At 41.1% G+C, this 576,716-nt stretch overlaps 2 protein-coding genes and 1 long non-coding RNA gene across 48 annotated transcripts; 1 reads left to right on the forward strand and 2 right to left on the reverse strand.

Moving 5' to 3' along the window:
* LOC102159548 (translation initiation factor IF-2-like) lies at positions 26,780-37,512 on the reverse strand. The gene is made up of 2 exons (XM_013989147.2): positions 36,972-37,512; positions 26,780-27,778 (listed from the first exon to the last, which is right to left on the reverse strand). Exons 1-2 carry the CDS (start codon positions 37,510-37,512, stop codon positions 27,771-27,773), a joined length of 549 nt encoding a protein of 182 aa, XP_013844601.2. The 3' UTR covers positions 26,780-27,770.
* On the forward strand, positions 36,680-415,614 carry SIPA1L1 (signal induced proliferation associated 1 like 1). 42 transcript variants are annotated; one of them, XM_021099432.1, is made up of 28 exons: positions 36,741-36,794; positions 37,399-37,458; positions 76,878-76,973; positions 114,955-115,042; positions 126,540-126,606; positions 189,001-189,247; positions 214,131-214,192; positions 269,706-271,506; positions 293,538-293,668; positions 299,529-299,717; positions 312,038-312,212; positions 320,850-320,953; positions 324,077-324,234; positions 331,804-332,377; positions 333,020-333,294; positions 342,542-342,811; positions 360,354-360,503; positions 366,457-366,581; positions 368,898-368,960; positions 369,399-369,517; positions 373,008-373,450; positions 389,299-389,535; positions 390,310-390,475; positions 396,253-396,499; positions 408,852-408,998; positions 410,369-410,483; positions 412,924-413,005; positions 413,664-413,998. In XM_021099432.1, exons 8-28 carry the CDS (start codon positions 270,009-270,011, stop codon positions 413,805-413,807), a joined length of 5,412 nt encoding a protein of 1,803 aa, XP_020955091.1. In that variant the 5' UTR covers positions 36,741-36,794; positions 37,399-37,458; positions 76,878-76,973; positions 114,955-115,042; positions 126,540-126,606; positions 189,001-189,247; positions 214,131-214,192; positions 269,706-270,008; the 3' UTR covers positions 413,808-413,998. The 42 variants fall into 42 exon arrangements, with proteins under 42 accessions (XP_013844600.1, XP_020955086.1, XP_020955103.1 ...); XM_021099427.1 differs by lacking the exon at positions 114,955-115,042 and having other exon boundaries at positions 36,721-36,794; positions 413,664-415,614; XM_021099433.1 differs by lacking the exon at positions 189,001-189,247.
* LOC110261627 lies at positions 409,005-444,555 on the reverse strand. 5 transcript variants are annotated; one of them, XR_002346001.1, is made up of 5 exons: positions 444,419-444,555; positions 444,105-444,324; positions 443,718-443,793; positions 416,244-416,388; positions 409,005-409,485 (listed from the first exon to the last, which is right to left on the reverse strand). It is a non-coding gene; the product is annotated as an uncharacterized LOC110261627 (long non-coding RNA). The 5 variants fall into 5 exon arrangements; XR_002346002.1 differs by lacking the exon at positions 409,005-409,485 and adding an exon at positions 411,447-412,319; XR_002345999.1 differs by lacking the exon at positions 409,005-409,485 and adding an exon at positions 412,966-413,056.

The following is a 576,716-nucleotide window of genomic DNA, read 5'->3' on the forward strand; positions in this document are numbered from 1 at the left end:
GTCTGTGACCTACACCACAGCTCACAGCAACGCCGGATCCTTAACCCACTGAGCAAGGGCAGGGATCAAACCCGCAACCTCATGGTTCCTAGTCGGATTCATTAACCACTGAGCCACGATGGGAACTCCAGGCTGTCGTTTCTGAGGCGGCCAACACTAATGTTTATGGTGCAGGCCTGCTGTTCCCACACAACCAGGTTTCTGCCTGTCCACTGACCCTGTCAGCTCCTCTGTGTTCCTGCCCTCAGACAAGCAGGGATTTCTGGGCCCCTTGCAGGTCACACAAAGCCATGGGGGATGAGGAGTACAATCTCAGGTTGAACTATCCACCTGGACCCCCAGTGCTGCCACACTATTGCCCTGGGCCCTGCAGGACATGGGGTTTGCACAGTGCCCTAGAAACTGACAACCTCCTTGTAGGGTGGATGGGGAAGCCCTCCGGTTCTTGGACTTCCATTTGCTATCTGGATGTTTTAAGTCTCTCTCTGCACAAACAAGTTTGGTTTTGAGATAGATCGAAAACCAGAAGCTTGTGCCTGACCCTTCTTCTATAATTCCTGGAGAATTGTGTGTGTTTGGGGACTTCTGTTTCACCTATAGCATGTCTGTCTTCAGGTATGTTCTTCCTAGGACAGCCAGCCTCATGGCATGACCATCACACACCAGAGAGAGGTCCCTGTATGCCAGAAGCTCTATGATCTAGTACTGATACTAAAGGGGGACATGACATAGCTTAAAAATCCTTCTCTCTCTTGATCATATCTGGCTTCCGTGAACATCTTCTCTGAAAGCCAAGAAGTTAGCTTCACCAGTGCTCCCTGATCCAGGCCATATCTGTTCTTTTCCAGGAACAATAAGCCTTATAACTCAACAACTCAACCTTGATGAGGGAGGGCTGCTGGTGAACCAATTAAGAAGGAAATCATATTTTTTAAAAAAGACATTGGAATGGACTGGTTTAATATTTTAAAATATTAGCTGTTTACGCATTAAGAGATGTCTGGAATGATATCCACTAAATTTTCATCACTGTTACTTTTGGATTCAAGCGATTGGTAATTGCTTTATTCTTTGTACTTCCAGTTACTACTTGGATTTTTTTTTTAAATAAGCAGTTGAGTCTAATAAAAATGTCCTTAAGAATTTGGTTTGAATTCTTTCTCTGCATCTCTCTCTCTTTTTTTTTTCTTTTTCCCTTTATCAAGAACTAGCATCATATAGATTCCATAAATCAAGTCACTAATTCATTAATTTATTAGGCATCTACTGTGGCTCTAAGTCATATGTTCGGCATTAAAAAATGAAATAAAGAAATCTCATGTTTGCCTTTTAGGAAACCACAGTTTAGAAAAGAACACTAAGCACACAACTCTGGCACATTCTGCTAAGTATGATTACACCATTTCCTGACTTGACACGTCATGAAGAATTGACTCAATATTAACACATTCTATTCTATTAAGCATCCACATATGGGCCAAACCCTAGGCGAGTGCTGGGGACAGAAACACATCATTTCATCTAGAGCTTTTTTCACCAGGAGGTCTCAGGGCTTTTCAAGGTTCTCCTGAAAGTCTGTAGGACGGAGTTCACAGGCCGGAACTCTCTTCACCTTCAACCTCCAGTCAGTTGGTCTACCTGCAGGAAGCAGGAGCTGTTCCAAGAAGTCAAAAGGAACAGGTTCTGTGTCACAGATCAAAGAAAACACAGGTGGTAGGATAGGCAGCCGCATATAGCTTGGTCAGGTCTCTCCAGCCACCGGGAAGGACGTGACTAAGGCAGAGGGAGAGTCAGAGGTCTGCTCTGTTCCACACAGGAGGACTCTTTCCAGAACTGATCTCTGAGTTGAGCTGACTCACTGGCTTCCTCCTCCTACGGTGTCAGAGCTGCCTTTCTCCCAACTGCAGGGTTGAGCTAATAGAGAGAGCGTTTGTTTCAAGGTAGATTGTTAGAAACTTGCTTCATTTCTTGTTTCTATTTCTAGCTATGTCACTGACTTGCTGAGTCATATTTGGCAGGCTCAGAACCTCTCTTCCCCCCTGTTTTTTCCATCTGGTTAATATGGTTTATAAAGAGTTCTAGGCATTTGGTTTCAAAAAAGGTGTAAGCCTATAAAAGCAAAAATGTTTACCAAAAGGCTTTTATCTGAACATAGCTTAATTAAAACATGATCTTACTGCAATAAAAATATTTTTGTCTATTTTGTTTTTCACTGGCATGAACGATCTTTGAAAACAGGGACCACATGCTTACATAGTTCTATTCTGAGCACTTGTATAGGATAATAAAGCCTGATATTCTCTGTCTGTTCCTTGAACCTAGTGGGAAATCCATGCATGTTAACAAGCAGCCTGGAAGTGTCATGAAGTTCTGTGGTGTTTAGGTATCTTTTGAGATGTAAGTCTATAGTTCCCTTCTGATTTTCAACAGTGTGAGCCAGAGGAGACAGGATTAAAAGGGTGGAATAGAAGGACTGGAGCTCAACTTCTCTCATAAACACAACAAAATTAAAACAAATGCTGAACAACCTTCAACCAAAAGGACTGGAAACTATCAAAAAGATATCCTACTCCAGAAGACAAAGAGGAGGCCACGTCAAGAGGTAGGAGGGGCGATTACACCATATTAGCAAACCCATACCTCCCAGGTGGGAAGCCCCACAGACTGGAAAGTGACTGTATCACAGAGACTCACCTGAAGGAGTTCTGAGCCCCATGTCAAATCCCTGCGCCTGGGGATCTGGCATTGAGAGAAAGAGCCCCTGGAGCCCCAGTGGGGCTTATGCACAGGAGCTTCACAGGACTGGGGGAAACGGAGACCCCATTCTTAAAAGGCACACACAGACTTTCATGGGCACTGGGTCCCAGGGCAAAGCAAAGGGTCCCTAGGAATCTGGGTTGGACATGATTGAAGTTCTTGGAGGAGCTCCTGGGAAAACAGGGGGTGACCATGGCTCATTGTGGGGGAAGGACATTGGAGGAAAAGCTCTCGGGAATATTCATCAGCATGCATTTCTCTGGAGGTGGCCATTTGGGGAAAATCTGGCCCCACCCATCAGTGCTGAGAAGCCTCAGGCCAAACAATTATCCAGGTGGGATCACAGCCCCACCCATCAGTAAACAGGCTGCCTAAAGACCACCCCCACCCCAGGCACACAGCCGCCTCTAATCTCACCCAGAGACAAAGCCCCACCCACCAGAGGGACAGGAATCAGCCCCACCTACCAGTGGGCAGGCACCAGTCCCTCCCATCAGGAAGCCTACAGCAAGCCTCCTCTACCAACTTCGGCCGCAAGTGGGGCAGACACCAGAAATAAGAGAGGCTACGACTCTATTGTCTGCAAAAAAAAGGTCACCACACCAAAAACCGAGAAAAATGAAAAGACAGAGAACTATAACTCAGATAAGTGAGGAAGAAAAAATCCCAGAAAAACAACTGAGTGATTGGGAGATTATCAGCCTCCAGGAAAAAGACTTTATTTTAGCCTGTGGACGCTGAAGATGATGCAAGACATTGGAAATAAACCAGAGGCAAAGATTGATAATTTACAGGAAACACTGAGCAAAGAAATACAAGATTTAAAACTTAAGCAAGCAGAGATGCAAAATACAATAACTGAAATTAAAAAATCATTAGAAGCAACCAACAGCAGAATACAGGAGGCAGAAGAATGAATAAGTGAGGTGGAGGACAGACTACTAGAAATCACTGATGCAGAACAGAAGAGAGAAAAAAAGATTGAAAAGAAATGAAGAGTCTCAGAGAACTCTGGGACAACGTTAAATGCACCAACATCCATATTATAGGGGTGCCAGAAGGAGAAGAGAGAGAGCAAGGGACAGAAAAAATATTCAAAGAGATAATAGCCAAAAACTTCCCTAACATGGGAAAGGAACCACTCGCTCAAATCCAGGAAGCAGTTACCATATAAAATAAACCCAAGGAGGATCACCCCAAGACACATATTAATCAAACTGACTAAAATTAAAGACAAAGAAAAAAATCTTGAAAGCAGCTAGGGAAAAGAAACAAATAATATACAAGGGAACCCCGATAAGGTTGTCGGCAGATTTTTCAGCAGCAACTCTGCAGGCCAGAAGGGAGTGGCTTGATATACTTAACATGATGAAAGGAAAAAACCTCCAGCCAAGATTATTTCACCCAGCAAGGCTCTCATTCACATCTGCAGGAGAAATCAAAAGCTTCATTTGAAGTTTCCATCGTGGTGCAGTGGTTAACAAATCCGACTAGGAACCATGAGGTTGCAGGTTCGATCCCTGACCTCGCTCAGTGGGTTAAGGATCCAGCGTTGCTGCGAGCTGTGGTGTAGGTCGCAGAGGCGGCTCGGATCCCGCGTTGCTGTGGCTCTGGCATAGACTGGCAGCTACAGCTCTGGTTAGACCCCTAGCCTGGGAACCTCCATATGCTGTAGGAGTGGCCCTAGAAAAAAGACAAAAAAAAAAAAAAAAAAAAAAAAAAAAAAGCTTTACAGATAAGAAAAAGCTAAGAGAATACAGCAAAATTAAACCAGCTTTACAACAAATACTAAAGGAACTTGTCTAGGCAGAAAAGAAAAGGCCACAACCAGCAACAAAAATACCACAAATGACAAGGCTCACCAATAAAGGCATATATACAGTAAAGATAGGAAATCACAATTATGCTACCCAAATCAGAAATCATGAGAAGAGAAGGGTACAAATGCAAGACACTGGAGATACACTTGCAATTAAGAGACCAACAACTTAAAACAAGCTCATGTATATATATATATATATACTCCTATATCAAAACTTCAAGGCAACTGCAAACCAAAAATCTACAATTTATGCACAAACAAATAAGAAAAATCAACTCAAATACAACACTAAAGATAGTCATCAAACCACAAGAGGAGAGAACAAGAGAAGGGAAGAAAAAAGAGGAACAAAAACAAGTCCAAAACCGTTAATAAAATGGCAGTAAGAACATACATATCAATAATTACCTTAAATGTTAAGGAACGAAAGGCCCCAACCAGAAGACGTAGACTGGCTGAATGGATACAAAAACAAGACCCATACATATGCTGTCTTCAAGAGACCCACTTCACTTCTAGGGACACATACAAATTGAAAAGTGAGAGGATGGGAAAAAAATACTCCACGTGAGCCAAATATTCCATGTGAGCCAAAACTCAAGACCAAAACCCAACAAATGAAAACAATTAAAAGCCGTAAAGGAGGTGCTTAATATCTGTTTAGTGAATGAATGTGCATCTGCAACTCTTTCTCAACATTCAACCACTGCTTCTGGTCATTCCTTGGAAGTGTCAGAGTTCTGGTGGAACCATTTCACGACATATGCATTTTCCATTAATACCAAAGGCAAAGGCAGGAAACAGAAAGAAAAGTTGGACACCATGACCATCCCGCTGACAGTGGAGCAGTAAGGGAAAGGAAGACTGTCACTTAATTCTATGCTGTCGCTCCAGCTAAATGGCAATATGCCCACCCAGGTTATCGGTTTAACTTCACAGCAATCAAACTACTGTAACACCCTCAATACAGTGTCTTACAAAGAGAAGATACTGAATAAATTTTTAAAAATTTTTTCTTTTTATGGCCACACCTTTGGCATATGGAAGTTTCCAGGTCAGGAGTCTGCAGCTTCCAGTCAGAGCTGCAGCTGTGACCTACGCCACAGTCACAATAACACTGGATCTGAACCGCACCTGTGACCTACACTGCACCTTGCGGCAAGGTTGGATCCTTAACCCACTGAGCAAGTCCAGGAATCCAACCCACATCCTCACAGAGACAATGTCAGATTCCACAACAAGCTCTGTGAATAAATATTTGATGGTGATAAGAAGGAAGCAAGACGAAATAAAAATAAGATATTGTAACAATATCATCACAAAAGTTTTGCTAGAACTTAATTTTGTCATAAATATTTTAAGAATATTTAGGAGCTTGGGTTGTAAATGGGATGTCTAAATTTATACTCTTGTAAATTTTTTTTTCTTTTTTCCTTTTCTAGGGCCACTCCCCTGGCATATGGAGATACCCAGGCTAGGGGTCTAATTGAAGCTGTAGCCACCAGCCCACGCCAGAGCCACAGCAATGCGGGATCCGAGCTGCATCTGCAACCTATACCACAGCTCATGGCAATGCCGGATCCTTAACCTACTGAGCAAAGCCAGAGATGGAACCCACAACTTCATGATTCCTAGTCGGATTCGTTAACCACTGAGCCACAACGGGAACTCCTACTCCTGTAAATTTTTTTTTAAATATCAAATATATTGAAGAAAGCAACCAAAAGCATAGTCAATGTTTCTAAATTTATATAGCTTTATTTGTACCTTTAAAAAAAAATCTACTGGAGTTCCCATCATGGCTCAGTGGTTAATGAATCTGACTAGGTATGATGAGGTTGCAGGTTCGATCCCTGGCCTTGCTCAGTGGGTTAAGGATCCAGCGTTGCTGTGAGCTGTGGTGTAGGTTGCAGATGCGGTTCGGATCCCACATTGCTGTGGCTGTGGCATGGGCTGGTGGCTACAGCTCCAATTAGACCCCTAGCCTGGGAACCTCCATATGCCACAGGAGCAGCCCAAGAAATGGCAAAAAGACAAAAATAAATACATAAATAAATAAATAAAAATAAAAAATATCTGCTTCTCCTCAATAGACCAAGTGGCTTGAGATCAGAGCTATATTTTTGGGGTTTGTTTTTTGTTTATTTTGTTTTTTGATGTGTTTCTTTCTAACTCCCAACATTTTATTTTATTTATTTATTTATTTTTCTTTTTTTTTGTCCTTTTAGGGCACCCACGGCATATGGAGGTTCCCAGGCTAGGGCTCAGATCAGAGCTGTAGCCATTGGCCTACACCACAGCTATAGCAACACCAGATCTGAGCTGCACCTGTGACCTATGCCACAGCTCACAGCAACTCCAGATCCTTAACTCACTGAGCGAGGCCAGGGATCAAACCTGCGTCCTCATGGATGCTAGTCAGATTCGTTTTCTCTGAGTCCTGACTGGAATTCCTAACTCCCAACGTTTTATACTGAGCATAAGACTTTACTTCACCGATGCTTTAGAACTATTACTGATAAAGATGAATGACAAGTATCTAGTTATACATAAGTTATTAAATGTCTCGTAAAGTTATTCCATTTTCAGGGATTTATCTAATTTCTATAGTAGGGTACACAACAGCCTATATTGAGTCTAGAACTAGAATATAAACTATCCAGTTTATGAGATAGACATATCACACCGACTTTATGCTTTTGGAATGTAAGGAAATCACTCAATTGGACTGTGAAAATTGGAAAGCTACATATTTGTTTAATTTTGCAGAATTCTAATTTTTTAACATTATTATTGTAAAATAAGACACAGATACAAAAAAGCCACCTGAAACTAGTATATGGCTAACATGCTCATAACCAGCACCAATGTCAAGAAATAGAACTTGGCCAGCCAACTCAGAAACGCTTCTGTGCAGCCCATCCTGTGACAGTTCCTTCATCCTTCCTTCCCTTCTTATTCCAAGTGACTGCTGTCCTGACTCTTACAGCAGTGGTTCTCTAAGAGTGGTCTCTGGACCAGAAGTTACCTGGGAACTTGACAGAAATGCAAATTGGGGGGCCCTGTCGCACCTATTAAATCAGAGATGTTGGAGGTGGAGCCCAGAAATCTGTTGTTTTGAGAAATCTTCCAAGAGATTCTGATGTGTTTTTTAAAGTTTGAGAACCATTGTTTTATAGGCATCACTTCCTTGTGTTTCTTGATAGTTTTAACACCACAACATGCATCCCGAAATACTGTCCTTTATTCTTGCCCAGTTTTAAGACTTACTGTGTCTTTTATGCCTCTTTTAATCTAAAGGTTTCCCCTTCAACCCTTTCTTTTCTTTTCATTTGCCTGATAAGGAACCCAGGCTGTGTGATCTGTAACCTTTCCCGTGGTTTGGATTTTGCTGATGCAAGACATGGATTTGAATCCGAATACATGAATTTGCTGATGAATACATAAATACGCACGGTGCCCTGCAACATATTTTTCTGTCCTCTGTATTTCCTGCAAATTGGCAGCTGGATCCAAAAGCTTTCATTGGACTTCAGCTTGATCTCATTGGTAAGCCTATAGGTGTCGTTCTTTTCTCTCATCAGGAGGCACATTAACTCTGGTTTGTTTCTCCTGTTGTGATGTTAAAAGCTGATGATAGTGTCTAGATCCATTAATTTATTAGAGGCTGCAAAATGGTGACGTACTAATTCTATCATTTCTTTTTCATTTATTAGCTAGAATACTTTTACAGAGATGTTTCCCTCCTCTATTAATCCACGGTACAATTTATACAGAAAAGGCGATAAGTATTTGATTCTTTCCCTTTTTTTTTTTTTTTTGGTCTTTTGAGGGCCGCACCTGCGGCATATGGAGGTTTCTAGGCTGGGGGTCCAATTGGGGCTGTAGCCACCAGCCTCTCTTGAGCCACGGTAATGCTGGACCTGAGCCACATCTGTGACCTACACCACTTCTATGACCTACACCACAGCTCTCATCAATGCCGGATCCTTAACCCACTGAGCAAGACCAGGGATGGAACCCGTGTCCTCACGGATGCTAGTCGGGTTCCTTAACCGCTGAGCCACAACAGGAACTCCCTGATTCTTTCCCATTTTTAAAAAACCAGTTCAAAGATAGTAAACTAGTTCCCTATTATCCTCCAAAGGTGACTAGTTTTTTAAAATATCATTATAACTCATGGATTTTTACATATTTTCTAGGCATTATCATTATTATTATCATCATCATCATTCTTGAAGCTCAAATCATCCCATCTTGGGCTGAGTTACTTTGACTCTTGTGTCCTTCTGTGAGGACCCGAATAGTCTTTGGTAGCTTCCTTGCTATCTGGAACAATAAGACGTTCTAGATTAATTTTGTACGTTTCCTACCCTGGACCTAAAATCACTTTTTTTGAGAAGCCCAGGCTCCTTTTAGAGTCACGTGGCATTTCAAGACCACAGTCTGGGAGTTCCGGTGGTGGCTCAATGGGTTAAGAACCCAACTGGTATCCATGAAAATGTGGGTTGAATCCCTGGCCTCACTCAGTGGGTTAAGAATTCGGCATTGCCGCAAGCTGTGACATAGGTCGCAGATCTGCTGCTGCTTTGGCTGTGGTGTGGGCCAGCAGCTGCAGCTACAATTTTACCCCTAGACTGGGAACTTTAATATGCCGCAGGTGTGGCCCCAAAAAGAAAAATAAATAAAAATAAATAAAAAGACCACAGTCTGAGCACTGGGGAGCCTGCCAAGGTGGGACATTGCTTTTAGGTCTTTTCAGTGAATGGAGAAAGTTATAAAATGAGCGTGCGTATGTGTGTGTTGTGGTGTGTGTGTGTGTGTTATCTAGTGCTGTGTAGCTAATTACCTTCAAATACAGCTACTTAAAACAATAAACATTTATCGTCTCAAATAGTTTCCATGGATCAGGAATCCAAGAGGGGCTTATCTGGGTGGGTCTGACTCAGGAGCTCTCCTGAGGTTGCAGTGAAGGTGCTGGCCAGGCCTGCAGTCATCTGAAGGCTTGACCACACTAGAAGATTCACTTCCAAAGCAGGGCACTACAAACCTGGCAGGTTGGTGAGGGCCGCTTAAATGTCCTCAAGACATGGCAGCTAGCCTCCCCCAGAGAGAGTGATCTAAGAGAATAAAGCAGAAACCACTGTGTCCTTTATGATCTAGCCTTGGCCGTCACATCCTGTCATTCCCAAGCTATCTTCCTGGCTACACAGGAGGGGTCAGGGCAGGAGAGGGCACTAGAGAAGGGCATCAACACCCAGAAGATGGAATCAATGGGGACCATCCTGGAGACTCATTGCTATTTGAAGATGAAATACTTCACAAATGAATGCTGATACTTCCATTTCACATGCAAGACTTAGGGATTTTGTTTTCCATTTTTTAAAAGTTTTACTGAAGTATACTTGATTGACAAGGTTGTAATAATTTCTGCTGTACAAAAAAGTAATTGTTACACACGTACACACGCCCATTCTTTTTCAGATTCGTTTCCCACATAGACCATTACAGAATATCGGATAGAGTCCCCTGTGCTATAGAGCAGGTGCTCACCGGCCAAGCATTCCATACACCACAGTGTGCCTATGCCAATCCCAAACCCCCAAAGGCTCAGGGTTTTTATTTATTTTATTCTGTATTACATCTCCTTTCTTTCACACTGCGAATCCTAGCAGTTAGGGTTATCTCATAATTACCTGTTTGTTTTTAGGTTAGTTCAAGTCTTTCGAGAGGCCAGCACTCCCCAGAATGGGATTCGACATGTGAAAAATTTTGGAGAGGAAAAGCCTGGAAGGGTAAAAGGGAGGGAACAAGAGGAGCAGGGAGTGTCTGCAAACTACAGTGCAAGTCTAAGACCTGGGTAAGGGACTGCGAAAGGAAGGAGGCTGGGCAGGAAGAGCCTCAGACTGCAGCCTAGTTCTAAGAGGGTTCGGGCCAGGCAGATGGCAGCCCTCAAGCCAAAAATGTGAGTTGGAACCCTGCATCCCCAGGAATAGGCCTGCTCTAGTGTACCTCCCGTGGTGGTCATTCTTTGGCTGGGGCGCAGGGAGGAAACAAGGGGAAATACAGAGGGCGGAAGCTAGGGCTTTCAATCACCTATGCTCCAGGAAGCACAAGATCTGAAAAAAGTAGCTCATTTTCATGGATGCTTCGCCTTCATCCCGCATTATACCGAGAGACTCAGAATAACAGTACCAATACTCTTACCATCAATATGATTACTGAAAAGAGTTAAAATGTTTTTGGGCATGCTCACTCCCAAACCCCCGCTTGTAAAAATACTCTGTGTCCACTATCTGTGTGACCTTGGGCTAGTTTCTTCACTCCTCTGCGCTTTTGTTTCCTCCCTTGTTAAAATGGTGTTAATTATAGTGCCTATGTGAAAGGGCCACTCAGAATTAAATGATCTAATATATGGGGGGGGAGTACTGGTATGTTTACAGTTCAGAATATAATCATGGCATACTGTATTCTCCCCTTTTAGTCCTCATTTAATGAAGATGCTTGTATTTTTACAAATCCTTCTGCCAGGCTCAAGTTACACACATCATCTCCCTTTACTATCTCCTCTGTCCTTATCAATCAACCAAATTTAAGCTGACTTCAGTTACGGGGTCAGGAATCCTTTCGCATTTGAGAAAGGATCTGAAATTCTTTTCTTGTTTGTTTGTTTTGCTTTTTAGGGCCACACTTGAGGCATATGGAGGTTCCCAGGCTAGGGGTTGAATCGGAGCTACAGCTGCCAGCCTACACCACAGCCACAGCAACGCAGGATCCAAGCTATTCTTCAACCTACGCCACAGCTCATGGCAAGGATCCTTAACTCACTGAAAGAGGCCTGGGATTGAACCCACAGCCTCATGGCTCCTAGTCGAATTTGTTTCTGCTGTACCATGCGACAGGAACCCCAGGATCTGAATTTCTGACTGAGGCACAGTCTGGTTAATATACTGCTCTAAGTAAAGTGTTAATAGGTCTATGATATTTAGTTAAACATGTGACCTCAAAGCCCAAACTAGATTATCCAGAGCTTTTGGCTTAGCAGGTGAATACATGACCTGTACCCATCCCAATGCTGGGATAACGCACATCCCCGGGGCCAAGGCAGAGGTGCAAAACCCATGTGAATGTTTTAGCTAAAACAAAAGCCGTGGAGGAGGATGTACTTTGAATAGGCTCCTTCCAGGACCCTCAGACATCAGGAGAGTGTGGGGGCTGGGGCAGAGCTTGGGTTCAGCCCTTCTGTTGTTAGAGGTACTTTGGTGGAAAAGTTTGAGAAGCTCTGATCTATCTATAGCTCAGGTATTAAGAGGGGCTTTTCAGCTTTTTAAACAAAATGTAAATAACAATAAGTGAAGAATCATAAAGAAGCTGGTGCACCAGAGCAATTATTCTGGGAGCACGGTGTTTAGTCTGGGTTTTGTGTCTTCCCTCCCCTTTCTTATTCACAGCCCCAGAGTTTTCACAGTTCAAAACAGCTCTGTAAATCAGTTAAGCACGTGGAGAAAAACCCAGGCAAACTCACATTCATGAGGAGCATCCCATTAAGAATCCCAAGATGAGGCTCTCTGTGACCAAGTGCCATGGAACTTTTTGATAGTTCACCCTGGATGAACATATGGAAAAGTGACAAAGGATCTCTTTGATCTTCAGTGTGAAAACTGCTGACTGATATTTTTCTCTCATTTCCTTGTTCTTTACCAAAAATTGAATGAGCCTGGCCTTCCAGAGGCTGGTGGACAAGGCCAGAGGCTGTTGGGCTTGCTAGGCTGCCGTGGACTCCACTGGGGAGAGTCTGGCTAGGCAAGGCAGCTGTCCCCTGACATGAAGGCCACAGCCACCAGGCAGGGAAATTTACGTCCAGTGCAACCAAGCCCATTCCTTGTACCTGCGTTTTAAGGAGAAAGATTAAAAAAGCAAATGGGCTTCTGGCTTTGGCTCTTGATTTCTCCTCTGGGCTAAAGTCTTCCCACTCAACCCACATACCTCCCACTTGCCAAGAAAAGAAAAAAAAATCTGATGTTAAAAACAATTCAATCTCATAAACCAGAACATGGGATTTTTTTTTTTTTTTTTTTTTGTCTTTTTGCTATTTCTTGGGCCACTCCCGCGGCATATGGGGGTTCCCAGGCTAGGGGTCCAATCGGAGCTGTAGCTGCTGGCCTACGCCAGAGCCACAGCAACACGGGATCCGAGCCGCATCTGCAACCTACACCACAGCTCACGGCAACACCGGATCGTTAACCCACTGAGCTAGGGCAAGGACCGAACCCGCAACCTCATGGTTCCTAGTCGGATTCGTTCACCACTGCGCCACGACAGGAACTCCAGGGATGATTATTTTTGTTACAAGAAGATTTTTCAATTTTTCAAGAAGAGTATTTGTTGGGAGTTTCCTTCAGATAACCATTTCTCTTGGCAGGTTTAAAAGGAGAGATGATTGACAATGGCATGATACATGTGGAGTTTGGGGGGCAATGTATTTTGGAGACCCATCTCATGATGTCATCAGGGTGGCCTTGCCAAACAAGAACAATGAGATCCAGGTGAACCAAGGGTGCATTACAATAGCATTTCCAGAATCGCGGTGAAGAGAAAGAATCTTTGAGTGTCCAATGTCTGACTCAAATGTTATGAAACCAGGCTTTGTCCTTGTTCTTGCCCCTTGAGCCAACATTGCTTTAATTCAAATTCAGCAGCAGGTACAGTCGACCTTAGGAGTTAAGAGTTATAAGTCTTGGAGGTGGATTGTCTAGATTTGAGTCCCAGCTGTGCCCCTGACTGTTTCTGTGACCTTGGGAAAGTTATTCAATCTCTTTGAGCTTCTGATTTCTCATCTGGAAAATGGTTAACTTGAGAATTAATTGTGATAATATATTAAATATGATAATTCAGGTAAAACTCGATTGGCCTGGCACATCTTAAGTTATTAAATACTATTAATAACTGTTAGATGAGGAGTTCCCATTGTGGCTCAGTGGAAATGAGTCCAACTAGTATCCATGAGGACGAGGGTTCGATTCCTGGCCTTGATCAGTGGGTTTAGGATCCGGCATTGCCGTGAGCCTGTGGTGTAGGTCACAGTCATGGTTCAGATCTGGTGTTGCTGTAGCTGTGGTGTAGGCCAGCAGCTGCAGCTCCGATTTGACCCCTAGCCTGGGAACTTCCATATGCCACCAGTGCGACCATAAAAAGCCAAAAAAAAAAAAACAAAAAAAAAACCTGTTAGATGAGCAGGATGCTATTTTCTGTTCTGATTACATGATCAATGAACCAAGAGAGGACTCAATATGCAACTTCTCCTGACAGCTAATTAGCACTGAGAGAACAATTCTCTGTTACTTAGACTACATTCCAAACTATTATCTTCAGCTAGTATCTCCTTAAATTTCAATGATTAAAACACTCATCCAGCACATCAACTTCTGCAGGACACAAAGGGCAGTTAATTCCTCCAGGTGACTCCGTGGAGATGTCTGTTAGTTAAAATTAGAAATCAAGTGATATATCAAGACTTTTCTATGATTAAAGCAATTGGAAACAATTGGGGGTTTTTTTGTAAATGTCCTGGGTGCAATTATTTGTTATAACCTATGGAAATAGTTCTCAAAGAAGATCAGCACCATCAGCATCAACACAGAACTTGTTAGAAATGCAAATTCTTGGGCCCCATCCCCGACTTATTAAAACACAGCAATCTGTGGTTTAACAAACCCTTGAGTGACACTGATCTATAGCTTGGATGTCATACAGATCCACGCTTCCCACAAATTCTCATCTCTGCCTTATCCCTGAAGGCATTAGTGAAGCTGAAATCTTTCCACTGAGTCTGGATGAAATCTTAGAACCCTTTTTGATACAGTGTCCAGGCACTACAAATCGATCTGAGTTGGTGTGGCTGGTCAGGGGTGATGCTCTGAGGTCTCAATTAAGCATCTTTCAATTACTTGAGTTTCCCTGAAGGAAAATTTTGGTTCTATCTAAAGAGGTCAGGAGGCCCTCAAGACAGCAGGAAAATAAGCTGAAGGAGTTCCCATTGTGACTCAGTGGTAAGAATCCAACTAGTATCCATGAGGATGAGGGTTCAATCCCTGGCCTCACTCAGTGGGTTAAGGATCTGGCATTGCTATGAGCTGTGATGTAGGTTGCACAGGCAGCTCGGATCCTGAGTTGCTGTGGCTGTGGTGTAGGCTGGCCACTGTAACTCCAATTTGACCCCTAGCCTGGGAACTTCCATATGGCGCAGGTACGGCCCTAAAAAGCAAGAAAAGACTAGAAGCTGGAGTTTTGAACTTTCCTAATCAACTATCTTCCCTGGCATATGCATGCTCAGTAACCGCAGCACATGAAACTTCCCCTAATTAGCAACACAGGCACAAGCTCTTGCCAGAGAGCTCAACCTTGATGTAATTGCCATTCACATCCTTTCAGACCATGTTAAATGCCCAATTGGCGTACTATGTAAATCACATGCTAGTTATTCTAATGTGCTACATTGTATTATAGGGCTGCACCTGTGGCATATGGAAGTTCCCCTGCTAGGGGTCAAGTTGGAGCTGCAGCTGCCAGCCTACACCACAGCCACAGCAAAGTGGGATCCAAGCCACATCTGCGACCTATAGCACAACTCACGGCAACGCCGGATCCATAACCCACTGAGCGAGAACAAGGGATTGAACCCACATCCTCATGGATACTGGTGGGGTTCATAACCTGCTGGGCTACAATGGGAATTCCCTATGCTACATTTTATAAAAAATAGACCACAAAAAATTTGTGTATCATCACCCAATTAGCTTCAATCTCTTTGGGCTACTGTCTCTCCCACCCTGCCTCAAAACCCCCTACCTTCTGGAAAGGCTTTAAGATGGCCTTCAATAGGAGATATATACTTCTTTATATATTTTTCTTTAATTGGTTTATTATATATATGCACAACATATATAATAAACCAAAGAAAAAAAAAAAAAAAAAAAAGAAAACCAAAAGATTTGCAGAATTACAGGCCTGCTCATGTACCAGGATTCTAGGATAATGTGGTTATTTGTGGTTAAGCATTATTTTTTGCTCTGAGCTACAGAGAAATGTGGTAATTTAAACAATTCTTATTATCTGGGTAAAACAAAGTATTTCCACTCTTCAGAGCAAACACTTTCCCAGAATACAGATATCAGGATTTATACATCGTGTTGTCCTATTTGCTACCCTGGTATTTTGTAAGACTTCTGACTTTCTCTTTTACTTCTTTAATCTAAAAACTCAGTTATCAATACCCAGTGTAGCTTGACCATATAGCACAAGATAAACCCATATTCAGACTTATCTTGTTTTATTCCTGTCTGTTGTTGTGGTTCATTACTTATATGAAATTTTCAAAAGTTTCCTGTTTAAAAATGGAACTTCTTTTATCTTTGACCATATTGCCTAATAAATTGATATTAACTTATTATAACTCTTCATTCAGTGAGGGTCTTTCCTTAATAGCATTTCTGACAGACAGCTATTGCTGTTAGTAACAGAAGTTGACATCCTGGGAATGTAAATATTCAAAGCAATTCAACATGAATTTATTTAGTACTCTATTACATGTCATAAACGGTGTGGCTTGAGTTTCAAGGCATGCTGGGAGTTCATAGTGAGGAAGAGGATTTGAGCTGAAGCCAGCCAAGACCAAAACTTCATCTAGGTCCAAGTCAAAATTCAAGAAGTTTGGAGTTCCCGTCATGGCACAGTGGAAACAAGTCCAACTAGGAGCCATGAGGTTGTGGGCTCAATCCCTGGCCTTGCTCAGTGGGTTAAGGATCCGGCGTTGCCGTGAGCTGTGGTGTAGTTCGCAGACCCAGCTCAGATCTGACGTGGCTGTGGCTGTGGCATAGGCTGGCAGCTGTAGCTCCAATTGATCCCTAGCCTGGGAACCTCCATATGCTGCTAGTGTGGCCCTAAAAAGCAAAAAAAAAAAAAAAAATCAAGAAGTCTGATTTGCAAAGGTAGAATGGGGTATGATGCAGACCTTCATGAGCAAAAAATAGTGCTAGTTCGTAGGCATTGAATCTGAGTCCGAGATCAGGGACATCTGCTTAGATTGCCAGAAGTTATAACTGGTTCGGGGTTCAGAGAGGTGAGCAGGAATTAGCTGAGTTCATGGCTTCTCCTCATAGTTGGACTTCAGTTCCAGCGGGAGACTGGAATGGATACTAGTAAGGTAGGGAGGAAAGTTGTAGCTGGATATGTAAATTGCTGCCCCAAGATTACTTTCATCTCCAAGCAAATTAGACATTAGATAGGCCTGTAGATGACTTTCATGCTCCACCATGGCAGACACTGATACATGCCTTTCTAGTATCCAGGACCTTTTTCTTTCTTCTCCTTTGTCCTGGGCAGCAATGTGCCCAATCCCAGGTCATGGATTATGAAAGGTCTAAGCTAGTTCCAACAGTCATGTTCCCTGGCTTCCTAGACTCCCTTGCAGCAGTAAGTGCCATATGACCCAGATATAGCCAATGAGACAGAGGGGACGTTTGCTTAAGATGCTGTTGGGAAAGCTTCTGTTTTTCTTTTAAAGGAATCAGAACTGGTGCAGCCCTTTTTTCTAACTTGCCTGCAACGTATAACCAGGAAGAAAAGGTGAAGATATTCATAGAGATGCCAGCCTTGCCATCCCTGAGCCAATAAAAATTTTTTTTTCTAGATTGCCATAATATAAGAATTATAAACTCTTTGTTCAGACCATTGATAGATAGTCTATTATTCACACTCACACTGGAAGGTGTTCCTAACTGATGCCCACACTCACTATGGAGATGGAAATCATGACCACCATCACATTCAGGGATTGGAGTGGAGCAAACACATGGCAGAGGACGAGGACAGACATGGGGCAGTGTGCTTGGGGCTCAGGACCACGGGAAGGAGAATGGCAGTGATTCTGGGTTAAGAATCTTGTAATTTTCTTTCAGAGACCAAACTTGTGACAAGGTCTGGTCAGACCCCCATCTGAGATATTTGCTCTAGTTCAGAAGATCACTTTTTTTTTTTTTTTGGTCTTTTTGCCTTTTCTGGGGCCGCACCCACCGCATATGGAGGTTCCCAGGCTAGGGGTCGAATCGGAGCTGTAGACACCAGCCTATGCCAGAGCCACAGCAACAGGGGATCCAAGCTGTGGTCTGTGACCTACACCACAGCTCACGGCAACGCCGGATTCCTAACCCACTGAGCAAGGCCAGGGATTGAACCCGCAACCTCATGGTGACTAGTCAGATTCGTTAACCACTGCGCCACGACGGGAACTCCCAGAAGACCACTTTTTAAGATGAACATTATCTAAGATTAGCCTAGGATAGTCAAGACATTGGAAAACATGTCATGAAGAGAATTGCTTGAAATAAGAGAATTCTAGCAACAAGGATGTTGATAAATGGAAGGCATTCCTGCATTAGGTGAAGCATTCTACCTACTTTATTTACCTTTACAGTACAAGGCAGCAATTTAGTTGTCTCTAGACTCAGTCATAGCTGGTCCCAATCTATTATGATCTTAACAAGGTTTTTACAACTCACTCTCTCACGAACATAGGCCCTGGTGACTGTCGTTGATAATACTGTATTATGTAATTGAAATTTGCCAGGAGAATAGAACTTTAATGCTCTCACAAAAGCAAAAAAAAACCTATTTACATCTCAATACCTCATACTTAACATGAGGACAACAGTACTAACTTCTTAGGTATGTGTGAAAAATAAATGAAATAATCCATGTAACGCACTTAACTCAGTGCCTGAAACATAGTAAATATTCAGTAAATGCTATTGGTATTATTTTGAGAAGTAGTTAAGTACACGGACTCTGGAATCAGAATACCTGGGTTCAAATCCTAAATTCATCATTTGCTGGCCATATAACCTTGATTAAGTCTGTATTGTCACCTGTCACAGGGGGATAATGATAATACTACTCTCAAAGGATGACTGAGAATTAAATCAAATAGTGCAAGTGAAGCACTTGGCACAGTTATACACCCCATAACTGTTGACTTTTATTATGATTATTAGCTAGACCTTGAGCAATTTAAAAACCGTATAGGACTGTCTTCTCAAAATGCGTATTGGTTTCTAAAAAGCAATGGGCGAATTTAATAGTGATGTATGTGCAAGAGGAGATGGGGGGAAATAATCAGCTGAGGCTGGAAAGGTTAGAGGGAACACCATGGAGGAGGGTAGATTTCAGGTAGATAGGGAGAGTGGATGCTGGGGGGAATGGAGAAAGGACAGAGGATTACCAGCATCTTTCATTTTCAGGAGAGTACTTTCTATAAGTCATTTATTCTTCCTTCTCCTAAGCTCATCTTCCTGGAGCAAACTGAATATTTAAATAATGTGAATTAGAAAAACACGGCATGTGCAATAGCTTATTTATTTATCTGTCACAATAAAAGTATTGTGAAATACCTTTATTTCACAATTGCTCATCTAAGCTCATCCAGCGATAGTTCTAAACTGCATCCAATACACAGTTCAGATCATGTCTAAACCAAGAAACACTTCAGAAGAAGAGTACAGGGATGGGTCCCAAGAACTAAGAGGCATTTGCTCCTGGGTGTAAGTCATGTTTAACAGTGATGACAACAGAGATATATGAAACATGCGGGTGCTGTTTTTTTTTTTTTTTTTCTTCTGAGATATGGATTATGCCTTTGGAAAGTATTCTATTGAACCAAACAAAGAAATATTTATTTCTAGAATAAGGAATACTGGCTTCAAAGACTTCAGCAAGGGACTTAAGCTCTTCCTGTCTTGGCCATGCCTACGTTGCTAAACTTATCTCCCAATATTCTTCAAACACCCATAGACACTGGGACAGGCCTAGACTCCCTAAGGCCTTCTGAGCGTATCCTGGTCCCATGCTTTCCTTGCCCTTAAGTAGGTGCCATTAGCTGGAACCACACCCATTTTTAAATTTTTATTTTATTTATCTTGTCTTTTGTCTTTTTAGGGCAGCACCCGCAGCATGTGGAGGTTCCTAGGGGTCTAATCAGAGCTACAGCTGCTGGCCTACACCACAGCCACAGCAACGCCAGATCCAAGCCACGTCTGCGACCTACACCACAGCTCACGGCAATGCTGGATCGTTAACCCACTGAGCGAGACCAGGGATGGAACCCGCAACCTCATGGTTCCTAGTTGGATTCACTTCCACTGCGCCATGACAGGAACTCCACTTAACCATATTTTTGCTTCATGCCCATGATATCTTATTACAGTGTGGCCATCTCTTCCTGCTCCTGCTAGAAATCACAGACCTTAACCAGTTGTGACATACATACCAGTCTGTTAAGTTAAGTGGCTTCATGCCTAACAGCTCTGCTTCAGGGCAATGCAGCCTCCTAGGTGGAAGGCTGCTGAACTAGTAACATTATCATCCCTCTTCTCCCAAGATGATGCATGATTGCTCTGCCTTTCCTTCATGATCTGAGCACTGTTACAAGGGCCTTCTCTGATTTTTGATTGACAGTTTTGCCCAGGGTGATAACTGGCCTAAACACTTGCCTTCCAGATGAGAAAGTCATTTGGAATTTATCGCACCATCACTGAGCTTGGACTACAATATCTTCTTAGCATGCACAAGATCTGTTCCTCAAAGAAGCTATCTCTGCTATTTATTTTCCCCTCTAACACTTCAGGCCAAAGCTCCACATCACAATTTATGTGTATGCCAGGAGTTGTTAGATAAACATACACTTGAATTATTAGCAACTTGGGATAATTAGACAGCAGATTTTTCTCTCTATTCCTTTTTTTTTTTCCATACAGCCTCTGCATTTATTTATTTATTTATTTATTTTTGAGGAGTGTCACATATTCCATAATTATTTTTAATTACAACAATAATAAAAACTCCATTAATTAAGCAAATCTTGTTAGAAACTAATTAAGAAAATTTGGTAAAATTCAAATTGGAAACAGTTTGAATTGACAATTCTGAGTGAATAGTAGTAAGAAACTATATATTCTACAGTAATTAAAGAACATTTAGAATCTTACCCTTCAGCTGTATCTTCATATCTCTTTTATAATTGTAGGTAACTAGCTAGTTAACTAATTCCAAAGCAAATATATTCATCACTGTATACAATTTTCTTTTCATGTTCAATAATATCTAGTGATTGGTTTGCATGGTTTAGGAAGAATGCCTGTTCTTTAATTTTTTTTTTTTTACAAAATAAAATACATATATTTAAACACAATTACATTCACACAGATTATTATATCATGGATCTTAAGAAACAGATTAAGTGACCCTCTGGAGAAGTGGAATTCTGCATTTTTTTTAATTTATATATTATAATTGATTTATAATATTCTGTCAATTTCTGCTGTATAGCAAAGTGACCCAGTTACACGTATACATGCATTCTTTTTCTCACATTATCCTCCATCCTGTTCATCCTGTGCTGTACAGTAGGGTCTCATCGTTTATCCCAAATGCAGGAGTTTGCATCTACTAACCCCAAGCTCCCAGTTCATCCCAGTGAACACCACAAGTCTGTTCTCTATATCTGTGACTCTATTTCTATTTTGTAGACAGGTTCATTTGTGCCATATTTTAGATTCCATATATAAGTGATATCACATGGTATTTGTCTTTCTCTCTCTGACTTACTTCGCTTATCAGAGAATCTCTAGTGGCATCTACATTGCTGCAAATGGCATTATGTCATTCTTTTTTATGGCTGACTAGTATTACATTGTGTATATGTACTACATCTTCTTAATCCATTTACCTGTCAATGGACATTTAGGTTGTTTCCATGTCTTGTCTATTGTGAACAGTGCTGCTATGAACATAGGGGTGCATATATCTTTTTGAATCATAGTTTTGTCCAGATATATGCCCAGGAGTGGGATTGCTGGGTCATATGGTGGTTCTATATATTTAGTTTTCTAAGGAAACTTCATACTGTTTTCCATAGTGGTTGTACCAATTTACATTCCTACCAAGAGTATAGGAGGATTCCCTTTTCTCCATACCCTCTCCAGCATTTGCTATTTGTAAATTTTTTAATGATGGCCATTCTGACTGATGTGAGGTGGTACCTCATTGCAGCTTTGATTTGCATTTCTCTAATAATTAGTGATATTGAGCATTTTTTCATGTGTCTGTCAATCATCTGTATGTCTTCGGTGAAATGTCTATTTAGATCTTCTGCCCATTTTTCAATTGGGCTGTTTGCTTTTTTGTTATTGAGTTGTATGTGTTGTTCGTATATTTTGTATTTTGGAGATTAAGCCCTTATCAGTTGCATCTTTTGCAACTATTTTCTCCCATCTGTATGTTGTCTTTTCAGGTTTTTTTTCTCCTTTTTTTTTTAATGGTTTCCTTTGCTGTGCAAAGCTTGTAAGTTTGATTAAGTCCCAGTGGTTTATTATTTCTTCTCCTTCTTCTTCTTCTCCTTCTCCTCCTCCTCCTCCTTCTTCTTTTTCCCCGCTTTTCAGTGCCGCACCCACAGCATATAGAAGTTCCCAGGCCAGGGGTCAAACCAGAGCTGAGCTGCAGCTGCCAGCCTACACCAGAGCCACAGCAACTCAGGATACAAGCCATATCTGTGACCTACACCACAGCTCAAGGCAATGCCAGATCTTTAACCCACTGAGCAAGGTCAGGGATTGAACCCGCATCCTCATGAAACTGCTGAGCCATGAAGGGAAGCCCCTTATTTCTGTTTTTATTTCTATTGCCTTGGGAAACTGACCTAAGGAAACACTTCTAAGAAAATGGTTCATGTCAGAGAATGTTTGCCTATGTTCTCTTCTAGGAGTTTTATGGTATCTTGTCTTATGCTTAAGTATTTAAGCCATTTTGAGTTTATTTTTGTGCCACAGTCTGACACGGGCCTGAGCCTTACTACATGCTCTACAGACGTTTGGTGCATAACCTCTGTAATGATTAAAAATGACCACATACTCTTTACTATTAGTCTCTCATCGCATAGGCAGGTGATGCAATTTCTTGACCAATAGGTTATGGCAGAAGTGACATCAGGCTGATTCTGGGCCCAGGCCTTAAGGGACAGTGGTTTCCATTTCCTGACCCTCAGAACACTCTCTCTGAAAGCCTGTAAGCCCAACTACCCTGAGATGGCTTTGGTAAAGCAGCCAGATGGCTGTCCCAGCAAAGTTCAGCCTGTGAGTGATGAGGACTCCAGAGCACCAGCTGGGCACCACTTACAACAGAGAATCACCTGGGTGGGCTCTCTCAGAATTCTCTGACTCACAAAATCATAGGATTTTTTTTTTTAAGGTTCTTTTGAGCCTTTAAGTTTTAGAATAATTTGTCAAACCATAGGAAATAACAGAACACAGTCCTGGGGGAGGCTCCACATATATTATTCAGCACTCAACTCATGTACTTAATAGTTATCATTTACCTGGCTAGAGCAGGTGAGAAGAGCTGACTCACTCCAGCTGGTTATGGCCCAATCATCTTGTGTGCTGCTGAGCGATGTAGATCAGAGAACCAGACTAACCTCAGGACACAGAAATTTCAAATGGAATTCTTGGGGGCACTTGGCACCCAGGAGGGTGGAGTCATCATAGATTTTTTTCTTCTGATAATTTTGAGTTAACCACTGAATAGAAATAACATTTCTAATAGAATGGGATTAGATGGAAATTAGACAGAAGACCCACACTATCCATTGCGATGACAGAGTGAGAACCATAAGTGAGCACAATGATAGAAGGCAGATGCCTTCCTTTTTTTATGATAGGACCAGCAAAATAAGGTGGTAAAAATCAGGCTGGGGATGGGATGAAGAATAGAAATTTGAGCAGAGAAGAGGATCTAATCATTCTATGAGTACTTGGAATTTCTGGTTCGAGCAACTGGAAAACATCTTATTAGTATTTAAAATTGTTTCTGGGAGTTCCCTTTGTGGCTCAGCAGTTAACAAACCCAACTAGGATCCAGGAGGATTCGGGTTCAATCCCTGGCCTTGCTCATTGGGTTAAGGATCTAGTGTTGCCATGAGCTATGGTGTAGGTTGCAGACACAGCTCAGGTCCTGAGTTGCCATGGCTGTGGCATAGGCTGGCAGCTGTAACTCTGATTTGACCCCTCGCCTGGGAACTTCCATATGCCACAAATGCAGCCCTAAAAAAAAAAAGCTAAAAATAAAAATAAAAAATAAAATTGTTTCTGGAGTTCCCATTGTGGTCCAATGGGTTAAGAACCTAACTAGTATCCATGAGGATGTGGGTTCAATCCCTGGCTTCACTCAGTGGGTTGAGGATCCGGCGTTGCCGTGAGCTGTGGTGTAGGTCGCAGATGCAGCTCAGATCCAGCTTTGCTTTGGCTGTGGTGTAGGCCAGCAGATGAAGCTCCGATTCAACCCCTAGCCTGGGAACTTCCATATGCTGCAGGTGTGGCCCTTAAAAAAAAAAAGCAAAATATAAAAATAAAAATTTTCTGAAAGCAACTGAAGGGAACAACTCAAGAACAAAATAATGACAAGATAATGGCTTAATAAGAAAACCCTCAGGCAGGGTATTAAGAAACCTCCACTGCAGTCCCAACACCTTGCCAATGATTTGACTTATTCTTAACTCTGTTTTCTTGCTGTAAAATGATACCTTAATGGAAATGATGTGGGTTGGAGTGCAGGAGAGGAGATTAAGAAGTGGCTTAGAAAGAAAAAGAACTAACGTATGATTAAGAAATACCTACCAACCTTGAGAACTTTGGAATAGAATCAACCAACCTCTTTTTTAAAAATTAAGATAAACCACTCTTTTGCTCTTATTTAAATACTGATTGTTAAGTTTATATATAAAATCAAATGTAGGGAGTTCTCATTGTGGCTTAGTGGTAACGAACCTGACTAGTATCCATGAGGACATGCATTCCATCCCTGGCCTCAGTGGGTTAAGAGTCTGGTGTTGCTGTGAGCTGTAGTGCAGCTTGGATCCGGTGTTGCTATGGCTGTGGCCTGGGCCAGCAGTTACAGTTCCAATTCAACCCCTAGCCTGGGAATTTCCATATGCTCGGGTGTGGCCCTAAAAAACAAGAATTAAAATTAAAAATTAAAAAAAAATTAATCATGGTCAGATAATGAAAGGCATTAACTGAACCAGCTAGACATATAAGTAGCAACGTTGTCTAAGAAGAATTCAACATCGAGACTGTTTCTGTGGCATCTCAGGGTAAGTGTGATCCCCTCACAATGCATAGGCCATGGGATGGAGCCGCTCTAGGTTTTAGGGACACAGAGGAGCCCTAGGAAGCGGATGCAGTGGGCACTGGCGGAGAGCAGCTCTCCTGGGCTGATTGTCAGCTGCTGTCACTGGGTGAATATTCTTAAGCACATCCCCAAAAGGAGAAGCCATTGATTTTGCCTCATAGGCAGCACTAGTTGGAGACAGCAGGGTCTCAGACTGTGCTCTGCAGCCTCCCCGGGTGCTTACTAAACATGGCCAAGACTGAGAGCCGCCCAGATCAATGGATCAAAAGCTCTGAGCCAGGGACCTGGGAATCTGCATTTAACAGGCACCCCGAGCTTTTCCCGTGCCTCCCACAGTGAAGGGCCCGCTGCCCTGCACTCCCTCGCACATAACTGTCCCCAAATATGCCACACTCACCCCAGCCTAGGTTCCTTTGTTTGCTGTTTCTCCCTCTGGGATCTCCCCCCTCCCTCTGCTTCTTCACCGCATGGGCCAAGATCCACTGACTTCAGGGAGCCACCCCCAGCCTCTTGATCTCTTTTCCATAAACTCTAATTATGTTACTTAATCCTGTCTTATCCTATTTTGTAACCACTTTGATGTGTTTAGCAAATCCCCCTTCATGGCCTAATTCCATTAATTCCTGCCCAGGGCAGAAAGATCCCACCTTATAATAGCTCCCCTTTCTGACAAGACCTGTCTCCCAGTCATCTTTTATTTGGAGTAAGTGCTTTGACTTCTCATCTTCGAAGACAGAAGGAAAGATGGACCTACATGCCACACACCCCCCCCCCCATTGCATAGGGTTTCATCGATTGGACCTCAAGATTTCTTCCACCACTATTGATTTTTTGGGGGTTTTTCTTCCCTACATTATCCTCCTCAGGATCAAAATCAATTCAAACTGAAGACTTAATGTTTCTGTTTTCTCCCCAAGTATGCAATCATCTCCTTAAGGGCTGAATCCTAGACTTAACACTTCTTATGTAACTCCTCCACGCGGCATGTTTATTGTTGCCGGCAGCACTTCTTCTATGAAAAAGCCACCTCCACAAACTTGTCATGGTTCCTCTATGCTATTTTATGCAACAGGGACCCAAGACTCCTGGTCACCACTGATCGGTCTAGAGGCAGGCATCTGGTCCAAAGCTGGGTCAGCCAGGTCCTTTTCTCTCCAGATATTTTGTGAACTTGGGATATGTTTGAATTCTGAATGAACCCAGAAGATGTGTTCCTTATGTGGACCAAAAAAGTGGAGGAAATCAACCTGCAGAAAGAGAGAAGAAGGCTATAGAGGCAGATGCAGAGAGAAGAGCATGAGAGTAATAGAGTTTGGCTGGTTCTGTACAGCTGACCCCTGAACAAGGTGGAGGGTGAGAGTGCACACTCTCAGAGTAGTTGTAAATTCAAGTGTAATTTGACATTGCCCCTTGGTATCTGCAGTGCCTCCTTATTCTCGGGTTCAACCAACCATGGATTGTGTAGTATTGTAGTATTTACTATGGAAAAAAATCCATGTGTATGTGGATCCCCACAGTTCAAACCTGTGGTTGTTTGAAGGTCAACTGTATTCCTAGCCCCAGAATCTTCGGAACTCAGAGTTTCCAGAATAGAGTCTCTGTTTTGTGTATGCTCGTTCTGGAGGGTTCAAGGAAGTCTGGGAAGACAAGAAAGGCAAGGAAAAAGGGGTTTGTGGATGGCTCTTAAATAGTCAATCTGACAAAACATATATTAACTCATTAAAAAATTTTTTTTAAATTTTTTTTAAGGCTGCATCTGCGGCATATGGAAGTTCCCAGGCTGGGAGCTGAAAAGGAGCTGCAGCTGCAGGCCTACACCGCACAGCAACAGCAATGCAGGATCCAAGCCACATCTGCAACCTACGCCTCAGCCTGTGGCAATGTCCACACTGAGTGAGGCCAGAGATTGAACCCACATCCTCATGGATACTAGTAGGGTTCTAAACCCGCTGAGCCACAATGGGAGCTCCTGGGTCATCTCATTTAATCCTCAAAACAACTATATGTGGTTTTTGGAATGAATCATAATTACTAATCCTGCTTTAAAGGTAGGAAAATCAAGGTTTAGAGAGGTTTAACTAACTTATCCCAGAGCTACCTGACCACTAAAGGTGGAAGTGGGACTTGAGGCCAGGTTCTTCTGTCTCCATCATGCTGAACTGCCTTCAGGTGAAGACCACTGGTGTGACACTTTCATTCTTGCTCCCATTACATCAGTCTGGGCTGGGGGAGTTTGAATGACTTCTCCGAGTCAATCCTGTACCTTCGAGTCGTCCCCAGCTAATGTGATTTGTGCTGCCCTCTAGAGGAAGCATGGCGCAAGAAGCTCACGACGGCCCCGCAGCCCAAGGACCTAGGAGCTGGAGCTGGTTGTTCTGAGAGGTGGAGGCAAGCCGAGCGCCCGCCGGTGTTCCTGAGAGTTCCACGGTCAGCCAGCAGCTCTTGGGGGCCGGGCCGGCCGCACCACAGGCAATGATCAGGATCCACTCAGCAGCGCCAACCACCGACGCCGTGAGAGTGCGGCAGGAAGTGCCTATGAGAAGTGTCCACCTTACCAGCCTGAGTTGGGGTTGCCCTTGATAACTGAGATGGAGTTGTTGGAATGCCAGTGAGGGTAGGAGGCAAGGAGAAGGGAGGGGAAGGTAGGGAGGTATTTAAAGGGTGAAACCAGTGGGCAGGGAGGGAAGTTCAGGAGCTTTTTTCTTTTTCATGAAAGATTCTTAGCCAGGAGTGTATAAATCCTGGAAAAAGGGTAACACATCAACACATAAACGTTTAGTCTAAAGGGCTGGGTCCTTAGCTCTCTCTTTTTGCATTTAAAGAAATAAAAGTCCAGGAAAATGAATTCATATTCGAGTTGAGTTTAGGTCCAGAAATCCACACCAGAATCCAAGGTCTAGGAGTTCTTCCTCCACTTCACTGGGTGACCACTTCTCTGTGTGACCACTTCTCTGTGTAGCTACAGGACTAAAAAAAAAAAAAAAAAAAATTACATGTATTGATTGCCCTTGGCCATTTCTCATACCCAAGTAAATATACTCACCACTACCCCTCAAATGAAAAGAGTAAATGAAATGGAAAGAGACCTTTTTTGTGTGTGTGGCCGTGGTAAGATCCCTGGCCACGTGAACTTGTACCACAGCAATGACTCAAGCCACAGCAATAACATTGGATCCTCAACCTGCTAAGCCACCAGGGAACTCCTGAAAAGAGACTTTTAAAAGCTTCATCTCTCAAAATCGGTTTAGAAAATTTGAGGTGCCTGTTGAGCTGTTTTAAGGTCCTGAGTATATGTGAACCATCAGCATTATTCACTCTTACCTCTTTGAACTTCAGTAAAGGCCAGAACGGCTTTAACAACCCAGCTGTGCTCCTTGCTCTGCCCACCTAAAAGACACCCTCTCTACATATGTTCCTGCACTCAGGAACACACGAAGTGTGGTTTCTCCTGCAGAATCTTGCTGCACGCTCCTTGGATGCCACAAGGCAGCTGCACACTCCAGCGCCCCTGCAGCTCCTGGGTCCTTGTGAATGTCGCTTCAGCTCTGGCTGGCAAGGGAACAAGCCAGATGGTTCTAGGAGGCCTCAGCCCACCACTTTCCAGTCATGAGCACGCCTCTTTTCATTTCTAGGGATTTAAAAAAGACAAGGGAGGGGAGAGAGACCTTTTTTTTCCCCTCCCACCTCCTTTTCCTGACACATTCTCTGCCATGAAATCTGATGAAAGGAATAGACAAGGGTGAGGTGAAGGAAATTTCCAGCTCCTAAGAGAACACTCAAGTTATTGAAACAGAGCAAAGAGAGTGCTGAAAGGAAATACTATTGGATGGATGAATAAAAACATATGCAATGGTCCAGAGACAATTTCTTTTAAAAGTTATAGCTGGAGTAGTATATGCTGATGCCTACATAAGAAAAGTTCAAAAGCATGGGTGAGCCAGGACTTTTAGTCCTTCTGGGGGTTTTATTGAGGCCATGTTAACAAGAATATCATCAGAAAGCCAGAAGTGGCATTAATAGCTCAATGGAAAATGTTTCAAAAGAAGGGAAAGCAAATTTGGGAGGGTGCTTTCAATTAAAATGTTATTTAAATGTGATACGTTAGCAACTGTAAGCTTCTGCCTCCCACATTTAAGACTCTCCTTCTGACCTCCTCTCTGACCCCTGGAATTCTAAATCTCATGGTTTAAATGTGCTATAACCTCTTAGATGCAACTTTGACCATGTCTCTGCCTTCCTGAATATCCTTTAATGGCTCCCTATCACCGGCAGGATAAAGCCCGAGTTCTTTCATGTAACATCCAAAGCCCCTTGGACTGGTCTTCCTCTCTCTCTAGAGCGAAGGCAGACATTGGTGCCTAAACCCTGGATCCCTATATCGCTGTGGCTCAGAAAGCTCAAGGAGTCTTCCCAATAGCCAGATCCTTTTTTCTTTTCTACGATTAGGTCAAGCCAGTGAGTGATTTGCCCTCTTCCTCAGGATGGAGCCCTAATTCTGCTTTGCTGTTAAACGTCACTCATTTATTCTGCATTTATTGAGTGCCTTGCTTGTGTTAGGAACTATGCTAGACAGGAGAGATTTAAGAGGGAACAGACACATATCCTGCCTAAGAGTGTACACACGGTGAAAACTCTGTATTGGTTTCCTAGTACTGCTGTGCCAAATCGCTACAGGTTTAGTGGCTTAAAACAGCACAGATTTATTGTCTTGCTGTTCTAGAGGTCAGAAGTCCAAAATGGGTTTCACTGGGCTAAAGAAGTCAGCAGGGCTCGAATCCTTCTGAAGGTTCTAGGGGAGAATCCATTTCCCTTGCCTTTTCTTACTTCTAGAAGCTGTCTACACTCCTTGGCTCGTGGCCCCCTCCTCCAGTGTCAAAGCAGTGTGGCATGTTCCAGTTTCTCTCTGTTTCTACAGTCAGTACCCCTTCTCTGACTCCAACAGACTCTTCTCTCTCTCTCTCTCTCTCTCTCTCTCTCTCTCGATGTCTTTTTTTTTTTTTTTTAATCTTTTTAGGGCTGCACCCACAGCATGCGGAAGTTCCCAGGCGAGGGGTCAAATTGGAGCTGAAGCTGCTGGCCTACACCACAGCCACAACCACACCAGATCCGAGCTGCATCTGCGATCTACCCCTCAGCTCGAGGCAACGCTGGATCCTTAACCCACGGAGCAAGGCCAGGGATCACTCTTGCATCCTCACGGCTGCTTGTTGGGTTTGTTACTGCTGAGCCACCACAGGACCGTGACTCTTCTCCCTCTTATGAGAACCTTGTGATTGTGTTAGGCCCACTTGTGGAATCCAGGATAATCTCCTCATTGCAAGATCTTTCATCGAATCACTTCTGTAAGGTAACTTCTGCCCTTTAAGGTAACATATTCACAGGTTCCAGGCATTAAGGCCTGGAGAACTAGTCTGCCCACCGTACTCTGCTGGTCCTTTAACTTTGTCTTTATTATTATCATGTTTTCTTTTTAGGGCCCCACCTGTGCCATGGAAGTTCCCAGGCTGGGGGTCTAAACAGGGATGTAGCTGCAGGCCTATACCACAGTCACAGAAATGCCGGATCCGGATTCTTAACCCACTGAGCTAGGCCAGGGATCTACCTGGCATCCTCATGGATTCTAGTCAGGTTCATTACCCCTGAGTCACGACAGGAACTCCTACTTTGTCTTTAAAACAGCACTATTTGCTCATTGGGCCAGCATGCACTGAGTATCTCCTGTGTATGGTACATAATAAAATGTAGGGTATAATAGCACATAAATGCAGCAGTAACAAAGGAGACATTCTAGATGAGCGATAGATGGCATTAAACACTGTGTCAGGAAGTGATAAGGACTCCAAAAATGAATCAAGTTGGCTGGGGAGCCTGGGGAGACGGAGGTGGTTGCTAGTTCATCATGTGCGACTGTAGTGGTTAAATGAGGAGAAGAGAAACCAGTTCCGGTCATTCAAAAAGAGGGAATGTAACACAGGGGCACTGTTACCCAAGTGATGGAAGGGCTGAGAAGCTAACCAGGATGATGAGGCAACCCAGATTCCTAACACTGGGAAGTGGCCATTGCATTCGGCCAAAGATCTTACCAGAGCCTGGGGCTGGTTCTCACCTGGGGGCCGAGGAGGCGCTGTATCTGCTCCTCAGACGCTGCTGGAGGCGGCCCGAGAGGAGGAGAAAGGTCTGACCCTTCCATCTGTCCACATGCTTCTCATGCTTCTCAGTGGCTGAACCCAACAAGCTGGAGGCCCCGACAAGGAAGCCTGGGAAACGCAATTCTTGGGGGTCCACCCACCCCCAGCAAGATCTCACAGGAGGAGAGACAGCAGCCGAGAGCAAGACGGCAAAGGACCAACACCTTGGAACCGACGCCTAAAGGAACTTGGAGAGTGAGCCGTGCAGACACGGGGTGGGGAAAGAGTTTTTTCCAGGCAGAGGAAACAGCAAACGCCAGGCCTGGAGGTGGGAGGGTGCTTGGTTAATCCAGAGAACCCAGGGGGGGTGGGATGGAGCGCAGGAGGTGAGAGGAAGGAGAGCTGGGACTCAGAGAAGGAAGGGCTTTCCAGGCCAGAATAGGAACTTTGGCTTTTTCTCTGAGTGAGAGGAGAAGGCCTGGAAGGCTTTTGAGCAGATCTCTGCTGCTTATGCTCCCCCCTTGGGTCCTGTGTGTCGAATAAAATACTGTAGGAAAGGACGGGAATGGGGAGGCCAGACAGGGAGACTTGTAATCATCCAGGTGAGAAAGGCTTGAATCAGAGAGGGGGGGTTGTGGGGGAGGATGTGAGTGCATTCTGCACATTTTTTTTTTTTTTTTTTTAGGACTGCATCTAAGGCATACGGACGTTCCCAGGCTAGGGATCGAATTGGAGCTGCAGGTGCTGGCCTACGCCACAGTCACAGCAATGCCAGATCTGAGCCCAGTCTGTGACCTACACCACAGCTCAAGGCAATGCTGGATCCTTTACTGAGCGAGGCCAGGAATTGAATCGAGTCCTCACTGACACTAGTCTGGTTCGTTACCGCTGAGCCACAATGGGAAGAAGTCCTCTGCACATATTTTGAAGGAAGAGGCAGTAGAATTCACTGGTAGTCTGGATGTGTGATCTGAGAGACACTGAAGAGTCAAGGATGACACTGGTTTGGGGCAGAATATCTAGAGTTTCCAGTGTCAGATGTGTGATGTAGGAGATACAAATTGCACAACCAGTGGAGATGTTGAGTCAGAGCTGGATGTGTGAGTCTGGAGTTTGGGGAGGCATCTGGACTGGAGAAGTAAATTTGGATGGGTGGCAGTAGATGGATGGCATTTAAGCTGTCAGACTGGTGGGACTGCCATGGATTAAGAGACCACAAAAAGAAGGCGTCCACGGACTTAGAGATTTGCTACTGAGGAGGCCAGAAAGGTAGAAGAAGAACCAAGACAAACTTTTAACCCAGAAGTCCCATGAGGAAAGTGTTTCAAAGAGTGACAGGAGTTCCTGCCGTGGCACGGCAGGTTAAGGATCCAGCATTATCTCTGACATTGTTGGTTTCATCCCTGGTCTGGTGCAGTGGGTTAAGGATCCAGCATTGCCTCAGCTGTGGAGTAGGTCACAGCTGAGGCTGGGATTCAATCCTTGGCCCTGAAACTTCCATATGTTGTGGGTGCAGCCAAAAGAGAGAGAGGGAGAGAGAGAAGGAGTGATCAGCCTCTGCCCGGTAGCTAGAGGTCTGGTGAGGGGAGGAGGGTAACTGATTGCTGGCTGTAGCAATGAGGCAGTGAGTAACTAGGGGCCCTGAGAAGTCCTGTGCTGCTGGAGCGGTGGGGGGTGAAGGGCTGCTCAGAAAGGATTCATGGATGAGTGGGAGGAGAGGAATTAGAGACACAAGCCTGGAAAAACCTTTTGAAGATTCCATTGGTAAAGTGAAGCAGAGAGAGATATGGAATCTAGGAAATGTTTTCTTTGTTACCAAGGCAGATCTTACAGCATGCTTGTAAGCACTCAGAAATGATTCCATAGAGGAGATTTTCCCAATGTGTGAGAGAAAGGGGACAGTTGCTGAATTAACGTCCTGGAGTCAGAGGGGATGGGACTGGTACACAGGTGGAGAGGTTAATCTTGGCCAAGAGCACTGAGAGCTTGGCCTCAGAGCCAGGAACACAAGAGTATTTGCAGGCAGATGCAGGCGAATTGATAGATTGAGTGGTCGCAATGGAGTGGGTGCTAAGTTCTCTTTTGATGGCCTCTATTTTACCAGTGAATGAAGCAGCATGACCATTAGCTGAGTAACAAGCAGGAGGTGTGGTGAAGGAGAAGATATGAAAAAGTCCTTTGAAAGAGTGAGAGTGGACAAGGAAGTAGTAGGTTGGCTGAGAAATGTTCATTGATTATAAAGCAGTTGATGTTTAAACATGTCATAAATACTGTTATGAAGATGGGAGAATGAGGTGTCCTAAGAAGTCTAGCATTCAGGTAAATGGAGTTATATTACATAGGGCTACAATCATAAAACCTTAACATTGAAACAGCATTGGATATAATTTAATCTCGGATGATTTAGGGGGCTCTTGGTTTCTTCTTTATAGTTGAGCCATTTCTCTGATTGTTAGTAATGCCCTGGAGATAGAGCGCTGGTAACTGGAAGTACTGAACTGATGATAATAGGCTGGGTAAACTAGATTTTAACTGTACAACCTGAAAATTTGAGTTGATGTTTATAATTTTGATTAATTAATTACTTTTTTTCTTTTTTGGCCTCCCTTCAGAATATGGAGGGCCAGGGATTAGATCTGAGCGGCAATTGCCACATCCTTAACCCGCTGTGCTGGGCTGGGGATGGATCTGTGTTCCAGCACTTCAGAGACTCCGCCACCGGTCCTCCTGTGTCACAGCAGGAACTCCTAACATGTATATATATATTTACATACACACACACATGTATTTTCCTTGCTTGGTAGACCTGGGTGTCAAAATTCATTCCATATTTGATATGTTCAGGTGTGTTGGTGAGTAGACGTGAATAATAACCAGAGAGAAATGAATACAATTGTGCTTTAACCAACTAGGAAGGGAAAGGGAGGGGCGGGATTGGCATTGGCACAGTGGTGGCTTACGGCGTGATTGGCCAATGGGGAACTGTTGTATATTCTGTGATGATCAATATGGGAAAAGGATCTGGGGGGAAAAAGAACAAAGAAATCAAAAGAGAGGGAGTTCTTATCACAGGAAAGGTTACGCATCCCTGGAGTATGTGGGGGAGGGGGCTGGGCAGAGGGCGCTGGAGAGCCAGTAGAGGGAGTGGGCAGGAAGTGGTTGAGATCTGATCTGTGCTTGATGACTCTCTATCCCCCCCTTCCTTCTTCTGTCATCCCTTGTTTGCTATTTGGAAACCCCAGGAAGGTCAGAGAGGATGCAGGCTGCCTGACCCAGAGAACCATGCAGAGTAACTTTGGTAAATTTTGCCTTTCATTTCCTTCAGAAACCTTGGTGAAAGTTCTGCCACCATGGGGGGAGGGAGGGAGGGGAGGTGCGGGGAGGTCCAGGATCTCGAAGGGAGCAGTTTTAGGTCCCTAGAACAATCTTTAGTAGTCTGCTCTGCCTGAAGATGGGGAAATTCTCTTTGTAATTTGACGCCAAGACCCATCTCCTGAGCCTCTTAAGAAACACTGGGGCAGTTATTTCAAATGTATCAAATGGTTAAAACAAGAGTCATAAAACAAGTGGCCCTGAAATTGTACTGTGTTGGCAGATACAGTTAGGCAGCTATCCTTTAAGGGCAAAACTATGTTAAAAAGTTGAGCCGGGGCGAATGAATAACAACCCATTGACAGTAGTGTGCTGTGTATGGAAGATAATTCCTTAAAACAGATCAACAGGACTGATAATGGTGATGCTCTATTGTGTTTCTTTGTAAAAATTTGATATTAAAAATACCTGTGGAGGAGTTCCTGCTGTGGTGCAGTGGGTTAAGAATCCAACTGCAGTGGCTCAGGGGGATGCGGAGCTGCGAGTTCAGTCCCCAGCCTGGGAATTTCCATATGCCTCAGGTACAGCCATAAAATAAATAAATAAGTTAAAAAACAAAACAAAACAAAAAACACCAGTCTCTGGATTTAAGGCCCACCCTTCTTTCCTTCCCTCCTAGCTCCTTCCTTCTTCCTGTCCTTCCCTCCCTCCTTCTCAGGGTTATTTTAGTGGGAGTGTGGATGTATTAAGTTTGGGTCTTTGGTTTGGGTTAGCATATTTATTAAATAACAAGAAATCTGTTTTGAGTTAGTATAAAAGCAAATAAGAACAATGGATTCCCTTTGAAATTACTGTAACATGGTAAATATTTTTGTTGTTTTTATAGTTGAGACAAGAGAACTTTAAGAGCAGCTTGTCAACACGTAGCTGAACTTTATAAAACTGACCTACTATAAAATGAAACACTCATTAAAAAAGTCTGTTTGATGTAAAAGAAAAATATCTGTTATTTATCAGAAATTTGTCTAGGTCTAAGAGCCATAGAATTTTAAAGCTGCAATGACCTAACATGTGTGCTACCCCTCGTTTTATAGATGAAGACTCCGAGAGAAAGATTAAATACATTCTCAAGGAGACTCAATTATTAGTGACAACAAAAACTCACACCCTAGTTTCCAGACTTTGTCCAGTGCTTTTTATCACTGTATCATTAGGTTTTCACTGACATAGTATTTAAACTTGCATGTAACCTAAAAGAATCTTGGTGTATATTTTAAGGTTTCTGGTTCCAAGAGATTGATTTAAATAATGGTTTTCCCATATTTATGTAAATAGGGATGGCATCTTTTTAAAAATTGGTATAATTCACATAACATGGAAACTATTTTTACTGACTCATTTTGATATCAAAAGTTTAAGCTTTTTTAAAACTCTATTCACAGTATCCACTTTATTTAGGCAGTGATATATAAAACCCCCAAAGAAAATTTCTACAATTAAAAGAAGAAACAGGATGAGATTTCATCTTCATCCTCATTTTGGAGTAGGTATGAAGAAGTTTTGTTTCATGAGACAAAGATGGAGAAAGAGAACAGAGGATTATAATTATTTAAAAACAGATAATTCGGTGTGAACAGAAATGGGAGGATAGTTTAACAAAGTCGAAACCATAACTGTGGAGCAGAAACTTTTAATCTAAAATGAAGTACTTTCCAGGGTAGGGTGAAAGCCAAGTACCTCTGAGGACAAGCAGCTTGTTACGTTCATTTCCCCCAACAGACATTAAGTAAACACCTACTATGTATCAAGCTTGTGGAGGCTCTGAGAATACAAAGATGGGTAAGACAGATCCTTCAAGAGCCCAGTTTGTTGGTGGCGGTGGGGATGGGGAGCGGGGGAGGGGGGGAAGTGAGAGGTAGCATAAGGAGTTGGTGGGGTTTGGGTGATGAGATTAGAGTGGAAGGCTGAAAAACTAGATATATGTAGGAAACTGGGGGTTCACACATGCGCTGGCTTCTGTGGCAGTAATCTGTCCCAGAATCCTTAAAAAACAATTAGCTTCATTTGCCAAATTTAGCCAGATAGCGTGACGCTGTTCTTCTGCAAAATCCCTCTCAAAGAGTTTAAAACTCCTTTTCCCGCTTCTAGCCCTTGCTTTCTCCACCATTAGGGCGTCAGGCTAGGGAGAGGGGAGGCTGGAAACTGCACCCACGTTTGCTGCCTCGGCTCTCCGCAGGAGACAGGAATCCAGGGCTTTGCCGTCGTCATAGCAACTAAGAGACTAAGTTCCGCGGTTCCCCCCACCCCCTTCCTCCAACTCCTTCCACTTCCCCCGCCATCTGGGCTGAGCCGCTTCTCTCGCGAGATTTGAGCGCAGCACTGAGCAGCACATCGGTGATCTCACCCGAGACTTGGGGAAAGGGGAGGGAATGAAGGAGGGGAAGGAATGGGGCGGGGTGGTAGGGAGGCGGGGAGGGGAAGGGCGAGTGCGGCACCGCCACCGCCGGCAACTTTGTGAGCGAGTTCGCTGTGTGCGTGAGCAAGTGAGCAAAAGTCAGAGCGGCACTGAGTCCCCGGGAGGAGGGTCCCCAGGGAGGGCCAGGTCTGGGTTTCGGAGGCCGCCCCCTCTGTCATTTCATCCTCTCCCGCCTCCGTGGCTTCCTCCCCATTTCCTCCCCCCACCGATCCTCCTGGGCCTTTCTGCCCCCCGCTGTAGTTACCTGTCCCCTCCCCCACTCGGCGCCCACCTCGGAACTCCGGCCCTCCAGTCATCCAGCAATTGCTTCCCGCGTCGGCCGCCCCCTCAGCGCTTTCTCTTGGGGGCAGGCAGGCGGGATGAGGGGCGCTGAACATCGGAGGCGGCGCGAGCGGGGACCCGAGCGCGCAAACAATAGTTGATGCCCGGGGACCTGGGCACCTCCGCCTCCCCCAACTCTGCTGGGAACGCGGCCCCCGCCGGCTGCTCTCCAGCCTGCATTCCGTGTCTCCCTCGGAGCCAGGCTCGGGAGTTGGGCAGATTCCGCCCCCGCCTCCCCCGGGCCCCCCTCTGCTCTGCGCCCGCCCCGGCCTCGCCGCCTGCTGTTCTCCGCAGAGGAGGCGGCGAGTGAGCGCGCGCCGACCGTCTACACGGTTTCTCTTTCTCCCCAGGGAGAGCGCGCGGCGGACGCGCCCCGGACGCGCGGCCGCACCGGGAGGCCGGGCCGAGTGGTAAGTGGCGTCCGGGCAGGGTAGCGGGGGTGCAGGACTGTTGACAGCCCCCATCCCATTTCTGGCCGGGGCGCGGGTCCAGGGCCCGGAGCAGGACACCCGGAGGCCGGTCAAAGTTTTATTTCCGATTTGGTGGCGTGCAGATAGCGCAGCCCGGCGGGGGCGAGTCTGAGCTGCAACGCGCCCGGCGCGCGCGCGCGCGCGCACGCACCTCGGAATCCGAAGCTGCACAACTCTCAGCCAGGCGCCTGTGCCAGAGGCCAGGAGCCCCGCGCCCCCGTCTGGGTGCTGCGCCTATCCTGCTGCCCTCGTCTTCACCGGGCGACCCTTCCCCTTCAGTCACCTGGGTGAGAGCTTTGCAGGCTGTGCCGGAGGGCGGGCCGAGAGGTTAAATCGTGAGGAAGGGGGAAGAGCAGCTGAGTGCCCGCGGGTGGTTCATTTCTCTCCGGGGGGTCTGGTGGCGAGTGAAATCCCGGGATGCTCTAACCTGCTTTCCGTGGAGCAAGTAAACAGCAAGAGGGCTGGGGAGGCGTGAAGGTACTGCAAAAAAGAACTTTTTCTGCTTCGCCCCATCTGTTTCCAACTTCTCTCCTGACCTTAAAGGAAATTTGCCAGGCTCCCTCCCTATCGCTCCACGGCATTTCTAGGTGGACAAGTAATCGTGTTGGGCAGGTTGAAATTTCATCAGATTCACTGTTTGTAAAACATAGACAAGGGAGATGGCTCATTTTCAAGGAAAATGTTGTTTAATTGAGTTATTAGTATTCATTTTGAAGAGAAGCATTTGGGGACTGATGGATCCTAGGCTGCATTTACTTGATAGATTTTATTTTTCATGACGGGTATTTTAGAGGCAGCACTCACTGAAATTCTTACTACCTACTAAACGATTATGTTTCTAAACTGGGAGCCAGTGATATGATGCAAATTTCAGAGTAAAAGTGTCGACTTTCATCAGGTTCCAGGTCTCTCTGGATGAACTGGGGTTGGCGTTTCCTCTATAAAGCAAACCTTTCATGTTGAAACTCTGACTCAGACTCTTAAAGCCATTGTTTTTATACTGGTACTCTGTGGGAGTTAAGTGTCAACTTTCTCTCGTTTTCTCATATGGAATATTCGTCCAAGGCAAAGATTCTCTGACTTAATCTTTTGAAAAAGTACAAGATTAAGTCCTATAGAATCATTCTCTGCATCCAGTTTAGTAACAGTATTAATTTTCTATTTAATCCTGGTTTAATGACTTTTATAACTTTCTCCTTTTTCATTTTTCGAAAGCTTCAATTAAGCCACCTTTACCAGGAAAGAAAAAGTCAGTGGAAATAATATAAAACAGTGGTAACAGCAGTAGCCTCAAATAAAAGGTTTTCATAAAGCAGTTTATGGTCACTGATGTGTTGGACTAGTAGATGCCATGCCAGTTATTAATGAGTATATTAATGTTAAAACATTTTTCCCATCGAGTAAATTATTTATACTAAAGCATTAGCAATTAACAATGCATTTAAAATGATTTGGGTGATGATTTGCTTATAAATGGTTAGGAACGAAATAAGAGATTTTGAGGGTACATGGTTTTATGTGGCTGCCAACTTATTTTCTTATCTCATTATTCTTAAGTAAAGGACTCCTAAAGTTGACTGTATTGCTAGATTTCTCTACTTGACTGAGAGAACAAGTTTGTCAAGTGGCTCAAGACAGTCAGTAGGTGTTGCTGTTAGCTTCTCTGCGGTTCCTGGTACTGCCCCTTGAGTTTGAAATTGGAGTTCTGTGCAGTGAACTTTTTAGGTCTGAAGTATAAGGCAGTATTAGGTGTGACTTCATTGTAGGATTCCGTGGCAAGGTGGACTTGAATTTTGGTCATAAAAACTTCAAAACAGCTCACTGAAATTTATGTTTTGATTCTTTTAACTCTGTCCTTTCACTGTTAATTCCAGGCTTTCCTACTTTGCTTTTGCATTGAATTAGGTTTGTAATTTTAGTGTAGGTCTTCCCCCATTTCCTCACCCCCAGCCACATCTTGATTTTTTTTTAACAACTTTAAAATTTAAACAGCTGGTAACTTTATTGAAGTCACAGATTGAAGATGGCTTGAAATGAGCGATTTTGTAAAGACTTTGGAAGATCTTGATTGACTATGAGTTGAGATATGTATACGTTCTATCTTACATGTGCAGTTTGTTTTTCAATAAATGGCTTTTTCTATCTCTTTGAATTGTGAAGCAGGAGTGTGAGGAGAGGCAGAACAGTGTAAGCATACAGATTCTCTGAATCTTTGCAATGTAGGGGAATGTATGTAGGGATTGATGGCAACCTAATTGTGTGCTTCCTGTTGGTTCTCACTGTGTGCTGTCATTTCTGTTGGTCCCCATCAGTGCACATATGAAGTATGCCTAGCCGGAAGATTTTCAGGTGACATCGAAGATTTGAGCCTTTTGGTTCATTGACCAAGTCGGACTTTCTCCAAGGAAGGCAAATAGACTCATCTCCATAATGTAGAGCTAGTGCTCTGATACCATGTTTCTTTCTAACTTTGGACCCAAATCACAGAAGTTCATATCTCAAATTCAGAAAAGAAATTTCTGTTCGTAACATCACTGTATTTCTAACCTTTTGAGATTTGCAGCTAGTCAAACAGTATTTATTGAGTGCCTCTGCCTGGGAGGCAGGCATGCTGATGCGTTCTGTGATCCAGTGGTGAGAGAAAGAGTGTTCTTGGCCTCAAGGAACTTACAGTGCGGTGGAACCATTTGTAACTTTTCCTGGCCTGGTGTTTGATACCCTGAGGCCTCCACGAAAGCTTTGCAGAGCAGGCAATTATTTTTGATTTTACTTATTGAAATTAATTTTTGAAATGAATGGGGCCCAGCATTTGTCCTCCGAAGGAATCGGTTTCATATTTTTCAGCTATGGGATCTTAAAACATAATCAAATCTCTTTCTGTACTGGTTTTCTGAAATTTTTTTTTTTTTTTTTTTTTTTTTAGTCATGGGTGCAATCAATACTGACCAGCTTTGCTGCAAAAATTATGGTGACTCTGTGTACGAAAGTACTTTGTAAACTGTAAGGTCTTATTTGCAATTGCATTTTCTTACTTTCTGATGAACACATTCATAAATTGTTGGAGTTAGAAAGGAGATTGAACAAAAATCATTTTATAGATGAGGAAACTGCAGCCCAGAAAGTTGCAGTGACTTTTTCAATGGGATAGAAGAACTACTCAGGGATCACACAGTGATGGGAAGGTAGGGTTTCAGATTTAACTCTATGTTTTTATTTCCTGGCTTTTTTTCTCCGACCTTAGGGTCTGTTAGGTTAACCTTTACCTACTACCCTTCCCCTGATTCGTGTTCAGTATTTATTAAATGCTTAAAATGAGAAGCAAAACTTAATGAAACAAAATGTACATGAAGCTTGAAAAGCTATGAAAACTTCATTGATGTAGTGTTCAATACTAAGCTCAAGAGTGACTCAGATTACAAAGTTAAGGAAAGGGAAAGTATGAGTTAAAGTATTTTCATGGGAGAGCCTGTGAGCTGCTGCTGCTTTTTTTTTTTTTTTTTTTTTTAGGACTCTTGCTCAGTTCAGAGCATGGTATACTTGGATGCTCTTTAGAGAGGCCAAACTTAATTTGTTGTAGTTGACTATTCCCTTCCTAAACTCATTTTTCATTTGTAAAAGACAGTGGTTGTGCCTCCCTTATTTTTGGCATAGTGGCAACTTGAGACCCTTTCTCTCAGGTACATGTAAAGGTTACCAGGGGGTGGGGTTGGAGGCCAGGGAGGATCTGTTAGAGGAATAATTGTACATAAGACAGGAAAGTGTAACGGGAGCTCCCTGTTGAAAACGTGAGTGATTTACATAGCACCACCTTACGTTCTGCTGGAGTAATCTGAGCCAGGAGAGAAGAAATATCCCTGCCACTTGGGTGACTGCCCTTTAGGTGAGGGCCCTCCTTTCCCAGGGAGCATTGTCATTATGCTATTCCTTTGGTGTTTACAAAAATCTGTGTCTCTTCCACGGATGGTGCTGTTGAGATGTGGGTATCAGTCTGACCTTCTCTCCATTGCATTTCTCCTGTTTTGATCTGGGAAATAAATTGGCCTCATTGGACTTTTGTTTTTTCCAATGCTTAGCTAATTAAAAAAAAAAAGCAAAGCCTATATACTTTTATGGCACTTTGTTTTCAACAGGTTTTATGTATATATAAAATATATGCGTAAGGTTAATTGTTCTTAGATAATTGTTCATTTATTCTTTCAGTGGGTTTTTGATGAGCTCTACAGCGATTTGTGGAAACGTGGGAAAGATTCCCTTTTCTTTGGATCTCTTAAATGCAGATGATTTGAGTGAAGGTTACAATAACACAGGTGTGGTTGAGTTTGTGATTGCGAGGGTTATAAAATCCATCAGGTGTATCTTTTGAAGGTGGGGGCTGGTCCACATCCATTTTCTCCTTTTTTTCTGGCCTGGAAGAAGTGAGGTAACCCCAGTTAACGAAGATGAGTGTTCTCTTGAAGACCTAGAAAGATGACACCAAAATGACTCAGGGATGTCAGGGGCTTCTTTGCTTGGACTTTAGTCCACAGCATTGTCTTGGGGTGGGGGGGAGGTGCCACAGACGCAGGTGAAGCTGTTTTTCTTTGCTTTTGGAGGTTGGGGATGAGAATTTTCAGCCTTTGGATTTCTAATTTGTTACTTGCATGTTGCACTAAGTTCTCCCTCTAATTAGGATTGTAGTATGCCTAACTTTAAATTGTGGGAAACAGGCAATTACAATAATGTTAGATTGTCCCTTTTTTTTTTTTTTTTTTTTCATCTTTTCAGGGCGCACCTGTGGCATATGGAGGTTCCCAGGCTAGGGGTCTGATCAGAGCTACAGCTGTTGGCCTACACCACAGCCACAGCCACGCCGGATCCTTAACCCACTGAGTGAGGCCTGGGATTGAACCCGCAACCTCATGGTTCCTAGTCGGATTCATTTCTGCTGCACCGCGACGGGGACTCCAGATTTCTCTTTTTCAATTCAGGAGAGGCACAAGGAGAGTGTGTGCTTGTTGGAGAATGTTGGCCTGGGGAGGCAGCGTTACTGATTTGAACAAACACAGGGGTCACTCAGTGGCAACCTGAGTAGACAGGCCATCCAGGCCTGGCAGCCACTGGATTCCTTTTTTCCTCTCTCCGCCCCCAAAGCAGGTCCAGGTTAAATTAATTTCACAGACCCCCAAGAGTGAATTTTGGTTCTTCCTCTTTTCTCTTTCTCTCTTTTTCAAAAAGCCTTTTTACCAAAGCTGCAAGTGTAGTCATTGATTGTTTTTTGTGGTTCAGCATCTCACTTCCTTTTAGAATGAGTTCTAAACTAACTTCTCAGTATTCCGAGAAGCTATTAAGAAATAAAAAGCCAAGGGCTCTGTGCTGAATGACCACGTTCCTGTAATCAAGCCTTGACTATAATCGGGATCATTTACGTTGGCTCTTGTCTTATCTCTAGATTCTTTTTTTTTTATCTCTAATTCTTTTTTTTTTTTTTTCATATTCTCAATTATTTGCCTAGATAGGAATTCTGGTTTGATATTGTCAGCTCTTGCATTTCCTTTAATAGTCTTAGTTCCCAGTATTAATGGACTCCTTGTTTTCACAAGTTTCATTTCTTGATGCTTTCAGAGAAGCAACTGATAACTGAACTGTGGTACCTTATGCCTCCAAGAGGAGAGGGTACTTATATGGAGATACCTATAAGGTATTTAATTACATATTAATAGAATGTTCTAAAATTTTCACCCAATTTGACCAACTTTTATTCTTTGCTTCACTGTATATACCTAGGGGAAAAAATGGAAAGAAGTAGTTTCCCATATTTTTGCAAGAAATGTAAGTTTGTGACTTGTGGGAACCATATTGCTTTTTCTTTCAAAGACTTTGAAAGCAAATATTCTTACTTTTTTTTTGCTTTTTAGGGCCGTACCTGTGGCATATGGAAGTTCCCAGGCTGGGGGGGGGGGGGTCAAACCAGAGCTGCAGGTGTTGGCCTACACCACAGCCACAGCACCTCGGGATCTGAGCTGTGTCTGTGACCTACCCCACAGCTCATGGCAATGCGGGATCCCCAGAGGCCAGGGATCAAACCTTCATCCTCATGGATAGTAGTCAGATTCGTTTCTGCTGCGCCACGACGGGAACTCCAAATACTCTTACTTTTGAGAGTTAGTGTGTAGTTGATTTAAGTCCTCCCTTTCCTGTAACCTTACTTCTGGCTGCTCCAATGAGGACCTCAGAAGCTTCTGCCAATATATTTTGCCAGAGTCTAACTTTGAGTGGCACACTCTCACACATGGGTAGAGTGTGCTCTGCATGTATATCTGTTTGGGTTGGGGTTTGACTCCTGGCTCAAAACGTGCCCTTGGGAAACCTGTTGGGAGGCTTGAGACTGTATGTGATTCCTAACCCTCCCCTCTTTTTCAGTCTGAGAAATGCCTCTGATTCTTCCAGGAATCTCAGTGTTACTTTATTTATTTTTTTTAAATTAGGTCTTAGTGCTGATCCTTTGTAATAGGAAGTGAGGTTTAATAATTGCACGACAAAATAATGTTTTAGCAGATACATTATAGGTTATGGAGACATAGGATTCACAGAAAAGGCTTATTAAAATCCCTAGAACCTCAGCCTAATCATCGCTTTCTGTGGGATTATTCTCAAGGCTGTTTTTCCAGGTAGGGTTTTCAAATAGTGGTTTGGGTCAGGTGTGTGTTTGGGGAGCAGCCACTGCTTGGGTGGGGGAGGGTGGAGAATCTCAGTGAACTCTGGGGCACTTCTCTGGGGCAGCTGCTAGGTATCAGGTGGATAGGTGGTTTGAAGAAATTCAACAGTGATGCTACGATGCTTCTCCCCCAACCAGTTGAGAACACAGTGGCTTTTATATCATTTTTGGATTTATGCTTGAGAGTAAGGTAAACACGCAGTGGACTTAAACCAGCAAGCAGCTGACCAGGGTGTGTGGAAACCTCATTTTGGATAGGTAAAGGGAGAGCCTTTGATCATGATTACAATCTCAGTGATTGAAAAAGACTAGCTTGGAAGAAATTTAGAAATGATTGCCAATAGCTAACAGGGTAAGGCTGCTGAGGCTCTTGCAGTGGAGGTAGAACATGTTAATCCAATTTGGTGTTTGCATGTTGGCACTTATTTTTTTATTGAGATCAAAAACACATAGCATAAAATTTACCATCTTCACCATTTTTAAGTATACAGTTTAATAATATTTAAGTGTGTTCATATTGTTGTGAAACAGAAGTGCAGAATGTTTTCATCTGGCACAGCTGAAGCTATGCCCATTTAACAACTTCCCCTTTCCCCCTGCCCCATCCCTGGCAGTCACCCTTCTGCTTTCTGTTTCTGTGAATTTGACCGCTTTAGATACTTCATATAACTGGAATTATGCAGTACTTGTCTTTTTGTGACTGGCTTTTTTCACTTAGCCTAATGTCCTCAAGTTTCCTGCATATTGGCATGTAAGGATTTCCTTCTCTTTTGAGGCTGAATAATATTGCGTTGTATGTATATATCATGTTTTGCTTATCCATTCATCCATTGATGGACATTTGGGTTGCTTCTCCCTCTCGGCTATTGTGAATAGTACTCCCTTGAGCATAGGTATATGCATATCTCTTTGAGAGCCTGCTTTCAGTTCATCTGGTATATACTCAAAAGTATTACTTTTGTATCCTATAATAGTTCTATTTTAATTTTGGGGGGTAACTTCCATATGGGTTTTCATAGTGATTGTACCATGTTACATTTCCACCAGCAGTGTACAAGTGTTACTTCTCATTTTTTTTTTTTTTTTCCCATATGTACCTGTGGCATAGGGAAGTTCCCAGGCTGGGGGTCGAATCAGAGCTCAGATACCAGCCTATGCCATAGCCACAGCCATGTCGGATCTGAGCCGTATCTGCAGCCTACACTGTAGCTTGTGGCACGCAGGATCCTTAACCCACTGAACGAGGCTTAGGAATCAAACCTGCATCCTTTGAACATTATGTCAGGTTATTAACCCACTGAGCCAAAAGAGGAACTCCTGGTAGTAGCCATTCTAATGGATGTGAGATGATCCTCATTGTGGTTTTGCTTTGCGTTTCTCTGTTAAGTTATATGGAGCATCTTTCATACCCTTGTTGTCCATTTCGTATCACCTTTGGAGAAATGTCTTTTCAAGTCTCCTCATTTTTCAGTCAGGTTATTTGATGTTTTTGTTGTTGTGGCATTGTAGGAGTTCTTTATATATTCTGGATATTAATACTTTATCAGATATGTGATTTGCAAATGTTTTCCCCTGTTTTGCAGGTTGCCTTTTTACTGTGGATTGTGTCCTTTGATGCATGAAAGTTTTAAATTTTGATGTAATCCCATTTGCCTATTTTTGCTCTTATTGCTTGTGCTTTTGGTGCTGCGTCCAAAAGAAATTCTTGCCAAGGCCAATGTCATGAACCTTTCCCCTCAATTTTCTTCTAGAAGCCTTACATTTAGGTCTTTAATTCTTTTGGAGTTAGTTTTATTATTGTGGATCCAGCTCTATTATTTTGCATGTGGTTATCTAGTTTTCTCAGCACCATTTATGAAGACTCTCTCCTTTCCCTGTTGATTGGTCTTGGCGTCCTTGTCGAAGACCAGTTGACCATATACATCATGATTTATTTCTGGGCTCTCCTGTTCCATGGATCTATTTGTCTCTCTTTGTGCCAGTTCCACCTTGTTTTGATTACTTTAGCTTTGTCCTGTATTTTGAAATCAGGAAGTTTGAATGGCACTTATTTTTAACTTACTCTATTGTGGGTGTTGAGTAATAGCAAGGTAATAGAGAAGCTGACAATAGAGAAAACAATTCAAAGAATTTTTCATCCTTTTACTGGGATTAGACCCACTGAAAGAATGAGGTAAGGTGGTTTAAGTGGCAGAATGTATATAAGGCTATCATTTGGCAACTAGTAAATTAGTATAGTAAGAGCTCTAGTCTACACTTCCTATTTGACAAAGTGTTTTCACAGATACTGAGTTCAGTGGCTCGGGAAAGCTTCAGAGAAGTCATGGACCTTGAGTTGATCTTGAAGATTACATGTATACCTCAGTGGGTATAAATACCCAGTACCATCCCCATCAGTTCTATCACTGCATTAAAGGGAGGTCTTCAGTGAGAGCTTCTGATAGTAATCAGGATTTTCCGTGGGGATCAGTTATTTATTTTTTAATTTTTGCCTTTTTTTAGGGCTGCAACTGTGGCATCTGAAAGTTCCCAGGCTAGGGGTTACAATGGAACTGCAGCTGCTGGCCTACACCACAGCCACAGCAATGCCAGATCTGAGCTGTGTCTGCACCTTACACCACAGCGCTAGGTAATATAGGATCCTTAACCCGCTAAACGAGGCCAGGGATCAAACCCGCATCCTCATGGATACTAGTCAGGTTCATTGCCACTGAGCCACAACGGGAACAATGGGGATTAGTTATTATAAGACCTGTCACTATGTGGTATATTTTTTTCTTGATGCTCTTGCCTTTCCCATTCCAATCCAGGGGTTGCAGATTTGCCACATCTGCTTGTTGAATAGCAGTGGGCCACATACAGAGATCTAGTACTTTACTTAGCCACAGTACTCTTTTATTTTCAACGATGTGCAAAGAACACACAATTAACTTGGCTGGGTTGTACAGGCTGAGTTGAAGGAGAGAGATTGGAGCTAGAAGAGCAAATTCAATGGCTGCTTTAGTAAGTCATTTAGGTTATTTAAGGCATATTTTCTCACCTTCCTAATAAAACTATAGGGATATTTTGGTTGGCTATATTACTTAAGAGGACAATTGATAGTATGTTTGCACATAGTAGGCCTGTAGTAGAGTTGTGTAATGGTGAGCAGATGAATTTAAGTCTGCATGGGTGGCTCTCTAAGGATTAATTTACTCATTTATCTCATATTTGTTTGTTTGTTTATGTATTTATTTATGGCTTCACCCATAGCATGCGGAAGTTCCAGGGCCAGGGATTGAACCTGCGCCATAGCGGCAACCCAAGCCACAGCAGTGGCAAAGCCAGATCCTTAATCTGCTGCATCACCAGAGAACTCCTCAGAAGTATTCATTGACCCCCACTATATGTCAGGGGCTAGTGGCTGCTTCTAGCGGAACAGGGGTGCATGGCTCCTGCCCTCCTGTGCCTGATACTCTTTTAGTGATTGATGTGGTCCTTCCCAGTGTTCCATTTCTCTCATCTGGTTGGATTTTTCTTTTTTGTAAAGGCCACCTGTTTTACTTTTGATGCAAAACAACTGTAGTTGTTTATTTTGAAAATAGTCCTACATTAAATATTCTTTGTGCAGAAGAAGAAAGGAACGCTAGGCAATTCTGCCTTTTGGTTTCCAAGGAGATCATCTTGGCTAAATTTATTTTATCAAGTGCTTTTCTAAGTAACAGAACTAAAGGAAATCGGCCTTAATGAATTTTGTTTAAGGTTTTTCTGAGGACCCAGATAAGGTTTCCAAATCTTGGCTTCCTCTACTTCCAGGCCCATGTCAGGAGAATCTAGAAACCTGGTTTTGGCTAATTTAGGATTTTCCCATTAATTGTCAGATCTTAAAAGAGTCAGTCCTTTTGGATCTTTATTCACTTGTTCCTTCTTTTAACAAGTCTTCATTGTTCACTGATTATATACCATGTAACCTTTTAATTTGTGATGGGAAGGTTGAGGGTTGAATTAAGTTTCCTTTAAAGCCAGTTGTTAAAATTCTTTGAATTTATTATGATTTTGTGAGATGTAGGGCTTTTTTGCAAATAGTAGGAATGTTATTGAAAGAGAAATTTAGAGTTTTTGTTTTTAACTCGGCATCTTAGAAAAATCTATAATGGATGATTTTAGCATTATTTCACTCTGTTCTGAAAATAATCAACATTTCAACTCAACTGAGAATCTTTCTTTATCATTTTGGCAGGAGACCATTCTGAAGCTAACCTTTCTGATGTTCCTTGTAACACCCTAGAAACTTAATTCCTGTTTCAGGTGATTGGTGTAGTGCCAGTGTGGAAGATTAGAAGTCTTTATCAGCCTGTCTCCTAGGTGCTCAGTTCTGAGTCTTTTAGAACTCCTGTCATTTATGTGTGTGGTGGTCTTGAGATGTGGTGACATCATGTCACTGAAGGCAGAAGAGTCCCACTGAAGATCTGTGTACCAGTGCTGTGATAATAAGCCGGCAGTGGTCCATGCTGCCAAATCTGTGATAATCAGATAACCCAGTGTGGGATTTCATGTCTTTATAAAATGATATTTTCATTTTAATTTGTTGTTAGAAATTCAACATAGTATTGATTTATGTGTACACGATTCAGTTATGCAGAGTAAAATGTAAGAATTTTCTCTCACGTGGATTGTTGGCTATTATAAAACCGGTGTCCTTGTGATCAAAGAACATTGGAAGATTTGCCTAGTCCTGGCTCTGTGACTTGGGCCATTTATTCTTCACTTACTAATCAGCAGTATTCAGTGGGCATCTTCTAGGTGGCAGATACTCATACTGGATATGTGGAAATGGACAACTCTAAGTGAGATGAGAAGCCACCAGAAGGTTTTGTACAAGGTGGTTTTTTTTTTTTTTGGTCGTCTTTTTAGGGCCTCACCCGTGTTCCCAGGCTAGGGGTCAAATCGGAGCCAGCCTACGTCACAGCCACAGTCATCCCAGATCTGAACTGCATCTTCGACCTGCACTACAGCTCCTGGCAACACCAGCTGCTTAACCCACTGAGCGAGGCCAGGGATTGAACCAACACCCTCATGGATACTAGTTAGTTCTTAACCTGCTGAGCCACAATGGAAATTCCCAGAGGGTTTTGATCTGACATATTTAAAGGACAGAAGTCTGGTGTAGTGAATAGAGTGAGGGGTGGGGGCAAGGGTGGGGGCGGGGAGACATTTGGGGGTTCTTGCAGTGACCTGGGTGAGATGATGATAGCAGTGGTGGAGGAGATGAGAAGGGGCTGGATTCTGGACACATCTTTTTTTTTTTTTTTTTGTCTTTTTGCTATCTCTTTGGGCCGCTCCCGCAGCATATGGAGGTTCCCAGGCTAGGGGTCGAAGTGGAGCTGTAGCCACTGGCCTACAGCAATGCGGCATCTGAGCCGAGTCTGCGACCTACACCACAGCTCAGGACAACGCCGGATCGTTAACCCACTGAGCAAGGGCAGGGACCGAACCCGCAACCTCATGGTTCCCAGTCAGATTCGTTAACCACTGTGCCACAACTGGAACTCCTGGACACATCCCAAGTGGGACTGACACGAGTCACTGAAGGGTAAATGATGTGCAGTGAAAGAGTGGAGTCAGGATAACACCAGCATTTTTGACCTGAGCAACAGGAATAATGGAGGTACCACATATTGAAATGAAGAATACTGGAGGAGCAGGTTTGGGTGGGGAATCGAGCTGATTGGTACATGTTGGCTATGAGATACTAGTGGATGTGCAGGCAGGAAGTTGGCAGCTGGGTGGGACCATTAATCTTTGTTTTTTAATTAGGGCCACACCAGCAGCATATGAAGTTCCCAGGCTAGGGATCAAATCATAAAATCATAGCCGCTGGCCTATGCCAAAGCAATGTGGGATCTGAGCCGCATCTGCAGTCTACACCACAGCTCATGGCAATGCTGGATCCTTAACCCACTGAGCAGGGCCGGGAATTGAACCTGTATCCTCATGGATACTACTCAGGTTTGTTACCTCTGAGTCACAACCAGAGCTCTTGGACCATTAGTCTTCATGAGCTTGTTTTCTCATCTGCGTGAAATGGGGAAAGTGTTTGCCAGTTAGAAGTTTTACCTCCTGAAGTGAGTAATGTCCTGTTGGGTATTTTTCCTGGAGAGTAAACTGGTTACCATCTTACATACTGTGTGGAAATACTTACCTCATGGGCCAGAATGTATTGTAGAAAGTGGGCATTTGCCTTCCAAAAGGCTGGTTTTCCCTCTGGATAGATGGAAAAGCGTTCTCTTTGGTCCATTCTGTGATTCCTGAGCACCTTTTGGGAGAACTTGTTATTTTGGTTCCCTCTGGGTGTCAGAGGGCTTCATTTTGCGTAGAGCCATTGGAGCAAGATATGAGTGTGCGGTGCCAGACTGGCCCCTTAATAAACATAGCTTTAGATCAAAGTAATTTTATATATGTGAGAGCATGCTGTAGGAGGAAAAAAACAGAAACAAAAAAAAAAACACCCAGCTCCTTCCTTTCTCAAAGTCTTTATTATTTTAGACTTTGTATAACCTGAATCAGTTAACATATAGGGTCTAATAAGCCAGATTTATTAAGGAGCTCATTCTCCATGTTTCTTGATTCAGAATGCCCATTACATATTCCTAGGTGTTTTTTTCTTAAATTTCAGTGTAGTTGATTTACAGCATTATGTCAATTTTTGCTGTACAGCTGGGTGATCAATTTTTTATATATGTGTGTGTGTGTTTATATATACACACATTCTTTTTAATATTCTTTTCCGTTATGGTTTATCAGAGGATATTAAATATAGTTCCTTGTGCTTTACAGTAGTACCTAGTTTATCCATTCTTTTTTTTTTTCTTCCAGTTTTGAGGGTTTTATTTATTATTCCAAACACTTATAGACTAGTAAATTAATTCAAGGAAATAGTCTCCATTATTTGTTGACTTGTATATGAATTTATAAAGCGTGGCATGTCAGTTACAAGAATTTATTTATTTTTGTAATGGGCACAAATGCAGTTAACCTTTTTTTTTTTTTTCACTCAAATGAATTTATCACATCTGTAGTTGTATAATGATCATAACAATCTGATTTCACAGGATTTCCATCCCACAGCCCAGGCATATCCCCCCACCCTAACTTTTATTTTTTAATAATTTTTTATTATAGTTGATTTACAATGTTCTGTCAATTTCTGCTGGTACAGCAAAGTGACCCAGTTATACATATATACACATTCTTTTTCTCATTATGTCTTCCATCATGGTCCATCACAAGCAGCTGGATATAGTTCCCTGTGCTGTACAGCAGGACCTCATTGCTTATCCACTCCAAATGCTATAGTTTGCACCTTCTAACCCCAAACTCCCAATCTGTCTCTCCCCCACTCCCCTCCTCAGCAACCACAAGTCTGTTCTCTATGTCTGTGAGTCTGTTTCTGTTTCATAGATAAGTTCACTTGTGTTATACTTTAGATTCCACATGTAAGTGATATCATTTGGTATTTGTCTTTCTCTGTCTGACTTCACTTAGTATGATAATCTCTTAAGTCCATCCATGTTGCTGCACATGGCAATATTTCATTCTTTTTTATGGCTGAGTAATATTCCATTGTATATATGTACCACATCTTTATCCATTCATCTGTTAATGGGACATATTTAGGTTGTTTCCATGTCTTGGCTATTGTGAATAGTGCTGCTATGAGCAGACGGGTATCTGTATCTTTGCAAATTGTAGTTCTGTTTGGGTATATGCCCATGAGTGGGACTGCTAGATCATATGGCAGATTTATTTTTAGTTTACTGAGGAACCTCCGTACTGTTTTCTATGGTGGCTGCTCGAATTTATACTCCCACTAGTGTTGTAGGAGGGTTCTACATATTCCTAGGTTTTTTGATTGCTTAAACTTATAGGCAGGTAAAATGTCTTAAGTATATATTTGAATCCACTGAATTAAAATTTAAAATCCAAATAAAAATATTGAAATCATCCATCTTTTTTTTTAAATGGATAAAGGTGATTGATATTTTTGTTAGACTTAGTCATTACATTTTTTTCCACTTTTGTTTCTGAATTCAGCTAAGAACAATAGTCATATTTCAACCAGTGGTGTTTTGAATTTATTACACGTCTTTCCTTAGAGGTAAAGAAAATCTGTCTTTACATATTTGCCTTTTCTGGACTGTAAATGGGATCAGACAACATATTGTCTCTTGTGCCTGGCTTCTTTCACCTAGTTCTAGCAAAGCACTTTAACTTTGATGGTAATGTTGCAGATTTCAGATTCAAAAGCAGACATTCCCTGTCTGCTGACACAGAAACAACGGCCTGTGCTGGGCCAGAGAAAATAGCAAAACCACCCGTTGCTGTGTGTGTTTGTGGAGTAGGGAGTGAACTTTGAAGCTTTTGGAAACAGAGCCACCCTGGCACCAGTCCGCCAGTGCACTCGCTACTCTCCATGGCATGCTTGGCTTGCCTCTCTGCCTCTTCCTTGACTTTTTCAAATACCTCTTTGAAGTCATCTCTGATTTTCTCTTTCTTTTAACCTTTGGTCTGGTCCAGGCCAAGCTTTGCCTTTTCTTTTTTTTTTTTGAAATGATTAATTTTCAACTTGTCCTCGTTGTTTTAGTGCCACCATCTTATGCAGACCCTTGTGCTTAAGACCTAGGTGGCTGTAGTAGCCTCCTTTTTGACCAGCTTGACTCTTGCTGCCCCAAGCTCTGGACATCTTATATGATTATTCTTTCGGTCATTTTTTTTTTTTTTTTTAGGGTTGCACCTGCAGCATATGGATGTTCCCAGGCTAGGGGTTGAAGCGGAGCTGCAGCTGCCGGCCTACACACCACAGCCACAGCAATGCCAGATCCTAGTCGCATCTGCAGCTTACACCGCAGGGCTTGTAGCAATGTCAGATTCTTAACGCATTGGGCAAGGCCAGGGATTGAACCTGTATCTTCATGGATACTAATCTGGTTCCTAACCCAGTGAGCCACAGCGGGAACTCCCAATTTTTCTTTCTAATGGACCATTTAGGTACACGTGTCACTCTGGAGGAATTTAAGTGGCTTTAGGACATCAAATGTACACTCCCCCGCCTGCTTTTTAGCTTTTCTTTGAGTCTGTCCTTTCCTGTTCATCTGATTTCTTTGACCTCTCCAGGACTGTGTCTCTGCCTTCTTGTGTGAGGCCTCTACTCTCTCCTCTTCCCAACTATGTTGACTTCTTTTGAGCCTTTGTTTGTTTTCAGTTCCATTCAATTCAAAAGATAGGTTATTGGAGTTCCTGTTGTGGCTTAGTGGGTTAAGGATCCAGTGTTGCCACAGCTGTAGCCTGTGTCAAAGCTGTGGCTTGGATCTGGCATTACTGTGGCTGTAGTGTAGGCCTGCAACCGCAACACCAATTCGACCCCTAGGCCGGGAACTTCCATATGCCACGGGTGTGGCTTTTTTTTTTTTTTTTTTTTGTCTTTGTTGTTGTTGTTGTTGTTGTTGTTGCTATTTCTTGGGCCGCTCCCGTGGCATATGGAGGTTCCCAGGCTAGGGGTCGAATCGGAGCTGTAGCCACCGGCCTACGCCAGAGCCACAGCAACGCGGGATCCGAGCCGCATCTGCAACCTACACCACAGCTCATGGCAACGCCGGATCGTTGACCCACTGAGCAAGGGCAGGGACCGAACCTGCAACCTCATGGTTCCTAGTCGGATTCGTTAACCACTGCGCCACGACGGGAACTCCTTTTTTTTTTTTTTTTTTTAAAGAGGTGAAATCAGTATATAAGTTCCTCACCCAGAGCTCTATTTCTCTTATCCTTTCCCCTGCATATCTTGCTCATCACCACTGTCTTGTCTCCCTTGGCCCCATGAAGCAATACCAGCCCCTGAAGTCTAGTTTTATCTGTATCTTTCTTACCCTTCAGGGCTCACCTCTTTCATTGCCATCTTTCTGGTTGCTGTTAACTCACCCTCATTTCTTATAGTTTAATAGTTAATGCCTAATTCATCAAGGACGTTTAACTTGGAGAAGACTCAGAAGGGGCGTCATCCCTTTGCCACAAGAGGTGAAAGTCCATCGTAGTGAAGAAGAGATTACCTTTGTCTTCCCAGACCCCACAGGGTAGAACAGTGAGCAAGTACAGGTATTTGAATGAACATCAGAAAGGACTTGGTAGTAGAGCAGCATGCAGGTCTGTCAGGCTTCTTCACATCCCCATCGCATGCATAGGTGGGATCATCCAGGACCTACCTGGTCATCGTAAAGGCCATTCAGACAGTGCCTGGGGGCTCAGGGGGCCAAGTGGTTCTTAGTGTCTCTGGAGAGTCAGAATCCCCTGGGTGGCATGTTATGCACACAGATGCTCTGTCTTTGGAAAGGTCAGGTTGAGCAGTCTGTGAAGCCAGGCTTGGAAGCTTTTTGAGTCAGATAACACTTTTAGGCCTGAGATCCAGCGAGTGATGCATTTGTTTATGAAATTTGTATTGACTGCCTGCGTTGTGTGGCAGTGTAAAGTTGTGGGTTTTGTCAAGGGGGACATGCAGACAGACTGAAACCCTCTGCTTTCTCCTCAGGTAGATATAGATTCTCTGAGGGTAGGGACCATTGCTCCTTCTGTTTATTTGTCCCCGGGGATGGTCCTGATATTCTTTCTAGGGAGGTAAACTGATTAACCTGCTGTTGACTGATTTACTCCATATTGTAAGGCTTGTTACTTTTTTTTTTTTAATCTTTTTAGGGCCACACCTATGGCATATGGAAATTCCCAGGCTAGGGGTCGAACCTGTGTCCTCATGGATGCTCGTCACACTGGTTTCCGCAGAGCCACGATGGAACTCCTTGTTGTGTTCTTTATCCAGTTGTTTTCATGCGACTTAACTTCTTCGTTGAATAGGTACCACTCTATTCTCAATTGCCTCATGGCAGGTAGTTTGATTTTGTTGCTTCCTAGTAGTAAAATTTACAATGGCTGCCATTTATTGAGTACCCAATGTTCCAGGCACTTCATGTCACAATATTGCTAATCTATAACAAGCCTACAAGATAGATATTAGGACTGAGTGGGAGCCAAGATGTTGAGCTCCTATTATAGAATTTCTTCTTACACATATTAACAGACATTGTAGTAGCTACTGAGTTGAGGAATTGTCTGGTAGAGTCATGTTTTGGCTATGTGCATAAGATATATTTTATTGTTGGAATGCCAGAAAGCCTGTTTACATATAGTAGGGCTGCTCTGACCATCAGCCTGTTAGTTTAACTTGTAATTTGTTTGTGTATGTGTGGTTTTTTTTTTTTTCTTGGCCACACCCAAGGCATGTGGAAGTTCCCAGGCTAGGGATTGGAACCTGTGCCACAGCAGCAACTCAAGCTGCTGCAGTGACAGTACCAGATCCTTAACCCGCTGTGCCACAAGCGAACTCCAAAACTTGTGATTTGTTTTAAATACCTATCCCACACTGATGGTAGAAGGTCAGCACCCATTTCTCCAATGAAAGGCTGATTTTGCTTGTATGATTTTTTTTTGGCCTTTTCTAGGGCCGCTCCCGCCGCATTTGGAGGTTCCCAGACTAGGGGTTGAATTGGAGCTGTAGCCGCCGGCCTACGCCAGAGCCACAGCAACTTGGGATCCGAGCCGCGTCTGCAACCTACACCACAGCTCACGGCAACGCTGGATCGTTAACCCACTGAGCAAGGCAAGGGATCGAACCCGCAACCTCATGGTTCCTAGTCGGATTCGTTAACCACTGCGCCACGACGGGAACTCCTTGCTTGTATAATTTTTAAGTGGGGTGTGTAGTTTATCATTTGCCCTGTTGTGCCACTGTGGAGAGTCAGGGACAGGTTTTTCATGTCTTTTCCATTTCCCAGAACTGGTATGTGACCCATTCGGTGGTTTCTTTCCCTGTATCTGTTACAGGACTTTGGCCTGTCAAGGTGACCTCCAATGGCCAGTTAACAATGGTCATAGGCATCTTTCACTGAACGCCACCAATGAATTGCTTTTATGATTGGTTTTACTTATGCCATCTTGCTTTATCCTCATGGAATTCCTGTGAGATAGCATTATCAATATTTAACAGATGATGAAGCTGGAGCTTAGAAAGGCTAAGTAACTCGTCTTGTTTAGAGACTTCTCTCATCTGTTTGCACTTTTCCAGGGGACTCAGGCATGGTTTACACAGGAGTCACACCCTTTCTTTCTAGTTCTCTCACCTCCTTCTTTCGCTAGCTTTGCCAGGAGAAATTAGGTGGTGTGTGAGTGAACATTTAGGAGGTGAAAAAGAGCGAGTATCTCAGATTCCTAGAGAAAATTCTTGGGTGATGGATTTAATTTTCTTCCCTCTCGTGTCGTCAAGATAATAGTCGTCATTGAATGTCCTTTTTGGTCGACTTACTGAGCTGTGGGAAACAACCTCATGAGCGGTTCCCACCTGCTGGTGATGTTACAGACCCAGGGTTGCTAATATGTCTCGTACAAATAGCTGGATGAAATGTCAGTATTTATAGTTGCAATGAAATATATATAAATCTTCAGAGTTTGTTATAGCCACACAATTTTTTTTTTTTTCCTAGTCAGAACACTTTCCCTTTACTTCCCAACGGAAGGCATGACCAAAAACATGTGAGAAGTGTATTTTCTAGATGAAATGTTTTCTTTCTCATCTTGCAGCGTGGCTTGCACTGTGAAGTTGTCATCTTGTCATGGACTTCCCACTATTGCCCTAAAATTGTCATACTATCTTCACATCAGCCTCTGCTTTGTTTTGAAATTAGTGTCTTTTAAGACCTGGAGGCATAATTGAAATATATAGATTTTTTAAGAGGTTAATGGAACGGAAGTTAACTGAAAATACAAAAACAGGTGTAAGATCAATCCGGCAATCGAGTGTGCTGCTAGGAAGCACACGTTCAATTGATCAAACAGAATTGAAGTCACTAGTAGAAGTTAACCTAGTTAACTTAGGTCATGGCGAAAAGGAACATTTTTACTGACTTTTATAGCGGGCTTTGTGTATTTAGTGAATCCAACGTAGCATTCTTTAAACTTTATGTTCAAATCACTTCTCCAAACCAAATATTTGAGACTTCTCTTTCATGTTAAATCAGTCCTCAAGATTTTCTGCTTTGGTTGACTAGATAAGGATTTTGGGTGGTGTAATAACATCGCTGGGGTGGTTTAATCTTAATCCTCTGTTTGCTTTAGTATTTAAGCTTATTATTGAATCCGAAGGACAAAGATTAATTTTAGAGTGTTGTTGAATGTTGGTGGCTGAGCAGGGCTATGATGTGCCTTCTCAGCGGGGCACAGAGCCCTGAGGTTATTTGATGCCCTCACCGGTTTCTGGTGCCCTCATTCAGAGTAAGATGCTCAGGGCTGTGGAGTCTGTTCACCATCCTGTTCTTGGTTTACCACTGCAGCAGCGAATCACCTTGAATCGTTCACCTTGTCTTCCGGTGGCAGGCTTCATATTTAACTGCCTTGAACATTCGAAAGCTTCTTTTTATGTAATGATACATAGCTGCAGTAATCCAAGTCCACGAAGGACATGCCACACCTTTACTTTGGTCCACCCACCATCAGTCCACAGAGTCCATTTCTAAACATCATCTGAATATTCACCATTCACTCCACAAATACCCACTGAGCTGTTTTGTGCCAGGCACCTGCTGTGGTTGAGCGACTGTGCTGGGTGTTGTGCAGATAATTTACCAGTCCCGTTCTCAAGATGCTTCCAACTCATTGGGGAATTCAGGAAGAATTCAGCAAGAGAAGAGAAAAATCATTTAAATGTGTAGTCTGTCTGTCTGTCTTTCTCTCTTCCTTTCTTTCTGTAATGAAAGCATTACATAAAGCTTTGTGGAAAATTTGGAAAGTACAAGAAAATTTGAAGAAGAAAAACCATCCTTCCACCACCCAGGGATAAGCACTGCTAACGTTTTCATGTTACCTGTCTTTTAAAAATGGTTTCTAAAAAGCATAGCACGAGGTCTGTCCAGTAAAAGAGGGCTTTCAGGTACAGTTTGGTGGGGAGGGGGAAAGAGGCCCCGGCAAGAGTGCAGTGTTTCCACCTCCGGGGCTGTGACAGCCTGGAGTAACCTTGAGACGGGTGTCTGGGATCTCTCAGGAGAAAAACACTGGGAGCCAAACCAGAGCAGCTTTGACCTTAGTTTCTCTCAGTAGTTTCCGGATACGAATGTGTTGGGTTCTAACACTTTGTGAGATGGTGGTGGGCATCCTGAATTCTTTTCTCAAACATTGATTTTCTTCTTACTTATTCTGCATGACAGAGGGCTGTCCTCTAGCACAGGAAGTAAGAGATAATTTACAAACTACAGTGTGTCCATTGCTTTGGGGGGGGGCCTGGGGGGGATATTTAAGGAGGGAGAGTTTATAACAGGAGAAGCAAGAAAGGAAACTGTTATTTTTGAGGGTCATTTATGTGCTAGCACTTTTTTTTGGATATGTTGTCTCATTTAATTTCCATAGCCAATGTTTGTGGAAGGTATTTTCCTTTCTTTTTTTTTTGCTTTTTAGGGCTGCATTGTGGCATGTGGAAGTTCCCAGGCTAGGTGTTGAATCAGAGCTACAGCTGCCAGCCTACACCACAGCCACAGCAGTGCCAGATCTGAGCTGCATAGATCCTTAACCCACTGAGCGAGGCCAGGGAGCGAATCCTTGTCCTCATGGATACTAGTCGGATTCATTTCTGTTGTGCCACAATGGGAACTCCCATTGTCCTCATTTTTATAGTTGAGATTTAGAAACTGGATTCAGAGGCTATGAAAGTGACAGTGGCTCAGACAGGACTGGAGACCTAGGTTCCATCCTGCTATTGTGACCTCAGGCTGTTTTTCAGCCTCTTTCATACTTTTTGGAAAGGGGACCGTGTTGATACTTTGATGCTTAACCCACACGGTTATTGTCGAGAAGAGGTAAGACTGTTGTATATAAGGCCCTTCGCACAGGTGAGATTTTGTACCTGTAGATGGGAGCTCTTACGGCAGCAAATGGCAGCAGGCACAGTGCCCGGCACGTAATAGATGCCCGACAGATGCCAGTTACCCATCCTTCCTTCTTACAAGTGCTTCCAGCTTTTCAGTTTTCCTCGTTTCTTCCCCTTGGATTTTTAAAGATCCTGATGGAAAGATACACTTCAGTTGGGTTATGATGGTGGGTTCTTGGATTTATAAATTTCATCTGTGTTACACAGGGAGACCCCATCTCATCAGTACCTATCTCTGAAGGTCATCCTGAACATTTTCATCCCAGGGTGTCAGATGCAGGGAGGTTAGGGGTAGGAAAGGTGAGAGCTCAGACAGGGGAGGGCAGAGGGAGGAATCAAATTGGGTATTTTCTCAGTTCAATTTCCTACTTATCAGCCTCAGCAAGGACTACTATGGCCAGATATGGCTGGGATCTGTATTTTTTTTTTTAATACAATTTTTTTTATTTAAAAATTTTAAATTAAAATATAGTTTATTTACAGTATTCTATCAATTTTTGCCGTACAGCAAAGTGACCCAGTCATATATATATATATATACATTCTTCTCACATTATCTCCTATCATGTTCTATCACAAGTGATTAGATGTAGTTCCCTGTGCTACACAGCAGGACCTCATTGCTTATCCATTCTAAATGCAATAGTTTTGCATCTACTAACCCCAAACTCTCATCCATCCCACCCCTTCCCTCTCCCCCTTGGCAACCACAAGTCTGTTCTCCGTGTCTGTGAGTCTTTGTCTGTTCTGTACGTAGGTTCATCTGTGCTGTATTTTAGACACATGCATAAGTGATATTTATCATATGGTATTTGCCTTTCTCTTTCTGACTTCTAGTTGCATCATGTTGCTGCAGATGGCATTATTTTGTCTTTTTTATGGTTGAGTAGTATTCCATTGTGTATATGTACTACATCTTCTTAATCCATTCATCTTTTGATGGACATACAGATTGTTTCCATGTCTTGGCTGTTGTGAATAGTGCTGCTATGAATATAGGGGTGCATGTGTCTCTTTGGATGGAAGTTTTGTCCAGATTTATGCCCAGGAGTGGGATTGCTGGATCATATGGTAGGTTTTTTTTTTTTTTTTTTTTTTTTTTCCCCTCATATGATAGTTCTGTTTTAGTTTTCTAAGGAACCTCCATACTATTTTCCATGGTGATTGTACTGATTTACATTCCCAGGGTTCCCTTCTCTCCACACCCTCTCCAGCATTTGTTATTTGTTTATTTATTTATGTTTTTTGTCTTTTTAGGGCTATACCCACAGCATATGGAAGTTCTCAGGTTAGGGGTCAAATCAGAGCCGTAGCCCCTGGCTTGCACCACAGCCACAGCAGTGCCGGATCTGAGCCACATCTTCGACCTAAACCATAGCTCTTGGCCACACCGGATCATTTAACTCATTGAGCCAGGCCAGGGTCGGCACCTGCATCCTCATGGATACTAGCTGGTTCTTAACCTGCTGAGCCAAGATGGGAACTACCAGCATTTGTTATTTGTAGGTGTATTAATGACAGCTATTCTGACCAGTGTGACATAAACCTCATTGTGGTTTTGATTTGCATTTCTCTAATAATTAGTGATGTTGCGTGTGGCTGGGATTTGTAACAATGAGCAGAGTCAAGAGCGAAGGATGGGTGCTTGTGGGGGACATGCTTGGTTCTCCTTGCTTACTTGTGCTTCGTCATTCATGTATTCAGTCAATAAACAGTTTGTTGAAACTCTCTTGTGTTTGGGGTCCTGTTAGCCCTGGGGATTCAGAGGGAGCATCCGTTTTCCTGAGAGCAAGCCAGGTTGACAGATGAGTAACAGAAAATTACTAGTCAAGTTTTAAGTGCCAGGATAGAGGATTGCTGGGGGAATTGTGTCAAAATACCTTAAAATTATTTTTCTATTTGCTTCTTCTGTTAAACCTTGAAGGCCAGAACTGTGTCTTTTGCAATTTTGTATTCCCAGAACCTAATCTTAAATGTGTCCCTGAATAAATATGTATAAGTTCAAAGCTGGCTCAGGGATAAGATAGTTTATAAATGGTACATTTCAACTATCTGTGTATTTGTGGAAATCTCAGCCCTATAAATGGAGACATCTGATAAGTCCTTGACTTATTGGTGGTTCTTTTTTTAGAAGGTAGAAGATGGAAATTGGGACTAACTGATTCATGCTGAGAAGTTTGGGTGAAAGTGGCTATTTCGTCTTGGGGTTTTGCCAGGATGGAAGAGAATCTTGGGGCCTAGATTTTTAGGAAGAGATTTCACAAGGCACAGAGAAAAGATAGTATACCTCCAAGGCCAGCAGAGCTATAAAAAGGAGTATGGTTTCATCCAGATGGGTGGGAAGCTCTAAGAAACAAAAGTTGTGATTGTAGGATTCCAAATCATGCTGATATGCAAAAATGAGGCCTGCTTCTAAAGAAGTCAGCACAGCTGTTTAAGCCCATTGCAGAAGTCAGATTAAAAAAAAAAAAAACTAACAGCTTTATTGATACATAACTCAGATACCATATAATTAGCACATTTAAAGTATACAATTCAATGGTTTTTAGTATATTCACAGCTCTGAGCAACCATCACCACAGTCAATTTTAGAACATTTTCATCGCCTCAGAAAGAAACCCATGCCTTTTAACTTTCATTCCACCGGCTACCCCCCCCCCCCCACCTCCCCCCCCCCCCCCCCCCCGCCAAACCTAAGCAACCACTAATCTACTTCCTGTTTCTGTAGATTTGCCTATTCTGGATGTTTCGTGTAAATGGAATCATATAATATATGGTCTTGTGACTTCTTTCACTTACAATAATGTTTTCAAGGTCGATCCACGTTATAGCATGAATCAGTACTTTATATTTTTATTGCTGGATAATATTCCACTGTAGGGATATATATAACACTTTGTTTATCAGTTGATGAACATGTGGGTTATTTCACTTTTGGGGCAGTAAAAGTAATGCTGCTACTTATGTGGAAGCTTTTGTGTGCACATGTGTTTTCATTTCTCTTGGGTCTATACCTAGGAGTAGAATTTCTGGGTCATATGGTAACTCTCTGTTTAAGCTTTTGAGGAGCTGCCGGACTGTTTGCCAAAGTAACTGTACCCTTTTATGTTCCCACTGGCAGTGTGTGAAGGTTCCAGTTTGTCCACATCTTAGCCAACACTAATTGCTGTGCTGTTTTGCTTTTTATCTTAGTGATGCTAATGGGGGTGCAGTGGTATCTCTTTGTGGATTTGATTTGCATTTCTTTAATGACTGATGATGTTGAGCATCATTCATGTTTTTATTGGTCATTTGTATATCTTCTTTGAAGAAATGTCTTTTCAGATCCTCTGCCCGTTTATAATTGAGTTGTGTTTTTATTATTGAGTTATAAGAGTTCTTTATATACTCTAGGTACAAACCTTATCAGATATATGATTTGCAAAAATTTTCTCTTAACTCTCTGGTTTGTCTTTTTGTTTTCATAGAGAGCCAGATTTTAAGTGCTATACAAAAGAGAAGAGGCACATAATAAGCATGAAAACAAAATAGGCTGAATAGCTACAAGTGTTTTAGAAATGTTATATCTTATGTGGCTTGTAGGGACAAAGTTGAAATTACCCCAATCATTTAAAAAAGCTTTTTGGAAGTATGATACACATCAAATGCACAGATCATAAAGATACAGCTCAATAAATTATCAGAAAATGAATACAGACGTGTAACCACCATGTAGGGTCAAGAAAGAGAACCAGCCCCCAGAAGCCTTCTCAGTTGTTTTTGCAATCACTGACCCTCCTTCTTCCTCAAAGGTAACCACTCTTTTGACTTCTAACACCAGAGATTAGTTTTTTAAATATTTTTGAAATTTGTACAAATGGAATTGTACTGCACGTTTTTATATGTACAGGGTTTCTTCAGCTTAATGTAAAATTTGTCCTCACGTTGCTTGTAGCGAAAGTTCACTTTTATTGCTCTGTAGTTTCTGTTATGTGAATGTATAACTGTTTATAGAGTCTACTCTTTTTTAAAAATTGAAGTATAGTTATTTATTTTTATTTTTTAATTTTTTTGTCTTTTTGCCTTTTCTAGGGCCACTCCCGCGGCACATGGAGGTTCCCAGGCCTAGGGGTCTAATCGGAGCTGTAGCCACCCGCCTACACCACAGCCACAGCAACGTGGGATCCGAGCCGTGTCTGCAACTACACCACAGCCCACGGCAACGCCGGATCCTTAACCCACTGAGCAAGGCCAGGGATCGAACCCGCAACCTCATGGTTCCTAGTTGAATTTGTTAACCACTGAGCCACGACGGAACTCTGAAGTATAATTAATTTATAATGTGTTAGTTTCAAGTGTATAGCAGAGTGATTCAGTTATATATCTGTATATATTCTTTTTCAGGTTCTTTTTCATTATAGGTTATTACAAAATATTGAGTATAGTTCTCTGTGGTATATAAAAGGTCTATATGTAAGGTTTATATGTCTTATAATAGTGTGTATATATTGATCTTCATAATTTATCTCTCACCTCCCTCTGCTATCTCCTTTAGTAACCATAGTTTATTTTCTGTGTCTGCAAGTCTTATTCTGTTTTGTAAATAAATTCGCTTGTATCTTTTTTTTAAGATTCCACTGGGAAGTGATATATATGGTATTTGTTTTTGTCTTTCTTCACTTAGTATGATAATCTCTGAGTCCATCCATGTTGCTGCAGATGGCATTATTTCAGTCTTTTTTTTAATCAAGGCATGGCAGTATTCTATTGTATGTATAATGGATGGACATTTAGGTTGTTTCCATGTCTTGGCTTTTGTGAATAGTGCTTCTATGAACATTGAGGAGCATGTATCTTTTTGAATTAGAGTTTTCTCTGGATATATGCCCAGGAGTGGGATTTCAGGATCATATGGAAACTCTATTTTTAGTTTTTCGAGGAACCTTTATACTGTTCTCCACAGGGGCGGCACAGATTTACATTCCCACCAACAGTGTAGGAGGGCTTCTTTTCCTCCACACCCTCCTCGGCATTTATTATTTGTAGACTTTTTAATGATGACTGTCATGATTGCTTATATATTCTACTCTTGATGGACATTTGAGTGTCATTTTTTTAGTCTTTGGCTATTAACGCCTTTTCTTTACTTTCTTTCTTTTTTTGTTATGCCCTTTCTTATGCATGTCCTGAGGTGCACAGAGGCATACATTTTTTTGGGGGGGGGATGTATATCTAAGAGTAGACTTGCTATTCATAAAGTGTATTTATATTCAACTTTATATGCAAATTAGTTTTAATCTATAAAACAGAATGAGATATAAGAAGCTAGACTCACTTTAATTTTAATAGAGAGTTCAGAGTAATTTATTCCTTCTTCCTGTTTTTTTTCTAGCAATGAAGATGATTTTTAGAGAAGGTAGAAGAAAAATGAAGAGAGTAAAACAAGAGAGTTCTTAGTTAAAATAGGTAAAAATCTCCAAGCTGAATTGAATTGTTTCCTAGGACACCCAAAACAATAGTTATTTTTGAGGAACCCTAGTTGAGAAACTTCAAGAAAGTGAGAGAAGCTGCTAAAATCTGAACCGAATCAGTGTTTTGTTTTCTAGAGAAAGGAAAATGGATTAAGTTTCATGTGAGTTTCTCACAGAATTGTAGTGTAGGTTTAAACAGGTGATTTGATAACAGTGATCGAAAAAGGTAGTGAGTACCCAGAGCCAGGGTGGTTTCTGTCCTTCCAAAAATATGTATTGGGCTTCCGGTTCCTGCAGATCCCTGGCATTCCTGGTGCTGGGGGCACAGGGTGAATGTCCAGTTCCCAGTTTAGGAGATCAGCTTGTAGCAAGCATACTTTGTGTGTGTGTGTGTGTGTACATATATATATTTAAATACATATAGTTAACTTATTATTTTTGTCTTTTCAGGGCCACACCCACTACATGGGGAAGTTCCCAGGCTAGGGGTCAAATCGGAGCAGTAGCTGCTGGCCTATACCACAGCCACAGCAACACCAGATCTGAGCCGCATCTATGACCCATGCTGTAGCTTGTGGCAACGCTGGATCCTTAACCCACTGAGTGAGGCCAGGGATTGAACCTGGATCCTCATGGGTACCAGTAGTGTTCTTAACGCGTTGAGCCACAATGGGAACTCCCTAATTAATTAATTTTTAATCAAAGCGTAGTTGATTTACAGTGTTGTGTCAGGTATATAGCAAAGTGACACTGGGATGGAGAATGGGGAAGAGGTGGCATTGCTTCGCAGATCAGAACAGACTGAGGGGAAGTGGCTTGGGTAGCGAGGGCAGGTAGGTACTGGGGCTTGGGTGTAAGAGCATTTCTGCTATCAGAGTAAAATGATGATGAAAAAGCTTTCCAGGAGTTCCCGTCATGGCAACAAATCTGACTAGCATCCTTGAAGACACAAGTTTGATCCCTGGCTTCGCTCAGTGGGTAAGGATCTGGCATGTGCCTTGGGTGTGTGGCCCTAAAAAGACAAAAAAAAAAAAAAAAAAAGCTTTATAGAAATGGGAAGATATTGCCACTGATTGGCCTCATGGTGGAAGGCTTTGCATATCATCCTGAGGAGTTGGGACTTTAATTTATAGGTAGGAAGAGCTTTGGAAAGATTTTAAATATCCAGGTAGCAGAATGGTCAGATTTGCATTTAAAACGTTTGCTAATACATAATGTGGAAAAATAAAAAGTGCTGATCTGGACCTAGGGAAACAGGAAATACTTAGAAAAGTGAAGGTATGGATTATGTGGACCGGAAGGCCAAGAAAAGGAACAGATTCTGGAGGGATTTAGGAGAAACTGAAACAAGTCATTCTGTGCTAATCTTGTTTTCTTTTTAAAATAGATTTTAAGAACGTTTGATAGGGACGAATGTCTGTTGATTTCAGTAGAGTGTTTAGTTTAACAAAATGATGTCCTTATGAAGAAGATGGACAATACGAAGTGTATATTTGGTGGTTTTGAAGCTCTTTGAGTAAGTGTACTAAAAAATGGGTAGATTTAATGGATTTGACTCCGCTGGAGGGAAGCTCTTCCTCCTGTGCTGTTGGACTCTATACTTAACTTCTGTTGGCTTCAACTTTTATCTTTGATTGAAATGGTTTTGTTGTGAACAAATGTATATGTTAAGTAAAATTAGAAGGTAATGCTGTCGTTAACAGAATCGAGGTTTTCAAGTATTTATGTTCCAATAATTGAAATTGGTGGCAGGGAGGCAGACATTTTAATGTTAAATTTAGCACAATATACATAAGTAGGTAAAACTATGTAACCTCCTTTCACGGGGGAGAGTAGATTAAGAAAAATGTCTAAAAACTCTCTGTCAGTAGTGATGGTAATAAATGGTTGAGAAATAGGACTTCAAAAAGAACTCAAGGTTTGGATTGGTGAACAAAAACTGACGGGTAAGTGGAGTTAGCTGAAAATATCTATATTTAGGATCACGTACATAAAAAGTAAAGACCTCCTTATAAGATGGGACTATTTTTTGATTTATATATTTATGTAAAGCAAAAAATAAGTAGAATTAGATTTCTTTATCAATTTTATTTGACCCTTAACTCAGTATAAGTTGAGTCCACTGGTAAAAATGTATGAAAAAAGTTACTGCCAGCCTTAGGCTTCATTTGTGAAAACAGATGTTACAGAGCTCCGAGTGTTCTTTTGAACCCAAACTGGGCCAGAATCTGATGTAGAAGTTTGAAAAACTTGAGCACCCAGAGGGCGATCAGGAAGATGAGAGGGCTCGAAACCACATTGAGAAACATACACCCCGAACAGCAACTGGCGCATTGCTTAAGCTTACTGCAATGACTGCAAGAATTTATGGCCTGAGTCCACAGATATAATTAAATTGGGCAAGACTGTATCATTAATAAATTAATTAAATCAGTGTTTATTGAGTCCTTGTTCTCTGCCAGGCATTGTTTTAGGCCTTGGGGACTCTATACTCAGCCAAACGGATAAAATACCCATATTTATAGAATCTGTAGTTTAATGGGTGGCGACAGACAGTAAACAAGATACGTTTGTACAGCAGACCTAGTCTGTAAGATAGTGTGTTAGATACTGACAGGTGCTAAAGTAGGACAGTAAGGCAAGAAGAAGGATGTGAAATATTGGGAAGTGTTTGAAATTTTAGAGAGAGAAGTCAGGCTAGAGAAGGCCTTATTGGGAAGGTGATTAAAAAGAAAAAACTTGAGGAATTCCCTGGTGGCCTAGTGGTTAAGGATCAGATGTTGTCACTGTTCTGGCTCTGGTCACTGCTGTTGTGTGGGGTCAGAGCCTGGGCTGGGAACTTCTGTGTGCTGTGGGCACAGCGCCCCCCCAAAAAAAAGAAAAAAGGAGAGAAACTTGATATTGCAGTATAATAAGCATATAGAAGATTGCAGAAAGCACAAGTAAATGGTGAGATGGGTTTTTACAAAGTGAAATCACTTGTATAGTCAGTGCTCTGATTGAGAGCCGACTATTACTAGTCCCTTATAAGGCCTGGTTACCCTTTCCCAGTCAAAGCATTACCCCCTGATTGCTAATATCATAGCTTGTGGGGCGGGGGGGTTGGCGAGTTTTTGAGCTTTATTTTATTTTATTTTATTTTATTTTATTTTTATTTTTTTGTCTTTTCTAGGGCCACTCCCGTGGCATATGGAGGTTCCCAGGCTAGGGGTCGAATCAGAGCTGTAGCCTGAGCTTTATTTTAATGTGATCATGCATAATATATTCTTTTGTTTCTGGCTTCTTTGACTCAGCATTGTGTTTATGAGATTCATCCATGCTCTCGCAAGTATTTGCAGTTCATTCATTTTTGCTGCTGGGGAGCATTCCATTGTGTGATGATACCACAATTGTTTCCTGTTTTTGGTTAGTGAATAGTGCTGCCATCCACATTCCCATATACGTCTTTGTCAGGACACCTGTAGGGCATATAATTAGGATGGAATTGTTGGGTCATGAGGTATGTGTATATTCACTGTAGTAGATCCTGAGAAACAGTTTTCCAGGGTGACTGTCCAGGTTTATGTATCCATCAGCAGCCTGAGAGCGCCACTTTCTTGGCAACACGCGGTATTTCCTTCCATTTTACTTGAGCTGTTTTAGTGGGTTTGTAGGAGTATTCCATTGTGGTTTAAATTGCAGTTCCCTGAAGATTAATGCAGTCGAGGACATTTTCATTTCGATGTCACTTTTTGGGGTGGTGGAAGTGTTCTGAGTCTTTATCATGCTGGTGTGAAGTGGTTGAACAGGGACACGTTTTAAGTGTGAGGCTGACCGGCTATGCTCCTGGTCTAGAAGTGGGGTGTGAAAGAGAGGAGTCAAGAATGCCATAAGGTTTTATTTTATTTTTACTTATTTTTCGCCTGAGCAACTGGAAGGAGAGGAGTTGGGATGTTGGAGATGGAAAAGGCAAAGATCTGGAACAGTGATACCTAGACTTTTGCATTTTACATATGTAATTATGTTTTTAAAAGCATTTCATAAAGAAAGGACATTTGTTTGAATACCAAAAGAATAAAAGGATATCATTTCAGAGTAAAGGGAAACCCTTTAAATAAGATAAATTTAGCTTCGGGTAAGACTTATGATCAAGTTCTTTTTTTTTTGCCCCCTTATTTCTCTAAGGACCTGCAAGTGCAGGTGTTGTTTTGCAGAGCAGCCTTGGGAGTCACTGATCTGTGGTATTATGAACACATTCCTTGATTTTGATACTGTTAACATAAATGAGCATCATGTCTGTCCTTAAACTTGGAGTAAGATTGATTGAGGTTAGATTCTAAATATGAGAAGCCATATAAAACATCAAAGTAGGCCATGTGTCATTTCTAGCCCAGAAAGACTTCATTTCTTTAAAAAACGAGAGAAAGAGGGAGCACCATATGCATCCAAAGGACACATATGGCACATGTGTAATCGTAGTAAAGCTCGGTACTCATCTTAGTAACTTCTTTGCTGATAGTCTCTATGGAATTTGTTTAAAAAATTTTGTTTTAAAGTAGCCAAGCTCTAAGTTTTCTAGCTTTTTTTTTTTTTTTGAAATTGATTTGCCTGGTCCTTAGGGAATAGTAGAGTTGTGTTTGAACTGTTGTGTATTCTCGTTCTCCCCACCGCCAGTGTTAAAGCGAAGTGCACTGTCAAGTATCTGATGAAAGCAGTGCGGGCAGTGGGAGGGGACGTGGTCCTGCAGCAACAGAGGTGAAGTCAGCTGCTCTGAGTGCTGTGCCCCAGAGCTACGTTGGCACTAGCTTCAGTAGACTGTCTTGAATCTCTCATACGTGTGCTTTCCTTCGCATCGGATACCCGCTTTCTCTTTGGCAGAGCACTGACACGCCTTGTGAATGAGTATCGGTGTCATGAATTGGCTTCAGCAGTGTGTAACTGATCTTTCAATATGAAAGTTTTGCCTTTGAGTATTACCTGGGAAAGATCTTGTGCCCCTTGACACAGTAATTTGATTGTTCAGAGATACTGAATGTCCTTCTGTGAGATTCTGTTGACATCTTAGAGAACAGTATTAATAACAACAGTATTAATTAATAACGGTATTGTTAACAACAGTATTAATTACATTTCTCCTCTTTGCTAACTGATTTTGTGGGACTTAATGTCTTTCTACCAAGAAGAGAATTTTAACGTGTATGATCGGTTCTCAGCGTTTCGAGTCTGCTTTTGGTGTTAGGTAATAGGGTCATGTTTTAGTGAGCTGATGTGTCTGTGGTTGTAGCATGATTATCTTGCCCTGAGGGGTGGGAGAAAGTAAGTGAAAGGCTCATTGCTGTTTGTGAGTTAAGTTGGGCCTTGGCACAGAGCGCTGATCACTTTGGCATTCAAACACAGCATTAGATCACCTTGATTGCAGTTTGGGAATGTTCTGAAAGTGTTACCTACCCTTCCAGGATTCTCCATAAACTTGAGCTGCTATAGAGAGTGCTGTTTATTGTATCTCATTCTCAAATACTTTGCCAAACTGCTGTCATCGTACCCTTTATTGGTAGAAAATTAGTTAGGCAAAAATCATTTTCTTTTTCTTGCATGGCAGAGGTGATGAAATTTAGGAGAAGGTACTCATAAGGAAAGGTTGGAGGTGCTGATTGTGAATTTGAGCCCTTGTTCAAAACAAAGAACTCTTGGGAGTTTCTGTTGCGGCTCAGCGAGTTACGAACCCAGCTAGTACCCAGGAGAGTGGGGATTTGATTCCTGGCCTCACTCAGTGGGTTAAGGATCTGGTGTTGCCGCACACTGGCGTGGGTCACAGATGCGGCTTGAATCTGGCGTTGCTGTGGCATAGGCCAGCAGCTGTACCTCCAATTTGAACCCTAGCCTGGGAACTTCTGTATGCTGTGGGTGTGGACCTAAAAAGAAAAAACAACAAAAAACTCCAAACAAAACAACCCCCCACAATCCCCCCCCCAAAACACAACAAAGAACTCTTAGAGTGGAATGCTCTGTGTATTGCTTGTGTCTTCCGATCTCAGCTCTTGTATGTGGAAATAATGAAAGGAGTATGTATGACATGAATTGGTCAGAGATTTTAGTTATAGATACTAAGGTTTATTCTAGTTAGTGTAAGCAGAAAGGGGTGGTGGATTAAGGGTGCTAGGTAGCTTAGCAAATCATCAGGAGAGCTGAAGAAAGAGACTGGGAATGGTTGGCGATCAGTACTGCGTCGTGGAACCTGCCCTCCTAGGAGCTGCAGCCCTGCTTAGGTCAGGATGCTCCAAATCAGAACCCAGAGCTAGGATCACTCTGCTTTTGTCTGCGAGCAAAGTGGATGCCACACACACTGCCACCTTGCTTCTTTCCCCACGTACTTCTGAGGCTCCCTTGTGAAGGAGTCTTGATGTACAGAGTAATTTGATTAGTCAAAGATACCGAAAGTCCTTTTGTAAGATTCTGTGCTATGTCTGGTTGGTGGAACTATACTGACCTGGGTCCTTGGACCTTTTGATCAAAAGAAGTTGGTAAGAGGCCAGATGAAAAATTCAGGTAAGGGAATGAAGGCAAGTAATAGGTTCCCTTGCAGGGCAGGCTGTTCCTTAAGTGGGGTGAGGGTAGGGGTGGTGAGGTGGTCTGCCCCCCGCCTTTGCTGGTGCTTTGTGCTGGGATAATGTGCAGTACCCTGCTTTCGCCCACGGCACCTCAGAAATGGCAGTTGGTTTGTGGCTTTTCTGTATCTTAATGTTCCTAATTGTCCCAACTGCTGCATGTATGCAGTTATTTTTAGTCTCTTATAGCTTCTTTGTATTTTGTTGCTGGAGGAGATGTTTGCCCAGATGCAAGCATTCCAGAAAAAGGTCCCAGCCTATCTCAGAACTAATTCATAAGTCTGCCTGGACCAGATTATGAGGGGAGGAAACAATTTCCCCATCCCTGGTTTATTTGCTTTTTTAAATTTTGCCATGAGAAGGTGGCTTTATACAGAACGGAACTATTAAACTGTGGTGAGAACAGACCAAAGATTTCAGCCCTTCTGAATAACAGATCCTCATTATACCTATTTGAAATAATATCATAGCAACAATTTTAATGGGTTATGAGGAACTTTTAAGGAAGCTATTTACTTTTTATTTTTTTTTGCTTTTTGGCCACACCTGTGGCATATGGAAGTTCCCAGGCTAGGCTCTGAATCAGATCTGTAGCTGCCTGCCTATATCACAGCCACAGTAACCCAGGATCCAAGCTGTGCCTGCAACCTACACCGTAACCGCCGGATCCTAAACCCACTGAGCGAGGCCAAGGATCAAACCTGCCTGCTTATGGATATTAGTCAGGTTCGTAACCCTCTGAGTCACAATGGGAACTCCCAGAACAACTATTTGAAAACACGCTTTTTAGGAGTTCCCCTTGTGGCTCAGTGGAAACGAATTTGACTAGTATCCATGAGGACCCAGCTTTGACCCCTGGCCTCACTCAGTGGGTTAAGGATCCAGCATTGCCGTGAGCTGTGGTGTAGACTGCAGATGTGGCTCAGATCTGGCGTGACTGTGGCTGTGGTGGAGGCTAGTGACTACAGCTCCGATTTGACCTGTGGCCGGGGAACCTCTATATGCCACATGTACGGCCCTAAAAAGACAAACAAATAAATAAAAATAAAAACATACTTTTAAAAATTGAGGTAGTGGTGCATAAAGAATATTTAAGACTCTGGCAGTTTCATACTTGTGTTTCTTTAGAATTTCTGTATTGGTCTTGTCTAATAAGAGTACATAGATAATAAAGTCAAGACAAGAATATCTTCTTTTCACAGGTTCTTTTGTCCTTGGTGAATTAGTCAAGACCCATTCTTGTGGATCTTTTGATCAGAGAACGAGAGTGGAGATTTTATGCGTGGGTCGATATGAAATGATTAATTACTAGAAGAACAAATTAAAGTATATGGATCAGTGACGGTGGGTTAGCAGAGTCACAGAGCATAACATTATTATACTATTTGATAATAGGGTTATTTACCTGAAGTTTTTTTTTTTTTTTTTTCTGAAATGGACTTAATCCTGGAAGGGACTTAGAAATCATTTGGTTCAGAATTCTAGTTTCATAATTGAGAAAATTGTGAAGTGATTTGCTCAAGGTTAAAGGGCTGGTTGGTGGTGAGGCTGCCTGATTTCACAGCCTGGCTTTTCCCACTAAACCCTCTAGAAGAGCAGAGGTTTCACACTTCATTGCCTCCTGGGTTCCCATACTGAGATTTAAGTCCTGGCTTGTAGTTGGGCCATTTCAGTGGGGTGGGTTTTTTTTTTTTTTTTTCCTTTTTATTTCAGGGCTGCACCTGTGGCATATGAAAGTTCCCAGGCTAGGGGTCGAATCAGAGCCGTAGCCACTGGCCCTCCCCACAGCCACAGCAATGCTGCATCCCAGCCGCATTTCCGCCCTGTGCTGCAGCTTGCGGCAATGCTGGATCTTTAACCCACTGAGTGAGGCCAGGGATCGAACCTGCATCCTTGTGGACACTATGCCTGGTTCTTAACCTGCTGAACCACGATGGGAACTCCCATCTCGGTGGGATTGTTGGTTGGATAACAGTGGTGCTTTATTATGTGGCAAATGAATACTTGGAAATTTCTTCCTGCATTTTGAGGAATTTGAATCACAGAGCTAAGACTTTTGTTTAGAACAATCCTTGGGGGTGTATGTGGGGAATGATCAGTGAGCTTGCCTAATTGAAAGGGTAAGTTTCACTTAGTAAGTTTCACTGCAAAAGTGAAGGGGGTTTAGGTGTAACTCTCTCCTATTGACTCTTCTGACTGCTCATAACTTTCTTCATACACAGCTCTTCTGATAAGCCATTCGCTATGACATGATAATCAGTACGAGGTAAAAATTATTAGGAAAATTAAATGTGGTTCACGTGTCACTTCCTTCAAGTCTTTGCTTAGAGCTATCTTTGTAGTGAGTCTTAACCTTAACCCATTCTCTTTAAGATTGCAACCCATCTTCCCTGCATTCATTCCTGAATCCCCTTATTTTACCATCCTGACTTTTTTCTTTTTAATAGCATAGATTCCCCTCTAATATTATATATGTGTATCTGCTACATTTGTCTGTATATTATGCCTATTGCCTATTTTGTTTCTCCTCCATTAGACTGCTTGCTCCCCAAAGGCAGGCTTTTGTCAATTTCTTGTACATTCCAGCAGGAAAAATAGTATCTGGTCCATAGTATGTATTTAATATCTGTATGTTGAATGAATGAACTTGGCAAAAGCAGCTACTTAGGATTCCTACTAGTAAAATGGCAGATTCTCAATCTCAGTGATTATTTTATTCCTGAACTCATTGGGGATGGCAGAATCTTCAGTTGGTATATAAAGAAAATAAATATTTTAAGTGTGTGTTGTGCTATAAGTGGTATTCTGGAACCTCCTGGCTTATTTGGCAATAAACAAGGAGCTTGGATTCAGTGAAAAAAAAAAAAATCATTACTTTCCAGCTTGAATCAGTGGAACAAATTCTTTAAATATTACAATCTAGATTACTAAATGATAAAAATATACACAGAATTCTCAACTATAGACTTGGACAGTTACTGGTTTTAAATGTAATTGACTTAGAGGTTTTTTATTTTCAAACTTGAGGCCAAAAAGAGGGCAGGTTTCAGAGTCTTAGGTGCTGAGGCAACAGGAGAGGGAGGGAGGAGGGAAATCAAAGTCTCTGCAGAGTGGAAAACGCTTGGGTAGAGTCATCTAGATGTGAAAGTACATTTCCAAACCTTTTGAGAAAAGCTAAAACTCAAGACAGAGGTACATTTTGTGCAGGTTAAGTCTATGTGGTTCTAAAATTGTCACTTTGGAGTTCTCTTGTGGCACAGTAGGTTAAGGACCTGGTGTTGTCACTGTAGCAGGTTGAGTCACTGGTGCGGTGCATGATCAGTTCCTGGCTTGGAAGCTTCTACATCCTGTGGGCACAGCCAATAAAATAAAATAAAAAAGTAAAGTAAAATAAAATGGTCACTTCGTTAAGCTGGTGGTAGGTAGCCTCCTAGGAAGTTTTGGGACATAATGTAGTTTATAAATTCTCACTTTTATATAAAGAGATGTTTGGCTTTAGGAGTTCCCATCATGGCTCAGTGGTAATGAACCCTACGAGTGTCCATGAGGATGCAGGGGTTTGATCCCTGGCCTTGCTCAGTGGGTTAAGGATCTGGTGTCGTGGTGAGCTGTGGTGTAGGTTGCAGACATGGCTCTGATCCCTCGCTGCTGTGGCAGTCACAGCTGTAGCTTCAATTCGACCCCTAGCCTGGGAACCTCCATATGCTGCATGTAGCCCTAAAAAGAAGAACTCCCTCCCCCCCAAAAAACCCTGAGTTTTAAAGAAAACCACAGCAGAGAAATAGGTCTGCTTGATCTGTTCTGAAGGTAGATATATTGGGGAAGTTAATTATAGAGCAGTAAAAAGACCTTATTTAGAAAACATTGTAAACCTCAACTTGATAAGATAGGATTGCTATTTTTGTCATTTCAACATTCTGTAGAAGTCAAGTAAGATATGATATTCATCTTTTTGCTAGAGGTACTGCTTTGGAAGTGATCAGTTTTAAAAAAGAGATAATTTGTGCATATAGTTTGTACATATTTTTTTCCTGACCATAAAATCAGACCATACTTACATGGAGAAAGATATCCAACCCCACCCTGCCCTACCCCAGCAGCCAGTGCTCCGAAGGTTTTTCTTCTTAATCGTTTATGTTAATTGTTTCTTTTGTAACATATGGTTAAATGAGACATTTATTTTGCAGTTGATTTATAATTTAATTTTAATATACTCCAAAATATTGTTTCCACAACTGACTAGAGAATAGGATGTAATAGCAGAGCACCAGGCTGGCATTCAGTGGCATTCGAGAGATTGTGACTTAATCTTATTTGCAAAGTGAGAGTTTTATAGTGATAATGGGGTATTGGGGTCTCTTCCAGCTCTAAGAGTTTATGATCTATATTTGCTTGTAATCAGCTTAGTTCTCCAGACACATCTTTTCTAAAATTTAAATATACAAACAGTGTGCGTATTTCAAGTTACATCATCTCCACACAAAACAGTTCTCCTGAAATGAGTATTTTGGGGGCCAGTGCCCCTTGCTTTAGTCTAGTCAGTGGGAAAGGAATCGTGCAGAAAGTTGCTCAGCAGTCCCTGGAGGCTCATGGAAAGCTCTTCTCTGCTAAGCTGGTTAGACTATCTGAGCCTCTTGAAAAATTTTACAAACTTCTAAAACATGAGGAACTTTCAAATCAGGCTTGCCGTCTTAAGGGACCAGTACTTGGAGTCCTTGTATCATGTTGGGAGCAGCCACCTGAGTTTTTATTGTGTTGTATTTGTAGATTTTCTGTGGATTGCAGGTTTTATTGTAGGGGGTCTTCGTGAGACGTGTATACATGATGCTAGTGTTATATAGCCCTGGTGTTTCTCTCCTTGCAGGCATGCTGTTGTGTGTCTTTTAAGTCTGTATTGGTATCACACTAGCAAGTGTACTAGCTCTAGGTGGAGATGCCCAAATACCCTATAGAATTATTGGATTCATATCCCAATCTGGCAGAGTTCTATGTTTAGAAGTTCAAATGTGGTATCTGTTGGCAGGCATGACTTGGCACACAGTGATTTCCTTGTGGTGGGGGGTGGGGGGGAAGAAGCACATCTGTAGTGAAGATAACAGGGCCCGAAGCCCCTGCTCCCAAGTCTGCTGTTATAGCTTAGTACCCAAGAGAGTCCTGTTTCAGACATCCTAGCTCTGAAGTGAGAGGTAGCTTTACAGCTTCTGAATTATTTTGTGATTTAGCTCTCATTTTTCACATCTTCTGGATTTGAAGTTTTGAAGAACTTAACAGTTTGCTTAAATATGGGCTAGACAGAATAAGTCTGAGGTACTGTGTTAAAGACTGACCTTGAGGCTGAAGAAATCCTTTATTCCTGTTTCATTTCCCTAAGGTATGACGGTATTAGAGCAGATGGGGGGCTAGCATTTGAACTTAAGTTGTGTGAAAACTTCATCAGCCAATTGGCTGACTCTTAATGGTAAGACAGGAAGAACCACCCACGTTTTCCATTTTGGATTTGAGTCACAGAAAACAGGTTTCCTGCAGAAACCATTTGGCTTTAACAAGTGTACGGAAATTTCATCTTTGATCAAATTGATGTTTTTATCCTCATTGTGCATGTATTTCACATTAATTATTTCCCCCTTTTTAATCCATAGGTTCAATTTCAAATTTGAATCTCCTGTAATATTGACTGTAAACTAATTTCCCAAGATTTTTGTGTAAGAGGCAGATGAAAAAGACTGTACTTTCAGGTAAGGATCTCATTTTACTTTCTCTTAATAATACACAGATCCTTTGGTGGAGGTCTTGGGTTCCCCCTACCCCCTTTCACATGAATAGAAGTACAGGTGAATTTTTTTTTTTTTTGGCTTTTGTTGTTGTTGTTGTTGCTATTTCTTGGGCCGCTCCCGCGGCATATGGAGGTTCCCAGGCTAGGGGTTGAATCGGAGCTGTAGCCACCGGCCTACGCCAGAGCCACAGCAACGCAGGATCCAAGCCGCGTCTGCAACCTACACCACAGCTCACGGCAACGCCGGATCGTTAACCCACTGAGCAAGGGCAGGGACCGAACCCGCAACCTCCTGGTTCCTAGTCGGATTCGTTAACCACTGCGCCACGACGGGAACTCCAAAGTACAGGTGAATTTTTTAGAAGGTGGCAAATTGAATTCTCCAGACCAGTTTCCACCTGTTTGGGCTTATCTAAGAGGTGCCAATGGGCTGGCTACTTAAAACAATTAGAGAAGCAGTATGTGATGGCAATTAAAACACATACAAATGTTCATTCAAAATAGTATGTAAAGCTGTATTTAAGTTTATTTCAGGAGGAGGAAATCATCCTCCTAATACCTACCTTTTCCTTCCCGTGATTGCTTTATCAATCTATCATCTGTTTGTCTACCTAGCTTTTGTTTTTTAAAGCTTAAAGACATGGATGCTTTTAAGATTAATTTCTCTATCTCTGTGGCATCACAAAGTACTATTGTAATAGTTCTGGGCATGAGAAGATTATAGCAAGAAGATCTGTACTCGAAATAATTTGGAATTTGGGAGTTAGTATTTAGAAATGAATTTCTTCCCAGGAAGAAAGGGAACTGTGCAGTCTAGAAAAAAACCAAAACCAAAAAATAGCTCCCCCAACCCAAATCTGAAAAAAAAGCATGACATAGATAAATTGTGCTGAGTTGGGATTGTCGTGTTTTTGGATACAAATGAAAGTACATTTCAGAGAAGTAATAAATTACCTTTTTAATCAGTTACCAAATTTTCCTAATTGATTTTGAGGTACTGAATCACTTCTAAATTAGTCTTTTAAAATAGATTTTATTGGAGTATAGTTAACTTACAAAGTTGTGCTAGTTTCAGGATACTTCAATTTATACATATACATATATCAATTCCTTTTCAGATTCTTTTCCCATGTAGGTTATTACACAGTACTGAGTAGAGTTCCCTGTGCTATATAGTAGGTCTTTGTTACCTATTTTATTTTATTTTTTATGATTTTTATTTTTTCCATTATAGTTGATTTACAATGTTCTGTCAATTTCTACTGTACAGCAAAGTGACCCAGTCATACATATATATATATATATTCTTTTTCTCACATTATCCTCCATCATGTTCCATCACAAGTGACTAGATATAGTTCCCTGTGCTGTCCAGCAGGGTCTCATTGCTTATCCATTCCAGGTGCAATAGTTTGCATCTGTTAATCCCAAACTCCCAGACCAGACCATCCCGCTCCCTCCCCCTCCCCCTTGGCAACCACAAGTCTGTTCTCCAAGTCCATGAGTTTCCTTTCTATGGAAAGGTTCATTTGTGCCATATATTAGATTCCAGATATAAGTGATATCAGATGGTATTTGTCTTTCTCTGAGTTACTTCACTTAGTATGGGAGTCTCTAGTTGCTGCAAATGGCATTATTTTGTTCTTTTTTATGGCTGAGTATATTCCATTGTGTATATAAACCACATCTTAATCCATTTATCTGTCAATGGACATTTGGATTTCCATGTCTTGGCTGTTGTGAATAATGCTACAGTGAACATAGGGGCGCATGTTTCCAGAGTCAGCAGAAGGAAGGAAATCATCAAAGAGGAAATCAATAAAATAGAGATTTAGGAGTTCCCGTTGTGGCACAGTAGAAATGAATCTGACTAGGAACCATGAGATTGCAGGTTCAATCCCTGGCCTCACTCAGTGGGTTAAGGATCTGGTGTTGCCATGAGTTGTGGTATAGGTCACAGATGTGGCTCAGATCTGGTGTTGCTGTGGCTGTGGCTGGCACTGGTAGCTCCGATTGGACCCCTAACCTGGGAACCTCCATATGGCACAGGTACAGGCCTAAAAAGCAAAAAAAAAAAAAAAAAAAAAAAAGAAAGAAAGAAATCAGTAAAACCAAGACCTTGTTCCTTGAAAGTGTAAACAAAATTGGCAAACCTCTGGCCAGACACACCAAGAAGAGGCTAGAAAGAACTCACATAAACAAAATAAGAAATGAAAAAGGAGAAATCTCAATGGATACTGCAGAAATAGAAGAAACCATAAGGGAATACTATGAAAAATTATATGCCAACAAATTTGACAACCTAGAAGAAAAGGACAACTTTCTAGAGACATACAGCCCACCAAAACTGAATCAAGAAGAAATAGATCAGTTGAACAGACCTATCACTAGAAATGAAATTGAACATCTGATAAAAACACTCCCTACAAACAAAAATCCACCAGATGGCTTCACAGGTGAATTCTACCAAACATGCAAAGAACTTATACCCATCCTCCTTAAACTTTTCCAAAAGGTTGAAGAAGGAACACTCCCAAAGACATTCTATGAAGCCACCATCACTCTAATTCCAAAACCAAAGACACCTCCAAAAAAGAAAATTATAGGCCAATATCTTTGATGAATATAGATACAAAAATTCTCAACAAAATTTTAGCCAACTGAATCCAACAACATATATAAAAAAGATCATACACCACAACCAAGTGGGATTCATCCCAGGTTCACAACGATGGTTCAACATAGGCAAATCAATCAATGTGATACACTGCATTAACAAAAGAAAAGTCAAAAACCACACGATCATGTCAATAGATGCCGAAAAAGCGTTTGACAAAGTCCAACATCTATTCATGAAGACAGCTCTTACCAAAGAGGATATAGAGGGAACATTACATAATAAAACACATTTATGACAAACCCACAGCTGATATAATACTCAATGGAGAAAAGCTGAAGGCTTTCTCACTAAAATCTGGAATAAGACAAGGATGCCCATTCTCAACACTTTTATTCACCATAGTACTGGAAGTCCTAGCCATGGCAATCAGACAAACAAAAGAAATAAAAGGTATCCAAATTGGAAGAGAAGAGGTAAAATTGTCACTCTATGCAGATGACATGATACTATATATAGAAAACCCTAAGGACTCCACACAAAAACTACTCGAACTGATCAGCGAATTCCTCAAAGTAGCAGGATACAAGATTAACATTCAGAAATCAGTTGCATTTCTGTATACTAATAATGAAATGTTAGAAAAGAAATATAAAAACACAATACCTTTTAAAATCGCATCCCCCAAAATTAAATGACTAGGAATAAACCTGACCGAGGAGGTGAAAGACTTACATACTGAGAAGTATAAAAGATTAATCAAGGAAATTAAAGGGGATTCAAAGAAATGGAAAGATACTCCATGCTCCTGGATTGGAAGAATTAATATCATAAAAATGGCCATACCACCCAAAGCAATCTGCAGATTCAGTGCAATCCCTATCACATTACCCATGACATTTTTCATAGAACTGGAGCAAACAATCCAAAAATTTATATGGAAACTATCTATTTTATATATAGTGTGTATACGTCAATCTTAGCCCCCTAATTTGTCCTCCTTCCCCTGCCATATTTACCCCTTGGTAAACCTGTAAGTTTGATTTCAAAATCTTTGAGTCTGTTTCTATTTAAGTTCTTTTGTATCATTTTTTTATTAAATTCCACACGTTAGTGATCTCACATATTTGTCTTTCTCTGACTGACCGACTTCTCTTAGTATGATAACTTCTAGGTCCATCACTTCTGAATTAAGTTTTGCACCTCTGTAGGATGGTTACTTTTCAAAGCAGCAGAAACAAATCTGACTGTTATCCATGAGGATGCAGCTTTGATCCCTGGCCTCACTCAGTGGGTTAAGGACCTGGCATTGCTGTGAGCTGTGGTGTAGGTTGCAGATCCTGCTTGGGTCCTGCATTGCTGTGCCTGTGGCGTAGGCTGGCGGCTGTGGCTCCATTTCGACCCCTAGCCTGATTATGCCACGGGTGCGGCCCTAAAAAGACACACACACACATATAAAAACAAACTCAACTTTAAGGCATTGGCGTCATTTGAAGAGGGACGATCACATCTGAGTGAATAATGCACAGATCATTGAGTAGCGCATTGTAGGATGGCTGTTGCAGCAGATTTAGTTTCCTAACTATATTATCAGGTAGAAGAAATAAATTTGCAGAGTTCCCTGGTGGCTCAGTGGGTTAAGGGTCCACTGTTGTCAATGCTGTGACTTGGGTGCTGTCCCTGGCCCAAGAACTTCCATAAGTTGTGGACACCACCACAGAAAAAGAAGTTAGTTTGCGAAGAGGCAGCTCAGTCGAAGCTGGTTAGGATTTATAACAAGCTACAGATGAAGTGTGGACATAATTTCTTTCTAGTATATCCTGGGATCAGCCTTACTCAGACCTTTGAAGTAACTTCTTCACTAATTTCCTTGTACCACTCTTTGTAAAGTTGGGTCTCATTATTTTCTGCCAAGAACACTTCTGGGCCTTCCAATTATCCACGGCAGTGGTTCTCAAACTTTTGGTCTCAGAAGCCTTTTATACTGTTGAAAATTATTGAAGCCCCATGGGAACCTCAGTTTATGTTGATTAAATCTATCACTATTTACTGTTTTAGAAATTAAAATGGAGAAGTTCCCATTGTGGCTCAGTGGGTTAAGAACCCAACATAGTGTCCGTGAGAATGTGGGCCCAATCCCTGGCCTAGCTCAGTGGGTTAAAGATCTGATGTAGCTGCAAGCTGTGGAGTAGGTTGCAGATGCGACTTGGATCTGGCTGTGGCTGTGGCTGTGGCTGTGGCTGTGGCCTACAGCTGCAGCTCCATTTCAACCCCTAGTCCAGGAACTTCTATATGCCACAAGTGTGGCCCTAAAAATTAAAATAAAATGGAGATAAGTTTTAAACATAGACTATACGAACTTACATTGCTACATTGCAGAGTGGTGACATCATCAAGTCACGCACCTTCTGGAAAACACTGTCCACTTATGAGAGTGTGAGAATGAAAAGCAAACAGCAGTGTGGTGGTGTTTTTAGAAGTTCCATTGATTGAGGTGTGACCGATATACAGTATAATCTACCTTTTTTAGTGTACAGTGTTCTGGATTTTGGCAAGTGCATATGGTCATGTAACCACAGTAATGATAAGGAACATTTTCATCGCCCCAAACTGTTCCCCTCCCGTTAGCCTCAGCACACTTTGACCTGTTTTATAGTGCTGTGGTTCTGCTTTTGCCCAAATGTCATATAAATGCAACTGTGTGGTCTGTAACCTTTTGAATCTGGCTTCTTTCATTTAAATTTAACATAACGCATTTGAGATCCATCCATGCTCAAGTGTATCACTAATCTGTTCCTGCTTATGGCTGTCTTACTCCAGTGTATGAGTGTACTACAGTTTGTCTACGAGTTGGAGGACATGTGGGTTATCTCCAGTTCTTTGGTGGGGATGGTCTTAGAATTATTATTATTAAAACAGTGTTAACCTCACAGACTCCCTAAAAGACTCTCAGGGGCCAAGACCCCTCTCTGGGCATCTCTGGCCACCCTGAACTGTGTGCCTGGTTGTGATGTGCCCCTGTCTAGAACGTCAAGATCTAGCTTAAGGGTTTGCTTCACACTGCCCTTTCTAGGCCTCTTCTCACTGTCACCCCTACACACCTTCATGCCCTAAGGGTGGGCTGGTCACCACCTGCATGGCTGTTATTTGAGGACCTGGGATCATCTTCTCTGTCCCAGCACATGTCTGATGTCTGATACACAGATGTATTCCCTGTTGGAAGGAATAAATAACCATCCCAAACACATGTAGGGCATTTTATGGGTTTTTGTTTTTATTTTATTTTTTTGGTCTTTTTTGTCTTTTATAGGGCTGCACCCGCAGCACATGGAGGTTCCCAGGCTAGGGGTCTACTTGGAGCTGTGGCCTCTGGCCTATGCCAGAGCTGCAGCAATGCCAGATCCGAGCTGCGTCTGTGACCTACACCACAGCTCACGGCAACGCCGGATCCTTAACCCACTGAGTGAGGCCAGGGATCGAACCTGCAACCTCATGGTTCCTAGTTGGATTCCTTTCCACTTCACCACGACGGGAACTCTGGCATTTTATTGTTTACAAGAGGCTTTCCCATATATGATAATGTTCATCCCTCCTTTCAACTCTATGAAGTACATACCATGTGATTTTTAATATCTTTTATTTTTATCTGATAGTATTAAGTCTTAAAGCTCTGGTCTTGGAGTTCCTGTTGTGGCTCAGTGGTTAACGAACCCGACTAGCATCCATGAGGATGCGGGATCGATCCCTGGGCACTCAGTGGGTTAAGGATCTGGCATTGCCATGAGCTGTGGTGCAGGTCACAGATGTGGCTCGGATCCCATGTTACTGTGTGGTTCTGGAGTAGGCTGGCGGCTACAAGTCCAGTTTGACCCCTAGCCTGGGAACCTCCATATGCTGTGGGTATGGCCCTAAAAAAAAAAAAAAAGCTCTGGTCTTAACTAAGCTGTACCTTAGAATAACCTGGGGAACTTAATAAATGCACTAATGCCCCCAGACCAATTAAATCCTAATCTCTGGGAATTCCTGTCGTGGCGCAGTGGAAATGAATCCGACTAGGAATCATGACGTTGTGGGTTCGATCCCTGGCTTTGTTCAGTGGGATAAGGATCTGGCGTTGCCGTGAGCTGTGGTGTAGGTCGCAGATGTGGCTTGGATCTTGTGTTGTGGCTGTGGTGTAGGCCGGTAGCTGTAGCTCCGATTAGACCCCTAGCCTGGGAACCTCCATTATGCTGCAGGTGCAGCTCTAGAAAAGACAAAAAAAAAAATCCTAATCTCTGGAGGTCAGGTTTAGGTATTAGTATTTTTTAAAAGCATTACTGTTGAATCTCATGTGCAGCCACAAGAGTTTGCTTTACTGTGAAGTCGTAGTGGTGATGTAGTCAAGACTAGAACCCAGGTCTCTGGTGCCTTTACCTCCACACTACACACTTTCACGTGAAGGGAAGCACTAAGAGGTTTAGAGAACTTTGGTATAGATGCCAGAGTTTCGATTTATGGAGGAAATGTCACGCAGGAAGCTCAACACCGAATTGAGAGTCAGGGGACCATGTTTCCGTTTTGGCTCTGCATTTATTAACTGTGGATTAATAAATACATGAGTCTGTTCTCACTTGTAAAGTAAGGATACTGTCTTAAATTCTAGACGCTATTATAGGGATCAAATTAGATGATGTGTTACATGATTTTAAAGGATTTATTTAAAGGGTTACAAAATCCTTTTGTAAACTATGAAGTGCTGTCTAAAACTTATTTTTACTTGATTTTAACCCAGTGTATTTATTGGCTAGCTTTCCTGGCAGTTCATAAATTACACAAGTAATACATAAATAGAGTCTCACTGAAATGGTTAAATAACAGAATTATGCAGAGTAAAACCAAGAGGTCACCATGGGTCACATTCTTTCAATCCTTTGTGTATGCATTTAAGTGCATAAATATGTATGTATGTAATGTAAGTTATTTTTTTTTGGTTGTCTTAACATAAATAGTCTTACTTTTTTTTTTTTAACTTGACAACATGTCTTAGATCATTCCATATTAGGATGTATAAATCCCTCTCTTTTTATAGCTGCATATTTTTTCTTGTTTCCAAATAGATGGACATTGAGCCCATGTTCCACTTTTTTAAAAATGCTGATAAACATTCCGAGCTCTTCTTTAATTCATTCTTTTTTATTTTTTCATTTTTAAAAACTATGAAGTATAGTTGGCTTATAATGTGTTAATTTCTGCTGTATAGCACAGTGATCTGTTAAATATATATATATTCTTTTTCATATTTTTTCTGTTATGGTTTATTGCAGGATATTGAATATAGTTCCCTGTGCTCTACAGTAGGACCTTGTTATTTGTCCATCTGATATATAATAGATTGCATCGCCTAATCCCAAACTCCCAATCCTCCCCCCCCACCACGCCCAGGCTAAAACATTAGTTTATTCTTTTGAAAAGATTTATTCTGTTTTCAAGGTATTGGGAGATGAGGTAGTAAATGTCTTTATCTTAGACAATGTCTATTCAAGTCAGAATAGAACTAAGAGTTTCTAAAAAAGATGGTAAAATATACTAGACCTTGCAGAACTTTTTTATATGTTTTTCTATGTTTTGTTTTATTTTTATGGTATTCTTATTTCACTATTTGGATAGACTTTCAAAGACCAATGTGTACTGCTTAAGTTTAACCTCTTTGGTTGTGATTACTCTATACTTTTCTTTCAGTAAAAACAGCACAATGATAATGGCTAGTACTTACTTGTTGTGCCAGCACTGTGCCTAGAGCTTATTATATCCATGGTCTCATTTCTTCCTCTCAGTAACTCAGTGGTGTTCTCCAGGTGAAGTATATAGGAATGGAGAGTCAGAGTGGTCAAGTCACCTGTCCAAGGTTACTTATGGATATAGGATTCAAAGGTCCTGCTTCCAACTCTGATGTCAGGATTTTGCTGAATCAGAAATGGTACTTTGTATCTGTGACATCACAGTTTACTTTCTAAATTACTTATATTTATTTATTTTTAAATACCAGTAATAATTTCACATATATAGAAATAGTTCATGCTCTGGAGTATTCATTTTGTAGAAAGTATTTACAATAAAAGCAATATATTAATGTAACATCATAAAGGCAAATGTGTATTGAATTTAATAGTAAGAATGGTACTTTGGAGTGAAAAAGGCCACTAAATGAGAAGTTGATCTTGAATTCTGTTTACCAGCTAACAGTGACTTTGATAAAATAATCCTTTTTAATCACTGGTAAAGTAGTTCACTTTACATTTAATCAGTTATCAAGCCTGAGTAATGATAGTGTGTGTAAGAAATACTTACATGGAGTTCCTCCTGCGACGCAACAGGATTGGCAGTGTCTCTGGAGCACTGCGACGCAGGTTCGGTCCCTGACCTGGCACAGTGGGTTAAGGATCTGGCATTCCTGCAGCTATGGCATAGGTTGCAACTGTGGCTCAGGTTGCAGCTGTGGCTCAGATCTGATCTCTGACCTAGGAACTCCATATGCTGTGGGGCAACCAATAAAGGAAAAAGAAGAAAGAAATACTTGTGAGAACATTCGGCAGTGGTGATCTAGATGAATTGCGAAATGGAATTCTAGTAATGCTTCCCCTTATTTTGAGTAGTGAGGATAACATTTTTGAAGGGTTTGTTTATTCATGACAAATGAAAGATTAAAATGATCTGTCTTACTGATGAAAGTGCCAGAACAGCCTCAAAGTTTTTTAAACACACTAAAACATATGTTCTTATAGTTTTACCCTAGACATAATTGAGTGTTTTAGGGACCCTGAGTAAATGGACTTGTTGCAAAGATAATTCGCATATAATCTTGGTATACTCTTGTGTCACATCTTACTTGAATGATAAACTAAAACTGAGGTCCAAGTGGCATTGTCTGGAGTCCATGTGATGGTGGCTGACAGCTTTTTTATCCCTAATTGGGCCTCCTTAATGTGTTTCTCCATTTCAAGCCTGACGTGTGGTGGCTGAATGGATCTTTTGGTGGCCTCTTGGCCTTACAGACTGAACTCTGCATTTTATTAAGAAGTGAGGGAGTTCCCGTCGTGGCGCAGTGGAAATGAATCCGATTAGGAGCCATGAGGTTGTGGGATTGATCCCTGGTCTCCCTCAGTGGGTTAAGGATCTGGCATTGCCATTAGCTGTGGTATAGGTCACAGATGCAGCTTGGATCCTGCGTTGCTATGGCTGTGGTATAGTCTGGCAGCTGCAGCTCCAGTTGGATCCCTAGCCTGGGAGCCTCTGTATGCCACGGGTGTGGCCCTAAAAAGAAAGAAAAAGAAGTGAGAAAACATGATAAGTCACAGTTAAGACATTATCACACTGTCTTATTCCTGGTTTTTAATTTATTAGCATTTTTCTAAAGGAAATATTTTTGGCCAATAAATATTTGATGATGGACCCACAGAAGCGAATGAGTGTATTGGCTCACCTTCCTGTGAGAACTTGTTCATTAAGAGTCTGGAAATTCCCGTTGTGGTGCAGCGGAAATGAATCTAACTAGTATCCACGAGGATGCGGGTTCCATCTCTGGCTTCGCTTAGTGGGTTAAGGATCCATAGTTGCTGTGAGCTGTGGTGTAGGTCGCAGACGAGGCTCGGATCTGGTGTTGCCGTGGTTCAGGCGTAGGCCCAAGACTGCAGCTCTGATTCAGCCCCTAGCCTGGGAACTTCCCTATGCCGAAAGTGCTGTCCTAAAAAGCAACAACAACATCAAAAAAAAGTTTGGCACTACCAAGTGGGTTTAGATCACAGGAAGTGATGGGTGGTAGTGACTTTTAGTTGCTCTTGTTAATGCAAGTGGATTCAAATCAATAACTTAGAGCAATCTACTCTAAATCCTACATTGAAAAAATGTTCTCAGATTCACCCTTTTCTCCTGTTTCTAGACTTACTAATTTGCTTGGATAGATCCAGAGACAACATGTCTTTTATTGCCACCTACTTGGAACTGCTTTCTGAGATAACACATTCCACCCTTCAGAGGAATTCATTTCTTCTTCCAAAACTGGGAATTTGTTATTTTTATCTGTATACTTAGCATTTGGAATTTAAATGCTCGTGTCCATTCTGCTCTAGTGACGAAGGGGCATTATATAAGGATTTCCCTCCCTACCCTCCTTTTCAGCATGTGAACATCACATTCCTTGACCTCGTATTTGTTTTGCATCTGTATTTCAGTGTAATCCTGACAAGTTCGTTCACGCAGTAGTTGAACTGAGGTTAAGTGGTATTGTGGTTGTTTGGCAGGATATGGCGGTAAACACTCCTCTTTAAATACAGATGGCCTGAGGTGCCTGCAGTGTTCAGTTGCATCATCACAAATTACAGTTTACAAACACAGGAATGACCACATGGGCTGCACACATCTTCAGTGAGAAATTGCCCCTCCCCATAAAGTCAGTTTTAGAAACTGTAGACTCCCCTTAAGCGTTTTCTTAGACAATTAGATTAATATTATACATTTAATTAGAATGTTTCTGTTTGGGTAGAGCTATGAATAGTCTTTTAGTTCCCAGAAAGTCTCCCACCCAACATCTAAAGGCACGAGTGAAAATGTTTTAGAAATATATCGTGCCTATTTTTCAAAATGTTATCCTATTTTTTCCCGTCTACTTCCTTCCGAACTTCCTGGTAGTTTGGTGACCTGAAGACTGTTTTGCAGAAGATCCCCTCAGAAGTAATTCACCCTACAGAGACGGGATGGAGTGGCCTTTAGAGTCCTTGTGTTTGAAATGATTGGTGGCGCGTCCATTCACTGCACCTCTGCTGCGATGGTCAGCAGCTGGTCTCCGGAGCGCTTAGGTAGAATTGGAAAATACTCCAAGTTACTGTGGGCAGATGAGGAACTGAGAGAAAGTGCCTATTACAGTAGGTAGCAAGGCTTTTTGGGCATATCATACATGTATATATTTTTTGTCTTTCTGCCTTTTTGTCTTTGGGCCGCTCCCATAGCATATGGAGGTTCCCAGGCTAAGGGTCTAATTGGAGCTGTAGCCGCCAGCCTACGCCAGAGCCACAGCAATGTGGGATCCGAGCTGCGTCTGCGACCCACACCACAGCTCATGGCAACGCCAGATCCGTAACCCACTGAGCAAGGCCAGGGATCGAACCCTAGAACCTCATGGTTCCTAGTTGGAGTCGTTAACCACTGAGCGACGACTGGAACTGCATGGGCATATTACATATTTTTTGAGGCTGATGCAGGTATTTTTGAAAACTTTTTTAAACTTAATTATCACTTGCATTATTAGAAAACTGGATATATTTGATATGGATTCGATGTTTCTATGCTTTTAACTTTCGCTAAATGTTTTTTTGAGCTACTTGTTTTTCAGTTTACGAATGTTTTAATTTTTTGTAAATGTTTATATACCTTTTTCATGTGTTTTGTTCAAACTGATTTTTATCTGTAAGTTGTTTTGAGAAACCAAATTCAGTTAAAAATATTTCCTTGACACAGGTCCCAAGGTTGGACACTATAGATTTTTATTTTGTATTCATTTTAATTTTTAGCAAATTTAATTTTAAATTTTAGCAAATGATATGCCTGGTTTCAATAGTATAAAATAATAGTGGTGATACTGCCTTGAAATGAGAAAATTCTCTGCTTCACCTTTTGTACCTCTCTTCAGGGTCAATCATTTTCAAGGTTTTTTTGGTTGTTTCTTTCTTTTTTTTTAGCTAGTTCCTTTGGCCATTTATTGCTGTATATCTAAATAATTTATTTTACTCTTACACCTTGAGTTTTCAGTTCTAAACATTATTTTTTGATGTCTTCCTGCAGAAGGTGACAGTAGCTCCCTACCTACTCTTTCCCCATCCTTCCAGTGACAATTTAATTTGATTTTTGGCTAAGCCCTCATTTAGTACTTAGAGTATTATCATTTGAATACTGATGACCTTGGTCACAGAGTATTCAGTGATTCCTTTTTCTTTTTTTAACTTTTCCCCCTCAGAGATAGTGCTTACTTTGTTTTTAATTTGCTTAGCTTTCTGTTAAGTGCTCATTTAGTTCTAAGTATCCTGAAAGAGCTGTAAAGACTTAAATGGTAAAACTAGTTAAGGCATCATCAGTTCCGGTTTCTCCTGGCACAGTTTCTCCCAGAGCGCTGGGTCCTGCTGGTTCTGAACTGCTCACTGTCAAGCTTCCAGAGAGCTGCCACTTTGGGCCTTCTCTTTGCTGTTATCTTGGGGATTCCTTTGGGTTTTCTCCTTTGGGGATCTTTTATTTTCCAGATTCTGTGTTGTCATCTTTCTTCGTTTATTCTTTCACTTTGGTGAAGATACTTGTGTGTGCGCGCGCGCGTGCGCGCGCGCGTGTGTGTGTGTGTGTGTGTGTGTGTGTGTGTGATACCTATATTCATATCCCACCAAGTAGGATTTAAAATAAAAGTTTATACACACACACACACCACACATATATATACCAATTATCATATGCTACAAGTAGGGTTTAAAATAAAAGTTCCTTTTTTTTTTTTTTTGGTCTTTTTTGCCATTTCTTGGGCTGCTCCTGCAGCATATGGAGGTTCCCAGGCTAGGGGTCTAATTGGAGCTGTAGCCACTGGCCTACGCCACAGCCACACTGGATCCTTAACCCACTGAGCAAGGGCAGGGATTGAACCCGCAACCTCATGGTTCCCAGTTGGATTCGCTAACCACTGAGCCATGATGGGAACTCCTAAAAGTTTATTTTCTAATTGCTGCTAGTAAGAACATACTTTTTTTTTTTTTTCATCAACTCTGTATTCTACAATCTTGCTAAATTCATTTATTAGTTCTAGTAGTTGTTTTGTAGATTCCTTGGAGTTTTCTAGAAGAATTACCATATGAGGAGCTCCTGTCATGGCTCAGTGGTTAATGAATCCAACTAGGAACCATTAGGTTGCAGGTTTGATCCCTGGCCTTGCTCAGTGGGTTAAGGATCCGGCGTTGCCATGAGCTGTGGTGTAGGTTGCAGATGCGGTTCGGATCTGGCATCGCTGTGGCTCTGGCGTAGGCTGGCGGCTACAGCCCTGATTAGACTCCTAGCCTGGGAACCTCCATATGCCGCAGGAGCGGCCCACGAAAAGGCAAAAAGACGAAAAAAAAAATTACCACATGACCTTTAGGTAAGTTTTTCTTCCTTCATAATCTTTATGCCTTTTATTTATTTTCCTTGCCTTATGGCACTGGCTTGAACCTTCAGTATAGCATTGGCCAGAAGGCAGTAAATGTGAGCATTCTTGCCTCATCGATCCTTCATCTCAGGGGAAGACAGTTCCGTCTTTTACCTTTAAGTGTGATGTCGGGTTCAGGTTTTTTTGGTAGTGTTTTTTTCACCAGTTTGAGGAGATTCTCTGCTTTTCCTAGTTTTTGGAGAACTGTTATCATGATGGCTGTTTAATTTTGTCAGGTACCTTTTCTGCATCTATTGATCCTGAGGTTTTCTCTTTTATTGTGTTACAGCGATTTTCAAATGTGAAAACAATTTTGCATTCTTGGGATAAACTGTACTTGCTCATATATGCATTTTATATATAATATTAAATTTAATTTCCTAAAATTTTGTTAAAAATTTTTATGTCTGTGTTCATGTGGGGTCTGAGTCTGTAACTTTGGTTTCTGTGATGTCTGTCGGATTTTAGTATTAGTGTTATGCTAGCCTTGTAAAATGAGTTCAGCATGTGGTCTTCCTCTCTTCTGAAAAAGTTAAAATTTCTTTCCTGAGTGTTTAATATAATTTAACAGTGAAATCACCTGGAGTTGGAGTTTTCTTTTTTTTGGAATATTTTTGACAACAGATTCAATTTTTTGAAAAGACGTAGAACTAGTTAGATATTCTGTTTCTTGTGTCGGTTTTGAAGCTCTCTGGCAGTGTATGTATTTTTTCATTTTTGGTATTGGTGATTTGTGTTTTGTCTCTTTTTTTTCTTGATCAGTCTGCCTAGAAGTTTGTCTATTTGATGATAATTTTAAATACCCAGCATTTGAGTTTATTAATTTTATCTATTGTCTTTTGTGTTTTCTATTTCATTGCTTTCTGCTCTGTGCTATTTACTTTCCTCTATTTAGAATTTAGTTTGTGCTTTTTATTGTTTCTCGTGGTAGAACCTTAGGCCTTTGGGATAGATCTTTCTTATTTTCTTATTAAGCACTTGCAGTTTTAAAAGTTTCCCTCTAAGTACTATTTTAGCTGCATTCCACAAATTTTTGATATTTTTTGTTATTGCTATTCAATTAAAAATATTTTCTAATATCTTTTTTGATTTCATCATTGATCCATGCACTTTCTAGAGGTGTGTGGCTCAATTTCCATACCCACATATCTTCTTGTTAATTTCTAACTTAATCCCGTTATAGTCAGAGAATATACTTTGTGTGATTTCAGTCCTTTTAAATTTGTTGAGACTTACTTTGTAGCACACCATGGTCTATCTTGGTTATGTAACGTGCATTTGAAAGGAATATGTATTTTTCAGTTGTTAGATTTTCTATGGATGTAAGTCAGGTCAAAATAGTTGATAGAAGATAGTTAGATCTTCTGTATCTTAACTGATTTTTTTTTTTTTTGGTTTAATTATTGTGTCAATTACTGAGATGGGGTGTGAAAATCTATGGTAATCATGTCATTATCCTTTTTTTTCCCCCTTAAATCTGTTTTTGCTTCGTGTAGTCCGAAGTGCAGATGTATTCATAATGTCACATCTTTATGGCAAATTGTCCCTTTTGTAATTACAACAATTTTGTGGTAATACTCTTAACTAGACGTTAATTAGAAGCTCTTTGTGCTGGTATATCTGGTGTTCTCCAATGAATGATTAGCTTGGGCTGTGCCATTTTATTGAGAGTTCCCACATGTCAATTTCTATTGATCTTTAGCTTCATTTGGTCAGTTTTTTCCAGTAGAGAATCTTCTGGTCTAGGAGTTCCCTTTATGGCTCAAGTGGTTAATGAACCCGACTAATATGCATGAGGATTCGGGTTTGATCCCTGGCCTTGCTCATTGGGTTAAGAATCTGGCCTTGCCGTGAACTATGGTGTAGGTTGCAGATGTGGCTTGGATCCCACATTGCTGTGGCTGTGGCATAGGCTGGCAGCTGTAGCTCTGATTCGACCCCTAATCTGGGAAATTCCTTATGCCGCAGGTGCGGCCCTAAAAATAAAATTAAAGAAATCTTCCAGTTTATAAATCTGAAGAGGGCTAGAAGTCTACTATTAACTTGATGCCCCATATTTTTAGTGTAGAGATTCATTGCTATTCCTAGTTATGCCTGGTCAAATCCTTTCATTGAATAAACCCCAGACTTATGCTGGTAAATTGCCCAGTTATTGGGTTAGGAAATTGGTTCCTTACACAGAATCTAAAACCAATTCTTTTTGTTTTCAGCCTCATCCTTTATATAATAAGCCTTTCTGGAATTCTGCATCATGAATGGACCTGCTTCTATTCCTGTCCCCCCGCTCCCCTTATTCCCACCAGTTAGGTTTCAGCTTTCTGTAGTTTGCTAAATCAGTTTTTAGTTATGCATTGGTTTTCCGTCTTTCAGAATTTTATTGACATCTCTCATATGTTATTATTTCTTCTCCCATCATTTTTCTTTTATTTACTGTCATTTTTGGAGTGAATGGAAGTAAGCATATATTTGGCCATCCATTTTTATCCTCTGGGGACACTTTCGTTTTTTGTTTTTAACCCGATCTTTAGGATACAAAAAAACTAATTCCATGTTACCTTTTGCTGTATATGGAAAAAAGAAAGTGTATGTAGATAGGGCCCATTATATGTGTATATAGTTTAGTGATTTAAAAACTAACGTATTTCCTGCTATGGATTTCATTTACATTAGAATGTCTTAGTGGTGTTTACTTTCTTTGTGCCATGTTTGGTAGACATTAAGTAGTAATTTATATATTTTCCAGTTTTCATAGTAGTCATTTTTTGTTGAGGGGTTAACAGTTGCATAAAATGTTGTTTTAAATGATTACCTTTTGTAGTTTGAGAATCTTTTAATTGTTGGCATATTCTTTCCAGTGCCTTCTTTTTGAAAATGAATACATTAGGCCTCTAGAGTTCCTAGATTTAGGATTCAAAAGTCAGTGAGGAACTGTTTTAATCTAGGTAAATCACTTGGGTACATTGCCAGTTTCTTCACCTGTAAACGGGAGATGTAAACTTCATACAATTGTTAACAGTGTCTTACTTGTATGATAACAGAGAAGAAAGTATTTAAACAATTATCAAGTAGGACATCTGTGTCAAGTGGTATATTGAGTATGTAATTACTGTGTTCTTGGGCAGTCAGGAATTAAATTATTTGTGTTGATGTGTTTTAGTAATTAAACACTTCTTGTAGATGACTTTTGATGGGATATTTTTCATGGTATAAAACTTGTCCTGTGTTTTCACGATGCTTGTTTCACAATATCTTCATGCCCAGATCCAGTCTTGCATGAAAACAGGATAGACAAGTGCCTAAATGCTCTTTTTGCTATTACAGAACGCTCAAGAACTCAGAGGCCTCTAAATTGCTCCATGTTCATCCTGATATGTTGGAATGTTTTCCAAAGACTGCTGTTAAGTTGCTGGTATTAAAATTGCTGCAGAAATTTATACCTTGGGATGTTTGCCTGTGGCATGTCAGCTCACTGTAGTTTATCTGGAGGACAGGGCCTTTAGGGACTAGGTTATAGGTCGGTTAAGTTTTGTAGAAGGGAAGGTGGAACAACTCTAAAATCTCAAGCAGTGTCAGGAATTGCTGCTCTCGATAGAAATCCGTAGCTGTTAGCCTTGGGAAGCAAGAAAATGATCTCCAGTGGAGTAGGGATAATATGACTATTTTATAGTACTTTTAGATCCAGCCATGTTTGAGCTCTTAATCATCATGATGCTTCTATGGTTATGGTCATACTTGGCACTTGAGGACCAAAGATTAAGCATGAGTGGTTTAGCGATACTTACATGCTGCTTATGTAAGCCTCTTCAAAATGTTTCATGTGTATAAGAAAAAAAAAAAAAAATGGAAGTTTTCCCAGTCTTAATTGGGAGAACTGGGAAAAAAGAAAACGGGATGTTAATAATGGCTATTATCATGGTACAGTTGGCCTTTGGACAGAGTATAAAGCAGTCATTGATGTGTCATTTTTTTAATGAGTTTGGAATCCACTCCTTCCTCTTCACCCTTGCACTCTTGTTTAGTGTATTTAGAAGCAGCTAGATTATAGAGGAAATGGTAAATTTACAGTGCTTTAGTCAATTTTGGGATAGTGGTGATCAGTACATTAGCAGTAGTTTTTGTTTTTTTTTTAAACAAAATATGATCGTATAGCTTTGAACTTTTATATTTGTTGACATAAGGTGTAACAGCTTTAGTGCTTGAAAAGTCAGGTGCATATTGGTTTTAGCAGCTTTCAAGTGCATTGCCTTTGCTTATGACCTTTTCAATTTCTAGAAATAGTCAAAATAACATTTATTATGAAGTAGCATTACTATTGAATTAAACAGACCTACTTTGGTCCTTGGTTGGCGACTGCAATATGATGATTTTATGGATCTCTAATGGACTGTGTGTGCTGGTCAGGTTGCTCATTCCTGGTACCTTTGTCTCTCTGAATGTATTTCTGGAATGACAGCCTTACTTCTCTTCTGTGCCTAATTCCTTCTTTGTGAATCCATGATCTGTCCAGTGTTTTACTGTGGGAAATAATTGTATACATAAAGACCGGGCAGTACTGTGAGTTCTGTTTTATTCTTTTCTCCTTTTTTGTTGTTTTGTTAATCTTAATTGTTTAAGCCTCTTTTAGAAAGTCATATAGTGAATGGAAAAGGAAAAGCATAGTAATTAAAGGCTGTCTTTGAGTTGCTTGAATGTGCTTGGCTGTCAAAATGTTTTTACTCTGAGAGGAAGCCCATCCTAGTTAGCATTTTTCTCTGTTGATTAAACTTTAGGGTTTTGATTGGGTAGTACTTAGCAATAATTATGTTTTTGAGTTGGGTCAGTGGTGGAGGAGAGTGGTGGTTCTGGTCTTCCAGGGTTCTGCCACGGGAGATAAGGGGCAGCAGAGATAAGAGTTCTGCATAGGATGTTGACACTGTTATTGTGTAAGTACGTGTTCTGGGCAGTTCCAGGCTAGCTAGCCTTCCTTTGCACGGGTGGAAGAAGCAGTAAAATCCAGACAGAATAGGCTTTAGAATCTGGATAAGCAGTGAAGAGGACAATGCTGTGGAAACGTTGTCCTGCTTTTCCTCCACGTGGAACAGAAAAGCAACTGTTGCCTAAACAAATTTACATTCAAACTTGTTCAGAGAAGAAAGAAAGGGGAGAGATGTGTTTACCCAGCAGCAGTTCAAAGGTGACTCCGTTTTGTCTGTTGTTAGTCACTCTTAAGAACACCATCTTTTATTGACTTTTCTGTAGGATTTACCAACAAAGCAGCTGTATAGAACTGCCCAAGTTTCTCTCTGGGTGAGGGTTTTTATTAGGAAGAATAACTCGGTAGATGTTTTAGCAATTTAAAAAGCTCTTGTCTGTTCTTGACCTAATGAAAGGGGAGAATAGTTTAATTTGTTGAGCAGCAGGCATTGAGTGCCTCTATGTGGAAAGGCTGGTATCAGTTCTCTGCGGAAGGTGAGGTGCAGTCTGTGTTCTTGGAGAGCCTTAGCCTTGTAGGGGAGTCAGGCAGGGACGTCATGGTAATACAGGGGCCATAATACTGGGGGAGTTCAGAGGAGGAGGAGGAGGAGAGACCCTCATTTCCCCAGTGAGTGAGGGGAACAAGCTTCATAAAGCTGCATGTAGGCCACGGTATGTAAGCTGTGTCTTGCTAAGCAGGATTGGGACATACCAAGAGTTCTGCAGATTGAGTCACGAGCAGGCCTTGGGGATCACTTAGGATTTTGCTGTACATCTGAAACTAACATAGCATTGCAAATCAGTTATAGTCCAATAAAATTTACAAAAGTAGAGTAAATGTTCTTAATGGGAAAGAACGATTTGCTATAGTATCTCGCATGGAAGAATAAGTAATAATAGCTTTTATCAAATGCCTGGCTATGACCATTATTCTTTGTTCTAATTCATTTCCTTACAACAATAACATACATAGTCAATCTCGGAAGTAGGTACTGCTGTCATGCCCACTTTACAGATGAAGAAATTGAGGTGCAGATACGTTAAGAAACTTGTAGAAGGCTACACAGTTAGTAGACTTTGACCCCAGGCTGGTTCTGGAGAGCCCACCCTTCCTTGCCGTGTTATCCTGTGGGAAATGTAGCAGAAATGGCCTGGGGTTTGTTCATGGAGAGTCTTGAATGCCCACATGAATCTTTTAATATATTGGAAGATAGGACTTTTTTTTCAGTGCTGCCACCTAAGAGTCTGTAACACATTCTGTCATGTCACTTAATGTGTCATGCTTTACTGCCTTTGAAGTGGCTTTCCCACGTTACCTGGCCCGTTTCTACTTATTTTTCAGTTCTTCGCTCATGTCGTACCTGTTCTGTGAGGCTTTTCTCCATCATCCTGGAAAAAGAGCGCCCCCTCTGGTTCCCCGGGCTCTTTGTTTGCACCTTTAACACAGTGCTCATCATTTACTCCCTTTGTTTCCCTCAGCGAGCTGAATTTCTTGAGGACTGGGACTGGGTGTCCTTTTTGTACCCCTGATATTAGGCTCAGATAAAAAAATATATGTTTTTTGGTTGCAGAATAAAACTCAGATAGAGCACAACTGATTGAAGGGAGGGTGATACGTTTTCAGATGTCCTGCTAACTTTTTCTCATGGCTCTCCTTCTCTGTTACCAGTGTTAGAAATGCCTGGAGAAGAGAGAAAGTAATAGATGAGAGAATACTTTGGTTGATTGGGCTCCTGTGAGAAGGAGGAGAAACATTATCCTGGATTTGAGCTTAGGGGGACAGGTTCTGTGAGGGCTGGGCTTTAGGCTTGGCCCTCACGGAGGTGTAACGTTTCCTATGATGGAGGGAATAGGGCAGGCAGGCTGCAAGGCATGAGCTGAGGACATAGATGGAGTCAGATAGGAAATAATCCTGTCTGCCCTGAAACATGAGCCTCTCTGCTTCCTGCTATACCCAGTAGAACATCTTAGAGCCTAGAGAATCTCTTGAAAGCCCTGGTTTTCTTTACAGTCTGCCAAAAAGCTGTATGCGCGGGCAAAACATTTGCCATATTGTGGTGTGAATTTAAGGTACGTTCTTAACATATGGAATAGGAAATTCAAGTGCTCAAGATGCCTTTTTGTTGGAAAAGTGCTGTTGAAGAGTAGGTCCATTTGATCTAAATTAAATCTACAGTCCAGAAATTCTTTAAAATCTTAAAATAACGAACCTCATGGAGTTCCCGTCATGGCTCAGCAGTAACACGAGCCCGACTAGTATCCATGAGGATGTGGGTTCTATCCCTAGCCTCGCTTACTGGGTTAAGCTTAGTGAGCTGTAGTGTAGGTTGCAGACGTGGCTTGGATCCCATGTTGTTGTGGCTGTGGTGTAGGCTGGCAGCTGCAGCTTTGATTCTTGACCCCTAGCCTGAGAACTTCCATATGCCGTGGATGTGGCCCTTTAAAAAACAAAAAACAGAACAAAACAAAAAAGCCACAACACCTTATATTTAACGGGCAGGTGATCAGCTTGACTTAATTCCTTTGACAGTCTGGTCTCATGAGAGCAGTAGGGAGTTTGGGATTGCTGTAGTAGACTTGTGTTGTTGAATTTGGCTTCTTGCTCTTCATCTAGAAGCATTGTGCCTGTGCTGTGGGCAACTAAAGGTATTGAGGAGAGGCAGGGTTTAATTGGACCGATGGAGGGGAACATGATAAAGAGCTTTCATAATAAAGGAGGGCATTGAATCCAGAGAGAGGGTGTCTTTGTTCAGAAGCATTTTCCAGCAATTGAAAACCTTTTAAAGCGATTTTTTTTTTTTTTTAGCTTTTTTAGGGCCACACTTGCAGCATGTGGAAGTTCCCAAGCTAGGGGTCGAATTGGAGCTGCAGCTGCCAGCCTACAACCACAGCCACAGCAACGCCAGATCTGAGCTGCATCTGCAGCCTATACCACAGCTCATGGCAACGCTGGATCCTTAACCCACTGAGTGAGGTCAGTGATTGAACCTGCGTCCTCATGAATACTAGTCGGGTTCTTAACCCACCGAGCCACAGTGGGAACTCTTTAAAGTGCTTTTGAGGTGCAACCCAGAGTACTAAAAAATAATACGTTGAAACTGCTGATGCCTCCAATGGAAAGCTTTTCTTCCTTCCTTCCTCTCCCCTTCTCTCTCTCTCCCCCCAATGAAAAGCTTGCCTGCCTGCTTGCCTTGTCTTTTTAGGGCCACACCAGTGGTATATGGAAATTCCCAAGCTAGGGGTCGAATTGGAGTTGTAGCTGCCCACCTACAGCCACAGCAATGCCGGATCCGAGCCACATCTGCAGCCTACACCACAGTTCTCGGCAATACCAGATCCTTAACCTACTGCGTGAGGCCAGGGATCAAACCCACATCTTCATAGATCCCAGTCGGGTTCATTACTGCTGAGTCATGACAGAAACTCCAAGCTTTTCTCTCTCACTAAGTTCAGATTTAAAGTAATCATGTTCTCAGAAGCACTGAATGGAAGGAGCATTCTTCCCAAAAATGGTCGAGGTCAGAGCTCACCATTTACTGGCTGATGACTCTGGGCACCAGAGGCCCTAGCTTTGATAGAAGGAAGGACTCCAGGGGAGATGTGTCTTGCTGTTGTGCATGTGGCCTCTAGCCCATAGGACTATTGATGTTTAAACATAAGCTCCATGAGGTTAGGGACATGCTCTTGTTCCTTAATCTTTATCCCCGGGGTCTGGAATAGCACTGACAGATAGAAATACATACATTAAATTTCCTAATTGCTATGCTAAAAGAAAGAGATTATAATTGTAATAATGTATTTAACTCACATATCCAGAATATTATGATCTGAACACATAATCAATGTAGAAAAATTGAAAATGTTATTTTCTTTTGTTCACACCGAATCTTCAAAATCCATTGTCTGTTTGATGCCGACAGCACATCTTAGTTTAGACTAGAGCTGTTTTGAATGCTTAATAGCACATGTGACTGTTGCCTACTGTACTGGACAGGGCAGGTCTGGAATGCGACCTGGTATATGGTAGAAACACAGTTAATATCTGCTAAATGAAGGAAGGAAGAAGAAAGGGAGGGAGGAAGGAAATGGCAAAACTTCAAACAAAGGAACACTCTTTTACTTGTTTTGGGATGTCTTGTTTTGGAAAGTCACTTTCTTACAGCAGCTGAAAGAAGTAAATGATTACATTAAAAAAATCATTTACAAATGCGTTATTATCTCATTGGTACACACCTTCAACAGCATTTTTTTTGGTGTGTGTCTTTTTGCCATTTCATGGGCCACTCCCGAGGCATATGGAGGTTCCCAAGCTAGGGGTCGAATCAGAGCTGTAGCTGCCGGCCTACACCACAGCCACAGCAACACGGGATCCGAGCCGCGTCTGCAACCTACACCACAGCTCACAGCAACGCCGGATCCTTAACCCACTGAGCAAGGGCAGGGATCGAACCCACAACCTCATGGTTCCTAGTCGGACTCGTTAACTACTGAGCCACGATGGGAACTCCAACAGTATTTTTAGATAGGTCAATCTTTACTGTTTTTAGTTTAAAGGTGGTCTCGTGGAGTTCCCTTGTGACTCAGTGAGTTAAGGATCTTGCAGTGTCTTTGGCTGCTGCTATACATGGGTTCGGTCCCTGGGCCTAGGAACTTTTGCATGCTGTGGTTGTGGCCAAAAAAGAAAAAAAAAAAAAGCTCAAACAACCAAAGAATAGATAAATCAGATTTCTTAAAAATTAAAAACTTAAAAAAATACAGGGGGTCTCACTGAGGTACTTGGGTCCTCTGAGTCCTAGCTGAGTACTTTATCTTTGCTGCTGTGTACCATTCCATGGATTTGTGTTCGTGGCTCATCTTTCCCTGGGAGCACTAGCTGGCTCTTAGATACAGACTCATATTAAAAGACAAACTGAACAAATGTTGTGAATACAGAGCTGTTCAAAAATAGAAGGCCGCATCGTGAAGTTTGTCTTTAATTCAATAGTCAGAGGCATGGGTGGCCCTGAGCTGAGAAAGTTGTGTGTGTGGCTTCTTTGGATGTCAGGATCTTCTGGATTATAGGAGGCACAGAAGATTTTGGAGAGTGAAAAGAGTGTTTATGGAGTTCTGCTGTGGCAGAGCGGGTTCGGGATCCAGCACTGTCCTTGCAGTGGCTCAGGTCACTGCTGTGGTACAGGTTTGATTCCTTGCCGGGGAACGTGTACATGCCACAGGCATGGCCAAAAAGAAACAAAACAAGCAAGAGTGTTTATGACAAAGCATGTGTACATGTGTTTGAAACAGTCCCTCTGAATATAACCATTTTTCCTCTACGGACATGATTCTCTAGCAGAAGTGGATCATGATTCGCTGTTCTAGGTCATGGAAAAATGTCTTGTGTCTTCCTTGGGGGAAGTGACTTAACCAGCGTAATAACCCTCCAGTGCTTCAGTTATTGGAATTAGCGGTTTCTCAAGCCATTGAAATGGTTGGTTTTATTGTGCTTAACATGGAAATGAAACCCTAAAGCAGATACTTTCAGTATGACTCAATTTGTTGTGGCTAAAATGCTGAAGAGGAATCGAAAGTTAATTTCTGGAGTATCGGTATGATTTTATGGAAACACTGTATTTCGGCATCCTTTTGGAGAGAGGCCTGCGCTGATCACGTTGGTACTCAAATCCTATTCTGCAGAGCAGAATGTGTTAGTGAGGTATCAGTACACTGCACATACGTTATATAAGGTGTTCAAATATTTGAATTTGTGAGAAACAATTCTAGTTTGCAGAAAATGGCACTTCTTGAGAAAAAGATGAGCCTAGAATATATTAAGGTTTTCCCAAAGTTAAAAGATATTTGCAGAATATTTTGTTCACTGTTATTCAATTAAAGATAATGTACAAAGTAATTTGAAAAAAGTAATGAAAAAGTTACTCAGTAAAAAATAAAGGTCTTTGTCACAGAAAAACCACTGCCTCGATTTTAGTTGACCCATACTGTAAGTAGTGAAGTTAGTTCTAGTTTATCTTGCCTACTTGGGAGATTATTCACAAGGAATTTACTACACAACTGCATGACTATCACTATCTACCAGGAACACTAAGGATTTGAGAGTAGATAGCTCCTGCACATACTTTCCCTTCAGCTTTCTTTTTTTGCTTTTGTAGGGCTGCACCCGCGGCGTGTGGAGGTTCCCAGACAAGGGGTCAAATTGGAGCTGTAGCCGCCGGCCTACACCACAGCCACAGCAACACGGGATCTGAGCCTCATCTGCCACCTACACCACAGCTCATGGCAATGCTGGATCCTTAACCCACTGGGCAAGACCAGGGATCGAACTTGCATCCTCATGGATCCTAGTCCGGTTCGTTAACTGCCGACTCATGAAGGGAACTCCCTCCCTTCCGATTTCATGGCCTGGGGAATGCTCTGAATTCCCATGTGGACTTTTGAAGGGACTGAAGCTTACCCTTTCTGTGCCACATCCCAGACTCCAGAGGCACAGAGGCACACCTGCTCTTCTTTCCTAGTAGGATGGCTTAGAACTTGAGTGGATCGATCCCTGCAGAAGTGGTGGGGTCCTGATGATGCTCAAGTACGTGGATGACAGGCATCTGAGGGTCTGGGACAGCAGCGCCCAGCACCGGCTGGACATCAGAATCCCCTGAGGCGCTTTAGCTGCCCCAACCCCATCTGCTTTATATCCAAGTCTCCCTGGTATGACCAGGATTTTAATTTCTGCCAGGATTTTAATTTCTCATTGAAGAGCTTTCTTGAATCTGTAATGTAGGGGCGTCCTTTTTTTTTTTTTTTTTTATCATTTCACATGTTTATTAGTAGTTATTTCTTATGAGTCTTCAGAGTATTTGGGAAGGCTGGCTGGCTGGTTTCTGGGATGGGAAAGGATGAAGTAGGGCCAGCCCCTCTGCAAGCAGCAAACAGACTCTGAGCAGGTGGGTAGGCGGTGGCAGCTGGAAAGAAGAGGGCCAGCTATAGGCTGTCAGGGGACGGAAAGGGTTGGGTTGTATAGGGGGTCTTTCTGAGATGGCTCGGTGGGCTCTGTATAGGTTTAAACTATCTGGAGACTGTGCCTCTTCCTGGTTTGTATGTTTCCCTTTCGCCTGTGTTGGAGTAAGGAAGGGGCGTGACTGACGACCACGGCTCAGAGGACCTTTTGCTTTTAGTTGGACTGCTTTGAAGATGGTGCTATTTGTAGGACATCTGACGTCTGTTTCCAGTGGTAGTTTTCCCCATCGCTGCTTTAAGTTCTGTGTAGCCTGAGGTGCAGAAGGGTACTTGAAACTCCCATTTCAGATTTTAAGTGGATTGCAGGGGACAAGCGCGATGCCTCATGTTTCAGAAGGCTTCCTGTAGTTTCCTTCTTTTACTTAGTAAAGAGTAGTATTTTGTGGCATTCCTTTTAACTTAACCGTTGATGAAGGTATCTATTAATTCAAATAAGGACCTTTGTTTATGTTCTTAATGTTTAACTGAGATATGTTATCAGAAGCCCTTCTACCCCTCAGTTGATAGACAGTGTGGTGGTGTCGACACACTGTTGGAAGGCCCAGTCGAAAGTGTGGAAGGAACAGCACCAATGTTCTGTGGCCCAAAGGTCACGAATGCTAGCTTCTGATTTGTAATATTACTTGCAAATTTAAGTCCTTCCACACCAGTTGTCAAGACTCAATAAAATACATTAGACAATAAGTGTAATTGGGGGTGGTCGAGGTGGATTATTGGTAATACTTCTTGGGGACTGAAGTTCCTTATCTAGCCTTCCTTCTGCTTTACCTTGTTCACATCAAGTATGACATTGCCAAAACAGTCTGGCAACCTTTTTTTCATTAAGCCTGAAGACTTAATATGTTACAGTGTTTTTGTCCAAATGAGTTATAAAATCTAAACATTTCCTCCCAGATTGTGAAGATCTTTATTATAGGAAATTTGGAAGCGATAATAAAGTATATGGAGTTTCCTAGTAGGCTAGTGGTGACGAATCTAGCATCGTCACTGCTGTGGTGTGCATTTTTCCCGGCCTGGAAATTTCTGCATGCCACAAGTGTGGCCAAAAAATATATATAAACAAAAATTAAAAGAGTTTGGGAGTGTTAAAAAAAGTATAAAGAGAAGTTCCCAGTGTGGCTCAGTGGGTTAAGAACCTGACTAGTAACCATGAGGATGCGGGTTCGATCCCTGGCCTCGCTTAGCAGGTTGAGGATCCAGCATTGCTGCAAGCCACAGTGTAGGTTGCAGATGTGACTCAGATCTGGTGTTGCTGTGGCTGTGATATAGGCCGGCATCTGCAGCTCCTATTTGATCCTAGCCTGGAACTTCTGTATGCCACAGCTGTGGCCCTAAAAAGACAAAAAAAGAAAAAAAGAAAAAAAAGTGTAAAGAAGAAAATAAAGATCACTAGTAATCCCACAACCCAGCAATAGCTACTGTTAACATTTAAACTATTTCCTTTCAGGTTTGTGTGTGTGTGTCTGCGAGTAGGGGCATGTATTGTTTTGTATCCTGTTTATTATTTATTATAAGCAATTTCCCATATAAATAACTTCAGAAGCATGATTTTCATTGGTGGTTTTGTTGCCCAAATATTTTCCTTGTTTTTAATATTTAGTTCGAGCACTACTAAGAAATTGGCTTGGATGCCTTTTTTCCTTCACTCACAGAGGAAATTGAAAGAATCCCCACTGGGCTTCCGCAGAATGTTGAGTTTAACGTTCCTATTATACTTACCTAATTTGCCTAATGTTTTGTCTCTATCTAATTCTTCATCTAACATTTATTGAACCCTTTCTTTGGAAAAGGGTCTATGTTAAGACCTCACAATACAGTGGTAATGGACAGGAAATAAGAAGCAAAACACCGAAAACTAGTTTTGTACCTGCATTTAGCTTCCTTAGTTTATGGCCTGGGAAGATGCAGACGTTACTCAGATAATCCCACAAATAAATGTTAACTTAAACTGTGATATGTCATTTGAGGGAAGGAAAAATGGTGCTTATGAGAACAGTTCAAATGGATAAGGACAAGGTGGGGTTTTTTCTGACCATAGATTTAATGTGATCCAGATCCTGTGCTTCTCTAAAGGTCGGTGCAGCCAAGGGTCACCTTGTCCTCTCTCAGAACTTCGTGTGCCTGGTGCTCTGCCCTGGCCAGAGGGCACAGGGTTCTCTGTGCCCAGCTCTGGCCAAGCAGACTACATTCTAGGAGGGGCCCATGGCAGAGAAGATTTTAGAAAGGATTTCAGTGATGCCTGGATCAAAGAGAAAGAGGACACAGGGAGGACTTTTTAGCTGCTGTCCATCTTGTAGCCCTTTATCTGGGTATGTGGAAGGGATTCCGGTAGTTGACGGGAAGTGAAACTGCTCTGCTGGTTTCCTTTTCATTCCAACATCCCACGCTTGTAAGATTATCTGAATTCATTCAGTATCTGCTGGGTACCAAGAGGACCCTGAGGCTGGTGTATAGCCAATGTAAATTTAGGGGTGGAGGTTGTGTCCACTCCTCTTCCTGCGCAGTGACCACTCCCATCCCAACCGTCCTGGCAAGAGGAAGCCGCAGAGGCTTGAGGACCTCAGGAAAAGCGGTGACACCCAGCTGAGGACTGACTCCTTCGGACGGATACTTCAGGAAATTCCTCCGAACCCATAGGCTGAAGCCTGAATGCCGTCACATGGCAAAAGGCCATCCTGCTTCCTCTGCTCCTCACTCTCGGCAGCACTGAACCCTGTTTGTTCCTTTGTCCAAGTGATGTAGAAATTCCTTGTGTAACATGACTTCTTGTCCTTTGCTGCCCTTTTCTGTTTTGTTTTTTTTTTTGCTTTCCTTTTTTTTTTTGCTTTTTAGGGCCACATTTGTGGCATATGGAGGTTCCCAGGCTAGGGGTCCAATTGGAGCTGTAGCTGCTGGCCTACACCAGAGCCACAGCAACAGGAGATCCAAGCCAGGTCTGCGACCTACACCACACAGCTCACGGCAACTCCAGATCACGGACCCACACAGCCAGGCCAGGGACTGAACCTGCATCCTCATGGATACTAGCCAGATACTAGTTGGTTTCCGCTGCGCCATGATGGAAACTCCCCTTTTCTTTTTTTAATACACTTTATCTTTTCCTTAAACACTTTCTCTCTGCTGAATAAATTCTGTTTTATTTCTTTTTTTATGACCAATTTAAAAGTTAGCCTCTATGGCATTTCTCTGGCTTCCTAGAATTAGTTACGTTATAGCACATACCTCTGATATGGTATGTCTGAGATTTTTTAATTTCGTTGTGTAGCTTGCTCCTCTAGACTGTAAAGTCCTTGAAGACGGTGACCGTGTATTCTTTTTGACTTTTCAGTGCCAGAAAGGCCCTCGATAAATGGCATATCCTAGGTATTCAGTGATTTTTGAATGAATGAATATAATTCTCATTTGCTTTACCATATTGAAGTCTTATTGTGGTTGGCACTTAAGGTCCCTGAGATAAAGAGTTGAAGTTTTGATTGATTAAAACCTTGAGAAGTGCAGGCGTGTAATTTTCTTGAGTTCTTTGCTAAAGATGCCAGTACAGGGGATGCCATTATTTGGTGAGGTGTTTCTTTTCCCCAAGACCACTTTGTGTTTTGGGTGACCCTCTTTTTAAACTCTAAGAGTCGTCAAGCTGTTGTAACCACATTTTCAAGAAGAACCACATCTTAATCAGGACTGAAAAAGGGTAAAATGAGGTGAACAAAATTGAAAATCATCTTTTTTGGGGGTGATTATGGTAAACAAGTGATAGGCATTTATAGAAAGATACCAGCATCCATTAATGAAGGAAATCTGTAATGAGAAATGTTACCAATTAAATTGGATATACACTACGAGCAGGTAGAGCACACTTTTTTTGGTCTTGTTAGGACTGCACCCCCTGGCATTTGGAGTCCCTCGCTAGGGGTCAAATCAGAGCTGCAGCTGCTGGCCTTCACCACAGCCACAGCAGCGGCAGATCTCAGCCCTGTCTGCAACCTGTGCCACAGCTCACGGCAATGCTGGATCCTTAACCCACTGAGTGAGGCCAGGGATTGAACCCACATTCTCATGGATGCTAGTCAGGTTCTTAACCTGCTGAGCCTCAACAGGAGTTCCCAGATTGTGTTCTAATGTGGTGTGGAGCTCATAGTGTGCAAAAGCTGATTTATAAGATGCTATCAGACCATACTCATGCTTACAGAACTGCTTTAAAAAGAGCTTCGTTATTCGAGGTTATTCTGGTTATCTAGGGCTATCAGTCTCTGGAAAATCTGATATGCTTAAACAAATTTTTGAACGTTGCTGTCTACCGGAAAATCAGTCATTAATATGCAGTGAGAAATATATTTCCAAGCAGACAGGAATTTTCTAGTGTAATAAGTGAATTTTGTTCACAGGTGGTGGATTTCTAGGGCGGTGTTACTGTCTTCAGAAAGCTTCCTGGTACAAGTGTGGCCTCCACACTGCAAGGCTGAAGCTGATCAGACACTCCTACTGGTGGAGCTTAAGACTTGCTACCCAGGCTTTGTTCTTTGTTCCCTGCCAGCATACATCCTGGATTTCTTCAGGGAGTTGTTCTCCTGGGCACTAATCCTTTTTTCTCATAGCTTCTGGCTAATTCTAATCAAAATAGGGTGTACCTCCCCTGCTTCAGTTCCTCTGTTCACTAGATGACACCATATTCATTTCCAGAAGTGAATTCATTCACCAGAACCCTCTGTAAGGGACTATGATTTTGTAAATTGGTGTAAGTTCTTAGAGTTATATTATTGCTCTCTGTTTCCATTAATATACCCTCTGGACTTGAGGATTGAATACCCAGATTTTTGTTTATAAGGAAGAACATTCTTACTTGGGAAACTTTGCTATGAATATCCCACTCTATCTAAAGCTGTTCTCCAGCTGTTTACATCCTTTCTAAAAACTTCATTTAAAATCAACAGTGAGGATATTGGGGAAATTAAAAAAAATAAAATTTAAAAAATAAAAAAATAAAATCAATAGTGATGAGTTCCCTGATGGCCTAGTGAGTTCAGGAGCCCATGTAAAAAAATTAAAAAATGAACAGTGAATAAAGAGATCTTTGTCCAAAAGCAGATTATTTAGCTGCATATTTAGGTTCATGTTTGAATTAAGTGATGTATTTGTATTGCAAAAAACAAATATTTTAGATGTTTCCAAAGCTTATAGTTGAATGATATGCTGAGAACACCTTTTTTTTTTTTTTTTTTTTTTGTCGTTTTAGGGCCTCACCCACAGCATATGGAAGTTCCCAGGCTAGCGGTCGAATCGGAGCTGTAGCCACTGGCCTACACCAGAGCCACTGCAACGCCAGACCTGAGCCATGTCTGCAACCTCCACCACAGCTCACGACAATGCCAGATCCTTAACCCACTGATCAAGGCCAGGGATTGAACCCGCCACCTCATGGTTCCTGGTCAGATTCGTTTCCACTGCACGACAACGTGAGCTCTCTGAGAGCACCTTCTAAAGTTGAAGTAATTTTCTTGCTGGCTCATTAAGAGGAGAGGTCATCTGCTATTGACTTCACCTGATAGATAAGTAATAACTAGAAAGGTAGTTAAGAAAATTTGTAGTTTATTTTGCTCCTGTCTCAAAAGAGGAAACATATTAGAACTTATTAAAAAATTATTTCCACCTTTTCTGTTATGGATAAGAAGTTTGGGAGTGTTAGTCACTTTTATAATTGGGCTGCATTGATATGATGCTATTAAATATGAAAGAGAAAACACATGAGGGCATAATTATAGGCAAATGTGCAATTATCTTGTTCTCTTAGAGATGGAGCCTGGATGGGACCTTTAGGAAATTTTTCTCACATAGTATTTTTGATGTTGCATAATTTCATCAAATCAATGAAATATACTTCAAATATTGTCAATAAAGTAGCTTTGACAGAATAGCAAAGAAAGGCGTGCCCAATTTTGGCAAGTTGGAAATTGTCAAGCACGGGTATAGCCTAGTTGTTTTGTTTTATATTTCCTTGTACTTGCAGAGTCCTGTATCCTTTTGAATTCTAGGTATGTAGACTCATGCTATGATTGTTAACTTCTCCAACATGATAATATGAACTGGGCCTTTGGATTGATAGTTACACAGTGATTCAAGAGCTGTCCTGCCATGAACTACTCGAAAATTCCTTTTGCTGCGACCCCTCCCTTGGGCCTTATCCTTAAGACCAAGACTGTCAGCACTGGGGTCATTTCTTTTGGCCCAGTAACAGGGAGGTTTATATTTATTAACTACTTGTGTGTTAGCTACTTGCCAGGTCCTCTATAGATGTTATTTTAGTTAAGCTTTTTTACAACTTCAAAATTAAAGAATTGGTCTCTATATTTCCGCCATGGGCTAGTAATCTGTCCAGGGACATATGAAAGGGAAGCCTGAAACTTGGCATCCCATCCAGGTCTGGCGATGAAGCCCATGCTTTGCCCCCTCTCCTGTAATATCTTGTATTTGCGGAAGGGAATACAGTGGCTTGGAGACCATTTCTTGCTCCCTGTCTCCTAAGCTGCCAGGCTCTCTTTCCTTCTGCAGGGCTAGAACAATATTGTTATTACAAATAGCTGTTCATTTATCCACCAGCCAGCTGGCTTTCCATTCATTCATCCCTACAGCCAACAGATATTTACGGAATGTGTACCAGGTGCTATTTGAGAACCTGGAGACCTGCTGGTTATCAAGCCCTTTCTGCCTTCATGAAGTTTATACCAGTTATCCAAAGACTCATTATGCAGTGGGTGTGTGGTGGGACAAAGTGCCTGCATTTCTTAGCCCAGTGCCAGACCTATAGGGGGCCCTCAACAAGGCTTAATTCCTTTTGCCCCATCATTTTTTTGTTGTTGTTGTTTAAGGCCACTCCAGGGGCATATGGATGTTCCCAGGGTAGGGATCGAATTGGAGCTATAGCTGCTGGCCTACACCACAGCCACAACAACGTGGGATCTGAGCCACATCTGCAACCTACACCACAGCTCATGGCAACGCCAGATCCTTAACCCACGGAGTGAGGCCAGGGATCAGACCCGAGTTCTCATGGATGGATGCTAGTCGGTTTCATTAACCACTGAGCCACAAAGGGAACTCCCACATCCTTTTTTTTAATGGTCACACCCTTGGCATATGGAAGTTTCTGGGCCAGGGCTCGAATCCTCGCTGAAGCAGCAACCCAAGCTACAGCAGTGACACTGCTGGATCCATAACCCACTGTGCCTCAGGAAACGTCAGTTCTGTACCACTTTTATACAAAAAGTAAGTTTTATTTTTTTATAATGATTTTTGTTTTTTCCATTATAGCTGGTTTACAATGTTATGTCAATTTCCTACTGTACAGCAAGGTGACCCAATCAGACATACATGTATATATTCTTTTTTCTCACATTATCATGCTCCATCGTAAGTGACTAGATGTAGTTCCCAGCGCTATATAGCAGGATCTCATTGCTTATCCATTCCAAAGGCAATAGTTTGCACCTATTAACCCCAAATTCCCAGTCCATCCCCCTTGGCAACCACAAGTCTGTTTCCAAGTCCACGAGTTTCTTTTCTGCAGAAAAGTTCATTTATGTTGTATATTAGATTCCAGATATAAGTGATATCAGATGGTATTTGTCTTTCTCTTTCTGACTTAACTTCACTTAGTATGAGAGTCTGTAGTTCCATCCATGTTGCTGCAAATGGCATTATTTTATTTTATTTTTTATGGCTGAGTAGTATTCCATTGTGTATATATACCACATTTTCTTAATCCAGTCATCTGTCAATGGACATTTAGGTTGTTTCCATGTCCTGGCTATTGTGAATAGTGCTGCAGTGAACATACGGGTGCAAGTGTCTCAAAAAATTAAGTTTTAAAATTCGTTATTAGACTTGTAGCATTCTCTTTTGCTATGGTAAATACTCTTTTATTTGTAATTCTCTGAGGTGATGGATGTTAACTAAATTGTGATCACTTTGTGATATTTACATTTGTCGAATCATTATGTTGTATAGCTTACACTAATATAATATTTTATGTCAGTTATATTTTAGTAAAGCTGGGTGGGAGAAGAAACACACCCACACACCTATTCTCATTCCACTAGCCTACCTTTCCCTGTACAAGGAGTATGGTCACAAAGTTTCATAAGGCGTTAATACCACCACAGGTTAAAAAGAGAATCATTTATAATTTGGCTGCCAGATGGGATTACAAGTCCTTCAAGTTTCATCTGAATGCTTCTCTGATTTGAAAGTAAATATTCCCTTTGTAAGAGTAACTCTGAATGGCATGCCATGTGCTGGTAGCTGACATGGTTCAGACGATGAGATTCGATGGTCATCTCTAATCACGTGATGAATTATCCCACACATGCTTATAGATGACAGAAAAGACATTGGAATAGACCTCTGGCTCCCTCCCTTTCAAAGGACAAGGGACCTGAGCCGTTGCAGTGACAATGCGGGATTCTTAACCCGCTGAGCCACAAGGGATCTCCCACCATGTATCCTTTTAGAGTTTATTTCTCTGTATGTTTGGTATTTAAAATGTGTTTTCTTTGTTTATTCTCTCTGTTTACTCAAATACCATGTGCACAGCAGTCTTTTCTGTCCTTATTCTATGTCCTCCCCTAATTGCTTTTCATTTGCCTCTTCTTTGCTCATTGGCAACTTATTTGTTTGTTTTTCCTTCATCCCATTGAGTTGATCTTCTGACCTTTATGTCCTTGAAATTGTACCTGTCAATACTTTGGTGGTTTGTGTTATTGATGTTTTTGTTTGTTTCTTAAATATCCTTCCTCATGAATTAGGTTTGCAAAATTTTTTGAAAGGGAAGTCTACGCCATTGTGATCTTTGGTATACTATAGCTTTTTTTGCCCAGAGCCTTACACCCAACCAGTGTCAAGCTGTGTTTGATTAAAGTAAACACTTGTGTATCTACATGTGGAAGTTTCCAGGCCAGGGATCAAACCTGCACTACAGCTGTAACCAGAGCCAGAGCAGTAACAATGCTGGATCCTCAACCTGCTGAGCCACAAAGGAGCTCCAGTAAATACTTCTTCCTTCATTTTCTTTTTTTTTCTTTTTTTCCTTTTTATGGCTGCACCAGTGGCTAGGGGTCAAATTGGAGCTGCAGCTGCAACCTATGCAGCGGCTTATGGCAATGGAGACTACGTTGGGTTCTCAACCCAGAGATCCACAATGGGAACTCCGATACTTGTTCTTTTTTTTTTTTTTTTTTTTTTTTTTTTGCTATTTCTTTGGGCCGCTCCCGCGGCATATGGAGGTTCCCAGGCCAGGGGTTGAATCGGAGCTGTAGCCACCAGCCTATGCCAGAGCCACAGCAACTCGGGATCCGAGCCGCGTCTGCAACCTACACCACAGCTCACGGCAACGCCGGATCGTTAACCCACTGAGCAAGGGCAGGGACCGAACCCGCAACCTCATGGCTCCTAGTCGGATTCGTTAACCACTGCGCCACGACGGGAACTCCCGATACTTGTTCTTAAATACAGCAAATAATCACATCTCAGTTGAAATCTGACTTGCTTGGCTGGTGAGTGTGTTCAGATGGTTCTCAGTTTTAGTTGAGGCAGTGGCAAATAAAACACTCATTTTTGAGATTAAGGAAACAATTTGAAATGTTCTTTGTCATTTAGGTCTAACTGCTCCGTGATATTCATAACAAGTTCCTTGATGTGTGTTCAAGCCCACCTCAGCTCTGAACTCCCCCTTTCTAGCTTGTTTCATTATTAACTGAGTGTTTCTTAAGTTCTGTGGAGGGAAGAGAGGGGCAGTTGATTATCTAGTTGCATTGTTCACCCCATCTGTTTGTCGAATATGGCAGCAGTTTCACTTAGTGCCTTTACCCCGGGATTCAAACATACACATGTGGATTCTGGTTCTTTCACTGAGAGGAAACTTAAGAACCCATTTACCCATTTTTCTAAAGAATTTTTTTTTTAGGCCACATGCTTGCCATTAATAGAGATCTTCTTGTCACTGTAATACCCAAAGTGACTTTTCTGGTGTAGGTGGCACATTTTGTAAGGTGTCTTGAGCCTGTGCTTTCCTGTGGGGGATTAGGACTGTGTGTTCTGGAAGTGTGCTCATTTTCATCTTAGAATGGATTCAAGGCACACGCACCAACCATCTCAGGGAATGACTCCTCTGACATCATTATATAAGGAATTTTTCATTTTTTTATTCTATCACACAGCAGTTTTTCTGAATTCATGCTTTGCCAAGTAAACTTGGCTCATGTGGGCATTCACATTCTGATTAGTTGCTTGGCTTAAACAACATTTCAGAGCCACTAAGTAATTTCTTCAAATTAATTGTTAATCTGCTAAAATGCCTGGACAATCACCAAAACCGACTTTTTTCCCACAAAGACTTTGTACCATGGTTTCCAAGGGTGTTTTTCTCCTTGAGTATGTTGAAATGATTTTGGTTGGTTTTGGTAATTTTTTTCTAAGCGTTTCCTCCAAGTTACGGAATTTTGACCACCCCTCTCTTTGACTTATTTGTTTGTGATAAGTGTAAAAAATCACAAGACTGTCTATGTTTTCTTAGTGCTACCACATTTCTGTGGGATTTGAATGCTGCGGCTTATTTTCGTTGTTGTTCACCTTTCATTCAACTCTGAGGGTCTCTTAAACTTGTGTCATGTTTTATCATCAAAATTTAGTTTTGATTGGTTCCAGAGAACAGAGGGAAAAATGGCTGTACTAAAATGTAGCTTTTTGGTGTGTACTTAACTTTTTGTAAGTCATGTATCATAATTAAGGAAAAACTAAAAACATAGAAAGCAAAAAGATTCACCAGTGATCCTGTCACTTATAAATATAATTTTTTTGCAGTATTTTTCCAGTTTTTTTTCCCTGAAAAAATATTTATAAGATATACATTTTAACATAGGTCATAGTTTATAATGTGGAATTTCCATGTAATACTGTGAACAATAAGCTAGTAATTTATAAACAGTTCCTAAATTATAATTACCCCATATACTATAAGGTGGGTGTTATGTCATATACAGTAATAGAAACACAAGCTTTGTATCCAGGAGACTTGGGTTTGGATTCTTGCTTGTTCTATTATTCAGTTTGCTGTGTGACCTTGGCCACGGGACTTAATCTTGGGTGAGATTTAAACCTTCACTGGTTGTGTTCTTTGTAAAATGGGGATAATAATAACCACCTCTTTCTGGATCGTGAGATTGGTCACATGAGCGAGAGAGTTTAATGTGCCCGGTATATGGTAGGTTTTCGGCTAGTGACTGTCCTTATTATTTATAAGGGATGTTGTTTAATTGTAAGACTGGTTTAGATGCTGGCTCTTTCAGTCAGTAGTAAGGAAGGAGCTTCTAGATGCCCTAGATTGGATTTATACTTCCTGTCCTGAGAGTGTTTGTGGTTAATGAGGCCTGCCTGAATAGTTTGGTCACTGCTGCTGTCTCCTTTTCCCCAGATTTGGAATAGGAGGGATAGATAACCATCTTTAAAATATACACCATGTGTAGGTCGAAGATGCGGCTTGGATCCTGCGTTATTGAGGCTGTGGTGTAGGCTGGCAGCTGTAGCTCCGATTTGACCCCTCGCCTGGGAACCGCCATACTACGCGGGTGCGGCTCTAAAAAGCAATCAATCACTCAGTCAATCAAATATAAAATATACACCCTGTAAGGAGGCATTTTAGGAGAGACCTTCACATGTGTAATGAAAAGCTGCTGAGAATAATTGTGTGTGTGTGTTTACGTCTGTACATGTGTGTGTTTACGTCTGTGCATGTGTGTGTGCACGGGCTTACATACATACATAGACATATGTGCCTCTATTGACGTTTCTCCTGTGTTATGTTGTGGATCATCTGTCTCCATCCCTCTTAACCTGGATGTCTTTCTTGGCTCCAGAGAGCCTTCCCTTGTCCTCCTTTTTTTCCTCATGTTCATGTTTTCTTCCTGATTTTCATTTTTGGAAGCACCAATTCATGTCACTCCTCCTCTGACGAGCACAGTGTACCTGGTGTTAGGTGTTGATGTAGGCGTACACTGAACTTGAAAAATGTTACCTAAGAGGAGTCTTAGTCGTACAGCTCTTGCATTCCACTTTCTCTCCTTTCCGATGAATGTTACATAGACTCCCATCTTTATCATTTTATATCATGAGAGCAATACCCTTTTAAATTAATTTCAGGTAATTTTATTGTGAGATCACAGAAGATGAGTTCCTGGTGGACTCCTGCCAGCTGTGTGCTGTCTGCTTTGACTGTCCCTAATCTGCAGTAAGTTGCCTATCCTCTACTCACACCTCAGCATTTTTTCTTTGTCGGCCACCTGGTGGGATGATTCTGAAGCTGTTCTTCTTAATCTAAGATGAAGCTTTTCCTTCATTGCATGTCTGAGCGCACACACATACGCACACCATGTGGCAGTGCAGAGACTGGGTTTGGTTTCAGATGAAGTCAGTAAAAGGAGACAAAATTAGTAAATTCCTAAATTTGTCAGAAGGCTAAAAATTCCTGTTTTGGAGATTTACATTCAGGGATGTAAATACAGTTGAAATTTTTCTAAATTGGCATTCAAGTTGTTTGCTTAAAAATCACTTCAGTAACTGAAAAAAACATTTTTATACTATTCTGAGATCAGAAACAGCTAAAGGTGACTCACCTTTTATCTGAAAATTTTTTAAGACGTGCCCATAGGGTATTTGAATGGGGTAAAATGACTCCCCTTCAAGTTTATGAAAAAATAAAACATCTTCTAATTTCATTTTAAATTATACATTTTTATTGTAAATTTGTGTAATAGGGTCAGCCTCATAGTAGAGGCCTAGGATATTCTTATTGAATGAATAATTATCTCATTACTATCATCTGTCAATTCATTACTTGTTTTAAATTGTCTTTAGCATTGTAAGAGCTTCCAAATAGATTCCATCATTTGATCCTCAAGAGTAATCTTGCAAGTTAGGTAGGAGAGGGATTTTCTTCATTTCACAGGAAACTTAATAGAACTGCTCATGTGTCATTAAATGATGACCCTGGGGTTTGACTTTAGGACTTTCAGCTCCTTGTTCTCTGCTTTTTGTGAGTGCTCTACTCTTTTCCCATTTATTCAACAGTTTTATTGAGGGTAAGATTTAAAGTTCTAGGTCTTTGAGGATAAATGTAAACACAAGGTTTCTACAGGGACTGCTGGTCAATAAATAAACAAGTAGATGAGGTAATTATTGTGCCTATAATAATAATGATTAGCACAGCAGGTGCTTGCTAAATGTTTATTGAATGAATGAGTGAGTGAGCAAAGTGATCAAAAGGAAATAAACAGTGAGCATAGGGTTGTATATGGATAGATTGATGAAGGAAGGTCTTTCTGAGGAGGTGACATCTAAGCCAAGGAAAGAATGTTTCAGATAAAAGGACCAGCACAAGCAAAGGCCCTGAGGCAGCAAAGGGCTTGGCTTGTTTAAGGGGACACCAGAGATGGCCAGTGGAGCTGGAGCATAGTAACCTGGGAGACAGGGGTTCCACATGCAGTCAAAGAGAAAGGGGTCAGTTACGGGACTACAAGTCCACGCTGAGAAATTTGATTTTCATTCCAGTGTTAGGAGACAACTTCCCATGTTCCCTATGTTTCTGCACAGCCTTTTTTTCAGGGGTGATGTGTGTAGTCGGCAGCCTTGGAAACTACAGGGAGTGTTTCCTCCCAGAGTGAAGGTTAGGCAAACTCTTGTCTAGTGTACGAAAGACGATGTCTCCTTCTGGGGAAAAGGTCAGATGGGCCTGTTGCCCGTCCTAAAAGCCTTGGGTTCATTAAGCTCAGGGTTACTCTCTGGTAACACAATCCTCTATTGTGCAGGTATCGTCTGGCCTTCTTTGTGTTACATAGTGGGAATTGGGACTTAGGGACTGGCACCCCAAATTGCTGATACTCTGGCTGTTTCTGTTGCCATGAGTAATGAAGTCCTTTGTGTCTGACCCAAGAATCTCATGTCTTCTGCCAGCATCCAAACAACTGGGGCTGGCTAACTTGTTCGCTGGAAATTGGGATAAACTCTTACATCCTTTACATTTCTTGGCATCTCAAGACATGAAAAGCCATTGGTTAATAGGTAGTTTAACTTTTTAAAAAGTCAGTGACCACTGTGTGGGAAATGATCCTGGGTAGAAAGGCGATGAATGAGGAATCTGAGGCAGCTGTCTAGTTAAGAGATAACAGAGGCTGGGACCAGGGTGGTGACTGTGGAGGTGGAGAGGAGTGAGAAGTCAAGGTGTTCTTCGGGAGTGGAATTTATCAGTCTTGACAGAATGGGTATAGGGCGGGAAAGAGGGAATGGAGAATGAATCCTAGGTTTTGAACGAATAGATAAAGGCGATGTTAACTCAGATGGAGCTGCCTCAAGATGACGGCGATAAGCCTGGAACAGGACTTATTTCTCTTGTCAGCACCCTGTATGTAGCCTTTTTTCCAATCACTTTGTTTGCTTGACTCTGTCTGTGTAGAACTTTTACACTTAGAATTACAGGGAAAGGAAGAATAAGAAGTCGTTTTGTACAACTTGAGATCAAAGAACCACTGGTATGTACTGTTTACTTTTCTGGGAAGAACATTTTTTTGTGTGTCTTCATGAGTTGTCAAATCCATTCACGTTAAGAAATGCAAGTCCTGCAGTCCCTTGGTAAGTGGGTTGTCTCATTCACAGTAAATTAGATTAGCTTGGGAGGATTTATTTTTCAAATAGCCATATTGATTTTTACTTAAAATTCATTACCTGGGAGTTTACAATGAAACTCTTTTCATGTGTTTCAAGATTTTCCCTTTTTTTTTTTTTTTTTCGTTTTACAGCCATACCCGAGGCATATGGAAGTACCTGGGCTAGGAGTTTAATTGGAACTGCAGCTGCCAGCCTACGACACAGCCACAGCAACACCAGTTCCAAACCATATCCCCAACCTATGCTGCAGCTTGCGGCAACACTGGATCCTTAACCTGCTGAACAAGGCCAGGGATCCAACCCATATCCTCATGGAGACAATGTCAGGTTCTTAACCTGCTGAGCCACAGTGGGAACTCTGGTTTTCCCTTTTTTGATGTTGCAGAGTAATACTTTTTTTTTTTTCTTTTCTCTTTTTTTTGCTTTTTAGGGCGGTACCTGTGGCATATGGAAGTTCTCTGGCTAGGGGTTGAATCGGAGCTACAGCTACACCACAGCCACAGTAACATGGAATCCAAGCCACGTCTGCAACCTACACCACAGCTCATGGCAACACTGGATCCTTAACCCAGTGAGCAATGCCAGGGATTGAACCCACATCCTCATGGATACTAGTCGGGTTTGTTACCGCTGAGCCACAATGAGAACTCAGAGTAATACATTTTTAATTTTTTTTTTTTTTTTTAGATTTAAAATTTCCTTTAAAGCTAGGCTGTTCTCCCTTAATTCTCAAGGATAATTAATGTTCCTCTTGTGATCATGTAAGCTTAATACAATAGAATGAAAGAAGCAAGTGCCTGTGGATTAATTTATTCCATTTATCATCTTCATTGAGAAATTCCTTCAGGATAACTTCTTGTCTTACTAATTCAGCAGCACTTTTCATAAAGAAAGTAACTAAAAAGCTTAAAAAAAAAAAAGCCTCGGCTCTGAGGAGTTCTGTTAAATGCCTTCCCTTTTTATCTTGTGTATATATGCTTTTCACGTGCTTATTTTATTTACAGGATGATTTTACACTTCTTTTATGTATTGTAGACAGTTTTAGGCTACAGTATAAGCATACACATACTTATCTTGAATGTTTTGAATTATCTTTGTACCATCTTGCACATGTCCTCTTATTTCTTTTGTTCCGTAGAATTTTCTTTGGTCTGTGGTCTAGGTCCAGATTTTCCCTCTTGGGAACTAAAATGTTGATGGAGAGGGAAGGTAGAACTTAGTGAATTTTTTTTTTTTGGAGGGGGGGCATCAGCGGGGAGAGGCTAGGCTTACAATTATTTCTGATTCAGTTTATACTCTACCTCCTGGACGTCTGAGGTGGAAATACGCCATTTTAAAGGTAAACATAGAAAGCATGAACTAAGATCACAGAATCACTAGAGCTGGTCACAAGACTTTACCAGGTGATGTGTGTTGTTATTAATGACTTCAATAGACTCTGGAGGTATTTCTACCAGAAATGCAGTTAGAATGCGTTTTTTTTTTTTTTTTTTTTTTTTTTTGAGAAGATAAATACACTTTCCTCTCTTTTTCTTTCCTCCTTGTCCCCTCCCCTTCCCCTTCCCTTTTCCCTCCCATGTAGATCCATCTTTGGGGGTTTTGGCAGTTTTAAAGCCCACCCAGGTAGTAGTGTGGTGTCTAAGGTTCCTAGGATGTTCCGATCTTTCCTGTAGAGTGGTGGTGTTATTCTGCCTTCCTATCCCATTGTAGGACATCTTCAAAAGGGCCTGACACCGTATCGCTAATTTCACGTTTCATGCCATGCACACGTTTATTGCTGCATCATAGTTAGGCTGTGGTTGGAATTTAATGAATGGGTTAGTGGTCTTCTCTCCCTTATCCTCTGATTTCTAAACAAAACCAAACAATAATTAGTAATAAGAGTGTACCAGGGCCCTCCGAGGGGAGATTTTATTAGGTAACTGAATTGAACCAAAATTTGTAACCTGTGGAATATGATAGACACTCTCCCTAAAGGATCATTCATGCCTGCTCTTGAAGCGGAAATCTAAAGGATGGCCCAGGTTGGTGCCTCTACCTCCATCCCCCTTTGGGAAGATTTTGACCCACTGGTTTTGGGCCTAGACTTGTCCGTATTCCTGAAGATCATTCTAGAAGTGGTTCAGAGGCACTTACCCGCCAAGCCCTAACTCCACTTCTGCCCGTCTTCTTTCCTGTTTGAGGAACAGTGGAGGGCACAGTAGAAAGAGGATTCGAGTCAGACCAGGGTTTGCGTGACCCCAGAAAACATGCTTAACCAGTTTAGGCCTCAACTTTGAAATGTAAAGTTGAGACTCTGCTAGTGACCCCCGTGTGGTCTGGTGAAGCACAGCCCTGTCTGTCCGGGAACTTGTGCTCAGCACTTGTGGGTTCTCTCTAAGAACTGGAACAGGATCAGTATTTAGAAGCTGCTGGGTGTCCCTCTAAGGTCTCCTCCTCGTGCCGCCCTCTGGAAGCAACCGCCGTCCTGAATTTTATGTTCCGCACTCCCCTGCTTTTTATAATGAGTGTATCAGTAAACAATAGAGTAGCCCCCCCCACCCCCACCATCTGAGGTTTCTCTTTTTGTGGTTGACTATGGTCCGAAAACATTACATGGAAAATTCCAGAAATAAACAGTTCATGAGTTTTAAATTGTATGCTGTTTTGAGTAATGAAATCTTGCCGTCCTGTCTGGGATGTGAACCATCCCTTCGACCAGGATTTCTTTCTGTTTGTTAGTCACTTGGTAGCCAGTCATCAAATCAGGTGTCTCTGCACAGTGCTTGTGTTCTAATGAACAAGTTACTTTTTTTATTCATGGCCCCAGAGCACAAGAATGGTAATGCAATTCAGACGTGCCAAAGAGAAGCTGCAGAGTTTCGTTTCTTTCTTTTCTTCCTTCCTTCCTTCAGGCCACACCCGTGACATATGGAGGTTCCCAGGCTAGGGGTCCAGTTGGAGCTACAGCTGCCGGCCTACACCACAGCCACAGCAACATCAGATCCAAGCTTCGTCTGCAACCCACACCACAGCTCATGGCAACGCCAGATCCTTAACCCAATGAGCAAGGCCGGGGATCAAACCCGCAAGCTCATGGTTCCTAGTTGGATTAGTTTCTGCTGTGCCACAACCGGCACTCCTGCAGAGTGCTTTCTTTAAATGAAAAAGCAAAAGTTCTTGTCTCAATAAGCAAAGGCAAAAAAACCCCTATGCTGAGGTTGCTAAGGTCCATGGTTAGAATGAACCTTCTAGCCATGAAATTATGAAGAAGAAAAATGAAATCCGTGCTCATTTTGCTGTCACACCTCAAACTGCAAAAGTTACGGCCGCAGTGCCTGATACGTGCTTGGTTAAGATGGAAAAGGCATTAAATTTGATATTTTGAGAGAGTGAGAGATTGCAGTCACATAACTTATTGCAGTGCATTATTACAGTTCTATTTTATTATTAGTTGTTAATTACTGTTCCTAATTTATTAAAAAAAACTTCATTATAGGTGTGAATGTATATGAAAAAACATGGAATATACAGGCATACCTTATTTTACGGCGTTTTGCAGATGTTTTGTTTTTTTACAAATTGAAGGTTTGTGGCAACCCCGTGTCGGGCATTCACCCACATTGTGTCTTTGTATCACATTTTGGTAATTCTCAAAATATTTCAAGCCCTCCACCAGCAAAAAGATTATGAGTCCCTGAAAGCTCAGATGGTGGTTCGCATTTTTTAACCATAAAGTATTTTTCAGTTAAGGAATGTGCATTGTTTTTTTAGACGTAATGTTATTACATACTGAATAGACTACGGTATAATGTAAACATGACTTTTATACACAATGGGAAACCAGAAAAGTTGTGTGAATTGCTATATTGCAGTGGTTTGGAACTGAACCTGCAGGATCTCCAAGGTGTGCCTGTATCGGGTTTCATGCTATCTGTGGATTTGGGGATCTGCTGGGGGCCTTGGCACGTGTCCCTCCAGGATGAGAAGGGCCTACTGTCTATTTTTAATTGTGCCTCCTTGGGCTCTCCTGCTCTGTGTACGTCTCTGATAAGAGTGCTTCCTCTCTGCCAGGTGAGTGTAGAACTCGGGTGGCTTTCTACTCAGCCTTTGCTGGTGAGTGTGGATGTGGGGTTGCAGTTTTTTCTGTGGTGTTTGGCTGGCCTGGAGTGGTTTTTATCTAAGATGTTTTTGTCTATCTAGGCTTCCGTCTTACTGGTCTTTTAGAGAGAGCAGGCTTTTTCTGATACTGGGTCAGAGGTAGCGTTGTGTGACAAGGGGGGATTAATCCAGTAAGGAAGTCAGTAGAGTAAATGGGAACCAGATTTACGGTTCTTATAGGAAGGGAAAGGTGAAAGCTAGAGTGAATCTTGCACTGTTGGATTGGAATTCAGGGTATTTGCATGAACTCATGGTTTTTGATGTACACAGATGGATGAGAGGAAGGGGGGAGGGAGGGAAGGAGAGAGGAAGGGAGGAAGGAAAAGAAGGAACAAAGGAAGGAACGAAGGGAGGAAGGAAGGGTGTGCACATATGTGTGTGCTTCTCTTCACTAAGATGACCCAGGGACAGTGATGATCCATTTGTAATATGCACACCCACATCTTGGGTTTTAAATACCATCCCCCCCCCCACTAAAATGGTTGGAATTATCAGACTGAAAAAAAAGAAAGTCACTTTTTGGTAGCTGTCATAGAAGAATAAATCTGGCCAATAATTATCAATGAACATAAAGTATTGGTTGAAAGTTTGTTGAGAAATAGGATATTTTTAGGAAGGATCACCTCACCAACTACTTATTAATTACCAAGAGGAAAAGAGTCCCTTTACAGTGGGAAAGTCTGGCGGATACCACCTTAATCACCAGTGGTGATGTTAAGGTCGCAGTACCAGGCAGGAGATGAAAAATGGAAGTAGCTCCTCATAAGGTACGAGAGGGAGGACGTCTTCTGTGTGTTCCTGCTGGAAAGCCCTAACTTGAATCCGATTGTCAGGGAGTATCAGACAAACCCCAGTTAAGGAATAGATCTATACACTGGTCCAGAATCTTCAAAACTGTCAAGGTCATGATGCTCAAGGACAGTCTGAGGAATTCTGAAAGAGACTAATGAGAGAGGAAAACTCCTGCATTGTGAGATCCTGGATTCGATCCTTTTACTAAAACGGATGCTATTGAGATCATTGGAGAAAGTCAGACCCGGTCTGTGGATTAGATGACCATGCCAGTGTCAGGTTCTGGGTGTTCATGGTCATAGTTATTATAGTTTTGGAGGAGTATGCCCTTGTTTATAGAAATGACTCCCTAAATCCTATAGGGGTGATAAGCCATCCTGATGGCTACTCACGCTCAAGTGGTTCAGGGAAATAAACTTGGTGGTTCTAGTCTTGCAGCTTTTTTTTTTTTTAGGTCTAAGATTTTTAAAGAAAACAAACAAAAAAACCCTTCATATGAGCTGACTTTTTTGAAATTGTTAGCTTTTCCAAGAAATCATTTGTGAGGTTTAAGGGGTTTGCTTTCTTGTGTTATCTTGTCTGGCAACTAACTGTCCTTCCCATGTGGCTTCCTGTTATATATCTTGATTTGCCTTTTGGCGTGCTGACTTTCAAATAGTTACCATCATCTCCTTACTGCATTCTTTTCCTGTTCATTATGTTTATTTCTCTTCACTTATATTTTGCTTTTGTGACAGACTCCTTCTTCGGAGGCAAAGTATGGTTTACAGCAACATGGCACTTTACTGTGTTAGAATTCAGTGATAACTGTATTTAATTTTAACTTGCTTTTGTGTGTGCTGTTCTTTTCCCCTCAGTTCTCCAGTGAGCTGTTTAAGCTGTCTTTCTTTTTTTTAACCCATGCTTTGTCTCCCTTAGTATTGACCATGTTTCAGAAGGCTTTTAGTAAAAAAGTATTAGGCTGGTTGATTGCTGTCTTAGAATTTAGTTTTCAGAGAGCATAAGCAGGGTAAGGAGAATCCGATAGACAGAGTGGCACATTCGATGCTCTGCTAACCCACAGTCTAGTCATTTCATGATTGTGTGTCTGATTGGTTAGCCCCCAAAGGTTTAGGAGTAAACATATTAGGACCAAGCTGGCCCTAATTTAAAAATTGGTGTGGCTTGGGATGGGTGTGAGGAGTTATGGGGAGAGGTTAATCGTCGGAGCAGCCTTCGCTCTCTGAGATCATTACATGTAAGTTGTCTCTTGGGTACAGAATATGCCCTTTCCCCTTGGTCCCCCAAATCATAGGTTAAGTCCTTGAATGGCTCCCCCATCCCACCCCTTTCTTTATTTGGTGAAACTAAAGTGCATCACAGGCTTGTTTTCCTTAGATAGGTTGGAGGACAAACTTCTCTTTAGCAGTGACACTAATTTTCGTATTTCTCAGAATGATGGAGGAGAAAAAGCTTTTAGAACCCAGTGTGGTAGTTACATTGCACTTAGAACACTCCCACACATCTAGGCTTTTCTTCAGCATTTTTTTTTTTTTTTTTTTTGGTCTCTTGCTGCTTTTACAGTGTAGGTGGCCTTCTCTGGATTGCTTTTGACAGGAAATTGAGCAAGCTTTCTTTTTTGGAACAGAATATATTTTACTGCTGAGAGAGAGAGGAAAAAAAATGTTTATGTTTTGAAATTTAATTATGAATTTTTATTTGAAGGCCGATTTTAATCTGAAAAAAGGAGGTAGGGCCTAAATTTCATATTGTAAACTAATTTTCTGAATCTTCCTATTGGTTTTTTTAAAAATGAGTCCCAAGTGAATTTTGTTTTATTTAGCTTCTTTCCTTTTTTTTTTTTTTGGATTTTTAAAATTGAAATGCTGTAATTTACAATGTAAAGTTAGGTTTAGATGTACAGCAAAGTGATTTAGCTATATATAGGTGTGGGTTTTTTTTTTTTTTCTTTTTGTCAGATTCTTTTCCATGAGAGGTTATTACAAGATATTAAGTATAATTCCCTGTGCTATATAGTAGGTCATTGTTGGTTATATATTTTGTATATAGTAGTGTGCATTTCTTATTTATTTTGGGGAGCTTTCCTTTCCTCCTTGCAGAAAGGAAGAAAGGCCCCCAAATTATTTTGTTTCATGAAGCCAGAGCCATTGAGGAATATTGAGAAGTTTGTCTTTGTCATTCCCTTTCTGCTTTAGTCTGAGGCTGCCTTCCCCAGTTGTCTTCTTTCCGTAGTGGAGTTGTGATGGCTGCTACACCGAGTTACCAGGCATCTTGAATCTAGAATGTATGTGAACCCTACCGTTGAAAAACATGTCATTTAGCAAAGCTTCCTAATGGTTTGGCTTGTGCAAAGGTCACGCAAGCTGGGTTGGAGGTCCAGATTGGAACCGTGCCTCTGCCACAGATTCTACCTGGACTTCTGAACCCTACCTACCCTGTGGTGCTTTGAAATAGGAATACCAGTCCGCCCACCAACTATCCCGGTGCTTGCCGCCTGGGGTGACTGTGGGTGAGTTTGATTTGCATGGTTCCTTTATGGCGCTGGAGATTCAGAGGAAGAAATCTGACTATAATTAGATTATAAGCCTGCATGCCACATCATGGAAATGTTGCCCAGTTGAAATGGAGTAATTCTGATGGAGTCTTTCTAAGTGTGTTTATAAATGACATCCTTTCCCTTGAGTTTAACATTTGCATGTTTATTCATGTACCTAAATGGATTAGTAGTGCAAATCAGCTGTCAGGTATGTCTTGTTTATGTTGTGTAATAGGTTATTAATGAACAAAACAAAGAATATCTTTTGAGTACTACAGGTTTCTTTACCCCTTCTGTGGATGCATCTTGCAGGCCAATCATGTAAAAAAGGCAATTATTATTGTCCGGGTTACCTGACACTCAGAATATTCTTTATAACACCCCCCCCCCTGCAGTTTAGGATGTTTAATTAGAGTAGGGTAGGGAAGACCTATTGCAGGGTCTTCTGGAGCTCTGTGTAATAGTCTGGGGACATGCACGGTGGGCCCTCAGGGAGTCTTGTTTTGAAGGCAGTTAATGTAAGTTTTGAAGTAGTTTATATTTGGCTGAATGAAAGATGGGAGTCCTGATACCCAGACTGGCAGGCTGGGCAGAGGAACCTTGCCTCTTGTACTCTCCAGGGCCTGGGAATATCTAAGAGTGAAACTGAGTTCTGGTTCTTCTGATTATTCTTTGCTTCCCTTTTATACGTTTGGGAACAGGGTTTGGGAATTAGCCCAGTTTGAAATAGTGCTTCACCTCAGCAAACATTAAACAGCTGATTTCTTGGGAGCGCTTTTGGACATGTATAGTCTGACTCGTTTTCATAGTTTTAGATGTCGGTACATTTACTGCAGGTTTTAGTATCCGGTGTATGTGTGTGTTCCTTTAACGGAGCATAAGCCTGTAGTCCCAGGAAATATATTATGACTATAGCAGGGTTTATAACTTATTCGAAATGACCAGTGTAAGAATGGAAGAATTTCTAAATAGTGAGCATGTTTGGTTGCTTTGGAGCAGGCTTTCTCAATCTCAGCACTATTGACATTTTGGGCTGGATAATTCTTGGTCCTGTTCTGTGCCTTGCAGGATATTTAGCAGCATCCTTTGCTTCTACCCATTAAATTCTGGTAGTGGTCCATTTCCTCTGTTGTGACACCCAAAAAAGTTTCCTGGGGTACAGAATTGCTCCCTCTTGAGAACCACTGGTTGGACCAGTGGTTCCTGTAGGCAGGTGGTGAACCAGCCACATCAGAAATATCTTATGAGGGGTGCTTCTTATTCATGCAGGGTCTGGGTTTCTCCCCAGACTTCCTGATCAGATAACATGGGATGAGGCCGGGATTGGCAGTCTGCCTAGAGCCTGGATAGCCAGGCTAACAATTTGTTGTTTAAGTGGGAGTGGCTATTGGTTGGCTTAAATTTAAATGTGTGTTAAACTACACAGAAAGAGATTACAAGTTAAAGAGGCTTTTAAAGGTAAAGTATGACATTTCACAATAATGAGCTGATTGGTAGCTGTGATCCCCGCATCCCAGTACTATGAGGTGCAGTTGTATGTTTTGAGCATTCAGAAATAATCTTTTTCGTACTAAAGCGCATGATTATTTTACTCTAGGTTTTGCGAGAATACCTCACATCAGACTCCGAAGCAAGATTTACTCCCAACTTTGAAGTGGAATCTGGTGAGTTGGTAGATTAGTCACAAAAGCCAGGTGGGGGGGAGGAAATGCTACTCGCAGGTTCATTCTTAGAAGACCTGCCACTTAAATGTAGATTCTATATTTTTCTCCACTGTTTTTTTTTGTTTTGTTTTGTTTTTCCCCCGTTTGTTGTTTTACTGCTGAGAGGCAGAAGCAGGGAAGAGGGGAGATGCCTGTGTGGTTTTTAGTCATTGATTTCTGGATTCAGCACTCTCATCTTTATAGATTAAACAGTTAATTTTTCTGGCAACTTAAATTAATAACATTTTTGTTACATATGTCTATTTTCCTTGCGTTGCAGAAAATGCAGAAAATGCTCTATTTGTTTCTTACAATCTCACGGGAGATTGTACCCCAGCAACCCATGTTCTAAGTAAGAATCTTGTTAACCCTAAAGCAGTCCTACTAGTTTGGAATACCAAGGCTACCCTGAAAAGTTGAGGGATGGCTGGGTGATCTGTTTGATTGACGTTTACTGTTAATTTCATGATTGCCCTTGCTTACTGCTGGGGAGAGACCCAGTTCTGTACTGGGCCTTTCTCAGTGTTTTCGTGGACATTTCTCAAACGTTTTACTCAGTTGTAAAAGGGTGCTCTTATTGAGAAAGCATTTAAAAAAAATAGCTTAATTTGATTGAAAGTGACCTTTCTATAGGCTGAAAATGCTGTAATATGCTGAACTTCTAAATTCAGATAAAATTAGTGGTTTGGGGTTGTGTAGGTTTCTTTGGTTTTGTTACTTTGTACTTAACCTTCCTCTCAGCCAGATGCTGAAACAAAGAGTTTGGGATTTTTCTTATCTGCTGCTTTGTCAGAAGCAGAAGCAAATTGCCTAAGGAGTCAGCTCTTCTAGAGCGCCACATCCCATAAAAGGACAGTCAAGGTTATCTGAACATCTCACCTCTGTAAACCTTTGTGCAGAGCTGAGGGCTTCTTTTCAGCAGCCCGCTGGGTAATTGGAGCACTGATTTCAAAGAGCTTGCTATTTCTGACCTTCCTTGAAATTTCAGTAAGAGAAATTGAGGAACGATTATCTCTGAAAATGTTTTAAAAGTACATTAGGACACTTTCCTGTTAGCATTGATTTGACCATTCACCAAGTCATTCTTTAAAAGAAGTAGAATCCAGGAAAGAGTTTTAGATGTCTGTAGTTTTTAGCCATTTGCAGAGCCCAACTTTTTATTCTTCTTCTTCTTATTATTATTAGCCACACAACCCAGGAACTGCTTTGGGAACACAGCATTTTTGGAATCATCAAAAATTGTTGAGTGGTGAAGCCAGCAGCCTGCAGGAATGCTCCATATAGGTCACTATAGCTCAGGTCCTTTGCCAAGGACGAAAGATCAGTGCATGTTTTTGAGTGCCCTTAGGTTTTCACCTCCATCTTGGAAGTTGTTTTTCAAGGTTGGCTTTTTTCCCTCTCTTCTGTACCTGTATACTACCAAAATATACACCTTCGGTGCACTCCCTGTGTGTCTTGGTATTTTAAACACTCTTAAATAAGGATCACCTCTGGCTTAATATACTGAAATATTACAGTTCTTAACAGAAGCCTTTCATTCTAGCGTTACTGTGAGGCCAAGCTTGTTTCACTTTTATGTTGGAGCAGCTACACCTTGTCTTTTTTTTTTTTTTTGTCCTTTTGCCTTTTCTAGGGCTGCTCTTGCGGCATATGGAGGTTCCCAGGCTAGGGGTGTAATTGGAGCTGTAGCTGCCGGCCTACACCACAGCTCACAGCAACGCCGGATCCTTAACCCGCTGAGCGAGGCCAGAGATGGAACCTGCAACCTCATGGTTTCTAGTCGGATTCATTAACCACCGTGCCACAATGGGAACTCCCTACACCTTGCCTTTTGAATTGAGTTGCTTAGTCTAGTGACCTGAAGAACCCCTGGGTACTTAGATCACTTTTTTTTTTGTTTTAATGGTGGTGATATCTGATGATGCTATTACATCCGTTAGGTGAGGTGGGAGTCTTTTCTTATGTGTTCTTACACACCGGTCTGCTTGGACAGCAGATCGGGGAGCCAGGATCAAACGATCCTCTAGACCTGCTGGTGGTATGACTCTTGACTTTCTAAATGGATGCTTCTTTCCTAACGGCTCTTTCACTATTTAAGGAATATTCCAAAACAGTTCCCTTCCTCCTAAAGTAAACAAAAATCCCCAAACTCCAACCCCTCTCCCCAAAACCCAAACCCACAAAACCTTGTAGCTTATGTATAGTCCTATGCGTATCTTATTACGTCCATTGTTCTTATACTTTATGTTTTGGGTAGTGTTCTAAAATATAAAATTGAATGGAGAAACTTTCCCCTTCCTTTTAAAATTAAAAAAAAAATTGTTATGTTCTTTCTAAATGCCCAACAAGAAACATAGAGTGATGTTAATTGAAAACAATCTCTGACTAAATTATGTGCTTTACACCTTAAAACATTTAAATAATTTCCTCAAGTGTATTTTTCTTTGGATTTTCCCATTCTTGTGTGGACAATTATGTACTCCTAGGTAAGTAGAGATATTCAGTTTTTCTCCTATTTCAGTCTGGTTAGTGCCTTCCAGGTTTCTTCTTTTCATGGGAGAGTAACTGAAGAAATTTTGAAAAGCTCTCCACTTCTTTCTTTTCTTGAAAGTAAAACAAAAAGAGTAACTCTGCTCACATTTACTTATACTAATAGTTTCCTAGTATAACACACAAAAGCGACATCCTTTTTGCTGTTTTATGGGACGTCCCAGCCATTTAGTAAGTGAAAACAGAAAAGAAAAAAATACCTGTTGGTATATTCTCCTGGACTCGTCTTGGTGTCATATGGAGTAGTAGCAAGAAAACCTAATCATCAAAGTGCCTTACGTGGGCCACCCAGATGATAGAATGTCTATGACACGTTTAGAAATCAGCTAAAAATATGGAAGCTTGGAAAAATTTTTCCTGACTGTCCATCCTGTAGAACCCCTTCTGATCCAGTGATGCACCCTATCTCTTTTCTCATTTTTCTAACAAACTATGTCTTCCTTAAAACATAAGAGAACAGCTGTTCATATCCAATACACTTTCTTCTTTAGATTAATTAATTACAGGAGTTTGAACATATTAACTCAACAAGAAAAACAGCTGAAATGTTTACCGTCAGTAGACTTGTTAGATTCTGTGGGTCAGTTTGAACTGGAGTTTTACAGTGGCCCTGAGGATGCAATAGGGAGTCAACTTTTTCAGATAAATACTGGCTTAAATTTTATTAACTAAAAGCTGACTTTAAGAGGAAAATATTAAAAATTTAGAGGAGCAAAGGGATCATTGCAGAGTTTTCCTTTTATCTTTGGCCATGACTAATTTTACTTGAATTTGGCGTGCCTGGAGGTCACTTCAGCATTATTTCATTATGCTTATTTATTATTCAAAGCTGCCTTCTTTGTTCTTAAGAAAGAAGACCGTTTTAACCAGCCTGTAGGACTCTTCCGTGACCTTTTCACATTTGCTCATGCTGTCATCGCCTCTCTCTCTCTCTTTTTTAATATATTTTTTATTGTTATTTCCCCCAAACACTTTTTTCCCCCACTGTACAGCATGGGACCCAGTTACACATACATGTATACATGATTTTTTTCTCCCATCGTTGTGCTCTGTCCTAAGTCTCTAGTTCTCAGTGCTACACAGCAGGATCTCATTGTTAATCCACTCCAGAAGCAGTAGTTTGCATCCCTTAACCCCAAGCTCCCCATCCCTCCCACTCCCTCCCCCTCCGCCTGGGCTTTGCAGCAACGTGGATGGAACTAGAGACTCTCATACTGAGTGAAATAAGTCAGAAAGAGAAAGACAAATACCATATGCTATCACTCATATCTGGCATCGCCTCTCTTTTTGAAGGACCACTTCTTCTCACTGAATTCCTAGCTTTCTCTTTAGAAGGTAAGAGTACACGCTGTCCACACCACATAGAATGTTTCCTCTTCTAAATTCATTCTAGTGACAAACAGAACAAAGGAGAATAGGAATTAAGTTGTTTGGGAGGAGTGTCTTACTTCCTAGTTCCTGTTCATATTTTAGAAGCCCTGGATTTGTATGGGTATGATTCTTTATAATGATGCCATGTTACCCTCTTTCTTGATTAATACACTTAAAATTTGCTAATAGGAGATTTGAACTTCTAAAGTTAAGAATCAGGAAATAGAGAAGCAAGAACATGAACAGTGTATGGATGCGGGTGGAGGTCAGGTCCGCTGCCTGCCTCCTCTCCCTGCCTTAAAAAGTTGGGCGAGTGTAAGCATTTTGAACCCCTGGCTTCCATCCCAGGATGGAATGAGAGGTGAAACCTGGGGAGAGCTTGTATCTGCCAGTTCTTCATGAAATACTGATGTTTCTCAAAGAGCTTGAGAAACCCTTAGGGGTGGGGGTTTTACGTTAAAACCTGGGTTTTGTTTTAATGCTTGTCATTACCTAAGAGTATTTTAGATACAAAAGGAAGCTGTAAATGTCTTCACTAGTGCTGTAGTGGTTTTCACCAAAGTCATGCAGGCAGAACTCAGGTCCTGTGGTGGGGAAAGTGTTCCTGATAGGGACATCCAGATGCCTTGTTTGGAGGTTTTGGTACTTCTCCTGGGAGGAGGGCTTTAGTGTATCTTTTTGGGAATGACTTTTAAGCAAGGCCCTAGGCTTGAGGGAAGCTGTTCTTCACGTCTGCACAAAACATGCCAGAATCTCTAGTGAGTCCATGAGGAAGTACGAGCAGTGTGGGTGGACAGCCCTTCCAAATGACATCCGCCTTTGCAGAGCAGGAGATGTTTCTCAAACCTCTGCCTCAGCACATGGCGCGTTCTGTGTTCTTCTCATGATGGTTTCCTTGATGAAAATGAACTGATGCGTACTCTGGATGAGTTTTCAGTAGGTTAAGTAATGGGTTGCTCAAGAATGAATAGACTTCAATTTTTTTTTTTTTCCCCCAAGGAGTCATTTAAAAAAAAGTCAACCTTAATTCAGTAACTGACCCCTTTCTGCTACTGACTGATGTTTTTCATTTGCTATTTCTTTCCCAGTCATTTGGAAAATAAATGGTTTGAGAACTGACCAGGTAATACTTTATTGGGTATAGGGACCTCTGGGCATGTTCTAGCTTTAAATCGTTCATAGTTGTAAGCAGTAAGGTATTTTACTGTTGCCACTTTGTTTCTTCCCTGGATTTGTTAGTGGAAAAGTTAATTAAGTGTGTAACTATCTCATGCCAGTTGTAGTGCTGACCGGGATAGAAATATATAAAAAAGAAATGTTCCTTGTTTTTCTAGAGGGGGCGCTAAGAACATAATTTAAAACTGTCATAATAAATGTTCAAATGTAATTAGGCCTTTAGTGGAAGCACAAGTGAAAATGCCTTGAGGTGTCCGTAGAGGGAGAATTAATAAGTCCATGGAGGTGGCAGTATTGGACCTGGACATTGAAAGACCCGTCCGTCCATCCATCCATCCATCCACTAAAGGAGTAACTTTCATTTCTTCAAGTAACCAAAGTAATTCATATTTATTGTATAAAATGTGGATGTTCCTAAAAAGCACAGATGTCAAAGTAAAAATCACCCAAATTCCTACCAGAACACCCAGTCTCTACCACCCAGAGATAACTATCTCTACAAGCATTTTCACTTTTTTGTGTGAAATTTTTCAAACACACTCACGAGAATAGCACAGTGTCTAGCTTCAACAAGTACTAACATCTTGCCTTTCTTGTTCCATTTATTTTCATCCTGTTTTCATGGTTTAAAAAAATTTTTTTTTTAAATTTTAAAGCAAACCTAGGTAGTAAACTATTTAACGTATAAATACTTTAGTATTTTTTAACAGATCATAACTTAAAAAATAGTCACAATATCATTACCTTTAATGACATTAATGATTATCAGTTAACATTATTTATTTCTAGTTTGTCCTGGATCCATGTTGGCTTTCCTCCTTTGTCTCAAAATTGTCATTTTTCAGTTTGTAGGGATCAGGATCCAAGCCTGATGAACACATTGCATTTGTCTCTTTTCAGTCTTTCTTCATCTGTGACATTTCCCCTTCCCTTCTTTTTTCCATGTAATCTCTTATAGAAGAAACTGGGTCATTTGCTTTTTAGGACTACTGATACTTTAACAGTTGTCTTTCATTTTTGTTCTTCTGCATGGCTATGTATATGTTTTAAAAGGAAAATTGGGACCATACTTTGCATGCTGTTTTATAAGATATGTTTTATACTTAATGATATGATGAGGACATTCTGTTATTATTTACTTTTCTTTTTCTTTTTCTTTTTTTTTCTCTTTTTTTTTGCCTTTTCTAGGGCCGCTCCCACAGCATGTGGAGATTCCCAGGCTAGGGGTATAATCGGAGCTGTAGCTGCCAGCCTACACCACAGCCACAGCAACGCAGGATCCAAGCCGCATCTGCGACCTGCACCACAGCTCATGGCAACGCCGGATCCTTAACCCACTGAGTAAGGCCAGGGATCGAACCTGCAACCTCATGGTTCCTAGTCGAATTTGTTAATCACTGAGCCACAATGGGAACTCCTATTTACTTTTCTGTAATTTTTATTTTGCGTTATATCTTAGGACATTATAGTTACTAAAAATGAGAACAGTGCATTAAAGTAGAGCTTATATTGACTATATGGAGTTTTGTAACGACAAATTAGTTACTTCTCTTCTCCCCCCTCCCCTTCCTTCCTTTTACACTCTAGCAGCTGTTACAGATAGATGTAATGTGGGTGAGGCAGCTCCCTGAATTGAGAGCTGTTTTATTTTCCCTGAGAAATGTAGATGGATGGTTATATAAGAGAGAGCCTGGCTGGTGGTTCACTGACAGGTCACAGAAAAAGCAGGGAGATGGTGCCCATCCAAGGTCCTGATTTCCTGCAGAGTCCACACCAGAAGGGGACTCTCCTTGTTCTTGTTACTGTAAGCTGACCTTTATTAAGTCGTACGTTTGCATTCTCTCATAAACATTGGCCACTGGTGGGAAAGGAGTCTCAGTGGATGAAAGAAAGCATGACTGTTTTAATTTAGAGATGTTAACATAATTTTTGACACTTTTACATTAAGTCCTCTTTCAGTTTCTGTCAAGTTCTTGGCCTGGAAAAAGAATGTGTGTGTCAGCTCCCACCAATAATAATTCGTTACAACAGCCAAAGCTTCATGTTGCCACTTACGTTGACAGAATCTTCTCTTCTTCATCAGATAAAACCTTGGCTTCTCTTGCAGTGTCTTCTGGTTGCTCCTGGTAGTTGATTGTCTTTTACATCTGATCAGATCTTAACTTAGCAGTGGTTGTAGAGATAGTATCTATATTTTGCCTTATTCTGTAATCCTGTCATTTGATAACCCCGTAATGTCCTGAAAAGTGTTTTTTTTTAAATTAATTTTTTAATAAAAGGAATAAATGGATCTATAAGATTTACCCTGCCTCCTCTTGCTGGTTCCCTTGCTTGCTCTTTAGAGGCAAACACATTGTTGATTCAGTGGTTATAATATAAACATACTGTATTTTTGTTTTATTTTTTAATATTTTTTATTATAGTTGATTTACAATGTTCTGTCAATTTCTGCCCTATTTTTATGTTTTAAAAGTCACAAAATTGATATTATATTGAATATCAGTAGCTCTTTTTTTGTCATTCAGTAACATACTTTGGAAATCTCTTTGTGCTTGTTGATATTAAATCTAATTTATCCTTTTGAACTGTTGCCTAATGTTATATAGACTAGTCGTGGGAATATACCATAGTTTTTCTCTCATTTTCCTATTACTGATCTTCTAGGTTGTTTCCAATAGTTTCTGATTACAAATAAGGCTGCAAACAATACCCTTGTCCTTGGCTCTGTGGGCATATGTTTCTCTAGGCAGTTGTCAGGTCATGGGATGTTGTAATAGATACTCCCAAATTGTTTTACCAGAATGACTCCCATCAGCAGAGAGAGTTTATCTGTAGAAGTGTTCTCTAAGTCCATGTATTTATCTAGAGAAATGGGAAAGGGCAGGAGCTAAATTTGAGGAACTGACTGGTTTATAAATGTGTAGACCTCTATTAACTTCTAATTTTTTTTTTAAGGGCCACACCCTTGGCATATGGAAGTTCCCGAGCTAGGGATGGAATCAGAGCTGTAGCTGCCGGCCTACACCACAGCCACAGCAACTTGGGACCTGTGCTGCATCTGTGACGCTACACCACAGCTCCCGGCAATGCTGGGATCCTTAACCTCCTGAGCTAGGCCAGGGATCAAACCTTCGTCCTCATGGGTACTAGTTGGATGCGTTACTGCCGAGCCACCTTGGGAATTCCAGCTTCCAATGTTTTTTTAAAGCTAGTTTTATTTATTGGATTCTATTTTGCTACCAAATGTGAGTTTACTTATACATGTGGAATTCTGCAGTTAAATAATTCCAAGTAAGTTGTGATAATGGCTGTGGAGCTTTTGAATAGAGCTCACACCTCATTTTGGAATCGGTGCATTGGAGGCACAGCTGGCGTGAGGCTGTCTTCAGTGCTGCTGAGGACTGGAAGACCCTTTCCGTTAACTGCTCACCTTTGTTCTCACGGCGCAGGAATGTGTTGTATATTCAGGGTAACACCTGCCTCATTATGGACACCGCGGGCCGAGGGAATACACAGTGAGTGACCGCCATGACCCCCCCCCCCCCCCCCCCCCCCGCCCAGGAAGAGGCCCCATTGTCGTTTGGTTTCCCTTAAAGGACTTCTTTCAGAGCACTCTTCAAAGTAGAGGATGGTCTGAGCCCTTGTCCTTTCCTCTCTCTGGCATGACAGGGAAGACAGATGCAGTTCCTTCTTCCCTTGGTCTCTTAAGAAAAGATAGAACCATTAATTTATCAGTTGATAATGTTCAAGAGCTGAGATTTTTGACGTCTCCTTCACACTATGCCTCTTCTTCCTCCACGGGACATGTGCACATTCTTTGGAATTTCTAAAACACTCTCACAGAGGGTCTCATCGGGATTCTGAGCCTCACTCTTTCCATCTAACAGATGGGGCTCCCAAGCCATGCACCTGGCAGGGTTGCAGTGCCTCCCAGGAAGCCACACAGCCCACGCTTCTCCTGTGACAGATGAGCACACTGAGGCTCGGTGTGCACAGTGACCTGTACTCTCCCACCGCTTTGTCCTGATGACTAAAATACCATCTCGCCACACAACACGTCACATTGTGACGCTGCTTCTTGAGACACCACAGTGGCAGCTTCTACACACATCTTTCTCTTTGCTGGCGTTTTCCTTTCTCCTTGCCACCTGTCAGGCACCTTTGAAATGTGTTCAAGTTCCTTTCCTCAGGGAGGCTTTTCTGGCTAATCAGACAAATGGATATTATTTCATATCCTTACTCAAATGAGTCTTTCTCTGTGAATATTTGAACTGATTTGTATAGTTCTTAGAAAACCCTTCTCTCTCCCTATATCATTTAGAAAGCACCTCTGCAATAAAATGCTGGTTGTTTAGGGGAAAGGAGCTTCTTCTTTTTTTTTTGTCTTTTTACCATTTCTTGGGCCACTCCTGCGGCATATGGAGGTTCCTAGGCTAGGGGTCGAGTCGGAGCCATAGCCACCAGCCTACACCAGAGCCACAGCAATGCGGGATCCGAACCACTTCTGCTACCCACACCACAGCTCACGGCAACGCCGGATCCTTAACCCACTGAGCAAGGCCAGGGATCGATCCTGCAACCTCATAGTTCCTAGTCAGATTCGTTAACCACTGAGCCACGACGGGAACTCCGAAAGGAGCTTCTTTAGAAAAAAACCATATTTGTGAGCAACACAGTGTTATTTCTGTGTTTTGAGAGGGAAAATTTCCCCTGAAAGAGATGAGCTCTCAATATGCACTGTAATTTTAGTGTGTTTGCTGCTACTCAACAGATCTCTGTTCTGCTTTTTTACACAATCACTTTTCAACCCAGCAGGTTAGAACTTAAAGGACTGTGTTAAAAAATGAGAACGACCTGCCCTGATCATTCATGTACCTTTGCATATGGACAAGTTGCCTGTGACTCTCCCCCAGTGTTCTCATCTTTTTTCTGTGCTATGAAAAGTGGTAAACAAAATAAAAAATCAAGTCACAGTGTGCACTCGTCAAGATAGCTTGCAGCAGAAGTTATATGTGGACTTACCAGTCCATAAAAGATCACATGAAAGCCAAGTTTGAAGCTTTTATAATCCCAAACATGAATGAATGCACGATTCAGTGACTGTTTCACTGTACAACGTACACATATTAATTTCATTTCAGCATGCGGTTGCATAAATCCTCTCTTCTCAGTCATGTGAGAACTGCTCAGATGTGGCACTAGTTTGTAATCAAATATCCTTTTGTTGTTGTGTTAGGCCTCTCTGGAAACAGGGAGGAAGTAAGTGATAGGGGAAGCTCCTTCCCGCTGTGCACACAGGGACATGCGTGAGCTGTTGTGTATGTTGTATGGAAAAACTGTGGGGTCTTGGTTTATATTTGGGGTGTGAAGGAAAAGAGGTCTCATAGACTTTGAGACCTGGAAGGAATCTGCACGGTTGTCTATTCATTTTATGGATGAAAAATGGGTGTCCACAGAGATAATGTGTTGATCCCAGGTTAAACTGCTCTCTGGTGCTGCTGCTCAGGCTGTTTGTGGAGATGGGAGGCCACTATTATTGCTTTTGAGACAAACTCGGTAGTATTTCTTTTCTTTTTTGTTTTTTTGGTCTTTTTTGTTTGTTTGTTTGTTTTTTTCGGGCTACACCTGCGGCATATGGAGGTTCCCAGGCTAGGAGTCGAATCCGAGCTGTAGCCGCCGGCCTACGCCACAGCCACAGCAACACAGGATCCGACTCTCCTCTGCGACCTACACCACACTCAAGGCAATGATGGATCCTTAACCCACTGAGGGAGGCCAGGGATCGAACCCGTGTCCTCATGTTTGCTAGTCAGGTTCACTAACCACTGAGCCACGACAGGAACTCTTGGTAGTATTTTTTTACGCATTCAAGGACCTCAGAGTTTTTTCTAAGTCTTTTATATTTTGAATATTTAGAAAACTAAGTTTTGATGGTGGTGAAGGCTAGAATTTTTTTCCTTTGGGCATTCTTCCGGCTGCTGCCCCCAAGGTTTTTCCTGAGAAGATATCATAGAAAAGCAAAACTTGGTCTAAATTGGAGTTTTAGCATTTTTATCTATTTCTAAATAGTGTTTCTTTGAAAATCATTTTAGTGGCATTTGTGGAAAACGTTTTTTGAAAATCCAAGGCGTTTTCACAGTTTCCCCTTTTCAAGTGTTGACTCTAAGGTAATTATGCCGAATTTCATTTTACTAATCCTTATTCTCCCTGCAGCTCTAGCAGAGAGCAAGATGTTGAGAAAGAGAGACAGCGAGTTATTTAAAATACTTCCATGGTCTCCCCCAGAACCTCAGTGAGAAGTGCTTCACCCGTCTTTCCCTCTTGCTTGTCTCTTCTGTGTCATTGTGAACCAGGCTCAGAGGAAACCCCTAGAAGGGTTGTTTGGACACTTGAAATATAAAATTTCTTACTAATCAAAAATTGAATCACTGGGCCAGAACGTAATAATTTCAGCTCTCATTTTTGAACTCGTGCCATGTGGCAGATACTCTCCAGAGGCCATGCCAACTCCTCTGTGTTCTCAGAGAATCTGGAGAGAGACCTGATATCTAGCAACTGAGGCAGGTGTGCGTTTCGGTGCAGGAACGGGAGTGGTGAACGTGTGGAAGCAGTACGCGGACCTGGGTGTTTCTCTTAGCAGAATGTAGAAGGATGTGAACGCCATGAATGATGGAAGTACAGTCACAGAGGAATTGTGTTTTTAAAATTCAGTTTTATGTTTTAAAGAGCTGATACATACCCGTAGAGTAAAATCCAAAAGGTTACACAGTGAAACTAAACTGTATAGATTTTATTCGGATTCCACCAGCTTTTCTGCTGATGCCCTTTTTCTCTTTCAGGATTCAATCCAGAAATGTCATATTGCATTTAGTATGTATGCTTTTTAAAATTTATTTTTACACAAGTTGTAGCATACCATACTATGCCTTCATTCTGTTTCCTTCTAGTTTAGGGTTGTACTTTATTATCCAGTCTCTTAATAATGGACTTTAAGTTGTTTGTGATCTTTTGTTATTGTTAACAATGCTGCTGTGGTTGTCCTTGAACTTTTAAGTGTGTTGGTTTATGTGAGGAGTTTCTGGGTTAAAAAATGTGTGTCTTTAAACTGTTGCAGGGAGTTCCTGTCATGGCTCAGGGGAAGCGAATCTGACTAGCATCCATGAGGACGCAGGTTCGATCCCTGGCCTTGCTCAGTGTGTTAAGGATCCCCCATTGCCGTGATCTGTGGTGTAGGTTGCAGATGTGTCCCAGATCCCGCATTGCTGTGGCTTTGGCGTGGGCCGGCAGCTACAGTTCCAATTTGACCCCTGCCCTGGGAACCTCCATAATGCCTCGGGTGCAGCCCTAAAAAGTCAAAAAATCAAACCAAACCAAAACAAAAAACTGGTGCAGCCAGTGTGGAAAACAACATGGAGGTTCCTCAAAAAATTGAAAACAGAACTGCTGTTTGATTCCATCAGTTCCACTTATGAGTATCTATCTGAAGGAAACAAAACCAGTAATTCTAGAAGATATATATGCACTCCTATGCTCATTGCAGCATTATTTGCAATTGCCAAGATATGGAAACAGCCTAAGTGTCCATCAGTAGGTGAGTGAATAAAGATATGATATAGGTACACACGGAATATTATTCAGCTATAAAAAGGTGAAATTTTAGCATTGCTATAATATAGATGGACCTTGAGGCCATTATGCTGAGTGAAATAATTTAGACGAATACTTCAAGATTTCACTTCTATGTGGAATCTATAAAACAAAACAAAGAAAAAAAAGCCAAAGCAAAGTCCAGATGCATAAATATAGAGAACGGATTGGTAGTTGCCAGAGGAGAGGGGGTTTGGGGAGGGCAGATGGGGTGAAGGGGATCAAGAGGTACGGATTTCTCTGTATAAAATAAGTCATGGGAGTGTAACGTACAGCACAGGAATACAGTCAGAAATACTGTGTTAACTTTGTATGGTGACTGATGGCAACTAAACCGATTGTGGGGATCATCTCACAAATGTTGAATCACTATGTTGTGCATGTGCCACTAATACAATATTGTAGGAGTTCCTGCTGTGACTCAGTGGGTTAAGAGCCCAATTAGTATCCACGAGGGTTCGATTCCTGGCTTTGCTCAGTGGGTTGAGGATCTGGCGTTGCCACAAGCTGCAGTGTAGGTCACGGATACAGCTCAGATCCTTCATTGCTGTGACTGTAGCTGTGGCATAGGCCAGCAGCTGCAGCTGTTATTGGACATGTAGCCTGGGAACTTCCATATGCTGCAGATGCGGATCTAAAAAAAGACAAAATATGTGTTGTATGTCAAATATACTTCAATTGAAAAAAAAAGAGAAGCAGCAGCAGTAGCAGCAGCAGCAATGAAATTCCCTGGTGGCTCAGTAGGTTAAGGATCTGGCATTGTCACAGCTGTGGCTTGGGTTGCTGCTGTGGCACGGGTTCTATCCCTGGCCCAGGAATTTCTGCATGTTGCAGACATAGTTCCCCCTCTACCCCCCGCCCAAAAAAAAGGGAAGAAGAAGCAAAAGCCATTCAGCTAAAAAGGGACCCTGCCAAGAATAGAAAAAAAAAAAAAAAAAAAAGCATTGCCATCTGTTGTACATTTATGCTTCTTTGATATAATAAATTGCTTCCCCCACTTAAAAAAAAACAACAAAAACAAACCAAAAGCAAGAATATCTATCTTCACATCTTATATAAGTATTGCTAAACTGTCTTCCAAAGACATTGCACAAATTTATACTCCCATCAGCAGTGTATGCCTTCCTCTTCCCTCTTGCCAGTAATGATTAAACCTTTTCATCCGAGTCAATTTCATAGCTGAAAAGGGGGAATCTCATTGTGGTTTTCCCATGCCTTTCCCTCATTATAAATGAGGCTGCACATACTATTGGGGTTTTAAGAGCAGTTTTTCTCTCTGTGAGTTGACTTGTGATCTTTTACCCATTTATCTAATGAGATAAACTCTTTATGGAAAAGAAAAGTTAGTATTTTGTGATAGGAACTGCTGATTTTTCTACTGGGTTTATACTTGGTCATTTATGGTAACTTTTGCCATGTATACATTTAATTAATTTTGGATAATCAGATTTACTCATCTCTTACTTCATGGGTTTAGGATTTTTATGTCCTACTTAAAGAGGCTTTGCACTCAGAGTGTGAACAGTGTTTCTTGCTTTCTTTTATTACTTTAGTAGTTTCTTTTGTGAATGTTTAAATTTTTTTGTTGTGAGTTGGTATCCCATTCTCCTCTCCATATGGCTGCGTAGTTGTGCCTATGCCATTTATTGAGCAATTTATCTTTTCTGCACTGATTTTAAATGTCATGTTTTATCCTATATCAAACTCAGAAGTATTTTTAGAATTTTTATTTTATCCTTTGATTTGACGGTCTATTCGTGAACCAATTTCACACTTTTTAAATTGTCATAAGTTTATAACACATCTTACTCTCTGGCAAGTATTAAAGCTAGTTTCCTCTATTACTCTTCTTTTTCATAGTTACTCTTATTCTTGGTCATTTGTTTTCCCATATGAACTTTAGACTTAGATTCTGAGTTTTCAATACTGATAAGTTTGCACATTAATTTAGATTTTTCTTAAAACATTGACTATGAATTTGGTATATAGCGCAAATATTTCTCATCTTTTTTTTCATTTGAGGTGTAATTGACATATAACATTACTTTCAGGTGTACAACATAATAATTCGGTATTTATATACATTTCAAAATGATCACCATAATATGTCTAATAACTAGGTTTATTATAATAAACAGATGACAGATATTAACTAGATCAGTTCTTAAAAGGTGACTTCCTATTTTCAAGGCACTGTGCTCATGTTTAATAAAATAAAGACCCTAAAATATGACTCACCTATGCCACAGCCACAGCCACACCGGATCTGAGCCGTGTCAGTGACCTGCACCACAGCTCATGGCAACACTGGATCCTTAACTCACTGAGAAAGGCCAGGGATCGAACCTGCATCCTCATGGATGCTAGTCATATTCGTTTCTGCTGAGCCATTAAGGGAACTCTGAGGCCACATCATTTTATCCATTCATCTGTTGATGGGCACTTTGGTTGCTTCCACATCTTGGCTATTGTAAATAACGCTGCAGTGAATATAAGGGTATGTAAATCTTTTCAAATTAATGTTTTTGTTTTCTTCAACTAAATACCCAGAAGTGGGATTGCTGGATCATATGGAGTTCTGTGTTCAGTTTTTTGAGGAACCTCTATATTGTTTTTCCGTAGTGGCTGCATCAATTTATAATCCCATCAACAGTGTACAGGGCTTCCCTTTTCTCCACATTCTTGTCGACACTGGTTGTTTCTTGTCTTTTTGCTGATGGCCATTCTCACAGATGTGAGGTGATATCTCATTGGTTTTGATTTTCATTTCTGTGATGATTAGTGATGTTGAGCATCTTTTCATGTGTGCATTGGCCAACTGTATGCCGCCTTTGGAAGAATGTTTATTCCCAAGAAGGATCCTCTGTCCCACTTTTTAATCAGTTTTTTTTTTCCTTATTGATTTGTATGAGTTCTTTGTATATTTTGGGCATTAATTCCTTATCAGATATATTATTTGCAAATATCCTCTCCCATTAAGTTGATTAACTTTTGTTGATAGTTTCAGTTGCTATGCAGAAGTGTTGTAGTTTGATGTAGACCATTCTGTTTTTTTTAAAAAGCTTATTTTAAAAAGATTCATTACTGGTAATAAAAGGGCAGTTACCCATAATCTTACCTTTCTATCAGGACAAACTACTATTTTCATGTATTTCCTTCCATTTCTCCTACAGTTTTGGCGAGTCATATTTTAGGGTCTTTATTTTATTATTTAATATTAGCACGTGCCTTGGAAAAAGTAGGTGAACTTTTATTTGTCTTTTTTTTTTTTATCTTTTTTCCTTTTCTAGGGCTGCTCCCACGGCATATGGAGGTTCCCAGGCTAGGGGTCTAATCAGAGCTATAGCCACCGGCCTATGCCAGAGCCACAACAACTCAGGATCTGAGCCGTGTCTGTGACCTACACCACAGCTCGCAGCAATGCCGGATCCTTAATCCACTGAGCAAGGCCAGGGATCGAACCTGCAAGCTCATGGTTCCTAGTCAGATTTGTTAACCACTGTGCCATGCTGGGAACTCCAAAAGTAGGTGAACTTTTAAAGAACTCATCTATATTGCTGTAGGATCCTTGCTAGAAAGTAAGTTGGGGGTATCTATTAAAAGTTTAGAGCCAAGGCATGTAAACAACCTAAATGTCCATCAACAGATGAATGGATTAAGAAGATGGAATACTACTCAGCCATAAAAAAGAACAAAATAATGCCCTTTGCAGCACATGGATGGAACTAGAGACTCTCATACTGAGTGAATTAAGTCAGAAAGAGAAAGGCAAATACCATCTGATATCACTTATATCTGGAACCTAATATAGGGCACAAATGAACCTTTCCACAGAAAAGAAACTCATGGACCTGGAGAACAGACTTGTGGTTGCCAAGGGGGAGTGGGATGGACTGGGACTTTGGGGTTAAGAGATGCAAACTATTTCCTTTGGAATGGATAAGCAGTGAGAGCCTGCTATATAGCACTGGGAACTATATCTAGTCACTTATGATGGAGCATGATAATGTGAGAAAAAATAATGTATACATGTATATGTGACTGGGTCATCTTGCTGTACAGTAGAAAATTGACAGAACACTGTAAACCAGCTATAATGGAAAAAAAAATAAAAATCATTAAAAAAATTTTTTAGGAAGTTCCCTTTGTGGTAATGAGCCTAACTAGTATCCATGAGGATGCAGGTTCGACCTCTGGCCTTCCCTTGAGCTGTGGTGTAGGTTGCAGACCTGGCTCAGATCCTACACTGCATTCCGGGGATCTTCCATGCAGCAAGTGTGGCCCTAAAAAAAAAAAAAAAAAAAGGCAAATAAAATAAAACTTTAAATGTATGCATGTGTATGCTATAACGCTACAGCTGCATTACTAAGCATCTCTCCTAAGGAAACTACATGCATCCTATCAAAGAGACATGGGCTCCTGGGCAATGGCAAGTACCTCTTTTTGCAGCACCTCCTGTCACCTTTTCCTTAGAGCCATCAAATTTTGTTGAAGATGTGAAATCTTGCAGGATTGATTTGTAGCCCATGCGAGCACTTTTAATTTGATTCTCTACCTTACTTTTTAATTAAAAAAAAATCTGAGCAACATAGTCAATACTATAGGTGCACATGTTAGAATTAGCTGAGTAATTTTTTTCCTTTCACAATTTTAAAATCATCACCTAGTTCTGATCATTGCCCTTTCTGTGCTGAAAATCACTTTTCACGAGGTACAGTTGCTGATTGCAGGGCCCTTGATTGAGTGTTTTGGGGACAGAAATGCTCTCAGCCCTTGGAGTCCTTCTCCACTCCCCAGCTCCTGCATAGTCAGCATAAGTAACCCTCTTCTTCACAAATATAAAGTCGTCTCCACCCCCCCCAGCCCCCTTTTCTCATTCATTTCGGAAATACAGCTTCTTCATCCTTATCCTGGATCTCAAATCTATACCCCCATATCTTTGCAAACTTTATTTCTATACCAGAGAGAGGATTCATTCAGTCAGCAAACATTTATGCACAGTGTGGTGGGGAGACACGATTGCTTTAGTATGAAATAGACTGGAATCGAGATTGCATCAGAAAACAGAAAATTGTTTTGTTCAGAGCCCTAGAGAAAAAAAAGTCCCCTTCATTACCTCAGTATCAAGTTGATGGGAGAAAGGAGAGAACTACCTGGTAACCCGGGAGTTAAGGGAAGCCAGGAGATAGAATTGGAGTGTTTAAGCCATTCAGCAGTGATTGGATTTTTATTTACTTGTTTATTTTTTCTCTTTTAAAGGGCTGCACCCATGGCATATGGAAGTTTCTGGGCTAGGGGTGAAATAGGAGCTATAGCTGAGGCCTATACCACAGCCATAGCAAAGTGGGATCGGAACTGTGTCTGTGGTCTACACCACAGTTCACAGCAATGCTGGATCCTTAACCCTCTGAGCAAGGCCGGGGATCGAACCAAATCCTCATGGATACTGGTTGGGTTCTTAACCCACTGAGCCATGACGGGAACTCTAGCAGTGATTGGATTGATGCTGTGGTTTGGGTCGTGCTCTTCTGTGTTTCTGTCTGTAGCCTGTGTGCCTCCCTTTTGGACCAGTTGGAAAGCTGTGGGCTGGTTACTATGGGAATTGATGGGTGCTGCTGGCAGTGGGAGATGGAAAGTTCTTGGAATTGATCCAAAAATCCTAGGCGAGCAGGGTTTTTTTTCTCCTCTGGCTTCCCTGCTTAGCATTCTTTGATTTGATCAAATAACTGGCGTTTAGCTTGGGAAGAACATTTCCAGCAACTCATCTCTGGTGTCCCAGGGAGAGGCGGAGTGGGGCTCTCCAAGGAGACTTTACAGAGAAGAGAGTTGTACAAAGGATGCTGGTTTCTGCTAAGTTTCTGTTTTAGCTCCTCAGGCTTCAGTGAACTCAGAATTAAATTGAAATTTCTCTTTTTTTTTTTTTTCGTATATTTAACTTTTTTTTGGGGGGGGGGTCTTTTTTTTGTTATTTCTTTGGGCCGCTCCCGCGGCATATGGAGGTTCCCAGGCTAGGGATCCAATCGGAGCTGTAGCCACTGGCCTACGCCACAGCCACAGCAACGCGGGATCCGAGCCGCGTCTGCAACCTACACCACAGCTCATGGCAACGCCGGATCCTTAACCCACTGAGCAAGGGCAGGGACCGAACCCGCAACCTCAAGGTTCCTAGTCAGATTCGTTAACCACTGAGCCACCACGGGAACTCCCTCTGTTTCTTTTTACAGTGTCAAGGAGTGTGTTCCACACGAGAAGAGGGGAAAGTCAGTATTTTGTTCCAGATTCACAACCTTTTCCTCTTCTTTTCTGCTGCCACCCCTCACTAAAAAGGGGGGTAGGGTGGGGAGGGTTCTGTTTTTGTTATAAGTTTGTTGATTCTGAAATGTTGGAGATAGAAAACAGATGTTTTAATGAGGTGATAGCCACACTGGAAAATAACGAGTTCAAAAGATGTTTTATAAGTCAACTTTCATTAATTTGATTAATCAATAACTCTAAAAAGCTCTTCTAGAGTGTATGCTAGTTTATTTTTATAACTACTCATGAATATGGAATGTAAAGCATTGATTTATTCTTCTAAGAAAAGTATTTGGCTTGGTGATAGAAGAATATTAAAGTACCGTGGACATTATTAAGTTTGAAAGGACAGAATTTTTTCCCCTGACATTTTTGGTTTCAGTTCACTGTTTTCTGTTGTTTCTGATTTTGTTAGCACTAATGAAAACCTTATTCAGGGAACATTTTTTCTTTTGATTTTAAGAGATTTTGTTGAATTCCTTCCTGAAAGGTAAGAAGGATGTCTAGGTCTCTTCACACCTTGACTTGGGGGTCTTGGAGGCGATGACTCACGTGGCAGAGCAGCCTTGTGATTTGGATGGTTTATTTTTAGAGACTTTAATATTCCCTTTTAATATATTCAATTCCTGTTCTATGGGGGGAGGAGGGACTGGAAAGAAGGGCCTGCCACGCAGAGGTCTTGCCTTCTTCCAGCTACTGATCAGGGAGATAAAATGATGGAAAAAATTAAAGTACAGGGGAGGGTGTGGGAGGTTGTGTTAGAGATGAATTGATGAAGTGGGGCGGAGCCTCCAACGCTAAGCAACCTTCCTTGGGGAAACTACAGAGGTGTAGGTAGCAGCTGAGGGCTGGAGCCTTCCTCTGTCTCCAGACTTCGCTGAGTTGCAGCTATTATGCTTTGAACTGGATCTTAAAGAGGATGCAGCAGTTCAACAGGTGTTTTCCTTTGTTTCTCAGCCTCGGACTCAGTGCTTTGATTTTTTTTTTTTTTAACTTGTGTGCTTTGATTTATACCTATGAGACCCTTCATACTGCAAATACGACAGTCTGCGCTCAGGCCAGAAAGCTGCCAGTGAAGGAGGAGTGTCCGATGGGAGAGACAGAAGGGAACACAGGGTGCGATGGGGGCCCAGAGAGAGGAAGGGCGGCCACTCCTGAGGAAGGGATATGGGGCCTGAGGGACCCAGGGCATGGGAGTCAGAGTTCTATAGCGACTCCCGTGGACCAGTGAGAAAGCTGAGGCTCGTGGCGTGTCATTTCCTTTTCCAAGGTCAGACCTCTGCTGTTGTCAGCATTGAGGTTTGAACCCAGGGCAGCAGAATATTGTCCAAAAACCTCTAAAGCTTGCAGGGTACTTATTATGGCCCCTGTGTTGGTCTGATTGAGGTTGGGGAGGCAAGCACCTTGCTCGGGGCCTGACTTGCACATGGCAGAGTTGAGATTTCAGTGATGTTTGTTTCCAAAGGACACTCCTCTTCCACATAGTGCGCCCTGTGGCATTTCAGCAGATGGGGCATTAACAAAGGCTCCAAGAAGAGGCTTCCCTTCAATTAGGGATAGTAGGGTGGATGCACCTTGGAATTACAGAGAGCTGTCAGTGGGCCCTTAATGCAGATTGGATATAAGAGAAAAGGCAGGGATAAAGGTAAAGTGAAGAGTGTGTTTAGTAAGGGGACAGTTCGATTTGCCTGGAGTGATGGCTCTGTGGAGAGGTATAGAGGCAGATGAGCTGGAAAATCAGCTTGGAACTTGTCTAGGACTTGGAATCTCTAGTTAAAAAATTCAGACTCTTTTTACATAAGTGTTGAGAAACCATTGTTGGATTTGGGGCAGATGAAGGTGGCTGCCACAGAGGTAGAAGGTATGATTTCTTTTCCATACTGATTTATCTTTAGCTATATCTTTGGATGAAACAAAATTGTTTTAAATTCTTTAAGAGAGAGAGCCAGGGAAAGTTAAGATTCAGTAGGAAAAAAATATAAGGTTTACTGTCTAGGCAAGACATAAAACTTAGATGATTAAGGGCAGCACCCATGGCACATGGAGGTTCCCAGGCTAGGAGCCAAATCGGAGCTATAGCTGCCAGCCTACACCACAGCTGTGCCAGATCCAAGCCACATCTGCAACCTACACCACAGTTCATGGCAGTGCTGGATCCTGAACCCACTGAGCGAGGCCAGGGATTGAACCTGCATCCTCATGGATACTAGTCGGGTTCGTTACCGACGATCCCCAACCAGAACTCCATGGACTCTAATTCTGGTTGTATAAATGTTCAGAATATTGTCAGTTTGGTTCATGGCTCTGAGATAACTGGAAACGTCGTATTGTCATAAATCTATTTGAAACGAGGATGTTTCTGTGACTTGCTTTGCATATTCCACCTCTAAGTCAGCTCTAGGTAGGGGGTTATTTATGGGTCTTTTTCAGATCCAGTCTTGCGTAAGGAGTCTTTCCCAGGGTCGTAAGGCTGGCCGAAGCATTAAGAGGGGGCCTCTGTGTCGCCTTCCCTGGGCTGGCTTCCCAAGTCCCAAAGAAGACTCAGTTCCAGCCAGACCCATGGTGGCTGTTGTGCTTGTGTTACTGCCCGGAAGTTCCCAGAGGGGTCTGTTTCACCCTTTAGCCAGCTAGATTATTTATAAAGATAGAGCCATCATACTGCTGTTTGGAGAGGGTTCTACTTTTATATGTCTTAGTAAACATTTTCTCGTTTATTAGTATAAGGAGAAAACTTGTTCAGAACTAGCTAGGACTCACTGTAAAGCGCATTTTTATTTTCCTTCGAGCCTAGAAGTGGTGACACAGAAGAATGCCACCTCGAGGTTCCTACAGTCAGGTACTTTGTTCATCATTGTTTCTCCACGGCCGAGCAGATACAGTAAGTCCTAAATCTGGGCCTGTTGATGAATGTTAGATGGATCTTAGAGTAACTATTGTAATCGATGGGAAAACTGGTCAAGTTTTTAATTAAGACTCCTTTCTCGTGGGTTCTACTGGTTTTGCTAGTGATAAAGATTTTTAAATGCTCTTTTGATATGTTGCTTAAAAATATGAACAACACTTTAAAATTTCTTTTAGATAAAATAACCAAATAGAATAGAAGTAACTGCAAATATAGAATCTTTTAGGCTAATTTGAAAAATATAGAACATTGGCATTCTCTTCCATTCCCTTTAGAAAGGGTCACCACCCTAAATTAAGATAATCTCTTTTCTAGCCAAGATTTCATTTACTTGACTCAAAGCCCAGAATATAGATGGAAATGCAAGAAAGTTTGCCAAAGTGTAGAGCAATAATGGGATTTTTTTTTTTTTTTTTGCCCCAGCCACTTGGAATTTATTTTTGTAATTCTAGTAATTAATTATGAAAAAGTGTTACCTTGTTAACATTTAATAATGAGAAATTTGAAATAAATGTATATAAAAATTAAATATGATTTGTTTTTCTGACGGCAAGGTAACAGCAGAATATGAGGGAAATACGTTTACCTGCGGATTCAGTCACCCTAAGAGAGGCTGTTTCTGACCTTTTGCATTTTCTTCAAGATAAGGTAGCATTGTGATGTGGCGGGATGCACACTGATGGGATTGTTGAAATACTCTTTGGAAGCTTGTGGCTGTCATTCATCTGGAAGCCAGTTTATAGGAACAGGTGGGGAGATAAATTTTTGTGCTTACAGCTCTTGAGTTCAAAAAGTCTTTTTGACTTGATTTTTGTACTAAAAGAAATTTCAGTGTGTCCTTCCATCTCTGAAAATACTTAGCCTTTCATAACTCCATTTTATAATTTTGCAGCCCCGTCTCTAGTGTGAGAGGGTTCGTTAATGCGTTATCCATAAGACCTTAGTAGTATTCTGGGCACTGCCTGTTGTTTTTAGAATATTTTATAAGGAAATAATCTTTGAGGCTAATTAATATATTGGTTTTGAAATCTGGTTAAATTTAATCATTGACAAAGATTTTTAATACGTGTTGTAGTTTCTTATAATCTTCCTGAGGGGCTTTTGAAAGGGTCAAAATAAAATTGGTTTTTAAACAGAAGCCGCTAATCAGACTGAAGCAGAAGACACTGCAGATGTTGAATATACTTGAGATAATTTCTGTAATAGAACCTTTGGAAAAGCAACAGATGTGCTTGTAGAATTCCTTCCTGGACACTGTCATGACCAAATGATTTTTCTTGATGATTACAGTCTTGTTATGTTAAGTGAATTAAGCAAAATAATTTCTCTTAAGTAGAATTGAGACTTTAAAGACCAAAGTAAACTCAGAATCTTATGTGCCATATACGTATATCTGTAGCCGTAGTGGCAACTTCCCTTTTCTTGGAAAGAAAGGAAGTCACAGGGACAGCTCCCATACAGTGGTGCCACACTCTTCCGTCCGAGCCCACTGTTACCCTCCTGGTGCTGAAAAGAACTTGCACAGGGACCCTTTCCTCATGAGCGCTCTGCAGTCTGTCCATCCCTTGGCACTTGCCTGAGTGGGAGGGGGAAGAAGAGCCTAGCAGTTTTAACCTCTGGGACCCACAGGTGATAAGTAACATGTAAAATCCTGACAGTCTTGGAAATGTTTTACTTTAGTTATCATTTTCTATCCGGGCTGTAGAACTACTGAAGTCATGAACAGAATAAGACATTTGGAAGGTTAGATGTCAGTAGTGTTAGAACATTCCATTTTTTTGTGTTTAGATACTCTGAACTGGGGATCTGGTGTTTGCATCTATTTAGCAGGTGCATCAGGACAGAGCCAAGCAGTTCATGTTCCAGGAGGTGATACCCGTGACCACCTCTTAGATGCCCTGAGGCTTTTCAAATAGTGTGGGGCTACTGCCCTTCCCATCTCTCCGGGACACAAAGAATGACTTCATTCACTTCAGTGAGACCAGTATAAAATTCTCAATCAAATTAGCATTCATTCTGGGGGAAAAAAAAAAAAAACAACAACACCTGAGGATATGCCATTCAATACTTTTCCTTGGGGTTATAGGAGAATGTTCTGAAATCAGAGCAACTTCAGAAGACTGAAGAAGTTTAAAAAATTCCCAGACTCTCCTGATTGACAGTTCTTAGGATGGGAAATGAATATGCATCAGATGTTTCAATGCCTGAGACTATTTCCCATCCGTAGTTCCCAGGTTAGTGTTTCTTGGGCTCATCCTGGAAGATCCAGAGATGTGATTTATTTTTTTGCAAACAGTTCATGTACTGAGCAGGACTGTGAGAAACAAGAGCGACCTCTTTTCCTTTGATTCCTGGAGAATGGTGTTGACATTAGGCCCCATTGAGCCAGGCCCAGGAGATGTGAGCTGCTCACTTCTTTGTTTGCACTGAGAGAATAGCGTTGGACTCTAGGTTTTACTCCAACATGCTATCAAGTTGCAGTTTTTGTATTACATGAGGGAGTCATGGATGATACTGGATGCTTTGGGAGATTTTTAAGAATCGATAATCTGGTCTTGGCCTCCACAGCCTGGAATAGGGAGCTACTGGTACTCATTCTGTGCCCAAAGGAGCCAGGCCCTAAACTTGGGGGGCACCTCCACGCTCACCAGGACCTGTTGGTCCAGGGTTATAAGGCCAAGTGAAAACTAACAGACACCAAGTTTAATATATTTATGATATGAACTTTGAGAAATGGGCTTATATTCTATTTGGGGAGAGAAAACTTGTTCATATGAAATAATTGCAATCAGTGGAAGACACCATACAATCTAATAGCTTTACTGACAGTTTTTACTTATCCTAAGGTTAGAAAGAAAATCCATTTGGCAAGCTGAAAATATGATTAGGAACTTTTGGCTTCTGATGTCTGAACAGGAGGAGAGAAGGTAAACTAGAGAAACTCTGTTCCCCAGAAAGTGTGATCTGCATGTTCCCTGATGTGGAGAGGTTTCTCTGTTGTCTGAGGCCTTGATGAGAGTCTCAAATTAGAATCAAACTACAGTTGCCCCCCCCCACCTTTGGAGAAAATCTGCTGATGTCTACCCCACATTTGGTGGCATGTCTTCCCCGTGTCTTTTTTTTTTTTTTTTTTTTTTTTTTTTGTCTTTTGTCTTTTTATGACTGCACCCGAGGCATATGGAGATTCCCAGGCTCGGGGTCTAATCGGCACTGTAGCCACTGGCCTCCAGAGCCACAGCAGTGCCAGATCCAAGCTGCCTCTGCGATCCGCACCACAGCTCATGGCAACGCCGGCTCCTTAATCCACTGAGTGAGGCCAGGGATCGAGCCCGCAACCTCATGGTTCCTAGTCAGATTCATTTCCGCTGCGCCACCACAGGAACTGCTACCCCATGTCTTAATATAAGCAGGTTTCCTCTGTCTTTTTGTTGTTTGGAGATGTGAGAAGTTGTTAGCTAGAGTCTCTTTCTGATTGGTTATTATTTGAATGCATATGTGCCCTGTGGAGATAGGGATTTGACATTAATATTGCTTAGCATAATTATCTCTCGCTTAAATGTTAAATGCCTTGATACTAGTGTAAAAATCTTCCACATTTGTTGATCATTAACAGTTGGATGACAAATATTTCTTACCTGAATTGCTGTTGCCAAATACCTTTTCCTTTCCAGTGATTGTAGTTGTTGTATCTTTACTACTATAGATGTTAAGTAAATGCAACAGAATTTTCAGTTAAAGTCAAATGGTTTTCCATGTATTTTGTTTATTTTAAAAAGGATTTCTTTTTGCTGACTAGGTAGGAAATAGATGTTAATCTTAGCTCATTTGGAAAAGAAAAAGGGACAAAAAAAGAAACCCTTGTTTGTGGTTCCAATATTGATATTTTCTTAATTAAAATTATTAAAATATTCAAACCATATTTGAAAGTACATTGCCTATTAGGGAGTAGATCCTGCAGATAAAGAGAGATGGCATCTATTCGGAAAATTTCACAGGGCAGGTATCTGTGTTCTCACAACTGATCACAAGATTAAAATAGCGCCAGAAGCTTTTGTCTGTGTGTTTGACGTTGTTGAAGCCTGAATTGGAAACTTTACCTTCCATTAACTTTTACATTGGTATTGTAGTGACAGGAAACTTCATAAGACATAATAAAATGAAGAATAATGCTTGAAAATCACTTTATTCCAGTGTTCATAGTTGAACTAAAATGTGGTTTAGATCTGCTATAGTCTGTTTGCTTGAGGTGCCCAAAACAAGCCTGTTGGTGCCTTGATGGTCGGTCGGTCCGTCTGTCTTTCTTTCTTTCTTTCCCTTTTTTTTTTTTTTTTTTTTTTTTAATAGCACTTTGGGGCTACCTTTAAAATGATGTCCAATACTTCCTTCAAAGTTCTGCTTATTCTCCCAATGCAAGGCTCCACATGTGATATTTGGTGTCACTAGGTAGTGGAGAGTTTACTGTGCTTTTTACTTTTTATCTAGCTATTGTAGGATTTTTAAAAAGCACACACTTTTGATTTTTGTTGTTGTTGTTGGGATACTCATTGTTCATGGTTCTCCAAGGTTTGTGGAAGCCCTCTGGTCAGTGACAACATATGATAATTCGGTTTGTGTTCTGTGGCTAAAAATGCTTTCGTGTGGCCTCCAGGACAGTCATGTGAGGAGTTGCGGGAGCAGGTGGCCACATCTCATTTTACAGATGAGGAAGCTGAAGGCGTTTGTCTGATGCCTTGGGCCGTTATCTGGTGGCTGCCATTCTTCTTTCTCTTACTGCTCTTCCCTTTGTCTTATTTTTATTTTGTTTTTCTTACTTGTCTTTCCAGGCGTAATAACACCAACCACACTAATGATTGCAATAGTGGTAGTAGTGGTAATAATAGTAATAATAATAATAATGATAATGGCATAATAATAATAAGAGCTGACCTTTATTTAATTGCCATGTACCAGGCAGTGTCCTAAGTGCTTTGCATGTACTGACCCTCATCTCAGTGTTGTGGAGTAGGGAGTAACTTCTTTTTAGAGATGGAGAAACCGAAGCACAGAGAGAAGTAACGTGCCCAAGGTTTGTAACACGTATGTCATAGGGTGACTGAGGAATTTAAACAAAAATATATACAATTCCAAGCAGAACTAAGCTCTCAGTAAATGACAGTGGTTATGATGATTGTGTGTATCCAGTTGTAATTTCTGCATATATGCGACTGACTCATTAGCCCTTGAGCTCATTGAGGGCAGTGGATGTGTCTTGCTGGTCGTCATGGCCCCAGGGCCTGGTCTACCGCTGGGGCTGTGTAACTGTTACCTCCGAGTCATCCATTGAATGTACGTGTAGCTCTATTCTGGGTTCAGGATTTGATGTCATGTACGCTTTTCAGCATCTAGTTAAACACCTGGTTAATCAGTCATGCTTCATCTGTATAGGTTGGTGATTCATTGAACCCCATAAGGCTGGTTGTGTTCTGAGGCCTTGACACACTTGAAGTGGCCTTTGTGCCACTCTAGCCACTGGAATTCTGTGTTCTGAAGACCCTGACATTTACAAGTATAACACGAACTTCCAAATAAAGAGAACTTTTTGAAATTGGCTGAAGTGGAATATGGGAAAGTTGAAAATATTTTTACATTAAGATGTTCTGTTTCCCTTGAACTGTAGCTAAGAGACTCTTCATGATAGCCTGCGTTTCAAAGCCAATTGTAAAAACAGACAAAAAAGTAACAACAGTATAAATGTAGCTGTTTACTCTCTTTCTTTTCTTATTTGAAGTTAGGCCGGGAGAATAAGGCCATTAGTATCACTGGGCTGTTTACTCTTTGAGTCAGCGTTTTTCTTTCAGAGTAGGAGAGTTCCTGGTTGATTCAAGGCCGAGAACCACCTTCCTGGTGGTTGAAGTCAAAGGGACACCAGGGCTGCTGCAGTTTTGATCTCCTAGGTTTTTGATCGTCTTTGGTTTGCCAAGGTTCTGCTTTTAAATTGCCATTAATAAGCAAGACATTACCTGAAAGGAAGAGATCAGGAAATTTATCTTTTTTTTTTTTTTTTTTTTTTTTAAGGGCTGCACCCACTGCATATGGAGGTTCCCAGGCTAGGGGTCGAATCGACACTGTAGCTACACCACAGCCACAGCAACATGGGATCCGAACCACGTCCAAGACCCACACCACAGCTCACAGCAATGCCGAATTCTTAACCCACTGAGCGAGGCCAGGGATCAAACCTTTGCCCTCTTGGATACTAGTCAGATTTGTTTCCGCTGAGCCACAAGGGGATCTCTGAGATCAAGAAATTTAGATTCTAATTCTGGTTTGAATTCTATAGCTCAGTGTGGGTGGCTTGATTGGCTGGGAGAATAAACTCCACTTGGCTTTTGTTTTCCTCTCTGAATAAATGAAATTCTCTTGGGAAGGGTGGTTGAGATAATGGGTTAAATTCCACCTGGGGAGTAACTCATTCCTTTGTTCCTTGGGAGCTGAGTCAACTCTTCTGGGTCTCTGGGACTTAACTAACATGAGACCTGAGGGTACCCTTCCGACAGTGAGGAGTCAAGGTCCTTACTTTTGCTCAGATATAGGTTACCCTGAAGTTATGGTGACGTTTAATAGAGAGCAATGAACTATCAATATACTTAATTCCATCTTAGGTCTGAGAATGACTTTACCAACAGAGAATAACCACCTATGTGACGTAAAGTCCCAGCCACTGACTGATTCAGGTTTGAAGGTGGGGCGGGGAAGTGTTTCAAATAAGAATGAATTTTTTTGTTGGGGTGCCAGTTTCCTGCTACTGCCCTTTCCTTATTTGTTCTGCTTTATGTGCTTTGTTGGTATTTGCTAACAGAAACCCTGTGGCAGATGGAGGAAGATTGATGAAATGATGTATGGGAGAAAAATCTTAATACTGGGAAAATTCTCACCAATCAATTTAATTTGTTTTGTGAACAAGAAGAAAACGTCTCTTATTTTTTAACAGGATCTTCTAGCTAACTTTTCAATCTTAAATTATTTAATCTTATTTTTCTTTCAGATCTTCTAGTTAACTTTTTAATCTTAAAAAGGATATATGTTTAAATAATGCAACCAATAACAGAAAACTTACAAAAAATAAAAATTACCCAACGCCTAAACCCAGTAATATATTTTAACTTTTTATTTTTATTTATTTATTTATTTATTTGTTTATTTATTTATTTGTTTATTTATTTATTTTTATTTATTTATTTTTTTTAGAGCCACAGCCGAGGCATATGGAGGTTCCCAGGCTAGGAGTCAAATCGGACCTACAGCTGCTGGCCAGTTTTGTTTCTGCTGAGCCACGGCAGGAAGTCCTATTTTAACATTTTGTTAAATATCTTTATTTTTGTGCACATCTAAACATACACAATTTTTATTTGGATTTATATTGTTATATTTCTGTTTTGAGGCTTTATTGATATTTTGATCACTCCTGCACTGATGTCATAGATTTAATTTATTTCTCAGGATGTCTATTTATAGCTACAGAGTATTTTCTCTAAGACTCTTTTTGCCATTTTTTTTTTTTTCTTCTCTAAGACTCTATACCCATTTATGTAAAATACTCTCAAATCTTTTTAAGAAGAGGAGTCTATTAACTAAGCGAAACTTTATAATAATAAAGACATTATTTAGTCTGGGTAGCTAAGTTTTCCGTGTAGTTAAATGTTTCGCTAATGATTACTGAGATTTCTTAAGAAATGCTGAAAAAGTTTTTGAAGTTTATTGTATACTTTGAGCATTGTTAGTGTGTGCTTTGGCCCTGGGTATTTATTTCTAGGGATGTATCTTAATGAAATAGAGACATGAACGGATGTCTGTACCATTGTGTTAGTTCATTGCAACTTTGCTTATGAAGGCAGAAAGTTGGAAGTAGTGGGCAGCCATTTATGGCTATATCCAACAATGCAGCCATAAAAACTTTCATTCTAAGAGTTGAAAGAGAAGGGAAAATAGCTACAGTGTAGTAAGAGAAAAATGCATGTTAGGAATTGGACACAGTGCCAATTTTATGAGGAATAGCCACTCTATTCTTCCAAATATATTTATGTATTTTTGTTTGCTTAAAATGTATAGACACATGCACTCATAAGAACCTTGATATTTTTTCTTAGAAAAATAAAGTATAAGATGCATATAGAAAAGCGCACAGATACTAAGTTTTCACCTTTGATAATTTTTGTTGGGGGTGGGGGTGGGTTGCCCCCAGACATATGGAGCTACCAATCAGAGCAGTAGCCATGAACTAAACCGCAGCAACGCCAGATCCACTCTGCCAGGCCAGGGATTGAACCTGAGTCCCAGTGCTCCTCAGCCACTGCCCATCCCATTGCGCCACAGCGGGAGCTCAGATAAAGTTTTGCAAACAGCACACATGTGCAAATATCACCTGAGTTAAAAATGGTAATATTACCAACATTCCATAAGCTCCTTCATGTTTTCTCTCACTTCACTACCCTTCCCCACCCACCGATACCACCAAAGGAAACACTATCCTCACTTAGGTCACCATGGATTAGTTTGTCTGATTTTGAACTCTATAGAAATGGAATAGTATAGTATGTACTCCTTGCTCTGGGTTCTTTTGCTTAGTATTATATTTGTGAGTATAACAGGTCCCTTCCCAACCATGTAACTATGCCACAGTTTATTTACTCTACTATTGAACATCTGGGTGGTTGTGGTTGTGGTTTTTTTTTTTTTTTTTTTTTTTTTTTGGCCATTATATTTTTGATTGGGGGGCACATATATGTACATTTCTGTTGGGTGTCTATACCCAGGAATGGGGTTACTGAGGTGAATATGTGTTTGTTCAGCTTTGGTAGATAACGCAGAACCTTTCATTGAAGTAGTTGTACCAGTTCGCTGTCACTAACAGTGTCTGAGAGTTCCAGTGGCTCCACATCTTCATCTACACTGGTTTTTTGTCTTTCATTTTAGCCGTTCTCTTGGCTATGGAGTGGCATCCATTGTCATTTCTACTGCGTTTTCCTGATGACTAGTGAGAATTTGCATTTTGACCTGAAGACCTTCTTTTCTGAGGAAATTTTATGCTATTAGATCTTGAACTAATTCAACTTTATTTCAGTATTAACAGAAACTGTTATCCTCTGGCATTGAGGATGTGGTATGCTTCACGTTCTCAAATCACCAGACCCAACCCTGATTCTTCTGTGTCATTTGGGTGGGGCAGTCACTAATAGGCACAACTTGTCTTGCATCCAAACTTGGCTGCTTAATTATCCAATTTAATATGAGTTTCTATTCTCTCTCTCTCTCTCTCTCTCTCTGTATATAAATGGTTGTGCCTGCTGCGTGCAGGATTTCCTGGGCCCGGGATCAAACCCGCACCACAGCAGTGACAGTGCTGGATCCTTAACCTGCTAGGCTACCAGGGAACTCCTTCTACTCTTTATTAAGTGAATGTTTGAAATTGTGAAATATCTGTTTTACATTGTGACTGATTAAAATGTTGGTCAAATAATTCAGTTTAAGAAATCCAAAGGAAAAACTTCCTGGTTTTAGTGCAGTAATTTTCTTTAGACCAGTATATCAAGAATGACTCATCTTCTGCTTTAAAACTTTGAAAAGAATCTCATTCTACAATAGAAAATTAAAAGTAAATTTAATGTAGGTGGAGCATACATTCAAGACTTAAGTCTTGAGTCTAATTGCTATGTGGAATATTTGTAGGAGAATTGTAACCCTGGAGTCCAGTTCCTGGGTTTTAATATTAAATTTTCTCTGATCATGAAAAGAAACAAAGGGATCCTTGAGTTATCAAATTGTTGGTCTTAGAGTAGGGATACTTTATGTAGAACTTCTGTGGGTTATTTTGAAATATCATGAAATCGAGCAAGTCCTGTGTACCCAGGCTTGGGGCTTGGCATTGTTGTATGTGTTCTTTCATTTACTCCTCCTCAATACTGTGAGATAGGTAATGTCATACCCATTTTATATGTGAGGAAATTGAGGTTGCAAAAGGTTAAAGGAGGCTACATAATGAGTAAGGGTAGATGGCAATTCTCTTTTTTGTTGTCGTTGCTTTTCTTATTTATTTTTTTTAGGGCTGCACCTGTGGCATATGAAAGTTCCCAGTCTAGGCATCGCATTGGAGCTGCAGCTGCTAACCTCTGCCACAGTCACAGCCATGCAAGATCCAAGCTGCATCTGTGACCTACACCTCAGCTCACAGCCATGCCGGATACTTAACCCACTGAGCGAGGCCAGGGATCAAACCTGTATCCTCATGGATGCTAGTCAGGTTGATTACCACTGAGCCACAATGGGAACTCTGAAATTCTCTTAACTCTGATTTTATCATGAAAAATTATAGTATTTAGGACCTTTGGTTTAAACTCAACAACTCTCTGTCAACTCTTTAGAAGTCCGGGGGCACCAGCAGTATATAATGGAGCGGTAGTGATTGAATATCAGGTAAAGGCTAAGTAGGGTATTTTATGGAAAGAATTATTCTTCTAGCTTCATCCTTTCTCATACTATTGTGTAAAAGTTTTCAGGCAAGCATCCTGATTAAAGACACAGATATCAGTAAATGTCATACCACCAGCAGCAGTGATAAAGTTAGAGAAATTTATGGCTAAACTTAAATATTGAAAATAAAAAGCATGTATTTACTAAAGCTTATTTTGAACTCTGCAGCTCCCGTAGGGTTCTGCCCTAGGTAGATCATATGTGAACCTGTTCTCAAGGGACCTGAGTTGTTATAGAGATCTAAGATGTGTAGGAGGATAACCTTAATATAAGATAGAAAGGGAAGTTGGTAAGAGGCAGGTGCAGGCAAAGTGCTACAGGAATTCATAGCAACAAGACATACCTTTCAGCTGAAGCCTGTTGAGAAATGCTTTCTGGAGAAGGTAGTCTTGACACTGTCCTTGAAGGGTAGATAAAATATGGATCCTTAGAGACTGGTATCTCATTGGGGGTGAAGTTCTTATACAGCTTATCTTATTACAACTGTGAATAAATATGCTGATCAAATGAGTACTCTAAGTAAAATTTAAATGAAAACTTACCTATCAACAAGAAAACATGTGTTGTAAAGCCACAGTGTGTGGGGTGAGGATCAGGCAAAGCCCCATTTAGCTCTGGCCTCAGCTACTTGGTGTCACTCCTTTACTTCCTTGACCTGCCCTTTTTCTCTGGAGGTTTGGAAGCATGTGCTGTGTAAGGCAGGACATCCTGTAGGACATCTTCACACTTTTCAAGGACGCTGCTCTTCTTATAAGGATTAACCTTGCTGCCACATTAACGTTTGACTGAGTTTGGCACCGAAAAAGAGCTAGATAGATAGATCCTTCATGAATGAATGCGCAAATGAACAATTGCACGAAACAGAATGTTGTGCCATTTTACTATATATATATATATATTATTTTTTTAACTATATTTTTATTATGCACAGGTACTTGCTTGGTTAGTCAAAACCTGTCCCAGAAAATTATCATAGTGTAACCTCAGTAAGTTGGTTTACAGCTAAGAGGAACCGAGTCTGCGATTTGTGACTTTACACAGAAATCTTTTGGTTTTATCTAATCTTTTTTTTTTTTTTGGTCTTTTTTGCTATTTTTTTGGGCCGCTCCCACGGCATATGGAGGTTCCCAGGCTAGGGGTCGAATCGGAGCTGTAGCCACCGGCCTACGCCAGAGCCACAGCAACGCGGGATCCAAACCACATCTGCAACCTACACCACAGCTCACGGCAACGCCGGATCATAAACCCACTGAGCAAGGGCAGGGATGGAACCTGCAACCTCATGGTTCCTAGTCAGGTTCGTTAACCACTGCGCCACGAAGGGAACTCCCTTATCTAATCTTTAGTTATGATTCTATGTGTGTCATTGTTTGTTCAAGTGAATTGATTGCATATGATGGTTGTTTCTGAATGAATTTTTTTTTTCAACCCTTCTTTTTCCTTAAATTATTTGGACCAGGAGAAAGGGAGGAGAAGGACTTATTCCCACTGCCTGTATTGCTAGTTTAAAATGTAAAATTCTGTTGGTTTACTTAATGTTGTTGGGATTACTAGATAAAATTCCTCCATTATAGATCTTTAAATTTTTTGTCATTTAAATTGGGTTCTTTCACGTTTTGGCTTTTTAGTAATTCCAAATCCTTGTTAAAGAAATTTTAAATTGACTATAATAATAATAGTTAACATTGTCGAGTATTTAAGTTGTACCTGGAACTTTGCTAAAGACATTTTCTTCCCTTGCTTCATTTAACCTTCATATTCATCCTGTGAGATATTGACAGATATCCTCATGTTACTAATGAGGCTCTCCTTTCTCCCAGTCGTGTAACTTATGTGACTGAGCTGGGATGGACCCCATCTTCTGCCTTTGGCGCCTGAGCCACTCTGTTGAATTGTTCTTCCCTGTTTTATCTAAGTATTTATGTATCTCCTCTCACGTATTATGGTGATAGGATGCACTCTTCTTTTAGCTTATAATAACATACTTTTGGTTGTCATAAGTCCTTTACGTAGCAGTTTTTGTTGGTTTGACATCTTAGCTATCAGGATCAAAACTCTCTCACTGTTTTAATGATACTTAGAAATCATTTTTGATTTGAACAGCTAAAAGGAAAAATGTAAATTATTTTGTTTTCACATGTCGTATCTTTTTCTGATTGGCAGTTCAGTCTAAATAGGTTCTAACAATCCTCTGAGACAGAACCCAGGTGTTTAGATATTTCTTTTACTCATTTATGCAAATTAGCATCTCAACGTTGTTGTCACGTAGGGTATGGATAACAACAAAGTAGCCCTTTTACACCTAAGGTCAAATCGCAAAGAGAAGGGTAAATAAATGAGAAAGTCTGAATACATATGAACTGATCCATCATTCATCTTATGTTTAGATTTGCACCTGAAGAACTTGTAATAAATGTCAAAAAACTCTTATTGTTGTAAGTAGTTACATCTACATGTTAAAAACAAAACTATCAATTTCACATCCCGTAACACTACAGTGGTAAAGTTTATTATATGTTGGTCTGCCAGCACTTGTGGGGTTGGGTGGTGTGCTTTATGAATCCAACTGAATAACATGTCTAGACAGAATCAGATATGTAATTGTATAAAATCACAGCTCAGGAATTATGGCCGAAAAACTTTAACAGTTATTGGCAGCTGATGTTTCATATCACTTTGTATCCTTATTTTCTTGGTGTATTGTAAGAAGAGTTGAAGTTTTATTTTTGGATAAAACAAAATGTCTAAAATGTGATATGATACAAATCCAGTTTTTTAACTAAAATACATTTGCCATGCACATATGTGTTTCTTGATCTGGAGAATTGAATAAACCCAAATAAGAACTATTGCTTCCAGCATTAAATTTGGATAGGAACTTTTTGAAATGAACTTAATAGGACAACAAAACTCACTTTAAATCTGTATTTCTTTTAGAATGTACAATTAAACTCATTAAAAACATACTCTTTATTGGGAGGAAAGGCTGCCCTTTATTTTTAGGTGAACAAATGAACACAGTTAGGACTGTTGAGAGACATCACATAAGGTTGCACAGATTCTGGAGTTCCCTGGTGGCCTAGGCATTAAGGACTTGGCATTGCCACTGCTGTGGTGTGGGTTCAATCCCTGGGTATTGCCAAAAATTAAAAAAAAGGATATGCAAATTCCATTGCAAAGCTAGTGTTTCCCATGCTGCAGGTTGGCTTGTGTCTGTGTAAATAACACAGGAAGCTAGCCAGGTTCATAATACCCTTGAAGAGTGGCCTTCTCACTAAGGAAACATTAGCCCCAGTCGATAACTCTCAAAGAAACTAGGACAGTTCCCAAGCTGCTCTTTATTCGTATAGATAAACAACAAGCATTAATTGAACTGTGAGAAAGCCATGGTAATAAAATTCACTGTGTTCTAATTGTGTCTTCTTAGCAAGATTATATTAATTTTTTAATCCAAACATGGTGCCCAAAGTGGAGATTTATATGCATTAGGAACTAGATTAAATGTTTTTTTCTTAAAAAGTATGTGTTTTGCCTGCTGTTTGCTACTCTTTCTGATTAAAGTGGATTAAAATGGGTGTTTATAGTCTCAAACATTTGACCAGTTAATTTTTATGAACTATTTCAGATTGTGCACAGGAACCAAATTTAACAAATAGCTTTAGTTATCCTTTCAGTACATTTTTTAAACAATTTTAATTTTTTGTTTTTGTTTTTTATCTTTTGAGGGCCACACCTGTGGCACATGGAGGTACCCAGGCTAGGGGTCTAATAGGAGCTGTAGCCACTGGCCTACGCCACAGCAATGCAGGATCTGAGCCACGTCTGCGACCTACACCACAGTTCACGGCATTGCCGGATCCTTAATCCACTGAGCGAGGCCAGGGATCAAACCCACATCCTCATGGATACTTGGGTTCGTTAACCACTGACCCACAACAGGAAATCCTCTTTCAGTATATTTTGATAACTTTCTCTTTCGTATTTATTCTCTCCATTTTAATCAAATGTAGTTACGCTATGTGAATGCTTTTGATCTGTAAATGTTATTAATATATGTAGTAGTCAATGATTTTAGAAATATAAGTCAAACTACTTTTGCCTTATAACTTGTAAACAAGATTTCAGAATGTTTCTACAGGAAAATACTCTGAAACAACACTTAATTGTCACATGAAACTAGCCATTCTTGTCCCTGCTATCTCAGTGTCCTGATTTATGTCAGCCTTGATTATCCTTTTTTTTTTTTTTTTTTTTTTTTTCCTTTTTATGGCCACACCTGTGGCACATAGAAGTTCCCAGGCTAGAGGTCTAATCAGATCTTCAGCTGCCAGCCTGCATCACAGCCACAGCATCACTGGATCCGAGCCACATCTGTGAGCTATGCTGCAGCTTGTGGTAACATTGGATCCTTAACTGAGCGAGGCTAGGGATCAAACCACATCCTTAAGAAGACTGGTCAGGTTCTTAACTCACTGAGCCACAGTGGGAACTCCAGGGTCAGCATTGATTATGATCAGTGGGGGATTCTTCAAGTCAACATTGTGTGTAGATATTTAGAAATATACCATCAGATGCTGCCTTGTCCAAGTGGGTGTTGACTCTTATTTATAGTTAATGAACTCTTGTTTCTGTAGGGTATCAGGTTATTTGAATCAAGTAATCTTTGCTTAGCCTTTTATACATTAATATGTTTAAAAAGAAATCTAAGGGGAAGCATTAATCATTCACTATTTGTTTGATCAGATGATGGCACTGACATTCTTATTGTGTAGTCATAAAATAGCTAATTTTGTCATATTTGATGCCAAGAGCAGATGCACTTCCTAGAATAAACAGCGTGCAAAGCCCAAATCTAAATGCATTATTTAGAAGCATATTAAAAATCTTTGTATTTTTTGTGATTTAAAAAAGTAATTGTGATTTGCATTGTGTCAAATTTTCAAAAAAAATGTGATTACTGCTGCAGCTGAAAAACTGAAGAAGCAAAAGATGACCCATATATTTTCAAGTATAGTATGTTATTTTGAGAGACTGTTACGCATGAGGGTTCAGTGCACCAACTCTGGAACCAGACCACCCGGCTTTGGATCTTGTCTCTACCACTTACCAGCTTTGTGATGTTGGGCAAGTTACTTAACCTCTCTGTGCTTCCGTTTTCTCTTTTGTGAAGTGGTGATAATAGTGATAATAGCATGCACCTCCTAGGACTGTTAGGAGGAAGATATAAATTAATATAAAGTGCCCAGAACAGTGCCTGACATAAAGTTAGGACACATAAGTAGGATGTTAAAGGTTGAAACAGGTAAAATGTGTGTGTTAAGGTGCTTCTCCTTTAATCAATTCTAATTCTTTTAAAATAGTATTAAAAGATGATTTTTCTGATCAGTCAGTTGTATCTGTAGGGTGACTTTCATGACAAGTATTATTCTAGATTCTGCAGGGCATACAAAAGAAATAAAGGCATGATGCCACTCCAAAAGCTTGTAGTCTTTTTAAGTAGGTACCCAGATACAGCTATATACCAATGAAGGTGTACTTGACACTGCATAAGTAAAAAGGTGTGAGTCCTTTTGCAATGAAAACAGAGGAAAAAGTGTAAAAGATGAGTTTGGATCTTGGAGGATAGAAACTACGACATCCATCCTGAAAAGTCTCAGCCTTGTATCTCGGAGAACCACACATCTTTATGAAGGGGAGCCTGCTATGTTCATTGTTCTCTTGCACAGCCAGCTGTGCATTTTAGTTGAGGCCCCTGTTTATGTTTAAACATTTCCCTTGTTTCCACAGTAAAGACCAGGTACTACAGCCTAAGCGTCCTGACTCTCCAGGTCTTTTCCTGTTTTCAGGCTATTGTGGATTGCTCCAGAATGCCCATCTTTCTCACCCCAGCCTCTCCAGGACCTTACCCCACCCATCATGTATCAGCTCCAAGATACCTGTAACTACCTGAACTGATTACCAGCTTCCCGGCTTCAGCCTTAGTGCTTAGTTATATTCTGGTGGGCACTGAATCCAGGCAAAAGCTCTTCACAGACTCTGACGTCACCTACAGGTGGTTACTTCTATCTTTTTCCTGCATCGTTTTTTGACCTGTGCTATATTGTTTATCCTGTCCTCCCTCGGAACACACCCCTCGACATTATTGAGAGCTCCCAGAAATGAAAAGTTTGATGTGAATCCCTCCTAGCCTGCAAAACAAATAAGCAACTAACAAAAACAGTAAACAACCACAAATCAAGGCAGTAGGGAGCTGTAATGAGTGAGTGAGTTAATGGCAGGGTGCTTTGCCAGGGGCGGATAACATGGGCGCTGGTCAGCTCTCACAGGAGGCCGGGCAGTTAGTGCAGACAAAAGAGCAAGGACTTCCGATTCGAAAGACTTGAGTGCAGGTGTGGACTTTACACTGGTCGCCTGAGTACCTTTGATCATCCACTTTCTCATGGGGAAAATGAGGAAACTGATATTGCTCTATAATTTTATGGTGTGGTGTTTATGAGGGGTAGATGAAGAGGTGTTTGTGGAAAGGTGTTTTCTTAATTTTAAAGTACTCACTAATTGTGGTTTCTGACATTTGTTTTTATCGGATCATGCAGTGGACACATTTGTGCGTCATTGCCCAGCCCTGGCCAGGGGGGTGATATGGTCAGGGGAGTGGGCACAGGAGCTAAGGGGGGAACCTGCTGACCTTGACAGCTTCAGGGTCTGGTGGCAGCAGCAGGGTGCCTGGCAGCCCCCTTACAGTGTGTCCCTCGAGCTTTTTTTGTTTTGTTTTTTTAGGGCCACACTCACGGCACATGGAGGTTCCCAGAGCTGTAGCCACCAGTCTACACCACAGCCACAGCAACTCGGGATCTGAGCTGTGTCTTCGACCTACACCATAGCTCATGGCAACGCCAGATCCTTAACCCTCTAAGCAAGGCCAGGGATCAAACCCTCATCCTCATGGATGCTAATTGGGTTGTTGCCACTGAGCCAAGATGGGAACTCCCACTGGGAGCTTAATGAACTAATTCCAGGAGCTTTGTAAGCACCAGGGTATTGAGATTGGGGCAGGGAAATGATAAGATCAGTGAGGTGACATTATTTCACTCCTGTGGGAAGTTTACCTTGGGGAGCTTTCTGGTTGGGGTTTTACATTACTGTATTTTATGATGAAACTTTGAACAGTAAATATGAAACCAGATGACAGCTACCAAATTAGAGACACCTAGCTATTCTCTCTTTCTCTCTCTCTCTGTCATGGAAATTTATGGTAGATTCTGATGGGGGAAGGGCTGGTAAAAGGAGGAAGTCAAGTTTGCAGCAAGAGCTTCCTGCAGTGACTTTAGGATTTTGAATCTGGACTTTAATTTCTGTCTGCTAACAGTCACTCTCTGACACTTGATCAGCTTTCGGACTTGTCATGGGCTTTTCAGGCAGCTGTGCAACTGAGGGACATTGCAAGAAGCCTCTTGCTCAATGTGTTCTTGTGCACCTTTTCCTTCTGGATGTGTATCTCTGATTTTAACTCACTTGGGTTCTCTAAACACTTGTAAGAGATGCGTTATGTGTAAAAAAAGGAGGAAGGGACACGGGGGTTTATCATTTTGTACATCCTTCGGTGTTTACATTAGGAGCTGTGTTCTTACGCTCTTGGTTAAATTATGTAAACTTTCTGGGCCTTAAGTTTCACATCTCTAAAATGAGAGTGTTAGCATGGTGGTCTGTCATTGTCAGCCCCCCGGCTGGGAGTACTGTATGTTTGAAAAGGGATTGGAAAATGTTCTCCTGGCCTTATTATACATGCAACACTTTCTAGAGGAATCTGAAAAATTTTAGGAGCTCTTTTTTACTCATCAGTGTTAAGTAGGGATTTACTTTGTATTTGGGATACAAAGCAGGCTGTCTAGATGCTTAGATTTTTAAGGAGTAGATCCAAGGACTAAATTCACAAACTCATGAAGAGAGCTGACAGGAACTACTGTTACATTAGGTGTGGAAACAGGATCCAGTTTTGCAAATGGGAAAACTGGAGAACGGCTGAGCCTTTTGACCCGAGTGGATGGTGGTAGTGTTTACTGGTTTGGTGAATGGAGTTGGATCTAGGGGTGGGGGCGGAATCCATATTCTGCTAAGTTTGATGTGCTGGGGAGACAGGTTATCTAGGATTTCAAATTTGAGGGTCTTCGGGTGTTCCCTTGTGGCTCAGCAGGTTAAGGATCCGGTGTTGTCACTGTAGTGGCTGTGTGGTTTCTGCAGTGGTGTGGGTTCGCTCCTTGGCCTGGGAACGTCACATGATGTGAGAATGGCCAAAAGAAAATTTTTTTTTTTTGCGGGGGGCGGGGGAGCATCTTCGCTACAGACATGGTATTTGAAGCTTTGAGACTAGGTAAGATGAACTGTTGGCTGAATTTAGATAGAAAAGGAAGGAGGGATCAGGACCTCGCCCAGGCTCCAACTTTTGGACTCAGATGGAGGAAGGGAATAGGAGACAGACCTTGGCTGGTCGTCTGTGGCTGTGTTCTCTTTCCCTCTAGGTTCAGGGACTGCCTGTGTCTGTGTGAGTTTGTACCGCATCTGTATGTATACATAAGGGTTAGTAAACACCTCTGGAAACATAATTCTTAGCTCTTGCAAGGTGCAGAGAGATGAGCGCCCTCTATGGCGACCGCCATCCCCCTCCTTCCTTCTCCTGCCAAGGGCCTTGTTGCCCAGGAACCAAGTCTTACAAATGGCAGCCACTCTCTAGATACCAACGTCCTTTGGGGTAGCCTGGTCCTGTTAAATGTTGATTACGAGTCAGTTTTGTTTATAACAAGGACCTGTTTTTGTCTGTGGTACTTGTTATTGTAATTACATAATCAAAATTTTATGTAATCAGATTAAACATGAATGTTATTTTTCTACAAAAATATGCTGAAGGCTTTGGAAAGCCTCCAAAGGCAAGCCTGCAAAATGTGTACTGTTAAGTTAGGTATGGTCCTGGCAACCATAAAGGACTAGAGGAATAATTAAACTTGTAGAAGGATTCTCACCTTGTTTCTTGAGAGCCTTTGAGTGAGTACTCTAATAAAAAAGGGAAATTGGAAGTTGTGGATGATGTTTTTTTGGGTTTGGTTTGGGTAAGACTCACTAGCCGAATAGTCAGTCTGGATCCTGATTGTTCATGAAAAAGGCATTAACCCTAAGTCAGGAAATTGGTAAAAGAATATATATCATGTTAATTTCAAATAATGTTGCTAAGATAGAGGGTGTGTTTGTGTGTATGTGTGTTTGAGTCTCTGCTTAAATCAGCCTTTTTAATTTCTAAGCCAATTATCATCTTATTACCTTGGTTAAGTGGGGTTTTACTGCATGAACTTTATAAACAACAGTTTTATAGTATGTACCAGAGAACTTCAAACTGGTTATGTACTGCCTTACCATTTCTAGGACTTGATTCTATGAAAAACATTTTTTTTTTATTTAAAAAAAAAATTTTTTTTCTGAGTTCCCGTAGTGGCACAGTGGAAACGAGTCTGACTAGGAACATGAGGTTTCGGGTTTGATCCCTGGCCTCATTCAGTGGCTTAAGGATCCAGTGTTGTTGTGAGCTGTGGTGTAGGTTGCAGATGTGGCTCAGATCTGGGGGCTGTGGCTGTGGCATAGGCAGGCAGCTTCAGCTCTGATTCGACCACTTGCCTGGGAACCTCCACATGCCATGGGTGCGGCCCCAAAAAGCGGAAAAAAAAAAAAAATTGTTTTTCTTTTTAGGGCTACACCCACGGCATATGGAAGTTCCCAGGCTAGGGGTTGAATCGGAGCTGCAGCTGCCAGCCTACACCACAGACACAGCAACTCTGGATCCTTAACCCACTGAGCAAGGCCAGGGATTGAACCCACGTCCTCCTGGATACTAGTTGGGGTTTGTTAGTGCTGAGCCCCAACCAGGAACACCAAAAAAATACTGTTTTTAAATACATAAAAGTTTCAAGGATGTTTATTGCTTTAGTATTTGTAACATAAAAATTGGGTGCAATTTACATGTCAAGTAGAGCAAAAGTGGTTAAATTGTGACATATACACATAGAAGACTATCGTACTGAGTGAGGTTAAGCATCTGACTTTTGAATAACATCAAATGACACGGAGAAATGTGCACAGGATAATGTTAAATTATAAGGGATGGAAAGCACTTTATGTAATACGATCTCAATTTTAAAAACTACTACGGCATTAACAGTTTATCTCTTGTTGATAGGATTGTGGGTGACTCTGTGTTTATATTTTATACTTATTTTGAATTTTGTAATTTTCCACTTGGGTGTTATTTGTGTAATTCTGTAATAACTGTATTATAGTAATGGATGACTTGAAACTTACCAAAAAAGATCTTTGGAATTTGTTGCTTTGAGAGTTGGTGCTTCATAGAATGACTTTTTAAGAGAGAACATGAACAAAAACAGTAAAAATTGCTTTCAGTTTTTAAGAGTTATTACTTATATTTTAATATATAAACAAGTACCGTTACCTTTACTTTTAAAATTAAATACATGCATATGTAAATGAACTTACCATCCATCTGTATAGACAGATTGTAATATATAATAAATATATTGATATTTATATAGAAATAAAATTGTTTTTATCTTTGTGATGGCTATTAATGCTTTATAATAGTTATCAATCTTTATAACCAAGGCAGTTGAGCAAAATAGAATTTTCCTCATTTATATAAATAAAGAAATAGTCATAAATGGTTGATTCCCTCACCCCAAGTTACACAGTTGAAAATGGCAGATTTTGTACCTAGATCTCTGATTCTGAATCTACTGGTCTTTCTGGAACTGCTTTCTAGTTTTTTCTTCAGTTAAGTCACTTATGGAAGAAGGAGTGGTGGGAATCTGGCTTGAGAGACCTGAATTGAGCAACTGCTTGTGGGCAGAATGTTAGATAAACTGGGTGAGTTTGCAAGTCTCTTTGTGAAATAGAAACTTGAGAGCAGAAATGCCTTCAGAAGGAACCTAGAACTGTGTTTTTCCCAAGTGGGTGCCCGTGTAGAGTGCAGGAAGTAAGTATTAGAGTTGCTAATAAGGTGTTCTAAGAAATAACCTAGAATTTACTGATATTAAACATTGGGGATGAAACTGAGATTCTTGCTCGGGTCCTGTGTCAAAGGATCAGTGTCTTGTTTGGAGCACAGCCCTCCTGGGAGTTGTGTGGGGCCTGCACTGCCCAGCGGGTGGGGACCTCACTCTCCTGTTTGCATTTACTCAATAGGCTGACAGATTAGGCTAACCAGTTTTAATTAAAGCACCCGCTACAAAATTGACACTTGCCTTATAGAGATTCTTACAAAGAACCATGGTTCCCAGGTGGTGTTGGTGATGCACATACAAGTGACTGTAAACAATTGGCAGAGCAGGGACTTCTCTCTGTACATGCTATTATAACTGAAATTAGCTGAAAATTTTGTCTAAGAAAATTCACTTCTCTTTTTGGGAAATCATTACGCGGGTACGAAAGTCTTCCAAAACGGAGGAGATGGTGCCAGTGGCTGGCACCAGGAGTGTTGAGTGCTTTGGAGGGTAGTGGATAATGCCCACCGGGAGTTATGGTCATTTTCATGGAGCTCCCTTTCTCTTTTATTTTTATTATTTTTATTTTTTCAGCACTTGGGAAGCAATTTATTTTATTTATTCTCACCACTGAACTTTTTGGACCTATGTTCTATTCCTTTCTCTTTTAAATTTTTTCTATTCAGCAAACACTTATGGAGAAACTCATAGGGATTAGGCACCGTGTTCGTGCAGTGTCTTTAAGACAGTGTCTTTAAGGAGCTCATTGTCTATAAAGTTCTCAATCTTGCAATAAAATTAAAGAATGAGAATTTTTAAAATTTTCGGAGTCTGTCCTCTAACCCTGTTATTGTTCAGCTGGGGACTCCTGCCACACGCCACTGTCGGTGCCTAGGAACCATCGGAACCCCTCCTCTGCCTTGATGTCACCAGGCTTCATGTATGGCATCCAGTTTTTCTCTTCCTCGTTCATCTCTTTACAGTTAACTGTCTCAGTCCTGACTTCCTAACTTGCGTTTTTGCCAGTAGGCATTGCTAATATAGTCCAGCCTGAAAAAAAGTTCTACTTTAGGCTTCAAATCATGTAAAATGAATGAGTTTTCTTTAAAAAAAAAGTATGAGTGTGGATGAAATTCTGCGTATTCATTTTATTTTGAAGGCTATTTTTGCTGGCTACCAAGAGTAATAGAAACAGTAGCATCCTAGTTAACAGAAAAGGAGATCCCTGCTGTGATGGCCTCATGGGGCATCACCTTCCCTTTTGACATCCAGCAAGGAGCAGCCAGATCTCCGACCCACGGAGCTAGGCCAGGGATCGAACCCACATCCTCATGGATGCTAGTCAGGTTTATTACCACTGAGCCACAATGGGAGCTCCCAAAGCAGGCTTACTAAATGTTCACCTGTTCCTGTATACTGTTCTTAAGCAAGTTAAACAGATCAAGGAGGAGATTCTCACATTTAAAAATAATTGGACTCACCTGGAATTCTCGTCGTGGGTCAGTGGAAACAAATCTGATTAACAACCATGAGGTTGCAGGTTTGATTCCTGGCCTCACTCAATGGGTTAAGGATCCAGAGTTGTCATGAACTGTGGTGTAGGTTGCAGACACGTCTCCGATCCTGCATGGCTGTGGCGTAGGCCAGCAGCCGTAGCTCTGATTTTGACCCCTAGCCTGGGAACCTCCATATGTCATGGGTTTGGCCCTAAAAAACAAAAAATAAAAGTAAAAATAATTGGACTTGCCTTATGTTTATAACTGAATTTTTTTTTTTTTTTTGCCTTTTTTCTTGAGCCCTTCCTGCGGCATATGGAGGTTCCCAGGCTAGGGGTCGAATCGGAGCTGCAGCCACCGGCCTATGCCAGAGCCACAGCAACTCGGGTACCAAGCCGCGTCTGCGACCCACACTACAGCTCACAGCAATGCCAGTTCCTTAACCCACTGAGCCAGGGCAGGGATCGAACCCGCAACCTCATGGTTCCTAGTCGGATTCGTTAACCACAAAAATAGGGAACTCCTATTTTGTAATAATTGGTGAAAGCAATGTTATCTGAAAGTTTAGTGTATTTTAGCTATGCTTGACCCCACTTTTGCTGGTGATGGCAGGATATTAGATAGAGGCTTTAAAAGGTACAGTTTCCCTGGAAGTATAAAAATGAAGATACAATGGTCACAGTCATCATTATGGCCGACGATGTCAGGAGGAGAAGAAAGGGAATTCCACTGTTGTCATGTTTTAGTATAGGGAAACTTTCAGAAGTAAAGAAAGATAGAAAAAAATAAGAATTATCCGTAGCATCATCGTTAAAATAAAAATTCTATTTTAAGAGTAGTTTTGAAAGCAACACATTGGTGATTATTTTATGCAGGTGAACGGCCAGCTCTACATCACGAAGCGAATACTTGACAGGGAGCTTCAGTGCAAGTGGGACGGGGTGACATATGCATTATTACCCTTTTAGCGGTTGTTACTCTTTTTCTTTGAAATAGACAAAAAAGACTCCATTAAAAACCAGCCTTTGAAGAAATGGAAGACTAACACCGTTTAACGGAAAGAGAGCAGCGATGTGTGGTAGAAAATGATTGTGTTGTAGTGTTTGGAACCGGGGCTGGATTGTTTGGGTTTAAACACAGTGCAGTTGAGAGCCCTTCCTCGTCCTCGCCCACTCTGTCCAGTAGAGCCTCCGCCTCAGTCCTGACTTGGGGCGGGAGAGTTAGGCTCAGGTTCTGGCACATTGTGGAGGCGTCAACCACTTGTGGTGGTCGTGGTGACAAAGTGCAGCTGTTCTCGATGAAACTGGTCGCCTCGACCTTTCCCTTTTGTATACATGCTCTCCAGCTTTTAAAACAAACTATCTGCATGAGGGCTTCCTGTCGAGGAAATGGAGGAGATGCGTGAAGCCCTGTGGGGGACCGAGATGGGACCGGATTATGTATAGTGGACAAAGCTTCAGAAGACTTGAGTTCATGCATCCGCTTCCCTGTTGATTCACCTGCTTTGTAACATCAGCATCTCAAAAGCCAGATGCTTGGATGACTAGTACTGTTGGGCTGTATTGAATACTGGCTTTCTTAAACAGTCACTTTTTTTTTGTGGTTGAGCCACAAAGCTTTGGAAAGATAGCATTTTTGTGGTGTCTTCTTAAATATCTTATAAATAAACTTGGTTTAGATAATTCTTAATACCGCATTACTCCCTTGTCCTTAAAACCCATTTCTCTCACAATATGCAGTACAATATTTACATAATTTAGTTATACAGGATGGTATTGTAAATTTGAGGTATTTTTATGTTTAAAAAATTAACATGGGAGTTCCCATTGTGTTGCAGTGAAAAGAAATCTGACGAGGAACCATGAGGTTGCGGGTTCGATCCCTGGCCATGCTCAGTGAGTTAAGGATCTGGCGTTGCCTTGAGCTGTGGTGTAGGTTGCAGATGCAACTCGCATCTGGCGTTGCTGTGGCCCTGGGAACCTTCATATGCTGCAGGTGTGGCCCTAAAAACACACACACACACACACACACACACACAAATTAACGTGAAGTTAAATTGCCTCTTCTATGGTGTCCAATTCTATGGGGTTTAACACATGCATATAAATTTGTGTAGCTATTTCCACAACTCTTCCATCCCCCCAACATGTTTCCTTATTTTCATTCCACTCCTAAATCCTATCAACCACTGGTATGTTCTCCATCCCTATAGTTTTGTCTTTGCAAAGATGTCTTTTTTTCTTTTTCTTTTTTTGCTGCACCTGAGGCATATGGAAGTTCCTGGGCCAGGGGTCCAATCTGAGCCACAGCTGCGACCTATGCCAGATCTGTGACAACAGTGGATCCCCAACCTACTGCACTGGGCTGGGGTTGCAGCTTGTGCCACCGCAGAGATGATGCTGATCCTTAACCTGTTGCACCACAGCGGGAATACCTGCGAAGGTATCATTTAAGCAGAAGTGTATAGTGTTGTAATCTTTTGATGCTAACCTCTTTCACTCAGTATGATGCCGTGCTATTGATGTTTTCATGCAGGTTGTTGTAGGTATCAATAGTATGTTCCTTTTAATTGCTGAATAGGATTCCACTGGGTGGGTGTACTGCAGTGTATTTACCTCCTAACCTGTTAAAAAACAGTTGGGTTATTCTAGTTTTTAGGTTTTACAAATGAAGCTATTATGAACCTTTGGGCGTTTCTGCATGGACAGATGCTTCCCTTTTTCTTCGGTAAATACCTACGAATCAAATGACTGAATTATGTTATCGGTGTACATTTAACTTTATAAGGAAATTTCAAACCATTTTCCAGAGTTAACTCTATCAGTCTGCATTCCCACCAACAGTGTATGAGAGAGCGTTTCAGGTGCTTGCCATCTTAGTCCACACTTTGTAATGTCTGTATTTTTTTACTTCAGCAATTCTAGTAGATGCATAGTAGTATTTGGACTTTTGTGGTGGCTGATCATGTTGAACTTTTGTTCTGTGCTTATTACTTCAAGCTTACTTGCAGCCGTTTGTGTATCTTTTTTTTTTTTTTTTTAAGTGAAGGGTCTGTTCAAGTCTTCTGCCTGTTTTAATTGGGTTGCTTCTTCTTCTGATTTAGTTTTCAGAACTTTTTTTTGTCTTTTTGCCATTTCTTGGGCCGCTCCCACGGCATATGGAGGTTCCCGGGCTAGGGGTCGAATCAGAGCTGTAGCTGCCAGCCTGGCCAGAGCCACAGCAACTCGGGATCCGAGCCGCGTCTGCAACCTACACCACAGCTCACGGCAATGCCGGATCCTTAACCCACTGAGCAAGGGCAGGGACCGAACCCGCAACCTCATGGTTCCTAGCCGGATTCGTTAACCACTGCACCACGACGGGAACTCCCAGAATGTTTTTGTTTTAGCATATTCTAGACATAAATCTTTTGTTGCATATGTGATTGGCAAACATTTCCCCCAGTCTGTACTTTACTTTTTCATTCTTTGTTAGTTGGCGTCTCTCTCAAAGGAGGAATTTCTGATTTTGAAGAAGTACAATTTATCTTTTTTATTTTTGTAGTGGATTGTGCTTTGTGTGTAATTTCTAAGAGCTCTTTGCCTAACTCCAGGTCTTAAAAATTGTTTTTCATGTTTTGTTCTAAAAATTTTACAGTTTCACCTTTTACATTTAGATTTATATCATATATTTTGAAATCGTTGTATGAGGGCTGAGGTTTTGGTCAAGGTTCCTATTTTTGCATGTGGAGGTCTAATTGTTCCAACACCATTGGTTGAAAAGTCAATCTTTCCACCTTTGAATTGCCTTTGCGTCTTGGCTACGTCAGTTGGCTGTATCTATGGGGTCAGTTTTTCCAGTACTGCCTGTTTTCCTGAGGTTCTCTTTTTTTTAAATCTTCTAGATACAAAGATGGGGCTTTCGAATGGGCCAGGGTACTTCCCATGACTGTTTTCATTCTGGACCAAGAGGCAGGAATACAGAGCGCAAAAAAGCATCAGGAGTTTGCCTCTACATCTTGAGAGCCATAGCTCCTTTGACCAGAGAGGAAGGAAGGTTCCTCCCTCAGAGTTTAGGTGACCCTTGCCACCTCTGCCTACCACCACCTGGTGATGGCTGGAAAGCGAGAGAAAAGAGAAAAAAGGGGAAGGAAAAATGGGAAGTTTTCCTACCTCTCTCCAGGGGTAGGAATCCACTTTCCTCTTTTAAAGATCGAATTTAAAGGATTTGCGGGTTTGCTCCCCCGTCTACGTCCTGGTGCTCCTTTCCAGTTGACTGGTTGCCTTGAGTCCAGGCTGGGTGATTTTGGATGGAAATATGGGGAAATTCATCACTGGTGTGGTGGTAATTTGAGTTTTGCTCTTCTCCCCCATTCAGCCAGCTGCCGTCATTTATGTTTTAGACCCTCAAATAGCTACTTGGTATATCCTGTCCAGGTGTTGTAGCTGGATTCAGGGGGAAGACTAGGCAGAGAGTGCTTCCTTCATCTTACCTGGAACCAGCACCCCTCTATTTTTTTTTTTTTTTTGGCTTTCTAGGGCCACACATTTGGCATATGGGAGTGCCCAGGCTAGGGATGAAATCAGAGCTGTAGCTGCTGGCCTGCGCCACAGCCACAGCAATGCTGGATTTGAGCCACATGTGCAACCTACACCACAGCTCACGGCAACATTGGATCTTTAACCCACTGGGCAAAGCCGGGGATTGAACCCAGGTCCTCATGGATACTAGTTGGGTTCGTTACCGCTGAGCCACCACGGGAACTCCTCTAGGTTGTTTTTAAATACAAAATTTGGAATAGTGCTTTGGGTGAGTCACATGCATCTTGAAACAATAAGTATTGTGTGGGAAATAGTTTCCCTGGACTTTTTTTAAGGTCATGTTATCTTGGCTGCATGGGTTTACATTTATAAACATGTGAACGAAATGGAAACCTTCCAATTTTGTGGAAATTCTGTGTTAAGATTACAGTGGGCTCCTTCTCTTGCTCCTCTTCCCTATTGAAAAATTAACAAATAAGGTAAACATTTTAGTACCATATGCACATTTACATTTAGTATCATTTGATTTTCATTGCAGTTAGGCACTGGGTGCACCCTGGGAAAACTGCAGTTGTTTGCCATTCTGTTTACCATATAGCTCTTCTCTTGCAGAAAGGATTGTCTGATTTTAGGCCCTCCATATCCAGTTACTGAGTTGCCTATGTGATGTGAGGTGACTCGTCTTCATTCTGAACCTCTTGCATAAGCTTTAGGAGGAATTGGAGGATTTCAGAAAGTCCAAAAAAAGGGGGCTAATTATTAACATATATTCCTTCTCTACTGACTTTAAAAAATGCGGACTAAATATAATTATTCAGACAGCTGGTGAAAAACAAATATAGCTCAGTGGATTCCTAGTGGAAACAGCTACATGGTCTAGAAATTAGGTAATTTATTTTAAGTAATTATTTATCAGTAGAAATTCATTAAAAATTGGTGAGGGAGGAATCCACCATCAATCTCTTGAAGTCAGCCTCAGGAGGCCGTGTTAATGAGATCACAGCAAGGTATAGGACTAGACAGAAGGGCCAAGATCAAGGTCCTTAAGAATAATTCGTGTGGCATTTAGGTTGTAGAAAGTGACAGTAGTATATGAAGATGGAAGATAGTTGAAAAGTTCCTATGCTATCTCTTTATAGATATATCACAATGGATATTATTGTAGGTGTTTTTGTGCTTGGAGCATCTATTTTCCATAAAAAGGTCAAGTCTTGACGGCTTGGATATTGCCTCCCCTAGTGCTTGCCATGTTTTCGTTATTTAAGACTAACAATTGGGGATATTCATGAAGCTCTGTGCCAGACCCTATGCTGAGCACCTTGCATGGGACATTCCCATGTCATCCTCTTAAAAACCCTGTGGGTTCGGTTCTGATTGACCAGAGAGAAAACAACCATGCACAGAAGAGATAAGTACATAGGATCGAATCCCCAGGATCTAGCTCTAGAGCCTGACTTTGCTCTTAACCTTTCAGCTGTAAAACTGCCTGCTTGAATGGGGCAAAAATTCTTAGAAAGAAAGGGTTGACGAGTCCAAATGAATACAAAAAGTTATCTGTGCATTTGATAAAAGTAAAGAGCATTTTGACTCGGTATGTAAGAGTGTTAAAAATTATGGGCTGGGTTTAGTGACTGTCCAGCTTAAAGCAGAGAAACGATCTGAACAGTCTTGGTTTTATGATTCATTATGTCGTCACAACATTTCTTCCGCTCATTTCCCTCACGGCCGCTTGGTGTAAGTAACCACTGTTTGTTACCACCCTTTTCCTGAGTACGCGTCCTCAGGAGGGTTGTGCCATTAATCCAGTACCAGGGGATTGAATGCAGAGGAAGACTTAGACAAATTGAGGTTCAAGGAAATAGGAAGTCGCTACTTTTTTCATATGGATAGTTTACAGTCCCAATATGCTTAATCTTCTAATCTTCTCCAAACGGTCTTGTGGAGATGAGTCCTTACTGTGTTCAAAAGAGATGACTCCTCTCTGTCCTCCCTCCTTCTCACCCCAATTAAAATGCTCTTAAACCAACTGCTTGATTTTCTTCTTCTAGGAGAGAATGAGACCCTCCAGGAATTGAGGAATGGTGTTAACATCCTGTCCAGATGGATATTTGTGCCTGAATGTTCATGTTTATACACATTTTTCTTTGTGAATGTACAGACAGCAGCCAGCTCAGAGTCCGCCAGACAACTTGTGTGGTATTTTTCCTTTTTATGAAGAGCTTCAGCCGATAACTACGCACAGCTAAGAGCCCCTTTCAGTGCTCACAGAGTTGTTTTGCTCTTTTTGATGAGTGACTTCATGGTTATAGGCCAAGGACATTGCTAATGTCATTGGGAGAAAAGTCTTAAGCGTGGCCAGGGCTTGGGGGCTATCAGAGTCTATTCTTTACCTAAATCTAAACCTTATGTAGAGAGTGATTTACCCACATCCCATAGGCAGATGCTAAATGTTTGTGACTCGGCTTTTATTTCTGTTACTAGCAGTTGATCTAAGCAGAAGCCTCGGATGGGGAACTGGGAGCAGGGAATGTGCTCTGTGGTATCTTGCAGTGAAGTTGCACGTCCTCTTTAGGAAAATGTCCCCGCAGTCACATTTCTTTCACACTTTACCACACTTAGTGAAAATTTAAAACCAGCCCGCTTGAGTCTTTTCTTCTGGAGCTTCTGATATTGTTGAGAGATTACATACATATAATCTCTCCAGAAACCAAGAGAGAGCTAGTTTAATTGTAATTCCTTAGGAAATCTTGTAACAGCTTAGATGAGCTTAAAATGTGAATTCTAACTCTGGAGGCTTATTCTTATTAACCTGGGCTGCTGGTTTACCATCCCGTATGGCCCCTGCCCACACACAGGTCATTTTACACATTGCCGTCGTGATTTCTGTGCAGAGAAGCATGTCTGGCCGAATCACTCTCCTGCTTTAAACATTTGCAGGACTCTTCACAGCCTGTGGGGGAAAGTCTAGGATGATTCATGGGGTCTTCCAGCCCTCTAATGGGACCCGGGCAACCACATTGCCTGCCACTCCCTGCCTTGAACTAGGCACTTCTGACGCTCCATGCTGTCTCTCACCTCAGGGTGCTGTGCGGTTCCCTTTCTGAACTTCTCTTTCCACCTTCTTGTTCTGTGAGGTCTTACTCAAGGGATTCCTTCCTCCCGACCCCCTGGGTTGGGTAGTGTGCCCCACCTCTGTTCTCCTGAGGCCCTCTGTGCCGTGCCACCCTCATTGCTGTCACTGTATTCTATTTGTCTCTTCCTGAGAGGGAGCTGTGGGTTCTGTGAGAGCAGGGGACCGTGTCTTAGTTACCTGTTTCCTCAAGCCCACTGTGGAAACTGATCCGTGGTAGAAATTATTCTCAGTGTGTGTTAGGGCCACGTTGCATGGATGATGGAGTTGCCTTTTGAGGTCGTGAGTTCCCCGAGGTATTCCAGACAGGAGCTAGAGCAGTCTGTACTAGAGGTATTCCAGACAGGAACTGAGTGGACTCTACTCACAAGTTACTGTCTCTCCTTTTTTTTTTTTTTTTTTTAACTTGATCCTTTTAATTAGCTTTTTTTAATTTAATTTTTTCATTTTTAACAGTTAAATAAAACTTTCCAGTAATTAGCATCATATTAATAACAACAAAATGCCTAATGATACATTAGTACTAATTTTTCCAACAAGGCTAGGAGAATGATACCATTATTTTCATTTTATAGTTGTAGGATTTGAGGTCAGAGAGGGGAAAATTGGTCTGCCCAGGGTTTTACCTGGAATGGGTACTTAATAGAACCAGAATTCAAATCCAGGTTTGAATCTAGACATGTACATTTTGCTGTGACATTTTGCCCATAAAAAAATCTGATGTTTGTGTAATGATTCAACATATAGCACGTCCACAGTTCTCAAGAATTGGTGACTTGACAGTGGGCTTGTTGTTAGTTTGGCAAAAATATTTGAAATAGAAAGAGATACTCTTTTTTTAAAGAAGTGAGCAGAGATAAAAGTGGAAGTAACTTGCTTTCTGTTTAGTGTATACATTTGAATCTTGTTTCTATCTTTAAACAAAACCTGTACATCAAGTTAAAATGAAGAACGCAATCTTGACTTTTCTTAGAAAGTTAGTAAATTTCTGATTTCTGCCCAAAGACAGGAGTCCCTTCCCCCGCCCCATGCCATCCCTGTGGAATTGTTCCGTTTAAGGTGGGCATAATCCACTGCACATAATCCTAGCTATTTTGATGTTAGGGCATGGAGGAAGGGGTGCAAAAAGTCCATAAAAATAATGTATCTCACCTCTCTCAAGCAAGTTGCTATAAAGCAACTATACCTTTTAAAAATAAAATGTCAAGGGTGTCAGGTGCAGCAGGAATGCTGTTATATTTAAATCTTTTTTTTTTTTTTTTTGGTTTTTAGGGCCACACCTATGGCATATGGAGGTTCCCAGGCTAGGGGTCTAATTGGAGCTACAGCTGCTTGGCTTATGCCAGAGCCACAGCAACACTGGATCCAAGCTGCGTCTGTGACCTACACCACAGCTCACGACAACGCTGGATCCTTAACCCACTGAGCAAGACCAGGGATCGAATCTGCATCCTTATGGATGCTAGTCAGATTGGTTAACCACTGAGCCATGACGGGAACTCCTATATGTAAATCTTGATGGATTCTGTGATAGTAGGCAGTGACTGCCAGAGGTTAGTTTAGATCAAAGACCCCTAAGTTGACTTTACCTAACAATTCACCTGGCTTATAAAACACAAAGAAGCTTTCTGTAAACAGCTTGGTTGTGCTGTTAGGGCTGTTTACCTTTCCAGACCCCCTGCACACTGCCTCTCACGCCTGCTCTCGGGGGATTGTTCTGCCACCCCACCCCCCACCCCCCCAGCTCCCAGCATAGATCAGCTCTTTCAAGATCCAGATGTCTTGGGTCCAAAGGAAAATATTGGAAAAGGCTTACTTTGATTTAAAAGGTTGCTTAATAAGGATGTAGAATATGTGATTTAGATGAAAAAAGACAGTGAATCATGATACTGTCAGTGAATCATTAATACTGTAAATCTAGTGGAAACTGCTTTTTGCCAAATCTTACTGTGCATACTTTAAATATCCTCTAGCATCTGCAAGGAAATTTGCGTTCGGTAGGAGCAGGAATCTAATTACACAGGGTTTGATTCTCTCCCATAAAATGTCTGTAGGGAAACTGCTTAGGGGTGTGGTTCTACCACCTTGGGAGGGTTTTGGGCGCCTTCCGGCCTTCAGCATCCTAAGCATAAGGCTTCTGTCCACAAAACCTCAGGACACTGTTGGAGCTCCAGCCAAGATGTCTGCAAGAGGAGAGGAAAGACAATGGCAGAGGGGCTTTCTGGAATCTCCACCCACTGACTTGGACTTGAAACTCCTTGGCCACCGCTGTCTTCAAGGAGGCTCAAGTGTGGTGTTTTAGTGGGCACAGTGCCAGCCCAAATAGAGCCAGATTTCTGTGACTAAAGCAGAAGGGGAGGGGAGTGGACATTAGGTTTGAATGAATTGAGTCTCTGCCACTTTTAAGCCATGAATCTGCCTAACCATCTTTTCAAAGTTGAGAGAGAAATGTATTATGCAAGGATATTTTAAAGAAATATTTCAGTTTGGAGAAAAAAATTTTTTTTCTAGTCCACAGCTATGCTTTTGTAAAATTCTTAATGTCCTTTTATTACTCTCTAATGAATAATCTTTTAAAATTATAAATATTAATCCAGGCTTAAAAATAGAGCAAGATTGAGATTATGTGCTTCAGATTAAGAGATTCTTTCATGCCTTTCCAAAAGGCACATGATGTAGAAATATTTATGAAAAATCATCAGGCCTTTCTCCCAGACCCCTCCTTTAGATAGAAGTTGTGAAAATTTAATCCCTTAGGTGTTCAAAACTGCTTTGGGCAGCCGTGTTCACTGATGTCGTGGCACATTCTAAAATGCTTTTCTGATGAACTGTGGTCTTCCTTGCCTCTGGATGTGTCTGCCTGGTTCATTTTCTGCGTGAAAAGTTCTGCCTACACCTTTCACCCTGGGAAAATTCTGTTGATCGTTTTACTTTCACTTAAGTGCTCAGCCTTTCCAGCCCTCCAAGCGGTCATCCCTCTGCTCCGTCACCTCCTGACTGATGCAGTGGCTTGGGCTCTGCTGCCCAGTTACAGAGAGAACGTCCAGCAGGGAAGGTGTGGACGACACTGTGCCTGGCCTACCCAGTGGATGCTCGCCTTATGTGTATGTTCATCGTTTTTTTTCACGTTGCATTATAATTGCACCTGTGCTTTTCTTTCGCTTTTCTGGATGATAGATTCCTAGAGCACGGTCCCTGTGTTTCAGTCATTAAAAGCTATTCCTGGCATCCTGAATGGTGTGTGGTGCACAGTCAGTGCTCCGTAGATGTGTGATGACTGGGGAAGGGCGCATAGGTGAGTGGGACGAGGAGACAGGAAGACTGGAGCTCCCTGGGTGCCCACTTTCCCCTGCTCAGCCCCCCCGAGACATGAGGTGCACATCCCGGAGGTAAAGAGCAGGGCTCCTGAGCTGGCCTGGGAGCAGTTTTTCCACGGCACTTCGTCGTGCTGAATAAGCCGGCCCTCTGGCAGATACCATGGCGTAATTCAGAGTTACAGAATTATCGGTCCATGGAAGACTCTTAATTTAGGAGCTCTGGATTCATTCCCTTCAAGTTGTTCCTTTAATGTTTATTGAGTGTCCCCTCTGTATTGGGTTCTAGAGCTGCATAAGTGAACAAGAGTAATTCTTGCCTTTAAGTTCTTCCAGGATAGTAGGGGAGACAGAGAAACACAACACTCACCCCATCCTCGGTATACAGGTGCTTAAGTGAAAGATTAAAGGCATGAACAAAGAAGGGACTTGTGCTTCTTTATTTCTTCTTTAAGAAAATTAAGTTCTTGTTACCACGGCAAGTGCTGTTCCTTAAGCCCTGTTCTTTCAGAGACTTTACGAGCTGATTTATATTTATGTGTATGAGACACGAGGCAGATGGTAGCAGTAATGGGACAAAAACAGGATCAGAGATGATTATTGGTCTCTGCAGTGTCAGTATTTTGGACCATAACTTCCCTGGACAGACAATACTAGAGAAATCCTATTTAGACTCTCTCTTTAAATTCTTGGCATGCATCCTTAAGGCCTAGGATGGCTACTGGAAGGAGGGAAGAAAAAAAAAGGGTGAAATTCTAAACAGAATCAATTCCCTTGAAGTAACTTTTCTTGGCTTAATTTTCTCAAAATACATGTGCTGGAGTTCCTGTTGTGACTCAGCGATAGTGAACCCGACTAGTACCCATGAGAACATGGGTTCAGTCCCTGGCCTTGCTCAATGGGTTAGGGATCCGGCATTGCTGTGAGCTATGGTGTGGGTTGCAGATGGAGCTCAGGTCCTGAGTTGCTGTGGCTGTGGCTTAAGCTGGCAGCTGCAGCTCCAATTCCCTAGCCTGGGAACTTCCCATATGCTGCAGGTTTGGCCCTAAAAAAGCAAAAGCAGAACAAAACCAAACCAGACCCATGTGTTTATGTCTCATTGGCCTGAGCTTAGTCATGAGAACGGACTTGCTGTAAGAGAGGCAAGGAAAGGTAGTCTTTTAGTTAGTTGCCTTGCTTCCCCCAGATAAATCGGGTTCTGTTAGGGACATAGAGAGAGTAGACACTGGGTAGCAACAAGCAGACTCAGCTACATTGCTAAGTAAATGTTCTTTGAATGAACAAGTGAAAATGAAGGAGATGTTATAGAATCAAGGCTTTTGGTGCAAATACTGTACAATTACCTTTTTTTTTTTTTTTTTTTTGGTCTTTTTAAGGGCAGCACCCGCAGCATATGGAGGGTCCCAGGCCAGAGGTCTAATCAGAGCTGTAAGCTGCTGGCCTATGTCAGAGCCACAGCAACGCCAGATCCGAGCCACGTCTGTGACCTACACCATAGCTTGCGGCAAGGCCGGATCCTTAACCCACTGAGTGAGGCCAGGGATCAAACCTGCAACCTCATGATTCCTCGTTGGATTTGTTTCCACTGCTACATGATGGGAACTCCTATACAGTTACTTTTCATGGACTATATTTTTTCAACCATAAAATCAGATTGATCAACCACATATCTAAAACATGAAATACTTGGGTTGCTTTGCCCTCTAAATCACAGTGTTAGTTTATCTTTAGGCATATGTGGCTTGGGCCAGAATTGTAGGCTAATGAGAGGAGAGAGGTTTGGGGTCTGACATACCTATGTGGACACACTTTCATTCTTGATTAGCAATAGTTTATTTTACTGAATTACTGTGGTTTTTTGGTTTATAGAAATAGCTATGTAACTTATGTAGTTTTAGAGCTATTTTTTCAGAAGTTTATCTTTTCACTTCTGCCCTGGTGATTTTCCTAATGCGGACACTAAAACTAAATGTTTTAATCACTAACGCATGATTTCTTAAGTGATATATATACACATAGTAGTGCCAACCTTTACCACTGTAATACTCTTGAAATACAATTTCTTAAAAATTGGAAAAGTTCTAAGTGTTTTGAAGTTTTCTTGAAATTGAGAATGATATCAGTTTTCAAAATTATCATCAATTGGTGCCATATTTATTTAACTGGTATTTTGGTAGGATATTTATTCATGGTTTTCTTTTCTTCTTCTTCTTCTTCTTCTTCTTTTTTTTTTTTGCCTTTTTAGGGCCGTACCTGTGGCATATGGAAGTTCCCAGGCTGGAGGTCAAATTGGAGTGACAGCGGTTGGCCTACACCACAGCCACAGCAATACTGGATCCGAGCCATGTCTGCGACCTATACCACAGCTCAGGGCAACGCTGGATCCCTGACCCACCAAACGAGGCCAGGGATTGAACCCGTATCCTCATGGATACCAGTCGGGTTCATTACCACTGAGCCACAATGGGAATTTCCCTTTTTTGTTTTTTTTTTTGTATTTTTTAAACTTGCGGTATAGTTGATTTACAGTGTTGTGCCAGTTTCTGCTGTACAGCATGGTTACCCAGTGATACATATGTGGGTATACACATTCTTTTACTCATATCAGCCCTTATCATGTTCTATCCCAAGAGATTGGACACAGTCCCTGGTGCTGTGCAGTAGGAATGGTTTTCTTTTATCTTCTAGATTCTGACCCCAGAATTTAAAAGAAAACTCTTTCTTCCTGGTCATTGAGACTGCTTTGATCAGGATTGCCCTGCGAACTTTCTGAAGAGAAGGGTCCTGTGAGGAACCTTAAAAATAGGTTTTTGTTGGCTTCTTCTCTGGGGCAATACTCATGTACTCTGCACTCCATTGAAAATATGCTCTCTTCCTTCATTCTTTTGTGCCAAGCAATCGGAAACGGGCTTTCCCAAACCATTTCCATGTGAAGAATGGGCTGCTTTTATTACTTATGTGAAAAAGTAAATTCCAGGGACCCTCAGCTGCAGGATGGCTCTTTCTTCCCAGCTGCTGCCCTTCCTCTGTGGAGGATGCGGGTTGCTGAGACAAGGCTTTGTCTGTTGCATGTAAAATGAACTTTGTTTGGCCCTCCCTCAAGCAGCTTCAAGTGCATAAGTGTCCAGCTGGACATTCCTCACCAGATGATAATTTAAATGCAGGTCAAATTTAGAACCCAACTTATATTAGTTTAAAAATAGACACTGCTTTAGAAAGCTGACCTCTGGTACTTTTGGGGCTTGGGGATCAGCTAGGCCATTTCTTGTGATTCACACAGCTGTTTTAGACTGAAGGGCAGTGCACATGTAGGCGAGATGGAGCCAGTGTCCTTGTGACTTCCCAGTCTTCCTGCTACCCCAGTTTCTTCCGTCTCCATGCATTACTCCCAGTAAATTCATGGCAAGTATATCACAGACTAGAGTCTGATTTCTGTATATTAATTTTATTGGAGGCTTTCCAGTTTGACTAAAAAGGGCTCAAGAACACAGAAAAAAAAATCTAACAGGTTAATTTCAAGGTAATAAGACTTTATTACATGATGTATTCTTGGGTTTTATTTAGATGAGTCAGAGATTTCCCTCAGGGGACAGGGTAAGCATTGATCACCTTAAAGATGAGAAAGCTAAGATCCCTGGCAGCTTTCACCTGGGGCTGGAAGTCAGTTTATCAAATGATGTAGCATAATGTTTATAATATGCAAGTGAGTTACTGGTTATCAAAATACACAGTCATTTTATCATGTCTCATTTATTACCCCAAATCTAAGGTTTACATAATGTGTTCAGCAAAAAAGTTAATGGGGGTGTTCCACTGTGGCACAGTGGGTTAAGACTCCGACTGCAGCAGCTCAGGTTGCTGTGGAGGTGTGGGTTCGATCCCTGGCCTGGTGCAGTGAGTTAAAGGATCCAGAATTGTTGGAGCTGCAGATGGGATTCAGTCCCTGGCCCAGGAACTTCCATATGTCACGGGTGTGGCCATAGAAAAGAAAAGTTAATAGGGTAAAGTTGAGATTGGGAGGAGTTTATTACTAGCTTTTTTTAATTATCGGAGAAGCAAACATATTAAGCTTGCATGGATATTGAGTTACTCCCTAAATCTTGTCCAAAACTGAAACAAAATAGTAAGTTTAAAGTTTTAAGTCTTGCATTATTTAGAGTTAAATAAAAAAAAATTGTTAAGGGCAGTTTTTTTCTTTATAATTTAAAGAGGTAAAAATAAGCTTTTTTTTTTTTTAATGAAGTAAAATTTGTCTTTATTTCTGGATACCAGTTTCCATACAGTCTTTGTTTTGTGTGTGTGTGTGTGTGGCCACGCCTGCGGCATGTGCAAGTTCCCAGGCCAGGGTGGAATTTGTGACATAGCAGTGACCTGGGCCAGCTGCTGCAGTGACAATGACAGATCCTTAACCCACTGCACCACAAGGGAATTCTCACTTGTCATACAGTTTTAATGGCTACCATCTCTGCTGACACCTTTGTATGATAATACTTTGTTTTGGGTATCCCTCAAACAACTTGGAGGCCAATTGGACATTGATCATTAGATGGTAATTTAAATGTTTCTTTGAGACTGATTACCTTTAAACAGAATTAGGATTTAAACAGAAATGTTAAACATTGGGTCTTTTTGGTAAATTTAGCAATACAAAATTACATATATTATTTTGTGATACACTTGTGCTAGTAATGTTATTTTTTTTACCTCAAAACAATTATCTTTTAAAGAGAGAAAATATGGAGTTTTTGCTTGCTTTTTGTTTATAAAGGTAAGAGTATATTGTATATACTCTGTGTGTGTATGTGTGTATAATCCATGTTATAGTAATTGACATGTTTCTGACAGAGGGCTACTGTGAATATTTTTGCATTGCCAAAGTCATGTTTGGACGTGCTAGCTAGGATGGGACATGTCATACAGTGACATTGTTTGACGCATTTGTGGAGACAGTTACGGTTTTTTCTTTGGTGTGTACCTATTTGGACAAAAGGAAAACACTTACTTGCCATAGTAATTTTTTGTCGTGACTTAAAAGCTAAAACTAAAAGAAGTAGAATTTCCTTCAAGTAGGCAACCTTAGGGATGAATGGCTACCTGATGATGTAGATACATACATTATAGAGAACATTTTCAAAGCTCCTGTTTTGAGAGCAGTCAAGATGCTTTCTCCTAAGATGTTTGTTCATTTAAATTAGTAAGAGTAATATTTATAATATCTTATTTTTTAATAATGCTGAGTGCTTAAGTAGTAAACACTCTCTTATTTTAATCCTTAGAGTCATCCTTTTAAATAGGTTATCTACATTTAAAAATAAAAAGAAACCACATCTACATATTAGATACATTTCTAACCTATTGGCAAGTGTCAATTAAAACTAGATTTTCCTCAGGCTCTTAATCAGTCTGGATTTTGTTTTCCTAGTAAGTCTTCATTACAACAGAAACTCAAGTAAAACTCAATGTGGCTCTTGGAATCTGAGCCGTCTTTGGGAGCAAGTGTCTGAGGTGTAAATTATAGTGTTCCCATGATGGTGATCATAACTCATTTGCTTTTTTCCTTGAGTATCTTCTTTTTGTCAGGCTTCATCTGATTAAGTTCTGGGGACATTGTATTTCCACAAACTGACACCATACCTGTCTTCATAGAATTTAGGGACTTAGTGGAAGAGATATGAACAAATAGTGTGGTCACACAAGTAAGTGTGTGTGTGTCTGTGTGTGTGTATACATATATATATAGTAGGAAGTGAGCTGGAAGCAGTATGCCCATGTGTTTCCAATAGTTTAAAGGAGCAACCCAATGTTTTATTTAAATACCCACAGACAAGAAGCAAGAAATGGGATTTACAGGTTCCATTTTCAGCAAATTGTACATGAAAGCAGGTTATTTGGGAATATGAAAACATACCTGATATCCTCATTCAATTCAGGGTGTGTACAGGGCGAAGGTGGGAGAGGAGGGGGATGGGCAGGGGAGAAAGCGCTTCTGAGAAGATGAGTGGGGATTATCCAGATGGGGACGTGGAAGGTAGGAAAATATTTTAGCCAACCCCCCACTGCTGGCAAGAAAGCTGAACGTGTTTAACAAGCTTGAAGATTAGTGTGGCTGGAACATAGTAACTGGGGACACGACGCCTTCAGGGTTGAAAAGATTTGCTGGATTATCATGCAGGGGCTCTTCGACCTTGTTGGGAATTTTTAGTTTTACGCCCAGTGTAATGAGAAGCCGTGGAAGGGCTTTAGGCCAGGGTGTGTTGTGCATTGCAGAGGCCCCGTGGTTGCTGTGTTCAGCAGAGCCTAACAGAAGGTGGCAAGTATGGAGGTGGGGGGGGGTCAGTTATGCAGATTTTTACTCATATTATCCTGGGACATAAAGGCGTTGACTACTTTTTTTTTTTTCTTTCCCAAACTAGGTCTGGAATTTTTAGTTTTCACGTTTGGGATGACCTTTAGTGCTCCCCCCAAGCAGAACATGGGCTCCTTGAGGTCCTGTGCTGTGGTCTTACTCCCTGCAGTGTGCACATGGCCCTGAGCAGAGCCTGACACAGAGAAAGTGCTCAGTAAATAGCTCTGAACTGACCGATTGACGGCCTGAGAAAAATGCACTTCTGTTTTCTGCTCATCCAAGTCTGTCAGCACCTTCTCCTCTGCCACCCGGCGGTAAGACTGTATTTAAATCTGTTTCATGGCCACAGGCCCTTGCAGCCAGGTCCAGGCAGACTCTGGTCCTTGACAACAAGGCCTCTGTTTGGGTACTTTGGGAAATCCTGGCTACCACCAGGGCTGAGGTGCAAAGAAATGTGTATTAGTTTAATTTTTTGTGCTAGTGGCCTGATGGCACAGCTACAAAAAGAACTTGGCAGTGAGGAGCGAGTGTGGATTGCTGAAAGTTTCAGGGGAGCTCAGGCACACCAGAATATAGGAATGTGGTGTTGGCTTTATCAGTTCAGAAGTTTTAAATTTCAGTATTAACCATGTTTTTCCAAGAGTATAAAGGATCGACTTAACGTTTTATTAAGAAAAAGAAGCAGCAGCAGCAAGAAGTGGGATTTGAGACTACATTTTTAATGTGTAATTAAGAGTTCTGTTTATTTAGGATACATCTTTGACTTTGAAAAGCCTTGACAGATAAAGCTGTTGAATGATGTGCACATCAGTTGAAGCGGATAGAGGTTTTGTTCTCAGGTACAGATCATGTTAATACCAACTATGAATATAAATGATTTCTGTTCTCTGGTTCAGACTTGTAGCCTGTGTGGCAGGGCCTGGCTCCTGCATTTGCTCTTTCATGAACTAAGAGTCTGTTTGTAAAAGCCCACCTTCCAAGGGAAGCATTTAAAGACCAATGCTGTCTTTGCCCTTAGCACCGGGCATTGTGGATGAATCCTGAGGCGTGCTTTTCCTTTGCCTTTGGTTGCTAAGCCTCCCCAAAATGGTCCCTTCCTCCATACATCGATCTCCAAACGGTTTTACTTGTACTTGAATTATAACGCTTGAGGTAGGTTTTTTTCCTCTCTGATGGAAGCAAATGGCATTTTCATACATTTATCTTTGGATTTGTGGTCCCAGAAGGCAGAGTCTGGGATCCCTTTTACTTCTGTGCTGTTCTCCAGCTTCCAACTTAATTCCCATCAAAGCAGCACATCTGTGAGGTCTGCCTCCCTAACCCTCCCTGCAAAAATAGTTACCGAATAACTTCTTGTGTGAGTGCCAGGTATTGTTCTGGTCCTATGTTTTGAACAATACAAAATTATATATTTTTGTGTGTATGTGACCATGAACTTGTGAGACTAAATTGATTGGCAAGGGTGACTATGAAGACCTTTATTATATTTGTCCAAGGACAGTTTATTGACAAATAATAGGAGTGTTTCATCATAAGTATCACTGTGGGGAGTTCCCGTCATGGCGCAGTGGTTAACGAATCCGACTAGGAACCATGAGGTTGCGGGTTCGGTCCCTGCCCTTGCTCAGTGGGTTAACGATCCGGCGTTGCCATGAGCTGTGGTGTAGGTTGCAGACGCGGCTCGGATCCCGCATTGCTGTGGCTCTGGCATAGGCCGGTGGCTACAGCTCCGATTTAACCCCTAGCCTGGGAACCTCCATATGCCGCGGGAGCGGCCCAAGAAATAGCAACAACAACAACAACAACAACAACAACAACAAAAAAAAGAGACAAAAAGATAAGTATCACTGTGAAAGGAGCCTTCACCAGAATATAACTCGAGATCATATTGGAAATTTAGAATATTGCTTCTTTTCTAAAAGAAGCAGTGGGGGAAAAAGTTATGTATGTTATGTCAGGAGAGAAGCTGAAATGCTTGTTTAATTTGATTCAAAGGATTAAAACTAAAATGTATTTACACTTGGAGAATGTGTTAGGTATTCTAAGATGAATAAATTTTAGTTCAGCAGATATTTTCTTCTCTCTTTAAATTGACATATTCAGGGAGCTTCCACTGTGACACAAGGGTTAAAGGATCCAGCATTGCCACAGCTCTGGCTTGGATTCAGTCCCTGGCCCAGAACTTCCCTATGCTACAGGTGTGGCCATAAAAAATAAAGGTAGAAAAAAAATTGATATATTCAGTTCCTTGTTTGTATTTATTAATTTCATTGATGAACTTTCATATTCCTGATAACTGATAATGTTGGCAGGCCAGGCAGGCTAAGGAGAAATATATGGTTTAATATTTACTACACCAAAAACACATTGGCTCTTGTTTTTATTTTTTTTTATGCATAATATTTGAATTTTTTTTAAATTTTTTTTTAATTTTCCCACTGTACAGCAAGGGGGTTAGGTTATCCTTACATGTATACATTACAATTACATTCTTTCCCGGCTCTTGTTTTTAAATATGAGTTGTCTATTTGGGTACTATGTGTGTGTGAGTTTTGAAAATCTAGAAAATTAAGGATTTGAAACCTAGCAGTTTTAAGTCTTCCTTTGTAATTTGGATACCTTTAAATTTGTTTGTTGTTTCTTTGCCTTATTGTACTAGCTAGAACCTCCAGTTAAACAGAGATAGTGAGGACTGGCTATCTTTATCTTGTTCCTGATGTTGGGGGAAATACTTCACGTCTTTTACTGTTACCTGTGATGTTAGCTGTAGGTCTTGCACAAATATCCTTTATAGGTTGAGAATGTTCGCTTCTGTTCTTAGTTTGCTGAGTTGTTTTGTTTTTTTTTTTAATCATGAGTGGGTGTTGTATATATTGATACACTTATGTGGCTTCTGTCCTTATTAATATATTTTATTAAATTAATTCATTTTCACATGTTGTATTATGTTAATTAATTTTTAAATGGTAAATCAAACTTACGTTCCTGAGATGAATCCCGTTTAATGGTAGCATTTAATCTTTATTATATGTTGCTGGATTTGGTTTACTAAAATTGAGTTTTGCATGTATGTATTCATGAAGGATATTATCTGTTGTTTTCTATTTTTGTGGTATCTATGGCTTTGGTATCAGGATACTGTTGAATGCATAGAATGATTTGCGAAGTGTTCTCTCTTCTTTTTTGGCGGGGTTGGGAGGGCACACTTGCACATATGTTCCCAAGCTAGGGATTGAATCACAGCTTTGGCTGCTAGCCCACACCATAGCCACAGCGACGCAGGATCGGAGCAGCATCTGTGACATACACCACAGCTCACGGTAACACCAGATCCCTGACCCACTGAGCAAGGCCAGTGATCATACCCACATCCTCATGGATACCAGTAGGGTTTGTTTCCACTGCGCCGTAATGGGAACTCCCAAGCGTTCTCTCTTTCTGTTTCCTGTAAGAGTTTGTGAAGAAATGGCTTTCTTCTTTAAATATGTGATAGAATTCAGCAGTGAAACCATCTGGGCCTGGGATTTTCTTTGTAGGAAGATTTGTAATTATTAATCGAACTTCTTGTTACAGGTGTTTTCAGATCGTCTCTTTCTTCTTAAATTAGTTTTGCTAATTTACACCTTTCTAGGAATTTGTCTGTTTTATCTAAATTGTTTACTTTGGTGGTATACAGTTTTTCATAATATTCTCTTATTTTTTTTTTTTTTTTTTCTGTAGGGTCAGTAGTCATGCCTCTTGCATGCCTGATTTTGGTAATTTGTATTTTTTCTTGGTCGGTCTAAATTAAAATTTGTCAATTTTTGGACCTTTTAAAAGAATCAATTCTGGTTTCATTTTTTCTCTGTTGTCTTTCTGTTTTCAATTTCTTTGATTTTTGCTCTACATTTTTTCTTGCTGTGGGGTTTAGTTTACTCTTTATCTAGCTTAAAGTGGAAATTACTTGAAATTTTTATTTTCTAACATAGGCTTAAACTTAAAGCTGTAACATTCTAACAACCACTTTAGCACAGCCTATAAATTTTCACTTTTGTTTTCATTCACTTCAGAATTTTTTTTTTTTTTAACCTTAGCTCCTACTACCTGTTTTTTTTTTTTTTTTTGGTCTTTTTAGGGCCACACCCACAGCATATGGAAGTTCCCAGGCTAGAGGTTGAATTGGAGCTGTTGCTGCTGGCCACCGCCACAGCCACAGCAATGCCAGATCTGAGCCGCATCTGTGATCTACACCACAGTTCATGGCAGTGCCAGATCCTTAACCCTCTGAGAAGGCCAGGGATCGAACATGCAACCTCATGGTTCCTAGTCAGGTTCACTTCCGCTGCGCCAGGATGTGAACTCTAATTCACTTCAGAATATTTTAAAATTTTTCTTGAGATTTTCTTTCTCCCATGAGTCATTTAGAAAATGTTAATTTCCAAGTGTTTGGCAATTTCCCAGATTACTTTTGGTTGTGACTTAATGCTTTGGAGCCCCAAATATATTTTGTATTATTTCAATCCTTTTAAATTTATCAAGACATATCACAACATTGCAGTGATCTATCTTGAGCCTTGAAAAGGATGTGTATTCTATTATTATATTCTATCTAATGAGTATTCTGTATGCTAAATAGTGCTGCACAAGTGTTTATATCCTTTGTGACTTTTTTGTCTAGTTGTTCCATCACTCAGAGTGGGATGTTGAATCTTTATTATTTTCCCATTCTCCTTTCAGTTCTATTTATTTTTTGTTTCATTTGTTTTGGGGCTCTGTTGTTAGATTTCATATACCTTGATAGCTGTTTTATCTCACCGATAAATTGACCCTTTTATCATTTTAAACTCTTCTTCTCCAGTGATACGTTTGTCTTAAAGTCCACTTCGACTAATAATAATAGTATAGCTGCTCCAGCTTTCTTAGGGTTACTGTTTATGGTATATATTTTTCTGTCTTTGAAGGCTATCAGAATCAGTCCTGTGTCAATATGAGAATGTTGCCATGTAATCCTTTCTTCAAATGTGCTACATGTTCAAGCATTTTATTTGCATACCTGATAGTGAGTTAAAGGAGGATCCTCTTAAAATGATCACCCAGTTTTAAACACACACATGTACAGTTCTGTACATTTTAATACATATTTAGATTCCTGCAATTTTCGCCCCACTCAAGATTCAGAACAGTTTTGTAAGCCCCCCAATCCTCTCATGCCGTCCCTCTGTATATAGTCCCCTCTCTGCACACGGAATCCTCTGGGAACCACTGATCTGTACTCTAGTCTTAAGAGTTTTGTTCTTTTGAGACTGTCATTTAACCTAATAAAGTAGAATGTCACATACATAGCGTCACATGGTATTTAACTTTCTAAGATTGGTGTCCTTCACTCCGCAGACCTTTGCGGTTCATCTGAGTTGTGGCTGCATCACTGGCTCCTTCCTTTGTACTGCGGAGTAGTGTGTTGTGTGGATGCCCCAGTGTGTTTATACGTTTGCCCGTTGAAGGACACTTGGGTTGTTTCCAGTTTGGATGATTATGAGTAAAGCTGCTGTAAACATTTGTATTTAGTTTTTTCCATTAACATAAATTTCATTTCTCTTGGGTAGACACCCAGGTGTGTGATTTCTGGATCATAGGGTACGTGTATGTTTCAGTTTAAAAGAAAACTGCCAAACCATTTTCAAGAGCGGTCGTGTCATTTTTCATTCCCATCAGCATTGTTGGAGAGTTCTCCTTGCTTCCCATCCTCACCACCCCTTATCACCAGTCTTTTTCATTTTAGCTGTTCTAACAGGTGTGTAGCTGTATCTCATGGCTTTAATTTGCATTTCCCTAATGATGAATAATTTTAAACTTCTCTCCTGTATTTGCCATCTGTATATCCTCTTTGGTGAAGTGTCCTCTTAAGCTTTAAATTTCCTATGTTAAGGATTTCTGAGAAAAATTATTTTAAGTACACTGATTATAATCTTTCCTTGATAACAGAGGTCATTGTTAAGAACTATAATTACAAGTTGGGTTTGGAATTACTGGGAAGCTTTTGGGGATAGTTGAGTGGTGTTACATACTCATGTATCTTTCAGGCTTTACTTTTCCGCTGCTGATGTGCCTGGTTCTGGCAGCAATCCCACTTCCCATCCCCTTTCTGGTTGACTGCTTTTATGAAATGATCATGAATAAGCCTGTTAGAATTGTGTTTGAAAAAGAATAGTGGAGTGCCTCTCAATAAAGGCTACAGGAGCTCTTGTCTAAGTGAAGTACATAAACTCAGTAACATCTGTTTTAGTACCTTTCAAACTGGGGCCGTGAAACTGAGACTAAGGGTCTGTGAATATGACTCTGTATATGCACCAAGCTCTGTTTATAAGCTGAATAAACTCTATAACTTGCAGTATCTAGTCTACCGGTTGTCAGAAATAACACGGGGAGTTCCCGTCGTGGTGCAGTGGTTAACGAATCCGACTAGGAACCATGAGGTTGCGGGTTCGGTCCCTGCCCTTGCTCAGTGGGTTAACGATCCGGCGTTGCCGTGAGCTGTGGTGTAGGTTGCAGACGCGGCTCGGATCCCGCGTTGCTGTGGCTCTGGCGTAGGCCGGTGGCTACAGCTCCAATTGGACCCCTAGCCTGGGAACCTCCATATGCCGCGGGAGCGGCCCAAGAAATAGCAACAACAACAACAACAACAAAAAAGACAAAAAGACCAAAAAAAAAAAAAAATAACACGGATGCTGCTGGCAACTGTGGACTCATTATAATTTTTTTTTTTTTCCCAGTGTAGTTTCTTTACCAGCTCTTTTGCTTCTTTGTATTGGTGGGGTTGGGAGAGGTTATCAGATGGAGCTTTCCTGGCAAGTTAGGTATTGATGTTCATGACTAACCAGGACAGGATGAAGTATGTTTTCTAGTTTGTGCAGTTTAACCCTAGCTAGGTGGTTGACTAAATGCTCTTTATAAGGCTGACGTCAATTTTTGGTGATGCAGTATGGCATGTTTTTGTTGAAAGCCTTCCTGAGAAAGTTAGAAAACTGGCAAGCTCTTTGAATTCTTCAAGTGAGAGGGTCTATATGAATTGTTATTAACACCAACTTAACCTAAACTAAAAAGAGACAAGAAAAAGTATTTTCTGAGTGATGGTTGCATAAATGAGATGTTTATATCATGGGTTCTAGGGCTGATTCTTTTCCCATATTCATCATGTCATTTTGATGCATTTGTTATAAATAAAACTTGATTAGTGGCTTGGTGGTTCAATACAAGTGTTATAGAAATAGAGAAGGAAACTGTTCCTGGGTATGTAACTTATATAAACATGACGTCTGCTTGTGTATTCTCAATCAGACTCTAACTTAAGTCTCTGAAATACTTTGCTGCTTTGCAGGCCTCATACTGTCAAGCAAGTTCCTGTGCAAAGAATATGTAATTATATCATAATATAGTTTGTTATGTATATATCATATCTTAAATTATCAATCTTAACAGCTTTATTTTCCTCAGTTATTTTTGGTTCTCGTTTCAGGATGCGAAGTTAAGATAGTGATTCCTTCTATGTTAGCAGAGTAAGCAAAAATACAAAAAAAAAGTTGTTAATGTACTAATTATCAGCAGAGTCATTTTAATTATGACATTTTAATTATATTTGGGGGTGTCATTTATTGGGGGGCTTTTTTTTATCACATTTACGTTTATCCCAAAATTTCTTTATGATAGTCAAGCTAAACCAGTCTTTCAGAACTGGTGTTCAAAATTATTTGATTGCGAGTAGAAATTTAAAATGTGACTAACTGGGATGGAGGTCATTAATATGAGATGTGCCCCACCAGAAACCAGGGATCCAGTTCTGAATCAGTTCAACTAAAAGGACCCCTAGAATTTTTTATTGAATAATTATACTGAATTTGTTACAAATTAAGATCTTTGTATAAACTTATTTAAAGTGATTAACTTTCTTTTATAAACAGGCCAGCATGTTAATTGAAAGTATTCTAAATGCTCTTATTTTTTCATTTGGGGAGTGGTATTTGAATTACCCTGAGATTAACCATGAGGAAGAAAGTGATAGATTAAACTACATTAAAGTTAAGAATTTCTCTTCATCAAAAACATGGTAAGGAGAGCCAAAAGGCAAGCCACACAGTGAGGGGGAGATATTTGCAATATACTATGTGTATATATTGAACAGAGAGCTCATATCCAGAATATATAAGGATTATAAATCAGTAAAAGCCAGACCTTCCATTCCCCCTTTCCCTCCCCTTGGCCAAAGACATAAGACTTGAATAGGCAGGTCACAAAAGAAGACATTAAATCATTTCTATAAGGAAAGTGAAAATTAAAACTGTAGTAATATTGTATTCTCATCAGGATGACAAGTGGAAAAGACTGATCATTCTAAGTAGAGAGCGACTGGAACGCATACACACTGCTGGTGGGAGTATAAATTGGTACAGCCTTCCATCCAACAATTCTGCTCCCAGGTGTGTACAGACCTGAGAGAAATGCACACATTTGTGCCCCAAGAATATGTCCAAAAGTATTCAGAGCAGCATTATTTGTACTCATGGCAAACTAGAAAAAGTTGGCATGTTCTTCAGTAGTAAATGGAGAAATATATTGCGGAATGTTCATACAACACTACCGACGCTTCCTTGTTACAGCACGGATGAGATTCACAGTGTCGAAGCAGACAGTATACTCTGTGACCTCATTTAAATAAATTGCTTTCCAGTTGCATACTTTCCTTGTGCTATAAAATGTCCAGTTCAAAAACAGACAGAACCAACCGATAGCACTTGAAGTCATAATAGTCACAGGCTTAGGAAGTTAATCGAAGACATATGAAGGTGGCGTTTGAGGTATTGGTAATGCTCTTTTTTGGTTGAGTCATATTTGCATAGGTGATTTCACTTTGTGAAAATTCTTAAAGATATACATACTTAGGAGTTCCCATTATGGCTCAGCAGGTTAAGGACCTGATGTTCTCTCTGTGAAGGTGTGGGTTCGATCCCAGGCCGCAATCAGTGGGTTAAGGATCTGGCGTTGCCATAAGCTATGGCATAGTTTGCAGCCACAGCTCCACAGGCTCCAATTCGACCCCTGGCCTGGGAACTTCTATATACGGCGGGTGTGGCCATAAAAAGAAAAAAAAAATAACATACTTATATATGTATTTCAATTTTTATGCAAGTTTCCTTAGGAAAATCCATTGGACCTAACTTTGTTTTCCCCCTTCTACATATTGCATCCTGAAATAGGAGCGAGGCATTAGATTCTTTAGTGTTAGCCATGACAGTTCTTTAAAATCTTTTTACTTTCAAGAGCTGATGCTTTTATTTGCCAGTTTTGTCTTTACTGCTGTAAGGATCTTTGTGAAATCTCCAATAGTTTGAAGGGTCAGAAACAAAATATCTTGGTTATTAGGTTAGGAATAAACTATAGTGAGTTTATTAAATATGAAACTACGTGAATGTTTAGAAAATTTTGCAGAGAACTAAAAGTGTTGATAAGGTCTTATTAGTCCAGAGGCTTCTCTGTTAGTCCAGAGAAAATATTTTTCCCTTGCAGTGATGCAAATCCGGTTTTATATTTCTTTCCCTTGTATACTCTAACTTTCTTGAGGGTGGAAACTGTTTCTTCATTTCTCCTAATGTAACACAGTGCTTATGTTGATTGCCTTTACATTTTATAGAAGAGTGGTAAAATACTAGAAGGTTTTAATTCTACTGCATATTGCCCTTTCCCTTTATTTCAGATGAAATTAGTTGCAATTTCTTACAAGATGGTGATGTAACATTTATCCTGATCGATGGTCTTGAAATTTTATAGCCGTCATAACCTCTGACCTTCATTGAAAAAGATGTGCCTCATATATGTCAGTGTGATGAACTTTACTCAAGTCTAGCCACAAACAGTGTAAATAGCAGAATTGTAAAACTGGAGTTATCATGTCTGATAGTATAGCTCATTTTATCCTAAGAACAATGCTTTGCGAAAGTGCTTTGTAAATCACAAAGTTTTACAATGAGACGGTTGTAAAGGAATTCTCTGGCATGATTCCTGTTTTGGCTTTGATGCAGAGCCTGTGCTTATATTCAGAATCACTGTAAAATGTTTTATGAGTCCACCACTGGCCAACATCATCAGTTGATGATGCTGAAAGAACATTTTAAGATGCTGATTTCATTGATTTGACTATCTTGTGCATTTCCAATAGGATAGGCAGGGGTATAATAAATCTCTGAGCCAGCAAGTTTGGCTTCCTTGTAAAATATTAAAAAATTAGTAGAACATGCTAGTTTGGAGTGGCTCATTGTGACGATTACAGTAATTGCCAAAGCAGCTTGATGCTGTAAATGTTTCATTAAGTATTTTTCTTTAAACTTTTCTTTATCTTTACAGACAGCCTATTTGTTGGTAATAAATTGCCAATGAATTGCCAGTAATAATTGTTAATATGTATATATATACATGATTTAGTCTTTATTTTAGAATAATGTTAGATTTACAGGAAAGTTGCACAGATGTGAATATGTATTAAAAAATGCCTAATTAATAGTTTCTTAGCTAGCATTTCTATTAAAAATTTAATATTTTTAATAAAGTGTCTTTGCCTCTGATTTTGGTTCAATAGAAAAGTATTTTGTTTTAGTGTATATTATGTTTAAGTGAAAGTGTGCTTAGTTGTCCTCTTTCTTTAAATGCCACTTTCCCTGTGTTGTAAAATGGCTATCGATTACATGGAGAGCTGTGAAACGTAAATGTGTATATATGTGATTTATGTTCTACATTTGTGAGTATGAATAAACTTCATTGAACCAGGACCATGGGGTTCATTTAATTATAGAAACAGAAATCTGCCTGGTTAAATGCTCACAGTTTTATTTTATTTTATTTTATTTATCTGTCTGTCTGTTTGTCTGTCTTTTTGCCTTTTCTTGGGCCGCTCCCGCAGCATATGGAGGTTCCCAGGCTAGGGGTCGAATCGGAGCCTTAGCCACCGGCCTACACCAGAGCCACAGCAATGCGGGATCCGAGCTGCGTCTGCAACCCACACCACAGCTCACGGCAATGCCGGATCCTTAACCCACTGAGCAAGGGCAGGGATCAAACCCGCAACCTCATGGTTCCTAGTCGAATTCATTAACCACTGCGCCATGACGGGAACTCCCACAGTTTTATATTTTTACAAAATAGTTTAAAATTGCATATGCAAGTTTCTCTTTCCTTCTCCTTTCTATTGTAGTTATATAATAACATAAATAAGTAGTTTATAAGTACAGAGGGATACCACATTTGATTGAAGTTAAGATGCCTTCAATTGTAAGACATAGCAGGGAGTTCCCTGGTGGCCTAACAGTTAAGGATCTGGCATTGTCACTGCTGTGGCTCAAGTCACTGCTTTGACTGGGGTTACTGCTGTGGCGCAGTTTAATCCCTGTCCTGGGAACCTCTGCATATCGTGGGCATGGCCAAAATAAATTGAGGCACATATCATTATTCTATATATCATTATGGAAAAGACCATAGCTTTTAAACTATGACACAGTGCTAAGATGAAATCAGTTTTAAGGCGCATCCTGATTTTGGTGATGTTAAAATGAAGAAAGATGTGAATATTAGCAACATGCAAAGCAATCATCACTCTTAACAATTATTTTATTTGGGCTTTACCTTTTAGGACCTCTAGCCTTTTTAGAAGGCTATGTGAGAATCATTTATTTGAATTGTGTTGCTTGCTTTTATGCTCAAATACTGTTGGCAACATGTTCTAAGCAGTGTCTCTTATTTTAAGAAGATATCAACATTTTCATTGAAGTGTTATTTCTGTATCATTTGAGTGCTTTTCGAGGACAGAACCACACTCCGTTGCATATAAGTACTTGGTGCCATGTGGCCTCCAAGAGCTATTTCATCCTATTCCTTCTTCTGAATTTTCAGTTTCTCCATTTGCTGGTTACCTACTTGCTTTCTGGTTTGTAGCCTGAGAAAATTGTTCACAATCCTAATTCCTCCCCAGGCGACCATTACTTTTCTCTTCTCCCCCAGAGTCCTGCCTGTGTCTTCCTTCCCAGCCTGGCCTGAGTCATGTGCTTCCTCACCTGTGTTATTTATCACACACATCTCTGCATAAGATTTATGTCCCTACCATTTTGTTGAAGCAGGTCTCTCTGAGGTCCACAGTAGCTTTCTAATTTTCTAAAGCTGGTCATCTCTTTTTAGTTCAGTTATTAAAACTCATCGTTACTGTTCTCCCTGACTCTTTCTTTTCTCCTTAGAACTATGGCTATAGTTTGTCTCTGTGTTATTTTTGTAAAATTGTGATGCCTTATTTTTTCCCATTTCATCTACTCTATGATGAAAGGAATATTGCAACATGAAAAAAAAAAATACTCCATTGATCTGCCACTCTAGTATGTATGTATAAAATATGATAGATTATAGTATGGCTGTAGTGTGATAGATTATAGTATGGCTGTAGTGTAATTTTTTTCTAGATAGTATTTCTCTTGTCAAACAGTGACTTGTATCCAGATTCTTTATTTTGTTTAACAGACATTGTAGCAGCGCATATTTTCAGTCATATAACTTTTTGCTTTTCTTATATTATTTACCTAAGATCCATTTTCAAGAGTGCCATTGATTAGTTCGCCATTAATTACAAGGGTTATGAGCATTTTGCTAAATATTATCTACTTTTATAGGTGCCATCCCAATTTACAGGGCCACAAGGAGTTTTATTTCAGGCTTATTAGTGTCAAATATCAAAAATTATCTTGCTAATTTAATAGTACAGATGTGTAAAATATTACTTTGCTAATTTAATAGTTCTAAAATGATGGCTACTTCATTTTTGCTTTAATGTTTATTTCTTGATTATTAGTAAGGATGAGCATTTTCACATCTGTTTTATATTGAATTTCTCTTGCCTCACGAATTCTACCCATATACCTATATCCCATTTTTCTCTCTAGTAATCTAGTACAAAAGCTGTTACAGAGAAACCTGTCTTAGATTGTAGGATTTCTAAATTACCCTCTTTTTAAACCAGATGTGCAGAGATATTCCTACTTATTCACATCATGATGGCTTTTGCCAACGTGATGCATTAAATTCATGTTTATCTTTTAACGTTAAATGGACTTTTTTCCTCTCCTCATTACATGGACATTGGGAGGAAAACCTGGGAACTTTTTGTTTACTGACCAGTTTTGTTATGATAATATAAATAATTCTCTGACAACAATTTGTTGTTGAATTGTGCCCAATATATTTTTCTGCCTCTGCTCTTTATTTGAAAAATGCTTTTAACATGTAAGATACAACTTCGTTTAGATATCATATAATTCTGTTAAATGAAAAGTGGCTTTCAAAGAGAACTTGGTATGACGTTTATATTGACAATAATTTAAAAACATCTTTCCATATTAACCTTAACTAATTGATGTGTAGTGTGGTTTCATGGATACTTTAGATTTGTTGTTGTTGCTGCTAAGTAACTTTGCCATCGCTTTTACTAACTTCGCCATTACTCTCATCTCTTTCTATAGCACTAGTCTCATAACTCAGTGAATTTTTGCTGTGATCAGTGCTCCATCAACTTAATTCATTTTGAGCTTTTACTTGAGCCTCTCACTCTTTGAACTTACCCTTCACTGACTGTTACCCTTTCTTTTAATGACTTGAATTATGGGACTTTCCTGACATTCCATCTGCAGTTGCCATCTCCTTTTATACATTCTCTTTTGGAAACCAGTGCCCCTCTTCCATGTTAACCTATTTCAAACCCACCTTTCACCACAGCCCTTGCCCTGTCTTTTATCAGCCAGAGGCCAACATTTTCAACTCCTTTCTTGACTCTTGTTCTACAGCAGATTCTTAGGTTTAAGAGCCTGGCCAACAATGTAAATGAGTAAAAAGGGCAGGAAAAAAATCTTTTTCTACACCAAGAGACAGGGTAAGTGGAGTGCTAAGTGGCCATTGACATAGGCTGAGGGCCAGGAAGATGGCGCTGAGGATGGTGGCAAGCGGGAGAGTGCAGGCCCCATGCAGGCTGTTTGGCTCTGGCTGTTGTTGCTATTTGGGAATGTTGGCCCAGAGTTACCAGATCTCTGTTTCCCAAGAGAAGCTGTTAATCAGGATTTGCGTGTTAAATACCCTGAATTTTAAAGGATGGGCTAAATTTTTGTTAAACACTGCATGGGCCAAAGAATATATGTGCCCATGGACCAAGTTCAGTAGACAGCCTCTTAGTTTATGACCTCTTTCTGTAAAGACACTTTACAATTTGTGTGTCATCATCCAGTGCTCCCCCATTTCCCATCCTTCCCATTTCTTTCATTGTTCATCTAATGGGAGGACCGTCCTCCTAAGTATTGAAGCCAGGAACTTCCAAATCATCATGGACACCTTCTTACTTCATTACCTTTTTATTTTGGAGGAGTATTTGGGTCAAGGAACAGGTTTTTTATGAAAGGATATTAGAAGGAGGCCAGCGGAGAGGATAATGGCAGAGCCAGGATCCTCTGGGAATGGGATGCAGGGTGTAGCATCCGGCTGTAGACCTCCGTGATCTGATGCTACTTTCATCACATGATCTGATTTCATTTCATGATCTGATGCTACCTTCCTGCTTCCATTTCCCAATAATCTTGTTTTAACCCCAAATAATCATTTTCCCTTTTCTTCTTTTGTGGATACCATGTTTCCTGCCATTTCTTGAGGACATTTATTTTACTTTTGAGAACATGTTCTTTGTTTTCCCATGTTAACTCTTTTTCCTTGGGCATTCTCAAATTTGATACTTTTTTCCATGTTACTTGTTTTCCTAGAATGTATTGTGTAGGGGAGGTAAAACTTTTCTATTACCTCTGAGGGTCGCTGGCTGGGCCTGTGAATTAAGTTCACCTAAGACAGGAGAAAAGCATATACTTTTTTTTTTTTTTTTTTTTTTTTTTTAATGTGTACCTGGGAGCTTTCACAGGTAAATGAAGACTCAGAGAATCAGGCCTACATCTATATCAGGTTGAACGAAGAATAGTGATTGTGGAAAGATAACTAAAATATAGGGCGAGGCTAAAGGAAGATAAGAGGGTTATTTTAAAAAGGTTTGTTTCTAGAGATTCTTTTCAGCCTCGACTCTGTGTTACTGGTGGTCAAAATATTCTTTTCCTCCACGTGTGAGGAGGGCAACTTTCACACAAGAGCTTTTATCTTTTAGGAAGGAAAGGGGAGGTCAGGGTGCCTTTCTTATTACACCTGTTGTTTTTAAGGGCCTTTAGCTCTAAATAGTCAATTTGCCAAGTTGGCATGTTTTGGAGTAGCCCATTCTATAAATTCCTTCAGTTGTTTATTATAGATTTTTTAAAAGTCTCTTTCTACCTGTGCCTGTGGGCTCCAATTTATAGGAACCCCGGGGAAGGGCCAGCCATAGGAGGGATGGCGGACTAACTCATAAGATGTATGGATTCCTTGCCTTCTGAGTAAGGGTAAACTATGGCATAGGTTATCTAGAATATTGTTCACACTCTCTAGTTCTAAGGATCACTGTGACTTGTTTTTCTAAGTCCCAGGGTGGTTTTCCTCTAAGGGGCAGTAGATTTTAAGCCATCGATGCTGATGTCATCAAACATCCAATTGCATATTCACACTTCAGGTTCTCAGCAGCAGTTCTGGTTTTCGTGACAGTGGGGCATGTCTAGCGGTGGTGAGGTCTGTGCATGTTTATCCAACTTGTCTGAGAAGGCTGTTCTCCCTCATTTTGAGTAGTTAAATATGATAGTTATGCTTTGAGCCTGTTTCCTTTGTGCTTATTTTTAGTGAAAAGATCTGTATATTGGCTGAATTTCAGGAATTTCATAAAGAACCTGGTTATTTAGAATTCAGGCCAAATGCTCAGTTGCCACTGTAGAGAGGAAAGCAAACATTGCCTTCTGATTATCCAGTGTGCTCTGGAGGAAATAAAGAAAATTTGTATCGCAAAATTATGGCTTAATAAATTTGGTGATTGTTAGACCAATACACTTAATATATACCCCTGAGAATGAAAACTAATGGTTTCCCCTAATACATCTCACGTGTATTCCATTGCAGTTCGTATCTTCTACTAATCTCTGTAATTGCTTCTTACATAAGTAAAGATGTCACCTCTGCTTAAAATAGAAATCTTTTCTGTGTGCTTCAGAATTGCTCTTTTTAAAATCGACTTGTTAGAAAGCACACAAAATGAATTAGAGCTGAATCAGCTAGAGCTGTCACTTGATGTTTCTCTAATTTACCGTCTGTTTTAAGGATTGTGTACATACACCCTCCCATATAAGATATGGACCGTAATATTCTGAATTCTGAGTGCTATTATATAACATTTAAAGTCAAAGAAAAAAAATAGATTGTGTCTTTGATACAAATTGAAATACATTGCTTATGATTTTTCCAAGTCGTTAAAATGGGTTAGTTTATGAGGTGTGAAGATCCTGTTGCTTTGCTGATGGAGGCTCCAGAACACACTTCACTCTGACTTCGGCCAGGTCAAGTTTAACAAATGACCTGAGCTAACTGATCTCAGGGCAATCGTGGATATAATTGGGAGCACTATGGACATATGAGTGTTTTATTTTGTTTTTGTACATTGATTTGAAAAGTTGGGTTTTTTTGGTAGAAAATTATACTGTTCATATATATATATAAATAAATGGATTGATAGTCTAATTGGTATATACGTTCTTGGAAGCAGTCTTACCTGTTCATAGCTGACTAATAAAATAACATTTCTTTTTTTTTTTTTTGTCTTTTTTGCCATTTCTTGGGCCGCTCCTGAGACATATGGAGGTTCCCAGGCTAGGGCCCGGGCCTATGCAGAGCCACAGCAACGTGGGAGCCGAGCCACGTCTGCAACCTACACCACAGCTCACAGCAATGCCAGATCGTTAACCCACTGAGCAAGGGCAGGAATCGAACCCACAACCTCATGGTTCCTAGTCGGATTCATTAACCACTGCGCCACGACGGGAACTCCTAAAATAACATTTCTTAAGGTCTTTTCTTTAAATACTTTTTTAAAAATTGAAAAACCGTAATGTAGTTGGTGTCTTCGTAGGTGTTTTCAATAGACTTTGGGAATTTAAGTACCCTCTTCTTTAACTAACGGAACAGGTTCTGTGGTTTTGTTTTGTTTAATCTGGTGTTTGCCATGGGCTCAATGTTGTGTTCAAAGCTTTAGGAAATTATGCTGTTATCTCTTGGAGGACCTAATTGTCTGTATCTTGGAAACATTCAGCAATTCTGATGAGCACAATACTATGGGAAGCTTTTAATGGCTATTAAGGGATGTTGACCCAGCCTTCAGTGACCTTGTAATCTAATTTTTAAAAATTTCATTGATCACTAATTTTTTTCTGAACGGGGACTTGGGGATATTATCCCCTTGAATTTTTCCACATTGATGCATTTAGGATCAGTTCATTCATATTGCTGCAAACAAAGCCAAATATTGTGTCTCTGTTTATTCTGCTGTGGAATTTGGGTTGTTTGCAGTTTTCTGTGGTTGTGAATATTTTTATTTGTTTCTGGGTGACAGTTCTCCTGGTGACTATAAATTCAGGAATGGAATTGCTGGCTGCTAGGGTGTGCCCATGCTTGACTGTTTTCAAAGTCATTGTTCCATTGTGTGATTCCCACTGGAGTCTGGACATTTCCATTGCTTCTCATCATTGCCACACACTTGATATTGACTGACTTTTTAAATTTAGTCAAGCTGATAGGTGTGTAAGGGTGCTTTCTATTTGTATTCCTGTAATTGCTAAAGAAATTCAAAGTATCATGTTGTGTATTTAAGGAGCTTTTGTATTTCCTTGCCTTTTATAATTTTTGTCCATTTTTCTTTTGGATTATCTGTCTTTCTTTTTTTTTTTTTTCTTTTGTCTTTTTGCCATTTCTTGGGCCGCTTCCACAGCAAATGGAGGTTCCCAGGCTAGGGGTCGAATCGGAGCTGTAGCTGCCAGCCTACGCCAGAGCCACAGCAATGCGGGATCTGATCCGCGTCTGCAACCTACACCATAGCTCATGGCAACGCCGGATCCTTAACCCACGGAGCAAGGCCAGGGATCGAAACCGAAACCTCATGGTTCCTAGTCGGATTCGTTAACCACTGCACCACAACGGGAACTCCCTGGATTATCTGTCTTTGTTACATATTTATAAGATAATTACATTTCGCTGGTTATATATTTTCTTTTTTTTTCTTTTCTTTTTTTTTCAGGGCCACACCTGAGGTATATGGAGGCTCCCAGGCTAAGGGGTCAAATTGGAGCCGTAGCCACCAGCCTACACCAAGCCACAGCAACGCGGGATCCAAGCCATGTCTGCAACCTACACACAGCTCCTGACAATGCCGGATCCTTAGCCTGCTGAATGAGGGCAGGGATTGAACCCTGGTCCTCATGGGTGCTAGTCAGGTTCATGAACTACCGAGCCACAACGGGAACTCCATGGTTATATATTTTCTCATTTGTGGTTTATCCTTTTATTTTCTTTATGGTCTCTTTTAATGAACAGAAGTTCTTTATTTTAATGCAGAACAAATTTTTCTTTTATGTTTTTTCTTTTTTATGTTGTTAACCTTTTCTGAGGCGATAAAACCTGCTTTTAGTATCTACTAAAAGTTTTATAATCTTGCCTTCTACATTCAAGTCTTCTGTTAAATTGGAAATGAATTGTATATAGAAACTAGAATAGGGATTCAATTTATTTTTCCCCCATATGGGTAAACATACAGGCAAGTACCACTGTTAAAGAATTCAGCCTTTCTGCATTAATCTGTGTTGCAGTTGAGAGGTGGCTGGACAAGTCCCTTAGTACTGTCTTCTTCTTATGGAGCATCTTGATTCTTCTTGGGCCTTTGACGTGTAATGTAGACCTTATATATATTCACTTTGTTGAGTTCTTTGAAAAATGCTGTGGATGTAGATGTAAAATGTGTGTAGATGTAAAATGTGTGTACATGTGCATGTGTGTATGTATGTGTAAGTTCATATGCATATATGCAGTTGTCCCTTGGTATCTGTGGGGGATTGAACCCCTGCAGATACAAAATCCAAGGATGCTCAAGTCGCTTATGTAACATGGCACCGTATTTGCTTATAACCTTTGCACATCCTCTCTTATACTCAGTAATTGTCTCTAGATTACTTGTAATACCTAATCGGTGTAAATGCTGTGTAATTATTTGTAAATAACACATAAATGCTGTGTAACTAGTCACTGGTGCAAACTCACATTTTGGTTTTTGGAACTTTCTAGAATTTTTAGCCTCAGTATTTTCCATCCATGTTGGATTGAATCTGTGGATGTGGCATCCGTGGATATGGAGGGCTGACTGTATTCTCTTGCTGTGTTGCTGAGAGTGTCTGGGAGTCGTCCTCAGTAGCGGTGGACACATCTAACACCTGGGTCTTGAGGTCTTTTCGTTTTTTAAGATTGAAGTATAATTAACACACAGTTATATTATTGTTTTAGGTGTACAACATAGTGATCCCACATTTATGTGTATTAAGAGATGATCACGATAAGTGTGGTTACCATCTGTCACCATTTAAAGTTATTACAGGAGTTCCCATTGAAGCTCAGCAGGTTAAGAACCCAGTTAGTATCCATGAGGATGTGGATTCGAGCCCTGGCCCTGCTCAGTGCGTTAAAAGATCCAGCATTGCTGTGAGCTCTGGTGTAGGTCACAGATGTAGCTTGGATCTAGTATTGCTGTGTCTGTGGGGTAGGCTGCCAGCTGCAACTCCGATTTGACCCCTAGCCCGAGAGCTTCCATATGCCTCAAGTGCGGCCCTAAGAAGGAAGAAAAAAGTTATTACAGTTGTGTTGACTGTATTCTCTGTTCTATACATTACATCCCCATGATTGATTTATTTTGTAACTAGATGTTTGTGATCATGGTGTGTGGTCCATTTAATGTAGTGTTGAATTCAGTTTGCTAATATTTTGTTGAGCATTTTTGCATCTTTATTCATCAAGGATATTGGCCTGAAGTTTTTGTGGTTGTTGGTTTTCATCCACTTTGGGACAGTGCTGGCTGGAGCGGGTCCACAGAGGAAATTGGGGCCAGGTGAGTGGTCCTAGCCAGATACGTGGCAGATGTCAGAAGTGGCACCCATTTGTGCCAGACCAGCTTGGTAGAGGGAGGATAAACTTTTTTTGTTTTTTAATGGCACCAGCTAGTACTTTGTTCTCAGAGGCAATTCCAAAAAATCTCTGCCCCTTCGGCACTTGCAGTCACATTTGTCATTGAATCTCCTTATATGGCCAGATGCTTTTCAAACTGCTGTCTGTACTGGGACTTTGAGCATGTGAGTTTGTGTAGGAACCCTTTAAAAATCTTGGTTTCTCACAGCCTTCCAGCTCTCCTGAAGTAACCCTGCTGGTTTTCTAAGCCAGACATTATGGGGGCTCATCTTACTGGTACAGGTCCCCTGGGCTGGGGTGCCTGATGTGGGGCCTGAACCCTCTGTGCTTTGCGGAGGGCTTCCACATTGGTGATATCCCCTCTTGCTTGTGGGTTGTCACACTGGAGGTATGGGTTCTGACCAGACTGTGTCTCTGCCCCTCCTGCCTATCTCAGTGTAGTTTTTTCTTCATTTCCTTAGTTGTAGATGAGCTCTTTTGCTGATCTTCAGGTTATTCTCAGAGAAGGTTGTTCTCTATGTAGTTGTAGCTCTGATGTGTCCATGGGAGGAGGTAAGCTCCAGATCTTTCCTACTCTGCCATCTTGATCCTGCCAAGTATGAAAGGAGACTGAAATATCTCGTTTTAGAAAGTAAGGAAATGCTCAAAGAATGATGATGAGATCATGTCAAAATGACCTAGCAGCCATCTTGAAGGAGTTTCCACTGGCCACATCTGGGACATGTTGGTTTTAAAACAAATAAAGGTAATAATGGATTATAAGAAATCATAATAATAATATAACTCACTGAATACATGAATGAATAATATAAATGTGAGAATGAATGGATTGATTAATTGAAAACTTGATGAGGAGCAGTATATTTATATGGCTTCAAAGTGTCCCCCTAAGAAATACTTATTAATTACTAATTTTTCTAGACGGAATTATCTTTATAGATTTCCAGGTTGATAGTTATATTCCTCTTCTGGCCTCCACTGATGCTGTTGGGAAATCAACAGTCACCTTAATTGATATTCACTTGTAGGTGATTCTCTTTTCTCTTTGCTGCCCTTAAGACTGCGTTTTATTTAGTGCTCTGCAGTTTTACTCTGATGTCCCTAAGTATTGCTTTGTCCCTGCTTACTGTGTGTTGACCTTTCTGGATTCAAGGATTGGTATCTTTTACACTGTTGAGTCTCCGTTATCTTTTTCTCGTATTCATTCCTCCAGGTGACGTTAAGCCTAGTCACTATATCGTCTGTGTCTCTTAATGTCACTTTCATGGTTGCATCTCTCTAGCTATTTGGAAAGCATTCTGGATACTATTTATAGATTTGTCTTCTGTTCCTGATCCACTATTCATCTGTGTCCAAATGTAATTTATTCACCTAATGATTTTTTAAAAGCTTTTTGCTATCATGTTTTTAATTCTAAAATTCCATTGAGTTCTTTTTTCACGTCTGGATGGTTATATGCGATATTCTATTTGTTCGTTACTTTCAAGCTTCTCATTTACACATTCATGTATATATAAGCCCCCCGCCTTTTTTTTCTTTTTGTTTTTTGGCTACACCTGTCGCATATGGAAGTTTCTTGGGCCAGGGATTGAATCTGAGCCACAGCTGTGGCAACAACAGATTCTTAGTCCACTGTGCCCCAGTGGGAACTCCAATAAGAACTTTTTTTTTTTTTTAATATCAACTCTCAGCTTTAATATTGGATACAGAGAGAAGGCCTGAAGCCAGGTTTTAGGTTAAGAAAATCATAACTCACAATCTCTCATCTCTTCTTTCCTTTCTTTTTCTTCTTTACTTTTTATTTTGAAATAATTTTAAACTTAAAAATGGAGTGGTAAAAATAGGTCAGTTTCAGTTGGGATTAATATATACATACGACTATATATAAAGTAGATAAGTAACAAGGACCTACTGTGTAGCACAGGGAGATCTACTCAATACTCTGTAATAACCTTTGTGGTGAAAGAATCTGAAAAAGAATGGATATTTTTATATGTTTAATTGATTCACTTTGCTGTACACCTGCAACTAACAGAGCATTGTAAGTCAACTCTACGCCAATAAATTTTCTTAAAAGGGAAAACATTTTTAACAAAATAGGTCAGTTTCTGCATGTCTTTCACCCCCCTTCCCCAGATGCTAATATTCTGTATAACTGTGGTACACTTAATCAAAATCGGGACGTTGATATTGATACAGTAATGTTAACCGAGCCACAGACCTTATTTGTATTTTATTACCTATCCCAGTAATGTTTATATCTGGACTGTGGTCCAATCTAGGATCCAGTGTTGCATTTAATTATTATATTTCCTTTGTCTTCTTTAATCTGTGCTTTTTGTCAAATTGCCATTTTTCTATATTAATATACTTTTTAATTGTACTGCTCAGATTGTCCCAAATTCGGCTCTTTCAGGTTAGTTCCAGAGTGCTTTTGATGAATCCCTATCTCTTTGGAGCCCCTCCTTACTTTGTTGTACCACAGGATGTTCTAGACCCAACTTCACAGAAAGACATTTCTCTGAGTATTCCTGGCTCCTCTTATTGAAAGATGGTATTTAGAAGCCAGTGTTTGGGTGCTATTTATGGTCGTTACCACAGCGGTATCACCGCTTTTGGTCTCTCTCGGAGGACAGCACTAGGAAATATACGTGTATGCACAGAGCTACCTCTTGTCAACATCTATTACCTATTGAAATGTATATTAAAAGCTTGAATATCTCTGATTCCAGTCTAACACCGTATAATTCATTCTGGCCTTTTCCCTTCTTTGTTTTGTCTTTTGTTTCAGAGTATATAGTCAAGATACTGATTTCCAAAGAGCTTAGGTTCGTTCTTTTCTCCTGTTCTCCCTTAAGTGTGGTTACTTACACCTCTGTGATGCAACTCACTTGTTAACTATGTTTCATTTTGAGTTACTTGCCTATACCCCATTTGATTTTGGTTACTTACCTTTTTATTTTGTGAAATATTACCATGTTTATAAATGTCAAAACTATGTGAAAAGATGTATCTGGAGATGTCACTCCCCCTCTAGTCTTTGTATTCCATTCTCATTCCCCCAGATCCCACCCTCATGGCTCCATAATGCCTGTAAGATAAAATTTGAAGTTAGTGGAATTGATAAGTCCCTCCACCGGCTCAGTCTAAGCTGGTCCTTGTATGCCATATTCTGGCTGCCTCAGATTTCTTGTTATTTCTCAGGCGTGACTGGTTCAGTCATGTCTCCCTCCACGCCTTTGCATTTTCTCTCCCTCTGTCTGGAATGATGCTCTGTTTCTCTTCTTACCTTGCCCATCTTTAATCACTCAAAGCCCATTTCAGCTCTCACCTGCTAGGTAGAGACTTCTTTTCCTCACCCTCCTCTCTCCATTTGCATTTCATTCCTCCTACCTGTAATAATTCTCCTCCTAGCTTTATAGCCCTTGTGAATGTTATGTAACGTTTGTGACATGTGATTTAAATTGTCGATGCATAGGCTTTCCATCTTCTTTATAACTGTGAGCTTCTTAAAGACAGAAACTTTGTCCTTGCATGTCTAGCATCTGGTTCAGCTTCTTGCATATATCAGTTATGCACTGAATACAGTACAGTGAGTGGATTTCTGTTCTTTTCACTTGCTTTGTCTTTACTCCTTCTCTCTTTATTTCATTCATGATAAAAGCCCCTACTAATAGAATGTGAAGCTGTAAAATGTGATGCCCATGATCTTATTGTCCCTCGCATTTTTGTATTCTGTGCCTCTCCTTACATACTTGGGCACAGCCTTGGGAATTTAATGGCTTCCTATGACCCTGGAAGTTACAATTATCTAACTAAATTTTCAGACACAGTAGAGAGGGATGAGTTGAAATCAAGGTATAGAAACTGTTTACAATATGCAAACCCAGAAAGTCAAGATTCTTATCTGTCGGATTTGCCTCTTTACTTGAAAAGCTGAAACTTCCTGCCCGTTTGCCCTGTTAGATTAGAAAAAATTGTTGTACTGGAAACAAAATCCCTTCAACAGTCTTTTAAGAGCTCTAGTCAGCTTTTAAAATGTCATTATTTTTGTCCAAAAGACAAGTTCAGTAACCTTGCAAGTTGCGTTTCTAAGCTGCTTACTTTACTTTCCATCCTGCATAGATTATTCAGCAGATTATGTTCAAATGTAGGGGCTTGTTTCCATCAGTCTCTTCACCCACCATCTGTTACTTCCCTCTGGCCTTCTGTATTGCATTCTCTTTCTGCCACTCCTGTGTGTTCTCACTATAGCTCATTCTCCAAAGTTCTACCTGTGACTCAGAACAGAGGTTTAGTGGTAATGCAAACATCACACTAAACAAAGGGGTTGGCGGGGGTGTTTCTTCAAGGCTCTACTTGGTGAGGGTACAGGGCTTGCTGCTGCATCAGAGTGTTTGATATTCAGGGTGAGAGCTATGGGAAGGCATTCATTTAGATTACTGGTCTGTATGTATTTATTTTAAAAATTAGAATCACTTTTTTTTTATTCAAGTGTAACACAATGTATAATAAGACAAATGCATCATAAATTAGCACTTTGGTGAATTTTGAACTATTTAGAGGAATTTTAATACTACAGATATTTTTTCTATTTTTTTTTTCTTTCTTTCTTTTTTTTTTTTTTTTTTTTTGTCTTTTTAGGACTGCACCTGCGGCATATGAAAGTTCCCAGGCTAGGGGTCGAATCAGAGCTGTAGCCACTGGCCCATGCCACAGCCACAGTAACACCAGATCTGAGCCGTATCTGCGATCTACACCACAGCTCATGGCAATGATGGATCCGTAACCCACTGAACAAGGCCAGGGATTGAACCCCTGTCCTCATGGATACTACTTGGGTTTGTTACTGCTGAGCCATGACGGGAACTCCCAGTCATGATAGTAGCAGCTCCCTCTAGTTTCTGATTTTAAGTGCAGTTGCTTACTTTAAAAAGGCTGGTTTACTTCTTTCAGAAAAAAATAAGACTTTTGTCAAAGTTGTGCAATTAGTTTTAATGAAACTTCCTATGTACTTAACTGTTTTTCTCTTTTTTTCAGGTTATGCGTTGTTAATGAGGATGCTATTGTCTAAATTTCTGTAGCTATGGCACAAGAATATAGTAAGTACTATGCCATACTTTCTATAACTTCCATAAAGTGTTGACTTTGTGTCTTTAAGTTTCTCACTGGAGCAGTGGAAATATAAAAACAAAGGTTCTATTTACTTATTTTTTAAAATTATTTTATTGAAATGTAGTATATTTCCATTGTATTAATTTCTGCTATATAGCAAGATGATTCAGTTGTGTGTGTGTGTGTGTGTATATTCACTTTTCATATTCTTTTTCATTACGGTTTATCACAGGCTATTGAATATAGTTCCCTGTGCTGTACAGTAGGACTTTGTTGTTTATCCATCCCATATATAATCGTTTGTGTCTGCTAATCCCAAATTCCCAATCCATTCCTCACTCAGCCCCTACCACTTGGCAACCACAAGTTTCTTTATGACCCTGAGGCTCTTTCTGAAACAAAGTTCTTTTTTTTTTTTTTTTCTTTTTCCTGCTGCACCTGTGGCATATGGAAGTTCCCTGGCCAGGAGTTGAATTGGAGCAGCAGCTGCCAGCCTACACCACAGCCATAGCAAGAGCAACACCAGATCTGAGCCACATCTACGTCATCTGATTTTTGTGTCTTTAGCTTTATATATATGTACAAAGATATCATGATTTTGATTTATTTAGTCTTCCAATAACACAGAATGGCTCAGGCTCTTCCCTGTAAATGCTAGTGAGTAGACATTAGGGTTGGATCCATATTATGCACTCTGTTTTACCCCCAGGTTATGGGGTTAGGAACTGACCACAGCTCCAGGATGGGTCCTGATTAGGGGCAACCCCATCACTGCTGTGTCCAAGATTAACTCATTGTGGAGGAGGCAGCGGCCAGTGTTGGGCATTAACTGGCCGGAGGGCTTGTTTCAAGAATGGCCCTGAGGTGTCCTGCTCTAACAGCTAGGCTCCAAAGTAGGCTTGCCAAGAGCTTCTGGCAGGAGTCGTTTCACATTTAACACAGAGCTACCCGAAGAGTCTGCCTCTCTTTCCCTTCTTCTGGATGTCGGTAGATGCTGGTGTGAGGTCTTGTGTGACTCCAGGCTGAGCCAGAAGTCACACAGGATGGAGGGCAGAGAAATCAGCCGTGAAGCCGGTTCCTCCTCCAGAAGTCCAAGCGTTAGAGCCAGGAGCATTTCCTTTTGGTTTAAGCCAGTTAAGTTGGGAGCCAAAACATCCTAAGTGATTTCCTTAATCTCCATTTCATTTTTAGTAGTCCATTAGTTTCTCCCCGGGCTGTGGGAGTAATTACAAGGGAAAGCAGAATAATACTGTTAAATTAAACTGGCAGGGTGTGTTGGTGTTGACTGGCACCCTCTCCACTCTGAGCAACTCCCAGGTAGATTTTGTGTTCAGAGACAGGACAATGAAATCCATTGCTTCCTGAATCTCCCTTTCCTTTCCCAGAGGTTTTTCCTTTTTAATCAGCCCATTTGGACCATGAATGCTGCAAAGGGTCTTGGATTGCTGGCCTAAAAACCATCCCCTGGTATAGGTGTATATTGGACAGTGTGGAGCTGTCCCTGGGGTTTTCTTAGAACAGTCTGTGCCCAAACTTCTAATTCCTTATTTTCTTTTGGTCTTAAAAAATTACTGTGAATATTCAAATAAAAAAACTGTATAAGAAATGATATTCATATGTACTCTCCCACAGCATTGTAGACACAGAATATTTACCAAGTTTGTGGAACAGTTAAAAAACCCACAGTCAGGGTTCCCATTGTGGCCCATGGGTTACGAACCTGACTGGTGTCCATGAGGATGCAGGTTTGATCCCGGACCTCACTCAGTGGGTTAAGGATCTGGTGTTTCCGTGAGCTGGGGTATAGGTCGAAGATGCAGCTCACATCTTGAGTAGCTGCATTGCTGTGGTGTAGGCTGGCACCTGCAGCTCCAATTCAGCCCCTAACCTGAGAACTTCCATATGCCACAGGAGGAGCCCTAAGAAGCAAAACAAAACAAAACAAAAAAACACACACAAAAGAACTTACAGTCATCCTCCCTTTCTCTACCTCTGAAGATCCACAATCCTAGTTTTGGTCTTTATTTATTCTTCCTATGTATTTGTTTATGGTTTACCGCATATGTGTATTATGATTTTTATATGTTTTGTCACTTCAGGTAAATGCAGGCACTATGTATATTTGTTGTTTAAAATCACGAAGGAGTTGAGAAGAAGTTCAGGCTTATAGAAGGAGGCTGTAAATGTGTTCTTAGACATTTGTCTGAAGATCTGTTACTAGGTATCTTGGTTATCTGTATTAAATAAAATGTTAGATTTTAGGAGTTCCCTGGTGGCCCAGTGGGTTAAGGACCCAGTGTTGTCCTTGTTTGATCCCTTGCCCAAGTTTCCACATGCCATGGGTGTGGCCAAAAAAAAATGTGTTGGATTTTAAACGGCCAATGAGTTTAATCATCACACTTATCTTCTGGAGTCCGGTGCTTGCTCTGCTGCTTAATGAGGTCACTGTCTGTACTCAGACCTTCACTCCTGAAAGCTTTAGCATGCTCAGTGCCTACCATGTCATCTGTGAGCTTTTCAGAGTGTATTGGTTATTTTTTCATTTAAATAGCTCTCTTTATCCTGTAGTCAGAATGCATGCTTTTAGCAAACTTGGGTGAATCTCTGCATTTTTTTTTCACTCTGACAATTAGCCGTCATACTGATAAAATTGACTTCTTTCTAAATTTGTCAGCTTGCACCCTGTGCTGGTGACATCAGCTGTGGATGAGACATCCACTCCTTTGAATAGATTATGAAGCATGTACTTTGAAACTAGTATCTCATTATTTCCCTTTGTGCCCCAGCTGAGTCTTGGAGATGACTTTGTAGCATCCTTGTCTGAAACGTGTCTTAAGTCATTTGACTTCTGTCTTCAAAAAACCCATTCTTTGCCCTTGGAGAATTCCCATTACCCCTTGTTCTTGTTTAGAATGTTGCTTCCACAGGACTGAATAGCCGTTTCTACTCAGATCATTAATCCTTTCAACTTGGGAGCATAATTACCGATAAAATGTCAGGGAAAGATTTATGACAGAAGAGGCTTTCCATTTTTTTTTCAGGATGTTATTTTTTACTTAAATGTTTAACACATGAAAAAAAAGTAAACTTGAGATTGTTTTTATACCCTTAATTCATTTAGATTGTATCCCCACTACAGAAGGAGAAACATTAACATGTTTGTAAAAATTGAATTTTAGGTTTTTGTGTTTTGTACATGCCTTTTTGTGTTAAAAAAAAATGGATTCTTCTGTTAATTTTACTTAAATGTAACTCTCTTTAGCTTTTTCCTTTCACTGTGGGCCCAGGATCATAAATTAAAACGTTACCAGTGCTACAAGACTATATAGCCATCAAATGCAAAAACCCAGTCAATGAGGCCCTTATGAAAAGAGCTAGTAAATCTTCTCACGGGGAGATGACCAGCATTCGAGAATGGAATGCCATTTGTACATCAGGCCAAATATAGACAAGAAATGTCTAAGATATTTAAGTTATAATCCTGTAATATATTTTATATCCATTTTCTGTTTTAAAAACTTTAGTTGGTTTTTAAGGGAAAACCCCTATTGACATTTTTCTTTGAAAAATCGATTCAGTGAACTCTTATTTTTGTTTCTTGTCTTCTCATTTGTTTCTTATGTAAAAAGGATCTGTAGACTTGGCTTGTTTTTATGCCTCAAAATGAAATGGTGCCTTTGTGGGGGATGCTCCCCTGGGCTGAGGGAACTTCTAGACAGTGACTCAGAGCTGTAATTAGGTCTTGCTTTCCGCACCCTTCTTGACTTGAAAGCACTGGCCCTAGACCGCTTACTCTGGGGCAGCAATATGTGAATCATTTAAATTGGCACAAATTATCCAGAATGCTACTGAATATTGTCTACTCTTTATTCCGATTGAGGGAATTCGAAAGGGAGACTTGTTCTTTGAGTTTGAACGTATTCTGGAGAGTAGGGCTACATTTGTGAAACCAGATTTCTTCCCTAGATAGAATAAAAAGCAAGGGAATTTCCGACCTTTGTAAGCAATTCTGGTTTTGCGGGTCTGCTTTAGAACATTCCTCCGCGCTTTCTATCCTTCCCTTTGTGAAGATGGTGGTAACTGCTGCTGGTCTTCCAGCTCCAGTTTGTGCTCTCACCTATGTCTTTCTAGAAGGAAAATCCAGGGGCTGTCTTGCCCCCTGGAGCCTCTGCCTAACTCCCACAGCACAGTGGAGGTAGGAGGAAATCCTAGATGTTTATATTGTGTCTGTTTTGTGTCTTCTGCTTTGAACAACTCATCAGTATTTCCATATTTAGAGTAGAATTTGATAGCCTTTCCTTCTCCTTCCCAAAAGGACAGGTTAGCAGACTTATTAGACCTGTCTGTTACCTGGCAATGAACTGGGTTAAAGTCATTGTTTTGTCCTCACTAAATAGTAAGTTGATTATGTTTCAATTTATTTTAGTGCAAAACATTAAAATAATCATGGTCATTCTAAAATGGAGGACATTTAGAAGTCATTTAGGGAGAAAATAAAATGAAGACTTTCTTAGAAAGTAAGCCTTTTCATTAGGTTTTTTGTTTTTTTTGTTTTTTTTTTTTCCTTATTGATTTTCTCTGGTGGTGCATTAGGGATCTTATCCAACACTTGTTATCTCATTGTTCTGCACTAAAGAGAAAAAGACAACCAGATTTACGTAATCAGTAGCCAAAGGGCTAGATTTTCCACTTGTGATCTGCGTTGACTTTTTAATATGTGGAAAATCTTTGTTTTCATATTGGAAAATCTGTGAGTGGGCCTGTCAGAGGAATTCATCTTTTGATAGGAAGTAGAAAAAAGCCGTAGCTTGCTGTGTAATTTTGTGTTTTGCAGGCATGACTACTGTTTTATGTCTGTGGGCGTCTGTGCACAAGCATGTGAGTTGGGTTGTCTTTTTATGGGGTGCCGCTGTTTGTTAGACACTGTCATGTTCATTTTAGAAAATCTGACGTTCAAATTATAAAATTACTGTTAGCACATCGGCTGAGTTAACAGGTTTTAGAGTGAGTTTCTATGAAACTGATTGGGACAGTAGTTCATGTCAGTGAGGGCCCTTGGTAAGATTCCTTCTTACATGGTTAGTTAAGCTCTTTTCCCTAATATAAGTCATCAGGACCTTCCTATCAGCGACTTAGGCTGTCTTTATAGAGGATTCGCTAAGAACTGCCATCCTCTTTGTCATAAGGACTTGTTTGGAACCCAATTAACCTTTCACTTAATCTCTTTTTGCAATTAGGAGCCAAGAGACCATGCTTCCGTTCCAAATACAAATCGCCCAACCTTATGGCCCTTGGTTTGCATATTGTGTACATAATTGGGTCATTAGCCAACACCCAAACAGAGGGGCGTGAAAGGTTTACCCCTAGTGGAAATTTAATGGCGCTTTATGGCTTCTAGATTACCTTGTGTGGATTATTTCTTCTATGGCAGTGGGCATGTCTTGTCAGTGGGTACAGTGATTAGACCTCAGTCAGGAATTCCAAAGTTCTTAATGAGTGTAAAAATATCTGAAGTTTGATGCTTGATTATATTGTATCCCCTCAGTCACAGATGCTGTCTAACTTGGTGGAACCGAAATCTCAATTTTCTAAATGAATGCTAATCCGAGATGAAAGCTTCTTATTCTCTCTGCCTGTCTCTCTTTCACATTTTCTTCTCAAATCACTTAAATAGAATTAGTCTGATCTGTAGGGTTGGGTGTCCCCTCTGTACTCTGGAAAGCTCTGCTAAACACTGTGTGAAGACAGACCAGCTGTCTCTACGTCTGTCTGAATATTTGACCCCATCCTGAAAATTTGATGGTACTCCCATTTGATGATTGCCTAGTGGCCTCCTTTTAAAGATGGAGGCATCAGTGTATATCCACCCACTCAGCAGATGTGTAGAGCTTGTTGGTTATTAAGATTCAAGCCAAAGTCCAGCATTCATTGTGGCTAAAATTCTATTCTTTTACTACACTTTGCTGATCGTTTGGAATAACATCCATTCAGTTGTAATTGTTCAAACATCAGGAAAATCTCATTGAACAACTCTGTTCTCCAGCAAGTTTAGAAACTAACTTTGCCAAAAATAATGCATACCTAGGAAATGTGGAAAATAATGATAAACAAAAGTGAAAATGAAAACTGTAATTTTGCCACTCAAAAGTAATTATGATTAACATGGGCTAGTAATGTGCTCTCACTGAACACAGCACACCATTAAGCAAGGGGGGGAGGAGTTCCTGTTGTGGCGCAGTGGTTAACAAATCCGACTAGGAACCATGAGGACCAGGGTTTGATCCCTGGCTTTGCTCATTGGGTTAAGGATCCGGCATTGCCATGAGCTGTGGTGTAGGTCGAAGACGCGGCTTGGATCCCGCGTTGCTGTGGCTCTGACGTAGGCCAGTGGCTATGGCTCCGATTTGACCCCTAGCCTGGGAACCTCCATATGCCGTGGGAGCGGCCCAAAGAAATAGCAAAAAAAGACAAAAAAAGAAAAAAAGAAAAAAAAGAAAGGGGGAGAGAAGTTCTCACTGTGGCTCAGCTGGTAAAGAATCTGACATAGTGTCCGTGAGGTTGTGGATTCAATCCCTGGCCTCGCTGAGTGACTTAGGGATCCGACGTTGCCACAAGCTACATTGTGGGTCGAAGATGCGGCTTGGATCCAGCATTGGTGTAGCTGTGGTGTAGGCCAGCAGCTGCAGCTCCAATTCAGCCCCTAGCCTGGGAACTTCTGTATGCCACAGGTGCAGCCATAAAAAGGAAAAAACCGGAGCGGGGCGGGGGGGGGCCCACACCATTTTTTTGTGTGTGTGTATGTAATTTCTGAATGTTTTAAAAAATTTTATTGAGGTATCATTGATTTACAGTGTGGTTTTGCCATACAGAAAAATGACTCAGTTGTACATGAATATATGTAGAATATGTAAAAAAGAATATATACTTTTCATAGTCTTTTCCATTACAGTTTATCACAGGATATCAAACATAGTTCTCTGTGCTCTCTATAGTAGGACTTTGTTATTTGTCCATCCTATGTATAATGTTTGCCTCTGCTAATCCCAAACTCCCAATCCTTCCCTCCCTTCCCCACTCTGCCACACACATAAATCTGTTCTCTGTATCTGTGGGCCTGTTTTTGTTTTGTGTATATGTTGATTGGTGTCGTATTTTGGATTCCACCACATCAGTTGTTAATGAAGAACTCACCTGGGTGGTGGTGATACCCACCCATTATTAAATACTTGTGTATGGTGTGTGTGAAACACAATGCCATCTGAACTGCAGGTATTTATATGAGTAGATTGCTGACATTTCGTCATAGGATAAAGAGAACCTTTTTAAAGAAAAGCTAGGCTCTGCTTTTAACCAGGCTATTCGGGTTAAGCTTGGTTTCCAGTGATTTTAAGGAGAGATTTTTTGTGTGTAGGGCAGATTTCTCTCTGTAGGCCTGTGGGGGTTTTGTTGTTTTTGTTTCGGTTTGGTTTTAAGTGAAAGAGTCCTGTGAAGGTAAGGTTGCTGTATAGGAAGTGGAGACGAATACCCTATTTTTTAAAAGAAATGTCTCTGCTGCCCTGAAAGATAGGAGAGAAAAGGCAAATGACCAAAGGCTTGCTGCAGTAATTCTTCAAGGGTAATTGGCTTCGGGATCCCTCCTGGACGTGTTGTTAATATGCTACATCTGTCCCCTGCCTCGTTCCGCCTGACGTGCCCCTTCTCTCTGCCCCCTCCCCATCCTGTAACCTCAGCAGTGCACCATCGCACAAACTCTGCACTGACTCAGATCTCTATTATCCTGCTTCATGCTTCAGTTTACAATGAGTTGGATTATTGTCTGGTTTTAAAGTCGTCACGCCACAAAGAAGCAGCAGACATCCCCCTGGATCTGAGAGTATTTGCCTTTGGTGGCGGTTTGATAATTTCTGAGGATTGGTTTGCTGGCCTGTTTCTCTGAGGCTCAAAATAACTTGGTATGTATGCCACAGCCCTCTTGGCCTCCAGTGGGCTTCTTTTAAGTGTCTGTCCCTAACTGAAGCGTTCTCAGCCCTTTGGCCAGTAATGACCCCCAGGCTTCTTGTACTGAAGCCTTTGTGGTGTGAAGAGAGCAAACGATGAGAGCTTTGTCCTTTCTTCCAAGGAAAGTGCGTAAAAGTTGCTGTAAAGGAAGTCTGCATTTTGTGGTGGCACTTGGTTTTGGCTCTGTGTCTATTTAGATATTAGCCTGGAATTCCTTGGGGAAACTCCACCCCTGGAAGAAAATGAGGATATTTTAAAGAATGTGTTTTAGCAGCTGTTACTGTTAGTAAGAACACAGCACTGTCTTTGAAGCTTCTTTGCTTACATAGCAGCAGCTTGCCGGACTTCACTTTTGCCATGGCAATCCCTCCCACACGGAGACTGACTTGAATCATGTTAGTCAAATGTCTCAGAGTTTTAGTTTATCACTTTGTATTGTTGGAGAATGCTCAAACTTTTGATTCATTGATGTTATAATGTGTTTTTAGTTTAAAGCATCAAATTACAATCTTTTCTTTTAAATGGTTAAGAAAGCAAATTTTAACTTGTTTTCAAAATATTATCATTAATAAATAGTAATCCTGTCTTTCCTGCCTGTTTTACTTATGGGTGGCTTCATGGGACATTTAGTTTTTTTTTTCTTTTTAGGGCTGCACCTGCGGCACACAGACGTTCCCAGGCTAGGGGTCACATTGGAGCTGCAGCTGCCAACCTATGTCACAGCTATGGCAACGCCAGGTCCTTAACCCCCTGAGCCAGGCCAGGGATTGAACTTGCATCCTCACAGACACTGTGTCAGGTTCTTAACCTGCTGAGTCACAACAGGAACTCTGATAATTAGATTTTGCATGATCGTGTTTAATAATGCTGAACTGTTGTCCTTTTAGTCACAGTGTTCTGCTTATGTATCACTGGGTTTTCCTGCATAGCACTTGTCAGATTTAACTCAGTTAACTATTGTCGGACCCAATGCCAAAGCTATAAATATAGAACTCTCCCTATTTGCTCATCTGCTATAAGTTATAACACACTCTATCAGTGGGTTCCTGAGTCTGTTAGGTTTCCTCTACCGCCACAAAGATGGCTCAATAGGTTTTTGTTTGCTTATTTCAGATAAGATGCCATGAAGTCTTTGGAAAAGGATTTGGATAAGTCATTTATAATTGATCTCCCAGTCCTATTCTCATTTCATCAAAGAGGGTTATCTTTTTATCTCTCTTCCCCCATTCCCTTATGTTTTTGATATGAGAGACCTTCAGGGGAGTGAGGGGGGAGTTTAACTTCGTTCTGAGTGGAGGATGGGAATAAAGTCAAGTTCTGGCAAAGAATGAAGTGGTGAGCCTGATGTGGGAAGAAAATTAGATAGAAAAGAGCTCAGGTGATGAATTTGTAGTCTAAGAAGTAAGCCACTGCAGAGAAGCACTGACGCTGCCATCACTTCTTTAACTGCTTCTTTGTTGGCCTGCATCACACCAGCCATTTATTCTGAGCAGAGTCTGAGGGGGCAGCTTAAGCAGTAACTAGCTTGTCCATGTTTGGTTTTGTTTTGTTTTGTTTTTCATAGTAGATGCTCAGTTAAAAGAAAGTTTGACTGACTTGCTGACATGTTAACTGCAGGAAAAAAACAGACTCACTCTTTCCTGAAGATAGCCATTCTCTTTCCTCCCAGATGGATTCCTCCTTCATTAATTCTGGGAGGAGGCTATGAAATAAATTGAATATCTTTTTAAAAATCCTCAAAAACATGGTTTCCAGAGGAGACAGGTTGGGGGGAGGGGGGATGGGCTGAGGGTTTGGGATGGAAATTCCTTGGTGGCCTGGTGGTTAAAGGTGGTGCTGTCATTGTCTCTGCTGTGGCCAGTTTGATCCCTGGCCTGGGAAGTTCCACATGCTGAAGGCGTGGCCAAGAAAACCCCACTTCTTCCCTAATGTTATTCAGTAGGATCTCTTCTTCTCTAGAGGAGTATGAAGTGTGAGAAGTTATTTTCTCTTCAAGTTTCAAAGCAAAAGGATATACTGTTGTCTGGTTCCCAGAGGGGTGATTACCAGCCATCCCTCCATTTAATCTTTGTAGTACAGCAGTCCTTTGTAAACTGATGGGATTGAAATTTTGTCCTGAAATTGTGCTGTATTCTTTGAGGTTCCTGGAGTCCCCTAGGGGTGTCTGCAACCACAGCTGGGAATCCCAGCCTGAGGGCTGGTCCTTTCACCTGGTTCCTTGCCAAGGAAGGCAGTTCATCTGTCATGTCTGGCAGGATGGGATCTGGACTCGAGCCTTTCTCTTCTGCCTTCTCTAGGTTGTACAGCAGGTCTGTCTTTATTACTAGGTCTCTAAATTTCATTGTCTGGAGTTCCCATTGTGGCTCAATGGGTTAAGAACCTGACATAGCACCCATGAGAATGCAGGTTTGATCCCTGATCCCACTCAGTGGCTTAAGGATCCCGCTTTGCCGCAAGCTGCAGCATAGCTCGCAGATAGGGCTCAGATCTGGCATTGCTGTGGCGGTGGTATAGGTCTGCAGCTGCAGCTCCAATTCCACCCCAGCCTGGGAACTTCCGAATGCTACAGGTGCAGCCTTAAAAAGAAAAAATAAATACATTTCATTGTCAAGTTCATTTTTTTCCCCCAATGTTCTAAGATAGAGCGGGGTCATGTTGCTTTTTGGAGTTTGTTTTCTGGTTTTCTGGACGCCTGGAAGGGCAAACCAGACTCATCCTTACATAGTTCAATGCTTGAAGAACAACCAAAAAAATAAAGAAAAAACATCTGGTTTCTTAATAAGTAGTTACGGTCTCTCTTTTCCAGACTACCCCTTTTTTGGTTGAGTTTATTGCTTATAGCCGGCCATTAACTGCAGTCATGGGATGTTACTTTCAAGTCTGGTCTGCAACATAGTTTCCTTCCTTCCTTGCTTCTTCCTTCCCTCCCTTCCTTTCTTTCTTCCTCCCTCCCTCCCTATCATCTCCCTGTCTCTCTATCCTCTTGCTCTCTCTCTTTCTTCTTCTTCTTCTTTTTTTTTTTTTTTTTTGCATTTTAGGGCCTCATCTGTGGTATATGGAGGTTCCCAGGTTAGGGGTCTAATTGGAGCTGTAGCTGCCTGCCTAACTACAGCCACAGTAACGCCAGATCCGAGCCGTATTTGTGACCTACATCACCCCTCACAGCAACACCAAATCCTTAACCCACTGAGCAAGGCTGGGGATCGAACCTGCATCCTCATGGATACTAGTAGGGTTCTAAACCCGCTGAGCCACAATGAGAACTCCTGCAGCACCGTTTATTTTTTTTAATTGTTTTATTGTAGTTGATTTACATGGTTCTATCAGTTTTTGCTGAACAGCAAAGTGACCCAGTCATATGTCTATACACATTCTCTTTCTCAGGGTATCTTTTATCATGCTCCATCACAAGTGACTGGACATTGCTCCCTGTGCTATACCGCAGGACCTCATTGTCTATCCATTCTAAATGTAACAGTTTGCATCTATTAACCCCAAACTCCCAGTCTTTCCTGCTCCCTCCCCCTCGGCAACCACAGCTGTCCCTGTCTGTGAGTCTGTTTCTGTTCTGTAGATAAGTTTATCTGTGCCAGATTTTATTTTTTTAAATTTTTTAATTTTTTAAATGATTTTTATTTTTTGCATTATAGTTGATTTACAGTGTTCTGTCAATTTCTACTGTACAGCAAAGTAACCAGTCATATATATACACACACACACACACACACACATATATATATATACACACACACATACATATATATACACACACACACATTCTTTTCCCATCATAAGTGACTAGATATAGTTCCCAGTGCTGTTCAGCAGGGTCTCACTGCTTATCCACTCCAAATGCAGTAGTTTGCATTTATTAACCCCAGACTCCCAGTGCATCCCACTCCCTCCCACTCTCTCTTGGCAACCACATGTCTCTTCTCCAAGTCCATGAGTTTCTTGTCTGTGGAAAAGTTCATTTGTGCCATATATTAGATTCCGGATATAAGTGATATCATGATCATATGGTATTTGTCTTTCTGACTTCACTTAGTATGAGAGTCTCTAGTTCCATCCATGTTGCTGCAAATGGCATTACTTTGTTCTTTTTTATGGCTGAGTAGTATTCTACTGTGTATATATACTACATTTTCTTAATCTGTTCATCTGTTGATGGACATTCAGATTTTTCCATGTCTTGGCTCTTGTGAATAGTGTTGCAGTGAATATACAGGTGTATGTATCTTTTTCAAGGAAAGTTTTGTCTGGATATATGCCCAAGAGTGGGATTGCTGGGTCATATGGTAGTTCAGTATTTAGTTTTCTGAGGTATCTCCTTACTGTTTTCCATAGTGGTTGTACCAGTTTACATTCCCACCAACAGTGTAGGAGGGTTCCCTTTTCTCCACACCTGCTCCAGCATTTGTTATTTGTTGACTTGTTAATGATGGTCATTCTGACAGGTATGAAGTGGTACCTCATAGTAGTTTTGATTTGCATTTCTCTAATAATTAGTCATGTTGAGCATTTTTTCATATGCTTGTTGGCTGCCTATATATCTTCTGTGGAGAAATGTCTATTCATATCTTTTGCCCATTTTTCAATTGGGTTGTTGGTTTTTTGCTGTTGAGTTGTATAAGTTGTTTGATATTTTAGAGGTTAAGCCATTGTCATTTGCATGTTTGAAACTATTTTCTCCCATTCCATAGGTTGTCTTTTTGGGATTTTTTTTTTTTTTTTTTTTTTTTTTTTTTTTATGGTTTACTTTGCTGTGTAAAAGCTTGTCAGTTTGATTAGGTCCCATTGGTTTATTTTTGCTTTTGTTACTATTGCTCACTGTTTTGCAGCCCAAGAAAAGACGCATTTATTTTGAGTCTGTGAGTTTTTTTCCCTTCAAGGGCAGAGGGCCACTTACTGTTTGGTGCCAGGATACTTTTTACAGTTCTGAGTAGACCTGGCCCATTTTCCCAAAGGAGATAACGAATATAAAAATGCTCTCTAGTAAACTGTGAAGTGTCATAAATGGGAGAGGGTATTGCTGCAGTTACTCTCTGCTTGAGTGGCTGACTATAAATATTCTCTGTTCAGCTTATGACCTCCATCTGAGAATCAGCTGTTTTTGACATTCCTGTTTCCAGGGAATAGTTATTTCTTGATTAGGCCAGCTTTTACCTGCTTGGACCTTTCGCAAAAGAAAAAGCTTTGCACATTGAACAAATGTAGCATGTATTTCATGCAAGCCATTTGTTGGTATTTCCTAGTATTTACAAAGAGAGGAGTCATTGACCTTTATGTACAGCAGTAAGTTTCTATGGGCAGTGACCATGAAGTTCCTGGCCTCATGAAAAATAAGTGGTTCTTAGAATTTCTATTTCAGGAGTTCCCGTAGTGGCGCAGTGGTTAATGAATCTGACTAGGAACCATGAGGTTGCGGGTTCGGTCCCTGCCCTTGCTCAGTGGGTTAAGGATCCGGCGTTGCCGTGAGCTGTGGTGTAGGTCGCAGACGCGGCTTGGATCCTGCGTTGCTGTGGCTCTGGCGTAGGCCGGTGGCTACAGCTCCGATTGGACCCCTAGCCTGGGAACCTCCATATGCCGCGGGAGCGGCCCAAGAAATAGCAAAAAGACAAAAAAAAAAAAAGAATTTCTATTTCAGGTCTCAGGCTCACTGCCTTTTCACTGGGGGGACTGTTTTCCTGACAGAAGGACTTGTAGCCTTTGTTGAGCTTTCATATAGAATACAGCCTGTGTGTGTGTGTGTGTGTGTGTGTGTGAGAGAGGAGAGAGAGAGAGAGAGAGAGAGAGAGAGATTTAACTCCTTGCCCTTGGGCTTTTCGATTTATGCCCATGGATGTGAGAGAGGTGTGTGGCTTAGACTACAGAGAAATAACATCAGGGAGAATTAAGGGTTGGAGAGACATTTCCTGCTTGTCTCCTGGAGTCAGCAGAAAGAGGTACTGTTATTCCACCCCAGCCCCCTGTGGGTGAAAGATGCTGCTTCTCCTGCAGGTAGTATCCAAGGGGGTACCTCCTCTGTGGGACGATGCCAGGTAGTGTTTGGAAGGCAGCCTAAAATAGCTTCTGCGTTGGCAGCAGCTCCTCATCAGAAATGCTTTCTTGCATTTCATAGTTAACTGGCGTTGACTCTAATGGGGAGCTCTAAAAGGACCGGGTCATGGAGATGTGACGTTCCTTGTCGCCGGCCAGGAGCTCACCTTGACAAGCCTCCTGGACTTGTTCCAGAACACTCATTGCTCGCTGTCAGCGGCTTGCTCCGCGCAGGGGAAGAGAGGGGCTGACTGGTGCTTGTGTTCTGAGTCTGCCTGGTCAGAGCGACATTTCTCCGTTCACCCTGTCTGTTCTTTCCGTTCTAATGCATGTTGAAGTTCAGGTCCATGAAGGACTGGGATAAAGTTGATTCCTAGAATGTGCTTTCTGGAATTTTGGATTTTGGAAAGTATCACGTGAGAGCAGACAAGAAGCAGTTGGGCTATCACTTATCTTGGAAGTGATATCTTTGTTGAATAAGAAAAAGAAGGCGTGGGTCGCAGTGGAAACTCTTTATTTGCCCCGAGGGAAACATTTTAACTTTTGTTAGGATAGTGCTCCTTCAAAAGAGAGATGCTCTTTAACCTCAAGAGTTATTTAGGCATTTTAAAGAGTTTCAGGTCAGAGTAAAATCTCTGGTAGTGTTCAAAAAGAGTACTCCGATGTATGGAGAAAAGAAAAGAAAGCTGGTAGTTCCCACAGCAAGCGGAACTTGTTCGTGCCACGTGGAAGACAATTTCTCACCTCTCCCTCCAGTGAGGATAATTTACTCCTCCATCTGAGGTGAATTGGTTCCTTTATTGCGCCATTTGTTGAATGTTAAGTTCCACCTGTTGGTGAGTCACTTAACCTAGAGAACATGTTCCGTAGTTGGAATGTCTGGCTAATCCAGGGACTCTTAATGTTTATTAGTCTGTGACGTACATTTTAAGGATAAGTAAATAAAGGCCCCCATGCATAGTTATTCGTTGAAAATAACAAAACAAATCGTTTAAAGAGCAGGAAACAGATGGGCTCTTGCATACTTCTTTCTCCAAAAGGTAATCCATGTTGACACAATGCAGGCATCATTCAAAAGAGAGATTCCAGCCTTTCGCCAGATACCCTCTCCTTATTTTAGGCAAGTGTTATAGCAGCCACACAGTATCCAGTGGAAATACGTTTTCCATTGAATGGCACAGAGGAATTGACTGACTGTTGGGTTAAAAGTTAGGAAGGAGTTACAGACAGCTTTATGGCAAGCCCATGAATCCTCGTGCTGGAGAGTAAGCCTGTTCCCAGGGCCCCAGTGCCTTCCTTCCCTCTGTCTGCTGTGCTTATTAGTGCCATGCTTAATGAAGGCTGTTCCTGTGGTCCTCTCCCCTTCTCCAGATGTGAATCTTCTAGTCCTGGCATCCCTCCTCTCCTCCTCCTTCATCTCCTCAGGCTTTTTTAAAATTTTTGCCTGTGAACGTCCTTCAGTGCTCTTTTCTCTCTCCTGCAGGGATCTTCCCACCCCCCTCTCAGATCTCTCATCCTCTCTTGTTTCCAGTGTGGGAAAAACAAAAAAGGGGGTGGGGAGGGGTAGGATGAGTCCGTCACTCTTATCTACCTTAATTCTTCTAGAGTTTGGAGGTTTTTAAGGGGGAAGGTTGGTTTATAATATCCCTGCAATAAAAGACATAGATCTTAAGTGTTCCTAAGATTTGAGTTGTTTCTAGTTATTATTGGCTGTTATGAATAAGGCTGCTATAAGCATTTTTATGAAGTCATTTTGTAGACATACTATTTTCATGCCACTTGGGTAAATACCTAGGAATAGAATCGTTGGATGATAGAGTAGGTGTATGTTTGACTATATAAAAAACTGCCAAACTGTTCTTCCAAAGCGGTTGTGCCATCTTATACCTAAGCAAGTAATGATTTGTGAGGGTTCCAGTTGTTGCACGTTCTTCATGGTGTCTGGCGTAGTCAGATTTGGGTATGTGTTGTTGGAAGATGGAGATGTGGGGTAATCTCCATTGGTTCCTCTCAACTGAGAAGGAACTTGGGCTGAAAAATGAAACAGGCAGCTCCATAAAGTGGCAGTTTTGAAGTTGACTGTGGGTAACATACACACAGGCAGGATCCAGAGGCCTTTGCCGTTGTTGCACTTGGTGTTGCTGAAAGGGGTACGGGGTGGGGGTGGGGGGGGTGTCTGTGCCAGCAGTAGGCATTTGTCCAGCTTTCTTATCAGGGGTAACATTGACAGGGCACCTGTCTGACTTGGGTGCTCTCCTTGTGACCTAGCCACACAGAAGAAAGGAGGGCAGGGAGGACTGTGGGCCTAGGATGGAGCTGGCAAAATGGAGTCGATGTGGTCCAACCACATGGTTTGTTTGTTTCTTAAATTTTAACGATTCTGGTGGGGTGAGCGTGAAATAGTATCCCATTGTGATTTTAATTTGTGTTTTCCTGATGATAAAGGATTTCGAGCGTTTTTTCATGTGCTTATTGGCCATCTTTTTTTGCAGAGTGTCTTCAAGTCTTGATTGGTTTTCTAAAATATTATTGCATTGTCTTTATTGCTTTGTAAGATTTTAAATATATATTACTTATATAAGTAACATATAAATGTGTACATGGATGGAATATATATATATACATACATATATTTATATTCAATTTTGCTTTTTAATTGTAGTTAATGTACAACATTATGGAAGTTTCAGATATAAAACATAGTGATTTATAATTTTTAAAGCTTATATTCCTTTTATAATTATTACAAAGTATTGGCTGTGTTCCCTGTGCTGTACAGTGTATCCTCATAGCTTATTTATTTTCTGCGTAATAGTTTGTACCTCTTAGGCTACCCCATGGCACCCCTCCCCACTTTCTTCTCTGCACTGATAACCACCAGTTTATTCTCTATATCTGTGAGTCTGCTGCCTCTTTTTTGTTATGTTCACTAGTTTGTTACATTTTTTAGATCCCACATATAAATGATAGCATACAGGACTTGTCTTTGTCTGACTTATTTTACTTCGCCTAATGCCCTCCAAGTCCATCTGTGTCCTTGCAAATGGCAAGATTTTGTTCTTTTTTTTTTTTTTAATGAATGAGAAATAGTCTATTGTGTGTATGTGTGTAAACACTACATCTTCTTTATCCATTCATGTGTTGACATTTAGATTGTTTCCATGTCCTGGCAACTATAAATAAGGCTGATGTGAACATTAGGGGATATGTAATTTTTTCAAGTTAATGTTTTGGGGGTTTTTGGAGGGGAGGAGGGATACATACCCAAGAGTGGAATTACTAGTTTTACTTTTAGTTTTTTTTTGAGAAACCTTCCTACTGTTTTCCACAGTGGCTGCACCAGTTTACATTCCCACCAACAGTGGGAATGAGTCTCCACATTCTCACCGACATTTGTTGTGTTCTTTTTGATGACGGCCATTCTGATAGGTATGAGATGATTTCTCATTGTGGCTTTGATTGGTGTTTCTCTGGTAATTAATGATGCTGAGCATCTTTTCATGTGCCTGTTGGCCATCTGTGTTTCCTCTTTGGAAAAGTGTCTCTTTAGGTTCTCTACCTTTTTTCTAATTGAATTGTTTGGGTTTTTTTGATATTGAGTTTAATGAGTTGTTTGTATATTTCGGATATTAATCCCTTATCGGTTATATCATTCGCAAATATTTTCTCCTGTTTAGTAGGTTGTTTTTTCATTTTGTCAATTTCCTTTTTTTGTGCAAAAGTTTTTAAGTGCAATTAGGTCTCATTTGTTTATTTTTGCTTTTATTTCCGTTGCTTTAAGAGAGAATTATATATTTATATTCTTAATAGCGTCCCTTGAAGAGCAGAAAGTTTAAGTCCAATTTATCAGTGTTCATGGTTAGTGCTTTACTGTGAGTTATCTAAGAAATCCTTGTCTATTCAATTTGGGAAGGTGTTTTTCTGTATTTACTTAAGATGCGTTAGGGTTTTATCTTTTACATTTAGGTTGATAACCTATCTTTATTTTTTTGTATATGAAATAAAGTAATTGTTGAGGTGTTGGATTCTCCCCCCCCATCTCTAGGTTCAGTACCATTTATTTGCTAAAAAGACTTCTTTTTTTGTCTTGAACTGAGTTGATGTCTTGGTTGAAAATCGTTACCCACACATGTATATGAGTCTATTCCTGGACTGTTTTCTGTTCCATGGATCTATTTGTGTGTTCTTACATCAGTTATACACTGTCTAGAGTTTAGTAGCTTTATAATAAGTTTTTGAAATCAAGTGATTTTGTCCTTCACCTTTGTTCTTGTTTTTCATAATTGTTTTAACTATTATAGATCCTTTGCATTTTCTTATAAATTCTAGAATCAACTTGTCATTGTTTTTTGTCTGTTTCATAAAAGCCTGCTAGATTTTGACTGAGGTTTCATTGAACTTGTTTTTCAGTTTATGGAGAATAGACATTTCGATAATACTAAGTCTGCTCATTCACAAACCTCTCCATTTAATTCTCTCAGCAGTGTTTTGTAGTTTTCAATCCTTTATTACTAGCTTTTATTGGCTTTTCTGCTCATCCATTTATTCTTATAGCAAATATTTATAATGTAGATATTATGTAACTGACTGTCACACAGATTTTTTATGCTCCTTTAATTTCTTTCTTCCTTCACTTTTTAAAGTTTTATTGAAATATAGTTCATTTACGATATTGTAATAATTTTTGCTGTATAACAGAATGACTCAGTTATACACATACATATATCCATTTTTTTTCCAGATTCTTTTCCCATATAGGTTATCACAGAATAATGGGTAGAGTTCCCTGAGCTCTACAGCAAGCCTCCATTGGCCAATCATTGCATATACCAAGTGTGCATATGTCAATCCCAAACCCCCATTCCATCCCTCTCCCGACTTGTCCCCTTTGGTAACCATAAGTTTGTCTTCAAAGTCTGTGAGTCTGTTTCTGTTCTGAAAATAAGTTCATTTGAATCTTTTTTTTTTTTTTTAAGATTCCACATGTAAGTGATATCATATGAAGTTTTCTTTCACTGTCTAACTTTACTTAGTGTGATAATCTCTAGGTCCATCCATGTTTCTGCAAAGTGGCATTATTTCATTCTTTTTTATGGCTGTGTAATACTCCATTGTGTACATGTGTTACATCTTCTTTATCCATTCCTCTTCTATGGACATTTAGGTTGCTTCCATGTCTTGGCTATTGTAAATAGTGCTGCAATGAACATTGGGGTGCATGTATCTTTTCATGTTATGGTTTTCTCTGTATAGATGCCCAGGAGTAGGATCATACAGTGATTCTATTTTAAGTTTTTTTGGGAACCTCCATACACTTCTCCATAGTGGTTTTACCAGTTTACATTCCCACCAACAGTATAAGAGGATTCCCTTTTCTCTGCACCCTCTCCAGCATTTATTGTTTGTAGATGTTTTGATAAATAATACTGTTTCAAAGTTTCATTTTCAGCTGTTCACTTGCCAAGATAGAAACATACAGTCCTTGTTTGTATATTGACCTTATTTTCTACAAAACTCCTCAAGTCACTTGCTACTTCTAGTATTATGTGTGTAGTATTTTATAGCATTATTGATGTACATAATCAGTGAGAAGTACCTGTGAACACTGACAGGTTTCCTTCTTCCTTTCCCACCTTTATGTCTTTAAGTTGCTTTTCCTGACCTGAGTGTTCCGGCTAGAATTTTCAGCATAAGGCTAACTGGAAATAGTGAGGGCAGAATTCTTGCCTATTCCTGACGTTTTTTGTTCCAACTGTTAAGTTGTTATCTAAAAATTCTACACTGTGCCTTTTGCTCTTAAAGTCCTGTAATTCTTTGGTCTCCTAATTTCCAAGTACCCAGTTCTCTTGTTTCCATATTCTTGGGCTTTCCTTTACTGGTGACATGACTCCACTGCCCTCTCTTTATTTTCTGCCTCATTTCCCAAGGAGAGACTCTTTTTTTTCTTCTTGATTCTCCTACTTCCATGAAAGTAGCTTCTTCTCTTTCACTAGCCTCTCTTCTTCTCATTCATTTATTTCTACATCAGATGTTTATTTAGCAGGTACTATGTGATTGTGCTGGTGTCTGGGGCTGGACAGGTGGATGAGACCTGGTCTCTGCCTCAAAAGAACCCACCATAAAGCAGGGGAAGTGCTTCGAAAGAATGGGTTCCTTGGACTTCCTTGGAGGGGATGGGCATCACAGCAGGCCTGGTGTCGGGGCGGGGGGGCCTTTAGGGAAGGTGATGGTGCTGCCTCTCTTTCCCCTTCGTGTATGGAAAGAAGCCCAGAGTTTGGGATTTATTCCTTTATTCCTCTGCATGTGGTCACACCTGTTCTCAGTTGTTTCCCTGTTATCTCCCTGGGCACAATCTCCAAATCCAGCCAGAACAGTTGTCAGAATTATACTGTCGTGCTTATTGCTCTGTGCTGTATGTGGTCTTATGTAAAGAGCACCCTTCAGAGCTCTTTAGCACTGAATGGTAATGACTTGTCTGCCTTAATCTTTAGACTTTGCAGAATTTTATATGCATCAGAAACCTTAGAATGATTGTGAAAAAAAAAAAAGGAGCTTATTGAAAACTTTTTTTTTTTTTTTTTTTTTTGGTTTATTGGTATCTTACATTTCATGACTGGATAGATGTTTTGTTTTGTTTTGTTTTGTTTTTGGCTGCACCAGTGGCATATGGAAGTTCTTGGGCCACAGTTGAATCCAAGCTGCAGCTATGACCTACACCATAGCTGCAGCAATACCAGATCCTTAACACACTGCACCAGCCCGGGGATTGAACCCACACTGCCAAAGCGACAACACTGGATCCCCAACCTGCTGAGCTACAGCAGGAACTCCACTGGATACATTTTTTAAATTAATTATAAAAATAGTTTCAGAGAATATTCATTTTCCAGCATAATTTTATGTTGTTGAAATATTCCTGTGAAGGACTCCTTTCCTTCCGAGCTGCTAGGCGGTAGGATGACTCTCTGACTTGTAACTGTGAGCAGAGTAGACCCTGTTTTTCTTTGGAGAACATGTACTCCTGAGCTTGCTTTCTTCAAGGTTTCTTCCTGGAGTTTTTAATTTCATTTTTCACCCAAATAGTGTCTGCTTTCCTCTCTTTGTCTGTTAGAATGCCTCTCATTAAAAAGCTCTGCTTATTCTTATGAAACCATAATGACATCACAGAATACATTTTTTAAGTGGTACCAACCAAAGATTCGTGTATTTTTAGTTCATTAAATTCTTAAGCTATTAATAGTGTCTTAATGCTAATGAAATGGATATGTGAAGCATTGTTTAGTGATTGCACTGGAGATGAGGTGAAGCAATTAAATGCATTAAAAAATATATAAATTTTATTATTTATTTCTTATTTCAGGCAATTGTATGCTACTTAATAGCCATTAAATGTATCTTTATAGATTTACTGTGCTTTTAAGCCTCATGTCAGAAGTCTGTAAACCCAATTGTGTCATGAAAAGTCTGCTGTTAGCACTTTATTCACTGACTTTTTGTCATTTACAGAATTTAAATTACTTTAAAGATAAAAAAATGATCTTTGATCACTGATGGAATTTTTAATTTATTTCCTTACAGAGTGGAATGTAGTGATCATAGAAAGTATTTATATATCTGATAAATCACTGTATCTGAGTATGTTTTATGATGATATGTTGAAGTGCCCTAAAAATGTAGTTCTCACCATTCAGTCAACAGGAGAATCAGTGTTTTTTGTGTGGTTTCCATTAAGGTCTTTACACTTCTGATATCCTTAGCTACAAAGAAATTTGGTATCAGTATGAAAGCAGAATGAAAAAGCATAATTATATGAGCTATTGCTTAAGCTATTTGACCATAAGTCTTTTGAGCCTTACTCTTCGGAGCTTTTTATTATTGTTTTTATTTTTAAATTCAAGCCTGCCTTTTCTGTTTGTTTTTTTTTTTTTTTAATTTGGATATGATTAAAAATGCTTCACTTTTATTAAACTTGACAAGAGTTCCAAGTGATTCAGCCTGTAAGTGTTTTAAGTGCCAGAGGAGAATTTGGGAAGTTCTTGTGAAGGCCGACCACACGGCTCGCTTGGCCCTACAGAGGTCCCACACTGGAGGGCCCATTTATCAGTAGATAGGGGTTTACTAGGTATAATTCATTCCTGTTACTTGCTTCTCTCTGAAATTCTACCTTTTCAGTTATCTTAACATCTTTTAGGCAGTCTTTTTTTTTTTTTTTTTTTTTTTTAATTTTATGAGAGTTTCATTGTTGTTTGTTTTTCTACGTGCCCTGAGTCTTTGTTGTTCTCCCTAGCCAGGATTCTTGCCCTCATAGGAGTGGAGCTGTCCCACAAGGGAGCCCAATAATTCTGCTATAGCCATTCCAAGCCCTAGGGCCTCTTTGGATTATTTCTCATGTTTTATTCTCTTATTACCTCTGTCCAGATTGACCAGATAGAGTTAGATTTTCCAAGGTCAGCTGCAAACATTTGCTATTTTCAACCACTGATTGACCAGTTGGGAGGCTTCTATTTGGTTTCTTGAACTAGGTCACCAGACACATTGTATTAATCCCAGAGTTTAAATGGGCCATCTGTTGAGGCACTCTGGTACTTGTTCCATTTTTGAATACCAATGTACCCAAGTTAAGTTTCAGTGAAGGATGTTAGGAGGCTTTTCAAAGAGAGTAATGCACTGAGCTGGGGGCCCCTCTCAAGTGAAACTTGCCCTTGGAGGGTATTATTGTCTACTTATTTCCTTCTGTGTCCTTTTTCCTAAATTGTGAGGTTTTGATCATGTTACTCGAGGGTCATGGTTGTTGAAGATAATTAGAAAAGGAGGGAAGTGGGATTGGGAGTAGGAAAAAGAGGCCAAACATTTGTCAATAGCAGTATTGGGATTTCTTTACAGTAAAAGCTTTGAGTAAGAGAAGGGAAAAGATGGACAATAAACAAACTTATTCTGTACATTTGGGATCTTCTGTGACTCTAGGAAGGATGTGACATGGGTTTGTCAGAGCTGAGGCTTTAAGCAAAGTAGCTTAAATAAATCACCGAAACATCTGAAATGTGCATTTTACTTTGTATTCCTTATTATCTGGGAAGATCTGGAAAGTAAGAGTTAAAAACAAGGAGTCTTAAGTCTGATGGCAATGGCTTTGTAGATGGAAAATGCTCTGAGGCAGACATCTTTATGTTATCTGTGAAAATGAGAAATGCAGACTCTGTCCTGGACCTTCTTTCCTTCTCTCCCTGGCTGATGTCACCTACCTCCCTGACTTGAACTGCCACCCCTGTGCCTCTTTGATTCCTACTTCTATGTCTCCAGCTCAGAGTTGCTTCCAATTTTTATTTCTAACTGCCTTCCTGATATCTCGCCATAGGTGTCCAGTAGACAAGCTCAACATAGAACTCTTGATTTATATTTAGGGTCATCAACTCATTCTGGTTTCCCAGGACTTTCTTGGTGTTAACACTGAAATTCCCACATTCTAGGAAACCTCTCAGTCCCAGACAAACCAGAATAGTTGGTCGTCCTCTTTATAGTTCGTAAACCTGCTCCTCTCCCACTCTTGAGTTCCTCAGGAGAATCATCTACCCAGTTGCTCCAGCTAGACATGCAAGAGTTAGCCTTTTTTTTTTTTTTTTTTTTTTAATAATTTTTTTTTCCATTATAGCTGGTTTACAGTGTTCTGTCAACTCTCTACTGCACAGCAAGGTGACCCAGTCACACATACAGTCTTTTTTCTCACATTATCATGCTCCATTGCAAATGACCAGATACGATTCCCAGTGCTATCCAGCAGGATCTCATTGCTTATCCATTCCAAAGGCAATAGTTGGCATGCAAGAGTTATCCTTGATGCATCTCTTTCCAGATCCATCGTCTGTCATGTTTCTTAACCATATGTAATCTGTCAGGATGCCTTGGTGTCTCTGCCTCCCCACAACTCTGTCCATTTCTCTCCATCTCTGCTAATCCCACCCTAGAACAAGCCATGCTGGGTCCTGCACAACACCAAGCTTCCTTACTTTCTGATGCTGTCTCTCTCTCCTATCCAGTCATCCCCCTTCCAGCCACACTGGTGGCTCTCTTTACCTTGGACCTGCTCAGATTGTTCACATTTTAGGGTCTTTCTACTTGCTTGTCCTGCTGCCTGGAATGTCCTTCTTCTGTGTAGCTGGTTCCTTCTGTATATTTAGGGCTTCTTCTCTTAAATAGTTTTTTCTCAGAGAGGCCCTCCTTGACCGACCAAGGGATAAGAGTGTCCAGTCAGTCATCTTAGCTGTACTACTTTTTAATTCTATTTTTTTGTCTTTTTTTTGGCCGTTTAAAATTTATTTTTACTTTTATTTTTTTAGGGTGCACCCGAGGCATAGGGAAGTTGGTAGGCTAGGGGTTGAATCAGAGCTGCAACTGCTGGCCTATGCCACGGCCGCAGCAACGCCAGATCCAAGCCGTGTCTGCAACCCACACCAAAGCTCACGGCAATGCCAGATCCTCAGCCCACTGAGCAGGGCCAGGGATTGAACCTGCGTCCTCATGGATACTAGTCAGGTTTGTTACCACTGAGCCATGACAGGAACTCCCAATTTTATTTTTTTGGATGGTACTTTTCGCTCTTTACATTATTTATTGACTTGCTTGTTTTTGTGCTACCTACTAGAATGTAAGCTCTTTAAGAGTAAAGGACAAGAAGATTTTGAAAGGTTTTTAGCAAGCAGGGATCAATAAGTTGAAGTGAATTGTATAGTTTCGGTACTGTTACCACCAAATGTTTAGATTATCATTGATGTTATCTTCATTTAGTAAGTTGTCATCCTAATTTTATATTGGTTTAAATTACAAAAGGAACTTTTCAGCTTTATTTGCAGATGTATTTTCCCATGCCCTGCGTTTAAGTTCGTAAGTTATTCGGCAGTAACATCTCCTCCTGTTACAGTTTTTGGGACGGTATCCTGCGTGAAAGTAGAACCTTTGCAAACGTCAGCCTGTGGGGGCTGCAGGGAGCCTGGGAGCCTTCCACTTTCTTTGACCTAAGAGACTAGTTTTAGAACTTGGGTGATTATAAATCTTTGCATTTCAGTTGTAAAGATACTTCTAAACCAGGGTCTCCACTGTAGAACTCTGTTATCTGAGGCCAGAAAAGTTACGGAGGCTGTCTCATTGTAGGACATTTAGCAGGGTCTCTGGCCTTGATGAGATGCCAGTAATAGCATCCTCACCAAGTTAAGACAGCCAGATACTGCCAGGTGTCCCCTTGGCAGGGGTGGGGTAGGGGGAGGCAAAATTGGAACCCATTGTTCTAAATAATAATTGCGTTTTCTTCTTTCTTCTTTACGTTGTGAAATTCCTAATTTGAAAAAAAATCAAGTAGAAGGCTGGTTTGTTTTGGTAGCAGATTTTTAAAAAAAACTATTATAAAGCAGGATTGTTCATCTTACATCATTACCAAGTTATAAGAATCTATTTTCAACTTGTTTGCCTCTGTAATTCCACGTTAAGCCTTGCTTTAGAAACCCTAAAATATTCTGAGGGAATTTGTTCTTTCAGTGTTTCTATATTTTTCGCATGCTTCATCACCATGGAGCTGAATGCTTTGAGAGACATGTTAGGTTAAAAACAGTAATGACAGAAGAGGAAAAAATATTTTTCTTCTGCTTGTTTTTTTTTTTTTTTTTCCCTTCATTTCTTCCTTACCCCTCCATCAACTGAATGGCATGTTCAATTTGAATGTTTTGAAATTGGGCATCAAGGTAGGAAAGGCGTGTGTTCCAGAGCATTTTTTCCCCTTGGAAAATGCTAATAACGTCATTTGACCTGTGCATTGATATTCTAAGATAAGGGAAAATGTATCAGAACTGTGTAGGGAGTAAGCCTTTTTCCTTGGCCTTTCCCCATTTCATAGATTTATGTGCTTAGGGCCCCTCTACGTCCTATAGAATTTTTTTTTTCATATGAAAAGCAAATATTAAAATGTGTATGTGCTAGTTTTTAGTGTAGAATTGATTGATTCTGTAAATAAATGCAATTCTTACCAGCTTTTTTAAACTGTAGACCTTAGCACAGTATTATGTATGAAATATTAAGTAAGCAGAGATGGTCTCTTAATTGAAGGATTGAGTTTCTAATGTCCTTAGTTAGTAGTGATGTTGGAAGTTGCGGGATGTAACCTGCTTGAACCGATCATTTAATATTCATAAAAATGCACAAAATGGCTCTGGTTGTCCTTTATATCTTCAGATTAGGGTTTTTATTGGAAATTCACAGCCTCAGCCAGTCATAGACTTTGAGCCTTGGCCTATCTGAACGGAACATTCTGCTCAGTACTTTCACATGTACCAAGGATTAGTATCAAATTGATGAGAAAAGTTTTTTACCCTAATATTTATGAACGGTAGCATCTTCTGTTAGTTTGTAGGAACATGTACTAATTTGTTATTTCTGTTCAGCAAGGGTGGTTTGGAGAGGCCTTCTGTTTAAAATGCTGCATTTTCCTCAACAAATTGTTATCCTTTAATATTAGTTATCAATCCAGTTTCACTGCTGAAATCTTCTTTTCTTCTTTTTTTCTGCTTTTTAGTCCCGCATTCACGGCACATGGAGGCTCCCAGACTAGGGGTCCAATCGGAGCTACAGCTGCCGGCCTACACCACAGCCACAGCAATGCAGGATCCGAGCCATATCTGCAACCTACACCATAGTTCGTGGCAACGCTGGATCTTTAACCCACTGATCAAGGCCAGGGATTGAACCCGCAACCTCATGTCTCCCAGTCGGGTTTGTTTCTACTGCGCAATGACGGGAACGCCTTCACTGCTGAAATCTTCAGTTTCAAGATGTTTAGATGTCTCATTTCTTTGTAAATAGTATTCATGGTTCTTTTTGCATGAATGAAATCATGATACTGAATTTAAAAGTGGATGACCTTAAAGTGAACTATGAAGTTGAAATATCAGATTAAAAACCAGAAAGTATAAGAACATATCTACCTTTGTGTTACATGCTAGTGAAATTTCCTTTTTTTTTTTTTTTTTTTGCTTTTTAGGGCCGCATATGGAAGTTCCCAAGGTAGGGGGCAAATCGGAGCTGCACCTGCCAGTCTAGGCCACAGCTACAGCAACCCTGGATCTGAGCCATATCTGCCACCTGCACCACAGCTCATGGCAACACCAGATCCTTAACCCACTGAGCGAGGCCAGGGATCGAACCTGTGTTCTTATAGATACTAGTCGGGCTTGTTATTGCTGAGCCACGATGGGAATTCCAAAATGGTCCTTTCCTATTGCCTTAAGTCTTTAGTTCCTTCTTGGTTACCCTCAGTTTATAACATAAAGAGACACTCTTTGCTTTCTGTCCTCACAGTTGACCCTCGGTATAAAGAGCTATACATTTGTCCTCTGATCACTTGTATATTAATAAGAACAAAATAGTTCTCATCCTCTGATTTTATTCTAGTAAAAATTTCGGGTCAACTTTTTAGATGTTTCCTTTTTTGTTCCCCTTACCTGCTGTACCCAGCTTACTCTTCTTTTTACACTATTACGAATATAAACATAAGTTCCAAAAAGTTAGTTACTCCCTCCTTCTCTAATTCTTAATATTGCTCCTCTGAGTGTATATATACATGTATACATGTCTACACACATGCATATATATTTATGTATATATATATATATATGCATGTGTGTTTCTTAATTTTTCTATAAAATGTTGATTTTTTCTTTGGCTTTCCGTTTATTTTATTGTTATTTTGGCCACACCTGTGGCACATAGAAGTTCTCGGGCCGGGGATCAAACCCACACCACAAGCAGTGACCCGAGCCACTCTAGTGACAACGCTGGTTCCTTAACCTCCTGGCCCTCTTTGGTTTTCAGTTGAGTCCACTGATAATTCGAAGTACCTACTGTGTACCAGGCACAGGACTAGGAGCACAGAGATGACCTAGTAGAGACCCTGACTTTTTAGAACCTGTGAAGAACCTGGAATTTACAGTAGAGTGCAAAGAGAGAGAGAACCATCACTATCAGCATTGCCAACCCTAAAATAGGACTTGCTGGTGGTAACTCTCCCCATCCACACACGCACTGTGGTCATTAGGTTTTTCTCTCTTTACTTTGTCGATGTCATAGTGCAAACATAGGTTCTTAAATTTTAAACTTAATATTATATTGTGTTCTCTCATGTAATTCAAAAAACACTAATTTTTAGTTAATATTGCACTTGTGAGCATTCTATAATTTATATAGTTTAGGGACATTGAGGTAGTGTATGTTTTTTTTTATTGTAAATAATGCTGTGATAAACATCATCTGTGTAAAATTTTATCTTTTGGACTGTTTTCTTAAATTTGAGAAATAAAATGACTGATTAAAAAGATATGTAAACATTTTAGAGGCCCTTGATACATAGTCCTTAAAGTTTTTTTAAACTAGTTTTTATTCTTCCCAGTAGCCTGTGAGCCCAAATAGTGAAAAACAAAAACACCTCCCCCAAACCTCTTTTATTTGTATATATTTCTTGAATAGAAACATTTTCCAAATGTTTAGCTAATTATTTATTGTTTTCCCTTGTGAATTGGCTATTAATATTTCTTTTCCCTTTTTCTTTTGGAGTTAGTATTTTATCTTGATTTACAGTGACTTGGTAAATTCAGTATTTTGCAGAGTATTATGTAGGTAATAATTATGTATATTCAGTGCATTAAACCTGTATTATGGTGCAGTTTGCTTAGTAGTTTTTGGTTTGCCTTTTAATATATAGATGTTTTAAAGTTTCGTGTAACTGAATTCATCAACCTTTTCTTTTGTGATTTCTTTCATAATTTTTTATACATGGAAAAATCTTTTTCCATTTATATCCATATATAGATGATAGATAAATGGAGAAATAAAATAGAATACCTGACATTTTATTATACTTTTAACTAAGTGTTTTTTGCATAAATTAATTACATAAGAAAGAAAGTCTACTGTTGTGAACCAGGAGAATTCTGCTGCTACTGATGGCTACTACAGGTCCTGTTTTTATACTTCGCTGCACAGAGGGGCTGTTTAGGCTATTCTGACTTTTCTCTGGCATTCCATACTGGACTGCCTGTGTAACTCATATAACTATGTTCTGTTAAACTTTGGTCTTTCTGAAAGTACTTTATTGAATATAAAGGATAGAAATGAACAAATTAAAATTAAATTAAACCAAAGTCATGATTGACTCCTACTTGAGTTCATACTGTGTTTTAAGAGACCCAGAAGTGAAAGTCGATTCTTTGCAGCTTGTAACTGATAGAAAGAAAACTAGCTCACTTTTCCATGGTAGGAATTTTACAGATTATAATACTCGGCTAGAGTGGACTGCCAAAAAGAATGTAAAATATTATTTCTGGCTTATTTTATGATGATAACTACTAATTTTCTAATTTGTATAAGTTCAGTTTTTAAAACTAGGTAACTCAGTTTCCAACTTGCTGGAAAGTGAACACTGCTAAACTATGTCATAGGTAGTTCTTAAAAGTATTGGTTTGTCATATGTATGTAAGTTTTTTAAAGCAAACGCACACTTATAGAATTAACATTCTTGTTGGCATTCCAGATGGAACAGGTTAAAAAATATTTTATTGAATTCAAAGCCTTCTTACTCTGTGTTGCTCTGACATCATATTTATTTGTTCATTTTCTCACCCACTAAATGTAAACATGAAACTTCAGCATGTAGAACAGTGCCTCAGATACTTGTTGAGTCATAGATATTTGTTGAGGGAATGTCAGGGCATAGACTGAAAATGAAAGGAAAAAGCAGTGCTTTTGCTTGAGTGCCCAGATGTACCAGGCATTGTACTACATACTCACTATTCTTGTGACCGTATAGAGAGAACCTTGCTTTTCTAAGATGAACCTGGTTTTTACCTTTTCTGTTAATTTTCTGGAGACATTATGAACAATGGGTTATTCAGAGACAGCAGAAAATTGCACATGTGGGGAGCTCCAGTGTGTTTAAAAGTAGATTTCTGTTCTCTGAGTTCCCGTCGTGGCACAGTGGTTAATGAATCCGACTAAGAACCATGAGGTTGTGGGTTCGATCCCTGGCCTTGCTCAGTGGGTTAAGGATCTGGCGTTACCGTGAGCTGTGGTGTGGGTCACAGATGCGCCTTGGATTCCGCGTTGCTGTGGCTCTGGCGTAGGCCGGTGGCTACAGCTCCGATTGGACCCCTAGCCTGGGAATCTGCATATGCTGTGGGAGCGGCTCAAGAAAAGACAAAAAAAAAAAAAAAAAAAGGTAGATTTCTGTTCCGACAGCAGGTGTGTCAGGATCCTTCATGAACCACTCCCCATGCCTTCATTTAACCAACTGTAAGCAGAAGCAGTGTGGATGGCTGGTGAAAACTGGGTGCCGTGGAACTGACGTGCACACACACATAGGTGATTTGCTTGGGAAGGTTTAGTTTGTGAATTCAGATAATCTAAGTCACCTCTCGGTTGAATTTTCTGAAGCATTTTAAAAGCATGCAAAACATCAACATTTTCATTTTCTGTTCAAACTGCAACTTTACTTTTTGTGGATAAAGATACAGTAAAGGCAAATAGGATTTACAGTTTTTCTTAATAATATGTACTGTTTATTAGTTTTTCCCCCCAGTGGCAGTGGACTCGCTTGAGAAAAATTTTATACCAAGGTCGTCTGAAACATGATAAGAAATTCAAGGTTTTATCATTTAGGGCAGTAATAATCTTATAGAAGTATCCGTGTGAAATATTGTGACATTTTAATTTACTTGACAAGTAAACTTGGAGTGGTAAAGAAAACTTTTTTCAAAACCAAAGGATTTGTACCTTGTTGCTGATTCATCACTGGAATTCTTTGAATCTGATTCATATTTTCAAACAGAATAAAGAGTTTTTTACATTTCCCCCTACCAAACACAAAATTTAAATTTGAAATTTTCAAAAACAAGTTTTCTGTTGAAAAAATAAGAAGCCAACTCCCATTTAAAGTAGGAAAACCATGTGAGTTTATTTTTTGTATGAAGATTTACTTTGTTTTCCTGAGCCAGCTTTGATGTGGAGAACTTTTTCTTGAATCATCATTAAAATATGAGCTGAGCAGGGAGTTTTCATCATGGCACAGTGGAAACGAATCCGACTAGGAACCATGAGGTTGAGTGTTCAATCCCTGGCCTTGCTCAGTGGGTCAAGGATCTGGCGTTGCCGTGAGCTGTGGTGTGGGCCGAAGACTTGGCTCAGATCTGGTATGGCTGTGGCTGTGGCTCTGGCGTAGACCTGCAGCTACAGCTCCGATTAGACCCCTAGCCTGGGAACCTCCATGTGCTGCGGGTGCGGCCCTAAAAAGACAAACAAAAAAAAAAAGTATACATATATATATATACACATATACATATATATATATATGAGCAGCTGAGAGAATGAGGCTTCTTCATTAATATCCCACATTTATGCTTTATGTTAAGAGTTAATTTTTTAGTGGCCTCTGATTTCTGTAGGAATTAAATTTAGAAGATCCTGTTGTCATCTGTCATTTATATATTCGTTTCTTCATCCCTTTTGTCTACCTACAACTTATTTAAATATCTTCGATCAAAATATTATCTACTTTTGGTAAAAATTTAATAGCAAGTATTCGTGAATAAAAAAATGCATTTACTTATTTAGATTTATTTGCTGTGTATGTTAGGAACGTGATCAGCTGCAGAGATTAGAAAACCACTCTAGTGATTGAAGCAAATAGAAAGAAGCATCCTCAGGGCTGGTGCACGAGCTCAGGGATGCTATGAGGGATCCTGAATCTTTGTCCTTCATCCCCGTGATATCTTTTCTCGGGTCTTGGCAATATAAACAGGCATTGCTTTTCCAGGCTTCCTGTACTCCAGGAGGAAAAAGGGGGAGGCAGAAGGTGGCAGGCCAAGGGCTTGTTACCCCAATCTGTTACTTTTATCAGGAGAGCTAAATTTACCCAGGAAGTTGCATGCTGTAGACATCTGCTTCCTTCTCATTGGTCAGAACTAGATTAGATTAGGTGGTTACCCCTCAAACCAGTCACTGGCCAAGGGGTATGAAAGTCCACGGCTGATGTGGAGAATTCCTGACTTCTTGCCAGGAGTAAGATAAATACCTGCCAAGGTGCTCCATGGCTACCTGAACAAATTGAGAATCTATTGTTTGGGAAGAACTGGAAGGGTAAATATGGGGCAGGTAATGGGTAGTGTCTGCCACACCTGCTGAATGAGTACAATATGTACCAGATAAACTCGGAAGCCCCGGGCAATGTCTGTTACCTCATCTCCGAGAATTTCCTGGAATAAATTAGAGATTCTTTTTTGAAATTTTATTTCAGATATCCTTATTTAGTCATAGCCCATCATTTTCATGAATGACTCAGATGTTAGGACAGTAAATTCTGTGTTTTAGCGTTCTTTCTTAATATTATGATAAGAAAAAGGGGATTTTAGTCATAGCACTGTAAAATTGGATTTTGGAATTTGTACTTTTTGGCGCTCTTTTAGTAGCCATCTAGAAGATTATTTTGTTTTATTTATGAGTAAAATAACTTGAAGGTGATTAGTTATCAAAATGCAACAACAGTGATCATAATATATGTATATATATGCATATATTCATATTCTATTTTTAAGCTTAACATTGTATTATATGCTTCCCATGTAGTACTAAGTTATTTTTTAAAAAGTGCTTTGGTGTCTTAATTAACCATTTTCCAGTTATACATTTGGTTTACTTCCATTTTGTGTTCTATTAAAAGTGAGGTAATTTACAATCTTTATTTGTATGGATTAATTTTTAGTGTTGTGTATTATTTTCTTTAGACCCTCAGATTTTAATAGCTTTGAAGCATTTAGCTAATTGCATCTCAGTATCATTGCATTTCCAGGGTTACTGTGACTTTTTTTTTTTTTTTTGTAGTAGTAAGGTGAAACATTTCCTGTCATATTTTCTTTATCTTGTGAACCAGCTTCCAGTTCTTTCTCAGTTTGTTACTTTTCTAAATAGCAAAATGCTTTTTTTACATTGTAAACTGATACATTCTCACTCTAGAATATTTGTTAGCCATAGTTGTCACTTCACAAAGAACAGGTATTAATATTTTTTCTGAACAATTTGTGTAAGTTCTCTATGTAAGTAATTATATATATTATTCCTAATATTCATACTATTCATTTGTTTAAATCTTTGTGCCTGATAATGTATTAGTCAATATAGTCAGTATAACAGCTATCATGTCATGATACCAGAAAAATAATGGTACTTTGTCTCATTTTTTTTCTGATATTTGTGTCATTTCGTTTTAGATCATAGAGAATTATCTATCTTCAGATATAATCAGTGGTTTTTCTTTTTGGCTATTTAAAATAAGTACCATTATCAAAGACAGAAACCATCCTTACTGAAATTTGTATAGAATTTTAAATGCCTACTTTATATCTGTTAATGAGCTTATGCTTTTGTATTTATTTTCAGTTGCTTTTGGGAAATTTTAACAGATTAATTACGCTGCCTAAAATTTCACTTATGTATGTTGGTAGTATAAAGCTTTTTTTTTTTTTTTTTACTTGGCAAATAGTAATTTCTGAAAATGTTAAATAGTTTGGTTTTCTTTAATATCTTGAGTGTTGGGATTGAAACTCTGATTTAGAATTGAGTAGATAATCTCCTTTTTTTTTTTTTTTTTTGGTCTTTTGTCCTTTTAGGGCCACACCTGCGGATATGGAGGTTCCCAGGCTAGAGGTCTAATCGGAGCTGTTACTGCCAGCCTATACCAGAGCCACAGCAACGCCAGCTCCGAGCCACATCTGCGACCTATACCACGGCTCACCACAACGCCAGATCCTTAACCCACTAAGAGAGGCCGGGGATCAAACCCGCAACCTCATGGTTCCTAGTCGGATTCATTTCTGCTGAGCCAGGACGGGAACTCCAATAATCTGCTACTTTCTAATTCATGTGTTTATTATGTGTATCTTTTCATATGCATATGGAACATGTGTGATTTCTTAGTGTAATTAAGAAACTGAAATTTCTTCAAGTTGGAAAGAATTACCAGCAATCTCTGCATCTCCTGTATTTAAGATGTGTTTTATCAATAATTTTTTGTTCCTTTCTTTAGTTTTATTAGTCTTTCTAGTATTCTACTTATGTTACTGTGTTTTTAACGGGAAATCATCTATGTCCTTGTTTACATTCATTTTCAGATTTTTAGAAATATTCACTGGTTTATATATCTATTTTAATCTCCAGTTTTCTTATTTCTACTAGTGTGATTTCTAGGGATATAAAGATTTTATTGTTTTTATCAAAGAATCATGTTTGAGATGTATATGTTTATTTATTAGTATGTTTTTAGCTTAACAAATTTTCCTTTTTTATTTCATTAATGTTTTCCTGTACTTTTCTGAGGTTTTGGGTTGAATTCTCAGTTTATGGTCTATATTAAAAGCTGCACACTTATTGTAGTATATGGTTTTGGCTAAATCTGATAGGTTAGGAATTTTGCTGTTCATTTTTCAGAATTCTAAATAATCCCTTGTGTTTCAGTTTACTCTTACATGTAGTTGGATCGTTTTTATTGAACACGCCTAAGAATTAAACTTGGATACAAAAATCTAGACTGAGTGTTAAAAAATATATATATATTTTAAATGCTTAATGTTTTTATATCACAACCATAGGCAATTAACTAGAAAGTTGATCCCATTTTTAATGCATAGAAATTAGTGTAACTTTAATTTGTTCCATTAGTTTTATTCTTTGTTTTCTTCTGTCATTACTGTGTGCACTGGGTCTGAATGAATGTGATGGCATTGCCCTGCCCCCTTCCTCCTCCTGCTCTTGCAGAAATGTGCACTTTTCCATCCATGACTTTCCTGATTGTCTTTTGGAACTGAGATTTCCAGCAGTCGTTTTCCCGTTGCTGCTTTATTCTCTACGGCATGTTTCAGCGCCACCAGAAGTAAATAAATAAGTAAAATTTAATAAAGTAGAATTATCTATTAAATGTACATTGGTTGGTTGGTTGATTGTTAGTGTTTCTCCTAGACCTTAACTTTAAGAAAGTCAGAGTATTTTGTTACTTTTACTGAGTGCTTGGGTGCCAAGAATAATACCTGGCGTAGAGTAGTCATGTTGTAAATATTTATCCCATTAATAATTAAATGGGATTATTTTAGCTGATTTCTCCTTTTATGTCTCAGTTTTTGCCCTGAATTCATTTGTTTAGTACTTGACGTAAAATTCATATTTTCTTAACAAATACCTCTTTTATCATAACACCTAACTTGATATTTTTCTTTTGATCTTGACACCCAGTAATATTACTTCCTCTGGTTTTTCTTAAATACGGTGTTGTTAATTTAACATTGCCTTAAAAAGTTTTCTTGTCTTCTTTTGGTTTATACATCTTCAGAGTAGCATGTTGAATTTTTGTTGTTGTTGTATACAAATGGTTCTTTCAATAAGTTGGCCATTTGTTTTTGCTCTCCTATTACTATTTTATGAAGGTTTGGTTTTGTTTTTCTCCAAAATTTTTACTAAGGTTTGGTTTTGTTGGGTTTTCCCCCACATCTGAGAACCTATGTGATGGTTTCAAAGCTATGAATCCTTAAGAATTATAGTCAGTTCTTTCTGACATGTTGATCCTGATTTCTTTCCTTTTATCGTGTCATATGATTTGGAGTGTAATTGGTGGACTGCACCATTTCTCATGACGCATGTGTATGTCGCACCCACAGTCTTAATTCCATTGTTGTTATTCTGTGTACGTCACTGTGCACTGTGTTTTGAAACATTCCTCTCTCTTGTTCCTTTTTTACTCAACTGCTCTCTCCAGGGTCTGCCTCCTACTTCTGTCCTATTTCACCTTCCCAGTTCAGCTCAACTCCTATCTCTGTGACGCCTTCCCTGACTCCCCAGAGGCTCTTAGGTACTTGTCCTGTGTGCTCTTACGGCACTCCGTGTGCATATTTCTAGTCATCTCTCATAATACACCCGGTTTTCACTGTCCCTGAGATACAGTATGCACTCTATAAATATTGCTATCCATGTTGTTTCTTCTCTTCTTCCATAATACCATTTTCTTTTATAACTCATAATGTAGTTTCACTTTGTTCTCTGTACTCGAGAACCACTTTTCTTTGGTTTCATGTGGATAAATGATTTAATTTTTATGAGTTAAAAAAAAAATACACAGGCGTTCCTGTCGTGGCGCAGTGGTTAACGAATCCGACTAGGAACCACGAGTTGCGGGTTTGATCCCTGCCTTGCTCAGTGGGTTAAGGAGCCGGCATTGCATGAGCTGTGGTGCAGGTTGCAGATGCAGCTCAGATCCCGCGTTGCTGTGGCTCTGGTGTAGGCCGGTGGCTACAGCTCCAATTAGACCCCTAGCCTGGGAATCTCCATATGCCATGGGAGCAGCCCAAGAAACAGCAAAAAGAAAAAAAAAACAAAAAACCAACAACAAAAAAGCAAAAAACATGCAGAGCCCTACTTTGTTCCAATATGTATGCCACTAAGAAATATGAGCAATTATTTCTTCTTCCTTGTTGTCAGCAGTTCTTATCCTTGGTTTTTCTGCCCTCTTCCTCACCCCTTTTTCCACTCAGTATACCTGTTTAACTCTAAAATAAGTACTAGTTACTTTCACAGATTTTATCAGAACTTTTTTTTTTTTTTTTGGAGGGCCTTGTCTGCAGGATGTGGAAGTTCCCAGGGCAGGAACTGAACCTGCGCCACAGCTGTAACCAGAGCCACAATAGTGACAGTGCTGGATCTGAATCTACTGAGCCACCAGGAATCTCCTGCTTTTCCATACTTAATTCCTCACTTAGTGCTATCTTCTTTGTCATTTCCTCTCATCCCCTGAATCAGGCTTTCCATCTCACTGTAGAAAGAGTACTTGGATTTCACACCAGCAATTTGGCAAAGACTAAATGTTGGTCAGAATGTGGAGAGACGGGCTTTCTCGTGGAGAAGGTTGATTCTGTGCACTAGTTCGTATTTTCTCTCTTGGAGTTTCTATTTGGAATTTTCATTTTTATCCTGCTGTCTTTCTCCCATAGTAACCCTACCCTTTTTCATTCACTTTATTTCTATGACCGTTTTCCTTTCATTTTATTTCTCAGTTTTTATCTCACTTGTTATTTTTATCTGTTCTCTTATTAACTTGATAGGCCTTGAACACCTAGTCTAAAAAGAGATTTTTTTCAAGTCATTTCCTGTATCTGCTCTAATTACAGAGATTCTGATTTGGTTTTGGGAGGTGGTGGGTAGGCCTGCCTCATGGTTTTACTGAGTGTTCCATTGTTCACCAATTTTATAACCAAGTCCAAATTAACAGCATTTAAACAATGCCTTAAAAGTAAAATTCATCTCTTCTTCCTATTAAAGTCATGCCATAGGGAATATAAAAACACTCTCTAAAGTGGACTTCTTGCCTTTTGCTCTAGTGAATATGGTGAACTGGAGGGAGAAGAGCCATTAGGGTTTGCTAGCTGGCAGTTTTTTTTTTTTTTTTTGTCTTTTTGTCTTTTCTAGAGCGCTCCCACGGCCTATGGAGGTTCCAGGCTAGGTGTCTAATTGGAGCTTTAGCCGCCGGCCTATACCAGAGCCAAGCAATGCGAGATCTGAGCCGCGTCTGCAACCTGCACCACAGCTCACAGCAATGCCGGCTCCTTAACCCACTGAGCAAGGCCAGGGATCGAACCCCAACCTCATGGTTCCTAGTCAGATTCGTTAACCACTGAGCCACAACGGGAACTCGCTAGCTGGCAAATTCTTTATCACTGCCCAAATACATTGCCACATATGCCCTCCTTTAAATATGCTGGCATATTTTCACAACTTTCTAACTGATCAGTCATTGCTTTTAATAAAAAGTATAGAATGTGTATATTTTCTTGCATATTACTTGCAAAGTCATGGGTGTTTTTTGAAAACTACTATGTAACAAATATTTACAAAGAAAATCCTTCCTTCCAAAAAATCAATTATTTTCATTTTCCCAAAGTCCTTCTGCTTTTGCTGATATAAATGTGTTTACAAAGTAGGATATAGCCTGGTTTTTTTTTTGCTTAACATCTTAAATTTAAGCCAAATTAGAGAATCCTCAACTTCATGTTAATGCCAATAATAGTTCGGTAAGATTACTGAATATGAAAAAAACAAAAAATCAATGGCTTTTTAGTACATGAGCAACAATAAATATATCAGAAAATGTGATTACATGAAGGATCTTAGATCCTTTAATCTTAGCAAAGTATTAAAATGTATGGCATAGTAAATATAACAAAAGATATGCAGTGACTTGATGGACTAATAGATTTTAAAGAAGATCTAAATAAAGAGGCACTATGTATGTTACTGAATGATAAGACTCAATATAATAAAGAATTTAAAGTTTCCTAAATTATGAGTTCGATGCAATTCAAAAGTGAAACAGAGCAGCAAAATCAAAAGTGTTTGTCATGAAACATGACAGAGTGACACTAAAATTTAAGTGAAGAAGTAGAGTTAATGGGGTCAGTAGGATTTATTAGAACACTACAATATTTGAATTGATGCTGCAGTGGCACGCAGATAGAGAACAGGCCACCCAAGCAGAAGAGAGACTATATAAAGAGAGCTTCAGGCATGGGAATTGGCAGGGGTGGGGGTTGTTTTTTGTTTTTGGCCGTGCCTACAGCATGTGAAAGTTCCTGGGCCAGGGTTCAAACCAGTGTCACAGCAGTGAGCTGAGCCACTGCAGTGACAACGCCAGGTCCTTAAACCACATTTGCATTTGGCATTTTAAATAAAAGAATAATAACGTGAACTGCATTTCAATGTGTGTATGAGAAAATAAACCTGGGAAGTTTCCGTCGTGGCTCAGTGGATTAAGAGCTAGACATAGTGTCCATGAGAACATGGTTTGATCCCTGGCCTCACTCAGTGGGTTACAGATCCAGCATTGCTGCAAGATGTGCTGTAGGTCACAGATGCGGCTTGGACCTTTGTTGCCTTGGCTGTGGTATAGGCTTGCAGCTGCAGCTCTGATTTGACTCCTGGCCCGGGAACTTCCATATGCTGTAGGTTCAGCCATAAAAAGAAAAAGAATGAAAGAAAGAAATAACCTTTAAACAAAGGTAAAAGACAAGTTACAGAATATGAAAATACTTTGGACACATATGTCTAATGAAAGATTAATCCATAGTATATAATGAAATCCTGCAAATCAATAACAAAGAAGACAGAGACCTAGTAGAGAAATGGACAGAATGTAAATAGGTAAGACCAAGAAATGAATTTAAATTCTCACCAGTTATCAGGGAAATGCCAGTGGAAGCAACAAAATAACATTTCATACCATCATATTGATAATAATTTAAAGAGAAAGATATGACAGCAAATGATGTTTTATATGTGACTGTTGGATTGTAAAATTGTTACAACCACTTTGGAGAGTAGATTGATAGTATCCAGTAATGTTGAAAGATGCTCCACTTCACCATTTCAAGGGTTCCCATTCTAGAATCTTCTAGAGAGACTTAACACATGTCCCCAAAGAAGATGCAGAAGGAATGGCCATTCTGTCATCATAATACAAAAAAATTGGAACTAACCTAGCATTCAATCAGCAACCTTTAGTATATACACAGGATGGAAAGCATACAGAGACTGTTATAAAGGACCTGTATCTTTTTGCATCACCATGAGTAAATCAATTTTGGGTGAAAAAAAGTTGTGAAAGGATGTGATCCCAATGGCACTATCTGTTTAGATTTCATAAACTTAATGAATACTTGCAGGAAGGGTGCATAGCATCCTTAGGAGAGTAGTTTCTCTGGAGAGGCTGAGAGAAGAATGGGATTGGAAGTTGATATTTTAGCTGATTTATAACATTTTATTTCTTTATGATCCGAAGCTGATTGGCAGAACATTAACATTTATTAAACCCGGATGAGGGTATGACATATCTCTTTAAGTTTTTGCTTGTTTCACATATTGCATAGTTGAAAGTTTTCAGTTTAGATTAATAGCATTTGCAATCCCCCATTAAACACATCAGGTTGAACACATGCTACAGTCATTTCCTTCCTCTCCCAGGCCCTATGCCAGTGGTTAAGGAATATAAAAAGATACAGATATGCAAGGTCAAATATGAGGAAAAGAAAGGAGCAGATTAGAATTACCAACAATGTTTTGGTCAGCAGAGAGAGATGTAGCTATTGTAACTAATTTAATGATATAGATAGAGCTGAATGTGAATTCAGAGGAATTCTAGGCACTTTGACCCTGTACAGTCCCAGAGTCTGAAGCCCCCAGGAGCTGGGAAGATCACCCTGAGAGGTGGGGCTGCTCGTAGGTATGTAGGTGGGTCCCTTCCCTAAGCTGATGTAACAGGAAGCAGAGAGGAATTATTTGAAACATTTTTTGCTGAGCTTGGTTTCCAAAAGTCCAGAAGCCAGAGAGGAAACGGAACTGTTTTTCTCTAGGGAAACGGAAGTGTATTTTTAAAATGACCTGTGGGTTCTGACATGTTTGGGTCCCCCATAATAGAGGGATTTAAGCAGGAAAGGAATTTATGGAAATAATCTTTAGTGATTTGCTAAATCACTGGGAAGGCTGTACAATAGGTTTGGAAAATGGGCAAGAGCAAGGGAGGCCGGAGTGGCCAAGGCAACACTCAGGTCACCTGGGAAAGCCAGCATAGTACCTCCACTGAGCTCTGGATGTCCAGCGTTGCATTGTCATCACCAGCACTTTAACGAGGGTGCTGCTGTGCACTGTCGCCTCTACTGATGCCACCAACCCCCGTGTAAATGCCTTCACTGCCTCCTTGTTCTCTGCAGATACTGCCTTTCTGTTCCCAGTCCAAGATGTGCATATCTTGTTGGTTGACGGGCAGGCTATATCTGCCCGCTCTCTGTAAGAACGGTGGGTTAAGTGATAACATGGCATTTTTTAGTGTCTGCTGTGGAAGACAGACTCTGTATAAGGCAGGGAATTTTCCTGGATATCTAGGAAGATAGCTCAGAGACTACACAGAGGCTAGGCAGTCATAATTATGGTTCCCCCTATGCCCAGTTTCCCCAAGTAAACCAACTGGGTTCCCACCCAGTGCCCTCCAGGAAAATATTCTTAGCAGTCACCAGGTCCTGACCCCACTCAGATAATGGCTGTAAAAGGATCGCCAGTGATAGATGTGAGCAGAAGCCTTCCACGTGAGATGGTCAGTGCTCACAACACACAGAAGAAAGGTAAATTGAGAAAATACTGGCACCGAGTATGAAGAGAATGCTTTAAACTTAGTTTTAACATTAGCAGGGATGAGACAAAATATCACAATCATGAAACAAGAACAGATTTTATTTTTAATGGAAGAAACAATCAGAGGACACAAGTTTCTTCAAAACTGAGTCCAAGAATCAATATGAAAAATTAAATAGGTTGGAAAATGAAGTTCACAAAGTTTCTCAGTTACCTAAAAGAAAAAGAAATGGAGGAGGGGGTGTGAGAGAAAAGATAAGGAATATCCAGGAAGCACTGTGTCCAATAAATAGAACATTTACAAAATGAAAAGAAAAAGGGAAGGAAAGAAATATGTCCAGAGAATTATGAAATAAAATTTCACTTAACTGAAAAAAGTTTGCTTTTATATCGAAAAGGCCCATCGTGTGACAAATGCAAGGACTACAAAAAGATTCACACGAAGGCCACTCCAGTATCGCAAAGATGATCCTAACAGTTTTCTGAAAAAGAACATGTAATGTATAAAGGAGCAGGAATCAAGAGTATCGTTGGCCCTTTCAATTCCAACAGTGGAAGCTAGAAAATCATGAAAACATCCCTTAAATAATCTCTTGGTAAAAGTTTACTACCTACAGTTTTATACCCAGCCAAACCATTAGTCATTTTAAGGCTAGACATGCCAAGACTCAACAGTTTGACATTTAGGTCCTTCTTAGTTGGTGGTTGAGGATAGTGGCTCATCAAAATGAGGGAATAAATTAAGCAAGAGGAAGATAATGAGATCTGGGAAGCATGGAACTCATCCCAGGAGAGGAGGGAAGGTACCGTCAGGAGGATGTTGGTGTGTTTCTGGAAATGCCTGTGCAGTAGCCTTAAAGATCAGCCAGGCTGGCTCAGAGCATGTAGACGGAGAGCTGCAGGAGGGAGAGCCCCAGGAAGGAGAAACGGAATTGACAGGGCACCTGATGCTTCTGACCAGATCAGAAACAGTAACAAGGAAGATTTTTGTTTGTTTGTTTCTCTTGCTAAGTTTAGAAAGAATTAAGGATAGGTATATAGGAAACTAAGCAAGGCGGGGGGTGGGGTGGGGGGGAAATGAAACAGTTATTAACTCCAAGAAAAATAAACTAAGCAGTTGATCAAATATAGCTATAATAATATAAATCCTTAGGTGTTTGTGTGATATCATTATGATACACTCACACACACATATTTACATTAACATAGAGCAAGGTAAGGGGGAGACGTATAAAATGAGCATACTTATTTCTCATCTTCCAAAACAGAACTTCAACAGAGAATATCCAAGACTGATACATTAAGAAGGCACATAAGCACATTCTCTAGGAACGTGGAAATACTGGAGGAAACAGTACTATGAATTGAAAGCGATTGCTCCCAGGCATGGAGAAGATGAAGTAAAAAGCACTACTGTTTGGTTTTAGGTTTTTTCCTTAAATGCCTCTAGTATTATTTGCCTTTAATGAGTGAATGCATTACTTTGATAAAAGCATAAGTGAGAAACTTAATAAATAGCGTAGGGGTGAGTATCTTTGTCCCACAGGTATTCCTTCTTACAGATGGTAAAAATCATTTCTCAGTGTTTATGGTACCACTTGCTTTCCTGTTCAGATGTGGTTGATACTTAACCATCAAGCCTCTCCTAAGGGCTAAGGATCACACAGTTAACAAAGAGGGTGCAATCCCTGGCTTAGTGGGTGGTGCATCAGGACATCTTGAAAAATCAGAAGGTTCCATAGGATTGTCTTCTGGGGACCAAAGATGTGGAGGGAGTGTTGGGAACTTTAAGAGAAAGAGTGGATGCTCATAGCTCACAGGAATGAAAGAAAAATTGGGCCGAGCTTCCAGGGCTTGCTGAAGGAACAAAGATTAGACAGGGCTGGTATGAGCGTGTGCAGCAGTCTGCAGAGGGAAACCCCTTTTGCTGCTGGACAGCCATGCATTTGCAGATGTTGAAAGATGACAGGGCCAACAGGAATGAATATTTTCTGATGTACCCCCCCCTTTTCCCCCGGAAGCGTTCTACCAATTTCCATTGCTTCTAACAACGTAAAGATACCTGTTGTAACTGTAGCACCATTAACCTGGGGAAGACTGACATTCCTAGAATTTTTCCTAATAGGTAGAAAATGATGCAGTGTTGTTGTGATTTGTGTGTCTCTCTTTGTTGCTTATTATACCCATGATTGTTATAACACTAGTTAGGCTTTTTCTTGCACTTGTGTTCTGTTGAAAGGTTTTTTTTTTTTTTTTTTTTTTTAAACTTCAGCATATTATTTCTTTTGAAATTTAACCACAGCTCTATCAAAAAAAAAAAAAAACCTTCAAAATCAGTTATTTGTCAGAAAACTTCAAACCGACAATTCTTCACTTTTATTACCAGCAGAGACGGTTTAGAGAGTAATAATGCAGAGTAAAATATAACCTCTCTTAAAGTGGAGAATCCTTAGCTTGATTTTTTTTTTGCTTTTTAGGGTCACAATTGAGGCATGTGGAGGTTCCCAAGCTAGGAGTCTAATTGAAGCTACAGCTGCCGGCCTACACCACAGCCACAGCGACGCCAGAACCAAGCAAACCAAGCAGCGTCACGGTAATACCAGATCCCTAACCCACTGAGCAAGGCTAGGGATCGAACCTGCAACCTCATGGTTCCTAGTTGGATTCACTTCTGCTGAGCTGCGACGGGAACCCTAGCTTGATTTTTAATCACCATAAATTACAGTCCTCTCAAGGGATGCTGTACAAAAATTAACACGTCAGGGAGTTGGGGTGGAATGTGGACAACTTTCTGGAAGAGACTGTACCCAAATGCAGTCTTGGAGGAGGAGAAAGAATTAAACAAGAGAAAGAGGGGTGGGTAGGACTGAACCCAGAGAAGGAGGGAAGAGAATTGCATGAGGTTGTTTTTCAGGAGAAGCTGCCATTCAGTTTGTCCTGAAGGCTCCAGAGCGCATTCAAGGCCTTGGCGCAGGTTCCCTTTCCCCTTTGCCGGAGTTGAAGGCTCAGAGTGCAGTGCTGTTAACCAGGGAGATGGGTGGTGCACCTGGGAAATTCTTTTGCCTTGAGAGCAGAGGGAAGCTATTGTAAAGTTTCCAGCAAGTGAGTGTTAAGTGTTGGTCTGCATGCATGCACTTTATAAACACTCCGTCCTGATTAGGCAAAGTGATCAAATTTTAAAGCGCAAGATAATGCAAACACACCGGACTATTTTTTAAGACCAGACTTACCTTGTCCAGCTGGGGGCTTTCTTTCACTTTGCCCCAAAGACCAAGAGGGTGGCCCAGAAACTTCCTGCCGCAAGGTTTTACCTTTGAGCACTTAGTTTGCATTTTACTTAACTTTTTTTTTCTTAGTTTCTAAATTAATATTTAAGTGATAAAGTTTATAGATTTGTGAGTAAAATCTCATTTAGAAATCAGGGATTTTTAAGTTGGAGGCAGAGATAAAAGTAATTTTATTTGAAGGCTATATATAATGTGTATATTTGTATGTACATAATTAGTTTAAAATCATAAATTTTTGCATCCTGAGGAAAACATTTACATAGTAAAAAAACTTGGAGGATTGTGGTGTGCATTGAATTAAAGTTATTTCATTTGTTCTTAATTTTGGTTGACAAGTTGCTGGAAACATTGGTAGAGGGCCCTTATTTTCAGGACCAGGAGAAGTATACAAAAAGACTCAAAGTGTCTCAGCTGTGAAGTGTTCCATCAAGTACTTTCCGTCAGGTTGGCCGGGGAGCACCCTGCCTCTCTGATCATAAGTAGATTCTTTTCAGTCTTCATCACCCTCTGCCTTTCTTTTCTGGTTCTGTAAGGAGTGGAGTCTCTTCAGATGTGCTACCCCCTGCACTGCATCCTTTCTCTCCCCTGTTCATATTCAAAGCCTGTCTTACTGTGTTTGCACACCAACCCACACAGGGAGTCTGGGAGACCTCATCAGTAGACAGGAGTAGCTCCTGGCGGATTGGGATTGGGCCGTCTTGAAAGAGAGACATATTTCTCACTTTTTCAGCACTATTTCAGTTTTTTTATTTTAAACAAGAAGCAATTCATGCCTTGATTTAAAAACAACTTTGAAAAGGGGACAGCAAAGGAGAGATTTTTGTGCAGGAGATTATCGTGACCATCATTAATTGGAAGGCAGTCATTTTTAATCTCTGGTTTCTGTTGTCTCTGCCACCCCGCTATCCTGTGAATGTGTTTACTTTGCTAGGATTCCTAATAGCTGGTTCTGTTGCACAGTAGTTATTTCATAGTGGTGGTGCCTTATCTACTTCTGATTGGCTTCTTGTTGCTCTTTTAAAAGACGTGCTCGTTTTTTATGACTATTTTTCATGCCCTTTGATGATGAGTGGATTGATGGCAGGAAGGTCAAGCTGTATTACTTTCATTCACTGCTGTTGTGAAGGCTCCTCGAAAGAGAAAGATGGAGCCGAAATCAATATTAAATTTCAATAATGTGGACTTTTTTTAGCATGTCTTTCTCCACATGGATATTTATGAGATAATCATAATTATAATATAAATTGTATTAATGTATCAGTTAATCTCTAGTTCATCTTAGCTGGGACCGTGGAGCTTTTGTTGCAAATGATTCCGTTTCAAGAATGCTGAGTTTCTCTGCTTTGGGGTCAAGGATTGGATGGATCTCTTTCCTCCAGAACCTAAAAATCTAATTGATGAGAAAAGACCCAACCACGTGTAGAGTTAATTTCAGAAAGTAGTGGAAGGAGAGGCACTTTGGAGAGAGCTGGGTGCTCTGGTGCAAGGAATGTCGCTTAGGGATCCGGCTCTCTTGGCCACAGGGTCCTCATAGGCAAACTGCAGCAGGGGATACCCGCCTGCAGATTGATGTGAGGAGTAAATGAGGTGGTTAAGGCTCCGTGGCTCATACATGGGGATGCTCCGACGGTAGTTACGGCTGGTGGCAGCAGATGAAAAGTAAGTTCTAGAAGGACAGCCTGCTGTGGCAGACAGGCTAAGAGTCAGGGAATGAGGAGATCTGGCACCCCCTGTGGGCTCTGCCCCTGGCTGTGTCACCTTGGTGGCCTACAGTTTCTGGCCCCAAGCATACCCCCCATCCCTTCTGGAAAATGAAGGGCTCAGACAAGGTGTTCTTTGAATAACCCACAGTTTAAACTTCTGAAGGTCAGCAGGAGAGATACCGTCAATTCAGGTCCAGTGATCCACTGGAGCTTCATGAAAAGGTGCCCGTATTTATTTCCACAGGAAGAAGGAAGGCACTTGGGGGTGGGTGTCTCGTCGTCCTGACCTCCAGGCCTAAGTCCCCCAGTAGTGTGGTTCCTTGGAGGGGCCTCCAAAGGCAGTGTCGCAACCACTGCAGCATTTTAAGGGAGTTCATTATCAGTATTTTCCCCCACTGGGTGTGTTCTGGCTGGATGTAGAGACTGATACCTGGATTGGGCTTCAGAAGTGATACTCAGGCTGTAAGTGGAAGCCTTTTTTCTTTTATAATGCACTTTCAAAGTAGTTTTCTGCCATAAATCCTCCAACTGCCAGCCCAGCATTCACTGAGGGGGAGCCGGCCCCACAGCAAGCCCGTTGTCAGATAGTCTGCTTCTGTCTCTGTAGGTGGAGATGCTCACCTCCCAGGTGCCTGTGAGGCCTGAGGGAATGCACACGGGACAGGGAGTGGGAGGGATGCAGGCCCACTCTCCCCCACCTCGGGAGAGTTATCCTCAGAAATGAGCATCCGATGAAACGGACAAATAACCCATCTGCAGTCTGAACTTAAGGAAGTCCTAAGGCAGTGTGGAGTGATTTTATGTTTTAATTTTTTTCCTTTTAAGTTCTTGGTCCTTGGATGGTATTTGTAAATCTCCCGTTGTGGCTCAGCAGGTTAAGGCGCCAACCTTGTCTCTATGAAGACACAGGTTCGATCCCTGGCCTCACTCAGTGGGGTTAAGGATCCGGCATTGCTTCAGGCTGCAGTGCAGGTCACAGATGTGGCTTGGATTCGAGCCCTGGCCTGGGAACATCCATGAGCCGCAGGAGCGGCCCTAAAAAGAAGACAAATCTGCTAAATGAAATATGGTTACTATTTACATTAATTGTGACGACCAATAGTGATTAGGTTATAAGAGTTGCATGTGGAAGGAACTTTATGTTCACCCATTGTTCTTCCTGATGTGACTGATTTTCTGCTCTTTTCTTAAACTGAAGGTAAAAATGCTTTTCAAGTGCCCTTAGATTCTTTTTGGGATATAAATATTCAGATGAGAAAGTCCTGGTTATCCTTGGCAAAGCCAGTTGTGATGTTCTGTCTCACTGAACCTTCCGGTGTCCCACACTCCTCTCTTCCTCTTCCAGCTGGATTATGGGGACTTGAGGGTGGAACTGTTCCTTGGCTCCTCTGATGATGATTGGGTTAGTGCAAAGCACTCAACAGGCTCAAAGAGCTCAGGTTTGTAGCCTGAAAAGCTTAATGATGCAAATTCTAAGCTGCAGTTCATCAGGTGTGGATCAAAGGCAATTTTCATGGCTTCTCTAGTTGAAACCTGACTTAATACAGTTCAGATTCCCTCCTGCCCTCAGAGAAAGTCAATACTTCCAGGTTCTTCCTTTCCGGGTTAGATATACAGTTTCAGTTCAGCCATCGATACCTTATAGCACTATCATAATGCTCTCTGGTGTCGCCCTGCAGGCCAAACAGTGACATTCTTGAAATGGAGTCAGAATCTCTGCAGAGGGTTGTGAGGACAAAAAGTGGGAACGTGGGTGTGTTCCAGGAAAGGGCCGCGAGTGATGGTGATTCAGTCTGTGCTTGGTTTAGGGAGCCTCGCCTTCCCCAGGTCACTGCAACCTTGTGAAAGGGTGAAAAAGAGTCTCTTGGCTGTGAGGGGGCGTTTATGTTAATATGAAATATAAAGAAAGAAATGAGGAAATACAAGCAATTGTGCTAATCATTATATAAAGTAATTATTCAAATCCCATAAATACTACTAATCTTACAATCTTTAGTGCTAGTACTTCATGTAGCCCTCTTTGATTCCATCTTAATGAGGGGATTGAGGACAAGATCATCTTGTTGGAAGAACCTGATGTCTGTTGCATTTTGACTTGTTTGGTGATTTGAGTGGTTGGAGGTTTAAGGGCCCGTATTTAATAATTAGTATTCACATGTGTGTTCATCCTACTGCATTCCCATATTTTATTTTTTTTTTAGTAATGGAATGATGAACTTTTTTTTTCTCCTTTCTGATTATAAAAGTTATACATGCTCATTTTAGAAAGTAGATAATATAGACAAATACCAAAAAGGAAAAAATACCTAGAAATTATTCATACTATAGCTGTCTAAAGACAAGCATTATAAATCCTTTGGCTTGTTAACGTACTTATATGTGACTTTTTTAAAAACACAGCTAAATTTATCATATATATACAATTTTGTTTGTATCCTGAATTCTTCTAAAATTGAGTCTATTTGTTCCCAGTTACATTTGGTAGGATGCACAGTATAAAAATTTTTTTAGGAGTTCCTGTCATGTCTCAGCGGTTAGCTAACCCAACTAGCATCCATGAGGACTCGGGTTTGATCCCTGGCCTAGCTCAGTGGGTTAAAGAGCCAGCATTGCCGTGAGCTGTGGTACAGGTCGCAGAAGGGACTCAGATCCTGAGTCACTGAGGCTCTGGTGTAGGCCAGCGGCTACAGTTGCGATTGGACCCCTAGCCTGGGAACTCCCATATGCCACAGGTGCAGCCCTAAAAAGACAAAAAGACCAAAAAAAAAAAAAAAAAATGTTGTTTAGGGAGCCTCGCCTTCCCCAGGTCACTGCAACCTTGTGAAAGGATGAAATTTTTTTTTTTTTTTAAACAGACTATGGTGAAATCAGTTAAGAAATATCTTAGTTTAATAGTATTGAGTTTTGTTGACGCTGTTTGTTTTCAGGGTTTTTTTTTGTTTTTTTTTTTTCCTTTTGGACTGCAGAGTTCATGGAGCCTTAATATACTGACAGATATTATCATGTCCTAATGGAGGTGATATACAGTATATGCCTTATTACCTAGTTATGGAACCCTTTCTTATGAATTAATAACTTGAAGAATTTGAAGCACAATGTGAGGAGGGTTGACAAGCCTTTCCGCTTGCATAGTAGACATTTATCCCCTTTGGTATTCAGCTGATCAATACTAGATCACAGTTGGCAGGATTTTTTTTTTTTTTTTTTTTGCTTTTTAGGGCCGCACCCGCAGCATATGGAGGTGTCCAGGCTAGGAGTCTAATTAGAGCTACAGGGGCCGGCCACAGCCACAGCAATGCCAAATATAAGCCGCATCTGCAACCTACATCACAGCTCACGACAACGCCAGATCCTTAACCCACTGAGTGAGGCCAGGGATCAAATGCGAAACCTCATGGTTCCTAGTTGGATTCGTTTCCTCTGTGCCATGATGGAAAATCCCAGTTTGCAGGATTGATGAATAACTTTGGAATGGATTTTAAATCTATAATACCGTACAAATCAGTATTTTTCAAACACACGTTGGTTTCATGGTCTAGCTTGCTCTCTTGATACCCTGGTTGTTCGGCATGGAAACTCCACACTCCTGATGCGATGATGAGCTCCGATTCCTTTTCCTTGAAAGTGTTCATTTACTGCACCTCAGACGCTTGTACTGTTGTTCCTCCAGTAATTCCGGTTCACTAATACCTTTCCACTTACTACTTTCCCCCCTACTTTTAACCCGTTACCTCCTACTCGGTATTCCCTTACCAGCTCCTCAGACCTAGCTCATTGGCATTATATTAATTGCTTATGGCCTAAGTTTTGTCACATTTAAATATGACATAAATGTTGACATTTATTTCTATCCGCCTCTATTTTTCCAGCTTTTGAATCATTTCCCTAGCTGTCAGTAAATCCACCATGTAACTTGCTCCATACCTTTTTAATTTTTATCACTCCTCTTCTGCCATCAAGCTAGATGCCAATTTTTTGTTTGTTTGTTTTGGTCTTTTGTCTTTTTTTTTTTTTAAAGGGCCGCACCCACAGCATATGGAGGTTCCCAGGCTAGGGGTCCAATCGGAGCTGTAGCCGCCAGCCTATGCCACAGCCACAGCAATACCAGATCTGAGCCGCATCTGCGACTTACACCACAGCTCATAGCAACGCTGGATCCTTAACCCGCTGAGTGAGGCCAGGGATCGAACCTGCAACCTCATAGTTACTAGTCCGGTTCGTTAACCACTGTTGCTGCCAAATTTTTATATTGTTTCCTTCGCCTGCAGCTATCCAAAGTATCTTCAGTCCTTCCTAGGCCTTTGAAATGTAACTCTTCACCAAAAATTTTTGGTTTGACCATGGATGGGAGGCAAAAGTTATCCTCTCTTTTTGTCCTTACTCTGTCCGAACAAGTACATTTTAAATTGCTTTCTTATCTACAGACTCAAATGTCACTTGTCCTGCTACATGTGTTTTGTGTCCTTAACTTCTTTGTTCACTTTGGTAATTCCAGGGCAAGTTATTAGAATCTACTTGGTGACCATTGGTGCTTTTTTAGATAGTGAACATTTGAAGAGCAGGAACTGGATTTATCAACTCCTCTCTTCCCAATCCTTCCTGCTTTTTGTTGAAAGGACAGAACGGAAATGAAAGAAGGGGGAAATTCCAGTCTAAAAAGTTATGCGCTGATTCATAAAGCTTAAATTATCCAGGACATTGCAAGGAGATGTTTGTATGTGTTTCAAGGCTAACTTGTAAGAATGAGATGTCTCTTCTGAGATGTTACTTTTATGTAATGTGAGTGAAATTCAGGAAAACCAAAAGGGAGTGTAAAGAAAATTGTTGGCCTTATTTGGTTATTTTAGCTAATCTAATGTTCAGGCACTGTGAAACAATATTTCTGTTTTAAAATAAAGTTTCCTATTGCATTTGAAAGCAGGAATATTTATGGGCATTTTAAATCTGTGTATGCAATTTCATAAATTATTTACATTGATACTTTCATAAATACTTTTATTGTATATCTCTGGGATTTTGAGGCATTTGCTCAGAAACATTGAGGGTTGGCCCTGAATTGAAAGCTTTACCAGTTAAGGACTCTTAACAGCATTCCATTTGGAATATGGAAGTATTTGATGAGGAATACTACATCTTTTTAATGAATATATTATATCGTGTTGTAAATTATTTCAAGGCAGGAACTGTAAGTTGTGTCGGTTTTCTGGTTTTTTGTTTTCTTTCCTTCCCACATCTTCTTGTATAACCTTTAAACTATTCTTTATGCCCTTGGCACAAAGAAAGTTTCCCATGTTGTTCCTTTCATTTTGTTCCTTCAATTATTTATTGTTCTCACTTTCTTATCACACATTTGTGTCTTGGAAAACATTTATTTTCCCATTTTCTTCTGTTAGTTAATGCGTTGTTGAAAACAGATAAATAAGGAAGATGTGAAATGAGCACTTGCGTATATTTTATCTGGAGTTTACAGGAGAGGGACCTAAGAAGACATTTGGAAGTAACTGCACAAAGATGATAGTTAAAGCTGCAGGTACCAACGACATCACCAGACAATACTGGCTCCCATGCAGATGTCACCCCCAGTGATTTCACTCTCCTGTCTTCGTTGGGTCACACAGGCAACTGTGATCCAACCACATCCACATGCTGCTATCCAGAGTAGTGTTTTTATTCCAGGGCACCCATGCCTACCACCTCATCCCAATGCATTCAGTGCTCAAATGCCTCCTAGTATAGCACCCTTTCCAGCCCTTTCCAAAGCTATGAAGACTGGTAAGAGAAGTAAGCCATGGATGCCCCCCTGGGAACACTGGCTTTTACATGGAGCCCACCATTGATCCTGAGGAGTGAGCCAAAAAAAAAAAAGGAAGGCAGCAGAAATTGAGGAAGAATGTGTTTATCATGAAGGTCTAGAGAAAACAGAGTTTCCAGAGGGAGGAAGGAGTCAAGAGTGTTGAATGTGTCAATGAGCCAGAATGACTGGGACGGTTCTTATACCTGTAGCTTCCCTTGGAAACAGGGACAGTTTCTCCAAACATCCCCATCAGCAAGTGTATGGTCGCTGTCAAGAGAGAATGCGGGAGGGCTGGGGGTGGTTTAGAGGAGAGGAGGAAGCACTTCGTCTGAAAGAATGATGTTAGTGGGAAAGGGTGGTAGGTTAAGTGGTGATAGACCTCAAATGGTGGAAAGACTTTCAACTAGTAGGCTTTGAGCCCATTGTCTCCTTTTCTGATGCAGTTTCTAGGAGCTCACTGAACTTAACAGTGGGATTGGTGTTCTAGCTAAGTGAGTCTACCAGGGACCCAAATACCAAGTACTTAGAGCTATAAAATTAAACACATAACAAAGACATTTCTTAAATAGTTTACTCTTTCAACAGATGGAGCTAACATTCTGTAAATTAGTATTGCTCTTCTATTTAATTCTTTTCACCATATTAAATAATGCTTAGGCAGGTTTGCTGATAATTAAGAGAATAGCTAATAATTGTCAGCATATGTTTGCTATTTCCATCAACCCCAAGGAATAGATTTTAGGTGCTATTGATGTATCATATTACACACATGGATGTTATTAACCAACACTTGAATAAATGCAAAGCATATATATTTCTATAGATGCTAGTCCTTGTCCAAAGTTCATATTGCACATGAAGGGGTTTGATGCTGTAAATAAGGATGGGGAAAAAAAGAAAGGAGAAGAGAGAGAAGGGGGAAAAAAGAAAGGAGAAGAGTGAGAAAGGGGAAAAAAAGAAAGGAGAAGAGAGAGAAAAGGGGAAAAAAAAGGTTGTCATGACAGAAAAGAAAAAAAATCTGTTATTTAACTTAGTTATTCATTTTGAACCTCCTCAGTGTTTACAGGTCATTAAACTATGGGCCCTCTCTCCCCTATGTGCCCATCTATATTGTGAAATTAAAAGAAAACGTTGCATTGTTGTTACAAACAAGATGTAAGAGGAGTCTTGGCATGTCTTTTACAATACTGAGAAATATAATTATCTCTGTATAGGGTTTTTTAAAATCCATTAAAAAAACACAGGAAGCATATGAGATGGTTCTGTCATAGTGACGACCAAGAGTGGGCATTTCCAAGTCAGTGCTATTTTACTGTATTTTAGTGCTGGCTTTCGGTTTCCTCCCACAGTGGATATAACTTCTCATATCCTAAAAAAGACAATCCTGCAGTAAACTATCTTCTAAGGGAAACAGAATGTGGCAAGGATGAATTTTTACCCTGGTGGGATTGGCGCCTTGGCCTTTTAGAGAATGTCAGTTCTGGGAATGGGGGGGTGATTTATTTGGATTTCTGTGAACTTGTGGGAAACACTGAAAACATCTGATTTTCATAGGAATCTATTTAGAATTATTTTTTAGGTAAGTGTATTCTTTCTTTAAAAGATATTTCACTGAAATAAACAGCTTCTTTCCTCCCTGGTTACAAAATAGCTCATAAATTATGGTTTGGGGTTGTCAGAAGTTTTGGGGTTTTTTTTGTTTGTTTTTGTTTTTTTTTTCAGCTGGGCTGGTGTTTACTTTGCATTTTGGTTCAGTTGCCCAGTTTTCCTTCCATTTTATAAGGAGCACGTCTTGCTCCATGGCTGTGGCCACATGGGCTGCCTTCAGATGCAACAGTTAGCACATTATTCCACTTGAAGGTTTACAGTTCAAGAGGAGCACGGGCAGTTCCCAAATGTAGAGGGAATCCTAGCCATCTGACTGTGGAAGTATCTGGAAAGCTCCAAAGCCAGGTTTAATTGGATAGTGGTGCAAATCCCTTACCCCCTTCACAAAAGATGGTGAAGAGGAGAGAAGGAAGACAGTTGGCTTTTCTGTGCCCGGCTGCCCAGACCGGCCCATGGGAGCCCAGCTGGAGCTCGGCTGGCCCTGTGTTCTGCAAGCAGCCAGCATTTCTGAAACACCCCTAAATGTTCCAGCCTTTAAATAGCAGCGAGTCTTCTAAAATGACGCTGCGTACCGCAGGAGAAATTAAAGCGGCTGCCTGGGAGGCAGGAAGCCGACTAGCGAGATGCTTAATTATCCTGGAAGTAAGTGCTTGTTGCCGGGGAGCGCAGAGCAGCGCGCGCGGGTCGGCCTGGGTGTCAGCTGTGATTTGTAGACAATGCGGCCCCGGCAGCGAGGTGCTGGTTCAGCAGCATCTTTCCAAACATGCATTTGGCAGGAATTTAAAGGCCACCTCTTGTGTAATTTGTGGAGCCTTGGAAAAGGGTCCTCTGCCTTTATTTTCAGGATGTACGCAACCTTGCAGGATTTTGTGCTCAGAATTTGTGCCTCTTGCCTCCTGATTGATGTGCTCACGAGGAAGTTGGTTTTCTTCGCCCATCACCTGGATGTTAGCAGTTCTCTGTCATCTGTTGGGGGATATGAAGAGGTCTGTCCACGGCAGCATTTGGTTTCTGCTATCTTCGTAAACTAACGCCGAAGGGTGGGGTGGGTTGCAGTGTGTAAGGAAATGCAGGCATTTTGCTAATTAGTGAAATGTTTCTAGCTTTAAGGGTAGATGGAACTAAAGAGAGCTTGGGAAGAGGTGGTGGAAAAAATGCTGGATGCATTCTGAAATATTGCTCTTCGGGGTAAGTACTAAAGTAGAGAGAAATACAGAGGCATGCTAATGGGTAGAATGGCTCCGGGAAAACCCTGTTTATTTTCTCTCTATTGTATTTGCTCTTGCCAACTCTGTGAAGCCTTTATAAAGCAACAAAAAACAAGTCTGGATTTTGAAATACAGAAGAGGTTAAAAAGTGAGCGTTGCCACATATTCAGTAACATAATTTTTCATTTTTTTTAGTCTTGTTTAAAAGCAGTACGTTGCTCTAATTATCGAACTCTGGTGGTTATGCCTTGAACTTCTGGTCAGCACCGTGGTTCATGATATTCCACATTATTAGAGGTCATTGGAGTCTGCACGTGGGCTGCACTTGGGCTCAGAGCTTTAATGTCCTGGAGTTTGAGCAAGATCCCTCACCCCCCTCCTAGTGATATGAAACAGTTCAATTAAGCTGAAGTATGAATAGCCTTTTAAAAATATATAATTTAAATGATGGATAGTATGAAATCACTTTCTTCCTTTCTTTTAAACCTGCTTTACTGAAAATACGGTTTGTGAACCATGAGCCGAAATCCATTAGTGAGTCTTTTGTCTGGTTTTGGCAGTTGCATGTTTATTTTTAGATGTATTTATCAAATGCTAATTCCAGTTGTCCTTCTCTCTTTTAGAGAATGCATGGGATTATGACAATCACAGCCTCACAGTGATGCAAGTTCCATTCAGTTTTCTCTGAAAGAAATCCATCCTTCAAAGTGAAGCAAAGGAATTCTTGTGGATTATAATGTTTTGAAGATTTGGATTTCTGGAGGTTTGAAAAATAAGGCATCGTGTAACTTTTTACATGAAAAAGATTAAGAGCTCATGCAACTGCTGTATTTTCTGGAAGCCATTCTCCAAAAGGGAAGTGCCCATTTAAAACTTCGATATGATGGTCCTTTCTGCAGGGATTTAAGTCTGATTGCTTTTGCATCATGACCAGCTTGAAACGGTCACAGACGGAGAGACCGGTTGCCACTGAAAGGGCGTCTGTTGTGGGCACAGATGGCACCCCCAAAGTCCACACGGATGACTTCTACATGCGCCGCTTCCGGTCCCAAAATGGCAGCTTAGGGTCATCGGTCATGGCTCCCGTAGGGCCCCCCCGAAGCGAGGGTTCTCACCATATAACTTCGACCCCGGGAGTCCCAAAGATGGGGGTTCGGGCACGGATTGCGGATTGGCCCCCGAGAAAGGAAAATGTCAAAGAATCGAGCCGTTCAAGCCAGGAAATAGAAACCTCAAGTTGCCTTGAGAGCCTGTCCTCCAAAAGCAGTCCTGTGAGTCAGGGAAGTTCTGTAAGCCTCAATTCCAGTGACTCAGCCATGTTAAAGAGCATACAGAACACGCTGAAAAACAAGACGAGACCGTCGGAGAACATGGACTCCCGATTCCTCATGCCCGAGGCCTACCCCAGCTCCCCCAGGAAGGCTCTGCGCAGGATCCGGCAGCGGAGCAACAGCGACATCACCATAAGTGAACTTGACGTGGACAGCTTCGACGAATGTATCTCGCCCACCTACAAGCCTGGGCCGTCCCTGCACAGGGAATATGGTAGCACATCCTCAATCGATAAGCAGGGAACGTCCGGAGAAAGCTTCTTCGACTTACTCAAGGGCTACAAAGACGACAAGTCTGACCGAGGTCCCACTCCGACCAAGCTCAGTGACTTTCTCATCGCCGGTGGGGGCAAGGGTTCTGGTTTCTCCTTGGATGTCATAGACGGGCCCATCTCCCAGAGAGAGAATCTCAGGCTGTTTAAGGAAAGGGAAAAACCACTCAAGCGACGTTCCAAGTCTGAAACCGGGGACTCGTCCATTTTTCGAAAGCTACGCAATGCCAAAGGTGAAGAACTTGGGAAATCGTCCGACCTTGAAGATAACCGGTCGGAAGACTCTGTCAGGCCCTGGACGTGTCCAAAGTGCTTTGCCCACTACGATGTCCAGAGTATATTATTTGACTTGAACGAGGCAATTGTGAACAGGCACAATGTAATTAAGAGGAGAAACACAACCACGGGGGCTTCAGCAGCTGCTGTGGCATCCTTAGTCTCGGGGCCTTTGTCCCACTCGGCCAGTTTTAGCTCCCCGATGGGCAGCACAGAGGACCTGAATTCCAAAGGGAGCCTCAGCATGGACCAGGGAGACGACAAGAGCAATGAGCTCGTAATGAGCTGTCCGTATTTTCGGAATGAGATAGGTGGCGAAGGGGAAAGGAAAATCAGCCTGTCCAAATCAAATTCTGGGTCGTTCAGTGGATGTGAAAGTGCCTCCTTTGAGTCTACACTCAGCTCCCATTGCACAAATGCAGGCGTGGCAGTCCTGGAAGTGCCCAAGGAGAACTTGGTGTTGCATCTGGATCGAGTGAAAAGATACATCGTGGAGCACGTGGATCTCGGCGCATACTATTACAGGAAATTTTTCTACCAAAAGGGTGAGTAGAGTTCTTTTATTATTTTAATTTTCTTTCGCCATGCTTTCTGAAAAAGAATACTGTTTATCGGGGTGGTTAAGCAGTGTGACATAAGATTTACATGAATGCCTTCTTGGTGGCAAAATAGGTAAATAGTTATTGGCTGCAGTGTATTTCCTTTTGCTTTTTTTTTTTTTTTTAGTTACTTCCTCCTTTCATATATATATTAAATGTCTTGTCCATGAACTAGTAATGGTTTTTTAAAATAAAAAAACCCTCGATGTTAGTAGTTGAAGTTGTCATATTTGGGTAAAAACTTTCTGTGTCATCTTTGGGGATACATGTCATATAAAGTTGAAAGTATTATACATATAGCTTTTTTAAAGGTTACAAAAGCAATCTTAATGCTGCCCTTCACTTATTTAGGACTTTTGCAGTTAGTATGGGACCATTTCTTTTCTGCTTCAGTGGTCTCATCAGTAAATGAGAATTATAATACATTTCTATTCATGTCACAGGAATTTTAGTGAGAACTAATTCTATGAGTTGACAAAAGTCTCAGAGCCAGGAATCAAACCTAGGTCTTCCAGATTTGAGTGTAAAAAACCCTTGACTGAAAGAACCTTTATCCTGTTGGTGATTTCCTTTCTGGTCTCTTTTAGGGAAGGAAACACATGCCTGTATTGTTGGATTTTAAATTGTCTACACTTTATCAGTCTTCTAAGAAGACTGATTTGTTGAAAAGCAATATAAATGAACTCCTAAGAGCTTTCTAATCGTGTTTTTGAGCAGCATCGTTAATTGAGGCATGAGTTTAAGTCATGCAGGAACCTGAGCTAGGAAACAGGATGCTCGGGAGGAAGGACCTCGCACCTGTGCTCCGTTAGCTGCCCAGTCCTCTCTGCAATGAGCCCATTGAGAGCCCCCTGGATACAAACTATTAGAGCAGTGTTTTGATTCCCCACCTGCTCTTTGGGGGTTTTGAATCTTGATGAGTTTATTCTTCCAAATGACGTTTCATTTCTCTTACTTGATTCTAGTACTCCAGCTTTATGACAGTGCACTTCAGAAAAAAAAAAAAAAAAAAAAAAAACTGTTGATAAGGTTATCACATGATAGACTCCATTCTAGAGGATTTATTGGTCGAAGAATCTTGTTGCTAAGTATTCATGTCTCTTAACTATCTATAGCATAAGTCCTAGAATCAATATGATAGTGAAAATTCCAATTTCACTTGTAAGCAATCTTCATTTTCTCAGAAATCTACAAATTAGAGATTACTAGATTTTAGAAATTACTTGTTTCTTATTCTGTCCTTGAGGCTCCAGGGTGTCTTGACCTTGTCATCTTGGCACTTGGGGCCAGATAATTCTTTGGGGATGAGGGGTGTCCTGTGTATTGAAGGAATGTAGGATATAAGACGTGAGGCAGCATCCAGGGTCTTCGATGCCAGTGGGTGCCCCCGGTTGTGATGAAGTAAAATGTCTCCACACGTTCCCAAGTGTCCTCTAGGAGGTAAAACTGCTCTTCGCTGAAAACCCCTGCTTTTCTATACGTGTGGCATTTTTCCACAGGCGTCTGCGAGCTGTCAGTAGATGAGGCCATCTTCCTAAAGAACTGACACTTCAACAAAAGAGAGAACGTGTTAGTTCTCATATCACTTATGTAGCAGTAGGCTCTTTTCCTATCAGGCAGTGAAATCATAGTGATGAACACGCTGAGCTCATGTTGTGTACCAGGAACTTAGCATTTGATATGACATGCATTTCTCATTTCAACTTCTCCATGCCCACTGTGGTATAGGTATTATTATTGATGGCATTTTCCAGGTGAGAAAACTGGAGAGTTGGTTGGTGGCTGATTTAAGTGGTTGCCCTGTTGTGCAGCAAGTAATGTGGGAGCCAGAATTCCACTTTTGGGGTGTCTGACCAGAGTCATGTTCTTGACTTCTGTGCTCTGCTCTTACTATATTAGACTAAAAAAGGAATGTGTTTTTATCTTTAAAAATGTGTTCACGGTATTTTGTCTTTAAAAAGTTAGGAGTAAAAATGTGAACACTCATATTCCAGACTAATCCAGTTTAGATTGTAACACTTCATAAATTTAAGAACAAGTAATCCAAAATCATTTCTAATTTAGACCTTAGAAAATAACCTTAGAAATAACCTTAGAAAATAACCATCTGACATAATTGGAACTAATTAATTGAAAAAAATCATTACAACAGGGAATCTTTAAAACATACATGCTCAAAGTATTTTACTTTCATTAAGTATATAATAATTAAAATCTATTTGCTAAACTTCTGAGGCTAAGGGCGTTTCTTTGACAGTGATTCTACTATTTTGCATTTTACATTGTATTGAGAGTATAAATCATGAGAGCAAAAACATATTGACACTAGCAAAGCAACCTGAATCTTACAGAATCTTAGGTTTCAGAATTTTTTCTTGTTTTTTATAGGTCTCCCCCACATCTAATCCAACAGCTTTCCCTTTTAATGACTTGCTTTTATGAAGTGTTTCCAAAGCCTTCAGTTCAGTTTTTAATAGAAACAAGATTTATCTCTTGTACTCATATTCCATCAGCTTTCATAATATTTAATTAAATTTCATAATTACAATAACAAGTCAGCTGGCATAAGTAGGTTTGGGAAGACACAGCCGACTCTGTCAGCATGGAGTCCAGCCAGTGGGAGCAAGAAAGTGTGTGTGGCACTAGAGAGGGCCTGCTAGTTGCACTGGGCATTTATCCTTGTGGTTTACAGAGGGAACCCAGAGCAGTTAATCCAGGAAGCTGGTCCAGTGGAAGCCACTACAGAGAGCATCTACTACGTTCTCTGAGGCCATACAGCTTAGAATTTTCAAATCAGGCAGGTCATTTGTCACAATGAGATAAAATACAACAAATTATGGCTCTGAATAACATCATTTGAAATTAACTGAAATGAACCCCCTTAAAGTACAACTGTGTATTAAAAAAATTATATGATATCTGTGCTTTTCATCATATATAGTTAGACAAGGAATTGTGTCTTATGATTTTTTTTCTTTTTGGCCACACCTGTGGCATGTAGATTTCCCAGGCCAGGGATTGAACCCTTGTCACTGCAGTGACCAGAGCCTCTGCAGTGACAGTGCTGGATCCTTAATCTGCTGTGCCATAAAAGAACTTTTTTTTTTTTCTTTTGGCCATCTTATAATTTTTAGTTTACCAATTTTTTTTTATCAGAATTTGGAAGCAGGTCATCTTAAGAAAGGAGTGCATCAGTGTCAGATGTAATTTATCTTCCAGCAGCAGGGCGTAGGGCTAACTGACCTGTTTATCACACCAGCTTCTTCACCACCAGGTGTTTTTCATTCTGCCACTTAATGAATTTCTGACTTAAATACCTCTTAAGTCTCTAGGGGGGAAAATTCACTTTACTGAAGTGTATCTTCTACAGTTGACATACGTGTAAAATTCAAGTGTATTTGGTGACACCACAATCACTTTTTAGTATTACATTGTTTTAATGAACATCCTTATTTTGCAGATTTAGATTTTAGAGGATATTTGGCTCTATCGTGGAAGCCCAGTCTGTTGCTGGAAAGATGCTGGCTCAGTAGAGGAATCTCACTGTTTATTATTTATGTATTATTTCTTCTTCTTCTTTCTGTTCCTTTCTCCTGCCCACTTCTCTTCCCTGTTTTGCTGGTGTGTGTGATGTTTCTGTTGAGACTCACTGAGGATTTAATGACATTGATACCATAGCCAACGTTTATCGTGTTACTGCTCTGTGCTTTATGCAGACCTCCTCACGTAATGCTCATAGGGCCGTGAGGCAAAGTTGTCATTGTGATAAGTGCAAAGGACACAACCACATCTTTCCTAGAGGCACAAACTAGGCAGTAGGACAGCATTAAGATTGATTTGGTCATCTCCCTTTGGGTACATATGTATTTTTGTTGTTTAGTTTTACTTAGGTAGTCACCAGCATTAAAGTTCCAGGACTGGACTTTTTCAGTTTTGCACTGAGTGTGCAAGTGTCTGTGGCATGTCCTTCCTGAAATCCATTCAGAAGGATGCACTAATGGAAAAGGCAGGATCCGTAGGTTGCCTTGTCAGTGGTGTGTGTTGCTCCATTGAGCAAACGTGTTGATAGGCTTATCTGCTGCCAGGCGGGGTGTCACTTTCAGAGTTAAGTTATTGAAGATCCTGTGATAAGGAAGGGCCTCTCCCTGCTGCCTAGTGGCCAGGAGCAATTGCCCTTATCTGGTCTGAAGTTCATCTAAGACTGTTTTCCCACCTCTGAAAGGAAGGAAGCCTAATGCGGGCACCTGATTATTCTTCTGAAACTTTAAACCACCAGATTTGATGGTGTTTTTACTGTTCATCTTTCTCCTCCTACACTTCCACCTCTCTCTCCCCACCTCACCACACATGCGTGTTTTTAGAATATATGCACTGAAGTTCATTTCTACTTGGAAGAGACAGCTTTAGTGCTCTGACGTATTCTCGGGTTTTGTTATCAAGAGCTATTCTTCAAGTTCCAATTTGTTCAATGAGCATCAGTAAGTACCTGTTGTAAGTTGTAGTGGATTATTGTGTGGTACATATAGAATATCAAAGAACAAACTGCACACAGCTAAACTTACTTGTAAAAAATCTGTGCTTATTTTGTTAGTTTAATTCTTCTGCTAGTATAGCAACATTAAGCTTGAGAAAAGTGCTATGGTTCGCCTTGTAACTCAGAGTTCTTTAAGGATAATTATTCTGCGCTTAGGTTTTTTTGGACAGTCATATTTCAGATAAGTGATAAACTCCCGAGTCAGCAAGTCTGCTCTGCTAAACCATGTTATACTCTATGCTCTTGAACTTAACAGTTTATTTCTGCCAAAGCTAATACAAAAAAGTTTATATGTGTGTGATAACTTACTGCTTTAATGCCCTTGTCTCTTACTTTTTACTGAGAGCACATAAACTGTGCTAAAGTTGTTTGAAGGCTGCGCTCTAGTTATTTAACCCTTTTCGGGGAGAGCCAGGCACTAAATAACTTCTTGAGAGACTCACCTAGGAATGTATTGCTGCTCAGAGCTTCCCGTGGCAACGAGCTGTCAGGTAGGAAGGTTTGCACGTCTGCTTTTTTGCAAACAAGCATCCTCTCCTTTCTTCCCAGTGCGTCACTGATTGAGCTCTGATCTGTGGGGTGTTCAGGATTTCACGTTTCCTGAGCCAGCTCGGTTCAGAGGTTTGTGAAAGTTGGTGAAAAGCGCATGTGCCTCACTCCTCCTCTTTATGTTTTGTTTTTAAGATCAAGCTAGACCGCCAGAAGGCACATTTGCTCAACCACTTGACTTTATTCAGGGTCATCTTGTAAAGATCCAATCATATAAAAACAGGATGTTCTCTTGCAGTAAAACTGGTGATGAAGACAATGCCCATTTTATCATTCTTTAGCCCATTGTTTTTAAATTTTATTGACATATAGTTGATTTGCAATGTTGTGTTAATTTCTGCTGTACAGCACAGTGATTCAAATGTGTATATTCTTTTCCATTATGGTTTATCACAGGATATTGAATATAGTTCTCTGTGCTAATTCTTCACCCCTTTAGAAAGTTTTCTGTGCAGGAGTTCCCATTGTGGCTCAGCGGTAATGAACCCGACGAGTATCCATGAGGACGCGAGTTCAATCCCTGGCCTCGTTCAGTGGGTTAAGAATCTAGTGTTGCTCTGAGCTGTGGTGTAGGTTGGCAGCTGCAGCTCCAATTCAGCCCCTAACCTGGGAACTTCCATATGCCACAGGTGCTGCCCTAAAAAGACAAAAAAAAAAAGTTCTATGTGAGAAATTTATTTTAGAGTTTAATGCCAGGAATTGTTTTCTGGTAGCTACCCAATGCCTGCCATACTGATGATGGTGTGTTTTATTTATTTGCTTGTTTTATTTGTTTATTTTACTGTATCTCCTGTTTTACATCAACTCCCAGAAGCAAGTTTGATGCTCAAAACTATACAACCTCATTAATAATACATTTGCTTCTGCTTTTGTCTTTTATGTTCCTATTTCTTTTTCAGTAGCATGATTTACGTAATTCCTTTATCATAGATGACCTCAAAAGATTCATTTTTCAATCCCTGGATTGGGAACTTACTATACTAGTTACAAGTGCAGCAAAAAAAATAAATAAATAAAAATAATAATAATATTATTATTTTTAGAAAATGTAATTAGTATACATTTATGTCCAAATAAAAGACCTCTATTCCCAGGCCTTCTCTCCAGTTTTAGCTGTATTTCTCACCAGCTATTACCGCTTCCACCCTGGAGGGTTATGTAGTTGGCAACTCAAAATCTGGGACACAAGTTTTGGCTTCTTCATTTTTCTCCCTAAGCAAGACAAGCCTCCCCCATCATTGCCCTCCTGCTGTAAATACCACCATTATTATCAGTCACTTGGATTGGAAGTACTGAAGCCTCTTTGATGCTTTTCTCTTCATTGTTCTCAACCTCCAATCAATTGGGAAGGCTGTTTGAGTCTACCTTCGAATTGCTGCTAAGTTCCTGTTCTCTGTGTCCCCATCCCTCTTCTGTAACTTTGGGTCCTTATTGCTTCTTGTCCCAAGACTAGCAAGAGATGTCTTAGGGGCTCCATCTCTGGTCTGCCCTACTCAAAATCCCACCTCTTGTCTTTGCTGAATACAAACTAATCACCTAGCAACTTACCTTTTCCATGGTTGTATTTATGATTTAATCATGTAACAAATACATTGTCAGTTGAGTCCTCTGAGAAGCAGGTGTTGAGCCAGTATAGGCATGCAAATGGTTTGTTAGGGACTTGGGGTTAATGCCTGTGAAAGAAGATGGGGGAGGAAGCAGAATTTAGCAGGGAAGGACGTTAGTGCACAGTACAGGTCTGGCGCCATGAAAGTGAAAGGGAGAAAAAGCGAAAGTGGCCAAGGCCGGAGTCTCAGCCCACGGTGCACATCTGAAAAGTCTCAGCCAGCACCATAGAGCAAAAACGAGGGTTAGAGAGATGCATTGTGGGCAGTAGCAGCTGAGCCCCGTCACTCCCAGCATGCTTGGTCCCTGGACAGGCGCTGCCCAGGAAGAGTGTGGGTAGGCTGGAAAACTGCAAAGGATCCCAAGGTGCTACAGCCAGAGACTTTCAAGCAATTGTATATCTTATGGCTGAATGAGTTGCAAGCCCCTTCTGGAAGGGAATAGTAGCTGTTACACCTCTCTGACTGCCACGTATGCCTGAGAGCCTGGCTCAGGCTCGGCACAGGTTTGTGCCTTTGGAGTGAGAAATAAAATGGAGCTCCCTCATGGAACTTACATTCGGATGGAAGAAAATCAAACAAATCAAACAAAAGTATATGCATGCTCACTTGAAAATTTAAGGATGCAGAATTGAAGAAGGTGACCCCTCTCCTCATCCCAATAATTTGACTTGTAATCTTCTACGTCTTTTCGTACACACAAGTTTGTCTAGTATACTACTGCTGAGTACCCTTCATCTTGTTAAAGTAGTTTTAACAACTAACAACCGCACTTGAATATGTTTTTTATTCATTCATTACATAATGTTTATTAAGCATCTACTCTGTGTGGGCTACAGTGCTTGAAGGAGAACAAGAGCAGATAAACCTGTTGTCACAGTGTTTGCAGTCTGTCATTAGTGCTGTTAAGATACATAAGGAGCTCCTGAACATTAATTGTTTCTGACTTTTAAAAAATATTCTACAAACTCTTTCACAGTTTCTTTGCTCTGTCTGGAACTTCATATCGATAGATGATGGAACCTCTGGTTTTTTCCTCCATTTTTTTTCTTTTGTAATTTCAATTTCTTTTTATTTTTGTTCTATATCAGTTTTATCTTCTGCATAAGGGATTGGTATGTAGCTCTTTCTGTTCTCGTATCTAGTCCTCTTACTTTATGTTAGTTTACCAATTGTAGTTTTCTTCCCCAGGAACTCATTATTTTTGTTTTCCTGTGGTTTTCATATCCTTAACTTTATAGGCCCCACATTTCTCCAGTGGTACTAATTTAAAAAACGTTTTTCTAAGTTCTTTCCCTTGAATGATCTGTAGCTTCTGAGTTGCATTTTCTGTTTGTCTTGTTTCTTCTCTTCCATACTGTTGGTTTTCTGTAGCTGTCCAGTCATCTTTGCCACGTTTCTCAACAAAGACCGAGGAGGATTGGTATAGGCAGCAGGCTTCCTCTGGTGCACTGTGGGTTTCTTTCCCTAGCTGGCCCCTTCTTACAGGGCAGGGGACTGAGGGATACCTTGGAAAAGTAGCGAGACTCCCTACCAGGGAGGTGTCCCTGGCAAGTGAGAGGCATTGAACTGGGTGCTGCTTGGAAACCCACATGCATCCCTCTCAGTGCTCCCATCCCAATGCATGCATCAGAGTGGGTTATTCCCCCTGCCTCTCCTAGCCTTCGAAGTCACCCTGTGTCCTGGTTTCCGCTGCACACTTTCTATGACTCCTTGAAGGCAAGGACCATAGATTAGGCAGACTCAGAAAATATTTCACGATTGAATGAATGGTACTGATGCAGGTATAACATTTATTGAGCTGAGGAGCCAGTGTGTCTTGGATTTAGAGCGTCAGGTGGTGGCAGGGAGAGACCTCTGTGTATATGACCTTGGGTTATACTCCAGACACTGGATAATATGTTGCAGTTCCTTTTCCTCTCTTTTCAGGAAATGAGACCACAGACAAGTCTGTGTGTGGTCATGGTGGCTTTGTGGAAATTAACCAAGACCACCAATTGATCCCCTTAGACCCAAAACGGCATTATGGAGACTGATTTCTGCTATTGTAAGCCTTATTAGACCCAAATGATGGACGCTAAAATCAGTAGATGATAGTTGGAGGAGTAGAAGCAGGATCTGCATAATCACAAAGTATCTTTCCGAAGATATTTGTAAACTACAAGGTGAAAGATAGTAATTTCACAGTGTAGAAACCTGCCACAGTGCCACCTTAATGGACTGAATCAAGGTCCCTATCACAGACTCCATGAAACGATGCACTGACCGAGGTTACAACATTTCTGTGATTCTCTTGCTAAAATGCATAACCTTAGTCCAGTCATGTGAAACCAGGCGACAAACATGAATTCAGTAGTAAATACTGTTCAAAGGTGTCACAATCGTGAAAGATTGTTACAGACAGAGGAACTATAGTAGATTTCAGGGGACTGAGGAATAATAACAATTAATTGCAGGTTAGGATAATGAGTGAGATTTCAGAACAAAAAAGGGACATAGTGGGAAAACTGGCAAAATTTGAGTAAGGTCTTTAGTAAATGTTAATTTCCTGATTCTGATTAATGACAATTATTCTTATATGTGGTTACCTAAGACGCTAACATTGGGGGAGACTGGATTAGGGATATATGTATGGAAACTTCTTGTGCTGTATTTGCAACTTTTCTCTAAGTCCAAGAGCAGTCAAGATAAAATGTAAAAAACAAAAACCTTCAGGTACAGTCAATAACAGCAGCTAACATAGGTGCCGTCCACATGAAAATGGGAATGCTTCCTCAACTTCCTGTGTCAAGGTGCATCTACCGTGAATGCCATACTTCTTGATTCCTACATCCCAACGAATTTCTGTGCTCTTTGTTTTGCACTCTCAAGATCATAAGGGCCATTTAGATCAACTATTTTAGCACAAGTTGATAACATATAATAAAGTTGTCACCTATTTTTCAAATGCATGCCTCATCATTAACTTCAGACACCAGTGAACCACCAAAAGTAGGTGCTCCAAAAATACTTTCTTTACTGTACCCATTCGTGTGCTCATCTTCTTCTCATAGGGCTCCTTCTCGGTACAGGGAGGCCATACTTCTGAATTTTGGGGCAGCAAAAGAAGGGCGCCTTCCTAACTGCATTTGAGTCAGATAGAAGCATTCAGTGATGTAGAAGCTTCAGCAGAAGCAACGTCAACGACTTTTTCTTTTTTCCAAAACTCTTATAGACAGTTAGTCAGCACGTATGTGGGCTGTGCTGAGATTTTGAGACACATTATATGGTCCCCACCCTCACAAACAGCAGTGACTTCTGTCTTGACTGAATTTCTGTTCCTGAGAAGCTTCCTTTCAGATTCTTCAGAAACATTTTACACAGACATCTTGTTGCAATATTTCTGGTAAGGATTATATTTAAAAAAAAAAAACTTTTAGGAGTTCTTGTTGTGGCTCAGCAGAAATGAACCTGGCTAGTATCCATGAGGACTTGGATTCGATCCCTGGCGCTGCTCAGTGGGTTAAGGATCCAGTGTTGCTGTGAGTTTCGGTGTAGGTTGCAGACGTGGCTCAGATCCCATGTTCCTGTGGCTGTGGCTAGGCCTGCATCTACAGCTCTGATTTGACTCCTAGCCTGGGAACTTCCTTATGCCTCAGGTGCAGCCCTGAAAAAGCAAAAACAAACAAAAACTTTTGAAAGGTATTTTTAAAAAATAAAAATAAAAAGACATTGAGTTAAAGACAGGTGTTTCATTGTAATTTTTTTTTCTTTTTTTTTTGTTGTTGTTGTTATTGTTGCTATTTCTTGGGCCGCTCCCGCGGCATATGGAGGTTCCCAGGCTAGGGGTTGAATCAGAGCTGTAGCCACCGGCCTACACCAGAGCCACGGCAACGCCGGATCGTTAACCCACTGAGCAAGGCCAGGGATTGAACCCGCAACCTCATGGTTCCTAGTCGGATTCGTTAACCACTGCACCACGATGGGGACTCCCCCATTGTAATTTTTTTTTTCATTTGTATGTAAATACTTTTTTTTCTATCTTGGTTGGCATTTGAATTAGTATTAACTAAGATTAGGAGTTCCTATCCTGGCTCAGTGGTTAAGGAACCCTACTAATATCCATGAGAACACGGGTTCGATCCACAGGTTAAGGATCCAGTGTTGCCTTGAGCTGTGGTGTAGGTCTTAGACGTGGCTCGGATACCATGTAACTGTGGCTGTGGTGTAGACCGGCAGCTACAACTCCGATTCAACCCCTAGCCTGGGAACCTCCACATGCCACAGTTGTGACCCTCAAAAAAAAAAATAAATAAATGAATAAAATAGTTACACAGGAGTTCCTGTTGTGGCTCAGTGGTAACAATCCTGACTAGAATCCATGAGAACGCAGGCTCAATCCCTAGCCTCGATCAGTGGGTTAAGGATCCAGCATTGCCATGAGCTGTGGTGTAGGTCGCAGACGCGGCTCCGATCTGGGGTTGCTGTGGCTGTGGTGTAGGCTGGCAGCTGCAGCTCAGATTCGACACCTAGCCTGGAAATTTACATGTGCCATGGGTGCTGCCCTAAAAAGACCAAAAAAGTAAAGAGTTACGTTAACATGCAAGCTTTATAGTATTCTTTATACTCACTGACCATTTGCAAATCGAATGCATTTTTTATTAAAACTCTTCCTGATATAAAAGTTATATATATTCATTATGGAAAAATTAGCAACTACAGAAACTAGGAAAATTAATCATGCGTAATTACTAGTGATTACATTTCTCATCTTTTTTAACACATACATACTCATTGTTTAAGTAAGATAATGATCATTAAGTATAGTTTTACTTTTCGTTTTTTTTTTTTTTTTTTGTCTTTTTGCCATTTTTTGAGCTGCTCCCACGGCATATGGAGGTTCCCAGGCTAGGGGTCAAATTGGAGCTGTAGCCGCTGGCCTATGCCGGAGCCACAGCAACGCGGGATCCCAGCCGCGTCTGCGACCCACACCTCAGCTCACTGGATCATTAACCCACTGAGCAAGGGCAGGGACCGAACCCGCAACCTCATGGTTCCTAGTCGGATTCGTTAACCACTGAACCACGACGGGAACTCCAGTTTTACATATTTTTTTGCGGTTCCGTTTATTTAAAGTTTTCTAGTTGTTGTAAATTCAGGCTTTCCAGTTTCTTATTATAAATCATTTACTTATATCAGGTCTTCCTAAATACTTTTTGTTTCTTTGTTTTTCCTCCATTGACCCCTTTGGCAGTTAGGTGAAATCTATAGACTCTCCTTAGAATAATGTTTTTAAATACATAAAAGTACAAGGCAAACCAAGCAAATTAAAATACAATTGCAAGAGTGTTTAAAATTTTGTGACATACGAATACAGGTGCTTTTTAATGCGTTAATAAAAAGATGTAGTGTCAGGTCTGATAACTACCATCGTTTTGAAGTTGTGATGTGTGTAGTCGATACTTTGGTATGTCTGCAACAACTGGAACATGATTTGAAAATACCCATGATTTCTGTTGGTGTCAAAGTCACATGTACAAGCTAATATTACTTCAGTTGGTTGGCTTCATTTATAATCAACGGAAATGCTATGTTGCGTTTAGAAGTTAGTGAAAATAAAGGTATAATTTTTTTCATTCAAATTCATGGACCCCGTAAGTTCTATCCACAGACATGTCTGAAAACCTCTGGCCTTACATAAAACGTTATGTGACTTTTTCCCTCGCGTGTCCAAATATTTACATAGGTAGAGTCCTATAAATGAAATGGTGTGGAATGTATAGGAACCTTGATTTTTATGGCCAAATTGTTCTTAAGAAAACTTAGGCCAGAAAGGTCTAGTTGATATTTTTAAGCCTGTGTAAATTTAACATTTTCTCACTTACTTTGAGTATTTACAGTGTTTATTTTAGAACGTCTATTATAGTTCCAAAATATTTTCATTTCTTTGATCACTAGTGAGATTGAATTTTTAAAAATATTATTGACTAATTGTCATAGGTAACGGCCAATTAAAAATCTCCCATCTTGACTTCGATACTCTTTTCTTTCCCTTTGTTTCACATAGAGTTTTCTGTGTACTTTTTCTTTAGTCATTTGGATGCAGCTTATTCATGGCAACCTTACTTCATACTAAAGACTACTTTTTGTTGGCCAGTTAGGGGACTACATGAGGTTTTAAGCCTAGCAACTTCATGTAATTTTGGCAAAGAGACCACCCTACTACTTTGTAAGAGTTACCTGTGGAAAGAAGAACTAGAACCTCGGAATACTGTGCCCTTTGTAAATGTGGGCAGTTACTCTTAGGCAACAGTAATTACAAGCTTAGTTGAGTGCTTTGGGACAGAACTCTGGCCTGTGGCCAGTCCTGTGTAAATGTCCCCATCCATTACTCTGACCTGCTTTTGATTATGATGCAAAGTCCTAGGCTCTTCAGTTCTCATGCAACCTCCACCCTTGTAATTACGATGAGCCCTTTGGGGACCAGGGACAGAACCTCTGAGTAGTGCTCTTCTCAGAAAGAGCCATCCTTTATTTATTTATTTTTTAAACTTAGTGTATTTTATTTATGTAACCCAATATATACAAAATGTTATCGTTTTAACATGCAATCAATATAAAAATTAACGAGATATTTTATGATTTTCGTAGTAAGTATATTTTAAGAACCTGGTGTGTAATTTACACCTATAACACGTCTCAATTTGCACTAGACACATTGAGGAACCATCCTTTAAACAGTTGGATCCTTATTACCTCCACTTTGGCAAACCTGTGTTTTCATTTTGAGAGCAGAATATGCTGGTGTTGCTTTTTTTTTTCTTTTTTGTTTAATTCTAACTTACAGGTTTTTTCGGGGTTTTTTGTTTTTGTTTTTGTTTTTCTTTTTTTTGGAGGGCTGCAGCTGCGGCATATGGAAATTCCCAGGCTAGGGGTCGAATCAGAGCTGTACCTGCCAGCCTGCACCACAGCCACAGCAACTCAGGATCCTAGCCGTGTCTGCAACCTACAGCACAGCTCATGGCAATGCTGGATCCTTAACCCACTGAGCAAGGCCAGGGATCGAACCTGCATCTTCATGGATGCTAATCGGATTTGTTTTCGTTTAGCCATGATGGGAACCTTCCCTTTAGTTCTATCCTCTCTGTCTAACCTAGCTATTAGTCATATTTAGAGGTAATAAATTGCACAAAAATAAAACATCTGAACAAGTTGAACTCAATAGGCAGAGATAAGCAGCTTTATAGAAGCATGTGCTTTGGTGAGTGGTTTTCCTCTTATTTCATCCAGATTCTCTGTCTAGTGAAAATATTGACAGTCAGAGTTCATGTTTTTGACTACACTGATGCTGGCCCACTTTGTAGCCTAGCAAGTAAACTATTTTAAGAAAAAATAGTTTAAAATGTTGATAATGGTGAAATAATTTTAATTCCAGCTAGTAAAGTTACATTGTCGTCATTCCATTCTTCAAGCTGCTGATATCTGAGGCCCGTGTCATTTGATTAGTGGTGGTATCTTAGCACCCCTGTCATTACAGTGACTTAAAATGCTTTTTCTAAAGGAAATGGAAAAGTTTTCAGTTCTCCTTCTCTGTAGTTAATTAGGGTAATTAAGATTAGCATGTCAAGGAGTTCCCATTGTGGCTCAGCAGTTAACGAACCCAACTAGTATTCACTAGTATTCGTGAGGTTGCAGGTTCCATCCCTGGCCTCGCTTAGTGGGTTAAGGATCCAGCATTGTCGTGAGGTGTGTAGGTAGCAGATGCAGCTCAGATCTGGGGTGGCTGTGGCTGTGGCATAAGCTGGCAGCTATATCTCCAATTCAGCCCCTAGCTTGGGGGAATCTCCATATGCCATGAGTGCAGCCCTAAAAAAAAAAAAAAAGAAAAAAAAATTAGCATGTCAACATTTTTGTGACTTTAACATATGTTGCTATGATGTTGTCTAAAATGGTTGGTACCAGTTCACAGAACCACCAGCAGTGTATGAATGTATTCCAGCCCTACCAAGGACCATTTTTCACTTCAGAAATGTTGTTGCTGTTTTTGCGAGGCTTGAGATAGTAGCTGTTTTATTTGCCTTCTGTTTCTTTGATTTGTGTTTGTCAGTCTCTTTTCCCTATTTAAATTTCTAAATTAACAATTCTAAAGAAATCTTATAAGCCATGAATTATAAATTTACGGATTATTTATAAAAAAGAAAAATATATTTTTCTTCATAATTATACACAGTCCAGATTATGCTTGTCTCTGGGGAAATGTACAACTGAAATGTTAATATGAAACCCGCACATATCATAAAACCTAATACAAGCAATCCAAAAATTGGTGGTTGAAGCCCTGTAACTCCTGTGATTTTATTTTCCTTTCCTTCTTTACAATTAAAATGCCAGGCTTTTAACTGTGTTTGCCTTGTGCTTACATGCTTATCTGCAGCTCATAACCGGGTGATATTACTGTGCTTGGTCTAAATACTTGGAGCTTTGAGCTATTTCCTATGTCCCCTCTCCAAGAATGTGAAAATTTTATTATTTATTATTGTGACTGTGTCAACCAAAAAATATGGCTCTTTATCTGGAATGTTCTAGAGATAGCAGAACTACTCATCAGTACCCTTTTGTACCATTCTCGTTAAAACTCAAGAACCAGAACTAATAAGAAAATGCCAGGCAAAAAATTTGTTTAGGTGTTGAAAGATGTAAAATGAAGGCTGAGGGAATCAACCATATATGGATAAAACATGACTCTTTCTCCCTTGAAACACAGTGAAATCTTGACAGTGCTGCATATCAAGGAAGAATGCTTTACATGGGATCTGTCTGGTTAACCCCTTTAGGCATCAAAATTTATTGAACTGTCTTTTACTCATAACAGAATTTTTGAAGTACTTGGGAAGATAATGTTATATCTAATCACTAACAAGATAAACTTTGGAATCAGTACTTCAAATAATATGTTTGAGTTCTGATATTGCTGTTTCCTAGTTGTGCCTGGGAAGTGACTTATTCTCTCTAAATCGTGGTTTCCCCATCTATGATAAAGAAGGCGATGCCTGTATTTTTATGGTTGATGCGACTGTTAGATAGAGTGCTTGGCCAAAAAAAGTGCCTCACTTTGCTGCATTATATCCGCTAATGGAGTGATTGCAGTACTGGTTTTTGGCATTCTAGTATGCTGGCATATGAAAATACCATTATTTTGGGGTATGTAAGACCTGTATTTCAATTCATCCATCAGCAGAGTTATCCACACTGCTTGAGTCTCCAGCTCCTCTTTTCATCCCCTTTCCTTCCTCTGACTCTCATCATCAAAGGCTTCCTGGCCTTTCTTTAAAACTTATCATCTGCATCTCCCATGTCCTTGTACCCTTTCCTCCACTTCCGCCCCTCTACCCCCCGCACACCTCCCCCCCCCCCGCCCCGCAAAGACACAGCTGATTGTGAGTCTGGCTGGAAGAGCTCTTTGCAATTGATGGGTAACTCTGCCAGCAAAGGGTGGAGGTAGATGGCTGGTAGGAAGACAAAAACATGCTGCAGCACTGAGCCACGTGCTGCCCCAAGGCTGCCTTGAGAGGAGAGTACCGAAGTCCAGTGAACTTGAAGGACAGGCCAGAAGGACCAGACTCAGGATAGTCCTAAAAGGCTGGTATTTTAGTTTTTTGTTTTTTGGGTTTTTTTTAAGTCATTTATCTGCAGATCACAGTTTAAAAATTAAAAAATTCAATTTAGGGTGACTTAACTGAACCATACTCCTATGTGGGAGAGTTACTCACTGCATTTGGATTTTGAAGTGAATCAAGTTGTGTTCAGGTAGAAAGGACTTTTTTCTACACTTGTGTAATTTTCTCAGAAGCAGAAATAAGGGGTGGTGGACCAAAACCAGATTTTATTGTAAGAATAATTCTTACTCAGATTGAAAGACTTTTTTTAACAGAGTCTCACTATGATAGTACTAAATTTAACACAGGAAACCAGACCAGAATCTCCATTTATACTGACAAAACTGAAATAGATGAAAGGCAGAGGGAAATACTCTCTTGGAAACAATGGCTAGATCTCTTTTTCAATTAGAAAAAAAAGATTGATGTTTCTGCACACACATACATATAATTTTTCAAAGATCTTCTTGGAGTTATCATACCAGAGATAGATTTGTTTGAAGAAAGCGTTAGAAGTTAGTTTATAATTATCTCATCAGCATTCCTCCAACTCAGAATTGTACTTCTTCAACAGCTGGGGAAAAAAATCGCAAAAAAATATAGCCAGGTGTTGATGATGACACATAAACAAAAAGTTTAAACTGGAGTTCCCGACGTGGCTCAGTGGTTAATGGATCCGACTAGGAACCATGAGGTTGTGGGTTTGATCCCTGGCCTTGCTCAGTGGGTTAAGGATCCAGCCTTGCCATGAGCTTCGGTGTAGGTCGCAGATGTGGCTCAGATCCCACGTTGCTGTGGCTCTGGTGTAGGCCGGCGGCTATAGCTCCAATTAGACCCCTAGCCTGGGAACCTCCGTGTGCCGCAGGTGTGGCCATAGAAAAGACAAGAAAAAAGAAAAAAAAAAAAGTTTAAATGATCTTTTTTTTTTTTCCTTTTAAAAAAATCAACGTTCTTCATTTTTATGTAGGGTTTAGGTTCTTTTTAAAATTACACTGTAGTGGGAGTTCCTTTGTGGCCTAGCAGCTAGGGACCTGGCATTGCCACTGCTGTGGCTTGGGTCACTACTGAGGCTCAGGTTCGGTCCCTGGCCAGGGAATTTCCACATGCCATGGGCATGGCCAAAAAAATTAAAACCAAGTAACGCTACATTTTATCTACCAATTTATACAAAACAATTGTGTTAAATATTTGTTTTTTATAAGTTTACATTTTTCTGTTGTAACCTTTCAAAATTTTTGTAGTTGAAATATATTAAATATTCGCTTTCCCTAACTTATATTTTTATGAATTCTTAACACTATTTAAATAAAGTATTATCATTAATATACAAAGTACACACTTTCATTTTACTCCAGTATTCAGTCACTCTTTTAGAGAATGTCTAATTGATGTTTCAGATGAGACCTGAAAGGAAGAGAGTTGGTCAAATAAAGAGGAGTTGTGAGAAGAATGTTCTAAATAGAGTGTTTTGGGTAAGAAAGGGCATAGCGAGTTGAGAAGTTCACTGTGGTTGGTTCTCGAAGTTCAGAAGGATGATGGAAAGGTCCAAGTTGAAACTGGAGTGATAGGCTGGTGACAGGCAATAAGGGCCTTTGGGAAGCCACGAGAAGCATCCAGGGACCCGTGGGAAACCACAAAAGAGGTGTAAACTCAATGATGGTCAGGCTTGCATCTTAGAAGGATCATCTGTCTGCTGTATAAACAGATTGGGTAAAAGCCAATCAGTAAGAAGAGACAGAAACATCCATGCAAATGATGATGAGGTGGCAATGGGATGGAGAAGAAGTAAGTCGGTGGCAATGGGATGGAGAAGAAGTAGGAGGACTTGAGAGCTGTCTAGGGACTAGAATTTACAGGGCATGACAGTGGGTCTGGCCTGAGCACATTGGGGAATGTGGAGCAGTTGCTGAAAGTAGGGTTGTGGGAAGAGCCATATAGTTTTGTATGGGAGGTGATAGGTTCACTTTTATAGGTGTCATGGGACAAACAAGCAGTGAGTTCCATTAGATGTAAAGATCTAGGGCTTACAGATGTCTGGAGTGGACGAGTGAACTCTTGAGAGTCCTCAACCTTGCGATGGCAGGGGCAGTTCCAAGAGTGGATGGAAGAGTCAAGATGGGAAGAGGAGGGAAAACTCAGTAAGAAGAGCTGGAGTGGTGGGAGGAGCATCAGGAGAGGCTGGCGTCAGAGGAGCCAGGAAGAGTGTTTCTAGGGGGAAAAAAATGAAGGGGGAGTTCCCGTCGTGGCGCAGTGGTTAACGAATCCGACTAGGAACCATGAGGTTGCCAGTTCAATCCCTGCCCTTCCTCAGTGGGTTAACGATCTGGTGTTGCCGTGAGCTATGGTGTAGGTCGCAGACGTGGCTTGGATCCCGTGTTGCTGTGACTCTGGCGTAGGCTGGCAGCTACAGCTCCGATTAGACCCCCAGCCTGGGAGCCTCCATATGCCGAGGGAGCAGCTCAAGAAATGGCAAAAAGACAAAAAAAAAAAAAAAAAAAAAAAAAAATGAAGGGACCAACTGTGTTATGGTGAGTTTGAGCAAGATAAGGACCCAAAGTTTCTATGTGTTTTAACTTGAAGGCTGACCTTGGCAACTGTGCACTGGTAGTCAGATTATAGGAATCCTAAAGTGAAGAATTAGGCGTCTTCTCAGGTGTCCTGTGAAAGAAAAGAAAAGGGAGATTTTCCTGGAGGTTGATAAGGAGACCTGAAGACTGAGGTACAGGGAGGGTGATCTGGCATCAATGTCCCTGGGAAGGTGCAGTGAGGGAGTCGGGACCAGAATTCAGGGGATACTGGTTTCAGATTATAAAGGAAAGGAAGCAAAAGTCTGGGTCCTGGTAAGTGTGTGTCTCTGATGGTGAAAAATGAGGACAGTTGCTTCTGAAATGGCTTTTTATTTTCTTTGTGAGACAGATAGCATTATCTGCTGAGATTGAGAGAGAAGATGGATGGGTAGGGGGGAGTTTGAAGGAGAACAGAGAGAATTTGAAATACCTGCTTTGGAGAAGGGAAGCTGACTGGGGACAGCTTGGGCACGAGTTGAGGGTTATTGGCGATTATGGATGGTGGCCTCAAGTCTGCTGTGACGTCCTCCACCAGCAGAGAACAGCAGTCTCCCCTGCCCTTCCTGAGGTTTGCGGGGAGGTGTTTGAGGAGTTCTGGAGAGTCAAGTTTCAGTAGCATGCAGGAAGCACAAGGAACAGGATGTAGTGGGTGTGATGCTCGTGTTTGACATGTCACTGCTATTCTCTGTCGTGGGATTAAAATATTCCTTGAAGTAACAGAAAGGTGTCAGTTAAGCGCTTTGCTCTTGCAGTAAATGGCCCCAGACTACTGTCTTGTTTCTTTTTGAGTTCTTGTCCACTTTTTTATCCACTTTGTCTCTCTCTGCCCTTTCTGTTTTCTCCCTGGTCGTTTCTTTTTGAGTTCTCGTCCTCTTTTTTATCCACTTTGCCAGTTGTTCTGTCACATTGCTGTCTGCATGCAAGCCTCTATCAGCCCCAACTCTGGACTTTATCAGCCTCTGGAATTATCACACTTCTGAAATCAAGCTGTGGGCTGGAAGACCAGACAGCCACGCTTATTAAAATTATGTGCAAAGTAAGAGTAAGTCACCTCTGGGTGTGATTCTCACGTGCTGTGCCTTGAGGGTGAGAATGAGTGTACATGAATTTTGTGACATTTATTGGATTATTTCTCAGTTGTCCATTTATGAGATGTTTGTTGCTGGTGTTCCCATTGTGTTTTTCTTCCTTTGAATTTCCATGGGTTATGATAATATTCTTAGAGAGCCCGTGGTATTTATGATTATATCTTTCATAATTGTTTAGTATTTATTTGCAAAGCATTTTCATATGTGTTACCTACATTTTAAAACTACATAGATAGACATTTTGCTGTTATTTTTTATTATACTCATGGGTTTTTCAAATGCTTATATATTTTATATGGGAATAATATGATTTTCAAGTAAGTTATGCGCTTTGTTTGAGAATAATCTCCCATGTCACAATGCTGTCGTTTAACCATGTCACATGTAAATGAAAAAGAACAATGTGAAGTAAGTGTTTTGGAGGTTTAAAAAATAAGTTATCTCCTCTAGCTTTTCATCTATTTGTTTTATTGGCTTTCTCATCTGTGAACATATCTTATGTGTATCAAAGATTTTAATTTTTTTTTATTTAATTTTTTTTTTTTTTTTGTCTTTCTGGTTTTTCTAGGGCCGTACCCATGGCATATGGAAGTCCCCAGGCTAGGGGTCTAATTGGAGCTGTAGCCACCGGCCTACGCCAGAGCCACAGGAACGCAGGATCTGAGCCTCGTCTGCAACCTACACCACAGCTCATGGCAACGCCGGATCCTTAACCCACTGAGCAAGGCCAGGGATGGAACCCGCAACCTCATGGTTCCTAGTCAGATTCGTTAACCACTGAGCCACGACAGGAACTCCAAAGATTTTAATTTTTTTTTAAGTATATACTTAGGTATAGAATAAATACCACTTTTAAATTTTCTGTAAATTAACTTAATTTTGATCCTGACCTTCCTTCCTGTCAGGAGGAAGGTAAATTCAGCACCAATTGTTTGGGCACTTTCCTCTGATCCCCAAAGTTATGCTGAGGTTGGGGGTCTGGAGCAGTGCCAGACCTCGAGGAGAGGCCCCTGAATTGTCATCAGTCACCTGGCCACACTGGTTACTGCAGAGAAGCCCGTTACCCAGCCCTCACAGGTTCAGTGGCTCTGCAGGATGCCTTGTACTTATCACATGGCTACCGCTGGTGAGGCTGGACACTTTGAAGCTCTTTCTCTGAGCTCAGACTCTGTCTTACTCAGGCAGCGTGGGAGCAGAGTGCTGCTGTGTAACTTACAGACCTCTTTCTTGTCTCCGGTCCAGGGAGATATATATATATACACACATATATATATATATATATACACACACATATATATATATATATATATACACACACACACACACATATATATATATATACACATATATATATATATATATATATACACACATATATATATATATATATATACACATATATATATATATTTTGTGTGTGTGTGTGTGTGTGCGCGCCATGGCATGCCAAAGTTCCTGGGCCAGGGATTGAACCCATGCCACAGCAGTGATAGCACCAGATCCCTAACCGGCTGAACCACCAGGGAGCTCCAGGAAATCTTTTTTAATCTGGGGGAAATCCCTGTCCCCTCAAACTCTGTTCTCAGTAGGTTTAGGGTTTAGGGGGTTGTTGCTGATTTTACAAAAACTAAGAAGCCCTCATACAGTGTAGCCTATTTAAAATGGCAGGATATAGGGAGAAAACACAAATTTCCTTTTTAAAAAAATTTTTTTTTTTTTTAGTAGTGGTAAGTAGTGACTATTAATAACATCTTTAGTAAGTTGCACGAGTAGAAAAAAAAAAATTAGTGGGCCGCCTCTGTTGTCTTACTTTCTCTGAGACTTAAACTCACATAGCTAAGTATTTTTATAACTCGTTGAAGGATATTGTTTGTTGAATGTGTTTATATTTTACTGGTATAAAGTAATTTCTGAGGGATCTACATAGCAAGCAGCATATCACATTTTTAAGCGTCCGTAAATGTTCTAATTTTGTTTTGTCTTATTTTATTTTACCTAAGAACACTGGAACTATTTTGGGGCTGATGAGAATCTTGGTCCAGTGGCTGTGAGCATTCGAAGGGAAAAACCAGAAGAAACAAAAGAAAATGGATCTCCATATAACTACCGGATAATTTTTAGAACGAGTGAGGTAAGTGGCAAATGGGAAAGACTTGAGGCTTAATTTAAGTGAGAAAAAAATAGGCGGGTATCAGTAGCAGAGCAATTAAATTTAATAGCACATGGTTACAAATGTCTTCAGATTAAACAAAAGACCCTTTTCATTCACTCCAGTGGTGATGGCCACAGACATACTGGTTAGAGCTGGACCTTTTCTTCCCGTCTAGCTCTGGACAGACACAATAAATGAATGGGAGTTTTGATCCACAGAAAGATATGCCCATTAAGTCTGACCCTAGGAAATTAGAGTCCTCAGAATCCCGAATTGGATATTGTACATCCTGCTCGGGCAGCCGGAAGGCACCGAGCCAGCTTGAAGAGCCAGAGAGGGTCACCAAGACGTAACTCACTTTTCCAGACTATGGCTTAGGACATTTCTTGGCCCAAGAGAAAGGAAACGGACTCTCTTCTTCCTGCATGTTCACGTTGCTATCTTGGACCTGTTCTCTGAGGCCTGAAATGCCATCTGTTTGACCAGAGGCTGTCGAATTGTAGGTAGAACAGGTGCTTGGAGCTCTTTGGGAATCTAAGTACACATCATATATGAGTATTTATTTTCAAATGAAATTCAGGTCGAAAGCAGAAAATGAAAAATAAAAGATAATAGCCAACAAAGCATTTTTTAAAAAACTCATGAACAAGTTTGGGACGACGAGGGGTTTTTTCCTTTGTTTTCTTTCTAAACATAATGTATAGTTGTGCCAGCTATCAATTTATTGCCTCTCTTAGCCAAATCACTTTAGGATTGTTGTTTTGCGTTAATGCCTAATACCCCCTTGAGATATCTAGAAAATAATGGTTTTGAAACTAGTTTAAATAGGGCATTTGGCATCATTTCCCCCATTGAATACAAGGCAGGTTGCAGGGGTTGGCTTCTCTTAGTAATTGTTCCTCAGCTTGCACTCCGGGGAAATTAAAAATAGGATTTTTAAAGGCACAGCTCTAATATCTAATGTGTTGTGTCGTGGCCAGAGAGCAACGAAGAACTCACGTGCTCTGGGGTTCTTTCTCTCCACACCAAAGCTGCTCATTAAGCTGGGGCAGTTCTTTGGTTGCACATGAAAAGCACAGAGAACACACTGTGTTTCTGAAGTCAGATGTGGGTCGTGGGTATTTCTGGCGTCTCAGACCCCACCAGATTTCTGAGAGCCTCAGTTATTTCCTCCTACCTGTTTGTGTCCTTCTTGTCCGTATCTTTTTCCCCCCTTCCCAAGTCCTCTCTGATTTAAGTCCTCATCATGCTTTTTCCTTTTTACGAATTTCAGTGCCTCTTCTTGCCTGTCATTCTTTGTGCCAAAGGTTGAAGTTTTCTGCGTCGGTGCCCTCTTTCTCTCATCCTGTCTCTGGCGTCCAGGATTGTCCCTTATTGTGACGTCTGGTCACAGCCTCTCTCTCCAGGTTTAATGCCTGTCCCAAATGAACAGGCCCCTCCGCTGTGGTGGGGGAGCCATGCCGGCCTTTCCACCTCTGTTACCTCTTCTCTCGCTCCCTTGGCCGGAGCTGCTCTCCCCGCCTCACCCCCCGATTCTCCGATTCACAGTTCAGTCCTTGCCCTGCCAGCCCATTCAGCCGTCTCTGGGAGCCATGTCCTTACCCTTTGATTGAAACACCCCAAGTCAAATGTTTTTCATGGTTGCAAACACCATTACCACTTGTTTCCATGTTCAAATTAACTTTTAGCTGATGACAGTTCTGTTGCGACCGTCATCCGGGCCAGAGACCTCGAGGTCATGCCTGACCCCTCTCTCCTTCTCCCTCCTGCCCCCCAACCTGCAGAACTGGTTGACTTTGTCTTCAAAATGTGTCCAGATTTCAACCACATCTCCCATCCCACGGCCTCTGCCTGGGCCAGGCCACCATCATCTTTCTCCAAGAATCATTCTTCCTGCTTCCGTCCTTAAAGGCTGGAATTCTTTCAGCCCAGCAAGGATCCTTTAGAAGTGCCGTTCAGAGCCTGTCATTCCTCAATTCAAAATCCTCTCATGGTTTCCCATCTTCCAAGTAAAAGCCTTTCCCCTTGATAGCCTAGGACACTGCGCACATCTGCTTCCACCCTTGACCTCATCTCCAGTAGCTCCCCCCTGTTTATAAGTCTTTTCCAACCACACCAGTCTCCTCCCCTCTGGGCAGCCTCAGGACACCTCTGCCTCAGGGCTCAGATAATTCCTGTTCCTCTGTAGTCAGTCTGCTTGCCCAAGCATCCTTATGCCCACAGCTCTCTTTTCCTTCTGCCCTTTACTCTTAAGTCACAGGGCCCTACCTTGGCCGCTGGATCTAAAATTTCTACTCCCTCATATCCTGTTTTACATCCAATTCTAGGCTTTATTTTTTTCATGAATACTTACCAGTGTCTCACATATTGTACTTACCTATTTTGTTCATTTTGTGTCTTTCCTACTAGAGTATAAGCTCAGGGAAGATGAGGACTCTTGAGTTTTTCATGACTACATGCCTAATGCCTAAAACGGTAGCCCCCATTCCTTCCTTCCTCCATCTAATGTTTATTTAATTCATTGCCACTAGCCTTTGTGTGATTTTTTTTTCTTTCCGATAGAAATAATCCTTACATGTGGTTTAACTGTAACATCTTTATGAGACTTTTCATAGAGATAAACTAATGAAAGTCCTGGGATAGAAATAACGGAGTTCCTGCTGTGGCTCTGAGGTAACAAACCCAGCGTGGCGCAGTGGTTAACGAATCCGACTAGGAACCATGAGGTTGTGGGTTCGGTCCCTGCCCTTGCTCAGTGGGTTAACGATCCGGCGTTGCCGTGAGCTGTGGTGTAGGTTGCAGACGCGGCTCGGATCCCGTGTTGCTGTGGCTCTGGCATAGGCCAGCGGCTACAGCTCCGATTCGACCCCTAGCCTGGGAACCTCCACATGCCGCAGGTTTGGCCCTAAAAAGCAGAAAACGAAAGGAGGGAGAAAAGGAGGTGGGGGCTAGAGGAGGGAGGGAGGGAGGAAGACCTCTAGATGTTGGTCCTGGTCCAGAGCTCCTGTACTTTGGAGGATGGGCAATTTACTCTTTTCCACTGAAGGCAGTTCACTGAGTATATAGTAAAGTAAGACATAATTCTTCTGCCTCCTTAGGGACTTCTCATGCTACCAATTCCTCCCATTATAAATCCACTGAGAAGAAGGAAAACATAGTCACCACAATGACACTCCAGTTGCTTCAGTAAATGACATCAAGATAACAGAAATACAGACAGATCTCTCACATTTCAATAGAAATAATCATTGCACAACCCGAACAAAAATGGAACCTTTGTATATTTGGAAACATGAGTTTATGAATAAAATCTATGGCGTGTGAGTGCCTTTAAGCATAGGTACATAGAGGCTTATGAGGATTCTCTTATTGTTTCTGGCAGTTATTAACAAAAGCATCAGTAATACCAGTGATTCGGGTGTAAAAATGCGAGTCATTCTTTTTCTCATTTGCTTGGCGTCTTGAGGTGGGCTGCTGTCTTTCTGTGGTGCAGGGTCAGCAATGGTTAACGCACTCCTGGTGTCCGCTTCTCCAGCCTTCTGTAGCTCCCCATCCCCTGACACAAGTTATCTCTAGAAGGAGGAACACAAGGGTGTTCAACCCTTTCCATGATTTAAAAAAACAAAACAAAAACTGTTTCTGTCAAATCAGGTATTAAGTCACAGGTAAATGATACCTTTTTTTATTGTTATTTCCCCAGTTCAATTTTTTTCCTACTGTACAGCATAGCATCTTGTACATATGTTATTTGAAAACAAACTGTAAATGAAAGAAAAGCTCCCAGAGTTCCCATTGTGGCTCAGTGCATTAAGAACCTGACATAGTGTCCATGAGTATGCATGTTCGCTCCCTGACTTCACTCAGGGGCTTAAGGATTGGGTGTTGCCATTAGCTGCAGGGTGGGTTGAAGAGGTGGCTTGGATCTGGCATTTCTGTGGCTGTGACATAGGCCAGCAGCTGCAGCTCCAGTTCAGCCCCTGGCCTGGGAACTCCCATATGCCACAGGTGTGGACTTAAAAGAGAAAGAAAGAAAGAATAGCTCCCAAACCATGAATAGACTGCTGCAAGAAAAGCAGCTTTTCTTGTACTGAGAGTCAGAGGTTGGTAACCTTGGCTTTTCCTACTCCCATCTCTTTTCTCCATCAGTTGGCATGTGTTACAGATTTTACTTCACCTGTGATTCTTCCTTTGGTTTCCGTGATCCCTGCTAGTCCTCTGTCTTGCCCTCTTTGCTCATTAACTTGAAGACTTGCAGCTAGCTTCCTTTTAATTACATTCTCTGCCTGCAGTTTCGTCCTCGTGCAGTTCATCTCGTTGGCCATCTGAGCTGCCGTACGGTCGTTGTCTCCATGCAGAGAAGTCCTGAGAGGGGGCTGATTGGAGCCGGCGAGGCCCACGCCCTTCGGATTGCTCACCTCAGGGCACTCGCCCCCTGACCCCTTTGGGCTCTCTGAGGTCCAGCTGAGCGACAGCTGTCACTCTTGCTCGCTCACACCCCACGCTCTCATCTCCATGCCTTTGCTCTTCGGCATTGTCTTTTTGTACAGTTTTTCCTAGATTTCAAGGTCCCTTTTTAGTGCCACCTCCACAGAGCCTTTCCTTAGACCCTGAGCCATGGCAATCCATTTTCTACCTTTGGACTCTTGTAGATCCTGACCTAGTTAACTTCTCTTAGTAAATATATCTTGCCTAATCGTCTACATCTTACCTCTCTTGCACATCACCCTCAGCCCTCCACAAAATTTTTTTTTTTTTTTTTTTGGTTTTTTTCAGGGCTGCGCCCATGGCATATGGAAGTTCCCAGACAAGGGGTCAACTCAGAGCTGTAGCCACCAGCCTACACCACAGCCACAGTAATGCGGGATCCGAGCCACCTCTGCAGCCTACACCGCAGCTCACAGCAACACCAGATCCTTAACCCACTGAGTGAGGCCAGGGCTCGATCCGCAACCTCATGGTTCCTAGTCAGATTCGTTTCTGCTGCACCACAGCGGGAACTCCTCAGCCCTCCACATTTCCTCCTGTGGTCATACAGTGCCTTATAACCTACATGCTTCAGGGGAATTTGTTCAACCTAATAGGTTCTTCTTTGGGTCACCGTATGGGACCTAAATTATACTAACGACTTTGCCACGTGAAAATTTCTGAAAGTTAAGACTCCTTTAGGCTTAATGTCTGCTTAACTTTGCTTCAACAAATCATCATTACTTAAGGACTTTTTTTGGCTTATGTTATATCCCATAATAATAGATCTCAAGAAATAAGGACAATCAAAAGTAATTTTAAATGCTATTGAGAGTACCACTGCGGTGCTAACGATAGTCATTGTCCTGGTAGAGGAGTGTTTGGGAATAGGAATAGTTTAAGCTTGTCAGCAGTACATTATGAAATTTAAACTTTATCTTCCCCCACCCTTACCTTTTAGAGTTTAAAAAGGAATAACATCTAAACTCTAAGCATTAAGTCTTCAGATATTCCCTGGATATTTCCTTCTTCATTTCCTGGCTAGTGTGTGTCGTGTGTGAGTGGCATTTTATAGCCACATGGAGACGTCAGTCTTACTTACTAGCTCTTTAAGGGAATATGTACTCGGGTTGGCATTTAAGGAAATGCCCTCGGAACGCTTGATTATGAGTTCCCTTGGACGTGCCTGGGTCTTCCTGTGAGTTTGGACCTCGTTATTCATATAGAAAACATCTTATGTCACTGTTTTCATCTTTTTCCCTTACTGGCTTCACCCGTCCGACATCCTTCCCCGCTCCCTAGGAGGGACCTCAGCCTAGGCTTTCCGTACGTTTGATGTATTTGCTCATCTCACTGGAGCCCGTGTCTCTTTCAGCTCATGACCCTGAGAGGTTCGGTGCTAGAGGATGCCGTTCCCTCAACGGCAAAGCACTCGACCGCCCGGGGGCTGCCCCTGAAGGAAGTGTTGGAGCACGTGATTCCCGAGCTCAACGTCCAGTGCCTGCGGCTGGCCTTCAACACTCCGAAAGTCACTGAGCAACTCATGAAACTGGATGAACAGGGGGTGAGTGTGGCTTCCAGGGGACAACATTCTTGCCGCTCAGGTTTCCTCTGGGCTACCAGAATACGGACCTGAATCATTCTTTTTGAACAGGAAAAACCGATACCATTTATTGGGAAGAATCTTCGCTTTGTAATTACTCATTGTCTTTTTTTCTTAACGCTTTGAACTCTGAAAATTTCTTTTCTTTTCTTTTTTTTTTTTTTTTTTTTTTTTAATGTCTTTTTAGGGCCGCACCAATGGCATATGGAAGTTCCCAGGGGTAGGGGTCCAATCGGAGCTGCAGCCGCCGACTTCCACCACACTCACAGCAATGCTGGATCCTTAACCCACTGAGCGAGGCCAGGGATCAAACCTGAAACCTCATGGTTCCCAGTCGGATTCGTTTCTACTGGGCCATGCTGGGAACTCCTGAACATTTCTTATCTGATTAAGTTCTGTATGTCAGAATCAACTGATATGGTGCTAAAACAATGTTCAGCTCTTTGGGTAATCTTCCATAAACGCCATGGATTTTTCGAGTACCCTAGGAATAAGTAGTAGCAATAACAACAGTAATAATAGCTAATACTAAGGAACATATTCACCAGGCTCTGTTTTAAGCACCTTAATATGTTATCCCAACTAATGTCCCAGCCCCAGGATAATGGTACCATTATTATCCTCATTTTAGGGACAAGGAATCAGAGACACAGAGAAGTTAAGTAGTAAGTCCAAGTTCACACAGTCAATAAGTTCAAAGCCTGTTCTGGGAGCCCCTGTCCTACACTGTTCTTAAAAGCTTTAATGTTTAGTCTGTTGGTACCACCAAAGATGTGTGTTAGCTAAGATTTCTAAATACAAAATTCAAAATTTTAAAAATAGAGGTCTTAATTTATAACAGAATGAAAATGCTCGAGATTTTCTCACCTCCATACTTCCCGTACCTTGAATGTGAGAGCCATTGGTCAAGCGGCAGATGAGTGATAGGATAATCCATGGAGAGGCAGCAGAAGCGTAGAGAATGCAAAATTATCTTCTGGAAAATCTACTCACCAGAGAGTGTGTATCCACGTTCTGCCTGGCATCATTTGAGCATATGGGCTGGTTTTGTTAGATATTGTATTTATGTACTCTTATTTTAACTCTTTCTCTGAACCTTTCAGCCAAGTTGCATCCTGGTAGTGAGTGTTAGTAGCTTTATTTTTGCATTTAAAAAAAAAAATTCTTCCAAAAGTAAAATTGGTCCAGTTATTGAATGCTGTTTTATGAACAAATTTCGATGGTATTTTCTTTTTCTTTTTTTTTTCTTTTTGTCTTTTTGCTATTTCTTGGGCCGCTCCCGCGGTATATGGAGATTCCCAGGCTAGGGGTCGAATCGGAACTGTAGCCACCAGCCTATGCCACAGCCACAGCAACGTGGGATCCGAGCCGAGTCTGCAACCTACACCACAGCTCACGGCAATGCCGGATCGTTAACCCACTGAGCAAGGGCAGGGACCGAACCCACAACCTCATGGCTCCTAGTCGGATTCGTTAACCACTGCGCCACGACGGGAACTCCTCAATGGTATTTTCTTAATTAAGCAAAAATTCCAATTTTATTAAAATGAGTGGGAGTTCAAAAAATCAGCTTCAAGTTCTATTTATTCTTTTAATTTAGTCAATGAGAATGTTAGAAACCAGTAGTTGAACGTTACTTTTCTAGTCATTGCTCTCTTTGTCCATTCCTTTCCCTTATCATAGAGCACAGCTAGTGTCTACTCCATATGTATATTTCAAGTAGACTGTGACTATTATCTTTGTAATGTCAGTTTGAGTATTTTGAATGCTTCTAGAGACTGGTGATACATAAACTTAACTATTTTGGGTACTGTTTTCCAGTAAATATTTTGAGCATTTATTCTCAAAAAGGAAGAGCAGAAAAATGATGATCAGCTTTGCAGATTCAGTCTTTTCAGTTATTTACTGTGCTTTTCAAAGAGAACAGCAACATTTAGACATTGACAATATAATCATATACTGAACGTTCTAAATTCGATAAATGATTTTGTGTAAAGAAGACATTTATTTCTTTTTTCCCTTTGTTTTACCCATATTAAATTTGAAAGTGGGTACCAAATTATTATGGGATCTCTGGCACATCTTGCACCCCCTCTTAGTGATTATAAAATGTTGGACGACCACAAATGAGGCTCCTCTGTGCTAAATACTTTATGGTCCCACAAACATGGGAAAGATAAGAGTACATAATGAGTTTAACTTAAAGGTACATTTATTTAATTCATATAACTGCCCGTCCTATTCTTCTGAAATGATAGGCTTCTTATTCTTGGGGGATATTAAAATATCCTTTCCTTCATAAATTATTGATGATAATAATGTGCTGTTTTCTTTAATGCTTTCTCAGCTAAATTAAAAATTTGGCCCTCTAGGTGAGTCTCCCCAATTTTATTTTGGGAATTTTACTAGGCAGGAGAATCTAGAAGTTTAAAACCTGCTATTTTGTGTGAGCAGCTCTGTATCTGAACTAAAGTACACCTCCGCTTGGCCTCTGTTTTCCTTTATATCTGATAAAAAACAGATAATGCACATACTTATGTGTTTAGTCTGGAGAGTCATCTTTTGGTAAGGAAATTTTATTAATGCCTTAGAGTCCTTTTGAGAAACTAATGATTTTGGTGCCTTTACAAATACATGTTTTGAAAAAGAAGTGCTTGTGAGTGCAGTAGATTACACATTTGAGTCATTGCAAAGCATTTTTAGTTTCCATCTATGTCATCATTTTTTGAAATTTCATGCTTTGTACATCCTTATATTTGAAGAGATGGTATGAATACTGAGAAACTGGACTCTCAGTATTCATAGAAAAAGGAGCTTCTACATTGCCCTTTAAATTTTATTTAAAGGATTCCTTTAAAAGCTTTTATACTTTAAAGAGCTGACATAATTATGCTTGGAAAAAGAAAATGTTATTTGCTTGGTATTTTGGAGCATTTTGCCTTTTAGATCTTTGGTGCTTTTTTTTTTTTCTTTCCATTTTACCATTTTTTAAATCTGAAATGAACAGAAGAACAAACGTAAGTTATATCTGTAATACAAAAGATTGCATTTCACGAAAATGTAAAAATTTGAATTTCATTTGGCTAGACTCTGCTATTTATGTGGGCACTGAAGTAGGCACTTAAATTCCTTATGTTTTAGGAGGTGGTTATATGCTTTGTGCCTTCTCCAAGCTTTTGCATTCACCTTCCTGATACCTTCCTGGGACTTTCACTACTGATGGATGTCCATTCCATTATCATCTAAAGGGCAATAAGAATGTGAAATAACCTGCCAATGATTTCACATTATTAAGAATTTAGAGGGAGTCTTCTCAGTGGCTCAGTGGCTAACAAACCTAACTAGTATCCATGAGGACACAGGTTCGATCCCCAGCCTTGCTCAGTGGGTTAAGGATCCGGCGTTGACATGAGCTGTGATATAGGTCGCAGACGTGGCTTGGATCCTGCATTGCTGTGGCTGTGGTGTAGGCCGGTGGCTACAGCTCTTGATTGGACCCCTAGCCCGGGAACCTCCGTGTGCCATGAGTGTGGCCTTAAAAAGACCAAAAGAAAAAAATTAGAACAGTTTGTGATTCAGCAAATTTGGATCAACTCAGGATTTGGTTTATCCATCATGGTCCTAGATCTTCCTCTTAGATCCTAATAGGTCTAATTATCCTATTAGATAATTGAGAGCATCTCTTATAAGGAAAGCACATTAGATGAATATATATGTTTACTTATTAGACTGTTCTGAGCTCTTTACCATCTGATTTAATGCTCATGGCTCCTCTGGGCACTAGGTTCCAGTTTCTCGACCTATTGTATGGTTAAGAGGACTGAGACTTTCAGAAGCTGTTGGTGCCATTTTCCCTTAGGAGTCCTGAACACTGGATATGCATTTGGGTAGATACTACCGTTTGCTTTTAAGCTTTGCAAGGTTTCATGTCTTTTTGCATATCTCGAATTATTTTGATCCTCAAAACTACACTGTGAAATATCAGGAATTTCATTATCTCTTCCAGCCAACTTTGTAATAATATGACTTAACTCGGTTACTTTTAAATTTGCCATGTCAGAACCATGGTTCTTCATCAGTCATTTTTTAAAAAAATCTTAACCTCAGGGAAACAAAAGGTCATTATACCAGGCCCTGGTTCAGGCAGTTCACTCACATAAAGCATTTAGTGCAATGCCAGGCACGTGGTGGACATGGAAGAAATATTAGCTGTGGTTGATAATGATAAAATACTTACTCACTTGTGACCCTTTACATGCATTATCTCATTTAATCTTTATAAGCATTAAAGGCTGGTATTATTGATAGTATAATGTATTATATAGTTTCAAATCCAATAAATGCTTATTGAGGAACCACTCTTTGCAGATTGTTAATTATTGTAGAGAAGAAATAGGCTAGTAAGACACGGTCCTCCCCTATGAAGGAGACAACCTAACCTAACTTGCTGTAATGAAAGGTAGATTTAATCTAATGAGTATTTAAGAGAACCGCAAGCAAACAAGTCAGTGGAGCCTAGTCCTGATTGGTTAGACAGATCAGGATGGAATGGACCTTTCATCAGGCCAGCGAATAAGCAGTACAGTGGTCTAGACTCAACAATGAGAACAGACACAGCCGGACAGAAGCACAGAATGTGGCTGTGGGACAGCAAGCAGATCCACTGAACAGGAGTGGAAGTCAGTCGTAAAAAGATATTTTTTTAATTGAGCAGTGACTAAGCTGTGAACTGCGTGAAGCAATTTACATGAATTATTTTATTTAGTCCCTAGAATCCTTTGGTGTAGGTGGTGTTATTGTTCTTGTTTTGCCGACAAGAGCCCGGAGGCACACAGAGGCTGAAGGACCCCCCCAGATCACAATTAGGATCTGGTGGAGGTAGGTCTTGAATCTAGGCATTCGGACTCTGGACTTCACATTCTTTTTGTGAGTGTGTATTTTTTATTATTATTTTTTAATTATTTTTAATAGTTATTTCCCCAATATAATTTTTTTTCTACTCTACAGCATGGTGACCCAGTTATACATACATGTACACATTCTATTTTTGCACATTATCCTGCTCCATCATAAGTGACTAGACATAGTTCAGAGTCCACATTCTTACCCAGTACACTGTGCACCCCAGCCTCCCCTCTGTTCCCCTTGAGTGGCAGAAGAAACTGGAAAGATGGCTTCATGTTTTATTGCTGCAGGCTTCAGTGCCCAATATTAAGTATAACATGTTCAACCCAAATAATATTGGAATAGAGCATAAAAATAAAGTATCACTGCCAGTTTGCAGTAGAGAAAATTGAAAGTCCTGATTTCATTAGGAAATGTCAAGTTTCATGTACACAGTAGTGATTTTACCTAAGTGAGTATCTCCACTGTTTTTCTAGATACTTATTGAAAATACAGAGAAATGAAAGTATTTATTGGATTCTCTATTCTTTAAAATGTTACCCTTTAAGTTATTGAAGTTAAAGAGGAAAGGTAATCATATTTAATTAGGTCTGCAGTATATTTCTTCAAGTATAGATGAAGGAAAGAAACAGTTTATTTGCTAATGAATAGTGCTGTTCCTTTCATTAAGGGCATGGATGAGAATCTCTGCTGACTTAGCCTATTTGTTGCCCTGGTGCATTTATTATTTTATAAATGAGTTTGAACAGTCACTTTTCTCTTTGATTCAGGCAGCTAGATTTAAAGAATAAACCATAAGGAAAACACTTTTTCCCAAACCCATTTTCTTTTTTAAAATTTATTTTTTCTTGTTACAGCCACACCTCTGGCATTTGGAAGTTCCTGGGCTAGGGGTAGAATCAGAGCTGCAGCTGCTGGCCTACACCACAGACATAACAACACCAGATCCATGCCATATCTGTGACATGCCACAGCTTGCAGCCACACCATATTCTTAACCCTCTGAGCGAGGCCAGGGATCCAGTCCACATCCTCACAGACACTATGTCAGGTTCTTAATCCATTGAGCCACAGCAGGAACTCCTCAAACCCTTTTTCTATGAACAAAGCTTTGGCAGAACAATTACCATTCCTGAAATTTCCATCTTCTTCTAGATTATGATAACAGCCAGAGCATGTTTAAAGTTCAGATGGCCACCAGCTTGATTCTAGAGGTATATTATCAGGAAGACATACACACAGTAGTCATCAGGTCAGGGAAGGAAGGCAGTGGCGTTGGGCAGCTGGTCTTGTCTGTTCACAAGTAGTGATGACTCTGCTCTGGCTCCTCCATGCTCTTCTGCCTGGCTCAGGCTGGGGCGGGTGACTGGATAGAGTCCTTTCTGGGGATAAGATTTGTGATTAAAATGACAGATAGCAGCAGCGTTCGGAAGACATTTGCCTGTGGTAGGCCTGCAGTTTGTAGTGATGGGGCTCCCTGTAGCCAAACCTGCATGGGGGTTCTTTGGTTCCCAGTCCAGAAAGACAGAGGAACTGATCGCAGATAGTTCAGTCTTCCTGATCTTAAATTGCTGGTTGTGCTTTAAATTCAGTTTTAAAATAAAAGGCTGAAGTAGTTTCCTTCCCACAGAACTTCCCTAGCCAATATCTTATGGTCCCCAAAAATCACAGTATGTCCATTGAGGGATCCTATTTGAACCCTGTTCCTTTCTCTCACCTCTCTTCTTCCCTGCAGTTATAACTTTTACTGGTTTCCTCCGTTTCTGTGTTTCTTTCTACACATTTACCAAATAGGCATATATACTCTTATTTTCCTTTTTCTGATACAAAATACAGCATGCTGTTGACATGTGCTTTTTCACTTAGTAATATATTTTAGACATCTTTCTATGCCAGCACACGGAAAGCTTTCCCTTTGTTTTTACTGCTGCATAATATTCTGTGGTGTTGCTGTACCATAGTTCACTTCATCAGTTTCTCCATTAAGGGATATTTAGATAGATTCCAGTCTTTTCCTGTTACAATGTTGCAGTGAAGAGCCTTTTCCTATGTAATTGAAATTCATCTTAATATCAAATCAATACAAGTACATGAATCATCCATCTAGTACCCAATATGAAGCTTTCTAGATTTGTGAGAACTTGTGCACAATATATTATTAGATAAAATCCGTGTATGTGTATTCCCTTTACATTATGCCAAAGATAAAAATAGACTATGTCTCTGCACATGTGTGTAATTCTGACAGCAGCTCTGTCAGATTTTTAAAGTAATTTTCCTACCCAGTATCCATAACGCAGTTTGATTTTTGTTAGTAATTTCCAATAAGGATACATTTTCTAACTAGCACGCTTTTTTCTCCCAACACTGAATTTTTCCGGACTCTTGTCATTCTTTTTGGAGGATAGCATGGTGATACATCTTTAGGAAGTAGTTGAAAGAGTTGCCCTGTTTTGAAGAACAAGCCAAAGTAAATGCTATCAGTGTGACTCACGACAATTTGAAGAAGTAACCAAGGTCTTCATGTGCAGTCATGGCAGGTAGTTTGTCTCGAACCAGCCCCCCCCACTGAGAATAACCAGGAACCCTGCACAGAATGTTCTTTTAAAATTAAATTTGGACTTTTGCTCCTGGAAGTATAAAGTAGATGTATTTTTCCCTATTCTTCCAGCTAAGTACAGCTTAAAAAAAAAACCCACCTGGTCTGCTGTGTTATAAAGCAAACATGAATCTGAAGGTAAAAAGAAAGGGGTGGATGACTTTGGGCTGAGGAATGAGATAGCCACTCATGATGAAAACTGGAATAGAGAGGAACTTCCTCAACTTGATTAAAAAAAAAAAAAATAGGAGTTCCCTTTGTGGCTCAGCAGAAATGAACCCAACTAGTATCCGTGAGGACGCAGGTTCAGTCCCTGGCCTCACCCAGCAGGTTAATGATCCAGTGTTGCTGTGAGCTGCAGTGTAGATCACAGACGAGGCTTGGATGTGGCATTGCTGTGGCTGTGACGCAGGCCGGCAGCTGTAGCTCCAATTCAATCCCTAGACTGGGAGCTTCCCTATGCCGCACCTGTGGCTCTAAAAAGCAAAAGCAAAAAAAAAACTAGGCAGAGCAATGAGACAGTGGGTTTTATAAGCATCAGGCAACAAAGGACAGTGATCTCTGAGAGGTAGAAAGTAAGTGAACAGTAAGATCACACCAACTTTCTGCCCAAAGAGAGTTTCCAGGCTGTGGTGCCGGTAGAAGCCCCCCTGCCAGTTGAAGCCCAGGGGTCTCCCTGAGTGGAGACTGAGAAGTGGGTCCAGGGAGGTAAAGGGTTTCCAGGACAGATAGGTACATGTGTTTGAGGAAACTCTTTGAGGCCAGGCTAAGAACCACCCTAAGTTTGAGGAGGGCAAATCCTTAGACCTCTACCTGCCCGAGAACAGCTTCTGCTTCCACCAGGCGGTCTGGAAAACCTGAGGTCACATGGCATCGGGTAAAGGCTCAGAGTGACTTCGCCTCACGAATAGGGTAAAATTATCCTCAAATTAAACATGCTTCTGCTAAGAGCTGTCAGAGTTTAAAAGCAAGAACTGAAAGAATCCAAGTATTTCGAGAAACCTCTATCCCAGAACAGAGCTCAAGCACCCCTCAAGGGTGCATGGCCCACACTTTTGAGAACTGCAGGACCGTGAAATACCTCGTGGTGACTGTTTCTCAATCCCTGGATTACAGCAGACAGTGTGAATGGTTTCATAAGAACGGAAGACCTGGGTTCTCATGGCTGGTGCCGCCCCCAACAGCCTTTGGCTGTGACGAGGGGGATGAAGAGGAAAACGCAGAACGTCTTAAGAGGTCTCTGAGAACTTGGTTTTTCGAACCGGTTTCTGCTGGTGGAGGGCTCTGACTTTATCATCCAGCTTAACAGGAACTCAGGGCTGCGTAAATCTGATCGTAGTTCCTCTTTCTTTGAGTGTCCATACACTTCCATCGGGGAGTTTCTGTTGTGGCTCAGCGGTAACAAACCCGACTAGCATGCGTGAGGATGTGTGTTGGATTCCTGGTCTTTCCGGTGGGTTGGGGATCCAGTGTTGCCTTGAGCTGTGGTGTAGGTCACAGACGCAGCTCAGATCCTGCGTGGCTGTGGCATAGGCCAGCAGCTGCAGCTCCAATTCAGCCTCCAGCCTGGGAATGTCTATGTGCCTCCAGTGAGGCCCTAAAGAGCCAAAAAAAAAAAAAAAAACCCCACACTTCCATCCGTGTTCTTATGAAGAGTTGATGTGTAAGCAAGGTATTTGTATAGCATGACTATGATCATCCAAAAGCAAAATCCTAAACTGTGGATAAACCCTTCCTGTTTCCACGATGGCTTCTGGCATCATCATAATACTTCGTTACATGAAAGTATTATATATTCATATACACAAACCCATATAGATGTGTTTGTGTGTATCTCCAAAAAAAAAAAAAAACAAAAAAAAACAAAATACTGTTTTATGTAACCTGATAGCAATTTAAAAAAACCCCAAACCATAGCTCTAATTCCATTTATATTTGTTCTTTCTCTTGCAGAGTGTCTTAGTACATTTATATAATTTCTCCTTAACAACTTCTCATACTCCGGGCAGGGAACATGTTGCTAACTAAGGATTCTAGGAGCTTTTGAGTTCAGAGGATGCCCCCTACCTTGATTTCATTGCAGCAGAAAACAAGGATACAAGTCATCGTGTCACTTTGAGGATAGAGCATTGACATTTGGCAGAGTTTCAAACCAGAGGAAATGGGACATGCTAACAAGTTCCCTAATCCTCTTAAAGGAGCCTTGCCTTCACCACCAGCAAATAGCAACCTGTTCCCCGGTCTACAGGTGGAGTTCACTGGAATATAAGAAACCCGTCAAAAGAAGGCGGCAGCACACTATCTCATTGTCTTTGCATTCTGCTTCTCCAGTGGTGTGGAGAAGATTCCTTATCTTCACTCCAAAGTGAACTCTTTTTTAAAATAGAAGCGAATTCTTTTGAATGTTGCCCAGTGAAATCTTAGGCCCTAATCTAAGAAATTTAAAAAGCCAACTATAAACCCATTGTCACAGTGATGCTTTCCATTGAACAGGGTGACTTTTGTTTTACCTTGTTGCATGAGAAGGCTAATCTGAGAGGCACAAAGCCAAACAGCAGGTAACTCCAAACCCCTTCCTTTTTCCGGATTGTATCCCTTCTTTGATAGCTCTCTGTACAGGCAGAGAGTAAAAATCTGGCTGTATTAAGGACTTCTTTTGTAATCGAAGTAGAGCCTAGCACTGCTTTTTTATTTGTTAGGACCTAATAGAGTACTTGGCTTACTTCTAAAGCCAAAATGAAATCTCTACTTGTGAGAGTCCCCTCTAAGCATTAGGCACATTCAGACCTTTGAAGGAGGCCAGCTGCCAGTGGTATGTAGTAGGTTTTACTCTTTGTTTTTTTGTTTGTTTTTGTTTTTACTGCGTGTGGTATACAAAAAAGTGAACTAAATCCTAAATGTGTTTCTGTTAGTAACTAAAATGAAGTAGCAGTAATTCAGGATCATATACTATTTTTAAAAGATTGCAACATCTGTAAATCTAGTTATTTTTAAGTTTCAGACTTGGAACTTTGCCTTCCACTCACTGGAGTGGGCAGAGTAAGTTAAAGTCAGTTCTACACCATTGCAGAATTCCTAGGAAGCTGTCGTGTCTGTGGGTCACATAAAAGCTGCTGAGCCTTCCTCGTCAGCTAGTAACATGCAGGGCAGGGCGGTGGGGGCGGGGGCAGGCAGGAGTTCCCCAATGACATTTGCTGTGTTACCACTGTTCTGAACCATTTGGTTCAGAAAGTTGAAAAGAGCTGTTCAGGTTCACAGTCCCTTGTGTAAAACAATAGGAACTAAATGTTTCAGAATTTAGAAATGTCCAGATTTAGAAGGGTAATCAAATGCATGCACCTTATAGTAATATTCCTAGTGGCACCTGAGGCAGCACCCCACATTCATATTTCCATAGGAAAAACACGAATATTCACAGAAGGAGGAATAAATTAAAAAGTATTAATGTCAGCTCATATCAGGTTTTGCTGCCAAAGGTGTTTGCTTAAATTTGGTTTTTACCTTTCAACTGTAGAATTGCGAATCAAGGGCTGTGGATGTATGATGCAGGGACAGAAATAGAGCAAAACGAGCCGGGTTGAGTCCTGGTAATATTTAAGAGAGCCGAATCACAGGGCCAGCAGTTTGTGGTCTTGTGTCTCCTTACTGGGCCAGGTACTGGCTCTTCCATTTCCCAGACTTCTCTTTGCTTATCTGTCACACAGGGGTAATGTTTGCTTTTCAGGCTTTCTTGAGGGTAAAAGCTAATTAAGGTAAGTTAAACACTAAACCCAGTGGTTGGCAGATAATGGGTATTAGCTATTCAAATTTTGCCTCTTCTCTTCCCCCCTTCCTTTTATGTGACCACAGTGTACTGATGCACAGTTGCAGTGTGGTACTCCAGAAACAAACCTAGGTGGTAGGGCTTGCCCTGATTCCACTGTAGAACTCCGAGTCCAGATTTTAACACCAAAAACTCATTTCTCGTTAAATGATGAATACTAAATTTTATTTATGGAATGACTAGACTTTTCAACAGTGAATGAATGTTTTGATTAATGTTATAGTTAAATTTCTTAAATGCTTTGTTTTAACTGTATCAGAGGAAAACTAGCTGATTTGCCATCACGAGGCCCCTTTTAAAGTTTCTATCCAGATACCCATCTTTTAAAAAAATTTGAGGAGTACAATGTTGATGATGCTAGTGCTGTAACAAAGATATAGCAAAATTTATGATTTGATATATTGGGAAAATGGCATTGAGAGATGTCTTTTCCGGTTTTACCCCCAGAGAATTTTATAAGGAGTTTAATGGGCAAAACAATTTAAAGTATCTTTTGTCGAGTCGACCCTTACTTTTAAATTTGTAAGGCTCCTTTTATTTTTATTTTTTTCCTTGTTTTTTTGGGGCCACACCTGCAGCATATGAAGGTTCCCAGGATAGGGGTCCAGTCGGAGCTGTAGCTGCAGGCCTGCGCCACAGCCACAGCAACACGGGATCCAAGCCGTGTCTGCGACCTACACCTGCAGCTCACGGCAGTGCCAGATCCTTAACCCACTGAGGAAGGTAAGGGATCGAACCCTTGTCCTCATGGATACTAGTTGGGTTCATTAACCACTGAGCCATGGCAGGAACTCCAACCCTCTCTTTTTAAGAGGGGAAGAAGGAAAGCAGAAGGATTTCAAGAGAAGAGAGATTTTAGCTACTTGATGGGTGTGTGCCCTGCAGGACTTAGAATTTAAGCGGGCAGAGTGGAGCTGCATCTACTTATATGCACTGTATTGCCTGCCTTCACAGCTGAACTATCAGCAGAAAGTAGGCATCATGTACTGCAAAGCTGGCCAGAGCACGGAAGAAGAGATGTACAACAATGAATCAGCCGGGCCAGCCTTTGAGGAATTCCTTCAGCTGTTGGGCGAACGAGTTCGGCTCAAAGGATTTGAGAAGTATCGTGCGCAGCTTGACACCAAAAGTAAGAATTACTTATACCCTCCTACTAGGCTTATTTTCCTCCTGCTGTGTTGATGTTCCCCTGCTAAGCTGCCCATAAAACAACATTGCCACTTGCTGCAGAAAACTGCTGGTGATGGAGAAGAGGAAGCCAGGCAGGGAGGATATGGCTCTACAACAATCGAAGGCCATAATCAAAGTAGCTAGAATTGGACTATAAAGAAATCGTATTATCAAAAGTACAGACGGTAGAAAGCTGTGGATGCAGATCATGCAGAATTGCTCCTGGATAGTGTTGCATAAATGTCACTATATTTAGCCGAATGTTACAGTGATTAAAAACTCCAGCAATTTATAACCATCTGGTCACAAGCCCTAGAATTTTTGACTTTCGCTAACGCATTTCATAATCCTTGTCATATTTGTGCATTCAGCCGTCATATGGTTTAGTTAATCATGTTTGTTATTTTAATATCTAGAGGTTTTTTATTTTGTTATCGTTGTTCATTGTCTAATCTCTAACCAAATAAACCTCTTAGCTTTGGTACTAGTTTGGCTCCTAAAATGTGTTGATTAAATGCACAGTAACCCAGCCGTCTGTTTAGTGACAGCTGATGAATGTACATGTTTGTCCATCCCCATTCCTCAGGTTGTTAGTAAAATATTTAGGTTTTCAAGTATCTAGAATGTGTCGCCTTCTGCTGTGTGTCTGTGGGGGGGTAATTTTAAATTTTATCTCAAAATCCATCCATAGACACCTGTGACCTGTTGTTTTTTTTTTTTTTGAAAAGGGTTTTGGATTAGCACATCTGTATTGCAGTCTGTAGTAATCGCTCTGATTTTCTATACAGGAAATTAAATAAGGAGTTGAGTCATGAAAACAGAAAAGCATTCATAAACTCCACTGCAGGGAAGAATTTCCTGTTGCCATGGTTTTGCTGTTGCCAACTTGGAAACGACATGCAAGAGAACCTATTAAAAACCATAAATAGCCTAGGCTCTTAAATATTATTTTAACATTCCATACTCTGCTTGTGACTGCATAAAATGTTAAATCTCAATATGCCCTTAAACTCTTTTTATCCAGGTATTCTGACATTTACCTTGTACAGTTCACGTTGTCCAGATTTGTTGTGTCATATAAATTATACTCACCACAAAGAGCTATTAAGAGGGTCTAAGAAGAAAATGTAACAAGCACCTTAATTCTATCAATGAATGGTCAGCTTGGGGGATGACAGTCAGCTTCCTCTTGATGATGCAGGGCAATGCGAGAACTGTAGAGCAAGGCCCTAATAAGGCGGTGTGGCATTCAGTAAGGCAGTGGAAGAGGCAAAGTAAGCCCTTGGCACATTTTGGCCCATTATCCCAATATCTGCAAAGGCTAGAGAGGGATGAGCCTGGATCAGCAACCTGCCTCCGACGGCACGTTTTACAGTTGCGTACCGCATTCATCCAGGAAAAATGCCTTTCACTGAACTCCTTGTAACCTTTGGAGGGATAGCTCCTGAGATGGAAGGTCCACAGGTTCCTTTTCTGTCCTTTCAGAGGGTCAAGCCTCCTTACGTGAATGAAAAGTAGGAAAGCATTTCCATTCTTAAGCCTGAAGAAGACTGTGCATATTTATCTCTTTTACTCTAAGCTAGAAGGGACCGTGTATCAGGGATCACCAGCCTCCGCACACCCAGCAACACCCGGAGATGAGACTTTGTTCTGTGTGCTGTGAGATAAGCTCACCACATCTTACCTTGTTTTATGTTGTGTTAAGAAGCCCTTTCAGGAGTTCCCTGATGGCCTAGCAGGTTAAGGATTCAGCTGCTGTGGCACAGGTTCCATACCTGGCCTGGGAACTTCTACATGCCATGGGGGTGGCCAAAAAGGAAAGAAAGAAACTCTTTCAGCATAATCTTTAAAAAGAGAAAATACGGAGTTCCCATCAGGGCACAGCGGAGACAAATTCGACTAGGAACCATGAGGTTGTGGGTTCGATCCCTGGACTTGCTCAATGGGTTAAGGATCCAGCGTTGCCGTGAGCTGTGGTGTAGGTTGCAGACTCAGCTCGGATCCTACGTTGCTGTGGCTATGGTGTAGGCCAATAGCTGTAGCTCCAATTAGACACCTAGCCTGGGAACCTCCATATGCCACGGGTGCTGCCCTAAAAAGCAAAATCAAAAAAAGAGAGAGAGAGGGAAAATACTTCCCGGAGCATGTGTTCCTAAAGGATCACTCCCTCTGTGTGTGACAGTGTAATTGTCCTTTGAATCTGTGGATTTGGAGTCTTCATCAGATCAAAATATTATTTATTTACCAAACTCATTCTTTATTTTTCTGCACCCCTTCCCTTCTGAATCTCCCATTACACATATATTTGGTCACTAACTAGCTGTGGGTGATTTAATTTTTTAACTTTTTTTTAACCTCTGTGCTTCTGTTTGTATGATTAGTATTAGTATGTCTTCAGGTTCTCTGTGTTTTTCCTTTTTTTTCCATCATGTATTAGTCTGCTGTTAATCCAATCTAGTGAAAATTTTATTTCTATTATAGTAATTTTCACATCCAGAAGTTGCATTTGGGTTCTCTTTTCTATCTTGCATATTCTCACTAGGTTCATGTCATCTTTAAAGCCTTGAGCTTATTTATAGTAGCTGTTTGAAAGTCTTTGTGTGCTAATTCCACCATCCTTGTCATTTGAGGTCTCCTTTTAACACATTTTCTCCCATGTTTGAATTACATTTTACCACTTTGGTTATTTTTGATTGGATAATGGACACTGTGCATGTTTCCTTGTTAAGTATCTGGATTTGGGTGTGTTCTTTGAAGAGTGTTGTTTTATTTGGGTAGGCAATTATGCTAGTTGCAGAACAGCTTGAGCTTTGTGAATCTTAAGCTTTTAGAAAGCATGGCTAGAGTAGCCTTTACTCTCTGACTAATTTAACCGTCCCTGCTACTGAGGCATGACTTTTCTTGCACCTGAATGCTAGCATGTTCAGCGAGGTATCTCTACCATGGCTGGTCAGAATTCGAGTGTCTTCCAGCCCTGTGTGAACTCTGAGGATTGTTTGGCTGACAATTCTCTGGTAGTTGTTATTTCCCCAATAGTTTTTCTTTCTTTTTTCATTGAGATATAATGGACACATAGCATTACATTAGTTTTAGTTGTACAAGCTAATGATTCAATGTTTATATATACCCCAAAATGATCACCACAATAAGTCTAGGTATCATCATACCTAGTTACAGATCTACTAGTTACTTTTAAGATCTACTCTTTTAACAGCTTTCAGATATGCAACACAGTGTTATTAAACAGGAGTCTCCATGGTATTCATTACCCTACTGGTTTTTCTTTTCCTGGCTTTCGGAATCGCACACTATGCTTAATATTCAGCCCTAGGCTCAAGGGAACCCCTGTGCAGATTTCTGAGCCACCTTCACTGTGTCATTGCCGCCTCCTTGGTGTCCTGCCCAGCAAATGTCAGCCACCTCAGCCTTCCAGACCTCCAGTATATTTTGGCTCCCTCTTCAGATCTCTGTGCCATTATTTGAAAGTAATGCCAGATAGAAGGCTGGGCGGGATCAGTATGAACGAAGGCCCACCTTCTTTGGTACTTTTTTCTCTGGGATCACTGTCCAGTGCTGTGTATTATAAAATGTCTGGAGGGAAAAAGTGGTTTTAGATATTTTGTCAATGTTTTCTATTTGTAGTGGAAGAGCACGTCCTCTACCAAGTACTGTGATGACTGGAAGCGAAAGTTCCAGATACTTTTTATATGTCATCTCACTTAATCCCCCAAAATTCTGATACCAGTTATCCCCATTTTACAGAATTGGCTTCTTTCTGTTAACTCACGTGCCCAAGATTAGGCAGCTAGCAAGCGTTAAAGAGGTGGAACAGATCCCAGTGTTACAGTTAATGAAGTATTCAGAGAAACCATAAATGCAGAAGCCCAGAGCTCTGCCCTGTGGCTGTGTCTTCCCTCTCTCAATCCCTTGGGCTAAAAATACTCATGGCATCATGAATCTGCTCCAAGTGTCATGTATTATAATTATATTCAGATTTTAGGACTTCGATAAAGGAGAGAGAGGCTCAGGAAAGAAGGGATTGGTGGAACTGTTGAACCATTTCTTCCTTATCCCAGGTGGAAAAATCCCAATTTCCCATCTCGGAAATAAGGACCTCTAGCAAACACGCTGCAGATGTGTCAGGGGTTGGACCAGTTCTGCAGTGAAGAAATTTGGAGGAGCGAATTTTTTTTCTCCTCTTTTTGTTTCCTTATTTGGATGGCATAACCTCCGGATAATGACTATCCCCTCACAGTAGAGCAAATACAAAAATAAGTTTCCCACCAAGCAAATTTGTTATTTGAAAGCTGGAGACCACCCTCATTTTAAGCTATGCATGTGGATTATTATTTGGAAAATTATTTCCTAAATGAGGCATATTTGTCAAGTCAGCACTTAGGAGACTTGGAAACCCTTTGAAAAGCATTCCTTCAAAGCTTTGCGTTCATTGATTTGCTGCAATACTAACGCGTGCTTGTTGCTTCCCCCGTTTTTCAGCAACATTGTCAAGACCATTGAGGTTCAAGGTCTTAGAAGAGATGTAAGACTTTTCTTAAAGAAAATAAATCCTTCTTTATTTCGAGTATTTAACCTTTGGTAAAGAAAGGGATAAAACTGGCATTATTTAAATGTGTTACACATGCAAAGAACTCTTTGGAGTTCTAGAGACTGATGAATGAAATATGAATTTCTTTTTTTCCCCTCTTTAACTTTGACCTGTGTTACAGTGTAAGGCTTTTCCTTTGAGTATTACTGAGATACACCTGACAAAGAAACTAAAATATGTAAAAGGCTCTAACTACATTTTTTACCTCAACTGCACAGAATTCTCTGTAGATGGAAAATAGTAGTGACTGGTACCTAAGTATCCACCCCACACCATCACTTGTCCTTTTCTTGCCATATATTAGTGATTTCAAGAAAGCCTGAAGTTCCAGGTGCATATACATGCACACTTGCACATTCCTTGAATTGACACAGTATGAATTCATCTGTCATGGCAAAGGGCGATCCTGCAGATTCTCCTTGTGAAGTTAAGTAATCCATTTCCTAACGTGGTTAGAGATGCATTGAAAAAATATGAGTGAGTAGAGTAGGGGCCAGAGCAGGTGGAATTCTTGACTTTCCCCAAATGCTTCACTGCCGAGTAGGTGAAACCATACCACAGGGGCAAAGGCTTGCCTCATCTGGAACACAGGCCAGTGCCCTGGGGTCACGTACTTCACACCAGCTGTGCCTCTGGGCTTCGAGTTTTGCATCCCCAGACCCTGAGACAAACTTACATAGAGAGGTGATCTGGAGTCTTAAATGGATGGTCCCCAACAGGCAACTGACTTTTATATTTCAAACTACAGTTAAGAGTCAGACCCACAACCTGGGATTTCGTCCTGCATTTGGTGTGCTCTGTAGTGGTGAGGACATTCCTAAACTGAGCTTAAGTCTCTTCATTCTGTTGCCTTTATTCGTCTCAGGCATTTAGTTTATGACATTGCTTTTCCCCTTGTATGCCTAAATATTTAGAAACTAGGAACTTTCCAAAAATCAAATTGCTTAGGCTTGTTTTCCTTTATCTAGCTTTTCCAAACTCAAATGTACCAAACGTGACCAGGAGGTGATTATATAAAAATTTAATTCCTTTTTCTGATTCAGTTGCTTCACACCCACCTTTATCATCCAAGTTTTAGTCTCCTGTAAAGCAAAAGAGTTGAGCCAAGGGAAGTCAAGGATGAATATGACAGTGACTGCATCTGAAACTGCTTCTACAAACTTATTAACCTACTCATACCATCTTCAAATAGAAATACGTAATGTAGGCTACTATCACTTATCTATACCTTTTCAAAGTAGCTGAGAAGAATATTCTTATCATTCCTCAATTATTCAGGGTCTTCTTATCATCTCCTTTGAATATTAGAAATTTTACTTCTATGACTTAGTGTTAGAGGGCTGGCCTTATTAGTAGATATGTGTCACTCTCTGGGAGTGTAATTTGGAGGCAAATTACGTGATTATCAAGATGACCCATAAGATGCCTGAATGTATTTTTTAACTTTTATAGTTCCGTAAAAATAGGAAGGGACATTATCTTCTTTTCATCCCTCTTTTATAAGCATATTTTCCCTTTAGAAATTACTCAGTCTATATTCTCTTCAACCAGAGACAAAGGATTTTTTGTCATTTTCCTAATGGCCGTCTTCCTGATTTTCATTCCGTTAAATCTTTCATGGTTTCAGGGCTTTGGGGTCCCTAAAAATAGAGTAATCATGTTAACTGCTTTATTCTTTAGAGATATAACAAACATTCATTTTCCATTCTCTCCGGTAAAGTTTAGTAATTCTATTATGTACCCAGTAATTTCAGGACTTGGGAATTCTTTTCTTCTCAGAAAAGGAAATTTTATTGTTTTAGCCCTAGTTTTATCTCTACAACTCTTGAAACTATTTCCAAACTGTTAAAAATTATCAGCAAAGCTGGGGTTTCCAAAGGGCCCCCCAAAAAAGGGTGATCCATGCAGCGTCCATTATATGAAATGAGACATGTGCAAGAAAGAACGAGTTTTGGAAACAAATTATCTTTAGGGTGGTCTTACTTCCTGGCAGTAATCCCTTTAGAATGAGACCGATGTCTAAGGCAAAATGTAATCAATGAACACTAGATGATAATTTTTTCTTCTAGTCCATTAGTTTTGCTGAAAATTGACTTGAAACACATGTAAGCACTGGTTACAGCTGATGCATTGACTTTAAAGTTGTAAAATGTGCAAGTGGGTTCTAGAGGTATTTATAGCAAGAGTGCTTAACATCAGATACCTTCTTCATACTCAAGACCTGTCTTAAGTAGATCAATTATTTATTATAGTAATTTTTAGTTTTGTGCGGCAGTGGTTATTAACATTTAGAAGATGTTTTTCTTGAGTTATGTGTTGGTATTTATTTTTTCAATTTTTGAAAAGTAGTCTTTACTTTATTGTACATTTCGGTTGTTTTTAAAACCCTTTACATCTTATGTCCTCTTCAAAGTTAAGGTCTTCCAAGAAGCTCAAGTTTGAAACTCAGGGCTCGAGAACATCCTAACAAGTCTCTGCAGACCACTCTTGTGGTTTATTCTTGGAGCAGCGCCTAAGGGCAGTGCAGCTACTGCATTTGAGTCCCCTGAGGGTGTTTATTAAAATAGATTCCTCTGCCCTGCCTCACACCCACAGAGCAGTAGTTCTGGGGTGGGGGATGGGAACCTGCCTTTTAAGCTGGCACACCAGGCCACTCCATGCACACTCAAGTTTGAGAACTGCCTTTTGGTATATTCCAGGGGCTTTGTCTTACTTTTTTTTTTCTAAGATGCAGTGAAGTGTTTGCTCCTCATCAGTATCATTGATGGAGGATTGAGTTTGCTTAGGCTGAATGCATCTCTGTTTATTTTGCCACCTGTGAGTCCAGATGCTTCCAATCTAAAGATATTCCCTTTTGGAGTTCCTGTCCTGGCTCAGTGGAAATGAATCTGACCAGTATCCAGGTGTATGCAGGTTCAATCCCTGGCCTGGCTCAGTGGGTCAAGGATCTGGTGTTGCCATGAGCTGTGGTGTAGGTCACAGATGTGGCTCGGTTCTGGCATTGCTGTGGCTGTGGTGTAGGCTGGCAGCTACAGCTCCGATTCGGCCCCTAGCCTGGCAACCTCCATTTGCCACAGGTTCGGCCCTAAAAAGCTCAAATAAATAAATATAGATAGATAGATATTCCCTTTCAACTGGACAATTAATAATTCTCTTTGGTTTCTAGGTATTTATGGGCATAATGATTCAGGGAATTGGGATTGGGGTTGGTTTTTTTCCTCAAGGTGAAAGCAGAGCACACTCAGGCTTAAATTGTTGGGCATTGCTATAATACGTTTGTTATTCAGTGTCAAAATCGTGTTAAATTTCCATCTATTTTTTAAGAACAAAATGGTTTGCTTGCTTGGGTCAGAAGTATTGGAAAAGGTGTTCTGAACTTAATGTCTGTGGACAGAATTCAGGAGTCTGTGAACTTGGATGAGAAATCATTTTACATTTATTTTCACTAACCCCTAATTGAAATTTAGCATTTCCTTTAATTATGAATGTAGGTCACCAACACAGGAGTATACGCTCTCCCTGTGATTTTATCACCAGTGCCAGCAGAAAGCACAGGCATTTTCATGTCATATTGTTTGCTCTTGGAGATAATCTCAAGATATTGCGTATCATATCACTGCTTCAAAATTACTATAGTTGTTAGACCAACCGCTTATACTTGTTACATAAATCTTATGCTGTTATGTCATTGTTAACTCATTTTGATAGCAGTATTTTCCAGTGCTATTGATTTCTGTTGAAATCTTATGTATTTTTGCATTTACGCATGTAATTCTGAAAAGGAATCCATAGACTTCACTAGATTGCTAGAGGACATTGGGTACAAAGACTGGGTAAGAACCCCTATACTAGATCTTATCTAGGATCTTTTCATCCTAAGCCATTTCTCGCTCTCTCTCTCTCTTTTTTTTTTTTTTTTTTTTGAGATGTTTCTCTTAAATGAACTATTTTTACGATTCTTACATTAGTCTCATTTTTTTTTAACTGTAGCTGACTCCACTGGAACTCATTCTCTGTACACAACATACAAAGACTATGAGATCATGTTCCACGTGTCTACCATGCTGCCATACACACCTAACAACAAGCAACAGGTAAGAGATCCCTGTGTCATCTGTGTTTTTCGCCCTTGTTTCATTTCCCCCAGCAGCCTAAGTGGCAAGTTTGTAAAATCTTAAACCAGAATTTAATGTCGCACCTGTCACAGCAGCAGGAAGCTTTGTACTTTGTCGAAGTAAGGAATAGCAAATGAGCTGAAAACAAATGAAGAGACACAAATTCTAGGTTAACAGCCAGCTGGATGGCTTTGTGAATTAATCATTTGCTTTTCACCCTTGGGGATTGAGGTTTTCCTGAAATCTGAAAAGAACAAGTTGCAATCATGGTGATTAAATGACTCTGCAGGGTTGCAAAGAAGACGCATGAGTAGGTGAAGTTTCATCTCAAGAGGCCAGTGTACAAAGCAGGAAAGTACTGATGTTTCATTTCAGATTTCAAAGGAGATTTCGTATACTGACTTGGAGAAAAAATCAAAATAAATGTCAATGAGATCTCCGAAAAATGTTTTTTTTTTTCCTTCTTCTTCAGGAGATGGCATAAATAACAATTGCATTTGTGTACCTCATGCACAGAGTTTCTTTGAAAAGATCCAAGGCTAATGACTAAAATGTAGTTAGTCACTGAGATGGTAAAATGTAGAAACTAAAAAGTGACAGATTGGTACAGAACAAAATGGAAACTGACAGTATTGTTTCAGAGAGTATGTGGTAGTAGTTGTTTTTTAAAAATATTTCAAAACAAATGATACCAAGCTGAAATGTAAAAGAACCAGAGAGGGAGTTCCGGCCATGGTGCAGTGAGTTAAGAATCCTACTGCAGCTTCTCTGGTCACTGCGGAGGCGCAGGTGTGACCCCTGGCCTGGTACAAAGGGTTAAAGGATCCGGCGTTGCCGCAGATGCAACGCAGGTCACAGCTGTGGCTTGGATTTAATCCCTGACCTGGAAACTTTCATATACTGCAAGTGCAGACATTAAAAAAAAAAAAAAAAAAAGCAGAGAACTAACAGACTCTCCTTTCAATAGCTATTATAAACACAGCAGTCCAGTGTTACTTCTGACCTGACAATGGACATTGGTTTTGTTATTGTCAATTGTTGTACCAACAGAACACAGGCCAGCTGCAGAATGATTCACATCCTCTTTCACAGAATTTAACAAAACATGGATGGACCCTAACACGTCATCACTTTAGGTTTGATTACATCACAAATCTCACTAACAAAAATGTTGCCTCTTAGGATTTCCAAAGTAATAAGAAATAGCTTGCAAAACAATGAATTGGCTATAAATCTGAAATAAACCTATAAAATTTTAAGGTAAATTCCCTGATCTGGAGTTTGTTGACAGTTTGTCAAGAAGTTAGAAATTCTGATTATGAATTATGCAATTTGAATTATGCAACTTCCAAGTTCTAGATTTCTCTGAGAAGAAAACATGCTAAGAAAAATGTATTAAACTTACTCTGACCAGACAGTAGACAGAATTTAAGATTAACAGATAATCTTTGAAAGAGAGATAAAGGCTTATTCTATCCGATTACTCAGCAGATAAATATAATGTGGGGAAGGGGGGATAAAAAGTTTAGTGGTGTATTTCCAACTAAATGAGTTGAAATGCGGAGCAAAGTAAGTTGGCATTTAAATGGACAACTCTCTAAATTATTTAATTTGGGGATCCAATCAAGGCAGAAGTATTATGGTCCTACATCAGGATGAAGGAGTAATTGATATTGCTACATATTAAGAAATTTTAATTCTCTAGCTAAAGACTGTATTTCTTCCATGTAGATTGCCGTATGATTAGAAAAAAACAAAAAGAACATACCTTTTAAAATATTTTTTGCAGGAATGTATTTATAAATACTGTCTTATATATAATGTGTGATGGAGAGATGGATTTATTTCTGTTTGGGTACTGTAGTAAAACATCGACCCATATTTTTAAAGAAGAATAACACAATCAAAAAGGCAATAACATCATCTATGCAAGACTGACACAGACATAGACAGATTGCATTTGTGTTTGGTGTGTTGAAGATCCTGAGTTGATATTTGATAATGGGTATATTATATTCTTAAAGCAGTCAGTACAGAGCAGCCTTTATTTCTGTAACATCTGGTAATATATCATGTTTAGAAATGAAGTAAACAGCCTCATTGGAAAATGATTTGGGATGCTTTTAAATTCCTCAAGTAAAAGTACATTTCCTGAACGTTCTAACTCCCAATTCTCAACCCTAATCCAAAAGGCTATTGTTTGTCCCAGCTGGCAGCCAATACCAGCTCATTGATTTTACTGGTATGAAAACTGTGTAAGTTAAAGTCACTGGAGAATATTTTTTTAAAGGTTTATAAATGCAGGCTTATGTCTAATGGATAGTTTATGTAAATGTCATGTTTAGTTGTTTTCCTCCTCATAAGAGTTTCTTTGTAATAAATATGGGTAATACAAATTCTGGTGAGTTTTTCTTCACATGATTGAATTAAACTATCTCATAATCCCCTCCTGGAGAGGCAGTGACCAAGGATGATTTGGAGTGCCTGAATTTGAAAGCCACCTTTCCAAAACACTGTCTAATCTGAAACAGAAGGTGGTCTTAAGCAGCTTTCACTGTAATTAAAGAAACTATTTAAACCTGAAATTTAACCTGCTTTAAGGCTGTTTTGACATTCCAGAATATTATTAATTTCTACATTCCCAGCTTGTGCCACAAAAAAGTATTATCAGAAAACACCTTAGCCACATTTCTTTAAATGAAGCTAATTAAATCAGAACATAAATTGCGTTGTAATTACTTCAGCCGTTCTCATCTCTAAAAAAATCTTCCCGGTGGCAAGTTTCTTTCTTATATGAAAATGGAACAAAACTGTTGTTATGGAAACTGAGGATTTGGAGATGCTGGGACTTGGCGTAATATGCTAGATGTTGGTTAGATCTATTTGAATGGGCTATAGATTTTATGCAAATTTCAGAATTTTCATTTCCACATTCTTTCTTGGAGGAAATGATAAGACAGGCTGAAATCGTGATGATAACTATAGATTACCTCCCCTAATAAGGTCCAATTAATAATGAATGTTTTAAATAAAGTTACATAAGGGAGTTGGGAAGGAAAAAGAGGGTTGTCATTTATGCCTTTCGCTTATGTCTTCTTTTAGCTTCTACGGAAGCGGCACATCGGAAATGATATCGTAACGATTGTTTTCCAAGAGCCTGGAGCACAGCCATTCAGCCCGAAAAACATCCGATCCCACTTTCAGCACGTTTTCGTCATTGTCCGGGTTCACAACCCGTGCACGGACAGCGTCTGTTACAGGTACTGCTTCCAGTATTGGCTAGATGGGCCCAGGCAAGTGGTCCCACAGAAGGCCCCCTCCAGCTCTGGTCTCTAAAGTGGCAGTGCAAAGTCTTTCACTATTTATACCTGTCTTTAAACTGTGTCCGAGGACTGCTGAACTTACCCGGTGACATAACCTGATGGCATCGACAGTCCCCAGACATGTTGGTTGGACACCTGCCGTCTCCATTCGCACCTCCTCCTCAGGTGGTGCCCCCCATCCATGCCATCTGGTCACCAGCTAATTACTCACACTGCTAATTATATTTTGCTCTTGGCTTGGCCAAAGCAGAGAAGAATGATGATAATCAGTAGGGAAGAAGGGTTTAATTTTTTTTAATTATTATTTAAAAAGCCCAAACCTTTGCTTGGGACAGACTTAATTCACTCTACCATTTCTGACGGCAGTCCTAGAGGCATTTCTATGCTTTGTTAAGCATTTGGTGGAATTGTTTCAGTGTCCCTTGTTGACCTAGTCTCATGGGTATCAGAATTCAAGCATCTGCCTGCAGAGGCCTCTGCAAGAATCCTGGAGGGGGTTGGTGTTGAAGAGAATAAGAATCTGTGCCAAGAAGACGTGCAAGGATATTCCAGCATTAATCAGATGTCCTCTTAGGAATCCATCCTTTCAAAATAGGGAAATTTGTCATAGTTTTCTGTCCCTAAAACTTGGAAGATTGGATTTCGTTAATTTTGGATATGTATTTTTTTTTTTTTTTTGGTATAAATATAGCCACCTACACAGAAAGTGGCCAGCGCAGACTGATAATTGGTTTGTTGTGAGAAGTACAATGTTTTAATCCCAGGTGGAATGCAGCTTAATTACAGGAGTAAGTCAGCAAGTTCAGAGAACAAAACAAGTCTAGGGATCTAAAGAGGTTTATTTTCTCTTAAAGTAGTATGAAGTAGAGTGAAAAATGTGTATCAATTTTGAGATAAAATGCAGGTCTTCAAACAACTTTCATACCTATGATGTTTTCTCATACCCAAGCCCTTCCCCAAACTGCTAGAGGTGTGAATTTATCTGCTTCATTAGATGTACTCTGGTGGGAAAGCTTAGAGACACATTGATTCAAACCCAGTTTATTTAAATATAACTTTGTCTCTCAGTGATGTAGTTAGAATAATTCAGCTGCTTTTCATCATTTAAAATCTCTTTTCCCAACTTTCTCCTCTGTGAACACTCACATTTACTTACTGACATCAACTTGGTACCTAAAGTGTGGAAAGTTATTTCCTCAAAGGAGTGCCTTGCTGTGTAGAGAGTTGTGGGGTCAGTACAGGCTAAAGATATAAGGAACGTTTAACTGAGAAAATGGGATTCATTGTGTGGTTTGAAGCACAGATGGTGAAGTTCAGTGAGAAAATGAGAAGCCATTCTGGGAATCGAGGGTGGCCAGACGTATAGATAGACGTATAGATACAGGGTGGCCAGTGGTATAGATGGACGGATAGATGCAGGAAGGACAGTGGAAAGAAGTCCAGTAAGAAGGGTGTGCTGTTGAAGGGTGACTAGGCAGTAGAGGCCCTTGGAAGGCTAGATCATCACATAACAACATGGTATAAAGCAGTTTTAGGAAAACTTAGCCACTGTCACCAGGCAAGGTAATTTTTATACAAGCACAAATTTAGAGCTGCTTCTTCTTCTCTCTCTTTTTTTTTTTAACCAGTTCTTTATCAGAATATCCTAGGTACTATTCTAGGCTCTAGAATACAATAGGGGAACAAAGGGAAAAAAAAAAATCCCTGGGCTGAATATGGAAACGAGGCTCTGAAATAATGTGTGTTATATCTCCCTGGGGACTTGAAAGTTTATACAGGAAAAACTTAACCAATTCAAACTAATTCAAAAAGCCAGTTAGCCTCAAATAGTAGACATAGCCAAGAACTCAGAAATTAATCACTAAGTCTGTGTACTAGAGTTTATGCCTGTACCCGATCAGCGGGCCTTCTGGTGTCTACTATTTTATTTGTATCATTACAGTGAGTTTCATTTTTCCAGTTGATAGATCAGATGAGAAGCAGCAAATCAGAAAGATGAGCGGATTAGTGGCAAGGATGTTCTGAAAGCATCAATTGAGTGCTTACCAATAAAGGGGATGCAGGAAGACTGTTCATGTTAAAGGTACAGATTTAATCAGCATAGCAACCTGGGGTCCATTTGGTTTGGAAGCAAACAGCCAGATATACTCCACTTACTCCTAAGGGCTTCACTTTGTAAAAATACACTGCAAGGAGTTCCCGTTGTGGCGCAGTGGTTAACAAATCCGACTAGGAACCATGAGGTTGCGGGTTCGGTCCCTGCCCTTGCTCAGTGGGTTAAGGATCCGGCGTTGCCGTGAGCTGTGGTGTAGGTTGCAGATGTGGCTTGGATCCCGCATTGCTGTGGCTCTGGCGTAGGATGGTGGCTACAGCTCCGATTCGACCCCTAGCCTGGGAACCTCCACATGCCGCGGGAGCGGCCCAAGAAATGGCAAGAAGACCAAAAAAAAAAATTTGTCCCCATTTTTTTTAAAGCTAGTAAATGGGAAAAAAAAAAAAAAAAGCAACAACCTCATGAATGCGTGGATCTAGGCATTGATCACCAAAGGCTACAGATGTGAAAAGAGACAAACGTGTATCTCATAACGGAAGACTACATCCCATCTGTGAATTAGCCTCATCCTCTCTCCCCACAGTTGAATGTGAATCTGATCAAACCTCTTGAGAGGCCAATTTGCAGGAAATATAAGAGTCCAGAGAAAATGTCTGTATTCAGCAAAATTCAGGCTCTGGACAACTCTATGTGGCAAATAGCCCTGTTTCTCCAACAAATAAATTACAGGAAATAGAAGTGAGTGAGAGACGTAGAGCAGCATTAACAGAATTTGAAAATTTAAGGTAAAATTGATTAATTGTAATGGGTGGGCCTTATGGATCAATCTAGTTCAGACAGACTGTGAAAAAAATCTTAGGATATCTCACACAATTGAAAATTAGAACTTTGACTCACTTTGCTATACAGCAGAAATTGATGGAACATTGTAAATCAACTCTACTAAAAATTTTTTTTCAAAAAGAATTATTGTGAATTTTAAAACTAGTATAATGATACGTGGTTGGACCTGTCTTTGAAACAGATGTTAAATTGTGATCGGTCACCATGTTTAGGAAGGTAGAGAAATATATGTTACTCCTCTCAGAAAGATTTCCATATTCAGCAGTTCCTGTGTCATAAATGCTGAGAGGAGTTTGTATGATGTAGTGTAAAAAGCGCTTGGAATCAGACCAGACTGAAATCTCTCAGATCTTAAATTTCCCTGACTGCACAGTGGGAGGTTGCTTGGCTTCTACTTAAAATCCTGTGCATAAAGTATCTGGTGCAGGCAGGGAGTGTGGTGCATGCACACGACATGTCCATGACCATTTTCTCTGCTTCTCTTGGATAAAAAGAAACAAATATACACGCTTTAGGGGAAAAAAAAAAATTTGCAAGTGGGTCAAGTGATGAAAATTTCTTTTGAGAAGTCTGTTCCAGGCCCTCATTAATCAGCATCCCTGTTGCCCAAGTGTGGCTGACCTTTCTAAGACACCAATCTGAATCTGTCACTCTGTGCTGAAAACCATTTAGGGAAACGTTGAGACTTCCCAGCATAGCCTGCATGGAGTTCTTCAGATCTGGCCTCTCTTGTCTCTTCATGTCCTGGCACCTCGCCCACCCCCCAGCCCCACCCCTGCTGCTGTGTGGAGCTCCTTACAGCCCCTCCCTCTGCACATGCTGCCCTCCAGGCCAAGAATGCCTCTGCTCTTCTCACACACATCCCTGCCCCTCCATCCCCTGATGAACTCCGATTCCTCTTTTCTCTGGGAGGCTCGCCCGACCTCCCAGGACTGGATAAAGTACCTTTCCTGGGGGTTTCCAGTAGCACCCACACCTCCTGGGAGAGTGTGCAAACCACTGGATGTACCCTGTGACGCCTCGCCCCAGGTCCTCACAGCAGCATAGTGCCTGGCATATGGGAGGTGCTCGGTGAGTGTTGGCGAATGAAGACTGTGAGAAGTAGAGCCCCCAGGGAGGGACCGATGGGCACACATTTGTTCTGACACTCGTCTTTCCTGTGCTCTGCCAAGGTCTGCTGTCTTGGAAGGCTCCCCGAGCTGGCAGCCGGATCTGACCTTCAAGGGGGGACTAATACCATTTTGAGGCTAAGCCCCCTTCCTTTTCAGTTTTGTTGTTCATTGCTGTTTCCATGGGGCTTCAGAAATGCAGGTTGTCTGACTTTTTCATTGAGACCTCTGTTCAAATGTTTCTGGAACATTCCCATGTATCGACTTGAAAATGGAATATTTCCATGTATCAACTTGCTGCTTCATGCGAGGTCTTTGATGCCAGCAGATGGCACAAGGCCCAGATCTACTAGAAACAGCCTAATGGTGGTCTCTTTGGCCATGTGACTCTTGCGGCTGTTCCCTTTTGCAGGCACCTCCAGTGGGAGATTTAAAAATGTTTCCTCAGGGAATACGTGTGCTCTTCTCACAGAGCACACTGTTGGCCTTCCAGAAACCCAGGCTCTGGCCACTCCTGGCTCTCTTTAACGAGCCCTGGACAACTCATTTTACGTCTCTGTTTCCTGGAGAAGTGAAGAATTTTTACCAGCTGTTCAAATGGAGGTCCAGGGATGTGTCAAGTGACTGTGAATCAGAATACCTCCTGGTCCCTCCATTGTACTCCAAGATTTAGGGGACAGAACATATTTTTGCGTTGAAATGAATGCAGGTTTTCTTCAGTGGAATGCACAATGAAGATGAATTTTCAGATAAAACTCAAGATTTTGTTGGCAGAATTTGAGGCACACTGACTTCTTCAAGTTCTTCTCCAGGGCTAACGTTCCACAGCTCTTTCGGCCTCCGATCGTCTGTCTGTCTGTCTGTCTGTCTGTCATCTAGATAACCCTCTTGAGTAGAACATCCTAGTCCTTAACAAGGCTGAGTAAGTAAGGCATGGCTCTTAAGAATGTATTCTTTCGAAGGAGTTACAGTATTGCACCCAAGGCGAACATAAGTGTGGCCAAGAAGCCTTTGGGAATCTGCTTTTTAAAATAGCAAGAACCTCTTATAATTAATACATCTGAAGTATCTATATATAGCACACTGAAATTCTGGAGAGGCTTTTTTTCTTAGGAAAGCAAAAATATCTTTCTACTTAGCTTCTAACAGGCCTTATTATCAAGCGTTCAGCATTGGTGGCATCTAAATTAATGAGCTTTTAACCTTGTAGAAAACCTTGAAAGTTAGATTTACCCAAAACAAAACCCTTTATTTGAAAAGAGCACTCTTAGGGTGTCATCTTCCTCATCTTCTTCTGTTAAGGATTCTATTTCTAATGGTGCAAAGCTGATTTTAGTGTCTGTATCGTTTACCTCCCTACCGTGATGAATCACTGATAATTATATGTTAAGGATTCACTTTTTTCCCTCATGGTTCACTCTAGTGCTTCTAATTGTTGGTGGGTTTTCAGTATATGTTCGTCTCAAGTTCTGTTCGTTAATAAATAGATCTGTGGAAAACCAGTGCATTTAAGGGGCATGTGGATGGGTGGTGTTCCTAGCGACACCTCCTGCTAGCATGTTCCTCTCCTTAGTTAAAATCAAATCACAGCTGCTTCTAGAGAAAGAAACATGATTTGAAGTGAAATTAGCAGAAGAAATTGCCAATTTGACAATGAAAGATATTAAATATTTCTGAATCCTTACGGGATTCCTTTTAGAAAAAGGCAGCAAATCTGGGTTTTAGCATCCTCTATTTGACTTGAAACAAAAAATAACATGATCACATTAAAATTATACAGCTGTCAGCATTCAAGCCAGGCAGTTCACATTAGATGAGAAAAATTGCCTTTCTGATACTGATATAATTAGGCCATCATGAATATGAAGCTTTCTGTGACTTCTCATCTCCAGTTAGAGAACAGAATGTTGCTTGCCACCTTTCTTTGTCATGAAGTGAACTAGGCAGTCTTTCTTCTTCTTTTTTTTTTTTTTTTTTTTTTTAATCTGTGAAAAGCCATTTTTACAAATAGGCTGTCTCATGGCATCTTCTGACAAAATAATATAATTTTTATCCTGAGATTGCTGATTTTTATTTATTTATTCTGTTTTCACAAGCAGCAGTCATTTTTTGAAAAGCAAACCTGAATATCTTCAAGCAAACCCTAGAAATAAAAAAAAAAAAATAGTGTAACAGAGCTCTTCAGTTTAATTTGAAAGATGCACACACGCTCTGATTATGTTCTTTCCATAATTCTGAGAATTCAGGAGGAACAGATTTTGTATCGTTCCACTAATGCTTAGTGCAGTTGTGTAATTGACTCACTTTTAAATAATTAGATAATTTGAAAAGGGGATGTTTGATCTGTTTGAATCATCGTTTCCAGCCCTCTTAAACTTTGCTGAGGTCCTATAATGAGGTCTTGGAACATGACATAGAACACACAGCCTCCCCTTTTCCATTTAATTTCTGTTGCTGTTTTATTATTGTTTTAGGAAAAACTTAATCTTTTTCCTTTTGAGATTAAAAATAATGAGTTCTTACAGATGCTTTTATGGACCTTTTCTTAGGCCCAATTTTAGCAGTATACCTGCAGAAGAAGTGCCTGGAACAGGCTTTCTTAATCTTGCTTAAAGGAATGGGAAAAGGAACATGTATTCCTTACAGATAAATTTGTCAGAATCAAATACCGAAAGCAGAGAATTTGGACCAGAGAATAGCTCAGTTGTAAAATGTGAGTTTTTTTTTTTTTTCAGGGCCTCACCCACAGCACATGGAAGTTCCCAGGCTAGGGGTCAAATCAGAGCTGCAGCTGCCAGCCACAGCCACAGCCACAGCCACACCAGATCCAAGCCATGTCTGTAACCTACACCACAGCTCCTTAACCGATGAGCAAGGCCAGGGGTCCAACCCACATGCTCGTGAATTGGTCAGATTCGTTACCGCTAAGCCACAGCCCCTAAAATGTGATTTTTAAAAATATTATTGCTGTAAAACCCCCCCCAAAAATCATAATCTTTTTCTATTACTTAAATTTCAATTTTTAAAGTTCTGCTCTTTAACCTGGTTGCTTGCAGAATCTCTGCTTATCCTGAAAGGTTATGTGTTATAGTAACCAGCTCTCCTGCCTGCACCCCCCCTCACCCAACCTTTGGAAATAATCACTATGTATTTAAAATTTTATCTTCCATGAAGAATATTACAGTAAATCCTTTTTCTTTTTTCTTTTTTTTCTTTTTTTCATGGAGTTATGGTTGGTTTACTATCTGTTAATGAAAAGAAACTTTTTACTTTAAGCTTTTTGGGGTTTTTGACTTGAAAACCTTTTGTTCTATAAATCCTAAATACGATCGAATGAAAAAGTATGTTCATGTTAAGCAGAAATGTATATTGTTGCTTGTATAGCAATGACAGTTATTTTGCTTCTGAAGGACATCTTTGTCTTTGAGAAAGTGTATGTTATTCTCATGCTGCAACACTGAGAACTGTTGACACACCTCTCTCTTGATTTTTGTCTCTTAGTGTGGCTGTCACCAGGTCCAGAGATGTGCCTTCCTTTGGACCTCCCATCCCCAAAGGAGTCACTTTCCCTAAGTCAAACGTCTTCAGGGACTTCCTTTTGGCCAAAGTGATTAATGCAGAAAATGCTGCTCATAAGTCGGAAAAGTTCCGGGCCATGGCCACCCGGACCCGCCAGGAGTACCTGAAAGATCTGGCCGAAAAGAATGTCACCAACACCCCTATTGACCCATCTGGCAAGTTTCCGTTCATCTCTCTGGCCTCCAAGAAGAAGGAAAAGTCTAAGCCATACCCCGGAGCTGAGCTCAGCAGCATGGGGGCCATTGTGTGGGCCGTCCGGGCCAAAGACTACAACAAGGCTATGGAGATAGACTGCCTCCTCGGGGTCTCCAATGAATTCATCGTCCTCATCGAACAGGAAACCAAGAGCGTGGTTTTCAACTGTTCCTGCAGAGATGTGATAGGGTGGACCTCAACGGACACCAGCCTCAAAATCTTCTACGAGCGAGGCGAGTGCGTTTCAGTGGAGAGTTTCCTTAACAATGAGGAGATCAAAGAAATTGTCAAAAGGCTTCAGGTCAGTGTTTGCCTTCCTCTTACCTACAGGCATGTCCCTTTCATAAAGCTTTTAATGCAGGCTGGAGCCAAGTCACAGAAGCTCGGCTTGTTTTACTAGCACCTCTGAAAACTCCTTTAACAATGGGAAGGAACACAGAGTTTATGTCACACGCACGTCCCATCATTTTTCAGCAGGAAAAGTAGTAGAACACGTGGGAGAGGCGCATTTATTGTGCGTTTTTATTGAAAACTCATTTGCACGTGACCTGATCCCACTGCCTTGGTGACTGATGATGTTGCCCGGCCAATCTGCTTTAGTTGCTGCAAAGAATTGTTTGATTGAGTATCTGCTGCTTTGAATGGTTCAAGGGCAAAATGGGTAGCAGAATGCAGTTTTTCTTTGCTGCCAGCTCCCTGTAGGTCTCTGTTAGAGGTTTCCTTGTAACTTCAGAGAAGCCATTGAGGTCTTTGGATGCAGCGAGCACGTTCTTTTGGGCCTGATGAATGGCGATTAGTGAAGGGGACATAAGCAGAGCGCTCTTCAGCTGGCGGCAGGGTGTTCACCAATAACCCTGCTCACTGTGTTTTTCCAGTTCCCTGTGTACCACTTCAGACCCTATTGTGTTCATTAAGTTGAGATCCCTTTTGTTTCTTTGTCTAGTTTGTGTCCAAAGGCTGTGAATCAGTGGAGATGACCCTGCGAAGGAATGGGCTGGGACAGCTTGGCTTCCATGTCAACTATGAGGGCATCGTGGCAGATGTGGAGCCCTACGGCTATGCCTGGCAGGCAGGACTGAGGCAGGGCAGCCGGCTGGTGGAGATCTGCAAGGTGGCGGTGGCCACTCTGAGCCACGAGCAGATGATCGATCTCCTGAGAACATCCGTCACCGTGAAGGTGGTCATTATCCCCCCACATGATGACTGCACCCCTCGGAGGTAGGTGTGAGAGTCCGGGGCCCTTTGTGGACCTTGGAGAGCGTCTCTCACAGGGTAGGAGGGCAGGGGGTTGTGCAGAGCACCAGATCACATGCGATGCTGCAAGTTCCCTCCATGGAAAGTCTGACGCAGGACACAGCTCCCTTTTATCCTATGGCAACAGCAGCTGGAAAGAATCACTCACTTGGACCAACCCCAGGATTTACATCTCCGGATAGAGAAAATCGCCGTGACAAATAGAGATGTCTGGTAATATCCACTTAAAACATCTTGCACCAGTAGCTGAGAAACAGTGAACATTTAACCTTAAAAAGACACTTGGCGTGACAAACTGTCAGACGTTTTTATGTTCCGTGACACTCTTATTCTTCTGAATCTCCCGTTTGTGCCCAATTGCTGTCCGAAACTCAAAGGACATGTTTTGACCCCTGCATCTCAGCCTAAAGAGCTGAATGTGACTTACCAAGCTTTTTCTTAACTGCATCTGCATGTGTCAGAAATTGGCTTCAAATGAGCTGGTTCTGCTCGTGATACTCGGGCAGTTTGGTGTCCGGACTTTCCCTAAGGGAAGCCCAGGAGCTCCCCGCCCCTCTCGGCTCCTGCCAAACCAGCAGCACTGTTGAAAATCTAATTTCTCTGTCTCTAGGGAGGTTTCTTGATGGAACAAATTTAATCAACTGTTTCCTTTCTCCTTTGGGCATGCACATGCTATTTTTTGCTAGTTTTTTGTCAGTCTGTTAATTTGCTTTGAACCCAGTGTTTTCCCAGAGTTTCTCTTAAGCTTTGGCAATTAATTCTTAGGCTTTCTAAAGCCAAAACAATATTCTTTATGCTATTTTTTTTTTCCCAAAACATGACCAGTCCTGCACCAGATCCATTCACATCAGATGGTGGAATGTGTAAACTGTTATGATACATTCGTTGTGTCTTTTAAAAAGTAAGCAGCCGTGACAATATCAATGTACTTCAAACCAAGTGTTGCAGACCAGACTGTGCTCGGAGTCACATTTCATACTGCTTACCTCCCAGACGGCCCAATGCCAGTTTCAAAATGTGGTGACATCCCTTTGTCTGATAGTTTTAAGAAATGCTCCCTTTTGGATGACTGGCTTTTCCTGGAGACAAAATAACAAAATATACATCCAGAACTTTTTTGTTATTTAGAGAGCAAGGAGGGTATATTTTGAAACTGCTGTATCTGCATCGCCTGCCTTAGTTAACCAGGTCTTTTCTGGTTTCCTCAGGCACACCGTATTAATGTTAAGTATTTTGCTGAACAGCAGTTCAAGAATGATTCTTGCTTACTTTTTATTTTTATTTTTTTGTCTTTTTTAGGTCCGCACTTGCAGCATATGGAGGTTCCCAGGCTCAAGTTTGAATTGGAGCTGTAACCACTGGCCTATGCCACAGCCACGCTGGATCCTTAACCTACTGAGCAAGGCCAGGGATCAAACCTGCATCCTCATGGATGCTGGTCAGATTCGTTTGTGCTGACCCACAACGGGAACTCCTCAAGAACATGATCAGAGAGGCAGTTAGTGGTCTGTGATGCTCCTGCTGTCTCTCTTCCATCCCTTGGTCTCTCCTACATGTTGCCCACATCATTGCTTCTACACAGGCAGCTGGACACTGGAGAAGATGACCAATCTGTGTAACTTGTCAAACTTACGCACAGTACAGTACGCACGCCGGTCTGAGGACTGATCCACACAAGGGGAAGCCTGCAGATCTTGTGATGCTGTCTTGTCCACTCAGGGGTCTTTCCCCTTGTTTCTGGGTTCCCCGGTTCATATGGGCAAGAGGGAAATAAGTGTGTGTTAGTGTGAGTGGGAATAGAATGGAATGGGCAACATGACTGATACTGAATTGTGAATGGCAGTTACTAGAAAGATGGGACCAAAGGCCTCGCCCTGGCCTGATAGGTCTGTGACAGGAGGTGATTTGCAACTGCCAAGCACTAGACTACGTATGTTTTCTGTAGTGTATTGGTCAAAACAACTTAATGTTTTCTGAGCATTACTTTAATGTGTCAAATCCTAGAAAAAGCGCTTTTACTTGGATGAACACATTTAATCCTTACAACAACCCTATGATGTCATAGTATTAATATTATTCCTCATGAAAACAAACTAAGACTCAGAAAGGTTAGTAACTCCCCAACCTCTGAAAAATTTAGGTGTAACTTCAGAATCCAAACTCTTAACTTCTTATGCTTAGGATGCAAGTCCTTTTCTTATGGACCAGCATAAGCAGGGAGGTGCTGGTCACCTGGCTTTCTGTTGGGGAAAGAACCTTGATTTGTAGTATGTGCCGATCCCACGGTATAAATCTTCCCATGGCCAATTTCAAGCCTCAGTATCTCATGCTGAGTGAGAGCTGGGGTAGGTGCCCACAGTCCATGCCCGTACACCGGGGCAGCCTGGCTCCCACACAGCCCTGCATGGATGGGCTATCTTGGTCTTCATCTCCCACCTCGGCTTCGGCATCATTGTCATGCTGTCGTAGCCACAGAGCTGGTGGTGACTGGATGAAGGGATGTTGGGAACCTGCCCCCAGTAGGGCTTGGGATGGTCAGCTGGGCTGAAGGATCGGAGCCCCGCACAGTCCCATGGAGATGCACTCTGCCTCTTTCACTAGAGTTTCCACCCAGAAAGCCACTATCAGACCTCTGAGCAGGTCTGAAAGGATGCCCTGGATGCCTCTTGAGGACTCAAAGCTGCTCTCCCCTTCCCTCTAGAAACAGCTTCAAAGGAACAGTTGAAGCATTAACACCTTGCTACAGTTTTCAGCAAAATAAGATAATGCTCTTCTGTCCCTTTCTTCCTCTCCTCTGCACCTCACACTCCCACGGCTCTTTGCCTAGCAGCTAATTACTCTGCTCTTTGACGAGTCATGCAGCTCCAGCGCAGAAAGAGCAGGCCTCCTGGAACAGGCTGCCCTCTGCCCCCGGCCACGTGCTTCTCAGGGTCACCAGGATCCAAGCAGTCACAGATCACAGGCACCAGCAGGAGGACCATGTGTAATTCTCAACACCCACGTATGTTCACATGGAAGAGTCACTAGTTTTGAAAAGGCAGGGTGTTGTTTTCTGGGGAAGTTTTAATGAAAAAACCAATTTAACAACAACAAAGTGGGGCTTCAATAACATGTATAAAATAGAGCTCTGTTGCCTGTTCTCAGGAAATAAGCAGACCCTCTCTGAATTGCTTCCAAAGTCGAGTGTTTTATTTATTTCATTTTTTTTCTTTTTTGCCTTTTTTTTTTTTTTGTTGTTGTTGTTGTTGTTGCTATTTCTTGGGCCGCTCCCGCGGCATATGGAGGTTCCCAGGCTAAGGGTTGAATCGGAGCTGTAGCCACCGGCCTACGCCAGAGCCACAGCAACGCGGGATCCGAGCCACGTCTGCAACCTACACCACAGCTCACGGCAACGCCGGATCGTTAACCCACTGAGCAAGGGCAGGGACCGAACCCGCAACCTCATGGTTCCTAGTCGGATTCGTTAACCACTGCGCCACGACGGGAACTCCTGCTTTTTTTTTTTATAATGGCCGCACTCACAGCCTGTGGAGGGTCCCAGGCTAGGGGTTGAATCGGAGCTACAGCTGGCGGCCTACACCACAGCTACAGCAATGCCGGATCTTTAACCCATTGAGCGAGGCCAGGGATCAAACCCGCAACCTCATGGTTACTAATCAGATTCGCTTCCGCTGTGCCACAACAGGAACTCCCAAAGTCAAGTTATTTTTAAGACAAGACAGGACAGAGAAAGTAAAGCAAAATTCCTGAGCCCCTACTATGTACTGGGCTTAAAATCTTCATGACAGCCTCATTTCCACTGAAACAGTGGGGAGAATAAGGGATAAAGAGGTTTACTAGCTGCCCAAAAAGTGAACAGAGCCAACTAGGATGACAGAATGATGGAAGCAGTCCTGGCAGAAGCACGTTTGGACATACCTACCTACCTGCGGCTTTCCCCAGAAGGCTTTCCCCCGTCATGAGATGCCACAGTGCGGGAGGGACCCCACCCATCAATCACCAGCTGGATGGAGCGTATGAACAGCAGTGTGTCTTGGTATCTATGACCTCTGACTCGTGGGCCATCATTCTCTTGGCAAGTTGAGAGATACCCAGATAGCAAGGGAGTGATGGACCTTTGTTCTGTGGTTTTTGTTTTTGTGTTTGTTTGTTTATTTTTTTCCCACTGTACAGCAAGGGGATCAAGTTATCCTTACATGTGTACATTTTTTTCCCCACTCTTTGTTCCGTTGCAATATGAGTGTCTAGACATAGTTCTCAATGCTATTCAGCAGGATCCCGTTGTAAATCTATTCTAAGTTGTATCCGATAACCCCAAGCTCCTGATCCCTCCCACTCCCTCCCTCTCCCATCTGGCAGCCACAAGTCTACTGTCCAAGTCCATGATTTTCTTTTCTGTGGAGATGTTCATTTGTGCTGGATATTAGATTCCAGCACAAATGAATCATATGGTATTTGTCTTTGTCTTTCTGGCTCATTTCACTCAGTATGAGATTCTCTAGTTCCATCCATGTTGCTGCAAATGGCATTATGTCATTGTTTTTTTGTGGCTGAGTAGTATTCCATTGTGTATATATACCACATCTTCCGAATCCAATCATCTGTCGATGGACATTTGGATTGTTTCCATGTCCTGGCTATTGTGAATAGGGCTGCAATGAACATGCGGGTGCTCGTGTCTCTTTTAAGTATAGAGTTTTGTGCGGATAGATGCCCAAGAGTGGGATTGCAGGGTCATATGGAAGTTCTATGTATGGATTTCTAAGGTATCTCCAAACTGTTCTCCATGGTGGCTGTACCACTTTACATTCCCACCAACAGTGCAGGAGGGTTCCCTTTTCTCCACAGCCCCTCCAGCACTTGTTATTTGTGGATTTATTAATGATGGCCATTCTGACTGGTGTGAGGTGGTATCTCATGGTAGTTTTGATTTGTATTTCTCTTATAATCAGCGATATTGAGCATTTTTTCATGTGTTTGCTGGCCATCTGTATATCTTCCTTGGAGAACAGTCTATTCAGGTCTTTTGCCCATTTTTCCATGGATTGATTGGTTTTTTGCTGTTGGGTTGTATAAGTTGCTTATATATTCTAGAGATCAAGCCATTGTCCATTGCATTGTTTGAAACTATTTTCTCCCGTTCTGTTAAGTTGTCTTTTTGTTTTCTTTTGGGTTTCCTTTGCTGTGCAAAAGCTTTTCAGTTTGATGAGGTCCCATGGGTTTATTTTTGCTCTAATTTCTATTGCTTTGGGAGACTGACCTGAGAAAATATTCATGATGTTGATGTCAGAGAGTGTTTTGCCTATGTTCTCTTCCTGGAGTTTGATGGTGTCCTGTCGTATATTTAAGTCTTTCAGCCATTTGGAGTTTATTTTTGTGCATGGTGTGAAGGTGTGTTCTGATTTCATTGCTTTGCATGCAGCTGTCCAGGTTTCCCAGCAATGCTTGCTGAATAGACTTTCTTTTTCCCGTTTTATGTTCTTGCCTCCCTTGTCAAAGATTAATTGACCATAGGTGTCAGGGTTTATTTCTGGGTTCTCTATTCTGTTCCATTGGTCTGTCTGTCTGTTTTGATACCAGTACCACACTGTTTTGAGACTGTGGCTTTGTAATATTTCTTCAAGTCTGGGAAAGTTATGCCTCCTGCTTGGTTTTTGTTTCTCAGGATTGCTTTGGCAATTCTGGGTCTTTTGTTGTTCTGTTTTGTGGTTTTTAAAGAAAGCAATCAAGGGCCATTCAGGAGGGAAAGCCAAAAACAAGTTACCCAAAAGGACCAACTTGCAAAGTTTCTTCTTCATTTTGAACAACAGGTATTTCAAAGTCAAAAGCATCCTGCTTGAGCTGGAAGGGCCGTTAGAGAACATTTTTTTAGTCTCTAATTTTTTTAGATGAAGAACTTTGGTTTAGAAAGTTTCCTTTGTTCCCAAGCTAGAGTCACATGGCTTCTTAGGGACATAGCTGTCCAGATATCTAGCATTTCTGATTCAAGAGTTCCTTGTTGTGATGTTCTGTTCAATATATCGTTTAGCTGGTTTTCTGTCTGCATTTCTTAGTGTCTTAAGGGAAAGGGGGAGGGTAGTGGGTAATAAGAAATTAAAGGAAAAAGAGTAAAAAGGCTGAAAAAGAGAGGAGATGGAGTGGCTTTTCAATTAACTCACAGTTTCTTCTTGTCCCTGGTGCCGTTTTTAGCACCGAAGTTGTAATTCCTGTTGACCATAGCTCTTTAGAAATTGTTGAGGTTCACATTTTGTTATAGGCTATGCCCCAAGTGACGTGATAGTCATTGTGAGTGAAGTTTGGGGATTGGGAGCAGAATTCTTTAGTTAGTGACTAAAATAAGACTAACCTACAAGTTGACTTATCCTGTGGGTTCACAGCCTGGCTCTGCCAGTTCTTCTTGGCTTGGGCACATGAATGTCTCCAGGCCTCCATTTCCTCTCCTCGTAAATGGGTATAATGATGTCCGGATTTGAGAGAGTTGGTGTGGCTCAGCTAAATTCGTGCCAGAATATGGGATAAAGTTCTATACACATTCTGTACCTGTGTTGGTTCCTAACAGCCAACAGAAAGGGGCAGAGATGCTGTGAGCCTTTGAGTTTACAAGTTAAAACAGACCATTGCTGAGGAGAAGCAAAGCTAGTCCTGATTTTGAGGTGGAAAGACATTTTTCCATGCATTATTATAAATTTTTATTGCTATTCCTTTGGCAAGCTACTTCATCCTTGCATTGTATTTCCAGATCCAGAGATCTAGATATTGTCTGATCAGAAATGAAAGACTTCAGATATACTGCATGAACACCTGTGTTGACAAGCAAAATGTATGGCAATGACATATTTTTGTCAGAAATATCAAATCATAGCTTGAGATTTTATCAAAGCCTATGGTGATAATCCCTCATTTTAGCAAAAAGAGCTTCTTATTTTATAAGAAGTCAGTAACTGCTGAAAGTAATGTCCAATGGGCTGTACAGTGTTTTGCAAACTGCAGATCATAACTCTTAAGTAGATCATGAAATCAGCTTAGGGGGTAGTCCCCAATGTATTTTTTTTAATAAAATGGATTAACACAGAGTATAGCAGGACTGAAGCTGTCAAAGGGGTGGGTGTGTGTGTGTATGGTTGAGCTGTATCACAGTGTAAAATATACTTTCACCGGGATTGTGATCCAAAAAGCTTGAAAGCCATCGTCATCAAGCACGAAAGGGGCACAGCAGAGTCTTGGGCCTGGGGTCAGGTTGACCGAGGCTTTTGAGAAGTCCGAGGGAGTGGTAAGGAGACTCCAGTCGGAGGTGCCCATTGGAGACCTGGGCTAGGACTGAGGAGGACAAGGACCCCAACACGTGCACATGCGCCAAAGCAGCACTTTTCAAAAGCTGTGACTGTCTTGGAGACGTAGGAGAGGACGCATGGTGGGGTCCATTTACCGTATCAGGAGTCGTACTCTGAGATACACGGACAAGGTCATGAAAGGGTGGCCCTTTCCACTGTGCTCATTCTCCCATCGACATAAGCCCCTTCCCCAGAACAAGACTTGGCCTTCGGCTGGTTGCCCTGTGGACTCACACTGTGCAGTACAGAAGCCAGGAGTCACCTGTGGCTACATAGCCATTGTAACATGTCTTGTCCCAAATGAGATGTGCTCTAAGGGTAAAAAAAAACCCACCAAATTTACAAGAATGTCAAATGTTTCCTTAATTTTTTAAACGTGTATTTATTGATTATATGTTGAACTGATAGCATTTTGGATATATTAAGTAAAACGTATTGTTAAATTAATGTCACATATTTCATCTTCCTTTCATAATGTGGCTACATTTAAAAATTAATGGGAGTTCCCGCTGTGGCTCAGCGGGTTAAGATGCCACAAGATGCAGCGTAGGTAGCAGATGCAGCTCGGATCTGGTGCTGCAGCTCTGATTCGACCTCTAAAGGGCTTTTACTCTTCACCTTGCCTTTCCCAATCTTCCCACCTATTCCTCAATCTTGAAATTCCTTTAAGAAAGAATGTCATTTTTTTCACTTAGTGATGAAATTCAAATGCACAGTTTGAGTTAATACTTTAGTGGGAATAGGTTTTTTTTAGTAATTTGCCTATCAATCTAGACAGTAATTGATTGAACCTTCCTTGGTTGTTTGGGTAGAGGGAACGGAAAGGAGCTTCTGTGTTTCCTCAGGTTTGGGGGTTGGCACGAAAAGAGGGTAAAATGATGGAAGACAATTGTACCTGCCACGAATTTCACTCAGGCTGCTACCTGGGAGCAGCTGTGCTATGGGAGATTTGTGGCTTTCAGGGGGAAAAAAAAGATGTGATTTCAGATTATGCTTTGTTCCCTGGTGAATTGCTAATTGCACAATTTCAATAACTAGCTTTTTTTTCTCTCCTAAGCTAAATTTGGCTCTCAGTTTGAATTTCAAGATTTTCCCCACTTATTTTTGACTGTCGGGATCCCAACAAATTCAAAACTGTACATACACCCTCTTAGGTCCCTAATCATAAGGGAAGGGTGTATAAAGCCGACTGTTTTCTCCCCTATCTTAGGGGTTTCTCTCTCTCTCTCTCTCTCTCTCTCTCTCTCTCTCTCTCACACACACACACACACACACACACACACACACACACACTGTCCTGGCACCTTCCCTCCCCAGATCTCAGTGCTGAATGACCCCACTCCATCCCCGTCCCCCGCCCCCACGATAACTGCTGTTTTTTCAAGACTCCGTATCTCAGAGTCAACATTTGGGACTAAGCTAAAGAAATACTAGTATGACACTTCCTGGGATTCTGGTTTTTGAAAGGAAAATAATTATAGGGCTTAATGATTAAAAGATGGTTTGGGAGTTGCTGTTGTGGTTCAGTGGCAGTGAACCCAACTAGTATCCATAAGGACACGGGATCGATCCCTGGCCTTGCTCAGTGGGTTAGAGGATCCGGCGTTGCCGTGAGCTGTGGTGTCAGTCACAGATGCAGCTCTGATCTCGCCTGGCCGTGGCTGTGGCTGTGGCATCGGCCGGCTGTTTTGACCTCTAGTGTGGGAACGTCCATATGCTGAAGATGCGGCCCTGAAAAGACAAAAACCAAAAAATAAAATAAAAAGATGGTTTGAAACCAAGGATGAGGTATTTGATCCATGTTAACTTTTGAATCAGTGTGTTTCTACCAACAAGAAGCAGCAATATTGATTCTTCTTCTCCCTGTGCCCTCCCTCTAGGAGCTGCTCTGAAACCTACCGCATGCCCGTGATGGAGTACAAAATGAACGAAGGGGTTTCCTATGAGTTCAAGTTTCCCTTTCGAAACAATAACAAATGGCAGAGGAACGCCAACAAGGGGGCTCATTCACCTCAAGTCCCATCCCAGGTGCAGAGTCCCATGACCTCGAGGCTGAATGCTGGGAAAGGAGACGGGAAGATGCCTCCACCAGAAAGAGCCGCCAACATTCCTCGCAGCATCTCCAGTGACGGGCGCCCCCTGGAGAGGCGGTGAGTGTGCCTTCCAAGGTTTGCCCCGTCTCTGCCCCTGATTTAAGTTGCACCAGACCCCGTAAGCACTGGCTTTAGGTCTCCCCGTATTTTACCATAAATCAAAAATTAAAATGGAGATTCCTGTACTAGTGGTTTTTAAAGCATGGTTGCATTGCAAAGCCCTAAGGATAAATGAAGGTATATAGTCCAGCAAGGCATTCCGCTCTGTTTACTGGCATTTGGGCTTTGCTCTTTCATTTCCATGTGATTTGATCAGCAGAAATCATCACTGCACACCTAGTAGCCAGAAGAACTAAAACTTGGCAGACTCTTTGAGGTGTCATAGACCATATCATCGTCTTTGACAGCCTTTATCTTTTGAGGATGAATGATATGATCGTAGCAACAGAATGCAGGTTTTTGGCTAAGTGTCTGTGTCACTTTATTAATAAAGAATTGTGAGAAAGGAAAACAAAGTGTCTGTAGCACAAACTTCCACTCCTCTGAATGTAAAAGAAAATATGCGGTATGTTAATATACTCAGCCCTGAATAAAATAAGCAAAAGGAGAGGGATTGAGGGATCCCGTAAAGTAACAAAATTTGTTGTTAAATTGAAAGAGTGGATTTCCTTTCAAGCGGTCGCTGGTGAGCTCTTCCTTAACAAGGTGCCCTAGCACTGTTGTCTCCAATTCACTGTAAAGTGTAGCACTGTGAACGAAGAACCTAGGCCAAAAATTAAACTAGATTAAATACTTTTAAAATGTGAATACAAGTTGCTAAGTAATTTTAAATCATTGCACTATAAATATTGTTACCCCACTTCACCGAGGCTAACAAAGGAGATGGTTTAGCTCAGTGACCTGCTAGTCACCTGCTGGAAGAAGCTGACTTCTTTCTGTCCAGGCACTGTCACTCTGCCCCCTGCCCCCAGCCCCACCCTGACTTCAGAGCAGTCAGGAACCTTCAGAGCTGGCAGGGAGAAGTGTCTGTTCCAGGGACTGTGGTGGGGAGAAGGAACATCTCTGTGGAGCCAAAATGTGAGCCTGACTCATCTGAGCAGCAGGAACTAGGTCCATCAGGAAAAGGGTGCCAAGAAAGTGGGTCCCAGCTATGCTTCAAAAGTCACTGTTTCAAATTCGGAGCAGAAAGCTGGAGGTTTTAAAAACCACACTCTGGTGTCTTTTATCTTAAAAGACATAAAACATTGTCACTTAACTATTTCAGAAATACTAGGATACCATGGAGAAATAATTTAGTAAAAAACAGACAGACAACCCCCCCCGCCCAAAAAAAAACCTAGTTGTCTTTCTAAAATTCTACATGTAATCCTGGAGATTTAATTACAGGGCCTTGCTATTTATCTCAATAAAAGATTCCTCTCCCAAAGTAGCTACATTCCCATCTGGACTCCTCTTGCTTTCATTATATTCAAGGAGGAAAAACATCCAAGAGATCTCTGAATAAATTCTTTGTTCTGCACATTCCAAACTTGGCTCTCTTAAGGTGTGTATTAACTAGGAATTCATGATTTGGCCCACATTTTGAAAGATGAACCTAGGAAACCGTTGTTTAGAGAAGAACCTTTTGTTCCTCTCAATCCTGTTTTCTTTCTCTCCAGGATAGTCATCAGGCTTTGACGAGTGAAACTGTTGTGTTATTTTCTCTATACGCTATTCCACATAATAAAAGAGCAGAATATATTCCGATCTTGTGTTAAATTTTAATTCCTACAACAGAAACTAAAGCTTATTGCTGAACATACTGACCTCCAAAAGTAAAAATATTTTTGTAGCCATGAGTCCTCTTACGATGCAGACAACTTTCAGTGCTAGAGAATGCCTCAACTCCGTTCTTTCCAGATGGACATCTTTGAGATCTAGAGGTTCTTTCTGTGGGTACCTGGGGCTGCCCTTCATCGTTCCACCAGGGAAAGGGGAATCCGCGTGCTCTCCCGCTAAGACTGTCAGGGTAGCCCGGTGAGTCTGCAGGCTGTGATGGAGGTGGCAGAAGTGAGACTGCCCATGATTTTCAGAAAACTTAACTTCCATTCACTTCCCTCTGCAGCGTCTTACGTTCAGGGATTCTTTAGGACACTGAACTAGGATTTCAGATCTTAGGATGGAGGGCTTGTGAAATCTAAGCTCTGCGTTTTAGGATGTCCAGGTTATGTGGCGCCTCTCCTTTTGAAGGGTGTGGTCATTAGATGGCGACTCTTCTTTCATGGAAATTTAAGAATTTTATGTCTTCTCCCATCATTCCTAATTTTTAGTAAAACAGTACATCTCACTTAAGTTTTTACCTTTGAGTCATAAACAGAAGGCCCTCTCTGAGAAACCTCGTCCCATTTGTGGAATACTGGCAGTGAGATAGACTCATGACATTCATCACGAGTCCTTCCTGAGTCCCCCATGAATACCAGCATTTATACGGTGTCCCTGGGAATATCATTTCCCCCAGGGAATGTAGTAAAATATAACTAAAAAATGTAGTGTGTGACTGGGTCACTTTGCTATACAGTAGAAAATTGACAAAACGCTGTCAACCAACTACAATGGGAAAAAATATCAATCATTTTAAAAAAAAAGATATAATTAGAAAATGGAAAAAAAAATGTAGGCATTACCTGCATCATCTTACTGAGAACACACCTCCTTATCCAGGGGTGGAAGTGAGGCCCCCGGCTGGCACACCTCATCCGCTTGATACCAGCCCTGCCCTGGGTACCGTTTACATCTGTACTGGGCCATCCAGAGAGTGTGATGTGGACCTTTCAGGCAAATCACAAGTAGACAAAACAAATGCCAGAGTCTGCCATACCTTGTGTCCTGCCTGACCAGTAGTGGCATGGCCTGATAGTGAGACCTAAGGGTGGTCCTTAGTGTCCACAGAGGATTGGTTCCAGAACCCACCACAGATGTCAAACCCTATGACTGCCCAAGTGGAGCTGGCCCTCCACATCCACAGATTCAGCCAACCGCAGATCGTAAACATAGTGATATATGTACTGAAAAAATCTCCATGGCAGGGGATGCATGCTGTTCAAGCATCAGTGGTATTGCCTTTATATGGTTGCTTCGTTCCATTTATTTTCTCCCCGGGTTAAGCAACTTGTGTTTAACCCTAGAGAAGGCAACTTGGTTAAGCTTAAGTTAGAAGCCATCTCAAGCCTACACTGTCCATGCTTTGCAGATCTGCCTACTTCATTCACTATGGCTGGATCCAGCATGGATCATTCTAGAGGAAAACTAAACAAACTACTGGTGGAAACCTGATTTACTGCTTGTGAAAGCATCATTTTTCTTGAATTGTATGCAAGATCCCAGACTTAAAGGTCATTAGAACCAATTTTTTAAAATGCTTGTGGAACAGTATCCTTTTTCCTTTAATACCAAGGTCAGGATTTTTATGACATATTAAAAGGTGTGGTATGTGACATTTCTAACAGGAATTATTTCACAGAATTGTGTTTTCTATACGTTGTTAAAAGAAACTGATGCAGTAAGAACAGATGACCCACTTGTCATCTAAATAGAATTGTCTGATTCCCTTAGATTTAAAATATAGGAGCTTTATGCACTCTAAAAGGCCTTTTAAGTATAGAATTTTATGGAATTTGTGGGGTAGTTTTTATTAACAGAATTAATATTTAACAGAAATAGGCAACATGATGCAATCACTATTCTGGCTCCAAATTTATCTAGGATGTCAGGGTAGAATTGAAATTTGAAAAAGCTTGCTGTAGTACGTTGAACTTAACACATTACTGTGTTTAATCGTAATGTGGGCTCAGTAATGAAACCCTGATCTGGGTTAATATGCTCAGAAGAGTTTAATTATTTCAGGGGCTTTGCATAAACAACAGGCATATTGTCATATGAAAGAATTTTCCTCTCTTTTGTAAATGAAATGTGACCAGCCTTTATATAAATATTTAATGTCGATATTTATTGAACCGTTGATATTTGCGTTTTACCTGGATTCCATACCATTCCCCGTGCCCTGCTTCACTTAGCTGTCAGAGTGTTGCTTCATTTGCAGCGTCAGGGCTACACTTGCAGCCTCCCTAATCCCCCTCCTTTTCAGACGCACCTGCACCATACAGGGCATGATGGTTGTGCCTGGAGGCATGATGGTTTCCTTGGAGTGTATGTATATTTTTTTTTTTTTTTTTTTTTTTTTTTTTTTTTTTTGATTTTTGGCACTGGCAATGAGGCCAAGCAGGGTTTCGACTACCACCAGAGAGCCATAGAGAGCGTTGTGCCTACTCAGAAGCGATCTTAATAAGGAGACAAGGCCTATTTGATCTTTATTTTTAAGGAAATGCTTTCTAAATTTATTTCCAACAGGTTCTGTGTTAATAATCTTCACCATATCATGTTCTATTTTCAGGCGAATCTAGCGCCTGTTGACTCTTTGCTCTTCCTTTGGAATATTAGCTGTGGTTATGAGTTTCAGGACTTGTGCAGTATTGGACTAATACTTCCTATCTGGGTCATAGTGTTTGACTTGACCTGAGAAACCTTGACGCATGAAACTCACTCACACTACATCCCTCTTGACCTCCGTATTTCCAAAGCCACTGGCTGTTGTGGTCTTCAGTATATCTGATACATTTGCCATTCCCTCCTCCTTCAAACTCCCGTTCTTATCTTCTGAAACTTTTCCCCTGATTTTTTTTTTGTCAGCTCATTTATCTCATCTCCCCCAAATATTGTCTGTTCCATGTGGATTCCTTCCTCAGTTTTCTTTTAATCCCCTGCTGTGCATATCTCTGAATATTTTATTTTAGTAACCTCAGCCATCACCTGTATGTGGGCAGTTCCTGAATGGTACACATTCTATCTTGATCTCTTTTTTTTACTTTTCTTGTCCAGATGCCCATCTCCCTGCTGAACAGCTACACCTGAATGTCACACGAGTGTCCCAGACTCACCAGCCACACGGACCTCAGCTGCCCTCCTGCCCCTCCTCCACCTCTTCCTTCTCCCAAGTTACTCACCTCGGAGAAGGGCTTTGCGTGCCGAGGGAGCAGCCAAAGCAGAACTAGGATTCACACTCACCTTCTGCTCCCCCCTCACCCCATCTCCTTACCCACGTGGTTATCAAGCTCCACACTTCTGTGGAGTCCCTTATTTCTAAGTGTCCCCCTTGTCATTGCCTATGGTGCTCTTCATTTTACACTAATGTTTTCCTGGCCAGAACCGCCTTGCCCTCCACGCTGCATCCTGCATGGGACGGCCTAATGGGAACTGCTCCAGGGACCACGCTTTCCTCCTCAGCCTTCCCATAGCCTCGGTGTCAAGGTGTCAAGTCCACCTCCCACTGGGTTTGCAGACTTGGCTTTGTCTTTCCAGGCCTAGGCTTGTGCGTGACTCTCTGTTGCCAGGATTTCTCTCTCCTTGATGCCTTTATTCCTGCAGCTCCACTAGATCTGCCTTCTGCTCCCCTTTGAGCAGCTTAACAACCGCTAGTATTTTAATACCAAGCCCGCCTCACCTGCCCTGAGATGTCTCCTCCCATTTCTGCCTTCATTGCCCCTCCTGGGAATGTTCCTGTCACTGCCTACTTCCTTCACAGAATCTATTACCCTTCATTTGAATCTTATTTCTCCATTTTTTCCAATTTAAGGTAGCCTGTCTTATTCATCCTCGTATCTCAGGGACCAACCACTGATTCTGGCATTTTTATAGGCTCCCAGTGAATTTTTTTAAACTTTATTTAGTAATTAAAGCAGTAAGCAAAAAAAATTTTACTTAAAGAACTGGGAACAGAAGTAGATCAATTTGGGAGAAAATCAGATTTTTTTTTTTCTTTTTAAAGTTGTAAAATATACATAAATATAAAAATTTTTATATTAAGACCACATAAGACATAAACCTTAGCATTTGGACCACAGTTTTGTGACATTATGTACATTTCCATTGTTGTGCAGCCACCCATCTCCAGCACTGAACCTCTGTGTCCATTAAACAAAATTCCCTCGCCCCAGCCTCTACCTGTTACCTGTCCTCTCTGTCTCTGTGACTTTGACTAATCTTGGTACCTCACATAGGTGGAGATTTTATGTAAGTGGAATCATAGTTCTTTTGTCCTTTTGTGACTGGTTTTTTCACTTTAGCATAATGTATTCAAGGTTCATTCATGTTGTAGCATATGTCCAATGTTCCTTCTTGCTTAGCTCAGGCTGCTATCACAAAATACCGTAGATTCAGCAGCTTAAACATGGGGAATTTACTTCTCATAGTTCTGGAGTCTGGAATTCCAAAATCAAGGTTCTAAGAGGTGGATCTTGGAAAGGACCTCTTCCTGCCTTTGGGAAGCACCTTCTTGCTGGGTCCTCACGTGGCAGAGAGGAAGCTCTGGTGTCGTCTCTGTTTCTTCTAAGGGCTCTAGTCGCACCACGGGGGCTCCACTCTCATAACCTCATCTTAACCTACTTACTTGCCAGAGGCCCTCCCTCCTCCCAATGTCATGTCAGTGGAGGTTAGGGCTTCAACATATAAATGGCGTGAGGGGACACATTAAGTCTATAACTTCTCTCCTTTTTTTAACAAGACTGAAAAATATTTCATTGTATGTATACACTGCATTGTGTTTATCCATTCATCCATCAGTGGACACTTGGGTAAATCAGTTTATTTTTATAAAATTAAATGTGGCTCAGAGGGCTAAGAACCTGACTAGTATCCACGAGGATGCAGGTTCGATTCCTGGCCTCACTGAGTGGATTAAGGATCTGGTGTTGCTGCAGGCTGTAGAGTAGGTCATGCATGCAGCTTGGATCTGGTGTTGCTGTGGCTTTGGTTTAGGCCTGCAGCTGCAGCTCTGATATAAAGGCCTGGGAACTTCATATGCCACAGGTGTGGCCCTAAAGAAATAAAGAAGTAAATGATAGGTAAAAGTGAAACATTCTATAATCTGATAACGTTATAGAATAGAAACTTAGATTTAAGTAGAATTCTTTTTTTTTTTTTTTTTAAGCTAAATTTGGAGTATTCCTGTTTTAAAAGCATATTGGGTAAAGCTGTCCAAAACTGACTCAGGGGAAATGTGAGTTTTCTTGATTGGCTTTCCTATAGTTGGTTTCAATTAGGTTGAAACTGGATTATGACATTTTATTTGTCAGCCAAGATAAGGTAGAAAAAGCTAAGGGCTATACTTGACTTAAACTCAACCAGGCTCTTAAGGCTCCTTTCCCCCAGTTCCTCGAAGGAGTAAGCATCCTCCAGCATCCACGTTGGGATTAGAGTTCAGATGACTTGCAAGTGCCCGTTTTTAGATTACAGTACACAGATGTTTTCCTATTCCGGAAATGGGCACAGTGGCTTGAGCTTGGCACACCTCCCGGTTCCCTTTCTTTTACAGACTCCAGAGTGACCCAGGGAATGAGACCAGGGTGCTCCCACGTGGTTCCCAGCTCCGGCTCTTGAATCGCTAAATCGTTCCTTGGGCCTCAAACCAGCTGCTCTGCACTTGTCCTGGGAAATGTTCCAGGGGCTTCCTCCTTGTGGAACCACCACTCTTTTAGCGTAACCCAGAAACTCCCAAAGGCGCCAGCAGTGCAGGCTCTGCCACCCAGGGACCCTGATTTGTATCCTGGCCCTACCCCTTGGAAGTGATGCGACCATGGGAAGTTCCTTATCCCCCTACATTTCGGTGTCCCCAAGAATCCAATGAGCCCCACCTCTCAGAGCCACAGTGAAGATTAACTAAGGTACTGTAGTTACTCTGTATTCAATCCGAGCTCTTAGGCCCGGCACATCGTGAGGCTTAGATGGTGGTGGTTGCTGTCTGTCCTTGGTGTCACTTTGTAGCTGCTCTCCAAACACACTCCATCGGGGTGAAAGGGAGCTAGTTCCAGTCGGGGACTTAAGGATATGGATAGAGCTGACCAGGCTGGGCTGATGAATCTGTCTTCACCCTGGTTTAGGCTACACCTGTGGTGGGTCAGTATGTTTCCAGGAGCAGGTGTGCTGTCTTGAGTGACAGTGACCCGGTTAACTCCAGTGAGACAGACAGGAGGAATTCAGGAGGCCTGCTGTGTGATTATGGAAGTTGTAGGAAGTGGTGCAAGCCCATCCACTGAATTAGAATAGACCTGCGAGATGATCTCGTAAAAGGCAGTTGTGTACAGGGAAGAGCAGTGAGGTGGCAGGTGGGCAAGCTGTTCCGCGTGCCGCCACTAAGAGCTGCTCTCCCGTATGTGTCCAATGGCAGGACCGGGTCCTCTTACCCATTTCAAAGGCGCTCAGCATTTGGACCCCCGGACAGTTGGGGCCTGGTCACACCTTACAGGAGGGGTCTACAAGGGCCCACAGGGGGCTTGGGGCTTCCTTAAAAAGCACACATGGGGAAGGCCTTCCCAGAAGCCAAATCTCACATGTGTCCTGCTGTGCCGGGACAGCAGGGAGGGGAACCAGGATCTTAGCCCCTTTGCCTGATGAGGGCACGTCAGCTATGTGGACACATTTATCAGCAGGAATTTAAATAACTCAGGTGTAACCTGCTGCCTTATATTTGAAACCATTGACATTTTTAAGATGTGTTGATTGCTCAACACATGTGATAAACATGTGGGAATTAGTGAAAATGAAGGCAGAGGAACTACCGAGACCCACTCCCCCTCCCCCATCACCAGTGTGAAATTTTCCCATAAGCCTTTTGTTCCGAGCCCAGGACAATGACTGGTCTAAGATCTACTTCCACTCACAGAAGTCCTTGCGGTACAGTGACAGAGTGGCAGCGTAGGATCTGCCTGTCATAAAAGTGCTTGCCAAGGGGGTTTCCACTGTGGCACAGCAGGTTAAGGATCTAGTGTTGCTGCAGCTGCGGCACGGGTTGTAGCTCTGGCTCGGATTAAGTCCCTGGCCTAGGAACTTCCATAGGCTGTGAGTACAGCCGGAAAAGAAAAAAATAAAGTGCTTGCTGAGAAAAGTAGGCTTAGTTTCCTTTTCAGCTGCAGGAACAATTACTGTGAAATTATGAGATGGACAGAGTGCCCTTAGGGGCTGGTCAGCAGAGTTGAATCCATCTCTTCACCCGACTTTGTGTGTGTTTGTTCTCTGACCAGTGGGCTCTCGGCTGGGCACCAGCAGGCTTGCTAGACACTGCTTCAGGCCACGTGAAGATGGCCCTGGACCATGTGCTCTGGACCCTCCTCTTTAAGATCTGTAGGCTCATCTTAAGGGATGAGCACAGATACCCAAGGAGGGATGGCAGCGCAGGTGGCTGACTCATATTCTGTGGCCCTGCTAGCAAGTTCGCTATCTCCCCACCAGTCCGCGCTCCTGGAGGGAATCAGAATCCAGCCTAATTTAATAGCCTTGAGTCTTCCAATCTGTGGCGTTTTGTTTGACTCTTCTCGTTTCCCATTCTATTTTTAAAATAACAAATGACAATGGCAACTGAATGGCAGAAAATAAAAGTTGGGCTCTAGAGATGAGGGTTGTGGAGCAGCCCTGAGCCATGGTTCGCAGTCTGTGCTTGTGAGGAAAGATGATTCAGACTTTTCTTGTAGAACTCAGACTCTGAACTTCAGGAGCACAAGTACTGGTAGAATCGCGTGGGGAAGGGAAGTAGGTTGGGTTGTGTGGTGTTTGCTCTTCTCCGACTTGAAGGCTGTTGTCTTGGAGACCTCTTGAGGAAGGTGCACACCAGCAGCCACCCACCCAAGCAGAGCATGGCACACTGGATTTTGGCTTCGGCGTCCCTTGATTTTGTTTGTGTAATGGAATGAATTTATTTTGTGTAGTGTTGTTCAGTCTTTGAAATCCTAGCATCTCTCCCCACACCACTTAGCTTCTCACCAAAGAATCTGGTTGTGACTTCTTTTTATGAAGTCTTTGTGGATGTTGGTGGAAGGTAGAACCAGTCAGAATCAAAGAAGCTGATGTTTGTGTGTGAGCTAATGAATTCTTATCTCTATGGAAATTTCATTAATTTTAGATTCATTTCATTAGTTCTCTTACACTTTGGAAAAAGAAAAGAAAAGAAAAAATGGAGAGTATTTGGGCCTTACCGTCTGTCCCGAGGACTGCAGGGTCAGTTCTGACCACACCACTGCTTGGCTGCAGAACCTTCTGTGCATCCCTGTTTCCTCACAGGTGGAGTTTGTACCTCCTCAGCTTACCTGGTAGATGCGTTCACCCTTCCCATCACAGCCTCCCCCAGTTTCCCACCCGTGTCCAGCATTCCAGCCTAAAATGCCATCCATTGTGGTGGCCACACATACTTTCAAGTTCCCATGTCCTAACTCCTGACTCCTGTGAAAAATCCTTGGTTTCCTACAAGACCCATTTCAAATGCGTATCTTTATCAAGCTTCCTTTCCCCTAATTTTCCCCATAAGATTTGACTTGTAACTTGCCTGAACCCCTTTGCACTTAATTCAAACTGCCCTTGTGACAGTTACATTCTACTTGCATTTTACTTAAAACCTATAGGCAGCTGTCTTGAGCTTGTGTTTCGTGCCAAGCACTGTTCAGAGTCCTTTGTGTTAGTTTTCTCAGTTAATCTATCCAGCAGCCCGGCCAGTTGGTTGCCGTTAGCCCCTTTTACAGATGAGGATGCCCAGAGATTGAGAGATGAAATAGTTGGTATGCGAGTGGTGGAGCTGAGATTAGCATCAAGGCCATCACACTCCAGAGCCCCTATCTTAGTCACCATGCTGCAAGAATGGAATCTCCCACCATACATGGACTGGTGCTCAGGAAATACTTGCCAGAGGAACGCAAGCATATTGTATGCTGAGAGGGCCCAGCCACACGGGCTGCAGTCAGGGCCAGCTCCAGGTGTGCAGCCTGCGCAGCTGCACAGGGCCCCAGGCTTAGAAGGGTCCATACTGCATTTAAGGCTCTATTGTTGCTGTCCTGAAATCTGTTATGTGTTTGAACAAAAAGACCCAAATTTTCCTTTCGTACTGAGTCCCACAAATTTATGTGGCTGGTCATGACTGCAGTCCATTTTTATGTTCTGTTCTACCTTTAGGTGTAAAATTCTTTTTTTTTTTTTTTTTTTGTCTTTTTGCCTTTTCCAGGGCTGCTGCCTTGGCATATTGGAGGTTCCCAGACTAGGGGTCTAATTGGAGCTGTAGATGCCAGCCTATGCCACAGCCACAGCAACGCGGGAATCCAGCCGCATCTGCGACCTGCACCACAGCTACAGTGCCAGATCCTTAACCCACTGAGTGAGGCCAGGGATCGAACCCACAACCTCATTCATGGTTCCTAGTTGGATTCCTTAACCACTGTGCCACATCAGGAACTCCATTAGGTGTAAAATTTTTCTTAGGTGTAACATTTTTCTCAGGTGTAAAACTTCTCAAGTGTAAAACTCTTCTCGAGATGTACCCATGATGTGTGCCAGGCTGTGAACCTCTAACAGCTCACCAGCAGCTGGGAGTTGATAATGCAGTTATCTCAGTGTGAGGAATTGCTGTATTTTCCTAACTGAAGGAGAGAGTTACTCCTTGTTGTAAACTGATCTTGTCACAGGAGGCTCATTAGAGCAAGTTTCCCCTGATCCAGTGTGAAGAACTGATAGGAGTCAGATGGTCAGAAAGTCAGGGGAGGCTCTGGTTCACAAAGTAGAGATGAAAAGACAGAGGGATGGACTACTTGATTTTGAACACAACTTGTGCAAACTCTAGTCCAGATGTTTCACCCAAGTGACATTACCTTGAATCATTTTAGAGAATTTTTTTTTTTAGCAGAATTCTAGAAGAATCCTGCTTGATATGCGTTGCTAAAGACAGACTTTAACTGGATCCTTTCGCTGGGTGAATAGCGTTTTAATTGCCAAGTTGTGGTAAAATGCTGTGCTTAATTACGGACTCAGAGATCTAATTTGTCAGTCATCGCTGCTATTTGAAACCCTCTCAGCTGATCTTACCATCATTCCACTGTCTGCACTTGAGTTACCGAGGGCCTTATCTCCTTGGACACATCCAAGCTGTGCTGTCACTTTGAATAAAAAGCAGGAAACAGAGGCATAATTAAACGCTACATAACTCCTGAGGAAAAAAAATTTTTTGCATCAGTGACTCATATCCTGAGAGTCCCTTGTACATAAGTTGATAAATCGCCATCTCAAGAGATTGATTTAATAAGAGTATATTAATGTGAATAGCATACGTGTAGTCCTGTGAGTTAATTCATGGGAAGGGTATGGTGGGGGCAGAGGTTATTAGAAAAATCTGGGATATATATATATATATATATACACACACACATATATAGTTCGTTTTGTTTTTGTTTTGCTTTGTTTTGTTTTGTTTTGTTGCTGTTCTCTTTATTTTATCCTCACATGAGAAGTCTTCTGGAAGAATGAAGACCTGATATTGATCTTGGACCATCTCTTCCTAAGTGGCCATCCAATTCGGCTCTTTGTTTTCATTGCCATGAAGTGCACTGCATATAAATAGGAGGCTGGCCTTGAATGTAGTCCAGCAGACTATGGGCATATTGTCTGTCTGGCTGATGGTCATGACTTTTGCAATTGCTGCATTCTTTGTACAATCCAAAAGCCCTGGTGTTTTATTTCTGCAGAAGGAAGTAATGGGCATAGAGAACATTCACTATCAGTTACTATAAAAACATTTAGTTATTTCTCAGCTAAATTGATAAAAAAAAAATGTAGGGAATTGACTGAAATTAATGCTAAAAGGTTTTTAGACATTTCCTTTGTGACATGACCATAGCATTCTTAAAGAAGATTATTTCTTATATCCTGCAGAATCAAAGGATCTCACAGCAAGTGAAAGAAGTATTCATCTTAGTCCTCTTAAACCTATTTGGGCATTAATATCCAGATGCCTGGGGCTTGTTAAGACTCAGAGAAAATAGAGAATTCAAAAGAGAGGAAGAGACTTGTGATCCCTTAAGGTAGCCTGGGTGGGGGTGGTCAGAGCTTCAAGAGGTTAGCATGCCAGCTTCCCACATGAGCCAATTTGGTGATTGTTCTTTTTCAAAGTGTTGGACAACAACCAGCCCAACTTCCACAGTGAGCGGCCGCAGGCTGCCTCTGGCAGTAGTGGACTGCCAGTGCCAGGCAGGCGGGTACCTCTCACTCCCTGAACCAGGTCTGTTCTCAAATAATATTTGTGTGGTGGTATCAGATTTAGAGTATTTGGAAAGACAAGTACGTCCTCAGAATGAGGGCTAATTCTGAAAATATTTTTGCCCACCATACATACATCTAGAGTCGTAAAAACATTTGGGTGGCATTCCATCAGCTGCTGTGTGTGTGTTCTGTATGCGTGGACAGTCCGAAAACAAAGCGACTATTGAGTTATATAAATGCAGGAAAGGCCTGGGAATGAATACCGGCCTTCTGGAAATGCTATTTTTTCACTTTGGGATAACTCCAGTAACCAAGCAGAATTTTCTGATGCATTTGCCAAATAAAAGAGCTGAGGTTGAGAACTAGCATGAGATATTTTAGCTTAATGTACATTTTGGAGAGCCGGATAAGAAAAGCCAGCTCTAAATATAAATACAAAAGTTACATCTTGACTCTTGCCATGGAATCATGTTGTCACTTCCTCATAGAAGCAAAAACATTTTAACATTCACCATGAATCTAATTCATTGGCATTACTTGTTTACCCTAAAGAGAGTTTAAAAAAAAAAATCACCAGGCCCCCAGATGTTGCATTGGCCCCAACCATGTTCATATTCTGCTGCCTTCGCCTTTCTTTCCATCTTTCTCACACCGCCTCCTCTTGTAGTAAGAAAAATAAAGCAGCTGCAAAATGAAACTATATGTGAAGCTTCTCTGCAGTAGGTGCATCTAAAAGCCACTTTTAAGGTAGAAAGGCGTGTGGTCTGGCTACGTTTGGATTCATGCTGTTCCTTAGTCCTTACCTAGTTTTCTTCTTTGTAACCTACTCCTGCCATTCCTGCCCCCATGCTCCAGTCCCCTTCCCATCACTTCTGAATAAACGGTGAGACATCTGGCAAATGTTTTAATGGAAAAGAATAAGAGGATATCCATTTTATGGTACCCAGATAATTGTTCTTGATCTTTCTTTTATCAAAACACGTTACCCGGATTTCATTGGTGGTATAGTGGGTTAAGACTCCGGCATGGTCACTGTTGTGACTGGTTGCTGCTGTGGTCTGGGTGCAGTGGGTTAAGGATCCATGTGCTGAGGGCCCAGCCAGGGCAAACAGACAAACAGCACATGGCCCAAAGGAGGCTTGGACTAGTGTTCCAAGACCACACTAATTTCTGATTCTGCCAAAGCCCCCCCCGCCCCCATAGTGAGCCCACAATTCTCTGAGTCTGCGTGGCAATAACAAGATTGTTGATGGTAACAGGAGGAGCTTCTGAACTTTTCCTCTTTCCCTAGCCTCTTAGCCCACTGCCCAAGGCCCTAGCATCCGCAGTTTCCTCATCTGTCCCATTTCACACTGCCTAGAAAGTGCCTGGTCAGCAAGCTCACGCAGCATTATATGGAGGACTGACAATATTCACAGGGTGCGTGCGTATTACCCCATCATCCCTTTTTTGCACATTTAAGAAAGAAAGTGTCTTGGAGTTTCTGTTGTGGCGCAGCGGAAGCGAATCCAACCAGGAACCATGAAGTTGAGGGTTCGATCCCTGGCCTCACTCAGTGGGTTAAGCATCCGGCGTTTCCATGAACTGTGGTCTAGATCGCAGACGTGGCTCAGATCCTGAGTCGCTATTGCTGTGGCTGTGGTGTAGGCCAGCAGCTGTAGCTACAATTTGACCCCTAGCCTGGAAACCTCCATGTGCCGTGGGTGCAGCCCTAAAAACCAAAAAAAAAAAAAAAGAAGAAGAAAGAAAAAAAGAAAGTGTGTTACCTTTGAATCAATCTGTTGCAATTGTCTTTAGTAAATTATTCTCAGACTTTGCCACTTGATTATTAGTGACTGATTTTCAGCAGCTGTCAACCCACCCTGGTTGAGAACCTCTGAGCCCACCTACTATTCTTCATTCTCTGCACGGCTCGCAGGGACCCTTCTCCCTTCAGTAAGCATGGGAAGCAACCAGAGATGTGATGATAAACAAGACTCCGTGCTGCCCCTCAAGGGCAGAATCTAGTTGGAGAGACAGACACATGTAAGACAGAATGTGAGTGCATTCTCTAGGATGTATTGTAATGGTGCAAAGAAGAGGCTTTTGTGGGACTCAAGAAGATTCTGAGTAATCCATGAATTTAGAAATGTGAAATTGGAAATAGGCCTTTGGAGGGAAAGGATTTTATGTGAGTGAAAGGAGGGAGGCATCCCAGGCTGAGAGGGCAGGCTGAGTAAAGGTATACATGTGTGAGTCTCAGACCCAGGTGCGCTAAATACCCCCAAGTGTGGGGTGCGTGGAGTCAGGCAAAGGGCATGGAGGGGAGCACGGGCTTGGGTGAATGGTCCAAGGCCTGAAAGCGTCTCTGGTTGCTTCACATGCTTACTGAAGGGAGAAGGGTCCCTGCGAGCCTTGCAGAGAATGAAGAATAGTAGGTGGCTCAGAGGTTCTCAATACTGTAGGCAAAGGGAAGCTTCTGTGGTCAGACTATGAGCAGCAGATGACAGGATGGTAGGGGGGTTGGATCCAGCAGGTGGACAGAGCCTGGAAGTTGGAAGGCCAGTGAGAGTACCACTGAACTAATCTAGGCTGGCGATGGGGGAATGTGGGGTCAGTCACAGGATGGAGATCAGTTTCTTTTTCATCTTTGTGCTTTCAAGACACAGGATGCCTGATATATAGTAAATAATTGATAGAAATTAGAATTGGACTTTGGAAGATGAAGAAGGGAAATGGCTTTGAGCTGCTTAGCTTGAGATAGATAACAGATATGGGAGGGACAGGTTGGGGTATTGTGAAGTGGGAGAATGGGAAAAACCTGTTCTTTTTTAAGAGTATTTTTGTTTGTTTTTTTATCTTTTTAGGGCTGCACACACAGCATATGGAAGTTCCCCAGGCTGGAGGTCAAATTGGAGCTGCAGCTGCCAGCCTACATCACAGCCATGCGAGATCAGAGCCACATCTGTGACCTATACCACAGTTCATGGCAATGCCTGATCCTTAACCCACTGAGCAGGACCAAGGATCAAACCCTTGACTTCATGGATACTAGTCAGGTTCATTACCGCTGAGCCACAGTAAGAACTTCCTGTTTTTAGGAGTTTTAATTTGACTTGCCCATGGAGATGTTCAAGAGTAACGTCTAGGAAGCAGCTAGGGTGACAGGTTTGTCACTGAGAGGGATGGAGCCCCCAAGTCAGATCTGCCTCCTGGGCATAGATGGATTTCGGGGGTCACTTTTATGGTATCTATCCTTATTCTTTTTCTGTTGGAAAAGCTTCTCGGTGTGCTTCTGTGATCCTTTGTCAACTTCCTATACCTGAAACTCCTCCCCGCCCTGCTTCAGAAGGTATGTGGGTTCCCTGTAGGAAACTGCCATGTTTCAGTGAATCAAGTTCAGTCCCACGGCTTCAAAACATTGGCCTCAGTGTAGGAGATCTTTACTTGCAAAATGGTCTGATCCTGCAGACCCCTTGAAAATTGTCCTATTGCATAGAAACCCCAGCCTACCCTAGGGCACAGCAGCAGCTTTAGCGCTGAGTGTGATGGACTCAGAATCCAGAGTCCAGGCTTCTCGAAAAAATGACTTCAGTTCCATTCCCTCAGCTGTGAAATGACAATGACCTGGCCTGCTCTAAGAGTCAAATGATCTGTGCCCCATTTGCTTTCAGAATAAAATATCATTGTTATCAAGACTGGTCGATGTCTTAGGCTTCAGCCCCACTTACTAAAATCTTAGCAGTTGCCCCATTGCCTATTAAAGTAGAGGAGGCGGAGGGCAAGAATCCTGTTTGCTCTGACTACAGAGCTCTGATTTCTGTCTCAAGAGCCAGTCCATGGGGTGAAGGATCCATAATTTGAGAAAGACATGTATTGGGGGCTCTGTGGAGCACACCTCTGCTGTGTTATGACATAGACTCAAATTCCAATGAAGTCCAGCAGCTGCAGCTGTAGGCATGTTTCCATGGAGGTTTTTATGTCGTTGCTTCTGTCAACCAAATGTATACATACTAAGTAGCAATAACTCAATATTCATCCCAGACTTTGAGTAATAACATTGGAAAACAAAGAAGCATATGAAGAATGTCCTGGTCTCACTGTGGCTGTATTCGCTAGGAGAACCAGTGGGAAAATTGGGATTAATTGCCATGTTAATGTCACTGGGGCTCCTTTAGCCTCTGAGCTGCCATGCTGTGAAATTGCATAAGCAGTTCAGCCCTGGAATCCTGGCAGCTTTTGGAAACATGCATGGTTTGTTTTGGGTCCCCCACCCCACCCCACCCACCCACCCCCCGCCGTGTTATTTTGACACCTCACCCCCTTCAAGGCCATCTTTCAGCTATCCCCTTAGGGAGTAGTTTTATGAGGAAGTTTCTTTTGTGGGCTTCCAGCTAGCTTTGTGTTCACTATCTCCATGAAGTTGCCTGCATTTGTTGCATTTGTATGATATTATCCATCATGTGCTGCCTTGAGATTTTGCCTTTGAATTACTGACTGTGTGTTTGGTTTGCCCGCACAGGCTGTCTCCTGGGTCGGACATCTATGTGACGGTCTCATCCATGGCTTTAGCAAGATCCCAGCCATGTCGCAGCTCCCCCAGCAATCTGTCTTCATCCAGCGAGACCGGCTCTGGCGGGGGCACTTACAGGCAGAAGTCCATGCCCGAAGGGTAGGTGTGCTGAGTCGACCTCACTGTCTCCCCTGCAGTTCGTATGTGTAACATAACGTCCCCCAGCCTGGATCAGTTCACAAAAGAGTGAAAGGGAAAATATGGTTAACGCTCCAGATTAAAAAATGTTTCCATGGCTGGTTCAAACCACTTCTTAGAAAGTTTATCGTTGTTAGTCTCTCTGGACTCTATGGCGAAGAAATCAAATTACATCATTCCTCCGTTATACGTATTGTCTAGTTTCATAGTACAGATTTGGCCACTTCTTAAAATTTCTCACTCGCATGTGCTTGCACTGGTCAGAATGTGTATGGCTGTTAAAGCAAGGGAAGTGCCCGTCATACCTAAAGCTTATTAACAAGATTTTTCTCACACTTTAGGAATCTTCTGTGATTTCAGCCTGTAGGTTTGTTTTGGGGGGGTTTCTAAACCGCATCTTTCTGAAAACACTAAATGCCCAAAAGTAACTATTTGTTTCTGACAAAACTCACAAAGTAAAAAGCTTACATGTACATGGTTTTAGAGGCTGAGAGGGAAAAGAATTGGAATGTCTGAAGCTGGAAAGTAATTAGCAGCAACACATCACAGGACTCACAGAAGCCAGCTTTGCTCAGAGAAAAAATTAAAAAACCATCACAGACTTCCTGCGGAGGTACCTCTGGCGAACTTGAGGAAGAACTTGAAACCATTTGAAATTCAAAAATGGGGTGTTGAAAAAATTGATCTTTCATTCTTTTTTTGTTTTGTTTTTGTTGTTTTTGTTGCTTATTAGAACCACCCATGCGGCATGTGGATGTTCTCAGGCTAGGGGTGGAATCAGACCTGCAGCTGCTGGCCTATGCCACAGCCACAGCAAAGAGATCCTTAACCCACTGAGCCAGGCCAGAGAATTGAACCTGTGTCCTCACGGATGCTAGTTGGGTTCATTACCGCTGAGCCACCATGGGAAATCCAAAAAATTAATGTTTCTATTCCAAGTTTTCCCCAGATTATTTTTAACAAATATACATGGGTTGTTTACCTTCTTGAGATTTTACCATGTTGCAAAATAATTATGCTTATGAGAACACCTCATAATGGGTATTTTTGTAGTCCTATAGTATTTTGTTGGTTTTTACAGCTATTAAGTATAATTTTGTTCATGTTTCTGCTAAGTGTTCGTGTTAGCAGAAAGTAAGTAGTAAAATCCACTGTAACATATACTTCCCTCCCTACCTCCCCATCTCCCCTGGGATCCCCTTGGTAGCCTATCTAAAATGCACATTTCTTATTTTAATCACTTCAGTGACAATTAGAAAAAAAATTAGCTCTTATTTATGAGCTCCTGCAAAAGGATTTATGAGGTAAGTGTTATTATTATCCCACATCACAAGCCCAACTCATTATTTCTTATTTTATTTATTTATTTATTTTGCTTTCTTTAAGGGCTGCATCCGTGGCATATGGACGTTCCCAGGCTAGGGTCTGCTGGCCTAAACCACAGCCACAGCAACACGGGATCTGAGCTGAGTCTGTAATCTATACCATAGCTCATGACAACACCGGATCCCCACTCACTGAGCGAGACCAGGGATTGAACCCTTATCCTCATATACTAGTCAGGTTAGTTTCCGCTGCGCCACAGTGGGAACTCCCTATTTCTTGTTTTAATTCATGAATTTTATATGGCCTGGTTTGACTTCAGAAATAAGAATTAACTGCAACTTCAGTGTTAGTATAGCAGTAAAATATAAATGAGCTAAAAACAACAAACATCGTTGCTGCTTCTGTACATTTTGGTACCTACTCTCAATGTATACCAAATGGAATTTGAAATGTTAATTTTTGATGAATAGGAAGGTTAGAGACATGGTTCCAATGTTGGTTCCAGTGTTCATTCCACATTATTTTTGTTTCACGAGGTGGTAGTTATTTGACTTGGTGTGTTATACTAAACCTGCCACAGGTGGCACTGAGGGTTCCCCATTGCTTTTAAGGTTACCTGGTGATTATTTGCTATAGTGGATAACACGGTTTTTACCTGCAGTGAGCCTTTACAAGAAGATGCTGATACAGTGTTTTCCTTTAGATCCCAAGCAATTTTTGTCTGTATCTGTGATTCAAGAGGCATTGGGGTTTACTGTCTGGTTCACATGTGTTGCTCATGGGGCGGTTTGGTACTAAACTTAACACTTACCATGGGAACGACTGTTGCATCTCGTCTACAACTTAGGCCAGTAGAAATAAATAGGTGATGGCGACAGTGAAGCAGGCGTATATAGAGTCGGCATGCAAACCCATGAACGTTAAACTTGAAAAAGCTCCACAGCATGAGGTAGTAACCCTAGGTCCACACACACACAAGGGGGCTGCATGTAATCCGCCCCCTTGTTACCCTCCCTGTGCTCCAGTGGGCTCAGCATGTGTCATGTGTGTCAGGTGCTGCCCACACCCTGGGGTCAGAATGGCGAGACCATCCAGGTCAGCCTCGAGGTGTCATTTCTCAGGCTGGTTAATGCAGCCTGCTCCATTTGAGTGCAGGGGAAAAGGCACATGCACAAGTTTAGGTGTGGATGACAGAGTTAAAAAGCAACACTGAAAGGAGTTCCTGTCGTGGCGCGGTGGTTAACGAATCCGACTAGGAACCATGAGGTTGAGGGTTCGATCCCTGACCTTGCTCAGTGGGTTAAGGATCCGGCATTGCCGTAAGCTGTGGTGTAGGTTGCAGACGCAGCTCGGATCCTGCATTGCTTTGGCTTTGGCATAGGCCGGCGGCTACAGCTCCGATTGGACACCTAGCCTGAGAATATGCCATGGGAGCGGCCCAAGAAATGGCAAAAAGACCCAAAAATAAATAAAAGCAATGCTGATGGAATTCCTGTTGTGGCTCAGTGGTAACAAACCTGACCAGTATCCATGAGGATGCAGGTTTGATCCCTGGCCTCACTCAGTGAGTTAAGGATCCGGCGTTGCTGTGAGCTACAGTGTAGGCTGGCAGCTGCAGCTCCAATTCAGCCCCCTAGCCCAGGAACTTCATATGCCACACTTGTGGCCCTAAAAAAAAAAAAAAAAAGGCAACACTGATGAAAAGACATAGGATCTCTCCTGCCAGCCTAGGGCCATAGACTCAGGAATGTGGATGAGGCAAGGCATGTCCAGAGGCAGGGATGGACTGGGCAGGGGAGAAGTTGGAGGTCATGGTGGGAGAAACGTAAGCAATGCTCACCATACAGCCTGAGGGTGAGCATCGGGGAGGCGAGGAGGCCCCGGGGGCTGTCTCCCAGCCCTCCCAGGCAAGGGGTTTAATTGTGAGTCCATGGAGATCAGTAAATGAAAATTGCAGAGGAGAAGTTTCCAGCCCATGAGGAGGAATGTATCTCAAAGCTGTCAGCCTGCTCTGGAGAGCAGCGGACTGGCTCATGAAAGTTCTTGGTCCCTGAAAGCGTTCCATGTGGCAGCCAAACGATTCCTTAAGAACGCCTTCGGCTCTAAACCCTGGCTGCTAAAGTGCTCTTCTAAACAAAGGGACAGTTAAGCTCTTCAGAAAGAGCCTCAATGTAAAATGAGAATTTTTTTTTTTAACTTGGGCCCACCCACAACATGCAGGAGTTCTTGGGCCAGAAATCAAACCACACACCGCAGCACTGACCTGAGCTGCTGCAGTGACCACACCGGATCCTTGGCCTGCTGAGCCAGCAGTGACCTCCCGGGAACAGGTTTTGTCCGAGCTCCTCAAGGATGGTCTCTTCATAGCCCTGGTGCCCTGGGCCTCAGTAAAGGCGGGGCGCGTGTGAGAACTGAAACTGAAAGTTCACTGGATAGGAATGGTGTTCATTTACTTAATCATTTATTTAAAACCTGACAGCCCAAAAGGCATTAGGTTTTAAATTTAGAGGTTTAGAGTTGTCTTTGGTTTCCACTGCTACCAAAAAGTAAAAGCAAGATTCTCCTCCATTTCTTACTTTTATCTCTGTACCTTCTTGAAAAGGCCTTAATTTAGTGCACATTTAGAATAGGATCATAGGCGTTCCCGTTGCAGCTCAGAGGGTTAAGAACCCGACTAGTATCCATGAGGATATAGGTTCGATCCCTGACCTTGCTCAGTGAGTTAAGGATCCAGTGTTGCCGGAAGCGGAGGCATAGGTCACAGATGTGGCTTGAATCCCAAGTGGCTGTGGCTATGGCATAGGTCAGCAGCTGCGTTCCAATTCAACCCCTAGCCTGGGAATTGCTATATGCCACAGGTGTGGCCCTAAAAAAAAAAAAAAAAAAAAAAAAAAAAAAAAAAGGATAGGATCATAAACATTATAAATTAACTATCTCAGTAATTAATTAACTCAAAAATATAAAGAATAGGATCATGGGGCCAGTTTGAGTATATTCACTCTTCTTACCTAAACAAGGACCCCACTTAGGGAGGAAATGGCAAAGATCATAGTTAGTGAATCCTATATCTTTTTTTAAATGAGCACTTTCAGTGAAGTTTTCATAAATCAAGGTTTTTGTTTTTAATATTGGAAGTAACTTTGTTTAGTGACACTTAAGAGTTGAGTTTGTAAATGACTATCTTTAGTGCAGAAAGTAACAAGGGCATTGTTCTAATAGGAGCTTTACTAAAATATTTTATAGCCTTCCATACTTTGCAATTACTTTTATATAGATTTTCTCCCCGATTCATATAATAGAGTTGCCATTTTACAAATAAAGACGGGAAGACAGCAGTTGAGTGACCTTGGAGGAGAAGTGAACTTGGCTCCAGATCTTCCAACACAGCAGTTAGTAGTTCCTCTCATGCATTTATCAGTTTGTACCAAATAAGACACCTGTACATGCATCTGTCAGGCCCTGTTCTGTGTTTTATTCTATAGATTACTCATAAGTTCATTATTAACCAAATCTGTAAAGTTCCACATGAATCTTTGAATTTTATACTCTGGCTCTTTTTCACAGGCTTGGTGAGTATTTACCTTGCCGAGAATACTAAAATAAAGATATATGCTTTAATTAAGATTATATTATTATTTTATACAGGGAAAATTAAAACAAGCTCATTAAATAGCTAAATTTCTTTCCAGAAATAGACATATGCCTTTATATTTACCAGTTTACCTACTCTCCAGTTGCTCTCCCAAAGGAGATTTAAAAGGTATACTTTTTTTTTTCTTTTTTAGTCTTTTTGTCTTTTTAGGGCTGCACCCACAGCATATAGAAGTTCCCAGGCAAGGGGTCTAATCAAAGCTATAGCCGCTGGCCTACACCAGAGCCACAGCAACACTAGATCCAAGCCGTGTCTGGACCTACCTCACAGCTCATGGCAATACTGGATTCTCAACCCTCAGAGCGAGGCCAGGGAGCGAACCCGCAACCTCATGGTTCCTAGTCAGATTCGTTTTCGCTGCGCCATGACGGGAACTCCTAAAAAGTATACATTTTGAAAATGGTCCCTATGTGATGTAAACGATAGCAGTGTTTGTCTTTCAGACCTTAGAGTAAGTGCTTAGATAATATTTGTTGCAAGAATGAGTGGCTTAGTGATTTAACAGATTACCAAGTTAAGAGAAACCTCTGGGATGAGCCAGTTGGACGATATACTTGGAACCGTGGGATGGTGGCATTTTCCTTTTGGCTGTGAGTGACAGTCTGAGCTTAGCGACACGAGGGCCAGAAGATTTTGGTCTCTTACTGTATGTATCTTAGGTGGGCTCCGTTCTGATGGCTCCTGCCCTTGTTTTCAATTTATATACTTAGGATACATACCTTTCTGAACAGAGGGACATATACTGACCATAACTTAGACACGGTTCCAGCCTCCGTGTCCACAGGCATGAGGATGAGCACGCAAGTGCAGACATGTAAGGCAAACTCTCGGAGTACCTGTCATCAGAGTTTATAGTTCACTGCACCCAGGACTCCCTTCCCTTATGGGTGAGGTCCCTGATGTTGTCTCTGCCTTTGTTTGGGGAACTCGCCACAGGTTTGGAATAAGCCGCAGGTCCCCAGCCTCCATCGACAGGCAGAACACCCAGTCAGATATCGGCGGCAGTGGGAAATCCACACCCAGCTGGCAAAGAAGTGAGGATAGCATTGCCGACCAGATGGGTAAGTAACTCATTTCTACAAAAAGCAAGTTGCTTTTATACCAAGGTGACTTTGGCTACCTCTGGATGATGTCTCCAGAGCATCCTGTTCTGTAATATAGCCCTGGGTCATACGTGGGAATGAGCATTAAGTCTCAGTGAGCTTATGTGTCAGTGAAAGCAGCAGTTAAGATCTGAGAGGAGTTGAAAGATTCTAAGTGACCCCAACTTTAAAAACAGAAGGAACATGGAGATTATTTTCAGCACTAAAGTTAAAATGCCAGAGTACCAAGCTGCATGTGTCTGAAGTATCTCCTTCCTGCCCCGTTTGTTTTTGCCTAATATAAGTGTCCTGGGAGATTAGTGGGTATTCTTAATGTTGAGTTTTACAAAAGTAAAAACTATGCACAAAATGGGAAAGAGATATAGTTGCTGTTTAGTCACATCTATAGCTTGGTTAGGATCTTTTTCCTCCCTTTATGTGCTTTTCCCCCCTATTCTGCTATTAAGCTGTCAGCTAAGGAAATGTCTTAGTATGAAACAGCTGGAAGGGAAAGATTTGCATGAGCAAGCCTTCATTTGGCTTTCTGGCATTTAGTCCTTTCTTTCTCTTTCTCTCTGTGCAATTGTACAGTGGCACCAAAACAATAGTTGATACAGTAAAAATTTGCCACAAAACAAGATTAAGTTTCAACCTGGTAGCACCAAGGATACATAGTAGCTACACGGTTGATACATCAGGGACTTGAATCTGGACTGTTAGGGATTTTCCCTTTATCTTCTCTCTAGTAACTTTCCCATCAAAGTGGGATTAAGAGAAGTAAATTTCAGGGCTGGAAAAAAGACCCCATCATTTTATCTTCCCTGCAAATGCATCGTTTTGTTCTGTTTGAATGATTGTGCCCATGTTTCTGTGCCTGGGGCCAAGCTGGGGCTCCAAGCTGCTCAAGGAGAGGAGAAGGTCAACAGAAAGAAAAAGAAAAAAAAAAAGGAAAAACCTATGGTCATAGAAGGGAGTGGGGATGCATTCAGGTAAGACAGGAGTTGAGGAAGAGAAATGTAATTCTTAGCTTCTGAAGATAGGCTTTGTCCCATCACTTCAGTGAGATGTGCCTCGTTATTGAAGCCATCTGTCATTCCCACCCCTACCCCCCAGAAAACCTGGGCATATTCCTATCCACTGTTCTGCTCTTGACAGAATGTTTTTAATCCCATATGTTTTGATCCTGTTGAGATGGCAACGACACATGTGAAAAGGATCCCTTCTTCAGCATGACTTTAGCAGCTTTTTTTGGCTCCTGGTACAGGCTTTGAACAAAGCTGCCAGCGAGTCCTTTGTGCACTCTCAGTGTCACACTTCCCACTCAGGTGAAGTCGCACAGGGAAGGCAGTGGCATCTTGGGACTGGAAAGGGTGATTACAAGGGTCATCCTAGACCTAGTGTCATTCTTTCACATAAACCTTCCTCTCGTCTTTCTCCCCTTGCATCCACTTTAGTTTAGTGTCATTCCATGTTTCATAGATAAGACTCTGAAATTAATACTGGTCAGTCTTTTTAACACATTTATTCATCCTTTAGTTAAGTATACCTTTTCTTTAAAATGCAAGGTAACACCTAGAGCTTCCCAGAGAAGCCTCTTTTTTTTTTTTTTTTTTTTTTTAACCAAGTGGTAGCTTTTCTCCATCCAAAACCCAAGGCTTTAAATAAAATGTTCACATAAATTTTTATAGTTGTTGATATTCCAGGATTCCAGAGGAATAACTCAGCCTTTTCTAACTGACACTTCAGAAGGGATCTGGGGCTTCACTGGCAGAAGCCACACTGGGGAGAAATCAAGAAAAATAATTGCTATGTTCTCATTCCTCAGTACACTATATTGAGTATACAAAAGGCTGACCTTCCTACACTCTAATTTGTAAGAACACCATTCTCCAGTGACCTTCTGGTCACTGATTGAAAATGTTGAGCAGAATCGTGTTCGTTAGCCAGGCCCACCTGTCTCTGTCTATCAGCGTGTGATAAACTGATGCCCAGTGGAGACAGAGCATAGCTTGCTTAATTGGCTCAGTCATCTCAGTGGGGTTTGTTTTTCTGCCTCTCTGCGTTTGGACATGATTGAGAGTCAGAGTCAAAGAGGATGCCACCCAGTCGTCCTGTACGTGTTAGGAAGGGTGTTGCAGAAGTGCAGAACTGTTGCCGAAAGCTTTTAAGGATGTTAAAGAGGCCAAATCGCTTACCTTTCACCTTTGGAACCCCATCTTGAACGCCAGCGGAGTCCAAAAGGAAGCAATTGTTTTAAGTAAACTAGTTGCTGTGTGTCTTTTCTGTTGTGCTTAGCTTACAGTTATAGAGGACCTCAGGATTTCAATTCTTTTGTCCTCGAGCAGCATGAATATACAGGTAAAATATTTCCAAAGTGTCATGGTAAGTAACACGTGATTGCATCCATGCCTGTCTAGGTAATGTAGACCAAGCGAGGTTAGCTACACTTGGCAATGAATGAATTTCATAAATTTAATCCATATATCCGAGACGTTTCCCCCCAAGCCAGAAGTTGATTCCTAACTTTGCCGCATTGTTCATGGCCTTTGGTTTGGTGATACCTGGCTATGCTAATGTGTATGATGTGACACACTGTCACCAGCTGCAAGCTTTATCCATCAGCCACTTAGTTTTTGACATGCTGTCTCTTGTGTAAACTCTCAACAAGCTTCTTGCTGAAATTCAGAGTTTGCTGGCCAATGAACTCAGAGGTGCAATGGCAAGCCGTCTTGATTTGTCAACATGTGCTGGGATCTGTCTAGTGCCTGCACCATAATGTCCTGTGCTGTATTCCAGAGCCAACGTGCCACCTCCCAGCAGTATCAAAGGTACTGCCAGCTTTCCGAGAGAGCCCCAGTGGGAGATTAATACGTCAGGATCCAGTGGTTCATTTGTCTCCAAACAAACAAGGGCATGTAAGTCAATTTCAAAATTATAAAAATGTGAGATGCCTAATGATGTACCTTCCCTGCAATGTGAAAATGGTACCAGCCTGCTCTCTCTTTCCTGCACATGCTCAGAGAGGCAGTCGTCCTGGTAGAAGGTGGGCATGGCTGCCACGGCCCTGCAATTTCTACTGCCCACGTCCTTAAGCTTGCTTTGAGATAAAATGGAATTCCTCAGTGATATGCACCTGCTCTCCACACAGACTCGGATGGAAGGCCATCTGATCCCATCACAAACAATCCTAATGTTTGGAATAGAAATATGCTAGATACAGATTCTATTTGCTTACACAGTTGTAGGCATGAGATATGTAGGGTTGGAGCATCAGTCAAGGAGACAGACAGCTTCCCGACCGTGTTCCCTTCTGCTTCTCTTATCTTCCAGGGCTGCACACATTTTTGTCCTTTCACCGTAGTTCTCCACGAGTCCTTATCCCTTACAGGTAGAATTGGGAATAAGACGCTATTGTTTCCTCCCTTTTTAAATGCAGTTGATTTCCTTGGTCTGTCTGTTGACGAAAATGTATATTTACATTTATGTCATTCTAGAGAATGAGGAAATACTGTATTTCATATTCACTAATTTATAAGATACTTAGAACTTTAATGAGAAGGCTCATACAAGTTTTGCTTTAGTAAAATGAATATGGAAGCTTAAAAAGAGAACACCCATGTTCGTGAGCAAGCCTCCCTCCCTAGGCTGTGGGAGAGATTCACTGATGGGAATGGGATGCTGTCCCAGCTGCAGTTGCAAGTGGTACCTCGTCCTCGTCTGGCTGTCCCTTTCCCCTCCCTCATTAACAATGCTTCAGTTGATTGCATAGTCAAATAATATTTCGGATGGATTGGGTGAGATAAAATATATCCTTAATTTCACCTGTTTCTTCTTCCTTTTTAAAAATTTGGCAAGAACACAAACTTCCAGATGTGGTTGGGTTATAGTTCCATATACATCTATCACATACCTCACACTCTCAGCCCATCTGAATGCAGACCAGCCACATTGAACAGAGCCACCTGTGGCCCGGGGCTAGCAAATTCCACAGCCCGAGTCCAGCCCTAAAAAGTTCTGCCCTACCAAAAATAAATGATGGCCTTATGCAAAAGTTGTTATTGAGAAACACTAGAGAAGCACCTGCAAAGTAATGGGGACAGACCCTTTTTCAAGGGAGGGAGAGCTCTCGCTTTGAGGTGAGGCAGGCCTGCCCTTCTCCTGCCTCGCCCTGCAGCCTGCAAAGAGCATGCCCCTTCTTCAGCCCCAAGACGCACGTCTCTCCTCCTGTGGACTCTCCACCAAGCATCTGGACTTCCAGCCTCCAACTTAAGTATTCCTTTATTCAGATATCTTTTGAAATCGTATCTCTTTGGGAAGCTATAAAATGTTCTTTCTGAGCAGCTAAGCCACCGGGCAGCAAGGGTTCTGTCCACACTTTTTTGAGATATGATTCACATACCGTGTATTCACATATCATAATGTGGTGGTGTTTAGTATATTCACAAAGTTGTGCAACCAGCACCACCATCTAACTCCAGGACATTTCCATCACCCCAAAAAGAAATTCTGTACTCTTAGGGAGTCACCCCAACTCTTTCATCTTACCCCAAGTCCTTCATAACCACGAATCTACTTCCCATCACTGTGGATGTGCCCATCTGACATTTTATGTGAATGGAGTCATAGAATATGTGACCTTTTGTATCTGGCTTCCTTGCCTTGGCGTGTCTTCAAGGTTCATCCATGGTACAGCATGGATGAGTACTTCATATCCTTTTATGACTGAATACTAAGCCATTCTGTGGATGTACCACGTTTTTTTATCCATTGATCAGTTGATGGACATGTGGGTTGCCCTCTACCTTTTGGCTGTTGTGACTAATGCTACTTTAAAATACATGTAGAAGTTTTTGTGTGAAAATAGGTTTCCATTTTGCTTGAGTTGAATTGCCTCTGTGTTCCCACATTGGCTGCCCTGTTTTACATTCTTACCATCAATGCCCACTAGCCTTATTGTCTCCCACCGCCTTTTTTGAACAGCTACACCTGAGGCATATGGAAGTTCCCAGGCTAGGGGTCAGATCAGAGCTGCAGCTGCCGGCCTGCACCACACCACAACCACAGCAGCACGGGATCTGAGCCACATCAGTGACCTGTACTACAACTTGCAGCAACGGCAGATCCTTAACCCACTGAGTGAGGCCAAGGATAGAGCCCCCATCCTCATGGACACATACCAGGTCCTTAACCTTCTGAGCCCTAGTAGGAATGCCTGCATTTTTTTTTTTTTTTTTTGGGCTGCAGCCATGGCATACAGAAATTCCTGAGGCAGTGATTGAACTCAAGCCACAGCAGTGACAGTGCCAGATCCTTAACCTACTAGGCCACCAAAGAACTCCTGTCTGTCTTTTTAATTATAGCATCCTATTGTGAGCGAAGTGTTATTTCATTGTGGGTTTGATTTGCATATTTCTAATGACTAATTTGCATGTCCCTAATGATATTGAGCATCTTTTCATGTGCTCATCAACCATTTGTACATCTTTGGATAAATGACTGTTCAAATCTCATGCCCATTTTTTATTGGGTTATTTGAAGCACAAACATTTTAAACTTTGATAGAGTCCAATTTTTTCTTCCTTTTCATTTTTGTGCTTTTGGTGTCGTATCTAAGGGGCCATTTCATAATCCACATTCATGAAGATGTATCCCTCTTTAATTCTAAGAGTTTTATAGTTTTAGCTCTAACACTTAGGTCTTGGATCTTTTGATTTCTTGTTTATGTGGTAAGGACCCAACTTCATTCTTTTTTGACATTTGGATATCTAGTTATCCCAACAGCATTTGTTAAAAAGACTGTTTTCCCCCATTGAATTGTCTTGGCATTTCTGTGTAAATTTTACCTCTAAGCACTCCTTAGAAAGCTGTATTATGATCGTTACTCAACTACAGATGTGATAAATTCGTTTGAGTAATAAAAAAGAAAAAAGAAAAAGAAAAAAGCTGTGTCCTAAACAGAAGCTAATTGGGGAAAGAAAAGATGTCTTTAGGAAAAAGTCTTATATTCTGCCTTCTATTTACTCTGATCAGTAGGGTTATTCTATTTATAAGCCCTTAGCGGTATCACATCTATTTTAAGACTAGGACATTCAAGACTTTAATGACAGTTTAGGTTATTTTTCAGATTAAAATCACCTCAGTACTATTGATACTTTAGCATAAGCCAAGTAATGTAAAATGGATTCTAAAAAAAAAAAAAAAATCTCCCAGCGACCTCTGCCACGGAATCTTCTGAATAGATTTTTCCAGGTCCCTCCTGCCCTACTTTGTCTTGTCATCACGGGAATTTTTGAGCCTTGGGAACCCCGAAACTAGACACATGTCACAGGGTCGTTCCCCATGATTTTCTCCTGGCGTTCGAGAGGCAGAGACTGCATTTGAGCCCTTACCCTGCTTCCCTTGCAGTCTGACAGCCACTACTCGAGCCACTCCAGCAGCAATACCCTCTCCAGCAACGCCTCGAGTGCCCACAGCGATGAGAAGTGGTATGACGGGGACCGCGCCGAGTCCGAGCTCAACGGCTACAACTACCTGCAGGGCACCTCGGCGGACAGCGGCATCGACACCACCTCCTACGGCCCCAGCCACGGCAGCACGGCCTCCCTCGGGGCGGCCACGTCGTCGCCACGCTCGGGGCCAGGCAAGGAGAAGGTGGCTCCCCTGTGGCACAGCTCCAGTGAAGTCATCTCCCTGGCAGATCGGACTTTAGAGTCAGAGAGCCACGGCATGGACCGGAAAACGGAGTCCTCCCTGAGCCTGGACATCCACACCAAGAGCCAGGCCGGCTCGAACCCTCTGACCAGGGAGAACAGCACGTTCAGTATCAATGATGCTGCTTCCCACACAAGGTAACTGCCCTTTGCTGTGCCGCTCCTGGCCTCATCCCACCTCCCTTTGCTCAAGAGTATAGGAAGAAGGGGGATTTTCACGCAGTGACAGTTACTTTTACATACTCCATGCCTTTTATTTACCACCCAAATCCTTTATTCCTAATGCATCATTTTAAACGGTGAGAGAAGTCTGCAGATTTGTGCTTTGCGGCTGCCTTTGATTTTATGAAAAGATTCCTAACTGCATACCAGAATGAGAGAAGAATTTCATAAGGTGGCTTCCAGCTAGCAATGGAGAATGTAGAGTGGGACAGTCTCTTGAAGACATTAGTAGAAAATCGCAATCATAATTTTAAAGGAAGGGGGTCTTTCCCAAGACTTACATGCCATCGTGTATGATACCGAACCGCTGCACCGCCTCTCTGTCAGAAAGCATCACTTACCCAGTGTTTGCACAGTCATTCGTTTTCAGTAATTGGCTCCTGACAGTGAAGTGTTGCAGGGGCTGAGGGAGAGGGGTGTCCAACAGGAAAGCGTGGCTAAAATTAGACCAGCCCATCTACCTTTCAGAATAGAAAAGTACACATTCCCTCGTATCCTTGGAGATCCTGCTGATAGCAAAATAAATACTATTTTTCATTTCCTCTTTTGGATTTGAGCCTACCGTCCAAAACATGACAAGATTCTTCCCTTTAGGGAAGAAATGTTCCAGAACCATCTTTTGGGACCCGTCGATCTCTGTGGTGGTTTCTCCTTTTACCTCTTACCGTTGCCAGTCATTGATCAGCTCGTGTGGCAACATCCAACCTTGCCGTCTTCCTGGCCCCTTTTCATTATCATGCCCCAAAGTTGAATTTAGTTTTACTTTTCAGATGGGAATCCAGGCACATAATCTGGCAGTAAAGCCCAGATAATGAGAGAAGACATCCTTGAGTTAATTTGGATGGGTTTAATTTGATCAGTTAAATATTCACGCCTCCCACTGTCTGTATCGGTGCTGATAAGATTCTCAAGCTTCCCATCCTTAACAACTTCAGGTTGGCCAGACGGTATGAAGCATTTTCTGAGTTTATCTTTTGTATAACGTTGTAGTAATAAAAAGTGATTGCGACAGGTCTGGAAACTGCATGACCCTCAAGCGGAAGGGCAACGGGGAAAGTCATCCTGGGATTCTTGAGTACCAGGCATCCAGTTTCCTTTCCACAATTCAGAAAATAGAATGTTTGATTCAAGTGGATGGAGATATTTAGAAAAGTAGAACAGAAAGCTGGGCATTAAATACCATAATAATGTAATATAGACATGGAATCACTTGATGCAGAGTTACGCCCCTGGCTTGCTGTTCCTGGCCCGCCCACCACTTCATTAAGCGTGGCCTGTGCATTGACTCAGAACAGTTGTCAGGTCAGAATAGTTCCTCTGGGGTTTTTAGGTTTACCTTGCTGCTTAGATCTTGGTTTTCAGTTCTTCATTTTGAAAGGAGGATATCTTTTTTTGAAATGACACCCCACCTGGGAATATATCTCTGGTCTGATTTGATGGCAGAGGAACGTTACAGAGGTCTTGTCTAGACTGTCATCACCATGGAGCAAAGTTGAAAAGGGCTGGGCCTCTGAAGCCAAGGCACAAAACGTGGGCTGTGACATCTGACAAATCTTAGCAAATCCCAGGGGATCTACGAAGTCCCCCGCGGAAAGTCACCACCTGGCCTTGCATCATCTGAATGTGCTGACTGGGGCTGCCTGAGAGCCTCAAAGGATTATCCACATTTTCTGCTTCCGACTGACCATGCAGAAATCATTTGAATCATCATTTAGAAATAACCCTTCTGTTGAAAACCAAAGTTGCCGGGAAAGAATGTGGCCTTTCGGGGAGGATGGCAGGGCTTCCCACCCACTGATAGGTTGAGTCACATTCGTTCGCGACTCTGGTAAATGGGGAGGCTTTGTGACTTCAGTCTGTTGATCTTGGCAGAGTGAGCTGGATAATCAGAGCTTTAGCAGACTTCCTTTCCTGGAGGAAAGGGGGACTTAGCCACCAAATGCACATTGCTAGAGAAGCTAAAATCACTGTAAATTAGAGTGTTTGTGTCCTCAGAAGACAGGAACAGCAATTAAGTTGTGGAGATCTCTTGACAATGCATAAAAGAGCTTGTACCTGGGACTTGGTGACAGAATCTAAATTACAGTGATTAAGTTCCACTGCGTATTTCTGCCTGGGTTGTGTTCCTACTCCCTCTGTCCTCCAGTCTCCCTGCCGATGATTGTGCAGGTCTTCCTCCCCCCACCCCCCACCCCCCCAGGAGAACTGCCTTCATGTAGGTTAGTAATTACATAGGGTTTTTATGTTCGGATGTCATTAAGAGGAGCCACACACACTAAAAGCTTTCTACAATTAAAAAGTCTATTCATTGCTCTCAAGTGTTACGCCCCAGAATATATACATATTTTCCTGTGAAGCTTGGAAGTTCAGGGAGAGATTTTATCTATATTTCATTTACTTATTTATTTGGCGATAGCTGTTTCACTTTCAGGTCTTAAACCACTCAAAAAATTGATTTGTGGTGAGCATGGAGAGGTGAAGATACTTCCAATGTTTCTTCATTTTTTTTTTAAGTTTTATTGAAGTATAGGTGATTTACAAGGTTGCGATCATTTTGCTGTACAAAAAAAGTGATTCTGTTATATATGTACACACATCCAATTTTAACATACTCTTACCAGTTGGGTTCATTTTTTTTTTTTTTTTCCTTCGAGTTCTGGCCTGGGAAGTAGGCGGTGCCAGTTTGCGTGGTGACCAAAGCCTTTCTCAGTATACGGAAGTGCTGCCCAGTGGCATTGCTGATAGAACCAGATTCAGACCATGCATTATAAAGCTACGAGCCCTGCTTACACACACACATCACTTCTGCAGCATCCTCACCTGACCTGTTCGAGCTCCCAGACTTCTGTACCCACTCCTGTTACCACCCTTCTGCTGCTGCTTCTTGCTTCCTGGAGGCCCCTTTAGAGCCTGGTGCCAATTAGTACCCACTGATGTGAGCACATACACACTTTTCCTGCCCTCCAGTGCAAGAGGATTTTTTCTCACCCAGTGTGTTCATCCTGAGCACCTGTGCGTAGTATGTGCCACCATGGGCATAACAGACTGGAGCGCCATAGCCCACATTACAGGTGCTCAGTACATTGTGGAGAACAAATAGGAATAACTTCTTCCTTCATGTTCCCGCTTTCTGTCTAATGGCTTACCTCCTCCTAATAAACCAGTTTGAAAATTGCATAAATCCTCAACTCCTGACTCCTCTAGAAAACTACACTTGGAGTTCCCGTCGTGGCGCAGTGGTTAACGAATCCGACTAGGAACCATGAGGTTGCGGGTTCGGTCCCTGCCCTTGCTCAGTGGGTTAACGATCCGGCGTTGCCGTGAGCTGTGGTGTAGGTTGCAGACGCGGCTCGGATCCCGCATTGCTGTGGCTCTGGCGTAGGCCGGTGGCTACAGCTCCGATTCAACCCCTAGCCTGGGAACCTCCATATGCCGCGGGAGCGGCCCAAGAAATAGCAACAACAACAACAAAAGACAAAAGACAAAAAAAAAAAAAAAAAAAAAAGAAAACTACACTTAAGGATTTCCCATCATGGCTCAGTGGTAACAATCCCAAATAGTATCCATGAGGATGTGGGTTTGATCCCTGGCCTCACTCAGTGGGTTAAGGATCCAGTATTGCTGTGAGCTGCAGTGTCGGTTGCAGACGCAGTCCAGATCTGGTGTTGCTGTGGCTGTGGCATGGGCCCCTAGCCTGGAAACTTCCATATACCATGGGTGTGGCCCTAAAAAAAAAAAAAGAAAGAAAGAAAGAAAGAAAACTTTGAAACTAATTTCAAAATTATTGTGTAGATGTGTCCATATTTGCTGCACAGAGCAAAGTGCTTTTATATCTAAGTGTATGTATAAGAGTGTACATAAAATCCTTGTATGACATGAGTCCTCAATAAAGTCTCTTCCATGTGGGGTTTTATAAATCTGCAGAATATAACAGGGAAAGACTTTCTCAGAGCTTATATACAAACATCAATCAGTATCTGGATTTAAGTTGCTCAGTGTCTAACATTCACTACAGAGGGTGATTAAAGGCCAGGAAAGATGCCTGCCCAGCGTTCCATTTCATGAATGTGCTTTTTCTAGTTGACCTAGTAAGTTAACTTTTCATGCCAAGAAAGCTGTATGTTTCTTGAGAGCCAGGAGTAAAGAAGGACTTCTTGTGTTCTGCTTACATGGATCATAAAGGATGCCTCGGGCTCCTTTAGCATACTGGACTGTCTACGCTTGAGTGCCTCTGTGTGTGGGTTAAAACTTGTGAGTTTAAATTTTGTTCTCTGCCCTTTTTGGCACCCTGGGTGAAAAATATACCTTCCTTCTTTGTTTAGAAACTGTTCCATTGTCTTTCTCTGTTTCTCTCTTAAATCTCTTCTGCCTGGCATCTTTTTAAATTATTAACAATTAATTGCCTCTCTTCCACATTTTCTTCTTAGGGTGAAACTGTTAATTTTCTCAGTTTTATGAACTAATTCAGACTTTAAAGTGAAGCTTCTAACACTCCCTGGACTTCTCACCAACCTGTGCTTGGCTCCGCTTGTCACGTCTTTATGAATCATTTTCATGGGTAATTTTGCTTTGTGGTCCTGCACACCGTGAACATTCAGGGTTCTGTTTTATTTTGCTTTTATACTGCAAACCTCCAGCTCATCTGGCTGGAGCTATCTTGGCCCCATTTCCATTTCTTCCGCCTTAAGAAAAGGGGTGATTATTTTACCCAGAACTTTGGTGATGTTCAGCTCACCTCAAAGACTGGAAAACAGAACAACTATGGTTGAAGTTTCAACACTGAGAAAATAAGAGCTCTGTTGGGCCACAGCTGTCAGATTGCTCAATGCAGAGCTCACCAACAAAAAGTTTATCATTACTTGGTTCTGTGAAGCAACCAATGCATTCATCCAGGCGACAGGAAAGCCCAAGTTCTCCAAATGCCATTATATCAGGAGACCAACAGGAATTCTGCAAGGACAGAATTCCTTGTCATATTTAAACCATGCTATTACGCTATTAAGATGAAAACGTTCACAGTTGCTAAAAGAAAAGAAAGAATATCCTCAAGAAGATAGATTCCATAGTCTTGCTGAGTAATCTCAATACCTAAGTCCCCACCCTCTTCAAAATTTTGTCCCATATCTGCTTATCTGAAATTCCTCTAACTGCAGCTTTCATCTATAAGTAAGAGAGAGTAAGTGTTTTTTCTGAGCTAAATCTTTTCTAAAGACTGAAGTTTTTGAATTCTAAGGTTCCGAAATCTATAGATACCAACAAGAGGCAATTTGAACATAATTATATAGTAACAGCCCTAAACTTCCAGGCATGACAAGAGTGAAATGTAGGGAAAATAGATTTGGATCCTAAGATCCAAGGTCAAGTGTCAGTTCTACTGTTGACCAGCCATGTGGCCTTTGGCCTGTCCCGTCATTTCACCAAGCTTGTCCCTTATCTGTGATCGAAGGATACCTGACTAATGACTAAATAGTTGTTTTGTGTGTATTCATTGAGAAAAAAAAAAAAAGTTATGAAATGTATTACAAACTGTAAAGGTCCTTTTAGGACTAAAAGGTTTCTGTGATTTCCTCTTTTAAGTTCTCTGTCACTTCGTGTGGTTATTTAGTTACTTTTCCTTCAACAAACTTGTATCTCCCAAGAAACTTGGCTTCTCTAGTTTCCTGCTTTGTTTTTTTAATCCTTTTAAAATGCCACATCTAGACATGACACTCTTTTAGCTGTGCCTCATAGGATGATAACATTCATTGTTATCTTGGTAGCTGACAGTTAACTAGATCAGACTGATTCAGCTTGAGGTCCACAATGACCCCTGAGGTCCCTTCTGCTGGGAGGCCTAGCCATTCATGTCCTGATGCTGTATGTATTAGTGTGCCCTTGTATGTATTAAATATCTCCCTCTTATAAGTGAATAGTTGTGTTTAATGCAGTCACTTGGATAGCCCCTTTGCCAGCTTTATCATTCCTACCTCACCTCTCCCCCCTCCCCCCACCCTGGGTCCTTTAGAATTAGTTAGTGTCTCCTAAATTGTAGAGCCAATACTGGACAGAATTGGCTCATGCTGAATACAGTGGGAGGAGTCCTTCTTAATCATTATCCTCCACAGTATCTGTCACCCAGAGGCTCATTTGCTATCTGTACAAATAATCACAGGAAACCCAACCAGTGCCCTCTCTCCCCTTGGTATCAAGCCAGCATTCAGCCTTTGCACAGATTTTGGCACAGCCATTTGACAGGTGACTGACTGCTGCTCTCTCACCCCCTGAAAATACCATCCCAGTCTATCTAAAATCTGTCCTTCTGTGCCGTACCTGAATAGCAGGTGACTCTGAGTGTTTCCTCCAGTAGCTCTTAGCAGCCCAGAACATGGCTGGCAGATGTTTTCCATAAAAGATGCTGACCTCATGGATGATACAGAAATTGCAGAACGGTTTCCCAGGCCCTCATAGCTTTGGCAACTGGGCTTTGACTCCTAACGATCAGCTGCCTGCCCCGTGGGGTTGTCCCTTTGCAGGTTTGACAAGCAGATTTAGCTCCTCTTCTACAGTGTCACACCTGTTGTGACTACCGCCCTTTTTGGAGACTGGTCATCTAGAATCTTCTCCTATAAAGTTTTTCCCATGCTCAGGAATGTAAAATAACCAGTTAGCAGCGCATTTGGTTCATGGTTTCATTTGAGCAACAGGTCAGGAGGAGTCCTTTGGACAGATTCAGATCATCCCAGATTCTCAGATGCCCCATTGCCTCTTCTCTTTTTTTTTTTTTTTTTTTTTTGTTTGTTTGTTTGTTTGTTTGTTAGTGTTGGGCCTGCGACATATAGAAGTTCCCAGGCTAAGGGTCGAATCAGAGCTGCCGCTGCTGGCCCACACAACAGCCACAGCAACGCCAGAGCTGAGCCGCATCTGCAACCTGCACCACAGCTCACCACAATGCCAGATCCTCAGCCCTGTGAGCAAGGCCAGGGATTATCCTCATCCTCATGGATATTAGGTTCGTTGCCTCTGAGCCATGATTCATCCTCTTTTCATAGGATGAATCATGCATATGTATGTGTGTGTCCTGTCTTCCTTTTTAAATTCATGTCCTGTGTACCTCAGGGTTCACTGCAGCACTATTTACAATAGCCAAGACATGGAAGCAACCTCAGTGTCCACTAATAAGAATGGATAAAGAAGATGTGGTGTGGTGTGGTATATATGCACAATGGAATAGTACTCAGCCATAAAAAAGTGAAATAATGGCATTTGCAGCAACATGGGGGGACCTAGAGATTATCATACTAAGGGAAGTAAGTCAGACAAAAACAAATATCATATGATAATCACTTATTTGTGGAATCTAAAAAAAGATACAAATGAATTTATGTACAAAACAGAAACAGACCCACAGACAGAGAACAATCTTATGGTTACCAAAGGAAAAGGAAGGGGGATGGATAAGTTTGGAATTTGGGATTAACACATACACACTACTATATATAAAACAGATTTTAAAAAAACAAAGGACTTACCATATAGCATAGGCAACTGTATTCAGTATCTTATAATAACTATAATGAAAAAGAATCTGTAAAAGAATATATAGAATGAGTTTGGAAGTGACTCTTCCTCTGCAATTTTCTGGAGCAGTTTTAGAAGAGTAGATGTATCTAAAGTCTTTAAATATTTGGTAGAATTCACCTGTGAAGCCAGGACTATGATCCTGGACTTTTGCTGGTGGGGTGGTGGTTAAATTACTGATTCAGTTTCAGTACTGGTAATCGGTTTGTCCATATTTTCTATTTCTTACTGGCTCAATCTTGGGAGAGTGTACCTTTCTAAGAATTTGTCCATTTCTTCTTGGTTGTCCATTTTATTGGCTTGTAGTAGTATCTCATGATCCTTTGTATTTCTCTGTGTTGGTTGTAACTTTTTTTTTCATTTCTAATTTTATTGACTTGAGCCCTCTCCCTTTTTTTCTTGAAGAATCTGGCTAAAGGTATATCAGCTTTATTTATCTTCTCAAAAAACCAGCTTTTAGTTTCATTGATCTTTTCTATTGATTTCTTCATCTCTGTTTCGTTTGTTTCTTCTTTGGATTTCTTTCCTTTTATTAACTTTGAGTTTTATTTGTTCTTCTCTCTTTGGTTGCTTTAGTTGTAACATTAGGTTGTTTATTTGAGGTTTTTTTTTTTTTTTTTTTTTTCCTGAGGTAAGATTGTATTGCTATAAATTTCTCTCTTAGAAGTGCTTCTGCTGCTTCCCAGAGGTTTTAGATTATCATGTTTTCATTTTCATCTGTCTCTAAGTATTTTCATTGGTTGTTTGGTAGCATATTATTTAGCCTCCACATGTTTGTGGCGTTTTTTGCAGTTTTCTTCTTGTAATTGATTTCTAGGCTCATAGCATTGTGGTCAGAAAAGATGCTTGAGATGATTTCACTTTTTGGAAATTTGCCAAGGCTGGCGAGGCTTGCTTTGTGTCCCAGCATGTGATCTGTCCTGGAGACGGTTTCATGTGTACTTGAAAAGAATGTGTATTCTGCTTTTGGATGGAATGCTCTAATTAAGTTCATCTGGTCTAATATGTTATTTAAGACCTGTATTTGCTTATTGATATTCTGTCTGGATGATCTGTCCATTCATGTAAGTGGGGTGTTAAAGACCTCCCGCCATTATTGTGTTATTGTCAATTTCTCCTTTTATGCCTATTAGCATTTACCTTATATTTTGAGGTGCATTCTGTGAGGCCACCATCACCCTGATACCAAAACACAGACAAATGAACTTCTTTACAAAACAGAAATAGACTCACAAACATAGAAAACAAACCTATAGCTACTGAAGGGATAGTAGGGGGCAGGGGTGGAGGCAGAAGGGGAGGAGATAAATTAGGAGTTTGGTATTAAGAGATACACACTATGGTATATAAATTAGATAAGCAACAAGGATCTACTATATAACACAGGGAATTATACTCAGTATCTTGTATTGTTTATCTAACTGTACTCCAGTATCTAGCTATGAATCACTTTGCTGAATACTTGAAACTAGCACAACATTGTAAATTAACTATACTTCAGTTTTTAAAATTTTTAAAAGAAACAAAATTCATGTCCCAGAATGACCAAATGAATCAAAGGGTTGTTTTCTTTTCTTTTCTATTCACAAGGCTAAACTCACTTTTTAATACAGCAAGAAAAGTATCAGATACTGCACTTGTCACTTCCCAACATATCTATTGCTCTTTTCTTTTTCTTATATATTAGTGGCTGATTACCTTCTTACACAATTCCTGGGGAGAGATGTAATTTGCCATGGGTAAAACTGAATTGCAGCATATTGAATTAACACAAAATCTCGAGGATAATGAAACAGCCACAAGTTCCTCTTTGAAAATAGGAAGCTGACAACTTCATTTAAGTTGTCTTTTAACTTAAGCCACTTTGGAGATTCTTAGGGGAAGTGTGTGGGTGCATGTATCTCTATGTGGTTCAAGGCCTGCAGAGTTGTCACCTTCAAGGACCAGCCCCCCACATACACACAGTTGTGTCTGGGGAGGGGCCACAGAGGAAGGAGGTGACACCCCATTCCCATTGTGGAGTGGAAAGAGTTGAGGGACTAATGCAGTAATTCTTAAGCTCTAGGGAATGTGAGAATCCTTTGGGGGTTTGTTAAAGTACACATTCCTAGGGCCCTAGGAGATGGGACATGAGCTGAAGAATCATTATCTACATCGACACCTGCAGGCAGCCAAAGTCCATGGCTGCCTAAACTCTGCTTGGATGTCTTCCCCATCTTGGTATTGACTGTGTGAAGTTGGATTTTGATGAAATCATAACAATATGATAATTCAACTAGATTCGAGCCGTTTTCAATAGGTGTGCACACGTGGAAGGGATTTTGCCAAAATACACAACCCAGGCACCACCCTAACTCTCTCAAGTTAAAATTTCTAGAATTAGGGCCTAAGAATGTGTATTTTTAAAGCTCCTGGGTACTCCTCCTGTGACTATCCAATTAGAAGCCAAGTGTACTAAACTGCTCACTATTCTTCATGCTGTGAATTGTGCACACTGAAGAAGGAAGAACTATCAAAGAATTAGCCGTTTGTTTTTGCTTTTACCGTAGTTTCCAAATCTAATCCGTTGTTAGGTGAGGCTGTCCTTGATCATAACCATTAGTGAACAAAAGTGTGCTGGCATTTCACACCTGGGAGCTAGTGTCAGCTGTCATGTTCACAGATAAAACCAAAATCAGGGGGTGTGGTCATAGCTAAAAAAAATAATCAGGGTCTATGGATAATTAAGCAATCATACTTTTGAAATACACTTGTAAACAGAGGCATACTCTGTCGACTTAATTATTTCTGGCAACATCCATGCCATTATTTCTGGCAAAAATCAACATCCAGTTTTAAATACAATATGAGTAAAATATACAATATTCATGCATAACTCTCCTTTACATTTAAAATGGGTGGCTAATTTGTCATTCATCTGACAATTTCTTTCATCAAATATTGAATGCCTACAATAGTAGGGAGAATATAGTCTGAACAAAACAGACAAAAATTTCAGCCCTCATGGAGCTTACATTTAAACAGAGGGAGGCATTCCCATCATGGCGCAGCAGAAACGAATCCGACTAGGAACCATGAGGTTTCAGGTTCGATCCCTGGCCTTACTCAGTGGGTTAAGGATCCGGTGTTGCTGTGAGCTGTGGTGTAGGCCAGCGGCCACAGCTCTGATTGGACCCCTAGCCTGGGAACCTCCATATGCTGCGGGTGCAGCCCTAAAAAGACAAAAAAATAAAAATAAACAGAGGGAGACAGACTAAAGCAAGATAAAGAAATTAACTATGTAATGTGCTGCGTAAATACATAAAGAGAATCCCTCTGTGCAACAGGTGTTTTCCTGGGACTGCACTTGTATTCTGGCATTGTTAGATATACAAAGATAAATCTCTGCCTTCAAAATATGTATCATCTAGTGCAAAAACATTAAATGTAGCATTCGCACTGTGGTTCAGGGGGTTAAGAACCCAACTAGTATCTGTAAGGATGTGAGTTGGATCCCTGGCCTTGCTCAGCAGGTGAAGCATCCAGTGTTGCCCCAAGCTGCAGTGTAGTTTGCAGGTGTGGCTCCAATCTGGTGTTGCTGTGGCTGTGGTGTAGGCTGGCAGCTGCAGCTCCAATTCAACCCCTAGCCCGGGAACTTCCATATGCCGCGGGTGTGGCCTTAAAAAGGGGGAAAAACAACCATATCTATTAAATGCCTCTCAGGGAAATAATGGTAGTAATTTAATTTGTAGAGAAAGGAAAGTGCTTCAAAAACTATATGCTGTAATTATTATTCTCTCCTTTGATGTTACCAAGCTTTTTTCCTATAGAATTCTCTTTTGTGCAATATACACATTATGCTAAAAGCAGCATAGCTGTTTCCTAAAACATGCAAGAAAGATTTTTATATTAATAGGCTATGCAATTTACTTTCTTTTCACATGGCTAATTATTTCTATTTTGACCCAGGGTTTTGAATAACAATAGTATATCCAGGTACTTCTTGTTGGAAAATGTAAAATATGGGCAGTCAGATGTAGCTTTGGAACGATGGTTTCCAGGGTTTGAGTCAGGGCCACAGCATCACCTGGAAGCAAGTTAGAAGTGCACGTTCTCATGTCCCCCACCCCACCCAAGCTCCCAAATCAGAGTCTTGGGGTGAGGCCCTGAAATCCGTATCTTAACGTGCTGAGGGAGATTGGCTGGAGTCATGCAGACACACTTCACTCATTCGTGGATATCAGTCAGGGCAGGCGAAGCAAGCATGAGATCATTCAAGATGAGAGAGGAGCGTGTTGGACCCTACTCCATGGTTTTACACTTTATTGGAATCTGCTTGAGACACTAACCAGGGTTGAGGCCTGAGTTAACTGCACGTTTGGGTTCTAAAAGTGTATGAGGATAGGTAGAGTCGGGTGAAAAAAATCTGCAGACCAAAGATTAGATCTTGTCGCTAAGTGACTCACAAATAGTTACAAGTCTGTCATGTTTTTTTTTGTTTGTTTTGAGGGCCGCACCTGTGGCATGTGATAGTTCCCAAGTCAGGGTTGAATTGGAGCTGTAGCTGCCAGCCTACACCACAGCCACAGCAATGCCGGATCTGAGCCTCATCTGCAAACTTTGCCACAGCTCATGGCAGTGCCGGCTCCTTAACCCACTAAGCGAGGCCAGGGATCGAACCCACATCCTTGTGGATACTAGTCGGGTTCTTAACCCACTGAGCCACAATGGGAACTCTGCCTGTCATGTTGTTTTAAAGTATCCCAGAGGCTGCACTCTTCCTATTTTAGAAGCTTCTCTGGTTGTTGCTCCCAGTGTTAACTAATAATTCATTTGCTGTTAACTTGGGTCTCTGGTGTTACTGCCTTTGAGCTTCTCTACCCCTACCTTATGCATCCTTCCCTGCTTCATTTTTTCTTGGGGCTCACCTTTCTACTTTTAGTCTCTTTTCCATAAGAGACCTACTATTATTTTGTTCTTATTGACTTAACGTACTGAATTTGTGGAAGAGTTTTGCATTCTCTTTTCTTAATTTCAAAAGCAAACAACTAGGGTATCTGTTGCCAAGGGGTAAAAACTACATGAGATTGCATTGCTTTTGAAGTCATGTTGCCCTTTTCTTTCCCTTTCTCTCTAGATAGAAAAGTCTTTGGGGAGTTCCCATTGTAGTCCAGTGGGTTAAGAACCCAACTAGTATCCATGAGGATGTGAGTTCAATCCCCAGCCTCACTTAGTGGATTAAGGATCCAACATTGCCACAAGCTGCAGCATAGGTTGCAGATGTGGCTCAGATCCCACATTGCTATGGCTGTGGTGTAGACCAGCAGCTGCAGCTCCAATTCCACCCCTGGCCTGGGAACTTCCATATGCCACAGGTGTGGCCCTGAAGAAAGAAAGAAAGGGCCGGGGCAGGGGAGGGAAGGAGGAAGGAAGGAAGGAAAATCTTTGGGGAAAAAAATATTAGAGGGTTTAGAGTAGGTTAGTCATTTTTTCAGGGGAGGGGTCAGATTTCATTTGTTGTTTGTTTTTTATTTTGTTTTTTGGTTTTGGTTCTTTTGTCTTTTTTACGGCCGCACCTGCCTGCTGTTCTTTTGTCTTTGTCTTTTGATGAATAGAAGTTCTTAATTTTAATGAGATTCAATCATTTCCTTTATGATCCTATTAAAGGGATCTCTGCTTCTATCATAAAGATGTTCTTCCGTGTAATAGTCCAGAATCTTTAGATCTACATTTAAATTCCAGCAGGAATTGATTTTTATGTAAGGTTTGATGTGGAGTTCAAGAATCATGTGTGTGTGTGTGTGTGTGTGTGTGAGATCTCTGGACCATTAGGGGTTTTTTGTTGTATTTTGGGGGTTTTGGCTTAGATTTTTATAATAAACTTTTTTATTTTAGAATAGTTTTTGATTTGCAGAAATGTTCCAAAGATAATACAGAGATTTCCCATATACTATTTACCCATTTTCCTGTCTTCATCGTCTTATGTTACTGTTTGTCATAGCTGAAGAATTAATATTGATTCATTCTCATTAGCTAAAGTCCATGCTTTTTCAGATCAGGACCATTAGTTTTTGACAAATGGAAGTGCTGTTGAGGAATGCTTTGAGCTCCATCCTATGAACTCAGTTTTCAGTAACAAAGTCCATTATAGTGACCCTCTAGTCTCAGCCTAAGCTGGAGAACTGGGCAGGGTGTGAATGTAGGTCCGTGAGATCCCTGGGAAGGAAACGTGGAAACCCACGGTTAAAGGCTGTCCAGGTTTGCAGTCAACTTAAACTCTCATAGTTTTGAAAATTCTTCTTCAGTTTAAAAAGTATAAGTAGTCTTCTCCTTGAGTCCTACAGGGCTTTACTTTTATATTTCTTTTCTTATATGTATATTTTAAAATTTTTATTGGAACACAGTTGACTTACAGTGTTGTAAGTGGTGTCGTTGTCAGTGCTGGTTTCAGGTGTACCGCAGAGTGAATCAGTCGTGCATATTCTTTTTTCCCTCATAGGTTATTACCAACTGTTGAGTAGATTTTCCTGTGCTTTAGTTTTGTAATTTCTTTTTTTTTTTTTTTTTTTTTGTCTCTGTCTTTTTGCCTTTTCTCGGGCCACTCCTGTGGCATATGGAGGTTCCCAGGCTAGGGGTCGAATCAGAGCTGCAGCCACCGGCCTACACCAGAGCCACAGCAACTCGGGATCCGAGCCGCATCTGCAACCTACACCATGGCTCACAGCAATGCCGGATCGTTAACCCACTGAGCAAGACCAGGGATTGAACATGCAACCTCATGGTTCCTGGTTGGATTCATTAACCACTGTGCCACGAAGGGAACTCCTAGTTTTATCATTTCTAACCAAGGTTTATAACACATTGACGATGAACAGTTTTTTTATTTTTGGTCAGGAAACCCAATAGAACATCCCCAAGATTTATTGATCTTATAACTAGAAGTTTGTTATGTTTTGAACCTTCTTCAGCCATCCCACCCCCCCTCCATCCTCCTCCTTAGACAACTACCAGCATGTTCTCCAAATCTAGGAATTTGGTTTCTAATTTTTGAGGAATGTCCATATTGTTCTCTAGTGGCTGCACCAATTTACATTCCTACCAGCGGTCCACAAGGGTTCCCTTTTTATCCACATCTTCACTCACACTTGCTATCTCTTATCTTTTTGATAATAGCCATTCTAACAGGTGTGAGGGCTCTGTAGTTTTGATTTGCATTTCCTCGATGATTAGTGATGTTGAGCACCTTTTCATATACCTGTTGGCCAACTGTTTGTCATCTTTGGAAAAATGTTGACTCAGATGTTCTACCCACTTTTTAAAATTCGGATTGTTTGCTTTTTCTCTTTCCAAGTTGTATGAGTTCATTATTTACTTTGGATGTTATCAGATACGTGATTTGCAAATATGTTATCCCATTCAGGAGGTTGCCTTTTCATTTTGTTGATGGTTTCCTTTGCTGCACAAAACCTCTTTTGGTTTGCTGTAGTCCCTCTAATTTATTTTTGCTTTCATTGCCCTTACTTTTGGTGTCAAATCCAAAAACCACTACTAAGAGCAGCATCAATGAGTTTACCCTATGCTTTCTTATAGGAGTTTCATGATTTCAGGTCTTACATTCAAGTCTTGAATCCATTATGAGTTAATTTTGTGTGTGGTATAAAACAGTGGTCCAGTTTCATCCTGATAAACAGCTTTTCGATACTCAAGGTTAATGCCAGATGCCAGGGGGAAGGAGACCTGCAGGTGCCCCTTTGGCCTTGGTCATGAGTGTGTGGAGGGCTGTGTGCCTGATCCAATCCTCTCTCCCCTCCTGGGGGATGTCACAGTGACCCTTCGTTTTGAGGAAGGCAAGACAGACAGCCATCGATACTGTCTGGCCCTTTTACTGCCCACCTCAGTCACGGGGCTCTTCTGGGCTTCACCATAACAACCTTCAGTAGTGCTCATGGACTTCAGAGTGTCCCTGACAGTCTTACCTGTTTCAGCTTTTCAACTCGAAGTGCAGAATAAGCCCCGGTCCCCATCTTTCATGTTGATAGCAGACATTTAAATTAAAGCAAGAAAGCAAAGAAGGCCGGCCAACCCCATTCATATTTTATGCCGTATTCGGTGTTCTTTCACCTGCCCATAACCCTGCTCTGGGCGATACTTTTATAGCTGCTGTGCTGACCCCGGGCAGGGGCACAGGTGCACACACGGCATTTTGTCTCTGTCCTGCTTTCCCTCAGCACCATGAGCTCCCGACATTCTGCCAGCCCGGTTGTCTTCACCAGTGCCAGAAGCTCACCTAAAGAAGAACTTCACCCGGCCACCTCCTCGCAGCTCGCCCCATCCTTCTCCTCCGCCGCCTCCTCCTCGGGGCCTCGGACCTTCTACCCACGCCAGGGCGCTACTAGCAAGTACCTGATTGGCTGGAAGAAACCCGAAGGAACCATAAACTCCGTGGGATTTATGGACACCAGAAAGTAAGGATTCTTGTGCTTCTCGTTGCTTTTAACATGATGGAGAACAGAAAAGGTTGGGGCAATTTCCTACAAGAGAGGAGGCTGGGCTAGGAGGTGGGGGAGGGGGTGGTTTGGTGGCGAGTTTTTTCTTTCCTAAGGGAAGCTTGTCTTAAGTTGTTTCTCTGCCACATTCCCTAAATAAGATGTATGGCAGAACGTTTGCATTGAGAATCTTAAGTCTCCTAGGAAAGAGTATGTCTAGAGAACAAACTTCAGAATAATCGCCCCTCTGATGCTAAGACCACACTTGTCTCTTTGATGCTATCAATCACAGCCTTCCCATGTAATTCCTAACTGGGCCAGGAGGCCCCACAGGGACTGTGAGAAAGTAAGTGATTACCTCTGAACAGAAAGAACTTTTTGACAAAGTAGTATAGCCAAAAAAAAAAAAAAAAAAAAAAAATTCAATCAATGACTTTGTTTTTATTTGTACAAAGATTGAGTTTGGGTTTCATACCCTGTGGCCTTTTATTAATAAGTCTGTTGCTAATCTTAGCTCAGGAGAGTTAATAGTTTCCTGTGAAAGAGTAATTTATTCATCAGGCTTTTAATTTTGTATTTCAGATTGGTTTTGTTTCTCTAACAAGCATTTAGATTCTAATGAAATTGAACAGAAGTAATTTTCCTGTTCTCTCCTTTAATCGGTCTCCACTGACTTACCTCCTTCAGAGCCCATCATGCCCTTGAGTCAACCTTGTCTACTTAATTTCTACCCTCTCTTCCTCTTCTTTCAAGGCGTCATCAGAGTGATGGCAATGAAATAGCCCACACCAGGCTGCGCGCCTCAACCAGGGACCTCCGGGCATCCCCAAAGCCAACCTCGAAGTCCACCATTGAGGAGGATCTCAAGAAACTCATTGACCTGGAAAGTCCAACTCCTGAATCCCAGAAGAACTTTAAGGTAGAGTACAGAGCTTGGGGGTAAATAGCACTTAGAGGCCAGTCTTGGCAAGCAGTTATATCTTCTAGGAAGTGGCGGTTTCTGGCTCCTCTTCATTGGACCCCACTTCCTGCCATCACCCAGTTGTCCCAATAATTAATTCACGGAGTTTTCCAAATGTTCTGTCCCTGCAGCCACTTCTCTGGAGAATGGGTTTAGATTAACCTGTCCCTACCCTCATAGCTTTTTTCTTTCTTTCTTTCTTTAATTACTCAATGAATGTATTACATTTATAGTTGTACAGTGATCATCACAATCCAGTTTTATAGGATTTCCATCCCACACCCCCACTGCACCCCCCACCCCACCCCCAAACTGTCTCCTTTGGAAACCGTAAGTTTTTCAAAGTCTGTGAGTCAGTCTCTGTTCTGCAAAGAAGTTCATCGTGTCCTTTTTTCAGATTCCACATGTCAGTGATAGCATTTGCTGTTGGTGTCTCATTGTCTGAGTGACTTCACTTGGCATGATAGTTTCTAGGTCCCTCCATGTTGCTAAAAATGCCGGTATTTTGTTCCTTTTAACGGCCAGTATTCCACTGTTCTGACGTGTCCTACTCTCGGTGCACAAGCCGCACTCTTTCTTGACATCATTACTCAGATGACATTGCGTCTCAGAATTCCGCAGAGACACCAGTGGCTCCCTTGTCAGACAGAAAGTTTTCTCAAAGGGCTTTAGTGCCGTCTGTCGGGTCCTAACCCAGGCTCCCTCCCTGCCCAGTCCCCAACACTGGCTCAGAGTGTGTGGGTGTGTCAGTGGCCACACTTTGCACAACCATGTGGAAGGGTTTGTTCTGCTCATTTGAGTTTGAAGGACCCCTGAAGCCCACTCAAGTCTCTGTGTTTTCAGAGTTCCCACTGTGCCTCAGTGGGTTAAGAATCTGATTGCAGGAGTTCCCATTGTGGTTCACCAGTAACAAACCCAACTAGTATCCATGAGGATGCAGGTTCGATCCCTGGCCTTGCTCAATAGGTTAAGGATCTGGCATTGCTCTGAGCGTCAGTGTAGGTCACAGACGCAGCCTGGATCCCACGTTGCTGTGGCTGTGGTGCAGGCTGGCCTCTATAGTTCCGATTTGACCCCTAGCTTGGAACCTCCATATGCCATAGATGTGGCCCTAAAAAGCAAAAAAAAAAGAAAAGAAAAAAAAAAAAAAAGGCTCCAACTGCAGCATCTCAGGTCATGGGGAAGGTTAAGGTTCAATCCAAGGCACAGCACAGTGGTTAAAGTATCTGGTATTGTTGCACCTGCCAGATTCAGTCCCTGGCCTGGTAATTTCCATATGCTGTGCATGTGGCTATTTTTTTGTTTGTTTGTTTTTTAATTAAAAAAAAAAAAAAAAGCTCTCTGCTTCCTTGTCCTTTCTTCCTTGTGCCTTCTCACACTCCTGGACTCAGAGCTGATGTTGGTGGAGCTGGGCCCAAAGGTATCACTCTAAACATAAGGCATTGCTTCTGCAGTGTACTAGGTGGCCCTGGGAGACGGGAGTCCACCCCCAAGAAGGTCATGGCTGCAAACTTTGATGTTTTCTGTTCACTAGGTTCTTATTTAAATGATTTGTAGTCTGTTTAAAGTGACTAGAAAGCTTAATTCAAGAAGACCTTTGAGAATTGATTGAAAATAGAAGCTAACATATTTCCTTAACCACTCTCCATCCTCAAACTGTGATGAGAGGGTGAGAGACATGCCCAGCTGGATGAGCTGCGTGGTCCTGTCTCATCCAGTCTTTCTCATCACCGTACTAGTTTGTGTGCACACACACATGCCTGTGTGTGCGTGTGTGTGCCACACGTCTGTATGCATCTTCCTCCAGATAGGTCAGATACACCTTCTAAACTTACAGATCAACATTTACAGAGATGAAATGCACTCCAGAGACCATCCTGGAGTTTTGCTGAGAAGCCAGCGATGTATTAACATAAACATCATAAATCATTTTAAAGACTTTAAAGCTGTTCTTGATTTCTGTAATTTCTATTTTATAAGCCAGCACTTAGCAGCTCTGACTCATCACCCGGGGTACCAATGGTTTCCTTAGCAACCTCGCAAAAAGACAGTACTTGAAACTTCTTTCTTTATCCATCAAAAAACCCAAAAGAAGTGTATTAAAATTTCTAACAACTAGTTTCAAAATAAAAATTATCTCAGATTTTTCTTTGAGGTCAGAGGAAAATAAAACCTGCTCCAAAAGGAATCTTTCCTCCAGTTCTAAGTTTAACATTTTTGGAAAGGGGCAAGCTCAGAGCTTTCATTCTTTTAATTTACTCATCCAGTGGAAATAATTGAAAGCAAATGTCTGTCTTGCCGTTAGTCCAGGTCTTGGCTTTTGTTTCCAAAATGAATTACTTTAACATTCCTATTTGAAACAGGAGTGCACATTCTTTATGTTGTGACTATATTGCCATGAGACCCTCGGCAAAGAAAGTGCTTCTGCTGGCTAAATTGTGATGGTGAAAAGGCTGGAAGCAGGCTCTGTTTTCTCTCTCGTTTCATCCGTTTTGGTTTGGTTTCAGATGAGTTCAGCTAAGTAGCTCTGTGTGTCTCCTGAGACTTATCATCTGAACAACTTTGCCTCTGCTCTGTCAGGCCAGAGTGCCTTTGAGAAAAGCCCTCCAGGCCATGCCAGACTCAGGGCTCTGAGCCACTACATCAGGCTTCAGGTACGAGGAGCGACCAGCTTTGGGCTGAGGTCCTTGGAACCCACTCCTGGCACATTGGCTTTCTCGGATAGCAAGTGCTACCTATGAGCCATCATGAGGATCAAATGACAGCATTCTTCCAAGGCTCGTTTGCCAGCAGAGTGAACTGTCTGCTGCAGAAGGTGGCTGCACGCCACTGGGCAGGCGGGGCAGGCTGAGAGGTGGAGTGCGTACCTCAAGGAAAATGGCAGAGCTGTAACATTCCAGGAAAGCTCACTGGCAGGCCGAGGTGGGATCACCGTATTTTCCCCGAGGGCTGCATACAGTCTGGCAGGTGAACAGACAGTCGTGCAAACTGAGAGCCCTGCTCTCCAGCCAACACTCTCAGATAACCCACCAACGGAGGAGGCTCTGTGGCTCCAGCGTTCAGGAAGAGCTGATACTTGCAAGTGTGGGTAACCTGTTTCACTGCGAGCCAGGAGGCCTGGCAAGGGTGGGAAGGGGATGGAGGCTGACCTGCAGCAAGACGCCGCCTCTCTAGGCCTTACTCCTTGGCGTGGAAACAGGGTTAGACTAGATCAGTGGTGCCCAAATGACTGTAGAGTTCAGAACCCTTTTCTTTTTTTTTTTTTTTTTTTTTCCCCTGATAAGATCGTATGTGGAAGTCCAGTATGTAGAACTAAGAAAGCAAAGATTGTCTGATGGGAGGGTGGGGTGTCTTGGACTCCAGGGCCCCACCTGAACCTTTCTCATCTCCCCAAGCAGTGATATGAGAAGGAACCCTAGGGCTCCTTGCAGCACCCTTTGAGAACCTCTTTCCTGATGTGCTCTAAAAATTCCTTCCAAGTCTGCACCCACTCTTACGGTTCTTTCCCAGGGGCCAGCAGCGCCACTCAGCAGTCTCAGGTATGACCTGGGGGAAAGCCAAGGATGTTCTCAAGACCTGGAGAGGTGCATACACCTGTAAGACTGGAACCAAAGAGGGCTGGGGTCAGGGGACCAAACTAAGCCCTGTTGTTTCGTGCAGAGAAAGTATCGAGGCAGATTACTTCCTTTCATCTCCTCCCTGCCTACCTTTAGGGCAGGATGTTAAAACTTTTAATAAGTCATGCTGCTCAAAGGATCTCCTCAAGGTAGCTGTTTACTGCCTTGATGTATATTAATGTTTCCCAAAGAGGCTAAAACTAGACCTGGAAGAAAATCTCTCTCCTGTAAAATCATCAAGGTGGGAATATTCACTGGAAAAGGAAACCCCTTTGTCAAACCCGGAGATGCTAAGAAAGATTGAGAGCAGTTTTTGAGTAAACAGATCCGAGATCTGGCCTGTTGCCACGGCAGGGGCCTTATGTGACAGTGCCAGAACCTTGCAGGTAGAGGGAGATGGTCTCGTTTTTGTGTGGGTTTTTTTTTTTTTTTTTAATTATAATTAGCACAGCCCTTAACTTCTCAAATGCCCCCTCTTCTCTGTGAAGTGAGAAAGGAAGTCATCATTTCTATATCAAGTCCCCTCCACTTAAAGACTCACAAACCATTTATCACAGCAGCTTAGTTTTCAAGGTACGCGCATATGTACTCTGGGTTTAACTCATCGTGATTTTTGAAAAATGAACGCATTTGGCTACATCTGGGGCTCATTTACAAGGCATGTGATTAATAAGTTTTCCACGCTGCTGCCGCAGCTGTGCATACCACATCGTGGGAGCTCCGACTTAACCTGTGGCTTGGTGGATGGAAGCAGATTAGACCCCAGAGCACAGGAGTGAGTCTGGGCATCAACTCTGTCCTCTGTCTCCCAGATGGAGCCATTGCCCAGTCATTCTCTCTCTGTCCTCTCAAAGCGTCATGGAAAGGTTCACAGTGGCTTCCTGCCAGCAGTGACTCAGCCCTCCCACCCACATCCTCACCTGCATATTGTTCTCCCTGCCAAGGTGAACACTTGACTAAGAGGAACGGAATCAGGATAACTGTGACTGCACCGAACCCCGCTGTTGGCTTCAGCATGCTGGATATTGAGATACTGTTAACGTGTCTGCCGTTTCTCCATGAATGGGATTCTTTGAAGCTTGCTATTTGCACCAAAATCTCAAGTAAACACCAAATCTGGTCACAGAGGCAAAAGACATTAACGAGATACAGCTCTCTGGAGCTTTTGTCATTTGTATATTAGTGAATAAATGCTTGTTATTTATAAAGATGACTTCTCTGTTTTTATTTCGCCAGCAGAGATCCATCTCAAAAAACAAATCATCTCCCAAGTTTGTTAAATGTAGTATCAGTAGTTAAAGCTTTCAAGAGCCTCCTGTTACTCGAGTGATAAATTGTGATGATCAAATGCTCTTGTTCAGCAGACGTGTGGTCACTTGGCCAGCTTCTGAGGATACCTTCCTAGCCCCACGGCTGTTCCCCTGAGGGTCATAACATTGTTTTGTGACACTGCCAGGACATGCTGTGGTGATCATTGTTTCACAGGGTCCTCACGATAATCCTGAGAGGTGCCCCCATTTCATAGGTGAGGAATTGGGCTCAGAGCAATTCCGTGATTTGGTCAAAGACATGCGATTCAGATAAAACTCACATGTGTCTGATCCTTAAGTCGTGTTAATAACCATGACATGATGATGATGGATCCACTTCATCACATGTCTGAACTTTGTTCTGAGCGCTGAGCTGCAGGCAGAGTGCGGGGTCATAAGGATGTGATGACCAGGAACTCCTATTTTATGTTTTTCTCTCTTGACCACCCTGTGCCATAGAGAGTTCCCAGGCCAGGGATTAGATCGGAGCCACAGTTGCAATCTGTGCCACAGCTACAGCAATGCTGAGTCCTTAACATTCTGTGACAGGCCGGGGATCGAACCCACATCCCTGGGCTCCAGAGATGCCACCGATTCTGTTGCACCACAGTGGGAACTCCAGGAACTCCCATTTTAGCTCTTAAGGATGTGGACAGAGATGGTGGACCTTCAGACTTCCCAGCTGAGCTCCAGGATCTAGGGGGATGTGTCTAAGAGTGACTTTGTTAAACCACCTACCCCCACCCCTTGGGTCTGGGATGTGTGACCCAGAAGACTGACTTTGTGTTGTCCTGCCACTGTTTTTCAGTTCCACGCGCTCTCCTCTCCTCAGTCTCCTTTTCCCACCACCCCCACCTCAAGGCGGGCCTTGCACAGAACGCTGTCCGATGAGAGTATTTACAGCGGCCAAAGGGAGCACTTTTTCACCTCAAGAGCTTCACTTCTGGACCAAGCCCTGCCCAACGACGTCCTCTTCAGTAGCACGTACCCTTCTCTCCCCAAGTCTCTTCCGTTGCGGAGGCCGTCCTACACCTTGGGAATGAAGTCACTGCACGGTAAGTTGATTTTCAGCTGCAGCTGAGCAGCCCTGCTGATGGTGGCCAGTGTTCCCAGAAACACCTGCTGCTCAGCGTGCTCGGAGACTGGCAGTGAGAGGAAGTCCTGCTAGCATGCTCAGATTATCTGGCCTGACCCACCCTCCCTCAGTCAGCCCCTCACCTGCAATCCCAGACCACTGGGACAGACTTTGCGCTTCACCACACCGCAAGAGGCATCTAGGATGCTTGTTTTTGTTTTAATTTTAATTGAGGTATAATTGGTATAGAACATTATATTAGTTTCAGGTTTCCAACATAATGATGTGATGTTTGTATAAATTATGAAATGAAGGAACAATGAGTCTAGTTAACACCTAGCACCATACATAAAGTTTTGTTTCTTCTGATGAGAACTTTTAAGATTGACTTTTGTAGTCGCTTTTAGATCCGCAGTACAGTATTAACAGTAGTCACCCCACGCTATGCATTATATCCCTGTGGCTTATTTTATAACTGGAAATTGGTACTTTTGACCCCTCCACCAGTTTCTGTTCCCCCCCACCCCTATTTCTGGCAACCACTAATCTGATCTCTGTATTTGTGAGCTCAATTTTTTTTTTAGATTCCTCATATAAGTGAGATAGATCATACAGTATTTTTCTCTGATTTTCACCACAGTGCCCCTAGTGTCCATTCATGTTGTTGCAAATGACACGATTTCATTCTTTTTTATGGCAGAATAATATTCCTGTGTGTGTGTGTGTGTGTGGTGTGTGTGTGTGTATGTGTGTGAATACATATACATACACACACTTTCTTTACCCATCCATCATCAGTCAACACTTAAGTGGCTTCCACGTCTTGGCATGGAGATATGTTGCAATGAACATAGGGGTATATATATCTTTGCGAGTTACTGTTTTCAGTTTCCTTGGTTAAACACCCAGAAGTAGAATTGCTATATCATATGGTAGTTCTATTTTTAATTTTTTAAGGAACCTCCATACTATTTTCCGTAGTGGCTGCACCAACTTACATTCCTGTGAACAGCAATCAAGGGCTCCCTTTTCTCTACATTCTCACCAGCAATTGTTATTTCTTGTCCTTCTGAAAATAGCCATTCAACAGGTATGAGGTGACATCTCAGTAGGGTTTTGATTTGCATGTCCTGGGTGATTAATGGTGTTGACCATCTTTTCGTAAATTGGCCATCTGTATGTCTTCTTCGGGAAAATGTCTGTTCAAATCTTTAAATTCAGATTATTTGCTATTTTGCTATTGGGTTATATGAGCTCTTTACATATTTTAGATATTAACCCCTTATCAGATTTGCAGGTATTTTCTCCTCTTCAGTAGGTGCTGTTTTGTTTGTTGATGGTTTCCTTTGCTGTGCAGAAGCTTCCTAGTTTGATGTAGTGCCACTTGTTTAGTTTTCCTTTTATTTTTGTTGTTGTTGTTGTTAGATCCAAAAAGTCATAGCCAAGACTGATGTCAGGAGCTTACCATGTATGTTTTCCTCTAAGAATTTCATGGTTTCAAGTCCTATATTCAAGTCTAATTCCATTATGAATTAACTTTTGTGTATGGTGTAAAATAGTGGTCTAGTTTTCCCAACACTATTTATTAAAGAGGCTGTCCTTCCCCCATTGTAGAGTCTTGCCTCCTTTGTCATAATTAACCATATATGTGTGGATATATTTCTAGGATCTCTATTCTGTTCCCTTGATCTTTCTATTTTTACGGCAATACCGTTCTCTCTTATTGTAGTTCTATAATAAAATTCGAAATTGCAAAGCATGATGCCTCCAGTTTTTTGGTTCTTTTTCAAGATTGATTTTACTATTTAGGGTCTCTTGTGGTTCCATACAAATTTTAGGATTTTTTATTCCATTTCTGTGAAAAATGGCATTGGAATTTTGACAGGGATTGCTTTGAACATGAGTGTTGCTTTGGGTGGTATGCATTTTAACAGTAGTCTTCTAATTCATGAGCACTGAATATCTTTTCACTTATTTGTGTCTTCATCACTTTTTTCATTAATGTCTTCCACTTTTCAGTCTAGAGGCCTTTTACCTCATTGGTTAAATTTATTCCTAGGTGTTGTTGTTTTTTTTTTTGATGCAATTGTACATGGGATTTTTTTACTATCTCCCTTTGATAGCTTATTGTTTGTGAATAGAAACAACGGACTTTTCTGTTTTGATTGTAGGTCCTGCAACTTTCCTAAATTCTTTAATTCTCATAGTTTTGATGGAGTCTTTAAGGTTTTCTGTATATGATACATCATCTGCAAATAGTGACAATTTTACTCTCTTTACGATTTGAATGCCTTTTATTCATCTTTCCTGCCTAATTGCTCTGGCTAGGACTTCCTGTACTGTGTTGAAAAAAGTGGTAAGAGTGGGCATCCTGTCTCTTCTCTGACCTTAGAGAATTCAGCTTTTCAGAACTGAGTATGACTTGAGCTGTGGGCTTGTCATATATGGTCTTTATTACGTTGAGGTATGTTCCCTCTATTCCCGCTTAATTGAGAGTTTTTATCATAAATGGATGTTGAAAATATAAAATGCTTTTTCTCCATCTATTGAGATGATCATATGAGTTTTTCATTCTGTTAATGTGCTGTATCACACTGATGAACCATCTTTGCATCTTCGGAATGAAACCAACTTAAACATGGTATATGATCCTCTTAATGTATTATTGAATTTGGTTTGCTGATATTTTGTTGAGGAATTTTACATCCATGTTTTTAGGGATATTGGCCTGTAATTTTCTTTTCTTGTGGCATCCTTGTCTGGTTTCCATGTCAAGGTAATGCTGGCCTCATAAGATGAGTTTTGAAGTGTTCCCTCCTCTTCCGTTTTTTAAAAAGAGTTTGAGAAGGAATGGTACTAATTCTCCTTTGAATGTTTGGTAGAATTCATCAGAAAAGCGGTCTGGGTCCTGACTTTTGTTTGTTGGGAGATTTGTAATTACTAGTTCCATCTCCTTACTAGTAATGTACCTGTTCAGATCTTATATTTCTTCACGATTCAGTCTTAGGAGGTTGTATGTTCCATTTCTTCTAGGTTGTCCAATTTGTTGGCATATAATTGTTTACATTAGTCTCTTACGATCCTTATGATTCTGTGGTATCAGATGTAGCATCTCCTCTTTGATTTTTGACTTTGAGTTCTCTCTTTTTTTGCTTTCTGAGTGTAGCTGAAGGTTTTGCTTTCTGAGTGTAGCTTGATAAAAGATCAATTTTATCTTTTCATTGATCTTTTCTATTGTCTTTTTAGTCTTTATGTTTCTCTGATCTTTATTATATACTTCCTTCTACTCATTGCGGGCTTCAACACTTCTTTTCCTAGTTCCTCGAGACGGTTTTTTGAGAGCGTTCCTGTTTCCTGATACAGGTATATGTTGCTGTGAACTTCCCTCTTAGAGCTGCTTTTGTTACAGCCTATAATTTCGTATGTTGTGTTTCCATTTTCAGTTGTCTCAAGGTATTTCTAAAATGTTCTCTTTTGATTTCTTCTTATACCCATTGGTTGTTCAGTAGCATGTTGTTTAATCTCCATCTATGTGTGAATTTTCTGGTTTTCTCCTGAAATTAATTTCTAGTATGTACCACTGTGGTCAGAAGAGAGACTTGATATGATTTTAGTCTTTTTAAATGTATTAAGACCTGTTGTAACCTAACATACGGTCTGTCCTGGAGAACATTCCATGTGCACTTGAGAAGAATCTGCATTCTGTTGCTTTTGAATGGAATGTGCTATATGTCTGTTAAGACCATCCAGACTAACATGTTGTCTAAGGCCAATATTTCCTTATTGATGTTTTTGTCTAAATAATCTGACAATTGTTGGAAGTGGTGTATTAAAGTCCCCTACAATTTTATTTTTGTCTACTCTCCCTTTAGGTCTATTAATGTTTGCTTTATATAATTAGGTGCTCCTATGTTATGTGCATAAATACTTACAAGTGTTACATCCTCTTGTTAAATGACCCCTTTATCATTCTGCGATGATCTTCTTTGTCTCTTGTTACAGTCTTTGCCTTAAAAGTCTATTTCCTCTGATGGAAGCATAGCTCCTGGAGCTTTCCTTTGGTTTTCTTTTGCATGGTATTTTGTGTGTGTTCTTACATGTGAAGTGAATCTCTTGAAGGCAGCAATTGGATATATCTGGATATTTTATCCATTCAATCACTCTGAATTGAAGAATTTAGTTTATTTAAATTTAAAGTAATTGTCAATAGGTATGTACTTTTACCATTTTGTTAATTGTGTTCTGGACGCTTGCAGTTCCTCTGATCCTTTCATCCTTTACTGTCTTCCTTTGCAGTTTAATGACTTTTTTTAGTGGCATGCTTTGATTTATCTTTTGGTATCTACTATAGACCTTTGCTTTGCAGTTACCATGAGAACAACCTAAGTGAATACATTCTAATGCTCTTACTTCCCCCCCATTTCATGTGTTTGTTTTACATCTTTTCATCTTATGTATTGCTTAACTCATTATTATGGTTATAGTTATTTTTACTACTTTCAGCCTTCATACTAATTTTATAAGTGGTCAGTTCACCACCTTTACCATGGATTTACTTCTTCCAATGAGACTTCTGTGTTAATACAATTTCTTATTACTAGAGTTAGCAATTTTTCTTTCTAGTTAAAGAAGTCCCTTTAACATTTCTTTTAAGGCCAGAATAGTAATGAACTCCTTTAGCTTTTGCTTATCTGGAAAACTCTCCATCTCTCAGTTCTGAATAACAACATTGCCAGGTAGAATATTCTTTGTTGGCCCCTTTCTCCTTTCAGCACTTTGAATATATCCTGCCACTCCCCTCTGGCTTGCAAAGTTCCTACTGAAAAGTGTGCTGATAGTCTAATGAAGGGGGTCTCTTCTACATGACAACTTATTTGTCTCTTGCTGCTTTTATCATAGTCTCCATGAGGATGTGGGTTCAATCCATGGCCTTGCTCATGGGTTAAGGATCTGGCATTGCTGTAAGCTACGGCATAGGTTGAAGATGCGGCTCAGATCCAGTGTTGCTGTGACTGTGGCATAAACCTGCAGCTGCAGCTGCAGCTCTGATTCAACCCCTAGCCCAGGAACTTCCATATGTAAAAAGAGAGAAAAAAGATTTTTTTTAAAAAAAAAAAGATTTCTCTTTAACGTTTGACTTTTTTTGGGGAAGGGGCACACCCACTGCATATGGAAGTTCCCAGGCAAGGGTCTAATCAGAGCTACAGCTGCCATCCTGCGCCACAGTCACAGCAACACCAGATCCAAGCCCTGTCTGTGACCTACGCCATAGCTCACAGCAACATGGAATCCTTAACCCACTGAGTGAGGCCAGGGATCGAACCCACATCATCATGGATCCTAGTCGGGTTCATTAACCACTGAGCCATGAAGGGAACTCCTGACTTTTGACATTTTAATCATGTGTTTTGGTGTGGTTTTCTTTGAGTTCATCTTTTTTGGAACTCTGTGGACTTCATGGATCTGAATATCTTGTTTCCTTCCCCAGATTTGGGAGGTTTTCAGCCATTATTTCTTCAAATAAGTTTTATGCCTTTTCTTTTCTCCTCCTTCTGGGAACCCCTAAAATGTGAGTATTGGTTCACTTGATGTTGCCCTGTAAATCACTTAAGCTACCTTCAGTTTTTCATTCTTTTTTCTTTTTGCTGCTGTTTGGCTGAGTTCCACTACCCCACATCTGACTTCACTGATCCTTTCTTCTACTTCATCTGCTCTGCTGTGGAAGCCCTCTAGTGTATTTTTCAGTTCAGTTATTGTATTCTTCAGCTCTTTAACTTCTGTCTGGTCCTCTCTTGTATGTTCTTTGTCTTTATTGAAGTTCTCACTGTGTTCATCCTTTCTTCTCCTGAGCTTTGTGAGCATCTTTATAACCATCATTTTGAGCTCTTTATCAGGTAAGTTACTTTTACCTTTGTTTCATTGAGCATTCTGAGTTTTTCTTGTTTTTTCATTTGGAACATTTTCCTTTGTTTCATCATCTTCCTTGACTCTCTATGTTGGTTTCCATGCAATGGATAAAACAGCCAGCTCTCCTAGTCTTGAAGGACTGGCTTCACAGAGAAGATGAACTTTATCTTTCTACCCTGCCTAGCTCTTGGTTATCTCTCAAACCTTTGTGATTGTCCAAGCAGCCTATTTCATTTTTAGCCGCCACTGGTTGAGGGTGTGGCAAGACCTTTCAGTGGGAGGATCTCAGTCATCACCTAGATTCAGGCTGATTGGAAATCAGAATCTCAGGCAGCAGCTTTTAAAGTCACAAATATGTACAGTTCTATGGGACCACAAGTATGAGCCCTGCTGGCAACCAGAGACAAGTGACCTGGAGGTGTCCCCTGGGTGACAGTTATTGGAACACTAGATGAATGTATGAGCTCCTTTCTTGAAATGCCTGTGAGCTGGGGCGAGGAAGTGCAGAGCACAAAGATTGAGTCCACTGGCCTCTGTTCCCTGAGAGCACTTCCCTAGGCCTCTAGATGTGCCACAGCAGAAGGCTGTGCCTCAGGCACAAACTTTACGACAAGCAAGTGGGCCTCATTCACAGAAACACTGGGGGGGGGGGGTCTGTTTCAGTCTGCTGTCTGGCAGTGCCCTGGAGTGGTAGCTTGCTGAGGACTATGTTTTTGGGTGTCAAAGTCCCATAGGACCCAGGAACATAAGCTCCCTTCATCTCCAGAACTAGGTGATCAGGGGGCAGCCTCCATGCTGCACCTGCAAAACTAGGGCACCAGATACAAACAAAGAATACCTGAAGCACGTAAAAACTCCCCTTTGGGCTGCTGGTTAAAAATACAGATTTATGGAGTTCCTGTCGTGGCTCAGTGGATAACGAATCTGACTAGGAACCATGAGGCTGCAGGATAAAACAGCCAGCTCCTGGCCTTGCTCAGTGGGTTAAGGATCCAGCGTTGCTGTGAGCTATGGTGTAGGTTGCAGACACGGCTCAGATCCCAAGTTGCTGTGGCTGTGGTGTAGGCCAGCGGCTACAGCTCTGATTAGACCCCTAGCCTGGGAACCTCCATATGCCAGGGGAGCGGTCCAAGAAATGGCGAAAAGACAAAAAAAAAATTTTTTTTTAATAAAAATACAGATTTAAAGGCCTAAACCAAGACATGCTGAATTTGAGTACTACAAAAATGTGATTTGGGGGAGTTCCCATCATGGCTCAGTGTGGGTTAAGAACCTGACTAGTATCCATGAGGATGGATGTTCAATCCCTGTTCTAGCTCAGGAAATTAAAGATCCAGTGTTGCCTCAAGCTGCAGCTCCAATTCAAACCCTAGCCTAAGAACTTCCATATGCCACAGGAGCGGCTCTAAAAATTTGAAAAAAAAATTTTTAAGGTGTGGTTTGGGAGTTAGTATTTTTACCAAATATCCCATCTGCTATTAGGACTGGGCAAATTTGGCAAACACCACATTAGTTATTAGAGAATTTTATCCACTGGCTCCTCTGAGCCACACCATTGTTCTGCCTTTCCTTGGTTGTGAGAACATCACCTGTGGTGTCGGCCACTCATTGGTTGACTCAGTCACTCATTCATTCATGCAGAGAGTAACTGAGTATGATTTTAGCAAAGGGCCATTGATGATGGGCACGTCCACTTTCTTCCCTTTAATTCACAAATGTCTTGTTTCCCTTCTGACCTTACTAGATCCCAGATTTATTAAGGGCCATATTGGAGGCTGTGGATTTAATTTTTTTTTTTCTTTCTCCTCTCTCTGTCCAGCTCCATTCCAGGGTTCTGCACCTACCCTCCCTGCTGTAGCCCAGGATAGCAGATACTTCTTCTCAAACTAGGGTTCCTGCTTGTTTATTATATGCACAGCTACACCCCCCACCTCCCTTTTGGGCTTTCTCCTTTGGGGAATTCTACTGAAGCTTTCTCTCTCTGTGTCTACATTCATACAAGTTTTCTTTTCCTTCTGTGTCTTCTCTGGAGCAGTATTTTCTTTCAGTCTCCTGCCTACCTAGGTTGCCTTTTCCCTGTATCTCCTGAGCTCTCAACCCACTCCTGAGACTGTCCCTCCATCATCTCTGTCCTGCTCCCCAGCACGGTCCCCTTCTCCTCCATCATCACTCAGGGGCCACACCAGCTCCCCCAACCCTCCCACTTCATGTCCAACTGCAGCTAGAACCTGGTTTCTCTTTGCTCTAAGAGGTCACCCTCAATGAATCAAAGTTGACACATAAAGTGACTTCTTTACCATCCAGACTCTAGAAAACCACCTCCTAGTGGTGCTCTGAATGGTAACCTTTTGAAACAGAGGAAACTCCCCTTCTCTGCCTGCACTGGGACCACTCTCCCTGAACTCCATTCCTCCTACTGCTTCCTGCCTACCATGAATGCTTATTTCACCCCCCTCCATTTTTTTTAACTTTTATAATGATAAAAATAAGCCCTCTCTGAAGGCCTGTCTGCATGTGTCATATCATGGTAGGCCCTGCATTCAAGGAGCTCACATACTAAAGGAACAGCCTGGAAATTTTCCTCCTACGCCCACTCACTGTCCAGCCGAGGAAGCCTAGGGTTGAAGGCTTGGAACTGAGGAAGGGAAGGAGCAGGCCACACTCCCTGAGCTCCTTCCCATCGCTCCTCTTGCTTCCCTGAAATCAGGCAGCAGCCACAGCAAGCCCACTCCCTAAACTGAGCAGTCCTTGTTGGGCTGATCTCTCCACCTTGGCCTTGTTGATGTGACCACCACAGAGGTGTGTTTGAGGAATGGGCAACTTCTTTGTTTTCCCAAATAGAAGTCTGGGCCCCCAAGATAAAAGGGAATAAGGATGGTGAGTGACACACAAAGTGGTCTGTTCTAAAGAATCTGGAGGGAGTTCCCGTCGTGGCACAACAGAAATGAATCCGACTAGGAACCATGAGGTGGCGGGTTCAATCCCTGGCCTCACTCAGTGGGTTGAGGATCCAGCATTGCCATGAGCTATGGTGTAGGTCGCAGGCATGGCTGGACCCTGCATTGCTGTGGCTGTGGTGTAGGCCAGCAGCTGCAGCTCCAATTCAACTCCTAGCCTGGGAACCTCCATATGCCATGGTTGCAGCCCTAAAAAAGAAAAAAAAAAATTCTGGAAAATAATATATATATTTAATATATAAATATATAACATATGAATATATATATACAACTGAATCACTTTGCTGTACACCAGAAACTAACATGACAGTATAAACCAGTGTTGATTTACACTGTTGTGTTAATTTCTGCTGTACAGCAAAGTGATTCAGTTTATACATATGCACTCTTTTGAAGTATTCTTTTCTAGAGTTCCCTTGTGGAGTAGCAGGTTAAGGATCCAGCATTGTCACTACAGCATGGGTTTGCTCTCTCACCCAGGAGGTTCCACATGCTGCAATCATTGCCAAAAAAATTACTTTCCATTATGCTTTATCATAGGACTTTGAATATAGTTCTCTGTGCTACACAGTAGGATCTTGTTGATTATCCCCTCCATGTATTATAGCTTATACCTGCTAACCCCACTCTCCCACTCCATCTCTCCCCCAGATCACTCCTGTTTGGCAAGCACAGGTCTTTTCTCTGTCTGTGAATGTGTTTGTTTCATAGATAGGCTCATTTGTGTCATATTTTATATTCCACATATAAGTGATATCATGTGGTATTTGTCTTTCTCTGTCTGACTTACTTCACCAAGTCTGATAATTTCTGGTTGTATCCTTGTCGCTGCAAATGGCATTATTTCATTCTTTTTAATGGCTGAATAGTATTCCATCATATATGTGTACCACATCTTTTTTTTTTTTTTTTTTTTTTTTTTGCTCTTTAGGGCTACATTGCAGCATATGGAGGTTCCCAGGCTAGGGGTCGACTCAGCACTATAGCTGCCAGCCTGCACCACAGCCATAGCAACATAAGATCCAAGCCACGTGGGCAGCCTACACCAGAGCTCACAGCAATGCCGGATCGTTAACCCACTGAGTGAGGCCAGGAATCCAACCCACAACCTCATGATTCCTAGTCGGATTCATATCTGCTGAGCCACGATGGGGACTCCTGTACCAGATCTTCTTAATCCATTCATCTGTCAATAGACATTTAGGTTGTTTCCATGTCTTGGCTATTGTGAATAGTGCTGCTTTGAACATAAGAGTGCATATATCTTTTCTTTGGATAGATGCCCAGGAGTGGGATTGCTGGATCACATGGTAACTCTATCCTTAATTTTCTGAGAAAGTTCTATGCTGTTTTCCATAGTGACTGTACCAACTTTACATCCCACCAACAATATAGGATACCCTTTTCTCCACACCCTTTCCAACATTTATTGTTTGTGGGTTTTTGTTGATGGTGGTCTTTCTGGCTGGTGTAAGGTGCACCTCATAGTAGCTTTGATTTGAATTTATTTAATAATTAGCAAAGTTAAGCATTTTTTCATGTCTCTGTTGGCCATTTATATTTCTTCTTTGGAGAAATTTCTGTTTAGCTCTCCTGCCCGTTTTTTGATTGTGTTGCTTGCTTGGTTTTTGTTCCTGAGTTGTTTGAGCTGTTTGTTTATTTTGCCCTTCAGTTTGCCTTTGTTAATTAAACCCTTGTCAGTTGCTTCATTTGAAAATATCTTCTCCCGTTCTCTAGGTTGTCTTTTTGCTGTATGATTTCCTTTGCTGTACAAGAGCTTGTAAGTTTGATTAGGTCCCGTTTGTTTATTTTGGGGTTTATTTCTATTACCTTGGGAGATTGACCCCAGAAAACACTGGTAAAATTTATGTCAGAGAGTGTTTTGCCTATATTTATGCTTCAATTTAAAAAAAATTTATTTCAGGAGTTCCCGTCCTGGCGCAGTGGTTAACAAACCCGACTAGGAACCATGAGGTTGCGGGTTCGATCCCTGCCCTTGCTCAGTGGGTTAACGATCCGGCATTGCTGTGAGCTGTGGTGTAGGTTGCAGACGCGGCTTCGATCCAGCGTTGCTGTGGCTCTGGCGTAGGCTGGTGGCTACAGCTCCGATTCGACTCCTAGCCTGGGAACCTCCATATGCCACGAGAGCAGCCCAAGAAATGGCAAAAAGACAAAAAAAAATTTTTTTTTTCAATGATTCTAACTATTCCTGGTGGGAGCAAGTTTAAATAGGACTGAGTCTTTAATTTCCATTTATTCATAATTCCGCTAATTTTAAGCACATTAATAACTAGCAGCTGCACTTCAGAGCAGTTCTTTATATGATTTGAAAGGGAAAACAAGCACTAAATATACTCTGGTTTATAGGCTATCAAAATTGACAATACTTTTTAAACAGGTGTTTCTGGAATCACAGACTTCAGCTGAGAGCGTCACCTTTAGCTCTGTTTGCATGGATTTTAGTGTTACAGTCACACTGTGTGGGTGGCCCTTCTTGTGGGGGCCACGCTCTGCCTGCTTCCACCCCCGCTTCTGCCCCATCTAGAGGATCTTCATTTCCTGAGCTGTGCTTCTCTCTTCTCTGCCCGTATGAACCTGAGCAGTAGCAGCTCGCCCCCCACTGCACAGAGGGGCTCATTGCACCCGTCCCTCCTATCCCCAGGCCAAGCAGAGATTGAATATCTGTATTTTTTTTAATTGTCACCTTAGAAGGGGCTTGGGAGGTTGGACTGCTGTAATCCCAAACTGAGGCCGAGAGTTGCTTAGCATATACTTGGGAAAGAGAAGGATGCCAATATCAGTGAACCCATGTTAACTCAGGGGACCCAGTACTCACTCTTGACTGCACCCTGATTCGGTTCTCATGCCACCCCGGCTCCATCCAACCACAAAAACCAGTGGGCTGTCCCTGGGATACAGGAAAGGCTTGGGCCAGGAATGTGTCTGTCCCTCAGCAGCCCCAGGGATGCAGGGCACCCACAGGGAGGGCAGTCAGGTCCCAGGTTCCAATGCAGACAAAGCTTTAGTATCCTCCTCAAGCAGGCATCCACAAGCCTCCCTGGTCTGGCTGCAAAACCCAGCTCTCTGCTGAGGTCAGCCTCTTCATCCAGCCTGAATCCCTTGACTCTGGGAAGAAAGGTGAGGTGCTGCACTGCCCTGGGTACCACTGTAGACAGACAGTTTCCACAAAAGCAGACACATTTCCTCGGTGCAGAACTAACTTTTCCAAAACTCAAGCCACTAGAAATGGGACAGCAGAATGCTATGAAAAAAATGAATTGAGATTGGAGGAAGTCAGTGCACAGTTGCACTCAGCTTGAGAATGGCCGCTACTGGCCTGTTAGAATAGCGACTGATTCCAGGTAACAGATGACTTACAAATGTATTGTGGTAACGGGAAATGGTTTATATTTTGAATGGCACTCCGGAGGGCAGGAGAAGCATCTTATCCTTTGTCCCTTCCCCCAGGAGAGTTCTCGGCTTCCGATAGCTCCCTCACCGATGTCCAGGAGAGCCGAAGGCCGCCCATGCCCGACCCTGGCCTGATGCCCCTGCCTGACACTGCTGCGGATTTGGATTGGTCCAACCTGGTGGATGCTGCCAAGGCCTATGAGGGTGAGTCCGCTGGGGGTGATCCAGGTTGGGCACGCTGAGGGTGTGAGCAGTGAGAGCACATGCATTTCACCAGCACAGCCGGGAACCACTGAGCTAGCAGTTCTCGAACATCCAGTGGGGGCCCACACTGTCGGATTTAATCAAGTGGAACCCAGTGTCTCCTCTACAGAGGAGTTCATAACAAGGGTGCCTCGCCTCCCTGTATCTGGGAACGGCAGAGTGCAGGGGAATCCCAGCTGTCACTTGGCTGAAAAGAACACGTGTCCAGAGAGAGTCTTTCATCACATCATAAAGACATCATTGCTCAACACACACTTGGATCTGTTAGGATGCTTGTCCTGCTTGGCCCAGACCAAGTGCGCCGTCTGCCCTTCTCATTCATCCCTCCTGTGGGTGGTAGTGTGTTCTCTGCCTGCACTCTTCCTATGCTTGCGTTAAGCTGCTGGTCCTGAAATGCAGCCCTGTAGACTGTTGCTGACCTGCTCTGCTAAAATAGAAAAAACTAAAAGTAATGCTCTGTGTTGACATAGGTTGTCAATCATCTTTTTTTCAATAGACTGACTCCCCCGATTCCCAAGGTTGTCCCTCCACACTTGTTGATGCTAAGATGGTCCTTGTAAAATGATGATACTGCCAGATGACTGGTTTTTGAGTTTTATTTTATTGCCCTTACTGGATAAGTTGCTATTCTGTCAAGCTCAAATTTTGGGGGGAAATTGACTAGACCTGAATTCAAAAGTCAGGCGGCCATGCAGCAGTGAATCCCCACTTTAGCTGATGGAAATTCACCAGGACCAACTTGATTGGAAATTGAGTGACCAAGGGGTTGGTCACTCTCATGCATATAAAATCAAAGTTTTGGCTTTTTAGTAGGAGATTTGATTTTGCTACTTGACTCAAGCTTGAAATTGTATTTGGAAACAGAGAGTGTGTGTGGACTTAGGTTGAAGCCCACCAAGGTAGCCAGGAGTCTTGTGGAAAATGTCCTTGCAGAAGCCTCAAGAAGCTTAATACGAAGAACCCTTTTATGCATTTCCTGTCACTGAGTGGGGAGCCTTGGTCTGGAAATTTGGCACAAAGCCTATTTTGAGGGAAACCATTTAATAAACCATTTACTTTGATGAGCAAGCAAAAAACTGGAAGAGACACCGATTCACAACAACTATATTTAAAATAAATTTAGCTGGAAGAGGAGAGCAGCATTGAAAACAGTAGAAATTTTCTCCTACTCGAGTTGGGCGATAAGGCTTCTGATGCATTCCTGCCCCTTGAATAGATTTGACTGTGCATGTAGGACATTTCTTGACTTGGTAGAGAGGCGCCAGGATGTGGTTCCAAGGTTACTGAATGGCTTCTTCTCTCCCTTCCAGTCCAGAGAGCCTCGTTCTTTGCTGCTAGCGATGAAAACCATCGCCCTCTGAGTGCCGCATCCAACAGTGACCAGCTTGAGGACCAGGCTCTGGCCCAGATGAAGTCTTACAGCAGGTTGGTCCCCCAGTGGCGAGGGTACCACTCTGGTGATAGCAGGTGGGGGGAAGAGGCGATGGAGGCCACCTGGATGAGCTGAATGAAGTTTATCCGTGATGCCACTTTTACTTAGAATGCTTTATAACGAAATACTCTAAACACCATTGAACAGTTCTTGGTGACTTAAATGATGTATATTCATAATTATGACTTCAATGCCATAGTACAGTTACGTTCTAGGGTTTATTAGGTAAGGTAAGTCACTCGTGCTAAATATCCTTAGATGCCTATGCGTGTAGTCCTTGAGTCTGGGTTTTGAGTCGCTTCCCCCGCTGACAGTTGGTCATGCTTGTAAATGTGCCTGCATCTTAGCAACTCCTAGTGTCCTACTTCAGACCTACCATCAGAACTGGGTCACCTCCGAATAGTGAAGATTTATGCAAAATAAGCAAAAAAAGCAGTAGTTAAGAGTATGGGCTATTCTGTTGGTTATGTCGAGGCTGACTTTTCCATTTTGCCTCAGCGAGGTTATTGGATAAATGGGTGATGTTCCTGTGCCTTAAAGTATCCCCACAGCCACCCATGGACACACAGTAACCACTCCTTGAAGCAGAGTAATTCCACCAGTTTGACGGCTCTTCTTTTAAAACCTCTCTTGAGAATGGTTAAGAATGCAAGTATCTATAAAGCTTGGTCAGGACAGCCAACAACAGGAAGAGGAAGGTTGTACAGATTTGCACACATGCACACCCCGGGACGTGTGCTTCTGCGGACTTCCTGAGCCGGTCTGCAAGGAAACCCTCCTTGTGGGTAAAGTGTAGGAGTGACGCATCATTTGTTCTGTGTGCAGCACGCAGACGCTGCAGGCATCCTGTCACTGGGACAGCTGGGGCAGGTGGTTAGTTGAGCTGCTGAGAACTTTTTTTAAAAAACTGTGGCGTCAGGGGAGAGCCCGAAATGGCCCTTCTGTAGGATGCAGAGCAGTGTGAGTGAATGAAGACTGTTCTCCCGAGAAGGGATTATGAAACAGTTCCTAAATCTCTGTGGACGAGTAAGAGGAGGAGGAGGAGTTCTTTGCTCAGTGTGGATGAGCACATGCAAATGGGGTTAAATACGTTTTTAAAGATGATCGGTGCGCTCGCAGACACGCACTCACTGTGAGAATCTGCGGAAGTCAAGATAGGCTGCTGAGAGCCACTACCAGTCTGCAGTGGCTGTGGCAGCCCTTCCAAGAGCAGAGACGGTGGACTCGATGGCTTGAGAAGGACAGCCCTGCCCCCATCTCTCAGCCTCAGCGTTTCGGGCAGCTCCACCCTTCTTCTGTCTTGTCTTTGGCCTTCACCCGGTCAGCCATGCCCTGCCTGTGGGGCTGTGGCTTGCACTTGATTGACCACTTCCCTTTTAAAATCTATTCGCTGTCAGCTTTTCATCAGTCATCCTGTCTTAGACGTTTGGAGGTCATTGTCATTCCATTTTATTGGCACCCTTGTGCCACTCTGCACCACTCTGGGCTCGCTGTAGATCCAACAGCAGCAGAAGACATTGGCACCGCTTATTTTAGGTCAGGAATTCTAACTCAAAGTTTATCTCGTGACTCCAAGATTTCAGAGGCACCACCTTTGACATCTAGAAAGCAGCAGCTGCTTATGTTGTCTCAGTGGAAGCCTTGAGCTTCTTGGTTGTGGGATGGAGGCGGTGTTTCTGGGTGAGAACTCTCCCGGAAACATTTCAGGGCTTGAATTCAAGGAGAGGAGAGGGCGGGAGAAGAGGTGACAGGGTCTCCAGCCCTTGCCCAGCTGTGCATTCTGTCCAGTGTGGCCTCTCATCCTCTCGCTCCCTCCTTTGGGCGCTCCACTGGCATGGCATTTTTAGCAGTTCAGAGGAAAGGGAGAAAATGAGAAATTTGTGGCCTTTAGAGTTTGCTGATCATGATAGGAAAGAGCTTTACGGCATTAAGACTAGACTGACAATCTTCTGAAAGATGGAGTCTTATTTTCAGAATAGTTAAAGATACTTAAACTAGCTTAAGACAAGACATGGGCAGGATAACGTAGCTGCCCCAAGCGAGAGTCGGTGCCCGCCCTCCCCAACCCTCTTGCACGCACAGGGGCCACTCAGGGGACAGGAAACATTTCGCTCTTTGACAGTCATGTCTGCCCAAAGTCCCTGTTGTGCTGCCAGAGAGACCGCTTTTACTTATTGTCCCATATTCTTTTGTCACAAAGATGCAGCCTCTTTAACAAAGGAAGCCATTGATGGGCTGCAGTTCACACTTTTGTTAAGATAACCATTTTCTTTTTGAAAATGAAAATGCACTGTTGTGGCACCATACTGAGTAATTGTGACATTGAAAAACATAAATACAGCCACTTCCTTAAAAAAAAAAAAAAACAAGGCCCAGGTAACCCAGCCGTGGAGGCTCCTGCCAACGTGGTCTCTTGTCTCTTGTTCCCCGCAGTAAAGATTCCTCTCCCACTCTGGCTTCTAAAGTGGACCAGCTGGAAGGGATGCTGAAGATGCTTCGAGAAGATTTGAAGAAGGTAAACACATTCTCACAGCAGGCTGTCCGGTCCATGCCAAGTGCCCTTGAACTGTGAGAGCCCTTTATCAGTAGTGTTCCTGGAATAAGATGTGGGCATTTTCCCTCTTTTCTTGGTACCCACATGTTTAGGGGGCCGCTTGGAACTTGGTTCCCACTGCCACACAGTGCAAGAAGGCCTTCATTGTCCCGTGTACAGAAAAAGCATTCCCCTCTTTTCTGAGTACCTTCAAACCTCAGCCAGCCCACTCGGAGGCCTCTCCCCGCCTCCTCATCCCTGGGCCATGACCCAGCCCCACCTGTCCTTACTGTTATTTGGGCTTTTGCACAAGAGAATTTTTCTGTTAAGACAGCAGCCACCAGACCGTCATCTCCATGTAAGACAGCCCTTACCCCTTCTAATTTAACAAAGACATTAAACTACACAGTCCTGTATTTACAGTCCAAAATAAACCTCTAGTGGATCTCTCTAGCAGTCTTGTGCCCTGGGAGAGAGCATCTGAACGCCCAGTGCCAGCCACGGAGACAGCAGCGGCTGTTTAGTGGAAAGAAGGGGAAGTGGGCGAGGGGTGCACACGGATTCACAGCCACTCCCTCCAGCTGCTGGGCTGGGCTGGGCCACTCTCTTAAGTTCCTTTCCGCTCTGCCCACTCTTCCAGGAAAAAGAAGACAAAGCCCACCTCCAGGCGGAAGTTCAGCATCTGCGGGAGGACAACCTGAGGCTGCAGGAAGAGTCCCAGAATGCCTCCGACAAGCTCAAGAAGTTCACCGAGTGGGTCTTCAACACCATAGACATGAGCTAGGCCAGGAGGGGGGCCACCCGCCAGCGGAGGCCTCCTCAGCCCTCCCTCCCCAGCTCCCGACTCGCCCCCTTTCGGGGAGTGCACACCACGACAATTGCAGATCAACAATCATTATCTGCCTTTTGTAGAAAAGAGAAAGAAAATGGTAAATAAAAATTTTAAAAAGTAAAATAAAAGTTTAACTGCTAAAATGTGAATGTCTATTTTTTTGCACAATATCTTTATCTGTTATGTATTTAAAAAGAAACTGGGCCCAGGGCCAGGGCCTCCCCCTGGCCCATCTCCCTCTTTCCATCAGCTCTTTCTTATTTCAGGTACCCCGAGCTTTCCCTTGTTATTCTGACAAATGTCATTGTTCCTAGGAAAATAAAGTTTTCAACTGTTTATTTGGGGAGGGGGATTTCCTTACCTTCATTCCTACAATGCCTGGGGAGGGAGGTGCTTTTAGAAAATGCCTACCTCCCTTGAATGGCCTGTGCATGAGCCAGTGATGTTTGTCCCTGTCTCACAGAGATCAGCAGGATGGGTTACTTAAGGGTAGCAAATGAGTGAACCAGAGAGCAGCAGAGCTAGAGCCTGCAAGCCAAGCCGCGCCCCTTTTCCATCCTGCATTGTGACAGCACGACTTCCTCCTTCCTTCCTGGGGAGATGGTCCAGGGCTCTGTGCTCCTCGGCAATGGAGCCTTTTTACCTGGCTTAAGTAAGTCCCTCTAAATTGGAGTCAGCCTTTCTGTGTCTTCCTGCTTCCCAAAAGTAATCAGTTTCAGAATTCCTCCAACTTTTGACCAAAATGCATACAAATCATAGGTTTATTTTTTTGGAGATTTTTAAAGATAACCATGTGGCAAAATAGTATTTGTAGCGCTCTCAAAATGATTGTATTAATACATCCTTCTCTCCAAAGCAAGGCTTTACCAGTATTTGTAACTAGGAAAAGCAAACGTTAAATTGTAAACTTTAATATTTCCTTGTTCGGAGCAATGACTGTGATAGCAGAATGGGCTTTTGAGACCTGCATGTCCCAGTGTACAATTTCAGCCCAGCATTTTCTGCATCCTCGTGTGGCCGTCCACAGGATTCTGTGGCAGAAGTGACTGATGTGCTGTTTTTCTATCTAGTGATGCAGCTGCTTTGGGCCCCTGGCCATTGTTCTAAAGCTCTCAGTCCTGACAGCACAAGAGACACTAGGTCACCAGTGTTGAGAGACCCCAGGGGAGGCCCCGGTGGCCTTGTTTCTTGCCTTCACAATGGTCATTCAGTGACTACCTGTGCCCCTTTCAGTGGCAACTCTGGTCTAAGGGAACATTCAGCCGTCTAGCGGCCTCTGCTCGGACGTTCCCTGCTCCGAGTAATCTCAGCCCATTCCTCTCTCCATCCCTGAAAGAAAAGGGACGGCTGGCCCTCTCTTCTCCCCCACCTGCATCACCAGGCTTTTACGCTACAGCATCAGTCATGATTGTGGTTTAACCGTGGGATTTTTTTTTCTGGTGACATTTCTACCAGGGAAATGGGAAGATTTCCGAGTGCTTTGTGACGATCTCAATTGTCTGTCTCTTTCTCTGACTTGTATGAAGGAGATTGTACATTGCCTGATAGCTCTTTGTAAATGAGAACTAGCGCTAACATCCAAGCATTCTGAAGTCTTGCTTGTCCTTCTGAGTTTAGGTTTTATTTTTGTTTTACATTTTGTTTGGGGACTTGGGGCAAGCTATTTATTAGAGTTTTGCAACAGAGTTCTTGTTCAAAGCCTTTGAGGACTACTTGTAAAATTCAAACAATAAAATTCATTTTAAACGCTCTTTTAAAACGCTTTCGTATTCTTGCTTCAGCTTTTCTTATTTGAAAGACTACCCAGGAACTCATGGACTCTCCTGCTATCCCTGTTTTTCCATTGGATGCCTTAACACCCAAGATGATTCCTACAAGGTTATGCCTTTTAGACTTTTAATAAGCTTTCTCACTCTCTGGTCACATGTCCATAGAGAGTTCCTAATTTGCCTTCTCTGCTTATGATTTAATATTTGCAGAGCACTGTAGAATTAGTTCCCTCTTCATTATCCGTGTGTGGATCATCCTGAGACCAGCACATTTTTGGACTTCGCTACTGCCTCTCCCATCTCTCAGTGTTAGATGTCGTATGCCTAGGGCATACCAATGGCTGTTAATATTAGGGTGTGCAAAATATAATTAGAAAAGTTAATCTACTGAAAAAAGTCACAATGCATTCCAAAGCCAAATGGAACCAAATTTTTGAAATCTACCACGTCACTGTTCCTCTCCAGTGGTGCAGCTAATTGAGAGCTGCCAGTTGAGTTTCTTCCTTTTCTCTAGTTCAACAGTTTCTACAGATTTGAGAATTACAAGACAGTGTATGACCGAGTGCCGCAAGATGCTCTGATTAGCAAGCTAAGCAAGTCTGTACACCATGATTCTTACCTGGTCTAGAGGGTTTTTACATTATTTCTGAAGGGCTTGGATGTGGGTTGGGTGTTCCTGGGAGAAGATGCCACTGAGCTACATTGATGGAGGGTCTTCGGCCTCGAGCTGACTGGAGGGGCTGATTGGTTGTGCTCCAAGTCTGCTGCAGGGGAGAAACAGATTGGGTTGGGTTGGATACTAATTCCAGATGGATAGAAACAGTACAAGGGCAAAGGCAATAGGCCCAGCAGGGGTAAGCAATTTGCCTTTAGTTAAATCTAAGATGATGAGCTGAAGAGATTCCCATCTCACAGTAGATCTATTCAAGTAACTGTGTTGGATAACTTTTTCCTATGAATTATACACCATTTACAAGGAATCATACTCTGATTTAAAAAAAAAAAAAAAGACTTTTGTCTTGGACTCAAATTCCATCCATTATGGAACAGCTGTGTCTTTGGGTAAATAACCTAAAATCTTTTGAGTTTGGTTTCCTATCTGGTAAAATAGTAATAGCCTCACTTTGTCCTAAGGATTAAGTGGGATCATATGTGAAAAGCCAGTGACTGGCAAATTGCAGTCACTCGATAAACCCGTCTCTCCTTGTCCTCCAGCTCTAACATGTTGAGGCTTTTACATTGTTTCTCCAGGAGAGAGTCTTGACCCTGTAACAGAGGAGAAGGGGAGGGGAGAGCTGGAAGGAGCTTGTCCATGCTGCTTAATGTCGGTCAGGTGCTTTTAACCCTTTGCTGTGTATTTTAGAACAGCGACTCTCAAACTTGCGCTTTCATCAGAATCATCGGAGGGTTTGTTAAAATGTGGGCCACCGGGCTGCATCCCCAGGATCTGTGGCAGGAACACTACAACTCTCCAGGCGATGACTTAGAAGCAGAGTTTTGAAGAAAGCATTAACAATAGGATATCCATACCCCATTAATAATTAAAAGAAACAGGTGCTACAGTGCAAGGCTCTTAACCATGTCCAGATACCTGAGTATTGTTTTGACAGGCGAGCTGATCAGAGCTCCTCGCAGGGAGAGATGGACTGAAATTACAGCTAAAGGGAGCTTAGGTAAAATAGGAACTTTTTCTTTTTACTAAAAAGTTACTTTAGAGCCCCTCTGCATGGAACTTTCTGCCCTTGGCTATTTTAAATTCCTCTGTTACTCAGCTGTGACTGAAGTGTCCTCACCACCACTAATGACATGAGGCGAGTTACCAGGTGGGCAAGGAATGACCTTGGTGACCTTGAGGAGCTGCTGGTTTGGATGGCTGCGGAGGAGCCCTCAGCCAGGCCCACAGTGAGTGGCCACGCAGGCGTACAAAGACTGGGAGACTTGGTCCCAGGCTAGGAGCATTGACTTCCACTCGCTCATTTCCAAGTTCAGCCAGCCTGCTTACCCCAATGGCCAAGAACCTACCAAACCTCAAAGTTACAAGACAAGGAAATTTCCCGACTGCCCTCCTACCTGCCCAAAGTTAAGGAACCTTGACCTCAATCCTCATGTTGCATCACAACCCGCCTTCCGTGCTGTCCAGAGAGAAGTTAAAGGGTTGCTTGTCCTCTGCATCCTTTAGATAATCTGCAGCTTAGACTTGAAGGCACTGTCTTTCTGAGATCATCGTAACCTGGCTTTTATTTGCTACCGCTCTGTCCCCTTACTGTGCTCCTTTCCGCGGACCTCCTGCCTGTCCCCAGGAGAGCCTGCCAGTGTCGTTCCCTTCCGTTTCCTTGTCAGATTAGCCCCTCCAGGCCTCCATCCTTGACAGTCCAACATCTCTTCTCATGCCTGAGAGAATCTGAGTCATACACCTGAGACACAAGACAGCTCTCCCTTCCCCGTTTCTCCTTACGCCTCTCATATTGCCTTCAGCGCACTTGCCTTTGGTCCTGGGAACACAGGCCCTTCCATCAGATGCTCTAAATGAGCACCTCTCATTATGCCTCTTAAAGAGCCTCCTCGGCCAGGACAGCCACACCTTCAAATACATGCAGCTCATTTTGTCCTTCAAGTTCTATCTCTTGCAACCCATTTTCAACCTAAAAGATCTCCCAGACAAAATCCCCTAAGCTTTAGGGCACCTTACTCAGTGTCTAGAGGAATGCTTTCCCTAAGGGATCTCAACACACGTTCTGGGGATGACCCGTCGCTCCCTTTCCTTAACAAAAGTGCTGTCTTCCAAAGGGGCTGATCGCCCACTTTTTTTTTTTAGATCTTACTAGAACACCTCTGAATCGCCAACGAGGCCCCCCCCCAGCTGCACTTCTGCTACACATTTCTATAATTAAGCATGTAAGAAAAAAGAATCACCAAAAAAGACTCTCCGCCAATCAAATCCACCTCCCTTAGCCAAAGTATAGATGGCTTAGGAGGGCACGAGTTCTGCGCAGCTGACACTTCCACCCCCTACTGCCTTACGTGTTCCCAGCTCACGGCACATGTTTATGTCACTCGACTGGTAGGCAGACATTTGAATGAGTGGCCCTCAGGTCCCATTGCCAAATCCAAGGAAGCCAGTTCCTTCCCCAACACCATTCCCGTAATGAATACACACCCCTATCTTCACCTGCTCTGTGTTCCTGGGAGTGAACACGCTGAGAAAATACATTTAAGGAGTTTTATTCAAGTTCAAATAGCAAGCTAGACATGGCTAATAAAGTGGCCTGGAGGCAGAGTCCTTCAGTCACCTGTCTTAGTGAAGAGGTGGGAATGGATTTATAACTGACCTAGTAATTTTTCTAAAGCGCTTAGGGGTATTTCAACACAGTTAGCTCTCTTAAGCAGCTTAAACATTGCTCTGCCATCCTAAGGCAATGAATATGTTTAGCAAACTGTTTTATTTTAGTTGGTACAAAGATAAACTCAGCCCCACGTAGGGACATATCAAATGAATGAGGCTATGCCTGTTAAAGCATGTGCCATAAACACAATCTAGCTTAACAGTGAAAATTCCAGGTGGAGTAGGAACTTGAAGTACATTTACATGCACTGGAAACAAGCAATGCTACCTCAAAAGAGAAAAGACTGGGAGTTCCCGTCGTGGCGCAGTGGTTAACAAATCCGACTAGGAACCGTGAGGTTGCGGTTCGATCCCTGCCCTTGCTCAGTGGGTTAAGGATCTGGCGTTGCTGTGAGCTGTGGTGTGGGTCGCAGATGCGGCTCGGATCCTGAGTTGCTGTGGCTCTGGTGTAGGCTGGCAGCTACAGCTCCAATTGGACCCCTAGCCTGGGAACCTCCATATGCCACGGGAGTGGCCCAAGAAATGGCAAAAAAAAAAAAAAAAAAAAAAAAGAGAGAGAGAAGAGAAAAGACTGGGTCAGGGGTAGGAGTTCGAGCTTGGAAATACAGAACAGCTGGTCACCATCTTTAAGTATTTGACCCACCCTAATGTAAAGGAGAAACCAGCCTTGATCTCTGTGGTTCTAGAGACAACTGGGAGCAGTGGATGCAAGTTACAGGAAATAGATTATGTCTCCAAGATAGTTGATCAGTGATGATTGTGTAGTTTCTGGGGCTTGAAGCCAAGAAAAAATTCAGGCCAGGAACCTCTTTAAAAAGATGCCACCCCCTCACCTGTCCTAGCGAACTCTGCTCTCTTTACATGAACTTGGAGTCATGAGTCAGACTCAAGATGGAAAGGGACCTTCAGAGTTACTGTCCTATCTCCCAGCAGGCAGTCCCTTCATCGTCCAGCCACAAGTTCAGCTACCTGGGTTTGAGCACCTCCACTGATGAGGGGCTCACTACTTCCTGAGACAGCACATTTTATCTTTCCATTTCCTCTTTTTAAAAAGTGCCTCCTGGAGTTCCCGTCGTGGCTCAGTGGTTAACAAATCTGACTAGGAGCCATGAGGTTGCTGGTTCGATCCCTGGCCTTGCTCAGTGGGTCAAGGATCTGGCATTGCTGTGAGCTGTGGTGCAGGTCGCAGACGCGGCTCCGATCCTGAGTTGCTGTGGCTGTGGTGTAGGCCGGCAGCTACAGCTCTGATTTGACCCCTAGCCTGGGAACCTTTTATTCAGGGAAAATTCATTTCCCTTTAATCTTTGTAACTTCTCCCAGGCCTACCACTTTATACACAAACTAATATACACTTCTCTTCCCAGGTAATATCCATTAATATATTGAAAAGTTGGAAAATATCAAGTCTCCCCAGTGTTGTTTCTTCCCCAGGATAAAAAACTCTCTATTCTCTCAACCTGTCCTCATGCATCATGGTTTTCAGCCCCTTCTCCTCCATAATCTATTCACACATAATCTGTATCAGGGACATAATTCCTTTACATGCATTTGCTCACTGGGTACTCATAACAGTCCTGTGAGGTAGGTGCTATTATTGCCCCCACTTTACAAAAGCAAGAAACCGAGGCATAGGGAGGTCAAATAATTTGTTTACAGTGAAATAGTTGGTGAATGGTAGAGCTGAGATGGAAACCCAGGCCTCTGATTTCAGAGCCAATATTTAATCTGGGAATTCCCACTGTGGCTCCATGGATTAAGAACTCAACTAGTGGAGGTCCTGTCGTGGCTCAGTGGTTAACAAACCTGACTAGTATCCATGAAGACATGGGTTCGATCCCAGGCCTCGCTCAGTGGGTTAAAGATCGGGTGTTGCCATGAGCTGTGGTTTAGGTCCCAGATTCGGCTCGGATCCCAAGTTGCTGTGGCTGTGCTGTAGGGCAAGAGCTACAGCTCTTATTTGATCCCTAGCCTGGGAACCTCCATATGCTGCAGGTGCAGCCCTAAAAAAAAAAGAACCCAACTAGTACCCGTGAGGAGGATGCCTATTCGATCCCTGGCCTCACTATGGGTTAAGGATCTGGTGTCACGAGCCACAGTGTAGGTCACAGATGTGGCTCAGATCTGGCTTTGCTATGGCTGTGGTGTAGGCCAGCAGCTACAGCTCTGACTCAACCCATAACCTGGGAAACTGGCATATGTTGCGGGTACAGCCATAAAAAAAAAAGTAATTTTTACTTTCTCAATTGTATTGGTCCCCACCGATGGGGTCCCTGCATGGCCTGTTTGTTTGGACCCTCACCATAGGCATCTAGAGACAGCGGGTATCACCAGCCCTGGACCATAGATAAGGTGGGGCTGGGAGCAGGGAAAGACAAAACTATCCCTAAAGGCCAGAGGACTAAGAGGAAGCCATCTCTTCTGGGGATGCTTAGCAGAGGGAACTTTAAAAGCGCTTCAACATTCTCTCTTGTACAATACAGGTGAAGGGGTCATCTGGCGCAGGCTACCTGGATGCCTTGCTGCACCTTGGTAGGTGGAGAATGGCTGACCAAACCTGGCTGGCCAGGTGGGGTTCTTGGTGAGAGGAGGATAGGGTTACCTTTTGAGTAGCCATTTTCACAGTGGCTGGTAATTCTCAACTTCACCCCACCCTACCTTCAGGCTCTCCTTTTTTTAAACCAAGAAGTATTTGCTTAGTGGAAGCCAATTAAAATCTTTAAGACCAATTTCTAAATATTGTATCTAACACTCTCCTCCTTAGGATAAACTGCAACAGTGTTAATTTCACACCCTGGTCTAATCAGATCTCATTATGATGTTGCTGTAATAATCTGCTACCAGTTTTGTATCCTTACCAGCGAGCAGATAGGTGTCTTGGATTTCAAAGCTGGTCCCTGTTTTAGGCAATCAAAAGACAAAAATGAGACTTTCAGCTTATAGTTCTAAACCCATCTGTTGGAAAACCATGCCCAAGGTCCTTGCAGTCTGCTTGCTAAAGCAACAGACTGAGAGGAACAAAACAAGCCCGGTTCCCAAGTATAAACCCAGGCAAAAGTCCAAATGCCTCTGGACTGACTGCCGAGGTTGCAGCAGGACACCTAGGAGTCCGTGTTTCTGGCCAGGACCTCGTCCTTCAGCCACTGTTCCGTGTATCTATGGCCACTTAAACTACTTCATACTTAATTGCTTAAAACCACCACCTTTTTATTATATATTTCACAGGTGAGGAATTTGGGCAGGGCTCAGCTGGGTGACTCTTCAGCTCCATGCAGCATTAACTGTGGTGACTCAGTGGTACTCAGCTGGATTGGTTTGGAAAGTCTAAGACAACTTCACTCATGTTCCTGCCTATCAGTGGGAATTGGGGAAGTCTGAGCCTGGCAGGGTCCATTCCCCTTTATAGCATCTCAGAGATTCTACTTGGGCTCTTTCTAGCCAGCGGTTGGGCTAACATGGTACATGGCTCTAAGAGGTCAAGATCAACACTGGCGGTCTTCTTAAAGGGTAGGTTCAGAAATAGCTTAGTGTCATTTCCTCATGTTTTGTCAAGCCCAGAGGCATAGGGAGGGGAAACAAACACACCCCGTCTCTCAGTGGGAGACTTGTCAAAGAATCTGCACCATCTTTAATCTCCCACAATGAGCCTCTTCTCCTCTGTGTCTTCATGTGATCAGAGCCATTCTCCCTTCACACTCCTGAATCCTTAAGACCAGAATAAAAGGCTCAGTTCAAGATGGTGATGTAGAAGGATTCTGAGCTCACTTCTTCACATGAACATGCCAAATCCGCAGTTACATATGGGAAAATCTGCTCTGAAAAAAGCCCAAGAACTAACTGAGTGACTCCTACACATGGGAAAGGAGAAAAGAAAAAAACCCACATCAAAATGGGAAGGAGAGGCTGAAATACAGTCTCTCCATAAACCCACCCTCCAGCACAGTGACCCACAATCAGGAGGAAACTCACAAACCTGATCTTCTCCTTGAGGAGCAAAGAGATTGAATCACATATCTGGCTTCTCAGCTTTTAAGACCTACACCTGAGAGATGAGCCCCCAAAACATCCAGCTTTGAAAGTCAATGAGGCTTTAAAAAGTCCATGACAGATGATTGGATTAAGAAGATGTGGTATGTATACACAATGGAATACTACTCAACCATAAAAAAAGAAGAAAATAATGCCATTTGCAGCAACATGGATGGAACTAGAGACTCACATACTGAGTGAAGTCAGAAAGAGAAAGAGGAGTTCCCGTCGTGGTGCAGTGGTTAACGAATCCGACTAGGAACCATGAGGTTGCGGGTTCGGTCCCTGCCCTTGCTCAGTGGGTTAACCATCCGGCGTTGCTGTAAGCTGTGGTGTAGGTCGCAGAGGCGGCTCGGATTCCGTGTTGCTGTGGCTCTGGCGTAGGCCGGTGACTACAGCTCTGATTCAACCCCTAGCCTGGGAACCTCCATATGCCACGGGAGCAGCCCAAGAAATAGCAACAACAACAACAAAAGACAAAAGACAAAAAAAAAAAAAAAAGAAAGAGAAAGAAAAATACCATATGATATCACATATCTGGAAATCTAATATAAGGCACAAATGAACCTTTCCACAGAAAAGAAAATCATGGACTTGCAGAATAGACTTGTGGTTGCCAAGGGGGAGGGGGAGGGAGTGGGATGGATGGGGAGCTTGGGGTTAAGATATGCAGTCTACTGCCTTTGGAATGGATTAGCAATGAGATCCTGCTGTGTAGCACTGGGAACTATGTCTATTTACTTATGATGGAGCATGATAATGTGAGAAAAGATAATGTATATGTGTATGTATAACTGGGTCACCATGCTGCACAGTAGAAAACTTACAGGAAAAAAAAATTTTAAAAAGAAAGCTAATGAGGCTTTGTATCCATGAGACATACAAGGCTATAGTGAACTGAGAAGCAGCCTTTAAAGGGTTTAGGTGCAGTCACTTCCATCCCAGAGCTCAATGCAGAGGCTGCCAACTGAAAGGCACCCAGACTTTCTTTGAAAGAGGCTTATCAGTTCATCTTAAAGCAATGGCCTGAGGAGCAGGCATCTCATTTAATATACATTCAGGGATCTACTGAACTACTGTCCAAAGATGAAAGCCAGCAGATGCTTCTTCGTGTTCTCCCTCTGCCTTGCGCCTGCTTGTTGGTATCTCCCAGAAAGGAGCTTGTACCCTTGTCTGGCATCCCAATTTTTATGGCTCCTGCCTAAGGGACACCTCTAGATCTGGCCCACATGGCCAGTGGGGTTTATGTCCACAGGGACCACAGGACCATAACAGATGGAGAAAGAGTTCTTACCTGGCCATTATTCCTAGGGCACAGCAAAGAGGCAGCAGACAGAGGTGTTCGGTCTTCCTAGAAAGAGGCCTATCAGCTTGTCTTCATAGCTGTGGCCTGAGGGGTAGCTTCTAATTAATCATCATCTAACAGCCAATTATAATCCTCTCCAGAGACCTCAGAGGACAGGTGCTATCTTCACACTCTCCCTCTGCTGCTCCCCAGAGCACCATTACCTCCTGTAATAGAACCTGTATCTGGTGTCTCAGTTTTTATGGCTGGTACCCTGTCTTTAAGGCTGCTACTCCGGGGATGCCCCTTGATTGCATGGCTCTAGTGGCCTGTGGGACTTGTGTTCATAAGTCCAGTGGATTGGTAGAAACAAACAAAAAACAGATCTTAACTAGCTATCAGGTTTCAGCACAGAGAAAGCAAAGAGAAATGCCTATCTCCCAGTTTTCCCCTGAGAGGGGTATATTTGCATAATTTAAAAGCTGCTGCCTGAAGGTCTGGCTTCCAATTAGCCCAAATCTAGGTGCTGACTGAAATCCTCCCCTTTAGGACATGGATAGGTCTTGTTACACCTTCAACTACTAGAGACTATTAAAAATAAAATAAAAGTTCCCATTATGGTTCAGCATATGAACCCAACATAGCACCTGTGAGGATGCAGGTTTGATCCCTGGCCTTGCTCAGTGAATTAAGGATCTGGCTTTGCCACAAGCAAAAGATGCAACTCAGATCCCATGTTTCTGTGGCTGTGGTGTAGGTCAGCAACTGCAGATCCAAAATTCAGCTATTAGCCAGGGAACTTCCATATGACACAGGTGTAGCTGTAAAAAGAAAAAAATTAATTAAATAAAATAATATAAAATTAAATAATAAGCTTGGGCTCAGAACTCAAACAAAGGTTTGAGAAAAAATGAGAGCCAAGGGAGGGTAGAACAAGTAAGTTTCATCTCTACATCAGGCTACTCCTTAAAGGCTGGAAGAGATGGCTGCTTTATCTAATGCATAGAAACCAATAGAGTCAAGGAAGATGAAAAACAAAGTAAAATTTTCAAAATGAAAAAGCAAAATAAGACCTCATAAAAAGACCTTAATGAAATGGAGATAGGTGATCTACCTGATAAAGACTTCCAATACACAGTCATAAAGATGCTCATGAAGAAGGGGAGAAGAATGCAAGAACAAAAAAGAATTTCAACAATGAGATGGAACATATAAAAAATACCAAATAGAAATCACAAAGCTAAAGAAATACAGTAGCTGAACTGAGAAATATAATAGAGGGTTTCAGTATCACAGTACTTGATGCAGAGGGAAGGATCAGTGAACATGAAGACAGGGCAATGGAACTCACCCAATCAGATCAGCAAAAAATAAAAAAAAAATATTTAAATCTAGCTTTATCAACTTATGGAACAACATCAAGTGGATAATCATTTGCATTGTAAGAGTCATGGAAGAAGAGAGAGAAAGGGGCAGAAAATTTATTTGAAGAAATAATGGCTTTTCAGCCATGGTTGCAACTTGGCTTGGTCCAGTTCAGAATGCTGACAAAATTCAATGCTGATGCTTGAAAGAATCTTTTCAAGGAGATACAGTATATTTGAATATATGGTGGTTGATATATATAGAATAGAGATTTTTGCTTTCTTTGTCCCTTTCATGGTGGTAGAAATTTACTTTGACCTCTTTGACAGAAAACAGATTGATAGATTCCTAAGGATAAGGGAGGAGTTTGTTGCCTAAGTTTTGAGGGGGGTGTGCATGAAGAACTGTTCTACACTTTGATTATTGTGGTTATTGCATTTGTCAAATTTCAGGGTGAGTTTTACTGAATGTAAATTCTGCTTCAATAAACATGACTTAAAACATAGAAAGAAAGAAAGGAAAGAAGGAAGGATGGAAGGAAGAAAGAAAAGAAAGTTAGTTCCCTAACCTGGGGAAGAAAACAGACATCTAGATCCAGAAATCCCAGAGAGTTCTAAATAAGATGAACCCAAAGAAATCCACACAAGACACATTATAACTAGAGAGTAGACAGTTAAGGAAAAAGAGGGAAGGAGATAAAGATGGCAGAGCTCACCTACACCCTACTTCTCTGAACACATAAAAAATACAGCTACTGTGGAGTACTTCTCATTGAAAACAAACTGGAAACTGGCAGAGACTCTTAAACAACAAAGGATGTAAGAAAAATCCACAAGGAAATAGATAAGAAGGGGAAAGAAGCAACCAGATAAGGACCTGCACTTCTGGGAGAGGAAACAGAAGAAAGAGGGGGTTACACAGTCTTTAGATCCTCCCTGGAGAGTGAGCAGTTCAATCCACATATTGGGCCCCTCCCCTAACTTTGGGGTCTTACATTGAGAGGACGAGTCTCCTTAGCTGGTTGGAAAAACAGAGGGACCAACAGCAGGGCTATGAAACCTTGACTCCACTTGTGAAAATATGCACTTGTATGCTTAGTCCTGAAAGAAGGTAGAGGAAGCAGACTGAAACTGCTCAAGACTCTGCCCATTTCCAGTACTTATCCCAGCCCAAAGCAAGCACACACTTCAGCCCCTACCTATTCTGTGGTGCTCATGCCAGATCCAGCTCACTCCTCAAGGCCACTAGGCACACATAGTTGGTACAAGGATGTTCTCACAAAAGGACACACTTTAACAATCAGGACAGGTAACTGTTTCACTTAATTTTATACAGACAGAGAAAGTTAAGTAAAATGAGAAGACCCAGGAATTCATTTCAAATGAAAGAATAAGAGAAAACCCCTGACAAAAACAAACAAATAATAACAAAAAACCCTAACAAAACAGAAATAACAATTTACCAGATAAATAATTCAAAGCATTAGTAATAAGAATACTAAATTAGGGAAAAGGATAGACACAGTAAGAATTTTAGCAATGAATGAGAAAATTTAAAAAAGAACCGTTAGACTCAGAGGCACAGTAAAAGGACCTTGAACATACCTCCTCTCACAAACACAAAATCACAGCTAACTGCTCAACAACTATTGATTAAAAAGAGACTGGAACCTACCAAAAAAGATATTCTACATCCATAAACATAAAGAAGAAAGAGAATGAGACAGTAGGAGGGACACGTTTGAGATATAATCAAATCTCACACCCTGCCCCCAGGTGGACAACCCACAAACTGGAGAAGAATTATATTGCAGAAGTTCCCCCCACATAAGTGAGGATTCAGAGCCCCATGTTAGGCTCCCCAGTCTTGGGATCTGGTATTGGAAGGAGGAGTCCCAAGAGCATTTGGCTTTGAAGGCCATAGGGGCTTGATTGCAGAAGCTCCACAGGACTGAGGGAAACAGAGACTCCACTCTTAGTGGGCACACATAAGTTCTTCTGTGCACAAGTGGGTAAGCGAGCTGGAAGACAAAAGTTGTGGAAATCACTGCTGCAGAATAGAATAAAGAAAAAGAATGAAAAGAGACAAAGAGACCTCTGGGACAATGTTGAACACACCAACTTTTGCATTATGCAGGAGAAGAGAGAGAAAGGGCCTAAGAAGATATTTGAACAGATAATTGCTGAAAACTTCCCTAACATGGGAAAAGAAAGTCACCCAAGTCCAGGAAGAACAGAGATTCCCAAACAAAATTAACCCAAGGAGGAACATGCTGAGGCACATATCCAAATGGACAAATATTAAAGGTAAAGAGAAAATATTAAAATCAATGAGGAAAAAGCAACATACAAGGGGACTCTCATAAGGTAATCAGTTGATTTTTCAGCAGAAACTGCAGGCCAGAAGGAAGTGGCACAATATATAAAATAATAAAAGGGAAAAACATATAGCCAAGAAAACTCTTGTTCAGATTTGACATAGACATCAAAAAAGATGTGCAGACCAAAAAAAAAGCTAAAATAATCACCACCAAACCAGCTTTACAACAAATGCTAAAGGAACTCCTCTAGGCAGAAAAGAAAAAGCCCCATCTAGAAACAAGAAAATTACAAAATGGGAAACCTCACCAGTAAAGACAAACACAGAGTAAAGGAAGGAAATCATCCACACATGAATGTGATATCTAAACCAGTAATTGTGAGAGGAGAAAAGTACAAATGCAGGATATTTGAAATGCACTGGAAGTTAAGATATCAGCAACTTAAACAACTGTATATATATTATATATACACACATACAGACTGCTATATCAAAATCTGACAGTAGCCACAAACCAAAAATCTATAATAGATACAAACAAAAAGGAAAAAGGAATCTAAACACAATACTAGAGAAAGTCATCAAATCACAAGAGAATGGAGAGGAAAGGAAGGAAAAAAGTGTACAAAAATAAATAGAAAACAGTTAACAGAATGGCAATAAGAACATATATATTCATAATTACTTTAAATGTAAATGGACTAAATGTTCCAACCAAAAGACATAGACTGGCTGAATGTATACAAAAACAAGACCTATATATATGTTGCCACTTCAGATCGAGAGATACATATAGACTGAAACTGAGGGGATGGAAAAAGGTATTCCAAGCAAATAGAAATCAAAAGAAAGCTAGAGTAGCAGTTCTCATATCAGACAAAAGAAACTTTAATATAAAGACTGTTATAGGAGATAAAGTAGGAAACAAAATAATTATCAAGGGATCAATCCAAGAAGAAGATGTATAGCAACTATAAATATGTATGCACCCAACATAGGAGCACATCAATATATAAGGCAAATTTTAACAGACATAAATGGAAAAATTGACAGAACAGGAACACAGTAATAGTGGGGGACTTCAACATCCCACTTACATCAGTGTTAAAGTTCATCCAGACAGAAAACCAGTAAGGAAACACAGGCCTTAAATGTACGTTAAACCAGATGGACTTAATTGATATTTAACAGAGCATTCCATTCAAAAGCAGCAAAAATCATATTCCTTTCAAGTGCACATGGAACATTCTCCAGGACAGATCACATGCTGGGACACAAAGCAAGCCTCAGGAAATTAAAGAAAACTGAAATAATCTCAAGTATCTTTTCTGACCACATCACTATAAGGCTAGAAATCAATAACAAGAAGAAACTGCAAAAAAACACAAACACGTGGAGGCTAAACCATATGCAACTAAACAACCAAAGGATCCCTGAAGAAATCAAAGAGGAAACCAAAAAATATATAGAGACAAATGGAAATGAAAACACAACAATCCATAACCTATGGGGTGCAGCAAAAGCAGTTCTAAGAGGGACGTTATAGCAATACAAACTTATCTTGGGAAATAAGAAAAATCTAAAATAAACAACCTAATGTTATAAGTAAAGCAACTAGAGAAGAACAAACCAAACCCACAGTTAGTGGAAGGAAAGAAATCATAAAAATTAGAGAACAAATGAAATAGAGACAAAACAACAGAAAAGATCAATGAAATTAAAGACTGTTTCTTTGAAAAGATAAACAATATTGACATAACTTTAACCGTGTTTATCAAGAAAAAAAAAGAGGGCACAAATCAATAAAATTAGAAATAAAAAAGGAGAAGTTACAACTGACACTACAGAAATACAAATTATCATAGGAGACTACTACAAGCAACAATATGCCAATAAAGTGGACAACCTAGAAGAAATAGATAAGGTAGAATCTTAGAAAGGTATAATCTTCCAAGACTGAACCAGAAAGAAGTAGAAAATATGAACAGACGAAATACCAGTACTAAAATTGAATCAGTAACATAAAAACGCCCCAAAACCAAAGTCCAGAACAAGATGGCTTCATAGGTGAATTCTATCAAACATTTAGAGAAGAGTTAACAGCTATCTTTCTCAAGTTATTCCCAAAAATTGCAATGGAAGGCACACTTCTGAATTCATTCTGTGAGGCCACCAGCACTCTGATATCAAAAGCAGGCAAAGATATCACAAAAAAGGAAATGACTGGCCAATATCACTGATGAACACAGACACAAAATTTTTCAACAAAATACTAGCAAATTGAATCCAACTGTTCATTAAAAAGGATCATACACCATGACTGAGTGGGATTTACCCCAGGGATGCAAGGATTTTTCAATATCTGCAAATCAGTGTGATGTACCACATTAACAAATTAGAGAATAAAAACCATATGATCATTTCAGTAAATGGAGAAAGAACTTGATAAAATTAAATACTCATTTATGATTAAAAAAACAACAACTCTATTCCACAGAAAGTGGGGACAGAGGGAACGTAAGGGCCAAGTATGACAACCCACAGCTAACATCATACTCAACAGTGAAAAGCTGAAAGCATTTCCTCTAAGATCAGGAAAAATACAAGGATGTCCACTCTCTACCACTTTTATTCAACATAGTTCTGGAAGTCCTAGCCACAGTAATCAAAATGAAAAGGAATCCAAATTGGAAAAGAAGAAGTAAAACTGTCATTGTTTGCAGATGACATTGATACTACACATAGAAAAGCCTAAAGACGTTACCAGAAAACTACTAGAGCTCATCAATGAATTCAGTAAAGTTGCAGGATACAAAATTAATACACAGAATCTCTTACATTTCTATACACTAACAACAAAAGATCAGAAAGAGAAATTAAGGAAACAATCCCATTTACCATCTCATATCAGAAAGAATAAAATGCCTAGGAATAAATCTGCCTAAGGAGGCAAAAGACCTGTACTCTGAAAACTACAGGATGCTGGTAAAAGAAATTAAAGATGACACAGATGGAAAGATATACCGTGTTCTTGGATTCAAAGAATCAATTTTGTCAATATGACTATGCTACCAAAGGCAATCTACACATTCAATGCCATCCCTATCAAATTATCAGTGGCATTTTCCACAGAACTTACAAGGGCTTAATCCTCAAAATATATAAACATCTCGTACAAATCAACAACAACAACAAAAAAAACAAAACAACTCAATTGAAAAATGGATGGAAGACCTAAATAGACATGTCTCCAAAAATGGCCCCCCCCCAAAAAACCATGAAAAGATGCTCAACATTGTTAATTATTAGAGAAATGCAAATCAAAACTACAATGAGGAACCACATCACACTGGTCAGAATGACCATTATTTGAAAAAGTCTACAAACAACGAATGCTGGAGAAGATGTGGAGAAAAGGGAACCCTCCTACACTATCGGGAATGTAAGTTGGTACAGCCACTATGGAAAACAACATGGATATTCCTCAAAAAACTAAGGATGAGTTACCATATGATCCAGCAATCCCACTCCTGGACATATATCCAGACAAAACCCTAATTCGAAAAGATACAAAGATGCTTTGTTCATAGCAGCATTAGTCACAATAGCCAAGATATTGGAACAGCCTAAATGTCCATTGACAGATAAATGGTTAAAGAAGATGTGGTACTGAAATACAATGGGATATTACTCAGTCATAAAAAAGAATGAAATAATTCTTTTGCAGCAACATGGATGGAACTAGAGATTATCATACTAAGTGAAATAAATCAGAAAGAGAAAGGCAAATGCCATATGATGTCATCTATATGTGGAATTTAAAATATAGCACAAATGAACCTATCTATGAAACAGAAACCCTCATGGACAAGAACAGACTTGTGGTTGCCAAGGGGAGGTAGTTGGAGGAGGGATAGAATGAGAGGTTGGGGTTAGCAGAATTATCATACATAGAGCTGATAAACAAGGTCCTACTGTATAGCATAGAGAATTATATTAAGTGTCTTATGACAAATCATAATGGAAAAAATATTAAAAATAGTATACATATGTATAACAATCATTTTGCTGTATAGCAGAAATCAAAACAACATTGTAAATTAACTATACTTCAATAAAATAAATAGACGTTTCTCCAAGGAAGGTATACAGATGGCCTAAAGGCTCCTGAAAAGATGCCAACATCACTAATTATAAGAGAAATGCAAATCAAAACTACAATGAGGTTATCACTGTACACCAGTCAGAATGGCCATCATAAAAATGTCCACAAATAATAAATACTGGAGAGGGTACAGTGAAAAAGGAACCTTCCTACACTGTTTTTGGGAATGTAAATTGGTATAGCCATTATGGATAACAACATGGAGTTTCCTTAAAAAATTAAAAATAGAACCACGATATGATCATACAATCCCACTCTTGGGCAGATATCCAGAGAAAAATGTAATTTGAAAAGATACATGCACCCCAATGATCATTGCAACACTATTTACAATAGCTAAGACATGGAAGCAACCTAGATGTCCACTGACAGCAGAATGGATAAAGAAGAGGTGGTATATTTATATGATGGAATATTTCTCAGACATAAAAAAATGAAATAATGCCATTTGAAGCAAAATTCATGGGTCTGAAAATTATCATACTAATTGAAGTAAGCCAGACAAAGACAAATAACATATATTATCACTTATATGAGGAAACTCAAAAAAATGATACAAATGAACTTATATACAAAATAAATAGACCCACAGACATAGAAAACAAATTTTGGTTACCAAAGGTGAATAGGGATGGGGGAATTTAGGCATTTGGGATTAATATATATATACACTACTGAATATAAAATAGATAAACAAAAAGGACCTACTGTATAGCATGGGGAACTACACTCAGTATTTTCCAATAACCTGTAAGAGAAAAGAATCTGAAAAAAAAATGTGTATAACAATCACTTTGCTGTACACCTGAAACTAACACAACTTTGTAAACCAATACTTCAATTTTCAAAAAAAAAAAAAAGGAAAAAGTAAAGAACAAATCAGAAGAATACAATAACTAAAATGAAAAAAATACACTAGAAGGAATTAAAAGAAGACTAGATGATACAGAAGAATTCATAAGTGATCTGGAAGATAGAATAATGAAAATCACTCAAACAAAAGAGCAAAAAGGAAAAACAAAAATGAGAACAGTTTAAGTGATCTCTGAGGCAACATCAAGCACACCAACATTTGCACTATGGGGTTCCAGAAGGAGAAGAGACAGAAAAATGGGTCAAAAATGTATTTGATAAAATTACAGTTGTAAATTTCCTAAACTTAAAAAAGGAAACAGGTATCAAGCTACAGAAAGCACAGTGGGTCCCAAACAAGATAAACCCAAGAAGCCATAAGAAATAATGAAATACTGCCATTTGTAGCAACATGGATATACCTACAGGGTATTATGCTTAGTTAAATCAGTCAGAGAAAAACAAATACTGTATATTGTCACTTATATGTGGAATCTAAAAAATAAAACAAAGGAACAAATATAACAAAACTGAAACAGATTCATATATATAGAGAACAAACTAGAGGTTACCAGCTGGGGGCTAGGGGCAAGACAGGGATAGAAGATTGAGAGGTACACACTACTATGTGTAAAATAAATAAGCTACCAGGATTTACTGTACAGCACAGGAAATACAGCCAATGTTTTATAATTTATAAAAACACTGAATCACAAAAAAAGAGAACTAGGTACAAGGGATGTAATGTGCAACATGATAAATATAATTAACACAACCGTATGGTATATATGAATATATATATATATATATGAATACATATGTGTGTACATATTTGAAAATTGTTAAGAGCAAATCTTGAGTCCTCATCACAAGAAAAATATTTTTTCTATTTCTTTAATTTTGTATCTATATGAGATGATGGATGTTCACTAAACTTATTGTGATAATTACTTCATGATGTATGTAAATCAAATAATTATGCTGTATACCTTAAAAACACACACAGTGCTATGCCAGTTATATCTCAATAAAACTGGAAGGAAAAAGATTAATGTAGAAGAGAGAATCTTAAAAGCAGCAGGAGGAAAACAACTTGTGCTGTGGAAAGGAACTTCCATTAGATAATCAGTAGATTTTTCAACAGAAAATTTTCAGACCAGAAAAGACTGGCATGATATATTCAAAGTGATGCCAGAAAAAAAACCTTGCAACTAAGAATACTCTACCTGGCAATAGTTGCCTGTCAGAATTGAAGGCAAGATAAAAATTTTTTGGATAAGCAAAGCCAAAAATGTTTATCACCACTAGACTGGCCTTACAAGAAATATTAAAGGGGTTTTATGCTAAAACAAAAGGGTGCCAATTAGTAACAGAAAAAATATTAGGTGTACAAATCTTACTAGTAAAGGTAAAAATATAATAAAATTTGGAGTAATCTAATGTAGTAAAGGTGATATACTAACCACTTATAAAGCTAGTATGAAGATTAAAGACAAAAATAGTAAAGACAACTATCTACAATAAATAAGATTAAATAAGATTAAATTTTGACATAAAAACATAAAATGTTGGGGGGGTAAGTAAAAGTTTAGAGCTTTAGATTGTTTTCAAACTTAAGTTGCTATCAACTTTAAAAGGACTGTTATGAGTTGAAGCCATATGAAAACCTCATGGTAAGTACAAAGCAAAAAACCTAAGTAGATATACAAATGATAAAAAGAAATGAATCTAAGCATACCAATACCGAAAATCATCAAATCACAAAAGAGAGCAAGAGAAAAAGATTACAAAGCAGCTAGAAAATAATTAACAAAATGACAATAAATACATGCACATCAATAGTTAAATGTAAATAGGCTAGAGTCTCAAAAAAAAGGTACTGAGTAGCTGAATGTATAAAAAGACAAGACTTGTCTATAGATGCTGTCTCTAAGAGTCTTACTTCAGATGTAAGGAAACAGACTAAATGGGAAGGGATGGAAAAAGGTACTCTGCAAATGGAAACAAAAAGAAAGTTGGGTGAGGTAGCAATACTTAGACAAAATAGAGTTTAAGACAAACTGTAATAAGAGACCAAAAAAAAACTTATGACAATTCCGAAGAGGTCAATTCAACAGTAGGATATAACATTTCTAAACATTTATGAACCCCAAATAGGAACACCTAAATATATAAAGAAAATATTGACAGATCTAAAAAGAGGTAGACAGTGATATAACTATAGTAGAAACTTAAAAAAACCACTTACAGCAATGGATAGAGCATCTAGACAGAAAATTAATAAGAAAACACCAAACTTTAAATGACACATTAGCCAAAATGGACTTAACAGATACATGAGAATTCATTCAAAAGCAACAGAATATGCATTCTCTCAACTCAACATGGAATATTCTCCAGGATAGATCATATGTTGGACCACAAAATGAGTCGTAATAATTTAACAATATTGAAATCAGGTCAAGGATGTTTTCCAAATACAATAACATGAAACTAGAAATCAGTTACAAGAAGAAAACAAGACAATTCAAATATATGGAAATTAAAGAACATGCTGATGACCAACCAAAGAGTCTAAGAAGAAATCAAAGGAGAATAAAAATACTTGAGACAAATGAAAATGGAAACACAGCACTTGTGGGATGAAATGAAAAGGGTTCTAAAATGGAAGTTCACATTGATAACTACATCAAGAAACAGGAAAGACCTCACACAACCTCACTTTACACTGACAGGAACTAGGAAAAGAACAAAAGTAAAGTGCAAAGTGAGTAGAAAGAAGAAAATAATAAAGATCAGATCAGAAGTAAATGAAATAGAGGCTAAAAAGACAATAAAAAAAAGATCAACAAAATTAAGAGCTGGCTCTGAAAAGATAAACATAACCAACAAATGTTTTTAGTTAGACATACTAAAAAAAAAAAAAAACAAAAAAAAACCAGAGGACTCAACTAAAATACAAAATGAAAGCCAAAACATTACAACTGATACCAAAGAAATAGAAAAGGCTCATAAAAGTCTACTGTGAACAATTATACACCAAAAAATTGACCACCTAGCAGAAATGGATAAATTCATAAAAAAATACAACCTACCAGACTGAAACATGAAGAAAGAGAAAACTGAACTGACCAATTACTAGTGAGGAGATTGAATCAGCAACCACCAACCTCTCAACATATAAAAGTCCAGGGCGAAATAGCTTTTTTCTCAATACCCCAAAAAAGTGAAGAGGAAGGAACTCTTCCAAATTATTCTTTGAGGCCAGCATTACCCTAATACCAAAACCAGTAAAGGACACCCTAAGAAAAGATTATAGGCCAAAAACCCTGATGAACATAGATACAAAAAATTCTCAACAAAATATTAGAAAACCAAATTCAACAATATATTAAAAGAATCATACATCATGATCAAGCGGGATTTATTTCAGGGATTCAAGGATGGTTCAATATGATATGCCAGTATCTGCCAATCATTGTGATACACCACATTAACAAAATGCAGAATAAAAATCATGTAATCATCTTAATAGATGCAGAAAACCCTTTGAAAGTTTCAACATCCAATTTATGATAAAAACTCTCAGCAATGTGGGTATGAAGGGAACATAAGCTCAACATAAGAAAAGCCATATATGAGAAGCCCACATTTATCATACTCAACTTTGAAAAGCTGAAAACTTTTCCTCCAAGGTCAGGAATAAGACAAGAATGCTCACTCTGACAAGTTTTATTTAACATAGTATTGAAAGTCCTAGCCAGAGTAATTAGGTGAGAAAAAGAAACAAAGGCATCCAAATTGGAAAGGAAGGGATAAAACTGTCACTATTTGCAAATGACATATTTCATATAGAAAACCTTAGAGACTACCCCAAAAAAACTATTAGAATAGATCAATGAATTCAGTAAAGTTGCAGGACATAAAATTAATGCATAAAAATCTTATGTTTCTAAAAAAAAAAAAAAAAGGAGTTACTGTCATGGCTCAGTGGTTAACGAATCTGACTAGGAACCATGAGGTTGCGGGTTCGATCCCTGGCCTTGCTCAGTGGCTTAAGGATCCGGCATTGTTGTGAGCTGTGATGTAGTTCGCAGACATGGCTCAGATCCCGTGTTGCTGTGGCTCTGGAACAGGCCGGTGGCTACAGCTCCAGTTAGACCCCTAGCCTGGGAACCTCCATTATGCCGCGGGAGCAGCCCCAGAAAAGGCAAAAAAAAAAAAAAAAAAAAAAAAAATCCTATGTTTCTAATAATAAACTATCAAAAGTGGATTTTTTTTTTTTTTTTGGTTTTTTTAGGACCTCACCCAAGGCATATGGATGTTCCCAGGCTAGGGGTCAAATCAGAGCTGTAGATGCTGGTCTACGCCACAGCCACAACCAGTCACAGCAATGTCAGATCTGATCCCTCTGCAACCTATACCCACAGCTTAAGGCAACGCCAGATCCTTAACCCACCAAGTGAGGCTAGGGCTTGAACTTGTGTCCTCATGGATGCTAGGATTTGTTTCCACTGAGCCACGAAGGGAAATCCTCAAAAGTAGATATTAAGGAAACAATCCCACACAGAGTTGTATAAAAAGAATAAAATACCTAGGAATAAATTTATTCAAGGAGGTAGAAGACCTGTACACTAAAAAGCAGACGACATTAATGAAAGAAACTGAAGACATAAAAAAATGAAGATATTCAATGCTCATGAACTATTGTTAAAATGTCCATACCACCCAAAGCAATCTACATATTCAAAGCAATCACCATCAAAATTCCAATGACATTTTCCACAGGAGTAGAACAAAGGATCCTCAAAATTGTATGGAACCACAAGAGACCCTGAATAGTCAAGTCAGTCTTCAAAAAGAACCAAAAAAAACTGGAGGCATCATGCTTCCTGATTTCACTATTATAGAGTTACAATAAGACAATATAGTATTGCCATAAAAACAGACACATAGATCAATAAAACAGAATGGAGAGCCCAGAAATAAACCCACACATATATGGTTCATTAACCTAGAACAAAGGAGGCAAGACCATATGATGTGGAAAGGACAGTCTCTTTAATAAATGGTGCTGGGGAAAATGGACAGCTACAGGCAAAAAGATTTATCTGGACCACTATTTTACACCACACGCAAAAGCTAACTCATAATGGGTTAAAGACTTGAATTTAAGACCTGAAAACCAAAAAACCCTAGAATAAAACACACGTGGAAACATCGTTTTGTTGACATCGTTTTGTTGTTGTTGCTGTTTGTTTGTTTTTTAATGGCCACACCTGAGGGATATGGAAGTTCCTGGGCTGGGGGCTGAATCAGAGCTGCAACTGCGGGACTTCTCCACACCACAGCAATGCCAGATCTGAGCCATGTCCACGACCTACACTGCAGCCTGTGGCAATGCCGGATCCTTAACCCACTGAGCGAGGCCAGGGATCAAACCCACATCCTCATGGATACTAGCCCGATTCTTAACCTGCTGAGCCATCACAGGGGCTCTGACATTGGTTTTGATGATGATGTTTTGCCTCTGACACCCAAAGCAAAAGTAAACATTAAATCAAACTAGAAAGCTTCTGCAGAGCAAAGGAAATCAACAAAATGAAAAGACCACCTACCGAGTGGGGAAAATATTTATAAATCATATACCCGATAAGGGATTAATATCCAAAGTATATAAAGAACTCATACAACTCAACAACAAAAACCAAACAACCTGATTTAAAAATGGGCACGGAATCTGAATAGACAATTTTCCAAAGAAGACATACAGATGGCTGAGAGACATATGAAGAAAATGTTCAAATCACTAATCGTTAGGGAAATGCAAATCAAAACCACGTGAGATGTCACCTCATGCCTGCTAGAATGGCTATTATCAAAAAGCCAAGAAATAACAAATGTTGGTGAGGATATGGAGAGAAGGCGATCTTCATACACTCTTGGTAGTAATGCAAGTCGGTACAGCCCCCGTGGTAAACAGTAGGCAGATTCCTCAAAAAATTAGGAGTGGACCACTCTATGATCCAGCAACCTCACTTCTGTGTATCTATCCAAAGAATAGTAATGTGAAAAGATAGATACCTGCATCTCCATGTTTAGTAAGTCATTATTTACGGTAGCCAAGAATGGAAAAAAACTAAGTGCTCATCAGTGGATGAATGGATTAAGAAGATGTGCTATGTATGTATGCATAATTTATATTACTCAGCCATTAAAAAAAATGAAACCCTGCCTTTTGCGATAACATGGATGGACCTTGAAGGTATTATGATAAATAAAATAAGTCAGATAGAGAAAGGCAAATTTTGTATGATTTCATTCCTATATGGAGTATGAAACAGAAGCAAATAGAAAGTCAAACAAACAAACAAAAACAAAACCCCAAACGTGTAGCTAGAGCAAAGAGAGTAGTGGTTAGCAGAAGGGAAGGGTGAAATTGTTACAGCAGGCAGGTAGCTGGGTATGAGCAGAGAAAGGGGGCATGGAGCCACGTGGCAGGAAACCACACATCAGGTAAATAGTGGGGTCCATGGGCAGATAAAGAAAAGTAGGAACCTCCAGACTGACAGGAAAGCACACATTTTGTGGTGATAAGTACCCTGGAAACAAAGAGAGGTGGAAAGGGGTGTGAATCTCCAGTCATGCAACTTGTTGCTCATTATGCCCTCATTATAATAAAACCAGACTTGCAGACAAGTTCCCATCATGCACTAATGCCATGACCTTTTCTTTTTCTTCCTTTTTCTTTTTTTTAGCTTTTTAGGGCCCCACCCACGGCATATGGAGGTTCCTGGGCTAGGGGTCAAATTGGAGCTGTAGCTGTCAGCCTACAGCACAGCCACAGCAACGCCAGATATGAGTCGCAGATCCTGCCAGCCTACACCACAGCTCACGGCAACACTGGATCCTTAACTCACTGAGTGAGGCCAGGGATCAAACCCACAACCTCATGGTTCCTAGTCAGATTTGTTTCTGCTGCACAATGGAACTCCGACACTTTCGATCATAGCTAAATAAAGGCAAAAATCCCTCCTACCTTTGGGAAGGTGGAGCTGAAATTAAAATCAGGGGATACAACTCCCAAATGCCTCCTTCCCAGTGAATATTCCAACTATTCAATTGTACACTGCTTCTAACCACCACGCCAAAGAAATGCAGGGAAGATGCTCGCCTCTCTGCCTGCCCTTAAGAGGTGTATTTCTCGCTTAAATAAATCCTTTCTCAATTCCCATCTCATTTCTGAATTCCTTTTGCGATAAGACAAGAATCTTCCCTTTGAGAGCAAAATGGGTAATGAATTGTGTGGTGATGAATAGAAAGTATAATGGAAAAACTAAAAATCATAAAATAAAAAAACCTTTTTTTGGTGGTGATCTGCTGTAGTATATACAGAAGTGGAAAATTAATGTACATACAAAACTTACATATTATAAACCAATGTTATCTCAAAAATGGGCAGAGGATCTAATTGGACATTTTTCCAAAGACAACATGCAGATGGACAGCAGGTACATGACAAGGTGACAAGGTGCTCAGTATCACTCAGGATCAGGGACATGCAAATCGAAACCACCTCTCCGAATGGCTAGTATCAGAAAGACAACAAATAAGGTGTTGGCAAGAATGTGCAGTGTTGGTGGGAATGTAAATGGGTAGAGTCACTATGGAAAACAATAGGGAATTTCAACAAAAAATTAAAAATGGAACTACCATATGATCTAGCAATTCCACTCTGACATTTATTCGAAGGAATCTAAAATACTTACTTGAAAAGATATATGCATCCCCATGTTCATTGCAACATTATTCATAAGAGCCAAGATGCAGAAACAACCCCAGTATATGGATGGATGGATGAATGGATAAAGTAAACACACACATACACATATGCACACTGGAATATTATTAGGCCATAAAAGGAAAGAAATCTTGGACTTCCTGTCTTGGCACAGTGGAAATGAATCCGACTAGGAACCATGAGGTTTCCAGTTCAACCCCTGGCCTTGCTCAGTGGGTTATGGGTCCGGCGTTGCCATGAGCTGTGGTGTAGGTCGAAGACATAGCTCAGATCTGGCATTGCTGTGCGTGTGGCATAGGCTGGCACGGCAGTTGTAGCTCCGATTAGCTGTAGTTCCTAGCCTGGGAACCTCCATATGCCACAGGTGCAATAAACAAGAGAAAAAAGTGGTGGTTGCCAGATGTGGGGAATTGCGGGTGGATGAAATGGGGGAAGGGGGGCAAAAGATCCACATTTGCTCTTATAAATAAATAAAGCATGAGGATGTAAAGTGCAGCGTGGTGACAACCATATTTAAGAGTTGCTGAGTAGATCTTAAAAGTTCTCATCTCAAGTAAAAAAATTTTTAACTCTGTGGTGATGAATGTTAACCAGACTTGCTGTGGTGATTACTTTGCAGTAGACAAATATTGAACCATCACGTTGTACACCTCAAACTAATAAAGTGCATATGGTCAATTCTTTCTCAATTGAAGGAAGATTCATCAGAGCCACTGGAAACATGCATACTGATTTCACCTGCGGACAATTGCCTTGTTCATCCTGCGGTCATGGGAGCAAAGGCAGGCCCTTCTCCACGTCTTTGCTGGACCAAGAGGCCTCATTGCTTCTCACCCCTTCCACTCCACCCCCATCCACATGTCTGAGCTTTGCTGGTTGATGACCCATCCTTTTTTTTAATCTCCAGCTTGGTCTGAGTGCCCTGGCATACCCGCAGAAGAGACTGGCAGAAGAAGAGGATGTCAACTTTCTCTCCAGCCCCCTTTCCCACTAAACCTGAGAATCTCCATCCAAAAATCCCAGCAAAGGTTGACAAGAGGTCCCAAGAGGTCCCCAACTCTGAAGGGCCAAGAAAGAGCTGGCTCCCTGGCCATCACCACATTCCTAAGCACACAGAATTTGCTAAGTGTTTGGAGCAGGGCTCATGACCTCCCAAAGGCTCCCAGCAGGGCAAGAGTAAACAGGGTCACCAGGAGATGTAACAGGAACCCTAGCCCACAGGTAGCGTGTTTGCTCCCAGGGAGGGAGGCAGTGGCAAGCTCTAGGGAACGTCCCTTTGCTGCCTTTGCCACACTAGTGACAGCCTCCCTCCTGTTGCCAGGGAAGCAATGTGCCAGAATTCCAGTGTGTGGGGCCACGACACCCTCTGCCTGCCATCTAGAGGTATGGGAGGGCAGCCTGGCAGCCCTGCTTCCTGGGAGCTTAGTGTGGGGGGCTTATCAGCTTAATCCCCTAAATAACTCTCTCCTGCAAGCCTCATGGCCTGCAGCTGGCCCCCACTGGTCACAAGGAGCAGCAGGAAGTGGAATCAAGGAAAAGCCCTCAGCTGGGGCCCCGTGAGCTTCCTCCAGCATCATCGTGATTATGAAAGATGCTGTAGGAGGAAGGGACAGCCGCCTCCCCCAGATGCTGAAATACCTTTCAACTTCCCCACGTCCAGCCGGTCTCTGCCTTTCCAGCTTCTAAGCCTCACTTAATGGGGGTGCTGTGAACCACTGCCCTAGGTTGGCACCAGCTTCTCCATGCCCGGCCGTAGGGACCCCTCCAGCCCTCCCATTTGACTGGCTGTTCTGCAGCACAGTGGTGGGAAGGGCCGAGCAGAGTTCTTTTCTCAAAGGCAGGGCTCAATTCTCCATCAAGGCAAAGAGAAATACTTGCCACCCATCTGGCTGGGGCAGCAAAGTACACGAAAGTATTCCATTCTCAGTATTACAACCACCTGAAGACTTGTAACCTGCCACAATTGCCCTCTGTGGAGGAAGCTCCAAGTGCCAGAAGGTTCTTTGGCGCTAAACCCAGAATCGCCCACCTCTAACTACCACCTAACAGTAACAAGACCATGCTTCATCAAGCCCTTTCAGTGTTTCTGGCACTCTGCTAAGCACTTTGCGGCTGTTGTCCCCTCCTGCGGGTGGCTCTGGAGCTCAGACAGACGAGCACCCCTGCTTTACAGCTGAGGTCTGAGGTCCAGAGGGCCTAGGAGATCGCCGACTCACTTGGCCGGGTTTGAACACAGGTTTGCAGAAGGCCCTGGACCCATGCTCCTCCCAGCCTGTTGGGCCTAGTTCCATTTTCTGAAACCCCAAAGAAAAGCCCTCTTTCTCCAGGCCTCTCCACATCCCAGTCTTTTCTTCTGGACCAAGCATCCTTGAGCTTCTCATTGCCACTTACCAGCCTTGGCCTCAGTGCCCGCACCATCCTGGTCGGTTGTTTGCCTCGGCTCCCTTCAAAGGGCAATAGGCCAGAAATGGACACGATATTGCGGTGCTGGTAACCCCTCTCCATTTCTGGATCCCACACCCCCTTACACCCCCTCCCTTGATGCAGCCTAAGATTACCCGTATTTGTTTGCCTCTCTGTCCCAGAGCAACCCCAACACCTGATAGTTATTCACGTGCGGTATTTTAGGGTATTCCTGGTGCATTCAAAGCGTTACCTTTATCTCAAATTTCATCTCGGTAGGCTTGACTGTTTCTATCTGTTGAATACTTTTAACACTGCCGATTCTGTCACTTGGCACAAAAGCTAGCCCTCAAAGTGTGTCATACATAAATGTGGCCTCGTGGAGGACAGTGATGACAGTGCTGACTGGCTGAGCCTGAGGACAGGCCCGTGGCCACCACACACCACATCCAGACTGGCTGCTTTTAAGCCGGGCCCCTGGGAAGCATCGTTCAGTGATTTGAATCCATCACCTAACCCCAGCCCTGTACTCACCCCTGTCCTTCCAAGTTCCCTCCTGGTCTCCACGGGCCGACTCCCAGCCCTGCAGGCTCCAGGCTTCTTATCGTGTCTGAGCAAGACAAGGATAGACTTTGATTTTTTGGTTAGACGTGTCGATGTCTGCCCTGGCTCATAAAGCTGTCGATGATTTCCTGTGGTGTCTCCAAGATGAAGTGAAAGTTGTGGGGTTGAGACCTCTGTGAGGTCCCAGAGAGGATCAGGGTGCAGGGGACCAAGACCTTGAACAATAGCCAGGTAGCCCCAGTGGTGCATGAGACCAAGGAAGGGGAGGGAGCTGAACTAGAGGGTGAAAGTAGAGGTGTTTCTGAAACCCAGAGTCAAACGGTGAGTCCTGATCTCAAGGACCCTAATAGCACTCACCATGCAAGGTCTGTGGGGACCCTGCTCAGGAGATGCAATGAATTCTGACCCCTCGGCAGAAGAAAGGAAGGAGGAAGTCCTGGCCTGGCAGAGCTCATGGGCTTCTGGTGGAGTTGGGGGTGGACGAAGGCTGCCTCTTTCCTTTTTTACGTCTTGCTCAAGAGGCGTTTCACCTGGGCTTTGCTCTGATTGGGTTCAGCCTCTCTTTGAAATGATGTTACTGTAGCACAAAGCAAAGGGGGGCCTCGCTTGAAGAACACCTTTTTATCATCAGGTATCAGATAACTGGGCGAGGAGTTGATTTGCCTCATTACCAAGAGCTCACAGATGATTCAGGACCCTTAGAAACAGAAGTCTCCCATCGCTTTTCCAGGTGTGCCCAGGTTAGCCATTCAAAGAGGGTCGGAGGGAAACGGTGAGCATTTAAGTTCCAGGGGAGGGAGAGCATTGTCTACTGCAAAAGAATCAGAAATGTAGGCAAATTCCCTCTGAAAGTCTGAGAAAAATGAGCTTCAGTGGAGGAAAGCTGTATTTCTACCTGCTAATAACACAGCTACTGTGAAAAGATGGGTTGGCGTGGGAGCACAACAAAGGTGATGAATTTTGAGAGAAACCACAGCGGGCCCTTGGGAGGCATTCACTTAAGTCAGTATGTATTTTCTCGGTGCTCCAGTTCCATGGGGAAAAGGCCCTTGGAATAGTTACTACACTTTAGAAGCCTGGCCTGAGTGCCAACAACAGGCTGCTGGCGCCCTCTGCTGTCCACTTTGGAGTTTTGCTTCAAGTAAAGAAGAGCTTGGCTCAGACCCCGGCACTCTCTCCCAGGACTGGGATAGAATAGCCCCTGTTTTGGATTTGAGCAGGACCCACAGGGCTTGCAGTGTCTGAGCTAATGAGTGGGGCTTGGAGTGATCTACTCATTGACCAGGTGACCCCCCTCAGAGCACAATTTCTTTTAAGGGCTTTTCTGGGTACTTGGAATAGTGGGAAAGAGGCAGTCTCTGAAAGCAAAGGGATCCTCAGAGCATGCAGCAAATGATAAAGACATTGCTTCATCCTGAATAAACCTTTCCCCAAAGAAGACATACAGACGGCCCACAGGCACATAAAAAGACACCCGACATCGTTAATCATCAGAGAAAAATGCAAATTAAAACCACAATGTGATGATCACCTCATACCCGTCAGAATGGCCATCATCAAAAAGTCTACACATAAATGCTGGCAAGGATGTGGAGAAAAGGGAACCTCATACTCCATCGGTGGGAATGTAAATTGGTGCAGCCACTCTGGAAGACAGTACGGAAGAGTCTCAAAAAACTAAAAACAGAACTGCCATAAGACCAGCAATTCCACTATGTAGCTTAAAAAAAAAACTAATTTGAAAAGATACATGCACCCCAATGTTCATAGCAGCCTTATTTACAATTGCCAACAGATGAATGGACATAGAAGATATGGTACATATATATAGTGGAAGACTACTCAGCCATAAAAAAGAATGAAATTTTTTCATTGGCAACAACATGGATGGACTTGGAGAGTATTATGCTACACAAAGTAAATTGGACAGAGAAAGACAAATACGATATGATATCACTTATACGTGGAATCTAAAAAATAAAAAAAGCTAGCAAATTTAACAAGAAATAGATTCACAGATACAGAGAACAAAACTAGTGATTACCAGCAGGGAGAAGAAAGTGGGGAGGGGCGAGATAGGGGTAGGGTATTAAAAGGTCCAAGTTACATATATAAAATAAATAAGGGACAAGGATATATTATAAAGCCAATGCTTTATAATAACTATATATGGAGTCTGACCTTTAAAAATTGTGAATCACTGTTTCACACCTGAAATTTTTATAGTATTGTACGTCAACTACACTTCAATTTAAAAAAGACATTGCTTCAACCTGGAAGTCATTTGAGGGACAGAGAACTCTGGTTGAAGTTACAGAAATGACATGGTTTCTGCCCAGAATATCCATTTTTCCTCTCCTCAGACAGACGGCATCCAGAACCTCCCTCCACCACCGTCTGGAAGGTGCTGGGGAACCAGAGCGGCTCTGGAAAGAACTGGGAAGTGGGGATGGGATGAGCTGCAGGAGCAGTGATTTCTCGGACCAGGAATTCTCCACAAAGTGGTCTAAGCACCCAGATGGAGAAGCACAGATTGTTTTTTCCCTAAAGTGAATTCCAGAAACATCAAGTGTTCTCCATCAGGGAAGGCCCCGGTGTCCACCTTTTGCCAGACCGCGAGATTCTCTCACTTCAAGAGAGAAGAGAAGGCTGTGAGGATTTACCAAATTTATTGAAGCAGTTCAACAAATGATGCTTTTATTGAGGAAAATGGTGTGTAAGAGATGTCCCATTTCTATCCTTTCTTCCTGATCCAAAGATAGAGCCTGTCTGCTCTATTCTGGCCAGGCTGAAAGGGCATTCCATCTTGCAAGGATCAAGGCTCTCCCCTGCCCTCCCAGGGTCACACAAAGGTCCCAGAGGTCCCAGCAGGGAGGGCCCAGGCCCTCTGGTCACCATATGCTGGTTTGATACCTCCTGTTCTCACCCACTGAGCCAGAACATGGAGGTCGCTCCCCAGGCTGGGGCCCCTGCCTCTCCAGCTGTGTTCAAGCAGATAAGCCCCTCAGGCTCCTGCCACATCCTCAGAAAGCTGTGCTTAGAACCTAAGAACTCCGTCCCCTACCTAGATATGGGGGAAGCTCTCAAAATCCCATTCTGGTCCTCCTGTTTGTTCCTCTATGCCCAGTACTGCTGGAGGCAGGGGTACCCCCCAGATGGTCTCTCACTCTTAGCACCACCCTTAAACCTGAGCAAGAGAGGTGTCATGCTATACAGGGCCCACAAGTCACACACACACACACGCACACACAATGTGTGAGAGAATGCTTAGGTCACTCAGGATGTGACCCTACTGCTGGCATAGAGTCACCTGTAAACTCTAAATACACTCCTCTCTAAGACCCATCAAGCCTCAGAGAAATGCCTGACCCTGTGTTTTGCACTAGGGCTTCAAAACAGAAGGTGGTGGAATTGCTTCTCGGCCTTTTGGGCAAGAACAGGTGCAGAAGGTGGTGGAGACTTTCTGCTTGAAGGTTAATGGGAGCTGGATACGGCTGTGGAATGTAGGAAGGCGCGCTGGGAGTGCCTGGGGTGGAGAAAAGACAAATTAGCTTGTCAAATCCATCCTCTTGAGAGTTCCTGTCGTGGTGCAGTGGTTAATGAATCTGACTAGGAACCATGAGGTTGTGGGTTCGATCCCTGGCCTTGCTCAGTGGGTTGAGGATCCGGCATTGCTGTGAGCTGTGTGTAGGTCACAGACATGGCTCGGATTCCGCACTGCTGTGGCTCTGGTGTAGGTTGGCAGCTACAGCTCCGATTAAACCCCTAGCCTGGGAACCTCCCATATACCGCGGGAGCGGCCCAAGAAATGGCAAAAAGACAAAAAAAAAAAAAAAAATCCATTAAACAGCACCAAAGGAATAGCTGTGCACAGCAAATGGTTGCTTCTCGATAGTGCTAAGTACCTATTTTCTAGCTTCTCTTCATGTTCTAGTTCATGGTTCCAATTCTGTGACATTCATCTGCAATAGATGCATGTGGTGGCTGAGAAGTATTTTGTATATTAAACCATTCCTGTCACTCTTCAGTGTGTGTATGTAAAAGTCTAGGGGTAACATGTAAGTGAGACACTGAATCATTTTTATGTTTATATTTATGGCAATTTACACTTTTAATAAATAGATATTAAAAGTATGTCCTTGAGACACAATTCCATTGAATTTCTCCAGATCATTGAAAAGAGAACAAATCAAGATGATGATCAAAATAGAAACTGTGACAGTGGAACTCAGAAAAAAGGCTGAAGAGAAAAAAATAGAACACTTTCAGAGAAAAGGACTGCTTAAATTCTTTTAGAAACTGGAAACACTTAAAGTGAGCAGGTTTGCAGGTTAAAATGCACTGATGCCATTAGGAAAATGGACGAAAGACGGAATAAACAGCCAACAAGCAAGATACTCAACAAAGACAAGGAAATATTATACATCCCGTATTTAGCCAAATATAATGATGCTTTTGATGACCTAAGAGTGCAATATTTACAGAAAACAATGGATAATTTTTAATTTAATAAAAGTGATTTTGAAGTTTGATGATAGAATGGCTGACACATGTAGTTTGGATAAAAATAAAGGAATAATCCCTCCCGAGGATGAAGAATTCAAAATGAGATAACTAATTTATGAGTTATAAGTGAGAAAAACCCCATACATATATCTCATTCAACACGACTGTACTAGGGAGAGACAAGAGCCATAGTGAATAATTAACATTTTTATACGTATCACTGAACTACCAGAAGAAAACAAGTTGAAGTTAATGAATGCTTTTGATTGGTTTAGCAAATATTATAAAAGACATCATTCTTGTTCTAAGTGAAGAACTGAAAAAGTTTACATTGTGGGCATTCACTGAAAGCAGAGGTCCACAAACTTTGTATGGAAAGGGCTAGATAGTAACTATTTTAGTCTTTCCAGGCTGGACATATCCTTTCAACTCTTTCGGGCATAAAGGGCAGGTTCCTGGATAACACTGGGGTCAGTGCTACCAGACAGAAAACTTCAGGAAAGGCAGAAGGCTCACAAGAACCTCAGCCCATGGTGCCCAGTTGGGTTCCTATTTACAAATGAGCCCCACAAAGAGGCCCTGGACTCAGAGACCCCAATTTCAATTTCTCCACATCCTGTTTCCCACCTGCCACTGGAAGAACAAGACCAGACATGTCTGTGTCTGTGGCACGTTATATTTAATAATCTCTCATTGATGCTGCATATTTTCTTTTTGATCATTTTAGGACTTTTATCATGTAACTGGAGTCCTGTCTCTTCTAAGGGATCCAAGCTGTTTAACCAAGCAAGTTGAGCCTTTGCATTGCAAATTCAATGTGGAAGAATTTCCTAGTTCGAATTTATTTAGTTGGTTAGTTTTTTAGGTTTCTTCTGTGGTCCAACCTATCGCCTTCATGATTCTAGAAGAAGGAACATGAAAAGGAAAAGAAAAAAGCCCTTACAACTTCATAGGGGTGTCTACAGCAACATAGCATATGTGGATATCCTAAAGAAAGCAGATAGCAGGGTTCCAGGTAAAACGTAAAAAAGTTAAGACTCTATTTTCCTCTATGTTAATAAATAGTTTTGTTATTTCTCTAACAACACATGCAAAGCCTCTTTTGAAGTTATGGAAGGAGGAGTGTGTGTGTGTGTGTGTGTGTGTTTTCTTGATGTGTTGATAGGCTGGCATGGGCTGGGATTGGATAGAGAACTTCAGAGGGAAAAAAGAGAAACCGCTCACCTCTTGCAGTTTGCCTGCTGGTCTCCTAGCAACTGGCTTCTTATCTGAGACACAACTGAGCTGCGTGGGGACCCTCTGGAGGGGCACAGATTTGCTTTTCCACTGAGTAGCGAAGTTGCGTGTAATTAATACAATCACTCTACCTAAGCAGAGGTGAAGGAAAGAGGGAGAGTTTTTAAAAAATTATTTTCCATTACGGTTTATTATCAGATATTGAATACAGTTCCCAGTGCAATGCCATAGAACCTTGTTTATTTTCCATATAGTAGTTTGTATCTGCTAATCCCAAACTCCGAATTTATCCCTCCCCAACCACCTCTCCCCTTCGGAAACCATAAGTTTGTTTTCTGTGTCTGTGAGTCTGTTTCTCTTTTGTAAATAAGTTCATTTGTGTCGAATTTCAGATTCTGCGTGTAAGGGCTAATAGTCTCTGACTGACTTCACTTGGTATGAGCATCTCTAGGGTCACCCATGTTGCTGCAAATGGCATTACTTCATTCTTTCTTATGGCCAAGTAGTCAGAGTGAGCTTTTCTAAGTTGCTGTGTCTGCTTTTGCGACAAGGCAAGCAGGTGTGTGTGAGGGTGACGGATGGCTTCTGCTCACTCAGCCTCCTCCATGCCCCCAGGGCTACCTGAATGAGGGAGGCAGCAGGTAAGGCATGGAGGGTAGAGCCAGACTGGAGTGAGGCAGGCGAGGAGAGTGAGGCATCCGGGGCGACAATGTCAGGGAGCAGTGGCTCTCAGGGTGGTACAAGTGCTGGCTCTGTACCTGCAGCCCCTCCTTACACTAAGCATCCCACTTACCCCTCCCCAGACTCTGCAGGAAGCGGCATGTCCTGCTTCAGGACAGCATTTTCCCTGAGACCATGAGCTCAGTTACCAGATAGCTTATTTTTTGAAGAAACAACAGGAATCTAGGTTTGCACACCTACGCATGTGTGTGTGTGCACGTGTGTGTAAATTTCTCAATTTAAAAATATTTTTACCCAAACATTTTTCATTCACTTGAGACATGTGAGGGCCAAAATTTGAACCATGATCCTTTGCTTAAATATTCTCTAAGCAGTCTTTGCTATGTGTGTATGTATGTGTGCATGTGCTTTTTAGGGCCACACCCGCAGCATATGGAGATCCCTAGGCTAGGGGTCAAATCAGAGCTGTCGCTGTTGGCCTACACCACAGCCACAGCAACAGGGGATCCAAGCCACGTCTGTGACCTATACCACAGCTCATGGCAATGCTGGATCCTTAACCCACGGAGCAAGGCCAGGGATCGAACCTGCAACATCATGGTTCCTAGTCAGATTTGTTAACCACTGAGCCACGACGGGAACTCCAGTCTTTGCTTTTGAAAACTATTTTCTTATCCCAATCTTAAAGCCATGCACACCCCTGGAAGCAGGGTGATGATCCGGGAGTGTGAGAAGCACCGAGCCTTTTTAGTTGCACAGCTCAGTCTGTGCAGCCTGCCCCGCCAGAAACGGGGGGTTCAGCACTCTAATGCCTGTCCCCTACTGAGTACGGACCCTTAATGGAGGGCTCTGGTGACAGGGGAGACCAGGGATGTGGAGGTGGTGACCAGGGCTTGCCATCAGCATTTACAGAGATGAAGAGTCCAATGAGGAAAAAGACTGCAGAGTAGGGGATATGAGGGCCTACATTTGGGGGGTGGGGGCAAGGTGAGCAGTGATTTAGCCAAGGGCAGAGACAAGCTTGGGAAGCTGAGCTCTGCTTCTGGGTAGGCTAGAGTAAGTCATGGCTCATCAACTCACTTACTGACAAAGGGCAGGAAAAACTGGGTAAATGACAGAAATCATATGTGTAATGGCATCAGAGAGTGGAGAAAGCTGCAAGGATAAATGAATTAAAATTTCAGAAGGGGGAGAACTACCTGGGGGTGAGGGAACAATTGGCTTTCCTTTATTTCCCTGGGTCATTTTCCGATTCTGGGCTGGGGTGAGGACCAGAGCTTGGCTTTAGCACCGGCCACGCTAGGGAGGGGACAGAGCAGTCAGCAAACTCTCAGTGGTCCTGTGGGGCTGCACTGCTCAAAGTAAGGATTTTAATTGTCTCAGATATGTGGCTAGCTCTCTCACAAAACCTTTTCTGAATTTGAGGCTGTGAGAGTGATTAGAGAGATAGGTGACAAGTTTTAAAAGGCAGAGTGAAATGTCCTATGGTCTCGAAGTGCTGAAGGAACTAAAATGTTCAGGTGGAAGTGAACTGAAAACAAAAAGGCGACAGATGAAAATGCTAGAGAGAGTGGTACGAGGACCCTGCAATTCCATAGGTCTTTTTTTTTTTTTTTAACAACCTGGGGTTATTTATATCTGGAAGGTGCTAGAGCCTGGGAATCCTGTCTTGCCCCTAAGCCTGCTGCTGGAGACAGGGAGCTTATGGTATTTATGAGCAACTGGGGTGAAACAACTGAAGACTAGAAGGACCTTAGATGGATGGGCTCCTTCTCAAGATATGTACTAATCATTTTTTTTTTTTCTTTTTAAGGCCACACCTGCGGTACATGGAAGTTCCTGGGCCAGGAGTTGAATCAGAGCTGCAGCTGGGTCCTATGCCACAGCCACGGCAACACTAAATCCAAGCAGCGTCTGTGATCTACACAGCAGCTTGCCGCAATGCCAGATCCTTACCCCACTGAGCAAGGACAGGGATCGAACCCACATCGTCACAAACACAATATTGAGTCCTTAACCTGCTGGGCCATAATGGGAACTCCCAATATGCACTAAATTTTGAGTCTGTATGAGGTGAGACGATAAAAAGCTAAGCTGAAAATCTGGGAGGGGCAGCACTGAAGCTCCTGCAGTCTTCAGGGTTAAGGAAACAAAGACCTGCCAGGCTCTAACTGAAAACTCTGCAGAGGCAGACCCCAGGCACAAGGGATGAGCTGGAGGTAGACTGAGTCTTACCAAAACTCTTACCAAAATTGCATCCATGCCCTGATTCAGCTCAATCTCGGATGAACAATCTCCTGCCCATTGCCTAACAGAGGAAAAGGGGAAGATAAGGTTATCTTGAGCCTCTACAGGTCTTTCATCAAAATGTCTGGCATGCAATAAAAAATTACTAAACACGTGCAATGCAAGATCACATCACAGGTAACTAAATTAAAAACTTAAACAATATAAATAAACCTATAGATGATCCAGATATTAACAGATAAGAACTTTTAAGTAGGTATGATTAATATATTCAAGAAAGTAGAGAAAAAAGATGGACAAGAGGGATGAAGAAATAGAGAATTTCACCAGACATCTGAAATAGAATCTGTAAAAAGAAGAATCAAATGGACATTCTAGAAATGAAAAATACAGTATCTAAAATTGAGAACTCAGTGAGAAACCATTAAGGCAGACTGTGAACATAACTTACCAACCAGTTGAAAGACAGGCTATTAGAAAATATTCAAAACAAATCACACGCAAGAAAAATATGAAAAATAAACATTAACTGTGTAGCATGTGGGGTCACTGGAGTCTCAGAGCAGAGGGAGAAAATGGACAGAACCAATAGTTAAAGAGGTCATGAAATGGACAAAACCAATAGTTAAAGTGGGTTATGCTTAAAATTTTCCCAAACTGATAAAAGACAACATCCCACAGATTCAGAAAGCTCAACGAACCCCACGCAAGTTAAATACAAACTAGTGGAGCCTTGTAGTGCTGTTTAGATCCTGGGCTGTGTATAGTAAGGCCTTAGAGAAATAGAACTACTTGTTCTAGGGCATCAACCACTTTTGTTTAGAAAACTGGTGTATCTCAGAGTTCCCATTGTGGCTCAGTGGGTTAAGAATCTGACATAGTGTAGGCCAGTACCTTCAGCTCTGATTCAACCCCTAGCCTGGGAACTTTCATATGCCACGGCTGCAGCCCTAAAAAGAAAAAGAAAAAGAAAAAAAAAGAAGATATATCTCAAGAAACACCACAATTGCTCCCCACTTCCCAAGGCACTTTGGACACTGTAACCTCTCTGCTCTGCTGTTGCGTTTCTCCCTAGTTGGAGTGCTCCCTCTCATTACCTGCTGAGTCTCTATTTCTCCTTCAAAACCTGCTGGCCTGTGATGCTGATGCTGCTCCTTATTTTAGGGTGGAGGGGAGGGCAGTCCTGCTACACTCGCCAGGAGGGAACAGGGCTGCAGAGACGCCTCTGGTCCCTCTCTCTTCATCTCGGCTGTGTCTCCTTAAGGAAGGAGGCATGATTTATTTGACGGGAGAATTAGAGAAATCTGACACCCTCTCCTACAGTTAAATTTCTCTATTCAGTAAGGCTAATGGATTTAAAGGGCTCCCACAAGTGGCCTTTCTCTCTCTTCCGCGTGTGACATGGTTCACAATCCAGCCTGCCTCTGGCTGGGAGTCTGCCCTGCTCACCTGGTTTTCTCGCCAACTCCCTGTGTGCAGGTCCTGAAGTCTAAACTATCAAAGAAATGTGAAGATGTTTTTTCTTTTCTCTTTAGGGCTGCATGTGTGGTATATGGAAGTTTCCAGGCTAGGGTTCTGATGGAAGCAGTTGCTGGCTTACACCACAGCCACAGCAGTACAGGATCTGAGCAGGGTCTGTGAACTATGCCACAGCTCATGGCAAAGCTGGATCTCCAACTCGCTGATTGAGGCCAGGAATTGAACCTGCATCCTCATGGATACTAGTCAGATTCATTTCCACTGCACCACATGGGAACTCTGATATGTGAAGATTTTTTATTTCACTATAGGCCCACGCCTCATTCTCAATACAGTTTTACAGGCAACATTTTACTCCCTAAACTATTTCTTAATTGGTTCAAACTCCAAAGGGATGAATAAGGTTTATTATCGTCCTTAAAATGCCAATTAAAAAAATCTCAAAAGTTACACCTTATCTTAAACCTTTCTCATCCTTGCCAAGCAGAATACACAGCTCTCTTTACGACTCCGAAGCACTTTATTATAGCATGTATTGTGTAGGAATTATTTCTTGACATAGGCTGCCCTCCTCAGTGGGCCCAGGCTCTTTGAGTCAAGTTCCATATCTGATTTCCTCATGTCACCTAACTCAGGTCCTGGCACATCCTTGGTACTCAACATTTATTTAAGGAAGGGACCCTGGAATTCCACCAAATGTTACTTTGTGAAGAATCGCTAATGTTAGCAACAAATTCTTTGCCCTGCAGCTGTTTTCTATATCAGGTTCACCTTTATTAATTCAGAATAACTAGGATGGGCTGTTTTAAAAACGTTAACTCTTACCCCAAATTTTCTTCTATAACCACCAATGTTTTAAAAAATACTTTTTACCTTTCTGAATGAAAGTTTGCCATATATACCTAAATATATAACTTTATTATATCATTTATCTGTTCTTTTAAATAGAATTTTTTTTTTGGCCTTGCCTGCGACATGCAGAAGTTCTCAGGCCAGGAAACCCATGCCGCAGCAGCGACCCAAGCCATAGCAGTGGCAAGACCAGATCCTTAACCTGCTGAGCCACCAGGAAACTCTGAAATAGAATGTCTTGAGCATAGTCCCAGGACTATGATTCAGGATAGGAATTCTGTTTCTGTAGAACAATAAACTCTAGGAGGATGACTGAGATAAGTTTCTTTGCATCCGCATTAAGTGACAGCTGTGATTTTCAAGTTTGGGGTTTTCTACTTTCTCCCTTTCTGTTATCTGATGCTTATGACTTCTGATTAGAGCTTACCGCCAACTATCGGTTAGTTACGTATAGTCTTGTGGTTAAGAAACCAGGTAGCTAAGACTCTCATAACTATGTGTTTAAAAAGACTAAAAAGATTCTGAGAAGCTCTCTTAAAGAATTAAGAGCATAGATGTGACAGCCACAGAATGTGATCTACTCCGATGGGTGATTCCTCTGTCCGTCACTCCTATGCTTGGATCGGGTGCTGGGGGGGGGTTGGGGAGTGAGCAGAAAAGGCAAGAAGCGCAAAAGAAAGTAAAACTCCTGGCTTTGGAGGAGGCTGATTTCTTAAAGAGATAACAAGCATGGGGGAGGGGGAGCAGGAAGGATGAAGAGACAGCTGTTGAAACCACTTGCAGGAGAAACATCTGATTAGTTGTGCTTTTATTGATGAGCTTACACTTAGCAGCGACTCAGAATTAATTTACCTTAAACATCTTAAATACAGCACAACAATATAGTTTAGCACCGTGAGCTGAGCAATCAGCCTTTGCAGGCTGAGCTGGTTTAGGAATTAAGATAAAGTCCTCCAGGGAATTTAACACAGGAGGAATTTGGCTTACTTTGTAAAGTGACATAATTTTTAATCACACTTCTTACTAATTGCCAAGGAAATGAAGTATCAGCTTTGGAATCACTTGGGTAGTTTTGGCCAGCAGTCAAATAGATACAGATGTTGACTCCATGCCCACGTTGGGTTATAGGTGTTTGGGGAAGGATGTGTGCAGGCAGTTCCTACCAACAGTATTATACACAAAGCAAGAAAAGTAAGGCAATAACATATAAGATTTTATTTCTCCTTTCTATTTATATCAAAAACATTTTTTTTTGTTTCGTATAAAACTATGATTGTAGTTTTCTTTGGGTTTTTATTGACAGTTTATTGACAGGTGTAGCTTGGTGTGTTTTTATTTAATTGAGAGCAATTATTCTCTTGTGAGTCTCTCTCCAGTGATGTAAAAATAAAGAAGGTTGGCCTCATGAATCTAGAATTGGGGATAACAAGATTCTTGAGTTTTTCAAGAGTCCTAGAAAAAGCTGTCTTTTCTCGTATTATGCACAGTTGATGTCCAAGGAGGAAATTTACTGCTGCAACAGTCCTTATGTTTGCCTTTTCTTTCTTCTTTTTTTTTTAAACATCTTTTTTGAGATAGAATTCACATACTGCATGTCTTAGTCTGCTTGGGCTACTATAACAAAATTGATGGGTGGCTTATATAACAGATATTTATTTTTCACAGCTCTGGAAGCCAGTAAGAACAAGATCAAGGTGCTGGCAGATTTAATTCTTGGTGAGGGAGTCTTCCTGGCTTGTAGACAGCACCTTATTGCTGTGTGTTCATATGGCCTTTTCTGAGTGCATGCATGTTCCTTTTGAAGGCAGTAGTCCCATCATGAGTCCCACCCTCATAACCCAATTCAAACCTAATTATCTCCCAAAGGCCCCACCTCCAAATACCATTATATTGGAGGATAAGGGCTTCAACATATCAATTTGTGTGTGGGGGGGGGCAAAAACATCCAGCCCCTAACACCATACAGTTCACCCATCTGAAGTATATAATTCAAAGAATTTTCATATATGCATAGATAAGCACAACTATTACCACACGTGAACTTTGAAACATTTTTCTTATCTAAAAAAGAAACTCCAGGAGTTCCCGCCAAAGTGGGAAATCAGTGGCATCTCTGCAGAGTCAGAACATAGGTTCGATCTCTGGCCCAGCACAGTGAGTTAAAAGATCGGTGTTGCCATGACTGTGGCTTGGATCTGACCCCTGACTTGGGAACTCCACATGCCATGGGGTGGCCAGAAAAGAAAAAAAAGATAAGAAAAGAAATGCCATACTCCTTAGGTAGCATCCCATTTCCTTCCTTAATCCCCAACGCTAAGCAACCACTCATCTACCTTCTGTCTCTATAGATTGCCTATTTCGTACATTTCATATGAATGGACTCGTATAATAGGTGGGCACTGGTGGCTTGGAGTAAGCGGTCTGGTTGAGGGTCTCTCATGAAATGGCAGTCAAGGTATTGGCTGCGGCCTACAGTTATATGGAGAGTTGACAGGGGCTGAAGGATTCATTTGCAAGAGGGTTCACTCACCCACCTGACCATTGGCAGAAGCCTCAGTTCTTCACCACACAGTTCTCTCTGTAAGACTGCTTGAGTGTCCTCACAATATGGCAGGCAGGTGGCTCTTCCTAGAGCAAAGGCCCCAAAAGAAAATAGAGGAAATTGTACTAAATTTTATCACTTAAATTCTCAGAAGTCACACACCTCCACTTTTACCACATTCTAGTTAGACCAAGGTCACTAAATCTGTACTCAAGGGGAGAGGAATAGTTTCCAACTCTTGAGAGAAGAAGGATCAAGGAATATATGGACATATTTTAAAATCACCACAGAAATATTACTGGATTAAAGAGCAATTAAAAAACCAACACCAGATTTCCTGCTGCGGCTCAGCAGGTTAAGAACCCAACATAGTGCCCATGAGAATGCAAGTTTTGATCCCTGGGCTCGCTCAGCTTTCCCATGAGCTGTGGTGTGTGTTGCAGATGCAGCTTGAATCCTGTATTGCTGTGGCTGTGGTGTAGGCTGTCAGCTGCAGCTCCAATTCAACCCCTAGCCTGGGAACTTCCATATGCTGCACATGTGGCCCTAAACAAACAAACAAACAAACAAACAAACAAAACTTACAAACCATCAAGAAAATGACAGAAACCCTAACAGAAAATGGACAAAGGTGACGAGCACATGATTTAAAAACAGAAAACCTAAAAGGCCATCAAACATATGAAGAGTCTCAAACTCATTAATTATAAGATACATGCAAATTAAAACAATAACAAGATATTATTTCACATATATCAGAGTGCCAAAAATTAAGTAGATTGATAATGCCTATTACTGGCATAAAGTTTGGGAATATAGAAATACTCATGCCTTGCTGAGTGGCATAGCCATTTTTTCTGAGCAGTTTAGCACTATTTGGTAAATTTAAATATATATTCACATCATATGTATAGGCATTCAATTCCTGGTTATGTTTTCCAAAATAATTCTCACATAGGTTCATAAGGAGATGTGCAATTTATGAGAATGTTTATTAGAATGTTATTTATGGTGCTAAGGAATAGGAAGCTCTCTAGTGGCCCATAACTAAGAGAGAACAGATACCCACCTTAAAACATGTACCATGTCTTTAAGATGACAATACTCACCTAACTGATGTAAAGATTCAACACGGTCTGTATTAAAATCCTAGTTGCCTTTTCTGCATAAGTTGACAAGCTGATCCCAAAATTCATATGGTAATACAAGGGACCTAGAATAATAGCCAATTGTGTTGGACAGGGGAATTTTTGGCATGGTAGAGTAAGGAGCTTAGCAAATCTAACAACTAATATCTCATTTAGTTGGAAAGACTGGATGATTTTCCTCTAAGATAGGAACAAAACAAGGACATTCTATCTTGTCACTTCTATTCAACATTGCACCAGAGGTTCTAGCACAAAGCAATTAGGCAAGAAAAGTAAATAAAAGGCATCCAGATTGGAAAGAAAGGAGTAAAATCACCATCTCTCTTTGCAGACAACATGATCTTCTAATAGAAAATCCTAAAAAAACCACTTCAAAAACTATTTGAATAAATAAACTAGTTCAACAATGTTGAAGGATACAAGATCAACATAAAAGTCAATCATATTTCCATATACTTACTTACATTGGACACTCCAAAAATATAATTAAGTAAAACATACTCTGAAAATTACAAAACATTATTGAAAGAAAATAAAAGAAGACTCAAATAAGTGGAAAGATATTCCATGTTCATGGATTGGAAGATTTCTAAGTACTCAGATGGCAATACTGCTTACATTGATCTACAAATTCAATGCAATCCCTGCCAAAATCCCAGCCAGCTTCTCTGCAGAAATTGACAAACTGATTTAAAAATTTGTATGGAAATTCAAGGGATCTAGAAAGGCAAAACAATCTTGAAAAAGAACAAAGCTTGACAATTTCTGATTCCAAAACTTACTATAAAGCTATAGTAATAAAGAGAGTGAAATACTGATTAAGATTGATATAGTGGTCAACAGAATGGGGATGAGAGAGAAAGTGTCACATTTATAGTCGACTGATTTTAAAAAAGGGTACCAAGGCAATTCAATGAGTAAAGAATGATCTTTTCGATTAATGGTATTGAAAAAGCTGGATATCCACATGGAAAATAATTAATTTGGTCACCTACCTTATACAATATGGAAAAATTAATTACAAATGGAATAAGACCATTTTAGTAAAAGCCAAAACTCTAATATTCTTTTTGTGTGTGTGTGTGTCTTTCTAAGACTGTATCCATGGCATATGGAGGTTTCCAGGCTAGGGGTCGAATTGGAGCTGTAGCTGCCAGCTAACGCCACAGCCACAGCAACTCAGGATCTGAGCCATGTCTGTGACCTACACCACAGCTCACGGCAATGCCAGATCCTTAAGCCACTGAACGAGGCCAGGAATTGAAACTATGTCCTCTTGGATAGTAGTCAGATTCATTTCTGCTGAGGCACAACAGGAACTCCCAAAACTATAATATTCTTAGAAGAAAATAGGCATAAATCTTCACAACGTTTGATTAGGCAATGGTTTCTTTTTTTTATTACTCAATTAATTTATTACATTTATAGTTGTACAATGATCATCACAATCCAATTTTATAGGATTTCCATCCCACAACCCCAGTGCATCCCCCCACCCCCAAAACTATCTCCTTTGGAGACCATAAGTTTTTCAAAGTCTGTGAGTCTGTATCTGTTCTGCAAAGAAATTCATTCTTAAAATGCAACACCAAAGGCACAAGTAACAAAATAAAAAAATAAACCAGTGGGACCTAATCGAACTGATAAGATTTTGCACAGCAAAGGAAACCAAAAAGAAAACAAAAAGACAACTTACAGAATGGGAGAAAATAGTTTCAAATAATGCAACTGACAAGGGCCTAATCTCTAAAATATACAAACAACTTATACAACTCAACAGCAAAATAGCCCACAACCCAATTGAAAGATGGGCAAAGGACCTGAATAGACATTTCTCCAAGGAAGATATACAGATGGCCAACAAGCACTTGAAACAATGCTCAACATCACTGATTATTAGAGAAATGCAAATAAAAACTGCCATGTGATACCACCTCACACCAGTCAGAATGGCCATTATTAATAAACCCACAAATAACAAGTGCTGGAGGGGGTGTGGAGAAAAGGGAACCCTCCTGCACTGTTGGTGGGAATGTAAGCTGGTACAACTGCTATGGAGAACAGTATGGAGGTGCCTTAGCAAACAATACATAGAACTACTATATGACCCAGCAATCCCACTCTTGGGCATATATCCAGACAAAACTTCCCTTGAAAAAGACACATGTACCTGCATGTTCATTGCAGCACTATTCACAATAGCCAAGACATGGAATCAACCCAAATGTCCATTGACAGATAATTGGATCAGGAAGATGTGGTATATATACACAGTGGAATACTACTCAGCCATAAAAAGAACAAAATAATGCCATTTGAAGCAACGTGGATGGAACTAGAGACTCTCATTCTGAGTGAAGTAAGTCAGAAAGAGAAAGAAAAATAGCATATGGTATCATTTATATCTGGAATCTAATATATGGCCCAAAGGAACCTTTCCACAGAAAAGAAAACCATGGACTTGGAGAATAGACTTGTGGTTGCCAAGGGAGAAGGGGAGGAGTGGGAGGGACTGGGAGCTTGGGGTAAATAGATGCAGAATGTTGCCTTCGGGATGGATTAGTGATGGGATCCTACTGTGTGGCAGTGGGAACTCTGTCTAGTCACTTATGATGGAACATGTAATGTGAGTAAAAAGAATGTATACATGTATGTGTAACTGGGTCACCATGCTGTGCAGTAGAAAAAATATATATATAAAGAAGTAAAAAAAAAAGAAAAGAAAAGAAAAGAAAAAAAAAAATGAAAAAAATGCCTAAGTTGGATATCATCAAAATTAAAAACTTTCGTTCATCAAAAGACATCATTAAGAAAGGGAAAAGAGAACTCACAGAATGAGAGAAAATTTTTAGAAATCACGTATTTGAAAGGGAATTTATTCAGAATATAGAAAACTCTTATAGCTCAATAGTAACCCAATTTAAAGTTAGGGAAAAGATACAAATAGATATTTCTCCAAAAGAGATATACAAATGGCCAATAAACATATGAAAAGATGTTCAACATCACTAATGATGAGAGCAGTCCAGATTTTTTGTCTAAGAAGAGAAAGCTAGGTGTTTATGCACTACTGGTTGGCTTTCCATTCCATGCAAATCATAACACGCTCATGGATTCACTTTGTCTAGAAAAGAAGAAGTCTTGCCAACCTCATCCATGGAAACAGTGCAAAAATTTGCAAGGCACAGAAGGGAATGGTGAGGTTAAAATGGATTATTTTGGTAGGAAGTGCTTATTCCTGGAAGAAAAAGGAAAAGGTGGGAGATGAGGGCAACACAGGGGAAGGCACTGTACAGAGATGCACTCTCTCTGTCTCCCCCTTTCTTTCTTTCTCCCCACCCTCTTGCAGTCTCTGTTTTTCTCACTTCCAACTCCTTTGGAGTTGCCCTTCTTGTAGTACAGAATTTCTGTAACTTTCTTAAGCAGCATGTTTTAATTCTCCATCCCTCAGTGCATTTTTATAAACCGATTAAGTTGTGGTAATCCACAAAGGGCCAAAGAGTCCAGGTGATTAAGACACAATGCAAAGGAATAAGCTTAAGAAACTTAAAACATTCCTCTGTGGGGACACATAGAGGACTTGAACAAATGGCAAAGGCAAGATATTTCTATGTAAGAAAATTAAAGATGTCAATTTTATCCAAGATTGCTTATGCCACGATGCTGCTTAAAAAAGAAATGTTGGGAGCTCCCTGGTGGTTCTGTGAGCTAAGGACCTGGTGTTTTCACTGTCATGGCTCAGGTTCGATCTCTGGCTCTGGGAACTTCCATGTGCCAGGGGTGTGGCCAAAAAAAAAAGAAGAAAAGAAACAGTAACTGGATGTTATTGAAACGTGAGCAAGCTGATGATAAAGTTTATATGGAAAAATAAATGGGAAATGGAGCCAGGCTATCTCCTTCCCAATCCCCTGATGGAAATGGAAGAAAGAAAACAAACAGAAAGGTTATTGTTAAGGCTTGGCCTGTAGGTAACTTAGATCCACTGTGCTTCATTCAGCTGGCAAGAACTTGTCACCGGGCCAGACCTACATGCTCAGGGGACGGGAATATTGTGGCCTCTTCTATAGCAGAGCAATGCCGTGCTATGGAAGGGGCATTGCCTTATTTAATTCTTATGGTGACTGGCAGGGCCTTATTATGTGCCTATTTTAGACATCTCCCTGAGCCTTAAGGAGGTTATCTCCCAATTCACAATTAGTAACTGTCAGGGCTGAAAATCAAACTGAGCAGCAAGGCATCCCAAGCCCAAGCTCTTTTCTCTACAGCAGGTTACGTTTTAGAGCTGGCAGGGAACTTAGGCATGACCGAGTGGCACCCTAGATGGTGAAATGACCGTAGGCTTCCCCTGGACCTAGCCTGGGCCTCTGCTCAATTACACATGTTGTCTGACAAATGGACTGGCTGCTTCTCCTCTAGATGAGCAAACGGAGGTCCCAAGCCTTTGAAAGTCATGCGCCAGGTCCTCCCCTCAGCTGTGTCAGATGAGTGCTCTGGCTTCTAAGCCACACTGCCACGATCCTGTTCTCTCCTCCATACGAACTCACCCCAATTCATGAAACCCCACTTGTCAGAGGCTAAGTCCTTTATTCTTCACTACAAGGGTTAAAAGTGACTCACTATGGGGATTAAATGTGACTCATGAGTGATTTACAAGTAGTGACAATGTCATAGAAAAGTTTGGCTTCTCATCTGAAGTCTTTCACCTCTATTTTTTTTTTTTTTTTTTTTTTTTTTGCTTTTTTAGGGCTGCACCTGCGGCATATGCAGGTTCCCAGGTCAGGGGTTGAATTGGAGCTGTAGCTGCCGTCCTACACCATAGCCGCAGCAATGTGGGACCCGAGCTGCATCTACGACTTACACTACAGCTCACGGCAACGCCAGATCCTTAACCCACTGAGTGAGGCCAGGGATCGAACCCACATCCTCATGGATCCTAGTTGGGTTTGTTAACCTCTGAGCCATGAAGGGAACTCCTTTCACCTCACCTCTGAAGCTTCACTAGCTACGCTTCCATTCTGATGACCTGTGTTCTAGATAACGGACTGCCCTGTGGATTAATTCCCAATAACTTCTGCCTAATAACTAACCCCTGCCACCCATGGCAGTCATGGAGGAGAAACTGGGATTGGCCCAGCTGTGTCCCAAGATGTCTGCTTTGGGTCGCTTCTGCTGCAGCCCACAGGGAGGACACGGACTTTCCTGCACTGCTTCATCTCCTGCACTTCTCACCTATTGCAAATTTGCAGAATGCACACATGCACACCTTACAGACACATGTATCCCCTCCCTATTTATATGGGTTTGTTCTTACTTGCCCTGAAGACAGATATATTTATCCACCCCCAGAACCAGAGCATTATTCATCACAGCAACTGGAAAACCCAGATCTGCCCCTGGAGCTGACTTCACTTTTGCCTGTTGGGAATATTTGTCCTGAGTGACAGGAGGGAGGAAGTTGATATCGATCATTTAGATGCAAGAATCAAACTAAGCCAAACGAAAACAACCCACAACTGGAGCCACTGGAGAATTCTAATTAAAACATTTTTTAAAGAGAAGTTTGAGAGGTAACAATTATCTTGCTAAATAACCTCAATTTTAGGTGGCCTCTGGAGTAGAAAAATTTTATCTAACTAGTCTTTTAAATTTCATATGGTGTGGAGTTCCCACTGTGGCACAGTGGGTTAAGGATCTGAATGCAGTGGCTCTGGTTGCTGTGGAGGCATGGGTTCAATCCCTGGCCTGGGAAATTTCATGTGCTGTGCCACTAAAAAACCAAGAAAAATAAATAAATAAATAAATTTCACAAGGATGAAAAAACGTCATCACATAAGAGATAAATGAGGAGTTCCCATTGTGGCTCAGTGGGTTAAGGATTTGATGTTGTCTCTGTGAGGATGCAGGTTTCATCCCTGGCCTTGCTCAGCGGGTTTCAGATCTGGTGTTGCTGTGGTTGTGGTGTAGGCCAGTAGCTGCAGCTCCAATTCAACTCCTAGCCTGGGACCTTCCACATGCCTGGTAATTTCCATATGCTGCTGGTGTGGCTGAACAAAGAAAAAGAAAAGAGATAAATGAATAAAAATGTTCCTCCAACACATATGTTTGACACTGAAAATAGTATATTTCATTGCAAGTAATATATGACATCTTGAGGCTCTGGAGTTGGTGATTTGGTAATATAATTGTCAACGTTCACCTGTATTCACTATGGTGTGCTCGAATCTTATTTAAGAAAAAAGAATGTGGAGTTCCCTTCATGGCACAGTGGTTAACGAATCTGACTAGGAACCATGAGGTTGCAGGTTCGGTCCCTGGCCTTGCTCAGTGGGTTAAGGATCCAGCATTGCCATGAGCTGTGGTGTAGGCCACAGATGTGGTTCGGATCCCCTGTTGCTGTGACTGTGGTGTAGGCCAGTGGCTACAGCACTGATTAGACCCCTGACCTGGGAACCTCTATGTGCCATGGAAGCGGCCCTAGAAAAAGGCAAAAAGACAAAAGAAAAAAAAAAAGAAAAAGAAAAAGAAAGAAAAAAGAATGTAAATCCAACTAGTAACAAAGTAATTAGGACATAACGGATTCTCAATAAACCAGCAACAAACACTGTAACTCATCCTGTCCAGGATCACATCTTTAACCTAAGCCCTGAGAGCAAAGGGCAGGGCTGAAAGGACTAACTCTGTAAAGACTTGGGCTCTCTTTCCACTACAGGAACAATTTCTATCACAGGATTTCTACCATGTAGCAGCCTTGAAGCCAAATCAAACATTTGGAATTTCTTCCTGTTCACATCCTAAGCCTCCTGATTATTCCTCGTCCTTGGAAGGAAAAGGAAGTGAGATGTTCCCCTTGACAGGAAGTTGGAGTGTGACATTCATCCAAAGTGAGCTGTCGGCGAAGAGGTTGTGTGGTGAGTAGACGTGACAGAGGAGGCAAAAATCAAAGGGATTCACTGGCGGGTGACCAGGGCAAGGCGGCTGTGCCAACAATCCATCATCTGTCTGGAGGCCACCTCTCCAGATGCAAGGGGTCAGGAGAAGAGGTAGAGATGCAGGGCCTGTGAGGGGTCAAGCACAAGGCTTGGGTACTGAGGAGGGACAGGTCACATGTGTGGGGCCAACACAGTGAAGATGTGCTCCATTGGGCACCTTGGAGAGAGATGCAGGAATGAAGGCAGCGTGAATGCTGGCAGCAGGGAGAAAAATCTGAGTTGCAATAAAAGACTGGGTGGAGGGAGCTCCCATGTGGCTTGGCAGCAACAAAGCCCAGTTGTATGCACGAGGACGCGGGTTCCATCCCTGGTCTTGCTCAGTGGGTCAAGGATCTAGCGTGGCTGTAAGCTTTGGTGTAGGTCACAGAGGCGGTTCGGGTCGGGTGTTGCTGTGGCTGTGGCATAGGCCGGCAGCTGCTTCACTGATTCAACCCTTAGACTGGGAACTTCCGTATGCTGCAGGTATGGCCCTAAAAAGACAGAAAAGAAAAAAAAAAAAAAAAGAGCAGATGAAGAAGCACTTTATAAAAGGACAGTGTAACTGTATTCTTGGATTTCCAGAAGTTCCTTGGACAAGCAAGTGCAGCAGAGTGATGATTTTCATTTCTATGACTCCCCTTGGTCCCTGCCCTCCCACTGGCATCAGTTAGACTTTGTTCTCAGGGCAGAGTTGTCAGAGGGACGTGTAAAGGGCAAAGGAAAAACCTACACATTTCTTGGGTTTTGCATTTCCAGATGCACTTGAACATTGCCAGTTGGGAGCAAACTCGACTTTTGAGTATCCAAGCAAAGTTTGTGCCATACGCAATAGGCTGGGGAAGGAAGCCTGACCTCCTTTCCTAAGCCTGATTGGGGGTGAGAGTTGGGGAGGAAGATGAGAGCCAAGGTACTGGCATGTGGCTCGGTGCTCTTGTCCCTCCTCTCTGGGGACTGAGTCTAGTGGAAAGACCACTTGATGGTTAGGAATCTAGGAGAAGAGGCATGTCTTACTCTCCATGTGGGGCTCTGATGGGTTCACAAATGTTGGGGGAGGCAGGTAGGGCTGGGATGGTGGCAGCGCAGGGAGGGCTGGGTGTTGGCCAGTCCTGACAACACTTCTGCCCACAGAGGTGGGGCCAGGCAGCACAGAAGCAAATTTTCTTGTGCTGGAGACAACGGGATGGACTCAGAGTTAGCAGTAGAATAGGGAATGTAAGATGCCTAAAGTGGTTCATTTATGCAGGAGTCTGGGTGTGAGAGACAAAGGCTGAAAATCCTTTTGGGATTTTTGGTTTCCAGCCCCCCACCACTCCTCCTGGGATCAGGAGTTCCACAAGTTTATCTGTTCATTGCTTTGTTAGTTTGCCTGGTTATTATTTCAGCTATTCATTTGTTTTTATTGTTTTTGGCCTCTACTATATTTCTGGAGTTTTTTGTTTTCTTTTTGGCCCATCACCTATAAACCTCAGTGTGCATATGCCAATCCCAAACCCCTAGTCCATCCCTCCTGTCCAACTCTACCCCTTGGTAACCATAAGATTTTCAAAGTTTTTAAGTCTGTTTCTGTTCTGCAAATAAGTTCATTTGTATTTCTAGAGTTGATGTCTTGTATTGGCTACGCGCCACCTCTTTCCATCTTTAAGGAATATTCCTTTGTCCTGGGAAATGGTGTCAGTTCTGAATGGCCTGGCCCACCCTCTTCATTGTTTTGCATATGCTGATCAGACTCGCTTCAGTCTGAAAGGTAGTTTTTAAAAATCTTAAGCTATGGTGCAAGAACCTTTGTGGGGTCCTATTGAAGAGAAGGGAAACACATATTCACTCTTGTTGGAATTTTCTACAGCTGTGGAGTTAGTTCACTTACGAAAAGACAGGAAGGAACACCTAATTTTCAGAAGTCAAAGACATTTAAACTCTGACCTTTCAGGAGGGCAAACATTTAACTTCTTTGTGCATCTCAGGGTCACACAGGTTCAGAGAAAATTCCAATTTCCTTTTAACTCTAGGCCTCTTATCTTACTGTTATTCTTTTTGGTCCTGAGTCTTTGGCACAAATAAGCTGATGGCTATGTTCCATGCATATCTGCGGAATAAAGACTCCACAACAATGTTGGAAATTCAGTACGTAAGCCACTGAAATGTAAGTGATCTAAGAACAAAATGGCAATTGTTCTTGGAGGCTGTCAAGAGCTTCTTTTTTGAAGCTCATTTTATTCTTAGGATTCTCTGGGGGATGAATGGGTGGCAAGCAGATTTACGGACCATACCTTGGGTAGAAAATTAACCTTGATAGTTCCAGAAGAATCCATTATCCTAGTACTAGACTTGCTGCAGATATCCTGCCTCCTGTGTGAAGAATACAAGGTTATTTTCTATGCATTCCCAAAGGAGTATATGAATTTCTCTTTAATTTTTTTTTTTAGGAGTTCCCGTGGTGGCGCAGTGGTTAACGAATCCGACTAGGAACCATGAGGTTGCGGGTTCGATCCCTGCCCTTGCTCAGTGGGTTAACGATCCGGCATTGCCGTGAGCTGTGGTGTAGGTTGCAGACGCGGCTCGGATCCCGCGTTGCTGTGGCTCTGGCGTAGGCTGGTGGCTACAGCTCCGATTCAACCCCTAGCCTGGGAACCTCCATATGCCGCGGGAGCGGCCCAAGAAATAGCAACAACAACAACAACAACAACAAAAGACAAACGACAAAAAAAAAAAAAAATTTTTTTTAAAATTATAATTGAATTACAACGTTCTGTCAATTTCTACTGTACAGCAGTGACCCAGTTTTACATATATATGTATATATATATTTTTTCTCATGTTATCTTCTATCACATTCTATTACATATGATTGGATATAGTTCCCTGCAATAGCATGCAGTAGGACCTCATTGCTTATCCATTCTAAAAGTAATAGTTTGCATCTACTAACCCCAAACTCCCAGTCCATCCCACTTCCTCCCCTCCTGCTTGGCAAACACAAATCTGTTCTCTATGTCCATGAGTTTGTTTCTGTTCTATAAATAGGTACATTTGTGCCATATTTTAGATTCCAGATATGTGATATGGTATTTGGGTTTCTCTTTCTGATTTACTTCAGTCAGTATGAGAATCGCTTGTTCCATCCATGTTGCTGCAAATGGCATCATTTTGTTCTTTTTTTATGGCTGAGTAGTATTCCATTTGTGCATATGTACCACATCTTCTGAATCTATTCATCTGTGGACAGACATTTAGGTTGTTTCCATGTCTTGGCTATTGTGAATAGTGCTATAATGAACATAGGGGTGCATGTATCTTTCTGAATTAAAGTTTTGTCCAGATATATGCCCAGGAGGGGGAATTGCCAGATCACATGGTAGTTCTATTTTCAGCTTTCTGAGGTACCTCCATACTGTTCTCCACAGTGGTTGTACCAATTTACATTCACACCAAGAGTGTAGGAGGGTTCCCTTTTCTCCACACCCTCTCTAGCATTTGTTATTTGTAGACTTATCAATGATAGCCATTCTGACCAGTGTGAGGTGGTACCTCACTGTAGATTTTTTTTTTTTTTGTCTCTTTGCTATTTCTTGGGCCATTCCCGCGGCATATGGAGGTTCCCAGGCTAGGGGTCGAATCGGAGCTGTAGCTGCCAGCCTACGCCAGAGCCACAGCAGTGCAGGATCCGAGCCGCGTCTGCAACCTGCACCACAGCTCATGGCAACGCCGTATCGTTAACCCACTGAGCAAGGGCAGGGATCGAACCCGCAACCTCATGGTTCCTAGTCGGATTCGTTAACCACTGTGCCACGACGGGAACTCCTCATTGTAGTTTTGATTGGCATTTCACCGATAATTAGTGATGTTAAGCATTTTTTCATGTGCCTGATGACTATCTGTATGTCTTCCTTGGAGGAATGTCTATTTAGTTCTTCTGCCATTTTTCAATTGGGGTGTTTATTTTTTTGGTGATGAGTTGTATGAGTTGTTTGTATGGTTTGGAGATAAGCCCTTGTTGGTTGCATCAGTTGCAACTATTTTCTCCCATCCTGCAGGTTGTCTTTTTGGGTTTTTTTGTTTGCTTGTTTGTTTGTTTTGTTTTGTTTTTAATGGTTTCCTTTGCTGTGCAAAAACTTTTAAGTTTGATTAGGTCCTATTGGTTTGTTTTGGTTTGTATTTCTATTGCCTTGGGAGACTGACCTAAGAAAGCATGTGTATGGTTGATGTCAGAGAATATTTGCCCATGTTCTCTTCTAGGAGTGTTATGGTGTCTTGTCTTATGTTTAAGTCTTCAAGCCATTTTGAGTTTATTTTTGTGTATGGTATGAGGATGTGTTCTAGTTTCCTTGATTTATATGCAGCTGTCCAGTTTTCCCAGGACCATTTGCTGAAGAGACTGTCTTTTTCCCATTTTGTATTCTCGCCTCCTTTGTCGAAGATTAATTGACCATATGCATCTGGGTTTATTCCTAGGTTCTCTATTTTGTTCCATTGGTCTCTATGTCTGTTTTTGTACCAGTACCACACTGTCTTGATTACTGTAGCTTTGTAATATTGTCTGAAGTCTGGGAGAGTTATGCCTCCTGCTTGGTTTGTGTTCCTCAGGATTGCTTTGGCAATTCTCAGTCTATTACGGTTCCATATAAATTTTTGGATTGCTTGTTCTAGTTCTGTGAAAAATATCACGGGTAATTTGATAGGGATTGCACTGAATCTGTAGATTGCTTTGGGTAGTACGGACATGTTTTTTTTGGTCTTTTCTGTCTTTTTAGTGCCACACCCATGGCATATGGAGGTTCCCAGGCTAGGGGTCCAATTGGAGCTGTGGCTGCCAGTTTATGCCACAGCAACTCAGGATCCTTAACCCAATGAGCAAGGCCAGGATTTGAACCCATATCCTCATGGATGCTAGTCATATTCTTTTCCATTGAGCCATGACAGGCACTCCTAGTATGGCCATTTTAATGATATTAATTCTTCCAATCCAGGAGCATGGAATATCTTTCCATTTCTTTGAATCCTCTTTAATTTCCTTGATTAATGTCTTATAGTTTTTAGCATATAAGTCTTCTGACCCCTCGGTTAGGATTATTCATATGTATTTAATTTTGGGGGTGTGTGATTTTGAAAGGTACTGTATTTTTATGGTTTTTTTCCTAATATTACATTGCTGGTATTCAGAAATACAACTTATTTCTGAATGTTAATCTTTTATCCTGCTACTTTGCAGATTTCATTGATCAATTCAAACAGTTTTTTTTTTTTTTTTCAGTGCCACATCCACGGCATATGGATATTCCCAGGCTAGGAGTCAGATTGGAGCTGTAACTGCTGGCCTACACCACAGCCACAGCAATGTGGGATCTGAGCCACATCTGCAACATACACCACAGCTCACAACAACGCCAGATCCTTAACCCACTGAGAAAGGCCAGGGATCAAACCCGCATCTTCATGGATACTAGTCAGGTTCATAACCTGCTGAGCCACAATGAGAACTCCAGTTCGAGTAGTTTTTGTATGGAGTCCTTAGGGTTTTCTATATATAATGTCTTACTGTATACAGTGATGATTTTACCTCTTCTCTTCCAATTTAGATACCTTTTATCTCTTTTGTTTGTTGTAGCTAGAACTTCTAATACTATGCTAAATAAACGTGGTAAGTGTGGACATCCTTGTCTCATTTCAGAATTTAGTGGGAAAGCTTTTAGCTTTTGAAAGGGAAGTATGTATTTTCAATACCCATTTCCTTACTGCAAAGAAAAAGAGAAGTGACTGTTGTATTTTGCCTGTGACAGTACATGTATGTCCGGCTGGTGACTGCAGTGATTGGAGCCACTGGAACGAAGCCAAGGGTTGAGTCCCTGCTTCAAACTGTTTGCTTCAATGTCTGACTACAAATTATTCTCCTCATGTGACTTGCAAATGCCTTGCATTGGTCATGAGACCTGATTGAGAAGTACAGATGGCTCAGTGCCTATCCATTACCCCCAGTGGGAAAGGAATGCCAAGTGCATGCTGACAGCTCATTCCAGGCAGTGACAAATGGCTTCCTTTCTGGTTGTGTTGAAAGCTGAAGGTTTTTCTTATTATAAAAAGATGCTATTTAAATTATTGTTTGCTTTTGCTCTGATGTGAGGAGAGAAAAAAGTGTGGGATTGCAAAGACCCTTTTCCTACTGAGATGAAATGAAAAAGGATAGGCTGCAAGCTGAGAGGGCATATGTGGTGTCTGTTTGGCTCTAGATCCTGGCGTAGCAGAAAGACACCTTCTTTCCATTATAGGGGTGATGCAGATTCATAAGGGAAGTGAAAAGACTCCAAGGTCATGGGCTTTCTCTGAGAGGAAAGAAGAGCTTATGAAGGAAACCACAAAGAGATGGCCAGGGAACCAAGAAAAAATGAGTCTGTCAATATCAATTTGCCATCTGCTTTTGTTATGCACAAGATAATTAGGTGACATTTAAGGCTGAGTCCTTCAAGGGCACTCATAAATAAACAGAGCTTCTTCAAGGATCTATAGTAGGCTCACAGGTTAACTTGGTCAGTAACTTATTTGCAACTCAGCTGGTGAATGATACGCCTAGTCTGGCAGTCTGCTCTTTAGGCTTTGAGGAATTCTTGAAGATAATTGGTAAATTGAAGCATGATGTTGAGAGTTGGTGTCAGCTGAGGGAGAACCTCTCTGGAGAATCTGAGCCTTACCCTGAGCGAATCCACACATTTAATTTTGGTGTGTATGGTCCAAGATGAGATGATCCAAGGGGCTGACTCACACCAACCAAATGCATAAGAGACAGATGCAAAAGCCCAAGTGACAGCTCATTAAATTGCAGCAAGAAGCCTAACAGTTGACACACTGTCATCTGGTCAGCTGGTCAGTTCTCTGGAGGGATGGGAAACTCCAATGCCCACAGAGCCAGGAGGTAAAGAAATGAATTGACGAGGTGTGAGGTGAAAAGAAGGTATAGGAATTGTGCTAAACAGGAGACCTAATCCCTTTCTAAAATATGCAGCCAATATGATCTCCACCCAATTGTTACTATTCAGGGGATGGTGTGTGCAGAACTTCTGATTTTTTTTAGAAGTTGAGATCCAGATTTATATAAGAAATTTCCTGATTTATAAATATTAACAATTAATTTTAAAAAGTTTTAAAAAACCATTGTAGAAGCCAAACATGCCTACACACTTCTCATTTGCAACTGCTCATTAAATTATAACCAGAAGGCTGCTTTGAGAGCCAGTTTCAGGACAAGTAGTCAGTTAAGCTCAATGTTTAGTGTCATCAAACTGTAAAACTCCGATGTATCTGTCTTTATTCTGCAGGCGTGCACCTGCCAGGAAGGTTGAAGTCTCCCCTGGTCCAGACACAGAGATACTTCTGCCTCACCTTCATAGGTTTCATTGAAACCACCAACCCCCCTCTAGCAACATTGTCTTCATTTACACTGTGGTGTTTGCCAATTAAGGCTCCACCTTTCTGAACATCCTATAAGACTGCATTGTCACTCCCCAATTAGAGTTTACCAATCCCCTGCTTTACCTAAGGACTCAGGAGTACTTTGTCCAAGAGGATAACAGTCTTATCCATTAGGAATTGATTTTTCTTATTTAATTTTCCAAAGGAAACAATGACAATATTCATAGCATTCACTCACTCAACAAGTGTTTATTGAGCTCCTGCATTGAATTAAGCAGCGAGCTGGACATTAGGGTTGCATAAGCAGAGAAGAGAGAACTCAAGGGGCTTACGTTCTAATCACTGCTAACATTTATCAAGACCTTTCCACGAGCACGACAATGGGAGAAAGAATTATGTATATATGTATGTGTAATTGGGTCCCCATGCTGTACAGTGAGAAAAAAAAGTGTGTTGAGGGAAATAACAATTAAAAAAAAAAAAAAGAACTTTCCATGTACCAGGCTCTGTGGGAGCCATTTTATGTAACAATCTCATTCAATCTGTAGGCCAACTCTAAAGTCAGGATTATAATTACCTCTGTGTTACGGTTAAGAAATTGTGACTAATCAAGCTCCAGCGATCCCACCTCCACTATCCAGAGAGGCACCATGGGTCTCCATCTGTCAATCTCAGTGTCTGCCTTGAGCTTGATGACTCAGCCTCTTCCTCTACCATGCTGTCTTAGGACTGGCTTTGGTGGATGGGAAGTGGGCTGAGTTTTCTGACGGGAATTCCACATACGTGTTGAAGGTCTTTCCAATTCAAGAGTTCTTTTTTTTTTTCTTTTCTTTATCTCAGTTTTTTTTTAAATTACTCAATGAATTTTATTACATTTATAGTTGTACAACGATCATAAGAGTTCTTAATAATACTTATCGAAAGAGATGTCATTTTCTGGGAGCTTACTATGTGGTAGGCTCCATGCTAAGCATTTTATATATGTTAATTAAATCCTCAAGGCTGTCACATAAAGTAGGTATTATTGCATCTTTTTACAGATGAAGAAACTGGAGCTAAGTTAAAACCTGTCCAAGGTTACATAGAGGGTCACTGTACATCCCTGGGGTGGGCTCAACCTGACATTGTGGACCATGCAGTTAGGTGGTACATGACTTAGTTGTTCACAGTTGATATGTGGTGGCACCAAGAACTGACCCAGAGCAAATACAGTGATACTAGGACTGGTGGAGGGGAAAGAGCATTCCAGGGGGTGTTTGAAAGAGACTCCCAAAGGAAGTGGGAGATGCCCCCACACTGGGAACAACCGCGCCAAGGTCAATCCAACCCACTGGAAGAGCAGGTGCAGCTAATAACTGGCCCAATAACTTGCTTCACCTATAAGATGGTCAGAATCTTGTAAAACTGTTGGACTTATTCAACTTCTTTGTTCTGACCATCTGGGGAATGGAATTGACTACCCTGACCAGGTATTTTGGCATTGTGTGGACAAGGCAAAATAAACAATTAACTCTAAGATCCAAAAGTGGTTAAGAAGAGGCAGAATGTTTTGTAGATTGTGAGGCTTTCCCTGTTCATGGTTTGTCTTATTGTCCTAGCTGGGGTTGAGGAAGGAAACATTTTCCTAAGGTTTAAAAATAAGTAAGATGTTATCAAAAGCCGTAAACTAAAAGAGTCCTTGGAGAACAGCCAAACAGGACTGTTATCCAGGTGTGGCAGCCTTCCTGAGCAAACCGTCTCATCCTCTGCATGTCAAAGTGGATGGCAAATGGAACAAGCCATCTGGGACTTCTAGAATATTGGATCTGGAAGGGGTTTTAGGGACCAGACAGTCCTTATTTTACTTTATAAATGAGGAAAAACTTAAGGACCAGAGAGGCAGAGTGACCTACTCAGGGTCACACAGCCAGTGATGAAGGAACATTAGAAAAAAGCCTTCCTGAAGCTCCTGCATAACCAGAGCAATGTTTCCACCTCCTTGAGGGCTGTTTAGGAATATGTGGGGGGGGGGTGTCTCAAAATTAGTAGTTGATTTATTAATATTACACATTCAAAAGTCTAATCTTTCTCTAAATTTTTACATTCAATTTATGTCTTGTATTGTAATTTATCAAACAGCCCTAGTTTAACCCAGTTAATGAAATTCTTTTAGACATTCCTGATGGCCTTGTGGTTAAGGATCTGGCATTGTCACTTTTGTGGCGTGGGTTTGATTCCTGGTTGGGGAACTTCCGTGTGCTACAGGCACAGCTAAAAAAACATTATTTTAATTCTATTCAATATTGTTATAAAGGTAATACATTCAATTTTCATCTTTTAAATGTCTGAGCTATAAGCAACTTTCCTAAATACTTAAATACCTCTAACAAATCTAATAGATCTACTAGAATTGTCAGTGATCATCAATCCTAAATGCTCCAGTAAAGTTGTAAAATTCTCTTAACACCTATGAACTTACATATCACATTCTAAAATTAACTACTCCATCTTACTTTTTATGTTGGAATTACAAGGCAGTGTTTTATTCCCTGATATTCTAAATTCTCTTAAACATTTTAGACATCTTAAGCATCAAATATACAGATGGTGCCAAAGTTCCCCCAAATCTATTCTTAAACTGAATAGAAAGGTATTAATTCTATGGAACCTATATGCTTCACCATCTCCTTAGGTCCAAACCTTTCCCAGGGGTAAAGGAAGCCACTGCTCCACCCACAGGTTGAGGTTATCATTTCAATGAACTGATGTTGCTAGCAGAGGGCCATGAAGGATTTGCCCGTGATGAGCAGTGTAGAGTGGCAGGTGCAAGGGAGTCATGCCTGGATAGGACCGACATTTGAACCTTTTAAAACATGTTGCACCAATGGGTGGTCTTGCTCTGGTTTGAACTGATACATTCTTTTGACTGATATCTTCATTTCCTTTCTACTCAGGCAGGCAAGTGCGCTTTGCAACATGATTGGATTCTGCTCATCGGTTTACTGTCACATTATTCTGAAGCTTTTCCTCTTTGTTCCTGTTTCTCCTTGCCCAGGCCACAACTCTACAGATACTCCATGATATCTCTGGATTCTGTATGGATATCTCAGAGCTTTGTCTAATTCTGTGGTCACTTAATCCAGTGACACCCCAGAGGTCTTTCTGTCAAATAGCTGTCTTCTGTAACACGCGGTTGCCTCTGGGCAGAATCTGGGAGTGGCTGCAGCCTTCTCCTCCCTCCCTTCCAGGAAAAATAGCCCCCAGATGCTGATTGCCAAATAGACCTCTGAGGCAAAGCCCAATTCGCCCCAGGGAAATTGGTCCCTCAGTTGGAATCAGCCAATCTTATTATGGCAGTATCTTATATGGAAGAGATTTCAATAAAAAGGTTTTTGAGGAGTTCCTGTTGTGGCTCATCAGGTTAAGGATGCAACATAATGTCTATGAGGATACAGGTTTGATTCCTGGCCCTGCTCAGTGTGTTAAAGACCCAGCATTGCCACAATCTGCAGCACAGGCAGGAAATGTGGCTCGGAACCAGTGCTGTGGCTGTGGCATAGGCTGGCAGCTGCAGCTTGGAATTTGACCCCTAGCCAGGAACTTTCATATGCTGCTGCTGTGGCCCTAAAAAGAAGAAGAAGAAAGATTTTTTGAGATAATGAGATTTCAGGTGTCTCTTAATACTTCATGTTACTATAAAATTTAGTGGGTATGGGAGTTCCTATTTTGTCTCAGCAGTAACAAACCTGACTAGTAACCATGAGGCCACAGGTTCAATCCCTGGTCGGCTCAGTGGGTTAAGAATCCAGTGTTGCTGTGAGCAGATGCAGCTCAGAGTCTGCATTGCTATGGCTGTGGTGTAGGCTGGTAGGTGCAGCTCTGATTCAACCCCTAGCCTGGGAACTTCCACATGCTGCAGGTGCAGCCCTAAAAAGACCTCTCCCCCACCAAAAAAAAAATTAGTGGGTATGTTTGGGTGGCTTTAAAATAAAATAAAAATTATAATAAAAATAAAACTTATGTGGTGTGCCTAAATTTTACTTTATAGGGTCCTGGGACCCCCAAAGTGATTGGGAATCACACCTCAGAGAAGCAGCACCTCAGATATTACAGGAAGCCCAAATGGCTTTTGGTCAGGAGTACTCTATGTATAAGCTGCTGTAAACAGAGAAAGCAAGCAATGGTTTCAAATCAAAATTCACCTTGAACTACAGGTATTGATCTGCAGTTGAGCTGCTTTTCTCACAAGCACACACCTAGGTATAGGGCAGCTGGAGATGAACAATTAAATAAGATTCTTATTTAATTCTTAGGATTCTCCAGCACATTACTGTATTGACTGGAATTTACTTTCTGTATATATGATGTGTGTATATTTTTTGGTGCATGTGTATGTATAGATATTTCAAATTAAAAAAAGAATTAAACAGAAGTTCTTTTTTGTTTATTTACAAAAATGTTTAGCTGAGCTTGACAAAATGTCTGCGGATGCAGCAGATGTGGTAAAATTGTCCTACTCTGGTAAAATCCAGCCTCTAGATGGGATTGATTAGTTTAGTCCATCAGTATTGGCCCATGTGGTGTTAAAAAAAAATTGAGCAACATTTAGGAGTAGGAAGGTAGCATTATAAATATCTGGGTTTCTTGACAGTAGGAATGCCTAGCTATACAACCAGTGTTCTCACACGGTGATAATGCTGTCCCCACTAGATGGGGCTTGTACTCTCCAGTCCCACAGTCCTCATCAGCCCCTACTTGTACCTGACAGGGAATGTCAGTTGCCGCTGTGAACTGAAGTTTGGCACCTGCTGTCTGCCTCTACATGGAGCAAAACACGAGCTACTGCAGCTGCAGACCTGCAGCAGCCCCAGAGCAGAGCTCAGGGTGGAGACCAGGAGTGAGGCACTCTGTTCTGGGAAAACTGGAAGAAGAGTCTTCAGATAATTAGATATTTTTAGGAAAAGACTTTACGTGCCCAATTCTTGCATCTCCTCATATCTAGAGAAATACTAAAATCCTTCAGTGATGTCTGATGTCTGTGACTAGTAGCAACCTTCATGAGACCAGCAGCAAACTTCTGTGAAATGTGTGCATGGCTGCGTGCACCTGCCCCTTCACCTTTATGACTTGTATCTTGATGTGTCCCCCTTTCCTCCTGGGCTGTAGTTAGTGGACAAAAGATGTCAGGGTCATCTGTGAGAACAGCCACTCTCAAGGGTGGACCAATGAGCCCTGAGGGAACTCAGGAAAGAAACCAAGAAGACTGGCCCACAGCTGGGGTGCAGATCAAAGGAGTGATTCCAGGAAGCCCAGACTTGACATCTTCCTATAGAAAACTGGTTTTCTGTAAATCTGGTTTTCTATAAGTCTCTTGTTCCTATTACCTTCCCTCTGTTGCAAAACTCATATCCTCTAGCTTCCCCCCTCACCTCCAATGAGTGGTTTCTTGGGGCTACCTGAGATGCCGTCTCTAGGGCTTAAGTCCTAATTTCACCCTAAGTAAAACTGAACTCTCAACTTTCAGGTTGTAAAATTTTTTTTGCCTTTTCTAGGGCCGTACCCATGGCATATGGAGGTTGCCAGGCTAGGGGTCTAATTGGAGCTGTAGCTGCCAACCTACGCCACAGCCTCAGCAAGGCAGGATCCGAGCTTCGTCTGCAACTTATACCATAGCTCACGGCAATGCTTGATCCTTAACCCACTGAGCGGGGCCAGGGATCGAACCCACAACCTCATGGTTCCTAGTTGGATATGTTAACCACTGCACCATGACGGGAACTCCTCAGGTTGTAATTTTTTAAGTCGATATTGTTTATCCTCACAGTTGTCCTGTTTTTTGTTGTTGTTGTTGTTGTTTTTTCCTTACAGTAGCATTAAGTAGCAGCAGCTCTAATTCTATCAAAAATGGAAAAAGACCAAGGGAGTTGCATATCTTGATAAATCAAAGAGGGCATCTATTTCCATGCAGAAATTGAGGCTGTTCTGTTTTTAACATGCAGGGTTTTCTTAGACCCACATGGCATGATGTATTGTCTTGGCCTCTGGGATTCCTGCTGGCTTGTGAACCCCTGGGTCACCTGGGCTCCAGAATTGATCCTCTGTTTGGCTCCATGACAATAATGAGTGTCAACATGTAATAACCCACTGAAACACTCAAGGCATGGAAGGTGGGTGAACAGTACAAACTTTAGCCATATTCTCTTTAGTTTTGCTTTCTCACCCTAGGGTCTTAGATTTGGCCCTCCTTTCTCACAAAACTTGCAAGCCAGTCGCACTAACTCCACTTCACACAAACATAATTGTCTTCACTGGTACCTTTCCCTTTCCAATCTCCCTTGAAATAATTGGGTTATTGCACTAGAAGTGATCATGGCCATGAGGGACTTCAAAGCTAATAGAGACGTGTAGCACAGAAGATTCAGCACTCCCTTAGGAAATTATCGTGGAATACAGTTGAAAGAGGAAGATATTAAAACCAAGATTATGTTGAAGGAGATTGAAAAGGAAACACTGTATTTGGGGAGGAGGGTAGAGAGGTTGGTTGGAGGGATTTCTTGATTTTAGAATTCATTCTATTAAAATGTATTGGCAGTTTAGAAGAGGCTCTACTTTTAGCTTTTGAGTATAAGATTGGAAGGAGAAATGAATATTTCAAACTTTCATATGGGCAGAAATAGCACTACAGATCACTCATTTCTGAGGAATGAGGGGAAAGAAGACAATATTTTCTTGAAGGGGTGCAAGGAGTTCAGGAAAAGAGGCACATCTTTCAGACAATGACTCTAATCTATTTAAATTCAGGGTGTGGAGAAGCATGAAGACATAAAAGTGCTAGGGAGTCACTCTGATCATGTTCTTTCTTTCATGTACGAGATTCTTTACACAGTGATAACCTTCCATAACCAATGAAATAAACAAAAAAGATTGACTTCTAAGGTGTACCCTCAAACAACCTTATTGGCAAGTCCACCTGCAGGTCCTGTGTCAGATCTGCTTTGTGGAGCTCCTTTTCCTGATTCCCAGATGAGATCTAGGGCAGGCCCCAGACTGCCTTGGTCACCATCATATAAGGAAAAATATGGTCACCTGAGGTCAAAAACTCAGTCTCATCTCAGTAATTACGATATTTGGTCCCATGAAACTTCCAAATACACTTAGAATTACAAGTTCTTTCCTCCTTTAAGTCAGGCCTGACCCAGGAAAAGGAGGCCTGAATGGATTCTTCAAGATTTCCCTATATAGCACTTATAACAACAGCTTCATTTTTCAACGTGCTGACAATAATTTCTAATCATTCCAGGAAGCAGGGTAGAGGTAAGACATCAAGAGAGGTCTTATCTGACAGGTACAGACACGGCTGTTATGAGGGCTAGGATTAGGACATAGAGTTTAAGAGGCCCCTCAAATTAGCAACAAAGATAAATATTATTTTAATCCAACATTTTAAAAAACCTAAAATCAATGCAAAAATTCCTAACAAATAAAATGCCAAAATTTTAAATAAAGACAGGATAAGCTGAAATTAATTTAAAAATTACTTCAGGAGTTCCCTTCATGGCTCAGTGGTTAATGAACCTGACTGGTATCCATGAAGATATGGATTTGATCCCTGGCCTTGCTCAGTGGGTTAAGGATCTGGCATTGCCGTGAGCTGTGGGGTAGGTTGCAGACATGGCTCAGATCCTGCACTGCTGTGGCTGCAGCATAGGCCAGCAACTGTAGCTCTGATTTGACTCTCAGCCTGGGATCTTGCATATGCTGCAGATGTGGGCCTAATAAGCGAAAAAAAAAATTACTTCAAATGGTCACTTACACAAGAGAAATTGTCAAACACAGAAATTCTCTCAAATTAAAAATGAAACAAGTAAAAAAGTTGATTTTGAAAAGAGTATTGATTGAGGTGGGATCAAGACGGCAGAGGAGGAAGATGTGGTGATCATCTTCTCCTACAAATACATCCAAAAAACCATCTACCTATAGAATGGTTCACACAGAACATCTACTGAATGCTGAAAGAAGACCATAAACTTCCAAAAAAGGCAAGAAACCCTCCACATAACTGGGTAGAACAAAAGGAAAGAAAAAAACAAAACAAAACAAAACAGAAAGAGAGGGAAAAAAAAGGAATCAGGACAGGACTAGCATTCCTGAGAGGGAGCTGTGAAAGTAGAAAGGAACCCACACCCTAGGAAGCCCACCTTACTGCTGGGGTGATCAGCCAAGATGGATGGACATCAAATCCTCAGATAAAGTGCAGCAACTGGACTGAGGAGGGCAAAGCAGAGAGAGAGCCACACAGAGCAGCTGGTAGCACAGCCCCCAGATTCCACAGCCTGAGATGCTCAGGTAGGGGCTGGACGTGGAGACTTAGGCTCCAGAGGTCAATTCTAGGGAGAAGCCTAAGGCTGGCTGTGTGTAGACAACCTGAGGGGCTAGGGAGTGGTGTGCTAATGGCTAGGGAGCAGAGCACTACAGCCGAGGGAAGCTGGGAGGAAGTCCAGCCCCACAGGAGAAGCAAGGCACCACTGTCAGGGAGGGCAAGAGGAGGCGGAGCAGACTGCCACAGGACTATCTTTTATTGTGCAGGCTCGGACTCCTAGAGGGTAGGGCTACAGGCAATGACCCCTCTTGTGCGAGCTATGGGTAGCAGTGTATCCTGCACAGGCTAAGCTTGATGGGGCACCTCTTCTGTGGTCTACAGGTGGTGGGGGAAAAATACCACAGTCATCTCAGACTCCAGAGGTGGACATGGCCTGCTCCCACTAGGGGTGTGTGAACAGGTACCACCTGCAGCCCCAGTCACCTTAGAGGTCAGCAAAGAGGAGAGCACTGCAACTGAGCACCACCTGTTGTTGCTCTCACTCCCCTGGGAATGCACATGTCCCATCGCTGCCACTGCCAAATGCTTCAGGCACTGCCTACACCTGCCTGAGGGTCACTACCATTTCCAAGAGCCCTGTAACTAGGAGTAGTCAACAACACCTTCCTGCAAGTCCTTGACATTATCAAGGGCCCAGCAACCAGGCACTGGCAACTAGTGCTGTCCATTGCCTCTATTTCTTTGGAAGTATGAGCAGCACAATATCAAGGGAATAATAGCCTGTGCAAACTGAGGAAAGAGAGAGCAAGCATCCAAACCAAAAAGCAGCCCTCATGCCAAAAATAAGTGGTAAGCCCTTACAAAATACCCATGGGTGCTCTCACGTATAAATAGCTCCCCAAGACTATAATAGTTGCTTTCCCTAAACTCACAGATTAAGAAAAATGTAAGCAACATGAAGAAGCTCAGGAACCATTCCCAGTGAAAAGAACAGGAGAATTGCCCTGAAGGAGCAAACAGTGAAACAGACCTCTGCAATTTAATAAATACCCAGTTTAAAAAGGAGAGTGATGGAATTAAGAGCAAAAATGAAGGAATTAAGAGCAGGTATGAACAGTAATGCAGATTATTTTAGAAAGGAACTAAAAAATATAAGGAGGAGCCAAGAAAAACTAGAAAATTCATTTGCAGAGATGCAAGCTGAATTAAAGGCATTGAAGAGCAGAATCAGTAATTCAGAGGAACAAATAATGACTTGGAAGATAAAACAATGGAAATCATCAAATCAGGACAGCAGACAGACAACCAAATGAAAAAACATGAAAGTAATATAAGAGATCTATGGGATAAGCCAATCTATGCATAATAGGGATACAAGGAGGAGAAGAAAAAGAAAGGGGCATTGAAAAATATATTTTAAGAAATTATGGCTGAAAATTTTCCAAATCTAAAGGAAACAAATATCAAGATACAGCAAGCAGAGAAGACCCTAAACAAGTTGAACCCAAACCAAGACATCTTAAATAAAAATGGCAAAAGTTAATGATAAAGAGAGGATTTTAAAGGCAGCAAGAGAAAAACAAAGAGATAATTATGAGGGAACCCCCATGAGGAGATCAGTTTATTTCTCTACAGAAACACTATAGGCCAGAAGAGAGTGGCAAAATATATTCAAAGTTTTGAAAAGGAAACATTTGCAACCTAGCATACTCTACCCACAAGAATATTATTCAAAATAGAAGGTAAAATAAAGAATTTCTCCAAAAAACAAGAACCAAAAGAGTACAGCAATACTAAACCCATTCTAAAAGAAATACTGAAAGGGCTCCTCTAAATAGGGAAGAAGGAAGAAGATACAGGATGGAGGGAATCATGATTGGAAAGTAATGACTTAAGCCAGTATACTTATCTAAAAATGAAAAAAAAAACCTATTGCAAAAGCTATGATAAATACAAGGAACAGCAAAAAGATAAATGTTAATATGTAAAGAAAGAACATCAAAATCATAAAATTCCGGTAAAGAAAGTAAGAAAATATAGACTCTTTTTTTTTTTTTTAGAATGTGTTTGAGCCTATATGACTACCAGGATAAAGCAAGCCAACATAGGTAGGGGTTAACATACTTGAAAAACAAGGGAACCATAAATCAAGGCAAAATACATTCACAAAAATTAAACAGAAGAGGACACAACCATAAAGTAAAAGGAAATCATCCATCAAAAAAAAAAAAAAAAAACAAAGGAAAAAGGAGAAATACAGAATCAACAGGAAAAAGGTTTAAAATGGCAATAAATACATACTTATCAATACCTACCTTAAATGTCAACGGACTGAATGGTCCAATCAATAGACATAGAGTGGAAGAAATTGGTTCCATTTCTGTATACTAACAATGAAATATTTAAAAAGGAGTATAAAAATATAATACCTTTAAAAATCACACCCCCCAAAATTAAATACATAGGACTAAACCTGACCAAATAGGTGAAAGACTTAAATGCTGAGAACTGTAAAAAAATTAATCAAGGTAATTAAGAGGATTCAATGAAATGGAAAGATATTCCATGTTTTAGGATTGGAAGAATTAATATAATTAAAATGGCTATACTACCCAAAGCAATCTATAGATTCAATGTGATCCCTATCAAATTACCCATGATATTTTCACAGAACTAGAACAAACAATCAAAAAAATTATATGGAACCATAAAAGACCCAGAACTGCCAAAGCAATCCTGAGGAAAAAAATAACCAGGAGGCATAACTCTCCCAGACTTCAGACAATATTACAAAGCTACAGTAATCAAAACAGTATGGCACTGGTACCAAAAGAGACATAGAGACCAATGGAACAAAATAGAGAACCCAGAAGCAAACCCAGACATCTATGGTGAATTAATCTTTGACAAAGGAGGCAAGAATATAAAATGGGAAAAAGACAGTCTCTTAAGTAAGTGGTGCTGGGAAAACTGGACAGCTGCATGTAAATCAGTGAAGCTAGAACACACCCTCACACCATACACACAAAAAACCTCAAAATGGCTTAAAGACTTAAACATAAGACAAGACACCATAAAACTTCTAGAAGAGAACATAGGCAAATATTCTCTGACATCAATAATATAAATGTTTCTTAGGTCAGTCTCCCAAAGCAATATAAATACAAACAAAAATAAACCAATGGGACATAATCAAACTTAAGAGCTTTTACATGGCAAAGGAAACCATAAAAACAAAAAACAAACAACAAAAAGACAGCCTATGGAATGGGAGAAAATGGTTGCAAATGATGCAACCAACAAGGGCTTAATACCCAAAATGCACAACCTAACAGCAAAAAATGAAACAATCCACCTGAAAAGTGATCAGAAGAACTAAATAGACATTTTTTCCAAAGAAGACTTACAGATGGCTAACAAGCACATGAAAAAATGATCAACATCAGTAATTATTAGAGAAATGCAAATCAAAACTATATTGAGGTACCACCTCACACCAGCCAGAATGGCCATCATTAGTAAGTCTACAAATAATAAATGCTGGAGAGGGTGTGGAGAAAAGGTAACCCTCCTACACTCTTCTTGGTGGGAATGTAAATTGGTACAACCACTATGGAGAACTGTATGGAGTTACCTCAGCAAACTAAATACAGAACTACCATATGATCCAGCAATCCCACTACAGGCATATATCTGGACAAATCTTTCCTTGAAAAAGATACATGCCCCCGTAAGTTCATTCATGACTAGTCACAATAGCCAAGACATGGAAAAAACCTAAATGTCTGTCCACAGATGAATAGATTCAGAAGATGTGGTACATATACACAATGGAACACTACTCAGCCATAAAAAAGAACAAAATGATGCCATTTGCAGCAACATGGATGGAATAAGTGATTCTCATACTGAGTGAAGTAAGTCAGAAAGAGAAAGACAAATACCATATGATATCACTTATATCTGGAATCTAATTTATGGCACAAATGAACCTTTCTATAGAAAAGAAACAAATTCACGGACTTGGAGAAAAGACTTATGGTTGCCAAGGGGGAGGGGGAGGATGTGTATGGATTGGGAGTTTGGGGTTTGTAGATGTAAACTATTGCATTTGGAATGGATAAGCAATGAGATCCTGCTGTATAGCACAGGAAACTATATCTAGTCACTCATGATGGAACATGATTGGAGGATAATGTGAGAAAAAGAATGTATGTATATGTATAACTGGGTCACTTTGCTGTACAGCTGTACGCTTTGACAGAACCTTGTAAATCAACTATAACAAAAATTTTAAAGTAAAATAAAATCAAGGCTTTCTCTAAAAAAGAAAAAAAAGAAAACAGAATTGATGAGTGTGTGTCCATTAAATCCAGGAAATTAAAACAGTAGGAAATTTGAGGTATAAATAAAATATTTAAATTTAAAGTAATGTGGTTTCAAAACACTTCTCAATTTTCAATATTTTTTTCAACTATGTTAATGTTCTGGGAAAAAAAAACCATAAAAAGATACATTAAAAATGTATGTAGAGGACAACATTTTCCTTTCACCTTGGACTCTAAGATGGCTTGCTGCAGCACTGTTTCCAACCCTGGCTTTATTTAAATATTAATATTTTGTTCTCATGGGTGCTTTGCCATTAATTTTGATTTTTAAAAAAATATTATATTAAAATGTTATTTATCTTGATTGCTGAGTTTTTTGTCATCCTATTACATTTTGTGCCCACCCAAAGCAGCTTACTCCCCTGTTGCCCTAATCCCAGCTGGGGCTGACACTGTATTTGAAGGTGGACTAGGCAAGTGTTTACAGGTGACCATCACCTGTGTGGCTCCCATGCTAATGCTAATCTATGTTCTGTCTCTATGGGTTTGCCTATTCTGGACATTTCATAATAAATGGAATCATACATAATATGAGGTCTCAAGGTCTTTTGTGATTGGCTTCATATTAGCACACTGTACTCAAATTTCATCTAGGTTGTAGCATGAATCAGTACCTTATTTTTTTATTGACAAATAACATTCCATTGTATGGAGAAATGTCTATTTGCCCATATTAAGTTATTTATCTATTTATAATTTGGCTGTAAGAATTCCTTCCATATTCTGGATGAAAGTCCCTTATCAGGTATGCAATTTGTAACGTTTTTCTGCTATTCTGCAGGTTGTTTTTTCACTTTCTTGATGGTGTCCTTTGATGCACAGAAGATTTGAATTTTGGTGATGTCCAGTATATATTTTTTCCTTTTCTTACTTGTGCCTTTGGTGTCATATCTAAGAAGCCATTGCTTAAACTAGAAAGGCCATGAAAAGATATGCCTATGTTTTCCTTTAAGAATTTTATAGTATTAACTATCTAACTGAAGTCTTTGCTGAATTTGGAGTTAATTTTTATATATCATGTGACACAGGGGTCCAAACTATTTTACTTTTAGATATCTAGTAGTCCCAGTACCATATCTTGAAAAGATTATTCTTTACTCATTGAATTGTCTCAGGACCCTTGCTTAAAATCAACTGGCTCTACATGTAATGGTTTATTTCTCAATTCTATTCTGTTGACTTATATATCTATTTTATGCCAATACTTCACTGTCTTGATTACTGTAGCTTCACAGTAAATTGGCTATTCTGGATCTCTTGAATTTCCACACAAACTTCAGGATCAGCTTGTCAATTTATGTAAAGAAGCCAGCTAGGATTTTGATAGGAAATGCAGTGAATCTGTATATAAATTTGAGGAGTATTGCCATCTGAGCAAGTGTGTTTCCAAGAGTTGAATGTCGGAGGGTTCACAATCATTGGTTACTTTTAGTTTAATTTAGGCATACACTTATACCAATTGCACAACAGCAAATACATGTTAAGTAGAGTCAGCAGACATATCTCTTCTAGATTATCTGGTTAGCTTAGACCAGCAAGGGTGTTTTCAGGTAGAGGAAGTGTGGAGAGAGGGAATGGAAAGTGGAGAGATGGAGGTAAATATTTGCAAAGGCTGAGGTCTGGTTCAAAATCCAGAAAGAAGCCCAGATAACAAGCAAAGGGCAAAAGTCTCAGGAAGTCACAGTGACTTCAGGAATAGGAGTGTTTGAAAACTCTTATTGGCATGAAACCAAAAAAGTAGCTTATTTGAAACAGTATTATCCTGGCCCACTTTCTTGTGCCTTGGCTCTGAAATAAACCAAGCTTGGTCTTTGGCTCTTGGAAGACTAACTTCTCAGGAGTAACTCCTGAGAAAGCTGATATCCAATGGGGGAAGATACTGTCTTTGAGGCTTCCCAGGGCTGGGATACCATTATATCATCACAAGCAGATCCATAACTTGCTGTGTGACCCTGGGAAAGCCCCCTTAACCTCTCTTAGCCTCACCTTCCTTATCTGTTAGACTTCAAGGAGATAGAACTAGAAGCCTCTGTTAAGATAAGAATTACCAGACCCTTATCATCACCCCATCTGTCTCATTGTAATGCCCCCTCCCCTACCTTGAGCAACCTGGCCCACTTCTTGCTGCCCCCTACTAGGAAGCATATGTGGTCCACTCCTCACCCTGCCCCTGTGGGGCCTTCTATGCCCCCAACCAGCAAATGTAACCTAAAATTTCTTCTCTCTCCCTGGGCTATGAAAACAGACATGACCATGCACTTGGTGTTGGCTTTCCCTGGTTATCAGGAAGTCAACCCACTGAGCTAGCACCATCTCTTGTCTTAAGAAACTCTTTCTTTTCAAGTCACTGTGTGTCCAGAAATTCTTCTGACTCATGCGCACAGACCATGACATTATCTAGAAAAGGAAACTGGCCAACATGGAGTAAATAATATCTTTAATCCCTTCTAGCTCTAAAGATTTCCCTACTGGTATTAGCCCATCTTCCATTATAAAAATGACCAGAGAAACATAGAGCCCTAGTCTGTATTTTCATCCCCTCCTTTTTCTTTTCTCTCCTCACCCTTGGCCAGGCTATTCTTTCCTTTATTTACCCAAATGCCAAAATTTCCCTGAAACTTTAAACTAGGATGGAATTGAAAAACATGGGATGCTTCCCACATACATTTAATATGCTAGAGTGACTGTTTCAGTTAGGAAGGGAAGACCTTGGCAAGCCCAGCACCGGAAACACAGTTTCCAAGGGCATGGCCTGATTACGTTTTCATTCAGGGCATTTTCAGTGAACAAAAGATAGTTAACAATGAAATAGAAGCAAAGCAAATCCATTTGTGCCCATTTGCATTCTCTTCACAGGGTGCTGTCTAATTCTGGAAGCAACGGTAAAAAAATACAAGAAAGAACTCTGTTATGATTCAGTTGGTAAACAGCATGAGCCAGTTCTTTTCAATATGCAAAAGGTTAGAGAAGAGGTCAGACACGATTAGGTTGCAAGAGGCTTAGACTTGGAAAAGCTCAGTGAATTTTTCATCTGTGTTGACCTGGGCTTTCTGAAACCAACTGAAATAACTTTTCTGCCAAAAACATTTCAGAGAATGTATCTGGGGGGCACAGAGATGGGAGAGAGGAAAAAAGAGAAACAGTGGCAGGGATAGGTCCAACAATCTGGTTGATACCAGAGAAGGCCCAGAATTAAATGTTTCTCAAGTATGACAGTATAGGGTAGCGACAAGAGTCCATGTTAGAACCCGAAACTCCTCATCCGTAGGACGGAACTACACCTGACACTTGCTCACAAAAGAGATTTGTTAAAGTGCTTTGAAAACAGCAGCAACCCATGTTGGCCATTGCTAAGAAGAGGCCATACTCCTTGGAAAGAGAAATGCATTTCAAATAAATCAGGGATTGTTGTAAAGGGGGCTGTGCCTGGGGATGGGGAGGGCTTCAGGGATTTGTCCCCCCTCTTTTCCACAGGTGTCTCTACCTGTAGAGGCAAACTATTTATAATGGGTGAGGCCCACTGGTAATTGTGCTGGGAGGGCAGGGGAAGCAGCCTTGGGGACTGAAGTTGGGGAGTTATTTGGAAACCTTGTGATACTTGAAGGAAAGGCTAGTGCACCGAAGGGAATGACTGCTTTGTGCTTGCCGAGGGCCAGCTCACCCACCTAGACAGATGATTAAGTGTTAATGATATGATTTCTTACGTGTTATGGTTCCTACTCATGAAAATTATACAACATTAAGGCATGTTAACTAGTTCCAAATGGAGTCCCAGTGACCATGTTTTGAAATGCCTGCAGTAGGAAGGACTGCGTGTGCCTTAAGGTGATAAGCGAAGAGTGTTATTAGAGAGAGGTATGATGGGCAACATGAGCCACTGGAACAGAAAGCGTGCCCAATAGTCAAGACCCCCCTCCCTGGGATAATCATTCCTCTTTCAAAAGAGATCACCAAGCTGAGTGGCTTGAAGGCTCTTTGCTGGGGGACCTGACTCCACACTACTGAGAGCTGTGGCAGGTAGATGCCACCCAAGGCCCTGTTGGAGTAGAGGGTGACTTCCTACTCTTGCTTGTGAGACCTGTTGTCAGACTGGAAACCCTGGCTCATGCTGAAACACCTCCTTCTGGAGTCTCCTTGAGGTAGATCTTTACCTTCTTTTCCCTACTTTGATGAACCTGTGCTGTGTGCTAATTGTGTACAACAAGCCGAGTGATTCAAGAATTGTTTCATCTGTCTCCAATTTCCATTATTCTTACTTGTCCTTGGGACCAGGCCCTGTATAAGCATTAAACCTTTCCTCTCTGAAGAACTCAAATAAACATCCCAAAGAACTATAGACTTGGAGGTCTAGGAGAGGTCATTCCTTTCTGTTAATTCATTTCTTTTTACTATCTGATGGTTTTGTCTTTTAGGCTTCAGTGGACTTAACTCTTCCCAACTGCAATGCCCTCTATCTCCCTCTCGTTCCAGGTCCACACACACACACACCTGTTCCTGGTCTTTCCTCTCTTGTAAACTTCCAGCCCTCCTAGAGGTCTTCATTCCTTCCAACATAATAAAGAAGTGCTGACCCCATATTCTTGTGTCCTACAAACTCTGGCCATTTGGATTTCAATTTCATTTAGGAGGCTAATGGAGGTTTGCCTTTGCTGGCTCTAGATGTGTGTGGTAGGTGGGACAGCAGAGGGGCAACCTGGCTATGGAAGAAAAATATGATGGGATAGGATGTGGTTTTCTATTCCAGTTCAGATTATGTGTTCCACCAGCCAAAGATGGATTGAGTTATCCTCAATTAACCTCCTGAGTTAAATACAAGGCATCTTTTCATATGTTTTTTGGCCATCTTTATGTCTTCTCTGGAGAAATGTCTATTTAGATCTCCTGCCCATTTTTTGATTTTCTAATTGGTTGTTTTTGTTTGTTTTTGGTTTTTTACATTGAGCTACACGAGTTTGCATATTTTGGAGATTAATCCCTTGTCAGTTGCTTCATTTGCAAATATTTTCTCCTATCCTGTGGGTTGTCTTTTCATTCTGTTTATGATTTTCTTTGCTGTACAAAAGCTTTTAAGTTTAATTAGGTCCCTTTTGTTTATTTCTGTTTTTATTTTCATTACTCTAGGAGGTAGATACAAAACAATATGACTGCTGTTTATGTCATAGAGTGTTCCACCTATGTTTGTCTCTAAGAATTTTATAGTATCTGGACCTTACTGAGGTATAACTTCACACCACTCAGAATGGCCATCATAAAAAGTCTACAAACAATAAATGCTAGAGGGGGTGCAGAGAAAAGGGAAGACTCTTACACTGTTGGTCGGAATGTAAATTGGTGCAACCACCATGGAATACCGCATGGAGATTCCTCAAAAAGAACTAAAGCTGGAACTACCAAATGATCCAGCAACCCCCTCCTGGGCAAGTATCCAGAGAAAACCATAATTCAAAAAGATATATGCACCCCAATGTTCACTGTAGCACTATTTACAGTAGCCAAGACATGGAAGCAACCTAAATGTCCATCAACAGAGGAATGGATAAAGATGTGGTACATATATAAATGGAAAATTACTCAGCCATAAAAAAGAATGAAATAATGCCATTTGCAGCAACATGGATGGATCTAGAAATTATCATACTAAGTGGAGTAAGACAGAGAAAGATAAACATCATATGATATCGCCTATATATGGAATCTAAAAAAACTGATGCAAATGAATATATTTGCAAACCAGAAACAGACTCACAGACTTGGAAAACAAACTTATGATTACCAAAGGGGACAGGTGGTTGGGAGGGATGGGTTGGGGGTTTGGGGTTGGCATATGCACACACTATTGTATATGGAAAGGATGGTCAATGGAGACCTGCTGTATAGCACAGGGAACCCTACTCAACAGTCTGTGATAACCTATATGGGAAAAGAATGTAAAAAAAGAATGGATATGTGTTTGTGTATAACTGAATCACTTTGTTGTACAGCAGAAATGATCACATTGTAAATCAAATATATTTCAATAAAACTTTAAAAAATGGTAAAAATTATTTAAAAAATAAACACAACGAGTGTTTCCAGATAAAAGTATGGAAAATTCTCTGAGTGTGTGTTGGAGGCAGGGAAGGGAGGGAGAGAAATTTTTAAATATTTTATTACAGTATTGTTGATTTATAATGTTGTGTTAATTTCTGCTATACAGCAAAGTGACTCTGTTATATACTTTTATATTCTTTTTTATATTCTTTCCCTTATGGTTTTTCATAGGATATTGAATACAGTTCCCTGTGCTACACAGTAGGACCTTGTTGTTTATCATGGGAGAGGGATCTCAATGTCATTCTATTTTTAAGTGGAATAAGTTTAAAATTTAATTTTTAAATTTTCAATTGGGAGCATAGATAGATGGTTAAAAGCCATTTAAAGTTTTTTTTTTTTTTTTCTGTCTTTTTGCTATTTCTTGGGCTGCTCCCGTGGCATATGGAGGCTCCCAGGCTAGGGGTCCAATTGGAGCTGCAGCTACCGGCTTACGCCAGAGCCACAGCAACGCAGGATCCGAGCTGCGTCTGCGACCTACACCACAGCTCACGGCAACGCCGGATCGTCAACCCACTGAGCAAGGGCAGGGACCGAACCCGCAACCTCATGGTTCCTAGTCGGATTTGTTAACCACTGCGCCACGATGGGAACTCCCATTTAAAGTTTTAATGTCCATAGGACACTGAAGGACATTCAGAATAAACTGAAGTAAATAGTTAGCAGATTTGATATGGTCTTGAGTGTCCACAGTGAATCTCTGTAATGAATAGCAAAGCCAGCACTACCAAATCCGTAACAAGTAGTTCACATAGCTCATTAAAATTTTCTTTAACTTGACCAAAAGGAGTTTGCTAATCAACACATTTTCACCCACACATCATTTAAAATGGAGCAAAACAAGCACAATAAAATGTCAAATTCATTAATGGTTTTAGTCCAATTCAGAAGTAAAATTGGCATTGGTTTTAGTCTTTCAGTCAGAATTCAGGTATGTCTTCAGAACATGTAAAAATGCATCATTTCAGTTTGACTGTCTCTTCTTGAGACTAAACACATGCAGGCAAGATCTGCTACCCAGATCTCTACCAAAGTTTCTCTCATTAAGTGATTCTGAAACTTCGAAAGGAGCTTCAAGCGATTTTATTGTTTCCATTGTATTGTTTCTAGCCCAGACATGTTTCTTATTAGCCATGAGAATTCTTGAGGCTCATTCAAAATTGCATAATTGATTTTTCAATGTCACTTCAATAATGGTTCTTCATTGATCAGTTTTATCACATGAGAGTTATATAAAAGTTTGTGCTCATTTGCATCTCTATAATTATAAAGCCCAGATTTATTTTTTATTTTATTTATTTATTTAAGTTATTTTTCTTTTTTCCATTACAGATGGTTTACATTGTTCTGTCAAAATAAAGCCCAGATTTAAAATAAGCATCTTAAGTACCTCCTACACTTTTGAAATTGCCCACTGCTTACTTGTTAGGGTTTTAGAAGTACCATCTTCTTTTTTATAAGATTATATATAAGAGGTAGAGAGCACGCTTATAGAGAGGTAGAGAGGTAGAGAGACTATGGCATACACATAGTCTCATGTCCACATGTGGCCAACACTCAGGAGAAGTGGCCCATACCAAAGCCACAGCCATGCACCAATGGTCATACCATAATTATTTAGATCGCCTTACTTCAAAGGGTCTGTATTAGTCACAGTTCTCCTGAGAAACAGAATGAACAGAAAATATACAGACACACAGAAAAGGATTTATATCAAGGAATTGGCTCAGGCAATGATGGTGGCTGAAGCTCCTGCCTACAAGCTGAAGTCTTTGGAAAGCCAGTGGTATAGATCTAGTCTGAACCTAAAGGTCTGGAAACCAGGGGAACTTATGTCCAAGGGCAGGAAAAGATGGATGTCCTGGTCCAGGCAGAGAGAAAATATACCTTTCCTCTGCCTTTCCATTCTATTCAGTCCCTCAGCTGATTGAACGATGCTGAGGTGAGTATGCTCTTCCTTTTCTAGTCTACTGATAAATACTAGATTCAATCTCATGATAATCTCTCCTGGAAATACTCTCCCAGACACACCCAGAAATAAGGTTTTACCAGCCATCTGGGCCTCCCTTAATCCCGTCAAGTTGACACATAAAACTAACCAGCACAGAGTCTGAATCTTGATCTTTCCAGTGGCACTGGCGTTCTCAGTTTGCTCACCAGTGAAAATAGTATGTAAACTGTGTAAAGACTGGTGGTTTGAATACCAACATTTTCAGAGAAAGTTGAAAGTTTATGCCAGCACACATCTATATGCTATCTCAGCTGGAAGAAGGCATTCATTAAAATGTTCAGGCGAAGAATTAAACAGTTGTTTGTCTTCATGGAGAAAATCTAAGACTGAGGCAAAAGGAAAAGCATGAACGGGCGAATGATTTTATTGTTGACCTTGATGATGAAAAGTGACTCTCAAAGTTGCTTTTGTGCAGCAAATATTCTTTTTCATGACTGACTGAACACACTTATTCAACACAAAGGCAAAAATAAATATTTGAAATTGCACTTGATTTGATCACAAATAAAAACGAAGTTTGAGGGTTGGACAAATGTAGCTGATTGCGAGGACAGTGAGTCATTTAAGACCCTCCATTTACCTGGCATCCAAAAATCACAGCATTCTTGGTAAAAGAAAGAATGACATTAGTAGTCATCTTTTATCACAGGAAAAGCCACTTAATGATCATTCCCCGGGATTGTTCAAGAGCCTGAGAGAGGCTCTTTCAAGAACAAAATGTGACATGAGCGGCTTGACCTCTTAACAAAGATGCATTTGTTGAGTTTGTGTCAGCTGCATTTCAGCAGCTTGAAAATGTTGTGCTAGGTACCTGTCATCTCTCCACAGCAGTTACTGTGATATTTGTTTAAGGTGTAAGAAAAAAAAAGTAGCCATTATATTTATGTGAATCTGTGTTTATAAATATTATAACGCAAAGACCAAGGAGAGAAATTAGCTGATGGTGAATGTGTCCCCTTCCCACACCCAGCCCCCTGTCCTGCCCAGCTAGCTCCTGGTTTCCCCTGCAGCTTCCAATCTTTTTCAAACCTGGATGAGCAGGTCACGTGATGATCCCTTCCTCCCTGTGCTGTAGTCAAAGGAGTTCTTATTGACCCAGGAGTTCTTTGCAAAGTGCTCGTTCAAATCTTGGGGTCCCATTCCAGTTTATAGGGTAGGTACTTAGAAAAGCTTTTGCTGTTGAACACTGTTCAGCTGCTATGTTTTGTGGGCTTTCCCATTCAGGGTTCTTGGACTCTCATTCCAGTTTTTGCAAAGTGTTCTTTTCATTGTGGCACTCTCTTTGACTTTGATCATTTTGAGTGCCCATGTTTCTGGTCTTTGGCTCACTTTTTTCCCCTAGGTTTGAAATAAGTGGCCTTTTAAATAGTCTCTAGGCTTCTTGTGGCTTTGTGTGCTTTTTTTGTTTGTTTTAATCTTGTAACTCTTCCTTTACATTTTTTCCAATAGTGTCAAATTTCCCTTTTCTAACATTGCTTATCTATGCCATGGATATCCTTGGTTTTCTTTCTTTTCTTTTTTTTTTTTTTGTCTTTTTGCCATTTCTTGGGCCACTCCCGCGGCATATGGAGGCTCCCTGGCTAGGGGTCCAATTGGAGCTGTAGCCCCCAGCCTACGCCAGAGCCACAGCAACGCGGGATCCGAGCTGCGTCTTCGACCCACACCACAGCTCACGGCAACGCCGGATCGTTAACCCACTGAGCAAGGGCAGGGACCGAACCCGCAACCTCATGGTTCCTAGTCGGATTCGTTAACCACTGGGCTACGACGGGAACTCCCTGGTTTTCTTTCTTGCTATACATAGCAGCAGAGGGTTCGAGCTGGGATTGAAAAAAGAGAACATTTATTGTACACACAGTGTACAGCTTACATGTAGTTTCATTTAATCCTCAGAAATGCTTATGCTCAAGATTATTTATAATAACAGCCAATATTTATTGCTCATTTATGGCCTTGCTAGAGATACAGGTTTTTGCTAATTTTTGTGTGTACTATCTCATGGGATTCTCATGACAATTCTATGGGGGTAGACTATTTTATTCTCCCTGTTTTAAATGTAAAAAAGCTGAAGATCACAGAGGTCAAGCAACCTGCCCAAAGCCACACAGCTGGTAAGTGGCAGAAGTGGGCTTCACACCTAGTCCAAAGCTTTGGCAGCTATGCACTTGAGCTTTCTGTTAATAGGTGCTGCAAGCCGGACAAACACCCTAAGCAATCCCCTGTGAGTTTACACTAAACGACGGCTGACTGAAGCAGTTCAAAATCATGGGAGGAGAAAGCCCCACAGTTACTTGCACTGCTTAGATCATGTCACCTGGATGCATCAGTGCAAAAGCTTCCCTGCTGACCTCTCTGTTTCTGCCCTACTTGATCACATCTCCTTTTGGGGTTTTTAGTTACTTTTAAACATTTTCTTCATATAGCCTTGTATACTTTCCATTACGCTTATTGCTGAGCATTTTATCTTTTGTTGCTACTTAAATTAAAAAAATTTTCACTGCCGTGCAGTAGAAATTGACACAACATTGTAGATGAACTATAATTTAATCAAAAAAATTTTTTAAATTTCCCTCTGTATCTACTAAGTACTCGTTTGTGTATATGTATGTGAAAACTACTGATTTGTGTGTTTATTTTGTATCCCACTATTAACTATTATTGTTAGCAGTGTATTTTTAAAAAATTTTCTTGGGTTTTACAGATACAGGGTACTATGTTCAATGATAATTTTGGCCTCTCCCTTTTAATTTTTTACATTTGTTGTTTCTCACTGTCCCTGACTGTGTTGGCTGTACCTCCAGGATAATAATGGATAATGGCAGAGACAGCCAGCACACTTGCTTCTTCCTAACTTTAGTGGGACTGCCTCTCACAGTCCTGATTCACTCTACTTCAGGCCTGAAATAGCTGTAACATGTTGAGCAGCGTCCATACATTCCTACTTTACCTTGTGTTGTGATCAAGATTGTTTACTGATTTTGTCAAATGCCTTTTCAGCATCTGTGAACACAATTCTCCTGGGAGGTATTAATATACTACATGACATTAATAGTTTCTCTAATATAGAATCATCTGGCCAATTCTGGGCATAAATTACACTTGTTCACAATGTTTTAGTTTCAAATCAACTGCTAGTTTGGAACTGATGTCCTTCCATGAGATTGATCCATAGTTGGTTTGCTATGTGCAAGATTTGACAGGTTTCAGAAAAGGAATTTGAACATTTTCCTAGTTTGTCTATGCTCTGAAACAGAACATTAGAATTACCTGTTCTTTGAGGTTTTGGTAGCATTCCTGCAGGGAACACCCTGATGCCCTCATGGGGGTCCTCTCTTAGCACTTTTTTTTTTTTCCTAGAGGAAAAGCCTGTTTTGATTTTCTCTTTCTTCTGGGTTAGCATTATTAAGTTTTATTTCCCTAGAGAATTGTCCATTTCATTCCTATTAACATGCTGTAATCCCTTAATTTCCTCTGTATCTATCCTCTGATCCATCATTCTGTGTCTATGTACTTTTGCCCTTTCTCCCCTGACTGGGCTCGCGAGCATCCTATTAGGAGTTGGGTTCCCAGGGGAGAAGACCATGAGGCAGAACTGAGTGGGCAAATGTTTGTAAGGAAATGCCCCTGGAGTCAATAGTTGTAGACGTCAGGGGTACGAAGCAGGAATAGGCAGAGGGAGAAGAGCTCTAGGTCCAGTGACAATCTCTGGTGACTTCTCGGGCAGCTCTGGAGCAAGAGTGGCCCTTCAGAGCTGTCCCCCAAAGGGCGGCATGGCCAGGCCCCTTTTTTGAACAGAGTGGGTATAGAACACTCACTCCAGAAGGAATGTGGTCTGAGTGAGTTGACTCTGCAGCTGACACAATTCCCAAAATTCCTGACAGCTGGAGCAACAAGTCTTCAAGAAGGGAGAACTGGGAACATTGGTGCCCACTCCTTCTCCATGGTTTATCAACTTTTTATTCTGGAAGACCCTACTTTATGACTTATTTATTACACTCAGCCACAGCAACACCAGATCGAGCTGCATCTGTGACCTACACTGCAGCTTATGGCAATGCTGGATTTTTAACCCCCTCTGAGTTAGTCTGGGGATTGAACCCGCATCCTCACAGATGCTATCAGGTTCTTAACCCACTGAGTCACAACAGGAACTCCACAGTTCAAGTTTTAGCTCCTTCTGAAGTTTGCCCATCTCTTCCTTAATTTCTTTTTTTTCCCCTTAATTTCTTACATCTGTGCTTTGTGGATTTTTCTTTGTAGAAGCAATCACCTCATTAGCTTATTTTAATTCTTAGCAAAAATTTGCTCATGATTTCCATCCATTCCATTGTAACATTTTTTTTTTAAAGGAATTCTATCTGCTGGTAAGTTTTACTGCTCTCTTCTACCCTTTTTTTTTTCCCTTACGGTATATATTTGTATCAATATTGTGTCCGTTTCTTTATGATTACTCACCTTTGAGTGAGAAATATTTTTATGGAAGCTTTTTGCAAAGTTCTTTTGAGGTGGGGAGCAAGTAATTTTTATGTCTTCATAATTCAGAGGCTCTCTGCCATCAGTTGCCTCAAAGTTGGTTTGCTGCAAATATGGCTCATCTGGTGATTCTTTGTAATAATCCATTCCCACTGCTTCTCTGATGCAAGTCAGACCAAGGAGGTCACCTGTCACCAGCCATGCTCATCTGTTTCCATGCTCATGTTGGAAAGAAGAGAGAGTTTTCCACTTTGGGTGCACCTGCTTTCAGGAAGAGTATTTTATGGCATTTTCATAGATATACTACCAAACCCTCTTACAATTCATATAGTTCTTATCCTCGGTTTCTACCCTATTTTAGCTGCTTTGGAGCATTTTAAGCATACTTTGAAGGCTGTAAATTATACTTGTTTCCTAGTATAGCTGAAATAGAATTTATGGGTTTTCTTTTAAAATTTTCTTTATTGCTTCTGTACATCTTCCAGGAGAAGGAAGAAAAATACTGATTTGCATAACTTTGTTTATACCAAACGTTCTGAAGAATGACCATTTTCTTTTTAAATTGAAGTATAGTTGATTTATAATGTTGTGTTAGTTTCAAGTGTACAGCAAAGTTGGTCATATATATACATATATACTTATATACAATCTGAAAATAAACACATACACATATCTATATCTATTTGTTTTCAGATTCTTTTCCATTATAAGTTATTACAAGATATTAGATATAGTTCCCTGTGCTATACAGGAGGTCCTTGTTGTTTATTTATTTCAGGTAGTGGGTAAAGAATGACCTTCTTAAAATAAAAACCAAATCCTATTATTCCCAACTTAAAATTTTTTGGTGGCTTCACACATCATATAGAGTAAAATCAAAATTCCTTTGTTCTACTAAGTCTTATGTGATGATCTAGTCTCTACTTAGCTTTCCAACCTTACCTTAAATCTCTTTCCTGCACATCATGCTCCAGCCACAATGATTTTCTTGGGGTTCCTTAGAACATGCCAGACTCTTGGTCACCTTAAGTTCTTTTTCCACAAAACAGTCCCTTTGCCCTGCCCCCTCTGGCCTCAGGATTCTTTACTTTATTAGTTTCTTCTCATTTTATAGGCCTGAGCTTAAGTCACAGATTTTCAAAGATACCTTCCTTAGCCATCTTATTCCGGCTCCTTGCTTGTGAAGGGTAGCAGAACATGTCACCCCAAAGCAGGCCACTTGGTATATTGATTGTTTTGAATTTAGACCCTTGAAAAATAGTTTAGGACTTTCTCTAAACTCCCCTTATCTACCTAAAGACAAATCTTCCAAAAGGATTTCGCTTGTCCTAAATTGCCTCCTTGGGGGCGGGGGGATTGCATCAACCAGGGAAGATTGACTCAGCACAGAAGTGACTAGAGGTGGACGTCATGTCCAGACAGGCTTTGTTACAAATGATCAAACCATTCATCTGTTTTGATAAGGGCCCCCGCATCTTTCCTAAAAACCATTTACTCTTCTCCCCTAAGGGGCCTATATCCCTCCTTCCTTCTCCCTATTAAGATGCTATTTATTCCTGAATTCTAAGCCCTCTTGGGGAGTTACTCAGTTTTCCTAGGTGTCTCTCATCTATATAAGAAGCATACATTATAAAAAACTTCCATTGGTCTCTTCTTAGTCTTAGGGGTCTCAGCTAAGAACTCAGAAGGTGAAGGGAAAATTATTTTTCCTTCCCTTAACATGCTCCTTTCATAGTAATTCATATATTTTTAATTGTTTATCTCTTTCCCTTCAATTAAATAAATTCATATTTTATAATAAGACAGAAAACATTTAAACACGATTTTTAACATTTTATTTCTGTTTTTGTTTTGGCTGTACCCACAGGATGTACAGGCCAGGATGTACCCGGGCCAAGGACTGAATCTGTGCCACAGCAGTGACCCAAGCCACTGCAATGACAGTGCTAGATCACCAAAATTTAAGTATCAAAGTTCTGAGAGGGAGCAAAATGGTGAAGGAGAGGGACATGCTGCTCTTCCCACAAATACATCAAAAACACATCTACATGTGGAACAATTTTCACAAAAAACCTACAGAAAGCTTTTAGAAGATCTCATACAACCAACGCTTCAAGAAAGATCCTCACATAACTGGGGAGGATGAACAGAAAAACAAGAAAAGGAAGATGGGACTGCACTCCTAGGAGGAGCTATAAAAGAGGAAAGCTTCCTTCAGCCTGGGAACGTCCTTTACTGACTGGGTCCACTGGGACTGATAGGGAGCTTAAGAGGCTCAAGAGGAGAGTGTGGGAGCTGGCCTGTTGTCCTTGCAGGGTAGAAAGAGAACAGTCTAGCTTGCCCTGGTTATATCAAAACATTTCCCAGCCTGAGAGGAGCACCTGCTGGGTGTGCACAGTGATGGGCTGCTGAAACTTGGGCTTCAGCAGACAGACCTGGGGAGAGGACTCAGTTTGGCTATGTGGAGAAAGTGCAGGAAAGGAGTGTGGCTCAGGCTACAACTTGAGGCACATGCAGGACCACTGTAGGAGCCACATCCTTAACAGGGGAAGGGTGTGGTGTGGGTCTGCCCTAGCAGCTTCATTATCAACATGCTCATAGCAGGGCATGGTTCTAGCCAACATGGGTGTGTGACTTTGTGGGCTCACACACATGGAGGTAGGACTGAAATATGAGATGATCACCAGCACTCCCATTAAGAAGGCAGCCCCTGAGGGCAGTGGAAAACAATGATATTTGCAGAAATGCACATCAGGTGGCAGGCAGTATAAGAGTCACACAGCTAGAGGACAGCTCCTGGGGAAGAACATACAGTGGCTCTTTTCCCAGAGCAGGAGCTCCTGTCCCACCTACTTCATACTACATCTTATAACTTTATCTGGGGGTTTATACTCCAATAACTAGGGAGCAGACTCTGACCCCAACAAGGGCTGTGATAACCACGGGGTAAAGAGAAGATCCCACCCAACATTCAGTGAAGGCCATGGTCACCCCAACACCAATTAAAACCCCTATCACATGACTAATGGACAGCACACCCTGAGGAAAGATGTGGCAAGCATCCCTACCAAATACAACTCTCAGACCAAAAATATTGGATTTAAACAGTCTACACAGGGTTGCTCCCACATAAAAACAGCTCTTCAAGACCACAGTAGATAACAGTAGATAACTGTTTTTCCTAAACTCATAGAGTCAGAGTAATATAAGTAAAGTGAAAAAGCAGAAGAACTACTCCCAATTAAAAGAATAGAAATCTCCTGAAAGAACAAACAACACAAGAGAACTCTATTCTACCAGACCCTTAGTCCAAAAAGGAGGTCATAAAAATGCTGAAGGGGGTGTTACCATTGTGGCTCAGCAGAAACGAATCTGACTAGTATCCATGTGGGTGCAGGTTTGATCCCTGGCTTTGCTCAGTGGGTTAAGAATCCAGTATTGTTAGTGTAGGTTGCAGACATGGCTTGGATCCAGTGTTGCTGTGACTGTGGTATACGTCAGCAGCTATAGCTCTGATTTGATCCCTAGCCTGGGAACCTTCATATGCCACAGGTGTGGTCCTAAAAAGACCAAAAAAAAAAATGCTGAAGGAATTAAGAAAGACTATTAATAGAAATGCAGATCACAGCAACAAGGAACTAGAAAGTATAAAGAAGAGTCAATCAAAATTAGACAACTCAATTGCCAAGATGAAAACTGAGCTAAAGGCAATAAGTAGCAAACTAAATAGTGTGGAAGAATAAATAAGTTATCTGGAAGATAGATAAGAATCCATACAATTAGAACAGTAAAAATTAAAGCAAAATATAAGATCAATGGGATTATATAAAGCATGCCAATCTACACAAAACAGGAATCCCAGAAGAACAAGAAATATTAAAAGAGATCTAAAATATATTTGAAGAAATTGTGGCTGAAAACTTCCAGATATAAAGAAGGAAAAAGATATTCAGGTACAGGAAGCACTGAGAGTTCCAAACAAGAAGAACCCAAATGGGCCTATTCCAAGATGTATCATAATTAAAATGGCAAAAGTTAAATATAAAGAGAGGATTCTAAAGGCAGCAAGAGCAAAACAAAGAGTCAGTTACAAGGGAATCCTCATAAGGTTATCAGCTGATTTCTCTAAAGAAGTTTTGCAAGAAATAGCAAGATATATTCAGTCTTGAAAGGAAAAAAACCTACAACCTAGGATACTCTACCCACCAAGATTATCATTCAGAATAGAAGGAGAAGTAAAGAATTTATTGGACAAGTGAAAACTAAAAGAATATAATAATACTAAACTTATCCTAAAAGAAAGATTGAAAGGCCTTCTTTAAATAGAAAAGAAGCAGGAATCTATAGGAAAGGGAAAATCATAACAGGAAAGGCAACTATATGAAAAGACTGAAGATCACTTAAATAAGTCAGTACATAGAATGAAAAACAATTTTAAAAATTTGTGAAGGCAATTATAACTACAATGAACAGCAAAAGGATAAACATGAAGATGTAAAATAGGACATCAAAATAAAAAAATGTGGGGAAAGGAATAAGAAAATGTAGATCTTTTAGAATACATTTGAGCTTTTACAACTACCAGTATAAAGCAAGTAGATAGAGTTATACATTAATAAACTTGAAAAGCAGGGTAACCTTGAATCAAAAACATATAATAGAATCACAAAAGTCAAAAGAAAGGAACTAAACCATAATAAAAAAAAATCAAACCACAAAAGGAAAAACAAAGAGGATAAGAAAGGAACAAAGAGAAAGTACAAAATCAACTGGAAAACAAGGTTCAAATGGCAATAAATACACATACCAGTAAGTACTTTACATGTCAATGACCTAAATGATCTAATCAAAAGATAGAATGTCAGATTGGATAATAAAACAAGAAGCCAGAACATGCTGCCTATAAGAAGCCCATTTTAGGGAGAAAAGACACATACAGATTGAAAGTGAGAGGATGGAAAAAGATATTTCATATAAATGTAAATAACAAGAAAGCAGAGTCAACAATACTCACATCAGACAAACTCGACTTTAAAGCAAAGGCCATAAAGAAAGACAAAGAACACTATAGAAAGATAAAAGGATTAAAACAAGAAGAGGATATTACATTCAGCATATATGCACCCAATATAGATGTATCTAAAGACAAAACAAAAACTAACAGACATTAAGGGAGAAATTGATGGGAATATAATAATAGTATATTATATATACTACTATTACTATGTCACCCCACTGACATCAATGGACAGATCTTCCAGATAGAAAATCAATAAGGCAACAGAGATCCTAATGAGATAATAGAATAGTTAGATTTAATTAATAGATACTACAGCCCCCTAAACCCCAGAATTCACATTCTTTTCGAGCACATGTGGACCATTCACTAGGGTAGACCACGTACTAGGACACAAAACAAGGCTCAACAAACTTTAAAAGGTAGAAATTATTTCAAACATATTTTGTGACCACAATGGCATGAAACCAGAAATCAACCACAGAAAGAGAAATAAGAAAAAATGATTGCATGGAGACTAAACAACGTGCTACTAAAAAACTAGTGGGTCAAGAGTTTCCACTGTGGCTCAGTGGTAATGAATCTGACTAGTATGCAGGTTTCATCCCTTGCCTTACTCAGTGGGTTAAGGATCTGGTGCTGCCATTAGCTGTGGTGTAGGTTGCAGATGCAACTTGGATCTGGCATTGTTGTGGCTGTGGCATAGTCCAGGAGCTGCAGCTCGGATTTGACCTCTAGCCTGGGCACTTCCATATGCTGCAGGTGAGGCCTTAAAAACAAAAAACAAACAAAAACTAGTGGGTCAATGATGAAATCAAAGAGGAAATTAAAAGATACTTTGAGACACATGACAATGAAAACACAACTTACAAAACCTATAGGATGCAGTGAAAGCATTCCTAAGAGGGAAGTTCATAGTGATTCAGGCTTCCCAGAAAAAGCTTGGGATTCCCTTAAAAACCCAAATAAGCAACATAATAATCATCTAAAAGAATTAGAAAAAGAACAAGCAAAACCTAAAGTCAGCAGAAGGAAGAAATAATAAATATCAGAGAGGAAATAAATAAAATTGAGGAATTCCCATCGTGGCTCAGTGGAAAAGAATCTGACTAGTATCTATGAGGATGCAGGTTCAAACCCTGGCCTCGTTCAATGGGTTAAGGATCTGCTGTTGCTGTGGCTATGGCATAGGCTGGCAGCTACAGCTCTGATTCGACCCCTAGCCTGGGAACTTCCATATGTTGCAGGTGCAGCCCTAAAAAGAAAGATAAATAAATCAATCAATAAATAAAATTGAGATTAAAAACAATAGAAAAAAATAATAAAACCAAGAGATTGTTTTTTGAAAGGATAAATAAAATCAACAAACCTCTGGACAGGACCATTAAGAAGAAAAGAGAGAGGATCTAAATAAACAAAATAAGAAATGAAATAACCAATACTGCAGAAATACAAAAAAAAAATAAGAAAATGTTAGGAACAGTCACATGCCAACAAAATGGACAACTAGAAGAAATGGACAAGTTTTTAGAAACATACAGCCTGCCAAAACTGAATCAAGAAGAAACAGATAATGTGAGTAGCTCAATCACCAGAAGTGAAATAAAATCTGTAATTTAAAATACTCCCTGCAAATAAAAGCTCAGGACCAATTGATTTCACTGGGAAATTCTATCAAACATACAAAGAAGAACTTGTAACTATCCTTCTCAAACTTTTCCAAAATACGTAAGAGAAAGGAACATTCCCAAAGTCATTCTGTGAAGCCACCATAACGCTGATACTAAAATCAAAGACACAACCAAAAAGAAAATTACAGGACAATACCTTTGATGAATATAGTTGCAAAAATCCTCAGCAAATATTAGCAAACCAAATCCAAGAACACAGTTAAAAAATGGTCATACACTGTGACCAAGTTGGATTCATCCCAGGGTCACAGTGAAGATTCAACATATGGAAATCAATCAATGTGATATACCACATCAACAAAAGACAAACACCACATGATCATCTCAACAGTGCAGGAAAAGGTTTGATAGAATTCACCAAAGTGGATATAGAGGAACATATCTCAACATAATAAAAACTATTTTAGACAAACCTAAAGCCAACATAATACTAAATGGTGAAAAGCTGAAAGTCTTCCTGCTAAATTTTGGAACATGACAAAGATACTACTCTCACTATTTCTATTTAACATAGTATTGGAAGTCCTAACCACAGAAATTAGACAAAAAGAAGAAATAAAAGGTATCTAAATCAGAAGTAAAGAGGTAAAATTGTAATTTTATGCAGATGACATGATACTCTGTATAGAAAACCCTGAAGACTCCACACAAAACTATTAGAACTTATAAATGAATTCAGTAAGGTAGCAGGATACAAGATTATTATGTAGAAATGTACTGCATTTCTTTACACTAACAATGAAATATCAGAAAGAGAAAGGAAAAAAAATCCCAGTTAAAAGAGCATAAAAAAACCCTAAGAATAAACCTAACCAAGGAGGTGAAAGACTTATCACTGACAATTATAAAACATTGATAAAGGAAACTGAAGATGATTCAAGGAAATGGAAAGATATCCCATGCTCCTGGATAGAAAGAATTGATGTAGTTAAAATGGCCATATTACCCAAAGCAATATATCCTTAACATTTTTCACAGAACTAGAACAAATAATTCTAAAATGTTCATGAAACCACAAAAGACCCAGAATTGCCAAAGAAATCCTAAGGAATAAGAACAAAGCTGGAGGCATATCCTCCCAGACTTCGGAAAATACTAAAAAGCTACCCAATCAAAACAGCATGGTACTGGCACAAAAACAGACATATGGATCAATGGAACAGAATACAGAGCCCCAAAACAAACCCACACACCCAGAGTCAATTAATCTTTGACAAAGGAACCAAGAATATACAATGGAGAAAAAATTGTCTCTTGAGCAAGTGGTATTAGGAAAGCCGCACAGCCACATGTAAATCAATGCAGTTAGAATACTCCCTCACCCCATACACAAAAACAAGGTCAAAATGGCTTAAGACTTAAATACAAAATATGTCACCATAAAACTCCTAGAAGAGAATATAGGCAAAACATTCTCTGACATAAATTGTAGCAATATTTCCTTAAGTCAGTCTCCCAAGGCAACAGAAATAAAAGCAAAAATAAACAAATGGGATTTAATCAAACAAACTTTTGCATAGCAAATGAAACCATAAATAAAATGAAAAGACAACCCGTGGACTGGGAGAATTATTTGCAAACAATACAACCAAAAAAGAATTAATTTCCAAAATGTAAGAACAGCTCATAAGATATAAAAAAAAAAATCCTACTGAAAAAAATGGGCAGAGGAGTTCCTGCTGTAGTGCAATGTGATAGGCAGTGGACAGCTGGGATCCCCCGCCTGGCACAGTGGGTTAAGGATCTGGCATTGCTACAGCTGCAGGGTAAGCCACAACTGTGGCTTGGATCTGCTCCTTGTCCTGGGAATTCCATATGCCTCGGGGTAGCCAAAAAAGGAAAAAAAAAAAATGGGCAGAAGACCTAAATAGACATTTCTTCAAAGAAGACAGACAACAGGCACATGAAAAGATGCTCAACATTTCTAATTATTAGAGAAAGGCAAATGAAAACTACAGTGAGATACCATCTCATACTGGTCAGAAGGGCCATCATCAAAAAGTCTGCAAATAATAAAATGCTGGACAGGGTGTGGAGAAAAAGGAAACCTCTTACTACTTGTGAGAATGTAAATTGATGCAGCTACTATGGAGAATAAAAAACTAAATATACATTTACCATATGATCCAGAAATGCCACTCCTGGGCCTATATCCAGAAAAGACAAAAATTCCAATTTGAAAAGATAGTGTTTGCAGCAGCGCTATTTATAATATCCGAGGCATGGATACAACCTAAGTGTCCATCAACAATTAAATGGATAAAGAAGATGTGGAATATACAATGGAATTATCCCTCAGCCATAAAAAGGAATGAAATAATGTTATTTGCAGTAGCATGGATGGACTTGATACTAAGTGAAATAAGTCAAAGACAAATATCAAATGATACCACTTGTGTGGAATCTAAAAAATAGTACAAATGAATTTATTTACAAAACAGAAACAGACTCACAGACATAGAAAACAAACTCATGGGTAACAAAAGGGAAGGGGGAAGAGAGAAATCAGAAGTATGGTGTTAACATATACATACTACCATATATAAAGTTGATAAACAATAAGGATTTACTGTACAATACATGGAACTATATTCAATATCTTATAGTATCATATAATGGAATAGAATAAAAAAGCATATGTATATGAATCACTTTACCATTCACCTCAAATTAACACAATATTGTAAATCAACTATACTTCAACTTTCAAAAAAATGTTAAAATTTTTCTGTTTGTCCTCCTCCCTCCCCTTTAGTGTGTATTGCGCATTTGCATTAACCAGACTTCCTTAAGAGATAATCTTCCTTCTGAATCTTTGTACATGCAGATCTGGATTGTGTAAACTGTCAATATGTCATTTGATATATAACCCTTTGTCTCAAAAACGTTATGTGCTTTCAAATGGGCAGAACAATCCGCAGAGCTTTCTGAAAGACTGTCTCCCAGGTTATAATCCTCAAGCTGGCACAAATAAAATTTTTTCTTTTTAGATTGACTTTTTCAATTTTATTTTTATTGGAGTATTGTTGATTTACCGTGTTGTGTCAATTTGTACAGCATAGTGACCCAGTCATACATATATTTACATTCTTTTTCTTACATTATCTTCCATCATGTTCTACCTCAAGAGATCAGATATAGTTCCCTGTGCTGTACTGTAGTTAGATTGACTATTGAATTTTTCATTGACATGTTCTTCCCTTCTTCCCTCTCTCCTTTATTCTTTCTCTTTCTCTTCCTTAATTCTTGCTCCTTTCCTTCCTTTCCCTTCTCTCTCGCTATAAGAATATAGCAAAGGAACTGTATTATCTTGTTCTTTATCTTCAACACAGTGCCCGTCATTAACATGTGCTCAATAGGCATTTTTTAAGAGAATAAATACATTTATCATTTAAAACTGTTTTCACACATGGGTGTCATACTTGAAGAAGGAATCAGTAACCTCTGCTTTGTGCCCTGGAGAATAAACAGGTTGGAAGGAGGTTTGGAGACTATTTCTTGGAAGGTTTGGTTATGGAACGAAGGATATTTCATTTTGGAAAAAAATCTTGGAGATAGAAATTAATAGGCTTCAAATACAGGCAGTTTAATCTTGTTGAAAAGTGTTCTCATCATAAGAATCACCTGAGGACCTTGTTAAAAGCATGGAATGGAATAGGACTGATCTTTGGCATATTGGGTATGGAGTGGGCCTAGAGAATATGGTTTTTTTGTTTTGTTTCGTTTTGGTTTGGTTTTTAATAAGCACCTCAGGAAGTTCTTTATTTCAAAAAATTGTTGGGAAATGCTATTTTATAAGAGGAAGTGTTGCTACTGTGGGAAAAACTAGGAGTTATGAACTGAAGTTAAAGAAGGGTAGGCTTTGACTCAACATAAGGAAATTGATTTTAGTTAGAAGGGCACCAAAGTGGATGAGGCTGCCTCTCTGATGGATCCAGCAGAACTCATCAACTTTCCAAGGGCTGTTTTTTTTCCTTTTTTTCTTTTTAGGGCCACACCCATGGCATATGGAAGTTCCTAGGCTAGAGATTGAATTGGAGCTGCAGCTGCCGGACTATGCCACAGCAACATGGAATCTGAGCCTTGTCTGTGACCTACACCACAGCTCATGCAATGCCGGATCCTTAACCCACTGAGCAGGGCCAGGGATTGGACCCAATTCCTCGTGGATACTCGTTGGGTTCATTACCTCTGAGCCACAACAGGAACTCCATCAGAGATTGGTCTTGCAGTGAACCTTGCAGGGGGTAAATGAGATACATGTGGAAGTTGCTACAGTCTAGGGTTCAAGCAGATGCAAAGTCCCTTTAAATACTTGAGTCCATGCAGTTAATTTAAGACTAAAGAAAGGCTGGAAACAATGACAAACAAAAATCAAAACCACACACAAAAAACAGTGGAAGATTTCAGAGAGGGCAAAAAGGAAGCAAAACAACGGATATAATTAGATCCTCAAAGGTCTTGAAGACCAGAGACAATCTGACATTTTAAATATATTTAGAGTCACAGGTCAAACAACAAGAATGAAGTGACCTGTCAATACAATTATGGGGAGAGACTGCTTGGTTTGCTCCACTGACAGCCTTGAATCTTCTGTCGCCCTGGAGAGGCAGGCTAGGTACCAGGGTGGAATTTAGTGAGTTGAGCATCCTTAGAAAGTGCAAACAATCACACACACAAAAAGAATGATGGGATGATGAAGTGAACTGAGTCTTAATTATTAACTACGTTATCTTCAAGTGTAAGGACCCTAGCAATTACCATGTAGAATCATGGCACATTTGCAAATAAGACATTGTGAGGAAAGGGCCTGAGGAGCAGTGGCTTTGGGGCTGCAGGAAGATGAAGTGGCTAGAAACTATCTACCTATTAACTATAGTCAGTAATTTCCAGCTAGCCCTGGAGTGGCAGGAAGGTGTGTGGCCACTGACTTCTAGGTGGTGACAAGTCAGAACCCCCCTGGTTTGTTTCTGGATGATAGTGGAGGCTGCTATAGAAAAAGAGACTGGTTCTAGAAACTCATTCTAGATTGGCCTGGTGAAGGCTCAGAAAGGCAGAGGTGAGCATCATCACAGTTTTTTTTTTTTAACATTTATTAAGGTACTTATATATTATATATCATTTAATTCCCCCCCCCCGAAAAAAAACTCCTAAATGGTAGACTTTCTCTCTCTCTCTCTTTTTTTTTCTTCTTCTTAGGGCTGCACCTGCCACATATGGAAGGTCCCAGGCTAGGGGTCGAATTGGAACTACAGCTGCTAGCCTACACCACAGCCACAGCAATGTGGGATCCAAGATGCATCTGCTACCTATACCACAGCTCACAGCAACAGCAGATCCTTAACCCACTGAGCGAGGCCAGGGATCAGACCCGCATCCTCATGGATCCTAGTCACGTTCGTTAACTGCTGAGCCCTGAAGGGAAGTCCCCGAATGACAGACTTAATCATCCCTATTTTACAACGAGGCTGCAAAGACTCTGAGAAACTGTGTAACTTGCCCGAAAGAATAGCGCTATTCCCTTAACAGAAGTTTGCTGAGTGTTTTCTAGGGGTTGGTAAGTGAGGGAGATTCTAGATTTGAACTCACATTGAATCCTTTTTAACAAAGGGCCAAGGGCCAATTTTAATAACAAAGTGCTGTTACAAACCTATAATTAAAAACCCAACAATCCAAAAGAAAAATTGGCCAAGGGTACAAACAAGCAAGGCACCAAAAAATTAATAGCACTGAATTTAAAGGACAAGAATGGGGTGTAAAATTTTAAGGACATCACAATAAAAGGAAGGCAGGGAACAAGCAATGCCATACTTGTGGGGGAATGTGTAAACTAGCACAACCTCTTTGGTGAACAGTGTGGCAACACCCATGAGGTTTTTAAATGCACATTCCTTCTGGCCCAGAATTTCCACTCCAGGATTTTGCTGTATGCATGATTTTATGATTATATATATGTGTGTTTATGTGACTATATATGTTATATATTATATTATAATTTTATGAATATATATACACATACACACACATAGATGTGTATATACATATATATACACACATAAACAAAAGTGTACCTGAGGACTTACTTTAATGTTATTTGTAAGAGCAAAAGGGTAGAAGCAACCCAAATAACCTTCAGTTGAGGAGATGTTAAATAAATCATGGTAAAATACAAAATGAAAGAAATTTACAAAGCCCACAGTTAATTAATGGGTGATTCTGCTCCTCAGTAATGATGAGGGGGCTCTGATAGTCATGACACCTTGTAGAAAGATGTTAAATTTTGTGATACTTATAGATCACTTGCAAATAGACTTTATTTTGAGCTTTTGGCAACCCCAAGAAGCAGATAGAGCAGGTGTTATCCCATCCTGTAGACAGACAAGGAGACAAAGGCTCTGTGGAGTTCAGTGGTCCATTATAATGGTGAGAAATAGCAGAGGCCTGAAATGTGGCTTTTAGACTTTGCCTGGTGCTCTTCACAACACCCAGTATTTAGAAAGCAGGCATCTATAAAGGAAGCAACACCATCCTCTGGGAGAAGGGCCAAGATCAAGGAGTTATTTTTTGAGTTGATGTGGAAGGGGCCCCCGTGGAATAGAGCACATTTTGCTCTGCTAACAGATTGGTTTCTCCAGGTGCTGGTGAAGCCTGCCCCCATCTCCCATCCAGGGGAGAAGACAGCTCTAAACATGCTCACCACTGGTCTGAATGCCCAAAATAAAGGCAGGGTATTTTTTTTTTTTTTTTGGACACATACCTTCTAATGCCTAAATCACACCTTTGGATATCCACAGAGGATTTTCTAGCCTAAAACCAAATCAAGAAGATAAGAGGGGTAGACCTGAGCCAGCCTGGCAGTTGGGGAAGCCATGTGGGTCAGCCTGTGGCTTCTGGTTTCAGAGCAACAGAATCATGTCCCGTTTTCCTCTATACTAGGCTTCTAATCCTTGTAGGGCATTGGACCCATCTGGGAGAAGTGATGTTTTGGACTTGGTGTATACTAGCTCAGACAATTTCAGAAATTTTGTGAACCACGGGCTGAATATAACCATTATTAAAAATTATTTATATGAAAGTATAATTTACCATATTACATTGAAAACAAAACCCATCAACTCCTCTCTTCTCTATGCTCTTGAGGTTATTTCATCTACTGTATTTGTAGGGTGGAAATACCGCATAATGGCATGCAACTGCTCATCTCTTCCCAACTCTTGTGCTCAGTGATGTCACACTGTTAGCTTCAAAATGACCATCATGGGACTATTTGCACAATGAAGCCTGGCAAATACTTACAATCAGGGCTTGATCTACAGTCTTGTTGGTTGTCTGGACTTAAGGAAAGGATGGAAAAAATGTCACTAATGCAAATTAAACATAAACATATGCCTCATTTATAACTCTAACTTTGTAAGCAATATAAACTGTGGAGGAACTATTCCTCCAGCATTCAAACTCATTATCTGATTCAATAAAGAAGTTACTCATGTTATTGACCAGGTGAAGAAAATTCTGACCTACTTTCACATGCTTCGCTTTCAATTTCTTCATTAGCATAAATGAAAATATCAATCAACATTCATATCTGAACCATACACATTTGTCAATTGCAACTGTTTATGACCTATGAATAAAAGAGTTCAGTAAAAATTAATGAAAGCATTGTGAGAATCACTTGGCTAAATGGCATTTACAATAGAGTATTAACATTTTATTTTTACATGTAAATTGTGTGCTACCCATCTTTTTTTCTCACTAAAATTTATAATAAGTGTATGGAGGTACACACATGCTGATTTTTTATTTTGGAGAGTTGGTCATTCAACATGACCACCACACCACTACTGGCTGAGAACTTAAAAAATCACGAATACCTAGGAAGGGTGTCATCCAGCAAGATGGTGGAGTAGAAGATACCAGCCTTCAGCTCCCCCTCCTGCCCCCATATAAAACAAAAATTACACAGCTATCCATGAACAAAAATAGCCCCAGGAGAGCTCAAGTCCAATTAAGAACTTGCAGCAACACAATGGGATATCAAAACAACAATAAAAGGGAGAAAAACTGCACAGAAAGGATTGCTGGGGAGACCTGCATAGCTGAGATGTCTAGAGATGGCTAAGAACTAAGAAGAAGCATGGGAGCTGTCAGTGATATCCGCTGATACTATGTTTCCTAGCGGCCTGCTCTAGGAAGTCTTTGCTGCTAAAGACTTCAGTAGCCCCTGAGACAGCCACAGACTCCCTGCAGGTTTCATAGCAGAGGACTACTTGGTGTTTATTGACATTGACCCCCATCAATCTGCTCCATGGAGGACAACTTACTAGTTAACTAATAGTCATTGCAGCCACAGACCCCTCCTGCCCCTGCTGCCCCGGGAAGGGAGAGGCTCTTGCCTCAAAAAGGAGCTGCTGTTGTACTATCTTGGGGTTGGGGCTGACACCCATCTCCCCAACCCCATACATGCCCCAGACAGAAGAGCCATGTCATGTCACAATGCATATGTAAATCAAAACATCACATGGTATACCTTAAATATATACAGTTTTCTCATTTGTCACTCATAGCTCATTAAATCTGGGAAAAAAGTCACTAACACTTGAATCCCATCCCCAAAGTTTCTGATGCAACAGGGTCTGATGTAATAATTACATCAGCCTCAGGGGATTTTAATGTACAGCCAAGACTGAGAACTAGTGCTCCAGGGATTTTCAAAACTGAATTCCAGAAAGTCTGGGTTGGGACTTGATAGGTGATGTGGATCTCCTTCCCAGGCTCAGATGACCACAGGAAAATTTTACACTCTGAGATGCAACCAGCCCATCTTCAAGCAATGGCATGCAAGCTTCCCATCCTCAAAAAGATACCAGGTAAGGCAGAGAGGGAAGCTTGGTATTAAAAAAAAGCAAAGAATAATACAGAACTTACAAAACTAAGGTCCATATTATAGGAAAAAGAAGAAAGTGTAAGGATAGATTTATCACAGGCATCTAGTTACATACATGTTGGCAACAGCATACCATACAAGGTCTTATAGGAGGGTAGAACTAGCCTAGGGCCAAATCTAGAGAGGTTACATTTCTAACAATTAATAAAACATGTAAACACCACGCCACACCACCAATAAATGAGTGCCAGAGGCAGAAATATAGATGTTTTTTCTTTAAGAAAGGATATCTGTGTAAATCAGTAATTTAATATTTCTCATTTTTCCCCTGTTGGTCTTAAATTCTTCTTCTTTTATCCCCTATTTTTTCCTATCTATTCCTTTCTTTGATTTTTATATGCCATCTTACTCATTATTATTGAAAAGAAGCAGAGTAACTGCCATGTTCTCCTCAAATCTCCTCTTAGGTCAACAGAATGTCAATAGGCTGGCCAATTATCTCAAGTTCAGATTCTCAGAAAGGCAGGAAACCAGAGATAGAGGCTTCAGAGAAATAAAAAGTAAAAAGAGTGGTTAAGGAACCAGCATATGCCAACATCTTCTAATCAAATTCAGGTGAAATCCAAAGAGATCTGCAGATAGAGTGAAGCCTGCAGGGGATAGGTGAAAGGGATGGCAAAAAGAGTCCTTTTCTCTGACTCATAGATTTCAGCTGCCCTGATGTCCCTCATAGGATACTGCAGAGACCAGTGGAAAATGCAGCACAGCCTGGATTATTCCACAGTACTCCTCCATCTTCTAGGATTCAGTTAGACTGACAGATCAATATATACTTTAGAAAGTTTTAAGAGATGAGGATTAGAACAGGCAATTGGAAAGAGCTAAACCCAGCTATTTGTGACAGAGGCTGCTACTTATTCCCCAATAAATTTGTTCTTTCATCCTTTTTAATACTGTCATCATTTCTCATGTAGGCAAGTGGTTCCCTAAAACAACCCCCCTTTGTAGTTTTCTTAAGTTCTTATGACAAAGTTCTGATGAATAAGATATGAGGGAAGGTTACATGGGATTCTAGGAAGTGTCCTTAAAGAGAGGGGGTGCATCCTTTGTCTATTCTTCCTTCATAGGCTGGAATATAGACATGAAAATTGAAATGTTGGCAACCATCTTGGACCATTGAGGATGGCGAAGAGCAAGATGGATGGGCCAGAATTCTAGTTCCTTGTCAGACGGAGTAGACACTGTGCCTTGTCCCTCCCACTGAATGCAGCTATAAAACCTAGAACTAACACTTTTATTTGAGGACTATAAAAAAGTAAATGATAGCAAGAAGATTGGGAGAAAAATCAGAATTCAAGGAACACGAAACCAAATCAATGGTGAATCACTCATCCCCCTTTCCCCTTGGTTATCCTCTGGCCTGGACTCAAGGCAGCCTGAAACCAGGAAGTAGGCAGCAAGGCAAGAGAAACCCTATAGTTCTGGCTTGAAAAATGGATTCCTAACATATTAGAAAATCCACTCATTTCTCTTTTTTTCCCTGTTCTCTTGGACTTTAGCCCCAAGACAATCCACTGAAGGTGGCAGCAATGGCAATGACAGTGGCAGTAGTGGGACCAGTAGGTACCTACAACTGTTTGATAAAAAGTTTCCTCTCTGATCAGAGGTGCTGTGGTCCTGTAAGTGTAACATAAACCTCTATTTTGTTCTGTCTCTCTTTCTACATTTGGCCTCTGTTATGGGGGAATTTATGGGAAATATTCAACAGGGTTCAATTAAAAAGTTGGTCTTCTGGCCAAAAGACCATAAGGAGCCCCAGAGGATCAAAGTACCAAAAATATCACAGAGAAGGGGTGTTTGGGAAAAAGCCCATTAAGCTACTGGGTTCAACTGCAAGTTGTACATACATGGACCTGACCCCTAACAGCATACTATAGACTTGAGAAATGAAGTACTGGGTAAGCTAATACCTAAGTCTCAAATTGAATACTGGGTGGCACATAGGACAGACAGATATGAATAGCATAGGAAAGGCTTTGAAAACAAAATTGACACTGGAATTATGTTCTACAGAAAGCTGGTCAGAACTGGATGCCTTAACCCAAACAGATCTACATCCTGGGAAAACAAAAATGTTGGCATTCTCTGCAAGATTTAAACAAGACTTGGAGTCTCAAGACATAATATCCCAAATGTCCAGGATACAATCCAAAATGATTAACAACCAGAAAAATTTCAATGTGTATAGAAAAAGATAAGCAACAGACACTAAGTATTGGAGTGACATAGAAGTGGAGATTATCTGACAAAGTACTTAGCTATTACAATTCACGTCAAGAAGTAAAAGTGAACACTCTTTTAATGAATGGAAAGACAGAAAGTTTCAGCAAAGAAATAGAAGATATAAGGGAAAAATGGAAATTTTATAACTAAAAAAATGAAATAAAAATTTTACTGGATGGATTCATTAGCAGAATAGTGTGACAAAGGTAAGAGTTAATGAACTTGCAAATAGCCCAATAGAAATTATCCAGCATAAGTTAAAGAAGGAAAAAGATTGAAAAAAAAAATAACAGAGTCTCAAGGACCTAAGTAACAATAACAAAAGTCTAACATCTATAGCATCAGAGTCATAGAACATATGGAGAAAGAGTATGGTACAGAAAAAAAATAAGAGAAGAAATAGTGTCTGAAAACTTCCCAAATTTCTCAGAAGACATAAACCTACAGATTCAAAAAGCTCAGTGAACACCAAAAAAGATAAATCAGGAAATTCCCATTGTGGCTCAATGGGTTACGAACCCAACTAATATCCATGAGGAAGCAGGTTTGGTCCCTGGCCTTGCTCAGTGGGTTAAGGATCTGGCACTGCCATTAGCTGTTATATAGATTGAAGATGGTATAGCTATAGCTGTGGTATAGCTTGGATCTGGTGTTGCTGTGGCTGTGGCAACGGCTGGCAGCTCTAGCTCCAATTCGACCCCTAACCTGGGAACCTCCATATGCCACAGGTGTGGCCCTAAAAAGAAAAAAAATATTATGTCCAAATAGGTCATAATCCAGTTGCTGAAAACTGAAAAACAGGGGAAAAGGATCTTAAAAGCAGACAGAGAAAACAACACATACTCTTAGTGGGAAACAAGTGACTACAGATGTTTTAGCAGAAACTATGGGCACCAGGAAGAAATGATACAGAATTTTCTAAGTGTTGAAGGAAAATAGGCATCAACCCAGAACTGCATTTCTAGGATAAACCAAACTTGTTTATTAAGTAGTCTCAAGTCTATTTTTTTCTGGATTTGGTTTGATAATAGTTTGATTTTCCTCCCATTTTTGTCCTTGAAAAAGATTGGCTTGTAATTTTCTTTTCTTGTATTTTTCATGTCAGGTTTGGTTTCAAGGTTCTTCCTTTTTCTGTATTTGTAATAGCTTGCATAACATTGTTATTTCATTCATATTTAAATTTCTTTAGTAGAACTAGCTAGGAAGCCATCTGGGACTCATTAAATCCCCTTTGTAGGATTTAAAAAAATTGATTGACTTTAAAATGTTTTTAGAACATTCAGATTTCCTATCTCTTCTTGGGTCAATTTTTTAAAGTTATATTTTTCTAAGTATGTACTTATCTAAATTTCCAAATGTATTGGCACAAAAGTTGTTTATGATATTCCCATTATCTTTTAAATGACTATAACATCTAAACTATGTCTCCTTTTTTATTCCTAATATTATTTATTTTGCCTTTTCTTTCTTAGGAAGCTTTCTAGAGTTTTTTTTTTTCAACTTTATGAGTCTTCAGGAAATCAGCTTCTGTTTTTTTTTTCCTATTTGTGATTCCATGAATTTCTGTTTTAATTTTTATTATTTTCTTCCTTCCATTGCTTATGAGATTACTTTGCTAACCTTTTTCTAAATATTTATCTCATTTTTAAACTCATGAATTTCCAGTGTTTTATCTTTTCATAGATACAAGCATGTAAAGCTAAATATTCCTGTAAGTTCTACCTTATCCCTTAAATTTTCATATGTAGTGTAATTTTTATGATTATTCAACTTTAAATAGTTCTAATTTCCTTTTGACGAGAAACAGTACAGCATTTTGATTATGCGTGGAATCTAGGGCTTTACTGACTAAATCCAGCACTGCCAGTTGTGTGAGCTTGGGTAATCACTTTACCTTTTGGAAGTACTGGTTTCTCTGTTTATAAAGATGAGAGAAAATAATAATAATGTCTACTTCAAGTGGGTTTTTGTGCAGATTAAATAGAGGTTGGCACATAGTATGAGCAATGTATATAAGTTGCTACATGCTAGTTGTTATTTCTTCTTTGATTTATTTGTTATCAGTCCTTAATTTACAATTTTTCTAGTTATTGTTTATAATTTATTTCTAGTTTTATTACACTGTGATCTAAGAACACTTTTTGTATGATTTTAAATCCTATATGACTCAGTAAATGGTCAATGCTTGAAAAGTGTGTGCTTGATAAGGAAATGCACTCTGCAGTGTTGAGTGCAATGTTGTATTTGATTGTTTTATCAGTGCCTCCTCAGAAAAATGGAAACCATGCTAGGTATTTCAAATGCAGACAATTTAATATAGGAAACTGGTTACAAATTTGTTAGAGAGGCTAGAAGAGCAAACAAAAAAAGGGAGCTTAGCAACTGCAGAAAGGAATTAGCAACCTCCTCCTCCCTCACAACCCCTGGAAGAAAAAGTTAGAATGACTTTAGCCAGAGCTCTGAATCCCTGCATATATGATAGCGCTAAAGCACCCACCATTGCCATTAGAATCACTGCTGCTGCTTTGTGCAAACAAAGCACAGGTATTGGATCTGGAAGTCACATGGATTGCTGCTCCTGTTGCCAGAAGTGCCATCAGAAACAGAAAAGAAAAAGAAAAAAGGGCTTCTCTTCCTTTTGCCCTATAATCTCTAACAAATGCTATATACTGGAAGCATATAGATCAAGGCCAGCTGACAAAGGAGCATGGAAAATGTACCTAGTAGGATTCAAGCCTGTTTTGTGAAAAAGCTGTGCTTACACTGCCTGGAATGAAGCAAGAGTAGAAGCTAGATGGACCAACTAAAATGTGTTGTTCAAATCTTCTGTATCTTTAGTGATTTTTGGGGTACTGCTTGTTTTATCAATTATTCAGATAGTAGATTGGTATATTTCTCCTTACAGTTCTATGAATTTTTTCCTTAATTATTTTGAGGCATAATTATTGGATGCATACAAATTTAATATTTTTAGAGCCTCTTGGTAAATTGAATCTTTTTAAAAAAATTATGAAGTGTCCCATTTATCTCAACTAATCATTCTTGTCTTTAAGTCCATTAATGTGATATTATTATAGTTTGTCTTAGGTTGGGTTCCCTAAGAGCAGAGATAAGGATTCTGATGCAAACTTTACTAATTTACCCCCTTGTGTTTGCATCAGAATTGTTATTTTAAATCTTTTTCTTTTAAAAATATGAATTTATAAGTATAAATTTTCCTCTCAGTGGTGCTTTAGCTGCATCATACAAATTTTTTTTTGTATTTTCAATATTACTCAACTTAAAATGTTTCCTAGTTTAAGATTTCTTCTTCGATTCATGAGTCATTAAGAATTAAAAGAGAGAAGTTCCCATTGTGGCACAACAGAAACGAATCTGACCAGGAACCATGAGGTTGCAGGTTCGATCCCAGGCCTCTCTCAGTGGGTTAAGGATCTTGCATTGCCATGAGCTGTAGTGTAGGTCACAGACATGGCTCGGATCTGGCGTTGCTGTGGCTCTGGTGTAGGCTGGCAACAACAGCTCCGATTGGACCCCCAGCCTGGGAACCTCCATATGCTGCGGGTGCGGCCCTAAAAAGATCAAAAAAAAAAAAAAAGAATTAAAAGAGAGTAAAATACCTAGGAATAAACCTACCTAAAGAGGCAAAAGACCTGTACTCTGAAAACTGTAGATACTGATGAAAGAAATCAAAGTTGACACAAACAGATGAAAAGATATACCCTGCTCTTGGATTGAAAGAATCGACATTGTCAAAATGAATATACTACCCAAGGCAATCTATAGATTCAGTGCCATCCCTATCAAACTACCAATGGCATTTTTCACAGAACTAGAACAAAAAATTTTTAAATTTGTATGGAAACATAAAAGACCCTGAATAGCCAAAGCAATCTTGAGAAAGAAAAACCGAGCTGGAGGAATCATGTTTCTTGATTTCAGATATTACCACAAAACTATAGCCTTCAAGATAGTAGGGTGCTGGCACAAAAACAGAAATATAGATCAGTGGAACAGCAAAGAAAGCCCAGAAATAAACCCATGTATCTATGGTCAATTAATCTATGACAAAGGAAGCAAGAATATACAATGGAGAAAAGAGTGGCTCCTCAATAAATGTGAAAATTGGACATTCATTAAAAGAATGAAATTAGAACACTCTCTAACAGCATACACAAAAATAAACTCAAAATGGATTAACCTAAATGTAAGACTGGATACTATAAAACTCTTAGAGGAAAACATAGGCAGAATACTCTTTGACATAAATAGAAAAATACTTCTAACGTTATGGCTAAATTGATTAATGGGGTCTTGACTAAATTTGACAATAAACTATCTCCTTAAATAGATGTTAACTGGCCTTAAATTATTTTCCTTCCAGTTTTATTGAGATATAATTAACATACAGCACTGTAGAAGCTTAAGCTGTACAGCATAATGATTCGACTTATATACACCATGAAATGATTACTACGATAAGTTTAATGAACATCCATTATCTTCTTATTTTATTTTTAAAATAAAATAAAAAGAAATATTTTTTCTTGTAATGAAAACTCTTAGGATTTACTCTCTTAACCACTTTCACATTTAACATACAATAGTGTTAATTATCTTTATCACATATTTTGACATAAATTGCAGCAAATGTCTTTCTTGATCCACCTCCTAGAGTAGTGAAAATAAAAGCAAAAATAAACAAATGGGACTTAAGTAAACTTAAAATATTTTACACAGCAAAGGAAACCATAAACACAATGAAAAGACAACCCAGAGAGTGGGAGAAAATATTTGCAAATGAAGCCAACGACAAGGAATTAATCTCCAAAATACACCAACAACTCATGCAGCTCAATATCAAATAAACCAAACAACCCAATTAAAAAACAGCAGAAGATCTAAATAGACATTTTTTTTTGTCTTTTTGCCTTTTTTCTAGGGTTGCCCCCACAACATATGGAGGTTCCCAGGTTAGGGGTCTAATCTGAGCTGTAGCCACCAGCCTACACCAGAGCCACAGCAATGTGGGATCCAAGCCACGTCTGCGACCTACACCACAGCTCACGGCAACGCTGGATCCTTAACCCACTGAGCAAGTCCAGGGATGAAACCCGCAACTTCATGGTTCCTAGTCAGATTCATTAACAACTGCACCACGACGGGAACTCCAGACAGTTCTTCAAAGAAGACAGATGGCCAAAAAACACAGGAAAAGATGCTTAATATCACTAATTATTAGAGAAATGCAAATAAAAACTATGAGGTATCATCTTATCCCAGTCAGAATGGCCATCATCAAATAAATCTACAAACAATAAATGCTGGAGAGGGTGGTGTGTAGAAAAGGGAACCCCCCTACACTGTTGGTGGGAATGTAAGCTGTTCAACCACTATGGAAAACAGTATGAAGTGTTTCCTTTAAAAACTAAAAGTAGAACTACTGTATGATCTAGTCATCCTACTTCTGGGCATATATCTGGAGAAAACCATAATTCAAAAAGATACATGCACCCCAATGTGCACAGAACTATTTACAATAGCTAAGATATGGAAGCAACATAAATTTCCATCAACAGAGGAGTAAATAAAGAAGATGTGGTACATATATACAATGGAATATTACTCAGCCGTAAAAAAGAATAAAATAATGCCATTTGCAGCAACATGGATGGACCTAGAAATTATTATACTAAGTGAAGTAAGTCAGACAGAAAAAGACAACTATGAGATCACTAACATGTGGAATCTAGCAAAAATGATACAAAAGAACCTACAAAACAGAACCAGACTCAAAGATTATGAGACCAAATTTACAGTTACCAAAGGAGCAATGTGGGACAGGAGGGATAAATTAGGAGTTTGGGATTGACATACACACACTACTATATATAAAAGAGATAAGTAAAAAAGACACACTGTATAGCATAGGGTAATCTACTCAATACTATGTAATAATCCATACGGGACAAGAATCTAAAAAGGAATATACATATTTGACTTATATTGTGGTACATCTGAAACCAACACAACTTTCTATGTCAACTATACTCCAATAAAATTCATTTTTAAAAGTATGCTGTATACTTTTCTAAATGTGAAGATTTCTAATATCTTAATGATTTCTAATTGAACTTCATTGTGTTCAGAACACAGTCTGATTTCAACATTTTGAATATTTTTGATTATTTTATGGCCCAGGAAATGGTTTATTTTGGAGGATGTTCCATGGCATTTAAGACTTTGCTCGGCCATTTTTGGTCATAGTGTTCCTTAAATGTTAATTAGGTGGCACTAAGGCTCATATCTTCTGTACTCTTATGGATTTTTTATTATTTTATTTTATTTTTTGTCTTTTTGCCTTTTCTAGGGCCACTCCCGCAGCATATGGAGATTCCCAGACTAGGGGTCTAATTGGAGCTGTAGCCAATGGCCTACACCACAGCCACAGTAATGTGGGATCCAAGCCATGTCTGCAACCTACACCACAGCTCACGGCAACGCCGGATCCTTAACGCACTGAGCAAGGCCAGGGATCGAACCCGCAACCTCCTGGTTCCTAGTCGGATTCGTTAACCACTGTGCCACAATGGGAACTCCGATTTTTTAAAATCTACTTGGCCTACCTATCATTGAAAGAAGTGTTAATATTTCCAGCTATGACTGCCAATGTGTCTGTTTCTCCTTTTAGTTCTGTCAAATTTGTTTTCCGCATTTTGAAACTCTATTATCAGGTACATGATAATTTAGGATTATTATGTCTTCCTGGTGAACTAATCCTTTGATCTTTTTGAAATGTCCCTGGTCAAAGTCCTTGTGGTTTATTCTTCCCCTTTTCTTGGTATCAAGATTCAAGACAGCTGATTTTCCTTATGGTCTCCTGATTGGGGCAGGATGGCTCAATCTTTTTTTCTTTTTTCTTTTTCTTTTTTTTTTTTTAGATGAAGAAAGCTAAAAGAGGAATAGCATCTCGGGGGAGGTGAGATAAACCAGAACTCAGATATTATGTTTGAGATTCCTAAGAGCTCTAAAAATACAAGTGGAGATAGTTTTTTGAAACTTTTCTGACAAGCACCATCTCAATTACTTCACGTACTAAAGATTTAATATCTGTAGCAGCCCAATGAGGTGGATACCATTGTTATTCTCTTTTAAAAATGGGAAACTGAGGCTCAGAGAAGTTAAATTACTGGCGGAGCTAATAGAGGAAAGAGGCAGAACAGGAACCCAGGCAGTGATGCTTAGGAGCCACCTCTGAACCACTGTGGTCATGTGTGATCTAATGATCTCAAATAAGTTACGGCATTCTGAGCCTGATTTGCAAATCTGATCATGACACTTGACGGCTCACATCTTTCTAATGGCTTGCCATGGTTCTTGGGTTAAAGATGAAAATTCTTTACCTGCCCCTGTAAGATTTACCTCCTGCTCATTTCCCAAGACTCATTTTGAGTTGCTTTGTCCCTTGGTCCACCTCGTTCTTACTGCTCATCTCTAAAATTTTCAACTATGTGTTTCTCCTTCCCTAAGAACATGATACGTACTGGACCCTAGGCTTGAATCACTCTTCCTCTCTAACTGGACCTCATCATGTTTTAAGTCTCAAACATGACCTCCTCCAGGAAGTCTTCTCTGTTACTCCTTAGTGAGATTCTCCTGCCTTACGGCAACCTCTTAACACGCATCATGCTCGGAACTAGCAATTAGCATGCTTGTTGAAGGTATGTCTTCTCTTTTGGACTCTCAACTCAATAAGGCCAGGAAGGGTGACTGTCTTATTCACAATCAGGTCCCTATTGCTCATCAAAGGGCTTGACACACAACAGCCCTACAATAAATGTTTTAGAACTATTTACTTCAGTCCCAGAAGGAAAACTGGCATCTCTGAGACATTATTTTCTGTAGGCGCATGGCCTCTGAGAATTTAGACTATCTAATGAACACTTGAGGTACTTTATAGGGCTCCCTTCCATGATTTAATTCACTATCTGAAAATTAGGTTAGTATTCTCCTGGGACCAAGCCTCAAGGGATGAGATTTCTGGGAATTTTTGCTTTATAATGTTAGAGAAACTTTCTTGTGGTATTTTGACCTCACGGTTTCCAGTAACATCTGGAACCTACAAATGAAAAGTCATGTATACTTATGAGAAAAAAAAAAAGTGGTCAAAGCTATGAAACAATCCTTTTTACAGATTCCAGATAAATTTGTTTTAGCCAATGAGAAGAGGGCATAGGGAATCTTATTTATAGAGATGGATTTAAAATATGAAACAGATGCCAGCAAATCCCCTGTACCCCAAAGTATTTCCTTTGCCACCCCAAATTCCCCATGTAACATTTTGGATAAAAGCAATTGCCTCTTTTGAAATGCAAATACCATCAGGAGTTGAGGGAGGCAGCACTAAAGGAGATAGCATGATGAGCTGCTTTTAGTGTTCATTTGTTAGAAGTTTTTCCACGATTTTGTGTGAATTAATAAATCATTTCCTTCCCAAACTGACAGACATGTTGAGAATTGGTTCCACGAGGAGTAAAAGAGAAAAAGACAGGAGAAGTTGTTACTGCCAGAATGATCCTTCTTGGAAATGGAATTAGGAACACTAAGTACCAGGTAAGGAGGAAAGGCCATAAAATGCCAGGGCAGGAGGAAGAGAGTCCATGTGGGAAGGAAAGAAAGCTACATAAAAGTTGCATCTTGTTCACAGCATTTCCAGAGACAGGTTTAATTTTTTCATTCAGCTTTTCTTAATGACTTGCATATATGTCTATCTCACCTCTGTTAATTTAAACTAAGGGCTTTTTTTTAAATAAAAAGACAGCTTTATTCAATATAATTGGCACATGATCAACTGCATGTATTTGAAGTTTACAATTAAATAAAATTTGATACGCAGATACACCTGTGAAATTATCACCATGATCAAGATAAAGGACACATCCTCCATCCCCAAAAGTTTCTTTGTGCCACTTTGTAAATCCTCCCTCTTGCTCTTCCCCATCCTTCCCCTCTAGGCAACTACTGATTTGCTTTCTTGTTTTTAGGGAGGGGTTATCTTTTTTTAAAATTTTTATTTGTATCGAAGTATAGTTGATTTAAGCTGATTTGCTTTCTATCACTATAGATTAATTTGCACTTTCTTGAATTTGATATAAATAAAATCATACTGTATGTATTCCTTTCAACTGGCATAATTACTTTGAGATTCATCCATGTTGTATACATTAATTGTTCACTACTTTTTTATTTCATTGTATGGATATGTCACAATTTGTTTATTCATTTATCTGTTGGTGTACATTGGATTGTTTTCAGTTTTTGGCTATGACAAATTAAAGCTGCTATGAACATTCATGGATAATTCTATGTCAGATTTTTTTGTTGTTGTTGTTGCCCAGCATATGGAGTTCTGGGGCCAGGGATCAGATCTGAGCTGTAGTTTTGACCTATGCCATAGCTGTGGCAACACCAGATCCTTAACCCACTGAACCGGGCTGGGATTGAACTTGTATCCCAGTTCTCCAGAGATGCTACTGGTCCCATAGCATCACAGTGGAAACTCATGGATAATTCTGAATGTCTCTATGTGGACATATGCTTTTAGATCTTTTGGGTAAATACCAAGGACTAGAATGAATGACTGAGTTGAGTCATATGGTAGATGTATTTTAACTTTTTAAGAAACTGCCAAACTGTTTTCCAAGGAGATTGTTATCATTTTACATTTCCACAAGCAGTATATGAGACTTCTAGTTCCTCTGCATCCTTGCCAATAGCCATTCTAAGAAGTGTGTAGTAGTATTTCCTAGAGGTTTTAATTTGTATTTCCCTAATGACTGATGATGTTGAGCATCCTTTCGTGTGCTTATTTGTCATCCGTATACCTTCTTTGGTGATATGTGTATGTATTCAAGTCCTTTTCCCATTAGAAAAAGGGTCGTTTGCTTATTTTTGAGTTTTGAGAATTCTTTATATATCCTGGACAGAAGCCCTTTATCAAATATATGTTTTACGAGTGTTTTTTTCTTCTTTTGTCTTTCAGTAGTCTTTTGTTCTTTTAACAATGTCTTCCAGAGAACAGAAGTTTTTAATTTTGATGAGGTGCAATTTACTAATTTTTGCTTTTATGAACCATGCTTTTGGTGTCATGCCTAAGAAATCTTTGTCTAACTCAAAATCACAAGGATTTTCTCCTATGTTTTCTCTTACAAATTTTCTTTCTTTCTTTTTAGGGCTGCACCTGTGGCACATGGACATTCCCAGGCTACAGGTCGAATCGAGCTGTAGCTGCTGGCCTATACCACAGCCACAGCAACGCCAGATCCAAGCCATACCTGCAACCTACATCACAGCTCACGGCAATGCCAGATCCTTAACCCACCAAGCAAGGCCAGGGATCAAACCTGCATTCTCATGGGTACTAGTCAGGGTCATTATTGCTGAGTCACATTGGGAGCTCCTCTTTTAGAAACTTTATAGTTTCCATTTTTGTATTTGGGTCTGTGATTCATTTTGAATTAATTTTGTGTATAGCGAAGTATCGGACAGTTTTATATGTTGGTTTATGAATATCCTGTTGTTCCAGCACCATTTGTTGAAAAAACTATCCATTCTCCACTGAATTGTCTTTGTGGGCCTATTTCTGAACTCTGTTCTCTGCCATTCATTTATTTTTTAATCTTTATGCTAATAGCTGATTGTTTCAAGTACTGTAGCTTTATAGTAAGTCTTAAAATCAGGTAGTATTAGCCTTCCAAACTTGTCTTTTTCAAAGTTATTATTGGCTAGTCTAGGACATTTGTATTACCATTTCAAATTTAAAATTAACTTGTAAATTTCTGCAAAAAACTGTTTGGATTTGAATAGGAATTTCATTGGATCTATAGAACAATCTGGGGAAGACTGAAATCTTAATAATTTTGAGTCATTAAACCCATGAACAAAGCATATATCTCTATTCATTTAGGACTTTGTTAATTTTCCTCAGCTTTCAATGTACATGTTTTAAACATCTATTGTCAGATTTACTCCTAAGCTTTTCACAGCTTTGATTCTATTATAGATAATCATTTTTTAAAATTCAATTTTTAGATATTCTTTGCTAGTAAACAGAAATATCACTGATTTTTAATATGGCTCTTATATACTGTAGCCTTGCTAAATTCATGTATTAATTCTAGTAACTTTTAAAAATAGATTCCAACAGATTTTCTAAACAATTGTACCAAATGTTGTCTATAAATAAAGACAATTTTACTTCTCTTTCCAATCTGGATGCTTTTTATTTCCTATTCCTCTCTTACTGCACTAACTAGAACTTCCAGAACAATGTTGAATAGACTTGATAAGAGCAGATCAAATCTAGATCTTAGGGAAAAATCATTCAGTCTTTCATCATTAGGTACAATGTTAGCAGTAAGTTTTTCTAGATTACTAATATTTAGTTGAGAAAATTCCTTTCTATTTCCAGTTTGCTGAGGGTTTTTTTTTTGTTTTTGTGTTTGTTTTTTTTAAATATAAATGGATGTTGGACTCAGTCAATACTTTTTCTGCATATATTAAAATGACCATATGGTTTCTCTTAATTTTTAAAAAGTTTTTTTTTTTTTTTTTGGTCTTTTTAGGGCCACACCCATGGCATATGGAGGGTCCCAGGCTAGGGGTCTAATCAGAGCTGCAGCCACCAGCCTACGCCACAGCCACAGCAATGTCAGATCTGAGCCGCAGTCTGCGACCTACACCACAGCTCATGGCAATGCCGGATCCTTAACCCACTGAGTGAGGCCAGGGATCAAACCCGCAACCTCATGGTTCCTAGTCGGATTTGTTTCTGCTGCACCAAGACAGGAACTCCTAAACAAGTTTTTTTAATAGGGCGAACTATAGGGGTTCCCGTCGTGGCACAGTGGTTAACGAATCCGACTAGGAACCATGAGATTGCGGGTTTGATCCCTGCCCTTGCTCAGTGGGTTAACGATCTGGCGTTGCCTTGAGCTGTGGTGTAGGTTGCAGACGTGGCTCAGATTCTGAGTTGCTGTGGCTCTGGCATAGGCTTGCGGCTATGGGTCCGATTGGACCCCTAGCCTGGGAACCTCCATATGCCACGGGAGTGGCCCTAGAAATGGCAAAAAGACAAAAAAAAAAAATAGGGTGAACTATATCAGTTGATTTTCCAATGTTAAACCCATGGAATGAATTTTATTTGGTCATGATATATTATATTTTTAATATACTGTTGGATTCAGTTTGATAAAATTTTGTTTAGAATATGTGCATGTGGGTTCATGAGAGATTTTTGATCAGTAGATTTTTTTTGTCTTTTTTTTTTTTTTTGTCCTTTTAGGGCTACACCCATGGCATATGGAGGTTCCAAGGCTAGGGGTCTAATTGGAGCTGTAGCCTGTGGCCTACACCACACCACAATGCCAGATCCGAGCCACATCTGTGACCTACACCACAACTCACTGCAACACCGGGTCCTTAACCCACTGAGCAGACCAGGGATCAAACCTGCAACCTCATGGTTCCTAGTTGGATTCGTTTCTGCTGCACCACGATGGGAACTTCTTGATCTGTAGATTTTTAAAAATTATAATCTGTCTAGGTCTTGGTATCAGAGTAATGCTAACCTGGTAGAATGAATGAGTGGGGTTGTGTTTCTTCCTCTTCAATTTTATGGAAGAGTTTGTGTAGAATTGATACTATTTCATCCTTAAATATTAAGTAGAACTTCCTTAAATATTTTGTAGAATGTAAATTTTCAGGAAAGACATCTGGGCCTGGAGTTTTCTTTGGGGACAGGTTACTAACAACAAAGCCTTTTCTTTTTTTCTTTTTTCTTTTGCTTTTTAGGGCTGTACCCTCAGCAAATGGAGGTTCCCTGCTAGGGGTCAAATTGGAGCTGTAGCTGCTGGCCTACATCACAGCAACATCAACGCCAGATTCAAGCCAGGTCCGCAACATACACCACACCTCGCGGCAATACCAGATCCTTAACCCACTGATTGGGGCTAGGGATCGAACCTGCATCCTCATGGATACCAGTCGGGTTCATTTCCACTGAGCCACAACAGGAACTCCACCATTCTCATTCTTGTAGTGGTAATTTGTGTTGTGTTTTTTTTTTTTTTTCTTTTCCTGATCAGCCTGGGTAGAGGTTTATCAATTGTATTGATCATCTCATAAAACTGAATTTTAGTTTATTTACAGATTTTTCTTTATTGTGTTTCTATTATATATTTCACTGATTTTTGTTTTAATCTCTATTGCTTCATTTCCTCTACTCCTTTTTTCTAGTTTATTAAGCTGAAAACAGAGCATTGGTATGATACCTTTAGTCTTTTGTAATTTAGGTATTTAAAACTATAAATTTCCCTCTAAGTAATGCTTTTATAGCATTCCTTAAACTTTAGATAAGCTATATATATATTTTTTTTCAGTTTTAAATACTAATTTCCCCTCTGACTCATGGATTTTTTAGAAGTATGGTATTTCATTTTCAGATAATTGGAGATTTTCCAGAGATCTTGGTAATTTAATTCTTCTTTGTCAGAGAGCCTTTTTTTTTTTTTTTTTTTTTTTTTTCCCTTTTTTCGGCTTTTTAGGGCTGCATCCCTGGCATATGGAAGTTTCCAGGCTAGGAGTTGAATTGGAGCTGCAGCTGCCAGCCTATGCCACAGCCATAGCCATGCCAGATCTAAGCCATGTCTGCAATCTATACCATAGGTCAAGGCAATGCCAATCCTTAACCCACTGAGCCAGGCCAGGGATTGAACCCACATCCTCATGGATACTAGTCGGGTTCATTACCACTGAGCCACAAGGGGAACTCCTAGAGAGCATTCTTTATATGACTTGAATCCTTTTAAATTTATTGAGATGTATCTTATGGCCCAAAGTTTAGTCTATTGAGGTAAATTTTCCTTGTGTACTTGAAAAGGATGTGAATTCCACTATTCCCGGGTGGAGTGGCAATCAGGTCAAGCTGGTTATTTTGTTCAAGTCTTTTTTTATTTTTACTGTTGTTTATCTCTATTAATTCTATTTGTTATAGAGAAAGGGGCTTTAAGAGCTCTGACTGTAGTTATGGATTTGTCTATTTCTCCTTAAAGTTCAACCAAATTTTATTTCATGTATTTTGAAGCTCTGTTTTTAAATGCATAAATCCTATTACTGTTGTGCCCTCTTGATGAATTGATCTCTTCATCATTATGAAATGATCTTCTTTACTAATGGTAATATGTTTTACTCTGAACATTATTGATATTGATCTAGTCACTTCAGCTTCCTTTTTATTTTAATTTATTATTTTAATTACTCAATGAATTTATTACATTTTTAGTTGTACAATGATCATCACAATCCAATTTTATAGGATTTCCATCCCAAAACCCCAGTGCATCCCCCCACCCCCCAAACTGTCTCCTTTGGAAACCATACGTTTTTCAAAGTCTGTGAGTCAGTATCTGTTCTGCAAAGAAGTTCATTCTGTCCTTTTTTCAGATTCCACATGTCAGTGAAAGCATTTGATTTGGTGTCTCATTAACTGACTGACTTCACCTAGCATGATAATTTCTAGGTCCATCCATGTTGCTAAAAATGCCAGTATTTCATTCCTTTTAATGGCTGAGTAATATTCCATTGTGTATATGTACCACATCTTCTTGATCCACTCCTCTGTCGATGGACATTTAGGTTGTTTCTATGTCTTGGCTATTGCAAATAGTGCTGCAATGAACGTTGGAGTACATGTGTCTTTTCGAGTCATGGTTTTCTCTGGATAGATGCCCAGGAGTAGGATTGCTAAATCAAATGGTAGTTCTAGTTTTAGTTTTCTGAGGAATCTCCATACTGTTTTCCACAGTAGTTTCACCAATTTACAATCCCACCAACAGTATGACAGGGTTCCTTTTTCTCCACACCCTTTCCAGCACTTATTGTTTGTAGATTTTTTGATGATAGCCATCCTGGCTGGTATAAGGTGGTACCTCATAGTGGTTTTGATTTTCATTTCTCTAATAATGAGTGATGTTGAACCACAATAAAAATTTTTAAAAAGAATTTTGGGCTTTACCAAAGGTCTTATCTTTGCTTTTATGTGAAGTTCAGTTCATGATTAAATCATTCCAAGAGCTTTGCATAAAGCAATATTTTTCTTCTTTGAAGACAATTCTGAGGCCCTTGACAGAAGGTCACTTTAACCTTTGGGCACACTTTGGGCCCTGGTGTGGATCTAGGTACATTTATTATTATTATTATTTAAAGAGCAGAAAAATAGCTTTATGGAGGTTTTTCCTCCATTTCATCAAACAGATGCATCTGACCCCGGGCACAGGGGCTTCTACTCAGAGGTAGCACAGACCCCCACCCAGAGGGCCTTCTGTGGTGCAGACACAGCCAGGCCTGCAGTTTGGTGGGAAACATTCTGCATTGGACAGAAAAAGAATGTGCACTGCCATGCTCCTATGATTGGAGTCATGTGTATACAATTTTGGTTTTCAATGGTGAGGATTATAGATTTTTCAGTAATGTATATTTACTGTGTCTCTGAGAAGACTGGTAATAAGGAAATGAGAACAGCAAAAGGGTATGGCTTTAGAGCCATCATTTATCAGCTCTGTAGCGTTGAGAAAGCTATCAGTTCTCTCAAGGTCTCATTTCATCATCTGTAAAATTATTTTGCCTACTCAGTTGGGTTGCTGTGAAGATTTAATGAGATAGTTTGTATAAAGGCTTGGTCTCATCTGGAGCTGTAAGTAGTAATCAATAAATGCATTTTTTTTTCTGAGTTGGATTTTTTTATATTCTCCCTCATTTCTTATGTGGTTTATAAATGCATTTTTGGCCCTCAAATTTTACTGCTCCAGTGGTACTCTGTATTCATCTCTAATGCAAAAATGACCCACTAGCATGTATCTATTAATCTGGGTCTTCTTCCTGCCTAGAATGTGGACATGATTCCTAGAGGGGCAGCAGCCATCTTTCCATCATGAGGATTAGCCTACAACACGAGGGTAGCAATGTTGGACTGTACCAGGGCTGGACTACCCACAAAATCTCACCTTTAAAGAGCATACATCCTTGTATTTTAAAATCCAATTGTCTCTAAAATAAGAAAGAAAGAAAATAGGTGTAAATAAGGAAGTGTGGCAGAATACTGATAAACCATGAATGTGGAGAATGGATACATGGGTTCACTATATTTTTCTCTCTACCTTGGTGTGTGCATGTGTGTGTGCATGCCTGCAAGTGCACACATGTGTGTGAAAACTTTCATAATAATGTTTTCAAAAACTTGAAGTTCAGGAAATTCCCCATCTTTACTATTCTGTGAAGTTCCAACTCATAATGAAGCTCTTTCAAGAGAAGAGCTCAATGGAGTTCCCGTCGTGGCGCAGTGGTTAACGAATCCGACTAGGAACCATGAGGTTGCGGGTTCGGTCCTTGCCCTTGCTCAGTGGGTTAACGATCCGGCGTTGCCGTGAGCTGTGGTGTAGGTTGCAGACGTGGCTCGGATCCCGCGTTGCTGTGGCTTTGGCGTAGGCTGGTGGCTACAGCTCCGATTGGACCCCTAGCCTGGGAACCTCCATATGCCGCGGGAGCGGCCCAAGAAATAGCAACAACAACAACAAAAAAAGACAAAAGACAAAAAAAAAAAAAAAAAAAGAGAAGAGCTCAATGGTTTTGTGCTGGCAGTTTTCATTGGCCTATACTCTGCCAATGGAGTCATTCATCCATAGACTCCAGGCCTGCCTCCCTGTTCCTGCCATGCTGCTGCCCTCTACTGGCCCCAGCCATGGTGTGTATTTGAGATTAAGTGTTCCACCATGTCAGAGGTCTGCTTGTAAACTCTCTCTCTCTGGTTGTAAGGTTTACAGGGAGAGATCTGTCTCTTGATTTCAGATGATGGTTAATAAATGAATGTCCCTTCTATGTTAAAGTTGTTAATGCCTGCTTTTCATATGGCACCATGCGTCCTCAAAAATGGCATGTGGGAAGATACAAGAGACATAAAACTCTGCCTTTGAGGTTCATGTTACAAGCATGAGGATTCACAATTTTCTCCTTGGAGCCAGTGGCATCATTTTCACCTCCCTAATTTCTTCAGTTCTCTATCTACCGGCATGTACTCGGATATTTCTCTGAAATCCCAACCTTTCTGTTTTTTGTTTAATCTTAGGCTTCATATGAGTGTGATACTGGTGAAATATTGGAGGAGAAATGACTATTTGACTTGGACCAGGGAGAAATAAAGGGCTGAGTACAGGTGTCCTCAGCAAAGAGGTTATGGAATCATATCCATGATCCCAAAGTAGAATAGAAATTGTACCACTAGGCTGATATGGCAATAAAATGAAAAATTTGTAATATCTTTTTAAATTCAGGGAAAATGGGCAGATTCAGATATTATTTAGGTTGTGCCTTGCGGTAGGATTTTTTGGTATGCAGTTCCTCAAATCCCCATGGCTTTTGGTTAACTAAAGACAAGGCTTTACAAGACATTGTGTTTTCCATGCCATTCAATGAGGAACAGATAAAATGAAATTGCTTTGTTACTACTTATAGACAGAAGCTAATTCCTATTTACTCGTGGAAGTGGGGTATACATATTAAAGACAGAAGGGAATGCTTAGAGATTATATAATTTACTCTTCTTACTTTACAGACATGCAGACACGGCAACAGAGGGACATGTAAAATGGGATGATTTACTAGACATCCTGTTGCTAACTCAGTGGCAGGCGGGTACTAGAACTTAACATATCTTTTTAAATGCCCTTGGAACATTTACCAGGATAGACCATGTCCCGGATCATAAAAGATACCCTAACCAAATGAAAAGAATTGAAATCATACAAGTACATTCTCTAATTATAATGTAATTTAAATAGAAATTAACAATACAACAGGAAAATTCTCAAACATTTGAAAAGTCAAAACATACTTCTAAATAATTCATGTATCAAGGAATAAGTCTCCAAGTAGAAAATATTTTGAACTGAATTAAAATTAAAATATAATGTATTAAGATTTGTTGAATGAACTAAAGCAGTGCCTAGAGGGGAATTTATAGCATTAAAAGCTTATATTAGAAAATAAGTCTTTCAGATGAATAATCTAATCTCTCATCTTTAGGAGTTAGAAAAAGAGCAATATTAACCCAAAGCAGGCATAAGGAAAGCAATAAAGATAAAAGTAGAAGTTAATGGAATTGAACAAAAGAAAAATCAATAAAAGAAAAAGCTGGTTTTGGTAAATATTGATAAACCTGTGGACAAATAATGTCACCTGCCATGTCAGTAACAAAGAATGTTGAGGCCATTAAGCTGTCAGTCACTGTAGCCACCCCCAATGGTGCACCCTGAGGGGATTCAGGGTGGAGAAAAACAGGATATTGGCCCTAGATAGTTAATTATTCCTTTGTTCATATCAAAGGAATAATTACAATAAGCCCAGAGTTGTGCATACACCTATACATAGAAAGGTGTTAAATTCATTAACTTGAGATGTCTGGTTTTCTTTAATTAACAATAATCTTTTGATATTCCAACTACCTGTTTTTTTGTTTTTTTGTTTTATTTTTTCCCAGAAACTTCTATATATCCTGTATCCTCCGTTACTGCTTTGGAATAGTCCTTCAGAGCTATCTGAGAGACTGTCTCCCAGGAGTAAGTCCTCAGAAAGTCTGTCAAATAAAACATAATTTTCAACTTTTAGTTTGTGTATTTTTTTTTTTTCAGTTGACAAACTTCTAGCAAGTCTGCCAAAGGTGGGGGTGGGATGGGAAGAAAGATGAGAGTAACTACTCTCTTTCAGTTTTAGCAGTGAAAGTCCTGAATCCCGGGAAACCCTCCATTCCCAAGCCACCTGGTACAGTTTATCACCCTACAACATATTACCCATGGGTTGAAAAGATTTCATGACAGACTCTGCAAAAAAATAAGAAAGGAATTCTAAAAACAACTCTACACACAGAAACTCAGCCAATTTAGATGAAATGGACTAGTTCCTTGAAGATCACAAATTATAAAAACTCACCCAAAATGAAATAGACAACTTGAACAGCCTGATAAGAAATAAAGAAACTGAATTCACAGTGAACAACCTTCTATAAAAGAAATCTCCAGGCCCAAATGGTTTCACTGGCAAATTCTATTAATCATTTAAAGAAGAAGTAACCCCAAGTCCATATAATTTCTTCCCCCAAAAAATAAAATAGGAGGGAGTATTTCCCATTTGTTTTATGATTACTTAATTACTCTAATACCAAAACCAGAAAAGAGAAAAAAAGGAAACCACAGGCCAATATCCTTCATGAATATAGATGTAAAAATTTCCATTGAGATTTTTACTGAATTAAATCCAGCTCTTTTGTTCTTTCATTCTTTCTTCCTTCTTATCTATCTATCTATCTGTCCATCCATCCACCCATCCTATCTACCTACAATCTATCTCACTATGGCTAAGAGAGTTTTATCTTAGTATGCAAGATGACTGGCTCAATTTTTAAATAACAGATCAATGTAATCCACCATATTAGCAATCTAAAGAAGAAAAACCACATGATTATACCAATTGGTATGGAAAAAGAATTTAATAAAATTCATCATTTAATCATGATACAATTTTTGGTGAATCAGAAATAAAATTAACATTTCTCAGGCTGATAAAAAGCATCTATAGGAGTTCCCTCATGGCTCAGAGGGTTAAGGGTCCAGCATTGTCACTGCTGTGGCATGAGTTTGATACCTGGCCAGAAACTTCTGCATGCTGCAAGCATGGCAAAAAAAAAAAATCTACAAAAAATGTACAACCAACATCAAACTTAGTGGTGAAAAAATGAAAAATTTTCTATTTAAAGATCAGAAACAAGACTGAGATGTCTACATTACTCACTCCTAGTCAATATGGTACTGAAATCTAGCTACTGCAATAAAGCAACATAAAAAGGCATATGTATTAGAAAGAAATAAAATTGTCCATATTCACAGATGATATGATTAAGAAAATCACAAGGAATCCACAAAAAACAAAAACAAAACTCTTCTAGAGTTAATAAGTGAGTTCACTGATAGGCAGAGTTCAAAGTCAATTTATAAAATAAACTGTATTTTTTAATATATTAGCAAAATAAACAATTAGAACCCTCAATTTAATACAAATACAATAGACTCCCCAAAAAATGAGAACAAAGAAATACTTGTATATAAATCTAACAAAATATGTATAGGTTCTGTATACTGAAAGCTATAAAACTCATGAAAGTAAGCAAAAACCTTAAAACCATGCAGGTGTAAACTTTGTGAATTGGAAATCTCAACATAGTAAAAATGTCAGTTCTCCACAAATTAATATACAAATCCAATATAATTCCAATACAAATTCTGGAATTCTAAAACTTATATGGAATGGAAAAGAAGCTAGGATAGTCAAAGCAATTTTGCACACAAAAAAATAAAGTTTGACCCTAAAGACTCCACACAAAAACTACTAGAACTGGTAAATTAATTCAGCAAGGTAGCAAGATACAAGATTAACATACAGATAATTGTCAAAGACAAGACGGCTGGGTAGTAGGACTTGAGCTTACCTCCTCTCAAGAAAACAAAAATGACAACTAACTGCTGAACAACAATCAACAAAATAGACTGGAAGCTACAAAAAAAGATATTCTACACCCAAAGACAAAGAAGAAGCCACAGTGAAATGTTAGGAAGGATGATTTCACTATATAAATAATATCATACCCAATGTGTGGATAACCCACAGAATGGAAAATAATTATATCACAGAGGCTCTCACATAGGAGTGAGAGTTCTCAATCCCATGTCAGGTTCCCCAGCCTAGGGGTCTGGAATTGGGAGGAACCTCCAGAGCATTTGGTGTTGAAGGCCAGTGGGGCTTGAGTGCAAAAGATCCGCAAGACTGGGAGAAACAGAGACTCCACTCTTGGAGGGAGCACACAGGGTTTCATGTGCACTGGGATGAAGGGCAACGCAGAAACTCCATAAGAATCTGGATCAGACCTACCTGTGGGTCTTAGAGCATCAGTAAGGATGGCAAGGGTCAGCTGTTGCTCACTGTGGAGACAGGACAATGGAGGCAGAGGTCTCAGGGAGTATTCATCAGCATGAGTTCCCCTGGAGGCTTCCATTTAGGAAGAATCTGGCCCCACCCATCAGGTTTGAAAAGTCCCAGGCCAAAAAACAACAGGGTAGGGACAAAGCCCCACCCATTAGCAAACAAGCTGCCTAAAGTCCTCCCAGGCACACAGACACCTCTAATCACACCTAGAGACAAAGCCTTATCCTTCAGGGGGACAAGATTCAGCTCCATATACCAGTGGACAGGTGCCAGTCCCTCCCATCAGGAAGCCAGCCACGAGCACCTATATTAACTTCACTCACAAGGGAGCAGACACCAGAAGCAAGAGAGGCTACAATGCTATAGCCTGAAAAAAAAGAGACCACACAAAAAGCTATGAAAAATGAAAAGGCAAAGAAATATGAGCCAAGTGAAGGACAAAAACAAAATCCCAGAAGAGCAGCCAAGTGACTGGAGATAAGCAACCTACATAAAAAAATGACTTTAGAGTAATGATAGCAAAGGTGATCCAAGATCTCAGGAAAAAAAAAACAACTAGAGGCAAAGATTGATAAATTACAGAAAACTTTTAAAAAAGAAATTGAAGATTTAAACAGGTAAAGATGAACAACACTATAACCAAAATAAAAAATTCACCAGAAAGAAAAAATAGCAGAATACAGGAGGCAGAAGAATGAATAAGTGAGTAGAAGACAGACTAGTGGAAATCACTGACATCAGAGAAAAGAAAGAAAAGAAATGAGAACAGCCTGGAGTTCGCATCAAGGCGCAGCGGAAACAGAATCTGACTAGGAACCATGAGGTTGTGGGTTTGATCCCTGGCCTCACTCAGTGGGTTAAGGATCTGGCATTGCTGTGAGTTGTGGTGTAGGTCGCAGATGTGGCTCAGATCCTGCATTGCTATGGCTGTGGTGTAGGCCAATGGCTATAGCTCCGATTAGACTCCTAGCCTGCAAATCTTTTTTTTTAGACAAAAAAAGACCAAAAAAAAAAAAAAAAAGACAAAAAGAAATGAGGACATTCTAAGAGAACTCTGGGACAACTTTACACACATCAACATTTGCATTATAGAGGTTCTAGAAGGAGAAGAGAGAGAGAGAGAGAGAGAGAGAGAGAGAGAGAGAGAGAGAGAGAGAAAGCCAGAGAAAATATTTAAAAAAAATAATAACTGAAAACTTCTCTAACATAGGAAAAGAATCACTCACTCAGGAAGCACAATGAATACCATAAAAAATAACCCAAAGAGGAATACTCCAAGACACATATTAATCAAACTTACCAAAATTAAAGACAAAGCGAAAATAGTGAAAGCAGCTAGGGTAAAGCAACAAGTAACTTAGAAGGCCACCCTGATAAGGTTATCAACTGATTTTACAACAGAAACTCTGAAGGCCAGAAGGAAGTGGCATGATATACTTAAATTGATGAAGGGAAAGAAACTACAACCAAAAATACTCCACCAAGAGAGTTTCCACTGTGGTGCAATGGGTTTGGCAGTGTCTCTGCAGCACCAGGATGCAGATTCAATCAGCCCAGTGCATTGAGTTAAAGGATCTGGCACTGCCACAGCTGCAGCAAAGGTGGAAACTGTGGCTCAGAGCTGATCCCTAGCCCAGTGACTCCATATGCTTCAGGGAGGAAAGAAAAAAAATAAAAGAAAGAATATTCCACCCAGTAAGGCTCTGATTCAGATTTGAAGGATAAATCAAAAGCTTTACAGACAAGCAAAAACCAAGAGAATTCAGCACCACCAAACTAGCTCATCAACAAATACTAAAGGAACTTCTTTAGGCTGAAAAGAAAAGGAAAAAACTAGAAACAAGGAAACTACAAATGAGAAGGATCACCAGTAAAGGCAAACATGTAGTAAAGGTAGGAAATCATTCACAGACAAATATGATATTAAAACCAGCAATTGTGAGAAGAGGGGGTTACAAACACAGGATACTGGAGATGCATTTGCCCTTAAAAGACCAGCAACTTAAAACAATCTTTTTTTTTTTTTTGGGTCTTTTTGCCATTTTCTTGGGCTGCTCCCATGGCCTATGGAGTTTCCCAGGCTAGGGGTCGAATCAGAGCTGTATCCACTGGCCTACGCCAGAGCCACAGCAACATGGGATCTGAGCCACGCCTGCAACCTATACCACAGCTCATGGCAACACCAGATCGTTAACCCACTGAGCAAGGCCAGGGACCAAACCCACAACCTCATGGTTCCTGGTCGGATTCGTTAACCACTGCACCACAACGGGAACTCCAAAACAATCTTGTATATAGAGAGAATCCTATATCAAAACCTCATGGTAACCACAAACCAAAAAATCTACAATTGACAAACTTGTAAAATAAAAAAGAAAAAGTAATTCAAATACAACACTGAAGAGAGTCATCAAATCACAACAAAAAAAGAAAAACTGAAGAAAAAGGCCCAATAATAAGAAATCCAAAACAATCAAGAAAATGGCAATAAATACATACATATCACTAATTATCTTGAATATAAATGGATCAAATGCTCCAAACAAAAGACAGAGACTAGCTGAATAGATACAAAAACAAGGCCCATATATAAATATGTTGTCTATAAGAGACCAACTTCAGTTCTAGGGACACACACAAACTGAAAGTAAGAAGGTATTTCATGCACATGGAAATCAAAATAAATATTTGTGTCAGACAAATAGCCATATTCATATCAGACAAAATAAACTTTAAAATAAAGAATATTGGAGTTCCCAAGTTCCCATTATGGCTCAGTGGTTATAGAATCTGATTAGCATCCATGAGGATGCAGGTTGGATCCCTGGCCTTGCTCAGTGGGTTAAGGATCTGGTGTTGCCATGAGCTGTGGTGTAGGTCATAGATGTGGCTCAGATTCTACATTGCTATGGCTGTGGTGTAGGCTGGCAGCTACAGCTCCAATTAGATCCCTAGCCTGGGAACCTCAATATGCCATAGATGCTGCCCTAAAAAGCAAAAATAAATAAAATAAAATAAAATAAAAGAATATTGCAAGAGACACAACCTGATGGTCAAAGGATAAATCCAAGAAGAAGATACAACAATTGTAAATATACAAACACCTAACATAGGTGCACCTCAATATATACAACAACTGCTAACAGCCATGAAAGAACAAATTGACAGTTAACAATAATAGCAGGGGACTTTAACCCCACTTAAGCAGTGGACAGATCGTCTAGACAGAATATCAATAAAGAAATGCAGACCTTAAATGACAAAATAGACCAGACTTAATTGATGTTTATAGAACATTTCATCTGAAGGCAGCAAAATATACTTTCTTCTCAAGTGCACGAGGAATATTCTCCAGGATAGATCACATCTTGCGCCACAAATCAAGCCTTAGTAAATTTGAGAAAACTGAAATCCTATCAAGGATTTTTTTCTGACCACAACACAGTAAGACTAGAAATCAACCAAAAGGAAACCACAAAAATCAAACACACAGAGGCTAAATGATATGCTACTAAACCAATAGATCACTGAAGAAATAAAAGAGGAAATCAAAAAATACCTAGAGACAAATGGTAATAAAGACACAATGATCCAAAACATATGGGATGTTCCAAAAGTAGTTCTCAGAGAGAAGTTTATAGCAATAGAATATCATCTAAGGAAACAAGAAAAATGCCAAATAAACAATCTAACCTTATGACTGAGGCAACTAGAGAAGGAAGAAATAAAACCCAAAGTTAGTAGAAAGAAGAAAAAATCAAAAAGATCAGAGCAGAAATAAAGGAAATAGAGACAAAACAGAAAGACCAATGAAACAAAAAGCTGGTTCTTTGAAAAGATAAACAAAATTGATAAACCCTTAAACAGACTAACCAAGAAAAAAGGAGAGAAGGCTCAAATCAATAAAATTAGAAATGAAAGGGAAGTTACAATGGACATAATAGAAATAAAAAGGATCATAAGTGACTACTACAAACAAATATTTTCCAATAAGATGGGCAACCTAGAAGAAATGGATACATTTTTAGAAAGGTCAAATCTTCCAAGGTTGAACCAGGAAGAAAAAGAAAAGATGAACAGACCAATTGCAAGTTCTGAAATTGAAATTATGATGAAATTATGATTTAAAAACTTCCAACAAACAAAAGTCCAAGATCAGATAGCTTCACAGGAAAATTTTATCAAACATTTAGAGTTAATACCTATCCTTCTGAAACTATTCCAAAAAATTGCAGAGGAAGGAACACTCCCAAACTCATTCTAAGAGGCCACCATCACCCTGATACCAAAACCAGGCAAAAATAACAACAACAAAAAAAAATTACAGGCCAATATCACTGAGGAACATATATGTTAAAATCCTCAACGAAATGCTAGCAAACCAAATCCAGCAATACATTGAAAGGCATACACCATTATCAAATGGAATTTATCTCGGGGATGCAAGGATTCTTCAATATATGCAATCAATCAATGTGATGCACCTCATTAACAACTGAAGAATAAAAACCATATGATCATTTCAATGGATGCATAAAAATTTTTGACAAAAATTCAACAACTATTTTTGATAAAAAACTCTCCAGAAAGTGGGCACAGAGGGACTCTACCTCAACATAATAAAGGTCATATACGACAAACCCACAGATGACATCATTCTCAATGGTGAAAAATGGAAAGCTTTCCTGCTAAGATCAGGAAGAATAAAAGGATGTCCACTCTCACCACTTTTATTCAATATAGTTTTGGAAGTCCTAGCCATGGCAATCAGAAGAAATAGAAATAAAAGGAATCCAAATTAGAAAGGAAAAAGTAAAACTATCAATTTTTGAAGATGACATGATACTACACATAGAAAATCCTAAAGATACTATCAGAAAACTACTAGAGCTCATCAATGAATTTGGTAAAGTTGTGGGATACAAAATTAATACACAGAACTCAATTGCATTCCTATACACCAACAATGAAAGATCAGAAAGAGAAATTAAGGAAATAATCCCATTTACCATCATATCAAAAATAATAAAATACCTGGGGATAAACCTAACTAAAGAGACAAAAGACCGGAGTTCCCATTGTGGCACAGAGGAGACAAATCTGACTAGTAACCATGAGGTTGTGGGTTCAAGCCTTGACCTCCCTCAGTGTGTTAAGGATCTGGCAGTGCTATGAACTGTGGTGTAGGTGACAGACATAGCTTGGATCCTGCATTGTTGTGGCTGTGGTATAGGCTAACAGGTGTAGCTCTGATTTGACCCCTAGCCTGGGAACCTCCATATGCTGCAGGTGCAGCCCCCCCCTTCCAAAAAAAAAGCAAAAAAAAAAAGAGAGAGACAAAAGACGTGTACTAAGAAAACTATAAGATACTGATGAAGGAAATAAAAATGACACAAACAAATGGAAAGGTATATCATGCTCTTGGAGTGGAAGAATCAACATTGTCAAAATGACTATACTACGCAAGGCAGTCTATAGATTCAGTGCAATCCCTATCATACTACCAATGCATTTTTCAAAGAACTAGGGCAGAAAATTTTAAATTTGTTTGGAAACACAGAAGACCCTGAATAGCCAAAGAAATCCTGAGAAAGAAAAATGGAGCTGGAGGAATCAGGCTTCCTGACTTCAGACTATGCTACAAAGCTACAATCATCAAAACAGTATGGTACTGGTACAAAAGCAGAAATGTAGATAAATGGAACAGGATAGAAACCCCAGAAACAAACAAACAAACCCTATGGTCAATTAATCCTAACAACAAAGAAGGCAAGAATATACAATGGAGAAAAGAATGTCTCTTCAATAAGTGGTGCTGTGAAAACTGGACACCTACATGTAAGAGCATGAAATTAGAACACTAACACCATACACAAAAATAAACTCAAAATGGATTAAAGACTTAAACATAAGACCAACTACTATAAAACTCTTAGAGGAAAACATAGGCAGAACATAAATTTCTTTGACATAAATCACAGCAATATCTTTCTTGACCTACCTCCTAGAGTAAGTAATGAAAATAAAAACAAAAAAAAACAGATGGAACTGTTTGAAACTTAATGAATGAAACTTAAAAGCTTTTGCACAGCAAAGGAATCTATAAGCAAAATGAAAAGACAACCCATAGAATTGGAGAAAATGTTTGAAAATGAAGTGACTTGACAAGGGATTAATCCAAAATATATCAACAACTCATGCAGCTCAATATCCACCCCCCCCAAAAAAAACCCAATGAAAAAAATAGGATGAAGATCTAAACAGACATTTCTCCTAAGAGATACAGATGGCCAAAAAACACATGAAAATATGTTCAACATTGCTAATTATTAGAGAAATGAAAAATAAAAACTACAATGTGGTATTACCTCACATTAGAACGGCCATCACCAAAAAGTCTACAAACAATAAATGCTGGAGAGGGTGGTTGGAGAAAAGAGAACCCTCCTACACTGTTTGTGGGAATGTAAGCTTGTGCAATCACTGTGGAGAACAGTATGGAGGGTCCTTCAAAAACTAAGAATAGAACTACCATTTGATCTAGCAACTCCACTGCTGGGCTATATCTGAAGAAAACCATAACTTGAAAAGATACATACACCCCAATGTACACTGCTGCACTATTTACAATAGCCAAGACATGAAAGCTACCTAAATGTCCATCAACAGAGTATTAGATAAAGAAGATGTGGTACATATATACAATGGAATATTACTCAGCCATAAAGAATTTGCATGGATGGACTATGAAATTGTCAGCTAAGTGAAGTAAGTCAGACAGAGAAAGACAAATATCATATAAAATCACTAATATGTGGAATCTAACAAAAAAGATACAAAAGAACTTATAAAACAGGAACAGTTTCAAAGATTATGAGACCAAGTTTATGCTTATCAAATGGGGAATGTGGGATGGAAGGGATAAATTGAGGGGTTGGAACTGACATATACACATTACTATATGTTGAATAGATAGGTAACAAGGACCTACTGTATAGTACAGGTTAATCTATTTGATACTGTGTAATGACCTATATGTGAAAAGAATCTGAAAAGGAATAGGCAGATGTACATGTATGGCTGGTTTACTTTGCTGTACACCTGAAAGTAACACAACTTTCTAAATCAACTATACTCCAACGAAATTTATTTTAAGAAATGCTAGAGGCATACCCTCCCAGACTTCAGACAATACTTCAAAGCTACCATAATCAAAATAGCATGGTATTGGCACAAACAAACATATGGGTCAATGGAACAGAATAGAGAGCACAGACATAAACCCACACACGTATGGTCAATTAATCTTTGACAAAGGAGGCAAGAATATACAATGGAGAAAAGACAATAACTTTAACAAGTGATGCTGGGAAAGTTGGGCAGCTGCATGTAAATCAATGAAATCAGAACACTCCCTCCCACCATACACACAAAAAAACTCAAAATGGCTTAAAGACTTAAATATAAGACATGACACTATAAAACTCCTGGAAGAGAACACAGGCAAAACATTCTCTAACATAAATCATAGCAATGTTGTCTTGGGTCAGTCTCCCAAAATAATTTCTCCCAAGAAATAAAAGCAAAAATAAACAAATGGGATGTAATCAAACTTACAAGGTTTTGTACAGCAAAAAGATACCATAAATGAGAGGAAAAGACAACTTATGGACTGGGAGAAAATATTTGCAAATGAAGCAACTGAAAAAGGCTTAGTTTCCAAAATAAACAAGTAGCTCTTATAACTCATCAACAAAATACTAATCAGTCCCCTTGAAAAATGGGCAGAAGACTTAAAAAGACTTTTATCCAAAGAAGACATACAGATGGCCACCAGGCACATGAGTAGATGCTCAACATCACTAATTATTAGAGAAATGCGAATCAAAACTATGAGGTATCCCTTCACACCAGTCAGAACAGCCATCACCAGATGTCTACAAATTAAATAGTAGAGGGAGTGGATAAAGGGAACCCTCCTACACTGTTGGTGCAAATGTATATTGGTGAAGCCACTGTAGAAAACAGAATTAAGTTTCCTTAATAAACTAAAAATAGAGTTACATATGAGCCAGAAATCCCACTCCTGGGTGTATATTTGATGAAAACTCTAAATTGAAAAGATACCTGCCCCCTAATGTTCATAGCAGCACTATTTAAAATAGACAAAACATGGAAGCAAGCTAAGCATCCATCAACAGGGATGAGTGGATAAAGAAGATGTGGTATACACAATGGAATATTACTCAGCCATAAAAAGTGAAATTTTACTTTTTGCAACAACATAGATGGACCTAGAGATTATTATAAGTGAAGTAAATCAGAGAAAGACAAATATCATATGATATAACCTATATGTAAAATCTAAAAAATGATACTAATGAACTTAAAACAGAAACAGACTCACAGACATAGAGAACAAACTTGAGGTTACCAAAGGAAAAAGGGAAGGAGGAGGGATAAATTAGGAGTTTGGGATTAGCGGATACAAATGCGATATATAAGATAGATAAACAACAAGGTCCTACCGTATGCCATAGAGAACTATATTTAATATCTTGTAATAAACTACAAAGGGAAAAAATCTGAAAAAAAATTATGTATACACACATGCACACACACACGTGTATAAGTGAATCACTTAGTTCTTCTGCAGATACTAATACAACAAAATCACTATAAATCAACTATAAATTTATTTATACTTAAATAAAAATATAAGTTTGAGAAATCACACTACACAATTTTAAGGCTTACCGTATAGCTATAGAAATCAAGGCAGTATGTTATTGGTGAGGAACAAACAAACAATAGATCGATGAGACAAAATAGAGAGACCAGAACTAGACCCAAGAAATATGACTAATTGATGTTCAAAGGCAATTCAATATTCAATAGAGAAAGGTATTACCTTTTCAACAATCGTGTTGGAACTGTGTGTAAAAAAATTCCCAAGTTCATACTAAACTTCACACCTACACAAAAATTAATTGAAATAGATCATAGATATAAATGTGAAACATACAACTATAGAATTTTTACTAGAAAACTCAGAAGAAAGTCTTCATGATCTGGCTTATATATGACACCAAAAGCATGCTCCACAATAGAAACTATTGGTAAATGAGACTTCAACAAAATTTAAAAACTTTTGTTCTGATAAAAATATTGTTAACTGAATGAAAATACATACTACATACTGGAATGAAATGTTTGTAAATCACATATCATAGGTCTTAAATGCAGATTGTAAAAAAGCTCCCAGTGTTTAATGAAAGGAGCAGGGATTGATCCAACAACCACACTCCTTAGGTGTTTTCCCTAGAGAAATAAAAACTTTTGTTCATGCAGCTCTATTGATAATCTACCAAAACTGGAAATAACCCAAATGTCCATCAAAAGATGCATAAACAGCAAACTGTGGTACATCCATACAATGGAATTTTACTCAGTAATAGAAAGGACTGAGCTATTGACAAATGCAACAATCTGAATGTTCTTCCAGGCACTATGCTCAATGAAAGAAACCACTCTCAAAAGGTTATACATTGTATTATTCCATTTTACAACATTCTAGAAAGGACTAAAGTATAGTGACAGAAAGCAGATTAGGGGTAGTGTGATTACAAAGATAACAGGAGACACTTTTTTAGGGTGACAACTATTCTGTATCCAGACTGTGGTGGTAGTTAAACAAATCAGCATGTGTTAAAATCCATAGAACTGTATGTACATTATAAGTTAACTTAAAAAATAACAGTTGAATCTTTAATAGTAATAGATACTTACTTTCCTGAGATAATTTCTGAAAACCCTAAAAATTAGAGATTGAAGTAAATGCACCCTCAAGATTCGCATAATTCTGATTTTTATTGAGCAGTTCCTTTGGAAAACACGAAGGAGACATTCATCTATATTTACTTCTTCCCATACTATAAATATGGGTAAAACTCAATCTCAGATTGAGAAGATTTTAGGATAAGAGAAGAACAATATATGTTTAATTTATCACTGCAACAGTCATTTTCTTTAATGTGTGAAATAAGAAATAGATGGAAAGAGTAAGGAGTCATTCTAATGTTCTTGGAACTTATTTGCATTTCAGTCAAGAGCTGTTTTGACTACAGTGGCTTAAACACAGTTCGGACTCAGCCTTCTTTTGTTCTGCTCCTCCATTCTTAGCATATAGCCTACATCCTCAGGGGCCATAACTGATGGATCTCCAACCATTCTGTTTACCTTGCAAGGGAATAAGAAAGATGAAGGGGAAGATTTGGAAAAAGCTTCCAACTGAGTCAAGTCCTTTTAAGGAGTATTTTTTTTTTTTTTTTTTTTTTTTTTGGTAATCTGTGTATGCTTCTTCTCATTGGCCAGATCTTAGTCACATGGCTAAGGCAACCTGCAAGGGAGGCTGGGAAAGATAGTTGGTTGTTTTTGTTTTTGTTTTGGCTGGGCCTATTGCAGCCAGGGATAGGATCAGAATTTTGTTGCTAATGACAGAGAGGAAATGGATGTTGGGTATTCAACTAGCAGTCTCTGCCCCGGTGTAACAAGAGGTTCTCCCATGAGAGAGAGGATTAATTTGAAATGAGGAAGGATGGGCTGAAAGGCAGTTTGCAGTTGCCCAGAGAAGAATTTGTCTTTCAGGGGGATTATCTGGTAGCACAAGCAGTGGAGAACAATTCAGCCTCAGTAAAAAATCCCTTTACCAGGAGGACTGTCAATCTGACCGAGAGAAGAGATCCTCTCCAATCTCTCAGGATTTTAGAATAAAAAGTATCCTCTGAATCTTTCAGGAAGAATTACAAGTTATAACCCCAGATGGATGAGATCTTGCCTGAGCTGAGGACCAGTGTGGTAGCCTTCAGCCTCACAGAGGAGGTAGGACTGCTCAGCAGTCCGGACTAAAGCCTGGGCTGTTATTCAGGATTTGCACACACTGGGCGGGGTGGTGGGGGGAGCAATGGATTCCAGTAGCTCTTCCACTGACCCACTTTCGTGGAGCCTGGAACTAACCTAGCATTTCTTCTCCACTATGGAGATGGGCTGGCGGTAGCCAGGGACGTAGACATTTTCATCACTCTCCTTTCTTGCTGCCTTCAAGAACACCCTCCTTGGCTGTCTGTTAATCCTACTTCTTAGGAAGTACTCTTTCCTCTTCCCTGACCACGGCTCTCCTTTTCAGCTGTCTTAGTTCCAATCTTTTCCCTCCCACTCTATTGCCATGATGGCCCTTATGTGGTTGTAAATAAAAAATGGAAACATATATATGTGTATCAGTCAAGGTTCTCCAGAGAAACAGAATCAAGAAGATACAGATAAACCAATATATAAAATAATATAAACAAATATATTTACATATATATGAAATAGAAATTGACTCACGTGCTGTGGAAGAAAGAAAGTCCCCATGATTTGCCATCTGGAAACCAGAGAACAGCAGAAGCCAGGGGTGTGGTTTAGTCCAAGTCTGAAGGCCTGAGAACTGGCGCACCGGGGCCCAGAGGTAGGAGAAGATAAATGTCCTGGCTCAGGCAGAGAGCAAATTCACCCTTCCTCCACCTTTTTTTTCCTTTCCAGGCCCTCATGGGAGTTGATCACACTCACCTACGTTGGCTGTGCAGACACCCATCTTTATTCAATCGGCCAATTTAAATGCTAATCTTTCACAGACACTCTCACAGATGTACCCAGAAAAAATGTTTTCCAGCTCTCAGGGCATCCCTTAGACCTGTCGAGTTATATAAAATTAACCATCATAATCTGTATTAATTTGGCTTTTGAGCATAGCAATGGGAGGCGCTGAGAAGCCAGAGCTCGAGTGCATTTGGGGGTCTCTAAAGGGATAGCATGTCGTGGTAATAATAACAATAACACCACAAATAATAATAGAGAAACATGCAGATTTTAGCCCTCTCCAATCATAGCTACCTAGGTCCTGCCACCCAGGCCCCTCGCTCTTACCTAAGGATTTCTCATTGGCAGCATTTGCTACTCTTTGCCTGGGCACTTTCTCTTGCTGCTGGAGCCCGCTCAGCTGCTCACACAGCGGCCAGAAGTTCCAGGGAATTACTGCTCCCCAGGGGGAGCCCTCAGCCACTGATTTAGGCGCATTGGTGTCTAAGCGGCCCCTTGTGTGGGGAAACTCAGACATGTGCCTTATACTGGATGCCAGAGCCTCTCTGGGGGTGAGCACCCAGCATCCACGATGGCACCTGCTTTCAGAACACACTCTCACCCTCTACTAGGGTTCCCTTTACCTCCCAAAGAAACTGTCCTAGAGTCCTGGTCTTAGGATCTTCTTCTGAGAAAACCCACACCAAGACAGGTTCTGACTGAGAGTACTATGAGGAAGAGCACATGCAAGCAGATAAAGGAAACAGCGCTCATTTCCTGCCCCCCCCTTTTTTTCTCCCAAGAAGCACCCCTGAGTCACACCCATGGCTTAGCTGTTATTGCTTCACGTCACTTGTAACAAACTTCGATAACTGTTTTCTAAAAACAGAACAGATTTTTTTTTAAAAAAATGAGAAGGGAGGAGTATGACGCTACTGGAAGACATAGAAGGAACTAAAAAAAATGAATGCCAAGGAAGGGCAAAGACATGATTTAAAAAATAAGCAGTCCCAGCTACCGAGAAGTAGGTGGTTAGCAGATGGGAGGGGGGAACGGGGGAATGAGAGAAATTGGGGGGGGGAGATTAAGCGGTACAAACGTCCAGTTACAGAATAAACGAGTCATGGGGATGAAAGGTACAGTGTAGGACTATAGTCAATTATGTAATAGTTTAGTAGAGTGACAGATGATAACTAGATTTATTTGGTGACCATCTTGTAGTGCATAGCAATATCGAATCACTATGTTGTGTGCCAGGAACTAACATAGTGTGGTAGGTCAATTATATATCAATACCAATGAAACAAACTCCCAGAAGAAAAGATCAAATTTGTGATGACCAGCGGCTGGGGGTCAGGGGAGGGGTAATTGGATGACGGTGGTTAATAGGTATAAACTTCGAGTTACAAAGTAAAGAAGTACTAGGGATGTAACATAGGACACGATTTTTATCATTAACACTGCTGTATGTTATATATGAAAGTTTAGAGTAAATCCTAAGCCTTCTCATCACAAGGACAAACATGTTTTTCTTCTCAAAACATTTTCTATCGATACAAGTTGATGGATGTTCACTAAACATTGTGGTAATCACTTCATGATGTATGGACGTCAAACCATCTTGTTTACACCGTAAACTTCTACAGGGCCATGTGGCAATTATATCTCAATAGAATTGGAAGGCAACTAATAGGCAGTCACGATTATTGGCATCCGTGGCAGATGGGGGCCATTTAGTTTAGGACAAACAGCATTACACGCTTCGGGTGGTCCCAATGGATCAGCATTCATAGAATTGTAGATGAACTATTCTTAACTTCTCAATCCTTGCTCTTGACCTGATATGGCGATCCATGGCCCACGGCTGTTGCCCTGGTGTAGCCTCATCTTATTTCTTGCTTGCCTCATTGGCAGCCACTTAACAGGCCTCTGTAACATCAGGTGAACCTTATGAACCTTACCTTCATTCATCCCCACTGCTGTTGCCAAAGAGATCATTTAAAAATGCAAACCAAATTATGCTTAAAAATCCATCAGTAGCACTCTTTCTCAATCAGGGAATGTTCCAGATATCCTAAGGGGTTTATGTCTTTAAAGAGGTGTTTTTTCTTTTTTTTTTAAATTTCCTGTTTCAGTTTCTATTTTTCTGAACTTGAAATATGAATGTTAAAATCACTTAATTATTCCCACCTGGAAAGCCAAAGCATTTGCTCCCCTCTGAGTGGGCGTGCATCGTAGTTAATGAGATGGGAAGAAGAAAAGCTCTCTTGAAGCAATTACTTGGCTGGAATATCAGGCACCACTGATACCCACAGTGGGGGTTTTAGCTGGCACACGACTTTAAGTTGTTTGCATTTTGGGATATATATTTTAGAATGTATATCCATAATGGATTAATGGCTAAAGATGAGACATTTAGCTACTTAGGTTGCAATACAACAAACCAATGACAGAAGCATAAGAACATTCTCTAAATCTCTTCAAGATGATTTCTTCAAATCGTGAAGCTGCAGTTGTCTAATAAAACTTGTTACATAGTGTATCAAGTGACCTCTGACACTTGTGACTGTCACAGGTAATACGGTGTCCAGTTTATTGAGCATAAAAACCCATTAATAGCGATAAAGTGTTCTTGGCTAGAAGAGCTGGGAAAGAGCAGCCTGAAACCCTTTCCTAATTTCATCATTTAGAAACAAACATGAATGTTTCAAAAATAAACCAGTTGGTATTTTTTTTTTTTTCATGGCAAAGGCAAGCATTCCAACATTAGGTCATGAAAGCAGTTTTAATCTATTTTTGCTACTGTAAAATGTAGTCAAAATCATTCTATATTAGGTGTGCTCAATCTCAAAACACACCCACAATACAAGATATTAATGGTAAATGCACTGGTCAAGAAATCATGCTTTTCCTTACAGAATTAACAAGGTAAATTAGGGAGTGTGTGTTGCTTATTAATGAAACCAAAAATAAATTTGTCTTTTAAAATAGCTGTCACTAAACATTTATTAAAACGTGAATCTGGTAATGTAATTTGTAATCTACTAACCTAAATTTTTTTTTTTTTTGTCTTTTTGTCTTTTTGCTATTTCTTGGGCCACTCCCACGGCATATGGAGGTTCCCAGGCTACGGGTCTAATTGGAGCTGTGGCCGCCAGCCTACGCCAGAGCCACAGCAACGCAGGATCCGAGCCGCGTCTGCAACCTACACCACAGCTCACGGCAACGCCAGATCATTAACCCACTGAGCAAGGGCAGGGACCGAACCCGCAACCTCATGGTTCCTAGTCGGATTCGTTAACCACTGCGCCACGACGGGAACTCCTAAAATTTTTTTTTAACGCAAAATGTTTCCTTATCTTATACCACATGTAAATGACATTAGAGTTTTGACATTCTCCAAGAGTGTCACAAGCTTATCTAACAATATACATATGTATTATATGCAAGGGTCATAATTTAGACCCTTCAACATGACACACTGGCCTCTCTGAAACTCGGTCCACAGTCCTGCCAGTCACCAATGCACACTACCTTCTGGCTATTCCAAACCACTGGGTGTTCCCCCAAACACATTCTCAAACTCCGGGTTTTTGCATGTGCTTCTTTCTGTCTGGAATGCTCTTCCATCATTGTCAACTTTTTTATTTTTGCGTTTTAGGGCCACACCCACAGCATATGAAGTTCCCAGGCTAGGGGTCCAATCGGAGCTACAGCTGCCAGCCTATGCCACAGCCACAGCAATGCCAGATCCGAGCTGCGTCTGCGGCCTACACCACAGTTCATGGTAACACTGGATCCTTAACACACTGAGCAAGGCCAAGGATTGAACCCACAACCTCATGGTTCCTAGTCGGATTCGTTTCTGTTCCTCAACTTTTTTAAAAAAATTATTTTTATTTCTTTTTTCTTTTTTGACCACCCTGAAGTATATGAAGTTCCCAGGCCAGGGATCAGATCCCACTCAGTTGCAACCTACACTGCAGTTGTGACAATGCCAGATCCTTTACACACTGTCCTAGGCCAGGGGTTGAACCCTGCATCCCAGAGCTCCAGAGACACCACCGATCTTGTTGTGCCACCACAGGAACTTCTTTGTCATGTACTGCTTAATCTATGACGTCAATTTATCTCTAAACATTTCCATTTCTGAAAGTCCAGAAGAGTTCGATGTTACCTTCTGTGTTTCCAAACCATCCTTCTCACAATGCATTTACTTATCAGGTCATTTTGTAAGTAGTTGAGTAGTTCTCTGTCTCTCCCACCTGCCTGTGAATTCTTGATGATGGGGTTTCTGTCTTATTCATGTTTGAATCCCCTTGGCACAGTGCCTGGAGCAAAAACTGGCTCCCAATAAATGTTTAAAGTGCTGTTTCAGAAGGTGATTCTCATCAAGAAAAGACTTAATTGTATCTTAAAAATTCTGTTGAGAAAGCTGGAAAGTATAAACTGTATTTTAAAAAAGATTACCATCTCAAATGACAAAGACAGAAACAAAATGTTGATGCACCAAAATATTGGTGCCATTTGGATCTTTAGGGCCCTGAGTTTCTGCAGAATCCAGTCCCTCTGGGATCCTGGGCAGACGGGCTGGGCTTGGCTCAGAATTGCCCACGCGTCTCACATGCGCTCTGCTGCATCTACCTGATGATGGGACCCAGGTAGGTCTTTTTATCCCCTATTGCTGAAGTGAAAGAGGTAAAGGCGGAAAAGTTCGAATACGCCAGGCTGTAAGGTGTAATTTTAGTGCCCTGCAAGAAAGGAGCCCCTTGGAGGATGAATGAGAGGTTACATTTAATTTTGTTTTGGCGAAATCTTGAGAAAAAAATGCAGGGAAGCAGTCACTGGCATGTTCTCTCTTTCCAGCCTAGGAATCGAAAGGTGCATGTGAAAGCTTCCTCGTTTTTTAGGAATCAGGGCTGAGTGGGTCTCTTTATATCTGAGGAATGCCAGGACATCTCTAATGAAATATTCTGAAAAGGTGCTCTATTTTTTTCTTCTTTTTTTTTTTGGAATCTCATTTGAGCAAAACTCGAGAGATGAGGAAATAAAAAGGCAAATCTTAAACGTCTAGCTTCTCTTTTGTGTTTGAAAGGGCACAAAAATGCCCTAGTACATTCTGCCAGCTTCACCCTGACGCTCCCATAAAGCAACGAGTGCAAGTTAAGAGGGGCGCCCTGTGCTTTCCAAGAGAGTTCAATTATTTAACTCGGGTTCAGGTGATGTGGCTGAAAGCAGAACCAAAGCAATTTGGTCAAATATAAATGTGGTCAATAGGATAATTTTGGTCAAAAATGAGTGCTTTTTGATCATTGATTTTTCAAGTATTAATCATTTTGGCAGACTGGGAGGGAGGTTTTGCAACCCTTAATGTCTTGTTTGGGCATTTTTTTTTAATGACTTCTCCCAACCTTTTTTAAGTACAGTGAGTTTTTTGTCATTATTCTTTGGATATTCTAACTTTGGAAATAATTATCAAAAAGTTACTACAATGCTGAACTGAGTATGATGATCAAAAATTGGAAACTTTTTTTTTGTCTTTTTAGGGCCACACCTGAGGCATATAGAGGTTCCCAGGCTAGGGGTTGATTCTGAGCTGCAGCTGCCGGCCTACGTCACAGCCACACCAGATCCGAGCTGCAGCTGTGACCTTCCTCACAGCTCACAGGAATGCCGGATCCTTAACCTGCTGAGCAAGGCCAGGGATTGAACCTGTGTCCTCATGGATGCTAGTCAGGTTCATTAACCACTGAGCCATGACAGGAACTCCTTAAATTGGAAACATTTTAAATGCTTAGCGGAAGAAAATTATTTGAAAAAAATTCCATGTCCAGTGATAGGTGGATTGCTTTAAAGTGTTATAGTATGTTTAAAACAAGTACAAAATGCGTTAAAATGTTATAGTATGTTTGAAAGAAGTATGAAAACCCTGAACTATCCCCCCAAATTAGCTATTTATCAAGACTCAGACCTAAGGGATATAGAAGTGTAATCCCTTCTTGTAGAAAAGACATATCAACACACACAGGAAAAGTCTGGAAGCTGTACGCTTTGGTGATTTTTTCTAACGAGTGGACTTATATGGGTGCTTTATAGTTGCTTTTGGTCCATTTTTTCCCTTTTAATGAAAACCATTGACTTTTTAATAAGAAAAATAGTTTGAGAAAACTTCTTAATGAAATGAACTACAAAGAGAATGATCTGGAATTTTCATGCTTTAGGGATGTGGTGGAGACTTGCAGTTACCTACACCATCATGCTATTTGAGGAAGTAGCACACCCGGCCAGCGAGCTCCCCCTCCAACCTCCCTTGTAGCTGCATGGGCCTTAGCTTTGGGTTCTGACCTTAGCAGAGGGGCTATGTGATCCTTCCAGAATATCTCCTTAAAAGGGGTGGAGAGGGCCCTGGCCCTTCCCATCTTCTGTCCTCTGCCTGAACTTGGATATGATGGCTGATACTCCAAGAGTGAAGGCCAGGGATACGTGACTGAAAATGAATACTTAAGGAAAAAACAGCAAACCTCCCTTGCCAAAACATGAAAATATTTTGCAAAACAGACAAAAATTCATAGAGGCTGCAAAATTACCCCAAAAGGCACTAGAATTGCTAATACTTTAAAAAGTCAGCAACTGGGGATACTTATGTAACAGGATGACGATAGGGGTCAAGTGGGAGTTCTGCCTCATTTTTGTTGGAAATGATAACTAACTTTACTGCTGCAAACAAAACCTCGAGTCTCCCCCAGCTGTTAAGTGTCGACTGAAAAAAAACGCACAACCTAAAATTTGAGAGTTATGTTTTACTCAGAGGACTTTCTGAGAACTCCAAGCCTGGGACACAGCATCTCGGGCGACAACTGAGAAAACTGTTCCCAAGAGGTGGGGTGGGGGGTGGGGGAGACAGGATCTAAAGGAGGTTTTGCAAAAAAAGACCAGGTGGTCAGAACATCAAAGATTACTATTAATAAAAGAAAACCAGATATCTCAAGTTAAGGAACGTAGCGCTATTCTATGTAGAGGAAAACGCAAGAGCAAGAGTCTGGGCTCACTGAAATCATTTCTTTGAAATGCATCTCAGCTATCTGGGGCCAGTATCCCATGCTTTCTCATCCCGAGTCCCCTCAGGGTGCCCTGTCAGGGGTGGGAGTGGCTACAGGAGTTGACTGCTGGATGGTGGGCATCCTGTTTCCATCCTGACTTCCTTCAGGGCTCCCCGTCCCAGGGGCTGTAGTGTGATGGCGTGATGGCTGCAACATCTTTGTTTACTGAGATGGCAGGCAGTATTTTGGTTCTCATAAGTGCTGAGAATGACCAGCTATTGAGGATGGCAGCTTTGTAAAATGGCTTTGCTGAGAGGCAATACTTTAGGCAGGTCCCACACCAACACCAACTCCAACCTCCCAGGCTCCCTTGGGCCCCATCCTAAACACCCACACCATCTCCCAATATAGGACTCAGAGGGAGGGCAATGGTCTTTTAAGTAGGAAAATATTACGAAGAAAGATGATATTGTAGGTGTTCCCATCATGGCTCAGCGGAAATAAATCTGAATAGCATCCATGAAGATGCAGGTTGGATCCCTGGCCTCACTCAGTGGGTTAGGGATCCAGTGTTGCCGTGAGCTGGGGTGTAGGTTGCAGACACAGCTTGGATGTGGTATTGCTGTGGCTGTGGTATAGGCCAGTGGCTACAGCTCCGATGTGACTCCCAGCCTGGGAACTTCCATATGCCACAAGTGCAGCCCTAAAGAAAAAAAAAAAGGTGATATTGTAACCGAACAGGATCCCATGAGGCCTTCCCAGAGTAGATCCCCACTCATGTCCTCCTCCTACCTTTTCATCTATAGAAAAACTTTAGTCAAAGCACCAATTCAATCAGAGAAGTGAGAAAACACAGAGAAGAAAGAAAACAGCAATACTAATTCAGCCATTCAACAAAGTCAAAGACCTTCAGTTCTTCAAAGACTATAGATAATATTCTGAGCATGTCCTTGGAGCTGTTCTCCAGGTGCTGAAACCCCACTGGGTGGAAGAAGTCACCTGGATGCTGCCCACCAGCACGTAGACTCCAGACTGGTGGAAACCAGATGGTTGATGATGCTGACTCCCACTTACCTCGCCACCTGCCAATCAGGGAAATGTCCATGAGCTGATCACACCCTGCTCCCCAAACACTATAAGACTCCTCACCACGCCCTCCAAGGGGGGGGGGTGGGCACAGTCCTTGAGGCACTAGCCTTGCTTTGCCTGGCAAGTAAAGCCACTTCTTCTGTTTCCTCCAGCTCTGTCTCTGAGTTTCTACTTGGCATCCATGCATAGAGGCAACCAAAATTTCAGCAACAGCATCTGATTCTTCTTCTGACCCTCATGGGGGTAGGGAACAAGTTCCAAGAGCAGCGAAGGAGGGGAGAACCTGGAGAGATTCATTTGTACAAATTGGGAGTGTCTTCCAAGAAAGGCAGCTGACATCTCACCTTCTGGTTAGGACTAAAGAAAGAGCTCTGGAGAGAGGGTAAGAGAAAACCAGGCAAGGCAGGAACAAGGACCATTCCTTCAAATTTTCCACTCCTAGAGGGACAGAAAATGGATTCCACCTGTGTCTGCAGAGTCCAGAATTATGGGCCTCCTCAAATTGATGAGGTGGAGATGGGCTCACTGGGGAACCCCATACCAAGGGGCGAAGAACCTCAGCCTCCCAGGACTGTAGCTTAGATGGTCCATGGGGGTCATCTTGAAGATGGGACCACTCCTCTTTAGGGCTCCTAGACACCTTCAGAGACTGTCTCACATCACTGAAGCTAGTTGAGATCATCACCCAATCACCCATCCGTATCCAGACCACAGAAAACCGCTTATAACAAGACAATTACGTATAGCACTGGGGTCTATATCTAGTTACTTATGATGGAGCAAGATAATATGAGTAAAAAGAATGTATACATGTATGTGTGACTGGGTCACCTTGCTGTACAGTAGAAAATTGACAGAACACTGTAAACCAGCTATGACGGAAAAAATAAAAATCATTGTAATATTAAAAAAATTATAACAAATCATGGCAGGTGCATATGTTCACTAAGCCTTTCGGGAGACAATGCCGCTTTCCTGTTCTCTCCTCCCACCCCAACACTAGAGAGAAGAATACAGAGAAGAGGGAGGGGCTGTGGCAGGGAGGGTTGTCCATGCCCCCATCACATTCCATCTAGTTTGGTGGAGGTGGGATGGGGAGGATGGGGAGTTTTGAATTGAATTTGAAGAGGAAAATTTCAAATAAATAGGATTGGGCTTTAAGGACTAATAGGAGATGACTTTGATAACTGAAAGTAAACTGAAATGTCATTCAGGAAGCCCACTCCTCCAGTGGGAAAGGGTGTTGCACAGAGCCTGGTTGAGAGCAGGCACTGATAAGGTAGGCACATTTTGTGTTTCCACTCCAACGTGGGGTCCCCCTTACTAAACCAATTATATTCCCTTTTGACTATAGCGTTTCAAATCACAAGGTATGCCATCCTGAAACCTGGACAGGACCTTGTAATGAGGTGGGTACGCAGCATAGGTATGGAGGAAAGTTCTAGAAAGCTAGTGTGTGGTATCTTGTGTTTGACACACTTCATGAACCATTTCTGATCCTCTTGATCTCACCTGTCCTGAGGATCTCTGACCAATTTTGACCAAACATTTTCCCAAGGATTCCGCTCACCTTCAGGAGGGCACAATTCCATAGCCCCTTGGTCTTTTGCGCTATTAGAATCCTAACTCCTTCCCAGGGCAGCCCTGTCGGTGGGGAGCCATGACTCTGCCCTGAGATCTGCTGGGGTGTCAAGGAATGACCCCAAAGTGGTCACCTAGTGAGACATGGAAACATTCTCCTTAGCTGCAGTTTACAGCACCCTGTGGAATGTGAGTCTTTGAACAGTCAGCCACCTGACACCAACACCCCCTCCTTCCCTGCCTCACCCCTCTTCCCCCCCACTCCCACTTCCCTGGAATCATACTCCTTAATAAGGAGGAGCAGATAAGCCTTTGCTTGGGCTCTGCTTCCGGGAAGCTCAGACAGGAACAGGTGTGCAAATCTGCCTTGATTTTCTAAGTCTTGCTTCTGTGGTGTCTATGCCAGATTTGCCTTGAAAATTGGCTTGAATGTTGTGTTAGTGCTGGAGATGCCACCAATGAGAGGCAAGCGATATAGCAAGTGTCCACTTGCCTGCCAGGAGAAAGCAGAATCAGATGTGCTCTCAGACCTCAGCTGCAACGAGACCACCAAGACTGGACTGCGATCCTGGGGGAAACTCACCAAGCGAAGGAAGGAAGGTGGTGCTTCACTTTGTAAATGCAGTTACGCTGAAATGACAGTCATCAGGGCAACAAAAATGCTCTCTAGACATTGTTACTATAGTCCCTGCTGAGACCAAAACTGCACCTGGCAAGCTTTCCCAACAAAGGAAAATGACTTATCTTTCAATGTGCTAAATAAAGGTAAAATATCCATTTGGAAAGAGAGACTGCTCTTCCAGCTGCAGAATGCCGCCTAAGGAAATAAGGCAAACCTGTGGCTAAAAACCCCTAAACCACCTGATGAGCCTATCAGAACTTGACACAGTACAGTTTGCCAAAAGAATGAGCTGCTAAACTCCAGATCAGCATCTTCAGGGCATCATTGGGTTAATTTCTTTCGCAAGCAAGCCGTGACCAATCCCATATGACTAAGGGAAAAACCATCTCTACCGAGTTTTACCTTTTTTTTTTTTTTCCTCATTCAACTGTTAGTCCCTTTGCAACCAGACTAAAGAAAGCTGAGTAGAGTCAAGATAACAGTGACAAGAGTCTGATTCACCTCCAGTGTGGGAGGACAATGGAATGGAAGAAGCATCTTCAGCATTTGTAAGGAGCGAATTAACATCATCGCCTCCCCAGAAGATGCCCGAGGCTGTTCCTGGGCAGCAGAGGGTGATGTTTCCAGATGGCCCCTGAGCACCATGGGGTATGGGCTAACCAAAGAAGTGGTTTAAGAGGTTGATACTAAAGAAATCTGGGAAATCTGAGGATTCACCCAGAGTGAGGGGAGTTTTGGTGGCTTGGTGCCTTCTTCCTCACTCAGCGATCCTGGCTTGGTGTCCAGGAAGGCTGCTGAGAGGCCCCAGAAGAAATGATTCCAAGACTTGGGGGGGCTTGTCTCCTGTCAGTGTCCAGTTCTCAGTTCCCGCAGCTCCCTGGGCTCTGGCTCAGAACATCTGGATGGAGGCCACTTGTGGGCAGCAATGCAGCCTAGGAGAAGCAGCAGCCAGAGTCCTGGCTCCTCCAGGGTGTTCCCAGGGTGCCAGAACTGTCCACACAGATTGCTCAGCTCAGGGCTGCACCAAGAGAGAAGGGAGCCTTATTAAGTGGTCTCAGGACTCCCACCTGGGTCGTTATGTCAAGTGGACTTGTTTGATGCTGGTACCTCTGTGGGGTGGTACAGGTCATATACAAGTCCTCCTGGGAAGAGGGGAAATGACAGTCATGGGGCGAGAGCATGGAAGAAGTCAAATCAGCTGCCCACCAATTCTGTCAAGACTTTCCCAGCCCCCAGGGTGCCCGCTGACCTCTGGATCAGAATGGAAGAGCACAGGGAGAGCTTCTTCCCCCCGAGACCTTGTCCCTGTAGAATGTGCCCCCTTGGGGTAAGGCGCTAGTTGGTGAGCACAGGGTAACCTGAGTGGTTGAACCAGATGCCATGATCTCAAGTCAGTGACTGGGAAAAGGGAACAGAGGAGGAAATCCCAAACCAGAGCATTTTCCCCAGAATCTTCCACTCCTAAAAATGGAGGCCAACACAGGATACAGATGTGTGGTTGATAGAAGACAAACTGCCTCGCTAGAACTCCCAAATCCTTTTCTTGCTAGTCTCTGGATGTTCTTTCCTCCTGTCTCTGCACTAGGTGACTTCCTGCCCTCCTTCAAGTCCTACATATGCTGTGTATTCCCAAGGTTTGGCCTTTAGCTATTTGCTCTGATTTTCTTCTCTTTGAGAGTTACTTTCAAGAAGCCCACTCCTCAAATATCACCTCTGTGGACCTCTTTAAACCCATCTGGACTCCTGACCACTGGTGGATGCTGCTGAGACCTGGGTGTCCCCAACAAACTCAGAACCCAAATGCTCTGGAAACCGTCTCTTGCACCCACCACACTGGGATGGCCATCAAGTTCAGGTGCTTTCCTTCTTCCCCTTCCCCTTTGCTGTTCGGCGTCTATCACCTGACCCTGGGCTCCATCATCTCACACTTGAGTGACTTCACCAACAGGGGATTCCTCAACAGCATCCTTTCTTCTCAGGCTCCTTCCTCACCTTGCTGTTGGACGAATCTTCTTTGCACATCTTTCACTGTGTCCTATCATGCCCTTACATCCAAATCTCCAACAACTACTTCCTGGTGCAGCAGATTTGAACTTGACCTGCGCGGGGGCGGAGGGGGTGGGCAGAGGATCCGGGAGGTGAGGGAGCAGCGAGGCAGGTGTCCCTTGTTGACAGCTTTGCCCGGGAGCAGCCCGTGGGCAGCTGCCCAGGGGGGCTCTGGCTCCGGTTTCCACCGAGGTTTATTCGGTTCTAATTACAAGGGAACACAATACCACCCCCACTCCTTAGCCACTAACTCCTGCTACTCTCGCTCAGAGGAGCTGGAAAACGAGCAGTTTGCCACACTTCCGCCCACAGGATCAGATAAAAGATGCGGTGACTCAGGGCTTCCTTCTCCCACTGACAATCCCACCCTCTCACTCGTGGTGTGCTCGGTTTCTCGGGATTAGGTTTCCGGGATCCGGGTGGCATGGCTGGGTTCTCTGGTCGCACGGAGAGGGGAATGATTCCTTTTTCTCTCCAGCTCAATAAAACGCTTTTTTTTTTTTTCTTTCTTTCTTTCTTTTTTTCTCTTCCCAGAGCCTAATCGGGCTTAAGGGTCGCTCCGGGTTGCCTTGGATGGGGGTGGGGTGCGAGGACTCTAATCAATCCTTTTGCGTGGGAGCCCCAGGGCTTTCTTAGTCTTAGAGGGAGTGTTTAATGCTGTAATTGGGTAGAACCTAACAAAACTGAAGAGAGAGTCAGTGTAATATAGAAAATAGATTTCAATCCAAATAGTAATGAGTTTTAAAAAAATGTTCAGCAGTTTATCTTATCCTTGCCACAGTTCCTTGAGGGAGCTAATTGAGAATTCTGAGTCCCACCAAGCCTTCGCTTCTGTGTCTGGTTTGGTGACATTTAATCAGACATTTTGGACATATTCATTTTTATCTTGATAATGTTCACTTCATGGTTCTTTTCCACCCTACACAGACCCCTTGTCTGGTTTTTTTTTTTTTTTTTTTATCTTTTTGCTATTTCTTTGGGCCGCTCCCACGGCATATGGAGGTTCCCAGGCTAGGGGTCGAATCGGAGCTGTAGCCACTGGCCTACACCAGAGCCACAGCAACGCGGGATCCGAGCCGTGTCTGCAACCTACACCACAGCTCACGGCAACGCCGGATCTTTAACCCACCGAGCCAGGGCAGGGATCAAACCCACAACCTCATGGTTCCTAGTTGGATTCGTTAACCACTGCGCCACGACGGGAACTCCCTTGTCTGGGTTCTTAATTCTCAATATACTAAAGCTGGGTTGATGAAAACAGAGAAGAAAACTTGAGACTGGGCTTCAAAGCTGTAAGAACTCACCGGGCAAAAAGTCACTTTGGATTTATGGGCGAAAGCTGTTTTCATTCCACCTCTTTGAAAGCACAAAATGCAAGAGCTTGGAGATGTAACAGGTAATTCTAAAGTTTGCTTTATTCTCAAGTGAGAGATTTGCCTGGAAAGAAGTAATTGAAAGCATAGGCTTTGGATTGGAAACAGAACTGGTGCTGCTGTGTGACTTAAAGGAACTGACTTACCCTCTCTGAATCTCTGTAACTCATCTATAAGATAAACAGGTAACTCCTCACAGCACTGTGAGTTGCTTAAAACAGAGCCTGGCACACAGTAGCAGGGAAAATCACAAAGCCCCCAAACTAAAGGTAAGTCCGGCACTTTTTTTTCCTTTCTTCATTTTTCCTTCCCTCCCTCTTTCCTTCATTCCTTTTTATTGTGTGGTAAAATAATACACAGCATAAAGATTACCATTTAATCTTTTTTTTTCTTTTTAGGGCTGCACCCTTGGCATATGGAGGTTCCTAGGCTAGGGACTGAATGGGAGCTGCAGCCGACGACCTACACCACAGCTCATGGCAATGCCAGATCCTTAACTCACAGCAGGGCCAGGGATCAAACCCTCATCCTCATGGATCCTAATCGGTTTGTTAACCACTGAGCCACAAAAGGAACTCCTCACCATTTAACCATTTTTTTTTTTTTTTTTGTCTTTTGTTGTTGTTGTTGTTGTTGCTATTTCTTGGGCTGCTCCCATGGCATATGGAGGTTCCTAGGCTAGGGGTCGAATTGGAGCTGTAGCCACCAGCCTACGCCAGAGCCACAGCAACTCGGGATCCGAGCCGCGTCTGCAACCTACACCACAGCTCACAGCAGCGCCGGATCATTAACCCACTGAGCAAGGGCAGGGACCGAACCTGCAACCTCATGGTTCCTAGTTGGATTCGTTAACCACTGCGCCACGACGGGAACTCCCATTTAACCATTTTTAAGTGTACCATTCAGTGGCATTAAGTACATTCACATTGTTGTGCAAGCATCACTACTATCTATCTCCAGGACTTTTTCATCATCTCTAACCAACTCTGTACCCATTATACTAACTCTAAATTTCTTCCTCCCCCTGGCTTCCAATTTCTGTATCCATGAATTCGACTGTTCTAAGTATCTCATATAAGTGGAATCATACATTATCTGTCCTTTTATGTCTGGCTTATTTCAGTTAGCATCATGTTCTCAAGTTTCATCATGATGTAGCATGTGCCAGAATTTTATTCCTTTTTATGACTGAGTAATATTCCACTACATCAACATACCACTTTTTGTTTATTCATTCATCTATCAATGGACATTTGGGTCATTTCCACTTTGGGGCTGTTTTGAATAATGTTGCTATGAACGTCAATGTACAAATACCTGTTTGAGTCCCCATTTTATGGACAGCATTTTGAAAAATGTGTGGCTTGTTGTGAAAAATTATTCCCAGCTTGAGAACAGGCAAAAAGGCTTCCTGGATGTCCTTTCAGTGCAGTCCTGGGTGCTGTGTAGGGATGATCTGATTTTCTAGGGGCATTTACCTTTGATTTCCTTTTTATGATTAATTCCGTTATTTTACAGCTCTGTACAGATAAATGTTAGTTTGTAGAAAATCAGCTGAATTACAAACGATTTTTGTTCTGTTGAAATGCAAATGATTTCTGCCCAGGAAGAAAGAAAGTGAACCCCAAAGTTACAGTTCATGCTTTGTGGGATATTTTAGCAGGTTGAACAGAGGCAGTGAAAGAAATCGAAAATCTGTATAATTTTAATAAGGATGTTTTTGGCTTCATGGTCTGTCTTGTTCTGCTTCCGAGGGTCCCAATGGTGTTTACTTTCTGGACTTGTTCAACCCTTTCTTTATCTACCTCCCTGGAAGAGGATATTTGGGAGTTGGGTGTTTTTTTTTTTTTTTTTTTTTCAGCCTCTCACACCGCTTTTTTGGTCAAGACCCCTTATCCTTGATTGGAGCCTTCATGTTTTTATGGAGAATCCTGCTCTTTGAACGGTTCAGATATATTTCCCTACTCTGGTTCATTTCATGACTTATGCTTGTTTATCATTTTAGTTTAACAATAGGCAGGGCAGGGAAAAATAGAGCATGATGGGGCAGAAGGGGTGCTTATTGACAAGTGACAGGTTGGGTACTTGTAACCAGCCCCTCTTCTTGCCTTGGGAAAATGACTCTTATCTCTTCAAAGGCAAGACACACTTTGTTCTTCTCAGTCAGAGAATGAAGCCTATTTTTTTCTTTTTTTTTTTAGTAGTAAATCTGTCAACAACCCTGTTTTCCACCTTTGTGTGTGCCCACTTGTCACGACTAACAGAATTTATGTTTGAATCCCCTCTCTTTCTTCTTCTTCCTTTGTTTTGTTTAGGACCATACCCATGGCACATGGAAGTTCCCAGGCTAGGGGTCCAATCCGAGCTACAGCAACCAGCCTACACCACAGCCACAGCAACATGGGATCTGAGCTGTCTCTTCAACCTACACCACAGCTCATGGCAATGCCGGATCCCCTACCCACTGAACAAGGCCAGGGATCAAACCCGCATCCTCATGGATGTGAATCAGATTTGTTTCTGCGGTGCCACAATGAGAATGAGACCATTGTATTTAAGTTGTAAGCAAAATATTTAACCAGCACTAAAATAAATACTTCTAATATGACCAAGTTAATTATTTTCTCCTTCATAAAGTTGTCAAACTAGCTTAGTATATAAAGACACGTAACGTTAATTTCTAGGATGCCTGAGCTGGTGGTATCACAGCCCTCTCTGGATTTTAGACATTAAAAATGTTCTTGAAGTTCCCTGATGGCACAGAAGGTTAAAGATCTGGTGTTGTCACTTCTGTGGCTTGAGTTGCAGCTGTGGTGTGGATTCAGTCCTTGGCCCTGGAATTTCCATATGCTGGGAGTGAAGCAAAAAAAAAAAAAAAAAAAAAAATTCTTCACTTCAGTCCTTATGCGAGCAAATGCTTAAAAAGGCAAGCCTCTCTGTTTTTGGAGCGCACGTGGTGGAAAGAGGGCAGAGCATATGGGGAAAGTCTTAGTGGTCCTCCTAGGATTTAGTGAGAGTTCACTTTGGGGGGTTGGGAATCACATCAGAGAAGCAGAGGGGATTTAAGGAGTAGCAGTGATGCAGACTGTCGGAGAATTTGAAACACAAACAGGAGCTGCAAAACTAATAATACAGTACATTGTTTTGAGCATAGGAGAGCTCAAAGGCTGTTCTTGTGGGATATTGGCAATTCTTTCCAGTGTTGTCTATGTTCACAGAAGAGCCTCTCCTTTGGCCTTGTTTCTCTCGGATGTAGCATCTCTCTTTATCCAGGAAAGAGGAAGGCTGTTTAATAGGGGGTAACATTCCTTCTTCCTTCCCTCCCTCCCTTCCTCCCTCTTCCCATCCCTCTCTTACTCCTCCCTTCCTCCCTCCCTCCTTCTCTCTGTCTTTATTTTCTTTGGAAATGCAGGTTATTCTAAATTCAAAGAAGGAAATTGACCATCTCGTCCTTTGCTAGTCATTAGAAAACCATTAGTTCCCAGAACTTGGACTGTTTAGATTGAATTGATTAAGGTTTAAGCCATGTTGATATACTGACAATAAATTTTGCTTAAATATGGTCTTCCAGGAATACTTCAAGTGGCTTCTTTGCCTATCATACTTAGCACTATCTGAATCTCTTGTTTTCTTGTTTAAGAGCTGATTGTCCCCCCATTTTTTTTTTTTTAAAGAATTGATTGTCCTTCCCAAGAGAAGCTAAGCTCTTTGAGGCCAGTCACTTTGCCTTCTTCATGGCATACGAATCCTCAATTACTACCACTGTGCACATCACATAGTAAGGGAGTAATACTGGCTAAATGATCGAATGAATGAATGTATGAATGAGTTGCATTCCAATAACGAGTCATCTAAATAAGTAGATAATAGTGTGTTTGCATGCTTTTATTTAGTAGTCACTCTATCCAAGATATATTTGGAGACATATACCAGGCACTGCACCAAGGCCAAGGCAATGACCAAGACTTTCATGGCTCCTGCTTTCATGGAGCTTAGAGTCTAGTAGGAAATACAAACAATAAACAAGTAATTTCTGTGCATTGCTCTTTATGTGAGGTAGAGCTTTAACTTTGTGCCTTTATTTTGGAGAAAAACAATTGAGGTATAATTTGAGGGCTGCTGGAGACAGTTTGACAAATACTTGAAAGAAACCCAGGGCTTGGTGGGACAGAGCCACTAGAGATTGCTTTTGCCTGCATATGATAGAGTCCCGACTACAGGAGCTTAACCAAATTGGGGTTTATTTTTTCCTCATATAGCAAGCAGGTGGCTCCCTGACGTGGCCACTGTTTCAGGATCTTCCCTCCTGCTCTTCCATCCGAAGCATCAGACTTTCCTCTTCAAGGTGGCAAAATGTTCCTCCTTGGGTCTGATACTCACTCTTCAGAGACTAAGAAGGAAAGGAAATGACAAAGTGCAGAGGGAAGAGTCCTATGTTGGGAAATTAAACTCCTCCTTGAATTCACTTCTTCCAAAACTATATCATGGGGGCAGCCTCAAACGTGAGGAGTTGGAGAACTACGCCTTTTTTTTTTTAACCTTGGTCTAAAGCTGTATTAGGGTGGGAGGATGGCAAATGCAACTCCATCACAAAAATCACAAAATCAGGCTTCCATTAATAAGGAAAAGGGGGAGAATAAATATTGGGAAACAACTAGCAACTAGCAGAGTCTTTCACAGATGACTTATTTCCTCCTGAACTTATCCAAAGGGATTGAGCTGGCCTGACTGTGGGTTAGTGACTGGAAACAAGAGCTTAGTTCGTCATATAGGAGAATACGTCTTCAGAATGCTGGGGTTTTAGCAGGCGGTGACAAGAGACTCTAAAACTAGCAGCAAAAGCAATGATAGGGTCCAACAAAGACATTTCTCAGCTGGTGACAACAGGGTTCCAGAGTAACCAGAGCAACTAGGAAACAGGTTAGGCTGCTCTGATACAAGAGGCCTCAAAACACAATGGCTTGAGCAAGATGAAAAATTTCCTCTCACATGTTGCATTCCAGAGATAAGCTCTCCAGGGCTATGCGGACAGCTCTGTTATTCCCAACTTACGGTTTCCATCTCAAGACAAGGAAGCTACCCCAATTTTCTTCATCTTTTAGCCAGAATGAAGGAGAAAAGGGCCAGACATGCCTGTAACCATTCTGTTAAAAGCAAGATCTGGAAGTCTATGAGCCTAGAGGGGGCTATCCTGATTCCATTAGTGATTCAAGAATGTCCAGGTCTGGCACTTCATATGTTAGTAAGCTTTGGAGTCTATAATGGAGGAAGACTCCAGAAGGAATGGCAGACTTTCTATAAAATGGGCAGATGGGAGCTTAAGTCTTGAACTTAGAGATACTCCTGGAAAGCTGTTATTTGTACTCCACTCTGTGAAGTGGAACTCCTGGTCTCAATAATAAGGTGTGATGATTACAAGGAAATTATCTGAGCTTGGGTACTCCAGAAAACAGAGCCCGAGGCAAGGATTAAGGTGCTAACCTCTTTTTAGGGAGGTGCAAGCCCACAGCAGGGACAGTAAAGGAAAAAGAGAAGTGCTGCCCTGCGTCACGCACTTGTCACCACTTCACAGTGAGCCACAAAGGGTCAAAGGACACAGCAGGCTCTTCAGCAGATGTGTTCACTCAGCAGGCAGCACTTTGCCCAGGTGGGGTTTCAAGGAGGAACCCCACAGAGCAGCAAACAGGGGAAAAAGAGGAGGAAGAATTCATCTGCCTTAATCCTCTCATTTCCCGTTTCTCATTGGTCCAGGTTCTCCCCCCTTGAAGCAAACTCTGTCTCCCCTCTGGCTTCACCAACTGGCCCCTCAACAACTGCTTAGACTGGCCAGATCCCATGCTCTGTGGTTGGATGAGTCCCCAAGTGGAGGGGTGACTTCGCACAGGGGGGATTCCCATCAGGACAGAAAAAGAAGGGGGTGGGCCAGGGAATTTGAGAGCATGCTCAGGTTTCTGACCTCATTCCAAGGACATACAGGCTGTGATGGGACAGTAAATGTTCAGGAAGACCTACTTTAGTTTAAAGGGTCAGCTAGGAGTTCCCGTCATGGCGTGGTGGTTAACGAATCCAACTAGGAACCATGAGGTTGCGGGTTCAGTCCCTGGACTGGCTCAGTGGGTTGAGGATCCGGCGGTGCCGTGAGCTGTGGTGTAGGTTGCAGACACGACTTGGATTCCGCATAGCTGTGGCTCTGGCGTAGGCCGGTGGCTACAGCTCCGATTAGACCCCTAGCCTGGGAACCTCCATATGCCACGGGAGCAGCCCAAGAAATAGCAAAAAGACCAAAATAAATAAATAAATAAAGGGTCAGCTAGACTGCCTCAATGTATCTTCTCCATCTGGCTTTTAAGGAGCTGAAAAATACAGCTGTACATTTATTCTGAAGAGTTACTGCATTGTTGAAATCAAGACAACAGCAACAACTACACTGAAATATATTATCTCCCTGGGAAGACTCTCAGGTCAGGAGTTTGGGATGTGGATTGTCTCTGACTGCAGCATGCCTGTTGTCTCATATAAGTTGAGTGTGGAATATGGTTCATCAGAGGTACCGAAGATACACAATACCATCCCTGCCCGCACTGAGAACGTAAAACATAAGCAAATGAATAGTATTGAGACATCGAACGTGCTAAAGGCCAAAGAATTCAGAGGAGGCCCCTATTGTTAGGGGTTGGGCAGGGGGTGAATGCTTCGTGGAGATGGTGAGATTTGATCTAGGTCTTAAAGGAGTTCAACTTAAGTTTGGAGTGGGAAAGGGGGCTTCTGGGTTGGGGGCAAGGTACAGACAAAGATATAGTTGGGGAAAAGTATGTGGTGAGCAGAAGAAGAAGGAGAGGAGGAGGAGGAAGAAGCCGCAATGAATAATATCAACCTTTGTCTGCAGAAGGAACGTGTGAGAAACATAGCTGTCAAGAGAGGGTGGATCTTAAATTGTGGATGTTCTTCAATAATAAGATATGGAGTTTGAGTCCTTTTTTTTTTTTTTTTTTTTCTACAAAGGCCTTGGAGATACAGCAGAGAGATTTTAGCATTCAGAAAAGTGGAACCTGGAGGGACAGCTCTTGGTGGGTGGGGACAGGTGAGTTGGGAAAGTCCCATTGTGGAAACTGTCCCTTATAAAGGACTCTCAATGAAATAGGTCACAACCTCCTTGGTCAAAGAGAGGATAGCAAAGTGGGGTAGGTCTATGAGGCAGTGCACTTCAGGTGGTATAAAGTAAAGAAAGGAAAAGCAGAAGGGTGATGAACGTAATTTTTCTATGTTGTGCTTTTGCCAGGTTTCAGCTGTGAGCAGATCAAAAGATTTAGTCAGCCTGATTGATGCTGGGTCCTTTTAATGCTATGTGGGAGACCAAATCAGTGCCCAAGTGTCTGTCATGAAGAACTACAGAAAGGAGCAGTCTGATTTTATATGGCTCTAAGATAATTTTCCAAGCCTGTGTGTGTGTATGGATGAGAAAGAGACCTTATCTAGAGCTGAACTAGGCTCTGCTTGTACTCCACGTTTCTTCCAACCGCTCAGAATTCTAGGGCACCTGTCTCAGGCTAATTGTCAAATGTCTTTTTGGTGAGCATGGACCTTTGTTCTAACCCACTCTTAAAAAGGTTATTTTCCAGCTTATTCCAGTTCTAACCAGGTACCTGCTGCCAATCCTCCATGCAGTTAATTCTAGGGCTGCCTGCAGATCCTGCCATGGATGTTTTATAACTGTTACAACGTATTTTTCAAAATCATTTGGGTGTTTTCCCTGGAGTAACTTACCCTTCTAGAAAGTCTTTAGCTGCTACCCACACACCACATGAGTCACAATAGATCTTGATTCAGAGCTAGTGAAACCTTAAGAATAAAACTGTTATTAGTGAAAAAGGTTTAGTTCAGGAACACCTAAGAAGGATTTGATTCAGCTTGGGCTTCGAACCAACAAAATACTTTTAACATAAGAATTTTTCCTTTAGATCTCAAATTTATATGTTTTGAGAAAATATTTTACTACTCCGTGGGATTTCTGGTAAAGTAAAATAGGGGAAAATGGATTCTGGACTGAAGGGTAATTTATTTGAATTTTATTTGGTGTCTGGAAAAGAAGGAGCACTTTTCTAGATCTAGAAAGAAGGCTCCATGGTTATTAGGACAGTTTTTCAGCACCAGCAAACATGCTGACTTGTTTATTTTGTAAGTTTGCCTCATAGAGTCCCAGAACATTCTGTTTGTAAAATTCGTACCCGGATCTCCCAGAGGTCAATAAATCAGTCTTTGGTTGCTATTGTTGTAAGTCAGAGTATCCCAGGGCCAGAAATTCTAAAGGACTCAGCTGGGTAGTTCTCACTTGGTGCCTCGAATGTAATTGCAGCCTGATGTGCCCTGGAGCTGCAATCATCAGAAGGTTCGAGAGGGCTCATCACGTGGCTGGCAGCTGATGCTACCTGTTGGCTGATGAGAGAGTCCACCTGTGGCCTCTCCAGCAGGACAGTCTTAGATAGGCACACTCTTTTTTTTTTTTTTTTTTTGTCTTTTGTTGTTGTTGCTATTTCTTGGGCCGCTCCCATGGCATATGGAGGTTCCCAGGCTAGGGGTCTAATCGGAGCTGTAGCCACCGGCCTACACCAGAGCCACAGCTATGCGGAATCCAAGTCGTGTCTGCAACCTACACCACAGCTCACGGCAACGCCGGATCATGAACCCAATGAGCAAGGGCAGGGACCGAACCTGCAACCTCATGGTTCCTAGTTGGATTCGTTAACCACTGCGCCAGGACGGGAACTCCAGATAGGCAGACTCTTAGAGGGCAGCTGGCTTCCCCTAGAGCAAGCATTCCAGCAAAACCAGGTGGACACTATACAACCACTTATAACTCAGCCTCAAGAGTCACATGACTATACTGGATCCACCCACACTCAAGGGGAAGAAGCAGAGACTCATTCTTGATGAGAGGAGTATCCAATAGTTAGCCACCATTAAAAAAACAACAACAACAACAAAAAAAACTGTTAGGTAGTTCTCTTGTGGTGCAGCTGGTTAAGAATCCAGCGTTGTTGCTGCTAGGGTGGCTCCTGTGGTGTGGGTTCAGTCCCTGGCCCAGACTCTTTCCCATGCTGTCAGCATGGCTACCCCCCCTCCACAGTTGTTACAGTCCTTTATAGCCAGCCTTAAGATGTTTCTGAGCACCTTTCTAGGGATTCTTATCAAGTTCATGTCTAATTCTTTTAGCATCCTGATAAACTGTCTTCTCCAGCTTGCCCCCAGCATCTACTTGTCATACTTTTCTTTCTGTCTACTTGGACAAATCACCTTAGGCATCTCATCTTCAGTGTTAAGGGCTTTCTCGCTAAATTGGTTCTTATTGGTTAATGGATTTCTAACTTGTATGCACCATACCTGACATAAAATTTATTTTTATATTAATTGCAAATCAGAGATTTTAATATACTAGCTCATTTTTTGAACTCTCTCTCACATGGCTATATTACCCATGAATCTTGTAATACATACACACCTTTTCAGTGAAGAGTCTGTGTTTTTCATCTTGGCATCTAATTGGCCTTCTATTTCAAACACAATGAATTTCTTTTATGTTCTTTCTCTCACTCTCTCTCTTTTTTTTTTTTTTTCCTTTTTAGGCTGTACCTGCAGCATATGTGATAGGGATGCAGTAGGCACAGGTAGTTGTAGAAGTCCCAATAAAGGATCATAGATAGAGAGGGAAATCTAGGGGATGCTGGGAGATCACTGTAAGTTAAAAAGCCATCAGAACAAGGCAGGCTTGCTGGACTAGCAGAGGTGCCAGAATTGCCTCAGGTCACTGGGTGGGGGAAGGATGAGGCCTGCATTCAGATTCAGACCTAGGGCAGGAGTTTAAGGACTGCCTTTCTGCTGATTTGAATACTCCCCTTACCGAGGAGGAGCTACTGCCCCTAGAAAGGAAGAGGTGGACTTTTCCAACCCCCTTTCCCCTTGGATGATAAAACTGCAGCCCACCAGATCCTGGGGGCAGAACCTCCTTGCCTACCTGCTTGCGTCTCTCCCAAGCATCTTATCTTATTAAATCTATTTCTTGCCTATCACTTTGTCTCTCGCTGAATTCCTTCTGCAAGGAGGCATGAAGAACTTGAACCTCAGTGAGTCCAGACACCGGGTGAGTGATTTCTAATTTAAAACTGTGGGTTCAAGTCTCAATCTGGGTTTAAGGCCATTAGTGCTGTCAGTTTCATATGGATGTTCCCAGGCTAGGGGTCGAATTGGAGTTGCAGCTGCCGGCCAATGCCACAGCAACGGCAGATATCAGCTGTGTCTGCGAACTACACCACAGCTCACAGCAACGCTGGATCCTTAATCCACTGAGCAAGGCCAGAGATCGAACCCACATTCTCATGGATACTAGTCGGATTCATTACTGCTGAGCCACAAAGTGAACTCCCAACACAATGAATTTCTTTCATGATGAAGTACTGTGGACAGTTTTCAGAAACGATTGTAATGGGTGGGGCCCACATTAGAAAAGGAAATCTACCGGGAGCTGGTCGAATGCCTGAGAAATTGTGTTCTGCTGAACATTTTCAAACAAGTAGCCACCAATAAGCCTCATAAAGATGGGTTTTAAAAATTGGATAATTGCCAGTAATCTCCAGCCAGATGAGGACAGCCCGCCTACTATCACCTGGAATTTTCCTTTTCAGTATTCCCAGGGCAGCCTCAGAATTATGCTCGCATTCGCTGTTTAATAGTGAATTAAGGTGTTCCCCTCGTGGCTCAGTGATTCACGAATCCGACTAGGAACCATGAGGTTGCGGGTTCATTCCCTGGCCTTGCTCAATGGGTTAAGGATCCGGTGTTGCCGTGAGCTGTGGTGTAGGTCGCAGACGCAGCTCAGATCAGGCGTTGCTGTGGCTGTGGTGTAGGCTGGTGGCTACAGCTCTGATTCGACCCCTAGCCTGGGAACCTCCATATGCCCCAGGTGCGGTCCTAGAAAAGACAAAAAAAGACCAAAAAAAAAAAAAAAAGGTGAATTAACTAAGATGGCAGGATGGATCCACCCACTTCTCTTACTAGAGTGAGTTTGGAAGAGTGGCTTCTGCTGTGCGAGGAAGTTCTAAAGATGGATGGTGCTGGTGGCGAGGGAATGTCATAGTATAACCTGAACATGTCCCACCCAGCACTTCCAAGAGTGTGGCTTGGATTTGCAAACTCTTTACACTGTCATCTGGAGCAAAAGGAACTTGTACATTTAGTAAGGTATGGCATGTCACTGAGATGGCAATAGGGTTATTCAAAAACCTACCAATGCTTTCTTAGAAATTAAATGTAGTCGCTCTAAGACAGTAGATGGTTAGGGATTTAAAAATGTAATATGGTTTCCATAACATGATGGCATTTTATGGCTTTTCATGCAGTTTTGTACCAATGTTCAGTTAGGCAGTTCTGTCTTAACAGAAAAGTGTAACAAGACAATAACCATGTGCTCCGCATACAGAAGAAAAAAGTGACCTGAACCAGCCTCAGGGGATGGAAGGGCTCTGTTCAAGGGCATTTATCTGTTATATTGTTTGTAAATTAAAGCACTTGGGCAGAGACACTGTAAAATCTGTGTTAGTTGGTTTTTATCTACACTTTAGAGGCCGTTAATATTTGAAGTGCTCTAATCAGAAATTATACACCAAAGAAATGGTTAGTTAGCCTTTGAAAGTTCTAAATAAAGTCGATACTCCAGAGATGGCTGACCCCTCAGCCTCCCTTATCTGTGATCAGCACTAGAGGCTTTGATTAACAGTGTGGCTGTTAGATAGAATTCTCTCACCGATGAAATGAGTGGTCTTCAAATGTGTGGACTTGCAAGATACATCGTTTCGGTGCTCCTACCTTCATACAGAGTGTAAGAATCTAGCAGGGCCAGCATGTCTCTCTAGGATTTGATTACAAACTTGCCTTGGGCACAGATGCTGATTAGAGAATTTTTGTGACCCTTCTTCGACTTGGCAGCTGAATCTGCCACTAGGCTATTACCACATTCACTTTGAGTTAGTAGACTTTTCGTGAAAGATGCTTTCCCACTCTCCAAAAGGGCAGAAAGCTGGGACTTCATTGAGTTTATGGAATAGAATGTATGACTTGTGTGTGTGTGTGTTTATGTGTTAAAGCAACTTCTCAGGCAAATTAATTGCAAGTGTATCTCAAAGTAATTTTTCAAACTCCCTGACAGGGAAGAACTCATGAGCACACCAACGCAAATGCTTCTTACTTGATGCATATTTTGTTGGGGAAAATCTGTTTAGTTTATTATTATTATTATTTAAAAGAGTGTTTAGGAAGTTCCCTTGTAGTGCATCGGGTTAAGGATCCTTCATTGCTGCAGCTGTGGTGCAGACCAGTACCTGTGGTGCGGGTTCGATCCCTGGTCTGGGAACTTCCACATGCCATGGGTGCAGCCAATAAATAAATAAAGGAATGTTTAGATAAAGATCATTAAACACTCTGGGAGACAGTCATAGGTTGCTAAATAGCTCGTGAGGTGGATAGTGGATATGTTAGTCTAGGTCTTGGTAGAAAGCACACGGCTCACTGAAGATGGGTAACATGAAGACAGGTGGAGGGAGACTGCTCGTTATGGTGTGTGGGTTTGGGGATACTAACAAGGGCTGCACACCTCAGGGTTGCAAACAGTGGGAGCCATTACCAGGCTTACCTGAGGGTCAGGCGAAGGGAGCCAGCACCAGACCGGAAGAAGAGAGCTACCTAGAAGGCACCATCTCCCAGGAGCAGAGGCCTTTGGGAGGGGGATATAACCAACCCATGGCATCTCTGCAGGGGACAAGCCAATGTGTGTATACCCAGCCTCACTCTCCTCCTGCCCTTTGCCCTCCAGTCTCCTGCTGGTGCTTCTCCCAAGCTGGAAGGCCAGAGAGCCCAGGAATGCATTCCCTACAGGCTTGCTTCCAGGGCTCAGAAACCTGGTGACATGTGTGCAGTGGAGCTGAAGTGGCAAACAGAAGACCAAGCACAGGAAATTTTCTGGAAAGAACTCTTGAGCGCATTGAAGTCTATCAGAAAATAGCTTATGCATTTTATCAGAAATGGTAATTACATCTCCAAATGAGCAGCTAATTGGCCTGTAGTAGAAATTGGTCTGGGCTAACTTTTACTATTAATCACCACTTGATAGGAAGCTGACTACTTCAGCTACCTATAAGCAGTGAGGGCTCTTAGGGAGCGATTATCATCTTGACCAGTCTTGATATCAATCTTGACACCTGTGGATTAGGCAAGCTGGCTGCATCTCTATGCCCCACATCCTGTTCTTTCCCTCGTTGTATTCGTTGCCACTCAAATTATATATTTATTAGTTTGTTGATGTGTTTATTGTCACTCTGTCATCCTGCTCAAGGGCCGTAGTCCATGAAGGCCAAGAAATGTATCTCCCTACACCATCTGTCGTGGAGCCAGGCACATGGTAGCTACTCAATTAGTACTTACTGAATGAAAGAATGAGCGAGTACTGTGGTTATCTGCTGGTGAGGCAGCATTTGAGAAGGGAGAAATGTGTGTTCTGGAAGAAGGAAGAATAGTTTTGACTCTTGGTCTACTTGGGAGTTAAGAGGCCTTGGCAAATTGCTTAATCTCTCCAAGCTGCAATTTCCTCCTCTATAATCTGGTGATTGTAAAATGTACTCACCTGTTGTTAAGTGCCTAGCAGGACTGGGGACATGAGGGAAAGCGAGTGGGAACACTTGGGAAATAGAATGACACCTGCTGCTGGTCCCATCTTTCTATTGTTAAGTTTTATAAAAGAATGTTCACAGCAAGGGTGGACTCCTTCCAAATGAGGAGTGTTTGTTAAAATTGTTTTTTCTTAAAGGAAGGAAAAACTAAAGGCTTAGCATATAATAATGTAAAGGCTTTATCTTTTTGAGGGTTTTGGATTTTTTTTTTTTTTAATCATCACTGGTCACTGGGGTTTAGTACAATCTGGTGGAAATACTTTCAGCTGAGTCCGAAGCCCTTTGCATCTATTAAACAGGGTGTCCTATGAAATTGGCCTGGGGTAAATGCAATAGAAATGTTCCTCAAAATATGTAGGCACACTCTTAATAATTACCATATATTTTAAATGCATTAGGAACATTCATCCTGTGATGAATTCTCTTCTAATGCTAGGAATGACTCCAACATTATTTTTTAAAATCCATTTTCCTTTAAGTAATGGTAATGTGGGAAAAAAAACCATATGCTGGATGATGTCCTCTGGGCTGGCTTTCCAAGTGCTTGTCAATAAAGCCCCCCCTCCATCCCCTTTTTCAAAGTGGCTTTTTTTTTTTTTTTTTTTTTTTG

Source organism: Sus scrofa, chromosome 7 (assembly GCF_000003025.6).
Source record: "Sus scrofa isolate TJ Tabasco breed Duroc chromosome 7, Sscrofa11.1, whole genome shotgun sequence".
Lineage (NCBI taxonomy): Eukaryota > Metazoa > Chordata > Mammalia > Artiodactyla > Suidae > Sus > Sus scrofa.

Excerpts from the sequence above, each read along its gene's own strand:
- SIPA1L1 (XM_021099427.1), top strand. The coding sequence starts at position 270,009 with ATGACCAGCTTGAAACGGTCACAGACGGAGAGACCGGTTGCCACTGAA. Across the intron at positions 271,507-293,537 it reads GAAATTTTTCTACCAAAAGG|AACACTGGAACTATTTTGGG; the intron begins GTGAGTAGAGTT and ends ATTTTACCTAAG. Across the intron at positions 369,518-373,007 it reads CTCCAAACAAACAAGGGCAT|TCTGACAGCCACTACTCGAG; the intron begins GTAAGTCAATTT and ends CTTCCCTTGCAG.
- LOC102159548 (XM_013989147.2), bottom strand. The coding sequence starts at position 37,512 with ATGGGGGCTGTCAACAGTCCTGCACCCCCGCTACCCTGCCCGGACGCC.